Here is a 487,587-nt window from a genome sequence, read left to right on the forward strand (position 1 = left end):
CACTCATGTTTATAGGATCCCAGGCCATGACAAATCTGGGGACACTTTGCCTGCCTGATGAGTGTTCAACCAAACTCATAATCCACATTTCCTCTTTACGTCAGCTCCAAGAGGTTCCCAGGGCCGGTAGCTTCAGGCCCAAGTATATGTGGTGCCATCTATTATTGTAGCCACATGTGCATAATCCATGTTAGACTGTTTATTTGCCATCTTTTAGCTCACGTAGGATCACATTCTTTGGCCTTCCAAACCGTAGCACCTGTTCTCTGGAAAGTCTTTCTACCCTTTCAGTAGCGGTTAGTCCCTTTGCATCTGGCCAATGTTCTTCAGTTGACTCCTCTCCTTTATTGGTCAGAACTAGGGCGGTGTGTCATCATAGGGGAAGCCTCAACCCCTGGAAGCCTCTCATTCATCGAACTGGAATGAATGTGTTATCCATTCACTGTGCATTTTAAGCAACCATCCCTCAGATCCTCTGATGCTGGGCCACCTGATTGTAGTCTACGTACTGGCCAAATGCTGCATCCACTAGCAGGGGGGCCGGCTCAAGGACTCTTGTGGATTTAGAGGATTAAACAGGTATTGGGTGGTGTATCACTTGATTTCCATCCTAGCTGTCAACATCACAAAGGTCCTTAATGTGATCACGGACCATCAGAGTCAGAGTGTTCTCTCTTCTCTTGGCTATTTGCTATACTCAAGCTTTTATACTCCCTGTGCTGCAACTTGTGTTTAGCAGTTAAGACCTATTTTCTGCCGTGCCAATATCTTGGTACCCCGGTTCTTCTGAAGGGTACAGGAACCAAGAGAATGGAAAGGGGCGCCATATCTTTCACATGGTCAGTGGAACCTTTGTACATCCCCTCCCCTTCTTACTTTCCTTGATCGAGGTGCTGCAGATGATTTTCCATTCCATGGTCAGTGACCACCTAGTGCGAGAAGGGCATTGTATCAAGAGAGATGACACAGACAAAGGATATATATTTCCAAACAAAACTTTATTGATGATCAGGATGGTCTGTTGGTGTCAAAACCTATGCTTGTCTTCAGAACTACAACAAAATCTAGTGGGGAAATGTTCTCAACCAAATATAAGTGTTCAGGTTCAATATAGTTCCAAAGTGACTTTGTTTAAAAGAGGCTTGATCACATTCTAAAGTTACCTTCTGTATATTCACTGGTATCACATTTCACATCCAAAAGAAGGTCTTGGGTTTCCCTTCCCCAAGTTCAAATGTAACTAAGTTCATACAACACTGTGATCTTGGGACTCCCTTCCCCCGGATAAACACTCTCCAGTTCTTTGGTTCTCAGGGTTCCCTTCGGCAAGACGTATATTGAGCAGTTTAACTTGTTTGCTCTGTTCACAAGTTAGAAAAGAGTACACAATCCACTTGACTGCTCCTTTGGTTACCTTCACCAAGAACACACTCCTATTTTCTGCTGTTCCAATGTTTAGGGGTTTCTGATCTAGGCGCAGTTGTCAGACCAAGCAATCCACTGACTACAGCTCACGAAACCAGCAACCACACGCTTAGACTGTAATTTGACTCATGATATTGGTAACGTCAGTGTTTAGGAAACTTCCTGGTCTAGATAAAGTTATCAGACCAGAAGGTCCACACATCACAGGTTACGCAACCATATGTTTCCCCAAAAGCCATTGTTCAGTAATATTGAAGAAAACTCTTCAATGTCCTTATATGTCTTGCACATTATTCTTAAGGTGTTTTTCTGGCAGTGGGTTACTTGATACACTTGCTTCTCCCAGAATGTTCACATCGTCTTTAGCATTTCATAATCTGATCAAGTAACACCTTTCTTTTCATTCAATTCTTTATAATTGCAGCATTCATTGGGTTTCACTCAAACCACAACTTTCTTGTCGCCAAATATTCAATAAATGTAACGTTGTATTGTATTTGTCAGGTTAACACCTTTCATTTGATAAAACTGTCACTAAATATAGTTTTAAGCTGTGCCAACTTGAATAGCATCTTTCATTTAGTTCGTTATCCAATAAATGCAGTTTTAAATTGTGTAGCACCTTTAATTGAGCAGACCAGGATGCTAACAGTGGACCCGTCATTAACGGGTCTGTTTTTAGCATCCTCCCCATTCCCATTGAGCCATATGGGGGCTCAAATGGGAATGGGGACGTACCAGGTCCGGGTCCCGAAAATGGGAATTACCAGTCTGGTAAAAGTCGGAATGGCCCAGTAATTCCCTTTTTTCGGGACCCGAAACCTATGAGGCACAGTGTTTATATAAATAAGGTTCAAGGTTATATACACAATCACGATAATACACATTGTGCTCCGACAATTCTAAAATGATAAATATATACAGTTGTAGGTGCTACCATGATAACTCAGATTCCATTGAAATGCATGAACTGTACTCAGTTAAATAGCATACAAATCAACACAGCAATCCGATATCAACCATAGATTTAGGAGGAAGACAAGTTGGTTAGACAATTGGCAGAATACTGAGCCCTATCACTAGGCACAGTTCAGTATGGGGATCCCCCCACCTGGGCAACCTGTAAATGAAGATGCACTACAAGCCCAGTCCGTATATTGGGCCTCATTACAACTCTGGCGGTAGCCCTGCCATTAAAAATGGCACGACTGCTGCTGGAGTTGCATTTTTTCCAGCACCCGTGAATGGGCAAGAACCTTGTCATGCCGAGTTAGGCGGACCCGGTAATTGCCCATTTTCAGGTGCCGGAATCAAGGGCATCTCCATCCGCATTCAGCCCTATATGGCTGAATAGGGATGGGGACGTCGGCTGCACCGGCACATTCAGCGTTGTGCCGGTGCATCCGATGTGTTCTGCTCACGGGTGCCGTTACACCCGCCAGGAAAAACCTGAGGGGTGAAATGGTTCCCGCGAGCAGAGCCGGTAGTATGGCGGTCCAGGAAGTACGGTACCGGCATGCTTACCAGTACCGTACTTCCCAGACCGCCATGCTCGTAATGAGGGCCATTGTCTATTAGAGTCTTATCTTCTTCAATAGTTCTGCAACCCAAATGTACCTTGTGTTGTAGAGTTCTTCGTCGGGGAATCGACGGGCCCTTCTTGAGTGCACTCCCTTTCAAGCGGGAGCCACCGGTCGTCGAACTTCGAGATGACGAAAAGGTGAACATTGTCGTTGAGGCAGCAGCTTCGGTCCTTGCGGTGCTCATTGAAGATCGGTTGAAAACGTCCTGGAACAGGGGAAGCGTGCGGTGCACCTCGACAATGATGGTTCGTTGCTGCAAAGAATTAGTGAAGAACTTTGGCCAAGCAAGGGCGTTGAGTCGTCAGCGTCGGCGAACGGGAAGTGACCACGGCTGGCTTCAGTAGCTTCGTCAGCATCTCTGAGATCTTCGGGTGGCGGGAAATCCCACCGCCAGATTCTCCTCGGTCGTCGGCAGCCTTGACTTTCTCAGGCAGGACGAAAGCAGTCGACGATGATGAACAAGGGAGTCCTTGGATCAAAATATTCTTAGGCAACGGGAGCACTGCGGCTCCGGTCAGCGACAGTGGTCGGCGACGGTGGATGGCTGTCTGGTGCTTCTCATCGTTCGCCTCAGCGGTCTCCTTCACTGGTCCGCAGCCTTTCGTAGGTCTGTCTACCAGGTAGCTTTGGTAAAGATCAGCTGGTGCACGATGGTCCCTCGTAGCTCGAGAAGAGCTAAGGGGGTAAGGAGGTCCTCTCTTGGATCAGTTCTTGAAGGCACAGCAGCTTTCAGATTACATGAAGGTACCAGTGGTTTACCTTCTTCTTCTGGCTCGGCTTCGAGAAAAAGCTTCAAGAATCAACTTCAGCTTCTGAACGATTTCTAGCAGTGAGAGGTCCCCAGATATACTGTTGATCTCCCGTTCACTCTGCTGGGGCACACTCAGGTAACCAATCCTCTGAAGGGCATTCAGCAGTCATGCATCCAATCAGGCGCACGGTGCATTCAGGCCATTCTTCTCCATCCAGACACTCACAACACAGATTGTGGATTCGGACAAGCACTCTGCCATTCAGCACTACACACTGCATTCATACCAGTTTCGGGCAGGGCTGTCTCAGTCATTGTGTCAAACACCAGATACTAGACACCCATAACACAGAATGCGTATTCGTCACACACCTCATTCACCCAGATTCCACCCCACGGGCATACCCACAAGATCCAGTCATTGGGAAGGCTCCAGCCAGTCTGGCCTGGACTTCCCTACAAAACCATATATGGAACTTCCACCCAACAGCCAGTCATGGGGAAGGGACAGTGTCAGGGCTTCCCGGGATTTCAGGAAAAGTAAGGTAACGGGCGATAGAAAGCAAGAGGCCACAGGGGCCATCTTGTTTCCTATCAGGAATCCACTGATTCCAATGACAGGGCCTGTGCATCCCAAAACTGAGGATGCGCAGGGCACCTCTCAATTCAGCACGGAGCTGCCACCAGCCCATACCCTGCTCTGTGGGCAATACACAGGTGCCCAAAAACATACACTAGGAGTATAGGGTCATACTCCCACCCATGGGTGCCATAAGGGTATCCCAAGGGTCTGTTCACCAAACCAAATATGGGAAGAGCTGCAACGCCAGGAGTCCCACATGAACTCCTGCGCGGAAAACAAGACAGAACACAAGATAAAAGCAATAAAGGACAAGGATTCGGAGGCCCTGTCCCTCTGATGCATTTCCAGCATCACACATATACCAGCCTTTATACCTGGCTCCGCCTCTGCTCCCCGGCAGCGTCTGCTGCACACCTTGCCTCACAAGGGTTCTGAGTCCTGCACAGTCACCTCGGCAAGACTCTTGGGATCTCGGTCGGCGTCTCTGTATTTCGGCTTCTAAATTCTCAGCACAGCAACTTTCTCTGCTCCATCTGCAACTGCTTCTCACATGTACTTCTGATTTCCACCTTTTTATACTGTTCTCTACTATTAACAAACTGCAGGTGAAACGAGGTATGCTCAATTGCTTGACCCTGCGTAAGCCTATTAGTGTGACATGCCTCATATTTGCTACTACATGCCTCGAGACTACTCTTCTTCATCCCACTACAAGAGTGGTGTTTATAATGGAAACTCTGCACTACTCCTAGTTGTATCCTCTTCTTCCCAATACTTAAGGGAAAACTACATGGGAAGATGGGGTGAGATTGGCAATAGCCCATAAAGGATGAGGTAGGGGAGGGTAGGTCAATATCAGGAAAGGGGGGATAACATGTCTGGCCTTCAGGCACCCTCTCTCCAGTCCCCAAGGACCCTCCACTCAGATGATCCTCCCTTGCTTGTCGACCCCCAGGGTTGGGATCCAACCACGATGGCCCTTCCCTGGCCACCTAAACACAAGATCTCTGGGAAGTAGATGTGAGAGTAGCTTCAGGTTTGTCACATATCCTTCCCCAATCCGTGGTGGACCTAGGGGCTTCACAGGGGAATGTTGACTACCTTGTTCCCAACCTCTCCGATGTTCCTCTGAGAAGCAATATGGTTGGAGGTCCAAGAACCACTGCATAACTATAGGGTTGGATTATTTTCTCTGGCTAATCCAGACTAGTGGAGAATGATCTGCAACTAGCCTGAATTTTCATCCCAGTAAATAATATTTAAGACATACACGGAAGGCGGTAATCCAGGGTGCTATTAGCACCCTGGACCATGCCGGTAAATTACCGGCACCGCCTTGGCGGAAAGGGGATTTACCGCCCCATTCCAAGGTTGGAGGGGCGGTAAATCCCCCTTCCGCCATTGCCCTTCCCCATTCCCATTTCTGCCCCATAGGGCTCTATGGGAATGGGGAAGGCGCTAATTACGGCACCGCAATTTTGCGGTGCCGTAATTAGCTCCGAGGTCCCTTAGCGGGTTGGTACTTAACGCCTGCAAGAAGCAGGCGTTAATTCCTCCAACCCGCAAAGGGACCTCGTAGTACGGCGGTAAGGGTTAACGGTCACCGTTGCCATTAACGGTGACCGTTAACCCTTACCGCCGTCCGTGTAATGAGGCCCAGAGTCTTTTTTGTATAGCTAGAGCTTCTAATTTGATGACTAAATAATTCATCTCCCTGGGGAACAGTTTTCGACTAATATACAATATTGAATGTTGCAGTCCATGATCATCTTGAGATAAAACTGCACCCAATCCTGTCAGAGAGGTATCTGTTTGAAGAATGAATTTTTTAGAGAAGTCTGCTACTTTCAAGAGGGGACTTTGATATAAAACTTGTTTCCGACCATTAAAACAAAAGTCATCGTCTGCATCTCATTTAATCTTTGGAGGCTCTGCTTTTTTCAGTTTGTCAGTCAATTTTGCTGTTTTACTAGTGAGGATTTGGGTGAACCACCTAAAATAGCCTATTATTCCCAAAAAAGCTTTCAGATATTTCTTGGATTTTATATGGGAGTTTCAAGCACTCCTCAAACATGTTCCTGTTGGGGCTGGACACTACCATTAGCTACCAAGAACCCCAGGCACAGCTGATTGTGCTAGCTTACATTTCTTAGGGTTGGCTGTTAATCCAGCCTTTCTTAAGGCTCTCAGAACAGTGTACAGATGAAAGAGGTGGTCTTCCCATGTTCGGCTATGGATCACAATATCATCGATATATGCCCCACAGAAATCTGAATAAGGTTGCAAGAATGTATCCATCAACCTCTGAAATGTTGATGGGACACCAAGGAGACCAAATGGCAAGACCTTAAAATGAAACATAATAGGTCCAAATAGTAGAACCTGCCAATAATCCTAGTGAGATCTTAAGTTGATGAATAGACCACATTACCTAGTTTATCTATCAAATCATCAATGCGTGGAATTGTGTATGCATCAAAGGCAGAAATGGTATTTACTTTGCAAAAATCTATAAAGAGCCTCCAACTACCATCAGATGTTGTCACTAATACTTATGCGAGAGAGCAAGGGACTAGTCGAAGGTTTGATGATATTTGCCTCTTTAATAAAAAAACTCTTTATGCAATTCTGGTACTCTACAGGGCCTCAAACGTACCACCTTGCCTGCTTGAGTGCGAATGTGTCCTTTACCCTTCTCAGTTCCTCTCAGAACACATCAGGGAACTGATCTATTAAATCTGAAAGATCTTGTTTTTCATTATTTGTGAGGACAGCGGTAATTAGAAAATTGTTTTCTGTTTTACTAGGTACTAAGAAGGATAAAGAAGGATGATGCATCAAAGGCAGAAATGGTATTTACTTTCCAAAAATCTATAAAGAGCCTCCAACTACCATCAGATGTTGTCACAAATACTATGCGAGAGGACAAGGGACTAGTCGAAGGTTCGATGATATTTGCCTTCAACATCTGTTGTACCTCTTTAATAAAAATCTCTTTACGCAATTCTGGTACTCTACAGGGCCTCAAATGTACCACCTTGCCTGCTTGAGTGCGAATGTGTCATTTACCCTTCTCGGTTCCTCTCAGAACACATCAGGGAACTGATCTATTAAATCTGAAAGATCTTGTTTTTCATTATTTGTGAGGTCAGGGGGAATTGGAAAATTGTTTTCTGTTTCACTAGGTACTAAGAAGGATAATATAGTGGCATTAGACTCAGCAGGGTCCTCTTTCAATTCTTTCAAAGATTTATATGATAAACCTGTGTCTTCTGTCAATTATCTGGTTGTAAGACCTTATAATTACAAGGCCCCACCTGTACCACTAGCTCATAGGGTCCATGCCATTTAGAAACTTGTTTATTGTCAGATGTGGTAACAACACTAATACTTTCTGTCCAATGGAGAAGGACCATAATTAGACTTCCTGATTGTAAGAAGTCTTCTGTTGTTCTTGGGCTTTGAGCATATGGTATTGTACAAGTGATCAGACTGCTGCCATATGTTCTTTAAGCCTGGCTGCAGTTTGATAAATTTGTATAGATGCCTCATCTCTCTCTTACCATGTTTCCCTAAGCATATCCAATACATCTTGGGGGTCCATCCCATAAAGCAATTCAAAAGGGGAAAACCTGGTAGAAGCCTGAGGTGTTTTCCGAAATTGCGAATAATGGCCATGGAATCATCTGGTCCCAGTTTTTCTCATCCTGATCCAATAACTTTCACAATATGGTTTTAAGAGTTTTATTAAATCTTTCTACGAGACCATCCATGTCAGGATGATAGACGATGTTCATAGTGTGGTGATGTGTAATAACTCCTTAACCTACTCCATAAGTTTACTCATGAAACTAGAGCCCTTGTCTGTCAACATCTCTTTAGGAAAACCAACTCGAAAAAAAGGGGAGTAGATGTTTTAAAATGTGTTGGGTGGTGCTAGTTCTGAGGCACAAACTTCTGGATAACAAGTGGCATAGTCTATGATCACTAAAACCTACTAATTACCTAACTTTGAGGCTTCAAGGGGACCTATAATATCCATCACAATCCTTGAAAAGGGGCTCTCTATAATTGTTAATGTATTTAATGGGGCTGCTGGTGGTTAACGATTACCTGTTTTTTGGCAGATATCACAGCCTTGGAAAATGCTTTAAATATCTGCATGAATTCATGGGCAATACAATTTTGTAGTTATGCGTGCTTTAGTTTTTGCATGTCCTAGATATTTTCCTTTTAAGTGGCAATGGGCTATTCCAAGAACTACCTTTTTGTGACTCTTGGAAAAAAACAGCTGGGTTCTTACTATGCCATCTATGGTCACATCTCCCCTTTACAACAGACGTCTCAAAAAAAGGAAGGTCCACCTTTTCCTCTGCCTTCAGCTTCTGGTACTACCTGGAGAAAAGCTTTGGATAAAAAGGGTAATTCCTCTGAGCGAAGGTTAAGTCGGGAGGGGTATCAGGTTCTTCTTTCCGAATCTTTGAAGAAGAGGAAGTTCTAGGGGCTTCATCTGCATCTCCAAAATCTAGACAACCTCTCTCAGTCTCCCCTTTCACAATCTCTTCTTTTGGGAAGTGGTTCCTTTTCAAGTATCCCTTGAGCGATTTTGTCCCCTGATTGGATCTGAAAGATCTCCTTCCCATGCTTCTGCAATATCACCTTTATGTCTCCCTGAATTCTGGGCCATTTACCCCAGCAAGGTCATCTATTCAAAATTTCCAGACAAGTCCTGACTTGGGGGCCTACCGGATATAAGTCACAGGGGGTGGTATGAAGACTGAATCTGTAGGCGTCCTTTTTCTTTCCCCTGGAGGAATGGTCCCCTGTTTACTGCTGCAGATATGGAATCCGACAGAGCCTTTTGTGGCTAGTGTAGGATACGAAGCTCTGTCACTCAATTTCTCATATTTTAGGGTTCCCCAATCTGTGTCAGTTGAGCTGCATCCCACTCTGGACACCATCTGTGAGACAGGCATGGTATCAAGAGAGACGACACAGACAAAAAATATATATTTTAAACAAATGTTTATTAATGATCAGGATTGTCTGTCTGTGTCCAAACCTTTGCTTGCCTTCACAACTACAACAAAATCTAGTGGGGAAATGTTCTTAACCAAATATAAGTGTTCAAGTTCAATCGCGTTCCAAAGTGACTTTGTTTCAAAGAGGCTTCATCGCATTTTGAAGTTACCTTCTGTAGGTTCACTGGCATCACAGTTTGCATCCAAAAGAATGTCTTGGGTTTCCCTTCCCCAAGTTCAAATGTAACCAAGTTCATGCAACACTGTGTTCTTTTAAAAAAAATACTTTTACCATGTTATACAGAAGTTATTACAAACAACATTTTAACACATGAGAAGAAAAGAAGAGAAGGGAACAAACAATTGAAAAGTCAAAGGAGACGGCAATTAGAAATAAAACAAAGTCAAACAAGTATTCCGTCCTACTAGCAATGGGTAGCCAAAAGAAAAGTTACCCTTTTCCAGAAAATGGTTAAAAACACAAAAAATGGCTCATGGTTCCCCCCCATGAAAAGATCACAGAGTACCACTTCAGAAATTGACTGATCTACAACACCGGCTAACCTGGCCACTGCTTGGAGGGCTTTAGTCAACTCACACTGAAACATCAAGTGCTGAACAGTGTCCAAGCTTCGACTACCACATAACCTGCATAGCCTTTAAGGCCTACGGATATGATCCCAGCCCCCCGTTATCTCCAAGGTTTTAGCAAAGTTTGTTTTCAGCTTCAGATAGTCCCATTTCAGTCAATTGCCCACAAATTGTTTGATGTACTTCGGGGTGTTAGTCCTGGCCAAGATGTACTGAATGAACAGTCGGCTATTATGTTTTGGTAGCAGCTGTTCAACCTACAGTTCAAGAAGGTGTGCTTGAACCACCTTTTTCATGGCTGTTTTGAAACATGAATAGGACCAACAAATGGAAAAACCCGGGGCTACTGCCAGTCAACATTGTGATCTTGGGACTCCCTTCCCCAAGATAAACACTCTTCAGTTCTTTGGTTCTCAGGGTTCCCTTTCCCAAGAGTTATACTGAGCAGTTTACCTTGTTTCCTCATCACAAGTTTACAACAGGATACAAAGTCCACTTCACCCCTCCTTTGGTTAGCTTCACCAAGGGCACACACTTATTTGCTGCTGTTGCAATATTTAGTGATTTCTGATCTAGGCGCAGTTGTCAGACCACACAGTCCACCCACTACAGGTCACTCAACCAGCAAGCACATGCTTAGACTGTAATTTGAATCTTGATATTGGTAATGTCACATTTTCTTTCACACTTGAGCGGTGCCGCCTCCCAGAGTTCTAACTGTATGCAAATGCCCTTTGTGGGTATCGCACCAGGAAGTGGAGCTCAGAAAATATCCAGCCCAGCTGAAGCAACTTCCTCAAACTGACCGCTGACAGGAGACACATCCTGGACTCTGCGGCTCGTTCTCCCGTCGGCTCTTCATTTTGAGTTACGCCGTCGCTCCCCGCAAACCCGAGGACTTCAATGAAGGAGAGGCGCCCCGCTTTCCTGGTTGGAGAGCCGGCACTGGTGTTCTCTGGTCGAGGTGCGGCTTTAATAAACCAGGGCAGTCTTCGAAATCTCACAGATCAACGAGGGAAGATTTTGTGCAGGATGGCCCTTTGAAGCACAGACCAAAAGTAATAAAAGTACCGTGCAGAGTACCAGTCTGCACCAGAGGGAGAGGACGTGTTCTGCTGTGCTGCTGCTTTCTCTGCTTTTTCTACGTGTTCCTTTAAGGAAAACAACCTCCACTGGCTTTAAAAACACTTCTACAGCGCGGAGCGCGGGCGGAGTACCGTGCAGAGTACCAGTCTGCACCAGAGGGAGAGGACGTGTTCTGCTGTGCTGCTGCTTTCTCTGCTTTCTCTACGTGTTCCTTTAAGGAAAACAACCTCCACTGGCTTTAAAAACACTTCTACAGCGCGGAGCGCGCACAGAGTACCGTGCAGAGTACCAGTCTGCACCAGAGGGAGAGGACGTGTTCTGCTGTGCTGCTGCTTTCTCTGCTTTCTCTATGTGTTCCTTTAAGGAAAACAACCTGCACTGGCTTTAAAAACACTTCTACAGCACGGAGCGTGCGCGGAGTACCATGCAGAGTACCAGTCTGCACCAGAGGGAGAGGACGTGTTCTGCTGTGCTGCTGCTTTCTCTGCTTTCTCTACGTGTTCCTTTAAGGAAAACAACCTCCACTGGCTTTAAAAACACTTCTACAGCGCGGAGCGCGCGCGGAGTACCGTGCAGAGTACCAGTCTGCACCAGTCCGCGCCGGACGCGAGCCTCGCCACCGACACCGTGCCTGCCAGTGAGTCCTGCTACAGAGGTGAGAAAGACGACGACTTTTGCCGTCGGAAAACTATTCGAACTGTGATCTGTGTCCTGTGTACTGCGAGCAAATTTATACTCGATCTATAATTACCTCACCTCTGCCTTCCCACTTATCCACGAGCCCCGCTCTCTGTTCCCCCTCGGTTCACAGCGCGCGACTCACCTAAACATGGAGGACGACTCCGATTCGCGTATCCTCAGAAGTCATGTGAAAAAAAAACTCTTCGCTCACGCTGCAACCTCCCACTCTGGCAAATTCATTCTTTACGCCCAAAACAAGGATCGCGTCTGATCCCATTCTGGACTGCCAATCTCCCACTACATCGGGAGACCACCGCTTCCTTCCCGGACGAAAAGACAACACACCCTGCCTCTCGCCCATGGAGCGAATTCCGACTCCTCCGGAGATCGCGATGGAGCGTCATCCGCCTAATGCGCTCGACTCGGAGGTCGGGACACCCACAGCAATAGAGGTTCTCCCCGTCAACGCCTCCCGCCCCGTTACCGCTCCGGCGAGTGACCTAACCGTCGAGAGGATCGGAGGGCGGGGGCCAAGGCGGATGTCGACGACTTGATGCCCGCAGGGGAGCTGCATGGCCCACTCAGGGGTCACAGTGAAGAGACGACTCAACTTCAACCCGTTTCTTCCACCACACCCACTACACCCTCATTTCAAGGGAATCTAGAGGGCCAATCGGAAGCACATCCCGGTCTGGCGACCCAGATTTGCAACCCAATCCAGGAAAAGTGTCCCAAACAAGGCCCTGCCAAGGCACTTCAGCAAACCCCAAATGGAACTCCGCCGCCTCTTACTGTCCTGGCCTTGGTCCACAACTATCCGCAGGGAGGACTGTCAGAGGAACCCGATACAGCCCCACCTCCATTGCCACTCTCCGCTGTTTCCATCCCCACAGGCTTACTTGCCAACTCTAACCTGTGTCTGCCTGCAGAACCAGCGAACCAGTCTCTGGATCTGGTACAAGCAGAGTCCATGGGCTATGACTCAGACTCGGAATCCCACACCCACAGTGACATGTCTACATCTAACCCAGTCCAAGACAACGATGATCAGCTTAAGGCTGCACCTATTTTAATGTCCAAACCGAACTCGGTGATAAACAAGAAAAGACTGCAGTATTCTAAGAGAGGGAAGCCTAAACCTAAACTCCCTCTGTCCCAAGGATCCGGGGACAACTCTATTGTACAGAAAAGAAAGGCAGATCTGAAAACAAAAGAAACCAAATCAACCACAAGCTCGGGCCTCACTAGCGCCTCTCAAAAAACGTGGTACTGGGAAAAGGCTGCTACCTGTTCCGCTCCTCTCCAACGCTCTGTTGAATTTCTTTAAAACACAAGGAAAGCGCAAACTATCCAACGATTCTGAGTTGTCGGACGCAGAAATTCTTGAGGCACTGGAAGAGACTCCTCCAGCAGCCAAATGCAGAAAAACACAACTGACCAAATCCACAAACGTGCTGACCACAGAGCACTTGCCTTGTTCAGCCACAGAGGAACCGAGCTCAAAGACAGTGCCCTGCAATCATTCAGAAGCTACGGTCAAAACAGCTGACACGCCAGCACAACATCTGCAAGTAACACGCACAGACCCTGTGTCCACCGCCCAACTAGACCTCCCGACTACGGCTCCCACGGAACAATCCCTACTTAAAATGGGCAAGACAGACGCACTAGTCATCACAAGTCCAACCCAACACCCAGAAGCCCTAGGCCTGAAGCCAACAAACCCAGGGGTTTCTACAATAAGTAAAACAACTGAAACATCGCTAACAGAAGCACGAACGCACCAGCATGGAATGCTGGACATATTCGAACTACTTCAGCCCAAAGTATACCCTGTGCATAAAGGAATGAGCCCGCAACCCGGGTCCAAAGCTCACACATCGACACCCAACGCCCGCCCGCCCGCATCTTCCTATCCAACGGATCTTCTACCACAATCAGCATCAAGACGCGGCCCCTGGAACTCTCCGTCAAGGATTGCTAACTTACCAGAGGCAGCCGCTACTACGCCGGGACGGCGGCACTCAGTCTCGAGCACTTTACCAACAGGCAGCAGAGAACTCTCCCTAAAGAAGGGATGCACAACTGAATCTCAAAAATCTACACTAAAAGATTCGCCACATAATAAGAGAGACATGACCACGATAATGTCAGCCATAACAATTGCCATGGCGCCTTTCTGCAAACTCTACGAAGCCATAGGTGACGCTTCGAAAGACAACACTGCTACTCTGGCAATCATCCAATCTAAGCTGTCCTATCTGGAAGGCTTTATCACGGCCATTGACCTGAAATATGACATCTCAGAAAGGAAAAGAGACAGAATCGACCCCGACGCGGAACACAGACCGGCCATCCCAAGCTCAAAACTCGTGTTACCGAGGCCGCAAGAATCAAAATCAACTCAGACTCTTAGACCAAAAGAGAACGATGACATTGCTCCTATTTTTCTCAGCAAAAACAAACCGGCTCCAACTCCGAACAGAGCATCCACGAAGAACGATGCCATGACCACCAACAATGTGGGCCCATTGCATAACCAGGAGCTGGGGAAAAAAGCTCTTAAACTTGCGGAGAAGGAGCAAACAAACCCTCCAACGCGACACCTCCTCAACGCGAACTAGTCATCGCTCACAAGGAAAATTGCAACAACACACGATAACGCCGTCATAGAACCACTGCAAACGTCTGCCGCCGACGCGATAGACCTAACTCACTCACCCAAAACTGCCAGGGAATTCTCAGACTCCAGCCCTCTAAGCAACCTCTCGCAGCATCCTGATCCAGAGACCCACACGGCCTCCGGGCACTTGGAGGACAATCCTCAAAAGGAAGCAAGACGGCCCTCAACTCCCACGGAGAAGATAACAACCCATCTACCCTCAACAACCCCAAAAATGGACGGTCCTCCAAGCCAACAACCCAGGAAAGATGAAGCCCACCTCCTATCCATACAAACTCCTTCAGCGAATAAATGCTCCACAACCCCAATAACTGACTCTGCACAAGGAAACTCGCCGTCACACCATACGACACCACACAGGGCCACATGAAATACTAAAGCCTATGTCAAAAATATCAAAGCCACCCGAATATTCAAAATTGAACAGTCCTCAAACAGAGGTAAATACATGGTTCTCAATCGCAGAACAGTGCTACAGATCACAGCATCCACATCTGAGCTAAAGAACTTGAAACCGGACGATTTCACACTAATTGAGCCCTACCACAGAGACAACAAGGCGAAAGCATATCTCCACATCAAATCAGACGCAATCCAACAGCTAACCCGGAAAGTCGCATCTGAACTAAAAGCAGCCGGATTTCTTCTATCTGAGATTAAAAGCTCAGCTCCATCAGCTAAGAAAGGAATCCAGGAAGAGAACATAGTCAGCAAAAGCAAAGATAAGACAACCTCACCAGGTCACCACCACACTCGAAAAGCGGAGTTAAAAGCCCATTTCCGGGTGAGTCCAGACATGGAACCCGCCCGCCATGACGAAGACAGTAAGACATCCAGAAGAACTGACCCGATATCCTCCACGAGGAGACTAGGAGTGTCCGTCCGCCGAAATTACCCGACTGATGAGTCGGAGGGCTTTTCACCTCAAGACTCTCGACACAGAAGTAGGCACAGCCCGCCCCAACAGTCTTTCACGAGACACCACGACCCGCAAAGAAGCGAGAGGAAACGAGAGCATTCCCCGCAAAGAAGAAGACTCAACAGCTACAGAAATCGTAGGAAGCAATCACCATCTCTCAGAGTTCGGAAACATCGGCTCACTTAAACAAAGATTCGTCGGCAGGCGGCCCATGGAACTGGCTAAAAGGAGCGTTAACTGCCAATCGAAGCAGATAGCAACTACCCACCGGAGCCAGTTCACCTTCCCTAACAAAGACGCTGTCACTGGCCTCGTGGAACACCAGAGGCCATGCCCACTTAACCGACGCCAATAGTAAGGACCTGGGCCGCTTTGACATCCTTTGTCTCCAAGAGACATGGCTCCTAGAAAAACCATCCATGGGTGGATTCGAGATCGAGACTTCCCCGGCGGTCAGGGGCCTACTAGGCCGCACCTCAGCCGGCCTACTCATTGCTGTAAAAACAGGCCACAATCTAAAAATTGTCAAAACCATCGTGAGATCCTACGGGATTCTGGCATTACTCATTGAATGGACCCACTTCACGGACTCACCAAAGCAACGGTCAGTGGCCTCGCTGGCAATTGTCACAGTGTACTGGAACCCTCAAAGAACGTCGTCCATGGCCTTCTGTCAATCTATGGCTGAAACAATCGACAAAATCGTAATCGAGTGCAAAACCGTCCACCTCTTAATATGCGGTGACCTGAACGCCAATTGCCACCATCCAAAAGAAGCTCTGTTGCAATCGCCAACTACCGCGTCAACGGATTCAAGAGGACATGCCTGGATGACACTGATGTCGGCCAGGAACATACATAACCCAGCATGGATCAAAGACTGGCTCCCGCAAATCCCAACCTGGGAAAGAGGTTCTTCAAAGGTTACGTTGGACTACATCTTTATTTCTGAACCGATGTGCCCAGAGATCGAAAACTTCAAGGTTTCCAAAACGCTCCAGAGCGATCACAAAATGCTCAGCGTCATCTGGTCTTCTGTCTCTCCAGAACCCAGCAACTACAAATCGTCGGTAGAGGTAAACCCCCAACAAACTCGTCTACGCTTGACAGCGGCCAGTGTCAGAGCCATGACCAAGCAATACGCTACAACCTGGGCCGATCCAACAACGGCTGAGTCACTGTTGAGACCCAACTACATTCCGCTTCTGACCAACCACAAGTCCATCCAGAAAAAGAGAAACAAACCTCCCACCACTTTCAACCACACCTACGACAAACTCATAGCGGATAACAAAAAGGCTCTGAGGAAATTGAAACGCACTGCAAAAGCTGAAAATACCATATCGGCATGGGCACTTTGGGCAAAAGAAAACAAAACCTACAAAGCATGGATAAGATTGCGAAGGGCCACCATGTACCAAAACGACGCAGAAACCATGATGAGAACACTACCGTCAAAAAAATCTGCCGACTTCTGGGCCCTGATCAACACCGTGCAAGGCAACACCCGAGCAAACATGATCAACTCGGTTCCGGCAGCCTCCTGGGTACACTTCTTCACAAAGCTCTTCGCTACTCCTGCTTTGAACATGACCCAAGAGCCGGAATTCAACAGGACCCCCTGGGTTGATCTTTCCACAAAAGCTGACATCTACGAGGGGATTCAGAAGCTTAAATCATCCAGAGCTCTGGGACCTGACGGGCTCACGAACATTGACCTAAAAAAAAACATCAATGAGTGGACAGAGTTTATCAGTCTTCTGTTTACACACTGTAGAATCAGCAGAATGATACCACCGTCGTGGACAGAAGCCACCCTGATTCCGATCTTCAAAAAGGGAAGCAGAGAAGACCCGGCAAACTACAGGCCTATAGCCCTACTTGACATCACGGGCAAACTGTTTGCCACTCTTCTCCTCGACCACTTTCGTCGATGGGCCAAATCTGCCCCATGCGAAGATCAACTCCAGACGGGCTTTAAGAAGAACGGCGGGACAGCAGTCAACATCCTCATCCTCAGCATTCTAAAGGCTAAGATAAAGCAGGGCGCTCCAACTGTATATGCAGTTTTTATAGATCTGTCACAGGCCTTCGACAGAGTCGATAGAACGCGCCTATGGAAAAAGCTTCAAGGATGGAGCTGCCCAGACGAAATCCTCCAACCGATCATAGCTCTCCACTCGAAGGCATCCCTACGCGTCCGCTTGAACAACCTAGGCTCTCTCACCAAAGAAATTCCATCAGAAAGAGGAGTGAAACAAGGATGCCCGCTGGCGCCGGCCCTCTTTGTTGCTTTCCTGGGAGACTTCCAAAAATCTGAAATGACGGTCCGCAGCTTTCCTCCGAAGCTGGGTTACACCGTCCTGTCCCGTATTCTCTATGCGGACGACATGATCCTTCTAGACCAGACACAAATAGGCCTTCAACGCCAGCTAGATAACCTGGCAGAGTACATGGCTATCAACAACCTTACAATAAACAACAGTAAGACAAAAATCATGATACTGGCCAAGAAGCGTCAGCCGAAGAAATCAGCGCATTCATGGTCAGTGAACAATTGCAGCATTGAAGTCGTCCCACATTTCAAATACTTGGGAGTCTACATCGACGGGTCTCCAAAGGAGACAAAAATCCAACTGCATCTCTGGGAGAAAGTAAAAAACCTAACCTCGCAAATGAAGATGATTGACCGCAAATTCGGCAAATTCTCTTGGATGCCCGTCATCAATTTCTACAAAGGCAAAGTAGTCCCTGCACTACCTACGGCATGGACGCCACCATTAACATGCCTAGTTCAATATGGCCTAAACTGGAAGGCTACATCGGGAAGACAACTTTGGGTCTTCCGAACACCACCCCGATCGGAGCCATCAGAAGAGACCTGGGCCTACTCTCGCTGGGTGCAACGGTCAGCCTTGCCTCCATGGCTATCTTCAGAAAGACCCTTATTCAAGACGGTCTTCCAATCTTTAACATTATTAACAAAGAACTGGAATCAACTAAATGCTCGGAGATCAAGAAGTGGATTGCCTGCCAAGCAAACAATCTAGAACAAGTGGCATGTTCTACAGAGGACCTGAAAACCAACCCACAAAGAGTGTCTCAAAAATTGAAAAATCAAGATTGGATCACCACAGCCGACCAAACTAGAGCGATCAAACTATTAAAGCATCTGCCACCGTCATTCAACCGGCTCAACTGCCCACTGGCCTACTGTGTAAAATTTCCAAACAGAAATCTTCGAACATACTTCCTAAGAGCAAGGCTTAACTTGCTCCACACTAGAGAAATCATGGCGATAAGAAGCCTGGCCGCGACAACCACATGCAGATTATGTCAATCCGACGACGCAATCGAGACAATTCGCCATCTTCTGCTAAACTGCCACACTCTCAACGCAGAACGGGCAGCCTATTTGGAACCCTTATGGGTCAATTCAGTGTTGGTGGAGGAAGACACGTGGTGGTGCCGTCTCATCTCGGGTGAAAAAACACGCTGGGCCGTAGCGGCATGCAAACTACTAGAAGTTGCCTTCATAAAAATAAAGGCCATAGAATCTTCTCACTAGGCAGGCGAAAACACGGCCTCTCACTGAGACAGACAGCACCACCCCTGGTGTAGCAAGGTCTGGCCTTCGGACCCACTGTCACATTCAGTTCTTCTGGGCCTGACCAGTCCGGTCAACCCGTAAAGGACCCTAACTTCTTGCAACGGAATGTGCGAGCTGGCGCACTCATACGAAAGCAGCAGCACACGCGGCTAGCCCGGATTCTGATCATCCTTGTAAAAATCATTGTCTCTTATGATTATACACAAGTAAATTAAAAAAAAAAAAAAAAAATTGGTAATGTCAGCGTTTAGGAAACTTCCTGGTCTATGCACAGTTGTAAGACAACACGGTCCACCCGTCGCAGGTCACGCAACCATATATTTCTCCAAAAGCCGGTGTTCAGTGATATTCAAGAGAACTCTTCAATTTCCTCATATGTCTTGCACGATATTCCTAAGGTGTTTTTCTGGTAGTGGGTTACTTGATATACTTGATTGTCCCAGAAGTTTCATGCAGTCTTAAGCATTTCATAATCTGATCAAGTAACACCTTTCTTTTATTCAATTCTATATAATTGCAACCATTCACTTGTCTTCACTCAAACCACGACTTTCCTGTCGTCAAATATTCAATAAATGTAATGTTGCATTGTATTTGTTAGGATAACACCTTTCATTTGATTCAATTTTCAATAAATGTAGTTTTAAGCTTTGCCGACTTGAATAGCATTTTTCATTTCTTTTGTTGCTCATAAAATGCAGATTTAAATTGTGTTGCACCATTCATTTGGTTCAGTATTCAATAAGTGCAGTTTTTCAATTGTGCGTGTGTCAATTTGTATTTCTTCCATGGACCGTTACCATCTCCATGGTCCCTTGGAGGGCTCTGGTGTTCCGAGTGTCTCCTGGCACTTACCGGGCCTCTGCAGCTCCGTTCGGTGGCTTCTCCCTATGCAGGAAATCCAACTCGCCAGTTTGCCGGGTGCTCTAGTCCACATACGCCAGCCTTCGTGGTTGGCTCTTCCTCCACTCCCCGGCAGCATCCGCTGCACACCTTCCCTCACAAGGGTTCCCAATCCTGCACATTCACCTCAGCAATACTCTCGGGATCTCAGTCTGCATCTCAGCATTTCAGCTTCTCGCTTCTCAGCACAGCAACTTTCACTGCTCCTTCTGCAACTTGTTCTCACATGTGCTTCTGATTTCCACGTTTTATACTGTTCTCTACTATCAACAGGCTGCATTTGAAACGAGGTACTCATTTGCCTGACTCTGCATAAGCCTGTTAGTGTGACATGCCTGATCTTTACTACTACATGCCTCCAGACCACTCTTCTTCGTCCCAGTACCGGAGTGGTGTTTAGAAAGCGAACTCTGCACTACTCGTAGTTGTTTCTTCTTCTTCCCAGTACTTAATGGGAAATTACAGGGGATGATGGGTGAGATAGGTAATAGCCCATAAAGGCTGAGGGAGGTGAGAGTAGGTCAATATCAGGAAAAGCGGGATACCGTGTCTCGCCATCAGGTACCGTCTCTCTAATCCCCAAGGACCCTTCACTCAGGTGATCCTCCTCGCTTGTTCACCCCCTGGGTTGGAATCCAATGGCAATGGCCCTTCCATGGCCACCTGAACAGAAAATCCCTGGGGAGTATATACGAGAGTACCTTCAGGTTTCTCACACTAGTCATTCCCCTTTGGCCTTACACGAGTCGAATCACTCTTCTTAGTCGTCTATCGATAGCCTGCAAATGTATTCGTACTCTAGCCCCTTTTCACTTCATGCCCCTGATTCGACCAGATATGTCTCTTCTTTGCCTTCTCTCCTTTGTATGGGAGTTGAGAGGTTATGTTTATTGTGCTAAGGTCTCTAGAGCGAGTTAATAGATCAATAAGATTATTCGCTCTTTATGCCCATTCTAAACATTTTCATTCATATCAATCTTGACATCTTCTTAATAGGTTTTAGCTTGTCTCCTGTTGTCCTTTACAAATTCACTTCCTTAAGGACGTTTTCCACCTGGGTTTCGAAGTATTTTCCTTGAATTGATATTATGGCCCTGATTCATGGAAAAGTGTGCAGAAATCTGTGCGCTCTGCATATTCATGGAATAGTTACCGCAAAGTAGGTCTATCCGCAAGTCATGGCCAAAATCCCCCCGACAAGCCCCCACGCAAAGCCGAAACAGCCACATTCACCTACCTTTGCAGCCTATCCGGGCATGAACACATGGACTCTGTGAAAACTGCGTGGGGTCCGCCACAACCAAGCCAGCACCTCAGCAACACTGCACCAACCAGCACACCAAGAACATGCGTACCGTTTCATGTCATATTTCGGTCAAACTGCGTGCAATCCCTGTAAACTGTCCCTGGACCCCGCTATACAGCGTACACGCACCCCTACATCCGATTGGAATCCCATCTACATGCACGCACCCCTAAATTCGACATGCAAACTAAACCCCCTTGCTTCAAATTCTATGCGCAAGTGTCTGTACGCCAGCCTTCGGGTGGTGGAAAAATCGAGGGCTTTGCATGGGCATTTCGCAAGCGAGATGTTGCGCAGTCACATCCATGAATGCGCTTTGTCGTGTGCATTTGAGGGCGTGCTATTGACTGCCTTTGGCCCGTTGCTGGTAATGCTCACTTTTTCCCTTCTGCTTTGTCATTTTGCATGTTCCACCCCCTACTCCGGTCCCTGCGCAGGTCACACCCAAGTGTGAAAAAGTGCTGCGCAGCCGATTCCATGAATCCACAAACAGGGTTTTGCGCGCAGTTTGGTGCGCAAAGTCTCTATTTGCCGAGCAATATAGTCCATGAATCAGCCCCAAGTCATTCAGGTAACCCTAATTTAGCCTTTCTAAGGTTGAATATTTTGTAGGGTGTATCTTGCATAGCTCTGGCTTCTCTCTTATTCTGGAAAAACCTATTTTTCATCAGAGTCCTCTGTTTGAGCCTCTTGACCAAGATTTTGCAATTGGAAGCCATAACACATTCTCATATAAGTCGGGAGGTGGGGTAAGTCTTGGCTTCTCTTCTTAAATCCAATAGACCACACAATGGGTTACTTCCTAATACAGCTATGTCTTTCATTCTGTGAATGTGTCGTTTGTGGCTACTTGTCAGTGCTCAAATTGGGAATTGACAGTAGTAGCCCATCTTGCACAGGGGCTGCGCTCTGCAGCGCTCCAGATGTTTTGGACCATAACTCCCATGATCTCACCATCAAGGACCACATTGACACCCTCGCTCCGGCCCTGGCTGATTTTTGCTACCACTCCTTTGCCTCTGGATCCTTCCCCTCCCCTCTGAAGCACTCCTTTGTGCATCCTCTTCTCAAGAAACCCACAGCTGATCCTTCTTGTCCAGCTAACTATCGCCCAATTTCCATTACTCCCTTTCTTGGCAAACTCCTGCAAAAGTTGGCCATCTCTCAGCTTAACCTTCATTCCAATTCTGTTGGCTGTCTCCATGACCACCAGTCTGGCTTCAGAGCTGCTAGAAGCACGGAAACTGCTCTCCTAAACATCCGTGAAGATCTGCTCACCAACCTTGATTCTAACATTCCCTCTGTCCTCATCCTCCTCGATCTCTCTTCTGCCTTCGACACGGTCAACCATACCATCCTGCTCAACCGTCTCTGTGAAAACCTGGGTATCACTGACAGGCTCTGGCCTGGCTGACCTCTTTCCTCTCAGATCGACCCTCCCAGGTCCAACTTGGGTCCTTCCTTTCATCTATCTTCCTCTCTACCTGTGGTGTTCCCCAGGGGTCTAACCTCTCGCCCTGGCTTTTCAACCAATACCTGGCAACTCTCGCCCACTGCATTGCCATTTTCTGCTCAAATTTCCAGTGCTACGCTGACGACACTCAACTCATTTTCAGGCTGCCCTCTGCCACCTCCACTCCCTCTTTCATCTCTGATTGCCTAACTGCCATTCAAGATTGGTGTGCCGCCAATGATCTTTGACTGAATGCCATTAAATCAAAGAATAGGCGTCCCCGACCACATGAACCCAGGGGAGAGCCAAAATAATATGTACCAAGAGGGGAGAGGGGTTCACATGTATACAACCGGAGAACAAATCGCCGGGATAAACTGCAACAAGCACAGGAGTCAAGTCGGGGGATAGATCAGGTCAAGGAAAGTAGAATTTCATCAATCTTTAATAGACACATATTCAATTATATCATACATAGTGCTGAAATTACAATAAAAGCAGCATAAAAACATACCATCAATACTCCACATTTCCTATTAAAGTGCATATTAGCTTGATAGTATTCCTAACATATTGGAATAAATACACTGGGAAAATTATAATGGTAGTTAGAAATAACTAGAAAAAACAAAAAGAAAAAATTCAAAAAGAAAAAACCAAAAAGAAAAAGAAAAAACAGAAAAACAAGGGCACTCATCCAGGCATGACTGAACACTCAGTATCTCCTGCGAGGTAAAAAAAAAAAGGTGTCCCCTATTCAATCCAATAAATTGTTATGGAAAACAGACAAGTATAGTCACGTCGTAGCTTAATAGAACAGAAGCAATACTTGTCTCCAAAAGATTGATGAAATTCTACTTTCCTTGACCTGATCTATCCCCCGACTTGACTCCTGTGCTTGTTGCAGTTTATCCCGGCGATTTGTTCTCCGGTTGTATACATGTGAACCCCTCTCCCCTCTTGGTACATATTACTTTGACTGAATGCCAGCAAGACAGAGATCCTCCTCATCGGCACACCTTCACCATCCTTTCCCCTCACTCTCTGGCCGGCCTCCCTTGGCCCTCCTCCTACCCCCACCTGCGAGGCTAAGAACCTCGGGGTCCTCTTTGACTCCACCCTTTCCTTCTCCGCCCACATCTCTGAGGTCTCTAAAAAGTCAAATTTCAGACTTCACCTCCTCAGAGGTACTCTGCCTTTCCTCTCCTTCCCCCAGAAGCTCATGGTATCTCAAGCTCTGGTGCTCTCTAGCTTGGACTATTGTAACAGCCTCTTTCTAAATCTACCTGCCTCTACTCTCCGCCCTCTGCAACTAATCCAGAACAGGACTGCGAGACTTGTCCTTGGCCTCAAGCCCTGGGATCGTATCTCTCCAGCTCTGAAATCTCTTCACTGGCTCCCAGTGGATGCAAGGATTAAATTCAAAACCCTCTGCATTGTCCACAAGGCTTTCTGGGGCCTGGGTCCAAAATACCTTCAGCTATCCCTCCGCAAATACCTTCCCTCTCGAGCTCTTCGCTCCTCTACCTCCAACTCACTCAGGGTCAGTCGTTTTTCTAAGAAACGAGCTGGGGGTAGATCTCTGTCTTCGGCTGGGGCCTCCCTCTGGAACAGCCTCCCTGCCATTCTAAAACTTGAGGAGAACCATCTCCGGTTCCGGAAGCACCTCAAGACCTTCCTCTTTGCTTCTGCCTTTGCTCCCCCTCTCCCATGCTCATCTGTTCTCTCTTGGCACCGTGCACCTGGCCACCCTCTGTCTTTTGGGCCCAGGTACCTGCTCATCCTGTCACCCTCCCGCACTGCCTCCAGGCCACCTCTTGCACTGGGGTCTGTATCTGTACCCATACAGCCCCCCCCTTTTTCTTCCTGCACTTATCGGACCTACCTTGTCTGCTGCCTTAAACCTAGCACTTGCAAATTGCTGGCTGCATTACCACTGTTTGTTGCCTTTATTATTTATTTCTTGTTATTTATCTGTTTCTCCTCTGCTTCGCACTTTCCACCTCTCCCCCCTTCCATGCACTTTTCCCCTCCCCCTCTCCCATGCACTTGCGCTTTCTCAATGTCACTGGGCCTAGTAAGATCGCTGTTTTGTTCTCCCCTGTTCCCCTCCCTTGCCTTGTCGCGCTCTGAAACACTTGTGTACGAGCGCAATAGAAATAAAATATCAATCAAACCCCATTGACTATGGTGGTTATGGCAGATGGGAGTTGTAGTCCAAAACATTTTTTAAAGCTAAAGGTTGTAGACCCCTGGTCTTGAAAGTAATGAAAAGTTAATAACGAGTGCGGAGCGTACTGTTGACAGATGAGAGAAGGGTCTTGGAATCTGGACCCTCCCGGAAGGAGCTGGAGGTGGTCTCAAACTATTGATCAGGGTTGAGTATGCATCCTTCAATACGGTTGTTTAGCATTCTGGTGGGTGGTTATGTAGCTCTGCTTGAGTGTCAACTCATTCTATAAGTGTGGATCCTCTGCACTGATGTTTTTCCCACGTTCTTCTTCTCGGGCAACGTGCTTGCCTTGGAAGCAAGGGAAGCAAGACGATACAGAGAAACACAGGTTCGATCCCCGGTCCGCGCTTAGAAACCTCTGGGTATTAAGCGCGTTATAAATAACATAACATATCATATCATATCATATCCTTGATTCTCGGCTCTTCCAAAGTACTCGCTTTCCTGGATCTGCGGGTATGGGTTTGCTTGTAGTGGGGGCCAGTTTCTAGAGGTAGACAGGTCCTATTCCCAGTGACTCAAACTGTGGCTGCTCGTCCATAACCTCCCCACCACTCATTATGGAAGAGGGGCAAGAAGTGGAGGAGGCACACAGATCAGAAGAATTGGTGGACCCCAACAGGGAAGACCATTGGAGCATTCACAGCTGGGGGCCCAGGAAGCAGATCAGAGGCAGAGGCGTGAAGGTCGCCTCTCCCCACTTTATACTTCTTGGGTGCACTACCAGGATATGGGCTTCAGAACAAAGACACATGAGGAAAAGAAGATGTGTTGTTGTATGTCATGTTATGTTACAGTATGACATGTTATGCTACAGATATCTCACACCGCTGCCATGTGCACGAAAAGCATATCACATTGTATTTTCCACCTGCACAGCCTTAGTCTGAGTTGACGAGTTGGATTAAGCAATGACCACCCAAACTCGAGCTGGCCATGTGCTGTCTATGTATTAGGCGTACAAACAAGTGGATACAATGGATAAAATGGCACAAGACAGGTTAAAGCTGTGCTATGTCATGTTGTGTTATGCACAAATCTGCAACTTGTGAGGCCTCCTAGCTCTGAATAACCTTTTGGCAGTGCATTACTGGGGTTCCAGTAGAACATTGTGTGATGCAGGTTATAAGTCTTAAAGTCATTCTGGCACTTAGCTACTGCACAAGTGTGGCTGATATGCGTCTTTATTCGATCCCTGACGTGTCATCTCGCCTTTGTAGAGCTCCATGAGGAAGTTTTTCCTTCACACTGCATCCACAGTATTGTGATCGATTCACACATACTAATTTCACCAGCTCAGTGGCTTGGGTATCCGCACACTGACAATATATGCCCTATATACAGGGCTGGTCATTGGGCCCGCTCTCGCCGGATCCGAGATCCGGCACCAGATGTGTAGCCGGATCTCCGGATCCGGACAGATTCAGCCACCAGAAACCCCAAACCCATGCTCTGCGCTGGGTTACAAGGAAAAACTAATTTGAAAAAAAAAAACAAAAAGCAAAAGAAAACGCATGCGACGGCAGAGCGCTCATGGCGGCAATGTGCTGCTGAGCTGCTCTGCCCCCCTACAGGACTTTGATTCAGGTCATAGCTGCAGGACAAGCAAACTGTAACTTCCTCTGATGACCCCGTGCGAGGGGTCACCAGTGGAAGTTACAGTCCTCGGCCACTACCCGGTTATTTATTTATTTATGTAAGGTTTGTCGGATACTTGTATCCGACAAACCTTGCATAAATAAATAAATATACAGGTATCCACAAACATTGCATAAATAAATAAATAAATAGCCCTGTTAACATTGAAACAATTACACACCATGCAGCCACCCAACTGCTTTTAGAGGGGAGCAGCAGGAGCTGTGCGGATGCAGTTCAAGTAAAATAAAATGTTGCTTCTAGCGAACAGATATCACCTTGTTTGAATAGCACCCAATAGGGAGGTTTTTATTTATAAAATGGGATGCAAATTGTGTATTTTAAATAATATTTACTCAGCAACACTGGTCAAAACTATTATCCGCATAATGAAGTAACTCATCACCAGTGCCATGGAAGTGGTTTCAACTGGAATTGATATATATAAAGGAATTGTGCTGTTTTAAACTATTATTTTGGACAATTTCTTTGATCGGAGGTCAATTGCCAGCTCCGGCCCCATCCCTGCCACCTCGGGCACCGCCCCCCAAACTCCGCCCCCACCCGGACCTTGAGGGATCCCCCACCACATTTTTTTCCATTTCCTCCACTGCCTATATACAACCCTAAAGCAACATGCCACCCTGGATTGCGAGATGGGGTTTTCAGCTTCAAGACTAAACTTTACAATGATTCACAGGCCTGGGAGGGAGGACAAACCGGCAGATGTTCTATCTCAACATCCCAAAAAAATCTTCCTGTGTGGGAGCCTCAATTTTGACAACAGATACAAAAATGATATTGTGCGACAGTCAAAACCCATATGCCTAGGTATGGACATTATACAACATGAGTCGGAACAGGACCCAAAGCTGTCCATAGTCAGATAATGTCTGCAAAGGGGCAAACATACAAAACAAAGCAGCCCAGGAAGGTTTGAACAACACAGTGATAGTTCAAGTTGCCTCTTGATAACTCTCTGTACTCGAAAAACAACATCCTCTATAAAGGAACCAGAATTGTGATTCTTGCATATTTGCAGAAGCCAGTTATGTTATCTTGCATGTGCAAAACACCTCCTGACATAGTTAACGGTGTTGAAGTGCTTTGCCTGTCAGAGGCAAAGGAGGAGTGTGATAGAACATTCAGTTGTGATAGATAGTTGGGAGGAGATAAGATGCACAGGAAGGCATGAGAAGGAAAAGGTGGATGTGACGAATGAACTTCCGGGACATCAGTGGTCCTGGGATGAATATCGGTTTCTAAACCATCAGTCAGCCCGACACCTCTAGTACACCAGAAGAGATCCGAACATATTGGAAACACAAGTCAATTATAAACCTCCTTGTCCAATTTTGGTAACGTACATGGAACGGCAGGCTTATCTCCAAAAGGTTAGCTTTGCAACACAGCGAAAACACAATTATTACCCAATGATTAAAGGAACTGTCCAGTCAAGGTTGTATAAAAATATCTACTTTATTATTAATCGACAGACAGTTCTAGCACACTACAAAATACAACCCACCCTGTAAAGGAAAACACAGGACAGATAGTATCAAGAAGGAAAATGGATGCACTCTGGATACTGACAGGAGGGTAGTCGGTAAAGTAATCCATCACAATAGGTCAGGGATACTTGGTTTCAGCACAAAGGGAACAATGGGTTGTAAAATGTCACTAGGGGCCTTCAAAGAAAATACCAGGGGGACAGAACCACAATGCACCTTGACAGGAGACAGCTGTGGGTATCAGGCGGCAGTCAGTCGGCTAACGAGGCTGAATGGAGTGCTGCAGACTGGCCTACATGGCGGCTCAGGGTCAGGAATCGTCTCAGTACTTGTTGGTGAGTCTGAAGCACTGGTGCGACATCTCGATGGCATGAGTAACAGCAGCGTAACAACAGTCAGTGTTGCAGTCGGTTGCAGCTCGAGGGGCTCGAATGGCTCGAAAATGTACTTTAAGATGGACACTGGCTGATGCTTGTCGATGCACTCCTCCTAGCTTCTACACTGGGCTTGTGTCATCCTTCAAGGCGGACGGCCCAAAGTTGAGGAGAGTGTTGCAGGCAATGATCTTGCCCTTGATTTGGTTCAGAGACTCTCTGGCACTTCCCCCCTAGGAAGGTTGTTAGCAGAACCTAGGAGGGCATGCTGTGTGATGGCTGGGTATCGGTTCTGGAGCTGCTGGGGGGGGTCCTCTGGATTCACTATCTTCATCTGTTCCCTGGGAGATGTTTAGGGGAGGGATTTTGGTTCCCTTTTTGGAAGTCCTGCCCTTCCTTCAATGGCAGAAGCAGTAAGGCAGACTGCACCTTCAGCCAGGGTCCAATGTTGAGTTATTCTTGCTACTCATTGCAGTATTCAGATGATCTGCCCAATGGCCCACAGTGATTGGTTTAGCTTAAGTATACCATAATGAACCAGTCCTGGGTCCCCAGCTGTGCGCCTGAGGTCATAACCAGAGTGCTTTGCAACAGAAAAGGTGAATGGGTGAAAACATGTAATGCTAGGTCCCAGCCATCTTTCTGTCTGTTGTGAATCAAAGAGGCTCTCTGGTTAATTGAGCTCTCTGTGGTTCCTGATTAAAGCGGCAGGCCTCCCTTGAAGCTGCAGTGAGAACAGACTTTCTATCACCTGCAATCCAAATACTTGTACCTTCTGAATGGGGTCCCCCTGTTGGTGTTTCTTACTGTAAACACATAGGGCCTCATCACAAGTTGGGCGGTAATGCCGGCGGTATTACCGCCGGCGCTATTAGCCCTACTGCCAAACCCCCCGGTGCTATTAGTGCTGGATCACGGGTTTGGTGGAACGGTTAGTGCCCATTCCCCATTGGGCCCATTCGGGAAGTCCTCATTCCCCATTGGGCCCAATGGGGAAAATTTGTGCTATTACCTCTGGCGGATTTCCCGCCAGCGGTAATAGCGCTAAAAATCTGCAATTTTGCTGTGGATTTCCCCCCAGCTCATCCGGCGGATCCATGGAACCTTTGATAGTGAATTAGGCTACCCATGGTAGGAGGAAGGTTTTGCCTTCCCCCTTCTGAGATGCCTTGATGCACTCTTGGCTGCCATATTCCAACTAAATAGGACAGAGGGGTGGCGCCTGTAGGCTGTGTCCACTCAGAGTACACAGGTCTATGTGTATGTCATGCAGTGAGCATAGGAAAATGTGTGCGGATTAGCCCCACACATTTTACAGAGGTTGATCTTCCATCATTCAATTTCATTTAAAATGTCAAAAAAGCCAAGGTGAGTGCACACCCACTGTGCGGATGGTCAGATTCCTCACATGCCCCGCAGCCTCAACTTTTAACCAACACCCTACTGAGGGTCTGGTTCATCATCAAGGCCAAAGTACCGGCTGAGACCACCTCCATTTCCGTGCTGGGAGCCTGGCTTCTGTTGGATGTCCATATCTAATCCCTGTAGGGATATAGCCTAAGGCAAAAGCTTAGGCTTCTCCCTTTGCACAGCCATTAACCATGAAGAGGCTGGTGGTCTGTCTGGATCGTAAAGTGTGACCCAAAGATGTTGGGTTTCAGCTTCTTTATGGGCCACACAACCGTGTAAGCCTCTTTTTCAATGACAGCCCAGTTCCTTTTCCTTTTTGTCAATCGCCTGCTAATGTAGGTGTTAGGTAGCTCTACCCCTTGAGAGTGCAGCTGCGCTAACACTGCGCCAATTCCAAAACCACAGGCATCTGTCTGGATAATGAACTCCTGACCATAGTCAGGCACTTTCAGAACTGGGTCCGTGCACACCCATATTTTAAATCCTGAAAGGAGGTTTGACAGGCGTGGGGGGGTCGGAATGGGAGGGTCCAAGTTACCTTCTTTGGCATCTTCTTGGAAGTTACATAATTCAGGTAATGGTAATGGTCCCATACCCCTTGATGAACGACTGTTAGTACCCAGTGAGACCTACAAAGGCTCACACCTGAGTCTGTGTGGTGGGGATGTCCCAATCCTTCCCAGCTTGTAGCTTTGCTTCGCAAGGTTGTTTCTTACCTCCACCGACCAGGTAGTCTAGGTAAGTCACGGTACCCTGAGATATCTGGCACTTCATGGCCTTGATAGTCAGACCTGCATTCTGCAGCACCTGAAGCACTTGTTTCCGGTGGCATAAGTGATCCTCTCAGGTGTGACTGAACCCAGCAATGTCATCTAAATAGGCGACTCTTAAGTTTTCCAGACCAGACAAAACCTGGTTAACCATCCGGTGAAAAGCGGCATGGTCATTCTTCAATCACAAGGGCATCACAGTGAACTGATAATGTCCTTCTGGAGTTGAGAATGTTGACTTCTCTCTCACTCCATCTGTCAAGCTGACCTGTCAATAGACTGCCGTGAGGTCAAAGGTACTCATGTACTTTGCAGCGCCAAGCTTGTCAATGAGCTCATCTGCCCGAGGAAAGGGGTAAGCATCTGGCTTTGTGACAGGATTGAGCCCCCTGCAGTCCACACAAAAGAAAACTTCAGTCTTCCCACCACTGGTCTTTTTAGGGACCAGTACCACTGGACTAGCGCAGGAGTTGTGGGGTGGCTCTATCCCTCCTAGGGTCAACATCCTGGAAACATCCTCCTTGATGGTGTCCCTGACCTTATCGGACATCCAGTGAATCCTACTCTTCATCAGCTTCCTGTCTCCATGTGTCCACATCATGGGTGCACCAATCTGCGTGACCTGGAGTCAGTGAAAACAGAACAGTAAACTGTCCCAGTAACGGTGACAATCTGTCAGTTGCTGTTCTGACAGGTCTGTTGCAAGGTTGACACCTTCAACTGACCCATCTGTGGATTCAGTGTGCAGGAGGTCTTGGAGGGGATCGGTCTCTTCCTCAGTCTCTCCATCAGGCACTAATGCCATGACCAGGTTGTGGGATATTTTTTCCCATGCCAATGCACCCCTTTGCCAATAGGGGAAAGAAATTGCCGAAAATGGATGCGCTAACCCCTGTGCGTGCCAAATCTGCAAAACTGTGCATGGTTCATAAATCACAAAAAGGCTGCAACACCTTGCCACATACAGTCAAAGTTGATGTCAAAACAGAAATCTCTGCAGGAGAATGTCAGTGGGTGTTGTTACCTGTCACATGAAGCAAGGCCACAACAGTGGGATAAAATGCGAAAATGCCTTTAAAATACAGTTTTCCCAATCAATTATAACCTTCAAAGTGCTGTTTTGGCGCTCAATTCAGTCATTTTCCAAGTGAACCATTGAAATGAAAAATTTGCTGAAACCACTGATCATCCAGTGCAGTCAGAGAGAACCGGCCTCACTGACTGACAGCAGCTAAGAAATGTCTTTATGAAACACCAGTCCAGCAATAAATTGTTTTCAGTTACACAGGAAAAATGTGGATAAAAGTGGCAACAATCAGTCTCATTTTCAGCTGCACAGAGAAATTACAAACAAAAGGTTGGATACGTATCTCCAATTTGAAAAATAAATCCCAGCACTTTAGGGAAGAACTGGTTCTGCAGAGGAATACCTGATGTAAAGGACTCAGTTTAAATGTGCTTTTTCCCCTGCAGAAAGTGCAAAAAATCGCCTGTTTAAAAGTATGTTTTTTGTTGAAAGGCTTAATTCTTTAAATGTCAAAATCCCCTTACAACTGTGTTTACTTATATGTTTTAACTTAAAAAACCAAACCCAGTCAGGAGCTAATCAGCTAATCAACTATTTAATTCGGATCTGACAGCCCAGACTGGTAAAGATTCACACTTCAGCTTGACACTCAACTGCTACAGGAAGGCTTAAGTAATGCTAGAGGTTCTCGCATATTTAGAACAAAGACCTCATTAGCCATTCGTCTTTGGCTGAGCCAATCACAAAGGACAGGATGAGCATTGACCCCTTCTGGGGAGGGGCCGGAAACTTCCCTCGACACCCCACCCTGATCAAAGGGATTTGACAGCTGTTGCTTGTGAAAGGGAAGTCACAAAGAAAAAAAGAACTGCTCTGAACTTTTGGTGTTTAAATCCTTAATTGTGATTAAGTTTGAAATTCTTTAACTGTGCAACCTGAAGGAGTATAAATCTAAAAATGAGTAGATGTTAACCTAATTTTAGGCCAATGCTTTGAAGGCATTGATGAACCCTGTACCACCTAAGGAACCAAAGTTACAGGAAACCCCTAATTGTAGCAAAACTATAAATGCTGCAAGTCTCAGATTGTATATTCATGCTCCAGTGATAATCGCCCTGATATGTACTGAATTAGAATTTATTAGTCTAAACTATTATGTTTAAAATTGATAAAATTCCACAGAACCACAAAGACAGCTCTCACAGAGATGGGGATTGAATGTGAAAATAACCCATTAGATATGCAATGTATGGGTTTGATTTTATTAGGGGGACATAATTTTAGAAATGTACATTTGTGCAAAAGTTAAGTTTTGGTCAAAATCAATGTGGGAGTTAAGTTCATAAATCCCATCATAAAGATGACAGCTCTTTTCTGACTGCCAACCAGAACAAGGCAAGTGCCTTTGGCCACTCACAGCCGTGGGGGTGTGTTTTGAAATTCTGCCCACACCATAAACTTTGTGATATCACTTGGTAGGATAAATATAGGAACTTCACCACACATAGGGACGCACTGCTTCCTGAACAGATCCAGATTTCCACACAGCGCTTTGTTCCTGACTTCTTCATCCTATCCATAACTTTTCACTTTGCAGCTGATTCCAGACTTCTTTGCAGAATCCAGACCTTAGCATTTGCTGAACTCTTTTTAGCTAGACCCAAATGTAACCATTAAGAGAATTTAATTCTGATCCAGTCTGGCTTGCTACCATTAAGGCATGCCTGCTGAAATTTGCATCCTGCTAGTCTGCCATGTCCAGTGACCAGAAAGGCCAATTCATTCCAAAGCCAGTTGAGGTGGCGTCCAAATGACCAGAACCGCCGCTGACAATCCCTCCTGAAGTGCCCTGCTGCCGGTAGACTTGATCCAATCCAATGACCAGAACCCTGACGGTCCAATATTAATTACAAGGGACTGTAAGTATCAACAGGAATAACAGTGACCCATAGTATATTTTAATTGTCCTATCTGAATCTCAACCTATCCCCTCTTTAACTTCAGAACCCTAATATTATCAAACCCATTCTTGCGCTGATTTTTCTCTCATCTGTTTCATTAAACCATAACCCATTAGTGATTTGGATTAAATAAAGTAATTCCCATACGAACGGAAACTAGAGTATAATACGGAAGGAGTTACAATCTGCCGTGAGTAACTGATTCATGCGTGGCATTCTCTTTTTCATAGTCATTAATATAGTGTAATGAAACCAATCTGTCATTTTTAAAACTGAATTTCTGCTTTTCGCGCCTATTTTTCCAAAAACACCTCTTACTAAAACTTCTATAACTTCTTCAATTTTATAGATAGAAACCCAATTTCAACTCTCCCTGATACCCAAGACCGTTAGCTACATCCACAACTAATAACCGCATCACGGAACAGTGTATTTGACCCATTTCTATCCAAAATCGCATAGTGAAATTTTGCTGCGAATATACATTTTCAAAAGGTTGCACGTGTCCGTTTCCCATCCAAAGTGTTTCTTCCCTCCCATTCTGATCTAAAGTGTGCATTGTTGTTCATCTTGTAGCTCGTGTGTTTTAGGACCTGTTTTGTGTTGCTTTTATTAGAATTTCTATCAATTTAAGCATCTTTGCCCACTTTGCATTGTGTCACAAAGCCATTTTCACCTGTCATTTTAAAAGTGTAAATTTCGAAAAATGTTTTCTCTCTTGTTTGGGGAGGGAAGATTGCATTCAAACTCTAGACATTGTCTTTCATTCCTGAATACCTGCTGATTAGTGACATCTGTGTAGGATTGCTCATTTATACCTTAAGAACTTTGCAGGGGGAAATATTAACCTAAACGCTATCTGTTCACAAACCAAAACTGTTCTTTTTCCTGTGTTTTCTACTTTGCATTATTATAAGTGAATTCAATTGCTTTACTTATTTTTTAATTGTATTGTTACCGCTTGGTGATTGCTGCCCTATATATATATATTAAAATGTATGGGTGATTTGAATATTAAATACATAAATAAATGTTTACCTTTACAAACTAGCCTGATTCCTGGTCCAATGTGACCTGGGGGGTATTTTGAGACAGTGTGATATGAGTGGTATATCATTCAGAATATTGAACTTATAGACACAAAAAAATAAGTATTTCATTGCGCACTACATGCATTGGGGTTTTAGGGGTTCACATGAAAGACCCTGCACAACTGTTTAGGTCCTTTCACGTCAATGAGATAAGTTACCTCACTGACTTTAAGGCCCAGTCCACTTATCCTGAATGGCACTGGGTTTGACAGTCTCCATAATCCACACCCACTGGCCTGGAGAATAGATTGTCACTGTATCCTTCTGCTCATGCCAGTGCTTCATCAGCTCATGGCTGGCCTTTAGGTTTTGCGTTGACTGTTTCACGTACTTCGCCATTCTAGACCAAAGGCCAAGTACATGGTCCACCACATCTCGTGTAGGGGTTGAGGGGTTGCTTTCCCATCCCTCTTTCACTAGACTGAGGGGACCTCGTAGAGGGTGTCCAAATAGAAGCTCAAATGGTCTAAACCGTACTCCATTCTGTGGCACCTCCCAGTAGGCGAACAGAAGGCATGGCAGGACAATATCCCATTTTCTCCTCAGGTGCTCTTCCAGGCCACCTATCATGCCTTTGTTGAACTGCTCAACAAGCCCATTTGTTTTTGGATGGAAGGATGTAGAGAACCGGTAGGTGACTCCACACTCTTCCCACATAGCCTTCATATACGCTATATGAAGTTTGATCCCCGGTCAGAAACGACTTCCTTGGAGTTTCCAACATGGGAGGATATCCCAATCAGAGCCTTAACAACCACGGGGGCTTTGATGCTCCTCAGAGGGACAGCCTCAGGGTGCCTTGTGGCATGGTCTACCACCACCAAGATGTATCTGTTCCCTAAGCTGGTTTGAGGGTCCAAAGGACCCACAGGAGCCTATTCTCTTGAAAGGCTGCCCAACCATGGGTAGTAGAATTAAGGGGGCCTTTGTGGCACCACATGACTTGCCAGAAGCTTGATTAGGCATTCACAACCAGACAAATTACCAGCCACACCGGTCCATCCAACAAGCCCTCTGTAAGCACTCCAGGCCCTAAGGCTCTGCGAGTGGTCAATCTGGTAATCTCTTTGGCCTGCGATCGGGTAGCTGCTGCAACTATCTCAGGATCAGGAAGATCCTTACCCAACAGACATGGGACAGGGATGGAATCTTTCACCGCTACGGAGCGCTGGGTCATTTCACATTGCCAGCTGAACTCTACTAACGCCAAGGGGCACTTACCCTTTCCGTCAAACCTACTGATACTACAATCAGGCTCATCAATATACTGGCCTGGCTGTACCCACAGTAGGGTTACAGTAGTGATGCTAGCCGCTGGGTCTCGGACCGCAGGAGTTTTGTGTCCATTGATATACACAATGTTCTTAATAGAGTTCAGTATTATTGGGAACTGGGATCTCTTCTGGAGACCCGGTACCGGTCCCACTTAGTGTAAACAATCCCCATTCTGCCACTCCTTGGCCAAGTGGGAAGTCCTCCTCTAGGAGGCCCACACAAATAATGGCCTCTTACATGAGTCCAACATTCACTATGGCTTGCTTGGGTAAGCACTTGCAAGCAGGATGCCCTTTCCTATGGCCCAGTTCCTTACACACGAAACAACCTTTGGGTGGTGAGAACGCAGGTGTCCCAGAGTTAGGGGTGCCTGAGCTCTTCTTTTTAATGTGTACAGCTGAACTCAAGTTTTGGGATTTCCATTCATTTTTTTGGGGACCTGACTTTCAAGAAGATTGGGTCAGACCTTTGTCTTGTTTAATTTTTTGTCTGAAGGTTTCACTTCTTATTTGGATGTGCTCGCCTGAGCCTTTTTCTGGACTTGAGTAATCACAACCCTGTCTGCTGCCTTTGCAAGCTCGCTCGGGTCTGTGATAGTCTTGTCCACAAGAGGCTGCTGTAGGCCAACCTCACAATTCTTCAATACATGCTCACACAGAATCAAATTTTACAATCGTTTAAATGTGTCAACTTTGTTACCAACCACCCACCCGCTCAGATATTTCAACGACAAGTGTGTAAAAGCATCAAATGTCTGCCCACGTTTCTTTCCAAGCTTGCGGAAGCTCTAGAGATACTGTTCTGGGGTTTTACAGAACTTCCTGAGGAGAGCCACCTTCATGCTTTCATAAACAGGCCTTTCCTTAGGAGTTAACTGAAGAATTACATCAGTTCCTGGTGTCTGTAAGTGACTCATCAGTGCTGCACCCCACAGTACCTCCTCCACCTCCTGTAGCTGAAACGTCACTTCAAACCAGTCAAAAATATCCTTCCCCACTTCGTAGGCCTACCCTAAGTCTTTGGGGATGTGCCGTCAGGGCTTATCCCGGGCACTCTGGTTTGAGCCACTGCTGCTGCTTTCGCTAGATGTGGATCTGTTGGCCTCCTTCTTCTCTTCAAGCGCCATCTTGCGCAGCTTTATGGTGGCCCTGTCCTGCTGTATGATGACCTTGTCCCACTGTTTCTGTTCCTCTAGCGCTAGTCACCTCTCCTCCAGCAGGAACTTTTTATCTGCTACCTCATTAACATCCAGAGCAATAACTGAGCCACTTAGAGAATTTGCTGAGGCCTGGGAACTCTGGGATGCCGCACTAGCTCCTGACCTCACTGACACCCTAAAGTGTTGAGAAACTATGCTTGCCCCCCCGCGGGATGGTTGGCGAGAAACACAGCTCATGCTGTCTTCCTCGTCATCTTTCACTTCCTACTCCGGAAGGTCTTTTAGAGTCGGATACACAGGACCTAGCCTGTCCCCTGGGGTCTACTCCCCAGCTGCCTTAATTTCTACCCAAGCTTGGAGGCTGGTCAGCAAACAGATTGGAAACACAAGTCAATTATAAAGCTCCTTGTCCAATTTTGGTAATTTGACCGAAATGGCAGGCTTATCTCTGAAAGGTCATGGATCGTTGGTTAGTTGCAACACAGCAAAAATACAATTATTACCCAATGATAAAAGGGACTGTCGAGTCAACGTTGTACAAAAATATCTACTTTATTATTTTTCACAGACAATTCTAGCACACAACAACATACAACCCACCCTGTACAAGAATGCAGAGGACAGAGGGCCTCATTACGAGTTTGGCAGTAGCCATGGAGCTATTAGCTCCATGGCTGCCGCCAAACCAGGCTCCTTTACCGGGTTCCCTGAATGGGGAATTACCGGGACATTCCATGTTTGGAGGGCCCGGTAATTCCTCCCTCGGGGAACCCGAGCCCGCACTTTCCCCATTCTCATTTGAGCCCCCATAGGGCTCAATGGGAATGGGAGAGGGAGCTAACAAAGGGCCGATTATGACCGGCCCGTTATTAGCTCCCTGGTCCCCTCGTGGGACCCGGTAACAATGCCTGGTTTTGCCAGGCATCCTTACCGGGTCCCGCAAGGGGACCTCGTAATTGTGCGGAATGGTGTTAACGGGTCCGCATCCATTAGCGGAACCCGTTAACCCATTACGCACGGGCCCAGACAGTTTCAAGAAGGAAAAGGGATGCACTCAGGATACTGACAGCAGCGTAGTCGGTAATTAATCGCAATAGTTCAAGGATACTTTATTTCAGCACAAAGGAAGCAATGGGTCATACAATGTCACTGGGGGCCTTCGGAGAAGGACCAGGGAGACAGAACCACAACATATCTTGTGCTTGTAGATGTTCTTGGAGCTCGAAATTATCGAGGCGATTTAAGGTTGCTTTGTAGCTTATGCGTCAAGACAGGAGACAGCTGCTGGTATCAGGAGTGAGGCTGGTCAGATGACCGTAAGCTGGCCCACACTGCAGCTCAGGATCAGGAATCATTGTCTCAGTGCTGGTAGGAGGGTCTGAAGCACTGGTCGAGGTGTCTCGGACAGCATGAGCGACTGCGACGTAACAACAGTCAGCGGTGCAGTCGGTTGCAGCTCAAGGGGCTCGGCTGGCTTGTATATTTCCTTTAAGGTTGACGCTGGTTGATGCTTGTCCATGCACTCCTCCTAGATTCTTCAGTAGGTTTGTGTCATCCTTTAAGGTGGAAGGCCCAAAGCTGAGGAGAGAGATGCAGGCAACAGCGTTTTCCTTGGTTTGGTTCAGCGACTCTCTTGCACTTCGCACCTAGGAAGCTTGCTTGCAGAGCCTAGTAGGGCATGCTTTTTTCTGGCTGGGTACCGGTACTTGAGTGTGTGGAGGGTCCTCTGAGTTCTGTTTCTCCCTCTGGGGAGGTTTGGGGAAGGATTTTGCATTCCTGTATAGATATCCTGGCCTTCCTTCACTGGCGGAAGCTGTAAGACAGACTGTACCTTCATCCATGGTCCAATGCTGATTTCTTCTTGTTACTTCTTGCAAAGTCTTCAAATGATCTGCCCAAAAGAGGGGCTCTGTCCTCTTTTAAAGCCAAATGGGCCACAGTGATTGCTGTAGGCTAAGCCTACCTTAATGAACCAATCCTGGGTCCCCACCAACAATCTCTGTTATGCCTGAGGTCATAACCATAACGCTTTGCAACAGAAAAGGTAAAGGGGTGAAAACATGTAATACTAAGCCCCCCCATCTTCCTGACTGTTGTGGATCAAAGAGTCCCTCTGGTTAATTGTGATCTCTGTGGTTCCTGAGTAAAGCGGCAGGTCTCCCTTGAAGCTGCGGCGAGAACAGTCGCTCTGTCTCCTGCAATCCACATACTCATAACTTCTGAATGGGACCCCCCTGCATGAGTTACCTACTGCAAACACATAGGGCCTCATTACATGGTAGGAGGTAACCATGCCGCTGTTAGCGGCATGGCCACCCCCTTACCACATTCCGGGTCCGGGAAGGCGGTATGGGGACTTACCAGGTCATTCCGACCCTGGAGGACCCGGTAAGTCCCCATTCCAAATACCATTCCCCATTCCCATTTGAGCCCCCATAGGGCTCAGTGGGAATGGGGAAAGAGCTAATAACGGTACCGCAATTTGCGGTACCGTTATTAGCTCTGCAGTCCCTCAGCAGGTCCCGTCCTTAACACCTGGTCAGACCAGACGTTAAGGACGGGACCCGCTGAGGGACCTCGGAGTAGGACGCTAAGGGATTACCGGCACCGGTGATCTTACCGGTGCCGGTAATCCCTTAGCGCCTACCGTGTAATGAGGCCCATAGTCCCAGACATGACAGGTCTCTGCCCATGATACTGAGAGGTGGGAGCTGGCTCCAGGTTGACACAGTGCATAACAAAGGTTGATGGGGTTTTCCTGTCTTTTGCTTAGCCTATGCAGCCAGGTTCCATATGGGCCTGTTTGAACTATACTCTATTAATATGTTCATTATGTTAATTGCTGCCACCATCTGCAGTGCTTACACAAACGGACAGGGTGGATCCATGAAGCCTCTGATAGTGAATTAGGCTATCCATGGCAGTATGAGGTTTTGCCTTCCCCCTTCTGAGATGCCTTGCTATACTCTTGGCTGTCATATTCCAACAACATATGACAGGCGGGATGGAGCCTGTAGGCTGTTTCCACCCAGAGTACACAGGTCTATGTGTATTTTGTGCGGTGAGCATAGGAAAATGTGTGTGGATTAGCCCTACACATTTTCCAGAGGTTGATCTACCATCATTCAATGTAATTTAAAATTTCACAAAAGCCCAGGCGAGCGCACACCCACGTGCAGATGGCCGAATTCCTCACAGTGGAGGGTACCCCCACCGTGCGGATGGTCAAATCCTAACAGTAGAGAAGCTATGTGTACAACTGAACCAAATTTATCGTGGGACTCAACTGTATTCTATGGGGCACAACGCCAAGAAGTGAAATAGCTGGAGAGGAGGTATTCTCCGCACAAAAGGGAGGGGTGTCTGGAAATTACTTACTGCATGGTGAGCATGGGCGTGTTATTTCATTTTTTTATTTTATTGAGAATTTGTAAGGTGCTTTATACAACAGAATTGTGTTTCAAAGCGCCACAAGGCTGAATGGGAAGGGAACAGGGGAAATAATAACAGTGGCAAAAAACAAAAACAAAAAAACCCAACAGTAATATATACAGTTGTGGTCCTGCAAGGCCTTGTTGCATTCAGCCGTGCAAGTGCATTGAAGAGAAGTGCAGGGGAGGGGGATGGAAGGGCGATCAGAAAAGTGGACAAGTGCTGGAGGAGAGCCCAGGAGGGAAGTGGTAAGGGGAGCCAGGAGGAGAGCCTCAGGCTAAGTGCAAGTACAGGCAACTCTCAAGAGTTTTATGTGGAGCAACCAGGCAGGGGGCCACAGAGCAGTGCAGTGGGGGGAGGGGTGCCGGTATTGACTGGGAGGAGATGCCTGAGATCCTGTGAAGTTCATGAGGATCAAGCCACTGGTCACAGCGGCAGTGGGGAGATTAGCACGGAACGGAAAGGGGAAAGAGATAGCGAAGAGCAGAGTTTTGAGGAGGTTCCAGAATTTAGGGAGGTCCAGCTCAAATCTGAGAGGGACAGAGAGGCTGTCACAAAGAGAGGCACAGCCGAGGATAGAGACCTATCCCCCACTATCTGCTTGGGGAAGCATTTGACAGTGAGAGAGTTGGTATGAGAGGAGCGTAGGGCTCTAGCAGGGGTGTATTTAGGGAGGGACATTTGGAGATAGCATGGTCCCAGGCTCCAGAAGGCCTTGCGGATGATGCAGAGGGTCTTGAATTTGATCCTTGTAGCCACCAGGAGCCAGTGGGGAGATTTTAGGGCTGGAGAGAAAGGTTCCTGGGCTTGAGGCCAAGGATAACTTTTGCAGCACTATTCTGGATTAGCTGGAGGGGGCGAAGGGAGGAGAGAGGGAGATTGAGAAAGAGGCTGTTGTAGTAGTCCAGCCCGGAGGGGACCAGAGTTCTGGAGACAGTGAACTTCTGGGGGAAGGTGAGAAAAGGGAGAATTACTCTGATGAGGTGGAGCTGGAAGTGGGACTTTTTGATAAGGTCCATGATGTGAAGGGTGAAGGAGGGAGAGGAGTTGAATATGACTCCAGGGTTTTTGGCCTCACAGGATGGAGGGGATAGAGGGTCCAAGGAGGGTGGCCAGAGGGTAGGAGGAAAAGAGGGCCCAGGTGTCCCGATGAGGAGGATCTTACTCTTACTATCATTGAGACAGAGATCGTTTGCTGCTCACCATGCCTGAAAGGCGGACAGACAGTCAAGAATGAATGAGGAGGAAGAAGGGGAGGTAGAGGGAAGTTTAAAGGAAAGCTGTGTGTCAACTGCAAAACACTAGAAATTAGGCAAGAAGGAGGAGATCAGGTGACCAAGAGGAGCAAGATAGATATTGAAGAGCCAAGGTAATAGGCTAGAGCCTTGGGGTGCACCACAGGTAGAGAGGGTTTTGGTAGAGGAGAAAGGGCCCAATTGCAGCTGGGCCAGTAAGTGAGGAAAGAGGTCAGCCAGTCCAATACCCGGACAGTGATGCTGAGGGTGTCACATAGTCGTTTTATGAGGATGGAATGGTTGACCATGTCAAAGGCAGAGGAGAGATCGGGGAGAATGAGAACAGCAGGAGAGTTGGAGACGAGATTTGCAAGCATGGTTTCACAGGTGTTCAGGAGAGCAGTGTCTGTGCCTCTGGATGCCTGGAATCCATATTGATGGTCATGAAGGCAGCCAACAAGATCAGTATGTATGGTCAGTTGTGAGATTGCCAACTTTTCCAAGAGTTACCCAGAAGCCATGCCCAAGAAAACACAACTGACAAAGCCCTTACACTAACTTACCTAGGCCCCCAACGTTTGGGAGGGGTTATATGTCAGAAATCCAAATTTGCCAAGTTTGCAAAAGCTCCATGAAAAGCTAGTAGAAAACGCTTACATTTTTTGGTTTCCTCATTTATGTCATGGTTACCAAAACCCTAGGCTTGTGCACAAAGTACGTACGGACACAAAGCCTGTCCATGGCCAGACTTTCAGCCTTCTACAATGTCATGGTGAGGAGCAAAAGCAGGTAGAAAACCATGCCCAAGAAAATACAGTGTGTAAAGCCTCTATAATTTCTCCCCTAGGACTCGAATGGCCACGAACGGCGAGTTTGTGTATATGCGAAATCTGGAAAGAAATATGAGCACATTTAACTTTGGGTGGTATTTTGATCATGGCTTCCTTTGGATCAGAAGCCCTGTCGGGCGTCCTGGAGTCCTGCTAGGGCATTTTATGCAATATTTATATTGGTGTTTAAGGCAGGAATCGTCTTAAATTGATGGTGGACAGTAATGGGTTTATGGGAGGTTATTTACATAATCCAGCCTTTGACTGACTTTTTCACCATAGGCTTCAGTTACTGTGTCCTGTTAATATAAGGCGTCATGCCAATATGAAGTCAAAACAAGTGTGTATGGTCTGATTGACAGATTAGATTTCCAGGTCTGTCTTCTATTTTTTTTTTTGGAGTGTTTAGGGGATTGCTACCTGGTGTCTCATGGCGTCTTCAAAAGTGCTTGATAATTAAACAGTTAAAGCAAAACATTATAATGAAACCACAACATAATATAACATGACCTAACCAGCTAGTATCAAAGGAAACTGGCATCATATTCTGCACCCCCTCGCCCAAAAGGAGTCAATGGCCCTCATTCTGACTCAGGCGTTAAGGGGTTTACGGCGCCGTAAACGGCGCCGACCCTTAACGCCTGATTACAAGGTTCCCTTTGCGGGATGGCTTTTAACGGCTGCTTTTTTGCAGCCGTTAAAATCCATGCCGCAAAGGGACCTTGGTGATAATTACGGCACCGTAATTTACGGTGCCGTAATTATCGCCTTTCCCCATTCCCATTATGCCCTATGGGGCGAAAATGGGAATGGGGAAGGGTAAAATGGGAAATGGGGATTTACCGCCCGCTCACCTTGGAATGGGGCGGTAAATCCGCCAACCACCATGGCGTAAACATAGTTTACGCCATGGTGGTAAGGGTACGACCCAGGCGGTAACTTACCGCCTGGGTCGTAATGAGGGCCAATGAGTGCATACAGTAGCACTCTGGTAGATTCTAGTTAACATGCATTTAACTTTAGGAAAATAACACTTTAATGCCAGCAGAGCAAGGCATTACAGACATGTGTCTACAGCTTAAAACATGGCATGGCGTAGCATAACATAACACAGTGTAGCATGCCAAACCTATTAGAGTGATAGAGCTAGCTCATTAAACACACAGAGGTATTGTGTCTATAATTGAAAGCTACATCAAGTATGGTTTTTGAAAATGTATACACAGGCAGAAGGCACACTCCAGGCATGTACTATGCGTCAAATGATATCCCCTTACACAAACACAGAACCGTTATGCATGAGTCTACCTTCACAGTTGATGTAGGAGGTTGTTGCAATTGATTTCTTTGGACCAATAAATGGAGGATTGGACACCCTTGTTGTTTTAGACGAATACTCCAGGTATCCTGAAACCCATATAATTACATAAACTGCCGCCTTCAATGTCATTCCGACCCTTGACAAGATATGCATGGCTTATTGTGTGCTATGCACGGTCAAATCAGACAAGGGACCACCTTCTACTAGCAAAGATGCCTGAGCTTTCATGGAATGCTTCGGTTTTAAACATTGACTAATCGCTCCTCTGTGGCCTCAAGCTAATGGGATGGTAGAACGTGTTATGGCAAATTTAAAGAAAACATTTCATCAAACCAGTGGTGACCCTCTTGAACAGATGCTTTATCAGTAGCAAAGAGACCATCACAACACACCTCATTGGGCCACTGGGAAGTGAACTTTAGAAGTCATGTTTGGGAGAGCCATCACAACATGCTAATGCACTCCTCCTGCTCTGGTGACAAACGCCCCTAGGATCAGATGATGTGGAAATGGGATGCCACTGCCAGGCTACAAATGAAAACATACGCAGACAAATGAAAAAGGGCACACTAATTGTCTTTAAAAGTGGGAGATGTTGGTTTAGCAAGACAACCTCTCACAAACAAGGTGCAACTCCATTTCATCCTGATCCTTTTGTTGCCACCAGCAAAAGAGTCTCGTTAGTGACAGCTGCAAATGAAACAAGGACAATCATGTGAAGCTCCTCCCATTATTAGAAGAGCTTCTTCTTCTTCCTATTGTTGGGGTGGCTCCCAGAAACCAGGAGCCGGCGATTGCCATCTAAATAGAGGATGCTCGCCAAACTTCCCACAAATGCAGCTACAGACCAACCGTGACACCAAATATCCACTACCAGGAGACCCACACCCAAATACAGCCACTGCACCTCACACAATCCCCCTACACAACACCCCATTCAAATACTCCCTCGGTAAACCAACAATACCCAAATACTTCTCAGCCGCCCTAACTATAATCATCATTTTCTCAGTCCTGTGCTCCGTTTGAAAAGAACAATTAATAACCTCAATCATAAACAACAAAAACTTCTCCTTCATCAACACCAATAAGTCACCTACTGTCATGCCTGTGCCACTGACGAACACATTGGCAACCATAATGGACTATTTGGAACTCATTTATCTTCGTAATACTCTTTGAACAACCCCTATTCACACTTTGGTCCTTAATTTCCATTTGCACGACTTTGGTACTTTCTTATTTAATTCAGCTAACTACTTGTACCATAATGCACCTTTCCCATTCATCAGTATTGGAACCACAATCCCCAGAAGCCTGAGTGATCAGTGCTGCTTCCACCTTCTCAGGACCAGAGAGGGAGGAGGCAGATTGCCTTCAGGTGTGCTGCTCCAGGTGTTGCCAATTAGCCTCAGTACAGGGCAGGGCTGTATTTAAACAGCTGCCTGCAGGAGCTCAGTCTCTTGCATTAAGAGTTCTCCCAGCACCTTTTTGCCTTAAGCCACGATTTGTAGGCTGTTCCTGTTGCCGTATTTTCCTGCTTCTGATCCAGTGCCTCGTTGCCCTGCTTCTCTGAGCTCCCTGTGACCACAAATGTGATGGGTGGAAGGTTTTGAATGAATCTAAACCACTGGCAATTTCTCTGGGCAACCTTCCACACCACCGTTTTTTAGCCCGTCTGCGCCATTGCAAAAGGGGTCCAGCCATGTGCAAATCAGTCCGCTGCCGCCACCAATGGTAGCAGCCCAGCCCGAACTGCTAGGCCAGGTCCCCTCTGCACAGAAAACCAAGCAACCCCAGACATGTTTCGGCCTTGTTGGACCTCCTCAGTGAGGTGCAGCCTGGTTCCCTATGGCGCAGCGAGCAAGGGACCCACGTCTGGGTAAACCTTCTCTCACATGGAGAGACAAACTGTGACCACAAAAGTGATGGGTGGAAGGTTTCGAATGAATCTGAACCACTGGCCTAGAGACCCAAGCTACTCCTCACTGATGATGCCCAACAAGGCTGAAACATGTCTGGGGATGCTTGTGGTCTCGTGCAGAAGGGATGTGACCTACCAGTTCAGGCTGGACTGCCCCTTTTGGGGTAGGACCAAGCCTGATTTGCATATGGTTTTTCCCCTTCTGTAATGGCTTGGCAGGCTGAAAAACGATGGTCTGGAGGGTTGCCCAGAGCTTTGCCCGTGGTTATGATTAATTCAAAACCTTCCAGCCATCACCTTTCTGTTTTGCCAAAGTCACCCCGAGTGGGACGGGTAAGCCCAGACGTGGGTCCCGAGTCTGCCGGGCCTAGAGACCCAAGCTACTCCTCACTGATGACGCCCAACAAGGCTGAAACATGTCTGGGGATGCTTGTGGTCTCGTACAGAAGGAATGTGACCTAGCAGTTCGGGCTGGACTGCCCCTTTTGGGGTAGGACCAAACCTGATTTGCATATGGTTTTTCCCCTTCTGTAATGGCTTGGCAGGCTGAAAAACAATGGTCTGGAGGGTTGCCCAGAGCTTTGCCCGTGGTTATGATTCATTCAAAACCTTCCAGCCATCACCTTTCTGTTTTGCCAAAGTCATCCCGAGTGAGACGGGTATGCCCAGACGTGGGTCCCGAGTCTGCCGGGCCTAGAGACCCAAGCTACTCCTCACTGATGACGCCCGACAAGGCTGAAACATGTCTCGGGATGCTGGTGGTCTCGTGCAGAAGGGATGTGACCTAGCAGTTCGGGCTGGACTCCCCTTTTGGGGTAGGACCAAGCCTGATTTGCATATGGTTTTTCCCCTTCTGTAATGGCTTTGCAGGCTGAAAAACGATGGTCTGGAGGGTTGCCCAGAGCTTTGCCCGTGGTTATGATTAATTCAAAACCTTCCAGCCATCACCTTTCTGTTTTGCCAAAGTCACCCCGAGTGGGACGGGTATGCCCAGACGTAGGTCCCTAGTCTGCCGGGCCTAGAGACCCAAGCTACTCCTCACTGATGACGCCCAACAAGGCTGAAACATGTCTGGGGATGCTGGTGGTCTCGTGCAGAAGGGATGTGACCTAGCAGTTCGGGCTGGACTGCCCCTTTTGGGGTAGGACCAAGCCTGATTTGCATATGGTTTTTCCCCTTCTGTAATGGCTTGGCAGGATGAAAAACGATGGTCTGGAGGGTTGCCCAGAGCTTTGCCTGCGGTTATGATTAATTCAAAACCTTCCAGCCATCACCTTTCTGTTTTGCCAAAGTCACCCCGAGTGGGACGGGTATGTCCAGACGTGGGTCCCGAGTTTGCCGGGCCTAGAGACCCAAGTTACTCCTCACTGATGACGCCCAACAAGGCTGAAACATGTCTGTGAATGCTTGTGGTCTCGTGCAGAAGGGATGTTACCTAGCAGTTCGGGCGGGACTGCCCCTTTTGGGGTAGGACCAAGCCTGATTTGCATATGGATTTTCCCCTTCTGTAATGGCTTGGCAGGCTGAAAAACGATGGTCTGTAGGGTTGCCCAGAGCTTTGCCCGTGGCTATGATTAATTCAAAACCTTCCAGCCATCACCTTTCTGTTTTGCCTCTGAGCTCCCTGCCTTGCAGCCTGCTACACTCCGCTGCCTTCGGCCCTGCTCCTCTGGGCTCCCTGCCTTGCAGCCTGCTACACTCTGCTGCCTTCAGCCCTGCTCCTCTGGGCTCCCTGCCTTGCAGCCTGCTATACTCCGCTGCCTTCAGCCCTGCTCCTCTGGGCTCCCTGCCTTGCAGCCTGCTAACCTCTGCTGCCTTCAGCCCTAGTCCTCTGGGCTCCCTGCCTTGCAGCCTGCTACACTCTGCTGCCTTCAGCCCTAGTCCTCTGGGCTCCCTGCCTTGCAGCCTGCTACTCTCCGCTGCCTTCAGCCCTAGTCCTCTGGGCTCCCTGCCTCCCTGTCCGGCTCCTCTGGGCTCCCTGCCTTGCAGCCTGCTACACTCCGCTGCCTTCAGCCCTAGTCCTCTGGGCTTCCTGCCTCACTGCCCTATTCCTCTGGGCTCCCTGCCTCCCTGCCCTGCTCCTCTGGGCTCCCTGCCTTGTAGCCTGCTATACTCCTCTGCCTTCAGACCTAGTCCTCTGGGCTCCCTGCCTCGCTGCCCTGCTCCTCTGGGCTTGCTCCTTGCTGCCCTGTTCCTCTGGGTTCTCTGTCCTCAGCCTACTACAGCTCTCTGTCCTGCTCCTCTGGACTCCCTGCCTTGCAGCCTACTACAGTCCTCTGCAGTCCTCAACAGTTTGCCTGCACCATGTACCATCCGTTACTCCAGCCCTGCTTCCTTGTTTGCAGCCCCCCTGTTTTCCTGCCTACTGCTCCCTTACTCTCTTTCTTGTTTGCAACCCCCTGTTCTTGATCCCTGTCCTTCTCTCCCTTGAGTCTTCTTGTCCTCCCTTAGGTTTTCAATTTCAGTTATACTGTTTCTGTACAGACACCCACAGCTGTTGTTCCCAGCCATGAGCATACAGAGTGGGCTCCTGTAATAGCAATCTGTGCAGAAGGCTGTAGTTTCCAAAGGTCCGTGGAACACTCTTTCCCATTTCTGCATACACCCCAAGAGAAAATCCAGTTTGTTTGTACCTTTGTATTCTCTGCCCCTTTTTGTTCACAGCTATTCTTACCTATTCTTCTTTCTTGTTGAGCTTCCTGCTGTGTGTGCTTATCTGTCACCTTACATCAGCACAGCCACCCAAACCCTACCTGGGTGCCTGGTGCCACTCTTGACAGAGTGCCATCCTTGACACCCACCACTAGTGGCTGCACAACACCATCCACAGGAACAACCGAAGGGGGCAAGAGCCCATCCTCAGCTAGACAAACCTTCTCAACCCGATCCACACCAGCAGCTGGCAACCGCGCAACAGCCTCTGCATAAGACAAATTGTGAGACACTCTCTCGGACTGCACTTGAACCTCACGGACACAACCAGGACACCCCTTAAACATAACACAGTGATCCCCACCACAATTCCTACATACAGGTATTGTGTCACTTAAACACGCCATGACATCATGGCCACCTCCACACTTCACACAACACTTCTCCTCTCTACAGACACCGGCCACATGACCAAACCTCTGACACTGAAAACAATGCAAAGGAGGGGGCACATATTTTGCCACCTGGAACCTCTCATCTCCCAATCCACAAAAACCGGGGCACTTCCACAGACTGAAACTACACCAAGACAATAGTCGAAACCACTACCCAATCCCATTCCTAGGACCCAACCTACGCACCCCAACCACACCAACACCCTTAAGCTCAGACACCAAAAAACCCTAAATTGCTACTAGCCGGAACACCATAGACCACTCTGTTAGCACTAGCCACACAAACAGGCGGTACAGAATTTACCACTGGAATCCCCACCACCTTACGCAAATGCAACACAATCTCCTGCTGCTCAGAAGACACACAGCAAACCAAAAGCTTACCTCAACCCACCTTATGGATAGCCCGAGGCGAATGAGCCCACTCCTCCACTGAAATTGCAATCTCAATCGGGCACACCTGCTTGAAATCCCGACCCTCCACAGTACTGCCCACAAGGAACCACAAAAGGTCTCTCCTCCGAAGCACCAACCCCCTCATTCGGCACACAGGACCCAACGCCAAACACCACACCTACCACCCGCATCTCCCACCACCACAGAACAGAGAGTCTCTGCCTCCTCATGCTCCCACACAGAGAACCTCGAAGACACAGTGACACCATTGACAACCCCCATCCAATCCACAGGAGATCGGCTCCAAGACACATCCTGTGACTTACCCCTCTTCCTAGCAGGAACCGACTGCCACTCAGATCCAGAATCACTAGACCCGAGTCCTCCATCGACAAAAACGAGAACCCAACCTGACCTCCGCTGGCCCTTCAAATTCCACTCACAAGCCCCAACTGAAGCTGCCACTCGCCCAGTCAGACCCCTCCCCCCCCCAATTACCACTCACACACTTCAGTGCGTCGGGTGCAGCCACAACACAGACTCAGAGCCTAGAAGAGCTTAATGGTGAGGCCGAGTCTGTCTGAGTATCTGGATTCGCCAATGGCAACTCTGAAGTGAATAGATGTCAATAAAAGCATTGATGAATGAGGTTCCAGAACAATCGGCCGCCATAAGGAGAAAGCCCATTAGGCTAATTGAGGAAATGGGGTGAAGGACTGCTTACATTAAAATGGGGGCGTTGTCATTTCTGGTGGTTCACCTTCTTATATGAAGGAGAGATCCAACTTGAGTCAAAAATAAGGGAAGTGACGTTTGGGCCAAACATAAGGAAAGTGACGTTGGGAGAAGGGGAGGAGTTAGTAGTTGAGGGAGGGGTAGTTTGGTATTGGCGAAGTATAAAGAGGGAGTTAAAATACACAGCTCAGACAGTGTCTGTCATCTTTGCTTTGCTGTCTCACTGGCTGCATCCCCCCACCCGAGGATAGCACATTCTTGCTGGTTTCACCTTTATTCAGCCGGAGTCTGGTGAGATTAGTCTGCTTACCCCGGTGAACTTTTCTGCCCCAATGCTGCCCTGTAATGTGTGGCCTCTTTCTCTGCCCTTGCATATTTGTGGGCTTGGACGGCCTCGGTTTAGCCTATGTGCATCTTGTGGAGGTCCAGGCCTGGGGTCATGGTCTATGCTCTATGCCCATCAGTTGACTGTGTTGTCTCCTGCTGCAGACTTTCTGGGTTTTTTAGCTGATTTTCACACTCAAGTTTCTTGTCCACTCTTCAACATTGGTTTCCAGTGTTCTCTTTAAAAAAAAAATGAAATGTTTGTGTATCATGTGTGGTTATATACCTATTGCTATTGGTGTGTTTGTGATATGTGTGTCTTAAGCGTGTGTGTTATGTGTCTGTGTGTTATGTGTTTGTGTGTGTGGACGGAGCGTGTGTGTATGTTTCTGTTACTAGTGTTTAGTGATGATTGTGTTACTTGCGCTTAAAATCCTGATTCAAAGTCTCCACTTAACACACTAGGTACTAGTAGCTTCCATTGGTTATGTTATGCCAATGGCATGTATATACCTCCTTGCTGAGATTGGTATAGCCTTGTATCATTTTGTCAGCCAGGTAATGTCTCACTGTACTGCCTCGTGCTCCTGTGGCAGCGTGTCCAGACTCTTTTGACTGGGGTGGCCCAAGTGGGGCACTGACTTATACAGGGGTGGCATGAAGTACGAGCGCACCCACACATAATGATCATAGTCTAGCATAATGGGGTGGCACCTGGGGTTCCCAATCAGAAACTAAGGGCAGCACGTGCCACCCCAGGCCACTCCATGGATACACCATTGCCTTTGGGTCATAGAGTAGGTGCATGGTTGCCAGAGTGTTGGATGGAGTGGGTCCATGCTCAGATGGCATATTTATTTATCTAGACAGTTCTAAAGCACACCTCCACCAACAAGGGCATCATGGCGCTCCTGGTAAGAAAGGTCTGGGCGGAAAACCGGCCCGACAAAAGAAGAGAAAACTAGAAAAACCCTAAAAGAGGAAAGTCTTCAGTGCACAGCGGAACGTGAGATCGTCCTGCGTAGGACGCAGGGACAGGGGAAGAGATTCTGTAGCCCAGCTGCAGCCACCGAAAAGGAACACTCTCTGAATCTCGAGCAATAAACCCAAGGAACTTGGACCAAGAGCAGAGAGGCAAGCAAAGAGAATAGGAGGGAACGTAGGGCAGACATTTTCCCTGTAAAAACTCTGGGTCCAGGCCATAGAAGGCCCAGTGCACCAGACAGAGTGATTTAAAATCAATCCTCCTGACTACCGGCAGCCAGTGCAGAGAAGCCAAGATTGAGGAGGCAGAGGCCAGAAACAGGGCCCCCGTAGCCAAACGGGCGGCAGTGTTTTGCCAGATCTGAAGGCGACGGATTAGGTATAGAGGCTGGGCAAGATACAACGCATTGCAATAATCGAAGCTGCCTGCCACCAACGATGATATCACTACCAAGTGCAGGTGCAGAGGAAGGTAAGGAAGAACTTTCTGGAGTCCTTGAGCTTAAAATAGACAGACATGTCTGCTTCTGTATCGCCCTCCTGCTGTGGGCTTGTCATTCTCTCTTATTTTTCGGAAGCCACCACGCACCTCCATCTCCACTACAAAGATCTTATAATTCTGGAGGATTTTAATTTACACCCTAACAATCGGGTTCTCATGCGGGTCCACTAGTTTCTGCTCTCTCTGACCTTGGGCTTGTGCAACTGGTGGTGGGAAGGAGCCATGTCTTGGGCAATACTTCAGATGCAGTGTTCTCGGCTCTCGGCTTGGTGTCTCTTTGCTCTGCTTCTCCTCTGGTCTGGACGGTTCACATTTTGATTCCTTTCACTATTAATATTGCGCCACAGGTGTTGCAATTCCCCTGCTGTCGTCCTCCCTATCGCAGGTGGCAGGCCATTAGGATGTCAGAGGTGCTGGATAATATTACATCACTGTGCCCTTCCTCTCAGGCTACGGATTTTATGTCCGTTTCATCTGCCTTCATCTCTACTGCCGATCTTTTGGCCCCCTTGAAGCAATCTAAACCACGCAGATTCCCGTCAGAGCCGCGGTTTTCCACCGAACTGGCAGCTCTCCGCCTGCTTCGTAGGCAAGCAGAACGCAAGTGGCGGGTTCCTTAAAGCCTTTCTAGCCGCCTTGCGTTCTGTAAGGCTAAAGCATTTTTTCAGACTGCGGTTTTTGAGGCCAAACGTCTTTTCTTTTCTTCACAGGTGGTGGCGGCGGTGAACCAGCCCAGAGAGCTTTTCAGGCTGGTTCAGTCATTGTCTTCTTACACCGATGCGGTACCTTTGAGCCCAATCAGGTGTTGTGTAATTCTCTGGCAGAGTTTTTGTGGCTACAATTGCCACAATACGCTAGAAAACTGTCGACTCAGGGTCTCAGTCTCTTTCCACTGTAGACCCCGTTAGGCCTTTGCCTTTTCCTCACAGCTGGTCTTGTTTTCCAGTTTTTATCGAAGAGGACATCTTGAGAGCTATTTCTGCCCTCAAGTTGGCTTTTCCTGTTGACCCGATTCCACTCCCGGTCTTCAAGAAGATTATCCCACTGATTGCTCCTTGGGTGTCATCCGCTGTTAACTGCTCTTTCTCTAACAGCTGTATTCCTCTCCATCTTAAACACGCTATGGTGTTCCCACTTCAAAAAAATACCCTCATTGGATCCCGGTGTCCTGTCCAACTTCCGTCCTATTTCTCTTGTCCCTTTTTTCATGAAACTCTTTGAATCTCCTGTGATGCCTTTGTTCATTTTTAGAAGTCTCTTGGATCCGTTTAAATCTGGTTTTCATCCCAGGTGTAGGACACAGGCTGTGTTGGTGTCCGTCATGGACGACCTGTTCCGCATGGTGGATCAGGGTGGTGTGGGGTCGCTGATTCTGTTAGATCTATTGGCGGCCTTTGACACCATTAATCACGCTGTGCTGCTAGACAGGCTTGCCCTGGCGGGCATCTCCGGTCTCTGTGCTCGCCTGGTTTCAACTCTTTTCTTTCTCCTTTTTGTTCCACTTCTTCAGCTGTCTCATGTCGGGTCCAGCAGGAGTCTGCTCTTTCTCCTCTCCTTTTCAATATTTATATTAAGCCTTTGGTTCTTCATATTCACTCGTTTGGGTTCAGGTCTTATTCCTATGCAGTTAAAACCCAACTACTGAATCGCCTGGTCCTTCTTCAGCTGCACACATCTGCTTGGTGTCAGGCCTGTCTGAAGGCAGTTAATACCTGGATGAGCGACAATTGGCTCGTCATAAACGGTAACAAAACCGAGATCCTGGTTTTGGGTCTGGCCACCTCCTCGGTCCTCTGGACCACTAACTTTTGGCCTTCCTCATTGGATCTGCTGCCTAAGCCTGACCAGGTCGTTAAAAACCTGGGCATCAAATTATCACTGTATTACACCCTGGCCTTACAGGTTGCCTTAGTCGCCCAGCTACTTACTGTAATAACTCCCCCCCTAGGGGTAAAACCCATCCAGCCATTTGAAAGTCTGGTTTGTCTGAACCCATACCCCCAGGCACTGTCAAGCCTGATTCCTATAATGAGCCCTGCAGCCACCACTACAGGTTTACTCCACTCCAGCAAATACATCAACCAATACCTCAATGACCCTGCTCTGTGGTTGGAACACTTTGCCAGGAAACCTACCCCCAACCTTGATCCCTTTCTCTCAGAAACAAGAGATTAGGTACCAGATTCCGCCTTCGACACACCCGCAGCAACTCCACCAAGCAAACTCCCCACACATCACCTTGCTCAACCTCGCCCACCGCTACCTGCAAATCCACTACTACAGGGGATAATCCACCTCAGATCAAGGGCACTCTTATCAACGCTAGATCTATCTCAGCTCACGCACTAGACATTGTCGACCTCATCACCACCTCCGATCTTGACTTCATTGCTATATCCGAAACGTGGCTACACGCCGCATCTGGCCCTTCACCATCCTTACTGCCTGACTACGGCATCACGCGATGTGACCGTACCACTACCCAATCCAGAGGCGGTGGTGAGGCCTTCATCCATAAAAACTCCCTTGGCCTAAGAGTGGCTACGGATTCCAAACTTGAATCAGCTGAATCGTTATCAGTCAAACTATCACTAACCCCTAATCAAGCAGCCACCATTCACCTTATTTATAGGCCCCCAGGCCCGGCACCATCCTTTGTCGGTGAAATATCCACCCTCCTCCTCGACTAAACCAAAACTAATTCCCAAACTATCATACTAGGCGACCTTAATCTGGGTCTTGGTGACCTGAAAGATCCTGTTGCATTAGAATTGGAGAATGTTCTAACTGACCTAGGCTTTACCGTGTACATTCAAGAACCTACTCATAACAAAGGCAGGACCCTTGACTGGTTAGCCGGCGCTAACTGTAATATCAATGTCCTTGCCAATACCCCCTGTTTATGGTCTGACCATCATATCATTACTTTTAACATTGAAGCAACCCCGAGGGCTCCGACCCTGGTAGCCCCAGCCCTCCCTACCAGAAGAGAAAAGGACATAACGAAGGAGAAACTCCTCCCCCTGCTACTCCCATTGCTCAATGCTGGCACTGACACCTGTTCTGATCCTACCTCCTTAGCAGACACTTACAACCGTACTATGCTTACAGCTATAGATTTCATCGCACCCATCAAATTTAGGAAGTCTAAACCACGAGCACATCTCAACTCCTGGTTCATCCCACAGTTAAGAGTGCTCCGCAAAGCTAAACGTTCTGCTGAAAATCGCTGGAAAAGCCACCCCTCTGATGAGCATAAAGATGGCTTCTTCCTTGCTTCACTCACCTACAAAGATGCCATTATCACTGCAAAAAGAGAGTCCCTTAATAATCGTATCCTGCAAGCTGACTCGAACACAAAGGAACTCTTTAAGATCATAAAAGAGCTAGAGACTCCAGCTACCCCCCCTAACACCTGCACTAAAGACAGTAAATGGTGTGCCAACATTCAGGCAGCCTTATTGAATAAAATCTCCATGTTACAATCCAAAATTAAAGACCAGCAAGACAGTCTGAAACTCGACAACCGACCACCCTCCCCTGCAAGGGCCCCCCCTCTAGACTTGGCTAAAATTAAACCATTTGCCTTCTCACCACTCACTATCTCTGAGGTAGAAAACATCATCCTGAGAATCAAATCATCTAACTGCCAAGGTGACCCCTGCCCAGCTCCCATCATTAAGGATTCTGCACACGATCTAGCCCCATTCATCACAGCCTTCATCAACTCCTCCTTTAAATCAGGTATTGTCCCTGACAACCTCAAGGACGCCTGGGTGATCCCTTTGCTCAAAAAACCATCCTAAGACCCTAACATACCCACCAACTTCAGATCCATAACTACTGTCCCATTTCTGCTCAAGACCTTAGACCGCGCAGCATACCTTCAGATCTTAAATTACTTGGAAAATAACAATCTTCTAGGTCTACGACAATCTGGATTTCGTCCCAGATATGGGACCGAAACAGCTTTGATAGATTTAAAAACCCAAATCGAGGTACTGAAGGACAAGGGTAAATTAGCACTGCTACTTCTTTTCGACCTTTCTGCGGCATTCGATCTGATCAACCACCAGATCCTATGCAAGCACCTCCATTCTGCTGCCCACTTCTCCACCTTAGCCACGGCCTGGATCAAATCCTTTTTGATTAATAGATCCATGAGGGTCTTTGCTCCGTCCGCAGCCGCAGACCCATCTCCTATTCACTGTGGCGTTCATCAGGGATCCTGCGTGTCACCTTCACTCTATAACATTTTCACGAAACCACTCTTCGATGTGCTTGACTATCTGAGTGTCTCTTATACAAACTATGCAGACGACACCCATATACTCATTCCCATCACAGGTGACTATCTAGCTGACTCCAAGGCCCTTAACGACGTCTACCTGGATGGCCCAACACCAGCTATGCCTAAATGACGTCAAGACTGAGCTCCTCATCTTGGGCAAACGCCTTCCCAAACTAGAGTCTGCCTACAAGTCATTTGCCATTGACGGCAATACCATCCAAGTCTCGAAAGACACCAAAACTTTAGGCTTTTACCTTGATGCCACCTTATCCTTATCCTGACAAATAAATGCAGTCAGATCAGCATCTGCTTACAAATGTAAACTCATTGCAGCCTGCAGACAGTTTCTTACCACTCCTAATAGTGTCACACTATCCAGAACCCTCATTATGGCCAAAATTGACTATTGTAATGCCCTCTCCTTAGGAACCAGCCAAGAGAACCTGAATAAACTTCAAACAACCAAAAACAACGCTATTAGAGCCGCCCTTAACATCCCTCGACATCATCAAATCTCCGAATCCAGAACCAATTTAAAGTGGCTACCTGTCAAACAGAGAATCTCACTGAACACACTTGCCCTCACGCACAAATGCTTGGCGAATAAGGCCCCCCCTACCTCTGCAGTCGGCTGTCCCGCCACTCGACATCCCGACCTCTAAGAACCGCCCAGACCCACTGTCTATCGATCCCTAGGTTCAACCTCCAAAAAGCAGGGGGCATAAGCTTCGCTGTCTTAGCCTCCAAGTTATGGAATGCCCTCCCCGTTACAATCAGGTCTGAAGACTCATTCAACACTTTCAAATCCAAAACCAAATCTTGGCTCTTCAACCAGCACTAAGACACGTTCTGCACACTTGCCTTCCATACTCCGGCCCACTATATATATATATATAAAGACACTTGGTATGCCTCATGCTATACCCACATCCGCTTTGTAACGTATGTATATTGAATTGCCTGTTATCTTCTTTACTATTATGTATGTTTGTATATATGCTCTCTTTTGTATGTAACCTTTGCACAAATTGCGTAATCTTTTGTTTGCCTATTTGCTCTGTATGTAACCTTTGCACAAATTGCGTAATCTTTATGTTTGCCTATTTGCTCCGTATGTAACCTTTGCACAAATTGCGCCCTGATGCCTCCGGGCCCGATGGTGCGTGTTATAAATAAATAAACAAATAAATAAACAAACAAACATGCGCAGCGACAGCTGCCGATACACTAATATGGAGCAAACGGGCCTCCTTTTTGAGGTTGTGAGTAAAGGGGAGAATGGAACATGCAAATCTGTGATGGTGGACCAGCGCAACTCCACCCCCGGCTTGTCCATGCGTAAGATACGATAACCAGGCGGCAGCGCTTCCACCAGGCAGGGACAGTAGGACTCGTGCAGCCAGGTTTCAGTGATAAAAATTAAATCAGGCCTATTTTCCTAAAGTATTTCATAAAAAGCAAGGGTATGTGTCCTAAGAGACTGTACATTAAGTAGAAAACATTTTGCATGAGCAAGCAGACCTAGTGGAACCATGGCAGGGGTAGAACTTGACTGGATAGGCCAGCCCAAAGGCCACCTAGTAGTAGAGGGGGCCAGATGGACCAAAGCGTCCCGAGAAAAAAATGCATGATTCATCAAGGGTGTATCCACCCAGTTCCCGTCTGGAGCACGGATGGACGCATATGTGCCAGACTTTGGCTGGACTTTGGATTGACTTCGGCCAGAGGAGGCACTTCCGCTGCGCGGCCTGAGAGAGCCGTTTCTAAAAAGGCACATGAAAAATGCAGGAGCCAATCAGTTGATCAAGTGTGATGGCCAGCGAGGAAAGACTCGCAGTGCAATGCGTGCGGGAATGAAATGAAAGAAGCCCGCGAGGGCAGGCGGAATACAAAGCTATGCGGGATGGTCTGCTGTGTGCGCATGCATGGGCGGTGCGAGGCCACCTGCAGCCCGGGCAGTATGAAACTTGCCACCTGTTCAACATTTAAAACAGTCACCTCCATATACCTCTGCCAACGTCTCTATGGTCAGAAGCACTGCCACAAAAGACTTCTGAACCCATTGCTAAGCATACCGTGCACAGGACATTGCAAGAAATAAACATAGCTTCTATCAGCTCGTTTAATGTAGTGCTTCTTACATGATTCATGGCACAAGGGTTCAATTACACTATTACACAGAATGAAAACCCGATTAACATGTACACTTTGTTCGTCGGACAAACTGGTGACACTTGTAATGCCTACATCTACTACATTGAGGAGTGTTTTATTTTGAAATATTCATTCATTCGAATCAGGCTGTTTGTTATTCGCACCTTGAGTTGAAACACTTGTGTATAGGCGCGTTATAAATGCCATATCATATAATTCCGCAAAGTCCTTGGGGGAGATTAATGAGCGTTAAGCAGCTTTCTTTAACAACTGCACTACTAAAGGAGATGTTCTCCCAATTAGGGGGCATCCCCAGGTTAGCTGGCCTTTTATTGAGCTTACCGGGCTGATAGCGCTCACCCAAGGACACGGCGCTCTAGATGGCACGGTGGCGCTTTAATGATTTGACAGGTCCTGTGGCTAGAGTATGTTTGGTTTTAAATGATTTATTGTTGGTACTTTTCCCGCATTTAGGAATTGCGAGAGTAACATGGTGTTATTATGATTATTAACGTATATTGTTTCAAGTGTCTATTCATGATGTGTTGTTCATGTGCTCATTTATAATGTGTAATATTTAAACTTGAGTGGAATTATTGCGTTGCTAAATATTTTTGGAATTGTGAAAGGTTTTAATTGCAAATCATATCGGCTTTTTAGGCCCTTCCTAGGCTTGAGCGTGCTATCCCCAGCAGCAGGTGCCAAACACAGTATGCTATCTGTCCTGCAGGGGAACATGAGCTGTGTAAATGTCCATGACTAGTGACCACCCGTCTGTTTACACTGATGACTAGGAGGAACATACTGCAGAAAGTCTCGCCTGCTCGTTAATGAGGCTGGCCTTGGCTTTGCAGAGAAGGAGGGGGCGGTGATCACATGCAGGGAGGCCGCCCTACACCCTCAATGGACCAGCGATGGTGCCTTTTGAAACTCCAGGCCCATCAGGCCCGACCAATTTGATGGCAAGTCCACCCCTGCCGCCATTGGCGTATGGCAACTTGCATTGCTTAACACACACCCAGTGTGTAGCAGATGAAGGGGCCCGCAGCCATTGCAGCAGCAAATTAATTCTCACTGCAGGTGAGATATACACATGACGTCTGCATGCTGGGACATGTCAATTCTACTTAGCCATACTTTTTGCAGAAATAAAATGTACAGTGCATTTCAAAGGCAATTTTAAAGACTCACTGCTGCTCTCCTTCCGGGCCTGCGTTGTTAAATCTAGTTCCCGATATCACTGGATACCGTTCAAGATGGGGTGTAGAGGCTGTTGTCACCCCCTGTAGGGAGACATGGTATCTCCCAGTGTGTTTGTTTTGGTCACATGGTTTCCCATGTGACCAAGTTAATAAAGTTGGCTCTAGCCCAAGCTGTGACAAGTCAGCTCTGGGAGTCCCCTCCATGGTTCTGAGGCGCCCTGCCTCCTCAACTGCCCCCTTCTTCACTACACTGAGCCCTGGGGAGCCTCCAGCCACACCTGGAATCAGCTTCAGGTCCTCTTGAGTGCTAGTACGAACTTCGGACCTGCGCTGTGGTAACTTTCTTCATTCTACTCTGATACCACCCACAGCTGGCCGCTGGTCTCCCCCAGCCATCACTTTGAGTACTCACTCCTACGACTCTTTGGGCTCCTGCTGATCATCTCTCTGCATTGGTCGCCTCATTTTCCTGCCTCAAGCACCTGGACTCCTCCAACCTCTGTCTTGTGAACCTACACCCTCTAAATCTTCTGGCCCATTCCTGCTGTCTCTCACCATTGTCTTGCGTCCACCCTTGACGCCATCCTCAATTGGACTCACCAACTTGAATCCCCAGTACCTACTCTCCCTGACCCTGCGATCCGCCATATCTACCTTCCACCTCACCCTGTCCCCCCTCTCCCCTCCCTTCCCCCTCCTCCCCCTCTCCCTTCTACTCTCCTCGTTTCTCCTTATGCCTCGTCCCCTCCACTATCCTCTCCCCCACTGCCCCAGCCACCCTCCTTCCCCTTCTCACCGCCCTAACCTTCTTTACCCCCCCCACTTCCAACCATGCTGCCCTCATGAACGCTGCTCTCTGGAACGCTAGATCCATCTGTAACAAAACCTCTGCTACCCTTGATCTATTCTTTCGTCAACCTTCATTTCCTCTGCTTAACTGAAACCTGGATTCCCCCTCATAACACCTCTGTCCCCGCTTCCTTGACAACCTCTTCTTCTTCTTTCCTCCATACTCCCCGCCCCTCTGGACGTGGCGGAGGCGTTGGTCTCCTGTACCACCCTAAATACATCTCCTCCTCCTCCTCTCCATCTCTCCCCTCTTTCTCTTCCTTTGAATTCCTCTACAAATCCTTCTCTTCCCCCAACCCTATTTCCTTCCTGATCATCTATCGTCCTCCTGGTCCTCTCTCCTCCTTCTTTGTAGACCTGGATCACCTCGTCTCACTTATTTCTCCCTCCCCATCTCCTCTAACTGTACTTGGCGACTTTAACATCCATCTTCCTTCTCCCCCCATTCTTCTCCCCTACTCTCTATCCTTGATTCCTACCTCCTCTCCCCCCTTCCCTCATCCCCTACTCATTCCTCTGGTTCCACTCTTGACCTCATCTTCAATTCCTCCTACCCCTCCTCCCCTGTCTCTTCTCTTCCTGTCTATCTCTCTGACCATGCCTTACTCTCGTTCTCCCTCTCTCCTCTCTCCTCCTCCACTATTGCTAATCCCTCCCCCCAATCTTCTCAAGTCACGACCTGCGAGATTTCGACACTACCCTCTTCTCTGACACTTGCTCTTCCTCTCTTCCATCTCACCAAGACTTTGCACTATTCTCTCCCGATGATGCTCTCTCTGCCCTTTCATCTTCTATCTCCACTACCCTCGACCAACTCTATCCTCTTTCTCTCTTCCGCCCTACTCAGAAACCTCCTCAACCCTGGCTTACTTCCCATCTCCGCTCTATGCGGCGCCTTCTCAGACGATTAGAGAGACTATGGCTCAAAACTCCCTCGCTTTCCAATCAAACCTCTTACTTCTCTTACCACGCACTTTACAACTCTTGTCTTGCAACTGCCAAATCCTCCTACTACTCTAACCTTCTTCAAACTCAAGCCTCCCATCCTCGTTGGATTTTTCAAACTCTTTCCAGCCTTCTCTCTCCTCCCACTCTTGATCCCTCATCCAATTCCACACTTTCTCCCTCCGACTTTGCCAACTACTTTTCCTCCAAAATCATCACACTCAGGCAAAAAATTAACTCCCTCTCTGACTCCCTCTCTCCTCCTCCCCCTCTCCTCCCTCTTCTATCATGTCTGTCTTCTCATCTGTTCCCATTCTGATGTCTCCTCCCTTTTATCCAAAGCCCACCCCACATCCACCCCCTCTGACCCTCTCCCCTCTATTCTCATCCCTAAGATCTACCCTCTTTTTATCCCTTACCTTACCTCTTTCTTCAACTCTTGCCTCTCCTCATCTACCTTCCCTTCTGCTTTCAAACATGCAACGATTATTCCTATTCTCAAGAAACCCTCTGCTGATCCACTGCTTACTGCTAACTACAGACCTATTTCCCTTCTGCCTTTTCTTTCTAAACTCCTTGAATGCCTTGTCTACTCTCAACTCTCTTCCTTTGTTTCTTCTTCCTCCCTCCTTCCTCCTTTCCAATCTGGCTTCCGTCCTAAACATTCCACCGAAACTGCCCTCACCTCTATCCTCAACTCCCTCCTCTCCGCTCGTCATGCGAAGCAATCCTCTATCCTTATTCTCCTTGATCTCTCTGCTGCTTTTGACACTGTCGATCACCCACTTCTGCTCCACACTCTCTCCTCTTTCGGGTTTAAAGGCCCTGTCCTAAAATGGCTATCCTCTTACCTTTCCTCTCGTTCCTTTGCTGTCTCATGGGGAGGCCAGACCTCTCCTTCCTTCCCACTTAGTTACGGTGTTCCTCAATGCTCTGTACTTGGTCCTTTCCTCTTCTCTCTCTACACCTCCCTCATTGCCCCTTTTATCTCCTCCTTTAGCATCTCCCATCATTTCTATGCCGACGATACTCAACTTTTTCTCTCTTTCTCCTCCTTCACACCTGACCTCCACCTTAAACTCTCCTCTTGTCTCACAGCCATTAAGAACTGGATGTCCTCCCAGTTTCTCTCACTTAACACCAATAAAACCGAAGTCCTTTTCTTCCCCTCTAATACTCTTCCTCCTCCCTCTCCTCCCACTTTCCTCCTTCCAATCTCCCTATCTCCACTCATGCTCGCAACCTAGGTGTTCTCTTTGACTCCTCTCTCACCTTCTCGCAACACATTCCACTCACCTCCCGCTCCTGCAGATACCACCTCTACAATATTCGCAAAATCCGTCCCTCCCTCACATTCCATGCTACTAAACTCCTAATCTCCTCTCTCATCTTTTCCCGCCTCTTCTATTGCTCCTCTCTACTCTTCGGTCTTCCCTCATCTCAGCTTACCCCTCTCAAATCTATTTACCATTCTGCTATTCGTACCCTCTGTCTCCTTACCTCCCGTGACTCCATCTCCGCTTCGCTCTCTCACCTTGGCTGGCTACCTTTCCACCTACAACTTAAATTCCACTTTGTCTGCCTTGTTTTCAAAACCCTCCATGGTCTTGCACCTCCTTATATCTCCTCCTTTCTCTCCTTCTACTTCCCCTCACCCCCCTCGTTCTGTTGACCACTTCCTTCTCACTGTTCCCCCTTCCCCCTGTGCTTCCTCCCGGTTCCGCTCCTTCCAACTTCTTGCTCCTCTGCATTGGAGCTCTCTCCCCCTCTCAATCCGCTCTTCCACTTCCCTCACCTCATTTCGCACTTCCCTTAAATCCCTCCTCCTCCACTCCCCACCTTGATGCACCCCTTGCCCTCTTTACTCCCCCTCTGTTCTTTTTCCCCTCTTTTAATCCCTCTCTCCCTTCTACCTTTACTTTCTTCCTCCCCTCCTATTACATTTATTCAATCCTTCCCCTGCCCCTCCCCAACACTCCTGTTCCCACTCCACTCCCCCCCCTCTCAGTCAATTGCTCCTTGCACTGTTTTGCTGAATGATTCAAGTGTAATTTGCTCATGAAGTTATTGTTATTCCTCTGTATTTTGTTGTTCCAATGTACAGTGCCTTGGTGTAAAGCGCTCTATAAATCAATCAATCAATCAATCAATAAAAAGTACGAGCTGCTTCCGGCTTGTCAGTCAAGCCCAGATCCGACTCCGGTGTCGTTTCCTTGTGCAACACCGCGTGGAGGAGGCCCAGGGAGGGGGCCCTCCACGAGGTCCGCACGCCCGCTGGACAACGCCGGCCTCACTGCTGAATAGCCATGTGATCATGGCTGATTGGGGCAACCCCGGTCTGGGTGCCCCCAGTCACGTGTGTCACTCCGGTGATCCAGAGCGAGTGGGGTGATCCCCACTCCTTTGTCCGTGGCGTGATCGCCACACGAAGGGTCCGTGTCGGGTGCTCCCGACACCCTCAGGGGCTTGCCCGGTGATCCGAGGCAGGCCCCCAACAATGGCGACGAGGGCTGTAGCCCGCGGGTGCATGGCGGCGTTTGCCGCTGAAGGTGAGGAAGCGCTGGGGGTGGCCCAGGGCCCCGTGAGTATTAACCTGCGCCGCCTGGTGGTGCCCCCAGGGAGGAGGCCGTGTTGGAGGCGGGGAAGGCCACCCAGAGGAGAACTGAGGAAGGCTCCTGCAGCTGTGCAGGAGCCAGGAGGTGGTGTGAGGGGTACACGTGCACGCAACGCCCCGGCCGTGGCTCCTTATCATTGCGGGTGATCTTGCGGCCAGGTCGGTGTATGCCTGCCTACCCGCAGTGTGCGCCGCGGCATTCGCGGTGGCCGCCGCGCCGTATGCAGCTGGAGCGGCCGCGATGAGAGGAGGCGCGGCCGCAACACGCGGAGGCCCGCATTGTGGAAGAGGAGCTTGCTCGGAGGAGCAGGCAGTGGAGGTGAGGTGCAGACATGGGCCGCCAAACCGCCGAGGCGGCCCCAGCACGCCGCAGCACAGAAGTAGTGCAGAAATGTGAGGTGGGCCCATTTCCAATACAAAAGAAATATATATATATTTTGCTCCCTGAATTTAAAGAACAGAGCGGCAGAAGCGGCCTCGGCCGTGAAGAGATGGGGGCGGGACTGCAGTTTCTTTGCTGCAGGGTGCGGCGGCCCACACATAAGAACTGTTGTGGGGAAAAAAAACATGTTGGAAGGGATCAGAGGCCCTCGCGGTCCTGAGACGTGAAAAGGGGCGTGGCGTGGAGCAAGCCCCCAGACTGCAGCGGTGAGGAGGGGCCAACGTTGCAGCCCAGCCCTCAACATCACGGGCCGCCTGATGCCTGCAGAAAATAAAAGAATACAAACGCAACGCCGCGGAGGGAAGGCTGAGCCTTTCAAGGGGTCAGCGAGTTGATTAATGGAGTCCTGCGACAGCCCCGGAGAGGGGTTGGCAGCCCAAGACCACCGATGACAGTGACAAAAGGGACATGGAGGTTCTCATTGCCCAATGGGGGGGCATGCCCCATCAAGACATGGGCCTGTCACAGTGAAGAGCATGTGCATGCTCCATGGTGGAGTTAACCTGAATGAGGTGAGCAGCACTGGGGCTCCGGCCGGCCGTACTGGGCCCACTGTGTCAAATCAGGGAGGCCGTGCCCACCCCCAGGGCAATTAGACTAGTGCACGGAGAGATGGGGAGCAAGTATACTCAGGTCTTTCCCACAGCATCAAAAGAAAAGAGAAGGGGAGCCATAATAATTATGTCACATGGGGGAGGAGGCACTCTGTGCTTGAGGGGTGCCAGGACTATGACAACTCATCAGAGGTGGGCAGAGGATGTCCCAGCCTGCCAACTATTCTGCCCAAGAGGGGGGCAAGAGGGCTGCGTCCATCGCCCAGCAACTGGGTAGCGGCTCCCCACCGGAGTGCTTGTGCGTCCTCAATCAAAGACCAGCGAGCGGGGCCACATCGAGTGACTGCAGTGATAAGCGCGGACTCCGGCCGCTGTGTTGCCAGTGCCCCCAATACAGGTGCCCCCCCAGACTGTGGACTTGGCCGATGTGGCCCCTGGGCCTACCCAGGTGCGGCTTTGCCGGACTCTGTCTAAATGAACATTGGTGGGGAGACAAACTGGTTTCCTGTGACTCCCTGGGGTGCACCAGAGGAACACCGGAGACATCCCCATGAAGGCTGGGAGCCGGCAGACTCGGACTCTTGCTTAAAATGGCCCAGTCAGTGGACCATGTAAAGTAGTGAACGCCCGGATATCGGGAGTGGTTTATGCGGTGCCAGGGTCCCTCATTGGTGCCGGTCAGTGATATGAGACCCACTCACCAAGGTTTATAAAGGGTACATGTGTGTGGGAGTTATAGTTTGTAGAGTTAGTGTGTGAATCATGTCATGGTGTTCCATTTATTTTGTTGTTATGAAAAAGAAGGAGTGTTGCATGTCACCCCCTGTAGGGAGACATGGTATTTCTCAGTGTGTTTGTCTTGGTCACATGGTTTCCCAAGTGACCAAGTAAATAAAAAGTACGAGCTGCTTCCGGCTCGTCAGTCAAGCCCAGATCCGACTCCGGTGTCGTTCCTTTGTGTGGACCCGCTGGTGCAACACTGCGTGGCGGAGGCCCTTGGACGGGGCCCTCCACGAGTTCGGCGCCCCTGCTGGGCAACGCCGGCCTCACTGCTGAATAGCCATGTGATCATGGCTGATTGGGGCAACCCCGGTCTGGGTGCCCCCAGAGCTGGGCTGCTGTGTGCTGGGTGACCCCAGTCACGTGTGTCACTCCGGTGATCCAGAGCGAGTGGGGTGATCCCCACTCCTTTGTCCGTGGCGTGATCGCCACACGAAGGGTCCGTGTCGGGTTCTCCCGACACCCTCAGGGGCCTGTCCGGTGATCCGAGGCAGGCCCCCAACGGAGGCTACACTTTGGAAAATGTAATCCGAAATCTGATGCTCTATCCCAGCTTCCTCGCTGAACTCATATGGTGTGATCTTGGACACATGCTTCTAGTTACTTGTCTTTTCCGTTTTCATATAAGAGGGTCTGAAGGGGCAGTCTGGGAGGGGGAAGGGCAAGGGCAAACTTGTCGCCAAAAGCCCTAAACGTGACTCAAGCATGCAAACTTTGGAGCAGCTTTCAGTGGTCATTTAACCATAAATAAATTATCCGTGGATAGAACAATCAATGATAATGATGTGTTATTTATATAGTGCCTTAATCCAAAGCGCTTTACAGAGCACATATTTACATACAATATAACCCAACCGAAATTGGTACTCATTTATCGACCTCGGAAAGATGAAAGGCTGAGTTGGCCTTGCCGGATGCGAACCTGCGACATACAGATCACGCTCAGATCGCAGCAGCGAGCGCTTGCGGGGGCGCTTTTCTTGGAAATAACCAGGTGGCCGCATCCGCAGCGTTGGCTCGCGGGCGGGTGGCTGTCTTTCACTAATTTCCCCATAATGGACGAATGACTCAGAGTCTGCGCGTGAGCCCCAGTTTACTCGGTAACATGGCCGCCGCTGGGGTCAGTCACTGAAACTGACGCGCGTGCGGGAAGTGACCGAGATGTTGGGACGCGGAAGCAAATACCACAGCACACGCTGGGAGGATGCGGGGGAGTGGGGCGCTGTGGAAAAGATTAAATCATGGAGCAGTCCCAACCCCCCACCCCCCATTCCATCCGCCAGTAGGTATTTGCATTACCCCCGATTTATACTCGATACATTCCAAGTCAAATGTTCACATATGTTAAAAGGACACAAACAGGCGTGGAGCTGAAGAGGAATACACAACATGCAACATGTATGCACCTGCAGATCAGAAAAGTCTTTGGCAAAGAGGCATCTTAATTGCGCATAGCAGCAGCACCTGGATTAAGCGGGCTTCCCTGCAAACGCATTGTGTATACGGTTGTAATGCGCAAGGGGACGCTTTCGGTGTGAACATGTTATCACAGAGTAAAGCAATCGCCAATGGAAAGTTCATTTTACAAGAGCCCGTGCGCTTCCTCTGGGTTCCTTCCTTCTATGAAAAACACATATCGTTGCCACGGCTACTAATTACAAATGCAAACAATTCACATGTGTGCATGTTTATACCCATGAAGCACCCCTTGCCTATACAAAAGGAACGTCAGATTCTTTCTAACAGGAAGTGTCCGAGGATGATTAATGTGGTGTGGAAACCTGCCAGGAATAAACATGGCGCACGCCAGTGCCATCCGTCTTCAGCTATTCGCGGTATTTATTAAACACACTTTTGTGTACATTGGTTAGCAGGTGTTCACATGCTTTCAAAGTTGGTGGCTGTTCGAACTAAGGGAGTGCGTCTGACTTAAACACACAGCGGCATCGCAGCAGCATAAGCGGGTTGAAACACTCAAGTGCTCACTCACACACTCGCTCATAAACTCTGTCGTCGCTCACGCGCACACACTCACACATTCGCTCATTCACTCTCTGACCAACACACTCATTCATTCTCTCACTCCCGCAGGCGGTCACGCACTCGCTATGCTCTCGTCGAGGTAGTATGTAGTGCTAACTTTCTCCATGGAGTGGCTTCTGGGCACTAAGCAAGTGCAAGAAAGGAAATTCATCTTGCACTGTTTGAGTTCACTTTGCAAATAAGCGCTGGAAATGTCCGGTGGAATCACTATACGAAATTCTTAAATAAATACCTACATTAATCCTTGGGCACATGGGTAGTTATTTGATCTGTAGTGTAAATATAGCAACAACATGTGTGTGTAGATTAATACGGTGCTGATTGCCAGGTGTTGTGGCCTAAATAGATGACAGGACGCTGTAGGGTTTCTAACAGTCTTTATTGACTGACAAAAGGGAGAAAGGCTCTAACGTGGCTTGGTGGCGCTGGGCGCTTACTTACAGTTCATTGCGATCAAGTCCTGTGCTTTCCCAGTTGATTCACTGTGGAAAGGTTGTGCTCACCGGTGGCACGCTGTAAACGTCTAGGGCCCCCATGTAGCCTCCTGTGGCTGTGGTGTTACGCCCTAGAAGCTGTGGTGTGAGTCCTATGGCTCACTGCTTCTTCTCCTGTAATCAGGAGCAGCGCTCCTCTGTGACCGCTTCAGCTGGCCGAGCGCCAACTCTGAAGCGGGAACGTTTTCCCGCGGAGCGTGGGCTCGCGAGATCCCGTCTCGCGAGATCACGCTCCCGCGGTCATGTGATGTCCCCACACACCTCCTTTGCTGGGAAAAAGGATGGGTGGTCACTACATGATGAAGTCCGCATATTTCCTGGGTTTCCTTCTCTCTCTCTGGGGCCTGCCAGGATCGGGGTATGGAGCGGGATCGATGAAGTGTCTTTGGGAAGGTGCTGGTGATTCAGGTTCTCTTTGTCCAGCTCTTTGCTGTGATTCCCTGGGTGTTGTTGGGGGGATGGGGCTTGCGAAGTCATTGTGATGGTGCGGCTCTATGGTATCTCTACTAGGGAGGTGATGGTTCTCGTATGACTCTTGGCAGACTTGATCTTCTCCAGTGTCTCCTTGTGAGTGTACAGGGTGTTCTTTCCTGCGGTACATGGCTACCCTTTCTAGATTCCATCTCCTGCCATCGCTGGTGCAGATGTGGTTTGTCCCTCTCTCCATGACTTCTATGGGACTGCTGTATCTGGAACCAGTGGAGGTGTCCTTGTGGGGAAGTCATATCTTCACCAGATCCCCTTTGTTGACTTGTGTGTGTCGAGCGACTCGGCGCAAGTCCCCCTGTGCTTTCATTGCTTCTTTGTTGCGCTGCATGCGGCACGTTATGTCATCCATGTCAACGTCTTCGTCGGCCCTCACTTGCTGGAGCCATGGTGGTACCAGTGAGGATACTGCCCTTCTCCCCCTCAGCAGATGGAAAGGTGAAACACCTGTGACGGCGTTGGGGGTGAGACGGTGGGCCGCTACGGCTTCTTTGACTGTCTTGTATGGGTCTAGGCCCGAGGCGTGAGCCAGTTGTAGCGCCCCCTTGATGAAGCGGTTTGCCCGCTCGACTAGGCCATTTGCCTGTGGGTGGTATAGACTTGCTTTCCGCTGTTGGATGTTGTTGAGCTTGAGAAATTTTTCCATTTCTCTGGAGACTAGCTGGACTCCGTTGTCCGTGACGAGTTCTTCGGGCAGGCCCTCCCGCTGGAATATGGCGGTGAGTGTTTCAATGACTGTCCCTGTGGTGATGTCTGAGGTGAAGTCAGCTTCCACCCATTTGGAAAAATAGTCGACCATGACTATCCCGTACCTGTTCTCTGGGGGCATGTTGTCCAGCGGCCCTATGAAATCCAGACCCAGTTTTCGCCACACCCCTTTGGGGACTTCGGTGGGCAGCATGGGGGCTTGCTTCACGGCTAGGCGCTTGTCGCTGTTTGAGCATTCATGGCACCTATCGACCATCTGCCGTACGTCCTGGTCCATGCCTGGCCACCAGTATGCGTCGCGTATCCTTCGTCTGGTCATGTTGCACCCTAGATGGCCCGAGTGTGCTCTGCACAGTATGACTTTGCGGATTCCGCTGGGTGGGATGATTTGATCACCTCTGAGAATGAGACCGTTCATGGCGGTGATTTCCTCGTTCACCTTCCAGTAGGGACGAAGGCCTTCGGGGATCGCTCTTTCGTTGGGCCATCCATTTCGAACCCAGGTGCTTACGTGCCTTAGGGCGTAGTCCTGCTCGAACTCTTCCTGCCAGTGGCGCTCGCTCATTTCCATGTACTCGACGTTCCGATGGAAGCAACGACACATTCGTCTTCCAGGAATGTGGTGCCGGGGGGGCTTTGGTTCAGGAGCCTGGACATGCAGTCCGCTTGTGCGTTTTTCCAGCCCGCAATGTGTTGTATCTCATAGGTATACTCTTGGAGCTTTGCGGCGATCCTGGCCAGTCTAGGGGTGGCCGTCTTGGTGCCGCCCAGGCTCAACATGTGAATTAGGGGTTTGTGATCGGTGATCAACTTGAATCTTGTCCCCCATACGTATGATCTGAAATAGTCGATGGCCCAGGCGCATGCCAACATCTCTTTCTCTACCGTAGAGTAATTCTTCTCAAATGAGGATAATGCCTTGGATGCAAATGCCACAATGTTCTCAGTGTCGCCCTTCTTCTGGGTCAAGGTGGCCCCCAGGCCGTATGCGCTGGCGTCAGTGGTGATGCAGGTGTCCCATTCAGGGTTGTATGGTTTAAGACACGGCGCGTGTAGAATCCTTTTCTTGATTTCGCCGAAAGCCTCATCCTGTTCTGGGGCCCAAGAGTAAGCTGCCCCCTTCTTCAGGAGCTCCCTCATGGGAGACGTGGTCTCGGAGAACCTGGGGACGAATTTGGCATAGTACTCGGCTAGGCCCAAGAATGAGCGTAGTTCCTCTTTGGACATCGGCGCCGGTGCTTCTGTAATGGCCTCCATGAGGTTCTTCTTGGGGCTTACCCCATCACTCGAGATGCAGCACCCAAGATATTCTACCTTGTTCACCCTGAAGACACACTTTTTATGGCGTAGGTGAATGCCTTCCTCCTGAAGTCTGCTCAGGACTAACTGGAGTGCCTTGTCATGGGTCTCGTTGTCTTTGGCGTACACCAGGATGTCATCTTGGAAGAATGAGACATTGGAGAGTCCTTTAAGCAGGGAGTTCATCATCCTCTGGAATGCGGATGCTGCGGACGATAACCCGAGAGGCATGCGGGTGTATTGGAAGGTGCCAAAAGGAGTGATGAACGCCGTCAGGGGGCGGGAGGACTTGTGTAGAGGAATCTGGTGATAGGCATCACGCATGTCCAGCTTCGAGAAAATGGCCGCCTCCTTCATCATGAGGACAATCTCATTGAAGCTGGGGAGTGGGAAGCTATCCGTGATCACCTCTAAGTTCAGGTTTCTCAGATCGATGCAGATCCCGAGGTCGTTGCTGGACTTTTTCTTTACTAATACTACCGGACTCAGCCACTCTGAGGATTCCACGGTTTCAATGGTTCCTTCTTCGACCATCTTCCGCAGGTGGGCGTCCAAAGCTGGTCTTGCGGTGGCAGGTACTGCCCTTACTTTGTGCTTGACCGGGGTGGCGTTGGGTTTCAGCCGAATCTTGTGGACAAAGTTTTTCACTTTTCCCGGTTTCTCGGAAAACAGGTTTGGAAAGATCTCCTTGTAGTTTTGCGCTGCTCCTGATGAGATCATGAGCACCTGTTCCGGAGTGCTGGGATCTAGTTTCATGCTGAGTTTGTGTTGGTCATGCCCCCCCGGCACGGCTGGACCTTTGAGTGAAAAATACACTTTGGTGGTGGTAGACCTCCCTTTAAAATCGATCCGGGCTTTGATGTAGCCCAAAAGGTTGACCGTTGCCCCTCCAAACACGGTCGGTTTTTGCCTGGTTGATCTAATCTCCGCTTTTTCTTGTCCGATCATCTCCTTGTACGTGTTGGTGGGCAGAATGGTGAGGTCGGATCCCGAATCAGCCATGACGCGCGTTTCCATTCCGTCCACTTTAATGGTGCAGTGGGGCTTTTCCCTTCTGGCATGGGGGGCATTGACCATGACAACCATGGGTCTGTCCTGTAGTTCATCATCATCAGTTGAGGTGCAGTCACCATCAACACGGGAAACAGTTTTCTCCCGCCACATGCATGCCGGAGCCACGTGGCCAATGCGTCCGCACTTGGAGCACTCCTTATTCCTGGCGGGGCAGTCGCGGTCATTCGCCATGTGCTTGGAGCTGGCGCATCTGTAACATTTCGGTGCCTCCTTTTTCCTGGGACTTTTGTCTTTGGGGCCGTCGCGGAAATGCTTGTCTCTGCGACCTCTCTATTGTAGCGCCGCCATTTCGGACACGGGCAGGTGACTTCCCGCCTCCTTGCATCTGCTGGAGGTTTCTTCCTCCGCCCTGGCAATCTGGATGGCTTTATCGAGGGTGACCTCCTTTTCTTGGATGAGTTAGTCCTGTACTTTCCCAGAGTTGGTGTGGACAACGAGCATGTCGCAGATAACCTGTTCTGCATTTTCTCCAAAGGTGCAAAGAGAAGCGAGTTCCCTCATCCTGGTGATGTAGTCATCTACGGGTTCGCTCCCTTCCTGTTTGCGAGTGTAGAATCTCAGCCTGTGCAGTACAATGTTCTCCTTATTGGTGAATCTCTTCATGATGCAACGAGTCGCTTCTTTGTAAACATCGTCGTCTTCGACGCCATTGTCGTCCGCAGGTATTTCTTTAAGGCCGGCAAAGATGCGCTGACCTTTCACCCCTAACGCATTTAACAGCATCGCCCTCTTCCTGATGGGGGCATATCGCGTGCTGCCCACTGCTTCCAAGTAGGTGGAGAAAAGGGGTTCCCATTGCATTCAAGGAATTGCCGGTGTCCCTGGCAAGGGGAGAAACGCAGGGGGTGGTGTGGCGCCTTGCATGGTGGGTCCGTGGGACTTCTGGTATCCTCGTCGCCAGTTATGTTGTGGCCTAAATAGATGACAGGACGCTGTAGGGTTTCTAACAGTCTTTATTGACTGACAAAAGGGAGAAAGGCTCTAACGTGGCCTGGTGGCGCTGGGCGCTTACTTACAGTTCATTGCGATTAAGTCCTGTGCTTTCCCAGTTGATTCACTGTGGAAAGGTTGTGCTCACCGGTGGCACGCTGTAAACTTCTAGGGCCCCCATGTAGCCTCCTGTGGCTATGGTGTTACGCCCTAGAAGCTGTGGTGTGAGTCCTGTGGCTCACTGCTTCTTCTCCTGTAATCAGGAGCAGCGCTCCTCTGTGACCGCTTCAGCTGGCCGAGCGCCAACTCTGAAGCGGGAACTTTTTCCCGCGGAGCGTGGGCTCGTGAGATCACGCTCCCGCGATCATGTGATGTCCCCACACCAGGGCACTGCACTACTGAACAAAAGTGTAAAAATGACTCGTGTTAGGCCGAGCATCGCCAGGGGACTAATGCGCGATTGCATGCGATACTAGACCACATGGAGTGGGATGAAATAAAGTCATTATAATGTAGTATCTTCCAGGAAACGTTGGTGGTTTGGCATTTTTATTTTATTTTATTTGGAAGTTTTATAGAGTGCCAACTCGCTGGGATGCTGCATCGAATCGCAATCACGGATTACATATACATGCAATAGGAAGGAACGTGTGAGAGGTTGTGGTGAGATTGCAAGGCGTACATGTCCATGCATGAGTAGTGTCACAGTGGTAAGCATTGTTGAGTTCTACTGCACGGGCACCCTGCAGTGTGAATAGCGGTGCTCTGCCATTACTGGAGGCCATGGGCCTAGTCGCGCAGAGGCAATGGGACAAGTCACACTGGTGTAAGATACACTCCCGAACTGCCGGGTTTCCGGCTGCCCGGGTCCTTTTATTACACGTCACGTCCCGCCGTGCGCGGTGACATGACACGTACATAACATTCCTCTTTTTTGACCATATAACCAAACTTGTGCTCACTATCGACTAACTACATTATTTTCTATATTCATGTCCCAACAGATAACAAAAAGGTCCACATTAGCAAACATAGTCTCTCAGTTTACCCGGGGCCCGTGGGGCCACCCTCAAATCATACCCACTGTATCGCTGGCGAGGCAGGGGCTCTCTAGTCTCTTCTTCTTCACGCTCACTCGCCGGTCTAGGGGGTGTGTCCTCATCGTCTGACTGACCCACAAAGCCTTGGGCTCTCTCCTCTCCCATCTCATGATGTTTGCATGGGTTCGGTGGGGTGCCGTCGCTCCCCTCTCGTGGTTGATTCTGATCTTCTGTCCATAGATCCTTTGGGGCTCTCTTGAACCACAAAGCATTTCTCGTGATGGTCTCCTGTCCCCGGCTAGCTGTTACCATAGTTCTTTCTCTCCGGACAACTCCCGAAGGTGTAAGATCATCTCGGGTCGAGAGCTTTGACATTTTTTGGAATCCTCAGTATCAACACATTATCCTCCACCTTGTGACTTGATTCTTTTGCGTGTCAGTTTGTGCTCATATGTTCGTTGGCTGCCACTCGCTTAACATGAGTGTGTTCCGTGTCGAAATCCGTCACCACCTTGCTGTGGCACTGTGGTATTGAGGAGTTCAGTATTGTCCCGTACAACAGCTCTGCTGGAGGTACGTCCGTTGAGCTGTGTGGCGTCACCAAGTAGTTCCTCAGGAATTTATATAAGTCCACTCCCCAAGGGCTGTTCCGAGCTTTCGATATGCGTAATACCTTGTTTATTGTCCTCATAAACCGTTTCACGTCTCCATTAGCTTGTGGCCATCTAGGAGTGATGTGGTGATGGAAGATTTACAGGTCATCCATGTATTTGTTCAGTTCCTTTCCTTGGAAAGGCAGCCCGTTGTCGTTTTTGATGTACTTTGGTATGATATTATATGGCATTTGTAACGCTCCTATACACAAGTGTTTCAAGGCACGATGAGGCAAATAAGGGGGAACAGAGGGAGGACAGAGACAACGATTTTACTAGGCCAGGTGTCATTGAGATTGCGCAAGTGCAGGGGAGGGGGGAGAGGAAAGTGCCAGGGGAAAAGGGAGGGGGCAGTGCTGTACATGGGATCAAAACAATAACAAGAAGTGCAGCCAGCAGGTGGCAGGTGCAAGGTTAAGTGCAGACAGCAAGTGTCCAAAGGTGCAGGTAGGGGGACTGTAGGGTTACAGATACAGACCCAAGTGCAAGGGTTTCCCGGGAGGCAGTGCGAGTGTGCAACTGGGCGGGTTGGAGATGGAGGAGCGAAGAGCTTGAGTAGGAAGGTATTTACAAAGAGAGAGTTGGAGGTATTGAGGACCCAGGCTCCAGAATGCCTTGTGGGCAATGCAGAGGGTCTTGAACTTAATCCTTTCAGCCACTGGGATCCAGTGCAGAGATTTCAGTCCTGGAGAGATACAATCCTTGGGCTCGAGGCCAAGGACAAGTCTTGCAGTCCTGTTCTGGATGAGTTGCAGAGGGCAGAGAGTAAAAGCAGGCAGATTTAGAAAGAGGCTGTTGCAGTAGTCCAGCCTAGAGAGAACCAGAGCTCTAGAGACAGTGAGCTTCTGTGGGAAGGAGTGGAAAGTTCTGCGAGGAGGCGACAGATGTCAGAGGAGTGTTTGACAGCTGCGCAAGAGTTGAGAGTGGCAATATGGAGAAGATTGCCAACCTTGACAGACTTCCGGGGAGGGGTACAAATCGGAGGTATGCCTTGCAGAGGTATATAAGGAGCCCGAGGGGGGGCAGAAGAGGAAGGAGGAGAGGGCAGGGTAGCCAAGGAGGAGGCAGAGGGGGGCGGCAAGGAAGCCAAGAAGGGAGAGAAGGGACAGCAGGAGAAGAAAGTAAATTGATAAGGCGCAGAAAGCATCTATTAAAGAGGAGAAGGTTGGCCTGAGGGCTTTGGACCAAAACGGTGCAATTCAGGTAAACATTAATGATGAACTTAGAGGAGTGCAAGGGGGCCAGGAGGGCCTCCAACCGGGTGCCACCATAAATGGGAGAAGAAGAGAAAGGAGAGAGCACAGAGACCATATAAAGAGTCCATAGGTCTGGCGAGGGAACGACAAAGAGGATGTCGGTGAGGGTTTGTCTGGAGGAAGCACTGGTATAGGTGTCAGCGATAGGGAGGCTTGTGTTGGAGACCAGGATATCCTTTTTGAACTTCTTCCTACCAGACTTAGTGAGGAGAGCAGGATAGTCGATAGAGAAGCAGTTTGCAAAGATAGGAGAAACAGAGAGCACCATAGAGTAGGTGGGGGAAGAGGAGAGAGGAAGAAGAGTGGAGGGGAAAGGTGGGGGAAACACTAGGGGAGGACACAAGGAGGGTTGCAAGCAGACGAGACAGAAAGGAACAAGATAATAGTGGATGATTGTCTAAGTAGACAAGAACTCAGATGGAAGGGCAGAGAGAAAACAAGGTAGTCCTGTAAGCAAATCAGGCTACCAGGGCATCAGGAACACAGCATTCATCATTAAAAAGAAAACCTAGAGGAGGGTGGAGTACAGCAGAACACAGAACAATATACAAAAAAACCAAATCAGTCTACAAATGTAAACCTAGAAGAAGGAAGAATGCAGCAGAACACAAAGCAGTACAATGCAAAACAGGGCAGTCAGAGAGGAAGAGCAAAGGGGGCGCATGGGCACAGGAGGCTGGAGAAGGGGGTCATGAGGCACACGCGATAGCGATTTGGAGGGACCACGCAGCCATGGACGCGCGATGCGTGTGAACCACACACACACGCTGCAGCACGAGAATAAACTTTAACAGATGCACAACTTACTGTGCAATGGAGCACCTGTCCTCACCCCAGCACAGGAGAAGTTAAAGTAGGCATTGCCTGATGATGGTGGGGATGGCATGTGGGGACAGAGGGAGTAAACACATGTTGGTGCATGCTTACGTGCTGTCTGAGCCAGGGTTCGGGCCCTGGGTCCTGGTGGTCCGAACAGGTACAAACATGAATTGCCCTTTTCTTCATCTGTTTTCGCTTTGGACGCCCGTGCGAGAGACGCCCTTGATCTAAGAGTTAAGAGCAGAAAGGAAGAGGCAGGGCTAAGGAGTTGGGTGGTACTTAGGCCAGGTGACCTAGATCCACTTGCACCTGCTCCCCATCTGCAAAGGAAAAGAGGCTGGAGGGCTCCTTAAGTAGGGAAAAAGAGCGGCAACAAGGAAGGCACCAGTTGGGCGAGCTCAGGCCAGGTGACCTAGGTCCACTTGCACCTGCTCCTCATCTGCAAAGGAAAGGAGGCTGGAGGGCTCCTTCAGTAGGGAAAAATAGCAGCAACCAGGAAGGCGCCAGGTGGGCAGGGGTTAGGCCAGGTGAGGCTGGAGGGCTCCTTAAGTAGGGAAAAAGAGCGTCAAACAGGAAGGCACTGTGTGGGCGGGGCTTAGGCCAGGTGAGGCTGGAGGGCTCCTTAAGTAGAGAAAAAGAGCGGCAATCAGAAGGCACCAGGTGGGCGGGGCTTAGGCCAGGTGACCTAGGTCCACTTGCACCTGCTCCCTATCTGCAAAGGAAAAGAGGCTAAAGGGCTCCTTAAGTAGGGAAAACGAGTGGCAACCAGGAAGGCACCAGGTCGACAGGGAATAGGCCAGGTGAGGCTGAAGGGCTCCTTAAGTAGGAAAAAAGAGCAGCAACCAGGAAAGCACCAGGTGGGCGGGCTTAGGCCAGGTGAGGCTGCAGGGCTCCTTAAGTAGGGAAAAGAGCGGCAACCAGGAAGGCACCCGGTGGGCGGGGCTTAGGCCCGGTGACTTAGATCTACTTGCACCTGCTCCCCATCTGCAAAGGAAAAGAGGCTGGAGGGCTCCTTAAATAGGGAAAAAGAACGGCAACCAGAAAGGCACCTGGTGGGTGGGGCTTAGGCCAGGTGAGGCTGGAGGGCTCCTTAAGTAGGGAGAAGAGCGGCAACCAGGAAGGCACCCGGTGGCCGGGGCTTAGGCCAGGTGACCTAGATCTACTTGCACCTGCCCTCCATCTGCAAAGGAAAAGAGGCTAGAGGCCTCCTTAAGTAGGGAAAAAGAGCGGCAACCAGGAAGGTACCAGGTGGGTGTGGCTTAGGCCAGGTGACCAAGATCCACTTGCACCTGTTCCCCATCTACAAAGGAAAAGAGGCTGGAGGGCTCCTTAAGTAGGGAAAAAGAGCGGCAACCCGGAAGGCACTAAGTGGGCGGTGTTTAGGCCAGGTGAGGCTGGAGGGTCCTTAAGAAGGAAAAAGAGCAGCAACCAGGAAGGCACCAGGTGGGTGGGACTTAGGCCAGTTGACCTACATCCACTTGCAAATGCTCCCCATTTGCAAAGGAAAAGAGGCTGGAGGGCTCCTTAAGTAGGGAAAAAGAGCTGCAACCAGGAAGGCACCAGGAGGTTGGGGCTTTGGCCAGGTGAGGGCTCCTTAAGTAGGGAAAAAGAGCGGCAACCAGGAAGGCATCAGGTGGGCGGGGCTTAGGCCAGGTGAAGCTGGAGGGCTCCTTAAGTAGGGAAAAAGAGCGACAACCAGGAAGTGACTAGGTGGGCGGGGTCTGTAGGCCAGGAGACCTAGATCCACTTGCACCTGCTCCCCATCTGCCATGGTAGACCATGTGTGGTGAACATCTTTTCCAAGGGCTAGGATTACTGTCCCTGCTGCTGTTGACAATATTATTTCGACCTCAGGGTATCGTGCATTATCATCTTTGGCCACCAACAGGTAAGTTCCTTCCTGTACTGTGCAGAAGTCAATGCTGATAGCTTCCCACCGTGCTGTGCCTCTTTTCACAGACCATATTGGGTCCAGTCTCTGGGGTGCCCTGGTCACTTGGCATGGGTGTTAACACATCATGAGCAGAATCAATTATGTCAAATATAAGATATTTAAACCTATAGCTTCAGTCCCTACACTTAATTACACGCCCCTATGAAGAGAAACTCTCTGTACTTTAAGGTGCTTGTCCCTACTGTGGCGCTGGTGCAACACCTATCTAGGTGAGGGGACAGTAGAGAAAGCTCGCCTAACTGACTAGTAGCCTAACTCACTACTTTCCTAATTCTAAAAAATGCGCACTGTTGGGCAGTCAACAATCATATTTAATAGCGTTGTTGTCCCTCAGTGTGACTTATCCTAAAAGTTCATAGGCAGTCCACCATTCGGTGGTCCTGTTCCCACAAAATTTGTAAAAAATGTGAGTGTCCTATATACAAGCTCACTTTCAAATTTTCGGGAGACAAGTAGGTCAGATTAACACCCCGATCCAACCGATGTCGACCGGTTTCAGTGGGGAATCTGATTTGCCGCTTTCTTCAGGACTATAAATCGTGCCCGATGTGGACACTCAACTTTAACATAAAAAGACAGTCATATGTTTCAGCTATCTTCCAATTTCTTTGTCTGGCGCGGGCATCTTCCACATTGCTGGGACATCTCCTATAAGGGAAAATACACAAGTCAGGAACCTGGAGTGTCCATGACTACTGTTCCCTATGAATAAATGTCATCAATCTTTCTTACCGGAATACGTGGCCTTTGGAATTTAGGCGTGAATCTGGTCTCTTGTTGCGTGTTGGTAAGGATCTTGATTACCTATTGGTTGAATAACCAAAGATAAGTTTGTATCTAAATCCTAGCTCATTCTAACAATCTTAATGTAATAATATGGTTATGTAGGATATTGCCAGGACACTTACCCTACTTGTTCAGCTTCAGTTGTCTCAACGTGTGATGAAATTTAAGTATTCTTCTTGAATTGGCAGTCCTTCTTGCGCGGTCGCAGGGCTGTACCTGCAACAATGAGGTATTTTGAGTTGAAGTGTATTTGCCAGGTAACAGAGACTAAACGTTTTTTGCCTGGTGTTATGCCATTAGATAAGTTTGTTTTACAGTTTTTCTATTGATCATGGTCATTGGTCATTCCCATACTGCCCACTTCAAACTATAAATCAAGGCTGTGCATTTGATCAGTCCTTGCTGCTGTGTTGAGTTCACTCTTCCAGCTAGGGCACACAGGATATTGCCCCTCATATGTGCCTAACCTACTCTCAAGTTCTCGTATGGCTGCATAAGGAATTGCGATTCCCACATAACTGTTTTTGGACATCAGATGTTTGTGTCACTGCACGGGTGCCGTTTGTGAATGTATTAGCAACCCCATGCAATCTGCTTGGCAAAGTGTAAAATAGCCCAGTAGCAGAGGCTAAAAGATTTAGCCTGGTATTCTGTTATTAGATTACAGTTCTCAAATTTTTTCTGCAGTACATAATCATTAGTTATTCACAAGCTGCGCTCTTATTATTATGGATTGGAGCTATGCGACTGTTCATCACTCGCTGCTATGCAGGGTTCGCTCTCATAGTTATGGCAAGTGGGTTATTCCCCCTCGTGTATATCGCTGGCTCTTACTCCTAAATGTTTCTATGGCCGCATAAAGAATAGCGGTTGCTAAGGACATGTTTGTATCACTACGCGGGTTCTGCTCACGGATACCTACGCAATTCCGTAGTTTCTACATGTCACATTATAAGATAAAAAATTACGGAGTAAGGGTCTCAATTACTCAATTTACCTTCTATGTGGCTGGCGTCTCGATATAGCCGTCTCTTTTCTCATCCAGAGTTGTTTACGGCCACCATCTTGGGAGAATATTACTTTTATACCAGCCTATCGAGTCTTTATTCCTTTTTTAGTCTCCATGTTGTAACGGCTCATACTTCTATCAGTAATATGGTGCTGCATAATACACCTCGTATTTACAAACCGTTTTATTATTGTACCACAGTTCTTTTCTGGCAGTCCATTTATTACGAGAGTTCTATATTTTTCTCAATATTTTAGGAGTGAATTTCTTTTGCGAGCCTGTGCGGATAGTAGTCCTTTTTTACTGTTGATGCTAATACTTTATAGTTATCTCAGTAGTTTGGCGCTGCACATCATGCCACGTGTTTTCGATTGGCTTGATTTTAAAGGATAGTTCCGGGACTTTTTTTTTATTGTCCCTACGGTTCGGCCATGTGCTTTTAAGCATAAATCGGTAGATCGTAGAAAACTTTCCTATGGACCTTACCCGACTTTTCGTCCATTAACGCACTCGAAATCAGCCGCCATTTTCTGATAATCCTATCATTTCCCCCCATCGACCTGGCTCACCTGCTTTTGCGGCACTAAATCTAATCCCCCGCCCCTGAGCCTGACATCAGCAGACGCGTACCGCCCATTTCCCAATGCCAAAGCACGTTTCGTGTCAACAATCGCTGCGCCTCAGCTAATGAAGTGTCGCCATGGAAATGGCAGGACGCCTCTTTCCTCAATAAGTATAAACACACCGTTTCACAACACACAGCAGCAGATTTTCGATTCCATTACTCTCTCTGTGTTACTTTGAGTATTCTGTGACTCGTTTCTGTGCTCTGGTCAGCTACCTTCGCCGCTTCTAGGCCTTGTGAACACCTGTACCATCTCTGTAAATTATTTTACTTTCTTTACCACACAATGGCTACAATAATGCCGTATATGTACGAGCCCGAGTACACTGAGGAAGAACTACTGGAAAGGCAAGCACGCGAAAACGATGGGGATTCGGACGGCAGTTGGGAGGACCAGTCAACGGATGAAGAGCCTGGACTATGTCGCATGGACGGCGTCTCCACCTGGTGCACGTGCAATCGGTGCGAGCTAATGCCAACTGAGGAGGAGAATTGCTGCTGCCGTGAAAATTCGGGGTGCTTGGCCTACATTTCGGAAGGCGAGCCAAGTCCGCAATGCATCACCGAGCTGCCAGAGTTCAGGGAAGCCTGCCTCTCACGGACCGTGTTGAGGATGATGATGGTGCTTATGCACGAACTTTGCGGCACTGTTCGTCCGCGTAATCCGAGTAACGAGTAAGTATACTCTGGTTGTGATGTCAGTGATGCCACTACTATTTCATGGTCGTCTCCCACATATAAAATTACATCTACATATCTTTCGAATGCATGTAAATTGGTTCCATATTGTGCATTTTCTAGATAGAATTTTTTTCAAAGCAGAATGACATTTTTTACCTGAATCGACAGTGATAAGAAAGTTTTGTCATTTTAATACAGTTTGCATCTTTCATTTTCACAGGTGGTCCAGGCTGGTGGCCTATCGTTGCTTCACTTGGTGGCTTCACGGGAGGCTCGGACACCGCGTTCGGAGAGTAGTACCTGCCTGTGCGGTACTTGCCATTAGACAACATTTCCCCAGCGACAGTGGACAATACCGCGGATTTTCCCTGGATGTGCTGCAACCGGAACTTTACAATGTGTAATGTTTATTATTTATGTTCAATTGAAATTAAGATCTAAAATAAAACCCAACATATATTTTAACAATGGTTGTTTTGATTTTTTAAATGAATCTAGTGTGTCTCCATTGAATAGTCTTCCTGTGCCTTGTCTTGTCACACCACATGTCTCCGGCCAGCATCCTCCCTCACGCTGGCCGCCCACCTTCAATCCACATAACCGTTGAACCCATATGCAGCAGACATACATATGTTATTTTGCGGGTTGGCATCAAGCCTCCCGGCCTTGCCTCCTCCCCCAAAAATACTTACCACACCACTTTGTTCAAGCGTTGGCAATAAAAGGCCGTTGGATTTTATTGATACAAAACATGGTTATAGGTAAATAATCAATATGGTTGATCATAATAAATCATCCTTTTGGGCACCGGGTACAGAGATGACCCCCTCTGGCCCGTGCCACCTTGCCACCACAGGCCAGCCTGCTGCTGACTAACTGCCTAGGCATCCAGGGTCTCCAGGGTGAACTGCACCCATATATTCTCCTGGGAGGGTGAGGTATTTATAAACTCACCCCCCTGCCTTCCATGTACTAGATCCTGCAGCCTGCCTCTTACATGCAGTTAGATGGCCTCTCCTTGGTGAGGCCCTGCGGCAAACGAGTCTTGTCTGCACGACCACCGCCCCAATCCACCCCCCGCCCTATCAAAGGCAGTTCGCACCGGGGTACTTGTGCTGGCAAGTGGAGCTGTCAGGGAGCGATAAAGGCCAAGAGGTGCCAAAGACCATGTACACTTCAAAGTGGTCTATAGAGCATGGGTTGTTGTTCCCATGTCTACCTCCAGACCCCGTGTCTCCTGCCAAGCATCCCCCCTCACGCTGGACGCCCCCCTGCAATCCACATAAGTGTGTCTCCATTCACAAGTCTTCCTGTGTCTTGTCTGCACGACCACCGCCCCAATCCACCCCCCGCCCTATCAAAGGCAGTTCGCACCGGGGTACTTGTGCTGGCAAGTGGAGCTGTCAGGGAGCGATAAAGGCCAAGAGGTGCCAAAGACCATGTACACTTCAAAGTGGTCTATAGAGCATGGGTTGTTGTTCCCATGTCTACCTCCAGACCCCGTGTCTCCTGCCAAGCATCCCCCCTCACGCTGGACGCCCCCCTGCAAACCGCATAATGCCACGACATATACACGTCATTCACAAACACACCCCTGTTTCGAATTCTTTATAACCCACTTCATATTTCTAATGAGAACTTCTTTGCGCTTTGCTAGTCAACCCGTGAAGGTGCTGGTTATCTGCTCTTCGTCTCTGTGAACTTCCGTGACCACTTCGAGGAAACTCGTCAGTTTGCAACCTGTGAACTGCTCCCTGTTCTACGACAAGAAACTACTCTGATCCCTGCATCTAACTGTTTGTTCGTCAAGGTAAGGCCATGTACCATAATCATTTTGCGTCCAATTTCTTTTCATTCAAGACAGTACATGCAAGGAACTAGTCACATGTTCTGAGTTTAGTCAAATTATTTTTCTATTTTTTTAAAGTTATTCAAATACTTATCCGCATGTGAATAACGTGTATAGTTCCAAGAACCAAAACGAACCTTGCATTGAACCTTTTATGTGTCATTTAATTTTTTAACACATTGGTATTCATAGAGAATTGTTGATCTTTACTTTTCAGAACTTTCCACAATGCCTGCCTGTTCCATTGGCGGTTGCCCTTCGAAGACTCATAGTAAATCTGAAGGTACTATAATGCATGTTTTCCCTAAGACAATAGATCAGATAAGAGAATGGGTCCGATATTGCAGATATCCACCGTCTGAGCTTGAAAGTAGAGTCCTAGAAGTCTTTGCGGACAAGAGGGGTGATCGATACCGCATCTGCAGCAGGCACTTTACCTCTGACATGTACTCCACATCATTGCTAATAAAGAAGAACACACCGCGAGCGAAGCGAAAATTGCTCTCAACCGCTATTCCCACTCTATTCGTCCACATCCCTCCACTGGTGAGTCAAGTTTACGTATTTATCTCTCGGCCTTGCGGTAGTGTGTAGCATTAGCTAACAATAATTTCCCCATTTATGTATCCACTCAATATGAAGGCGGAAGATTCTCCATCCGTGTCGTTATTGCAGTCATCAGCCACTTCAAGCGCCTATCGGGTAATCTTACTTAGCTATTCTACCACTGACTTGTTTTAGGCATGTAAATCAATAGTTTTAATTTATCGTGTGATTATTTTACCTAATGGTACACCCTTGTACTCGTCCTCTAGTCTTTGTTTTCAGTTATAATTATTGTTATCCAAAATAATGCAAGTACTGTCTTTCAGGGAGATGCTGAGGAGTCCAACGCATTGACGACAACCGTTGATGTCACTCAGATGCTCAAGGTACGTTTCCGGACAGTTCCATCGATGGAGATCATCAGATCTTGCATTCTTGTAGCGTGATTGTTACACACAATGTTTCTTTCGTTTTTAGCCATTGATATGTCCTTCTGTCGTCGCCCTCCTATGTGTCTTCTTTTTTCAATATTGTGTTCATTACTAATGAAAGTCCTATGTTTCAGGGAGTCGATGGAGCATTAGTCCAAGAAGAAGGGGGAGCATGCAGTTACGGGTCGGCGCAACAGCTTGCAGAAGTGTGCACCGCAGTTACATCGTCCCTTGATGTTCTTATGCATTTCGAGGTATGGATACTGACAGTTCGATCAAGCGAAATCATATGACGTGATTACATCCGCTATACTTCCTTCTTTATTAACGCAAGTACTATGTTTCAGGGAGATGACGGAGCTTCTTCTACAAGAACATCACCCCTAGTAGTTGATGCAGATCTCTGGGTGGTGACACTTCCAACGATCGAGCAAATCGAATCATATTTAGATATCCATTATTTATTTTAGACAACTGATCATTTGTGCAGGTCTATTTAGATGAGCCGTTGACGCCTGCACAAAGTTTATGTTCTTTTTAACAAAATAGAAAACCATACTAATGCAATTACTGTGTTTCAGGGAGTTACTGAAGCATCATCTTCAATAATATCATCAATGGAAGTCTATGAGGAGCCCGAGGTATGGATCTTGACAGTTCCATCTAACTAGATCAACAATGCGTGAATAATTGTCGTTTGAATGTTCTACACAAAGCGTTCATTCGTGTTTTGCTATTGAGATGTACGTGGGTATTGGTCCCCAAGTACATTTTGTGTTTTCAATATTATTATACATACTAATGAAAGTTCTATGTTTCAGGGAGTCGATGGAGCGTCAGTGCGTGATGGATGTGCTTATCATGAAAATATAGTCGCTGCAGCGCAAGAGGAAGTGGAGACATGCACACACGAGTCGGAGCAACAGCGTCCCGATGTTGAAGTTCGAGGCAAGAAAGTTTCAAAGAAAAGAAAGCAAAAGAAGGTTAGTGTCCTGGTCACTATATTATGTTGTTTTTCACTGTTAATAGTTCAATACTGTAAGTTGTGTTTAAACTGAACATCCCTTTTCCAATCTGTCCTCTAGTTGCGAGTGGGTGTACGAACTAGATCTACACAGACAGTGAAGCGAACGAGAGATGTTGCTTGTCAAACCTTTTGGCAGGGACTTGAGACTGGAGATGCATCGTGCCAATGGGAAGAATATGAAGTGATTGACAACGGAGCTATACCACCACCAGCCATTGATAGTGAATGTCCTCCTGGTAGTTCGGATGCAGTCGGAGATCAATTCACAGAATCCACACCCGCAAAAACTAAGACCGCGAGAAAGTTGAAGAAATTGTTTTATTCACCCATCGCCGGAGAAGGAACAGATGTTGCAATGGAAGAGAATGAAGTGGACGACAATGAAACACCATTAATATCACTGAACATAGCGGAAGACGATATCAGAGATTCTACCTTTCATGTGAGTGACATGTCCTCAACGTTACAGGCCGAACCAGCTGGGATGCAGAGTGACAGTATAAGGAAAGAGGCCAAATTCATTGTATTCGATAGTTGTTTGATTGATATTATTATTCGGATGAAATGTGGGCATTCGGTTGGTGGGGAAGTATGTGGGGAGCCATTGATTAATGTGACTCGTGCAATTCGAGGCACTAACCTTAAAACGCATGCCACCTGTACAAAATATCATCCTTTCTCATGGTCTGCACAACCCATGCTGGGGCAACTGCCAGCAGGCAATCTACTTTGTGCAGCGGCTGCACTTTTTAGTGGTTCAAGTTTTAAAAAGTTAGAGTCTTTCTTTCAGTTTGTGGGAATCCATTTCATTGCGAAAACTCAGTTCTACAAATACCGAACCGATTATCTATTTTCAGCCATTAGCGAATCTTGGAGAATGGAAAAAATGTCTATTGATAGTACATTCGCGGGCAAACGGTTCAGGCTAGCCGGTGATGGACAGTGCGACAGCCCAGGATTATCAGCCAAGTACTGCACCTACCACTTTCAGGACATGGAAAGTACGAAAATTGTGAGTTCGGTGGTTGTGCAGGTGTCACAAAGTACATCCTCAGTGGCCATGGAGAAAGTTGGCTTTGTAGCATCATTGCAAGAACTACAATCGCGGGGAATGGTGATCGACCTGATAGCCACGGACAGACACGTTTCAATTGCCAAGACAATGAGGGAAGAGTACAAAAATATAAATCACCAATTTGACGTTTGGCATCTTGCAAAAACAATCAATAAACAAATGTCGCCTGCAGGTAAAAAAAAAGATATGCAAGGTATTTCACAGTGGTCCAAGTCAATCAGCAACCATCTTTGGTGGAGCTCAAAAACATGTGGAGGGTCGTTGGAAATTCTACTGGAAAAATGGCGGTCAGTAATGCTACACTGTAGCAACGTTCACCGCTGGACCACAAACCAACATTTCCACAATTGTGAACATGGCCATTTGTCCACAGAGGAGGCACGGAAGAAGAAGTGGTTGATTCCTTCATCACCCACTCACAAAGCCATTGAAAAGATTGTATTTGATAAAACTATAACAAGAGATTTGAGGGGACTCACGGAATTCTACCACACAGGAGATTTGGAGGTGTTCCACAATATGTGCCTAAAGTACAGGCCAAAACGATTGCATTTTGGCATGGAGGGCATGATAAATCGGACTCTTCTAGCGGTCTTGGCACATAACCATAATGTTGGTCGTCAACAAAGTAGGACGACCGGAACTTTAGGGACGCTTCGCTACAATAAGGCCTTCACTAAAAGAAGTAAACAATGGGTTATCAAACCAGTGTTTGAGGATATGCAATATGACTTTATTGAGAGACTTATTGTTGATGTCCTAGATAGGCACATACATGGAGTTGTGAACGAACCTGTGCAGGGGACAACTGCATTGCCACCCAACATTGCCTCTGTTCCATGTCCACCTAAAGAAGAGCTCATTGAGAAATACACATCACGGTTTAAATGATTGTAATTTGATGGTCTGTTCTCTCGAGTCTCCTCATGTCGCAGGCCCATTGAATATGTGTAGCTATGTATTGTGTAAATAAAAGTGATTGCTCTGTGAGTCCTGTGAGATGGCCTTACACTGAATGTAGCTAACTAGGAATGTGTGCTCGTTCAAAGTGAAGGTCAGCTGCTTTGATTTTTTGCTCGGGTGCCGGAATGGCCCACGACTCAGTATAAGGTTCTATTGTTATTTGACCTTGACAGGCCGGGACCATCCCGAAAGACTTCTTTTTGGGGATGTGGGGCAATAACGTAAGAAACGATAATGAATATAATTTCAGAAACGAAAGCCATTTAATGTTCGTTCATTAGACACAATGGAAAATGCAAATATAATGTAAGTAACTCTTTAGATGAGTTTATACCGCAATTTAATTACTATACAGTAGCTTTAAAGACGGGTTAAGTTGTAGAACCATCTCCTTTTACGGAAGCACCTCAAAACCTTCCTCTTTGCTTCTGCTTTCTCTCTCCCTCTCCCCTGCTACAACTGGTCCACTGTCTGCGACCTCGGTCCTGGGCCCTTCCACTCTCCACCTGCACTGCCTCCCTGTCAACCCCTGCACTGGGGGACTGTCTCAGTATCCTACAGCCCCCCCTTGACGTATAATACCCAGTTGCACTGTCCTAGCTATGAAATAATTTCCCGACCTAATATATAAAATGAATAATTTTATGAATAATTTTAATAAAGATCTGATGGTGAGACTAATTTCATTTTTTATGTTTTTAAAACAGGTACATCCTTCATTATTGTATGTGTCACGAGTACCAGACACCGGCGGATGGCTTTTACAACCACCAGTTGCTTCTCCGCGTGAACAACGTTACCACCCTGACCATTTTATGGGACGATCGCCAAGTACAAGTATGCCCTTACGCGGTACTAACGGCTAGATGCAACATACAGACCGTTGTGGTGCCCTAGTGCCTCGTTGTTGGAACAGCCATGCGATTATCAGTGCGACCGAAGAGCTTATTTTATCGTAAACCAACACCCTGTGTACTGCACACGAACATCGCTTGCCTCAAGACGAACTATTTTGGATCGAGAGCAAAGAAAAATGCAAATCGCAGAATATTCTCTAAAAATTTGATGTCAAATAAATGTACTTTGCCAAATGTACAATCTTGCCGTTTGCTTTTAAACCACAGTTTCATATTCCGAATTGTGGCGCTGTATTGTGAGATGATCTAAGACCCTGTGTACAGCAAAGGAACATCGCGTGCCTCAAAACGAACTTTTTGGAACGTGAGCAAATAAAAATGCAAATCGCTATATATTCTCTAAACATTTGATGTCAAATAAATGTACTTTACCAAATTTACAATCTTGCGGTTTGATTTAAAAGTACAGTTTCATATTCCGAATTGTGGCGCGCTGTGTTGTGAGCTAATCTGTGTTGGTTTCCGGGTTCTGTGTGGAGTCGCGTAGAAGACGCCTGGGCGCGTTTGCCTACGCAGCACAGTCACGTCACGGATAGAGGCGGGGAATATGAATGTTTTGATAAAGTCTGTTTCAGGGGCGGGGGATTAGATTTAGTGCTGCAAAAGCAGGTGAGCCAGGTCGATGGGGGGAAATGATAGGATTATCAGAAAATGGCGGCTGATTTCGAGTGCGTTAATGGACGAAAAGTCGGGTAAGGTCCATAGGAAAGTTTTCTACGATCTACCGATTTATGCTTAAAAACACATGGCCGAACCGTAGGGACAATAAAAAAAAAGTCCCGGAACTATCCTTTAATGCTGCCATTTATCTCTAGCAATCCTATTGCTGATACTTACTTAAATTTGTTGGATATACATGTCTTGTTATGCATGATTTATGATCACAACAAGCGACAAACGGGGCTCCCACTCATATTCAGTGGTCACTGCTTGCGCATTTATTTTGGATGTTGAATGTTGGGTGTCATTATTTACAGAACCGCTAAGGTTTGCCAACATATCCCTTCGTTCAGGCCAACCAAGTGGCTCTTGAGTCTGAATATCCACAATTGTTCACGTTTCAGCAACATTGCTCCCAGATTTCCACCTCTTTTGGGGTTTAATACCTTTTCCAGGTCGGTCCAACTCACATCATTCTCCGAGTGTTTCATTTGTAGGTAATGCTAAACTAGTGGAGCAGTGTTGCGCTTCATCCTGATATTTGATCTATGTTCACAAATCCGTACCTTTATTGGTCTTGTAGTCGTCCAGATTGAAGAGAATAAAATCACAACCAGAACCTACCGTAAACCTACGGAAGTGAACTCCACCCTACATGCACAGAGCTGCCACAGGAAAAGTGTTATACGCAACATCCCAAAAGGAGAATACATTCGAGCAAGAAGAAATTGCAATACAGATGAATCCTTCACAGAAGAATGCGATCTACTGGATCGTAGATTCAGATGTCGGGGTTACTCTCATCAAAACCTGGCAGATGCAAGAAAACAAGCCTGCCGACTAGAAAGATCAACGCTGCTCACACCCAAACCCAGAAGACAAGAAGATAACCCCGTGATTAGATTCATAACCAGATATAACAAAGACAGCTATGAACTCCAAAAAATCCTGACTAAGCATTGGGGACTACTCCGCATGGATGAACATATCAAGCCACAACTAGAAATACATCCAAGTATGTCATATAGCAGAGCACCCACTCTAAAGAACCTGCTGAGCCCCTCCTTCCTTTCAGACAAACATATCACAGCACAAGATTGGCTTAGTAAACTCAAACCAATTGGTTTTGCGAAATGCGGGACCTGCTCAATGTGCAAGTATGCAACTCAGACCAAATGTGCCAAATTTCCAGGCTGCCCAATGTTTAACATCACTGAGCACATTAACTGTAAAAGTAAATTTGTGATATATGCAATAATCTGTGTCTGCAATAAAATCTACATAGGCAGCACCATCCGAGAAACACGCTTCAGGATAAGAGAACACTTCAACAGCATATATTCACAAGATCCGAAACTACCATTGGCAAACCATTGGCAGAAGAACCACCAAATGGACAACAAAAGTGACATTAGGTTCATCGGACTTAAGACTGTCCGGCTGGGCCCCAGAGGAGGGGACAGAACTCTAAGACTGAGGCAAGAGGAAGCACGTCTGATTTGTCACTTCAGATGTGTTAAAAATGGCCTGAATAAGGAACATGACTTGAATGTTTTTCTATAACTTCCCACCTTGTTTCGTACCTCGCCCACACCAATCTCGGATTTTTTTTTGACACCATGGACTCTTATAGAGACAATGATTAATCAATCCCAGCAGGAGTATACCAATACAGGCTATAACCTCACATAGCCTTACCACCCTTGTTTCGCCCCCACACGATCCCTTGTCCACTGCTCCTTAGCTCATTCTTCCAATAGAGAAACCACCACCATTACATAATGAGCATTCAAACATTAGTAATCCAATTATCGATCCACGACGCATGCGCGACCACTACTCTTAACGCGCATGCGCTGGGATCATCCATGAGACACTACCTAATCGCACATGCGCGATCAATCACTATACGCGATCCAATGACAACGCGGATTGTCCTTAAATGGCGTCCCTGCGTGATAGGTCAGAGTAGCAGAATACCACCAAGGACGTCGGACAAAACACACAGGTGAGCCCCACCGCCCGCCCATATTGAGATCATGCAGCCGTATTCCTTAAGAACCGGCAGTTTTACAGCTGCGTAAATACGTTACCCATATGAACCCGGCAGAGAAATAAACACGAGGGCTGCAAAATGCCCGTGATGGGATTTCAATGCCGTGTATCATTAATTTACACTTTAACGGTTGGCAGTTTTACAGCTGCGTAAATACGTTACCCATATGAACCCGGCGGAGAAATAAACACGAGGGCTGTAAAATGCCCGTGATGGGATTTCAATGCCGTGTATCAATAAGTTACACTTTAACGGTTGGAAACACACAAGAACTCTTCAAGAAAAGTTCTTGATGTCTTTTCCACACCGCTAATGGGACTTGGCCCCAGCCAGCAACAACCACCCAGGGTACCCTATAGACATGCTACAATTACGCATGAACAAGCGAACAGGGCACTCTGAATCAGTGCCCAAATCAGCCCTGAATGAATTAATCCAACCAATCATTAGTCCAATTTCACATTTTTCCCCCCCCCCAGAGCCCAACAGGAGCCAGGACTGCCATAAGGACAGTCCGCATATACAGAACCCCACTGAGGGCACACAGCATTCGGTACATGGTAAGAGGCACTCCACCTCATCCTTATTACTAAATATCTCAACCCAACAGCCTGCTAACCTTTTCTCTCTTCTCTCTCCCTGCTTATCTTTCAACCCTGAAAACCAACACTTAATTTTGACACAACAATGTGGTTTGATGCTATGTACTTAACGTGTCACTAATATTTCACATCACTTGAACACCACAATGAATGTACTACTACTTGTCACCTAATTGTCACTAACCACATAACACTTGGCACTCTTGAACATTGCTCAGCCTTGAGAAAGACCCTATGGGTCGAAACACGTGTCGGCTGACCAAACTTGCATAACAAGTCTGTAACAAGTGTTATACAAAACACAAACTTTTCTTATGAATAAACCACACAAGGAAACACCAAATAAACAAATCTTTTTCATACTAACCGCAGTGTTGGAAACAATTATTTTGATAAACCAACCGAGATACCCGGGAGTAAAAAGACTTTTCTTCTAAACTACCAAACTGGGGCTTAGGCTAAACCCCAAAACCACTCCTGTGATCTCGCTAGAACTCATCATCGCAATATAAATGGAGCTCAGCACAGGCAGGTTCAAATCCTAGAGCCTCAAACCCACTCCAACTTTACACTAGTGAACCAGCCAATGCTCAAGCACCTGAAACTTTTTCAAAAAATCAAATAACAAACAACTAACAAAAGAAAACAAAGAAATGGCAGAATATATGATGTCAAGGAATGAGGACATCAAGGCACTCTTTGCCCCACGAGGATCAATGGACAATGCCTTTAAAGATAGCAATCTACAAGAAGATCTCAAACAAAAATTCATGAGGCTTGAGAAACTGTCAAAAAAAGAAATCAATAAATTCTGGGAAAAAACAACGATGCAGGAATATGCGGAACAGAGGAAAATACCGAGAGGTCTCAGGATTCTGATTTTTCCAGATTTTGACGACCCATTGGACTCAGATTTAGCAGACGAATGGGAACAGAACCTCATATTAGGATCAACAAGAATGATAGAACTATTAATAGAGCATGCAAAAAGAAAACATGATAGGGTTGTGATTCTACTTGAAGAACTAAAGAAAGAAATAGAAGACTACGATGCACCAAAAACAACCAAAGAGAAAAATTACAAGACTATGTACAGAATCCTAAAAATACACCAAGACGAAGTTAAAATGAGAAAACTCCACAAATTCTTCAGAGATGACAAAGACTACAGGGAAGACAGGGTCTTCACTTATCAACCTAAATACGACCAAAACCAACAACAACCGAAATCCAAGGGAAGTACCCCTAACAGTTCAGGGGCCAGCTCTGAAATAGACAGCGAACCGGATGAATCTCCAGACCAACCAGAAAGAGCAACAGACAAACCACCAGCTAAACGTAGTTTTTTAGATCAAATCAAACTACACAGGAAAGCGAGTCGTATGAAACCACAACCCAACAATATCAACAAAAAAAACGGTATCGTTCGCAAAACCACTGACAAATACAAAAACCCCACAAGAAGAAGCAGAGGAGGAGGAAGAGTCAGAAGACGCAAGACAGTTGGAAGAAGAAATGGAACAAAGACAGACAAGGTCTCAGTCACAGAAAACTGGGGGACAGAAACACAACAAAATCTAATTATGAATCTGTCACATAGAGAACTTACAAATCCTGAAATGAAAGTACTTAACAAAGGACTTTCCTTCTCACCATCGAGCAAAAACAACTTTGTGGATATTCAGATTGACTTATTCAAATTCACAAGACGCCTTAAACTTAAGAAATTCTTTGCCACAAAAACATTGGTCTACAAACCACCGGAAGCAACACCTAAACCGAGCACATTTACCATCAAAGATGTTGAAGACATTCACCTCCTGAGCACGCTTGCAGAAAACAATAAGAGCAAACAAGAATGTTTACAAGAATTGGGCATCCAGAATGTAGCAATGACAATTCCGGAACTAAAAACCAAATCAAAATTCACGCCACAACTCTTCGCGGAAAACTATATAGACACCTTTCAGCAAGCAGTAATTAATGACTTACACAGATTGGAAGACCAACAAGCCCATAAAGCAGAGACCAAGGGCAATCTATCTAATGAAGAACAGACTGTACTCAGGAAATTACGAGAAGAAACAAACATCGTAATCAAAGAAGCAGATAAAGGCGGAAATATAGTTTTAATGGATAAAGAGGATTACCTTAAAATGGCTCTCAACCACCTGGAAACACCAGGAAACTACGTCAAATTGGACAGTAATCCACAGGCAAAGATCCTTAAAGAACATCAGGAACTGCTAACCAATTACAAAAGAGCAGGACTCATAACAGATGAAGAATATAACTACCTGAAGACTGATCACCCAATTATGCCAACTATCTATTTTCTGCCAAAAGTACATAAAACCTTCGATACCATTCCAGAGGGCAGACCAATCATGAGTGGCATTGGAGGGATCACGGAAACACTGGCCAGATACATTAACAATGTTATACAACCACTGGTCAAAAAAATACCAAGCTATTTGAAGGATACAATGCACGCTTTGGAGATACTTGCCAATATCAATTGGGAACCACATTTTCTAATGGCCACTCTTGATGTCAAGGCCTTATACACATCAATTGACCATGAACTTGCCATAACTAGCATGGGATTCCTCCTAAAACATGAGTCAGCCTCACACCTAGATCAGGTGGAAATGACCAAAAGCTTCCTCAAATTCTCTCTCACAAACAATATATTCATCTTTAATGGCGAATACTTCAGACAAACCAAAGGGATCGCGATGGGAGCCAGCTATGCCCCAGCTCTAGCCAACTGCTTTATGCACTCTTTTGAAACCAAACATGCAATGAAAGAAGACAAGTACACTAAACTCATCGTCAATTGGGCAAGATTTATTGATGACATTATCCTAATATGGAAAGGAACCGAAGACGAGCTGGAAGAATACATGGAATACCTCAACATCAATGACTTTGGTATCGAGCTAACTAGCCACACCAGCAAGGTCCAAATCGATTTCCTGGATCTCACGATTAAGATTGAAGAGAATAAAATCACAACCAGAACCTACCGTAAACCTACGGAAGTGAACTCCACCCTACATGCACAGAGCTGCCACAGGAAAAGTGTTATACGCAACATCCCAAAAGGAGAATACATTCGAGCAAGAAGAAATTGCAATACAGATGAATCCTTCACAGAAGAATGCGATCTACTGGATCGTAGATTCAGATGTCGGGGTTACTCTCATCAAAACCTGGCAGATGCAAGAAAACAAGCCTGCCGACTAGAAAGATCAACGCTGCTCACACCCAAACCCAGAAGACAAGAAGATAACCCCGTGATTAGATTCATAACCAGATATAACAAAGACAGCTATGAACTCCAAAAAATCCTGACTAAGCATTGGGGACTACTCCGCATGGATGAACATATCAAGCCACAACTAGAAATACATCCAAGTATGTCATATAGCAGAGCACCCACTCTAAAGAACCTGCTGAGCCCCTCCTTCCTTTCAGACAAACATATCACAGCACAAGATTGGCTTAGTAAACTCAAACCAATTGGTTTTGCGAAATGCGGGACCTGCTCAATGTGCAAGTATGCAACTCAGACCAAATGTGCCAAATTTCCAGGCTGCCCAATGTTTAACATCACTGAGCACATTAACTGTAAAAGTAAATTTGTGATATATGCAATAATCTGTGTCTGCAATAAAATCTACATAGGCAGCACCATCCGAGAAACACGCTTCAGGATAAGAGAACACTTCAACAGCATATATTCACAAGATCCGAAACTACCATTGGCAAACCATTGGCAGAAGAACCACCAAATGGACAACAAAAGTGACATTAGGTTCATCGGACTTAAGACTGTCCGGCTGGGCCCCAGAGGAGGGAACAGAACTCTAAGACTGAGGCAAGAGGAAGCACGTCTGATTTGTCACTTCAGATGTGTTAAAAATGGCCTGAATAAGGAACATGACTGGAATGTTTTTCTATAACTTCCCACCTTGTTTCGTACCTCGCCCACACCAATCTCGGATTAACTTTATGACACCATGGACTCTTATAGAGACAATGAATTAATCAATCCCAGCAGGAGTATACCAATACAGGCTATAACCTCACATAGCCTTACCACCCTTGTTTCGCCCCCACACGATCCCTTGTCCACTGCTCCTTAGCTCATTCTTCCAATAGAGAAACCACCACCATTACATAATGAGCATTCAAACATTAGTAATCCAATTATCGATCCACGACGCATGCGCGACCACTACTCTTAACGCGCATGCGCTGGGATCATCCATGAGACACTACCTAATCGCACATGCGCGATCAATCACTATACGCGATCCAATGACAACGCGGATTGTCCTTAAATGGCGTCCCTGCGTGGTAGGTCAGAGTAGCAGAATACCACCAAGGACGTCGGACAAAACACACAGGTGAGCCCCACCGCCCGCCCATATTGAGATCATGCAGCCGTATTCCTTAAGAACCGGCAGTTTTACAGCTGCGTAAATACGTTACCCATATGAACCCGGCGGAGAAATAAACACGAGGGCTGCAAAATGCCCGTGATGGGATTTCAATGCCGTGTATCATTAATTTACACTTTAACGGTTGGCAGTTTTACAGCTGCGTAAATACGTTACCCATATGAACCCGGCGGAGAAATAAACACGAGGGCTGTAAAATGCCCGTGATGGGATTTCAATGCCGTGTATCAATAAGTTACACTTTAACGGTTGGAAACACACAAGAACTCTTCAAGAAAAGTTCTTGATGTCTTTTCCACACCGCTAATGGGACTTGGCCCCAGCCAGCAACAACCACCCAGGGTACCCTATAGACATGCTACAATTACGCATGAACAAGCGAACAGGGCACTCTGAATCAGTGCCCAAATCAGCCCTGAATGAATTAATCCAACCAATCATTAGTCCAATTTCACATTTTTTCCCCCCCCAGAGCCCAACAGGAGCCAGGACTGCCATAAGGACAGTCCGCATATACAGAACCCCACTGAGGGCACACAGCATTCGGTACATGGTAAGAGGCACTCCACCTCATCCTTATTACTAAATATCTCAACCCAACAGCCTGCTAACCTTTTCTCTCTTCTCTCTCCCTGCTTATCTTTCAACCCTGAAAACCAACACTTAATTTTGACACAACAATGTGGTTTGATGCTATGTACTTAACGTGTCACTAATATTTCACATCACTTGAACACCACAATGAATGTACTACTACTTGTCACCTAATTGTCACTAACCACATAACACTTGGCACTCTTGAACATTGCTCAGCCTTGAGAAAGACCCTATGGGTCGAAACACGTGTCGGCTGACCAAACTTGCATAACAAGTCTGTAACAAGTGTTATACAAAACACAAACTTTTCTTATGAATAAACCACACAAGGAAACACCAAATAAACAAATCTTTTTCATACTAACCGCAGTGTTGGAAACAATTATTTTGATGAACCAACCGAGATACCCGGGAGTAAAAAGACTTTTCTTCTAAACTACCAAACTGGGGCTTAGGCTAAACCCCAAAACCACTCCTGTGATCTCGCTAGAACTCATCATCGCAATATAAATGGAGCTCAGCACAGGCAGGTTCAAATCCTAGAGCCTCAAACCCACTCCATCCTTATATATATCTTGTTACAGGGGCATTTTACCAGGTAGACTACATTTGAGGTATTGCAATTGGTCAGCACCCTCTGTTTCCATGGTGTGTTCCACCCAATATCGATAGTTGTTGTGCGTTTCGTAAAGGGGCAAACTGAGCATGAACCACATGGTGAATGACCCATAGCTTTTGGCCAATTCCACAATGTTGGTTGGTTCTCAATCATCTCCTTTCTCTGTTTGTAAGTATGTACCAGACTGTCTTCTATGTTTCGTCTTCTCTTGATAGCGAACCTTGGGGTGTTCAAAGTATTTTCACCTACATTTAAGATGTGCCAGAGTCTTTTCAACTCCTTTTTAATGCGGTTCACTATGGGAGAGTGGCTAAAAACTGCAGTGATCTGATTATCATCTCGCTTCTTCTTGGGATGTTGTTACAGAGTCACTTCGCTTGGCCTTTTCTTTGCATGCCTTATGATTTTTTCCAGGTAACTACTTTCCCGCAGAATTCTCACTAATCTGTCTGCTTGTGTGTCATATTCGCTTCAGGTTGAGCAGTTACGCCAGAAATGGAGGAATTGCCCGAAGGGTAAGTTTTCTTTTAGAGATCGTTGGTGGAAGCTATTGTATTCCAGTAATGAGTTGCGGTCAGTCGTTTTATGATAGTCTGTTGTTTCTATTCTTCTGCCTTTCCTCAGTAGTTTCTTGGCATGGGTGACAGGAAGCAATGATGCTTTCTACTTTCTCGTCAATTTGGGGGAACTACACCCTGTGTCATGTTTTGGCCTTGGTTCTGACTATCCCCTGGTGACCATCGTGTGCCAACGTGATGATACGGTCCTGTAGGCTGGCAGGGATGAGAATGCGTTTGCCTCTTAGGATCAGTCCCTCGCTTGTTACTGATAGTTCTTGACACACTGAGAGTATTCATGTGAGGAAGTCCCTGGCTGCAACCGTCCGATTGTGGACGTTCCGGAGAAATGACTTCCACTCTCCTGCCAGTACTGCGTTCTTTACACTGTCACAGGAGGAGTCGTCTTCAGTAGCCTTTAGGATGTTGTCATTGCTGACAGCCTTGAGTTTCATCGTGCTGACAATTTGGCAGATGTGTTCCTCGGTCTCCCTTGACTCCTTTACCTCGCTTGGTGTTGCCGCTCTTGGGTGTCTGGACAGGAAGTCAGCTGGGTTCTCTGCCCTCGCTTGATACACCAATTCAAAGTCATATTGTTGGAGGTACAGCTGCCATTTTCTGATTCTGGCAGGTGGGTGTGGGGAAGACTCTGTGAATATAGGCAAAAGTGCCTTGTGATCAGTGTACGCCTTGAATTTTCGCCCATGTAGGTACAGCTGGAAATGTCTGCAACCCCGATGGTCTCCTTCTCGATTTGTGAGTATGGCTGTTCGGTCTGAGCTCGTGATGCATACGCGATTTACCTGATTTCTCCTGTGTGTGACTGCTGGACCAGGATGGCTCCCAGTCCAACAAGGCTGGCATCCATAAACAGTTCTGTTTGTAGCATGGCATCATGGTATGCCATGGTGGTATCCGCCGACAGAGAGGTCTTGATTTGTTCAAAGGCATCTTGACAGCAGGTGTTTCTAGTCCCACTTGGTGTTGGCCTTGGTCAGTCCCCTCAATGGTTTTTGAAATGTTGCAGATCCAGGATAAACCTGCTGCAGTATGTTGACATGCCTAGGAAGCTACGTACTTTCATCGGTGTGGTGGGAGGAGACACTCCTTTGATATCCGCCACCTTGAGAGGGTCAGCGGACACGCTATTGCTGTTGAACACGTATCCAAAAAAGTAATTTATTCCTTCAGGAATTCACACTTTTCGCTGTGGTAGGTAAGGCCAGCCATTTCCAATCTTTCAAGTACCATTTCTAGTCTGCGTAAATGTTCCCCTCTGTAGCTGGCGTGTACGAGAATGTCATTGCTGATGTTTAGTACTCCCGCGATCCATTGGATGACTTCTTGAATTGCTTGCTGGAATTCTTCCGCTGCAGAGAATATTCCGAAGCTCAATCTTTTGTACCATCTCAAACCTAGGTGTGTTGAAAACGTTGTGATAGATCTTGAATCGCGATGTAGCTTAAACTGTTGATATACTGCATTGAGATCCAGTTTTGAGAAGAACCCTGTGAGGTCTGTCACAATTTCGTCCAAAGTGGGGGTGATATGTCGGTCTCTTCCGATGGCCGCATTAGGGAGGCACATATCAATGCAGATTCACACTTTCCCGGGTTCTTTTGGCTTTGTGGTGACAACCATGGGGGCACCGATGGCGTTGGGCCTGATACTGGTTCTATGATCTCTGCCTTCTCCAGATGGTGTAGCTCCTTGGCAACTAGATTTCGCATATGGAATGGTGTCCTTCTGTGCCGCACTGCTCCGGGTTGCACTGTAGGGTCAATGTGTAACTTGATAAGTTTACCTTTCAGGCACCCTATGGCCTGTAGAAGCTTGGGATGTCTTTTGAATAAGTTTCTGATGTCTGTGGAGTCGGGGGCATCACAGATGAATTTGATTAGACCCAATTCTACTGCTGACTCCCAGCTGAGTAGGCACTCAATGCCTGCATTCACAACGTATACTGTAGACCTGATTACTTGGTCCCCTCTGCTCAGCATTGTTCGGAATCATCCCACAACAGGTAACAGTGTTTTTCCCCATATGCGAATAGCAAAGTGTCCGTGAGTTTGAGTTCTGGCTGCGGTTGCATCAGCTTAAATGTATCGAATGGCATCACATTTACAGAATCACCGGTATCGATCGTTATCACGGTTGCCTGACCTTCTATTTGTATTAAGCACTTTGGCTGGCTCCTCTTTTTCTTGGATGTATTGCTGCTGTGTTCTAAGGCCGAAACAAGGAGAATCTTGCCTTTTTTCTTTGCGTGTCCTGTCTCAACTGCCGCCGCTTCACCGCCGTGTTCATCCCCACATTCATCCATGGTGGAGTTGACTCCCGTCTCCACTAGCCATGTGTCTGTTTGTTTCTTCTTCTCGGGGTATGATTTTGGTGGTTGATGTTGGGCCGTTTGAGATTGAGCGTGTTGCGGTGGTCCGGACGACTGGCATCAACGTGCATAGTGATCGCTGCATTCGTATGCGCTGCACGTGGTGCCCTGGGGAGGGCAGTTTCTCTTTCCATGTTGCACACCTCTGCACCACCTACATTTGGTAGATCCGGGTATCCTTGGTTGCCAACGAGGGATGTTTTGTTGTTCATTGACCTTGTCTCTGGCTGCTGGGAAATTGGTAATCTGTGCTACTGTGGTTGGCGGGGCAAGTTGTAGCTTCTGCAGTGTGGTGCCCATCTGCCAGCCCTGGCGTGTGACAGTACCCTCTGGCATGCATATTCCAGTATCCTTGGTAGGGAAATCCCCTTCTCACTCAGTACTATTTGTCGCAGTTTTTCAGGGTTCATGCTGTATATGATTTGGCGCCTGATTTCCTTTTCTATCTCGTCGAACAACGCCAGCCACCTGAGCCTAGTCTGGTAGCCATCAAGGGTTTCTTCCTTTGTGTGGACCGTGGTGCAAAAGGTGAATGTTTAGTAGTCAGCATGTAGTTTTGGCATGAAATGCGCCATGAAAGCGTCTTTAGCAGACTGGTATGCATCTGCGCTATCCCTCACGGCCAGGGAGTTGAAAATGTGCATAACATCATCTCCGACACGCAGTAGTATATGAAACCTCATCTTCCTCGTTGTGGTTATGTCCTTATATTCCACTGTCATGTCAAATTTCTGTATCCAGATCATCCATCTTGGTCCCACTGATGAGGGGTCTGTGTAGGGATCAAACTGCCCCAGCGCTGCCATGACTACGTGGTGTTGGGGCAGGCGAGGTCAGTGACGGTGCTATCTTCGATGGGGTGCCTGATCTGGGTGTTGAGAAGCCTTTGGCCATGTTTCTTTTGTATTTCCCCTATGGTATGTGTCACTCAGTGCTAGATATGGCCACTCCCTCTCACCTAGTAGTTAGCTGTAGTAGTGCTGTGTGCCAGGGTGAGTTCCATTCCTGGATGGTGTGTTTCAGGGCTTAAAGCAGGTGTATGCACTTGTCTGCATATGATCTTAAATTAACAGAAACATCAGGGTGAGAGGTCACAGAGTTCCAACATTATAGCAAATATGACAGTCACTTCTTACTGCATCATTTTTCACAAAATGTATCTAATGACATCTGGATAAAGTTGGTGGGGATAGAGCACCCAGAGGTGTTTTAGAAAAAACAATACAAATAGGTATGATCCAGTAAGACAGGCTGGCTCCCAATGCAATAATGAGGCATTCAATGCGTCGTTGAGGGAACAATTGTTTATCTCAACGCAGCGTCTCTGGACACAAGCGTCTCTGGACACTTTCAAGGCGTGCGTGTCCACAGACGCTCGTGTCCAGAGACGCTGCACACCCTCACCTAGCCCAGACAAACTCATTAAGATACTGTCACGTTTGGACAATCTGGGGTAGGAACCACGATTTACAGTGGGTGTCTCCAGCATTCTGAAACTAGAAGACACATCTTACAATTTGAGGTAAACAATTGTTCCCTCAACGACGCATTGAATGCCTCAAAGATATCTATACTTACGATGGTTTTTCTCACTTACCCTTACACTGGATGAGTTTTTGATAGAGACCCCGGGATCATTCATTCCATCACATGTCCTGATGAAGGCCTGCCCAAAAAGCTGCACTACACAGCTCCTCGAGGCCGAAACACCATTGTGTCGATGATATCACCATTTGAACAGTGCACATCTAAAGCATTGTTAATGTGCTCTTCTGTATATATGTCCATTGATGTGGGTTTATGTTTATTCTTGTGACTGCACAATTGAAATGATCAACCAATAGTGGCAGTTATCTGTTGTTGTTATTGCATTGGGATCCAGCCTGTCTTACTGGATCATACCTATTTGTATTGTTTTTTTCTAAAACACCTCTGGGTGCTCTATCCCCACCAACTTTATCCAGATGTCATTAAATACATTTTGTGAAAAATGATGCAGTAAGAAGTGACTGTCATATTTGCTATAATGTTGGAACTCTGTGACCTCTCACCCTGAAGTTTCTGTTAATTTAAGTATACCCACCTGGGTTTTTCAGGGCTCTGCCAGGTGCCCTTATCTTCAATCTGCATATGATCTTGCCATATGAACGCTGCTCGATACAGCGTGTGTTCCAAAAATTTGCATATTTCTCTCACGCGGAGAGAAACTGTGCGTGCATGTGGCTTTCATCCCTCATTTGTCGCCAGTGTTGAGTTCTACTGCAGGGGCACCCTGCAGTGTGATTAATGGTGCTGGCCATCGCTGGAGGCCATGGGCCAAGTCGCTCAGTGATAATGAGGCATGTCCCACTGGTGTAAGATAAACTCCCGAACTGCCGGGTTTCCGGCTGGCCGGGTCCTTTTATTACACATCACGTCCAGCCATAGGCGGTGACATGACGCATACATAACAAGCATGTCACAACGATGGAGCCACAGCAAGGCTGTATACAGGTTTTTGGACACGATATACAACACAAAACAATACTGGCCAATTGTAGTCTCCCACTAGTCATCGATGAGTAAAGGGATCAATCAGGTAATGTAATAAAGGGACAGCGAGGCAAATTCAAGGTGACAGTGTCAAGTAAGAAATGGTCGGTGGAAAGTAAGTGTTAATGTGTGGGCAAAGTGGTAGGACGGAGAGGAAGTGTTCATGGGAGGCTAATGGGAGAGAAGGGATGAGTGTGGTAGGTCTGGCCAAATTCCCAGGAATGGGAGGCTAGGGGTGGCGCTCTTGGATGAGGTTGAGGAGAGCTTTAGTGGTTAGGCGCTTTGTTTACAGAGGAAGGGTCTAAGCTGTCTTTTCAATCTTCTACAGTTCCTTTCTGTTTCAAACTTTGGCGAGCTTGTTTCAGTGGTTGTCACCTAAGATTGTAAGCAATTGTGCTCCAGGTCTAGTTCTTTTGAAGCGAGCTATCGGGAAGTTGACATGAAGTCTCCATCTCAATAGTCTCTTTGAAATTTACTTTTTGATATAAGGGTTGAAAATGTCAGGGCTGGTCCCATCATGGATCCAGAATGTAAGACAGTGACTTGTGAGTTATTCGTGGCTTGACTGGCCACCATTTGAGAGGTTTCAGAACTGCGAGATGTGATCCCAGGGTTTGAGGGCATGGATAACTCCCGTAGCCTTATTTTGGATAAACTGGGATTGATGTAGTTTGCCTGTGTGGTGGCCTAGCTAAGGATGTCGCTGTAATCCAAACACAAAAGCACTGGGTTGGTATCTCCAGATGTGTGGCAATTTTCCTCAGTATATGGATTTGGCAATTAGACTTTTAAGAAAGACTAATCATTTGGGGTTAGAAGGAGAGGTTGCTGTCAAATGATCTACCTGTCCCAACAGAGGGGCCCATTTGAAGGGGAGCATATTGGGAATGGGGGTTCCAAGGCAGAGGTTTCTGTTTTTGTGCATGAAGCACAGATGTGTGTCTATCCTTGGGGCACCACATAAAGGACAGAGGAGATGAGAAATGTAAACTGCCCAATCTTTATTGATTAATAGTGATCCCTAATCTATCACCTATTTTGGGTATGCAGCCTTTATATCGAATGTCTTATAAAGAATTGAACATATCTCAAATATTTTTTACCGAAACTTTTTATAGAGAATGCATTTTGGGGGGGGGGGTAAAGGATTAAATATTTTGGGAAACGGTTGGGGCAGTTTTTAGGGGTTGGAAATGGGAGTGTGGGGGGACCGTAAAAAAAAGTGCATGCTCTATAAAGTTTTTTGTTGTAAAACATTCGATATATGTTCATTCTTTGTAAAATAGTTCAGTATAAAGACTTGTAACCATATTTTTCTGTTGGGGAAGATGGCACATTGCTGATTTCAGGATTATAGAAGGGCCTTGTGGACACGCACACAAACACACACACTGACACTTCACAATTGTTGCACACTCTACCTCTCATGCTAAATTCTCCTTGGGACTTCTATAGCTTTGAAGAGGATAAATCATTTGATTGCTGAGAAACATGGAACTACTGGGTTGTTTACTGTCAGACAAGGAAAGGATGCCTGCTCATTCTCACTGAGCCGGAAGCCTTCACACCATCTATGGATCTGCCAGAAGTATTTATTTTTTAACACCGAACTTTGCTGGGAAATATTACAACGGGAGAAGATTGGGCGCTGGCAATAGGAGCCAGCATTGGCTCTGCCAACATTTGTGGCTTTTGTGTAGATATCGGAAGCTATTTGCCAGGCATTATTGCAATGGTGCAAACTGGCCATTCACGGCAGAAGCTTTAAAATGGTGCAGTACCTGGGAATATGATACCAGTGCTTGGCAAATGCCTTTCAAATAACACCTATACACAAGTCAAAACTGTTCAGTGAAGGACAAGCATACTGCTTATAAATCAAGTCGCTTAGGGCAGTCTTGGTTAAGACATTGTTAAGCCATTTTTATTACACCAGCAGCACATTTACAGCACCAATTAAACCATTAGCGCTAATGAGACAGTTTTGAAAAAAAAAACCTGGCAGGCACTTTGAGCGCAAAGTCTGATTATAAGGCTTAATAAAGTTAGCTCAAAGAGATCCCAGGAGGGGATGTTTTGGAAGGGATGGGGATGGTAGTGGATGGGAATGGCCTTAGGGATTAGCATGGCCATGGGCAGTAAATGGGTGGGTAAATAATGAAACACCTACAAGCATTGTGTCCCTCCTCATAGGCCATTTCTCCTTGCTGTACTCCAATGCATTAGTTTTGGCTTACAGGTGGTGCTAAAGCATCAAGTTTTAGCCAAACCTAAAAAGTAGATATAGGCACTCAGGTTGACATTAGCCTGAAACAAACCTTGAAAAACGGTATGTTGCAGTGAGGTAGCCAATACTTGACGATTTATGCTATTTTACATTTTTCTTTTAGCTTGTTTGTCCCCCATATTCTATTGCTAATATTTGTTGTTGATGATCTGCAGTGTCACAAATGAGGCCATGAACAATGCACTGGGAGAAGTTAAGGTCTGTGTTGCTACAGTGGCACATTTTCTGTGTGCCATAACCTGATCAACCCATTAGGTTAAAGCTTCATGAAATGTGCATGTTTTATTTTAACATACAGTGCTCTTACTGCTTGATAAGTCTCCCCCCTGTGTAGCTGGTTAATTGTGTCGTGACGTGGCACATGACAGCAGAGATGTCCTCACAAATGGCATCATCACTTGTGGCACATGACTCGTAGTCAGATGCAGGGTGCATATTGTCAGCCCCTCCAAACAAGTTTACACTGAGAAAACAATTCTGCATTCTGATTTGTGCAGAGTTCAATGCTGCACTCCGTGCACTATACATACTGCGTGCTTGCACTCATCGTGGAACAAAGGCTGCTGGCCATGCTCGGTAGATATGACTGGTTGGTATCTCCTGTCTCTGGATTCGACATTGATGCTGATCCTCTCCCCTCTCTCTATCTTTTGTTGTTTCTCTCTCTAGTTTGCTGGCGTTGCATACTTGCTGGCAATGTACGGACATTCGTTGTTTCTTGAATCGTTATTTTATTTCTTTCCTTTGTCTTTCACATTCCCTTTCTGAAGGTACATTTTGTGTTGGTTATTTGGCTTTTTAGGTGTGTTCATTTATCCTGTAACTCTGGTTGAATACATTTATCTTGGTTGATCTATAGTGACTTCGTCTGTGCTCCGACTGCCCACTGAACGCTAGTTAGAATTAACCTGAGTTAGAAGACCACTTAGAACAACAGGGTAGTGTGATGAATCAGAGGTGATCATCCCAAAGGCTCTGGCCTGTGACCCTTCTCATGTGAGCAAGGAAAGGCAGACGCTTCCTGATCCTGATGCTGTGGGTGTTGTTCTGCTGGAGGATCATAAATCCTGGGTCACAGACCCCTCTCACATGGGCAGGAAACAACAGATACATCCTGACCCAGTCCCTGGGACCGATGATGTGGGGATGAATTACCTGGGGGAAGAATCCAACCCATGGAAGAGGGAGATTAAAAGCCTTAATATCCCAAAAATATTCAGAAATGACTACAGAGCAGAAATTCCAAAGAACCCTAAGATTTACAGTTTGAACTACAAGTCCCAGAAATCCCTATCTCCTGAGCAGAAGAAGAGGAAGGAGCCTGAGGGCGAGACATGGTATTCCCCCTTTCCCAAGTATACACCAACCTACTCTCCTTCGCCCTTAATAGGGTATTTCGAAGCTCACTCCATCTCCCCCATTTCCAGTAAATACTGAGACAAAGAAGAGGCTACCGAGAGCAATGAGGATTACCCATAGAAACAACATAGGAACACAAAGGGAGGCCTACAATGTAACACATTTGAACTGTCCCAGTAATAGAGTTAGGCTAGGGCAGGCACTTTACACTATCTGTGCACACCTGACTCCAATTGACTCACATCTGCATTATAAAAAGGGTAGTTCTGCCAGAAGCAGAGAGTGAGCTGGGGATGCTAACTGGAACAGAGGAGCCAAGGAGCAGGGAGCTACCGAAAAAGAGACTTGGTGGCCCCGGAGGAGAATGGCATGCCGAGACACTGGCCCGGTGTCTGTGCAGGGTTGCAGCGTGGTTAGGTAGCCATGTCTCCAGGGAGCCGGAGCGAGGCAGCCTGTAACCTGCTGGCGGTGTTCAAGGGATTTGATCTGATCTTGAAGGAACTGAGATTTTGCTGGGATAATTCCCTGTTTATAGGTAGCCAGTGCCTCTTTGGCACTTTGATGGGAGGGCATGTCTTTAAGTTTCAACCATATTTTTTCTTTCTTTCTGTAATTCCTTTTTAGTTCCTTTAAGGTGTCTGTGAACCAGAGGTTGATTTTATTATTTTTTTTCTTTTTTGCTTTCAAAGCTGTTCTTGCATCACTGCATTTCCTTAACATATATTAAGCTGGTAAAATTTGTCACAGTCGTTTACTAAGGACAGTGGCAGGAGTTCGGCAGCTATGTGCTAAATGTGATCCTGTTATAGCATTTAGTGCCTTCTTGCTGCGCAATAGGACAGAGTTAGATAGTGGGCCTGCCAAATCGAGCAGGATATAGAAAGCTACCATAAAATGGTCTGATCAGGTAACTGCTTTGTTGTCCCTATGGGAGATATTTAAGAGTTAGGGCAAGCATATGTTAGGACACAGATGAACTTTGGTTTTGGACTTATGGACATCAACGGCCCTTAGTAGCATCAGTTAAGGGAACAATCCCTTTAGACATTTAGGTATTACCCCAACCCCGGAACTTTATTAAATATAGGTTTTGAAACTGTTACTTTTGAGTCTGTGTCTCTCTTGATACCACGCCTATGTCACTTATTGTGTCAGTGGGGTGCACCTCAACGGAAACAAGTTGGGGACCCCACCAGAATGAGGAACAACCTCCCTTGAAATTTAGTTCCCTGACAAGTAGACTCAGAGAGGAAACAACTAACACCTTCCTCTCTACTAGTAGGTCAATTCCTTGTGAGAAAGAGAGGGATTGGCCCTGCAAACAGTCAAATGGTAGGATGGGGATCCATTTCCATCTTTTGGCCCCACAGGCTATCCCTCCCGTGAGGAAAATGGTGGAGGGAAGTATCTACTAGCTTTTCTGTCCTCAAGATTGTCTTCTACTGGGGAGAGATAATATGATAATCTCTTTGAATGTGCAAATAGATTTTCCTACCAATTTATGCATTTATGTAATACACTGCAGTGGGAGAAAATTAAAGATGCTACCCCTTCTCTCTTTTGGGAATGAATTGAAATGTATTTTACTCAAATTCTCTTATGCCCCCTTGAAGATCGGCAGGGGAGAGATAGTGGGTGATTTGATCTATGAGAGCATGTGGGAACCCCTAACCACGAAGACCATCAAAATCACAAAGACACTTGACCTCTCCCAGAGTGACCATCCTGACATATTCAGAGGCGAAGGTAGACAGTTATCTCACCCTAACAGGGATAGAGCATTGGAAACAACATTATTTTCCAACAAAAGGGGACCACCTGACTTCTTGCTAATTTCCTTAGAGGATCCAGATCCTTGTGCGAAAGAGTTAAGATTCCCTCCAGATTACTGCCCCGTTGAGATTAAAGAACAGCAATCATCATTTCGGCCATTAATTATTGATTATATAATACTAAGACACCTTTAGACCGACGGCACGAAGTAACTCTGGGCCTTCGGCAATATCACGAGTCCTTTCGCCATTCCTGCTGAGTAGCCTGAGAAGCTTCCCGTGGACAATGATGGAGTAAAACTTCGAAAAACTGTAGTGGGTCTGAAGGAACCTGCCTTCCAAGCATAACCCTTCTCATTCCCACGGGCAGCTAATCGGACGAAAACCCTTAAAAGTCTGGAAGAGGAAGGGGCAGTGATCCCAAAGCTCCAGAGAGGAAAATATGCGAACGGTGAGTGAAACAACAAACGCGCTACTTTGGCAAATGTCTTGTAGGCATTAGAGCAAGTAAGGGAAAGGTAACGGTGGGTGGCGGAGAAAAAATTAAAATAGTAAGAGGTAGAGAAGACTGTGTATATATAGGGGGTAATGACTCGAGCATAAGAGATAACCAGTGGATACAGGGAGGACATCCGAGAGAAAAACAAGGGATACCTGGGGGACACCCGAGAGGAAAAACAGGTGTAGCAGGGGGACACCTGAGATAAAAACGAAGAATTACCAGGGGGACACCTGAGATAAAAACGAAGGATTACTAGGGGGGCACCTGAGATAAAAACGTAAGGATTCGCCTTGTTCCTGCGCTTTAATACAGCAGTCAGAAGAAACGTGAACTCATAGCCCATATAATAAGGGACAATTAGACTACGTTGACGTTTAAAGATGCATCAAAGGAGTTTGTTTAAACTCCATGACGGGGTATTGATTAGAAGGCAGGTATATGTATGACCAGCTGACATCCGTCTAGTCTGTCAAGTGTCTGTCATTGTACGTCGAATGTAAAATAATTGTATTATTGATTGTGTGAAATGTAATTTGGCTTTACGCGATTCTGTATCTAAGAGGGAATCGCCAATGAATTGATAGTTTTTTGAGCAAATTGATATTATAACATTTTGGCGGGAAAAGATTGGATCGGAACGTGCGTATTTGGTGCTTGCTCAAACTATTGGAAGGATAAAATACTGTATAAACATTGTTGGTGACGAAATCAAGAATGGAGGAAGTTACTCCACTTGCACATTTGTGCAAGCAGCTACCCAAGCATGCACGAAAACCCAAGAAGTATAGCACAGAGTGGGTTAAGGGTACCGCCCACAAAATGTTCATGCCTTGGTCACAGAAAGGGTCCCTTTACACAGCATATGGCGACCTTCCTACACGCCACATATACAGGCAAGAAGCTATAGAAACGTCTTGCTGTTCTAGAATTTTGGAAGATGTTTGAAGAAACGAAGGTGGAAGAAACACTCACAGACTGGATACTAAATGCATGTACGGAGGGGGGTGAGACGCCTACCGCGCCACCAGCCCCACCTGAGCCAGTCATTGAAGGGAGCAAAACAGAGGGGCTTTACCCACTAAGAGAACTTAAGGCAGCCACGGGGTATAGCAACCCCGCATATGAGTCGCCTACGTACAGTAGTGACGATAATAAGGGAAAGGAACAGGAAAACAATATCGCCTCCGCGGTCCCAAGGGACAAAGAGAGATGCAAAGATGAAGGAAAAGATTGGGCACAGAGTTGTGCACCTCCAGATAAGGAGAAAGAGGGAAATGAACGTAAGGGAAATGAAGATAGAGTTGACGAGATAGCATTTGCGAAAGACGAATGGATGGGAGGTCAGATATTACTGAAGTTGGATGGAAAAGGAAGTGTTGATATGAGGCCATGGGAGAGGTCTGATGAGACGCAAAGGAGAGAGAGAGAGAAAGAGATGGAAGAAAGGGATGAAAGGACAAGAAAGAAAGATAGGCTAAGGCGAGAACAACTATATCGCGAAGAGCAAGAGAAACAGCTCGATCGCAGACAAGAGGTATTCTACGACCGCTACAGACAGACTAAGCAAAGGATGGAAGAAGAGCAAAGGGTACGTGAGAAGAGAGCGAAGAGACAAGAAGAGGAAGAAATTAGAATGGCAAAGGAACGTAGAAACGAAAGAATGAGGGAAGTAGACAAAGCTAGAGAAGAAGCGAGGAAGCGCAAGGAAATAGACGAGGATACCGAACAAAAGCGCAGACAGAGGGCATGGGATCTTGAATATCTGGAGCGGGGAGTTAAAAAACCCAATCCTGTTGTAGAATGGAAGACGTAGAAGAATTCTTTCCTGCGAGCGACTCGGTACAAGGTGTAAGTGGGCCAAATATTGGAGATGACTTTGACACCAGAAGCATCGGGGAAATGATTGATAAAATATACGATGAGATGAGGCTAGAACAGACATCCGATGGGGGGAGGTAAGATGAGCACTTGGAGAGCACTCAGCTATATGAGGATGTCACTCGAAGTAGTGGGAGCAGGGGACTGTCCCTAGACAGGCTGGACATTGGGCAGAACAAAGAAGATGCAAGGAGTTGTGTAAACTGGGAGTATTCAGAGTCTGACTCCGGTGGGGAAATGGAGGATATGGCACAAGAGGAAGGGAGACAGTGCGAAAAACGGTCCCCAGGGGACCGAGGGGCACGATGGTCAGACGCTAGCGGGTCCACAAGTAGGGCAATGAAGTCTGCCGCGCAGTCTGTCCGACATGAAGGAACACCCCGCGGTCAGTGGGGGGCGTCAGCACCTGCCTATGCAGATAGATTAAACGCATTACCAGGGAGACGGCAAGGTGGAGATGCCACCCCAATAGAGCAGAGAGCTATGGGGAAAGAAAAGGAAGACTGCGTATTCCAATTCCCGCTACTAGAAAAAGGGGGAGCAAGACCACAATATATTCCATGGCCACACATGGACTGAGAGAACTTAAAAAATAAGCTTCCAATGCTGACATCAGGAGCCAGGAAGTGGATACATGAATTAGAGAAAATGACGGGGGGTGTCACCCTAGCTATAGGGGACATTAAGGGTCTCCTAATTGCCATACTTGGTGAGAGAGCAGATGATGTATGGAAACGGGCAGGCTACCCCAGGGTAACCTTGACCAACACCTCCCATAACGGAGCACCATTCAATAATGTAGAGCGGCAGTATGGAAAGCGCTGCAAACGCTATATCCAGACACTTCCGATATGGGAGCTAAAATGACTCGGAAAATGAAAGAGTCAAAGGATCCATTGATTTATATCCAGAATTTCCAAGACGCGTGGGTGCTCGAAACGCATGAGTCTTGGACGAAATCTATCCCTGTATTCTACCACATATTATGCCAGAGGTTGCCTGAACCGGTGCAGAAGCAGCTCAGAAAATTGGTAGGAGTAGAAGCAAAACCATGGGCCGAAATACAGTTGACAATTGCACATTACTGTAGATTGCTGCAAGAAAAGGATCGAAAAAAGGAAGCAACCCGTAAGGGTGAGGTGGTGAAGCTGGTTCAAAAGAAACTCTCAAAGTATGCTCTCGAGGGAGCCATGCTGACAAGCCCAGCTGAACCACGCGCACAGCAGGTGACAAACCCAGCGCAGGATAACCAAGGTAGCGCAGGATTTTACCCGATGGGAAGGGGCTTTGGAGAAAGAGGATGGCAGAGTAATCAGGGAGGGTTTCGAAGTAACCAGGGAGGCTTTCAGTATAATCAAAGTGGCTTTCAGAACGTGCAGATGGGCAGTCCAGCTATGCCAGATGGACAGATAGCCCAACCACCGCCAGTGTGTTGGCTGTGTGGAATGACAGGACATGTGGTGCGCGTATGCAGAAGCGAAGGCATGTGGCAAAATAGCCAGGGGATGGGGGCAGGCATAGTGAATCAGCCTGCCGTCCCACAGCAGGGCAGAGCACAAAATTACACAGTGCAGCAGCAGGCGTCAGGCTTGCCACAAGGTGCACAGCAAGTGGTCAACCCCCGCACACGGGGAACGTACCGCATGGACAATCCCAGCCAGCACCACCGCAAATGTCACAGGGCACTAGCGCCGGAGGGGGAGTCAACCCTGGGGATGGGGGAAAATCAACAAGTATATAGTGGGCCGAACTTATATATGAAATAGGACAGCTCACAGGGGACTCTGATGTGTTCTATCCTATCAGTGACACCAGACCCTAATAGGGAACCTAGAGTGAATGTCATCATAGGGCGTAAAGAATATTCCTTCTTAGTAGACATGGGTGTGACGCGCTCGTGCATACGAGAAGGCAAGTTTTCCTTGTACGGCGAGGCCATAGATACTCAGAGTTTCATGGGAGCTCACAGTAGAGTTCCCTTTTACAGACGCACTCTCAGTCTCTGTGGGAGAGCGTGAAATGAATGTACCCCTATTATATTCACGTGAGACCCCAGTAAACATCCTGGGTCGGGATTTAATGACTAAGTTGAATATGACAATCTCGTTTACCGAGAATGGTATAGTATGCTCCACTCCAGGAATTCACTATTCGAACGTGTGCGAAATGATCAGAGCATACTCAGGACGCATAGCCATGAGAGCTATACCGTTAGAGCCAGAAGTCTTCGCATATGGCGTGCGGGTGCTCATGGCGGATTGCCAGGCCACGTAGATAGAACTATGAGGACACCTGATGAGTTTCTATTCAGACCCAGAATACCTATGCATGAAGAGGAGGGACAAGTATTTCCCTTAATGATACAATCTGCCGCAGATCGAGGGAAAGTGGTATTGGTCGAAGGATATGATGATGAAGGCAGACAATGGTGTGCGATTATCGCCATCGAAGAAGGGTATCGAGTGACTGACGTCACCAATGACGATCTGTTCGAAGAACACCCTGACCTGGAAGAGACGAGGGTGGAAGTAAGTCTCAAATTTTGGGTCAAAATTATCAAACGGGCGGTGCCTCAGAGAATGATGTTGGCGCTGATACGTCCAGGATACTTTGATGATGACATGGCCCAAGTGCCTGCCGCGGTATGGACTTCAGGGCCGTATGACGTAGGCCTCCTGAGGGGGGCAGGTGAAGTGAAAATTAAACTGAAACCAGGAGCAATTGTACCAAGAGCACGACAATATCCTATGTCCAGAGAGGCAGATGAAGGAATTGCGAAGACAATTTCCGCCATGATGGAGCAGGGAATTCTAGTGACGTCAGAATCACCTTGCAACACAGTGATTTACCCTGTCAAGAAATCAAAGGGAGGGTCTTGGCGTTTAATCCAAGATTTAAGAGCATTACACAATATAGTTGAAGCCGACTTCCCTCTAGTCCCTAATCCATCCACCATTCTATGCAACATACCTACTGAAGCGAAATATTTCATGGTGATTGACCTGAAAAATGCGTTTTTCTCAATCCCGTTGCACCGTGACTCTCAAGACCTGACGTCATTTACTTTCAGACAAATGCGCCTGAAAAGTACGAGGTTGCCGCAGGGGTACTGTGAGTCTCCATTCATGTTCAACAGAGTCCTGCAGATCGACCTAAGCAATATTGCAGTAGACAGTGTTGTTTTGTAGTATGTGGATGACATTCTGATCTGCAGCATCACTGAGGCACAATGCAGGTGTGACTCTGTCCAGCTACTGACAATCCTGGCTGAGAAAGTATACAAAGTTGATAAAGAAAAGTTACAATACTGTCAGCAAGAGGTGCTGTACATAGGCCAGCTAATCTCACACGAAGGGAAAAAGGTAACCCCAGAAAGGGCTGAAGCTATCATGAACATGGCTAGACCACTCAGGATAAAACAAATGCAAAGCTTCTTAGGCCTTTGCAACTATGTCAGAGCATGAGTCTTCGACTACAGCTCATATACCAAGCCCTTGCTTCAGGCCCTAAGGAAGGCCCAGACGACAAGGGAAAACATCGAATGGACTGAGGCAATGGAAAGGGGGTTTGCAGAAATTAAGGGGGCAATTTGTAAGGCCCCAGTTCTCGGGATTCCTAATTATGCAGAGGAATTTTACCTGTTCTCACACTCTGATGGCTATTTTATGACTGCAGTGCTCGCACAGCGAACCTCGCTGGGGTACAAGCCCCTAACATATTACAGCAGGAGTCAGGACCCGGTCATGAAGGGCCACTTCCCATGCAAACAAAATCTAGCTGCTGCAGCGTTCGCCATTGAAAAGGCGTCATCTATTGTGATGGGGTGCTCCATGACATTGTACGTCAAGGACTCATTATTCGCCATACTAGAGAAGCCAAAGGACACGCTGACATCACAGAGAGCCTCTGCCTATGAGGTGATTATCTCCAACCCATCGATCAAAATAGTTCGATGTAAAACTGTAAACCCTGCTACATTCATAGCTGAGCCAGTCACAGAAGGAGAACCTATACACGACTGTGCGAATTATGAAGAATTCTATGATGAAATCCCCAGGGTAAAGGAAAACACCCTGGCGGGTGGTGAAATCGTGTTCATTGACGGTTCATCATGAATCAACCAAGAAGACAAACAAAGGTACACGGGCGTGGCCTTAGTCAAACACCTGGCGAATGAGGAGTTTCAGGTACTCGTCAGTGCGCGAATACCGTCTCACTATTCAGCTCAAGCTGCAGAACTAGTGGCACTGATACTCACCATTGAGAATCATGCAGACCAGGAAGTAACGGTGTACAGTCACTCTGCCTATGTGAGCCCATAACCAGATAACCCTGGGCAGCACGGTACCCTATCAGACAGCCGTACCAGCCGCTGATACGAAACGAAGAGTACCTACAGACGGTCCATGAAGAATCCAAAGAGCCTTAATGGAAGGCCAGTGGAAATGACACAAGGGCCTGGACTCGTGAATGAACAAAAACGGCTATCGAAGACAAGCACGCCAGTGCGAGTAGCTATGAAAATAGATGTAATGGACACAGGGAAGAGACAATGTTAAAACGTAAGAAAACATTGCTACGAGACAAGTTGGAAGCAACCGACCAGTTAAACGTGTGTAAATAGGGTTGGAACGCAAGAGGCTAAAGAAAACGATACTGCTTGCAATGCTTAGTAGAAGATTAGAGCGGCAAGCGCCAACCATAGATCTACCTCAATAACGTACATTATGCAAGTGCGACTCCATTTTGTAAAACAGAAATATACCTAGGCTGCCAGAGACCTAACAGGCCAAGTTTCGTAACCCAGACAAAGGCAAGAGAAGGAGCGGAATCGAAACTCAACAAAGAGTGGCTCATGCCTAGGAAATCGAGGTCAACCAGAGAAAGGGAGGAGAGCGTCAGCTAACAAGACTCAAACTTCAGAGCATACCAGCCTGCCCCATGAAGGTCAAAATAAGGGGGCCCATGCAGGTGGCAAGGCTGAAACAGAATTAAATGCACTAAATGCTGGAAACTGAAGCAGATTCATGGTGAACTAACACGTGACCTGCCAGTGAAGAAGTACCACCGCCTGATGTCATCCAGGACCTGAGGATGCAATAACCTTCCCTGATAAGAGGCCTGATAAGTTACGAGGCCATACCCAGCCAACTAATTGACACATAGCCCTAAAATACTGATTGATGGAAGGGAGGCAGGGTGAAACTTGGGACACCAGGCACATGGTGTCCATTCTGCATGCCGCTCATTAAAATGGGGATTTATGTCTAGGGGTGTAACCTGCCCAATCACAATGGACCAAGTTATCTGGAGTCCTCTAGATAGTAGAACCAATAAGACGTCGTACTTGTAGTGACGTCAATCACGTGTGGTGTAGTGGGATGGGCGTAGACGCCCACCCGATAAGAGTTATCCAATCCGCATGCCCTATTATCATATACAGATATAGCACCTATACTTATGTTACCTTTCCTAATCAATTGTATTGCATGTCGAGTTTTTTAGAATTAGACGTCAGTGATGACGAGTTTTGCCTATAACTATTGCTGTTCAACTGAAGTTCGAGGAAGTCGGAGCAAGACAGGTGATCGGATTGCTGCTGATTTCCATTTATTTCTCTGTTTGATGTACTTGTCATTAAACTGACTTCCATTTGCCAACCTACTGAGTCCTCATTATTGAGTCGTGTTGGAGTAAGTGAATCCTGCACCCCCAGTCCTCACATGGTGCAGCTATCTTGTCTTACAAGTACTAGAGGGTGAGCACTGATCTATGCGCCCGTCAGTGAAACCACGCTCCTCTGTACAAGGCGAAGCCACCTGACATGGTGAACCAATGGCATGATTAACATGGGGGATTTCTATAGGTATTACCACCCAAGCCAAACTCACTACCGGCACCCGCGAATGGGCCATTACCGGCCCATTACGAGTTGAATGGGCCGATAATTGCCCATTCACGGGTGCCGGTGTGGGCGGGCTCCCGATCCCCATTCTGCCCCATAGGGTTGATAACGGTGCCGGTGCAATCACGTGTTCTGCTTGCGGATGCTGCTCTGTACGCCTGTGTCATGATGCCTACCTCCAAGGAGCCAGGTCCGACCCAGCAACCCCAGAGGCAAGCATCATTCCCCCCAGGGAAGTGCCAGCGGGCCCAAGCTGGGGCCCTTTGGACACAGTCCTGGCGCCTTAGGCGCCAGGCTCATGTTGCACCCCTGTCCTGGCGCCTTAGGCGCCAGGCTCATAAAGCTAGACAAGTGTTCAAGTGTTTTAATGTGCACTTACCTGATGCAGACCATGCTGCTACATCCAGGCCCTCTTGAGGCCTGAATGGAACTACTTTACCTGTGGAACTACTTTCCCCTGGGTGTGGTCGGGGAAGGATACATACCTGATCGGTGGAAGGATACATACCTGGAACTTCTTCCAAAGCTATTTAAACCATGCCCGATCAGCAATTCACGCTTCGCGTTGTTCTGCTCCTCGCAGCTGGACGCTCACCGTGTCAGCTCCTGCATCTGGACTTCAGCCACGCCTGTCAGCATCCTGGGTCACCTGCTAAGAGAGAATTGGAGAGAAAGAAGACCTTACTTGCTAAAGCTGCATCACGGAGACATCACACAGAAAATCCTGAAAGGGAAGACATCATTTTAAAAGCATTTCGCTTCGATCGCTGCAGCGCTGCATTTCACTCACCTTTCCTGGGCACCTCCATCTTCAGCAGCGATCATCCGGATCCGCAGCCACTTCCCAGAGCCTAGAGAGAAAAAGACAAGAACACAAGGTGAGAGAAGGAAGGGAATAGGAAAAGCTCAGTTTCCTTCTAAGACTTACCTGTTGGGTCATTCCCATTTCATTTCGGGTCCTGCCGCTTCCTGGCATTCCGGACCCCGGCCCCTATGTGGAAAAAAGACAAAGACATTGAATGAGCGAATGCAAAGACATTACCTGAACGCTCCTCCAGAATTTACCTGTCATTTACTGGAACTGCACGTTTCACTTCGAGTCGGCGCCATATCTCCGCCATTCCGAACCCCGGCCCCTAAGGGGAAAAAGACATAAGCGTTAGCGCTTGCTGCAATAAGACAATGAACATTATTATTAAGCTTGAACTTTCGAACTTACTACAGAACTCTTACAGCGCCTTACCTGAATAGTCAAGCTTATTTGAACTCCCATCAAACCTCAATCCAGTGAAGTAACTGGGTTTCAACGTGCCCCTGCATCAGAAGCAGGATGGAGAACTCATCCTTCCAGACCCTAAGGTGAGACTTCACGGGGAATCGAGGAAGGGTATCGTGGAGGGTTGGAAGGGAGTGGGAGGCTTGAGCATTATTCCGTCAGTAGGTAATACTCCCTTTTCACGCACAGGGGAATATTCCTGCGAGCCAGAGAGTCCATCTTCAGAGTCCTGCGCTTCACCATTGAAGAAGCATCAGCACTCGAAGCCAGGCCTGCGCCTCCGTGGGAATCAGGTGAGCGTGACAGACCGCGAAGCCTACCCACAATTTCCCACCCGGGCGCTATGGAGACTTCCGAGACAGATCAGCTGGCCCAGCTTTTGGGGGAATTACGGGCAGAAGTGCACTTAGCCCGCCAGGAGACTAATGCTCTCAAAAGAGAAATGATCCTATCCAAGGAAAGAACAGATGACCTGGCCAAAAGGTTATTGCAGACCCAGGCAGGGCACACTCCTTTACCTTATTCCGGAGGTACTGCCACATCAATGGGTTTGAATAACCCAGTACAAATCAATCTACCTGGATACATGCCTTTGGCCCCGCCTGAACGTTTTGCAGGGGATCCCAAGAAATATGCCGTCTTTATGAACCAATGTCGTTTACACTTTCTATGCAGACCCGGGGCCTTCCCTAACGACCAGACCAAGGTAGCCTTTATACAATCTTACCTCAGTGGCAGTGCTGCCGATTGGTCTATTCCATTGGTAAATCAGGATGATCCCATTCTCCAGAATTTTCAGGGTTTCCAGGCCAGCATGGAAAGATTGTTTGCTCGACACTCTCAAGGACAGGCCCTTGATAACGAACTGCTATCCTTACGACAAGGTAATCAGGATCTCCTGTCCTACGTTGCCACCTTTAATAGACTGGTTGTGGAAACTGGATGGCCAGAAAACAAAAGGATCACATTGTTTCATCGAGGCCTGCGCGGAGAGCTTAAGGATGTTCTAGCTCAGATAGTAGATCCACCCCAGGTCTGCGCAGACTACATAGACTTAGTGGTTCAACTTGATCACAGACTTCAAAATAGAAAAGCAGATCGGTTCAAATATGAAACCCGAGTACCGATCAAAACCCACGCTAACTCCAAGAGTACCGATGTATCCGAACCTATGCAAATCGGCGGTGGTAAAGGACCATTAACGCAGAAGGAACGAGAGAGAAGGCGGCAAATGCAACTTTGTCTGTATTGCGGGACTTCCGGTCACTTTCTTCGAAATTGTCCGGTTAAACCACCTAAGAAGGTGGTTGGAGCCACTGATAATGATTTTTTGACACCTGATTCGGGAAACGACCTAGCCCGACAAGCGTAGGGGTCCGCTTGCCGAGCTTGAAAACAAACTCTTTGACCTCGCATTTTGTCATGCCAATGGTGCTCGTGGACCCAAAACAGCCTCAGCTGTTGCATGCTATAAAAGCATACATCGACAGTGGAGCTATTGGAAATTACATAGACCGTGAATTGGCTTCCAGGATTAAGCTCCTTCTCCGCCCGAAAGTAACCCAAGATGTCATTACTACAGTAGATGGAACCGAAATAGCCTCAGGGCCTGTAACACATTCCACTGTTGAAATGACACTGGTGGGTCAGGATGGACATCGGGAAGCAATCATGTTTGATGTGATCAAGGCCCCAGAATTTCAAGTAATTCTTGGAATTCCTTGGTTAGAAACACATAATCCCAGAATTGACTGGCGAGCAAAGAAGATAAGTTTTCCTGATTGTGAACCAACTTGTTACCCAAGAAATCCAGTTATGGGTCTAGCCTCAGCAACTTCCACCCCTGTACAGCTACCGTCAGAATACCAGGAATTCCAAGACGTTTTTCAGAAAGAACAGGCTAACACGTTACCTCCCCATCGGTCTTATGATTGCCAAATCGATCTGGTACCCAATGCTCAACTACCTTGTAGTAGGATTTATGCTCTTACGGAACCTGAGAACCTACATTTGCGTCAGTATTTAGATCAGTACCTAGCCAATGGTTTTATTCGCCCGTCCAAGTCTCCTGTCTCCTCAGCTCTGTTCTTCGTGCCGAAAAAAGAGGGCGACCTTAGAACATGTATAAACTATCGCGCCCTAAATCAAATAACGATTAAGAATCGTTATCCTCTGCCCTTGATCCCTGAGCTTATCGACCAGGTGAAAGACGCTTGTGTGTATACCAAGTTAGATCTCCGAGGAGCTTATCACCTGGTGCGTATAAAAGAAGGCGACGAATGGAAGACTGCATTCCGCACCAAATTTGGGCTCTTCGAATATCAGGTGATGCCCTTCGGTTTGTGCAATGCACCTGCCGCCTTTCAGTACTTTATGAATGATGTTCTTCGGGAACTTATTGACGTCTGTGTCATTGTTTATATTGACGACATCCTGGTGTACTCTTCTTCAGAATCCGATCACAGAAAACATGTTAGGGCAGTTCTTGAGAAATTGCGCCAGCACAGACTATTTGCAAAGCTCGAAAAATGCATTTTTCATACCACAGAAGTGGAGTTTCTCGGATTCATCCTGACACCTCAAGGAGTCCGAATGGACTCGCGAAAGGTGGACGCCATCCTCAAATGGCCATCTCCTAGCTCGGTGAAGGGAGTTCAGAGCATGCTCGGCTTCGCCAATTTCTATCGAAGATTCATCCCGGAATTTTCCCGAACAGTCCAACCCATCACAGCTCTCCTAAAGAAAAACAAACGCTTTGAATGGACTCTTGAGGCTGAACAAGCCTTTCAGGACCTGAAAACCAAATTCACCTCTGCACCTATATTGAAGCACCCGCACCCAGATCTCCCTTACATTGTGGAAACCGACGCATCCAGTTCGGCCATGGGAGCTGTCCTGTCGCAAAGAGACCCAGAAACTAACCAACTACACCCTGTGGCCTTTTGGTCCAGGAAATGTTCTCCTCCTGAAATCAACTACGCAATTACCGACAAAGAGTTACTGGCTATTAAATCAGCTTTCAAGGCTTGGCGTCACTACCTTCTCGGGGCAAGACACACCATCACCGTAATTACGGACCACAGAAATTTACAGTATTTAAAGACGGCCAAAGCTCAATCTTCACGACAACTCCGATGGGCTCTATTCTTTGCGGAATTTGATTTTGTAATTACCTATCGCCCTGGCTGCAAGAATGGTAAAGCGGACGCCTTATCCCGGATTGGCATGGAAGAACCCAATTCGAGTTTAGAACCTGTGCCAATCATACCTGAACAAAGAATCTTAGGCCTAACTTCATTGCAAACTATTGAGGACATCCAAACACAAGTAAAACAACTTCTAGACTCTTCAGCCTTACTGGAATGGAGTCAAAAGGGTCCTCATTACACCGTTAAGGATGACTTACCCTACTTCCAGGAGCGGTTGTTTCTGCATAGTAAAGAATTGCAAGAACTTGTTATTGCCCATCATCATGAATCATTAATGGAAGGACACCCTGGTATCGCTAAAACGGAGGAAAAAATCAAACGCCACTTCTGGTGGCCTTCTTGGAGAAAAGACATAAAGTCTTTTGTATTGTCTTGCGGAATTTGCGCCCAAAACAAGGGTCAAAAGAAAAGGCCAGCCGGCCTACTTCAACCCTTGGATATTCCACCGGCACCATGGCACACCTTGTCAATGGACTTTATAACAGACCTGCCTCCTTGTGCTGGTTACAACACTATCCTTGTAATTGTGGATCTATTCTCCAAAATGGCCCACTTTATCCCTTTAAAAGGTTTGCCTTCAGCTTCCACCTTGGCCAAGGAATTTCTGGAGAATATAGTTCGCATACATGGTTTCCCTTCCATATTAGTCTCGGATCGTGGAAGTCAATTTATCTCCCATTTTTGGAAGAAGTGTTGCCAACTAGCACAAATAGATGTGCGGTTATCCACCAGCCACCACCCCCAGACCGACGGACAAACCGAGAGAACCAATCAGACTCTCGAGCAATATCTTCGGTGCATGTTACACCAATCCGAGTTAAATTGGAAAGACATCCTTTGGATCGCAGAATATGCATACAACAATTCAGTGCATTCTGGAACCGGACAAACTCCTTTTTATACTTTGTATGGTCACCATCCTCGGACCTCTGATCTAGATCCACCTCTGACCCTGGAAATGCCCGCATTAAATCATCTGCATTCCACAATAACCCAAGCCTTCAAAGAAGCTGCAACTCATCTACAGCAAGCCAAGAAAAAGTATAAAGAAAACGCTGATTTGCACCGAAGTAAAACTCCTCCTTACCAAGTAGGAGATCAGGTATGGCTAGCAACGAAACATTTACCCCTCAAGGGCCCGCGAACCTTCAATCCCAGATTCATAGGACCTTATCCCATCAAGGCTATAATCAATCCCGTGGCCTTTAAACTGGATTTACCGTCTAACATGCGTATTCATCCAGTTTTTCATGCATCACTTTTGAAGCCAGTACAACCAGGGACCCGACTGTCCAAGCCTCCAGACCCAGTTCAAATTGATGGGGAATTAGAATTCGAAGTTAAAGACATTTTAGACTCCAAGGTGTTAAAGTCCAAACTCTTCTATCTTGTTGACTGGAAGGGATATGGACCTCAGGAGAGATCGTGGGAGCCTAGTAACCATGTTCACGCACCTCGATTAATACAAAGGTTCCACCGGAGATTTCCGAACAAGCCAAAACCCCCGGAGGGAACAACCTTGAGAGGGGCTTTGAGGGGGGGTACGGTCATGATGCCTATCTCCAAGGAGCCAGGTCCGACCCAGCAACCCCAGAGGCAGGCATCATTCCCCCCAGGGAAGTGCCAGCGGGCCCAAGCTGGGGCCCTTTGGACACAGTCCTGGCGCCTTAGGCGCCAGGCTCATGTTGGACCCCTGTCCTGGCGCCTTAGGCGCCAGGCTCATAAAGCTAGACAAGTGTTCAAGTGTTTTAATGTGCACTTACCTGATGCAGACCATGCTGCTACATCCAGGCCCTCTTGAGGCCTGAATGGAATTACTTTACCTGTGGAACTACTTTCCCCTGGGTGTGGTCGGGGAAGGATACATACCTGATCAGTGGAAGGATACATACCTGGAACTTCTTCCAAAGCTATTTAAACCACGCCCGATCAGCAACTCACGCTTCGCGTTGTTCTGCTCCTCGCAGCTGGACGCTCACCGTGTCAGCTCCTGCATCTGGACTTCAGCCACGCCTGTCAGCATCCTGGGTCACCTGCTAAGAGAGAATTGGAGAGAAAGAAGACCTTACCTGCTAAAGCTGCATCACGGAGACATCACACCGACAATCCTGAAAGGGAAGACATCATTTTAAAAGCATTTCGCTTCGATCGCTGCAGCGCTGCATTTCACTCATCTTTCCTGGGCACCTCCATCTTCAGCAGCGATCATCCGGATCCGCAGCCACTTCCCAGAGCCTAGAGAGAAAAAGACAAGAACACAAGGTGAGAGAAGGAAGGGAATAGGAAAAGCTCAGTTTCCTTCTAAGACTTACCTGTTGGGTCATTCCCATTTCATTTCGGGTCCTGCCGCTTCCTGGCATTCCGGACCCCGGCCCCTATGGGGAAAAAAGACAAAGACATTGAATGAGCGAATGCAAAGACATTACCCGAACGCTCATCCAGAACTTACCTGTCATTTACTGGAACTGCACGTTTCACTTCAGGTCGGCGCCATAAAGACATAAGCGTTAGCGCTTGCTGCAATAAGACAATGAACATTATTATTAAGCTTGAACTTTCGAACTTACTACAGAACTCTTACAGCGCCTTACCTGAATAGTCAAGCTTATTTGAACTCCCATCAAACCTCAATCCATTGAAGTAACTGGGTTTCAATGCGCCCCTGCATCAGAAGCAGGATGGAGAACATCCTTCCAGACCCTAAAGTGAGACTTCACGGGGAATCGAGGAAGGGTATCGTGGAGGGTTGGAAGGGAGTGGGAGGCTTGAGCATTATTCCGTCAGTAGGTAATACTCCCTTTTCACGCACAGGGGAATATTCCTGCGAGCCAGAGAGTCCATCTTCAGAGTCCTGCGCTTCACCATTGAAGAAGCATCAGCACTCGAAGCCAGACCTGCGCCTCCGTGGGAATCAGGTGAGCGTGACACCTGGTCTGACCAGGCGTGCAGAGCGGCACCCGTGAGCAGAACTCGTAATGTGGTGGTACGGTAACAACGGTGCCAGTAGCACTACCGGCACCGTTGTCACTGTACCTCCACATTCCTAATGAGGCCCAGTATATTTTGCCCCATGGCTGAGTTCTCCGTTATTGCCAGGGGGAAGGGTTTGGATGGGCCTCAGATGCTATGCTAACTTGTGGTATCATTCATGCGAACACCCCCTGTCCTCTGGTTCACTAAATGGCCATCTCCTAGCTCGGTGAAGGGAGTTCAGAGCATGCTCGGCTTCGCCAATTTCTATCGAAGATTCATCCCGGAATTTTCCCGAACAGTCCAACCCATCACAGCTCTCCTAAAGAAAAACAAACGCTTTGAATGGACTCTTGAGGCCGAACAAGCCTTTCAGGACCTGAAAACCAAATTCACCTCTGCACCTATATCGATTGGCACAAAGCCACCTTTTCCCATCAAAACACTTGGAGGGCTGTGAGGTGACCCACGGAGACCAAGAGTTACACAGGAGGTGCACACCATGAAGAAGCCATCAGGAGCCGCCTTGAGGATGAGGGAGTAGGGCGTTCATTCCTTCATCCTCAAGCAAACAGCCCAGACCAAGACACAGTGTGGAGAGAGAAGAAGGACATGGATGGACTAAGGGAAGACAGGGGTGAAAGAGCACAGCACCGCCTAAGACACAGGGAGACAGGGTGGAAATACAGGACTGACGCAATGCCCACTATTAGAGAAAGGAGCAGGAGGGCGACCTTGGCAACAGATTGACAAGCATAACTTGAGGTATAAGTTACCTTCGTTGACCGTGGGTGCTGGGAAATGGATATATGAGGTATGACAATTACCGGCAGGCACAACATTAGCAGTGGGTGACATGAAAAGCTTACTTTCAGCCATTCTTTTAGAGGTTGTCGATGATGTATGGAAAAGGGCCAGCCACCCAGGAGTAACTGCACAGAATATGGTGCACGATGGATCATCGTTTAACAACAACTGCAGAGCGGCTTTGTGGCATTCTCTAAGGGTGCAGGCCCTAGACAGCTCAAACATTAGCGTGATTATGGCACGCAAAATGGGGGAAGACAATACCCCCTAAAATATATTCAGGCTATTCAAGAGAAATGGAGATTTGAGATGTGGGAACCGTGGGACAAAACAGTGGGGTTGTTATACCATATGTTCTGTCAACGGTTGCCCGAGCAGTTGCAAAAACAGCTCAAGAAATGTGTGGTAATGGAGGCTAAACTATGGTCCGATATTCAGCTCACTATAGTACATTATTGTAGGCTAATGCAAGAAAACTCGAGAAAGAAGCGCAAAGAAAAAAAGCAGGAGGAGGCGAAGTTAGTGTAGAAGAAACTGTCAAAGTATACAATGGACAGGGTGATGTTAACGAGCACGGAAGGACCAGGTACCCCACATGCGCAGTACAGACCACCACCTGTGGGGGGAGGTTTCAAGACATGGGCGACATGTACCACGGATCTGGGGGAAGAGGGGATCACCTCGGGAAGAGGGTATGGGTATCAGATGCATCAAGGCCGAGAGAGGTCCTTAGGGGGCTATCAGAGATCAATGGGAGGACCACCCCAGTGTTAGGTATGTGGACAGATGAGTCACATTTCACGAGTGTGTAGGAGTAGGTGAGGCATGCAACAGAATGGAGGAATGCAATACCAGCCCACACATCAGGGAGAACAGACAGATTATTATGCACAAGACCAAACACAGCAACAGGTGCAGACACCGGATGCAAACACACATGCACATCCACCCATGATGCAGACACCCCAGATGCAGGGGCCCACACAAGCATACTCACAGGCACAACCTATACCACAGATATATATTGAAGCACCCGCACCCAGATCTCCCTTACATTGTGGAAACCGACGCATCCAGTTCGGCCATGGGAGCTGTCCTGTCGCAAAGAGACCCAGAAACTAACCAACTACACCCTGTGGCCTTTTGGTCCAGGAAATTTTCTCCTCCTGAAATCAACTACGCAATTACCGACAAAGAGTTACTGGCTATTAAATCAGCTTTCAAGGCTTGGCGTCACTACCTTCTCGGGGCAAGACACACCATCACCGTAATTACGGACCACAGAAATTTACAGTATTTAAAGACGGCCAAAGCTCAATCTTCACGACAACTCCGATGGGCTCTATTCTTTGCGGAATTTGATTTTGTAATTACCTATCGCCCTGGCTGCAAGAATGGTAAAGCGGACGCCTTATCCCGGATTGGCATGGAAGAACCCAATTCGAGTTTAGAACCTGTGCCAATCATACCTGAACAAAGAATCTTAGGCCTAACTTCATTGCAAACTATTGAGGACATCCAAACACAAGTAAAACAACTTCTAGACTCTTCAGCCTTACTGGAATGGAGTCAAAAGGGTCCTCATTACACCGTTAAGGATGACTTACCCTACTTCCAGGAGCGGTTGTTTCTGCATAGTAAAGAATTGCAAGAACTTGTTATTGCCCATCATCATGAATCATTAATGGAAGGACACCCTGGTATCGCTAAAACGGAGGAAAAAATCAAACGCCACTTCTGGTGGCCTTCTTGGAGAAAAGACATAAAGTCTTTTGTATTGTCTTGCGGAATTTGCGCCCAAAACAAGGGTCAAAAGAAAAGGCCAGCCGGCCTACTTCAACCCTTGGATATTCCACCGGCACCATGGCACACCTTGTCAATGGACTTTATAACAGACCTGCCTCCTTGTGCTGGTTACAACACTATCCTTGTAATTGTGGATCTATTCTCCAAAATGGCCCACTTTATCCCTTTTAAAGGTTTGCCTTCAGCTTCCACCTTGGCCAAGGAATTTCTGGAGAATATAGTTCGCATACATGGTTTCCCTTCCATATTAGTCTCGGATCGTGGAAGTCAATTTATCTCCCATTTTTGGAAGAAGTGTTGCCAACTAGCACAAATAGATGTGCGGTTATCCACCAGCCACCACCCCCAGACCGACGGACAAACCGAGAGAACCAATCAGACTCTCGAGCAATATCTTCGGTGCATGTTACACCAATCCGAGTTAAATTGGAAAGACATCCTTTGGATCGCAGAATATGCATACAACAATTCAGTGCATTCTGGAACCGGACAAACTCCTTTTTATACTTTGTATGGTCACCATCCTCGGACCTCTGATCTAGATCCACCTCTGACCCTGGAAATGTCCGCAGTAAATCATCTGCATTCCACAATAACCCAAGCCTTCAAAGAAGCTGCAACTCATCTACAGCAAGCCAAGAAAAAGTATAAAGAAAACGCTGATTTGCACCGAAGTAAAACTCCTCCTTACCAAGTAGGAGATCAGGTATGGCTAGCAACGAAACATTTACCCCTCAAGGGCCCGCGAACCTTCAATCCCAGATTCATAGGACCTCATCCCATCAAGGCTATAATCAATCCCGTGGCCTTTAAACTGGATTTACCGTCTAACATGCGTATTCATCCAGTTTTTCATGCATCACTTTTGAAGCCAGTACAACCAGGGACCCGACTGTCCAAGCCTCCAGACCCAGTTCAAATTGATGGGGAATTAGAATTCGAAGTTAAAGACATTTTAGACTCCAAGGTGTTAAAGTCCAAACTCTTCTATCTTGTTGACTGGAAGGGATATGGACCTCAGGAGAGATCGTGGGAGCCTAGTAACCATGTTCACGCACCTCGATTAATACAAAGGTTCCACCGGAGATTTCCGAACAAGCCAAAACCCCCGGAGGGAACAACCTTGAGAGGGGCTTTGAGGGGGGGTACGGTCATGATGCCTATCTCCAAGGAGCCAGGTCCGACCCAGCAACCCCAGAGGCAGGCATCATTCCCCCCAGGGAAGTGCCAGCGGGCCCAAGCTGGGGCCCTTTGGACACAGTCCTGGCGCCTTAGGCGCCAGGCTCATGTTGGACCCCTGTCCTGGCGCCTTAGGCGCCAGGCTCATAAAGCTAGACAAGTGTTCAAGTGTTTTAATGTGCACTTACCTGATGCAGACCATGCTGCTACATCCAGGCCCTCTTGAGGCCTGAATGGAATTACTTTACCTGTGGAACTACTTTCCCCTGGGTGTGGTCGGGGAAGGATACATACCTGATCAGTGGAAGGATACATACCTGGAACTTCTTCCAAAGCTATTTAAACCACGCCCGATCAGCAACTCACGCTTCGCGTTGTTCTGCTCCTCGCAGCTGGACGCTCACCGTGTCAGCTCCTGCATCTGGACTTCAGCCATGCCTGTCAGCATCCTGGGTCACCTGCTAAGAGAGAATTGGAGAGAAAGAAGACCTTACCTGCTAAAGCTGCATCACGGAGTCATCACACCGACAATCCTGAAAGGGAAGACATCATTTTAAAAGCATTTCGCTTCGATCGCTGCAGCGCTGCATTTCACTCACCTTTCCTGGGCACCTCCATCTTCAGCAGCGATCATCCGGATCTGCAGCCACTTCCCAGAGCCTAGAGAGAAAAAGACAAGAACACAAGGTGAGAGAAGGAAGGGAATAGGAAAAGCTCAGTTTCCTTCTAAGACTTACCTGTTGGGTCATTCCCATTTCATTTCAGGTCCTGCCGCTTCCTGGCATTCCGGACCCCGGCCCCTATGGGGAAAAAAGACAAAGACATTGAATGAGCGAATGCAAAGACATTACCCGAACGCTCATCCAGAACTTACCTGTCATTTACTGGAACTGCACGTTTCACTTCAGGTCGGCGCCATAAAGACATAAGCGTTAGCGCTTGCTGCAATAAGACAATGAACATTATTATTAAGCTTGAACTTTCGAACTTACTACAGAACTCTTACAGCGCCTTACCTGAATAGTCAAGCTTATTTGAACTCCCATCAAACCTCAATCCATTGAAGTAACTGGGTTTCAACGCGCCCCTGCATCAGAAGCAGGATGGAGAACATCCTTCCAGACCCTAAAGTGAGACTTCACGGGGAATCGAGGAAGGGTATCGTGGAGGGTTGGAAGGGAGTGGGAGGCTTGAGCATTATTCCGTCAGTAGGTAATACTCCCTTTTCACGCACAGGGGAATATTCCTGCGAGCCAGAGAGTCCATCTTCAGAGTCCTGCGCTTCACCATTGAAGAAGCATCAGCACTCGAAGCCAGACCTGCGCCTCCGTGGGAATCAGGTGAGCGTGACACCTGGTCTGACCAGGCGTGCAGAGCGGCACCCGTGAGCAGAACTCGTAATGTGGTGGTACGGTAACAACGGTGCCAGTAGCACTACCGGCACCGTTGTCACTGTACCGCCACATTCCTAATGAGGCCCAGTATATTTTGCCCCATGGCTGAGTTCTCCGTTATTGCCAGGGGGAAGGGTTTGGATGGGCCTCAGATGCTCTGCTAACTTATGGTATCATTCATGCGAACACCCCCTGTCCTCTGGTTCACTATTACAAAGTGGTAAAAGAGGACGGTTGGCTATGTTCGATTGGCACAAAGCCAGCTTTTCCCATCAAAACACTTGGAGGGCTGTGAGGTGACCCACGGAGACCAAGAGTTACACAGGAGGTGCACACCATGAAGAAGCCATCAGGAGCCGCCTTGAGGATGAGGGAGTAGGGCGTTCATTCCTTCATCCTCAAGCAAACAGCCCAGACCAAGACACAGTGTGGAGAGAGAAGAAGGACATGGATGGACTAAGGGAAGACAGGGGTGAAAGAGCACAGCACCGCCTAAGACACAGGGAGACAGGGTGGAAATACAGGACTGACGCAATGCCCACTATTAGAGAAAGGAGCAGGAGGGCGACCTTGGCAACAGATTGACAAGCATAACTTGAGGTATAAGTTACCTTCGTTGACCGTGGGTGCTGGGAAATGGATATATGAGGTATGACAATTACCGGCAGGCACAACATTAGCAGTGGGTGACATGAAAAGCTTACTTTCAGCCATTCTTGGAGAGGTTGTCGATGATGTATGGAAAAGGGCCAGCCACCCAGGAGTAACTGCACAGAATATGGTGCACGATGGATCATCGTTTAACAACAACTGCAGAGCGGCTTTGTGGCATTCTCTAAGGGTGCAGGCCCTAGACAGCTCAAACATTAGCGTGATTATGGCACGCAAAATGGGGGAAGACAATACCCCCTAAAATATATTCAGGCTATTCAAGAGAAATGGAGATTTGAGATGTGGGAACCGTGGGACAAAACAGTGGGGTTGTTATACCATATGTTCTGTCAACGGTTGCCCGAGCAGTTGCAAAAACAGCTCAAGAAATGTGTGGTAATGGAGGCTAAACTATGGTCCGATATTCAGCTCACTATAGTACATTATTGTAGGCTAATGCAAGAAAACTCGAGAAAGAAGCGCAAAGAAAAAAAGCAGGAGGAGGCGAAGTTAGTGTAGAAGAAACTGTCAAAGTATACAATGGACAGGGTGATGTTAACGAGCACGGAAGGACCAGGTACCCCACATGCGCAGTACAGACCACCACCTGTGGGGGGAGGTTTCAAGACATGGGCGACATGTACCACGGATCTGGGGGAAGAGGGGATCACCTCGGGAAGAGGGTATGGGTATCAGATGCATCAAGGCCGAGAGAGGTCCTTAGGGGGCTATCAGAGATCAATGGGAGGACCACCCCAGTGTTAGGTATGTGGACAGATGAGTCACATTTCACGAGTGTGTAGGAGTAGGTGAGGCATGCAACAGAATGGAGGAATGCAATACCAGCCCACACATCAGGGAGAACAGACAGATTATTATGCACAAGACCAAACACAGCAACAGGTGCAGACACCGGATGCAAACACACATGCACATCCACCCATGATGCAGACACCCCAGATGCAGGGGCCCACACAAGCATACTCACAGGCACAACCTATACCACAGATATATATTGAAGCACCCGCACCCAGATCTCCCTTACATTGTGGAAACCGACGCATCCAGTTCGGCCATGGGAGCTGTCCTGTCGCAAAGAGACCCAGAAACTAACCAACTACACCCTGTGGCCTTTTGGTCCAGGAAATGTTCTCCTCCTGAAATCAACTACGCAATTACCGACAAAGAGTTACTGGCTATTAAATCAGCTTTCAAGGCTTGGCGTCACTACCTTCTCGGGGCAAGACACACCATCACCGTAATTACGGACCACAGAAATTTACAGTATTTAAAGACGGCCAAAGCTCAATCTTCACGACAACTCCGATGGGCTCTATTCTTTGCGGAATTTGATTTTGTAATTACCTATCGCCCTGTCTGCAAGAATGGTAAAGCGGACGCCTTATCCCGGATTGGCATGGAAGAACCCAATTCGAGTTTAGAACCTGTGCCAATCATACCTGAACAAAGAATCTTAGGCCTAACTTCATTGCAAACTATTGAGGACATCCAAACACAAGTAAAACAACTTCTAGACTCTTCAGCCTTACTGGAATGGAGTCAAAAGGGGCCTCATTACACCGTTAAGGATGACTTACCCTACTTCCAGGAGCGGTTGTTTCTGCATAGTAAAGAATTGCAAGAACTTGTTATTGCCCATCATCATGAATCATTAATGGAAGGACACCCTGGTATCGCTAAAACGGAGGAAAAAATCAAACGCCACTTCTGGTGGCCTTCTTGGAGAAAAGACATAAAGTCTTTTGTATTGTCTTGCGGAATTTGCGCCCAAAACAAGGGTCAAAAGAAAAGGCCAGCCGGCCTACTTCAACCCTTGGATATTCCACCGGCACCATGGCACACCTTGTCAATGGACTTTATAACAGACCTGCCTCCTTGTGCTGGTTACAACACTATCCTTGTAATTGTGGATCTATTCTCCAAAATGGCCCACTTTATCCCTTTAAAAGGTTTGCCTTCAGCTTCCACCTTGGCCAAGGAATTTCTGGAGAATATAGTTCGCATACATGGTTTCCCTTCCATATTAGTCTCGGATCGTGGAAGTCAATTTATCTCCCATTTTTGGAAGAAGTGTTGCCAACTAGCACAAATAGATGTGCGGTTATCCACCAGCCACCACCCCCAGACCGACGGACAAACCGAGAGAACCAATCAGACTCTCGAGCAATATCTTCGGTGCATGTTACACCAATCCGAGTTAAATTGGAAAGACATCCTTTGGATCGCAGAATATGCATACAACAATTCAGTGCATTCTGGAACCGGACAAACTCCTTTTTATACTTTGTATGGTCACCATCCTCGGACCTCTGATCTAGATCCACCTCTGACCCTGGAAATGCCCGCAGTAAATCATCTGCATTCCACAATAACCCAAGCCTTCAAAGAAGCTGCAACTCATCTACAGCAAGCCAAGAAAAAGTATAAAGAAAACGCTGATTTGCACCGAAGTAAAACTCCTCCTTACCAAGTAGGAGATCAGGTATGGCTAGCAACGAAACATTTACCCCTCAAGGGCCCGCGAACCTTCAATCCCAGATTCATAGGACCTTATCCCATCAAGGCTATAATCAATCCCGTGGCCTTTAAACTGGATTTACCGTCTAACATGCGTATTCATCCAGTTTTTCATGCATCACTTTTGAAGCCAGTACAACCAGGGACCCGATTGTCCAAGCCTCCAGACCCAGTTCAAATTGATGGGGAATTAGAATTCGAAGTTAAAGACATTTTAGACTCCAAGGTGTTAAAGTCCAAACTCTTCTATCTTGTTGACTGGAAGGGATATGGACCTCAGCAGAGATCGTGGGAGCCTAGTAACCATGTTCACGCACCTCGATTAATACAAAGGTTCCACCGGAGATTTCCGAACAAGCCAAAACCCCCGGAGGGAACAACCTTGAGAGGGGCTTTGAGGGGGGGTACGGTCATGATGCCTATCTCCAAGGAGCCAGGTCCGACCCAGCAACCCCAGAGGCAGGCATCATTCCCCCCAGGGAAGTGCCAGCGGGCCCAAGCTGGGGCCCTTTGGACACAGTCCTGGCGCCTTAGGCGCCAGGCTCATGTTGGACCCCTGTCCTGGCGCCTTAGGCGCCAGGCTCATAAAGCTAGACAAGTGTTCAAGTGTTTTAATGTGCACTTACCTGATGCAGACCATGCTGCTACATCCAGGCCCTCTTGAGGCCTGAATGGAATTACTTTACCTGTGGAACTACTTTCCCCTGGGTGTGGTCGGGGAAGGATACATACCTGATCAGTGGAAGGATACATACCTGGAACTTCTTCCAAAGCTATTTAAACCACGCCCGATCAGCAACTCACGCTTCGCGTTGTTCTGCTCCTCGCAGCTGGACGCTCACCGTGTCAGCTCCTGCATCTGGACTTCAGCCACGCCTGTCAGCATCCTGGGTCACCTGCTAAGAGAGAATTGGAGAGAAAGAAGACCTTACCTGCTAAAGCTGCATCACGGAGACATCACACCGACAATCCTGAAAGGGAAGACATCATTTTAAAAGCATTTCGCTTCGATCGCTGCAGCGCTGCATTTCACTCACCTTTCCTGGGCACCTCCATCTTCAGCAGCGATCATCCGGATCCGCAGCCACTTCCCAGAGCCTAGAGAGAAAAAGACAAGAACACAAGGTGAGAGAAGGAAGGGAATAGGAAAAGCTCAGTTTCCTTCTAAGACTTACCTGTTGGGTCATTCCCATTTCATTTCGGGTCCTGCCGCTTCCTGGCATTCCGGACCCCGGCCCCTATGGGGAAAAAAGACAAAGACATTGAATGAGCGAATGCAAAGACATTACCCGAACGCTCATCCAGAACTTACCTGTCATTTACTGGAACTGCACGTTTCACTTCAGGTCGGCGCCATAAAGACATAAGCGTTAGCGCTTGCTGCAATAAGACAATGAACATTATTATTAAGCTTGAACTTTCGAACTTACTACAGAACTCTTACAGCGCCTTACCTGAATAGTCAAGCTTATTTGAACTCCCATCAAACCTCAATCCATTGAAGTAACTGGGTTTCAACGCGCCCCTGCATCAGAAGCAGGATGGAGAACATCCTTCCAGACCCTAAAGTGAGACTTCACGGGGAATCGAGGAAGGGTATCGTGGAGGGTTGGAAGGGAGTGGGAGGCTTGAGCATTATTCCGTCAGTAGGTAATACTCCCTTTTCACGCACAGGGGAATATTCCTGCGAGCCAGAGAGTCCATCTTCAGAGTCCTGCGCTTCACCATTGAAGAAGCATCAGCACTCGAAGCCAGACCTGCGCCTCCGTGGGAATCAGGTGAGCGTGACACCTGGTCTGACCAGGCGTGCAGAGCGGCACCTGTGAGCAGAACTCGTAATGTGGTGGTACGGTAACAACGGTGCCAGTAGCACTACCGGCACCGTTGTCACTGTACCTCCACATTCCTAATGAGGCCCAGGATATTTTGCCCCATGGCTGAGTTCTCCGTTATTGCCAGGGGGAAGGGTTTGGATGGGCCTCAGATGCTCTGCTAACTTGTGGTATCATTCATGCGAACACCCCCTGTCCTCTGGTTCACTATTACAAAGTGGTAAAAGAGGACGGTTGGCTATGTTCGATTGGCACAAAGCCACCTTTTCCCATCGAAACATTTGGAGGGCTGTGAGGTGACCCACGGAGACCAAGAGTTACACAGGAGGTGCACACCATGAAGAAGCCATCAGGAGCCGCCTTGAGGATGAGGGAGTAGGGCGTTCATTCCTTCATCCTCAAGCAAACAGCCCAGACCAAGACACAGTGTGGAGAGAGAAGAAGGACATGGATGGACTAAGGGAAGACAGGGGTGAAAGAGCACAGCACCGCCTAAAACACAGGGAGACAGGGTGGAAATACAGGACTGACGCAATGCCCACTATTAGAGAAAGGAGCAGGAGGGCGACCTTGGCAACAGATTGACAAGCATAACTTGAGGTATAAGTTACCTTCGTTGACCGTGGGTGCTGGGAAATGGATATATGAGGTATGACAATTACCGGCAGGCACAACATTAGCAGTGGGTGACATGAAAAGCTTACTTTCAGCCATTCTTGGAGAGGTTGTCGATGATGTATGGAAAAGGGCCAGCCACCCAGGAGTAACTGCACAGAATATGGTGCACGATGGATCACCGTTTAACAACAACTGCAGAGCGGCTTTGTGGCATTCTCTAAGGGTGCAGGCCCTAGACAGCTCAGACATTAGCGTGATTATGGCACGCAAAATGGGGGAAGACAATTCCCCCTAAAATATATTCAGGCTATTCAAGAGAAATGGAGATTTGAGATGTGGGAACCGTGGGACAAAACAGTGGGGTTGTTATACCATATGTTCTGTCAACGGTTGCCCGAGCAGTTGCAAAAACAGCTCAAGAAATGTGTGGTAATGGAGGCTAAACTATGGTCCGATATTCAGCTCACTATAGTACATTATTGTAGGCCAATGCAAGAAAACTCGAGAAAGAAGCGCAAAGAAAAAAAGCAGGAGGAGGCGAAGTTAGTGTAGAAGAAACTGTCAAAGTATACAATGGACAGGGTGATGTTAACGAGCACGGAAGGACCAGGTAACCCACATGCGCAGTACAGACCACCACCTGTGGGGGGAGGTTTCATGACATGGGTGACATGTACCACGGATCTGGGGGAAGAGGGGATCACCTCGGGAAGAGGGTATGGGTATCAGATGCATCAAGGCCGAGAGAGGTCCTTAGGGGGCTATCAGAGATCAATGGGAGGACCACCCCAGTGTTAGGTATGTGGACAGATGAGTCACATTTCACGAGTGTGTAGGAGTAGGTGAGGCATGCAACAGAATGGAGGAATGCAATACCAGCCCACACATCAGGGAGAACAGACAGATTATTATGCACAAGACCAAACACAGCAACAGGTGCAGACACCGGATGCAAACACACATGCACATCCACCCATGATGCAGACACCCCAGATGCAGGGGCCCACACAAGCATACTCACAGGCACAACCTATACCACAGATGCAGAATAACATGCAGTCACTGTATGCAGCACAGCACCATGACAGAACACTGACACACGCAGACTCAATGGAAATACCTCCCATTCGGATGTTGGGAGAGGTGACTGTGGTGGGGGGCAACCCATTCACAGAGAACGGAATGTCATTGTAACCACAATGAGACAGCCCAAGATGGACCTGATGTGTTCCATCCTATCGATTACACCCAACCACGTATAGGGGTGACGATAGGTGACACGACTTTTTCCTTTTGTAACGCTCACCTGATTCCCGTAGAGGCGCCGGTCTTGACTGGGCGTATACCGTATCTTCAAAGGTGATGTGTAACACACGGCTGGCTCTTTGGGCTGGACCTCTGTGCACTGTATGTCTGACTCGAATGGTAAGATGTCTGCAGATAGAAAATATGGGATTAATGAACTGGGTTATTGAATGTCTCTCTCTTCTTCCCTTTCTCTTCTCCTGTAGAACCCCAAAGGTTAACGCTCTCACCTTAGGTAAGTGAACGCCGTGCTCTCCATCTGCCTCGGGGCAGGGTGCTGTAACCAGTTTCTTCACTGGATAAGGGGAGCAGGCCTCTTGACTTCAGAGGACTGCTGTCCGTCGTTTACTGCATGAACGGTAAGTTTCGAGTAATTCTAATGTCTTTAAAAGTCTTTAGTAATGATGTCTCTTGTTTTGCAGGGTTCCGGCGATGGCGGATGACGGGCTGAAGTGAGTTGAAGATGGAGCCCGTGTGATGAATAGAAGCGCCTGGAATCACGTAAGTAAGCGCTTGTTGCCTGCTTCACGATGCGCTCTGACTGTCTTTTATTTTTGCAGGTACAAGTTCGGAGCGGCTGCAGGGTGCCGGAATACCCACTGGGTTAGATGTGGAAAGGAGTTATGGCACGTGAGTATTAAAGTTCCCCAATGTCTTTAAACGCACCTTGTTTTGTCTTTCAGATGCGGGATGCAGCGCCGAAGGCCTCCGGAGCGTGCGAAGAGTTGGTAAGCTTTTGTCTTTCAGATGCCGGAATGCAGTGCGAAGACCTCCGGAGCGCACGAAGAGTAGGTAAGCCTTTGTCTTTCAGATGCCGGAATGCAGTGCGAAGACCTCCGGAGCGCACGAAGAGTAGGTAAGCCTTTGTCTTTCAGATGCCGGAATGCAGCGCGAGGCGTTGGTGACAGCCGATGGACCAGGTAAGTGAAGCGCTGTCACTGAAGACCGTAATGCTAACCTGTTCTTTCTTGTCTTTATAGGTGTTGCCGAAGACTGGATTCAGGATGGTAAGCCTTTTTCCTTAGGCCCAGGATCAGATGCAGAAGACACGATGAGCGTTCTGCTGCAGAGGATGCAGAATAACGCAAAGCAAGATTCATTCATCGGGTGTGGTTTAAATAGCCTCCTGTAGTGCTTAGGTGTCTCCTTCCACAGCCACGCCTAGGTAAGAAAAGAGTTCCTGCTTTCCAGAAGAGTTCCAGTGTTCTGAACCTAGGGAGTGGCTCCTTCCCCACCCAACAGGAAAAGTAGTTCCAAACAGAAGAGGATCAGAGGCTCAACTGGCAGGCAAGTAAGCAGCATGGTCTGCTGCAGGTAAGTCCACCCAAGCATTATGAGCCCGGCGCTTCCAGCGCTGGGACTGGGCATATTTATGAGCCTGGTGCCACTGGCGCCAGGACTGGGTCCAAAAGGTCCCAGTTGGGACTGGTTGGCACTCGGAACCTGGGTTATGGATCTGCTTCCAAGGGAGTTGGGAAAACCCTGACCTTTTGGAAGCATAGATCATGACAGTACCCCCCCTCAAGGCCCCTCCCAAACTGGGCTTCTCCGGGGGTTTTGGCTTGTCAGGAAATGTTCGGTGAAATCTTTTGATTAGGCGAGGAGCGTGGACATATTCAGCAGGTTCCCAGGATCTCTCTTGGGGGCCGTAGCCTTTCCAGTCAATTAGGTAAAATAGTTTAGATTTGGAGATCTTGGAGTCCAGAATGCTTTTGACTTCAAACTCGAGTTCTCCATCAACTAGGATGGGTTTTGGAGATTTAGTTAGTCAGGTTTGAGTTTGCACGGGTTTTAATAGAGAGACGTGGAAGACCGGATGTATCTTCATGTGCGGGGGCAAGTCCAACTTGACCGCTACTGGGTTTACTATGGTAGTGATGGAATAGGGACCAAGGTATCTTGGGTTGAATGTGCGTGGCCCTTTTAGAGGTAGATATTTGGTGGATAACCAGACTTGATCCCCTACTTGATATTGAGGGGCTTCCTTCCGATGTTGATCTGCTCCTTTCTTGTATTGTTCTTTAGCCCTTTGAAGGTGAGAAACAGCTTCCTTAAAGGCTTGGGTGATTGTAGAATGCAGGTAGTCTACTGCTGGTGTTTCAAGATCTTGGAGGGGATCCAACTCCGAGGTTCGAGGGTGACTGCCATATAAAAGAAAAAACGGGGTTTTCCCAGTTCCCGAATGGACAGAGTTACTGTAGGCATATTCGGCTATCCAAAGGATGTCTTTCCAAGTTTTTTCAGTTTGTTGCAGCGTAAATACTGTTCCAGAGTTTGATTGGTCCTCTCGGTTTGTCCGTCGGTCTGAGGGTGGTGACTGGTCGATAGTCTCACATCAATTTGAGCCGACCGACAGCAACTTCGCCAAAAATGAGAAATAAATTGACTACCTCGATCCGAAATTAGAACCGAAGGAAAACCGTGCAGTCGGACGATGTTTTCGAGAAATTCTCGGGCCAGAGTTGCTGCTGTTGGCAAGCCTTTGAGCGGAATGAAATGCGCCATCTTGGAGAATAAGTCCACGATTACTAGAATCGTATTGTATCCGGAGCATGGAGGTAGCTCGGTGATGAAGTCCATAGAAAGCGTATGCCAAGGGCGAGGTGGGATGTCAATAGGGCGTAAAAGGCCTGCTGGTCTTTCCTTTTGACTCTTGTTTTGGGCGCATACTCCACAGGACATTATAAAGTCTCTGATATCTTTTTTCCAAGACGGCCACCAGAAGTAGCGCTTGATCTTTTCTGAGGTCTTGGCCATACCGGGATGTCCTTCCATTAAAGAATCGTGATAACAAGAGATTACTTTTTTCTGTAAATCTGTGCTGGGCAGGTATAATCGTTCTTGGAAATACAATAAGTTGTCCTTTACTGCAAAGTCCTTTCCCTGCAGATGCCAATTCTGTATGTCTGCTGGAGTTACAAGTTGCCTGGCTTTATCCTTAACTTCCTCTATGGATTGTGTGGCGATTACACCCAGAATTCTTTGTTCGGGAATGATTGGTACAGGTTTAGGGTTGATCAAGTGTTCTTCCACTCCCATCCGAGAAAGGGCATCAGCTTTACCGTTTTTTGTACCAGGTCGATAGGTAATTATGAAGTCAAACTCGGCAAAGAATAATGCCCAACGGAGTTGTCTAGAGGATTGGGCTTTTGCGGTTTTCAAATATTGCAGGTTTCGGTGATCCGTAATCACAGTAACGGTGTGTCGGGCCCCCAGCAGATAATGCCGCCAAGCCTTAAAGGCAGACTTGATAGCCAGAAGTTCCTTGTCAGTAATGGTGTAATTGATTTCAGGAGGCGAGAATTTGCGGGACCAAAATGCCACGGGATGCAACTGATTGGTTACCGGGTCCTTTTGTGATAGAACTGCCCCCATGGCAAGGCTTGAAGCATCAGTTTCCACGATGTAGGGGAGTTCGGGGCGAGGGTGTTTTAAGATTGGTGCAGAGATGAATTTAGTCTTCAAATCCTGGAAAGCTTGTTCCGCCTCGGTAGACCATTCAAAACGTTTGTTTTTCTTTAACAAGGCAGTGATGGGCTGGACTATTCGAGAAAATTCGGGGATAAACCTGCGGTAAAAGTTAGCGAAGCCTAACATGCTTTGCACACCTTTTACGGAGGATGGTGATGGCCATTTCAGAACTGCATCGACCTTCTTTGAATCCATGCGCACTCCGCTAGGTGATAATATGAATCCCAAGAATTCAACTTCAGTCACATTGAAAACACATTTTTCCAACTTAGCGAAAAGCTTGTGTTGACGCAATCTTTCGAGGACCATTTTCACGTGTTTCCGATGTTCAGATTCCGATGAAGAATAAATGAGGATGTCGTCAATGTAAACAACAACACACACATCTATGAGCTCTCTGAGGACATCGTTCATAAAATATTGAAAGGCGGCCGGGGCATTGCAAAGTCCGAAGGGCATGACCTGATATTCAAATAGCCCATATTTGGTGCGGAAGGCCGTCTTCCATTCATCGCCCTCTTTTACTCGTACCAAGTGGTAGGCTCCTCTAAGATCCAGCTTTGTATATATGCATGCTTTTCTGACTTGGTCCAGGAGTTCAGGGATCAAAGGTAACGGATATCTATTCTTGACGGTGATCTGGTTCAGGGAGCGATAATCTATACAAGTTCTAAGGTCTCCTTCCTTTTTTGGAACGAAGAACAAAGCTGAAGAAGCAGGGGACTTGGAAGGACGAATAAACCCATTTGCCAGGTATTGATCCAGGTATTGTCAAAGGTGAAGGTTCTCAGGCTCGGTGAGGGCATAAATTCTACTACAAGGAGGAGTAGATCCAGGTATCAGGTCTATCTGGCAGTCATAAGACCTATGAGGAGGTAGAGAGTTAGCCTGATCCTTCCGGAAAACGTCTTGGTATTCTAGGTATTCGGGAGGTAACTGGGGAGTCTCTGAAGAAATTGCTGCCAGTGCAACACCAGGTGCAGGGTGACAAGTAGAGACACATTCTGGAAACTGGACCGTTCTTGCTCGCCAATCGATCAGAGGATTGTGTTTCTCTAACCAAGGTATTCCTAGAATAATCTGAAACTGAGGAGCCTTGATCACATCGAACACGATCTTCTCATGGTGTCCATCTTGACTTACTAGCGTCACTTCTTGAGTGGTATGCGTTACTGGTCCGGAGGCTATCTCCGTTCCATCCACCGTAGTAATGACGTCCTTTACAGCCTTGGGACAAAGACTTAGATTCATCCTCAAAACCATTTCATGATCCACATAATTGCCGATGGCACCGCTGTCGACGTAAGCTTCAATTGCATGTAATCGATCCGGATTATCAGGGCTAATGAGGACCATAGGTATCACGAAATGCGAGGTCACGGAACTGGTTTTCACGCTCGGCAAGAGGACCTCTATTCTTGTCGGGCGAGGTTGTTTCCCTGCTCAGAGTTTGTAACTTTGGTAACTGCAGCTCCTACTGCCTTCTTGGCAGGTTTCACCGGACAGTCTCGAAGAAAGTGCCCTGAGTTTCCGCAATAGAGGCATAATTGCAACTGTTTTCTCCTTTCCCGCTCCTTTTGTGTTAGAGGACCTTTCAGGCCCCCTATTTGCATGGGTTCCCCGGAGTCTACTCCTTTGGAAGGAGTCGGCGGTTTGGAAAATACTCGAGCATCAAACTTGGAACGATCGGCCTTCCTGTTCTGCAGTCTGTGATCTATTTGAACGACTAAGTCTATATAGTCCGAACAATCTTGTGGGGGATTCACTACTTGGGCTAACACATCTTTGAGCTCTCCACGTAGACCTCTATAAAACAGCGTAATCCTTTTGTCCTCAGGCCATTGAGTTTCCACTATCAGTCTGTTGAAAGACGCAATATAAGCCAAAAGGTCTTGATTACCTTGTCGCAACGAAAGAAGCTCATTGTCCAAGGCCTGCCCCTGTGAATGTCTTGCGAACAGTTTTTCCATACTGAGCTGAAAAGCTTGAAAATCATGGAGGACCGGATCATCTTGATTTACTAGAGGGATCGACCAGTCTGCCGCATTGCCACTAAGGTACGAAAGCTACTTTAGCTTGATCAGTTGGAAAGGCTGCTGGCCGGCATAAGAAATGCAACCGGCACTGATTGATAAATACTGCAAACCTCTTTGGGTCACCAGAAAATCGTTCGGGCGGAGCCAGAGGTACATTCCCAGGTAGGTTGATCTGCACTGGATTCATAGAGGATGTAGAAGGAAGATTTCCCCCAGATGCGGGTAACGGGGTCTGTCCGGCTTGTGACTGTAGCAATTGTCTAGCGAGATCATCTGTTCGCTCCTTGGAAATAATCAGTTCCCTTCTTAGAGCGTTCGTTTCCTGACGGGCTGCATGCACTTCTGCCCTTAGTTCCCCAAGTAACTGGGCTAGCTGGTCGGTATCCGAGGTTTCCATAGCGCCTGGACGGGAGTTTTGCGGTAGGCTTTGCGTTCTGTAACGCTCACCTGATTCCCGTAGAGGCGCCGGTCTTGACTGGGCGTATACCGTATCTTCAAAGGTGATGTGTAACACACGGCTGGCTCTTTGGGCTGGACCTCTGTGCACTGTATGTCTGACTCGAAGGGTAAGATGTCTGCAGATAGAAAATATGGGATTAATGAACTGGGTTATTGAATGTCTCTCTCTTCTTCCCTTTCTCTTCTCCTGTAGAACCCCAAAGGTTAACGCTCTCACCTTAGGTAAGTGAACGCCGTGCTCTCCATCTGCCTCGGGGCAGGGTGCTGTAACCAGTTTCTTCACTGGATAAGGGGACCAGGCCTCTTGACTTCAGAGGACTGCTGTCCGTCGTTTACTGTACGAACGGTAAGTTTCGAGTAATTCTAATGTCTTTAAAAGTCTTTAGTAATGATGTCTCTTGTTTTGCAGGGTTCCGGCGATGGCGGATGACGGGCTGAAGTGAGTTGAAGATGGAGCCCGTGTGATGAATAGAAGCGCCTGGAAGCACGTAAGTAAGCGCTTGTTGCCTGCTTCACGATGCGCTCTGACTGTCTTTTATTTTTGCAGGTACAAGTTCGGAGCGGCTGCAGGGTGCCGGAATACCCACTGGGTTAGATGTGGAAAGGAGTTATGGCATGTGAGTATTAAAGTTCCCCAATGTCTTTAAACGCACCTTGTTTTGTCTTTAAGATGCGGGATGCAGCGCCGAAGGCCTCCGGAGCGTGCGAAGAGTTGGTAAGCTTTTGTCTTTCAGATGCCGGAATGCAGTGCGAAGACCTCCGGAGCGCACGAAGAGTAGGTAAGCCTTTGTCTTTCAGATGCCGGAATGCAGTGCGAAGACCTCCGGAGCGCACAAAGAGTAGGTAAGCCTTTGTCTTTCAGATGCCGGAATGCAGCGCGAGGCGTTGGTGACAGCCGATGGACCAGGTAAGTGAAGCGCTGTCACTGAAGACCGTAATGCTAACCTGTTCTTTCTTGTCTTTATAGGTGTTGCTGAAGACTGGATTCAGGATGGTAAGCCTTTTTCCTTAGGCCCAGGATCAGATGCAGAAGACACGATGAGCGTTCTGCTGCAGAGGATGCAGAATAACGCAAAGCAAGATTCATCCATCGGGTGTGGTTTAAATATCCTCATGTAGTGCTTAGGTGTCTCCTTCCACAGCCACGCCTAGGTAAGAAAAGAGTTCCTGCTTTCCAGAAGAGTTCCAGTGTTCTGAACCTAGGGAGTGGCTCCTGCCCCACCGAACAGGAAAAGTAGTTCCAAACAGAGGCTCAACTGGCAGGCAAGTAAGCAGCATGGTCTGCTGCAGGTAAGTCCACCAAAGCATTATGAGCCCGGCGCTTCCAGCGCTGGGACTGGGCATATTTATGAGCCTGGTGCCACTGGCGCCAGGACTGGGTCCAAAAGGTCCCAGTTGGGACTGGTTGGCACTCGGAACCTGGGTTATGGATCTGCTTCCAAGGGAGTTGGGAAAACCCTGACTTTTTGGAAGCAAAGATCATGACACCTTTCTCGTAGACAAAGAGGCGACTAGGTCCTGTATCAGGGAGGGAAGTTATCCAATGTCAGGCAATGCCATCAATGCGGAGGCTTTTTTCTGGGGTGACAGATTTGGTTGTTTTCACAGATGATCTTACACTTTCTATATGGGACATGACTTAGATTTACCCTTATTGTATACTCGACAGACACTAGTGAACTTAATGCGAAGAGACATCATGAGCAAACATAACATGACCATTTCATTCCCAGACCAAGGCATAGTGTTTTCCACACCTGGGATTCAAATCCTGAGTGTAAGAGAGATTATTCAGGCCTATTGTGGGTGCACAGTGCAGAGGGGGGTACCAGCAGATGAGGAGCCATTCCAATATGGAGTGGAAGTAATAATAGTATGGCTCCTGGGGATTCAGGGAAAACGATGACGTCTTCCCAATGAGTACATATTCAGACTGGAACTACCATTAAATGAGCCAGAAGGTACGGAGCTCCTGCTAGAACTAGAGCCAGTAATAGTGGGAGAATACAGGATAACATTGCATGGGACAGATGATACTGAATGAGCATGGAAGACAGTAATTGCAGTGGGTGAAGGTTACAGGTTGACTACCGTGATCCATGAAAAAATATTGCAGGACAATCGTTTAATTCATGAAATGGTATTCGACATTAGCATCACAAATTGGGTGAAGATACACTACAGGGAAGTACCACAGAGAATGGTGATGATGCTGCAAGCGCTGCTGTTATTTCTCAAGGAAGACTTGGCCAAGGTCCACAGTGTCTTATGGACCACAGGTCCCTATGACGTAGGGCTCTCAAAGGGATAGGGGCAGTAAAGACAAAGCTCAAACCAGGAGCCATTAGAGCAAAGCAATATCCCCTGTCAGGGGAGGCAGATAAGGGCATCTACGAGACCATTGCGGCCCTAGTTAAACCAGGTATTCTTATACCATCAGAATCACAGCAGTGTACCCTGTGAAAAAGGCAACTGGAAGGTTGTGGTGTCTTATGCAGGATTTATGCCCTTTGAACCACATTGTCAAGGCAGAATTTCTTTTCGTTCCGAATCCAGTGACAATTTTGTGTAGCATCCCCACAGAGGCTACTCACTTCACGGTTATAGATTTGAAGAATGCCTTCTTCTCTAGACCGCAACACCCAGACTCACACGATTTGACTATATATAAATAAGAAGTGGAAACATATTCAGCTTCCACAGGGGTACTGCGAACACCCTTCCATATTCAACAGGGTCCTCCAAATGGACTTAGGCAATGTACAATTGCAGAGTGCTGTTATACAGTACGTAGATGACATTTTGATCTGCAGCAAAACAGAAATGCGGAAATGACTCAGTACTCATGCTGACTGTGCTTGCAGAAAAAGGGTACAAGGTAGACAAGGCAAAACTGCTGTACTGCCAGGAAGAAGTATTATACATTGCACAGTTGACATATGGGGAGGGGCGAAAAGTGACACCAGAAAGGGCAGTGGCAATTTGCAAGCCACCAAAACGCATGACAATAAGACAAATGCAGCAGTTCCTAGGTCTCTGCAACTATTGCAGAGCATGGGTGTTCAATTACAGCACATACACAAGGCCTTTGTTCAGCGCACTGAAAGAAGCACAGAGAGGGGATGGCACATTACAGTAGACAGAAGAAATGACCAGAGCATTTGAGGAACTGAAGACTGCAATATGCATAGCTCCAGTGTTAGGGATCTCAGACTATCAGGACACATTTTATTTTTTATCACACTCCAATGGAATAGTGATGACCGCAGTACTGACACAAAAAACAAGTATGGGTCACAACCCATTAGCTTACTAGAGCAGTAAACTAGACCAAGTGATGAGAGGACACTACTCTTGTGGGTAGGCACTGGCTGCTGCCACCTTTGCAGTGGAGGAATCAGCAAGTATTACCATGGGATGCAGCACCACTAATTTTGTGGAGTGTGCCCTCTTTGCAATACTAGAACGACCCAAAAGCACACTGATTACACAAAGGGCTTTGGGGTGAAGAGCAGATCCCAGACATGACCTGCACCCCTGCCCCTCATTTTGAGGTACCAGGAGAGTACCCACCAAGGTATGTGATGTATGAGGAACAAATGAACCAACAGAGAGCTGCACTGGGACTCTGCCCAGTGTACATCAGAAGATCCATACCTGTTGAAGCGTCCGTAACCAGACAACCCTGGGCAGCACGGTACCCTATCAGACAGCCGTACCAGCCGCTGATACGAAACGAAGAGTCCATGAAGAGACCCAAAGAGCCTTAATGGAAGGCCAGTGGAAATGACACAAGGGCCTGGACAGACTCGTGAATGAACAAAAACGGCTATCGAAGACAAGCACGCCAGTGCGAGTAGCTATGCAAATAGATGTAATGGACAAAGAGAAGAGACAATGTTAAAACGTAAGGAAACGTTGCTACGAGACAAGATGGAAGCAACCGACCAGTCAAACGTGTGTAAATAGACTTGAAACGCAAAAGGCTAAAGAAAACAATACTGCTTGCAATGCTTAGTAGAAGATTAGAGCGGCAAGTGCCAAACATAGATCTACCTCAATAAGGCACATTATGCAAGTGCGACTCCATTTTGTAAAGCAGAAATATACCCAGGCTGCCAGAGGCCTAACAGGCCAAGTTTCGTAACCCAGCCAGAGGCAAGAGAAGGAGCGGAATCGAAACTCAACAAAGAGCGGCTCATGCCTAGGAAATCGAGGTCAACCAGAGAAAGGGAGGAGAGCGTCAGCTAACGAGACTCAAACTTCAGAGCATACCAGCCTGCCTCCTTAAAGGTCAAGATAAGGGGGCCCATGCAGGTGGCGAGGCCGAAACAGAATTAAATACACTAAAAGATGGAAACTGAAGCAGATTCATGGTGAACTAGCACGTGACCAACCAGGCATGAAGAGTTACCACTGCCTGATGTCACCCAAAACACAAGGATGCCATAACATTTCCTGATAAGAGGCTACAGTTTCGAGGCCATGCCCAGCCAACTAATTGACACATAGCCGAAGATACTGATTGATGGAAGGGAGGCAGGGTGAAACTTGGGACACCAGGCACCTTAGTGTCCATCCTGCATGCTGCTAATTAAAAGTGGAGATTTATGTCTAGGGGTATAACCTGCCCAATCACAATGGACCAAGTTATCTAGGGTCCTATATATCGTAGAACCAATGAGACGTCATACTTGCAGTGACGTCTATCACGTGTGATGTAGAGGGAGAGGTGTAAAAGTCCACCCGATAAGAATTATCCAATCTGCATGCTCCATTATCATATACAGATATAGCACCTATACTTAAGTTACCTTTCCTAACCAATTATATTGCATGACGAGTTTTGTAGAATTAGACATCAATGATGACGAGATTGGTGCATACAAGTTACTGTTCACCTGAGGTTCGAGGAAGTCGGAGCGAGACAGGTGGTCACAACAATGCTGATTCCTAACTGCTTCCCTGTTTGATGTATTTGTCATTAAACTGACTTCCCTTTGCCAAACTACTGAGTCCTCATTATTGAGTCGTGTTGGAGTAAGTGAATCCTGCACCCCTATCCCTCACATGGTGCAGCTATCTTGTCTTACAAGTACTGGAGGGTGAGCACTGATCTATGGGCCCGTTGGTGGACATCTCGCCCTCCTGTACACTTGGTAGCGTGAGGATGGTTTCGGCCATCGATTATGGATTATTGATTAATATAGTTATAAGACACCTATAGACCGACGGCACAAAGTAACTCTAGGCCTTCGGCAATATCACGAGTCCTTTCGCCATTCCGGCTGAGTAGGCTAAGAAGCTTCCCGTGGACAATGATAGAGTAAGTCCATAAAAATCTGCAGTGGGTCTGAAGGAACCCGCCTTTCGAAGCATAACCCTTCTCATTCCCACGGGCAGCCAATCGGACGAAAAAACCACAAGAGGCTGAAGAGGAAGGGGCGGTGATTCCGAAGCTCCAGAGAGGAAAAGATGCGGTCGGTAAGTGAAACAATAAATTTGTTACTTTGGCAAATGTCTTGTCGGCATTAGAACAAGCAAGGGAAAGGTAATGGAGGGTGGCGGAGAAAAATAAAATAGTCAGAAGTAGAGAAGACTGTATATATATAGGGGGTTAATAACTTGAGTATAAAAGAGAAAAACGCAAGGGTTCCGGGAGGGCACCCGTGAGAATAACCTAAGGTTACCGGGGGGGCATCCGAGAGAAAAACGTAAGCATTCGCCTTGTTACTGCGCTTTAATACAGTGGTCAGAAGAAACGTGAACTCATAGCCCATTTAATAAGGGACAATTAGACTACGATGACGTTTAAAGACGCATTAAAGGAGTTCATTTAAACTCTATGAAGGGGTATTGATTAGAAGGCAGGTATGTGTATGACCAGCTGGTGTCCGTCTAGTCTGTCAAGTGTCTGTCCTATGTGTTCTGTTGTATGCGGAATGTAAGAGAACTGTATCGTTGATTGTGTGAGATGAAATTTGATTTTACGCGATTCTGTGAAGAAGAGGGAATCGCCAATGAATTGATGGTTTTGAGTTAATGGATAGTATACGTTTTGGCGGAAAAACTGGATTCGAGCTTGCGTATCTGGTGCTCGCTCATACTAGTAGAAGGATAACAAACTGTATAAATATTGTTGGTAATGGAATTAAAATGGAGGAGGTCACCCCACTTGCGCATCTATGCAAGCAACTACGTAAGCATGCACCTAAATTAAAAAAGTATAGGCCAGAGTGAGTTAAGGGTACTGCCCACAAGATGTTTATGCCTTGGCCACAGAATGGGTCCCTATCAAAAGCCGTCTTACAACACATGACGACTTATCTACATGCCACATATACAGGCAAGAAGCTAGAGAAACATCTTGCTGTTCTAGAGCTATGGAAGATGTTTGAGCAGGTGAAGGAGGAAGAGCCTCCTGCAGATTGGATATTAAACGTATGCACGGAGGGGAATGAGACGCCTACCGCGCCACCGGCCCAGCCTGAGCCAGCCATCGAGGGTAGCAAGACAGAGGGGCTCTACCCGGTAGAGCCCGTTAAGAGAACTAAAGGCAGCCACGGGGTATAGCAACCCCACATATGAGTCGCCTACGTGTAATAAAGACGACAATAAAGAAAAAGACCAGGAAATTAATCTTGCCTCCGCAGTCCTGAGGGACAAGGAGAGACGCAATGACGAAGGAAAGGAACGAAAGGGAAACGAAGGTAGAACTGAGGAGATAAAATTCGCAAAAGACGAATGGATGGCAGGGCAGATATTGCTAATACTAGATGGAAAAGGAAGTGATGATGAAAGGCAAAGAGAGAGGTCTGATGAGACGCCAAGGAGAGAGAGAGAAAAGGAAAAGGAATTAAGGGATGAAAGGACAAGAAGGAAAGATAGGCTAAAGCAAGAACAACTGTATCGCGAAGAGCAAGAACAACAGCTCGATCGCAGCAAAATGGCAACCTACGACCAGTAGAAACAAAATAAGCAAAGGTTGGAAGACGAGCAAAGCGTGCGAGAGAAGAGAATGAAGAGAAGAGAAGATGAGGAAGTTAGAAGGGCAAAGGAACATAGAAACGAAAGTATGAGTGAAGTAGACAAGGCTAGAGTAGAAGCGAGGTAGCGCAAAGAAATAGATGAGGAAGCAGAACGTAAGCGCAGACAGAGGACACGAGATCTTGAATATTTGGAGCGGGAAGTTTAAAAACCCAATCCTGTTGTAGAATGGGAAGATATAGAAGAATTCTTTCCTGCACATGACCAGGTACGAGTGGGACAAATATTGAGGATGACTTCGACACCAGAATCATCAGGGAAACGATTGATAAGATATACGATGAGATGGGGCTAGAACAGAGATCCCATGGGGAAGGGAAGACGAGCACCTGGAGAGCACTCAACTATATGACACAAAGGATGTCACCCGAAGTAGTGGGAACAGGGGACTGTCCCTAGACAGACTGGAGATTGGGCAGGACGAAGAAGATGCAAGGAGTTGTGTAAACTGGGAGTATTCAGAATCTGACTCCGGTGGGGAAACGGAGGATGAGGCACACGAGGAAGGGAGACGGTGCGAAAAACGGCTCCCAGGGGACCTAGGGGTACGATGGTCAGAAGCTAGCAAGTCCACAAGTAGGACACCGAAGTCTGCCGCACAGTCCGGCCGACATGAAGGAACACCCCACGGTCAGAGGGGGTGTCAGCACCTGCCTACGCAGATAGATTAAGGGCATTGCCAGGGAGACGGCAAGGCGGAAATGCCACCCCAGCGATAGACTGGAGAGCTATAGGGAATGAAAAGGAAGACTGCGTATTCCAATTCCCACTGCTAGAAAAAGGGGAGCAAGACCACAATATATTTCATGGCCACACATGGACCGAGAGAACCTAAAAAATAAGCTTCCAATGCTGACATCGGGAGCAGGAAGTGGATACATGAGTTAGAGAAAATGACGGGGGGTGTCACCTTAGTTATAGGGGACATTAAGGGCCTCCTAATTGCCATACTTGGTGAAAGAGCAGACGATGTATGGAAACGGGCATGCTACCCTAGGGTAACCCTAATTAACACCTCCCTTGATGGAGCGCCATTAAATAATTGTAGGGCAGCAGTGTGGAAAGCACTGCGAAAGCTATATCCAGACACTTCCGATATGGGAGCTATAATGACTCGAAAAATGAAAGAGTCAGAGGATCCGTTGATTTATATCCAGAATTTTCAAGACGAATGGGTGCTCGAAACGCATGAGTCTTGGACGAAATCTATCCCTGTATTCTGCCACATATTATGCCAAGGATTGCCCGCGCCAGTGCAAAAACAGCTCAAGAAATTGGTAGGAAGAGAAGCCAAACCATGAGCTGAAATACAGTTGACAATTGCACATTACTGTAGATTGTTGCAAGAAAAGAATCGGAAAAAGGAGGCAACTCGTAAGGGTGAGGAGGAGAAGCTGGTGAAAAACAAACTCTCAAAGTATGCTCTCGAGGGAGCCATGCTGACAAGCCCAGCTGAACCGCGCGCACAGCAAGTGACTAACCCATCGCTGAATAATCAGGGTAGCGCATGATTTTACCCGAGAAGAAGGGGTTTCGGAGGAAGAGGATGGCAGAGTAATCGGGGTGGGTTTCAAGGTAATCAATGTGGCTTTCAGAACGTACAGATGGGCAGTCCAGCTACGCTAGATGGACAAATGGCCCGACCACCGCCAGTGTGTTGGCTGTGTGGAATGACAGGACATGTGGCGCGCATGTGCGGAAGCCAAGGCATGTGGCTAAACGGCCAAGGAATGGGGGCAGGCATGGTGAATTAGCCAGCCATCCCGCAACAGGGCGGTGCACAAAATCACACAGTGCAGAAGCAGGCGCCAGGCTTGCAGCAGGGTGAGCAGCAAGCGGTTCAACCCCCGCACATGGAGAACGTACCGCAGGGACAATCCCAGCAGACAGCACCGCAAATGTCGCAGGGAACTAGCTCCAGAGGGGGAGGCAACCCTGGAAATGGGGGAAACCAGCAAGTATACAGCGGGCTGAACTTATATATGAAATAGGACAGCTCACGGGGGACTCTGATATGTTCTATCCTATCAGTGACACCAGACCCTAATAGGGAACCGAGGGTGAATGTCGTCATAGGGGGTAGAGAATATTCGTTCTTAGTTGACACGGGTGCGACACGCTCGTGTATACGAGAAGTCAGGTTTTACTTGTCCGGCGAGGCCATAGATACTCAGAGTTCCACGGGAGCTCACAGTAGAGTTCCCTTTACAGGCGCGCTCCCAGTCTCCGTGGAAGGGTGTAAAATGAATGTACCCTTATTATATTCACGTTAGACCCCAGTAAACATCCTGGGTCGGGACTTAATGACTGAATTGAATATGAGAATCTCGTTTACTGAGAATGGCAGAGTATGCTCCACTCCAGGAATGCATTATACAAACATGTGCGAAATGATCAGAGCATACTCCGGACGTATAGCCATGAGAGCTATACCCTTGGAGCCAGAAGTCTTCTCATATGGCGTGCGGGTGCTCATGGTGGGATAGCCAGGCCTCACAGATAGAACTATGAGGACACCTGATGAGTTTCTATTCAGACCCAGAATACCTATGCACGAAGAGGAGTGATAAGTATTTCCCTTAATGATACTATCTGCTGCAGTACGAGAGAAGGTGGTATTGGTCGAAGGATATGACGACGAAGGCACACAATGGTGTGCGATTATCTCCATTGAAGAAGGGTATCGAGTGACTGACGTCACTGATGACGATTTGCTCGAAGAACAGCCTGACCTAGAAGAGTCAAGGGTGGAAGTGAGTCTCATATTTTGGGTCAAAATGATCAAATGGGAGGTGCCACAGAGAATGATGCTGGCACTGATACGTCCAGAATAGATCGAAGATGACATGGCCCAAGTGCCTGTCACAGCATGCACTTCAGGGCCCTATGACATAGGCCTCCTGAAGGGGGCAGGTGAAGTGAAAATTAAACTGAAACCAGGAGCAATTTTACCAAGAGCACGACAATATACTATGTCCAGAGAGGCAGATGAAGGGATTGCGAAGACAATTTCCGCCATGATGGAGCAGGTCATCCTAGTGACGTCAGAATCACCTTGCAACACAGTGATTTACCCTGTCAAGAAATCAAAGGGAGAGTCTTGGCATTTAATCCAAGATTTAAGAGAGTTAAACAATATAGTTGAAGCTGAGTTCACTCTAGTCGCTAATCCATCCACAATTCTATGCAACATACCCAATGGGGCAAAATATTTCACGGTGATCGACTTGAAAAATGCATTTTTCTCAATCCCGTTGCACCGTGACTCACAAGACCTGACGTCATTTACGTTCAGGCAAATGCACCTGAAAAGCACTTGGTTACCACAGGGGTACTGTGAGTCTCCATCCATTTTCAACAGAGTCCTGCAGATGGACCTAAGCAATATTGCAGTAGACAGTGTTGTTTTGCAGTATGTGGATGACATTCTAGTCTGCAGCATCACTGAGGAACAATGCAGGCGCAACTCTGTCTAGCTATTGACTATCCTGGCTGAGAAAGGATATAAAGTTGACAAGGAAAAACTACAATACTGTCAGCGAGAGGTGCTGTACAAAGGACAGCTGATCTCACATGAAGGGAAAAAGGTAACCCCAGAAAGGGCTGAAGCTATCCTGAACACGGCTAAACCGCTCATGATAAAACAAATGCAAAGCTTCTTAGGCCTGTGCAATTATGTCAGAGCATGGGTCTTCGACTACAGCTCGTATACCAAGCCCTTGCTTCAGGCCCTAAAGAAGGCCCAGGCGACAAGGGAAAAAATCAAATGGACTGAAGCAATGGGAAAGGGGTTTGCAGAACTCAAGGGGCCGATTTGTAAGGCCCCAGTTCTCGGGATTCCTAATTATGCAGAGGAATTCTACCTGTTCTCATACACCGATGGTAATTTTATGACGGCAGTGCTTGCGCAGCGGACCTCACTGGGGTACAAGCCCCTAACATATTACAGCGGGAGTTTGGACCTGGTCATGAAGGGCCACTTACCATGCAAACAAAATCTAGCTGCTGCCGCATTCGCCATTGAAAAGGCATCATCCATTGTGATGGGGTGCTCCATGACATTGTACGTCGAGCACTCATTATTCGCAATATTAGAGAAGCCAAAGGGCACGCTGACATCTCAGAGAGCATCCGCATATGAAGTGATTATCTCTAACCCATCGATCAAAATAGCGCGATGTAAGACTGTGAACCCAGCTACGTTCATAGCTGAGCCGGTCACAGAGGGAGAACCCGTACATGACTGCGTGAATTATGAGGAATTCTATGATGAAATCCCCAGGGTAAAGGAAAATGCCCTGGCAGGTGGTGAGATCGTGTTTATTGACGGCTCATCAAGAATCGACCAAGAAGATGGACAAAGATACACAGGCATGGCCATGATAAAACATCTAGCGAATGGAGAGTTCCAGGTACTCGTCAGTGCACGAATACCATCTCACTATTCTGCGCAAGCTGCAGAACTATTGGCTCTGATACTCGCCATTGAGAATCATGCAGACCAGGAAGTAATGGTGTACAGTGACTCTGCCTATGTGACATCTACCGTGCATGCAGGCTTAGCATGCTGGAAAAGGAGGGGCTACCTCTGAGCGGACGCCACGCCAGTGCAACATGCAGCCTTATTGGACAGGCTGATTAAGGCAATACAGCTCCGAGTGGACATTGCGGTCGTGAAATGCGCCGCCCACACCAAAGGGATAGATTTCGTGTCACGTGGAAATCATGAAGCGGACACGGAAGCCAAGTGCATGGCATCCAAGAATGAAACAATCATGTACGTGGAGGTGGCACGTACCAATGAGCATATGATGGCAGCACAAGCCACACCCACACCCGAAGCCTATAGCAACATGGGGCAGACTCAGCTAATGGAGCTACAAGGGGAGGCACCTCAGGAGGAGAAGAATTTGTGGAAGCGTCTATGGTGTTCCTTAAACCCCTCTGACGGGTTGTGGAGGCAAGAAAGTACTGGTAAACCAGTAATGCCTGTTGCCCTACTGAAAATAGCATTGGAGCAATTACACTACCCTATACATATATCAAAAGAAAATCTTGCTGCAACGCTCACAGAAGACTGGTTTACACCGAATTTATCAGACTATGTTGCGTTCTTCATGGTGAACTGCATAATGTGCCAGCAATTCACTGCTGGGCACACACTAAAAGTAGTAAGAGGAGTTATCCTCCGGCCAAATGGGCCATTCCAGCACTTGCATATCGACTACGTCGACATGATTCAAGTGTGCAACTAGTACAGGTATTTAATTGTGGTGGTGTATCCATTGTCTAGATGGATAGAAGCAGGTCCCTGTGCTCACCCAGACTCTACCTGTTCTGCCAAATTTCTAGTGAGGGAAGTGTTCACAAGAGGGGGGGTGTGCGAGTGTAACGCTCACCTGATTCCTGCAGAGGCGCCGGTCTTGACTGGGTGAATGCCATATCTTCAAAGGTGATGTGTAACACACGGTTGGCTCTTTGGGCTGGACCTCTGTGCACTGTATGTCTGACTCGAAGAGTAAGATGTCTGCAGATAGAAAATATGGGATTAATGAACTGGGGTTATTGGGTGCCTCTCTCCTCTTCCCTTTCTCTTCTCCTGTAGAACCTCAAAGGTTAACACCCTCACCTTAGGTAAGTGAACGCCGAGCTCTCCATCTGCCTCGGGGCAGGGTGCCGTAACCAGTTTCTTCACTGGATAAGGGTGCAGGCCTCTTGACCTCAGAGGACTGCTGTCCGTCGTTAACTGCACGAACGGTAAGTTCTGGGCACTTCAAATGTCTTAAAAGTCTTTTGTAATGATATCTCTTGTTTTGCAGGGTTCCGGCGATGGCGGATGGCGGGCTGATGAGAGTTGAGGATCGAACCCGCGTGAGGAATAGAAGCGCCTGGAAACACGTAAGTAAGCGCTTGTAGCCTGCTTCACGATGCGCACTAACTGTCCCTTTTATCTTGCAGGTACAAGTTCGGAGCTTTAGAGAAGCTGAAGGGTGCTGGAATACCCACTGGATTCGGCGTGGGAAGGAGTAATGGCACGTGAGTAATAAAGTTGCCCAATGTCTTTAAACGCACCTTCTTTTGTCTTTCAGATGCGGGATGCAGCGCCGAAGGCCTCCGGAGCGTGCGAAGAGCTGGTAAGCTTTTGTCTTTCAGATGCCGGAATGCAGTGCGAAGACCTCCGGAGCATGCGAAGAGTAGGTAAGCCTTTGTCTTTCAGATGCCGGAATGCAGCGCGAGGCATTGGTGGCAGCCGATGGACCAGGTAAGAGATGCGCTGCCACTGAAGACCGTAGTGCTAACCTGTTCTTTCTTTGTCTTTACAGGTGCTGCTGAAGACTGGATTCCAGGATGGTAAGCCTTTGTTCCCTTAGGCCCAGGATCAGAAGCAGAAGACAAGATGAGCGTTCTGCTGCAGAGAATGCAGAATAACGCAAAGCAAGATTCATCCATCGGGTGTGGTTTAAATAGCCTCCTGTAGTGCTTAGGTGTCTCCTTCCAAAGCCACACCTAAGAAAAGAGTTCCTGCTTTCCAGAAGAGTTCCAGTGTTCTGAACCTAGGGAGTGGCTCCTGCCCCACCCAACAGGAAAAGTAGTCCCAAACAGAAGAGGATCAGGGGTTCAACTGGCAGGTAAGTAAGCAGCATGGTCTGCTGCAGGTAAGTCCACCCAAGCATTATGAGCCCGGCGCTTCCAGCGCTGGGACTGGGCATCTTTATGAGCCTGGTGCCACTGGCGCCAGGACAGGGTCCAAAAGGTCCCAATTGGGACTGGCTGGCACTCGGAACCGGGGTTATGGGTCTGCTTCCAAGGGAGTCGGGCAAGTCCTGATCTTTTGGAAGCAGAGATCATGACAGCACCCCCCCTCAAGGCCCCTCCCAAACCGGGCTTCTCCGGGGGTTTGGGCTTGTTAGGAAATGTTCGATGAAATCTTTTGATTAGACGAGGCGCGTGGACATATTCTGCAGGTTCCCAGGATCTTTCTTGGGGACCGTAGACTTTCCAGTCAATCAGGTAAAATAGTTTAGATTTGGAGATCTTGGAATCCAGGATGCTTTTGACTTCAAACTCGAGTTCTCCATCAACTAGAATAGGTTTTGGAGATGTAGTTAGTCGGGTTTGAGGTTGCACGGGTTTTAATAGAGAGACGTGGAAGACCGGATGTATCTTCATGTGAGGGGGCAAGTCCAACTTGACCGCTACTGGATTTACTATGGTAGTGATGGAATAGGGACCAAGGTATCTTGGGTTGAATGTGCGTGGTCCTTTTAGAGGTAGATATTTGGTGGATAACCAGACTTGATCTCCTACTTGATATTGGGGGGCTTCCTTCCGATGTTGGTCTGCTCCTTTCTTGTATTGTTCTTTAGCCCTTTGAAGGTGAGAAACGGCTTCCTTAAAGGCTTGGGTGATTGTAGAATGCAGGTGGTCTACTGCTGGTGTTCCAAGATCTTGGAGTGGATCCAACTCCGAGGTTCGAGGGTGACTACCGTATAAAAGAAAAAACGGGGTCTTCCCAGTTCCCGAGTGGACAGAGTTATTGTAGGCATATTCGGCTATCCAAAGGATATCTTTCCAAGTTTTTTCAGTTTGTTGTAGCATGCAGCGCAAATACTGTTCCAGAGTTTGATTGGTCCTCTCGGTTTGTCCGTCGGTTTGAGGGTGGTGGCTGGTCGAAAGTCTCACATCAATTTGAGCCGACCGACAGCAACTTCGCCAAAAATGAGAAATAAATTGACTACCTCGATCCGAAATTAGAACTAAAGGAAAACCGTGCAGTCAGACGATGTTTTCGAGAAATTCTCGGGCCAGAGTTGCTGCTGTTGGTAAGCCTTTGAGTGGAATGAAATGCGCCATCTTGGAGAATAGGTCCACGATTACTAGGATCGTATTGTATCCGGAGCATGGAGGTAGATCGGTGATGAAGTCCATAGAAAGCGTATGCCAAGGGCGAGGCGGGATGTCAATAGGGCGTAAGAGGCCGGCTGGTTTTTCCTTTTGACTCTTGTTTTGGGCGCATACTCCACAGGACATTATAAAGTCTCTGATATCTTTTTTCCAAGACGGCCACCAGAAGTAGCGCTTGATCTTTTCCGAGGTCTTGGTCATACCGGGATGTCCTTCCATTAAAGAATCGTGATAACAAGAGATTACCTTTTTCTGTAAATCTGTGCTGGGCAGGCATAACCGTTCTTGGAAATATAATAGGTTGTCCTTCACCGTAAAGTCCTTTCCCTGCAGATGCCAATTCTGTATGTCTGCTGGAGTTACCAGTAGCCTGGCTTTATCCTTAACTTCCTCTATGGATTGTGTGGCGATTACACCTAGAATTCTTTGTTCGGGAATGATAGGTACAGGTTTAGGATTGATCAAATGTTCTTCCACTCCCATCCGAGAAAGGGCATCAGCTTTACCGTTTTTTGTACCAGGTCGATAGGTAATTATGAAGTCAAACTCGGCAAAGAATAGTGCCCAATGGAGTTGCCTAGAGGATTGAGCTTTTGCGGTTTTCAAATATTGCAGGTTTCGGTGATCTGTAATCACAGTAACGGTGTGTCGGGCCCCCAGAAGATAATGCCGCCAAGCCTTAAAGGCGGACTTGATAGCTAGAAGTTCCTTATCTGTAATAGTGTAATTGATTTCAGGAGGCGAGAATTTGCGGGACCAAAATGCCACGGGATGCAACTGATTGGTTACTGGGTCCTTTTGTGATAGAACTGCCCCCATGGCAAGGCTCGAAGCATCAGTTTCAACGATGTAGGGGAGTTCTGGGCGAGGATGTTTTAAGATCGGTGCAGAGATAAATCTAGTCTTCAAATTCTGGAAAGCTTGTTCCGCCTCGGTAGACCATTCAAAACGTTTGTTTTTCTTTAACAAGGCGGTGATGGGCTGGACTATTCGAGAGAATTCGGGGATAAACCTGCGGTAAAAGTTAGCGAAGCCTAACATGCTTTGAACACCTTTTACGGAGGATGGCGATGGCCATTTGAGAATTGCATCGACCTTCTTTGAATCCATACGCACTCCGATAGGTGATAATATGAATCCAAAGAATTCAACTTCAGTCACGTTGAAAACACATTTTTCCAACTTAGCGAAAAGTTTGTGTTGACGCAATCTCTCGAGGACCATTTTCACGTGTTTCCGATGTTCAGTTTCCGATGAAGAATAAACGAGGATGTCGTCAATGTAAACAACAACACACACATCTATGAGCTCTCTGAGGACATCGTTCATAAAATATTGAAAGGCGGCCGGGGCATTGCAAAGTCCGAAGGGCATGACCTGATATTCAAATAGCCCATACTTGGTGCGGAAGGCCGTCTTCCATTCATCGCCCTCTTTTACTCGTACCAAGTGGTAGGCTCCTCTAAGATCCAGCTTTGTATATATGCATGCTTTTCTGACTTGGTCCAGGAGTTCAGGGATCAAAGGTAACGGATATCTATTCTTAACGGTGATCTGGTTCAGGGCGCGATAATCTATACAAGTTCTAAGGTCCCCTTCTTTTTTTGGAACGAAGAACAAAGCTGAGGAAGCAAGGGACTTGGAAGGACGAATAAACCCATTCGCTAGGTATTGATCCAGGTATTGTCGGAGGTGAAGATTCTCAGGCTCGGTGAGGGAATAAATTCTACTACAAGGAGGAGTAGATCCAGGTATCAGGTCTATCTGGCAATCATAAGACCTATGAGGAGGTAGAGAGTTAGCCTGATCCTTCCGGAAAACATCTTGGAATTCTAGGTATTCAGGAGGTAACTGAGGAGCCTCCGAGGAAATTGCTGCCAGTGCAACACCAGGTCGAGGGTGACAAGTAGAGACACATTCTGGAAACTGAACCGTTCTTGCTCGCCAATCGATCTGAGGATTGTGCTTCTCTAACCAAGGAATTCCTAGAATAATCTGGAACTAGGGGGCCTTGATCACATCGAACACGATCTTCTCATGGTGTCCATCTTGACTTACTAGCGTCACTTCTTGGTTGGTATGCGTTACTGGTCCGGAGGCTATCTCCGTACCATCCACCGTAGTAATGACGTCCTTTACAGCCTTTGGACAAAGAGTCAGATTCATCCTCAAAACCATTTCATGATCCACATAATTGCCGATGGCACCGCTGTCGACGTAAGCTTCAATCGCATGTAATCGATCCGGATGTTCAGGGCTAATGAGGACCATAGGTATCACGAAATGCGAGGTCACGAAACTGGTTTTAACGCTCGGCAAGAGGACCTCTATTCTTGTCGGGCAAGGTCGTTTCCCTGCTCAGAGTTTGTGACCCTGGTAACTGCAGCTCCTACTGCCTTCTTGGCTGGTTTCAACGGACAGTCTCGAAGAAAGTGCCCCGAGTTTCCGCAATAGAGGCATAATTGCATCTGTTTTCTCCTTTCCCGCTCCTTTTGTGTTAGTGGTCCTTTCAGGCCCCCTATTTGCATGGGTTCCCCGGAGTCTACTCCTTTGGTAGGAGTTGGTGGTTTGGAAAATACTCGAGCATCAAACTTGGAACGATCGGCCTTCCTGTTCTGCAGTCTGTGGTCAATTTGAACGACTAAGTCAATATAGTCCGAACAGTCTTGCGGGGGATTCACTACTTGGGCTAACACATCTTTGAGCTCTCCACGTAGACCTCTATGAAACAGCGTAATCCTTTTGTCCTCAGGCCATCGAGTTTCCACTATCAGTCTGTTGAAAGACGCAATATAAGCCAAAAGGTCTTGATTACCCTGTCGCAATGAAAGGAGCTCATTGTCCAAGGCCTGCCCCTGTGAATGTCTTGCAAACAGTTTTTCCATACTGAGCTGAAAAGCTTGAAAATCATGGAGAACCGGATCATCTTGATTAACTAGAGGGATCGACCAGTCTGCCGCATTGCCACTAAGGTACGAAAGCACGAAAGCTACCTTAGCTTGATCAGTTGGAAAGGCTGCTGGCCGGCATAAGAAGTGCAACCGGCACTGATTAATAAATACTGCAAACCTCTTTGGGTCACCAGAAAATCGTTCGGGCGGAGCCAGAGGTACATTCCCAGGTAGGTTGTTCTGCACTGGGTTCGTAGAGGATGTTGAAGGAAGATTTGCCCCAGATGCGGGTAACGGAGTTTGTCCGGCTTGTGACTGTAGCAATTGTCTAGCGAGATCGTCTGTTCGCTCCTTGGAAATAATCAGTTCCCTTCTTAGAGCATTCGTTTCCTGATGGGCTGCATGCACTTCTGCTCTTAGTTCCCCAAGTAACTGGGCTAGCTGGTCGGTATCCGAGGTTTCCATAGCGCCTGGGTGGGAGTTTTGCGATAGGCTTTGCGTTCTGTAACGCTCACCTGATTCCCGCAGAGGCGCCGGTCTTGACTGGGTGAATGCCGTATCTTCAAAGGTGATGTGTAACACACGGTTGGCTCTTTGGGCTGGACCTCTGTGCACTGTATGTCTGACTCGAAGAGTAAGATGTCTGCAGATAGAAAATATGGGATTAATGAACTGGGGTTATTGGGTGCCTCTCTCCTCTTCCCTTTCTCTTCTCCTGTAGAACCCCAAAGGTTAACACCCTCACCTTAGGTAAGTGAACGCCGAGCTCTCCATCTGCCTCGGGGCAGGGTGCCGTAACCAGATTCTTCACTGGATAAGGGTGCAGGCCTCTTGACCTCAGAGGACTGCTGTCCGTCGTTAACTGCACGAACGGTAAGTTCTGGGCACTTCAAATGTCTTAAAAGTCTTTTGTAATGATATCTCTTGTTTTGCAGGGTTCCGGCGATGGCGGATGGCGGGCTGATGAGAGTTGAGGATCGAACCCGTGTGAGGAATAGAAGCGCCTGGAAGCACGTAAGTAAGCGCTTGTAGCCTGCTTCACGATGCGCACTAACTGTCCCTTTTATCTTGCAGGTACAAGTTCGGAGCTTTAGAGAAGCTGAAGGGTGCTGGAATACCCACTGGATTCGGCGTGGGAAGGAGTAATGGCACGTGAGTAATAAAGTTGCCCAATGTCTTTAAACGCACCTTCTTTTGTCTTTCAGATGCGGGATGCAGCGCGAAGGCCTCCGGAGCGTGCGAAGAGCTGGTAAGCTTTTGTCTTTCAGATGCCGGAATGCAGAGCGAAGACCTCCGGAGCATGCGAAGAGTAGGTAAGCCTTTGTCTTTCAGATGCCGGAATGCAGCGCGAGGCGTTGGTGGCAGCCGATGGACCAGGTAAGAGATGCGCTGCCACTGAAGACCGTAGTGCTAACCTGTTCTTTCTTTGTCTTTACAGGTGCTGCTGAAGACTGGATTCCAGGATGGTAAGCCTTTGTTCCCTTAGGCCCAGGATCAGAAGCAGAAGACACGATGAGCGTTCTGCTGCAGAAAATGCAGAATAACGCAAAGCAAGATTCATCCATCGGGTGTGGTTTAAATAGCCTCCTGTAGTGCTTAGGTGTCTCCTTCCACAGCCACGCCTAAGAAAAGAGTTCCTGCTTTCCAGAAGAGTTCCAGTGTTCTGAACCTAGGGAGTGGCTCCTGCCCCACCCAACAGGAAAAGTAGTCCCAAACAGAAGAGGATCAGGGGTTCAACTGGCAGGTAAGTAAGCAGCATGGTCTGCTGCAGGTAAGTCCACCCAAGCATTATGAGCCCGGCGCTTCCAGCGCTGGGACTGGGCATCTTTATGAGCCTGGTGCCACTGGCGCCAGGACAGGGTCCAAAAGGTCCCAATTGGGACTGGCTGGCACTCGGAACCGGGGTTATGGGTCTGCTTCCAAGGGAGTCGGGCAAGTCCTGATCTTTTGGAAGCAGAGATCATGACAGCGAGGTAATGAGGTCAGACAATGGGGCTCATTTTGTTAATGCAGTTTTTGAGCAGATCAGCTTGTTGCTTGGTATAAAGCACAAGTTCTCGTCGGCGTATCATCCGGAGGGGAATGGCATATGTGAACGGCTCAACGGCTTGTTAAAGGAGAGGATAGCCAAGCTGAAACTCACATTAAAAAAGGGATGGCTGCACTGTCTACCAATGGCATTGTATGCACTTCGGAACCAACCAGGCTCCGACCATCATCTCACGCCGCATGAGATAGTCACAGGCAGAAGGATGAGGATCCCTCTTACCCCCCAAGATAGAGCTAGATGTGATGCCCAGCCAACAAGTAAGGTCTTGGGGACAGAGATGCAGGAGTACTTCAATTGTATGACATCCAGCATCTCTGTCATTTCAGGCCAGCTGCCGTGACAGCGAAAAGGGTGCAGCATAGTACAAAATACAACAGGAAATGCTGAAACAGACTCAGCGCAAGGTTTACGTTTGCCTCTCATCTTCCCTGGGGATGCTGTTCTCATAAGGAACTTTACAAGGAGGAAGTGGGATGAGCCACGATTCAACGGCCCTTTCATCGTAGAGGACTGTACTCCTTCAGCCGTCAAAGTCCAGGGCAGAAGGGCATGGCTCTTCCTCAATGACATTAAACCTTTTATAGGAGAAAGCCCTCCAGCTGCATCCAACCACAAAGAAGCCACAGACAACGGGGAAGAACCTCAGCATGTGCAGACAAGATCCATGGTGAGGAAGAAGGACGCATAAGCAGCAAAACAATGACAAAAGAACTCTGTTTCAATTTGTGACTTTTAAATAAGAACATTTCCCCAAACCAAAGAAAGGTGATAAGGAACAATAATACGGACACTCTGTGCACCACAGTTGCAGGATAAAGAAGAGAACTACTTACACAAAGCCACACCAACGCTGACAAAACGAACTTTTGAAATAACGTCATGCCCAAGTAGCATAAAGGATCACGACTCTGATAGACTGAAAAAAAAAGAAGAAAGACATTTCTTGAGAGCGTAACACAGTGTCCTGAAAGCAACCAGTGTCGAGACTTTGTTCACAGAACTTATGGTATCTCCCAGCAGAGACCTCAAGTGGGATATACTAACCTACTTCCAGCTGGTGGTAATATCATATCCGTCACTCATAGGGAGAGAAACCAGTGCCACGGACTCTATTCAAGATCCTGCGAACAAGAAAATAATCTGGCAACTACTGTCTATCATCGCGGAAGCCTTCGCCGAGCTGCCTGAGCACAGTGGAAAAGACACAAATGCTTCCACCACCAGCAGACATTGACAAGCTCACCTACACTTTGTTCTTTCAAATAATCGAGAAATGCCCAGGACTTGTCGGGAGAACAACTGACACACTGTCATGATGCCTACCCCCGGAGCACCAGGCCAGGCCCAGCACCCCCGGGAGCAGGCATCATGCCCCCGGGTAAAAGCCCAGCGGCCCCTTATAGGGGCTCTTTGGACTCTGTCCTGGCGCATTTGGCGCCAGGCTCATGTTGGACATCAGTCCTGGCACCATAGGCGCCAGGCTCATAAAGGAAGGTGTTTTGTGCACTTACCTGATGCAGACCATGCTGCAAGATTCAGGCCTCCCTGAGACTTGAAAGGGACTATTTTTTCATTGGGACTATTTTGCCACTCGGGCGTGGCCAGGGAAGGATACTTACCTGGAACTACTTTGGGGGCTATTTAAGCCACGCCCAGACAGTAGCTCACGCTTCGCATTGTTCTGCATCCAAGCAACTGAATGCTCACCGTGTCTGCTCCTGCATCTGGTCTCCAGCCACGCCCGCCTCGATCCTGGAAAACCTGTAAGGAAAGAAGAGAAGAGAAAGGTGAAAACCAAGAATTTCATCAAACTTCTTACCTGCATCCGGAACCTTCACGCCAGCGTTCCTGAGAAAAGACTTTCATTTAAAAGCACCGCGTTGCTCGCTGCAGTGCCGCGCTTCACTCACCTGTCCTCGGGAGTTCTTCTGGCTCCACCGCGACTGTCTGCACCGGTCGCCACATCTCTGCGCCTAGGGGAGAGAAGAAGAGACAAAAGGTGAGCAGAAGGAACATATGAGGAAAGCCTAATTTTCCGCCATAACACTTACCGGTCTTCTGTTGATGGATCATTCCTCATTTGGGGTTGGCGCCGCTTTGTTGGCAGGTACCGCACCCCGGCCCCTATGGGGAAAGGACAAAAGACATTACTGGAGGAATATAAAGACATTAAGAGGGATCACCTGAGTTTACCATCGGCAAGTCAATCCCTCAACGCATCGCCTTCATTCTGCACCTGAAATTAAGGACAGATCACAGGTTAGGCAGGCAACAGAAAAGGAGGCTCAACACTTGAACTTTTGTAATCTTCATACTTACGGCGTTCCGCTCGGAAAAGTCAAGTGGATTTTGCCAGCGCCATTCTGAAAACCAGTGAAGTAACTGGACAAACACGCGCCCCTGCACCAGAAGCAGGATGGAGAGTTCATCCTTTCAAACCATAAGGTGAGCTTCAACCGGGGATTTCGGAGGAAGTTTGAGAAGAACGAAGGGGGAAGGGGGGAGCAAGCACACTATTCTGCAGACTGTTAATCCCCTTTCTCATCTGCAGAAGGATATTCCTACGGGCCAGACAAGCAAGATTTGAGGGTCCTGTTCAGTCGGTGTCCCGAGTTCTGCGCATCACGCTCGAAGAGGCCACAGCAACCCAGACCAGACCAGCACCTCCGTGGGAGTCAGGTGAGCGTTACACACACACACATTCATCAGAGACCCAAGAAATCTAGCTCAGTTGAACCAGCTGTGGACTAAACTAAATCAGCTGGTGGTAGTCCATGCAACAGGAAGGTGCAGAGACTGTGCGAATCAAAAGAAAAGCTCATGACAAGGACCCGGCCAAAAAGGACACATGTCCCTATCCCCCGAAGACACCCGGCTGGTGCACAACGTCCTGCTTAGACCAGTCACAGACTATCCGGAAATGGTGGGGAGGCCTGCAGATGTTGACGTCATCACCTTCCTTAGAGATCCAGCCAACTCCCCACACATCGGTACACCCCTCCACGGCATAATGCTCCAGGTGGAGCTATCTAACTTCCAGCGAGAGTACCTTCAGAGGTTCCAGTGAGACTTTTTGCCATGGGACAGATCGTGGAGACAGAGAAACAGTGCTTTATCTTTTTGCCGTGGAACAAATCGAGGACAGAGACACAGTTCTTCAATTTTCCGCCACAAGACAGATTGAGGAGAGCAGAGACAAGAACTACACCATCCTATTTTTTCTTTTTTACTTTTTCCTCTATTTTTCCTTATTTTTATGTTTTATTTTTTCACGTTCACTTTCATTTATATTTTTATTTTTATTTTTACTACATTTTATTTTTGTGTGATTTGAAGCAGTTCCATCTTTTCATTCCTTCGCACTGAACAGGTTCCAGCATGTCCTCAGGACCAAGGCAAATTCGAGGAATGCACTGGGTCTTTACCTACAGTAAATATGCATTATGAATGTGGTGTACCAAAGTTGCTAGTCTAACCCTTTTCCATAGTCTAGCACAGGAACTCTACTACATACCCAGAGAATACCGACAGCACCCGCAAGAGGGGGGACACACGAAAAGCACTCGTCACTTTAGTAGCAATAAACTCATGAGCTACGGGATCAGAGCAAGAAGAGGAATAAATAACTATGGACTTGTTTGAAATGGGCAAACAGAACAGTAACTTGGTTTTACCACCGGCACAGGGGCGCCCCGCTTCCCTGGAAGGAAATGCTGCCAGATGTCCTACAAGTCTATTATGTGTATATGTGTAGTAATTATCATTGGGGGTCATTCCGAGGTTGGAGGTAAGGGATTACCGGCGCCTGTAAGGGCACCGATGGCGGTAATCCCTTACCTCCGTATTCCGAGTTCCCTTTGCGGGTCCCTCTTTACCTCCTGCTTTTAGCAGGAGTAAATTACGGGACCCGCAAAGTGACCTTGGAGTAAATTACGGCACCGTAATTTACGGTGCCGTAATTACCTCCTTCCCCATTCCCATTGAGCCCTATGGGGGCAGAAATGGGGATGGGGAAGGGCTATGGTGAATGGGGAATTACCGGTCCATCCAACCTTGGAATGGACCGGTAATTACTCCATTCACCATGCCGGTATTCCATGGAGTAAATAGCTCCATGGTTGCCAACCATGGAGCTATTTACTCCATGGTGTAGTCCTAACTCGGAATGAGGGCCATTGGGCCTCATTACACGGACGGCGGTAAGGGTTAACGGTCACCGTTAATGGCAACGGTGACCGTTAACCCTTACCGCCGTACTACGAGGTCCCATAGCGGGTTGGTGCTTTAACGCCTGCTTTTTGCAGGCGTTAAAAACCAACCTGCTAAGGGACCTCGGAGCTAATTACGGCACCGCAAAATTGCGGTGCCGTAATTAGCGCCTTCCCCATTCCCATAGAGCCCTATGGGGCAGAAATGGGAATGGGGAAGGGCAATGGCGGAAGGGGGATTTACCGTCCCACCGACCTTGGAATGGGGCGGTAAATCCCCTTACCGCCAAGGCGGTGCCGGTAATTTACCGGCATGGTCCAGGGTGCTAATAGCACCCTGGATCACCGCCTTCCGTGTAATGAGGCCCATTGTCTTTCTGTCGTTGACTATCAGAACTGCTTTCTTTATTGGTGCACGAAGTGTTCCAATCTCAGTGCACCCGCCAGATAATGAACGTGTGGGGCCTACGAAAGCACCCAGACCCTATATAGTCTTCCCAGTCCCAGGAAAACATGATGGTAAAGTTAACAAACTAAAATTAAACATTATTAGCAGTAATTCAGACACACTTGAGGTAACGAATGACGAGAAAAGCTGGAGACAGGGTCAGCACGGAATGAATGAAAACACAGCACTAACCACTGCACGCACCCACACACAGGATGCACACAGACAAGGGCAAGTGTCTATGGCTACGGGGCCTCCAACGAAGGCAGCAGAGAAGGGAAGACTGACTGCCGAACAATCAGTTCCAGAAAATTGTGGAAGCAACCAAGGAGAACCAAGTGAGAAACCAAAGAGAGAGGGCATAGCAAAATCCCTCAAAAGAACAGAAGTAGCCACAGAGGAACTCACAGAGAATACACAAATACTGATAGATTACTTGTTCCCATTCATAGTCAGAGCAAAGAAACTGCACGAGGAACTGAGAAATAGAACTACAGAGATTATAACAGTAAGCACGCCAGCTCAGACGCAAGGAACAAGCACCAGACCTACGACACGGCCACGCGTTGGGGAGTTGGTGAGCCAATGGCGGTTAGAGAACCACAATGGAAGATTACAAGAGGAAAGGAAAAGAAATGAAAAACCTTCTCCTACCACTGCGATACAGCCAAGGCAGCCCGCACCCTACCAAGACGCACAGAGTGGAAAAGCAGCACAGATACTTTTAAAGACATAGTAATAGCAAACTACAGAAGAACGCTGAGAATCAAGAGAAGCCCGCATGAAGATAAAAATGAGCTCAACGATTACCTGGACAGCACAGCCCACCTCGGAAACAACATATGGTACCAGCACTTGAAGGAAGTAGGACGAAGGCAGTCAGAAGGAGAATGCTTCGTCTGTGCACTCCTACCATATAGCATGCTAAAATCCAAGATCTTCCTGGCTGTAGAAATTGATGTACCCACAGCACACTGTATATCACATGTAGCAATGTGCAACACCAGAGGACAATTTATGGGAGGAGACACCTCGTTGATATGGGCCAACGAAAAGGATTACCCGGATGAAGATGGCTACGTCCAGGACATTAAAACAAGAAACAGGGCACACGCAAGGAATCACGTGTTAAGATACGAGAATCCTGGCGTCAAAAGATCAGGAAAACGTTAGTTAATAAACCCAATATTGAACGTTCAAGGAAAAACTAAAGAAGAGGCTCAAACCTGAAAGAACAGAGGCCAAATGCAGATTTGGGGAACAGTGGTCTCCCCAGATGGATGGGAAGAAGGAGTATGCCGAGTCTTTGGAGCCTGCCAAGAAGCAATAGAGAATTTGCAGAGGTTGTGCAAACCTCTATGGCCAAAACTGGTAAATCTGCTAACATGGGTCGAAGACAGAGGAGGACCCCTGCAGATAGTACCACTGGAAAGCCCAAAACTATGCTTCCGAAATAATGACACAAGGAAGATGGGAGAGAATGTAAACTACAGACAAATCTTTGAAGCCCCATGAATGACACAAGGAACGGTTATTATGGACCATTACTGGGAGTGTGGATCCAAGGCATACATAAGACTACCGAAAAACTGGGGAGGCATATGTACACTGGTGAACGTCCACGTTCCCGCACTAGTGATCCCTAAGAATGACCTGAAGTTGGACAGTTTCCCAAAAGCAGATGCTCATCTAAGGAGAAGGAGATCTGTGGAATTGGTATCCAGGATGAAGAGAGAAAATTACTTTTCTACCAAATCAGAAGAGGCATTCCAGGCAATCCCATACAAACACAGGCTGTTCAGACTCCCCTCAACAGTGTTCACCACGATGCTCTTGCCACACATCCAAATTGGAGTGAATGCTAAATGGTTGCAGATAACCAGATGGGAGTTATTGCAGACCATCAATACCACTATGAAATGATTTAATGCGATCATAGAAGAGCTGAGAGCAATCAGACTGATGACCCTCCAGAACAGATATGTGCTCGACATGATCACAGCAATGGATGGAGATGTTTGTGCAAATATCGGAGAATCATGTTGCACATTTGTACCATCGCGCGATGAAGAAAACGGAACCTTAACAGAGGCCATAAGTATGTTGACAAACTTGAAAAACCAGATGATCGATGAAAGTGATGAAGCAGACGATGACGGCTGGTTTGGGGACCTATTCTCGTGGGTCCCACAATGGATGGCAGATATATTCAAGTTTCTGGGAGTGCTATTAGCTATGGTACTGCTAGGATTCTGTGTTATCAAGATAATCATTGCACAGTGCCAGAAAACTGCGAAGAAAGCCATAGGGATGAAATTAATGGCTGATGACGAACAAGGGTGGAAGCCCAGAGACCTGACTGATGAAGAAATAAGAGACTTTGTGAAGGCCAGCAAATTTGCGCCAGAAGGAATAAAGTTCACATATCCTAAGAAACGAAGAAGGTATGAAGGAAAATGGATCTACTGCAGCCCAAATGGACAATGCCAGCTAATGACCTGGAACAAAGATGAGCATGTGAAAACAGCAAGGAGTTTGAAAGGGGTGATAAAAATATGGACCCCGAAGACTCACACATTCACACCATCATGTACAAACCCTGAAGACGATGAACATGACCCTGAAGAATTAAAGGAAATAAATGCAAAGGAGATCGCAAAAGTGGTCGATGAACTGACCAGAGGGGGGAGGGTAGAGGAGGTCCCAGACATGGCCTGCACCCCTACCCCTCATTTCGAGGTACCAGTAGAGTACTCACCAAGGTATGTGACGTATGAGGAGCAAATGAACCAACAAAGAGCTGCACTGGGACCCTGCCCAGTGTACATCAGAACATCCATACCTGTTGAAGCGCCCATAACCAGACAAGCCTTGGCAGCACGGTACCCTATCAGACAGCCGTACCAGCCGCTGATACGAAACGAAGAGTACCTACAGACGGTCCATGAAGAGACCCAAAGAGCCTTAATGGAAGGCCAGTGGAAATGACACAAGGGCCTGGACAGACTCGTGAATGAACAAAAACGGCTATCGAAGACAAGCACGCCATTGCGAGTAGCTATGAAAATAGATGTAATGGACACAGAGAAGAGACAATGTTAAAACGTAAGGAAACGTTGCTACGAGACAAGATGGAAGCAACCGATCAGTTAAATGTGTGTAAATAGGTTTGGAATGCAAGAGGTTAACGAAAACGATACTGCTTGCAATGCTTAGTAGAAGATTAGAGCGACAAGCGCCAACCATAGATCTACCTCAATAAGGCACATTATGCAAGTGCGACTCCATTTTGTAAAGGAGAAATATACCCAGGTTGCCAGAGGCCTAACAGGCCAAGTTTTGTTACCCAGCCAGAGGCAAGAGAAGGAGCGGAATCGAAACTCAACAAAGACCGGCTCATGCCTAGGAAATCGAGATCAACCAGAGAAAGGGAGAAGAGCGTCAGCTAACGAGACTCAAACTTCAGAGCATACCAGCCTGCCCCGTGAAGGTCAAGATAAGGGGGGGGCCATGCAGGTGGTGAGGCCGAAACAGAATTAAATACACTAAAAGCTGGAAACTGAAGCAGATTCATGGTGAACTAGCACGTGACCAGCCAGACGTGAAGAGTTACCACCGCCTGATGTCACCCAGAACCCGAGGATGCCATAACCTTTCCTGATAAGAGGCTACAGTTTCGAGGCCATACCCAGCCAACTAATTGACACATAGCCCAAGATACTGATTGATGGAAGGGAGGCAGGGTGAAATTTGGGACACCAGGCACCTCAGTGTCCATCCTGCATGCTGCTAATTAAAAGTAGAGATTTATGTCTAGGGGTGTAACCTGCCCAATCACAATGGACCAAGTTATCTAGGGTCCTATATATCGTATTACCAATGAGACGTCCTACTTGCAGTGAGGTCTATCACTGATAGATGTGTGATGTAGAGGGAGTGGTGTAGACGCCCACCCGATAAGAGTTATCCAATCCTCATGCTCCATTATTATATATAGATATAGCACCTATACTTAAGTTACCTTTCCTAACCAATTATATTGCATGACGAGTTTTGTAGAATTAGACATCAATGATGACGAGATTGGTGCATAAAAGTTACTGTTCACCTGAAGTTCGAGGAAGTCGGAGCGAGACAGGTGGTCACAACAATGCTGATTCCTAACTGCTTCCCTGTTTGTCATTAAACGGACTTCCCTTTGCCAAACTACTGAATCCTCATTATTGAGTCGTGTTGGAGTAAGTGAATCCTGCACCCCCATCCCTCACATGGTGCAGCTATCTTGTTTTACAAGTACTGGAGGGTGAGCACTGACCTATGAGCCCATTGGTGCACATCTCGCCCTCCTGTACAGGGGTATAAGGTGATACTATCAAATCCAGCCATAAAAGTAGTGAGATGCTGTTTTGTGATGCCAGCGACGCTCGTCGTCAAACCCATAGAAGGAGATTATGTACATGACTGTGCCACAAACATAGAAAGCTGTGATGACATCCCGAGAGTAAGAGATAACCCCCTTGAAGGGTAGAAGTACTTTACATTGACGTTTCATCGAAAATAGGTCAGACAACAGGAGAAAGACATACTGGGACGGCAGTAGTGAGGCTAAAAGAGGATGGGACAAGCAAGATAGTAGTAAGTGCACGCTTACCATCACATTTCTCAGCACAAGTTACAGAGCTAGTGGCTCTCATACTGGCATTGCAACAGCGTAAGAACGAGGAAGTGACAGTGTATTCAGATTCAGCCTACGTGACGTCTACAGTCCATTCTGGATTGTCACACTGGCTGAGGGGCTTCCAACGTGCTGACGGCTCGTTGGTACAGCACACACTCTTATTAGGTAGACTGATAGAGGCGCTGCGATTCCCAATAGGAATAGCAGTCGCGAAGTGCCAGGCCCACACAAAGGGGGAGGATCCCGTCTCCATGGGCAATGAGGCAGCAGATGTAGAAGCAAAGCAAGCGGCATAATTCAGGTAATCCTAGATATGTATACCCCATTATGTACGAACAATGGTACTAAAGGAAGGCTACAATGCATTACCAGTAATGCAAATAATGGAATTGCAAGGAAATGCACCAAGAGAGGTAAAAGAGTTATGGGTGAAATGGGAGTGTACTATATCACCTTGAGACACCCTAGGCGACAGGAACGCCCAGTTAAAGTAGTGATGCCATTATAATTGTTACGCACAGCACTGACACATCTACACCATCCTACCCATATGGGAAAGTATGTATCTGCTGCCTGCATTGAGGAAGATTGGTTTTGTCCCAAATGGATGGAACATGTGGCAGAATTTCTGACCATCTGCATTACCTGTAAAGGTTTTACCACAGGCCATAAATTGAAGGTAGTGAGACAAGCCATACCTCGCCCACTCGGCCTATTGCAACACCTTCATGTTGACTATGTTGACATGCTCCAAGTATGCCAGGGCTACCGTTACATGATAATGGTTGTGTGCCAGTTTTCTCGATGCATCGAAGACGGTCCCTGTTCCCATCCAGATGCCCTCAGATTGGCAGAATTCCTGATAAGAGAAATGTTCCCAAAATGGGGCATATTTGAGATCCTGATGTCTGACAACGGCACTGACTTTGCCAATGAGATGTTCCAACATGTAGCAATATTTTTAGGAATTCAACACAAATTCTCCTTTGCATACCACCCATAGGCGAATGAAGTATGCGAGCTGCTCAACGGGCAAATAAAATAACCCTAAATAAAAGTTAGCTTCACTGTTTGCCTGTAGCTTTATTCCCATTGCGCAATAAAGCAGGGTCCAGCCACCATTTAACCCCACACAAGGTGTTAACAGGGTGGCGCATGCAACTTCCCCTCCCCTGGCTCCTTCCACTAAGGCTTTCATAGATGCAGAAACAATGTCTAATGTACTCAGACAAAAAATGTATGATTACACTGCTGCCTTGATGGCTAGTGCCTCTTATTTCTCGGCAACTGCAGGCACGACGGGAGAGGAGGCCCAAAGAGAACAAAGAAGGCAACAATACAGAAATCAACAAAGGTTGGCTCAAGCCACCACAACTTTACCCAGCTGATACGTTGCTCTTACAGAACTTTACCTCTACCTGGTTTAAGCCCAGGTTCATGGGACCGCACTTAGTTGAAGAAGTGACTGCTTGGGCCTTCAAAATAAGAGGCATGAATGCTTGGAATTTCCTTGAGGACGTTAAGCCCTGTCGAGCGGCGGCCTCTCCTAGCAACGACAGTGAATGGGCCAACAGTCTCCAAGAAAAAGAGCAAAATGATTAGCAAAGAGTGTTACAGCCCAGCAGAGACCAACCAATGATTACTCGCTCCCGAGCGAGAGAGATAAGGAAAGGACTTCCTACACATCCACTGTGAGGATACATTGTTTGTTTATTATTATGTTGTCTTTACCTTGAAAGCATTCATCGTGAAAGTAGCGATTGTGATTTCTCTATTGTTGCATGCTTCCCCAAGACCCTCATCCCATGGGTGGTCGTGACCTTTCAAGGCCAATTCGTCCATTTTGTTAGAAGGCTCCAATGAATAAGGAGACCCCCTCACAGTTTATTCTTCTGTGTTTTCCTAAGCTATTTAGCCAAGACATACCCACGACTCCGCCAAGGAAGTCCCTCACCCATTGAGACACTATGTGACCCTAGAATATGCATTGTGTGGGAACAATTATTCTTAATCGCACTTGCACAATATTTCGACCCCAGGGGTTGAACTAATATGTATTAACGACATAATAACGCATTTCTAGTGCATTTCAGGTGGTTCAATATCATCTTTAAAAATACACAAGATTCCAAAGTGGTGTAAGTTATGGGTGCCATTATTAGAAGTGTACTGATAATAATGTGTGTTCTTTTCTCACTCTCCATCTTTGCCCTCATTTTTTGGCGAAAATTTTGCTGTAGAAAAACGAGCTGTGACCCCTCCTAACGTAACACCAATTCCGGCAGGTACTGCTCCCATGTCAGGTCACGCGATAAGCACTGCCAAGGTAGTAAAGAGAGGTAGGTGCAGTGCTGATATAGATATAGGAGGGGTTGATTCCTATCTAACTGATACTGCTTGAGTATCTAATAACATGTGGTACAGGCATATGATTAGAGTAGGTAAACAAACCACTGGAGAGAGCTGCTATGTCTGTTCTCTCATTCCCTATGCACCGAGTGCCTCCAGAACATTTGTGTCAACTGAAGTTCCACCAGCAAGAGCACAATGCCTTATGTACCTATCAATGTGCACCACCCGAGGAAGGTTCCAAGGGAAGACAGCAACCTTAAGATGGATGTCTAAGACAACTTTCCCCTTTGAAGATAGCTATATAAAAGCATTAGACATGATGGAGAGTTACTGCAAAAAAGACAATGCTATACAATACATAACTGAAGGCCCACAAAAAGGAGAGCTGAAAACAATAACATTAAAGGAATAACCCTGTCCTAAGAAAGGACCAGCCGATATAGAAGGAGAACCAGGATGCTCGGAAAGACCACAAATGCTTGTGTATGGCCAAGTATACACAGCTGACGGATGGAAAGACGGAGTGGTAGGGAGCAAAGCAAATACGCTCTTAACAGTTCCGGTTCATTTAGTACAGGAGGAGAATGACAAATGCCTAAAAGAATGGGTAGCAAGTGCAAAGCTACTAACCAGACCCTCCAGAAAATTGCGGCATGAAATGGAACATTTTAAGGCACAAAAACGTAAAAAATTGCGGCACACAACTGCGTTTCTTGCAGCATTTTTAACGTTGAAAAATATATCATTTAACATCTTTTTTAGCCTAAAACCAAGTAATTGCAAGGCTTTTGTAAGTGAGGAACAAAATGTTGTGTTCTGTCTGGCCATGCTCTGTAGGACAGCCAGGTCGAGTCACCACAGCCTAACATTTTGGATTGTGGTGGGGGAGGGGGGATATTGCCTGATCAGCTCCATGGAAATGGTGCTGCGCCACTACTTCCAGCAGACAAGTGGAAAGCAAATAAACAGATAGGCTTGAATTCAAAAGTGTAACCCTGGTTGAAGCCCATAGGTTTACTTTTCGCTTGTCCTATGACCCCAGGAGAGAAGGGGAACAACTCTACACTTCTCCATGAAGGAATCCATGAGGCCCAAGACACAGGGGCAATGCAGTGGCAGTAACTGCAAGCCCATAATACCTAGCCAAACAATGAACTCTCTTGGGTGGTCATCATTCCTTGGTTATGCCACCCACACATGGTGACTTAAAACACCCACAAACAGAAATGAAACATCACAACACTACCAGGGGTCAAGTCCTACAAATTAAAGTGGGGGGACTCATCAACAAATTCAATGGCATGTGATGTCATCAGAAACTAGCATATCAAGGTGAAATATGCATATATCATTAAATTGGCTTTGCATAACCACCAAAATTGCACAGGACGAATGGCATTTGCCTTTCATAAATTTAAACACCCAATTTTGTGCGTAATTGGTGTCATACAGCCCAGCCTTGATTGAAGGCTGGGCTGCATGATACAAACGCTCGTAGCTGTATTCGTTTCAAATTGCTATAAAGCAATTTGAAACGAATACAGCTACGAGCGTTTGTATCAATCAGCCCAGCCTTCAATCAAGGCTGGGCTGCATGATACCAATTGAAGACTCTCGTAGCTGTATTCATTTCAAATTGCTTTACAATAATTGTAAAGCAATTTGAAACGAATACAGCTACGAGCGTTTGTATCATGCAGCCCAGCCTTGAATCAAGGCTGGGCTGCATGATACCAATTGAAGACTCGTAGCTGTATTAATTTCAAATTGCTTTACAATAATTGTAAAGCAATTTGAAATTAATACAGCTACGAGTCTTCAATTGGTATCATGCAGCCCAGCCTTCAGGCCTTCAGGCTGGGCTGCATGACACCAATTGTAGACGAGCGTCAGAAAGCATTAAGTTTATGCTTTCTTTTCCGGCACTCGACAGGACTTTCATGTCGAGCGCCAGTAATGAAAAAAGTCCAGTGGCCTCTTTGGGTGCTCTGAGTTGGGGGCAGATGAGCGGACAGGCCAGTGCTTACCTGGCTACGCTTCACCAACTCTGTCAGCTCGGCAGGGCGGGCACTCAAAGAGCCTTGGAGGTTGCCGGGGTCACAGCCAAATGCTGTGGATCTCCCAGGCCTGCGTGACCCTCCCCCAATCCTGGGCCTGCAACGCAGAGCCGGAGATGTTAACCCTCAAGCTGCTGCAATCAGCAGTCAGCTGTGTTCGCTCTAAATCATTAAATGAGTGCGAAAAAAGACACACTAAGCTAACGTGTCTTTTTTGCGCTCATTTAATGATTTATAGTGGCAATTGCGGGAAATGGCAAATTCTGCCATTTTTTTTGCAAATCGCCATAAGGTGGATGGTTTGACTAACATGGGTAGAGAATGAGGCTGGGCCCATGCCCATAGTACCACTCAAAGGAGCAGCATTAGGTTTCCAGAACGACTGTGCAATAAAGGTCAGAGAGAACAAAGAATGCAAGCAGACAGTAAAAGCTCTGGGCATGATAGTTGGGACAGCAGTATTAATGATCATTATTGGGCTTGCGGATCCAAAGCATACGAGAAGCTGCCACCCAACTGGGGTGGGGCGTGCTCACTAGTACACACCAATATACCAGCATTGGTAGTGCCACATAAGGACATCAAAATAGATGAGTTTCCTAAAATGGGCCCCAACAGTAGGAAGAAGGGATTGGTAGAGCTCACTAGAGTAAAAAGAGGAAGCTATATATCAACAGCAATGGAAAACTCTCTAGACGAAATACCACCCAAGCGTTGATTGTTCAGCAGGACAGAAATGTTCTTTAGATACATTGTTCCTGCAGTAGAGACATACACAATTGCAAAATGGCTCCAGATCACGAGGTGGGAGCTGATGCAAAAAATAAACTCAACTGTCAATGGCTTCAATGCTATAAAAGAAGAGCTCCAAGCAGTAAGGTTAATGGCCCTCCAGAATAGATATGTTCTGGACCTCCTCACTGCCATGGAAGGAGGAGTATGCTCCAAGATCGGGTCTTCTTGCTGTGCACTAATTCCAGCAAATGACGAAAGCAATGCAACACTCACTGAAGCAGTTACCAGGTTATCGCAAATGCATGCCAAAATGGAAGCAGAAGCAAAAGATGCAGGCAAAGATGAAGGCTGGTTATCATACATCTTCTCATGGATACCAACATGGATGGCCAGTGGACTGAAGGTCTTACTGGCAGCATTAGTTCTAGTCTTGCTGACACTCTGCGTCATCAGAATATGCATCACACAATGAGGAAAATGACAGAAAAGACGGTGGGCATGAAAAAACGGATAGAAACAGCTTCCGAAGATGACAAGATAATAGCTCGAGATACCCTGAGAGCAAAAATAACAGGTTATTTATTCATACATTCAAAATGCGGCGTAATCCCAGGGGCATTAGGGTGCAACAAAAACACGTGCGGAACAGAACATTAAGGGCGGGACGAGTATATCTAGAGGGAAAGTATAGGTTCACCTAAATAGGTTTTCATGACTTTTCTGAGTGTCAGAGGTAAGGTGTTCCAAAACGAGGTTGTTTCAACTGGGAACAATCTACTGATGCCTCTTGATCGCGTTGATTTCGGGCCCTGAATTAGGCCTAGGGTAGAGCACTGGAGACTTCTAGTAGGTTGATACAGGGCTACCAAGGTTTTGTGATATTCTGGGAGAGTGCCATAAAGGCAGCAATGGACCAGTGTGCCAATTTTAAAAAGGGTACGTTCATGAACGGGCAACCAATGGAGTTCTCTCCTGTAATTAAAGATATGGAATCTTCTGGGGACGTTCTTGACAATATGAACAATGTCATTCTGAATAGTCTGACAAGCCTTGATATTTGTTTTGGATGCCACACATAGCAGGGCATTACAATGGTCCAATCTGGTCAAAAATGTAGCCCAGGCAATGGTCACGCAGTTATTTTCAGAGATGTAGGGTCTAATGTACCTAACTAGTCTTAAATGGTAGTTGCAAGTTTGGTTGAGGTATTTTACTTTGGCATCTGATTTGAGGCAATTTGGGCCCCTAAGGTTTTTACTTTCTTTTGGGTTTCAATTTTGATGTCTTGTATGTAGAAGTTGCTATATAATGGGCTGAGTTTGGCACAGGCCTGAGAGAAACCAAATATCAGGAGCTCCGTCTTGCTGCCATTCAGGCACAGCCAGTTTTCTGACATCCAGCCTTCAATGAGGCTGTAGATGTTGGACAAAGTGATAGAGTCCTGTGCATGGTCCCCACTGAGCTTGATGACCAGTTGGGTGTCATTGGTGTAATTTGTAAAAAAAATACACCCATGTCCTCCAAGAGTGTGCACAATTTAGAGGTTGAACAATAAGGGTGAGATGGAGGTGCCCTAAGGCACCCCATAATGAATTAACGCGGAGGGGGAGAAGGCTTGTCTCCATTGGATTTCTGACTCTCGGTTTCAGAGGAAGGACTGGACCCAGTCTGCCGCTTTTTTGGCGCATCGGCCTCGATCCTTCAGAAACAGTAGGAGGTGCTTGTAGTCTACAATGTCGAAAGTCGTGGACTGATCCAGTAGGATCAACATCCCGACTTTCCCCTTATCCATGATTTTTAGGAGATGGGATTGGAGGTCCACAAGAGCGGTTTCCGTACTAAAGGATGGGCGGAAGCCTGACTGTCAATCGTGGAGGATGCTATTCGATTCGATGAAGGCTTGCATCTGGGAAGTTGCAAACATGTCCAATATTTTAAGGAGAAATTGGCTGTTAGTGATTGGTCCCAGGCTTCTTAGGTTTTTTGGGATAAGGGTAACCGTAACTTTCTTAATTTCATTGGGGACTTGGCTGTCTCTAAAAGAGGCATTTAAAAATTGGGTAAGAAATGGGGCAAATATGTCTTTGTACTCCAGAATAAGTTTGGGGGCAATAGATCATAGTGACAATATGTTACGTGCATGGAGTATAATATTGTTAGCATGTCTTGAGATGAAATTTGCAAGAAAGTAAATTCAGGGTGCTTAGTTCTCCCATCCTTGGTATTTGTCAGTATCCTATGTGTGGTGGTATGACACTGGGCCGATGTTATTTTATTCCTTCCGCTGGTAATTTTGGCATCAAAAGCTGCTTGAGTCAGAGTACAATCTAGGTTGGTGGGTAGAAAAGGGGTCTGAGATACTTTAGGTTTTTCCAGGAGCCTCCGAAATTTCTTGTGGAGTTTGTGGACTGCTGGATTTGCGTGTTGAAGAAGGGTTTTTTTTGTATCTATGATTGAAAGTTTGTAGATTTTGTCAAGTTCTTTCCACGCTGTCCTTGTAGCATCTGAGGGATGTTTTACCCATTGTAATTCAAGTGCCTGTTTTTTTTTCTTCATCTCGCCTAGTTCGGTGGTAAACCAATTTTGGTGACCCGGGTTATCCCTAATTAATTTAGTTTTAATGGGTGCAGTACGGTCTAGCATCTCGGTAAAGGTGTAGGAGAAAGAGGACACCATGTTGTCCACTTGGTCGTGAGGGGTGACTTAGACATGATAGACTCCAGAAAAAGCCGTCACAGAGCACCTTTTTGAAATTCCGACCTCTAAGAGATTTCATTAGGTTTTTCTGCTTGGGTAAGGGATCTAGCGATTGAATAGTAAAATGAATGATGTAGTGATCTGAACATATACACAGAGTGGTCTGAATACTATTTCACTTAAGTTTCCTTGTCACAATCCAGTCTAATATATGATTTTTTGCCGTGGTTGGGCCCGTATCTATAAGTTCGTTCTCGATAGCTAGGAGGGCAGATTATAGTTCTATTGCTTCTTTATCAAGGTTATTTCCTCTTCATCGATTCAGGTCCGCTAAGAAAAGGGTGGCAGAATTCGGGCAGGTAAGTTTGCTTAACAGTTTAAGGATTTCCTCGTTAAACTCTGGCATTGGATTGGGTGGTCGGTAAATTAGCACAATATTAATACTGTTGTGACACGTCAGAGTCATTGTTATATATAGAATTTCACAGCCTGTACATGTGATTGAGGCTGGGAATAAACCTAGTTCCGATTTGGCAATGATAGCCACCCGCCTCTGTGGCCCTCAGTGCGGTTAGCACTGAAGAAGGAATAATCTGGTGGAGTGGCCAGGTTAATTGATGGGCCACTTGTATCTCAGATCCATGTTTCTGTTATACAAAGAATATCCAGGTTGCTACCCAGGATTAGGTCATGCAGCTCTTGGGCGTGTTTAATTAATGATTGTGTATTCAGCAACGCAACTTTTAAGTTGTTCTTCTTTTCCTGAGGTGGAGTTTTTTTTTAATCCCTAGCAAGGCTTTTGGTTCTAATAGGAGCAGGGCTCTCTTTTATCAAGGTGACAGAGATGGGGGTAGAGTGTGTTGCTGAGTGGACAGCTGGAATGGAGTCCTTAATACAAGGAATGGTAAATGAACTAGCCTCATCTGGTATCCCTGACTCAGTGTCAGAGACGCTTTGTGGCATATATGAGGGATTTATTACTGTACTTTGTTGGATTGCGGTTATTTGGATTATTTCTTCAGTTGGGAAGTTTGGAGGTGGTAGGGGAGGGGACGTTGAGAGACTATCGAGTTTGGTTTGTTTCAGTCTGTCTATGAGCACTAACCGGTTTACTTAACCAAAAAAGCACCTCAACCAATGGTTCTCCAGCCATCTTAAAACCCTTAGATTGGAAAAGAATAAACTGGAACAAGTCTGGAGACAATCTCCGACTGACCACAACAAACTATTGCTTAACAAAATAACGGCCAACTATAAAAAAGAAATCATAGCGGCCAAACAAGAATCCTATAACCAGAGAATCTCCCAATCCAACTCCAGCTCCAGAGAATTATTTACTATCCTGAAAGAATTGGAAACCCCGGTAACAATCCCAGATACTTGCGTTAAAAACAAACAATGGTGCACCAGTGTCCAAAATGCACTAAACAACAAAGTCACTGGCCTTCAAACAAAAATTAAAAATAAGAAAGACTCCCTCACCAATCTTACCAACCCCATCAACGCCCACTCGAGCCCTCCACCCTCACACCACACACCTAACACTGCTCGCTTCAGCTTTTCCAAAGTCTCTTCTCTCGAAGTAGAAAAAATAATTCTTGGCCTTAAACCCTCCAACTGCAAAGCTGACCTCTGCCCCTCACAAATCATTAAAGACGCGGCACGAGACCTCTCGCCATTCATCACCAGACTCATCAATGCCTCTTTTTCCTCAGGAACAGTCCCCAGTAACCTTAAAGAGTCCTGGGTCCTCCCTCTCCTCAAAAAACCCTCCCTTGACCCGTCCATCCCAACCAACTACAGACCGATTACCACCGTCCCATTCCTGCTCAAGATACTAGACAAGACAGCATACCAACAAATCCAAAAACAAACCACCTTCTAGGAATAAGACAATCCGGCTTCAGACCCCAACATGGAACTGAAACAGCCCTGATAGATCTGAAAGCCCAAATAGACGTCCTTAGAGATAACGGGAAAACTGCATTACTACTCCTGCTAGACCTCTCTGCGGCGTTTGACCTAGTTGACCATAAAATCCTATGTAATCATTTAGACTCAGCTGCCCACTTCTCACAAGAAGCCATCAGTTGGATTGAGTCATTGCTCAACAACAGATCCATGCGAGTCTTCTCCTCCTCTGCCGCCGCCGAACCCATCCCCATTACATGTGGAGTCCCACAGGGCTCGTGCGTCTCCCCCACTCTGTACAACGTGTTCACAAAGCCCCTGTTTGATGATCTAGATGGCCTGGGTATCACCTACACTAACTACGCCGATGATACACAAATCCTCATCCCGTTGACGGGAGATTACAACCAGGATTTGGCCTTGGTGAACAGGGTGTATCTCATCATCCAGGCATGGATGGCTTCGCACAGTCTATGCCTGAATGATGACAAAACTGAACTCATCATCCTTGGTTCCACGTCCAACCTAACCAAACTCGACCACAATTATGCCAACTTCATCATAGATGGGAACCTGATCAAGGTTTCGAAAGAAGAAAAAACCCTAGGAATATACCTTGACTCCTCCCTAACCTTCCACAAACAGGTTAGCTCGATGGCATCCTCTACGGCCTACACATGTAAGCTCATAAGAGCAGCCAAACCCTTCCTCTCCACCCACAGCTGCACTACACTAGCCAGAGCATTGGTATTATCCAAACTGGACTATTGTAACACCCTCTACATAGGAGCCACCAAGCAAATCACCAACAAAATTCAGACACTTCAAAACAACGCCCTTAGGGCAGCACTCAATATTCCCAGGAGGGAACACATTTCCAATATCAGGAAATCCCATAACTGGCTCAGCACAACAGACAAAATCTTGCTTAAAGTAGCATCGCTCACCCACAAATGCCTGAATAATGCTGCCCCACGCTATCTGGCAGACAGAATATGCAAACACACCCCCATCAGACCCACCAGAACCTCCAATGCTAATCTGCTCACCGTCCCCAGGTTTAAACGCACCAAAATGGGTGGCAAAGCTTCCAGGTGAAAGCACCTCAACACTGGAACTCCCTACCACCATCGCTCAGAACTCCCCAACCTTACTCACTTTTTAGACGCAACTACATCCATTGGTTAAAGAACACGAACCACTAACACCTCTAACACCACACGGCTGCTCTCCGCGTTGCATGCTTTAAGTGAATCTGTAAATTTGTAATACTAAACTTGTATATATTTGTAATTCTTTAAATACATTTACTGCATTCTCTCCTGCCAAACTGTACACATGTTCCTTCATCGTCACACTGTAATTATGTAATGTAAAGTACAATTATGTAATGTAAAGTATAAGCAACCTGTAACCAAGCTTTGAATCACCTTGCTGCTCATGCGCCCTCATACCCTCGGGTCTGGTACGCAATACAAATGAATAAACTAAATGAATAAACTAAACTTGCAGAGCGGCAACCAATAGTGGTTCTCTGACAGGGTAACCCATATTGCTGGAAAGTGTCTAGCTGAAGGGAGCAATACCAAAATTGCAGGAAGGCGATGATCACTCTGTACAGAGGGGGACTGAAGAGGGGGCTCCCTAGAATGGTCCTCATGTTCCCTATACATATGTCACGCAAAAGAATGAGAAACAACAGGTGCAACTCCCTGTTCGGCCAACCACCAGGCGCGTGAGTGCATCCCACATGTGGAAAAAGATATTCCCTCTGGGGATGCTTTTAACACCAAATACCCAAGCCAAAAGAGAATTGTGCCTAAGAAAATTGAAGAGAACAAACATGGCCAAAGCCAAGAGAGGGCAGTTAAGAATCACAGTGTTTGTAAAACATGTTGCACATAAACAACAAAGCAAATAAGAGGAACTGGCTTAAATCCACATTGCCAAAGACAAAGAATTGTAAGAGTGGAAGAGAAGCATTGTCAGCAGTTGGTTAATACGGAAGTGGGAAAACAAGAGTGGCAGGAGGGCTGCCCTTCTAACAGGAGGTAGTCAGAAGGAGTGGAGCATAACCTGTATTACATCGGGCAATCACAAGAGTGTAATAAACAGCACCAGGGTGTTTCTTGTTTTCCCAGAAGAAATACTTTAACTTGATGTTGTGAAGCAAGAGACATTGCTAACTTGTTGAAGAAGCTAACCTTTACCACATAAGTACTTGTAGTTAGTGGTGTATTCTGTCCTGGCAGGAGAGTACACCAACACAGAGAACTGTGTAGTAGTAGGCCTGGCAGGAGAGTGGACCTGGTGGAAGTCATTGAAGTACTGTGCTGTGTTTAAATGTTTTAAAGAAGTGATGAAACCAAAACGATGTGTTGGTGAACCCTAACAGAATCATCCTGACAAATATCACTGAAGCAAGTGTGGTGTGAACTGCTGCAGAATTATCCTGACAAAGACATTTTTGTTGATCCTAATGAACTATGGAAGTATTCTTGGTTTAGGAGAAGAAGTTGCCTTGAGCTCTTTTGTCACAAGTGAAAAGAGGAAAACCTTATTGAATACTTTTGAACTGTTGCTAGAATTCAAGTTAGAACAAATAGAACTGTATGGGAACTTTTGTTGTCAAGTGGAACCAAAAGAACTGTGTTCGAACTTGATTACAAGACAGGAGTTACTTATCCATTTGGAACTGTTGAACAGAATCCTGCTTGAATCTGGGGAAGGGGAATTCACCCAGATTAAAAAGGCGAGACAGTTATCAGATTGTGAATCTAACTGTTATGTTAGTTATATTTGATATTGAGGAAAAATACTGCCACCCGCGTTTCCAGCCTCTGTGCACTCGCAGCCTCGCGAGCGCAGGTAAGCACACTGCTCCTCGTCTCCTTGACATTTCCATGTTACCTTTTGGCCTTCTTACCGATATACTGTTACATTTTCAGATTCTCGTCTAATCGGATCGAGTCCCTAGACCGCCGATCCCTCGTGAACCGGACATTTTGTCCTTCTTCTTACTACTGGCTACCTCGATCCCTGTAGGTAACTTCAAATTCTCCTCTTCACATTGAATATTTATCTTTCTGTTAACCCACTATTCATTTTACCTGTTCATTTCCTTTTCCCACTATCTCTTTACCGCGTCCTGCATTCCAACACGTTCTGGTATGTGACCTATTATATTTTTTTATGATTTTATTTTTTATGATTATGTCTTGATTTTGTATTAATTGATTTATGCATGATGTGTTATGTGTTATATATTTCATTGTTTTCCCTTCTGCGAATTATGTGATTTTATCAACACTCCGTTTATTTATGTTACATTATGTAATACAGACTTGCCCTGATGAAGGAGCGTCTAGCTCCGAAATGCATTGGCACCATTAGTCGATTGTAACTGTGGGAGATGGTAGCCGCGTTCTAACTAAGACTAAATTAGTCATTACCTTTAAATCCTTTTGCTTTATAAACAAATGAGACCTTGATTCAGACTGGTGATTTATTCTACGTAAACAAAACATTTTTTTACAAAAGGAACCTTTAATACTGAAAACAGTACCATCCTTGTGAATTACACTGTCCTTTATTTGGGACAATATACGGAGAGCGGCTACGTGGTCAGGTTGGTTTACCTGGTCTATTTGGACTTTTTAGTTATATTTGATCTGCCATATATTACCTTATTGAGTTGCTGTATGTACAAGTGTGAGGACCAGAGACCATTTGTTAGAGTGTTTCCTTTAGTTTATTTTAGGCACACAAATCCTTGTCGAGGTTGAGATAAAGAGGCGTTCATCCAATGTTCAGAGTTAATAAAATTACATCTTTTGAAAATCTTCACAAAGTTGTCTGCCTCATATTTCTGACCCCTCACAGGGGCTCCCATTGGAGAAAAGTCACAAATTCCCTCGATTCATCACATACCCTTCCTCTTATCTTTGTGATTCCCCTTCTTGATTGATAGGAAAGCGGCTTGGGAAGTATACCATCCCATGTTCCTGGCCTTTTCGATGTTCCACTGAAAAGTAAAAGGGTTGTAAGTCCAAAAACCATCTCAACACTCTGGCATTCCATAAACTCATTCAGGTCAACAGAGAGTGATCAGTAACTAATCTAAACCTTTGGCCAGGCAGATAGTATCTTAAGTGTATAATAGCCCATTTTATCACCAAGGCTTCAAGTTCCACAGTAGCACAGGATTGTTCTCTAGAGAAAAGGTTTCGGCTTGTATACAACACTGGATGCTCAATTCTGTCATGTTCTTGTGGTACCCTGATCAATAATATTTGTTGTGTGGCATTGTTATGCAGGGTGAAGGCTTCGGGATAGTGACTGGCATAATCCATGATTACAAGAATGAATCGATTCCCTAGTTTAGAGGTCTCTAGAAGGCCCACTATATCCATGGCTATCCTTGAAAATGGGATTTCGATTATGGGTAATGGTTGTAAAGGGGCTGATGGTAAGGGAGTGGTTGACGTCTTCTGGCGCATCTCACAAGTTGATATAGAATTGTTGACATCAGCAAAGACCCCCAGACAATAGAATCTGGCTATTTTTTGGCTTTGTGCTTTTCCCACCCTTTGATTGGCTACAGCCAAGAGTGGACTGGCCTATAGGGAACTCTGGAGATTTCCCGGTAGGCCTCTGCACCCTGGCCGCTTTTGTGTGGTGTGTCCTACTTTATTTCCAAATGTTCTTATAGAAAAGGGTTGGTCTTGCTGAAAATGTGTTATAAGGGGCCACATTGAACATTATTTCAAAGGCCCATTTTGGTTCCATGTCCCCCCTGGCTGCGGTTAAATTGGAGTGTGCTAGTTCTAAGGCAATTTGTCTTTGACTTCGGGGGACAACCAGTTATGTTCTTTGTATTCCCTATGGGTTTACAGTTCCCCGGTAGAATAACCCTTTTTTTTAAATAATAAAAAGAAGGGGTTAGCCTGAATAACTTCCTTTGCGGTTGGTTGCCCTACTGAAAGCCTTTGAGAGCATGGGGATGTTCCTCTGAGCAACGGGTAAGTCAGGTAAGGGGGCAATTTCCTCTGGTTCTTCAGGTTGTTTATACAATATGGGGAAATCTGATTCTCTGAAACACTTGGAACCTCACTTTGGTTCTCTCTTTATTGCTATCTTTTGGAGTATTGGGAACAGTGCTTTCTCCAGAATCCCTTGGGTGACCTTTTTGCCTTCTTTTACAGTATATAGATTATGTAAAATAATTTTGATGTCCCTTTGGAAGTCAGGATCTGTGACTCCTGTCACAACATTCAAGTCATATCTCCATGATAGGCCGGACTTGGATGCAAATCTAAGATAGGTTCCTTGATGAGGAGGCAAGGTTAAACCACTGGGGATTAGGCATCTCTCACGCAGTGGTATTTCAATGTCCTCAGTAATCTGTAGGTTAAATCATATTGATTCAGTTGTGTTCACGGTGAGGGATTTGACCGTGGCACTTAATTTTGTGAATATGATGGGTCCCCAACTTTTATCAGCCGAAATACATCCCACTCTGACACCATACGTGGTGGATCAGAAGAAGGACACATACACTCTTAGGACATGTTCAAGGGTATTTATTAAAGAATAGGAATAAGGCCTATCTCTCCCTATTGCTATGGGGGTGTTCGCTACCTTCAACAACTAACTAAAATGATCGTCAGTCTTCAGTAAATGTCCAAAACAAACTATCCGCCGGCCAACACTAAGCTAACTGACCCTACCACTATATTAATAACCAAGGTCGGGAGAATGACTCCCTTCCCCTGAATTGTACTTCTTGTACCACTCTTTGGGCCTCATTACGAGTTTGGCAGTGTGGTAAAAGACAGTGGTAATTTACCACTAAATTACCACTGCATTACCACACTGCTGAACTACAGGTTTGGAGGTAAGGCAGAGGAAACACTTCCAGTAATTCCTGCGCCTCACTGCCCAGAAACAGCCAAATTGTTGGTATTACCACCAGTAGTATTACCGCAGGTGGTAATACTGCCAAAATCCCTTTTTTTGCCATTTTTTGTATGTGAGGACTTTCTTGGCTTTTGCTCTGTGCGTTGAGATAGGTTTGCGCCCTTTGTGTGTTTTACATTTGGCAGGCTTCAGCCCTGTAGTCTGCCCCTGGCTCCACTGTGTCTGGAATGACAGGAAATGAGTGAGGTTCACAAAACTCTCCTGTTTTTGTCTCTAGGAGTGCCTCAACGAAACCAGTCCTGATTGGCCAGCTGGATGTCCTAATGGACAGCGACCCTGCTGTGTGATTGACAACCTAGGCTGTGAATGAATGGGAAACTTGCTTAAAAGGTAAGGGTTTTGGGACTAGAGAGTTGACCACTGGAAGAAACATTTGAAGCAGAAATTGTGAAGAGAAGCCTGCTGCAACCTCCTGGACCTCGAAGTACCGGTGAAGCCCTGCTGCTGTGCTGACCTCCTTTTTCATATCGATAGAGAATCTCCGGACAGAATGACTTCTGCCCTTGGGTTAGTGAGACCAACTAACCTCGAGACGAACTCCACTTTGGCACAATCCCCGACTTGCTGTGCCTCTCCGTTGCCGCAGAAGCCCAATGCCATTTGATTGAGTTTCCATAACCGAGTGCAACAACTGTCACAGAATTAATCCAGCCAAAAGTACCATGAGCCTCCTAAGGACACTACAGAAGCAGGAAATCCAGATCCAGAGACCCCTCACCAGAGTCCAGGTCTGAGGGAGCAAGATAAGTCCAACCGGAGATATTTGATGTGCATCTGTGCTGTTTGCGAGGTGCTGAAACCGCAAAGTGCCGCTGAATTGAAGAGAGCCTGTAGCTGCCGAAGTCCTTCCCAAGTACTGCTGCAGGAGCCCTCCAGACGTCCTCCCTCTTGCCCCCACGACTGAGGCTCAGGAACCAGGGCCTCTTTGGCTGTAGCAAGACGACATCCAGCTGGATCACTTTTCTTCCAGCCAGAGGTACTTTTTTGGGTTTGGGGTGTTAGGCAAGAATTGATTTAGTAACCCTGTGGGAGACTACACAACACTTGTCCTCTTGGTATTAGCTAACCCTCCTTTTGGTATAGGCCTGTACTACACACGTCAGTAGTGTGACTGAGCAGCCAGGCTTATCTCAAGAAGGGTAAATGTGAGCTGTAGAGCTGTAGCAATGACATTCGCAAATACAAATAACCAAGTACCACTTACTCTCAAGGTTTTAGTTATAAATAGTTATTTATTTATTTAACATCAGTTTTTAAATAAGCATCCTTTAAAAAGGGCAATATATCTAACAATCAAATATACTTCAAAATATTTTTCCAGAATCAACACAAAGCTAGTAGATACTCTTTAGAGATGCGTTTTACACACTTCCTACACCCATAGGTGACTTCACTAACAAGGACAGTAATGGGATTTATATATCACTAGTACGCTTTGTGGATTCTGCAGTTGGTAGAAAGGAAAGGTTAATGAAAGGAAAAATGTTAACAGGTTTTCAGGGCATGTGAATATACTTAATCTTCCAATGAAGTCTAGACAAAACATTTCCCAGCAGTAATAGTTAAAAAACAAGTTATTACCTCTGAAGGACAGAAAATGTCACAGTCAAATGGACTAGAAGAGTCTGCAGGGAGCCTGGACAGCCAAAGTCAATTGGAGCACAGTCTATGGAGCTGAGGCACTTCTTAGATAACAAAGTCTTGCACAAAGTTAGAGAGGGGTTGAAGAAAAATGACTGTAGGATCACAAGCTGTTACACTTGGTGAAGGTAGACGTGAAAGCAACTCTAGCAAGTTAGCTACTAGCCACTGCAAGTCTCAACTGAGAAGAGCAAAGCAAAAGACACTGAGGTAAGTATCGCAAGTCTGAACAATACATCTGGTTAGAAGAAGAGTGGTCCAGCTGGTTTCTGTCTGGTTGCAGCAATGCAGATCCTGGGTTCCTGAGCTTCAGTCGTGGGGACAAGAGGGAGGACATCTGGAGAACTCCTCCGGCAGCAATTTGTAGGTTGGCGGCTCCCACGGCTCTTTTCAGATCAGCAGCAATTTGTGGTTTCAGCGCGCTGTAAGCAGCACCACCGCGGATCCTGGGTACCGGTTGGGCTACCTTCACTCCTTGATTTCTGCGCTCTGGTGAGGTGACTCAAGCTCTGGTCATCTTGCTTCTGGGGGGTCCTTAGGAGACTCATTGTACCACTCTTTGGACCTCATTACGAGTTTGGCGGTGTTGTAAAACAGTGGTAATTTACCACTGAATTACCACTGCATTACCACACTGCCGAACTATAGGTTTAGAGGTAAGGCAGAGGAAACACCTCCAGCAGAATGCTGCAGGTAATTCCTGCTCCTTCCTGCCCAAAAACAGCCAAATCGTTGGTATTACCACCAGTGGTATTACCTCAGGTGGTAATACTGCCAAATCCCTGTGGAGTTCCTTGGACTCCAATTAATAGGGACTAACACCACCTACCACCACTTGTAATCCAGTGGTAATACCGCCTGGAGCTTCTGGCCGGATTGCAGACGTTGCTCTCGACTATGGATTTCTCGACCCCTGGCAATCGGTTCCTGCAGCAGCAAAGAAGTAGAGCCAGTCGGGGAAGATGATGCAGTGGAGTTCGTCTCAGCGTTAGTTGGTCCCGTTAATCCAAGGGAAGAAGTCATCCCTTCCGGAGCTTCTCTTGTCGATCAGAAAAAGGAGTTTCAGCACAGCAGCAGGGCTTCACCTGGCAATTCAAAGGTCCAGGAGGATGCAGCAAGGTTTGTTCACGGTTTCTTCGTCGGGTGTCCTTCCCAGTGGTCGACTCTGCCTCTAGTCCCAAAACCCTTGCCTTTTAAGCAGGTTTCTCTCATTCATGCACAGCCTAGGCTGTCACTCAAACAGCAGTGTGGCTGTTCTAAAAGGACAGCCATCCAGCCAATCAGTATTGGGTGCATTCAGGCATTCCTAAAGACAAAGGACAGGGGAGTTTCGGGCACCTCCCTCTCTTCATGCCCTTCCAGACAGACTGGAGCCAGAGACAGGTTTCAGTACTGAGGCCCACCAAAGGCAAAATTAACAAAGGGCTAAAACCTGGCTTGGCACGCAGAGTAAAACCCAAGAAAGACCTCACAAACAGAAAATTGCGAAAAAAGAAAAAAGAAGACTGGCGCCATTTTGACTAAACGGTCACCCGTGGGTGCTATACTGCAGCTGAGGATTCAGCCTGCAGTAGTAAAGCACAATGGTAGGAACATTAAACCACTGCCACCAGTCATTTAAAGTAGTGAGGATAACATAAAAAATGTTACATGAGTAGGTAGGATAAGGGACTATGAAGTAACCCCCCAGCACTCCACATAAAATGGTGTGTGCTGGACCTATAAAGCGAAAAGGCAAGTAAAGTCAATTTCACTTTACTATTCTTGGGAACATTAGTTCACACAAGAAAAGCTATTTAAACCTTATGAGAAATCTACAGGATTGATCTGTGACACTGCACTAAAGGTCATGTGTGTCACCATACAAACCGGAGATGTCTAAGGAGTTTCTCAGACTCCACAAAAAAAGGAAACACATAATCCAAATCAGGTCAAAACACGTGAGAGAGTGAGAAACAGGGCTCAGTCAGTCCAGGGTTAAAAATAAAAAGTCCTAAAGTCTGACAAAAGAGCTGGGGCTCTCTAAAGTTGAAGGGAATTAGCACAGAAACGAGAATTCTCCATAACATGGGGTACTTACCTTCTTGCCTTAAGTTGTGCTTTCTCACCTCGGATTTACACTTGCTTAACTTTCTGAGATGATCTCAACTCCCCTTGCGCAGGTAAAACAGCTTGTGTCCCGTCAGTGATTCTCTTTGAACTATCTGACATTGTGAAAGACGTTTATTCAAGAAGAAGGAATTTGTATTAAGCAGATGCCCTAGAATGTGAGTGAATGCTATGGTAATCAATAACATTACAATAAATGACATTCATTCAGGCTTTTACATTAAGTTGACTGCAACATCGGTGGCTTAGATAAAATGGCTTATTATACTCTCACAGTTCAGGTAGAATGTTTTAACATGCTTTTTTAAATTCTAGTAACAGTAATGGTGTTTGCTAAATAAACTCCATTGCTCCACCACAAAGATGTCTGACTATACTCCACGGGTGATCTCTAATGAGGGTGAAACGCATAATGGTTTTCTGTACCCTTAAGAGCTGCTTGTCTTGGGTTGGCAAAGTCAAGTATAAAAGAGTTCTCCATTACATGACAATGATATTTTTCTGAAGAATAAAGCATATTTTTTTAACCAATATGAATATCCACAATTCATTGCTCAGTGGCTTTGACCGGGAGCTGAACTTCAAAGTATGGCTACTGTGTGTGTGGCATGTGTGCCTTAGTTAAAATCACCTACTCTATTCTCAATATCAGGTAGAAGTTGTTTTATGCTATTGAAAACCTACCACATAACATTGATGGTATTTGCTAAACATACTCAGATGCTCCAATCACAATTTCCTTAGACTATTCTGCAGTGATGGTCCCTAATGAGGGTGGAGCATGCAAGTGTGTCTCAGCGTCCTTAAGAGCTGCCTGTCTTGGGTTGATAAAGCTGTGTATATTGACATATTATATAAATTTAAGGCTCCATCAGTAAACTCCTTATATGAGTTAGTAGGAACCAACATTGCTTTCTCTGGTTTTCTAACTAAATTCTGCAATATCTGTGAAAAGATTCTCCGAACTATTGACTCTGATCTGGGGAAATTAATCACTATTCCGGTGAAAACTAAAAAGAAGCTGTTGGACTACGATTGGTCTCCTACTGTAGCAACCTTCCACTTGTATAAATCAATGAGTCACCTATCTCATGAACATAAGAAAGAGGTTCCCTCTCCAAGATTCTCACTTTGTTTCCGAATAGAACACATGGAGCCCTTTTGTTCAGATTACGTTGGAATATTCTTCCTACTCTTGATTTTATGTTGAGAAGAAATCAAATTAAGGAGGAGGAAAGCCTATGTAGATTGTGTCATCTAGTACCTGAAATGGGAAAACATCTCACCCTTCAATGTACTGAAATAAATGTCCTAAGAGATTCTTGTTTAGGTTTATTGAAAGAAACATACTCTGGCCAACCTACTGATTTTGGCAACGTTGTTTATGTGTAAAAAATACGTGAGAAGGATTGGCTCTCTCTGGATTTATTCAGAGTCTCCACTTAGATTACCCCAGATAATCTTGGGGAATCTCTTTGTTGTAACATGTTTCTATCTGAGAGTTTGTTCTTTTTCCTTTAACAGATGTATAAGTACTAAGGCTGTGAATCTGATGATACTATCCTAGGAATTTTATTTATTTTATGAGTGTTCTTCTTGATGCTTTTTGGTTTGTTTATTGCTTTACTTATTGTTAATTAATTTCGTTTATTTAAAGATTTTCTTTTACTGTAAAGATTTTGCAAAGGTTTAATGAAAAAGAATGCTTTTGAACTAACTTGCATAGATGAGTGACTCTGACCTAGAGGTGAACTTCAGGGATGTGGCTACTGGATGGTTCTGTGGCGTGTGTGGCTTTGCTGAAATGCCTTATCCTGCTCTCGTGTTTCAGGTAGAGGGTTCTGCATGCTTTTTTAAACCCAGCATCGCATTTATGGGGTTTGCTAAACATACCCCAGAGCACCAACCATAAGGATGTCAGACTACACCTCACTGGTGATCTTTAACAATGATGGAAGTGGATGTCTGCATTAAGAGCTGTCTCTCTCGGGCTGATTAAGCTATGTGTAAAGAAAGAGCAGCCCTTTAAGTCTAACTTGAAGGGAACTGACTTTAATACTTTATTTCAGCAGATCCATAACGGGTTTACAAGCAAAAATTAATTCAACAACAATACGGCATCAGAATCTCAAAGTGCATAATTCATTTACATTGATAAAACCAGTGGATGGGGAAGAATATTTAATAAGCTTGATAAAAGATGCCAATTCACAGACTGCCTAATACCTTGATTAAATGACAAATTGCTGGAATAAACAGCATGCTATTGAAGTCATTTGCATACCAACAATGCATCGCTCAGTGGCTCTGCATTGGCGGTGAACCTCAAAGGATGGCTAATGGGTGCTGCTGTGGTAGGTGTGGCTTAACAAAAATGACCAATTCAACTATATTAAAGGTAATCAAAGTTCCTGCAGTGCTAGAACAATTCTGAATTTTAAAACCTTTTAAGGAACATTTCTGAAATGTTACTTGACATTTAAAAACTACAAACTTGTCACATTTTTGGAATAGTAGTATTGGTATGAGGAGAAGGTTATTGCAAAGAGAGGAAGGATTACTCAATTTCCTGTCCATGGGCAATGGAAAAGGCGAATGAAGGAATAACAAGGATTTGCCTAATGAAGAGCAACAAAAAACTAAGTAACATGGATATCTTACTTATTTTTAAGTGATGTGGTTATTCCTTGAAATGGTATCAGAATGCACCGCCCAAAGCATTTACATCATTGAAAGAAATATAGATTTTTAAGTTTAAAAAAAAAAAAGCTAAACAATTAAAGTGACATTTGAAGCAGCTAATGTCATGACGCAACTGATGAATACATGGTGTATTTCCCTTAATCAAGACTTGGGTTATTAAAAGTCTAGACAATGTATTGCAAATTACAGAGGCAGTAAGCCAAGGTGGAAATCCTACTTGCTCACCACATCCAGAACCAAGGTTTGGATCCATGAGATTTTACCGAAAACATTTTCAGAGAATGATTTTTCCATGAAACAAAAAAATCGAAAAATCACCAATTTTTTTTCCTATGTTTATAACCCCACCCCAAACCTCTCCCCACCCGTATTAACCCCGTTCCCCACCCCAAATATCTTTTTTTTTTATTCAATGGTTTTTTTGATTTTTTTTGTTTCGTTAAAAAAATCATTCTCTATAATGTTTTCGTTAAGATCACTGGATACCGGTAATGGTATTGCCAATTGGCCTATCTTTGCCTTTCATATTGCCCATCTCTCTGACATTTGTTCCCACCATTTTGGCCCCAATTTATCGCTGACACATGAAAACACAGTCATAAAAGAAACTGTTTATCTTTTGAACAGTAGATGGCTAATTGTCTTTCAACGGGGGTCAAGGAAACTGCACCTGCGTGCAATTCCACTGGCCACAAAGGCACTGCGAAGGGGCTGAGTGTCTGGCTTAGACATCCTCTAGAGAACAGTTCAGTACAATGTCTCAGGGGCAACAGGCTCGCCTTGGGAACCAGGCTGTGTCATGCAACATGGGTCAGAATCCCAGTCTGTTGCTTAGAAGGAGGAGGAGTTTGGCATTGCACGTGATATCACCCATAAGCATGCATGGGTGTTCAGGCACCGGTCGTTAGCTGTAACAGCAGTGGGTTTAGGACAGTCTACCCATAATGGCTTGGAGACCAGGGTTCAAGCCTGGGGTAGGCCTCATCATCTGGGTGAGGACCTCGGTAAATGGGTGACTCCCCTAGCAACTGGGCACCAGGTTTCAAGCCATTCCTCCACATGTGTTTGTTCATTTACAGTGAACACTAAAACGCCTAGTGTGCAGTATTTTGTTGTTATGTAAACCCATTAGTGTAATGCCAGGGGGCGAGGGGGGCAAAGAAAAGGAATACAGTACATTCCCCAGTAGCTGCACCCTGAGACCATATCATGGAAGAGGGGTGCATGAGGTGGCAGCTGATGTTACACATGTTGATTACAGGCCCTTTGGTGGATCCCAAACTGGCCGGATCCGGGTGACACATCGCATCATCCGAGGACTGCAGTGCCGGATCCTCACCTCGTCAGGTAATGTTTGCATGGGTGGCGCGCGGGAGTGCTTTCCTTCTGGTGGAGGCTCAGGGTGGACCAACGGGCGAGGAGCAATGCGCGGGCCACGTAATGGGGGGTGGGTTGAGTTTGGTGAACGGAGTGTGTGCGGGGGTTGGGGGGAACCCACTGAGTGGAAGAGCAGACTGTGGAAAGTAAAGTTGGGATGGGGATGAAAAAGAAGCGGAGCGTACCATAACACACACTAACACAAACCAGTCTTAAATTATATTGGTTTACTTGGATAGATAGCCAGGGTGGCATGATGTCAGTTTTCAAATTGACTGCAAAATAAATAAATAAAAATATCACCTTAATGCAGCATACCCGGTTAATATTTATTTAAGAGGGTTTTATTTGGGTGACACCACGTGATTCAGCAGCAGGCTATACTTGAGTGGGTTTAGTGCCTTGTAAAATGTGTGTAGTTCTAGATACTAATTTCTAACAAGGGCATTTATTATAATGTGCACCTGCCCTTGCCCGCAGCCCAACAATGCCACTGTTAAGTGGCTTTTAGCTGGACAAGGATGCGGTTATCGTGAAGGAGCTGGGAGCTTCCTCCCCCAGGTCATTTATTATGCGCCTTTGTATAGTCAAATAGTGCAAGGGCAGGTCATTTCTAACGGGATCGGGGATTCGAACCTGTGTTACTCAGCGTGGTCATGCTTCCACAGAGCTATCCTCCCTTCACATCAATTGTGTGTCCTAAAAAGCTGCCATGCTTAAATGTCCATTCGCTAGGCGATGCACTGCAATAATTGGACTCAAACTAACCTTGCAAACAAGGAGGCTAGAAATCACCCACTTAAAATATGCAAGTCCACACCCTTGCAAGTGACAAAAGGCCCCAGAGCAGCAACCCAAATCCTGTATGACTAAACAACACACATGCACACTGACCCATCAGGCATGGCATGGTGCCTGGCAGGTGGCAGGATGAAAGAGCTGAGAACAGAACATGCCACAGCAGCCATTATACACCACTTCCAGTGGTCTCTGCATTGCCCTGGAACTAATATTTAATTTAGGTAGTCATGAGTATTTCTGGATCTGCGTGATTTTTCCGTCATGGAAAAGTTTGCATGGGAAAGGTTTGCACCACCAAAGGTTCGTACATTTCCCATGCGAACAACACTGCAAATCACTACATACCCACACCCACAACACACCCACGACCCCCCCCCTTAAGACACCCCCAACCCACACCCCCAACATAACCAAACCCTACTTACCTTTTCTTCACGCTGTGTCCCTGCAGTGGCAGTTCCTTTTCACTTCCGTGATCGGGAACCGGCGCTGCACTGTCCTCACTGTCCTCCGCAGCACCCGCAGTCTTTTTTTAAAAATGTTTACTTACCTAAAATGCATGTCACCAAAGGTTCGAACTTTTGGTGTTCGAACCTTTTGGTGGTATGCATTTATCAGACTTTTTGTATAGTCAGACCTTTTTTTTCGGTCCTTTCGTACAATACCATTTCCATTGTAAACAAAATGGTTATGGCTGTGAAGAGGTCTGTGTACTCTGATACACGGAGGCACTATCTCCAGATGTCAAATGAGGGCACACAACCCCTCAACAACCAGGCTGTGTGGTTGTTTGCTGCCCCAAGTTTATATAAGCATTGACCCCACAGTGTGTATGTATTTGTACTACTTTCCTTATCAACGGGTACAGAAAAGCAACAAAATAAAATTGATAAAAACAAAGCTCAATTCAGAAAGGCACTGGAGGAGGTGAGATTCAAACCCAGCTTCATGGCTGCTCCCTTTGGAGAGATGAACATACTAAACCCTTCTCAACCAAAGTTGCAACCTCAAACTTCCGGGCATGTCATTATACACCAGCATGCGCTCGGCTTTGCCAAAACCTTTTTTTTAATGGGCAACAAGGTATCCGTCCAACAGCAAACCGTGGAGAGAGTGGAGAAATGCCCTTAGTTTCTCGCCAGGTCTAGCGATGAACTTAAAAAATCAACTAGAGGTCACCGACCAAGACAAAGTGTCTGTTGTAGGGGTGAAGCGTGCATTGTGTGTCACCCTATATTTCAAATGTGGATGACGAGTACTAGGATAGATAGTCGTGTAGTAAAATAGGTCACAAAAACAGTTTGAATGCCCCACTGTTGGTATCCTCTGCAGACTATAGACATCAGCGAACATTGACGCAGATAGCAACCATGATACAGCACTCGTACTCCTTAACCACAGGGATGCAGATAGCAACCATGAATCAGCAATCATTCTACTTAACCACATTGACGCAGATAGCAACCATGATACAGCGCTCGTACTCCTTAACCACAGGGATGCAGATAGCAACCATGAATCAGCAATCATTCTACTTAACCACATTGACGCAGATAGCAACCATGATACAGCGCTCGTACTCCTTACCACAGGGATGGAGATAGCAACCATGAATCAGCAATCATTCTACTTAACCACATTGATGCAGAGGGCAACCATGATACAGCGCTCGTACTCCTTAACCACAGGGATTCAGATAGCAACCATGAATCAGTAATCATTCTACTTAACCACATTGATGCAGAGGGCAACCATGATACGGCACTCGTACTCCTTAACCACAGGGATGCAGATAGCAACCATGAATCAGCAATCATTCTACTTAACCACATTGATGCAGATGGCAACCATGATACGGCGCTCATACTCCTTAACCACATTGACGCCGATGGCTACCATGATACAGCGCTCATACTCCTTACCACAGGGATGCTGATAGCAACCATGAATCAGCAATCATTCTACTTAACCACATTGATGCAGAGGGCAACCATGATACGGTACTCGTACTCCTTAACCACAGGGATGCAGATAGCAACCATGAATCAGCAATCATTCTACTTAACCACATTGATGCAGAGGGCAACCATGATACGGCGCTCATACTCCTTAACCACATTGACGCCGATGGCTACCATGATACAGCGCTCATACTCCTTACCACAGGGATGCAGATAGCAACCATGAATCAGCAATCATTCTACTTAACCACATTGATGCAGAGGGCAACCATGATACAGCGCTCGTACTCCTTAACCACAGGGATGCAGATAGCAACCATGAATCAGCAATCATTCTACTTAACCACATTGATGCAGAGGGCAACCATGATACGGCGCTCATACTCCTTAACCACATTGACGCCGATGGCTACCATGATACAGCGCTCATGCTCCTTAACCACAGGGATGCAGATAGCAACCATGAATCAGCAATCATTCTACTTAACCACATTGATGCAGAAGGCAACCATGATATGGCGCTCATACTCCTTAACCACATTGATGCAGAGGGCAACCATGATACGGCGCTCATACTCCTTAACCACATTGACGCAGATGGCAACCATGATACAGCGCTCATACTCCTTAACCACAGGGATGCAGATAGCAACCATGAATCAGCAATCATTCTACTTAACCACATTGATGCAGAGGGCAACCATGATACGGCGCTCATACTCCTTAACCACATTGATGCAGAGGGCAACCATGATACGGCGCTCATACTCCTTAACCACATTGACGCAGATGGCAACCATGATACAGCGCTCATACTCCTTAACCACATTGATGCAGAGCGCAACCATGATACAGTGCTCATACACCTTATCATCAGTGCTGCCTAGGCCACAGCATTCTACCTAACTAACTGCGAGACTGGAGAAGAACTTCAGCCACAGGGCTAGTATTGATCCACTCCCCTCTCTTAAGCGTGAGCCAACTAATCAGAATTGGATCGACAGGTTCTTCCAGGAAAAGGCTTTCAGGCATGGATCCAGAGGAATAACACATCTCCCCTCTAGCGAGAAACATGTGCTACCCGGATGGAATCACAAAATGCTTGGATCATGTTTATTGATTGGCTAAAGGAATTTACATCTGCCTTGATGTTTCTGCAACAGAAGTTCTGTTGCTGGGTGATGCAACAAAGGACATGTTAACACTCTTTTGGCCTTGGTTATTGGGAACAGTTCCAACCCTTAGCGCAGAGGGTCAAGAAGCTGGAAATGATCCTCCAAAACAGACACAGTGTTTCAGGGAAACTGCGTGCGAGGGCCCGTGCTCTGAAAAGTCTGCCTACCCCTACAAAAAAAGACATCTCTGGGTAAAGCAGATCAGAGTCAAAGTCACGACCTAAGTAGATGTAGAGTAAGGGGTTACACGGAAACATGGAGACACCGTGTGGGGATTAACTTGGGATTTCTATAAGGTATAGATATACATGAAAAGCTCCACCAGCCTTCAGCCTTCACTCCGTCCACTTCTTCAACCGTCTGCATCCTCGCTCTCCTCAGCGAATCCACAGCACACGGGCTGCGAGATCGGGCAGGCAGGAATCACCCCCCAGCCCATATGACATGGCAAAACCAGTAGGTGCCATACTACACATCCCCTTCTCTTCACAAGTTTCTTCTTCCAAAGGAACATACTGAGTTCATCTTCCACACATATTCTTTTAGAGGTTTAGTTCTGTGGTAGAATCTCCCTGACCTTGACCAACAAGAAGTCCCAGCTGCATAGTCAGGTAAGGAAGATTCACTTCAACAGGACTCTAACATCCTCACCTTCCATTTTCTCAGCAAACTCCTTATCTCTCCCAAACTTGCCAGTAACATTCTCTCCCTCAGCAACATTCTCTTTCTCTCTTCTCTCCATCCCTCTCAACAGATATACTGTCTCCTATTATCCAATCTAACAGCATGTTTAAATACTTCTTTCACCACATTGGGCTTGGACCACTTACAACACCCATCTATGAGAGCAGGAGGTAATTTGATTCTCACCATATCTCATACAGTGGGAACAACGTTATCCCTCCTTGTCCCAGCACTTCATGTGCTTCTTTGTTTCTCCCCCTCACAGCGGCTTTGCCCATCCTGGCTGGTACAAGCTTTGTATTGGCTTTCCTGCCTCGCCTAATTTCAAATGGAGAAACTCTGGCTATACAATGAGGAGTAAATCTGTGAGCAACAATCACATCCCTCACCGCTTTTTCCCAGTCTCTGCCATTAGCCCAAGCACATCTGATGGCTTCCTTCAGCACCTTATTAAAACGTTCTACCACCCCATTGGTTTGGTGATGGTATATGGCTTCCTATGTATAATGGAGTTCCTCTGACAGTATTCCTCCATTTCCATTGATCTAAACTGTGACCCATTGTCAGCAACTATGATTCTGGGGTATCCTTCCCATTCACAAATTTCTTCCAGAAACTCAATAACAGTTTTTGTTGTTACATTAGGTTTAATCAAAACTTCATCCCACCTTGTAAGTCAATGACTCACGGGCAAATTACTCCCAGGCAAAAGGATTGTATTGCATTACTCCACACAGGGCCCAAAACACCCATTCCCAATTCATTGCATGGGTGTTCTGGAATATCAGTAATTACCATGGGATATCTAGAACTCACACACACATTGCAAAGGATACAATCTCTGACAGTCCTCTTGATTTGTAGACCACAGCCTGGCGACCAGTAGTCACTTCGTATCCTCTGCTTAGTTTTAACAATCCGTTGGTGACCTTCATGACCAAGACTTATGAGTCGTTCACAAACTTTGTATGACGGAATAATCTTGTCACTATGCATTATCATCCCTTCCTGGACACACAGGTTATATATCACATTCCAGAAAGGCAAAAGTCATAGTTCTTAAAAAAAACATTTCTGCTGCAAGGATTGTCCTCCAATTCTTGTTTAAGTTTACTTAAACTGGTATCCTGTTCCTATTCTTCCTATGGCACTGTCACTGAGGTTACTGCTAAGACTACTTCTTGATCTTTCTCCTCATTACTTAATTCCACCACAGTTGTCAACCTTGACAGTCTGCTGCAAACATTTTCACTCCAGGCAAATACTTTACTGTACAATTGTATTCTTGTAATTGAGATACCCACTCCTGATGCGAGCTGAAACTTAACTTTATCCAAACCCTTTCAGGTAATTATGTCCACCAGAGGCTTGTGATCAGTGCAGAACTCAAAATTCATGTCCCAGATAAAATTCCTAAATTTGTCCTCAACCCACTTGATTGCCAGTGCCTCTTTTTCAATGGTGGTTTAGGACTTCTCTGCCCCCTTCAGTAATCTGGAGGCAAAGATTATGAAAAATTACTTCCCACTTTCTTCCTGTGTTACCACAGCTCCTAGACCAACGTTGCTGGCATCTGTTGTTATAATCGTTTTCCTGTTACTCCCGAAGTTCTGTAGTGCAGGAGCTCTCGCCAGAGTCTATTAAATTAATTCAAATTCTTCTTTGCATGCTCTACTCCAAGTGAACGTACTCTTCCCTTTGGTCAGCTCTCACATGGACGCAGTGTGTTTCGCAATATCACAAATTAATTTAGAGTAGTACCCTACCATTCCTAGAAAGGTTCGAACGTCTTCACGAGATACAGGTCTTGGCATATTTTCAATGACTTCTGCAAGCTGTCTTTTGGGACGTATGCCCTCGTCTGAGATAACGTGTCCCAGATACTTGATTTCTTGTCTATCAATTTTGCATTTCTCCTGACTTAAGGTCATGCATGCAGTATGTAGTTTCTTGAAGACCCCATTAAATCTTTCGTTGAGGAGTTTGTGACTATCTGCATAAACTAGGATGTCATCTTGGAAGCATATGAGTCCTTCACCCCCATTGAATAGTTTGTGCATGACTTTTTGGAAGACTGAGGCAGCGGACCCAGGCCAAATGACATCCGTGTGTACTGAAACAGTCCTTCAGGTGTGATGAACGCTGTTACTGTTACACACTTAGAATCATCATGTAAACTCACCTGATGATCGGCAGATGCAATGTCCAAGGTAGAAATATTTCACAGGACCTATGGTTGATATAATCTCTTGAATGTTGGGCAGTGGGTGTCTCTCTGGAATTACACATGTATTGAGTTCTCTTGTGTCTACACAGATTCTGAGTTTTCCTGTCTTTTTTTCTCAAACAAACCAAAAGTGATACCCATTCCACTGCATCTATGCTCTCTATGATGCCTTGATTTTCTAGTTTCTTCAATTCTAGTTTGACCTCTTCCTACATTGACAAAGGAATAATATGCAGTTTCTGTGCAACCGGCGTGCAGTCGTCCTTCATTTTTATTTTGTGCTCAAATTTGCATAGACAGCCTATATCATCTCGAAATACTTCATTTATTACCTTCTTTTAACTGCTGTCATTTTCAGTGGTTAGTATTTTTTCTTACGCATTGGGATCTAGTTTCACCTGCAGCTTCCTTTGATGTGTCCAGTTCAGGAAAGGGGGTCTTGCCCTTCTTTGTCACGTAGACCTTTCCCTTGGCCTTCCTGTCTTTGAACTTTAGAGTGGACCAAAACCACCCATTTAACTCCATTTTCTCACCTCCATATGCTCTGGGATTAATTTCAATCTCATAAGAAAATTCCCATCCCAGCGTTTTCCATTTGCTATGGGGCAATAGCTTATATTTGGAACGTGAATCAATCATCATGGACACTAATGTGCCATCACCACAACTGGGGCTTTTGGGCTATCCATTTCTTCTTCATCTTCATCCACCACCATTGATATGCATTCTTCGCCCTCTTCCTCACTGTGGTCACTACGGATCCAATTGGTGGACGGCTTATTGGTCCTACAGCATCCTGAGAGATAATCCTTGCATTTGCATATCCGGCAGATGATTTTCAAAGCTAGGCATTCTGGGTTGTCTGCCCAATGTTTTGTGCTATCGCACCTGAAACATCTCCTCAGACTGCTCCTCCTTGGGCTGCTTGTGCTCCTTGTGTGAAAAGACATCCTGCCTCTCCTGTCATCCCTCCATGTGGGTTTCTGTGTCTTCTCTACTGTCCTTCTTTTTAAATATGTATTGTCATTGACAGTCGATATGGTGTCATTTACTTTGGGTAAGGTTATCGGTTGTGGTATGAGTTCTGTCTTTAGGTTTGTGTCCTTCATTCTTTCTTCTAAGACTTTGGCCCTCATTACGACCCTGGCGGAGATCGTGGTGCAATATGCACCATGGAGCACGGCGGAAAGCTGCCAATACCGCCATGGGGGTTGGCGGATTTACCGCCCCATTCCGACCTTGGCGGGGCGGTAAATCCCCAATCCCCATTTTACCCTTCCCCATTCCCATTTTTGCCCCATAGGGTATAATGGGAGTGGGGAAGGCGTTAATTACGCCACCGTAAAATACGGTGGCGTAATTAACAACAAGGTCCCGTAGCGCCATGGATTTCTCCGCCCGGAAAAACCAGGCGGAAAACGGCTCCATGGCGCTACGGGAACTCGTAGTAGGGCGGAAGGGTCCGCCGCGAATACCGCTGGCGTAAACCCACTCCGCCAGGGTCGTAATGAGGCCCTTTGACTCATTTCTCTGTGTGCTCCACTTCCTTGGCTAGTTTCAGAACAGTATCTAAAGGGGGTCACCTTCTGACCATAATTTTTCTCCGATTTTCGCACTGTTGCATTCTAGCATAGATTGATCCCTTGGGCATTCATCAAATTGGTTGTTGAAATTGCATGTTCTAGCTTGTTTCCTCAGGCTCGTGATGTACTTCTCAATGCTTTCGCCTTCTTCTTGCACCCTTTTTCCAAACGTATAGCATTCCAGTATTGTACTCAACTTCGTTTCGTAGTGTTTGCTAATCTTTTTGACAGCCCTTTCATATTCATTGAGATCTTCAGCTTCATTTCCTGGAAGATCCGGTAAATCTTCAAACTTCTCCTGTCCAGCAGGCCCCAGGCAATGTAATAGGAGGGATTTTCTCCTCTCAGTACTATAGTTGGTTCCACAAATCACGCTGGCATAGTGCTCAAAAGACTTTATCCATCTCTTGCATGGTATTGCAGGTTCTCCTATTTCTGGTAGAAAGAAAGCTGGTGGGGGAACGCTGCTGAATGCCATTGGTGTGGTGGATGGTATTGTGGAAGGTTGAGAGGTGAATTGGAGCGGTTGTGTAGTAATCATGGTCTGACTTATACTTGCTCAAAAGGGGACTGGTTGTCTCAAAATGTCCAGAAATGCAGTCTAAGATGTGTTTGTATAGTGAAAAGCACGTGGTATTGAGCCAACACCTGAGGAGGATACACTAATGGAGTTAAGGTAGTTTCCTTTACAGTATTGGAGGGTGTGGCTCTGTACACTGTGTAATACAGTTAGAAACATTGAGCTTCCTTCTTTGTTTTGGAGGGACGGTGGAAAAAATGCTATGAATGCTTGCCCAAGGGATCCGGGCTTACCGTCACTAACTTGTCGACGCATCAGTGTTTTTGGTGAGTCTGCACGGGGCAGCTTCGGGGCTCAGGGGAATCTGCCCATCCTTGTCGCCATTGTAGAGAAAGGGGTTATAATGAAACACAGAGACACCATGTGGGGATTAACTCGGGATAGATATATATGAAAAGCCCCACCAGCGTTTGCCCTTAACTCCGTCCTCTTCTACAAACATCCGCATCCTCGTTCTCCTCAGCGATTCCCCAGCACACGCGCCGTGAGATCGGGCAGCTGGGAATCATCTTCCGCAGATGACGTGGGCAAAACCATCAGGTGCCATACTGCAGAGGATACTGGAATACAATCTATGCAGGGCTCCCTATAACACTCACTAACTTGCTACCAAGAGGATAACGCCAGGAGGGTTGTTTGCACCAAAATGTCAAGAAGCAACACCAGTGGAAGCCTCCTAATAACACTGTTGACTACAAGTGGAGTGTATTACTACAAAATATTGAATCCCATTACTGCGAGGTACACAACCTTGCATACAAAACAGCGATTTCCCCTCACAAAATAGATGGGGAGTTGGGTAGGAGTATTAAATAAAGTGGGGAGATGTAGGGGAGCTGCAGAGGTCTCTCCCACATTAAAAATACTGAAAATGTGTTGTTTTACATGCAAGGTTTTCGACCTCACAGTAATAAATGCAGCAATTTAATATAGATCCCAAGTGAAGTACAGGATAGAATTCTCTGCACCATTCAGAAGTCTTTCTGGGAAAGAGTCTAGGACACATGCAGAAATATTTCCACCTCTCTGTCAATGCACACACTCTGTGAACCTTGTATTCTGTTACACCTTGTCACTGTACCCATCAAAGATCAAGCAGTTGATAAACAGGACAGTTTCAAGGGGCCTTAATCCACTATGTATAGATGGTTTCTACCAATCTGGCTATAGTAAAGGCCCAATCTGCACCTTAGGTATGGTAGAAAAGATGGACACACATTTCGCCTGCCATTCTTTAAGAAAGGGAATTTGCCAAATGGCTTTTTTTGAAGATGCCCGTGTGATATAAATTGGACAGGATACAGGAGTGACATTAGTTTGACCAGAAGCCGGAGTGTTATTGATGTGACAGGGATTGCTGAGTCCTGTGGACTTCCGCTACTTGATCCTATGAGAAATGATGATATCGGGGATACACTGCCTCGGCAGCACTGGATGGAGTTTGTTAGGCTGATACACAGGGAGTGGATTGATGATGGGCCTGGCATGCTGGATACATTTACCACCTGCACTCTGTTGTGTGTAATAGGGCCTGGATCACTGCTACAGAGCAAGCTAGCAAGGGGCTTAGCCACCAGAAAGCTTTACTGATCAAAGGCTTGTCTGAAAGAGCAAGGTACAGTGCATGTTTGTTTGTTTGAAATTCTTCTAATGATTGAACCAGATTATTCTGGATCTGTGCGTCTTGAATCCTCAGTGTCTTCAGATTTTGGGTAATAAAGAAAATCAGCACCCCTATGTTTGCAGTGAGGAATTTCCATCTGGCATCTATTTAATAATACAATGATGCAGGTAATCCCATCTATGAAGGGATAATCTCATGATCAGATTCACCTTTGATAAGCTCTGTGCCGAAAAGCATAGTGTGTACTTGTGCCTTGCTGCATCAATAGCCTGATCCCCTGTGCCTGCTCTACACATAGTGTAGAGCAGGTTCAAAGGTCACAGAATGCCCACTCGACAGCCGCAGTGACAGCTGCCTCTGGAGCCCGTATCACAGACCCTTGGGAGCTTGCAAAGGGGGCCAAATGGTTTGTGGCTACTCCCATCCAGAAAAGGGCAGTGGCCGCTGCATAGAAACCAGATGACAAAGGGGTTGAAAAAAGTAAATCCAAGGAGGGAAAGGACAAAGGTTTGCACCATTCTGCTTAGAGAGGGGCAAAAAAACAGAGGGGAAATTCCAGTCACCTGCATCGTCTGCTCGGTCAGGAAGGAGAACTGAGGCCACCCTTCACACTGGGGCACCCACATTCACAGCCCCCAAGTGCTGCCTTACTCTGGGAGAGCAGAGACATAGGAAGGGAGATCCAACCTGCAAGGGTAGACCCAAGCCAGCAGTAGCTAGTGCCACACCCGTGAAGACCTGCTCTCTAACCTTGATTCTAATCTCCCATCTGTCCTCAACTTATTCGATCTCTCTTCTGCCTTTGACATGGTCAATCATGCCATCCTGCTCAATCGTCTCTGTGATAACATGGGTATCACCGATCAGGCCCTGACCTGGCTGACCTTGTTCCTTTCTTATTGATCCTCCCAGGTCTAACTTGGGTCCTTCCTTTTCTCTATCTCTCTACTTGTGGTGTTCCCCAGGGGTCTAACCTCTCTCCCTGACTTTTCAACCAATATCTGGCACCTCTCGCCCACCACATTGCCGCTCTCTGATCCAACTTTCAGTGCTATGTGGATGACACTAAGCTCATTTTCAGGCTCCCCTCTGCCATCTCTTCTCCTTCTCTCATCTCTTACTGTCTGTCCGCCATCCAGGAGTGGTGTGCTGCCAATGATCTCTGTCTTAATGCCAGTAGGACAGAGATTCTCCTCATTGGCACACCTGCTCCCTCCTTTCCTGTCACTCTCTGGCCGGCCTGCCTTGGCCCTCTTCCTGCCCCCACCTGTGAGGTTAAGAACCTCAGGGTCATCTTAGACTCCACACTCTCCTTTTCTCCTCAAATCTCTGACGTCTCTAAGAAATAAAACTACCAACTGCACCTCCTAAGAGGTATTCTTCCTTTCCTCCCCTTCCCCAAGAAGCTCACAGTCTCTAGAGCTCTGGTTCTCTCTAGGCTGAACTACTGCAACAGCCTCTTTTTAAATCTGCCTGCTTCGACTCTCCAATATCTGCAACTCATCCGGAACAGGACTGCGAGACTTGTCCTTGGCCTCAAGCCCAGGGATCGTATCTCTCTAGCACTGAAATCTCTGCATTGGCTCCCAGTGGCTGCAAGGATTAAGTTCAAGACCCTCTGCATTGTCCAGAAGGCCTTCTCGGGCCTGGGGCCTCAATACCTCCAACTCTCTCTTCGTAAATACCTTTCTACTCGAGCTCTTCGCTTCTCCACCTCCAACTCCCTCAGAGTCAGTCGCTTCTCCAAGCAACATGTTGGTGGTAGATCTCTTTCTTCGGTTGGGGCCTCCCTCTGGAACAGCCTCCCCGCCTCTCTGAAACTTGAGGAGAACCATCTCCGGTTCACGAAGCACCTCAAGACCTTCCTCTTTTCTTCTGCCTTCTCTCTTCCTTTCCCTTGCTGATTTCCTGTCTGATACTGCACTAGTCACCTGGCTACCCTCTGATTTCGGGCCCAGGTCCCTGCCCACCCAGTTGCACACCTGCACTGCCTCCTGGCAACCCTTGCACTTGGGTTTGTATCTGTAACCCTACAGTCCCCCTACCTGCACTTTTGGAAACCTGCTGTCTGCACTTACCCTTGCACCTGCCACCTGCTGGCCGCACTTCTTGTTATTGTTTTGATCCCATGTACAGCCCTGCCTCCTCCCCTTTCCCCTGGCACTTTTCCCCTCACCCCTCCCCTGCATTTGCACGATCTCAATGTCACTTGGCCTAGTAAGATCAGTGTCTCTGTCCTCCCTCTGTTCCCCCAGCCTTGCCTCATCACGCATTGGAACACTTGTGTATAGGTGCATTACTAATGCCGTATCATTTCATATCATATCACACTCATAGAGGAGGAGGAAGAAGAGTGTGTGAATGTGGGCATTGTAGATGGTGAATTCCCACTTGGCCAGGGGCTGCTTGAATGCACCCTTGTATCACTAAGCGGGAAAGGTCCTCTGTCTCCCAAGAGACCCCGGTTCCTGCTAATACAAAGATCTTCTTGGTTCTCATATTCATAAATGGGAACAGAGCCACAGCACTTAGTGATACTGCTGTGTGTATCACCATTGTCTGGTGACGGTGGGTGTGCAATGACTAGATCAACCCCGGATCTCCCAAGCTAATTAGGGGATTATATGGTTTCACCCAATGCCCACTGCCTATCGTAGAGTTCAGTTGGAGGGTAGAAACCTCACAGCTCTTTGTCGCTGTAAAAGATGCCATTCCTGTACACTGTTTGTTAGGGTATGATAAACCTGAAGCCAGAATCATTGCCGCAATCACACGATCTAGGGCTAAGGAAGCAGCTTGGGAAGCAGCCCTCGTGGTCATGGGTCCAGGGGCTCTTGCGACTGATGTTGGTGACAGACAGGTTCTGCTGGTACTACCCAGTCAAGATCCCGAAGTCCACAGAGACACCTGCTCCTGCCGAGAGGGTCTAGTGGCCAGTGAGGAGCCTGCTGTAGAAGCATCAGACTCAGTGACCTCTGGGTTGCCTACTGGTGTAGAACCAGCACCTGCTGTGGAGGACAACATAGTTTCAACCCTCAAGGGCCTCCCTGAGAGAAGTGACTTGTCCTTAGCTGGGGGCCCGACTCAGGCTGATTTTTGTCAGGCACATCGCGGCTGTCCGACTTTGGCATATCTGGGTGAGCAGGCAGAGAATCAGGCGCAGGGGGAAGCCCCAGGGATGTTCAGGGTGTACTGGGAGAATAGTTTCCTGCACAGTGAGCCCTAGAACTCTGAAGTAGGGGCCAGCCAGTACTTGATGGTCCCTCTGTACTACGGAGAGTTCCTTTTGGACTTGGCACATGACATTCCGTTGGCAGGTCATCTAGGAATCACAAAGACAACTGACAGACTGTCTGCCCAATTCTACTGGCCCCAGATGGTGTCAAAGATCAAGGAATTTGTCTGGTGCTGCCACACCACATCTGGCAATGCTGGTGGAGCCACTAAGGCCCCCATAATTCCACTGCTCGTGGATGGGGGGCCTTTTGAAAGGATAGGTATGGACATTGTGGATCCTTTGTATCCCCAAACCTCCTCTGTAAACCGGTACATTTTGGCCAAGGTGGATCACACCACCCGGTACGATGAGGCTGTAACTCCGGGCAGCATAAAAGCCCCTGTGGTGGCAAAGGCCCTCAATGGCATAGTCTCTCATGCAGGGTTCCCTAAGGAAGTAATTTCTGACAAAGGATCCAACTTGATATAGGCGTATATGAAGGCCAATTATGGGATGATTGTGGAGTAACCTATAAATTCTCCACAGTCTTTCACCCTGAGACCACAAGGCTTTGAGTGGTTCACCAAGACCTTTAAAGCCATGATAGGTGGCTTGGAAACGCCCCTAAGGAGAAAGTCCTAGAAAGTCCCTAACTTGACTCTAGGCGGTAGAGAAGTCCCAATCCAAATGACATTATAGGTCTCACAGGTTATTAACGCCCTTTTATTAAGGGGTATGGGACCCTCACACTCTCCCTAAACAATTTGACATCAATGACGATGCTGCAAAAAGATCACATAGAACCTTTCCTGCCAGTGATCCTTCCAAAGCTTTAAGGGTGACATGTGCCAGGCCCCAGATCTAAAGATCCTGGATTTTGGGCAAAAGTTTATCATACAGAAAGACACTTGTGAATTTTGCAATGGTGCAGTGCTAGCTTAACTGAACTCTGAAGGGGTAGAACAACCTTGTGCGTACCTGAGTAGGCGCGTGACTAAGCGAGAGCGCAACTGGGCCACCATTGAGAAGGAGGCATTTGTGGTAGTTTGGGTGATACTCAAGCAGAAGCCCTACATTTGTGGGTCTCACTTTACTGTCCAAAGAAACCACAGACCTCTTAGGTGGCTTATAGCCATCTAGGGAGAGAATCCCAAGTGACTGCCTTGGGCCATAAGCCTACAGGGATTGGACAGGGACATCCAACACAAACCTGGGTCGCAGCACTCCTATGCAGATGGCCTCGGTTTGTACTTTTTGCAGGTGGAAGAGCCAGACCCTTAAAAGGGTGACTCTCAACCTTTTTTGCTGAGGGTTGGGTGTGTGTGTGAGGAATGGCCTTCTTGAAATGTTGCATGGGCCGGGATTTTTTTTAATTCAATAATGAAATGATGCAGGTAATTCCCTCTCTGAAAGGATAATCTGGTGATCAGATTCCCCTTTTATAAACTCTGTGCCAAAAAGCATACTGTGTACTTGTGCCCTGCTGCATCAATAGCCTGATCTGCAGCGTCTGCTCTACCCATGGCGTAGAGCAGGTTCAAAGGTCACAAGATTCCCCCTTGACAGCTGCAGCACCAGTCAAGTCTCTGCAGTGCAGGGACGGCATTTAAGATATGCCCCCTACACCAAAACTACGATGATCATAGGTAACTCATGGTGGCAGGGTAAGTTCTAAAATAAAGCTGCGCCTGAGTTTAGGCATGGTGCATGGCACTACTTATGATCATGGCCACCACATCCCAGTTGATATTGCACATGTGTCACCTCCTCTGAGTCAACTCTGCTGTTAATGGTGATGTGTATTCTGGTCAGCCAGGTGGAGACTGCCAAATGATAGGACAGGAGCCTGGAGGAACGGGCCTCTTCTTTGATCTCTTCTTGAGGGCAGGTAACAGCCTCTGCCAGAACGGGACGCCAGAGGGTCGAGAGCCTTGTAGAACCCTGTGCCATGTGTCCACAGCTGGAGCTGTGGGACACAGAAGACTCCTGGACGTCACAGACCTTAGCAGCTGGTTTCGGAAGAGATGAGCGCTGCTCGCCGGAGCTCCGGATTAGTGAAGGGGGAACGAGAGAAAGCCATTGTAGAAACCAGAGGCACCCGGGGGAGCGGTCGCGGACCGGTGAGTGACAGAGAGGGAACACTCATGTCGGGGTACTCTAGGGGCTAGATTTGGTCAGAGCAAGATGCCGCTCGAATGAAAACTTGTAATGAATGGGTCTGGAGACCAACTAGAAGCATATTGAATACCGAACAAGCTGCAAAGTACTTTATGAGTTATTTAAAACCGAACTAAGAAAAAGATATGCAAAGTATATGCAAAATACCACACAAGTGAAAATAAAGTGAGCTGCCTTTATGAATACAATGAAAAGAAAGTAATAACCATTGATGGACAATGTGAAAGTATGAGCCAAGTGAAAGCCAGTAATGAGAGCTTGTGAAACAAGTGAAACGCAAATGATAAGCTCTACTGGATAGTGTGAGAGCAAGGTGGTGACAAGGAATAAACACCACAAAGTGAACTGTGTGCCTAACCACAACACACAGTGATTAAAGAAAAAAGCAAGCTATGTGCATTGTTCAAAAGCCTGAAAGGTTACAAAGTGAATTTGGAACCATTATTGAAAGCTGAGAAGGTTGAATTTACTGTGAATTTCAAGCTAGAGGAGCTGCCTTCTTGGGGAAGGAATCCCCAAGACTCTGTGAACCGTGTTGAACTTGGGGAGGGGAACCTCATGGTATTTATGTGGAGCTGTGTTGAACTTGGGGAAGGGGAATCTGAAAGAAGCTCGGAACTTTACTCTGGACACTGTTTCTTCGGTTGCTGACATCCCTACACATTGTATACCTTTAGTTGTGAGGGCAAGTATAGGTTTGGGGCACAGACTGACTTTGGAGTTGAACTTAATGACCCAGACTATCCTTAGTTTCCTTAGGTAGGGAACTCTCACCTTAGCATAGGGCAAGTTAGTCCTTATTCCATCCTGACATACACAAATAAAGCATTGTATTTTAGAAAAGTGAATCTGTTATCTGTGTCTTACTTTATGATGCCTTCACATATCCCACCCCTATGTAGGTCTCTCAGCCGCAGGATCCCTTCTGATTCCCATTCAGCAAATCTCCTACCTCCCATACCTGGAAAAAACTCTGCGTTGTGTAAAACCGGAGAGAGAGGCCTGACCCTGATTTAAACCCAAGCTGGGAGCACGCTCTATCCCAGTGGCACAGAGGGGAGCAAGTGGTTTCCAGGAGCCCTGCTGGGAGTTTCTTATCCTTTTGGGAAGGAATGGGAGGTGAGCTGGGGGGGGGGAGAACCCATTTTGTTCCAAAGCCTTCCTTTTCGGTAGCCTTTCCTCCGAAGCTTAGTCTAGCATCGGGCGATGTGTGACGCCCGAAAGTAGCGCCGGGTGGATGGGAGTCCAATTCCTCCCAGGCCCTTACAATGGAGAAGAAGCTTTCGGGGAATCCTGGGAGGTCGAAACCCAAATAAAGCACCCTACTACTTTCTGCAGTTTTAGGAAGTCTTGCTCTGGGATGATGATCAGCAAGGCCTGAAAGATGTAGAGGCGCCTCGGCTTTAAGGTCATCTTAACCGCACTGATTCGGCCTAGCCATGAGATTTCCTGCATCTCCCAACTTTGTAGCATGTCCTTGGCCTCTTTCCATAAGGCAGGGATATTGGCTCGCAGGATGGAGGTGTATGTATTCGTAATACGGACCCCTAGGTATGTGAGCTCTCGGTCTGCCCATCTCAAAGGGAAAGCTGTTCTCACAGTATGGAGAACATCAGGGAGCTCAGTTATCGTCAATCCTATGGAGTTCTCATGATTGACGTGGAAGCCTGATATCAAGGCAAATTGTTCCAGTAGGTCTATAAGCACTGGTAGGAAAAATAGTGGCTCCTGAAGGAAGCAGATAATATTGTCGGCATATAATGCCACTTTATGTGTAATCCCCCCATATGATAACCCTGCAATGTGGGGGTGCGAGCGTATCCTCTGTGCTAGAGCCTCCATTGCTAATGCAAATACTAAGGGGGAAGGGGGAAGGGGACAACCTTGTCTATTGCTGCAAGGCCCCAAGGGGGAGGCGTGAGTATCTACGTTTATTAACTTTGATTCTAGTTGACGGAATTTGGAAGTTCGCCATGATCAGCCCAATGAAAGCAGGGCCAAATCCATAGGCAGCCAGAAGAGCTGCTAAGTAATCCAAGACATGCTGTCAGAGGCCCGGTGTGTGTCCAGAGAAAGGAGCAACAGTCCACTCGGGATTCAGGGGGCCAGAGCAACCAGATCCAGAACCTGTCAGATGTTATCTTGGGATCCCCTGTTTTTAATAAAGCCGGTTTGATCATTATTCATGATACTTGGTAGGTCCTCTCCCAGTCTGGCTGCTAAGATTTTACTGTACTGTTGGCGTTAATGTTTTAGAAGGCTATGGAAAGGTATGAAGTACATTCCTCAGGATTTCCCCCCGGTCTTAGGATTTGGATAGTTTCTGATTCAGCCATGAAGTCAGATACCTTCCCTGCTTCTAGTAGGGAGTAAACATCTTGGTGAGATGCGGGACCAGGATGTCAGCAAACGTTTTATAAAATGTATTTGTGAAACCATCTGGGCCAGGAGTTTTGCCTTCCGGGAGAGACCGAATTGCCTGGGCTAGGTCCTGTAACCACCTCCAGGGGCTCGCTCATCTCTTCTGAGATTTGGGGCAGATGTGACTGGTCATTACATTCTTGAATGGTGGTTTGGTTCTCTTGGTGTGGGGTCGATACTCTCCGGAAAAGATCCTCCATAATCTGCAGCTTCCCTGCCTCTGTGATCTCTCGTTTCCCACCCTCGTCTCTCAGGGCCTCAATGTAGTTGCAGATAGCTACCTTCTTCAACTTAGCCGCTAGTGGTTTGTTGGCTTTGTTACCTTAGGAATAGAAATATTGTTTTGTTTACAGTATTGATTGGGCCGCCTTCCCTGTCAGTAGAGCCTGTTTAGCCATCTGGAGGTCTCAGAGGGTGCGTCGGTTGTCTTTCTCACTATGTTCCTTCTGCCTTTTCCAGACCACCTCCTCCAACCTGGCCTGGTGAAGCTTTTGAGACCTGCCCCAGGCTACCCCTTGTTCAATAATACCTTCTCAAATTACTGCTTTCCCTGCATCCCACACTGTCTGAAACTGAAGCACCCCGTGTCATTAACTCGGAAGTAGTTTGTGATGACTTCTGATAAATGAGATTTTAAAACCACATCCGTTAACATGGCGTCATTAAGCCTCCAAGGGGGCATAGGAGGTTGGGCGGCCAGGGGCACTCTAGCGTAGGTTTAAGCAGGGGGGCATGATCTGAAACGGCCCTCGGTTGAATGGTCACCTCCCGCACTGCTGGGATGAGGTTATTGGAGACAAGAAACATATCCAGCCTAGAGAATCCTTTATGAACTGCGGAAAAGATGGTGTAATCTTGTTCCCATGGGTGAAAGAACCTCCATGCCTCTGCTAACGAATGCTCCCTGTTGTCATGGTGATATAATTCTGCTTATCATTGCAGGTAGGGGCTAGTGATTCATCCACAGTTGGGTCAATGACACAATTAAAGTCCCCGCCCCCAGGATGATTTCCTCCTCTGCAGATTCAGCTAATAATTCTGAAAAGTTTGCAATGAACGCCTCCTGTTTTTCATTAGGGCCATAAATTGTGGAAAGCGTGATCTTGCGTTTAGCCATGCGGTTTATGAACACCAAGTATCTCCCTTCTTCATCCCGCATCACCTTCAGTACCCTCAAAGGCAAGCCCTTACAGACCATAATGGCGACACCCTGTTTTTTGAAGCCACTGGTGGCAAGATACGCCCTGGGATATTTACAGAGGCGTGCTTCATCCACCTCCAGCAGATGGGTCTCTTGTAAAAAGACTAAGGCTGCTTCCAGAATGGACAATCCATGCAGCAGAGCTTTGCATTTTACTGGCGAGATAAGACCCTGTACATTCAGGGTCAGGCAAGGAAGGTCAGGGCATGCCAGCATATATCCCTTCAGGCCAAAACATTCTAAGGCAGGCCACTGTGAAAGCCATGGGACCTGCATCTAGAATATCTCTCTTGGTCTTGGTAGTCATGCGTACTCGTGTGATGAGGAAAATACCAACAAAAAAAACACAAAGCAAATAGCATAATAAAAAATCATCATATGCAATTCAACAGACATATGTATGATATGATATGATATTTTATTTGTATCGCGCTCGTACACAAGTGTTTCAGAGCGCGACTAGGCAAGGGAGGGGAACAAGGGAGAACAAAGCACAACATAAAAACGATCTTACTAGGCCCAGTGACATTGAGAACGCGCAAGTGCATGGGAAAGGGAAAAGGGAAAAAGTGCATGGTCGGGGGAGAGTGGAAAGTGCAGAAGCCGAGGAGTGCAGATAAATAAAATAAATAGAAAATTGAGGCAAACTATGGTAGTGCAGCCAGCAAGTGGCAAGTGCTATGTTTAAGGCGGCAGACTGGGTAAGTCTGAATAAGTGCAGAAAAAGAAGAAAAATGGGGGGGCTGTATGGGTACAGATACAGTCCCCAGTGCAAGGGGTGGCCAGGAGGCAGTGCAGGAAGGTGGCAGGGTGAGCGGGTACCTGGGCCCAGAGGACAGAGGGTGGCCAGGTGCACAGTGCCAAGAGAGCAGATCAGCAGGGGAGAAGGGGTGCGAAGGCAGTAGCAAAGAGGAAGGTTTTGAGGTGCTCACGGAACCGGAGATGGTTCTCCTCAAGTTTTAGAGTGGCATGGAGGCTGTTCCAGAGGGAGGCCCCAGCCGAAGATAGAGATCTACCCCCAGCTTGTTTCTTTGAAAAACGACTGACCCTGAGGGAGTTAGAGGTAGAGGAGCGAAGAGCTCGAGAGGGGAAGTATTTGCGGAGGGATAGCTGAAGGTATTTTGGACCCAGGCCCCAGAAAGCCTTGTGGACAATGCAGAGGGTTTTGAATTTAATCCTTGCATCCACTGGGAGCCAATGCAGAGATTTCAAAGCTGGGGAGATATGATCCCAGAGCTTGAGGCCAAGGACACGTCTCACAGTCCTGTTCTGGATAAGTTGTAGAGGGCTGAGAGTAGAGGCAGGTAGATTTAGAAAGAGGCTGTTACAATAGTCCTAGCTAGAGAGAATCAGAGCTTGGGATACCATGAGCTTCTGGGGGAAGGAGAGGAAAAGCAGAATACCTCTGAGGAGGTGCAGTCGGACGTTTGTGTAAGGAATGATGTACGGGCGCACTTCCTTCGCATCACCCCATCTCCAATTCTTCTCTTCCTTCCCCCTTATCACATCCTGACCAATTTAATATCACACCCCTGTGAAAAGTAAGAGCCTAGAAAGTTAACATCAACTGGGAACAAGTGAAGATAACTGTGGATTAGAATCCATTGCAATGGCCGCTAGTAGGCTGTGTCTATCGGCCGAAGTGTTACCAGAAAGCCCAGCCTATTCTTCTAGGGCGTTTTCATTGAGTTTTGCCTCCTCCTGGGCCGGATTTGTCTCGAGCTCTGGGACCTTCAAGCGTCACCACTCCGATCCCATCCGTTGGAAGCCCCAGTGGTATTTTATGTTGCGGGATTGAAGCCAGGCTGTGACAACATGCAGCTTCCTGTGATATGCAAGTGTCTGAGGTGCGAGGTCTTGGTATATAGATAATTTCATCCCATGAAACTCTATGGGTTCCTTCTTCCTCACTGCCAGCATAATTCTTTATTTTAATTGGAAGTAGTGTTTTCTTGAGAGCACATCACGTAGCAGGTTGTGGCATTGCTCGGCCGAGGAGTATAGCCAATGCATTCTGTCCAATTCCAATTTTGCGCCATCTGAGGGGTCTAACAAAGAACGAAATAGGTCCTGACATACTCTGCTAGCTCCTGGTCTTGTACCGGCCGGGGGATTCCACATATACAAATGTTGTTTCTTCTCGATCTGTTTTCCAGATCCTCTTCTTCGGCCCATATCATCTCCAGCTGCTCCTCGATTCCCACTACCCTGTTTGTAAGCTCAGCCTGGTTGTGTGCCAGCTCACATACAGTATTTTCCATGTAGCTTATTCAGGACTCTAACCCCAGCAAGTGTGAATTCATGCCCGCAAAAGACTTGAACAGAGTCTCTTTCATGGATTTTATCTCCACTGCAAGGTCCTGTTTCAGAGTAGAGAGCATGTCCAGTAGGTCTTGCTTTGTAATTGCGGGATCTAGGTGGACCGCCATGGGCGGTGGTGAATGGACCTCTGCTCCAATTTCCTGGGCATGTCTATCCTTGTCCTGCATGCCCAGCAGGGATTGAATATCCACCGATTTGGGTTTTGCCCCAGGTTTGGGCATTGCAGTTTGGTCAGATGATCTCTCAAGCATATGCTGGCCGACCAGGTCATTTAAGACTGCCAATTCACCAATTAGTGGACTCAGCCTGTGTGCTTGTGCTCTCGTGGGGCTAGGCGCACCATTTCCCTCAAGGTGCAGATGTGCTGAGTCCATATACCTAATATATTCACAGGCCCCGGCTAGTGGATACAAAAAGGGTTCAGTTGCTCATTTGCTCTTGCCGGGTCTGGCCTGTGTATATTAAAGTGGGACCAGTAGGAGTTGAGGTTTGGAGCTGTCTCTAAGGACCCTAGTCTCTGTGTTAGGCTATATATGCCTCTCTGCCTGCAACCTGGGGAAAGCTCTGGGTGTTCACTGCCCTCTGTTGTGATAATAAGGGGCCTTCCCTACGTCTAATGAGTACCGACTTGCTGGTCCTATGGATCCTCTGGTGGGTCTGCGCATCGCGGCTCACTCCGCCGAATACATTAAGAGATCTTCTCCGGTCATCGCTACAGGCACTCCAGCCAGAGGGAACAGCGTGCTTACCTTGGCAGGGCACCCCACACCTCCCTCTGACCCACTTCAGCCAGTATGTGCAGCCGGGTTGCAGATTGGTGCACTCCTTCTTGCCGGTTCCTGGCATCCCGGTGCTGTGGCAATCAGGCCCTTTGCTTTGACCTCACCTCTCTCTAGCCTGTGTCCCAGCGGGCTCCAAGCCGCAGCTTTTATCCACGGTCCATTTGGATGAAGAACACTGCCCGCAGGGTGCCAGAGAGCTCTCGGCCCCCCAGGGTCAACTGCCGACCTTCCATCAGTCCCGTGCCACTAATTCTCTACCTGACTGTCGGGTTCAGATCGGGTCGCGGCGAGTGCCACCATCTTCTGCAGTCCCTAGATCGGCCTCACTGGGTCTCGTCTCTGGAAAGTAGGTTTCGATTTATTCAAGCCTCATCTATATATCACCACAGCCTTGGGTTGCTGTAGAAAGCGTAGGTGAGGTTTACATTGATAATATATGCCACATTAGGAGATATATGGTGCTGAGCGACAAAGCCTACAGCAGGCACATCTACATTGGGTGCTGCCAGGCCACGCCTCGGAATTCCCCATGTGAGACCAAGGGTGGTCTCTCAATATGTCGTTACAGCGATGGAGTGTTCTTTCAGGAGTAGAATACTGGCGTAAATGGGATTATTCCAAATAATAATGTGAGATGTTGCTACCATAGATATATAGAGATTAAACTGCATTTTGTAGCATCCTTATCTGTGGAGTTATTCACTGGTCGGGTCAGAAGTGAACATGACTACTCCATCGACATTCATAGTTAGTCTGATCTTACTTTCACTTTTAATACATGGTCTGTGTTCCAAAGCCGTTTTGTGTCACCTTTCTTCATCAAACACCATAAACGTTTTTGAGAATTTTCAGATACTCGTACCAAAAGAATTTGTTACCAACTCAGAAAGCTCCAAGGAGTACAGAACTCTGCATCTACCCTGCTCCTTGCCCTCGGCCCCAGAGAGAACATCACCCCCACCCTCAGTGTCCTCCACTGGCTCCTGGTCGGACGACGGGCGCTTTCAAAGCCATGTGCATCACTCACCATGCCCTGCACAAGTCAGGTCCAGAATGACTTCAACAGAAATTCACCTGCTACCAACTCAACAGAAACCTGTGTTCAGGCACTGCACTCCTCCTTGTGATCCCCACCTTCAAATAGACTGGAATAGGAGGATCTGCCTTCTCCGTCCACGCCCCCACTATCCGGAATTCAATGCTGCTTAACATCCGACACATAAAGGACCACTTGTCCTTCTGGGGGGCCATCAAGACATGGCTATTCCCCCTACCACTGTGAATAACCGTGGCCTGTTGATCTAGTCACACACTTCAGATAGCCCAGGGCAAGAAAGAACCTCCACGTAATCACCGAACGACGGTAAGTATAATCTAATAATCTCCAGCAGAACACAGGAGGGAGTCCATGCCACAACTACAAAACCAGAGCACACAGGCACGTATCACACTTCATGCTTATGGAAGATAGCCAAAGGCTAGGCCATACACCCGCACACATCGGCAACCATACACCACGCCCAACGACATATCGCACAACACCTCTGGCATTACAATGCAGCTATTCCCCACAACATAAATGGGCTTTAGGTGGACACAGAACGAGTCTACTACTCTTGCACACTCTTTTGTGAACTTCAAAGCACCCATCCACTTGCCAGCATGATATGGGTAGCTAATAGGGACCTGGCCACCACTACCCAGATTTGTTTTGACTAAAAGGTACACACTCATTCTAAACTCCTCTGATCTATTTTCCCAAACCTTGGACTACGGTCCCGTGAGGACGTTCACCTAAAGCGCTTTGAGGCCATATCAATGGGATAAAGGCACTACAAAAATGACAAATTACATGACTTTACATCAATATACCAAGAATGCCCAGTGGCATGACCTATGGTCATGCCTATCTAGCATTGATTGGCATGTGTATAGTGCCCTCGGCAGTGGACATTGCAGCAGTGTCTGCTGGGCATAGCCAGTGGGGGCACCGAGGTCAAATAGTGCTGGGGCATGGCATTTTGCCGTGCCCTGGGTGCTGTGGAAACCTGAACTCTGCCCTATAGGCCACTGGGAATGGCTTGTGGAGACAGCAGCTCTGCAGTAATGGATAACCTGCACTCCAGACAGGAAGTACACTTTTTTGAAATGGTAATAACTTTGGTCCCTATTTGACAATACTTTCCACACAAAAATATACATCCAGCCCTAATGTTTTTAGAAAACATTTGTGATGTTTTGTCTAGTGGCCAAGGTTGTAGAGAGCTATCATGGGAGATGGTCTGGGAGCTCTGAAAAAAACTGTATTTTGTGTTTGTTTTTTGGAAGCACATTGTACCCCTTCCCCATGTCCTGACTTGATCTTGCCTAGGGTTGGGGTGTCCTAGAGAGCTGCAATCTGCTGTTTTTCAACACATTTTCAGCGCATAGTCCGCAGGACAATAGCGGGTCTCACTGGAGGGCCATACAAAATAGCATGGCTGCCATTCAACTCGGCCATCTCGTTCCCCTTTACTAAACTGTGCAGACCTGAGGACCAATCACCAGCTCTCAAAATGGCCGCCAGGCTCTGCATTTAAGCACAGTAGCCAATATGTGATATTTCTAACATGATTTGATCCACTTTTTAGTGATTTTTTTTTAAAAGCTGGAGTTGCTTTTACTAAACATGAAAAAGCACGTTTACAGGCCCACGTGGTAGCTTCCCTTGACAGTTTGGTGCAAAGCTGTCCCGCGGTTTTTCTGTAGGTGAGGAAAAGTTTTCTCTACGAGTAATTGCATGGCAAATGCAAGTTTTGAGACCAACCTCGCCATCCCCATTTCGTCGCTTGGAACTGCACGAAAATGTTCCAATAAATTTAGTTGGATGTTTATTTCATTGTGATGATTTTGTGCAGATTGATAAATGGCGCTAAAGTTATAAGCAACAGAAAAGGTGTTTTTCCTCTGGGGAATCCAACTCAATCATAACCCCAGATTCCCTATTGCTATGGATATGTTATGTATTTATTTATTTAATAAACAGGGAGGAACAGTGCTCTTTTGATCACTAAAGAACGTAAAATGGGGTGAGTTCGAGTGACACTGTGACCAGTTTGTGGAGGGGAGCAAATGGGAGCGTCACTGGGAGACAAAACATGGTTGAAACTTCAAAGATTAAGGACAGCCAACATTGAACATGTTTAGGTGCAGTAGAGCCAGCTTAATAGGGGGGCGAGCCAGGCGACCGCCCAGGGCACCATGCCCCCCAGGGCGCCATCTGCCCCCGCCACGGCAGCTCGGGGGAGCCTTTTAAGGCTCCCCCGAGCTGGCGTAGTGGGAGAAGGCGCGGCAGGCAGGCTTTTGCTATTAAATGCACCCACGGTGGTGGGCGCATTTCATAACAATAGGGTGCTGTTGTCAGCACCCTATTGTTATTAAATGCACCCCTCCGCCGCGAGCGCTTTTGATGACAAAAGGGCGCCATTAGCCCCCCTCCCCCGCGCCAGCTCGGGGGAGTCTTTCAAGGGCTACCCCGAGCTGGCTTAGTGGCAGAAGGTGTGGAAGGCACCCCATTGTTATTAAATGCGCCTGCAGCGGTGGAGCGCATATTATAACAATAGGGTACCGATGCACCCTGCTCATATCATTACCTCCTCGCCCAAGGGAGGAGGATGAAAAAAAAGAATGAATGGCACATCCTGGCCCTGCCCCACCCCACCCCCTGTTGACCATGGGCATGATGGGGACACGGAGGGAGGGTGCCAATTCGCCCAGGCCACTGCTGCCCCTAAGGCCGTCCCTGAGGTGCAGACAGGCAGCACGGGCAGCTGTGCTTGGGATGTGACCATGATGGATGAAGTGCGCGAGTTGAGGCAGAGAAAGTGATGGACAGAGGCAGGGTAGAGGTGAGAGAAAAATGTTAGGTAGCAGGCATATGAGAGTTAGGTTAAGAGGGTAACTCAAAGGCGAGGAGGTAGACTTTTAGTTTGGCTTAGAACAATTCTATGTGGACTGTTTCTCTGATGTCCGGGGAAGAGAATTCCATCAAGTGAAGCAAGAAGAGAGACAGAGCGAAAGTGAGAGTAAGCACAGGGAGGGTGAGGTGCCACAAGGGTAGTCGGGAGTCAGAGAGGAGATTAGGAGAAGACTTTTAGAGTTGGATAGAGGAGGATAAATACAGTGGTGCCTTACCATGTATAGATTTGTGAACTAGGAGAAGACTTTTAAATCTGGCCCTGTTTTAGGGAAAACAGGAGCGGTTAAGAGATGCTTGGTGGTGTTGAAAGGAAGGAGGTGCCCGTTTTTCCTAATATTCCGGAGGTTGAGGCGAGCTGCTATTTCGGTTTTGGAGATGAAAGTAGAGAAGGTGTGGGAAGGGCCATAGATGACGCTGAGGTTTCTAGCTGAAGAAGAGTAAGGCGGTGCCGCGTGGGAAGTTGATAGGCAGGGGAAGAGATGAGAGAGAGTATTTGGAAGGGAAGAAGAGCACCTCTGTTTTGGTAGAGTATAAGATCAGAGAGTGCAAAGCCATCCACTATTTAATGGCAGAGAGACAGTTCGACATTTTTATAGTGAGTTAAGAGGACAGTTCAGGAAAAGAGAAGAGGATTTGGGTGTTGTCCGCAAAGAGTGGGTACAAGAACTCAAAGGCTGAAATGAGTGCCCTAAGAGCAGAGGTGTAGAGTGTAAAGAGGAGAGGGCCTAAGACAGAGCCTTGTGGAACCCCAACAGTTAGAAGAGTGAGTTGAGAGGTGTTGTTGATCCAGGAGACAGAGAATTGACAAGGCGGTTCTACGTGCATAGATCTCATTTTAAAGGTCTCAAGAGAAAAAGACCGATTTACAATGCCTGATTTTCTTTTGATCATAAAAACAGCATTTTCAAAATATTTTCCTCTTGATACCTTTAAAATGTTCTTTTCTTTTCTTTTACTATTCGGGGGGTTTTACCCTCTGTGCCCCCATTGTTCTTCTCCACCCTCCCCCATCCCCCCATCCCCATTTGCTGAGGAGCAAAAGGGTCTGATGGGGCACAAGAGGGGTTAGCCTTCATGAGTAGAGATAGGTCTTCTCCAGTATTAGTGTGACTACAGTGGGAGATAGAGACAGAGGAGGATGGTAGAGTAGGCAGAGTGCAGAATTCCCTATTCATTCTTTCAAGAGAGGACTTTAGAGTTTTCAGGGCGGAGAGATAGAATTGCACGTCCTCATGCGAGTGGGGTCGCCTCCATTTGCCCAGCAGCAGACACATGTCTGTGCGGAGTGAGTGCATGAGTGGGGTGACCCATGGGTGAGGATGTTGAGACTTAGAGGTGAAAGTTGGCAGTGGGAAGTGAGAGGAGAATTGGTGATATAGTAGGTATTGAAAGCTGGAGAAGTCCATGTTAGTGGGAGAGGTATCAGGTGTGAAGGAGGAGAGTGAGAGCTGTAGGCCATGGCAGATGGTTTAAATGTCCTTTTAGCAATAGTTGAAACAATTGGTGAGGAGAGGTCAAAGGGCGGAAAGGAGATGGTGGTGAAAACAATGTAGTGATCAGATATGGATGGTGTAACAGTAGTATTAGTGGCTGAGAGAGAGGTGGCGGTGACTAAGAGACCCAAAGAGTCACAGGGGGTGTGTGTAGGTGGCTTCTGGATAGCATGGAGAGGTGGCCACTAAGAAAAGACCGAAGTTCAGTTTTCTGAGAAGTGGTTGGAGAGGGAAGATTAAAGTCACCTAAGAGAATGAGGTGGTGTTTAGTGGAAAGAGAATCAAGGAGTTGCCCGAGTCATCAAAGGACCATCAGGGGGGGATAGATGGAGATGATGTGAACCAAGAGACACAGAGCAATAATAGAGATGATGAATTCAAAAGAGGTAGGAGAGGACGTGGCTTTGAAGATTTGTGAGGCGTTGAGGCTGGAAGAGATATCTCCATCTCTGCCAGTCAGAGAAGGAGAGTGAATGAAGGATAGTTTGGAGTTGTGTGGGACCACCACAGTGTCAGGTGGAGAAATCCAGATTTCAGCAGCGATAGCAAGGAGGACTAGGGGAGGAGAGCTAGCATGAACGTAGTCAGTGATAAAGGATGTTTTGTTGCATACTGACTGAGCATTCCAGCATGCAATGATCATTTGATGTGGTAAGGACAAGTAGAGAAGTTCAGTCTCAGAGGAAGAGAGGCAAGGTGGAAAGGTGTTAGGGGAGGCATGTTAGCTCACCGCCTCTATTTGTTGGAAGTAGGTGTAAGACAGATGGAGTAGGGGGAGTTTCGAGATGTGGGTTTTATAATAGGGATAGGAATGGACGAAGTTGTAGCATGATTGGAGAAAGCGTTAGCAGAGGTGAGTTGGAGTAGCAGGAGTGAATGCATTATAGGTGTGTACCGGAGTGTGTAGAGACAGCAGAGTAATTAGCAAGCTAGAGGTACTCACAGTTGCAGAAGGTAGGAAGGCAAAAGCAAAGGCTCATAGGCGAAGAGGCAAAGGGGCTGGTTAATGGCTGGTCTTCACCCTTCCCTGTACCTCCCATAACTGGGACGCCCCTAGGGAGTTCAGAAGTGCCGACACACACTCTCATCATCTGATCGCCTAGTCCATCAGCGGTTAGCATCTCAGATTTTGGCCCTGGTGTTGCTGGGATGAGGCGATTACTTAATGATTTGTGTTCCCAAAGGAGTCCGCTGGAGAGTTTGCCAATCCAAGATGGCCACTAGAAGTGATGTCACTTATCCAAGATGGCCACAGGAAGTGATATCATCAATCCAAGATGCCGCAGGAAGTGATGTTAGAGACAGAAAGTGAAGCCACAATCCAGAAGTGCTGACACATGCTCTCGTCACCTGATCGCCTAGTCCATTGGTGTATCAACGTATTAATATCACGTTAGGTTACTCACTTGCAGGGCATTCTCCTGAATAAGGGATGGCAACCATTGTGAAGCCTAGGTATGTTTCACCTGTGATGAAAAAGATAAATAACAGGTAATCTGTGGATGTCAGTGCAATATTGACATTTATATAATCCCCTTTGTTTAATCATCATCCAACCTTCACATGAAATGTAAACGAGCACAGAGTGATGAACAATGGGCTTGCCATTTTACATTGTGATCTGCGCAGTACAGTTATAAAACCTTCACTAGTGCAGCAGAAAATGATTTCAAAGTCTGCAGTTTCAAAACAAATCAATGACTTTAGTTAGACCTCGGCCACGGAATAACGGAAACGATGTACACTCTGTTTGCTTTTTACTACAGGCTAACAGATAGGAGTCCACAGTATTCAATTTACTAGAAATACTTTTTTACTAAATGGATCATTTTAATGTCTTGTATTCATTCTGCTTGCTCCTTTTCGTTCCTCCGGTGGACAGACGTCTGGGCATGTCTGGCGATGGCAGTACGCCCCTCCACGGCGTAGCCTAGGCGCTTTGAAACTGCCATGATGGCGAATTGGCAGCACAGTATAACAACCTGTTAACATAAGAGTACCTGTCCTATTAAACCAAAGCAAACATAGATGATAAAAGTCACTCTAAACTTGCCTTCGGGTTGGGTGCTCTATAAACATTTCCAAATAAATAAATAAATAAATACACTTCTTGTGAAGCTCACTCCAATGTTGCAATTTTCTGCATGTGCATATTATTTCTAGGATGTTATTGTTGCACACTTCATGGAATAAGGGATTTCATCAAACTGGCAGCTTAGATGTGTAGATATAATATATAAACTACCTAACAGGTGTGCTAATATTCCATAATATCATCTCACTGGCCTCATCTTAGTGACAAACAACTCTGCCTGCAGCCTAGTGGCTTATTATTGTGCCACCACAACCTTCCACTAACATTTTAGGTCCATAGGTCGCAGTCACTCATCATCTCTCCCTCTGTGCTCCCCTCGACAACTCTCCCTGGGCCTGATTTACACACATGGTTTAACAACATGGGAAAGTCCCATTTAAAGCATATTTGTCAATCAGGGTCTCTGTGTCCCCGCAAAAAAAAGATGTTGAGACAAAAGCAGTGAAGGGAGGCACAAAAAGGATTTACTCTGTGAATGAAACCATGTTCCAGGCAGTTCATCATGGTACTGTCGCAAGTGGAGCCGCATAGAAGTCCAAAGGTTTGGACACGTGCCCCTTAAAATTCAGGAGGAAAGTGGCTCCCCCTTTTTTTATAGTAGTGTACGAAAGCGTGATTGGGCTGCATGAGGGCGCGTGGGTACCATGAACAGGAAATATAGTGACCATCTAATAGTAATGAGAACCTTGAATGCCAACATGGCACTAAAGTCAGATGTGTACCCTAAATCCCTGTCGTAGGTCTCAGCGGGCGCACAAGCCCTGTCTCGTTTCAAATTGCTTTGTAGCATGTCTTCTTTTTTTATACACACGTAAAGCAGACGGGAGATTGCCATGCTAGCCAGACACAAAGTGCAGAGAATCACACAAGATCAGAAATCTGACATGTTCACAGAGTGAACAGGGTGCATTTTGCAATTCTCCAAAGGAACACTGACACACCTGCAGCTTTGGAAAGTAAAGGAGGGTTGGGGAGAGATGCTAACTTCCACGCGCTTTTGTCAATGGGCTTCACGACTAATTGCTTTCAAGATAAGTCAGCGAATTGCATTGCGGCCTGTTGCGCGCTGTTTGCTGTTGCTTTCTGATTTCAGTGGGGCGAGGAACAAAGGACATCCCTGTGCTTTGACAACCTTGTTGTATCTCCATTGTGTGCAGAGGGAGCAGGGTGCACACCTGTTATTGTGTTCTGATCTGGCTGCTGGCTGGTGCCTGGTCCAGGATGGGCGGGAGAATGTCAAACGGGGCAGTTAGCCTAAAGCCCCCACCTCTGTCTAGTCTGATTTCAGAAAGCCAAACTCTGTGGCATGCTAACCTTGCAATGCCTCTTGGCGCTCAGCCTTTTGAGTTCCCATGGAAGACGGCCGCGCCTGGGTTTTGCAAGACATGTCCTGATTCGGTGACAATGTCACCACAGTTACCAATGCATGGATTTATTGAACAGTTCGATGAGGCCAGGGCTTGTACCAAATCCACAAAGGTGCGCCAAATATCGACCACAGCTGGTTCACTTCAGTGGAATGAGCGTGCGTTAACCTTTAATGGGTTATTCACAAACCCACCTGCCCTATAACGGTGTGACTCGGTGCTCTGTGAGTGCATTCGGAGTCAGGCGTGTCCGGAAAAATGAAGCACACGTTTGAATTGAAAGACGTGCCAAAGAAAACTCTTTAATCCAGCAAACCCAAAAGCAGCCTGGAGACAAAAGAGAGCCGGGAGTGTGCCTCTACGGTGCAAGAAAAATAAAAATAAAACAGCAAGCCTCCTTTTTTAAAAAGCCTTCTACTAAAGTGTACACTTGAAAAATCTAAAGGCAACATGCCCCGTTAACGCTTAAATGCCACCTTGCAGTGGATGAAAACAAGAAGAAGCTATTATACACGGATATACCCTGCTGTCGCCCACCCCTGTCTTAAGAACGAATATGCCATTACTTCGGTAGAGTCCGCCTTAAACATCCCATGTGGGAGTTGAGGGGGTGCGAGCGGGCAGGTGTGTATTTTCATGCATGCTGGGAGATGTACGTTTGCCCAGAGCAAAGTTCCTAACAAGTCCTTTATTTTGCAGGACCCCCTCCCCTCCCCACTCATGCGGGATGACATGAAGTACGAGTGCAAACACGTCCGAATAGCATTAATGCGCTATTTGTCTCCACTGCCCGTATCCACTTCAATTACTAACATTAGTGTCTCACGTTCCTGTGTTTAAACTTTAATGATCATAATTTAGGATAATGGTGTTGGCACCGGGGCTGTCCAATCAGATTCCCGGGGCAGCACGTGCCACCCCAGGCCACCCCCTGGACAGGCCACTGCTCCTATCTCTTGCCAGTTTCCTGTTAGGATTTTCCCATTATGCTCATGAGTTCGCACAATCCCACTAGCAGATTACCAAATCTTACTAGCGTGTCCTCAACACGGTGGGAGTTCTGCAATGCTGCCAGTGGGGGTCAGACCCCTCTTTTTTTTAAAGGGAAAGGGGGCACTCCTCTTTGGCCCATGTCTGAATTCCCTGTGCAGAACTGCCCACCCCACCCCCCTCCGCAAGCCTTGTTAGCCAGTACACTTTAATGGGATCTCTCATACATAGCTCAACCTTTGGCTTTCCAGATGTGCGGACTACAGCTCCCATCAGCCCTGACCAGAAGAGTCAACGTTGGGGATCATGGGAGACGTAGTCCAAAACAAATTGCGAGCCGCATGTTGCAGACCCATGGAGCCTTAAAGTGCCCCGCTGTTGGGATGTCCCATGTTGGAAAGTATGTCATACTTCTGGGTTTCAAAAAGTAATGAGTCCAGCACCGCCTGCTCAATGGGAAGCCTGAAATGCATCTGTATAGCGCCCCCTGTGATCATGATGATTAGGAAGGACAGACTGTGACGCCACGGGCGCTGAAAGGATTGCCTACAGCGCCAAGTGTGCTATCTAAGTTAGAAAGTAATAGTGCCACGTACTCATTAATGAGACGCTAGAATTTTTTTTAAAAAAGTGCACAGCGCCACGGAATGTATATAGCGCCACGTGCGTAGAAAAGAAATGTGTATAGCCAGGTGTAACATGTGAAGAAAGGCTTTTGTATAATGGAATGCAATGTGGTGTTAGGCGATAGAAAGAATTGTATATAGCACCACGTCCCTGCTATAGTCCATTTCTAGGCGCTATTCTTCGCAAGTTCGCTTTTTCATAGAACATTTCCCTACTCATTTAATCGGATACGAGTGCCCGGAAGGGACCCTGTACTGCACCAGGCGCTATAGGTATAATAGTAACAATATGTTCTATTATGCATTTAGGAGTTTTCTTCTGTACATGCGAAAGAAGAGTATTAGATTTTTGCAAACATGTTTCCCGTCAGCAAAGAGCACTGGGTCGGGTCCTCGCTGAAAACAGATAATGGTAAAATAACCGCTTTGGGAGGTAATAATTGTCCTTTTTTTCGGCGCTGTATATGGGGGCGTTTACTGGGGCGTAGCGCCCGCCAATAGAACATTAACCATGACATTGAGAATGGGGGTGGGAGGTATCCACGCCCTCGTGTTCCGAGAGCAAAGGGGTGTAATACAGGCTGTATTATACGGCCTTGAATTATATCCCCCGGCCACTTGAAACGGCCGTGTTTCAAACGTGTTCTCCTCCTTCTTGCAAACACGCCCGGCTCTGCGCCTTCAGAGCCCCTGCGCGGGGGCTGCCCTTTCTAAAGGAGGAGGAGGAGGAGGATTCGGAAGTAGGGGGCGCAGGCAGCGCTGGTGGGGGCGCCCTCCCGCTGCAGTGCTCTGCTGTCAGAGCGCCGGCTGCGCGGCACTTCCTGGAGGCGGCCGGTGGGTGGGGAGGGGGCGGGGAATGACTGTATGTTAATTGCATAAGCAGAGGAGGAGGAAAAAAAGTCAATAATTTCGCGGGAAAGAAAAAAAGTGAAAAAAAGAAGATGGCGACCCGCATAAATCCGCCGTATCTGCAGTCCTAAGTGCCGCTTCCTCCGGAAAGGCAGAGAGCGAGAGAGAGAGAGCCGAGTACCACAGGGGAGCTAGGTAAGGGGGGCTGGAGAGGTGCTGTAGATACGAACTTTCTGGGGGTGGGGGCAGGGGAGCCACACGTCCTTACTCTCTGCAGACCGGCTTCTGTGGTTTGGGGATATTGCTCGTAAAAAACGTATTCGGATTATCATACTTTTTTGGAGGGGGGTGGGCATATTAGTTGGCCCTGTTTTTTCGTGCTGGATTTTCATGGATGGGGGCGTGAGGGGCGATGTGGGAGGAAGGGCTGTAACTTTTTGCACAGTTCGAAGTCGGAGGTTTGGGAAAGAGGGTTAGCAGTTCCCAGTGACCACCTCTGCCAGGGTTTGACAACTTCAGAAGCAGCAAGTTTTTGTTATTCCGCTTTCCTGCAACTCGAGCTGGGACCACATCCAACAGGCTGAGCCGCTCCAAGCCGTTTCCCCTCTTATTTTTTGGAAGGTTTGCCAATCTTTCAGAATAAGTCGCATTCCGCTGTTTTAAACTTGCCGCTCTTTCGCCTCTGCAATGCTCGGTGGGGATTTGCTTTGGGAACTGCACATCGCATGCATGCATGCATGCATGCATGCATGTGTGTGTGTGTATATACATATATCATGCAGAAAAGTCTAAGTGACTTTTATTGTATTCGTGTTCACTGCATGCGAACATGGTTAACGCCTTTATTGGGGGGGGGGGGAGGGTGCTGCTGATGCACTGTAGCAATAGTCCAACCTGGAGATTGTTTGAGGGGGCACCCAGAAAAGATGTGTTTCGGGTTTCAGTGAGCAATAACCATCCTTTTGGTGCGGTCGCATTAAGTGGTCCATACGAGGGATGAATGAATGAATGGATGGATTTTCAAACGACTGAATTGCGTCGATTTGTCTGTGGGTGGGGGGGGGGATCCATGAAAACATCTTTGCAGCCAGTTGATGCCTCAATTGCAGTTGCTTTATGGGGTGCCGATAAGGCAGCGGCGATGACATGTGGGCGTGGGGGGGATGGGGAGGTGGCTTGGATGCATTTTCTGTGGGGAAAGGCTGCTGTGTGGGGTAAAAGGTCGCGCATTTCTTTCTGGGTTCATCAGAGCGGTTATGTTGGAACTACTGGCTGGGAGCTGAGTTCATACGTAGGGCTGCTGCACAGCGAGAGGTTTATTTGAAGATGTCAATGGTTTTGAGGGGTGGTGGCCCAGCTATGCATGCCACCCTGCCCCGTGCCACTCGGGAGATGGCCATCCAGATCTGTTTTTTGTTGTTGTTGCAGACTGCAAAAGAAAAAAAAACGAAAAGTCCCAGAATGCAACGTAAAGTCTAACTGGATGGTGATCTCCCGAGTGGGATGGTGGCAAGTTGGCACAAGTCTCACTCAGTGGCTGGGAGTCTCACTCACGGGAGCACCGTCTCCCTCGTAAATAGTCCCACTCTGAGAAAGTACACAGGACAGGTACACAGCGGGCGAAGGCACCTTTCCCATCAAAAAACATGACGTCTTTCTCTTAACCCTGTGGAGGGGTGGTACTCGGGAAGAAAGGATTTTTGGGGTATGTGGGTGGAGGGGGCAGAATGGGCTCATGCTATGTTTTATGTGGACGTCAGTTGTGAGATAGTTTACTGTCTTTGTGTGTGAGTGTGTGGTTGATCAGGAGTGTCTGGCTGATCAGGGGCAGTGGTCTTTTGGGGGTGGGCGTCTGCATGGTATTAGTGCACCCCTGCAGGTGTTCAGTCTAGGGAATTAAACAGGTGCTGGCCTATATGAAATAGGGGAAAGCGTGTTTTAGGGGTGATTGGTTTACTTGTGCCACCCTGGAGGGATTGCAGAACTTAACGCGCCTTTTCATTTGTGTTGTGGGCAGTGCAATTCTCCCCTGTTTATAGGGGATAGGCACACGTGTACTCCACAGTCTGCTGTGCACTGCACTCTCCGCGGTTACACAAATGGCAGTGGTGCTTTCGTGTTGCTTTGAACCAGCCAATCCCTCGCTCACTGGGCCCCAGGCTGAGTGTTTGTACTTTTTGGGCAGTTGGATTTTTTAAATGTGCGTGTTTGGATGGCTTGACCTGTTGATACCTAACGGATCTGGGCTGTGGGAGGAGGGAGCAGGACTGCCAGGCTGGGAGGGCTGCCAGGGGCGAGGTCCCCCCGCCCCACCCCTTCAGTCTGCCTGTGCCAGGCGGGTCCAGGCGCTACCCGCGGTTTGTGCCCGTTTGTGAAGGTCCGGTGAGGATGGGGAGACAGCGGCGCAGGGTGACTCGTGTGAGAGCAGCAGTTGGGCAACCACAGAGGGGTAGCAGTGACGTCTGGCTCCCGACACGAGTGCCAGTAGGGGCGGGGATTGGGGGCGCGGCAGCCGCTGTCACGCTTCGCGGGACTGTGCAGTGAGAGGGTCGGCAGAGGCGGGCGTGCAGAGGAGACAGGCCTCCTAGATCGCACGTGGGCTGGCGTGTGGGGGGCGGGGATCTGTGGTCCAACGTGCTCGTTTATTAGGACTGTTTCCGTGCAGCAGTGATTTCCAGGCGCGTGCCCAGTGACCTCTCTGTCGTGATATGTTACAGGGTTTCTGCCATGATCAGTACTTCTTGGCGCTTTGGGACTTTGCCACCGCCTGCCAAATGACCTCTGTGCAATGACGTGCGGCTGGGTCTTAGCAAGCCACCCTCTGCCCTCTTAGCGCTTTGGAACTTTTCAAGCGCGTGCCCGAATGACCTCTGCAATGTCGTGTAGTGGGACTTATACTAGCGAACGTCTGCCGTTATCTCGACCTCTAGGCGCTTTAGAACCGTTCCACTGCGTGCCCCCATGGCCTGTGCAATGCCGTGCAGTGGGACTTATACTAGTTAGCGTCTGCCGTTATCTGGACCTCTTGGCGCTTTGGAACTTTTCCAGCGCGTGCCCCAATGGCCTCTGCAATTTCATTACTTCTTGGCGCTTTGGAACTTGCAAGAAGAAAGGGTGGGGTTGTGGGCGGGTTCGTGGGAGGGTAGCGAAGGTTGATCGTGGGATGTGCGAGGCAGGCCGGTCTCCCCTGTGAGCAGCTGGGCGTGTGGTGTGCGGGTTTGGTGTGCGGTGGAGTTTTACGCTGGATGCCGGCGTTCCACAGCCGTGGAGTCAGAGAGAGCAGGTCGAAGTGCCAGAAGTCGGCGGGGCAGGGTGTTAGGATATGTAATTGGGGAGTGTGCGTCAGATGGAGTACTACGTAATACGGTTCTCGGATGACACCCGGGCCACCCAACTCCAGCCCTGGGTTTTGCTTTTGTTGTACTTTTGTGTGGGTGTTGGTTGCCGTACAAGGTATAGCTACATTCGAGTCTTTGCCTACAGTTGTACACAGAGCCCCATATCATATTTTGAGATGCATTTTCGGTCCTACTTTCAATGTTGGGAGTTAAATACATTTTCAGGGATTACAAAAGTAACGCTCATTGTCATTTTGGCTTTTTTTTTAAGACAGATCAAAAATATGTCTTTATATTCAAAGCATATATACTTTGGGTGTTCCGCGCGTAACGTGTGCCCAATGATGACCATACAAGTAGTTTTTTCTTTTCGAGCCGGCTGGCCCCCTTCAGGTCAGAGCCCCCTAAGGCTGCCAACAGCACATCACTGCTCTCTTGCACTTTCCCAGCTTATTCCCACTAACCCACCCCCCCTCCTCCCCTTTTTCAGAGCCGCCACAGCGCCAGGGGACCACTTCGGTGGTGATAGTGCGCGGTACAAATGTCCTTTAACATTAACATAGCACAGCTGTGTGTGACCTGCACAGCCCAGTTCTCCAGTCTGAACACATCCACGCAGCAGTGCAGGCGCCTGCCAGGGGCCGAGCCCTGCTTATCATTTATGCCACAATGCGTGATTTATTTTGCTGGGTGCATACGCCTTAACAAAAATTGCCTTATTTTTAGAGAGTGAAACAGGCCGGTCTGCTGCCGTCCTCGCAAGGCATGGCACTGGTTGCGACTGGCTGAACCTTACTAAGAAGGAACCGTGCAGCATGTATAACGTGCCACAATGACCATGTGAGTGTCCTCTTGGCGCTTACAAGGGCTCCAGGGGATGGGGGCAGAGGTTCATGGGAGAGGCCCTGCGGAAGGGGTGGGTCTTGCGCCCAGGTTGCCACTTGCCAGCTATGCTTTGTTGAATGAATGCGCGCCTGTAGAGCGCACTGGGCGCTCTAGTTTCATGCCCGCTGACTGCTGCCTCGGCGGGCGTAAAGATGGCCTGTGCAGGGCGGTGTGCTCATAAACGCGGTGAAAGGAGGGAGGGGGCGAGGTTGGCTCGGAAATGCTGCAATCCGAAGACACCGCATTGGGTGGCGGGTATGGGTCCTTGGCTCAGGTGGTCAGGCCTTGAGCCCGTTCACGCGATGTAGGTGCCAGCGGAAGATCAGCGGCTTGGGTGGCAGCCAGGAATTAGCAGGGGTTCTGTAAAAAAAGAAAAGCCTCCGATGGTGCAGGAATAAAGCAGCGAGTCTCGGGTGGGCATGGCTAACTTCAGAGTGAATATGATATGAAACCCCAGGTGATTCCAGCATCCATCGGCCTCTGGTGTGTGCCACCTCTTGACACGTGCGTGCGCGTGTATGTGCTCCTTGACACATCCACCACCTCTAAATCATGCTCCAGTGGCCTCCTGTGTGTATTTGCACGGACTTACTAAGAGTCTGGGCTTTCCCTAGCTTGGTGTGTCAACGCACGTGTGTGCATGTTTATGCTTCTTCTAGCCTTGGCCTAATGTTCTTGCATGCGTCCATCAACCTTCAAAGTACTGTTCCAGTGGCCACCTGCGTGTACTTGCATTGACTGCCTACAGGGTGTGGACCTCCACCAGGTGGGGGTGGGGGTGTCTGTGGCTGTGCGGTCGCATGCAGAGCTGTAGGTGGCTGGCTGGAGGTTTTGAAGTCATTCATAAACACTGGCATTGCTCGGGGCAACCCTCCAGAGCATCGCTCTACGCCTGGCATGCCATTACAGAAGGGGAAGGCCAAATGCAATTCCGACCTGGTCCCACCACAAAAAGAGCAGTCCAACCCAAACTGCTTGGTTAGATCCTTTCTGCACGAGACCCCAAATAACACCAGACATGTTTCTGCCTCATTGTTCTTCGTCATTAAGGTGTAGCTTGGGTCTATAGTAGGGCGGGCTGATATATCGAGTTTTGGAGTTATATCGATAAAGGATGAGACAATATCGTTAACATCGAGATATATACATATATATATACTCATTATTACATATACTAAAAATTTGTATATACATTTTGATATTTACACAACTGTGTGTATTCTTAAACAGGAAGCAGAACCCTGTATTTGCACTGTATTTTGATCAATGTCTTATAAATAAAGGTGTTTGTGACATCTCACATGTAGTTGGCGGCTTACAACTGAGAATTTAACCCACATAAACAATATTGAGTATATAGCGTCATTCAGCCCAAAAATATTGCGTTATGTCTTTGGTCCATATCACACAGCCATAGTTGTTGGGCACGGCCACTGCCCCTAGTCTGAGCCTTCCCTAGTGTCTGGTGTGTATCTCCACTCGCCTTGTGTGGTGTGAATCCACTAAACGCGCGCGGGTGTGTGTGTCTGATGTACATCCACTGGTCATCTATTGTGGGCCTTTCCATTGGACATGCATTAGTGTAACCACTGGCCTTCTCTCGGCATGCACTGGCCTCCTGATTTTCTTTTTACCAACCTTCTCTGCGTACCACTGCTGCCTACCGGCTTTGTGTGTTTGTGTCTCCACTTGCTTCATGCTAGTGCCCCATGCGGACACCTGTGTGTGCCAGCACTGGCTGTCTTGTCTGTGTAGCTGGTGTCAGGTGAGTGCACTCGCTGAGACATGTGAGTGCTCCCTCTCTGTGTGCCTCATTTAGCTTAATTTGCCCATGCCCCCCTTTGTGCCTTGTGCACAGTGCCACTGACCTGCCATTGTCATTACCCTTGTGGCTTTCACAGGGTCTTCATTACTACATATGTGTACCTCAGCCTGCATCCTGTGGGCACCTTTCCACTGGCCTCATGTGTGGTGTTTCACTGACCTCATAAGTGGGCCTCCTGTCTTGCACTGGTCCCATGTGTGCCCTGATGCCCACCACCCCAGTCCTTCCACCTGCCGATTCCCTCCACTGGTCTCCCCTTTATGCCTTGTCCCTACTAGCTTTCTCTAGTCTGGATCCCACTCCCGTCCTCCTGTGCCTTCCTCCGCTGGACCCCCTGTTCCCCCATTCTATGTGCCTCCAGCAGTGACCCTTTGCCTCAGCCGACCTTACACTACAGAGAGGCCATTGCTACTTCAACACCTCCTAACACACCAAAAAAAATGTCATGTTACACATAGCTGCTGAGTTTCCTAGTTCCATGCGGAATCTTTGAGCCAGTACTGCGTTTGTTTTTCGCACTGCATGCTGGGACTTGTAGGCCTACCCGTGCAATGGGGAAAACGAAACCACAGGTTCCAGCACGCAATTGGAAGCAATAAGCAGGACTGGCACGCATGGAACTGGGACACTTTGCAGGAAGGGTTACACTGGTGTCACCCGAAACTAAAAGCACATTTGGTCTTTGTTTTCCATCATCACTTTATATGAGAAAAGTGGCAATGGGTGCAGCGTGCCCACCAGAGTGCCCTTAAATACACTGGAGAAAATGAGTGACCATTCCTCCCCTATATCTTCCAACAATTCAGTGATTGGCCCCAAAAAAGCCCTGATGTCGCCTGTACCCGCCCCGCCCCCAACCTGTTTAATAACCTGGTTAAAACGTTGTGACTACCGAAGGTTACAGAAATGCTGAGATGTAGGGTAATCTTCATTACTCCTAGTCATGCTCTTCTTCGTCCTAATGATGGCATGTCTAGTAGAATCAAGACCTTGGGCCTCATTACAACTATGCCGGTCCGGAACCAAGCTTACTGGCACTGTTGTCCTCTCCTGGTGTTACCGGGAAGTTAGGCACCTGTAAACCATCACGAGTCCGGCAGCAACCCGCCGGTAGCACAGGCAGGGTTACCGCCGGACTCGTAATGAGGCCTCTTGTCTTAAAACAAGCAGGTGCAATATATTTGCTTGGGTATTCTGGAGGGCTTCATTTTACCCCTGAATCTTCTCCAGATAACATTACCCTAGAAAACGAGGGCTCCACCCCATCCCTGTGTGTTCCAATTGTAATTGTAATTGGTTATTTATAACACGGCTAATACTCAGAGGTTTCTAAGTGCGGACCCGGGGATCGAACCTGTGTTTGTTTCGCCGCTAGCGTGTTGCCCCCGAGCTATCCTCCCGAAACAAATCACACGTGTGCTGCTATGCGCCGAGTAGTCCTCCGTTCTAATCACAAATTCCTCTCCTGGCCACATAGTGCAATCCCGGCCATATCAACGTATTCCCCCCTTTTTAGGATTAATATCGTCACGGCAAAGAAAATGTATTTAACACTCGCTTTCTAATCCTGGCTCCTCCACTTAAAGTAATGGTGTGATCTTGGGCCCGCAACCTCTTCTTTGTTGAACTAATTTCCGTAATGTGTAAAAACCAGAAGCAGTTAAAAACAGGCTTCCACTCGGTGTGAGCGTGGTCTAGTATGCCGTTCGGGTCGGGTATTAAGTGGGCAAGGGCCCCCTTTATTCGTGTCGCCAAGGACACAGCCCAGGGATGAGGTGCAGTGCGCGAGGATGACTCACCCCTCCCGAATCCTCCTGTTTTTGTGGGAGAGCCAAAAGCTCAGGCTAGAATTGAATCAAAGGGCCGTTGGCAATGAGACCGCTCTTTCTGTATTGGGCACCGCAGGGCCTGCCCAAAACGTGGCTTAATTGCAGCGGAATACACTCTTTTTGTTTCGCGGTTACTGGCGGGGGTCCATTCCGGTTTCTGAGGCTAATTGCAGATAAATGAAAGTGATTTGTGGGGGCAATGGGGCATGGCATGGGACATTTTGAACATCAGCCCCCTGCATAGTGCTTTTCTTGTATCATCGCACCCCCCCTTTATCTCCCACATAGTGCTCTGAAACTGTCATAAAATTTGGCTAGTTATAAAAGTCATACAATCTGGCTAGTGCACAATACATAAAATAATAAATGTAAAAAAGTGCTCTGAAACTGAAGAGCGCACATTCTGCCAATGTCGGCGATGACGGGAGCGGACTAGGCAGCCATTGCCACTGCACTGCCACCACCTCGAACAAAACGAGGTCTGCACGCAGATTCCTCAGGGGCACGGACGGAGGGACTGGCTTCTCTCCAGAACCGACACCGCCTTTCACCTTGTTCAGGGGTATGACCTTGCCGGCTATTGATTGATCGCGGGCCTAACTTCCGGAAGCAATGCACGGCTTTACAAGCTGCAGGGCGACATTTTTGTTTTCCAAGATGACACATCTGCTCTTAAAAACAGCAACACATCTGAACAGTTTGTGAAAGGCCGCGCATGTGCATGATAATGACGTCACCTCTTCTTGCCTACTGGGCCGAGCGCTTGTTCCTGGGCCTTGCAAGCCTTCTTTGCATTTTATAAATGAATAATTTCAAATGTCTTCCTGCTTTGCACACACGCTGCTGTTTCGTCTCCGAAGTGAAAGGCACTTACCACAAATGCCTCTTGTCTAAATGTTCAGGTACGCGTCTTTGTTCAGACTGACCCATATTTGTTTTGGGCTTCCGCCATGACACCCTGACTCCATCGAGGTGGCTGTGACCTATCGAGTGTTGCGGAAAAGCACGTCGTTTCCCCAGAGTTCACTCGTTTGAAATGTACAGTTGGGAAACACGGAAACGTTCGCAGCTGCCACGTGTCACCAGAGCACGCGTCATACAGTCTTTTATTTTGTTGAGCCACCAGGCAGGCATGGACTGGGAACCAAAAGAGGCCCTGGAAATAATGTTCCAAGTGATCCCATTTTACACATTTTCATCAAGTCCAACCCTTTGCCTATGGGAACATTTGGAAAAACCACACAAAAGAGGCCTAGGGTGCAGCGGCCTGCTGGTAAATCTCCAGAGTTCCCTATAGGCCAGTCCATCCCTGGCCAGGGTGCAGAGGCCTACCAGGAAATCTCCAGAGTTCCCTATAGGCCAGTCCACCCCTGGCCAGGGTGCAGAGGCCTACCAGGAAATCTCCAGAGTTCCCTATAGGCCAGTCCACCCCTGTCACCAGCTCTTTTCAGACTGAGACTTTTGTTTCTCCCCCATCCTAATTTGGAATATGGATAGGCCAGTCCACCCCTGGCCAGGGTGCAGAGGCCTACCAGGAAATCTCCAGAGTTCCCTAGAAGGCAGTCCACCACCAGCCAGGGTGTGGAAGCCTACTGGGAAATCTCCGGAGTGCCCTATAGGCCAGTCCATCCCTGGCCAGGGTGCAGAGGCCTACCAGGAAATCTCCAGAGTTCCCTATAGGCCAGTCCACCCCTGGCCAGGGTGCAGAGGCCTACCAGGAAATCTCCAGAATTCCCCATAGGCCAGTCCACCCCTGTCACCAGCTCTTTGCAGACTGAGGGCCTCATTACACGGTAGGCGGTAAACCATGGCGCTATTAGCGCCATGGTTCATGCCGGTCAAATACCGGCACCGCCTTGGTGGAAAGGGGAATTACCACCCTATTCCAAGGTTGGCAGGTGGTAATTCCCCCTTCCACCATTGCCCTTCCCCATTCCCATTTTTACCCCATAGGGCTCTATGGGAATGGGGAAGGCGCTAATTACGGTACCGTAATTAGCTCCACTGGTCCCTTTACGGGTTGGTTTTTAACACCTGCAAAAAGCAGGCGTTAAATTCCCCAACCCGCAAAGGGACCTCATAGTAAGGCGATAAGGATTTACCGATACCGGTAACGGTAAACCCTTACCGCCTACTGTGTAATGAGGCCCTGAGACTTTTGTTTCTCCCCCATCCTCATTTGGAATATGGTCCTACACGTCGCAGCGTGCACTGTGTTGGCGGCTGAAGATCCCTTATTGGACGAAGGACGTCTTGTGACCTGGGGATAGATCGTAATTCCTTTTGAAAACTCGTGCCCATTGATCTCTGTGCCTCTGATTGGACGGTGATTGTGAGGAGGAGATGTAGCCATGTGTTGACGTTTTTTGACTTTGAGATTTAAGCCCATCCAATCGACGCATTGAGCCTCATTGTAGATTAAATGGAAAATTAATGCACGGGACCACCAACATTAGCACTAATGTGCTGTGATGACCCCCTAGCATGCAATTTGATGTCCACGAGGTGGAGGGGACATGGATAGAACAAGAGCGAGGTGACCTCGCCTGCAGATGGCGCTTTGCAGGCAGCGTTTAGTAACTGATTCGTATTGAACCCACCTGGTTTTGAGCAGGTGCAGAACCAAAGAGGGTTCCATAGGAATCCATTTGTTTTATGCCTGCGTGAAAATCTCATACAGTTGTAAAGTGAAGCGCACAGACAAGATGGAGGAGGAATTCACAGCAGGGTCTTGTATCCCTGCTCCATGTGCCTCTGTCACATTGTCACTGCTCTACAATGGGGCGGAGCGTTAAATTGAGGCGAGAGAGCAATGTGCCTCGCTTTCATGCCTCCATTTAACGCACCAAGCCATTTAAAATGAGTGATTCTTCGCAAATCACTTTATTTAAGTGTCTGTGAAATTGCAAATGTGTAATGTAAAAAAGGTAGAGTGTGCCATCCTTTACTGTCCCACTTGTAATTCTCCCCATCACACGATAGTTCCTGAAATCCTCTTTCAGTAAAACCCCAAACACACACCTGACTGATGCATACACAGCACTTCAAGTTTGAGACGGCCCTGTTACTATGCCAGTGACACTCATCTCTACCTAAAGGTCAAGTCCACCAATCAACTAAAACTGAACATCTCACTCAATCAAATATCAGTGTGGAACACCCACTCGAAAATGAACAGAATTTATCCTCCTTTAGAACTCAACCAAGCACGCTCAATTGGCAGAGGGAAATTAAATATAATGGGCCTCATTCTAAGTTTGCCGGTCTGGGAACTACAGTACCGGTAAGCTTGCCGGTACTGTAGTTCCCGGACCGGTAAACTACGAGTTGTGCTCGCAGGTGCCTTTCTGCCCGCCTGGTTGGACTGGGCGGTCAGAAAGGCACCTGCGAGCACAGCATGTTGGATGCACCGGCACCGTTATAAACGGTTCTGGTGCATCTGACCTCCCCATTCCCATTCAGCCCTATCCTGCCGATTTTACCGGTAAGGGTACCGCAAAACTTGTACTGAGGCCCAATGGCTTCCCCCCTCAGCTCACATCCAGTGTTAAACCTCTCTGCTTCATCGCGCTGGGTGGTCCAACTCCAGGCCTTGTGAGCCGGATCCATTGCAGGTTTTCAGGACACCCCTCTTTAATATTCATGAGATAAATTTGCATGCAATGATTCTGAATGTTTGCAAATGTGTTCTCATGAATATTAATGAGGGATATACTGAAAACTTGTCAGAATTCTAGCCCTCGAGGCCCAGAGTTGGATAACCCTGCGGTCGGGGTCCTGCAGCAATCTTTCCTTCAAATATCCACATTGTACAGAAAACTCATGCAGCCTGGTACTAGCTCTCTTCCATTCCGAAAATTAAAACCTTAATCCCTGCCACAGACTTCAGAATGATTGTCTATTCCCAGGTGATTTCCCACTTGGACGGAATGGTCTGCCTGGTCCTACTAAATGCCCCATGCTCATCAGAGGACTATAGAAATGCGACCACACCCCCTCAACCCTGTGTGGGGCTTCACTGGTCACCCCTACAAGGCTGCATCACCTTCAAATGTCCTGCATCACAGCCAAGGCAATAACAAAGTAAGGTTCAAAGATGAAGGAACCAGAAGACCACCCTTCTGTGCACAAAGACTCGTACCCGTGCACGTGAGATTAGCATAATCTCTCTAGGACTGACCCTGTGCTAGCACCCACTCTTCTTGCACACAACCCCTCTGTCTGTATTCTTCCTCTTTTATGTGCTCTAATCCCAGCTTCACCACTTAAATAAATTGTGTTTTCCTAGCAAATCATTAGTCTAGGGAGGATAGCTCAGGGGCACGCCTTGGAAGCAAGACGGCACAAAGCAACACAGGTTTGATCCCCGGGTCCGCGCTTAGAAACCTCTGGGCATTAACTGCGTTATAAATAACCAATCACATCATTATATCATAACAAATCAGTCTGTCTCTCAGCACCTGTCAGAAGATATTGCTGATTAAAAAGGACTGATAATGATATTTGCCATTATATAATTTTCAGGACATGTTGCAGTGCATGTTCACATCAATGATGCCAAAGTTAAATTAACATATTTCTCTTATGACATTTGTCATAAGTTTTGTTTCAGTATTTACACAGTGATGGTGTTATCAGTCACATCACAGCAAAAGTTGCATCAATATTGTACACATCCCTGGTCTTCGGCAGCAACAACCAGCTGGTGCCAGCACGGTTTCTGTGCATGTTCGCATACTGGACGATGTCTGGGAGGTTACTGAGGAAGGAGGCACCACAATTGTGGTCCAATTGGACTTTTTCGTGGCCTTTGACACTGTTCAGCATTGACTTCTTTTGGACCGGTTGTTCCACCTGGGCTTTCCGGCACAGTGCTGGATTGGCTCAACTCCTATTTGACGGGTCGGGTCCAGGCTGTTGCCATGGGCCGCATAAATCCTGTAAAGCGCCTTTATGACATGTGGTGCCCCCTTAAAGCGCGACTCTGCCCCCACTATTGTGTAATGATTGTGCGTCACCCCTAGCTCACTTGGTTCAGTCCTACAGGTTCTGATATGCGGATGACACACAGGCTGTCCATTTAGACAGCAGTGGTAATGGCTTGAAGTGTAAAACCTGCATTGTAGCTATAGACCGATGGACATGTCTATCCCACTTAATGATCAGAAAACATTAGAAGGCATTGAATGGTGAAATACCAAAATCACCAAAAAAGGCCTCGGCACGGGGGGTGGGGGGGGGGCCCATGGCAGTTACAACCTTTTGGCAAACGGCCCTATTGAGCTATGGTCAGAAAAGTGTTGGATCCCTTGTATGGAAGCTTGTCCAAGATCAGTCCTGCTTTGCAAGCCAACATCCGGTTGTGCAGTCCTTAAGTCTGGAAGCACTGATTCTGGAGCAGGTGTGTGTGTGTGTGTGTGTGACACTACCTTTGCGGTGCAGTTATGCTATATTACATTATTAGTTGTTTTGTATGCTAATCTATGCCATGTTTTTGCTATATGGCTGTGCTATGCAACAGGTATCAGAATAATTAGGTAAAGTCCCAGGTTTTTTTGTTAACAGGGGAGCAATTCTCAAATGGGACAATATCCTGAAAAGAATGTGGTGCAAAAGCACTGAGAATTGATTACCCCTCACTACTGGAGAACTAGGAGTAGCAGAGATTGCATTTTTTTGTCACACAGATTTTAACCTATACATGACATTTTACAGAGTTTCTTTATGTAGCCACAAATGATTCCACATAGCAGAAAGAAGCATATGCAACATAGATAGCAAACAAGGTATAATTTTAATAATATAAATGTTTAAAAAGAGGAACCAATTCATACATCAATACATCAGAACATCTAAGTGATACACAAAATATAAATATAAAAAACAAAACAAAGAAAGGGAAAGTAATACAATAAACACTACGTTCACACGAGAGATTTGATAAAACGACTATATTTAGACGTTTTTGGAGAAGTTAAGTGTCGACATGTTTCGGCCAGAGAGCGAATTGGACATTTTCTCAAGTATCCATTCGAAGATGAATATTACGGCCATCTTCAAGACAACAAATTTCTTCATAGAAAATCTTGTGTGTGATGTAGATGGAACGCCATAGATCTAAAAAGATGTATGAACAATTAGTTAGCTTAAAAAAAGTCTAAACAGCATGTTTTCTATATACTACCTTCTATTGGTATATTCTAAGGTGCATTGCATTATGGAAATAGCCATTTGTTGTGATAGACTGTGTACATATAGAACAAAATAGTATTCAGGTATTCATTGACACCAACAATCTGTGAAAAGTAACATTATGTGACAAACAATCTTACTTGTTTTCTCTAGAAAAAGTGAGAAAGAGTTGGCGGATAACTCATTCGTCTCAGGGATAATTTTCTTACGGACAATTACAGGCTGCCGAAGTAGATCGCAGATTCTGTGGCAAGGGTCACCTTGTCCTATACATTAATTATGAAAAAGATGTATATATTTAGTTCAAACTAGTGGGCAATGGCTAACACTGGTTATTATATATTTGTGCCATAGAATTAATCCTAAGGCAAAACAAATGTTGTGCAAAATTGCAACTAATCTCTGTTCTACAGACATATGGAATACGACTGTTATTCCTAATTGAGTACTTCTTGGATGTTCCGTTATATAGAGAGGTAATAAAGGACCTTTTAAATCCAAAATGCGTGCGGATTTTCAATATCACAAAAAAACGAAAACAAGGCAACTTTGCCTTATTATAACTGGTGCTTCTCACTTGGCCCCTAAAGAGGGCTGCAAGTTCCCAGAATATTTATGACCAATGTTCTAATAAAATCAAAGCATCAATTAAATCCGTGCAGTTTTGGCCAGGAATGTTTTATTCACATTCCTGTTTTTGTAATAAGATTTATTCTTAATGTGATCTGTTGGGCGATCATATTTTGCCATCAATATACATTTAGCCAATGCATTTCGGTGAGAACCTTCATCAGGGCTGTATATAGGCTCTTGATTAAATCATCAAGCTGACCATAGTAATACATTTGTCAATACAAGTACGTTAAATGGTTTATATACAATACATAAACAAATTCACACATACCATTTTGTTTGTCCCACGAGTATTCAATTGGTAGGCCAGAAAAAATGAATGAAAAACAGAAATTGCCATTTAGTATCAGCATTACAAACTCTATGTACACAGTTAAAAGACAGAAAAGTGTCCTACCTGATCGCTTTCAATGCGCTATCTCTGTCAAATATAATAAGCCGATAGGCTTTTATTTTTCAACGCTCACGGCTACAGCCACTTGTGTTGGAGATGCGTGGCGAAACGCATATGTCAATCGTGTCTCTGTGAAAGAAACAGGCTATTAGACAGCCGTTCTAACATGTCTTTTGCGATTGTATAGGTCAAAGCGGCGAATGTTCTCCAACGTTTACCTTCAGTTCCTGCGCTGTTCTGCCTTCTGCAGAGAGACATGCTCGCGCATGCCTCTTAGTTCTATTTAAACTTTGCCTTGGAGATGGTGGCGCGGTGCCGTGGTCCAACAGGAATTCCGGGGCACGTACGCCTAGCGCCCCACCCCCGGGTGTTTACCCTCGGGCGGGGATGTCTCCATGACAACTCCTGAAACGCTATGTGTAGCCAAGCTGTCAGCGCCATTCTCGTGTGATTAACATTAGTTTCGGTCTGTTACTGTGAATGCGAGTCCATTGTAGCGTGATTGTAGGGATCTGTAAAATGAGTGTTATAAGTGTTGTATTATTTGTGCTGTTCTAAATTTCTCATTATTGCGGATGCAAGGTATACCTACCTCTTTGGCGTCTACTAGCAAATGCATACTGGTTATGTACAAAGCTAACTATCATGAGCTTACTATGTGTTGTATTTATGTTCTTGATTTACGGGTTTCAAATGATAGGTCTTGATTCAACAGGCACAAGTGTAAATATAAAAATAGAAAATGTAGCGTTTACAATAAAAAGTCACGTAAGATTTTTCGTCTAAAAAGATAAGCAGAAAACCTTCACCCAAACAATGTTTTAGACAATCTAGCACATGGTGTTAGTTAAATTAGAAGTGTCAACTTACGTCCGTCTCATCTGCCAATGTCTGGACTCCAGACCAGGTTGTCCATTATGGCGGCCTCCGTGGGTGTTCAATTTCTTGTAAGGCTGATACTAAATGGCAATTTCTGTTTTTCATACATTTTTTCTGGCGTACCAATTGAATACTCGTGGGACAAACAAAATGGTATGTGTGAATTTGTTTATGTATTTTATATAAACCATTTAACGTACTTGTATTGACAAATGTATTACTATGCTCAGCTTGATGATTTAATCAAGAGCCTATATACAGCCCTGATGAAGGTTCTCACCGAAATGCATTGGCTAAATGTATATTGATGGTAAAATATGATAGCCCAACAGATCACATTAAGAATAAATCTTATTACCAAAAACAGGAATGTGAATAAAACATTCCTGGCCAAAACTGCACGGATTTAACTGATGCTTTGATTTTATTAGAACATTGGACATAAATATTCTGGGAACTTGCAGCCCTCTCTAGGGGCCAACTGAGAAGCGCCAGTTATAATAAGGCAAAATTGCCTTGTTTTCGTTTTTTTGTGGTTTATCGAGGTCCTTGTGCTATAGGACCAGTTTAAACTGGCAGCTCCAGGTTAAAATTATTGAAAACTAACTGAGAGATTTACACATTGAATAGAAGTGAGTAAACATTGTGGTGCCCACCACTCCAGTATTTTTTCTGATTTTCAATATCACAACAGAATTCACAACGGAACCCGTTTAAATCAGACCTTCAAAGTAAGAGATGTAGGTACATACAAGTGGGTATTGTATTTCCCACGTTCGAACATACAGGCAACCACACATGCGAAAAACGTACTTTTAGACACATCTTCTGGTCGTTTACAAATAAACAATTGTCATCTGCTCCGGTTTGTGAATATGTCCCACCATCAAAATATAATTAGAGACCGTAAAAGGAGTGCCATCAGTCAGGTAAATATAGGGACTGTCATATAAGCAGAAAAACAAAGGAGACTCAATCACTCTCAAGGAATCTGAGATAAAGTAATATCCTTATATAGTGAGACAACTCATTGCGACAAAACTTAAAAAGTACCTTATCAAGTTCTTAATGGAGGGAAAACTGGTTCGCGTTAGAGAGCCCAGGCGGGAGTGTAACGCCTCGCTTCAGCTTCGTCACGTCACGGTAGTAAAAGTGACTGACAGAATTGTGTGTGACGAATCCCAGCTACAAGTCTGAGACGTGCTGTTTTTCAGGCCAACAAATGAGTGCCACAGATGAAGGTTCCTAACGAAACCGGCGATACAAAAAGGAGGAGTCTTTTTTAATGATAAAAATGCAAAAAATGCAAGTACATACCACCATAGCAACAGAAGCGAAAGCCGCTGGTAAAAAAAATCTGGACACTAGTGTGTCTGGTAAGTCATTGTTACATTCATACGTTACGGAGTCGGAACCAATGCTACCGACTTAAACTAGGCGCAATGCATGAAAAGAAACTAAGCATCGCATTGCAAGCCAGCATGTGTATTTTTGAAGAACTTACTTTTTCAAAAGAACCGCATAGTTTCCAGTTCTCTGCAGATGATGACTAATCTCCAGCTAGGTTGAGGGCAGGGCTATTTAAGCATCACGACGCAAGGCGGAGGACGAACGCAGTGTATGGTCAAGGATGCGTGACCCGATCCATGTGCTGCCTGATGTTTATCAAAACAAGGTGGAGAGCGAGCTCTTAAAGGTATATACTCTCCCTCTTGAAAAGAGAGAAAGAAAGCAGTTGATGAGGAATTTATGTGGGATAAAGCTGCTTACCTTTAATGTATTAGAATGAACCGCAAGGAAAACCTCAAAGAGTTTAGGTTTATACACATAAGGTCTCTAATAATTGGATGTATGGAAAAAGGATCATTAGTGATTTTACACTATGATTGCAGCAGTCTAACAAGAGGAAGGGAGATATGGATACATTCCTTCATTGCTAATCGGACGACATGCCAGAAGGGGTGGTTACTGAGGTTGAAAAACCAAAGCAGAGTAGAAAATCACATAGCCTGGGTCTACCAAAAGGAGGGCTTAGCAAAAGCAAAGCACATACTCCAAAATGAAACAACTTACTTTAGCACAACAGGCTGTTCCATTCAACTGATGAGTTCAAACCTTGATTCCCCCTGTTAAGATTATAAATCCATCTTTGTTCAGCTCGGCTCAATGACAGGTCTCTATTTCCACCTCTCGGTGAGGGAAAGATTTTTTGAATTACAAACCACTGTATATCAGTATAGTTATGTTTTGCTGCTATATAATGGGCAACACGTGGTTTTTTGTCAGTTTTATTTTTAAGACAGGACCTGTGTTCGCATATTCTTTGTCTTATGGTTCTACTGGGTTTTCCTATATATAACAGATTGCAAGGTAATTTTATGCAATAAATCATCCAATCTGAGGCACAGTTAGAGAAAAAGCAAAGATTCCATATCATATCATTTAACTGAAGTGTTTTGCAATTGTTAGTCAGAGAGCAGACTGAGCATTGGCCACATTTATAGTGGCCAATCGCAGGGGGTAAATTCCAGAGAGTTGTTTGAGTAGAAGGGATTCGTTCTTTCGGGTACGTATGCACCAAAATATCCCAGACATTCTTTTGACGTTTGAACACAAATCTGGGTTGTGCAGGACAAAAGTCTTCAGTGGATAAAATGTGCCTTCTCAAATAAAATCACTAAGATCGGAGCAGTTTCTTCTTGCTCTGAGAAATTGCCCCACCGGTAGATTTTCTCGTAGACTTAACAGATGAAAACTGTTAAATCCGAGTAACGTGTTTTTATCAGTAGCTTTACGGAACAGATTTGTTTGCAAAAAGCCTGTATTGGTTTTATAGATTGACAGGTCAAGAAAGGGAATGGTTTTGATGTCATAAATCATGGTGAATGTAATGTATTGATTATGATTGTTAAGCCACTCTAGGAAGGAGTGGAGAAGGATAGAGTTGCCTTTCCAAATTAGGAAAACATCATCTATATAGCGAAACCATTTAGTGATGTTATTTTTAAATGGATTTTCAGGATGATAAATGGAAGTAGATTTGAAGTTATCCATAAAAAGGTTTGCTAGATTGGGGGAAAAGATTGCCCCCATGCTTGTTCTGTGTATTTGTTTGTAAAATGTACCATCATAGAGAAAGATATTTTCGGTAAGGGCTAACCTAATACATTCCATGATGAAGGAAGTTGGGACCTTACTGAGGGAATCAGTACGTTTATTCAAGTACGTCCCCATGATAGTAAGACATTCCTCCTGAGGGATGCTAGTATAGAGAGAATTGACATCTAAGGTCTGATGGATCTAGCTGGATGGAATCGAGAAGGTTGATCATGCTAGTGGTATCCTTAACAAAGGAATGCATAGATCTCACAAAAGGTCTAATGAACCAGTCAGCATAGATAGCCAATGGCTTGAGAATCGAATTGATAACTGAGATGATAGGTCTAACTGGTGGAATAAGAGAGTTTTTGTGAACCTTGGGAAGAAGATAAAACGCCAGAATTGTAGAAGAAGATTTGATCAAGAAATGATGTTAATCCTGGTCGATCCACTCCTGCCGGAGTGAATGTTCCATCAGACATTTGATTTCATCTCGTAGATGTTCAGAGGGGTCTCTGTTCAATTTGCGGTAAAACAAAGGATTGTCTAACTGGGATGATGCTTCTGTTTTGTAGAGAGCAGTATCCCAGAGGAAAATGCCTCCGCCTTTATCGGCTGGTTTAGTGAGGAAGGCGGAATTGTTTTGTAATGAAGTAAGAGCAGTTCTTTCTGCCCTAGTAATATTGTCTTTGTGATGATTTTTGTCCCTGAGTAAATTCTTTGTTTCCTCCAAGATATTATTCTCGAATGCTAAAATAGCTGGACTTACCATTGAGTTCAATGGAGTAAAATTTAAGGGTGGTTTAAGCCCGTAAACTGGGTTCTTTAGTGGAGCAATGGCCATCTTTAAAGAAATATTTAAGAAAGATAAGTCAAAAACATTTTTGTAGTTCGACCTGGGTGTCAAAATCTCTAGCTTTGGTAGTTGGAACAAAGCTAAGTCAGTTTTTCAGAACTTGAATTTCAGGGTCAGTAAGAAGGTGAGTGGACAAATTGAAGATGGGAATCACCAGTTTTGAGGCGGGCCCCTCCAATTGCGGTCTGCATTCGGGGAGGCCCTTGTTGCCAGTGGCGTGTTTTCTTGCCCCATCCCCGAAAAAACTGGGGTTGGTTGTTGATATTCATACTGTTGGAAGAGCTTGCATTGTCAGAGTCGCTGCTAGTCGTGGTATTGGAGGTGTTAGAAAAACTTACATATTTGTTTCTCTGACGGCCGGTGTTTCTATTTCTGTTCTGAGACAGTTTATTTTGGTCATCATTAAAGGATTTCAGTAGGTAAGGATAGGTGATAGTTTGCTTATAGTTCTCTGTGTCTTTTTTAAATTTCCAATTTTTTTTGTCTAAGGTGAATTTTTTAAACTTTTGTATTTCTTCTTCTATCTTTGTAAGTTTATCTTTGATGCCCTTAATTAAATTGTCACCTTTCATTTTATTTTCTAAAGCCTCGATTTCTAGTTTTTGTTTAGTTGCTTCTTCCATCGAAGTGTCGATGATCCGGATAAGATAGTCTCTTCAGCATTTGTTCCCTACAGCACGGTTGTGCAGTCCTTAAGTCTTGAAGTATTGATTCTGGAGCAGGTGTGTGTGTGTGTGTGTGTGACACTACCTTTGCGGTGCAGTTATGCTATATTACATTATTATTTGTTTTGTATGCTAATCTATGCCATGTTTTTGCTAAATGGCTGTGCTATGCAACCCAATGATATCTTTGCTATGTATTGAAGGCACACCCCTGTATGCTCACACCAGAAAAAACACAACCCGCTAGGGAAAAAGGCCCAAGCCACCGCTTGCAAGGAGTTTTTATTCATATACAGAAAAAGTGCATCAGCAAATATCTCTGCTGCCGCCGAACGTTCTGGCAAATTGGGGATGTGCAGCAAGCTAAAAGGATGCCTGGTATCATCAATGTCATCATTACATACAGTCAAATCCAGCAAGGCTGGTTGGGGTGACCCTATACATGGGCGGCCCACTGCATAGGGGATACTAGACCATTGGACCCAGCCTTCTTGTCCATCTCTGTCCACGTGGGTGCTGCTGGGCTTGCCATCCGCGATAAAACAGGGCCTAAGAAGCAATTACTTATTTCGAAAACAATGCTACTCTATTGCTGCAATGGTGCACCATTCAGGCTGAGAGATGGGCCCAGGGAGAGAAACCTTGGAAAAACATTCATATATAGGTGTAAAATCTTTTTGCAAACTTTTCTGCAGATTTGTCAAATGGCACCACATTTATAAGCCTTTAAAATATTTTGGAACCCCCCCTCTAATTTTGGTTCCCCTTGGCAGAACACCACCTCACTTTGTTCGCGAACATTACAGGACTTCCCCCAACATCTGGACTGTTCGCAGATGTCAGAATTGAAAAAACACCTGTTTTTTGGGCGTTTTAAGGCCATATCACATCCCATCCTCATCAGCCCTCACCTCCCAGAGATTGTTTCATTAGTTTGACAAGTGCAATGTTATGTTTTTTAATATGTTTTCACAGCAGTGTTTGCGGACAACCTCGACTGTCCGCAAATCCAACATGGCAGGCGTTTTTCCAAAAATCTGACACACCTCACACTTTTCACCATCCAATCAGTGGACGCGTCTGATGTCTGCGGACATCAAACTGCCCTCTGGACCAATCGGAGGCCTGTCCACAGAGCAAACAAGGAAGTGAGTCCGCGACCGAACCCAGATATCACTAATTAATTTTACCTACTTTTTTGCCGTTTTAAAAATAACTACTAGATGGAATTACACCAAATTCACAAAAGGCTCCTGCCAGGGGTCGCGAAGTTAACGTGGCTTTAGTTGAATTTCAGGGGTTTTGTTGTGTTAAGTTCTCTCCTTAACGTCCCTTCAACTAAAGTTCTTTACTTGAATTTCAAGGGTTTTGTTATTCCATAGATTTTCAGAACGCTTTTAGACCAATAGCGGTATACAGTTCTTTTGCGGAAGGATTTTTCATCGCAGGACTTTTCATCGTGGTTTTTTTATCGAAAAAGAAATCATTGTTTTTGGGTGGGGGGGTTAAAAATTAAATAAATATTTGTGGATGAAAGGGAATAATTTTTAAAAAAAGGCGGGTTTGGGGGGGTAACCCCCCCATCAAAAAACCAAAAAAACCCCATTTTTTTTCGATAAAAAAACGGCGATGAAAAGTCCCGCGACGAAAAATCCTGCGGCTAAATAACATAGAACCCCAATAGCATAGTATCCCCCTGTCCCCCTTAACTGGCAGACTACAAATAACAGAATGCAATTCAGCAAAAGGCAAAAAAGGGTCTCTGAGTGCAATACTTTACCAATATATTGTGGTTCAGAAATAATAATCTGCAATATTTACATACTTACTTCTGAAAGCATCGCTGCAACGGTAATGCGTGGCACCGTGTATGGCTTCCTGTGCACTAGTGATGGCTTTCTAAGGTGTGGGTAGCTCCATATTGGATTGTTTAACTGTGTATGAGGCCATTCAGTGCATTAGCATGCATTATGGTGCCACCACACATTAATATCTGATTTCATGACACAGTGTTTTGCAATCAAACGTAATAAACTATATCCAATAGTACATATGTGCTCTTTGCCATTAGAAAGAATTCAAAATGTACTATGATCAGTGTTAAATAATGTACACACCTATGGGACATGAATTCATGGCATGCCATCTTATCTTTTGTCCTGATGTTTAAGGTGCAACCTGGGAGTTCACCACAGCTGTTAAAATGTGCCTCTGGCTACCTACAATGGCAGGCCTAAACTGCCGGTTGTAGACCCAGTGGAATGATAATATTTACACTGGTGCTAGCACTGGCACAAAGAAACTTGCATGAGTGTTAGAGCTGACACAATAACACATTCCAGTGCAAACATTGGCAGAAATGATGTCATTGCAGCTGGCTAAGACCTGCCATGTTTAGTCACTGTGCTTGGGTTGCAATTAGCAGTGCAGGTGTAATAGCCCAGTTTGTTTTGTTTTAGCACTGGCGCAACACTGGAATTGTGCTGATCCTGACATTACATCAGTGCGAAAGCCAGCCATGTTCCGAGGATTCACTTGCACTTACAGGAGCACAAGTCTTGGCACTGGTTCAGCACTAAACCCAGTGGGTGGGCCATTGCCCCAGTGATATGACAAGTAACATATGTGTTCCATGAAGAAGTTTGCAGAGGGAAGTGCTATCATGGGCCCCGCCCAGACCTTTCTGCTTTCAGACTGTCTGGGATGGGTAGGGCCAGACAGATCAGCCCACCTCACCTACCATCAAAACCCATAACCACCAATGCCTATGGGGCCAAGTCTTTACTGCTGTGTTCACCACTGGGTGCAGCCACGGTTCCTATTGAGCCCCTAGACCACCATGGTGATATGATAGGTTATTTATAACGCACTTAATACCCAGAGGTTTCTAAGCGCGGACCCGGGGATCGAACCTGTGTTGCTCTGTGTCATCTTGCTTCCAAGGCGAGCCGTTGCCGCTGAGCTATCCTCCCGAGACATCAGAACATTGGGCAACCTTCTATCTGGCAGCAGAAACACAAGGTAAAACCTGACTTGAGGCCTCTCTGTCTACACCCCAAGACTATGGAACCTCCTCCCCGTCAGCATCAGACTCGCCCCACGCTCCTACAATTCAGAAAAGAGCTCAAGACACACCTCGTCAAGGAATCTCTCCTCCTCGACACCTGGGCCATCATATTACACCTCGCACCACCTCGCTCGTTAGATGCTGCCTGCCCCTCTCCTCCCCGCCACCCGGTACAGCTGCACTCCTCCTCTGTGCCCCTCTGTATTCTACCCCCTGCTGTATATCTGCCCTCTTGTTACCTCTGAAAAGTACTCTCTCATGCATCTGTTCTGTTGTATACCTCTGTGAAGCGCTCCGTTGCTTCTGGAAGCTATATCCACGCTTAATAAATACGATAATAATAATAATATGGGTAAGGCTTGCCAATAAGGTGTTAATCAAACATAATGAAAAACAGACACTATCTGAGCCCAAATGGGAAATGAAAATGATGTGGCAATTGTGGGTATGATATAAAACTTTCCAGAACTGAAGCATACTGCTGTGCCAGGCGATGCGTGAGATGGAGTGAGGGGTTTACCCCTCTGAATGGCCTATTTTTACATAGTGAAAATACATGATCCTGAGCTTTGGAAATTCATAGAAATCTCAGATAGTGAAGATAAAGCTCGCTGATTTATGTGAAGTGTGACCTGTGATATGACACCATCTTACACGACCTGTGTGTCAAAGAAATTTGGAAGATGGTTATGTCGTGCAATTAAAGAAAAAAGAAACAATAGTTGCAGTTGAAAAATGTTCTGGTAGCCAGACAGAAGATCTAAACCAATATTGCTCCTGATGAAGGCTGAACAACTGCAGAACAAACACAGATCCCGGGTGTAGAAATTAGAGTGTAATGTAGTATGGTGAGAACAGACAGATATTTCCATTGCAGCTCTTTGATCTTTAGGTGTTTGGTGTGACGGGTCTAATGTATTGTCCCTGATCCTTATTAACAGAGTAGGACATATTGGGTGAGGGTGAGGTTTTCCTGTTCAATGTCTGATGCATGAGATTTTTATATGTGATAGATTCATATTCTTGATATTATACATTTTCTGTTTTTTAGTAAAGGGTTCAGTGGTAGTTCAATGGTAGATTTGTATGCATTTCTTCTGTTGATTTTGATTTGATTATATTTTCCGGAATCAGGAGTATTTGTATTTGTATTTATTTTTATTTATATAGCGCCTTACCCCATATCCGCTTTACAGTTTAACAACAAGAATACACAAAACATAGAACAGTAGAAGCAAACAATATACATGAATTAGACCAAAAAACAGTATGTAGAACAATTTGCATGTGAGAAGGAGGAGAAGGGGAGGGGGATGGGGAAGGAAGGGTGAGGGAGAGAGATTAGGGAGTAAATTACATAGTAGGAAGAGAGATCATAGGGTGGAAGGGGGGAAGTGGACAGAGCTGAGATGGGGGAGAAAGAAAGAAAGAAAGAAAGAAAGAAAGAAAGAAAGAAAGAAAGAAAGAAAGAAAGAAAGAAAGAAAGAAAGAAAGAAAGAAAGAAAGAAAGAAAGAAAGAAAGAAAGAAAGAAAGGTGTCAGGGGGGAATGAAGAAGGAGTGATTTCAAGGAGGAACGGAATGAAGAATAGGTGGGGATGGAGCAGATGGAAAGAGGCAGGGAGTTCCAGTGTAAAGGGGCAAGGAGCTGAAAGGAGTGGAAAGGGGGAGGGAGAACAGAAAGTAAGAAGAGATCAGCGGAGCGAAGGGAGTGAGAGGGAGTGTGGAATGAGAGGAGATAGGAGAGATATGGAGGGGCAAGGTCATGGAGAGATTTAAAGACAAGACAAAGGAAGTGAAATTTAAGTTGGGAGTGGAAAGGAAGCCAGCCTAGGTTGGAAAGTGAGTAAGAGATGGAGTCAAGGGGAGAGAGAAGGCAAAGGGTGCGGATGGCAGAATGGTAGATGGATTGAGGGGGGCAAGGTGGGAGGCAGGGAGACCAAGGAAGAGAGAAGAACAATAGAAGAGGCAAGAGAAGATGAGGGAGGAGATTAAAAGTTTGGTAGCATGAAAGGTGAGAGAGGAACAGACTTTACGGATGTTAAAGAAGTGGTAGCGACATGCACGAGAAGTAAGGGATATATGATGGGAAAAAGAGAGGGAAGGATCGAGGTAAATGCCTACGTTGCGAGCATGGGTGGAAATCAGAAAGTTAGAAGGGGGAAAATGAATGGAAGGAGGGGTGGTGGGGGGAAGTGTGTTAGAAGGAAATAATAGTACTTCAGTTTTATCAGTGTTAAGAGAAAGATAGTGAGATGACATCCAGTTTTTAATGGTGGTAAAACAGGAAGAGAGCTTTAGATGTAGATCAGGGGTAAAGGAAGAGAAGGAGAGATATAGATGGGTGTCATCAGCGTAGAAACGGTGAGAGATCCCGAAGGAAGAGATGATAGTGGAAAGGAGTGAAGTGTAAAGAGAGAATAGGAAGGGACCCAGGACAGAGCCTTGGGGAACACCAAGGTCCAAAGGGAAGGTAGGGGAGGATCGACCACCCCAAGAGACAGCAAAGGAACGTGTGGAGAGGTAAGAGGAGAGCCAGTTAATGACAGAACCTTTGAAGCCAAAGGAGGAAAGAGTATTGATAAGTAAAGGGTGATCGACAGTATCGAAGGCAGCAGAGAGGTCAAGGAGAATGAGAATTGAGGATTGCTTAGAGTAGCGAGCGCTGAGGAGGGAGTTAAGGACATAGGGGAGAGCGGTCTCAGTGGAGTGTTTAGGACAGAAGCCAGATTGAGAAGGGGGAAGGAGAGAGAGGTTAGTGACAAAGGTCGAGAGCTGAGAGTAGGCTAAGCGTTCAAGTATTTTAGAGAGGAAAGGTAGAAGTGAGATTGGACGAAAGTTGGAAGCAAGAAGGGGATTAGCAGAAGGTAATCATGTAGGAGTATAAAGGAGTATTGTAAGAGGATTCAATTCAACACTACAGCTAAGTCAATGCCTAGTCTGGGATACTGAATGGAAACCCTTATTAATATATCTTTATGTCCAGTTCATGCGTTCTGGATGACTACCCCTATATAACACCCCTCTCTTGGAATCCTCCTGACCCCACTGAGCCAAGAAGTAGTTCTGTTTTGCATGTTTAAAGGTTTATTTGATAATTTAAACAATATATATATATATCACACTTTATAATAATTTAATAATTGAATATCACACTTAATCTGAGCAGTAATCAATAATGGATAGTCTGGCACTAGCACACTTGTAAATAGGAACAGAAGAATAAGGTGGTAGAGAATATTATATATAAGTTCAGATGGATGTAATGTTGAATGAAAAATGCAATACAGAAAATACTCAATATGATTTCAACAAAACAATGTAATCACTTTTCTCTGGCAATCCCCTCCCCCCTTTATGCAATGCAAGGAAATGGAAGGAAAGCACACAGTTCTCAGAAATGCAATCAAATGTAATTCAGTTCACCCCAGCAAGCTTAGACTACAGAAGTTGGAAACACAGGCCCAAAATGCTTTTATATGTGCTGGCAATGAAGTGAAAAATATGCTAAAATGCTTTTAATTCCCTCTAGGAGGTTCAGGGTGAGTGGTATCAAGTTAATATTAGTCCAGGCTCACTTTAGCAAGGATCTAGGAGTAGCTAGCAGGTTAAACGAATTTTTGGCAACTGAAAGCAAGAAAACTGCTGTTTTCACACGGTGAGAAATGTGCAAATCGCGGTAAATTCGCGAGTGTGTTTTTCGCGATTGCGGCAAAATAGGGGCTAGGAATGCGGTTCTAGGTTCGTATGAAAGCCACGATTCCCAGCTTTCAGGGGAAAGTTACTGCAAGTCTCTAGGACAAACGGTCACGGAGATATGAGCGATTAAATAAAGGTCGTTTTTCAGATTTGAAATTTTAAAGTTTAAAAAGACAAGTGACAGCTAGCAACTAGAAAATGACAGGTGACAGTTAGGAGGCAGTTCTACTTAGATTAAAATAGCTTGAATTATATTATTTTAACTAAGAGATGGGTTCTGCACAGTCTTGCTAGGTACTCACGCTATATTCTTGAATTAGATGGGCCTCGCCACGAATCTGGTCAGGTTTTAGACTGGACTCTGGTCTGGTCTCTGCACTTCACAGTGATCTGGGTCAGCTCTCTCTGGTTCTGCTAACAGTGGTCTGGTCTGGGTCTGCTCTCTCTCTGGATTCTGGAGATTGATGGATTTAAAGTCTGGATCTTTCTGCACAGCTTTCTCTAGAGATTGATGGAGGTAAAGTATGGATTTTCCGGCAGAGCGTCCCGCAGCAGATGGAAATGAATGTCCCTGTCTGTCTGCTTTTATCTGTTTTTAAAATGGGTGTGTGTGCAGCATCACTAGACCCTACCCCTCTCCACTTGCCATTGGCCCAATTCTCCCCTCTCCCATGATTGGGGAAGGAACTTTGAGTCAGAGTGATGCTGTAGGTTTTATGGGTCAGAGGATCCTCCCCTGTCAAATTGCACACAATCTATATTTGATAAAAAAAAACATATTTGCACAGGTACACATTCGTTTAAAATTACACGCACCCATCACATATCACAGGAGGTATACCCTGTCCAAATCTGCTCTTCCTGGGGGCTTGCATTCAGAAATGGCAACATTTGCACTTTTTAACTGATTTTGCAATTTCGGACATTAACCCAAATTTACACACATGTGCGCAAGGAGTATGGACATTAGTTGATGAAGTGTCAGATTTTTCACATGCACACATTTTGAGTAATATCCTCTTTTCCGCTAAAACCCCCCTGAACATACCACCGGGTCCTAACACATCTTAAAATGTGGGCAGAAAAATCACAAGAATTATGGTATCATTTAAATAATTTTCACAAGTCCGCTCTATGAATGATCCATCTTTTTCTAAAACCAAATTCTGGCTATAGGGGTGTGTCTTTTCAGGTCACATGGTACAGAAACCAGTCTTTCCAGTTTCTGCCAAGCTCAGAGACCCTGCCCCTCCCAGCTTCTGCCAAGAGGAAGCTGTTTTACGACATCTGCAATAAACCATCTGCCTGGGTGAAGGGGGTTCCATTGTTCAGAGCTCCTGTATTCTGTGGGGGCTCCCCTTAATTCAATTATCAGAGAGATGGCATATCCTTAGTGTGGCCAGCAGGAAACAGCCAGGCCTGGGAAGTTACTTGTGAATCAAGTTTCTCTCCTGATGGGGGTAGTTGCCAGGCAAAATTGGAATCTCTTTAAGCCAGTTTTTAGCCACATGTCATTTCTGTTCCCCAGTTTTCTGCATTCAAATAACTAACCATTTTTTACATATGCAGCTAGAATGCTGATTCTAAGTTTAAAACTATGGCATTTAAACAATTGCAGCCTATGTGACACTCAAAAGTAGGTCACTCATTTATTTTAAACATTTAGATTTTTAGTGTCTTTCAGTCCAAATTTACTTAAACTGCTGAAATCCACAGCTCAGCCAGTCTTGTGATGAACATTGTTTTAGGCTCATCCTCTTTCCAGATTTTGTATGCCCACAAGACTTTATTCTGCCAGATGTCCGCTGGCGTTCAGTGAGATTTTTGGATGTGTTGCAAATAGGCATTTTGAGCTGGCATTCAGAGAAACAAAAGGTGATTTTAAAGTGTGGTTTTTCCTTTGGCACACATTTCACTCATGGCACCCCGGCCCATCCTGCTTGCATTGGTGGGTGGCAAGTTAGGCAACCATTTTAGTGTGCACAACTGCGCGGTTTTCATAGAGTCTGGCGCACACGTGGGCTTTTTCGGCCATCTTGGATTTCCTAAGCCCACAGCACCAAATGTTGTAGCATAATAGTCCAAACGTGGGTCAGGACCCCCACCAAATCCCCCCACGTGACTGCCCTTTGAATTTGAGTCGATGGGGAGTCGGGTGCACAAGGGTTTTGACCCACGCACTGGTCTGTCCGCATAATCTTCTTCCAATTCTGCAAATGGCACAGTTCAGCATCTTTTCCTCCATCCGGTCGGATCGATCGGTTCTCCTCGCCGGTCCTGATGGGAATATTGGGCGGTACCCTGGGCCCCCTTGCGTCATCCTCCCAGTCTCCGGATCATCCTCCTTGGCCGGTCTCCAGGTTTTCTTTCTCCTAGGACGACAAAGGAAGAGCGGCAATACCTATTCATAGACATTTTTCCACCACTGTTGAGATAGTGGGGCAGCATATGCATTTCATCATGACGAAACATTACATTCTTATTTTGAAAAAAAACAGTATAACTAAGAGACAGTTTCATGCAAATCACAATATTTTAGAGAGTAGATGTGGTATGTTTTATGGTTGGAACTGAATTAGTCTGAGACAGTACCCGCTAGGATTCCAGAGGATTCCTCCAGTTGTTGCAGAGTGTGCCTGGGATGGCAACATTTCAACTGGTTTATGTGGACCCACTTGTCTTCCCCCGCTGCCAAAGGACCTTTGGGGATGTGGATTTTGTAGGCCACAGGGGAGATCTTGTCGATGATCTCAAAGGGTCCCTTCCATGTAGGCAAGAATTTCCGCTGTTTTGCCTGGTTTCTTTGGAAGTTGTATAGATAGACCCGGTCCCCCACATGATATTCCTTCCTGGAAGTCTTCAGGTCATAGTGGGTCTTCATGCTATCAGCCGATCTTTCTAGATTCCGCTGAGCATAAGCAAAAGCATGTTGGAGGTGTTTCCTTAAATTCTCCACATACTCATGAGTAGTGGAGGCATTTATCAGTGTCTGCTCTTGGGTCCTATAGAGCAAATGCTGCGGAAGCACCATCTTGCGCCCAGTCATCAACACAAATGGTGACATTTTGGTTGCAGATGAAGGGGTAGATCTGATGGCCATTAGGACCAGAGGTAATCGGATATCCCAACTTGGCCCAGAATCTGTCACAAACTTCTTTAATATGCTCACAATTGTCCGGTTGTAGCGTTCCACTGCTCCAGAAGAAGCTGGCCTGTAAGCAATATGCAACTTCCTGTTGACCCCCAGTATCTCCCACATCTTTGTCATTACTTCACTGGTGAAGTGGCTACTCCTGTCTGACTCAATCCTTTGAGGTAGACCGAAACGGGAAAAGATGTGGTTAATCATCAAGGCAGCTGCGGTTTCTGCCTTGCAATTTGGGGCTGGGAGACATTCCACCCACTTGGTAAACAAGCATGTCACAGTCAACATGTACTTATTCCCCCTAGCTGAGCGAATCACGGGGCCTACAAAGTCGATTTGTAATTCTGACCATGGCAGTGTCATCCCCCTCTTTTGGGGAGGCGCACGGTGCGTGAGGGATGATGGCTGAAATTGTGCACACACAAGACACCCCTTCAAGTATTGGTTAAGGTCCTGCCCCATGTGTGGCCAGTATGCAACCTCTCTTAAGATTTCCAATGTTGTGTGAAACCCCCTATGACCGGCGGTGGCCGCATCATGGGCGTGACTTAACATCAGGCTTCGGAATGAGGTAGGAACCACCCACTGATCGTGGCCAGCTTTGGATTTCCTTACCAACAAACCGTCTTGGATCCGGAACATTTTTGGACATTTCATCAACACTCTAAGGTCCTCTTTCCCGTTGTAATCGGTATCCGTCAGGGGCAAGTTCTCAGGGTCCTCAATGTGTTGGTAAAACTTACCAATAATTGGATCCCCCTTCTGAGCTGTAATCAAATCAGCATCAGGGGTCTCCTTGCTCCATTGTGCAATTGAAAGGTCATTGTGAGCATTTGTCTGGGACCTAGTGATAGCAGTGACCTGGATTTCCCCCAACAGGGACTCAATCTCAATTAGATCCCCTTGGATGGCCCCGGTTTTGGCCAGCTGATCAGCTAAGTCATTTCCAGTTTTGTCTGGTCCCTCTACTTTGGGATGACCCTTGATCTTTTTCCAATAGATGGTCATCTCGTTCGAGGTGACCAGATCATCAATGTTTTGGATCAACTTCCCATGTTTCAAGGGTTTGTTGTTAGCACATAACATGCCTCTGGTTTTCCAATTAACCAGGTGCTCTACGAACCCGTTCCGTACATAATCCGAATCTGTGATTATGACCAGTTCGTGGAGTTGATGCTGGACAGCAGTGAGGATGGCCTGATGCACAGCCATCAATTCTGCCACCTGACTACTTCAGGGACCAATTTTGTATCCAGCGGAGGGTTCTGGGGACTCATTCACCCATGCATTCCCTACGCCGGCCACCAGTTCTTTCTCCCCGTCGTTGTCAACATGGTAAGAGCATCCATCCACATAGACAGTGGGCATTCCCTCACACTTTTCCTCTTCAAAGACTTTGTGTGGGGAATTAAGGTATGCCTCCATGTTGTCCTTGATTTTTACACTTTCGTCCTCGAGACAGTTTTCTCTGGCACAATCATGCAAGTCAGCCAGACCTTGCGCGAGGGGACTCTTCTTGTTTTGGCCATATCTGACCTCCACAGGAAAGCCTTGCATTGACAGAATCCAGGAAGTAATTCGGGAATTACTCACATTTCCGGCCCGGATTCTGTCACTTTGGAGATATTGCAGAGGCTGGTGTGGAGTCTCCACTATGATGTGTTCTCCATGGATAAACGGGCGGTAATTCTTCAATGCCCACACCGTCGCCAGGAGTGCCTTCTCACAATCGTTGAATTTTTCCTCCACAGAGGATAAAGTTTTGCTCGCATAGGAGATTACTTTATTGACCTTGTCATGCTTTTGGTATAATACTGCCGTCAAGCACGTATTAGAGAACCCCGTCTCCAGGAAGAACTCCTTGTTTCTGACAGGGTAAGCTAGGCAAGGCGCTTGTGAGAGGCTTCTCTTGAGTTGTTTTACCGCCTCGTCTTGTTCTGGACCCCATTCCCACTTGACACCCCCTTCAGGAGATGAATCAGGGGTCTGGTGATCTCTGCGTAGCCCTCAATGAACTTTCTGCTGTAATTAGTCAGTCCAAGGAGGCTCCTTAGTTCCCGCAGAGTTGTGGGGTCTTTCAGTTTCTGAAGTGCTTCCACTTTCTTTTCCTGGGGACAGAGACCCTGAGGAGTAATCTCATGCCCCAAGAAATTAACACGGGTTCTACACCACTGTGCTTTCTGAAAGGAAAGTTTTGCTCCGGCGGCCATCAACTGGGTCAGAACATAACGAATCTCCGCTATGTGTTCCTCCATAGATGAACTTTTGATGAGGACATCATCTACATAAGCCAGGTTACCCCTCGCACCCAGGTCGGGCATGGCCTTATGTAGGAAAATGTTGAACTCATTACCGAAGTTAAGGTATCCGAAGGGAGTCCGGGTCCATGTATACTGCTGGCCCCCAAAGGTAAAAGCCAGCTTGTATTGGTCCCCCCTACTGACAGGTACGGTCCAGTATCCATTGGTCAGGTCTATTGCAGTGAATACCTGTGACCCCCTGGATCTGGGCCAGCCCTTGGTCAATGTAGGGCAGAGGCCATCGGGAAGTATGGACCCGTTTGTTGAGCTCCCTAAGGTCAGCGCAGAGTCTCCACTGGCCGTTTGGCTTCAATATTCCCAGCACCGGATTATTGAAGGTGCTGTGGACTGGACGGATTATTCCCCGGGACTCAAGGTTCTTAATTATTTCAGTAAGGGACTCCATGGATGCGAGGGGCAAACGATATTGCTTCACAAACACTGGAGTCATGCCAGGGTCCGTGGGGATTGTTGTTGTGTGGATGTCGGTGCGACCACAGTCATATGAGTCTACCGCAAAGAGATCTTGGAAATCCAAGAAAACTTGTTTCAACTTTTGCTTCTGTTCCAGAGTCACACAGGTGTCAGCTAGGTTGACTCTCTCTTCCACCATCTGCCTGAAGCCTGGAAAGACTTCTGGTTTGGCTATTTCAGCGGCCTCCTCCAGCTGGGTAGAGAAGTCCCTGGTCAGAGTGCTAATTTGGACTGGAGGCTTCAGGTGGGAAAGGCAGCCCTCATGGACCTGGAAAATCACCTCATCCCTCCTGAAGTCACAAGTCACATCTTCCATACCATAAGGGCAAGAAGTGTACACCAGGAAGTTCCCCCCATGGCGGGTAAAAATCCTGTCTGGTGTGGTATTGTCATCACCGTCACTGTCAAAGCAGTCCTTGGGGATTGGCCCTAACAGTTCATTACCTAAATCTATGGAAAAATGTCGGTCATCAACCGCCATTCCAATAATGGTGCCTGCGGCTAGAGTAATACTCTTTAAGTCGCTGTTATCCACCTCTATTGGAATGGTGTCATGTTCTATGTTGACTAATGGAGTTGGGTTTACCCCTAACCCTTGCAGTTGGAGAGAAGCATTTAGATGTATGTAAGCATCAGGGTTTTTCAAATGTTGTCCTCTTAACTTTCACTTCCAGGGAGAATTGTCGGGTCCTTTCTGGGATGGTGACTTCCTCTTTGATCTGAATTTCAACTGGATAAGGTAGCAATTGAGCTGACCTAAATGCTTTTTCTGGATCATCAAAGCCCATGGGATTATCCGCTAACCGGGACCAAGCTTTGAAGTTTATTAGGTCCAAACTAATGGCAAAGCGATTGAGAATGTCACTGCCTAAGTAAAAAGCGGCAGTGACGTCTTGCACGACCCAACAATTGTGGACTATGCTCTTGTTGCCAATGGAGATTTTGAGCATACACCTGCTTGGCAGGAGATGTTTGGAATTAGGCGCTTCCAGGTCCATTTCCCATTTGTCTATCAGTTTGAAGGTGGGAATGGCTGGATCTTTTGGGAGTTGGCGGAACATGGCTTCGCTGATGAAGCTCTTACCGTTGTTCACACACACTCGAGCGAGAACAGAGTCCTTCCCATCATTTAACTGGACAGGGATGAACAACTGCTCTCCAATTTGCTGAATATCAGCCAGGCTCTGAGCTGATTTCACATCTTTCTGGACTATAGGAGTGGGAGTTTCTGATTGTGGATTAGTATAGAATCTCAGATTGTTTCCTTCCAGCGTGGAGTACCACTTTAGACTGGAAGGAAGGTTGATTTTCAGAAATAGAGGGGACCCTCCATCACCAGTCTGTTGTCCTACTGCTATTACTGTCACGTCTGGAATTTGGCTATTCTGGAAGTGAAATTCTACTTGGTCAGATTTTTGTTCAACCATGTGGCAGGTGCCATTTAAACTAACATGGTTGACACTCTGTTTTAATTTTATTGGTCGGCTAGTCTGGGTCCAGAGGACCTTGTTTACTCAATCTGTTAGGGGTGACAACCTTCTCAGGAGGTCATTCCCCAGTAAACAAGGGGTGCCCTCTGGAGTCACTACTATGACCGGGTGTTTCACCTTGTGTCGCCCAATCTTAATGTCCAAATTTGCCATCCCCTCGACGGGAATTTCCTTCCCGTCAAAGTTCTGGAGTTGTCCAGGAAGTGAGGTGAGAGGAATTTTGGCATTCAGTTCATCAAAGGCCCTTCTGGACAGAAGGGTAGCTTGAGATCCAGTGTCCACCAGTGCCAAAATTGTACCCTGCCCCTGTACTTGTACCGGGGCATAGTATCTTCCCTCCTTCTCCTCAAGGGGGCACAGATAATGCACATTTTTGGACAACTGGTGGGCTAACTTTCTGGTTTTGGACATCGCTAGCGAAGAGATTTGAGCAGAATTCTGTGGAGAGCCTTGGGAATCTGAAAGAAAAAATTGGCAACTGGAGATCAGAGCCATTTTGGGTTCCCCTGGCTCCGGTTCTGGGCCGCCCCCCCCTTTTTGGAGGCAGTCACCAGGATGGGTTTGAACCAGGGGATTTTCTTGCTGTTGGTTCTGGGATGAGATGGTGGGCGGCGGTAGCTCAGTCTCCACATCTCCCCAGTCTGGATTTGCATCCCTAGGGACCCATTTTTCTTTGGGAGGAGTTCCCCCCTCTCTGAAGGAGAAGATCCTTTTCCCAGGATCCTCTGAGGATCCCTCTCCCTCAAATTGGAAGATCTGTACCTCCTCCTCAAACTGAGTCTGTTTGGGTCTTTTGTTTCTCCTGCCCCCCTCTGCTCCTTAGGAGGCAGACTTTCGGGGGCAAGAGATTTTGTTTCCGGTTCCTGGGTTTCCAGGGGCTGTTTACAAGTGAGGAAGGAAGCTTCCTCCAAGGCTTTACACCCCCCTTCCCTTTGTGCCTCCTCCCTGGGAACCAGTGAGTTATCGGGGTGCTGCCCCCGTCATTGTTCTGGAGCACCAGGTCCAGAGTTGGGTGCGTTCTGCGCCGGCATGCCGATCTGAGGGTTTTGCTGAGCCCTCAGTATGTGACCCAGATCCCGCGCCATGTTTTGAACCTGGCGCTCTAACTGGGAAACCCGCTCAGGCTGATACGGGGCCCTGTTTTCTCCCCTGGGCTGATCCCGGGAAGGGTAGCTATCCCTTCTTTGGTAGTACCCCTGGTTGGGAAGATTTGGATACCCCTCCACCCTTGGCCTCCCCTCTCCCGGATTAGGTTGTCTGGGCTCAGGGAATTGGGGAAAGAAGGATGGATGATTTTGGGGTTGGAAATTGGGTGGATACCTGGGGAAAAAGTTCTGCCCAGGATTTGGAGAATTTCTGCCCTCCTGTGGGAAGTTGGGAGGGAAGTTCCCTGGGTTAGGTGCTTGGCTGGATCCCCCCCCTTGGGCTGGAGGAGTCCACACATAACCCAGGATGGGTCTGTTTCCCTTGTAACGGGGGCTTACATAATCGGGAGAGCGAGGGACCCCATTTGTGGGGCTGCCTCCCTGGCTCCCTGTCTGTGACTGGCCCAAGGACCTTCTGGGCCTAGCATTATTAGGTGCAGGTAGGTTTTTAGGCCCCCCCATCTCCAAATCCAAAACGGGGGTGACCTTTACCTCTGCCACCTTGGCAGCAGCAGGGGTGCTGTTGGTTTTGGGATTTTTCTGGGTATTGCTTTTATTTTCTATGGGCTTCTGCATCTCATAGATCCGGGTCGCCTGTTCAATGACCCAGTCTAAAGATCTTTTCTTGTGAAAATCCCTCACGAGCTGGGTCATTATGTATTTGGGCAAGGCATGGAAAAACGTATTAATAAATTCTCTGCTGTCGGTGCGCACCCTTCTTGTGGTCTGTGCAAAAGCACGCTTTAACTCTTGCACGAACTCTTGTGGGGCCTGATCCTCCCCACATTGTAAATTGTAGGCTGCCTTGCGAGCCTCTTGGGGATTTTTGTGAACAGAAAAATGTTTTAATATGGCCGCCCTATAGGTGGACCACCTGGAATGATTTTGGTCCTCCAGCCCTGCAAAGAAACTGGAGTACTCTGGGGAGAATGTCCACTTTACATATTGGATACAGCTTTGGCTGTCCTTCAAATGAAAAGTCTCCATCATTTGCTCATAGAGCTCCAAGTGTTCCCAAACAGAGTACTTGGCGTTCTTGTGATAAGGCGTGATGACACTCCTTATTGCCTTTATTTGCTTCAATGGGTCCTTAAGCAAGGCCCTTTTTGCCTTATTGGCCTTTTTGGTTCGGGTAACCCTGGTCCATTCATCTTCTGACTCAGAGGCACTGCTCCCAGAGGTTCCCGTCTGTTCTTCCAGGTTTTCCCGGATTCTGCGAGCCTGGGAATGGCTGGCAGAATGTGGGGACCTGGTCTCCTGTGTCCTGTACCGCTCAGAGGAGTCTTCAGATCCCTCCTTGCTGCCAGGATTTGATGGGTACCCCCCCCCCCACTGACCTAACTGGGCAGAGGTTTCAGGATGCCCTTAATGGGCCTACTCACCTGGGGTTCCCCATCAAATTGCACTGTGCTTGGGTGCCCATACCCGGATGCCCGCCCATCCATTCCTGGGAGGTACTGGCCTATGAGCCCCATGCTTCTGGCTGGATAGTAATCTGCCATCCCTGTGGCCCTGTGCTCATGTGCGCCAGGGGACATGGGGGTGGCAGAGTCCAGGGACTGAGAGAAATAAAGGCCTCTGGTACTAGGGCTCCTGGGGTTATGCTCAGGAGTTTCTCTTTCCCAGCGAACCTCATCTCTATCCGCCCCTGCTCCCTGTTGCAATGCAAGAGCCTGTGCCTTCAGTTCCTCAGTTAAGGCCTTACTAGACTCTATCAGTCTCCCTTGCATCGCTACCTGTTGTTGGAGCCTATCATTGTGCTGGCAGAGAGCCTCATTCTCTCTCTGCGTTTCCTGATTGGTCCTGGAGCACTGGGCCAGTCTTTGCTGCAGGAGGGTTACCTCCTGAGCTGTGTCCCTATTGGCCTGCTCCTTTCTTGCCAGAGCATCCTCCACCTTCCTGGTGTGCTCTAACAAGTTATGGTGTTCTTTTTGGAGGTCACCCAGTCCCTGGAGGGCCAGGTGATTTTCTTCCATTTTCCTTTTTAAGTGGCAGACTTCCTGGCCTAAGGTATCCCTTTCCTGACTAAGAGCCTGCATCTGTGCTGCCAGGTCGTCCCTTTGCCTTTGGAAGGCACCAGCTTTCTGGCGCTCCTGGTCAAATTCTGCCTGAGTATCCAGGTCTTTCAAAATCAGTTTATTGCTCTCTGCCTTCTCCCTATCTAGGTGGCTTTGCAGGGTGACTACCTGCTCAGCACATGCCCTATTGAAGTCTAACTGTTGCTCCAGCTTTTTCTGGCTCTGCAGTAGGGAGTCCAAACCTTCTTGGTACTCCTTCTGCAAGGCCAGAAATCTGGTATCCTGGTCAGCCTTTTCCTGTTGCAGGATGTCCATGTCCCTCTTTATTTTAATGATGTGCTGTCTACTCTCATTTTCTGACTCCTGGCTCCCCTGCAGCCTCTGCTCAGAAGAGACCAGGTCAGATTGGACCTTCTCTAACGCCATTTGTCGCTTATTCGCCAGATCTTGGCTTTCAGTACATTTATCCTGCATGTCTCCCATATATAGGTACAGGTATGCCGCTATCCTAACCATCTTGTCTTGTTCATCCTTAGCTTTAGGAGCCATGTATAGTTCACTCAGGGCCACATGTAAGGGACCCTGATCTCTCCAGATATCTGACCCTGTTTCCGTGACCTGTTGCGTGATGGCCTGTAACCAGACCATGCGGTCCTGGTGAGTCCACTCACCTCTCACAAATAACTTATGTAAGAAGTGCTCTCTGGCTATTTTCATATCTACCAAGGTCGTCATTCTAGAGATTGGTCTCTGTCCTGACTTACAGAAATTAGTATTTTATTTTTGCAAAACAGACCTTTTTCTTAGAGCGTTCCTTTGAGGAGTGCTTTACAGCGTAACACATCGTGGTGATCCGACCGGATATGTGTATCTGGTCAGCTGGCATGCTGTATTAATCTGCACAAGTGATAGATCTAACCCAAACATCCCGGACGAGCCCCCAATTTGTAAGAGGATTCAATTCAACACTACAGCTAAGTCAATGCCTAGTCTGGGATACTGAATGGAAACCCTTATTAATATATCTTTATGTCCAGTTCATGCGTTCTGGATGACTACCCCTATATAACACCCCTCTCTTGGAATCCTCCTGACCCCACTGAGCCAAGAAGTAGTTCTGTTTTGCACGTTTAAAGGTTTATTTGATAATTTAAACAATATATATATATATCACGCTTTATAATAATTTAATAATTGAATATCACACTTAATCTGAGCAGTAATCAATAATGGATAGTCTGGCACTAGCACACTTGTAAATAGGAACAGAAGAATAAGGTGGTAGAGAATACTATATATAAGTTCAGATGGATGTAATGTTGAATGAAAAATGCAATACAGAAAATACTCTATGATTTCAACAAAACAATGTAATCACTTTTCTCTGGCAATCCCCTCCCCCCTTTATGCAATGCAAGGAAATGGAAGGAAAGCACACAGTTCTCAGAAATGCAATCAAATGTAATTCAGTTCACCCCAGCAAGCTTAGACTACAGAAGTTGGAAACACAGGCCCAAAATGCTTTTATATGTGCTGGCAATGAAGTGAAAAATATGCTAAAATGCTTTTAATTCCCTCTAGGAGGTTCAGGGTGCGTGGTATCAAGTTAATATTAGTCCAGGCTAACTTTAGCAAGGATCTAGGAGTAGCTAGCAGGTTAAACGAATTTTTGGCAACTGAAAGCAAGAAAACTGCTGTTTTCACACGTTGAGAAATTTGCAAATCGCGGTAAATTCGCGAGTGCGTTTGTCGCGATTGCGGCAAAGCTATAGGGGCTAGGAATGCGGTTCTAGGTTCGTAGAAAAGCCACGATTCCCAGCTTTCAGAGGAAAGTTACTGCAGGACAAACGGTCACGGAGATATGAGCGATTAAATAAAGGTCGTTTTTCAGATTTGAAATTTTAAAGTTCAAAAAGACAAGTGACAGCTAGCAACTAGAAAATGACAGGTGACAGTTAGGAGGCAGTTCTACTTGGATTAAAATAGCTTGAATTATATTATTTTAACTAAGAGATGGGTTCTGCACAGTCTTGCTAGGTACTCACGCTATATTCTTGAATTAGATGGGCCTCGCCACGAATCTGGTCAGGTTTTAGACTGGACTCTGGTCTGGTCTCTGCACTTCACAGTGATCTGGGTCAGCTCTCTCTGGTTCTGCTAACAGTGGTCTGGGTCTGCTCTCTCTCTGGATTCTGGAGATTGATGGATTTAAAGTCTGGATCTTTCTGCACAGCTTTCTCTAGAGATTGATGGAGGTAAAGTATGGATTTTCCGGCAGAGCGTCCCGCAGCAGATGGAAATGAATGTCCCTATCTGTCCTGTCTGTCTGCTTTTATCTGTTTTTAAAATGGGTGTGCGTGCAGCATCACTAGACCCTACCCCTCTCCACTTGCCATTGGCCCAATTCTCCCCTCTCCCATGATTGGGGAAGGAACTGTGAGTCAGAGTGATGCTGTAGGTTTTATGGGTCAGAGGATCCTCCCCTGTCAAATTGCACACAATCTATATTTGATAAAAAAAAACATATTTGCACAGGTACACATTTGTTTAAAATTACACGCACCCATCACATATCACAGGAGGTATACCCTGTCCAAATCTGCTCTTCCTGGGGGCTTGCATTCAGAAATGGCAACATTTGCACTTTTTAACTGATTTTGCAATTTCGGACATTAACCCAAATTTACACACATGTGCGCAAGGAGTATGGACATTAGTTGATGAAGTGTCAGATTTTTCACATGCACACATTTTGAGTAATATCCTCTTTTCCGCTAAAACCCCCCTGAACATACCACCGGGTCCTAACACGTCTTAAAATGTGGGCAGAAAAATCACAAGAATTATGGTATCATTTAAATAATTTTCACAAGTCCGCTCTATGAATGATCCATCTTTTTCTAAAACCATATTCTGGCTATAGGGGTGTGTCTTTTCAGGTCACATGGTACAGAAACCAGTCTTTCCAGTTTCTGCCAAGCTCAGAGACCCTGCCCCTCCCAGCTTCTGCCAAGAGGAAGCTGTTTTACGACATCTGCAATAAACCATCTGCCTGGGTGAAGGGGGTTGCATTGTTCAGAGCTCCTGTATTCTGTGGGGGCTCCCCTTAATTCAATTATCAGAGAGATGGCATATCCTTAGTGTGGCCAGCAGGAAACAGCCAGGCCTGGGAAGTTACTTGTGAATCAAGTTTCACTCCTGATGGGGGTAGTTGCCAGGCAAAATTGGAATCTCTTTAAGCCAGTTTTTAGCCACATGTCATTTCTGTTCCCCAGTTTTCTGCATTCAAATAACTAACAATTTTTTACATATGCAGCTAGAATGCTGATTCTAAGTTTAAAACTATGACATTTAAACAATTACAGCCTATGTGACACTCAAAAGTAGGTCACTCATTTCTTTTAAACATTTAGATTTTTAGTGTCTTTCAGTCCAAATTTACTTAAACTGCTGAAATCCGCAGCTCAGCCAGTCTTGTGATGAACATTGTTTTAGGCTCATCCTCTTTCCAGATTTTGTATGCCCACAAGACTTTATTCTGCCAGATGTCCGCTGGCGTTCAGTGAGATTTTTGGATGTGTTGCAAATAGGCATTTTGAGCTGGCATTCAGAGAAACAAAAGGTGATTTTAAAGTGTGGTTTTTCCTTTGGCACACATTTCACTCATGGCACCCCGGCCCATCCTGCTTGCATTGGTGGGTGGCAAGTTAGGCAACCATTTTAGTGTGCACAACTGCGTGGTTTTCATAGATTCTGGCACACAAGTGGGCTTTTTCGGCCATCTTGGATTTCCTAAGCCCACAGCACCAAATGTTGTAGCATAATAGTCCAAACGTGGGTCAGGACCCCCAACAGTATACAGGTAGACCCAAAACAGAATACTTTCTACATGGCATACACTAACAGTGATCTCCTAAAGGGGTACACAGGAAATCTACCATTATGTGCTGACTGGCATAATCTAATCTGCTAAAACATGCGCTAAGTGTGTCCAGTGAAAACCCGAAATGACACGCCATAATGATGTGCACTGGTAATGCTGTGCTAGATTGCTTAAAATATGCATATTTAAAAACATTGTGAGAACAATATTTATTCATCAAAATCTTTGCCACCTTATGGTAATCTATATATATATATATATATATATATATATATATATATATATATATATATTAAATCTGTTAGTTTGTTTGTCCCTCATACAATTCCACACCATTCCACCAATCTGTACCAAATTTAGCATTTACCTGTTCAGACCCTCTGGACGTTCCGAGCTACATGAAATTTGGACATCCCATCCCTTTCCCCGGATTTCAGCCCCTGCACACATGAGATGGTTGCCTGAAAGCGGCAAAACAGAAAGGTGGTCATAGAAGGACCGGACAAAACTAATTTCAAGCATCTCAAAGCGAGGAACAAAGCTCAAGGTCACCACGTTCCAAGGCCCTAGGATGCATAATTTGCGAGATATTTGCACTGCAACGTTTTGTTCCTTATACAATTCCACACTGTTCCACCAATCTGCACCACGTTTTGCACAGTTACCTGTTAGGACCCTCTGGACATCACTGGCTACATGACCTTTGGACATCCTACCCCTTTTGGACACCCCAACTCTCTCACCAGATTCCAGCCCAGGCAGTGCTCATTTTAAGCCACTCAACGCAAGGAACAAAACTCAAAGGTCCCTATGAGACCTTAGAAACCATGTTTCAAGGTCCTAGGATGCAACGTTTCCGAGATATTTGCACCACAACGCACCACTCTCACTCAGTAAGCCATGCTTCTAGGCCCTAAGACTCACAATTTTCGAGATATTTGCACTGAAATGCACCGCAACTCACAGCACCGCGCTAGGGTGAGGCAGTGTCTCGACCTGAAAAACAAAACTGAAAATCTGTGAAAGTCAGTTTAAAAGTGAACATGCATTTTCAAAGAGATTCCCAACTACCATGTTTTTTACAAAGCACGCCCTTATGTAGATTGTGTTCATGTTGCATTTGAAGTTTTAATATTGTATCTTTCTACGTGCGTGAAGATCTAATATGTATACATTCTAAAAAACTGCAACACTAAAGAAACATATCCCATCCATTATTAACTGCACTCGATACATATGGATTTGCAACACTGCACCCAGTTTGCTGCCAGCCCCCTTCATCAATACAGTGCGCGCAACATGAATCCCTCGTAATGACGGGAGCCCTTCCTGACCACCCAAACAGTTGGGCAGTAATTCTGCCAAACTACTGCCAGACTTGGAATAATGGCCCGTGTTTTTATGTGACTATGATGTTAACAGTCGTGTCTAGGGACACCGGCTGTGATTTCCGATCTAAGGACATTGTGGAATAAATGTCATCATAAATGTTTTTATGGTAAGGATTCAATTTTGTAACGATTAAGGACATGGTGGTGTCCACCTAATGTTTAGGTATCAAATGACTTGACCTGGATACCGTGTTTGTGAATAAAAATGGAATGTTATGCCTAGAGTTGTCTCTGAATATGTTCAGTGTTGTAGTGACAAGTGACATTATAGTGTGATTTAAATGTGAAAGTGTCTAACAGTGCTATGGTGTTGATTGAATAATCGGCATATCATGGTGTGTATAAACACTATTAAACCTGTGTATTATACACTATTAAGACTAGGGGCATCATGCTGTGGAATAAATGATGTAATAACTAGGGGCATTAAACTGGATTCATAAATTACAACTAGGGGCATTATGCTGTGTATTAGATACTATTAAGCATAGGGGCCTTATGCTGTTTATTAAGTGATGTAATGACTGGGGGTATTACATAATGGATTAACACTATTAAGACTAGGGGAATTATGCTGTGGAATAAATGATGTAATAACTAGGGGCATTATGGTCTGGATTCAATGCCATTATGACTAGGGGCATTGCATTGTGTATTGAATGTTATTATGACTAGGGGCATTGCATTGTGTATTGAATGTTATTATGACTAGGGCATTGCATTGTGTATTGAATGCCATTATGACTAGGGGCATTGCATTGTGTATTGAATGTTATTATGACTAGGGCATTGCATTGTGTATTGAATGCCATTATGACTAGGGGCATTGCATTGTGTATTGAATGTTATTATGAGTAGGGGCATTGCATGTGTATTGAATGTTATTATGACTAGGGGCATTGCATTGTGTATTGAATGCTATTATGACTAGGGGCATTGCATTGTGTATTGAATGTTATTATGACTAGGGGCATTGCATTGTGTATTGAATGTTATTATGAGTAGGGGCATTGCATTGTGTATTGAATGTTATTATGAGTAGGGGCATTGCATTGTGTATTGAATGTTATTATGACTAGGGGCATTGCATTGTGTATTGAATGCTATTATGACTAGGGGCATTATGCTTTAACTCGACTAATGATCCCTGAAGACCAAGTTAAAGGCCCAAGCGCTGTGAGGGAGATTTGTTTAACGAGGTCCTGAGGGCCTATAACTCCCTGTACAGCCCAAGGGCCTGGTCTATAAAGCTATTATGTCCCTAAAACGAATTTTAAAAAATACATTTAAAGAAAATGGTGTTCTGCCTGGAGAGGTTGCTTGAAACTGGCTTGTTCCCCGCAGCCACGTACAAACGTGATGAGCAGGGAGGGGCAAGGCTTAGAAAATGCCTGCTGCATTTGCCAGGTGTGGCCTGGAAAAGACTGAAAGCAGCAGGAAGTGGGGAGGAGCAGATAGCCGCCCTCTATACTAAAAATGTAAGGAGTGTGACTGGTTATTTTTGTTGCCCAGGCCGTGCCTGTCAGGTGCAGTCCAGGGCGAGGAGGAGAGCAGCACTGGCAGGTGGGTAACCGAGCCCCCACCCTAAGAAGGTAAGGAGTGGAGGAAGCGGATTGGGTTATTTTCTTTGCCCAGGCCGTATCTGTCTTTGCGCCCGGGCGAGGAAGAGAGCTACTCTGACAGCATGACTGACAGCCAGTGCTCCCGTGTAGAGAGTGAGCGCCTTGCTGAGAGCCATGGCTGCCAGCGTGGAGCACCCGTGATGAGAGGGAGCTCTGCTCTGGGAGCCAGGCGGCCAGTGCAACGACCCGGGAGAATGTTTACCTCATTGGCCAGTTTCCGGGCTATAATGATTTTCCAAGACATACCTGCTCTTATAGCCTGGAAATTGGCCAATGGGGGAGCGCCACTTACCTGCCCTGGGACATAATTGTCATCATGACTGTGAGCATCACCCTCTCAATTACACATTTTATTACAAGGGGCATTGTGCTATGGATTAAATATCATAATGTCTAGTGGTGTTTTATTGCACATATTTACTGGGCATTATTGTATCGCACTATTTAATCGATTACACATTGTACTAGGGGCGTTACAGATTTGATGTAATGTTGCTTTTGTGACATTCGACATAATCATATGGATTAAATGTAGTGATTGTGGACAGAATAATATAGAGTATCCGTTGTTAAAACCATGGCCCTTCAAGAAATGATTAAATATTGTCGCTCATGACATTGTGAAGAGATACAATGGTGTGATTTCTGTGCGTTAATATTTTTATGCACTAAACGCTGACATTATGAATTTGAAGAATATAACAAGGCCTTGAAAATTCTTTAAAATCCCACTAGACCCGCAGGGCGAGTTCTTTAATGTACATGCTCGACCTAAGAGCAATTCACTTGCCCCATGCTAACAGGTGACACAATATTTACCTATGGTGTCTATAAAACATTGCTTGTCACCAAATGCACACTTCATATTCAGTGCAGTGCTTCCACTGAAAGGCTAGACATATACAGTGAAATTTTTATTTGGCATTTACTGCAAACAACGTTTGTTTTTAGTAAATGGAGAAAAAAAAGGTTCAAACATCCCCATACTCGCCAGCAAGGTCGAGTACCCTGCGCATGGTACTTGCCCTTCAAAAAATCTCCTCACCAATGCAAGTGGGCTAGTAGAGCTTGCGTGCCCTGACAATGATTACACTCTAATCTGTGTAGTTGGATTCTGGAATGCAATACATTGTTTGTGCCCATGAAGATCACGGTGCAGATTGTGTTGTCATATGGGAATATATGGTGTGAATTACGTACATCATTTACGAACATTACAATAAAAATTTGTTGTGCAAAGAACAGTGGAAAATGTAGTACATGTTTGTTGATAGAGCCATATGGTATACATTCAATTATACTATAAGGGCCATTATGGAATGTTTTAAGCGTGTTACGCAGCTATTTCTCATGAGTACTGAACTTTGTCGCCCATCCGGGGTCTCCTGTGCACGTCATCAAACATGTACTCATTATATGGAAGGAAGAAGTGTGCGTGTAGTGGAGCTATGATACCAATTTTATTTTGTTCTGATTATGGGCAATATGGCTTGGATGAAATGGTCTGGCTAGAGTCATCAAACTGAGAATGCATGCATGCATTATTAGACACATGAAATAGGTTGCATGTTGGCAACGTGGATATTATGGAATGGATGAACTATTGATGGAACAGGGAACATTGTGTCCAGGGAACATTAAGGGGACAGGCCAGTTGTTTTGATTTTCAGCATCATCAAATTAATGAAATGCTGATTTCATTAAGGGAATGTACGCACGCCTTGGAGATCAACTCTGTGAACAATATTCACCAACTAAGATACTTCCGGCCCCTCACCCTGTCTTTGAGACCTGTTGATTAGTTGCAACAGTGTCGAACTAAGACAGAATTCCGCCTCCTCAGAAACCCATCCAGAGCAGCCAAAATCCAGCAATTTCTGACTGGCATGAACCTTGAATCCTCCATGCCGCAGGCTACTAGTCGAGACATATCCCTTGGCTCAACCATTTTAAATGAGGACTAATATTGCAGCTTATGCCTGACTCCTCCTGCTTCTAAGCGCCTGACCGGGGATCTAACTCATGTTACAGGCATCTTGTCATACCCAGGGCAAACGTGTTGCCCCTGAACTATCCCTCTGCCCCATTAACTGCCAGCTCTCCTTCAGGGTCCACACCAATAGGAAAACCAGATAGCCAGCTTCCAGCCAAGGGCCCCTCTGCAAAATCAAGCCTTTCATCCCTGCCCCAGACGTCACCAATGCCGTCCAAGTTCCGGTACTCGCCCAGCTTGGGTGGCAATGCCTCGCTTGCTGGCATCTACCCAAACTGCTTAGAAGGCAGTCTGTCATGCCGTCTAAAAGAGCGTGCATCGCCTAGAAAGCTATCAAGACCCAAGCGCCTTGTCCTTTAGTGGAGAATGAAAGCTCTCTGGAGGTCAACACTGCATCGGAAGCCTGCACACTGCCAAGATGGCATTACAGAAATAAAAGAAAACACAGAGCATGCTTTCTCCTTTATGCCCATGGCTCTAGGCAGCCCACCAGCTGGCATCAGCCTGGTCCCAACTTACAGGGAGTTCAGGATGGAGCAGTAGGCATTGCTATGTAAAAGACATGGCATCAATTGCTGAATTCCCCTCTACTCCCCCTCCAGCCCCCCTGTTAAATCTTCTACACCTGCACCCTTCCCCCAACCCCCGGCATGAATGCGTCTTGCCCCGTTCTCCTGTCCAGCACCCCATTAATAGCTAGCTAGGCTCGCGCTCGCCGAATCGCCATGAATGCATACACCCGTGCATGCATGCCAAGCATTGTGAGTGGGCACCTGACTGTGAGGGCACAATGCAGCAACTAGAAATACTATGGGTTCGAAGAAATGCTGGCATGCCACGGACATAATGTTCTGACCTCAGACACAATGTAATAGATCACATGTTTTGACTCAAACCATTGTGACACTTGTGAGCTGTTGTTCAGATCAAGGAGTTCTTTCAATGTTGTCACGAGGACATGGATTGCACCTAAACACTATAGAATGGATTCCAAGTGTTGACTTGGGACTGACTGTACATGGGGTGTGGCAAAGGGGCAGCATTTTATGGATACAATGTTTTGGAAACTTCAGGCATGGTGGAAAGGGTTGTTAAAGGTAGGGATGAGGTAGTGCGTTGCAAAGATTGGTTGTTTTTCCAAGGGCCATTATGGAGAAATTATTGTGCTTAGGGGCATAGTGGTTAAGGGGTATGCACAGTTTCCTGCTCCATATGGTAAGGATTAACATGGATACGTTTAGGAGACTGAGGACACTGTCGTGTAGATAGCATGCAGCCAGTTGTGACCTTATGGTGTGGGTTCAATGTTGTGACCAGGGGTAATATGGTATGGTTACATCTTATCTTGACTCTGGTCATAAGGGCATTGGTTAAATGTGATTATTATGAGTACTGTGATCTATAAAGATATTATCTACTGAGTGAGGAACTTCTTGAGTGGGGATCTCATAAGGTGTACTCTCGCGACCCGTATGTTAGTGCTATTAAAGTCAATAAGGCCCGGATTTGAAAAAGGCGCCAATGGAACGCCGAAACACGTGTCATCCATATGGGCAGAACATATATCAAATAAATTAAGAAAATATACTTGAAGAAACTTGACTACGTACTTTTATTCATTTACATCAGAAATTTGGCGCAAAGAGGTGTAGGCACAAACAAACTACTGCTTACTCTAAAGATATTACATTGTGGAATTAAGATTGACTATATGTTATACATAGTTATCTAACGATGTCTGTGGATTGGCTGCCAACCTCCCCTTCTAAAATCTTGCGTCCTTCCAGTGACCAATGTCCCGGCTATTGCATCTTACATCCAAATCTTGAAGCTGTCCAAATAAGTATTAATGGTGACAAACACTTTCATTTTTGGCTGAGTGTTGTGCAAAACTAAATGAGCACCAAGCCCAGCCTGCGTTACACTCGGTGATTGCGCTCTGCGGCCTACGGGCGTGTGGCACTTTCTAAAAATAAATAAATAAATGTAAGCATGCCACACTTTTAACGTGGACACATTGGGCAAATATGAAGAGCTGTAGTTTTTCTCTTGTTCCCAAAATGCTGGTTGATTTTATGCAGATGAGCTAGGAACCCTCTTGCTATTTGTCTCCTTCCCCTTTCCCAATGTGATCATCCTATTGTACCAGACTGTCCATCTTGGAATGATCCCCTTCTGTTAGAAAATCATTCGTATGGTTATTCTAGGTTTTGGCAACATGCTTTGCTCAGTGAGGCACGTTTACCGTTCTTATTATGACCACACTATATACTGGATGTGATCATAAGAGACATTATTAGAACATTACACAATTTGAAAAAGACAGTTTGCAATGTTAGTGCAATTAAACAATGCACTTTTTTAATAGCTTCCTTTGCTGAAAACATATACCATTTTGGCACCCAACATGTCCTTAATCCTTGGAAAGGATTGCACTCAGGTTAACATCAGATATCGTGTTCTTCTGTGAGCACCAAGGTAATGTTTAATTTTCCATGCTGGTCACTCGGTGGTTGATAGGGCTGCAGCCGGGGTAGTGCACATCGTTCTATAGTCGCTGTACCTAATAATACTTTTTAATTAGTCATTAGACCCGCACATTTGATACAGTGTGCACAATCATTGATAATTATTAAAGAAAAAGAAAACCACATACCCAGTTGTACACTTTGTGGCCTAGTCCTCCTACATGGTATGTCAGAACCACAATCCCCACCCGAAGAGCCTATCTGTGTCCCCCTCACTTCAGTTCCTGCAGGGAATGAGTCCTCGTTGTGATGGTGACTTCCTGCAGGACACACACAATTACAATGTATGTCTCCAAAAACCGGGCTGGTCCACACCTCGGGGGATGCTTCTGCCCCTGCAGCTCTCCTTCTACTCTTAACCCATAAAAGAACAGAGCACTCCCTATCCCCGTCAAGAGAGCTTGTGTTTTAGCTCTGGCCATGCTGCTTTCTGCAGCGACTGGGGTGGCTCTAGCAACCGTGCACCTGGCAACGCGACTAGCTCGTATAGAGCCCGTGCACCTGGCAACGCGACTAGCTCGTATAGAGACAGAGAGATAGAGACTGACAACTGGGGTGGCTCTAGCAACCGTGCACCTGGCAACGCGACTAGCTCGTATAGCGACAGAGAGATAGAGACTGACGACTGGGGTGGCTCTAGCAACCGTGCACCTGGCAACGCGACTAGCTCGTATAGAGACAGAGAGATAGAGAGTGACGACTGGGGTGGCTCTAGCAACTGTGCACCTGGCAACGCGACTAGCTCGTATATAGACAGAGAGATAGAGACTGACGTAGAGTGAGACAGAGAGAAAAAAGAGAGAGCGTGCATGTGACACGCCTGGGATCAGCAAGTATGATGAGTATAACATTGTAGATGGGGACATTTTTGCATGATGAAATGCAAGGCAAAGACACTGTGGAATTGGTTAGATGTGTTGTGCTTGATTATATTATAGTATCCATGAATTGTTAGTGCGGTCCGGCCATTATGGTATGGATACATATTGTTCCATATTGTTCTGCTGAAGTACATTATAGTATTGGATAGATTATGATTCTAAGACCTTATTAAACCAGACCCTGAATGAAAGACACATTGCCTTTATTTACACTGCCAGTGTGGTTCATCCTTCCTACCGCCCATTCTTCATAATGTGTGTCTTGTGTGGTTGCTCTCGTTCCTTTAAGTAATCCCTTGAACTGTAAAGGGGAAGAAGGTTTAAAGTCCACTCTTTATTTGAACGCCAAATAAAAGATTCCTTTTATTATCAATTTATTCGCCATTTATGAAATGTAACCAGGGTCCTATATTCTAATCCTTACATTATGTATGCTTCGAAATATAGTGTATTTTATGAAACATTCTAATGTAACCCATGCCCACATTACCAATCTGCGGCCACCAGCAGCAAGCAGTGCATAACAAGCACCCAGATACATACATGACTCATGGATGGCCATATATTTTGCAAGACAAGCTATAGTAGTGTTCCTTTGTATGTTCTGTGATGGTATTTCTAGCGTGCACTTAAACGTCTCCTCTAGGCACAGAGACAATGCACTGATAGATGGGCCAGAAAGCTTCATAAGGAAGTGTGTATCATCAGCCTAATTAGAGAAGTGCATGTCAGTTTCATTAGTGGGGGGGTGTACTCAATGGCCCAATGTCCCAGGCTTTGCAAAAACATGGCATGATCCATTGTGTCAAACACCACCAATAAACCCAGGAGGACCAATGCAATACTGTATCCCAGCGTCTACATGGATTCGGCGGTCTTCCAAGGCTGAAAGCACAACAGAGTCTCTCCCTCTAGCAGGCAGACAGCCTCAAAGGCATTGGAAAGATAGGGGTATCTACAAAAGCTTGCAGCAGCAAAGTCGAAGGGCATCTCAATAATTAGAAAAGTCCCCAGTGTTAGCGTTGGCTTTTGTTAGTAAGGGCGATCTTTAGGCATGGTGGAACTGATGCCTGAGAAGGGGGGCAGGCTGTTAGCCAGAATAGTGGGTCAGTCACCGGTTTACACGAGGCTAATCCCTTAAAGCGTTTTCTGAGAATCCAATGCTGAGCTTGAACATTTGCTGTTTTTAATCAGTGTCATACATTGCTTGGTGTCCCCATGTAGGCTGTAAAATTTGCATTCGCCACTAGCCATCTGCTAGTGATATTTGACTCTAGATGCGTAAGAAATTGTGTGTAGCACTGAGGTGGCAAGTGACTTTTTTAAGGCTGCCTAGTAGCATGCCACTTGCATTTTTACCCCCTGCCCAGTATCAAATGTAAGTTTAGAAGCGTTAGAACTGGGAAAATGTGCGCAAAAGGGAGGCTCAGAGCAAAGAGGTCCTTATTGAAGTACTGGATTAAATTCTTTCATGAATTAAGTGAATTGTTGTTCACATAGTTCCATGGCGGGTTGGCTAGTTTGTTAAGGATTCTAATGGGGCGACACACACCAGACCAGGACTCTTGATACTGGCCTAGACTGCAGCGCACAGTTAAAACACTTTTATCTTTAATCACTAAGAATTCAGTTTGAGATGGCACTCAACCCGTCTCACACCCCCTTTTACAAATACCCCAGGCCACAATGGACCATGAACCAGGCCAGTGGGTGGTAATACCATATTTATTTATTTTAAAATTCAAAGGATATCACACAAATTTAATATTGGGCAGCAATCACTATTGGGGTGATAATTACAAGGTAAATGGATGAAATGAACTTAGTTAGACCTTTTCATGTTAGATAAACACTACACACTTGAAAGAAAGCAAATGTAACTTTTGAGTGGATTTTAAATTGTATCACAGTTCATGATTTCCCCTACACCACTCCCTCAAACCCCTATTAATCAAACTTTGCATGGATGGGGAGGTGTAGCAAGGAGTCAGGTACCCTATGCAGCAATCGGAATCAAATTCCCCCACTGAATTGGAGGCAAAAACCCAGATTTAGCACCTCCGAAAACTGAGCAAAACGGCACGCGAAATTATGAAATGTTTATTTTACAGGTGCGGTTGAATGCAAAGAGCATGAATTGGGTATAACAATATCAGGACACTAGCACACTATCAATCAATGTCCTAACAACAGGCATACAGTTCAGAAATCGACTTGGAAATGAAAAACACTGTGCAGCCAAATCACACGTTGCAAAATTGCATTTTCTTATTTTTACAGGTTTAATTGTCAAAACGGTTTGAAAAACGGGTTGAATAGGCAGAATAGGAATGCAGTTTTTATGCTAAAGGATAGATACACATCACAGGAATGATATGAAAGTGAAAAGATAACTCTACGTGAATGACTGGATGAGATTGTTAATAGGAAAGGAAATTTGGTTTTAAAATTGAAAACAGTGGACAAGGAAAATCGGTTTGAAAAGGAAAGGACAAGTTTCACTTAAACTAGATTTTAGTGGCTAGAAAAGAGAAACACCACCCGTGAATAGAAAGGTTAAGCTGCAGTTGTAACCCCTTCACGCAGTGTGCCTCTTTTAGGGAGAATTATTGTATTTAATTCAAATAGTACTAATGACTTACACAAGGACAGAAATGAGTTCAAGAATGACGCTAACCCTTGGAGATCAAGCACAGGATGCACAGAGGATTCTGACAATTTTCCGGATTTCTGCTAAGGCAGTTATGGGATTTCTATGGGATTGGACCTCATACAAGGTAACAGAGCAAAGGATAACGTTTGTGATTGTTGGAGAAGGGAAATACTCACAACAAGCACTTGAATGAGGTATTCTGGACAGCAGACCGAGTTTCTGGACAGCGAGGCAATATATGGTCACAGCTGCGTACTCTCTTAACAGAAAACAGCTGGGAAAAGGTCTGGTCACGGCACAGCGGCACCTCAGCTGGATAGAGCGGGTAGCAGGGCCGGCAGGTAGCACTGGATAATCCCAATGAGGATTCAGCCACCTTTACCCTTTGTCCCTGAGTTATTGGGATTTTTAGTGTTTTTTTTCTGGATCAATGGTCCTGTCTGGATAGGGTCAGCTATGCTCTGGCCTGGCAGTGGAATCTGGAATCTTGCAGGATGAATATGGAATGTCTGGATACGCAGGAGCTGGAAAATTCAGACAAGAATGTCCTTTGTCTCTCTTAGTCTCCCCCTTTTATAAGGAGGGTGACATCACAGGATTTACTGTGGGGGCAGAGCTTTGGCTTGACATGCCTCTAACAACTTCATTGGTCAGGGGTTCCTGTCACCGCCTTTCTGTCAGCCGGTTGGACTTTCAGGGACATTACATCAGTTTTATGGCATGTGCTTGTAAAGCCCATGCCCTCCCACAGTAATTTTTGCCAAAATCAGTTATGACATAAATTGCACATTTTTACAGTTGTGGCACTTTTGAAAATCACATAGGCAACTGACATATTTTATACAGAGCTTGGCATTCCAGCTCTCAAGTTTGTATGGTGTCATTTAGCCCTTCTAATAAACGTTCACAATTTTCAGTGGGAAATATTTCAACTAAAATTCTTCAATTTTATACATGTGTACCTATTATCACAGAGCATGTTTGCATTAGATTCCAAAGTTGCACCATGTATACTTTTCTCATGATTTACAATTTCCTGCCGTTTGCGTCCCCTATGTACTAGGGAAAGCTACCTTGTGTTGTTTTAACGACCCAAAAATTACATTTAAACTGTTAAACTTTTGCATTGCTACGTTGTCCGGTTGCAGAAATAAAAGTCTTAACGTTTATTAAATAAGAACAGTCTTTTGCCCAAGATGGGCCGGCTTCTGTCTTCCAAATAAGGGCATTCTTCCCAACCCAGAGCCAACTGTCAGCTCTAGTCCTGTGTTGCCATGGAGTTGCCTTTGAAGCTCCTCAGTTTGAGTGGAGGGGAGGTGCTGCTAAAAAGTCACACCTATGTGTCCCAGAAATCCATTGTACCAGCTGGAGCACTGCCGCATTGTCTGATGAGGGTGCAAGGTCCTTCACGCTTGCCTATTCATATGCCCCGGGGGGCTGGTCCACTTGAAGGGAGGGAAATCCTGTTCCCAGGAAGCCATGTCCTTTGAAGCCAGGGCTTGAAAAAAACCTGTCCTGCTGTTTTCACAGTAGATTTATTTATTTATTTTTCCTGAACCAGAAGAAAGTCTGTTGGAATTAAAGATCCTATATATGTTTTAAAACAAACCCCCCTCACATTTCTATGCAAGGACAGGGCCTTAATTCAACATTTCACTTTTAAACAGATATTTTTCTTGTTTATAAAAACACCATTGTACACATGGCTAATTTTCCTTGGCTGTCACTTTACAATGTGGCCTTCTTCACATTCATTTTCTGAACCTTTCCAAAGCCCCAGTCATATTTCTAATGCACAGGCATCTGTACAAATAAAGGTCCTTTGGAACTGACCTGAGCTGGGAGAGAGAGAGGGCTTTTGGTGAAGAGTTTTGCTGTGACATTTTGTTGCAAAGTAAAGTGTTTTTTTGCATACGGCTTGGAGTGAAGTTCTTTGTTATTTCACAGATCTTGCCTGACACAGCCTGTCATTCAATGAGAAATGCCTCCTTTTTGCTGTAGCACAACTTGAATATGGATGGACATAGCTGGGTCTTACTGGAACCAAGATGTGTACAGTTGAAAGGATGGAAAGAGCATTAGGGCGCAGTCATTTTAAAAGGCAGAATATTTTCTTTTTCACTGAAAATCTTTGGGCTGGCAGCCTAGCAGCACTGCCTTTGAATTATTTTCTTTTCGGTGCAATTGAAGAAACTACTGGCAGCAACTCTTGGGGTATTTTGTGCTTCATCTTGCCCCATGTGTGATTGGTAAGACAGCGCAGCCATTATTTTGGTGACTGCAAAAAGCAGTTTTAAGGCAAGGCGATAGTGCTCAACAGCGCTAGCGCAGCCATTCTGCTGGTGACTGCTGAGATGTGGTTTGATGATGTACGGGAGTTCTGCTGGCGGTAGATGTATCCCACAAGTTGTAATAATGGCATGAGGTGTACTGAGTTCACTCACTATTTATAAATTGCCCTTTTCTCCAATTACAGGCAATTGTAACACCAATATAAGCGGATTGTGTGATTATTAAGCAATCAATGGTATCCTGTGCTGATAATAAGTGGACACAGAGATGTGAATGGGGAAAATTGGTTGGACACATGTCGTCTGAGGAGCCATATACTTCAAGTAAATATGACCCATCTCAAAAAGAGGAAAATATACACAAAATATGGCACGATTATAAAGTAACTGAAAAATTTGTAGTCGCACACTTGAAATGAGAGTTATCAAATTAAAGTTAGATATTTTTGTATACTTTCAATTGGAATCATGAAAATGTTGTTCTGAAGTAGGCTTTATTTCTAAACAATTAAAGCTGAAACATGTCAGCATCACTGGATGCCTGCAGTTTGCTCACACCTGATGTTCTGTACACGTTCATTTTTTAAAAATGCCAAATGACTCCATATTTGAATAGTCGGGATTGTCACTTTTGAAGCACCTGTTTGTTTGTACATCAAACTGTCCCAGATAAGGGTTTATGTTCTGCCATAGATATAAAGTTACATTTGACTTTTGTGTTTGACCCTGGTTATAAGTTTTCAAATTTAGCAAGGCTCTGTTAAAGTGCTCTTCTATTGGCCGAATGGAACATTTAGATAGTAATCGGTTGGCTGCAGAACTGTTCATGATTTACTTTTAGCACTCCCATTTGGTGTTATTTTTCACTGCATGTCAGCCCCATACACATTTGTGATGTCATCTTTGAAGTCATGGGTGTTAGTCTAAGCAGTGCACAGTGGTGGCGCGAGTTATGGTTGCTTAGCTTACCGTAGCTGTCGAATTTCAGAGTTTTTTCGGTTTTACCTGTAACCATAACGTCCCTGTAACAACGTTTTTCCATAGAATTTCATAGATTTTTCCTAGTTCAATTTAACCATAACGTCCCTTTAACAATGTTTTTGTTAGTGAATTTCATAGGTTTTTAGTAGGGCACTGTAATCAGAATGTTGCTTTAGCATAGTGTTTTCTGTAAAGAGGATACATATTTGGTACGGCCACATAACAATAACGTCTCATTAACAACGGTTTGTTACTGAGTCCTGGCCTGCCCTCATGATAAACATGTGGAAAGGGCAAATTGTCGGTTATATATATCCATTTCCGCTACCCCTTACTTTTCCAAATAGTGTTGCTGTATCGTACCAATTACAGATGTACATAGTAAATGTTGTTTAGTGTGTCAGTAGGCTCTCTTTTTGTGTGAACAGTGCATGCTAAATCTGTGCCACACACTAGTGGCTGAGATGACTACAGATGAGCAATATGGACGTTTCCTGGGCCCACTGCACCTGCTTGGCGTAAGTGCAATAACACTGCAAGTATCAGTATGACTCCATTAGTGGGTGCATGGCCGCATCTTAGAATTTACTTTTAAGTAGTTGTGTAAGCGCACGTGTTTCTGTTCCACACCTAGACACATGCATGCTGGTAACACCGCCCCTGTCGCCATCCCTACAGATTCATGCAGTAGGCTACCGCATTTAAAGTACTGCTGCCGACTTAGTGGATGGCTGTGCAAACCTACCCATGTTTGGCGAACATAATCCTAACTATAACGTCCACTAGAAACAATGAACAGCAACCTGCAGTGTCACATGGGTGTGTTAAATGTCGCATTACTTTGATTTATGTGCTGCTAACCTTTCATGTGAAACAGAAACATTGTGTTTGCACTCAGCAGTGCGCCAGAAAATATCAAGAGGTCGCCTGCCGGTAGTACAGTTGAAGAAAACATATAACTGCAGGTGGGACAGTTTGTACTAAGTCTGCAAAATGGCAAAGCTGGTGCACTTCCTCACGCACATACTAGTGCATGTGAAGGCAAATATGTAAGCAGCAGAGTATGCAGAGCGCAAACAACCTTAGTGGTGGTTAGAAAAGTGCTGTGGGTGCATGAGTCGTACACATAAATGGCTTCCTGCGACACGTATGAGTCTGTGTTTTGCGTTAGTGTAGAAAAGCTTTTATTGCACAATGTATGTAAATAACCAATAATCGTTAATACCTTGGGGCAGCATCATTCATAAATGCGGTGCTTAGAGTTCGGTGTTGTGGGTTTTGTCAGTAGCAGCACCCCAGGACTTTACCCTCACCTCCCGACTCCCTCCCCCACCCTGTAGTGTCTCTGAAGAGCTTGGTCTTTACAGATTTGATGAACCTAGGGGCATGATTTCAAGGCTTACACTGCAATTATTAACACTGGGTTCTGAGGTTGCCTGCCAATTTCTTGGAAAGGCTACCCAAACCCCTCTGTTAGGTCCTCTCAAGTTTGCGTGCCACTATGAACATAGAACTTCCCGCCCTCCCCTCGTTTTCCCAAGTTGGAACAGAAATTTGAATTGACCGTGACATCAGGAAGAGATGGCCTCCTGCATAAAACCTCTGGTGAGGTCACTGAGGGTCTTCCCTCAAGAAGATTTACTCATCAAGATGTGATAGAGGAACAGCATAACTTGCTGCATACCCCCTGACCTTTCCTCTAATTATTTTAGGCTACAAAATGGTAGTTGAAGGGTGTGCAGGGAAGTTGCGTCCCTCTGCATGATGACCATTGCTTGAGACTAATCATAAAGGTTTCTTAAGGTAAGTTTACCTTCTGCTCCTGAAGGGCTCATTTCGAACCACATGACATAACCCCCCAAAAGAGCCTGCCCAATGCCACATCTGATTGGTTGGATTATTCTGACAGTCAACACATGCAGCCCATTGGATAGTCTCCACCCGCCCACGACAAAAAGGGGCACAGTCTGCAGGAATCAACTGTTGCCACAGGGATTAGAATCTTCGTGCCTCTTTGCATGGAGCGCCACACAGCACATGTTAAGGGTGTGCACATGCGCGTGATGGCATTTGGTAAGCACAGAAGAATTTCAGGACAGCCATTTTGTCTGGAAATGTCCATGCACTGCAAAGCTCAGGATGAGCCTGTTCATTGGTAGATTTAATGGAAAAGTCTAGAACGTTTGGCTCTTTAGTGGGGCATTCATTTGCTCCCAGGTCTTGCCACGGGTCAGTGGGGAGGGGTCTATGTTAGCCTGAAGTGTCTGAACCAGGCTCCTCTCTTTCTGGCACATGAAAGGGTCATGCTGCCTTTGAACCTTTTCACAGACTCCTTTACTGTTCCATACGTACTCCTGAAAATGGCTTCAGCAACTGAATGTGATTTGAATGAACATAGGCTCGTTCTGACAAGCACTTGCATTTGGTAGACTATCAGTTTTACAAGGATTTAGTTAATTTGTTGTTGTTGTTTTTTTTAAGTCTCTGTTTTGTAACTTTTGAGAATCCATTTGTGATTATATTTCTGTATGATGTATAAGGATCTTTCGATTTGCCTAAACATAATTCTCTGCTATGGCTGCAAGCACTTGGTATGGCACTTGGAATGGCAGCTTTATGCCAATGGTAGCGCAGTAAATAGCGTATTCATTATCCAATGCAATGGTACTTAATGTATCGATCTCAAAAAGATGAAAGGCTAAGGTGGCTCCAAACAGAACTTGAACCTGTCATCTCCAGGTTAACGACAGGTCATGGCAGCAAGCGCTGTACTCACTGAGCTATGCTTCAGGACCTTCAGAGGAGATACTCAAGGCATGAGCAGGCTAGATAAAAGTGAAGGGATGGCCGTGTCAGGGATATTGAATGATATCCTACAATATGAAACTGAATCATGAATCATGTGTGAGCAATCAGATGCGGGTGGACAGCATTCCTGTCTGTTGGGTGGTTACGGGAAGTGAACATGCTTTCTGGCCTTGCAAAAAAGCATTGTGTTTAGGAGAAAGATACACACCTAAGATATCCTGAAGGACAGGTGTTTTTGCCCTTTTCCGGCTAAGAGGGTTAAGGGAAGAATTTTCAAGGGGAATTTGGTGAAAGAAAAAGAGGTAAAGACAGTACAGGACGTACGCATTTTAGAGCAAAAGAGACATGATTCAAAGAGTGGTTTTGATGTGACAAAAAGATGGAAAAAGGGTTCCCTGGAATATTATAAGCCACTGTTTAGTCCCTGAAAAGTCAGTGATTTCAGAGGACTGACTTCCAGGCCTGACAGTGGAGGAAACATAAATTACTGGGTTAAGATAAAACATGGTACAGACAAATAGTGCCCAAAGGGACGGGTGAGCATAGGAAAAGCTGGTGTCCACATGCATATGCCAGTTATAAAGCGTGGCGCATATGAGCTCATCATGATGAGTTGGGTTACTCTAGCAGTTTGTGTTTAGAGCTGAAGTAACACGTTGTACTACTTTTAAATGTTTACAATTGACCATGGTCTGTTAATGTGGGGCACAGTCTGTAATCCCTGCAGATTCTATATTCAGCCTTTGTTTTTGTAACAAACACATCGGTGTGTGCCATGACCAACCCAAGCAAATATGGGTTGTCTTTCTGTGTGCTGTGGCGGTTTGGAACAAGTTATGGGTGCAATGTATTAAGTGGTGCACTTGAGTAATTACAGAGTTATCTACCAGGGTGCATAATTTGGTGCTCAGTGGCAAAACATATAAAACTGTAACCTAATATGTGTTAAATTCAGAGCAGTAGTGTCAGTCTTAAAGGTACAAATTAACTATGTGCTGTTATACCATAAGGGAAGGGCCTTATCTGGGCACTGTGGTTCTGTTTCCCATAAAAGGATTTGCTTGACACTTGTCCATTTTGCCACCAGGGTTGCAGGGAAGCTGATGGACAACGATGACTCACAGCCATCTCCCCTGGATGTCTACGGCACCACCTGCCACCTGCAAAAATCACCCGGGGACTCCTCAATACGAAACCGGAAAGGGTGGAAAGAGCAGATGAGCACCTTGACCGAAGGGCAGTACGTCTTGTGCCGGTGGACAGATGGGTTATATTACCTCGGCAAGATTAAGAGGGTGAGCTGCTCTTAAATAACCTTTTCTCCTTATGCTGCAATTTCCATTGATAAGAGTGTTTATGTTTTTGGGTTAAGAATCAGTTAAGAAGTGGGGCGATTCTTGCTTGAAAGCGCAATGCCTTGAGGATGGCTGTGCCTGAAACGCGTGTCCGTGTTGCATGAATTGTAATTGCGGATGCATTTACATGGAACACATGTTGCTTACCCATCACCAGCGCAGCGACTATATTTGGTGTACGGTTCCTTATTGGTAGAAAGGTGTCAAAACCCTACACTGACATAGCCAACCAGCCCACACAATGCCCACACCACACACATGTGTCCAAACAAATCTATCGGCATTGCTATCTTCCTTCAAACCCCTGGATGTGATTAGGGTGGTACACCTGTGGTGGGCGAGCTGCGGCGCACCAGATGTGTCATCTAACAACTCATGATCCCCCACCATTGACTGTTCTGGAAGGGCTAATGGGAGTTGTATGCCAAAACATATGAAGGGTTGTAGGTTGCCCAAAACAGATGTACTCAATAGGAACAACCCCAATCAGCATCTTCCATGAAAAGGTTATTTGCATTCCTGTCTCCCGGCAACGCAAAGCCCTTGTAGGCATCCCTTCTCTAGGGCATAGTCATGTGTTGGATGCAAAAGAAATAAGCGTCTAACGTCTATAAAAACTAATGCAAAATCCTAAAGAATTAGATTGCTCCCAGATCCCACCCAAGCACAGTCCTAGAAAGGGAGGCGACCAGATAACTCCATAAACATCATAATGGCCTCCGCAGCTGCCAATCAGGAGCCAGGCCAGCGAGAAGGACAGAAAATGCATTGGCATACTTCTGGAATGATTAGTTTAGATGAGACCCACTATGAAGCATGGCGCAACCCTTGTATGGCTTCGGGGACATAGACCATACCATATTGCTCAAAGAACGGCAAGAGTAAATAGGACCCTGAGGCCCCCTACGTGGGATGGAAGCAGTCATTGCCACATGCACATTGTCAACAGATCAGAATTGGGAAACACATGTCTTCAAAAAAACAAAGGGATTCTCAGTCCTACCCGTCAAATATATAGGTGGCCCCTGTCATAGTTATTTGAGGAGCCCAACCCTGCAATTCCAGAATCATGCGCTTGACAACTGCCCGATGTCTACCTAGAGTCGGGATAGGTTCGCCGCATGTTTGCACGACACAAAAGTCGCTATGGCTTAATATGATCTGATGAAGATACTGACATAGCCCCGTGGTGCCCACAGCTGTTGTGTTGCCAGCACATTTTGCAAAACTCTTCCGGAGACGGGATGAGGGGTGCCTCTCATGAGGATGCATTCGTTTTACTTTTAACCATAAATAGCACCTTCTTGCCCCATCTCCTTCAATACATCTGTGTATTTTACTCCGGTCACTCTGTTGTCAGCAGTGGATGGGGTGGAACCAGCAAACGTGACAGCGTGACAGCGTGACAGAGAGAGAGGGAGAGAGTCCATACCCCTCTCCCTGCTTCTTTCCAGGTCCAGGGTTGCATTCAATTAAAGCTTCTCTTTTATGACACATAGAGCACGGGCAGAATGACTTGACATGTAATCCTGGTAGACCCACAAGCACACACCAATGATGTGTATTTCCAGCCTTTAGCCTACAATACCATGATCTGCCGGGAGGGCTCCTCTTTCAAACACGCCCTTCCTGTCCATTAAAGGCGGTGTGCAGTTTAGGAGCAACCTACACTACATTTTGTGTGTTGTTGTCTTTAATTTTCAACCCCTTCATTGAGATTACAAAATGTTACGGGGCTCGTTAGAGAAGGACTCAACCTTAAGACTTGAAGAAATACATCTAAGTCTGCAGAGATAGTCGCAACAGTAGGGTTCCATTGAACCTCCGAGGGTCGCTATTTTTTGGGCTGAGTGAAGAAAAAGGAGGCGGGAGATAGAGCAGGGTTGGTTCGGGGGCAGGCCCGGCCTTAGTGGGGGGCGAGCCGGGCGACCGCCCAGGGCACTGCACCTCCCAGGGCGCCATTAGCGCCCGCCACGCCAGCTCGGGGGAGTCTTTGAAGGGCTCTCCCGAACTGGCGTAGCGGGAGAAGGATCAGGAGACAGGCACATTCAATGTCAATCGGGTGCTGAGCACCCGATTGTCACCAAATGCGCCCCACCGCCGTGGGCGCCTTCACCAACAAAAGGCACCTTAGCCCCCCAGCACGCCAGCTCTGGGGAGTCTTTCAAGGGCTCCCCCAAGCTGGCGTAGTGGCAGCAGGCACCCCATTGTTAGGCAATGCGCCCGCGGCAGCAGAGCGCATTGAGGAACAATAGGGTGCTAATGCACCCTATTCCTAGAATTGCGTTTAAAAAAAAAAAAAGTGTCACTCCGTGGCCACGCCCCCTGTTGACCAGGGGCGTGCGGGGAAGGGGGTGGGAGGGTTCCAATCCGCCCAGGGCGCTGCTGCCCCTAAGGCCGGCCCTGTTCGGGGGAAGAGACCCACATCGATGAATAGACGATGTACAAACACAACAGAGACGAGAAGACGTATGGTTATATCAATTTCAAAATGGAGGGCTATAACAACATGGCGGGACCATCCTGTCGTATGTCTCCAGGAAACAGTCTCACCATTCCCTAAGTGACTCTTTCCAGAGACGCATGGTCTGGGAGGCCTGTTAGCTATATATCAGTGTTGAGTTTCTAGTTATATTTCCAGTTTGGCGGATACTTTCTTTAGCATCCTTTGGTGTGCTTTCTAGTGTCTCCACTTCCGGCCACAGTAAATGCTCCTGTGTCTTCTGGATGCCGGGAGGCTTCACAGCAATGAGAGACACTGAATGTAACACTCCAGTCCTAGCGCACCGTAAGTCAAGTTGGCATATGACATGCTCATGATGCGCCACTAGACTATCAGCGCATGGGGGCATAGGTGTCAAGTTCAATCAACAGGATAATGTAGCGGCACTTTTCAAGTGCTGGTCTCCTGTCCCCATTAGAGGCAGATAACAAGCCCTAGTTTGGTGGGTTTGATCATTTGGGAAAGTAGCATAGTGGTATATTGTGTGCTGGCTGAAGTTCTGGGGTCGTCACATACCTAAACATGACACTAGGTTTTCCATCAGACTAAGTGCTTGCAATTTCCTGACCTTCTCTGGCATTTCTAACATCTTGCAAGGCTTATGAAGATTTACCAAGGGTTACCTTTTTTGCTGCATGCACAAAAGTCAGTGCACGGTGGAGGATCTGCTCAAAACCTCCTACGGATGCATTTTTACTACATAGGTTCCTGACGCATCCATGGCGGTTATTTAGGTATTTCCTTAGGTGTTTTATGTAGCACTCCTTGCTGCAATGCTCCGGCTTCGAAGAACAGTTTGCTCTGTGAATGGCGGCCTGGTGGAAATCTCTCCTTGTGTTGATTGTCTGCCAAGATTGCCTGGTCAGCCAATGATAAATTATATTCTAGGTTTGAAGGAGAGTGGCTTCCAATGCGTTCTCCGATTGGTGGGACCTGGTACTTTAGCCGAGAGTGGTGTGGGGTGATCTTGGTCTGCTCAGCTATAATTTAAAAACTGTGCTCCTATCATCATGATTGTAAAGTCTTGGGGTACATTGAAGTGCAGTAGGATCGTTGCCAGTGCAAGAAGAAAAACTCAACTAGCCTAACCAGGTGCTACACTAAGACTCATGGCATCCCAAGTGTGAGAAAAGGGACTGCCCTACGGCGTGGCAATGCCCAATATATACCCTCCAACTCAATTACTAGCCCTGTATGAGCAAGAGCTGTCCATTTTATATGAGCTGGGGAGGTTGGCGGCATTAGAGGCACTCTTAAATGAGGGTAGACTTTGATATGTGGCTACTCTGGAAGCAATGTCCTGCACCAGCATAGCTGACCACCTTTATTTTGTTAGCGAGTTGCCTTCCTTGAACACCCACATTTCTTCTCGGTGGGGCATGTGGTCTCCTGCATAAGATGGCGATATTGGAGCAAGAGAGAACTGGGCAATAATACCAGTTTAAAAAAATTCAAAAACGATCATTCATTCCACGTAAATCATTTTCCCTACCACAAATTAAAAAAACGTGTCTTAAATTATAAAAATGTATATATTGTGGGGTGATTATGCAAAGACCAACTGCACAGCGTATCACCTGAATTACACGTAGCGCTCCCCGTCAGGTCCTGGTTTCTATAATCCGCTATGGAGTATACCCCGTACTCTGCACGGTTTTCTGAGCAGCAAGGCGTGCTTGAGATTTTCTCATAGACCACTCTTCTAACAATATCTAAAGAAATGTATGAATCTAGAAAGCAAACATCACTGAATGTGACAATGTCCATTTGTTCCCCTTCATTGGTTTTTCTCCTCCCCACGTGCACGTGTTTGGTGAGCCCAACCAAGAAACAATTAACATTCTTTTTGTTACCTCAAAACATCAGAGGTGTCCTTATAAATAATCAATGGATAACGGGGTCTTTAAAAAATGGGGCACATCCTACTCTTTTGAAGGCGTCCAAAAGCCAACACCCCTAGCGCGTGATCTACGAGTAATGACGATATCAAAGGGTTGCGCATAGAAGGGAATTAAGGAACCAATTCACGTTTCAGATTATTCTCATTCCTGAAATTGGCAATTTTTATTATGCAGATTTTGTGATGTTTGTGTGGATTTCCTCTCTTTGAGTTCTGAATTAAGGGCCTGATTCATTCAATATTTGCCTGGTTCAAAGTGAATTTCCACTGCTGAAAAGTGACTTTGCGCTGCCGACACAAACCCTGATTCATGGAACCGTGCAAAGTGTATTTTTGCAGTGCAAAATCCAGGCAAAGTCAACGGATAGGCATTTTTGCAGTTCAAAATGACTTTGCCCGGCAATAATACACTTTGCACAGTTTCATGAATCAGGGTTTGTGTCTGCAGTGCAAGGTCACTTCTGTTCCCAGCGCTTCCGCTCCCGATGGCCTCCATGGAAAGGGAAAACGGACAACGTTTTCCCTTTCCATGGCGGCAGCCATTTTCTTTGCCTTTTTTTTCTGTTCCAAGACGTGTTTCGGAAAAGAAAAAAAAGCAATTAGTACCCCAGTCTAACGGGCCGGGGTACTAATGGCAATAAGCCAATCGGTGGCGGGCCAATACCGCCCCAAGGTAATGCCCCCGGGGCACCATTAAGGCCCTCGCTTCGCTCGGGCCTATAACCGCACACCGGGGCATTACCTGGGGCGGGTTTTGGCCCGCCACCTTGTGACTTATTGCCACAGTGATCAATATGACACGTGTCAGGTGTGGACAGCGCAACGAGTCTAGATTTTCTTTGATTGGGAATGCAACACGATAAGTGACAGAATTTGAAGATGAGACCAAGACCAGAAGACCTACTTGCACCACACATGGAACAATTTTGCATTTCTGAATTTCCTGTGTATTTATTCAAATTAGAATTAACAGCCAGGGGTCTGTTAAATTTACAATTTAGAATTAAAAAAAAAAAATTGCCTTCCGTAATTTGTATTTCACATCTGGGATTTCTGAGTCAGAACAGGACCAATTGAGTTAACGTTTGAGAGCGATGGGCCTGGCTTTCACCAGTCTTCAATCTTTGATTCCTAATGTGCCCACGCCTGGCAGCGCCCCTGATATTCATGAGAATCGTGCTGATCTTTCACCAGACTCCATCGATGGTTGTGGAAAGTTTTGTCTGGACAACCTGGAAGCAGTGCCATACTCTATGTTTCTTTGTTTTATTTATTTATTTCATTTGTAACAGGCACATACAAACGGGAGGCATTGTAATGTTTCAGCATCCAAATCCATAAACCATAAATAGTCTAAAGGTCATTGTGGTTAAAGACTCTTTCTGAAGCCGGAAGTAGATTTCCAACAGAGTTCTAAAAGGACCTTGTGAAAGCCTCATGCAGGATCGTGGTTGCCACAATGTCCGGGAGCGGAGATGTCACATGTGATGTAGCCATGAAGCAGAAGAACCAAGTGAACATGTCATTTGGGTATAGCCTGAAAATGTCGAATCTATTTTCCCGAATGTACCATTACTGCGAATATGGTGGTAACAAAAACATCGAATGACATTTTTACAGTCAATACGCTTGGTGGGTTTGGGGGGTGTCCCCTGCTTCCATTTCGCAGTAAAGACGCAGTGAGAGGGTTCAGGGATTACGGGGGTGTCCCCAGCTGCCTGTGCACGGGTGCAAACAAGTCGCAAGATGACGCTGACAAAGTTAGCACCAAAAAATACCTCTATCAAGAGGGACTACCCATATTTGGGAGAAGGAATGCGCGTCATAAATAGAACATTCGAGGTGATGAAAAAAAGGTAATAACGCAACCAAAAAGGAATTAGCATGTACAATTTAGTTTGTTTAAACGTATTCCTTAATAAGCCGTAATTTTTGTTTTTGGCATAGTGCATTGTATGATTTTTGCGTTTGGTATTTTAGTAGAGGCAGTAATCACGTAGATCCGTGATTTGAGATCCATTTTGGACTAAGGATTTGGTCAATATTGTCGTCTGGAGGGTTGTGGAGGCTTGATCACTTCCAGTGCTACGTCTGGGGTGGGATACACTGGCTTACATGGCGGTGGCAATGAAGGTCCAGTGGAGCTTACTTTGCAGGAACTATTTAGTGATTCGCTTCTTTGAAGCCTAATCGTATCTTTTTGTTTTCTTGATGTGTTACAGGTTAGCTGTTCCAAAGAGAGTTGCCTTGTAACCTTCGAAGATAATTCTAAGTACTGGGTGCTGTGGAAGGACATCCAACATGGTGAGTGATGAGGCCCGCGCTTGCGATGCCTGCTGCCACACAAGTCCTTACCCGCCTAGTGGAGGGGAAAGGGGTCTGCCTGTGGGAGGACATCCTGCATGGCGAGTGATGAGGCCCACGCTTGCGATGCCTGCTGCCACACAAGTCCTTACCCGCCTAGTGGAGGGGAAAGGGGCCTGTGGGAGGACATCCTGCATGGCGAGTGATGAGGCCCGCGCTTGCGATGCCTGCTGCCACACAAGTCCTTACCCGCCTAGTGGAGGGGAAAGGGGTCTGCCTGTGGGAGGACATCCTGCATGGCGAGTGATGAGGCCCACGCTTGCGATGCCTGCTGCTACACAAGTCCTTACCCGCCTAGTGGAGGGGAAAGGGGCCTGTGGGAGGACATCCTGCATGGCGAGTGATGAGGCCCGCGCTTGCGATGCCTGCTGCCACACAAGTCCTTACCCGCCTAGTGGAGGGGAAAGGGGTCTGCCTGTGGGAGGACATCCTGCATGGCGAGTGATGAGGCCCGCGCTTGCGATGCCTGCTGCCACACAAGTCCTTACCCGCCTAGTGGAGGGGAAAGGGGTCTGCCTGTGGGAAGACATCCTGCATGGCGAGTGATGAGGCCCGCGCTTGCGATGCCTGCTACCACACAAGTCCTTACCCGCCTAGTGGAGGGGAAAGGGGTCTGCCTGTGGGAGGACATCCTGCATGGCGAGTGATGAGGCCCACGCTTGCGATGCCTGCTACCACACAAGTCCTTACCCGCCTAGTGGAGGGGAAAGGGGTCTGCCTGTGGGAGGACATCCTGCATGGCGAGTGATGAGGCCCACGCTTGCGATGCCTGCTGCCACACAAGTCCTTACCCGCCTAGTGGAGGGGAAAGGGGTCTGTGGGAGGACATCCTGCATGGCGAGTGATGAGGCCCGCGCTTGCGATGCCTGCTACCACACAAGTCCTTACCCGCCTAGTGGAGGGGAAAGGGGCCTGCCTGTGGGAGGACATCCTGTATGGTGAGTGATGAGGCCCGCGCTTGTGATGCCTGCTGCCACACAAGTCCTTACCCGTCTAGTGGAGTGGAAAGGGGCCTGCCTGTGGGAGGACATCCAGCATGGTGAGTGATGAGGCCCACGCTTGTGATGCCTGCTGCCACACAAGTCCTTACCTGCCTAGTGGAGGGGAAAGGGGCCAATAACCCAGCAGAATATCCTTATTCAGAAGGAAGTGCCATAACACAGGATAGGTTTTCCTGTGTTATGTTAATAGGCGTTTATATAGCACCATAGTAGTGTAAGGGGACCTAGGCTTGTCCCTGGAGGGTTGTGCTGTTCCCCCACCAGGGGTATGCAGACCTTTGCCTGCTGGTGGAAAGAAAATGAGTGAGGGGAGGTTGGGAAAGCAGAAATAGGTGCTACAAACACAGGGAGGGAAGTAGGGAGGCAGCTGGGAAGAGGGTTTTGTGACATCATGGGAACACGTCAGTTCTGTTGGGTGGACCAACGTTCTGCAAAATGGAGGAGGATGCATACTCCTGTGTGTCCCTCAAGACCTACCCTTTTGTCAACGACCCTAGTTAAGGGTCCAATAAATAAATAATAACGTTGAGATTTGATTTGTTATACTTCAAGGCATGTATCAAGCAGTCTGTGGGCCTCATTACGAGGTGGGCGGTAAGGGTTAACAGCGCCGGTAAGGTGCCGGAGCCGTTAACCCCTTACCGCCCTATTACGAGGTCCGCTCACGAGACCCACTCTGGACGCTTGGTTTTACCAGACGTCCTTAGCGGGTCCCGTGAGCAGCCCAACATGCTAACAACGGGCCCGTCATTAACGGGCCCGTTGTTAGCATGCTCCCCATTCCCATTGAGCCCTATGGGGGCTCAAGTGGGAATGGGGATGGTCCGGGTCTGGGTTCCCTGAATGGGGAAATACCGGGCCCTCCAAGGTCGGAATGGCCCAGTATTTCCCCATTCAGGGAACCCGGACTCGAGTTTGGAGGCAGCCATGCCCTTACTAAGGGCATGGCTGCCTCCAAACTCGTAATGAGGCCCTGTGTTACGATATGTACTTAGTAATGTAGGCCAGACCATTTTTACATGTTCATATTTATGCCATGCCCATCATTTCGTAGGCCACGGCCATCATGCAAACCACGCCCCCAAATGAGGGCCCCCCAATTAATAACCCCAATTAAAGCACTGATGCAATCTGTCATATAGCCAGTAGATTCTTTCCACAAGTTTTCTACTTTTTGTGTAGCATACTGAAGAGACCCTTAATTATATATGCATATTTTTGTAACTCTTTCTTAGATTTGTCTTTTTTTACAAATCATACAATTTTGGTTCACTGCAGATACATCTAGCGCCCAAATTCTTCATTTAGAATATTATTGATCACACTTTTGTAATGGACACTTGCAGTGCTTTGTATTACACTGACCACTGTTTGTTCTGTGGTGAATTTTATTGTGCAACAATGATTTTTGACATTAAATTCCGAAACCCGAAAAATTATCTGGAGTGAATCATAAGTCATTGTTAATTTGATTATTCAATTAATGTTTGTCCAGTCTTTATACGTATTGATGTTGGGTGCTGTGCCATCCCTTAGTATGAGTTCCATCTATAAAATAGGGCAATACTATAATAGAGAAAGCAAGATCGAGTGAACAACGCTAATACGTTACACCAGGCATTGGAGCCAAATATACTTTTGCATACGGGACTCTAAGAAGAGGCATCCTTTGAGGTTAATGCGACTGACAAGCAATATTGGGCGGATAAGCACCCGTAAGATGATTGAAGTCAAAGAGTAGCACAGTAAATCGCGACGAACAGACGTATACATTATTTTTCACACGCCGCATGGAAGCATTGCTATTTACAAAGTCTTGCTGAAAGGTTGAGATGCCAGAATCGTATTAAGAAACAAATATTACTAAGCACAACATTCTGACGAGGATTTTCTTTGCAGCAGTAGAACCAGGCCCCGCCTTGAGAAAGACCAAAGTTGGTTGAAACACGTATTGGCACATAATGGGCCTATGACTGTGAACCAATAAACAGTTCCCAGATTACCTAGAAATGTGATATAGTCTCATGTGATGTCTGATGTATAACATTGCAAGGAATCATTTCTATTGATATTTTAAGGACAGCGCATTTCCTCAGATCAATAATTTGTTGTGTTCATTTGTCATTGATAGGTCAGGGGAGACCTATGATCTGAGTGGATTGCAGCAGTCCTTGCTCAATAGTCTTGACCAGTGGCACTAATTTTTACCTTGTTTGAGCGCTCTTATACCTGGTTACCCAAACACAGTAGTTACTCAATATTATAATATGTCAATCAGTTTGTCTGGCATTTGTTCCCAAGTATCTTGCAGCTCGCTGTGTCCCAGGAAAGAGATTGATAATACAACAGAGGTGGTACCAGGAGAACGAGAGGAAAATGAAGAAGGATGGCAGAAGGATGTAAAGATCAAATCATTATTTTCTTTTTATTTAGATATGTATATAAATATATAGAACCTTTTAATCAATTCTTAAAAAACATTTTGCTAATCATGCATTCATACATTCACTCACTAATTGAATATCTAAAAAATGTATAAATGTGCTAAGATATTGCAAAAGATACCATTCATTTCATTAATACATTTCTTTTCCATTGTATTATTAATGGTTCCAAACAACCTATCATTATTGATAACAGTTAATTCCAGACAAAATATCGACTATTGGTGCCTTAAAATATCGATCTTCTTTATGAAAAAGGCTTCCCCGTTGGTAAATAGTTTCGACTTGACAGCTTATGTGTGTCTTCATCAGGATTGGATGAACATTAACAATATTCTAAAAACAAACAAACATATAATTAAAACATTGTTAAAAATACATACCACTGTCAACCTTCTGTCAATATTCCTCTCTAACAATAAGGACCAGACATTTAGAGAACAAAAATTATCTCTACATCCGCGTGGACATCTCTTGAACCATTGTCTTATCACCATCATTGAATGTTTGAAACTCAGCCTAATACAGCCCATTTAGAAGAAAAAACACACTACCGACTAGATCAGTCTGGTTTCATATACCCAACAACAACCCTAATTTCATTGGGGCTCCAGGGTTCAGGAAAAATTAAGTTACTTCCATAATCCTGATCGTCAGCACTTTCCCTTTGTGCGGTAGCAGCCCATTCTGATCACACCCCCAGCCCCCACTACGACAAGCTTCAGAAAACAATTTCAATTTAAAATGGAGTCATACCTGCAAACTCCATTTGGTTTGCCTAGTGGCTTATGTTCCAGTAGCCTCTGGTTAAAGTCTAAAAAACTAGACCTCCCGAACGGGAAACAATATCTAAGACAAGACCAGAACAACAAATATAGGAAGCACATCAGAGTCTTCAATATCAGTTTTAGTAAACATGGGCTAACCATGTTAATCTCTCTAAACGGGACAAAAGCATATACCAATATATACCTTTGTTCCGTAAATTTCTCGCCCAGACTGACCCCTTCCTAATTAGGGTCAGAGGGAATGTTTTCAATTTTGTAGTCCTCTCTCTACCGCATCATTTCCCTTTTGTTCACACTGAGGAATATGACACTGTCAGTGCCGCTGCGGTGAAAACGAAGGAAACGTCACTCTTCTCTAACACAGCACTGCGTGTGCGGCAAAGGTAAAGTGGAAAAAAGGAGGAGTGGCTCTTCGCAAAGCAACCCCGGCACTCGCTCATGTAGCTATCTAAAAGTAAACAAGTCGGATAGTCTCATTTGTTAATTAGTTCAACTAGCATATGCCTGCTACTTAGATGGACCCACCATAGCCTAACACTAATCCGCTTACCTTAAACGCAGCCGCCCTGTCTAAAGCGAATAACACTCGGCGCTGCCTGTGCAGCGGCGGTGAAACAGAAGATGACTCTTCAAGACTAAACGCGTACCTTCGCTAATGTAGAGATCTGAAAATAAACAAACTGAATCAGCTATAGCTACTACTAGGTGAGCAGACCATCATCTAGAGTCGACCCGCTTACCTTACTCGTAGCGTCTCAAGCCAATAGTGCACACCGTAAGCATCTGGGGGATGAGGACCAGACGACATACGTTGCGGTCCTTCTTTTATTTCAAAAAACGTGCCACGAACACAAAGGACGGACCAATGTGGAAATCCACCCGGAGCGGCAAATCTGCAAGTGATTACAAGAGTCCTAAGAAAGAAAAAGGATTCCAAACACATCTCAAAGAATGTGCCCGTCAGTTTCATTAACAAGCTGCGAATGCATACGACATTCAAAACCATCAGCAAGGGCGATGAGGGGGGGGGAGAGGGAGAGAGAGAGAGGAGGGAGATAACAATGCAGAATTTCAACCTTCTGCATGGAGAAGGGGATCAATTCCATTCCTCCTGCTGGTTGAGGCCCCTATCTAGGCTGTTGGTGTGGTATATCCACCATTGTTCCTTCTGCGCTAGGCGTGCAGCGGTATTAGCCACATCTGTGCCCAACACTCAACTGCCCACCATTTCAAATATTCTGGCTTATGATTCATTTCCAAAAAATGCATCGTTAACGGAGCATTCCGCTGGCCCGTCCTAATCTTCGATTTATGCTCGCTTATGCGTAATTTTACTGCTCTAGATGTCTTCCCAATGTAAGCTTTCTTACAAGGGCATATAATGGCATATATTACATTCGCACTAAGGCAGGTGGTATGATGCCTCAGTTCCCAAACCCTTTCGTGAATATTAATAGTAACAGTAGCAGAAGTACTGGGGCAATTAGAACAGTTACCACACGGGTAATGTCCCTTAACAGATGGCATACCCCACGATGCGGGTTGGTCGGTTGACTATCTTGTACAAGATTTCTGTCAGCCTTAGAAACCCAGTTATTAATTTTTTTACCTCTTTTGAAAGCATAAATGGGTTTGTTCAATTTCAGCATATTAAGCTGAAGTAAGTGCCAGTGTTTCGATATTATCTTCTCGATTTTGATATGTTGAGTATTAAACGTAAGGGCACAAACTAGTTGATCCTCCCCCAGCTTTCTTTCTTTGATGTCCTTTCTCAGAAGAACATCTCTGTGCTGATATCTTGCACGTTTTTCAGACTGTTTAAGCAATCTCTTAGGATAGCCTCTTTCTATCAGCCTTTCCTCAATCACCAAAGCTTGCTTGGTAAAATCTCCTACTTTAGTACAATTTCTCCTGGCCCTCAAAAACTGGCCATAAGGGATATTGGATTTCAGGGACTGACCATGAAAGCTCTTATGGTGCAATATAGTGTTCCTGTCAGACTCCTTTCTGTAAAGATCCACTGCCAATACATTTATGTCCACCTTAATCAGGAGGTCTAAAAATGCGATCTCCTTATTACTAGTTTGAATAGTAAACTTCAAATTGGGATTTAGATTATTGATCCAAAGAAAAAAAAAAGCATTGTAATCCCCTTTGGAACTGTCCCAGATGATAGGTATGTCGTCAATATACCTCTTATATAATTTAAGAGCTGGTCTGAATGGGTTCGACTCTGTCATGATGTTGGATTCCTCGAAATCCCACATATATAGGGTGGCATAGTTGGGTGCAAAAGATGCCCCCATTGCCGTCCCCTTAATCTGTATGTAATACATATTCTTAAATCTAAAGAAGTTTTTAGTGAGTGCAATTTCCAATAATTCTACCAAGAATTCGCTCGGGACTGAAATAATATCAGCCCTAGTTTGTAGAAACCTATACATAATCCCCAGTGAATCCTCCTGGGGAATATTCGAATATAGCGACTCTACGTCTAAGGTTATAAGCATGTCATGGTCGCTGTTAAAAGGAAATGCCTCCACAATTCTAATGACATCGGTTGAGTCAGACAGGTAGGTAGGAGTATTTTTAGCCAGTGGTTTCAAAAAGTAATCTAAATATTGCCCCACTGGTTCCAAAATGGAACCACTAAGAGAAACAATGGGTCTACCAGGGGGTGAAACCATGCTCTTGTGAATTTTAGGCAGCATATAGATAAGGGGAGTCCTAGTGTTCTTAGGAACAGGGAAATTAATTTCTTTTTGGGTAATGATTTGCCTTTCTAAGGCATCCATCCCCAAGCTTTCTATTTCTCTCATGATACTCTGCGAGGATCTCCCTGCAGCTTAACATGTACCTCCTGGTTGTTCAGTTGTCTCATAACCTCAAGGTCATATTTGGTGGCATCCCACACTACAACTCCTCCTCCCTTATCTGCCTTTTTAATCAACACCGATCTGTCCAATTGTAAATTCTTCAATCCTGCCCAATCGTCTTTGGAAAAGTTAAAGCATTTGGTATCCCATCTCTTTTTCTCTTTGTTATCATAGATAGCATTGAAATCTCGAAGCACTGCCTTTTCAAAGGTAGCCGTCTCTTTAGATATCATGTTAAGAGGGGGGTAAATCTAGAAGGCGGTTTTAATGGAGTGTTAGCCGTGCTCTCTGCCACATCTTTTGAGGAATCGCCGAAAAAGTCTTTAAGTCTAATGTTCCGGAAGAAGCCTCTCAATTCTGTTTCAACATCCATTTTACTGGGGTCCTTCTGGGAATAAAGGAAAATCCCTTTTCTAATATGGATATTTCTTTAGTTGTCAGAGTCTTATCGGACAGATGGTACACAGCAGAAGGGGGCTTATCTTCTGTACGCTCGCCTTCTTGTTTCAAACATGTTTCCTAATGGAGTGGGCCTGTCTGAGGTGGAGGAAAAGGGAGTTCTTGAGGTGGATACGGTTGCATAGGCCCAGGAGGGGCAAACCCTTGTGCATAAAAATAGGGGGATATTGAAAAAACATATTTTGTCTCCCTCTTCTACCTCCTCTTTGCGACCCTCTATTCCTTTGCCTTTGTTGATTGCCTCTCCTCCCTCTCTGGTACCCATCCCCTTCTTCTGAAGAAGTGTCCGAGAATGTGACCTTTTTGCGAATAGGTGCCCCTGAAGTGTTATCTGGATCTCTACAGTTGGCTGGGCCCTGATAATCTGCATGTAAATAAGGATATGCCGTCTCCTTAGAGACGTTTTTTACATCCTTAATGAGTTTCTCCATTTTATTGGCAGTGGTGATCTTAATAAAATCTATCACTTGATTTTCAATAGTTTCTAGCTTCTCTTTGATGTTGACAATCGTGGAATCAGCCTTAAAGGCTAATTCTGCTTTCTGAATCTCTTCTCCAACCGCCATGCTTTTTTCCAGCGCTGTGTTTATGGTAAGAAGCATCCAGTCCCTACTGCACTTCGTTCCTATCCCAGAGAATGCGTTTTTATATTCCACATCGTCCACAAAGTATCTTGCAGCTCGCTGTGTCCCAGGAAAGAGATTGACCTACTCAAGGGGCCTCATTAGGACCCTGACATCCCCGGAATGAACGGTGCCAGTAAGGGACTGGCACCGTTCATTCCGGGCCTCCCTATTACGAGGTCTGCAGCGGGACCTGCTAAGGAACGCCTGGTCAGATCAGGCGTCCTTAGCGGGAACCGCTAGCAGACCAGGATGCTAACAACGGGCCCGTCATTAACGGGCCCGTTGTTAGCATCCTTCACATTCCCATTGAGCCCCATGGGGCTCAAATGGGAATGGGGATTCATTTTTACCGGCGCCCAGAAAATGGCAATTCCCGGGTCCGCCCAGTCGGCATGACCCAGTTATTGCCCTTTTCTGAGCTCCGGTAAAAATTAATTACCGCCAGGGTCGTAATGAGGCCCAATGTGTATTGCAGACCCATAAGAGCTGCATTCTCTGCAAATGCACCTTTAAAAGATAAGGCATTGTTTTGAATTGTGAGATACATAATTTCTAGTATCACTTGGTTTTCAAGAGAACAGATTGCTAATTTAGATTTAAACATGATTCTATTGATGCCTTTCCAAGACTGTGTTTCCTGGCAGTATAAAGTGTCATTACATGAAAAGTAACCATTACATAGTTTTCCTGCCATTTGATTTGGCTAATCACATTAAGATTAGCCATATTGTGCCTGGTCTACATTTATTGTAATCTAAAGTGCGGATACATAAGTAGGAGTGGTTCTGTAGGTGTCGCTGTTAATGCTTACCATTAGCCATGGCTTTTGCTGTTGATATTGTTGGTGAATTGATAGAGAGATATGGGTTTTCCTCAAAGGATTATAATCCCCCGGAATGCCATATACCTCCTTTTCCTTTAAGTTTCCATTGAACATGTGGAGTTCCGCGCTGAACACATATGGATGTTGGGTACCAAAGAGAAACACATTCTGTGCAATAAAAGAAGACATCCTTCCACCAAAATCTATTTTGATTGGTATCATTTTCACCATAATAGTGATTGGTATCGTTTTCACCATAATAGTTTCCCAATATGGGGGCCTTTAGAATATGTAGCACTACAAAGGCGGTGCTACCTCAATAGTAAGGTTGAGTCCCAATGGTGGGGGAGTCTTCTCCGTGATGCTTTAAAAGATTTTTTTTTTTTAAATCAGCACTTTGTGGGGTTTTGATTAAATTCAACCAATTACAGATATCCTTACTGGAGATTACGAGTCTGACAAGGAATCCATTTATTTACGCCACGATCCAAACCTGGATGGCTGAGAATTGGTTGTGCCTAAACAGTGAAAAAACAGAACTTCTACTCATTGGCTCAACAGAAACACTCAAGCAAGTGGATGCAAAATATAGCTCCTTCTTGATCGACAGTAACCCCATCCCTGTATCTAGTTTACCTAGACTATAACCTTGATTATTGACTTGATTATTGCAACACACTCTGGTAGGCACCTCTGCAAAAAACATTAGGAAACTTCAGACGGTACAAAACAATGCCCTCAGAGCAGCCACTGGCATTTCAAGTAGGGACCACATCTCGGCACTAGGAAATCTGTTCATTGGCTCTCCATCAAGGAAAGTATAATTTTCAAGACTCTTGGACTCACCCACAAATGTCTCCATAACTCAGCACCTTGTTACTTCTCTCAAAGATTCACCTTACCGCACACTGACAGACCCACAAGAACAGCCTACATTAACCATGTAGTCATCTCTAAAAGTGTCAGGGCACGAGCAGGGGGATTGCGTTTCCAAGTCATCTCGGCTACCAACTGGAACTTGCTACCCCCCTGACTGAGAGGCATTGAGTCACACACAGCATTCAGGAAAACAATTAAAATGCTGTTGTATGTGTAGAACCATGCCACCACACTCTATCCTTACCACATTTACTTAATGGATATTTGGATACACGTAAGACTAGCTCTAATTTAGCTATTCTAAACACCCATGTATCATGTATGTATGACTATGAGTTTCCCCAAATCACCCTTGTATCATGTATGTATTACTGTATTCCTTAAGGCACATGCTCCCTGTAACCTATGCAATGCCTCTTGTTCACGCAACTAAGCCATCTTCTTGAAACAGCGCCTCGATGCCTCCGGGCTGTGGTGCTTTACGAATACAAAAATAAGAATGGGGTGGGTAGGGGGCTGGGAAATGTATGCCCACCCCACCCACCCCCATTTATAAAGCAAAACAAAAACTGATCACATTCATTTCGACCAAAACTACACAAACAAAGTGCAGACTTTAAAAAAGAAGGCTATGAAAACACATAGCACCCAATTAGTATCCCTCTGGTGACAAGAATTCTCAGTTTAAACTTGGGGAATGACATACAAAAGACAGCTAAAACTGCAACAAAAGTGGAGGTTTTTTAAATAAATTATACATTTCACATTAGTGTGCTTTGTCAAAACAAGAAATACAGTTTAAATGATACCGGAAATACCAAGAAACGTCACATGAACTGTGGAATCGTGTCTCATTAGATGAAACACAGAGTGGACTTGTTTGGCTTTCCTTAATTGGTAACAGGCCCACTTCACTGCTGCAGACTATTATCAAATGCCATCAAAATAGTGCTTCAGCGCCTCCAACTAACTTTCCTGCTGGATTTCATCTGGTGACCAGTAATGGCAAAATGTGAAATTTTAATTTTAAAAGTCAGCTTTCAATGATTTGGATGAAAAATGTAGGATGAACGATTGGCATTCTGATCAAAAATCCACTGCCTTTGACTCTGATGGAAGAAGAAAATATGTACTTGCACATTGTGCTGAGAAATCACTCTATGCATGTCACAGGTCACCAGTGATGATTGTCCCATTGACTGGGGAATCTCCCAGAGGCTTCCACAACAGTCCATCCCCTTGTTTGACCTAAAATAGATCTCGGGTCATCTTCGATTCCTCTCTCTCTTTCATCCCTCGCATCATTGCCCTTACTTAGCAGTCTCACTTGCTGCTCCACCTCCTCAGAGGCATTCTTCCTTTCCTCACCTTCCCCCAGAAGCTCAATTTCTCCAGAACTCTGGTCCTCTCCAGGCTGGATTCTCCCCCTTTCCTCCCTACGGCCCCTCCAGCTAATCCAGAATGGGGCAGCAAAAATGTATCCTTGGCCTCAAGCCCAGGGATCGTATCTCTCCAGCCCTAAAATCTCTCCACTGCTTCCCAGTGGCTGCAAGGATCAAATTCAAGACCCTCTGCATCATCCACAAGGCCTTATGGCGGCTGGGACTACGCTATCTCCAACATTCCTTCCCTAAATACTCCCCTACTAGACCCCCCGCTCCTCTAACTCCAACTCTTTGACTGTCAAAAGCTTCTCTAAGCAGAGAGTGGGGGGAGGGCTCTCCTCGGCTAGCGCCTCCCTCTGGGACAGCCTGCCTGCTCCTCTCAGACTTTAGCCGGACCCACCTCTTTCCCTCTTTTCCTTCCCTGCTAATCACCCCACTGCCGCTGTGACTGGTGGCCCGAACCTCATGAATCTCACATGATTTCAGGGCCTTCTGCCCAGTCGATACCAGCACTACCCCACTGAACTGCCCTGCGGGCCCTACTTGACGGCTCTGCATCCCAACCGTGGGAGCCGACTGCACTTGCACTTAGCCTGAGGTTCTCCTCCCTGGCTCCCCTTAGCACTTCCTTCCTGGGCTCTCTACCAGCCCACTCCTCTGGTCCCCCCTCCCTCCCTATCTCCAGCACTTCTCTTCACTGCACTTGCACGGCCGAATGCCACAAGGCCTAGTAGGACCACGACTGTATTCTACTGCTTTGCCGTTGTTATTTTTCCCGTCCCTTCCCATTTAGCCTTGTGGTGCTTTGAAACACTACTCAGTTGTATAAAGCGCTTAACAAACGCTCAATAAATAAATAAAATAATGAAAGGAATACCTGGCAAACGGAAGAAGGGAGACTGCCACATTGCACACAATTGATCTTTTGTGAATGACATCATAGTACAATGATTACACAAATATTGTGGGTCATAAAACATTTAATTAAAAAAATAAGGGATATCAGGTTCAAGGGAGGAGGGAGTAACCCTGATACAAATTGTTTGACAATATAGAAAACAGACTCCCGTCTGGTTAGGTTGGGAAAAGGGGGTTCACTAGACTGTGGGGTATGTATATCACATATAGTTATATCAACATAGTGGGACTACTATGAGAGTGCATGGAAAATTCAACCAAAATGCACTTGAATCTTAACAGAATCTAACATCTTTAATATACAATTATAAAAGACAATGTAATAAAATATCATAAAAACACATTTTAAAACCCAAAGTGACAAGAGCCAATAATTCTGTGCAAAAAATGCAAAAATCGGAAATACACACCTAAAGATGGTGTCAATACAAAATATATACAGTACTCTTTACTGAAAGAGTAGGATTTCAGTTAATCAATTAGAAAACCACACAAAATATAGGAGAGGAAAAAGCAAGGAAAGCAGGAATATAATACAGGGTACCGCAATTCAAAAAAGTAACACTGTAGTTTGTGCATTAGTATTCTAATGCTTCGTTAACAGCAGGTGTTGTTTTAAATCCCACTCATAACACTTTGTTTTAGTGTAGAAAACAACCCTACATGTTTCGTTCCTACACAAATTAACATGATTACAGGAACTTCTTCAGGGGTATAACATTTCCAAAGCATACATTGACATTCGGTGGTTGCAAGGGTACCCAAGACTGGGTTCAAATGATTCCCGTAGGTCTGATGGTATGTGACAACACTGGTATGTGTCCTGCGTGGATACATTTCAATGAAACAAATTCGACTTGCTAATCTCTGGTTAGTAGAGAAGTAAGCGTCTAGGCCAACCGTATCTTAGTCACGCTAAAGCGTCCTCAGTGGCTGCGATTAGTCACTATGTTAAAGTCACCACTACTCCTGGTAGTTCAATGTGATTTAAACTCCAACAGAAGATGAAAGATGTGGAGAATGGGATGAAGTATGGCTCGCCGTGATTCTACAGTCGTGTGGAGGACGGGCCGCCGACCCTGCTTTGCTAATGTGCAACCACAAAGGTCTTAAAACATGCTTGTTTAATTTTGTGTCATGAACCACAAATGCATAACCACCATTTCAGATACTGTTAGAATTTGAAAGCAGTTAAGAACTGACGCCCCCACCTAACCGTTCTATTTATTGGCACGCTCTTCACATGGCAGGCCTTGCCGACTGCTCTACTAGAATGATAGAACTATCATGGGTACCAGCTTGCTCCTTGTGGGCCACCATATTCGAGTCAGGCTTTGTATTCAAAATTATTTTTAATGCTGTCACTTTTTTCTTCGCTATTTACAACAGTATCACTATTTACAACACTGGTATATGCCTACAAGCAGCAGAATGGAAAATGCTGTTGGGTACAAAGTCTGGACTGGATGAAGGTGACTCTGACTGCAGATGGACAGATCTAGACACATGTTTTTACACATTTCTTAAGTCTTTGCTTAAATTAAATTGTGATATGCTACCCCGGCAAGCTTTTTCTTCTATAACAGTGGCGGCTCTGCAGGGAGTGGATGCAGAGAAAAGAAATGGAAAACTGCTTTCTGGGGGTCGTCATCTGTGAATTCTCTGGGGTGCAAGGCTCTGTATGCCAAGTTCCCATAGCAAGGAATGACACATTTGGTGACACGTGTACATTTTTCAGTGATTGGAATTGATGGGTATATTGAGTGCCAGTTCTATGTCATTCCTTCACCAGGTTTTTTTTCCGAAGAGATTTTTGCTGCCAATTTTTTGCCAAAAAAACGAATCAAATTTCTTTGTTTTTTTTATTTGGGGGATTCACTTCCAAGCCCCTTCCCAGTTATTTACTACCTATTCCCCACACCCCTTACCGCTTATATCCCTAAACCCACCCTTCTATATTCTTCTATGAGTTTTTTCAGCGAAAAAACAGTGGAAAAAAACTACACGAAAAAAAACCCGGCGATGAATAAACGTTGTACCTGTGTGTCACCACACATCTGGTGCAGTCCACTTGATATGATCGTTTATTTATATAGTGCCTATACACAATGTGTTTCAAAGCGCTTCAAGGCAAGGAAGGGAACAAGGGAAAATACAACAACATTCTTACAGGCCATGAACAGTAAGGATGTGAAATTAACTATCATACTCGGCCTCACGACATTTCAGATAGTGCAAGAACTAAGACATAGATAAGGAAGGGAGGAAGAGAGTGGGGAGGAAATGGGAACAGGCAGGCGACTACTGTACTAGGCCTGACGACATTTCTGGTAGAGCCGGAGACAAACAAAAGGTGAGGGAGGGGGGGGGTGCAGAAAGGGAAGGGATGAACAAAACAAGCGACTATCATTGTAGGCCTGATGACATTTCAGATAGTGCTGGAGGGGTGGTGGGGAGGAAAAAAACAGTAATGGGAGGGTGGAGGACACTTGAGTGTCCATCTCTGAGGCCATGATGAGTCTCATAAATGGTCATTACATCGGACAAGGGTGTGGCAAGGCTGCATGTTGATGATGTGGGTTTACCAGTAAAGCTGATGGTACCAGATTCAGGGCTCAAAATGTATACTCACTACAAGCCATTTGCTGGTGATATGTTACTCTTGGCCAGTAAGAAATGGTGTTCTGTGTTTATATGTAGAATTGAGGTGGCGGGCGACTTTTTATGGCTCACTAGTAGCTTGCAAATTGAAATTTTGACACATGCCAGATTTGTATCACTCTGCTTTGCCCATGCTCCAGCATTGTGCACTGTGTGTGGAATGTGGCGGTTCAATGTATGCATGCTGGGACCGCCAGGAAATGGCACTTTGCAGGGCTTATTCCCAAGGGTTTGGCAAAAGGGTAACATATTTTCGTTCACTGCTGTACCAGAGATAATTTTAATATTAATGTACATATCAGTCTGGTTCCGCCAAAAAGTACAGTCCACCACCAAAATGGCAGGCAATTCAACTCTGAGCAACAATGCCAACCACAACTTCGAGACGTGTTTCAGCCTTACTGGTCATGGTCAGTGAAGTGGGGCTGAGGTGTGGTGGCCCTGTAGGCACATGGGACAGGGGGTGCCTATCTGGATTATGCTTAGCAACTAGTGGGGAAAGCACAAGTGTTCCAAAATGTACTAAAACTGTGAGATCCCCTCTACTGAGAGGCCACAAGGACCAACGAGAGGTACTACAAGCACGTTTAAGCTCTATCTGCCATGCCGGATAAGAGATACCCTTTTGCATGCCCGTCTGGTCCCGCCCACCAGGACTGTTCAACATATAAATGCAATGCAGTTTTCCTCTGATCAAGCATAACAGGAGCCTAACGCAGCCGGTAAGATAGCTCAGCAGGTTGAGCACTCGCTGCTGCGATCTGAGCATGGTATGTAGGTCGTAGGGTCGAATCCCGGCAAGGCCAACTCAGCCTTTCATCCTTCTGAGGTCGAAAAATGAGTACCAATTTCGGTTGGGTGATATTGTATGTAAATATGTGCTCTGTAAAGTGCTTTGGAATAAGGCGCTATATAAATAACACATCATTATCATCAACACAGGCGTTTCTGTCTCGCTGGGCGGCATACTCAGTGAGGGGATGGGGTGTAACATCTTTACAGGTATAGGGGGCAAGGGGGCCGTGTCTGGGTTCTGCTATGTAACTTGGGGTGAAACCCAAGTGTTCCAACATTTGCTTAAACTGTGAGAACCCCTCTTCTGAGTAGCCACTAGAGCCAACAAGAAGGACTAGGTTTAAGTCTCTCTGCCATGCCACATGAAACATGCCTTTTTGCATAACACTTAGGTCCCACCCACCAGGGTTGTTCAACACCTAAATATTGAGGCAATATGATCGGAGGCAGCAGGCCTTTCGGTAATGACCCCCTGTCTAAGTTAAGGGCCTGAGCGAAAGTGAGGGTCCCTTAACGTGACGTATGTGCCATTACTGGAAGTGTCGGCTGAACGCAGAGGGTCATATCGTCACTTAGACTTGTGGAGTTTATATGCGGGTGCGAAAGGTGTTTAACTTAATAAAAAAAGAAAACTTACCTTGCGGTGTGGTGCCTCATGGTACTTCTGAAGTCCGTTTTCTATGTTGATAACTGCAACGTCATCACATCATATGAACTACACAGGTGCTAAGAGGTCAGTGAGGAGTAGGGAAGGGAAGGAGGCGCTGCCCAGCTGCACTCCGGCTGCTCTGAACGTCGGCTTATACCAGAGAATTCAGCCTACGTTCCAAGCTTTCTGATATGTCAGCACCCCCTTCCAGGGTGCAAATAGCTGTTCTCTTTCGATCGAGAGTAACAACAGCAGCCTAACACAGGTGTCTCTGCCTTACTGGACATAATCCGTGAGGCATAGGGTTGTAACATCTTCATAGTTACAGAGAGCAAGGGGCCCATATGGATTACCCGTACTCGTTAAGGAGCAACTGCCAAGTGTTTCAACATTTGCCAAACGTTAGAGAACAATGCCAATAGGCTGTTCTGTCGGATGGTGCCCACTTACGGCAGTCTACAGCTACCTTTTAGCTCTGTGCAATGCCAGATGGGATTTGCATACCAGCCTGGTCCCACCCACAAGGACCATTCGGCACCTAAGTGCTGTGGAGTTCTCTTCTGATCAAGTGGACCCACAGCAACTGCACACCGCCGCGTATGCCTCGATGGGTGCGATCCGTGCAGCACTGACCTTTTGTAAAATGTTCTAGGCACAGAGAGCAAGGGGCCCATGGCAGCATTACCTTTACTCATTTAGGTTGAGATGTCAAGTTTTTCAACATTTGCCAAATGTTTGAGAGCTCTTTACTGAGGCGGAACACTGCCAATAACCCGTCCTGTAGGCTGGCGCCCACTCAGGTGGAGGTCTACAACCACGCATCGTCGCTCTATGCCATACCAGAGGAGAGATATTAATATGCATATCAATGTGGTCTCGCCCACATAGGCAGCCCAGCGCGACCAGGCAATTGTCCTGTGGTCAAGAGTACCCAAAGCTTCCCCAGAGAGGCGTTTCCCAAGCATCCCCAGAGAGGCGTTTCCCAAGCATCCCCAGAGAGGCGATACCCAAGCATCCCCAGAGAGGTGTTCCAGAGAGGCGTTTCCCAAGCATCCCCAGAGAGGTGTTTCCCAAGCATCCCCAGAGAGGCGTTTCCCAAGCATCCCCAGAGAGGCGTTTCCCAAGCATCCCCAGAGAGGCGTTTCCCAAGCTTCCCCAGAGAGGCGTTTCCCAAGCATCCCCAGAGAGGCGTTTCCCAAGCATCCCCAGAGAGGCGTTTCCCAAGCATCCCCAGAGAGGTGTTTCCCAAGCTTCCCCAGAGAGGCGTTTCCCAAGCATCCCCAGAGAGGCGTTTCCCAAGCATCCCCAGAGAGGCGTTTCCCAAGCATCCCCAGAGAGGCGTTTCCCAAGCATCCCCAGAGAGGCGTTTCCCAAGCTTCCCCAGAGAGGCGTTTCCCAAGCATCCCCAGAGAGGTGTTTCCGCCTTTTTGGTCAACATTAGGATCACTGCACATGATCCGCATCCATGGGGTGCAGATGCCAGCGAGAATGTCCTAGGAAGTCCAACAGCTGGATGCTGTATTGCTTTCCTGTGGTTGGCCAGTTTTGAGGGAATTTCCTTAGTTTGAGAAAGTAAGGGTCCTTGCAGAAGAAATGTTCTTTTTCATGTTCACTTTCTCTTTTCCCCAGCTATGGAATTGCTTAATCCCTGCAGCTGTGTATAAGATTACTCATTTTTAAAGTATCTTTTCCTCCCGTTCCTCTGAGGTATTGGTTCTCATATGTTCATTTGCATTCTTTCATCTCCTTCACTTTCCCCAAAATGTTTAGTTTGGGCTATTCGGTGGTACATAAGTGCCACCTGTAAAATGAAAATATTGCCTTAAATTAGAGCTAAGAGGGAGATGACATGTTAAGAGGGACACTCAGTGTCTGGGTGCTGCTTGGTTATTCACCCACCCATTGCCTGCCAATGGCCATGCAAAATCCCTTTTTGCCATTCCCATTCTTCCCTCCCCCTGCCTGCCCAACGCACATCCTCCAGGGACCTCTTTGAGCGATCTCTAAAAAACAGTAACATTAGGCTTGCCGGTGTTATTTCTAATCAATCTGCTAAAAAGTCGATGTATGTCTTAATTGCAGTTTTAAACGTGCTACTGCTATAATACAAATGTCTTCACCAAGTGTGCCTTCACCAACTGTATTTATATCTGTCTGTTACATTGAAGTCCTGTTAAAGCAAGCATTGACAAAGACAGAGGTGTTGGCTTGTGTATAGGTATAAGGCACCTGCCAGTCACTGCTATCATATCCCAGATAACCACATCATGTTCAGTCTTATGGCCAGATAGTACCATCATGGCAGTGCGTGGCAAATGCCTGTCGCAAGCCTGCAAAGAAAGCCCATGCTCTTGGCTTTGCCAATGCTTGTTCGCTCTGCTGCTAACATCGAGTTATCATCTTGCACCCTGTCAGAGTGGTGTCGCTTTCGGTTCTATGTGAGCGCTGGAGATCTTGCAAAAGGCAGCATTGTGGTTGGCTTCAAAGGCCTCCATAAAGTGCTCCAAACGTGGGATTGTGCTGGAATGCGCTGCTTGCTTGCAGGTTTTACGGGTGCCTTTAAAGCGCAGCTAGGGGACCTTATAAAGTGATTTATCGGCAGCGACATTTAATAGCAGGACGCCCTTTGTGGCCTTTGCTCGACTTGTGGAATTTCTTTCAAATGTTATTCCGCGACACCCTGCCGTTTTCATGGTGTGGGCACAACACTCAGGTTTCATGATCCCATTTGCCCTCAATTGTGAAGTGATCAAGAGTCTAAAAATGGCACAAACATTACCACCCAGATGCTGGGGTTCTAACATACTCAGTGGTAAGATTACCTCCCAGATGCTGGGGTTCTAACATACTCTGCACCGTGGGAACGTTACCACCCAGATGCGGAGGTTCTAACATACTCTGCACAGTGGAAACATTACCACCCAGATGCTGGGGTTCTAACATACTCTGCACAGTGGAAACATTACCACCCAGATGCGAAGGTTCTAACATACTCTGCACATGGAAACATTACCACACGTTGGGGTTCTAACTTACTCTGCACATGGAAACATTACCACACAGATGCTATTCCCCAAGGATTGTGCATAACCCATCAATGTCATTGGCAACAAAATATTGGCAAGGGACAGAGTAGGGGCCTCTTTGACTCTCCCCCAAGTTTACAAGTAAAGTGTGAAGTCACTTAGTTATATTACAAATGCAGACAGAAGGCCCCGGCCAGGCACACTAGCTGCCACTTTACCATATCCGTGCTGCATAAATTAACTTTTTGGCACCGTTTTCAAAGCTCACTGCTCATCGAAAGTGCAGAGCTCAAGTTTCCCATTGCCATGCAGGAGAAGGATGGCCAGTCCAGTTTTTCCTTTAAATTCTGGGTCTCGTACGTTTTTCCATTAGAAATTAAGGAAAACTACAAGTCCCAGAATGCAAAGTTAATAAACAGGACTGCATAGCCTTCTCACGCACGGCCAGGAGATTCTTGGGATCTCATAGCGGTTTGTGTATTTTTGATGCTGTTTCTTTTGCACTCCTGTGGATGATCTGTGAACTGAAGTGGCTTTGAGGACTGGACCTGCGATTTTATCAGGAACATGAAAAAAGAAACTGTTTAACAAGAACTTGCAAAGTCTGAAGACTCCTGTCTAGAGAGTTAATGGGGCAGAGATCATCAGCTGCTGATTGGCGCTAAGGTGAACCTATGACACCCTTTTGTTGCTGCAAGCATTAGCGCTTTAGCCGCACATAGCGTGCTTGCTTTCTTTTTCAATACATTAGCACTCTGCACACCCACCCTGTCCACTCATCCAGGCATCAGTGATTCCAACTAAACATTTCAGTGGCATGCTGCTCCTCTTTCATAGCTACTGGACATCAAAGGTGCATGCACTTTTGGGGCGCGTTTCCACGCTGTCTTTATAGGACACATTCACACCTGCCTTTGTTGTGCCTCTGGGCAGCCGCCCCTAGAAACGGGGCTGCTTGCTGCGTCTGAAGAGTCAGACTTCACCTACCAGTTAAGGTCACCAAGGCTGATTTATGCCTCCTGTTGTCTCTCGCTGAGGGCCATTATCAGTTTGCTCCACTAGGGGCATTGTTGCATTGATTTGATTAAGGTCTTCCTCTTGGTGTCCAGCACAAAATTCAGTGTATTTTTTTTTTTTAACTGCACATTTTTTACAAAATGTTTCCTCCAAAATCATGTTTCGGTGAGGCGGTATGGGTTGGGGAGAGCGTGTGGGGGTGGGTGGAGGAGTAGCAGGAGTACGGGGAATTTCCCCCGCATTTTGTTGAAAAAATAATTTGCAGGAAATAAATCTGTGGTGAAAGATTTCATGGTAAAAACACATGAAACCCTCCTCTTAATGCACATAAACACTGAAAAATAATACAAAAAAAGCTTTTCTGTGGAATTCCCATTGATGTATATAAAATATATATTTTTATTTATTTTACTGATATCAGTTATCTCCGGTCACTCAGTACATCATTTTTTGTGCATCATTGTTATTACTAGATATCGTCATTTTAGTAGTTTATTTTCTTTCCATGAAGTTGTTTCGAAATAAAAAACAAGTTGAAATTAAAAAAAATACTTTCATGCCCAGAATTATTAAAACGTGTGAGCAGGTCTATTTTAAAATCTGCCAGTGATTTCTACAGGAGCCTAATTTCATTGACACCACCCTGCGGGTGTTCTGCTTCCAAGGAAACCCCAGGGTTTTGCTTCATCTCCGTGCTGGCCGGGGGCATTGGAAAGCCAGCCCCTGTATACGTATTTTGCCTTTGTGCGCATTGGCCCCAAGACATGACGTGCTATTTTTAGAAGCACCTTAGTGGATAGGCGCCAGTCGTTGACTGGACATATGTATTTTCGAAAGTCTGGCACCGGTGCCAAGAGTTTACTGGTTAGGATGCCGTTGGCTAGTTAGTCTTGGCAGGCTCCACCGACGGCTGGGCCAAGCCGCAGATGTTGGATCCCAAGACGCAAGAACTTGCCCAGCACTCGAGCCAAGAAGGGGATGAAAAAGGAATTGTTATTTATGGCAGACTGGGTTTGCCTCCCATTGGCTGTACATGTTCATGAGGGTGCCGACGTGACAGGCAGGTGTGCTTTCTCTCTAGGGTATCAGGCACCCCTCTGTGGGATGTTGCATTCCTTGATCTTGTTGGCAGTCTATGCACGTCTTTTCGAAGAAGATCCATGCCCTTTCTCCAAGAGCTCTACAGGCAGCGTTGTTCTCGGCACCAATTTCATACATTGTCCACAGCATACTGATCCAAGTTTGGTGGGATCTAGACCACACGCTAACAGTTCTTTAATTTTCACATTTATATACAGACAAAATAGGAGTGGGGCCAACACACACCCTTGTTGAACCCTTATCTCTACCGGGAATGTATGGGGCTGGTATGTTGCGCATTTCAACAGGTTCCCTCTCTGAGTTTATTGTGCAACTTTCTATGTGTAACAGGGACCACTGTACCGTATCTCCGTGCAATGCCGGTACAAGGTGCAGATACTGTTGTTGTATCGGGTACCACCCAAAGGGGGGTGGATGTAGATCACCTTGAATGGAAAATGAGGTCTTTTGGAAAATTTCAAATGTTTGGCCAGTTTGTGACAGAATCAGTGGAGAACAGGGTCGATCTGGGGAATAAAATCTGCACACGCAGCAATACAATTCATTACTATCCAGAACAGAGTGTTCGAGTACTGGCCAATGGGGTGTTTTTGGTAAAATATGTAGCAAATAATGCATTTGAAAACATATATGCTGAATAGCATTGGCTAACAGTGGTGTATTAACTTATGAAACAGTCCCTTTCTGACCCAAACAAGTGATTAAATCTGTATTTTAAAAAACGGGCTCATCGTAGAATCATGGCTGACACTTTGGGCATTGCCCTATCGGTCAGTCCGAGCCTGGTGGAGATCGCAATTCAACTTTTTAAGTCTGATTGTCCACCACTGATAGCTTTAAAATAGAACCTCATATGTGTTCTGGTCATGGTCGTTGTCCACTGGACCCACCGGGTTAACCAACCCCAGAAGGACTGGTGAATACTGTGGCACCTGGGAGACAGACACTGGCAGAACTACCAGCTGTAGCATCCCAGAGGTTGAACGTCATCAAGTCGGACACGCCCGCCACCAATGGTGTGGCACATTGCTATTGCGTCGCAGCAGAAGGATAAGTGCCTTCCGGATATGCATGGCGCCGCTCATCGAAAGGTGTTTTGTCGACACGGGCCCAACTGTCAGTGGTTTCTTTGCCTTGATTCCTCCGGTTTCCGAAACATGCAGTTTTCTAGACATCTCCTCGTCTGCCCCTTGAATTTTTCAGTTATTGGGATATTCTGGACTTGGACTTGCTTGGTTGCTGTTCTGGACTTCCTTTGGTCTATGAACTGCTTTTGGTTGCTTTGTAGATTTCACAATTGGAACTTTGCTTGCCTGGTTACTGGAGTCTCTCCGATCACAAATTGGATTTGGTTCACTACACCTTCCCTGGGAGTGGATCGCTTGGTTTTTTCCTGGATTGTTAGATTATCACTTGGACATCGGGACTTCTCTGGGAAGCAGTTTGTCCTGCGCGCTGGAAAGTACTCCGTCCTCTGTTCCCTGAACGTACCCTTTGCTTTGCTTCCCTGGCTCTCTGAGAAGGGACATCTGCTCCCCACAGTCATCATCATTGAACCAGGCATCTACCAGTCTTTACAAGTAAGGAGGGAAGGGGAAGCAGCTCTGCTCGTTATAACCTGATCCCTGTCGTTTTTTGTTTCTTTTCCTGCAGCAGGGAGTGAGTCTGGTGACTGACTCCCGCCTTCTCACCTAACCATTTTGGGTAGAGGTGCATTTTGAATCCTACACTGAAAGACTGGGAGGAATGTCTTACCCTCTTGAAGGTTCATCAGGGACTCGCTTTGCAGGGGTCATGCTTGAGGCTGTCCCAAAAAATGAGGGTGATCATGTGACTTCCATTTTATGTAAAGCGAGCACCTGCTGTTTCTTTCATGAGACAGTTCACACAAAAAGTTGGGCAAAACACAACTGTGTAGAAGCTACTAGCAGCTATCTAAAAACCCAAGACTAGGTCCAGTTCGTAAAACCAACCCCGAAAAAGGTTTTTTACTGTGGGCTGGACTCAATTCTATTCATAAAGAGAAGGAATAGAACAAGCTTGTGGCTGAGGACAGAAGGATAGAGAGTAATAGGAGTGCTTTCCCTGCCTAAAGTGCACTGTTAGCTAGTTTGCGGTGTTACAACGCCTGTCTAATAGTGATAGAATAAGAATAAAATTACCACTTCTATGATATGTAATACGTTCAACCTTGCGAGTCCCAACCCACTCTCTTCCAGATTACTTTGATCGGGAGAGACTACCAGTAAAAACAAGGGAAAGGAAAAGAGGGTAAACCCAGGAAAGCGAAGAGAATCAATTTATCTCTTCAAAACCAACCATGTGTCATCTAATGGGGTAAACAGTTTTTAATAGCCCATTGATTGTCCCACTGCCCCTGGGGTACTCAATTTTAAAATTGACACAACTTAGGGAAATGGGATAAATTCCCATTCCCAAAAACACAAACAAAGACAATACAATCCCCACTTCCCACGTGGAATCAACTATTTACTCATGGAAAGCAGGACAATGTAAAAAGGTTTGCTCAAACTAAAATGGGGGCAGATTGGAGCCCTTTCAGATGTAACAAACACCGTCGACCGGTTTCAGTGGCCTGAATTTAGTAACGCCACATTCATCAGGACAGTCTAAGCTCCTCAACAGCTGGTGTATTTCATTGTTCAACAACCAGTTTTATGAGGAAAAGGTTAAACACGGTAGATGGCATAGTACATTACCACCCTGCCGTAGGTGTCATTGATCTGGAACAGTCTGGGAAGGAACATGTGGGATCAAAAAAAAGATGAACCACAGTTACTAGGTAGCTGCTAAATTCCACATATTGTATTTAGGATGGCGCAACAATAGTGTGCCATCCAAAACAATCACAGCCCATGGCTATCTCAAGACACCACCTCATGTCCCAATCTCAATATCAGAATCTCATCTCCTTAGTGTCAAAAAATGCCACCTGTATTAGTTAACCACAATGTTATCCAAAAATTCAACACAGCATATGTGGTAATTTTAACATTGGTATGGGGTGCTCTTACAATGCTCTTAAAATTGTGTTGGAAAATGGAGAGATCACAACTCACCCTTGATGTCCACTCAAGAATGGTGTGCCACAAATTAGAGCACAACTGTGCTGTCCAGTTCACATGTAATGCATCTGTAAATAATTACAGGTTTATAATAATGTTCAAAATGCTGTTTTTTTTGCAAGATGTCAGTTTCAAACAACCCCAGTCTAGATCATGTGGCCAGTTATTTGGGTGCAGGGATGTTTTATGGGACAGAGAATCTCAAGGTCCCAAACAGAACATTGCACACATCCTTTGTTTTGAACAAATCTGCAGCCAAAGGGAGAAGGTAGATAGAACAACTAAGATATCCCAAAATCAAGTAAAGCATTCGGACATCCCTTCAATAAAAAGTCTTCACATGTACTCACTTCAAATGTGCATTACATTCAAACGTGCTTCTTGATCAAGGCAAGGCGCTCAGCGTAAGCGCGTCTATCCCCTTTAGATGTAATCTCCGTATATTAAGTACGGGAAAGGAGGGCGGCATAATTTCCTAAGCGTGTCACGTGACGTGCGTTCGCGCGTCACGTGCACATTTGCCTGCCTCCGTATTGGCCAGCTCATGTGCAATGGTGTGACACGTGACGTACGCGCGTCACGTGCACAACGCCTGCCTCCGTATCTGCCGACTTATTTTCATTGACGTCAGCACATCACGTGTTCATTGGTCGGCCTCCGCATTGGACCAACTTAAGGTCATGGACTTCCCCTGTGATGCGCGTGCATCTTGACACTCGCCAAAGTCAGGCGGAAGTGTTCGGGCCCAGCCAGGCACCTCACACGGGGCTGGGAACTCCCCCTCTGATGTGCGTACCTACTCCACTTGAATTATAAACACAAAGAGGGGTGCGCTCCAACAATATCTGGCACCACATATTGGACCCCAGTCCTGAGCAGCAATGCCCACAGCCCACCCGGGGGGGACCCCATCTTTTGGAGAAGAAGGGGGTAGTTCTGAAGTACATTAGGGCTCACTGGACTAAATGTACACTGGCAGGGGACACATCATCTAGATTCCTGTGAGTGTTAACATGTATCCAGAACACCTTCAGGATAACTTTTGTCTAAGTCATTACTCACAGGTATTTCCACAAATGGCTCAAGACATCATGGCCAAAGAACGCCAAGGTATATTTTCTTTCATGAGACTACCTTCCCATTGAACTGGGAGCCTTTGCTCTCGTGGGGCAGCTGAATAGACGCGCCCTGCACATCAGTGCAACAGTGACACTGTAATCTGCACCAAGCTTGATCATGCAGACAACCTCTACTCTGACCCCAGAAAACAAGCTAGTCCACCTCTAGAAAGTGAAACTCTTGGACTAACAAATCAGTGGCCCAGTAGTCAAAGCGGCAACAAAGAAGAGTGAATAACACTAAGTAACCTCTGTCCCATGCTGTAAAATCTGAGAAACCACCACGTTCATATTCAAATACGACACTTCTTTGCCTAAGACCCCGAGTTCTGAAACAAACAACCTTCACACATTATGTAGGGAGAAGCCAGGCTCTATGTGCAGTCAGGAAAATCCTAACAAAAGGGTCCCATTGGCCTGACTCAATGGTTAGTCAAAATAGGATTACTGTCTGGTAACGCCTGCGTTCTGATCCTCCCCATTGGCTGGGAGGCCGCCAACCCCTGCCCTCGCCGGATACTAATATCTCATAAGGTGCCCTGCACCGGTGTGTCTGGACTCCAGCTGCGGCTGTGTCCAGCGCCCCCAAGAACCCCGCTAGATAGTAACCAAAATATGTTCACGCGTGTGTGCATGCATTGCGGTGTGCGCACAGGAATGTGCGGCAGACAGTTGCAGTTTTGTGGGCAATTATTAGCCTTCTGACTTTCTTTACATGTCCACAAAGACTTGTGCCGAGCGGGTGGCGGGTGGCGACTACTTTCAATGTTTGAAGGTGCTGGGTGCATCAGCACAAATACTGTTTCGACGTGGGCACCTTCTGGCCTTCCTTTGGCACTTAGGTGGTTGCTTACGTCGGCGGGGTCTGTCACACCGTACATTTATTTATCTGATATATTACATTTATGTAGCGCCCAAACCCAGAGGTATCACGGCACTTGAACACAGCTGCTGGAAAAGATAATGTCAGAGGAGATCGTGGATCTCAAGAAGATTATGGGAAGTTAACAGGGGTGTTGCTAGGTCTGGAAAAGATCTGGGGCTAAGCTAATACCGGGAATGTCGGGACTCTGGCTAGCTAGCCTCTTGGCTGTAGTCCCTGAGCTTCTATCCGGGGCTACAATAAAAAGACCCTGGGCTATAGCCCCTGAAGCCCCCACCCCTAGCAGTGCCTCTCGGGGTTAATCATATTTGTAGAAGAGCCACGTTTTCAAGCTTTTTCTGAAGGCAGTGTGAGAGGGTTCGTTCTTGATGTGGTTATTTTGATGATCTTGAGTCCGGTTTGGCCGCACTCACTTTGTAGGCCGGTGTGTGAGTGCACGGTGCGTTTTATGCCGCTCTCTGTACACACAATTGCTGATAATCTAAGCACGAGGACATTCGCTTTGAATATCCTGCGCTCAATAGAAAGTGCTGCCATCCAGGTTGCCATGCCACTGAAAATAGGAATGTCCCATGCTGGGTTCTGTAAAGCAAATTATTACTGGTTTGCAGATCAGCAGAACAGACACTAAGAGAGCTATGATGTCGATATTGATATTTTATTTCTATCGCGCTTGTACACAAGTGTTTCAGAGCGCGACAAGGCAAGGGAGGGGAACAGGGGAGAACAAAACAACGATCTTACTAGGCCCAGCGACATTGAGAACGCGCAAGTGCATGGGCGAGGGGGAGGGGAAACGTGCATGGAAGGGGGAGAAGTGGAAAGTGCGGAGCAGAGGAGAAACAGATCAATACTGATAAATAAATAAATAATATGTAATGATTTTCTGGAAAAGATGAAATGTGGGCATTGCTGATGAAGTAAAAACGTGCCACCATATAGACCAAATCTCCAAGGACTGCCTGTTATTCGAATCATGAAGCGGGAGTGCCCCCGGCAGCAGGCGGTTCCATTGTCATCCTTCAGGTCACAGGTGCAAATCCCACTGGGGTTGACTCATTTATTTGCCCTGTCAAGATAGATGAACTGAGGCCCACGCCGTGGGTTCTACTCCTGCCGAGGTCGAAAAGTTACATTCATTTAAATTGAGTAATACTAAAACCTGTTCTTTGCAATGCCGAGAAATTACAAAAATGGAGTGAGCAATCGCTGTGTATAAAACTACTATTTTTAGCATGTGAACCCATGCCAGGGTGGTTTAAATTTTAAAGCCAAACCATGCGCGTTTGCCACTAATATTAGCAGAGTTGTTGAGCAAAACAGAAAGCGTGTCTTCTGCAGATAGGTTTGAAATTAGAACAAAGGAATTTGTGTTTTTTTAGGTTAAATCACGGTGTGAAGTTGCTGAAAATAAGCTTTTTCGCATGGTCTGACCGTCCTATTGCAACCCCGCGCGATGCTGTGGGAGCGGGCGGGCGGGCCTTGGAACACTGATGTCCTCTGTCCCACTTGGCAGTGCACGTCACCACATGTGAACACAGGCGAAGGGTCACTTCCGACACGCAGCAGCGCTATGAATAAAGCGATTTCCTGCTAGGACGCCTCCCGAGTCGTGCATTCTGTCACAGCTGTTTCTTGATGCCTTTCTCTTGCAGCTGGAGTTCCAGGGGAGGAGCCAGCGTGCAACATCTGCCTGGAGAAGACGCCAGGGCCGTCCAATGACATTCTCATCTGTGGGAAATGCGGCTTAGGTAAGGACTGCGCAAGCACCTCACCCAATAGCCTGAACACTTATACGTGTATAGCTACTACTTACATTCCCAAATATGTTCTGTCTTGATGTTTTGTGCTTGCAGCCCACATACACGCCTCCTCTGTTGCAGTGCTCAGGGCCGGCCTTAGCAGTGAAACAAACATTTTGTGCCCCCCCTGTGCGCCCCTGGTCAATGCTGGCAGGGGCCACATATTTTTAACTCCCCACTCCCTACTGTTAATAAATGCGTCCCGCTCCCGTGCTGGAAAGCCCAGCGCCCGCACAATAGCGGGGCACATTTAATTTCAATAGGGTGCCTACTGCACCTTCTCCCAGCACACCTGCTCGGGGGAGCCCTTGAAAGACTCCCCTGAGCTGGACGTGGTGGGGGCCAATGACGCCCGGCCCTAAGGCCGGCCCTGCCAGTTGTAATAAGCGTACTTAGAACTCAATCCTATCCTGGCAACTAAAACTCTACAGGAGCGCATGGGTTTAATCCCTTGATCCAAGATAATAATGATTCATACCAAGGGAAGCTCGGACAAAGCATGGCCACATTTCTTTACTCAGTTTAATTCAAAATTATTTTTTTTTGACTGGGATCATTTCATGGTATCAATGTACATTCTTCATAGCTTGGTACCTTTTTCGTACCTGGTAATCGGGCTATCCAACCCAACAACTTGCGTTATGATCGTGGTTTCTCCATAATCAGCCGTGGTTGACCGAGGCCCATCCAGGATTTATAGCATGGTTCTCCTACGCATATGTCAGTGGTTGTCTGGTTTCGATCAGAATTCCAGCAAAGTATTCTACATTTAAGGGCAGTCCTGGACACACCTTCCTCCCGCCAGAGTGAGTCGGTCCGGGGTATGCAGCCAATGTTCTTACCAGTTGGCCTTGTGGTTAGAAGAGCAATTGGCCGGTTACCCTTTAATGACCTAGTGATAAATCCGATGACCGTTGGCTCAATAAACCTCAGCAATTTGATGGGTTTATTTAATTAGACCTATAAAGGGCTTTCCCCAAAGCAATTGAATAAAATGAAAATAAATAAAATGTTAAACTGGGGCCAATCAACATGAAGCTGAATATTAATATTGAGAAGAAGATAGAAGATGTGATTCCAAAGAGCAGTGAAAAGAAGCCAGAGTGGATGCCGACCGTGCTGGCAAGGGCCACAATTCCACAATTTAGGAGCAAGAAGACAACACGAACAGAAACGGGAATGAGCGCAGGGAGGATGAGCAACGACTGAAAGAGAAATGGATGAGAAAAGAAACATGTGACGGACAATGGATAGATATAAGGCTAGAGAGATAAGGAGGAGCAGCGGCGTTGCTAGAGGGCTTGGGGGTTGAGGGGGTTATAGCCCTGAGTCTTTTGGTTGTAGCCCCAGATAGAAGCTCAGGGGCTACAACCAAAAGGCTGGCTAGCCCCGAGTCATGACAGTCCCGACATTAGCCTAGCCCCGTATCTTTTCCAGACCTAGGAACACGCCCGAGGAGGAGCAAGTCCATTGAGGCACAAATGCAGCACATACAAAGTGAAACTGGAGGCGGCTAGGAAAGAAAAGCCAATGAAGCCACAAGAGAAGGAGAGATGTGTGAAAGAGGAGACAGAACACAGCGGAGTTACACATAGACTCAAGAGGGGATAAAGCTTACACGCAAAGAACCCAAGAGGAGGGAAGAGCAACAGTCTCATTGAGAGAAAGCTAGGGAAAGTTTACAGATTTTAGTAGTAGAAAAGGTCAGATTTTAGAAATCCTATAGAACTGGTGGCAACAGGACTGGGCCAGAGAAAGTAAATGGCGGGTTGACGGAGACACATAGATTCCAAGTGCATGAGGAAAGAGGAAGAAAGATGGAGGAGGGATCGAAACAGTCACGGGGGCAAGAGGTAACAAAGAAAATAATCTACATTTTCATAGAATTGATAAGGAAAAAATGAGAAGAAATCCACGGCTTAGCAGCAGAAAGGCAATATGAGAGACTCGCTAAGTTAGTCAGAGAGAGAAGAGAACGATAACAGTTCAAGACCTTTTCTTGAGGTTATTCTTTGATGACGGTGACTTTATGCCCAATAACTATACATTTGTATGCAAATGCTGGTCGCCCATACCTAAGAATCCAATTGCCTGATTGAAATGGTCTCCTCACACTTAGACCTCAAAAACATAAACACCAAAAGAGGGGCAGGTTTTTCATGCAAAGCCAACAAGCATGGATGCAGTATTTGCAGCTGGGAGGACCGCTGCCAATGTCTTAGAGGGCATGGGGGTGAAGTTATGAATTTATCAAGCCGAGAGCACGGGTAGAGGGTGAGGTCAAGGAGGAGGGTGGCACAGAAGTCCAGGTTGCTGAGTTTCAAGGCCAGAATGAGTGTTTTGATTGCGATGCGGGGAGGGGGCAGACTTTCCTGATATCAAGCAGATTAATCCTGGCCACAGTCGAGGAAGATGTAATAAAGTGGTGACGGTTACGAGGGATAGGGAGATTTCATCGCAGGAGATTTGGTCGAATCCAAATCTATTGATTTTTTTTTTTCAGCTGAATGTTGCCGCAATATCTGTGGGCTGGGGGAGTATGATTGGGGGGGGGGGTGGCTAAGGGTTATAATGAAGGTGTGGGGATGCAACGTGGATCTTCCCCTACATATATTTGCGGCCAAACGGCTTAAAGGGAAAAAGAAATTAAATGGATTTGGATTTGACCAAATCTCCTCGATGAAATCACTTAGAGCTGGTTGCTATGAAAAGTGAACCCAAAGGTTGCATGACTTATGGGAGGGAGATAGCAAGTCAGGTGGAAATTAGGCAGGTGAAGAAATAAGAAAGGGCACATTGGAGGCAGGAAAGTTGATTACTTTGGTCTTTGGGGAGTTTATCATCAGACGACAAAGTATCACCCAGTGACGGATCACAAAGAGACAAGGAAATATGTGAGCAGAGAGGCGAGGAGTAAAGGTAGGCAGGTAGAATTACATGTGCATGTTGCCTCAAGTAACCCAAAAGAGAAGATTGGTTTACAGAGAGAGGTGGCAAGGGGTCAAGGATGTCGTTTTGGGGACTCCAACGGGGAGGGTGGTTGGCACTGATGTGTGCTTGTTCCATGAAGTGGAGAAGAATCAAAGAAAAAGGCAGGAGGCAAGCCACTTGAGAGTGGAATCTTGGGTTCCACAAGACGCAGTCCATATTATCAGAGGCGGCCAAGTGATCAGGAGAGGGGACAGCTTGCAGTGGCGAGCAGAGGTCAGAAAATGAAAGATATGGGTGAGGCCCAATTCTGTATAATGAATGCTGCAAAATCCAGACTGCAGAGTATCCTGGAAGTCATCAGCTTGCAGCTGGGAGCAGATCCTATTAAAGACGAGTCACTGGAGGATTTCAGAATAGTTAGGGGGGAGAGCTAAAGGCGGAACGTTGCCAGGGATATTGGGGACAGCCAAGGACTTCTTTAGGGAAGGTATCCTAGTTGCTATCCTGAAGCAGGATGGGAAACTTCCAAGGGAAAGAGCAAGTTGATAAGGGAGGAGAGGTAGGTTAGAGGAGAAACTCCTCATCTGTCTATGGTACAAATGCGTCACAGCGGTGCAGGAGTAGTCCTAAGGATGGGTGCCAATTCACAGGGAGTAGTTGTGGGGTAGGAACATAAAAGGGAGGTGGTAGAGATAGGTGATGGTGTGGAGCAAGAAGCAGAGAGACGGGTGTATTGGAGGGTGGTGAGAGCATCTTGGAGTTCATCAGTTTTAGATGAGAAGTAGCGGGCAAAGTGTGTTCTATTTTATAGCAATACATACATACATACATACCTCACAAGTCAATAGGGCACATGTGCAGAATCATTATTACTGGTATTACAAACATGTATTTGTACAGCACAAGACAGGTCAACCTGTTGCCAATTCGGAACTTGGTAAACATAGATACATAAGCCGGCTTTGGATGTTTCCAAGGGCAGAAAAGGCCAAACAAATTGCAGAAGCCAAAAACGTCAACGATTGCACACTGCTTCAAATATCTCTTGAAGTTGAGAAGCCACAAAAGCATTTTTAAAGTGGCTCAAAGCCAGGTTTCAGTCGCTCCCTCCGCTCCCTGAGTACCAGATTGGATTCTAAGAAATCTTGAATAGAGGTTTCAGCCTTAACAGCTTATGGCGCTTCTCCTTTGGTTACACAGTTGGATTTGAATACTGTGCTTTGCTGCGAAGTAGATGGTTCTTAACCTGAGACTGTACAGGAATCTGAAAATGTGACAATTTGAAAAACAACCAATTGTACTCGCGCTCACACTCATTGTCTGTTTAGTAAAAGACGACAATTTGAGACTGAAGTATACTTCAGGGAGTACCGCTCAACACTCACGTATCCAACAACAATAGATTGGACAACTAGAGGTTCGACAATGGCATCTAGCTGTGAATAGCATTAATAACCTGTTCAAGGACAGCACACAGCATACTCAACATTCAGCACCAGATTTAGTGTAACACAACATAGTTACACTCTAGCATCCAAGCAATATCCCCCGAGGAACCGCCAAAAGGGAGACGGGGAAACACGTGTCGGGATAAAAGGCAACAACAGGGAATCAAGCCAGCACCAGGCACAGAAATCATCAGTCACCATACGACATAGTGAGTTGAATGAAGACTAATTCAACAAGACGGATTCAAGGTATCAAACGAATCAAGGGACAAGAGTCAATTAAAGGGTAATAAGTCAGCATCAGGCACAGTAATTACCAGTCAGTTCAAGACACAGAGAGTTGAATGAAGATTCATTCAACAAGCCATATTCAATGAATACATTGAATCAATAAGTTGTATTGAATGAATACAAATAATCCAACTGCACAAGCACAAAACCCAGCAAACATCACCAATAAAAACTTGCTGAGAAACTGAAAAGAAAGTCTCAAATTGTCGTCTTTTACTAGACAGACAATGAGCGTGAGCGCGAGTACAATTGGTTCTATTTCAAATTGTCACATTCTAAGAAATCTGATAGACTAGTCGACAATACACTTTTTTTTACTTGATGTTATGTTACAGGTCCCAAGTTAAAGATCAAATTCGTAGGTTTTCAGATTGTATGAAAAATACAATGATTCTGCACCTTGGCAGTACAATCGGGAACGGGTACCATAACAATGTCACCTGAACCCCAAAGCAGCAATCAGTAATTCTGCCGCCACAACTGCAAGAGGAGAAGTGCCGGTACGAGGAAGTGGCTCTCATTTTGTTGAAGTCATATAGATTTTCCAGGTGTGCATTTCTGGATTCTGTGCATCAGGAAGAGAGGACCACTACCATAAAAGAGAGAGAGAGAGAGAGGGAGAGAGAGAGAGAGAGAGAGAGAGAGAGAGAGAGAGAGAGAGAGAGAGAGGGGAGGAGAGAGAGTGTGTGTGTGTGTGTGTGCGTGCGTGCGTGCGTGTGTGCGTGCGTGTGTGCGTGTCACATTTAAGGATCTACACTTCACACTTTTGGTGAATGGTAGCTAGTACCTTTGTTCTTAACCAATGTCATTTATCATTTCAATGGGTTCCCTTACCTCGTTTGGCCCTTTCTCTGGAAAAGAAACACATTGAATCCTTGGGATTATTGCATTATTTATTTATTTTTTATTTTATTTATTTATTGCATATATTATACACCCAAACCCATGGGTATCACAGCGTAGTTTTACAAGTATACTTCTTCTTTAATCTTAGTTGTTGTGTATTTTTATTTATTGCATTTATTATACGTCCAAACCCATGGGATTCTTCAGATTTATTAGCTCTTCCAGAGAGTTACCAGAGGAAAGAAAACCTGTGGTGGAAAACTAGGTGCCCGACTTTTGCAGCGTATGAAGCTGAAACTGTCTCCCAATATTACCGGGTTCATTTAGCCCTTAACAAGCCTGCCAAGTTCTTCTCCATTGTCAAGACACTTATCAAGCTCTCTTCTTTCCTTCTAAAATTGGAACCCTCAATTCTTTAGCTAATGAATTTAATGCATTCTGCGTTGATAAGATTCCTCCATGTGCATAAATCTAAAATCTGCCAAATCTGTGCATTCCTCTTTAGTAGTGTGGCCCTCACGTTCACTTGTATGTTCTTTCACATTTAAAGTTGTCTCAGAGAAACACGTCTTTTTCTCTACTGAGCAATCGTAAACCTACTTGCTCCTGCGTAGGCGTGTTACCGGCCTTTGTTCCACAAGCTCATACCGCGGTTCTGACCAGTCATAATATGCATTTTTTCAATCTATCCTTACCCAGGGGATTTCCCATCACAGCTTGGAAAATACTACTATCATTTCCCGGATGAAGAAACCTTTTCTTGATCCAACTGAAGTGGGAAATTATCGAACCATAGCCGGACTTCATTGGATTTCCAAGATCTTTGAAAAAGTGGTGCGACAACAACTAATGGATTCTGTAGAGAGCAACAAAACAAAAGAGGTGATGGCTGGAAGGTTTAAAAATAATCTTAACCCCTGGCATTGTTCCGGGCAACGCTCCAGACCAATGTTCTTCGTCTGCCAAGCCATTACAAAAGGGGGAAGACTCAGGCTTGATCCCACCCAAAAAAGGGGCACTCTAGCCCAAACTGCTTGGTCACATCCCTTCTGCACAAGACCACAAGCATCTCCAAACATGTTTCGCCCTTGTCATGCCCCATCAGTGAGGACTAGATTAGGTCTCTAGGGCCAGCAGGCAGGGGACCCACGTCTGGGCAGAGGTTAAGATTATTTGTAAACCTTCCAGCCATCACCTCATTAGTTTTTATGTAGAGAACAACCAGTTCTTGGATCAGTTTCAGTTGGGCTTTCGACCCAGACATGACACTGCTCTGGCCTCAGTCTGGGATGACCTTGTGCACTACTCCAACCATAGTCATGTTTCCCTGTTCATGTTATGTTATGTTAAAGGATATTTATACCGCACAGTCTCACAACCGTAGTGGTCCCCTGTCGTTCTGGAGGATCTGAAAAAGAAAGAGGGTGGGATGGGTAGTGAGGTTGAGTGGGAGAAAGAGCAAGAGAGGTGTGATGTGCTGTTGGCTACCTCAGTTCGGTTAACACCGTTTGCTGAGCGTAGGTGTGCTTTTCGTTCACTAGCTGTCATTGTTGGATCTGTCTGCCGCATTTAACCATGTGGACCACTCTATTCCTCTTTTTCAGCTCTCAGAAATCGCCAGAGTATCCAGCCCTACTCTGGAATGATACCAGAGCTTCCTTTCCGGTTGAACACGTACTATGAACATTGGTCCCTTTATTTCAACCTCCTCTCCCGTCACCTGTGGAGGGCCACTGGGATCCTCCTTATCATCTCTTCTTTTTAAAATGTACCTTATGCCTCAGATGTCAATTATCCAGAGATTTAACACCCGATACCACTAATACGCCCTTGATACCTAAATGTTTCTTAAGATATCCAACCCCCAGGAGACATTTGACCAACTTCAGCTTTGTCTTGGGGAGGTTTTAATGATGATTGACTAATAACAACCTTCAACTAAGCCCCACAAATAAAAGAGATTATGCTTTTGGGTCCTAAACATTTGTTAAACGATCCCACACGCCACCATTCTTCCCCACCATTGTTTGGTCTTCCAACAAACTTCTCAAAAAAGGTAACAACCTTGGTACCATCTGGGATCCAGAACTTAGGTTGATTCAAAATAATTACTGAGGTTGTAAAATCGTTTTTCTTTTGGCTCTGGTTGTTGGGTCTCAGTCTCCCATTTCTTCCTTGTTCTGACCACGCTGCACTGGTGGGTGCGCTGGTAAATTCTTGCTTGGACTATGCCAATGCGCTATATGCAGGCTAGCTTAATTATCTCCCACGTCAACCCCAAATTACTCAAAATGCAACTATGCTTCATCATCATTTCACCAAAATGCCAGGGGCAGCGGAAGTGATATCATATGACCCTTGACCTCTGATGACATCACAGGAAGTGATGTAATTTGACCCCACTCCGAAGTGACATCACAGTAAGCGATGGAACCCGACCATTTACCCCTTGACAAAACAGGAAGTGGCATCACATAGCATTGTTTCAAAGTACACTATGAAAAATGTGGTTACAATATCACTGTAACGTGATATAAATTGTATACAAGAATGGATCATCAAATGTATCAGCAGAAAAAATATATGCTATAACTGCAACTTGCGAAAAGCAAAATACATAGTTCCGAAATGGATGCTTATTCTACTCTAAATGCTTTTTGGAGGATTGTGTCTGCATTGTGAATTTGAGGTGTTTAAGAACAGACTAAATCAGTGACTCACCCCCTGAAGTGTGCCTGAAATAAACCTTTAATGAGTCTTGCAGTTATTTTATGGAATTCCAGAAATACAAATAGTTCAAAAAGCCACATGGCATTGGCCACAGCCCAGGAGCTTCAATTTGGAAAAAAAAGATTTTTTTTAAATTAAGGGTAGCAATGGAGACCACAGTGGTAGCAAGGGAGACCTCAGGGGCCACAAGTGCGACCCCTGGTGACCCCTAAATGACATCCCTGACTGTCCCTAGAGCCATGGTAAATGGCAGGGTATCTGGGTACCTAGAAGGCCTGAAAAAGGGCATCAAATCCACAAGATCACCACCTTAGCCGCTGTTAAGGAGATCCGACAGAATCAAACCAGTCATCTGTGTGCTTCTGTGGGTCCAAGCTCTGGTTTCTGGGCGGGGAGCTGGCTTGACAAGATTCCAGCACTGTGGCAAACGAGGACGGCGCAATGGCATTCAGGTACTGCAACTTCAGTTCGGGCTGGCAAGGCTCAGCAGTGTTGATGGGCACCACAATCGAGCATAAATAGAAGGGTTGGCCCTGGCATCTCGATGTGTTGAGCAGCTCACAATGGCTCACAGTCTTCTTGCTGAAATGCAGAGCAATTGCAGTGGCCGGGGTCATGCCCCCAAACCTAAGAGGTCGATAAAGAGAACTTCATAGCGCTGGAGCTCCCATCTGCACTTGCCATGCAGACGGACATATGTTTGGGACCCTCCAAACAGACTGTCTCCAATCTGGGGGCCTAAGTGTCCTTGCAGAGGGGTCTTCATTCGAATCACGCTCAAATGCTCTTCTAGGAGTGCCCCTCTGTTCCTCATGAGTGTTAAGGGGATGGGCTCACACTCTCCTCTGATCAGATATCCTCACCCTTATGGAAGGGGACTCAACAATCCACAACTCAAAAAGTAATCAATAAAGTGCGGGCTTTCTACTGCATTGAAATGTGAATCCCAGCAGGGTATTGGTGGGCTCCATTCTGCTAGAATCCAATGGGGATAGAGAAATAACCACTCCCTCTTTCAGCAATTCCCAGAACCCTCCACTCCCAGAGGAGTCCTTGCCAGGCGTAGCAAGGTATACACGGAAGTTATAATAGTGGAAATGGTCTTGGCCAAGTTACAGCTTTTAATGTTGCCTTAGATTTGCCAATGTACTGGACACTGGAACAATGGGCGCATGCCTGCAATTACCCTCCTTTCCCTAATCACGCCCTTCCTGGTGGGCTGCAGGGTGATGTTATCGGTGGAGCCCAACCTTTTGACACGTTTGGAAACTTAAAAACCTGTCAAATCTGAATTGGCCATAACTCTCTTTCGCTTCACACTGCTTAATTTTCGGTTGACAGAATATTGATGTATTTTTAGTTTTACACAGCGTCCAGGGTGTAGGGCGCTAGGACCCGAGACCACGCATGAGAAAGCTCTGGAAATGCTAATGAGTTTTAACATGGGGCTTGATGAATTGAAATAAACCCCATTGCTGCTGAGCCCAGTAAGGCCTTGGCAGGCTTTCTGGATTAATGACATGCTTTTGCCAACGCTATCTTTTAGTAGTGATGGGTCAGAGATGCCAGTGGCCCATATTATGATATGTCTGTCTTCCTAGTGCCCTTCAAGGGAGGTTACACGAGGAGCCGATTAGCATTGTCTTTAAGGGCACATTTGAAGCAACATGTAACTTTTATTTCTGAAATGTGGCCAAGTCACCTTTCAGCTGTCGGGGCATCTTTGGGCTGTGCACATCAGAAGCATGCACACGTATCTATGATATGTGCTCATGTTATGTACACACTGAGCATGAAGTCAGCTCAGGTGTAACGGCTGCCACCACTTGTTAGCCATCGAGGAGATGGTGAAAGAGTGTCTGTTCACCAAAGCACACCTGTATGCATAGAAAACACCTTTACTTTGTGTTTCAGAAACAAAAGTCTGTATCTACACTTGTCTCCCTGTATCTACACCATTCCCCTGTACCATCACCACCTGCATATTCACTACTCTCCTTATACCATCTCCAACTGTATCTACACTACTCTCCCTGTACCATCACCATCTGTATCTACACTACTCTCCTTGTACTATCTCCACCTGCATCTACACTACTCTCTGTGTACCATCTCCACCTGCATCTACACTACTCTCCATGTACCATCACCACCTGTATCTACACTACTCTTCATGTAACATCACCACCTGTATCTACACTACTCTTCATGTAACATCACCACCTGTATCTACACTTGTCTCCCTGTACCATCACCACCTGTATCTACACTACTCTCCCTGCACCATCACCACCTGTATCTACACTTGTCTCCCTATACCATCACCACCTGTATCTACACTACTCTCCCTGTACCATCACTACCTGTATCTACACTACTTTCTCTGTACCATCCTCACCTGTATCTACACTATTCTCCCTGTACCATCATCACCTGCATCTACACTACTCCCCCTGCACCATCACCACGTGTATCTACACTTGTCTCCATGTACCATCACCACCTGTATCTACACTACTCTCCCTGTACCATCACTACCTGTATCTACACTACTCTCCCTGTACCATCACTACCTGTATCTACACTACTTTCCCTGTACCATCATCACCTGTATCTACACTATTCTCCCTGTACCATCACCACCTGTATCTACACTACTTTATCTGTACCATCATCACCTGTATCTACACTATTCTCCCTGCACCGTCACCACGTGTATCTACACTTGTCTCAATGTACCATCACCACCTGTATCTCCACTTGTCTCCCTGTACCATCATTACCTGTATCTACACTACTCTCCCTGCACCGTCACCACCTGTATCTCCACTTGTCTCCATGTACCATCACCACCTGTATCTACACTACTCTCCCTGTACCATCACTACCTGTATCTACACTACTTTCCCTGTACCATCCTCACCTGTATCTACACTATTCTCCCTGTACCATCACCACCTGTATCTACACTACTTTATCTGTACCATCATCACCTGTATCTACACTATTCTCCCTGCACCTTCACCACGTGTATCTACACTTGTCTCAATGTACCATCACCACCTGTATCTCCACTTGTCTCCCTGTACCATCATTACCTGTATCTACACTACTCTCCCTGCACCGTCACCACCTGTATCTCCACTTGTCTCCATGTGCTATCATCACCTATATCTACACTATTTTCCCTGCACCGTCACCACCTGTATCTCCACTTGTCTCCCTGTACCATCATTACCTGTCCTCCCGACTCTTGCATGTGGCACACGCACTCCTCCTTTTTCCATCGCAGCATACATCCTCGCTGCACGTGGCTTTTCGTGGTGAGTATTTCGTCTTTTCTCCTTCAGCCCTTGCCTGTGTCACTACCAGATGCACCCGCTCCGCCTCCTTTCCCTTGCCTCCCCTTCTCTGTTCCCTTCACCATTCTCTCCATTGCAGAAGGGAAACACAATGTCCAGTGGTAAAAATCCACTTGACCTGAGTTACCAACAGAAGTAAAATTACTACTGGAGGTAATTATAATATCGCTCGAAATCCCCATGATCAAAGAAAATACCACATAGCAATGATTGAAATCAGTGCCCAAAGTAAGATTCGCTCTGAGCTGGCCTTCTAAAAAACAAAAACCCTGAGCGCCTGCTGCAGTGACTAAAGGTTCAGACATGGACCGGTATTGGTGAAGGATGGCGTGCCGGCGCCGCAGGGGATCCAGGGCTGACCCTGAAATTCAAAATGTCTTTTTACGGATGGTGGTCAATTTCTACATTCAATGTTCGTTGCATAATTTCTGCAGAATTGGGGAAATGTTTCTTGTAATGCCTGCAATGTTATTGCCGTGCCCAGCGGTATTTGCTTACAGATGGTGTTTGCCCAGCAGTAATTCCATGCCACTGGCAATGTTGCATACGTGCAATGCTGCCGGCTACAGTGCCCTGCCGACAGGTGAACTAGGTGGAGTGCTAATTTTCCATCAGCAGTATTTTTTTATTGACTAAGCAGCCCATTCAAGGAATTACTTCTGTGGTAAATAGGAACTTTGCGCGCCAAACTGTGTGCAAAACCCTGTTTGTCAATTCATGGAATCGACTGCGCAGCACTTTTTCGGGGATTTTGCACAGGTTCAGAACGCCTCTGCGAGTGACCGAGTGCCTTGCACGAGACACCCCGCAGAGCGTGAGTGTGACTTGCACAGGGGGCAGAACTCGGAAAATGGGGAAGAACAAGGGAAAATGTGGCAGTTACGAGGGGCGGCCCGCAGGCCGTCCATCACACGGCCACTATTGCGCAAAACGATACTTATTCATGGATCTGACCACGCAACCTCTCGGTAGGGAAATGGCTAGCAAAGCCCACATTCGATCCGCCACCTGAAGGCAGGCAGTACAGACACTTGCACATAGGATTCACCGCGCAGAGGTAAGATGGGTTGGTGGATTTAGGGGCGCGTGTGGCGATCTAATTTAGGGGTGCACATATGCAGTGTAGTGGGATGCAGGAACAGTTTACAGGGTTTCGCACACAGATTTACCGAGTTTTAACCGAGTTTCTATAAATGGTACGCATGTTGTTGGGGTTCCGGTAACAGTTGCAGGGCACCCTGTGCAGGCTCTCTGCGATGCAGGCCTGCTTGCGGGGGACCCAGCTCCCTGTTTTAAGGGTGCATCTATTCGTACCTTGGGAGAAGGCCAAGGTAGCTGCTTCTGGCTGTTTTTGCTTTGCGTGGGGGCTTGTTGGGGGCGTTCCGGCTGAGACTTGCGTATAAGGTTACTTTGCGCAAACAATTCCGTGAATACGCGGAGCGCGCAGAAAAACCTCTGTGCAGAGGCTTGCGCAGAGTGATTCTCGGCGCGCTGTCTTTACGGCACAGTATTCCACGAATTGGGCCCTAATGGTTCCAAAGACAAAAAAAGTAAAAGAATGCAGCAAAAAAGAAAACGTTGACAAAGTTTCAGTTGAAGAAAACCAACAGAAGGCTGGTGAAGAAGGGACGCGCATTATTGCGTGACATCGGTTGCGTGACACTGCTGTGCCAAAGAACCGCATTTTTGTTCATTCAAAGACAGAGCCAGGGACGGCACACAACAGACCTGTGGGGGTACTGCTGGCCAGTTGCGCCCCACGCCTGCGAGGAAATGAAGCGGGGCCTTTATTAAAATCTCTGAGAATCGTCTCTGGAGAGGGAGAACGCGGAATAGCCAGCCCGGAAACGCAGGTGCTCAACAGCAGCAGACGCAGTGAAAGCCAGGGTTCTTTTTAATGAAAAGTAAGCATTGTCAAGTCAACTGCAGCCTTTGGTTTACAGTGTGCATTTACGGGGTCTCCAAGGATCCAGCCTCCCCTGTCCTCGAGGGGCCCACAGAAAACGTTGTACTTTAGTGGCCGCGCTTGTGGATTAAGGGCAAGTACTGAATTCTGATAGGATGGGAACGGCGGTGGCGGGAACTGCCCTCTGACAGCGAAAAGGAAATGAAAACGAATGTCTGTTTATTTCTAAAACTGTCTACTTACAAGTAATTAAATTTTTGGAGAGAATAACTCATTTGGCAGGTAACAAATGACCTTCTGTTGGGTCTAGCTGTGCGCACACACAGTTGGCAGAAATATATTTGGTAAGTTTTCCAAGTGCCTGATGCATTGAATTTTTAGCGTGGTGCAAAGTGACTTTGCATTGCATCAAACACCCTGGTTCGCAGAGCGACGCAAAGTGTACTTTTGCAGTGCAAAGTCAAGTACTCTTTGCACCATGCTAAATGGGCCTATTTCACGGTGCAACTAGTACTTTTGGAGTGCAAAGTCACTTTGCACTGCATAAATACACTTTGCACTACTCTGTGAATCAGGGTGTTTGTTGGCAGTGCAAAGTCACTTTGCACTGTGCTAAAAATTCCATGAATCAGGGCCTGAGTGTTTACAGACCACTGCCGATTTTTACGTTTTTCAGTGCGTGTTGTAGTTTTGTCTGACTGTATAGCAGTAAGGGGTGTTGCTAGCTCTGGAAAAGATCCGGGGCTACGCTAATTTTGGGACTGTCATAACTGCTGAACCCATATGCATGCATTAGTATTGGCCGAACCCCAAAACCTCACCCATAATGATAGGCTCACAACTTGTATCAAGTGTTGGCAATAAAAGGCCATAGGATTTTATTGTACAGATATGGGTTATGGCAATAACAATATCACATATCATGATGATATCATACTTTTGGGCACCGGGTCCTGAGGTTACCCCCTCTGACCCGTGCCGCCTTCTTGTGTCCCACAACTTATTGTGGGCACCGTACAGTGCCTTGTACTTCTTTTTGTTCTTCTCCCCTTTTTGTAGGGTGGGCGGGTTCTGTGGTAAAGAAGCAAGAAGATTTGGAAGACACTGAGTAAACAGTGAACCTCCTGTTTGCTTGGGTCCCCGTTCAGGGTCCACAAACAGATTGGCCCTCATTACGACCCTTGCGGAAATCGACTGACCGGAGCGCCACAGCGTAAATAGCGTTTCCGCCATTGCACGAAGGAGCAAAGTGCGGCCCATTCCGACCCATCGGGCACGAGCACCACGCCACGGCGGAAGTGCAAAGTCCGCGATGGCGGAAATGACCCCAAAACGGCCCACACCGCCGCCGTACGGCGCCCTAGGTGCAATACCGCCACCCCTCTTAGCGGTCACCGCAGTGTGCGCCTACCGGAAAGTACGGTGACCGGAAATATACGGAAACGGAAGATAAAACATGGGCCCGGAACGGGAAACATCCCGGCGTACACCTATAAAAACACTAAAACCACACAACCACTAAAATCACTACCCTGAAACACACCCCAACCCGTCAACCACCCTAGCGAAACCAAGAAAAATGGGAAAAGTAGCGAAGAAAGCGTGCGACCGCAAGCGGCAGGTCCACTTCTCCCGTGAGGAACTCACCGTGCTAACAGAGACCCTCCAGGAGAATGCTGCCGTCGTCTTCTCCACGCAAATGACCAGGACGGCACTTGCAAACAAGAAGGCCATATGGGCTCTGGTGGCACAGCGGGTAAGTGCGGTGGGGACCGCACCCCGCACCCCACAGCAATGCCGCAAGCGATGGGACGACCTGCGGATACGCGTCCGCAGCATACTCTCAGCCAACCACAACATTGCCACAGCCACCGGGGAAGGTCCTGAATCACCCATCAAGTTGACCCCCTGGGAAGAAATCTGTGCCTCCACCATCGGAATGGAGAGCATAGAGGGAGTCGGAGGGATGGAGAAAGGAGTGCAGACATCCGAAGATACAGGTAGGTGGGCCAGATAAAACAATGCCAAATCCACACAGTCCATCCATGTGAAGTACCATGCGTCCACATAGTGCAACAGAAACACATGTCCAGGAGAACGTCCACACACATCGGCCTGATAGCGCACGTTAAAACCCACAATAAATACATAAATAATTAAAAACCCCTAATACACGCACTACACGTGCAGCAGGCACACCCTAACTGCAGGCTGCCAAACAACTGCACCCTCACTCCACACACAAATCAAAGCACCTCCAAGGCCCCGACCCAAATCACCCTCAGGTACCACCCCAAAGCATGTGATACAATGCCATTCCAATTCCCACAGACCCATCAATAACCCTCGCCCTCCTTTACTCCACCACAGGGTCCGATCCAAACGACGAGCTACAGGACACCCCTACCAGCACACCTGCAAAGAGGGCCAAGACCAACGGCCAGAGACCCTCCACCTCAGCTGCACGCATCAAGACACGGCAGCAGCACAAATCAGGTGGCAGCACAGAGGAGGGAACATCAACAGGCACCCCAGCAGCCAGCATGCCCACAACACCACCACCACAGGTCCCCCCAATGGATGCCACAGAAGGCACTGCCTCTGGTGGCAGCAGCACCATAGGTGACACCCCATTGATGGCAGCATGCTCCGACACAGAAAACGGGGATGCCGAAGTCAGATCCATCCATGACCTGTCCCAATCCCCCTGTCTGTCCCATCCCGTACAACATGAGGATACCACGCAGGGGCACCCACAAGACGACGACTGGCCATCCCCCACAAGCCCTGTGGCAAGGCAACATGAGGACAACAGCCCCTCTGTGACACCCCCGCAAATGGCCATGGCCCAGCAGAGGCAACAGTCCCTCGACCAGTTGATCGAACAACAGCAGCAACTGGCCACACTCCTCAAGGACCATGACGATGAATGTGGGGGCACTAAGGCAGACATAGAAACATCAACTGAGACACTTAGGGCAGAAATGGAGAGAGGTACAGAGACGCTAAGGGCACAAATGGAGAGAAGCACCGAGAGCCTGAGGGGGGAACTGCATGCGACGTCCAAAGACGTATGTGCCGAACTTGCCGCAGTGCGCCGTGTGCTCACTGAGCTCACGCAAACCCTTAGGGACATGCATGGACGTGAGCAGGCAGACACATCATCCGTTGCAAGTTCCGTCCAGGGCAGCCCCCAACGTAGATCTGGAAGGAACCTGCGCTCCACAGGCAGGGGTGCCCCTGATACCCGCAGAGGGGGCATGCAATAGCGACAGCCCACTGACAATGAGCATCTTTGGACACTGGTGTTCGGGGGGGAGGTAAAAGGGTGGAGGGGGTGTGTTGGGCTCACTTGGGTGGCGGGTCGATAGGGTGTTCAACATGACATCACATATGCCATTAAAAGTGCACGATAAACCAATGAGATGTGTGGACATTGATCTTTGTGTACTAGGCCATCATAGGCGTACAGTCCATATTGTGCATGTCCCAGACACACGCAGTGCCACGAGTCCCGTGTCCATGTATCAGCCACCAGGCGTGAGTGCTAGAAGCATACATCAATGAGATGCTGACGAATGTCACGGGCCTCCGGTGCCTCGCAGACTCCATGAGGTGCTGCCACAGCCCCACCCTCATCATGACCAACATCAGGTGCTTGCAGTTCTGCGTCAGGGGGCATGGGTACATTTCTACGTACGCACATGTTGTGGAGCATGACACATGCCATGACCATCTTTGCAACCTTCTCATGGCGGTACAGGAGTGCCCCGCCAGACCTGCTGAGGCAGCGGAAACGGCCCTTCAGTAGGCCGAATGCCTGTTCTATGACTACACGGGTACGTGAGTGGGCATGGTTGTAGTCCTCCTCATGCTGGTCCCGTGGGTTCCGGACTGTTGTGAGGAGCCATCTCTTCAGTGGATATCCAGCATCACCTGTATGTGGACGAGAAACGTATGATGTGGAATGCCATTGATACGTACGCACACCCCCCCCCCTTCCTGCCAGGTCATTGCGAATTCACATACCCCACATCATCATGCATGTAATGAGACTCACCGAGTAGCCAGGATCTGTTCCCTGCGTGTCGCTCCATGTAGCGTGGTATTGTAGAGTTCCTCAAGACCATAGAATCATGGGTTGATCCAGGGAATCGGGCACAACAATGTGTAATGATCCTGTTGGAGTCACACACCATTTGTACATTCAGGGAATGAAAATGTTTTCGGTTGCGGTACTGGGCCTCCATGGCATGTGGGACGACCAATTCAACATGGGTGCAGTCGATGGCACCAATGCAACCCGGTATGCATGGAATCGCACTTTTGTGTTGGTAATTTCCTGCTCCGAGCGTGGTAGAGAGATGTAGTCGTCTGCGTGCTGCAGGAGGGCATCGAGCACTTGCAATAGTGTCCGTGAGAACAGTGGCTGAGAAATGCCATGCAACTGCCCGACTGTGTGCTGGTAGGTGCCTGTGGCCAGGAAGTGTAGTACAGACACCACCTTCAGTAGGGGTGGGATGGCGGTTGGGCTATCTATCATGCTGACAAGGTCAGCCTGTGTCATGTCCACAATGGCGGCTATGGTGTCCCGGTCCAGACGGTAGAGGGTGTGGATCTGCTCATCAGTGAGGTTGAACGGATGTGCTCGGAGGCGTGGGATTGCGGGCTGCCTGCGTGGTGGTAGTGGCTGTGCTGGCGGCCCTTGCTGGCCCTGCCTTGCCCTCCTCCTCCTCCTGCGTCTCCTCCGTGCGGCTGGTTGTAGTTGGTGTTCGTCTTCCTCTTGGAGTCGGAGCACTTGCAGTGCTATCAGGTCCCCCAGGGCCAACATCGCGAGTCCTGCCGGTAGCATTTCGGTGTGGTTGTGGGAGGAGACTGGCTGTGCAATTTATGTGTTTCCAGGCTGTATGGCCTCCACCTGTGGTGATTAATTCCACCTGTGCAAACTGCTCTCCCCTTTGGCCGAGCACGTCCCGCGCACAACGCTGCAATTCGGGGAATGGTATCTTGCTATTGCAATCATGTATTTGTACCCGATGGGCGTGTAAGATTGGTTGATATGTTCATTCTGCTGTGGTCCCAGTGTTTCCCATACTATCTGTGCAGTCGCGAACGGACTTGTGAAGGGTCAGTGGAACGTAGTACTCGAGTAACGGTGGGCCCTCATGCATCACTGTACCGAGTTGCAACGACGGGCGGGGCGTCCCATTTGTGGGGGAAGGCAGTTGCCATTTTCACACACAGCCGCACTCGATGGAATAATTAGTGATTTCAAACGGCCACAGATGCCTTTTCGACGTGATGTTGCAAATGAGGAATTCGAAGGGCGGCGCTTTCGGTTTCCAGCTAGCGGCGAGGAGATGCCCACAGGTCTGACTGCAAATGTAACGTTCTATTGTTCAATGTCCTTGAGACAGGGCCCATGGCGAGGGAGCAATGATTGATATGAATAGTTTGGGATGCGCAATAGCTACGTGGGCGATGAGGCCGACCGTTCCCAAATACATGTTACTTCACAACACTGGAATTACGGGCTGGGGCACTGTGGATTTAGCAGGCTGCATAACGCACAGACTCAATGGATGTTTCTAATGTTATGTGAGTAATTATTCAGGCGTTTTGATCCCGGGATGAGGGAATGATGAATGGATGCATGGGCAGGTGATTTGATACAGAGTTTGCCATGTACAGGGCTTCTTGGGATCTATCCGCCTCCCCTACGCTATGTGATGCAGGGCTGCCATAGTGGGACCATCGTCTATCTGGCCTTGTTGAGCCCTCCCTGTCTCGAGGCGCCCTCAGACACTTTTGTCCATGCACGTTAACATTCCCATCTGATGGATTCTGTTTTGACAGACGCATGCACAGGTACACTCGTTTGTGATGGTGTGTTTGCACCTCGATATAGATGGTTATGAGTCGCAAGTGGTTTTGGGGTGGTGATGATGCTTTTGAGTGGGCTAGCATGCATATGGCTGTGGATTTCGTGTGATCATTGAAGTGAGTTGTTCGAATGTAGTTCTGATGGCCATTCTGTTCTTGTTCTTTTCTTTTGGTTGACAGGTATCTCCTCCCCTTTTGCCACTGCCATCTGTATGCCACTCCTGCAGATGGATTTTACTCCCGACACCTGCTGCTTCGTGTTAATCAGTGGAGCAGCATTACGATCTTATGGGACGATCGCCAATGGCCCACATGCCCTTACGCAGTACTGGTGGCTCGGAGCAACATTTCGGCCTTTCAGCTGGACTAGTGCCTCCCCATTGGGACCGCCCTGCGGTTCTGTGCGCTTCCATGTTGCCTTTTCGTACGTGAATGTGGCTCTGTGTACCATGGGGGAACAGGGCGACACACAGGTAGTGGCTGGTCATTTCTTGCGGATGCAGCCCACAATGGTGATTAGTGTTTTGGAGTTCATGGCCTGATGGCTGTATGGGCTTGGTGACTTTGATGTGCATAAAATTTCTTTTCTGATTTGGCCCGTGTAGCGTTTTTCTTTGCAAGTGATGTGGCATATGCCTATTTGGGGGGCGATGTTTTGTGAGGAGATCTGCATTGGGTTCCAGCTTCGGGGTTTAGTTGCGTGGTACTGTGCTGGGCGCGTTTGCCTACGAAGCCCAGTGAGGTCAGGGATGGGGGCTGCCAATATGACTGTTTGAATGTTGTCATGCTCAGGGGCGGGGGATTGGGTTTTGTGTAACAGATGCCGGTCAGCCAGGTGGACTGGTGGAATGATGTGATTTTCGGAATGTTGCTGGTCACAGGTGCCTGTGTTTGCGTGCGTTTCTTGGGGGGGGACTGTGGTCATGTCCATTGGGATGGCTTCTGTATTCGTGCCATCTGTGCCCTGCAGCTCCCATTGGCCCCTCTTGTGTTTCTTTTGTTCGTTGCCATGCATGGGTGACTTGTACATTTCTATGGTTGCATTGTGACTTCATTGCACCTACGGGGAGTTGTACTTTGTGGGCAGGGAGCGGTGTACAGGCACTCAGTGGGGCCGTTTACGGTTGATTCGCGATGCCGTACTTCTCACCATGGCGGTATGGTGCTTTCCGCCGTGCTTGATGGCGTTAGGTACATGTCCGCTAGGGTCGGAATTCGCGTACCCTTGCGCCATGGTGGTATTTACGGTTTGGCATGGCGCGCGCGCGCGTGCTTGGTGCAGTTAGCGTTGGCGTTCACTACGGTGTCGCTAATGGCTTCGTACTTTGCGGTGACGGGTCATAGTCGCACCGAGCGCTATTCGATGGCGGTATTGCATTTCCGCCATCGTTTTTCGATTTCCGCCAGGGTCGTAATGAGGCCCATTGTGTTTTCTCTGAGCATGCTGCTCTCATTTATAGGACCCAGGGAGGCCCTGGGTCTTTGTTTTGTATGTGGTAGGGGCTGCTGTTTTCGCAGCCCCCCGGCCGGATAGCCGACTGTCTGACCCCCTGGTGGGAGCAGATCTTTTGAACCTGGGCCCTGCCTGACGGTTGTTTTCCTTATGGCGCTTAGCACCTTGCTGTTTGGAGGAAGGGTGAGATGATTTTTCGCACCTTACCATTCCGTGGTTTTATGCTGCCGAGACTGCGTGTCTCCGTAGCTGGGGGGGAGGAGAGGAGCAGGCACAGGGAGGTTGGGGCTGCCCCTCTCCCAGCTGCCGATGGTAACAGCAGTTACCCTGCCTCGCTTGTGGGATGCCCATGCAGCATTGCCCAGGACTGGGGGCTAGCTAGCATTTTTGGTTGTAACCTCTGAGCTTCTATCCGGGCCTAGAACCAAAAGACCGGGGGCTATAGCCCCCTCGGCCCCCCCTTAGCAACGACAGTGCTGCTACATCCATCCCACCCCTGTTTCCAACTTATGGTAATGCAATGCAGTGTGAAGTGGTCTTGTACAGTATAGCGCACTCCTGCCATATTGGCAGCCTCTTGCTGCAAGGTTCCCTAATAGGGCGGTGAGGGGAGGGTTAGTGGGATTAGGGCATTGGTCTTCAGACTGTGTGGCTGATCTGCCCAGTGGGACCTGAAAGATGTCTGGGGTGGATGCAGGGGCGCAAGGCTCTTTAAAAAGGGATTACGGCGACCGCTTTTAATGGAAAATATAAACTAGTATAGCCTGAAGCAATATTTTTAATCAAGGGGGTTTCAGTATAAAAAAGTTTGAATACCACAGGATTAGAGGAAGAGGCTGGTGTGAACCATGAAATCTTCATGAGTTCAAGCCAGAAGTATCAGAGTAGTAGGTGATGGTATGATTCTAGGTGACTTGTGCAGGTGACACTTGGGTGTATGTTTTTGAAGGGGGGACAGTCCAAGATTGGTTAGGTGCCAGTGGTGGCCTACTGGGAGAGCCATTGCTTTGTATTTGTATTTACTTTATTTATAGAGCACACCAGGCCCGAGGGCATCCAGGCGCGTGTTTTAGTTACAACATGATAAGAAAAACATGGCAATAAAATTTTAGAATGTATGTTACAAAATGGAAATTACGAAAGACATTATGGTCGGGAGACCGAAAGGACATAACCTATGTACCATGAGTGAGGATAGGTGGTAAGCGCATGGGAGGTGATTGGTAGATGGGTGATGGGTCTTGGGCGAATAGCCAGGCTTTAGCCATATTTTTGAAACTGTGGAAGGACGGTTCAGATCTTATCAAGTTGGGAAGCGAGTTCCACAGTTTCGCCGCCATAACTGGAAAGCTGGCTCTGCCAGATCTTTGCAGGTTAAAGCGTGGTATAGCGAGGCAGTTAGCCTGAGCAGTTCTGTGACGTCTGTTAGTGTTGTGTAGAGTGAATCTATTGGCCAAGTAAAGTGGTGTTTTGTTAGAAAGGCATTTGTGGGTGAGGGCGAGTTTTCAGTATAATTCGTTGAGAGACAGAGAGCCAGGTAAGTTGCGTCTGGTGTCAGATGTGTTGGTTCCTAGGGATGTTGAGGGCAGCTCTAATAGAGTTATGTTGGATGATTTGTAACTTGTTTAAATTACATTTGTTAGTGCCCAGATAGAGGGCTTTACAGTAGTCAATTTTTGACAGCACGAGAGTCCTGGCAAGTGTGACACAATTGGCTGGTGATAGGAAAGGGCGGCTGGCTGTAATAAGCTTACAGGTGTATGCCGCTGCAGAGGAAACTGCATTTGTTTGTCTGGCCAAGGGTAAAGTAGAGTCAAGATAGATCCCTAGCTTTTTGGTGTCCTTGGAGGCTTTGATAGTGTTACCATCGATCATGAAGGAGTTGAACTCAGGGGCCAGTTTGGATAATTTTTGAGGGGAGCCGAGAATGAGGAGCTCTGTCTTCTCGTTATTCAGACAGAGTCCGTGTTGTGCCATCCAGGCTTGGTTGACTAGGTAGATGGCATTCACAGAGAGAGAGTCGGCGACGTAGTCACCAGAGATGGGGATTAGTATCTGGGTGTCGTCAACATAATTAGTATATGAGACACCCAGATAGTACAAAATATCGAATAGAGGTTTTGTGAACATGTACAACGTGGGAGAGACTCAAGAACCTTGTGGTACCCCGCAGGTGACGGGTGACGGCGATGCTGCTGCTAGTGGAGAGAAGACAAGAATCGCTCTGTTGTCCAGGAATGAGGCAATCCAGTCTGTGGCTTTATCAGAAAAATGAGCGGCTAGTTTAAGATGCCGACACAGAATTTGATGATTGACGAGATCAAAGGCCGCAGAGAGATCTAGAAGAAGTAGTAGAGCAAGTTTGCCTTTATCTCTTAGATCTTCAATTTGTGTTTTGAAGTCGATAAGGGCAGTTTCAGTTCCATGGCGGGGTTGAAATCCAGATTGCCTTAGACCCAAGAGTTTATTAGATTCAAGATAGTCTTGAATCTGTAAGTATGCTGCTCGGTCAAGGATTTTGAGTAGGAACAGCACCGTGATAATGGGCCTGTAGTTTGTGGGTATATTGGCATCCAGGGTTGGTTTTTTCAGGAGCGGGATAACCCAGGCATCCTTCAAATTGTCCGGTACAGTCCCTGTGCTGAATGAGGAATTGGTGAGAGTTGTGATGAAGGGAGCTAGCTCGTGGGCCGCTTCCTTGATGATGGGCGCTGGACAGAGGGCCCCTTGACAGGTAGAAGGTTTGAGGCTCTTGATAATATTTTCTACTTCAGTGATAGTTAAGGGTGAGAAACTGAACGGAGTCAATGAATCTGGTATAGAGTTGTCTATAGTGGGGAGAGAGTTAGGTTGCAAGTTGGATGTATTCTAGTCTGTTTATTATTGATTTTGTCTTGAAGAGTGGCTATCTTAGCAAGGAGAGCGTTTTGGATATTCGAGCACCAGGTGCTGTCTTTGATGGAGGTGTCAGGTGCAGTGACAGGGGTTTCCAATTCTTTCAAGATTCTGAAGAGTTCTTTGGTATTGGATTTGGCTTGCTCAATGCGTTTATTATAAGTGACATTTTTGCCTGGAGTATAGCTTCCTTATACTTTAAAGTAGCTAGAGTGGTACTAGATTTATTGTCTTCTGTAGGATTACTCCTCCAATGGGATTCAGCGATTTGTTTTTCTTTACGAAGAGTTCTTAATTGGAGTGTAAACCAGGAGTTGAGGTGAGCTCGTGGTTTAGGTTTTCTCAGTTTGGAGGGGGCAATGAGGTCAAGGGCTTTGAGCATGGTGTGGTTGAAGCTGTCAACCAGGACAGTAGGGTCTGTGCCTAGTAGTGCATGTTCATTCAGGACTGGGAGGATGAGTGGGAGGAGTTTGTCGCAAGTTATATTGCACTTATTACGTGTGGGGATAGCAGGTGCCACGTCAGGAGAGGGGCTGGTGGTTTTGGCGGGGATGTTAAAGGTGATTAAATGGTGGTCTGTCCAGACACAATGTTGGTTAGCTACGATATTGAGTCCGCAGTTAAGGTCACTTTGGTAGGTCGTTTTGGTAGAAGGAGGAGAGTGGTGCGGGCTGTACGCAAGGCACAAGTTGAGAATACATGCAGGTGGATGAACTGCCCCCACTTTTTTTAGAAGGGGGACTCAGTACCCCTTAGGCTATGTTAGATTTCATGCTCACCCATGGTCGTTATGGGAACGCTGAAAGTGTTATTCTCGGAACGTGCCAAAAAGGATACAAGCTCTACCAATGGCTCTTCTCTGCCATCCACAACATGGACGCTGCGTTTCACGTAGCACGTCAGTTCTGTCCAGGAGGGGCCTAGTTTCAACCATTACAAAAGACCTCTGAAGCGGCTAAGACTTGCATTGCAACTTTCTAGTTGCCCCAACGCTGTTTCTTCTTCCTGTTTCGAGTACTTTTTCTCTCTGCTTCTGTATTCCCTTGTTCTTTATTTCTACTGGGTCCTGCCTTCCTGTTTATCCTTGGATTTGTGTGTTTGTCTGCCCGTAGCTGCTCCACGTTATACCATTTATGTACTACTATCAATGCCTCTGACCATCAGAAGGTTTTTTCCCTCTGTGCAAGGTCTTTCTTGGGTTTGGCCTTTCTGGGAGCCTGGGCGCTCTGTTCCAATCTGGGCTGCACTGGCTTTCAGAGCGGATCAACCTTACCGCTTCCATCAAGCCCCAGGTAAGGCAAGTCGCTAAAAGGCTAGCTGATGGGGGGAGTGGATGGTGTCCCATTCAGGTGTAGGCCCATGTATCAGACCACAGCAACAGACTCTCATGCTGGTCTGCAATTATTTATTATTCAGTCTCTGTCTTTTTTGAGTCGTGTTCCAAACCCCACACGGCCCACAATTAGCTGCTCACTGTTTATCTGCTTTATAGAAACTGAAAGTCATATAACACTAGTACGATGTTCAAAGCTGTCTATTCTATTTCCATGCTACTTATGTGTGGCACGTGAAAAACGTGTTCTGTTGAACTGCAGATTTAATTCATAACAGCAACTTGCATGTCTCCTGGGGCTCTTCTCTGTGGGCAGTCTCATCTTCACTTTTCTTTGGAACACTAACTCTGAGGGCCATCTTCCCGTTGTTCCATGTGGTGAGTTTCAGTAACCACGGTGCATGCTGCACACTGCTTGGTGTTGTGACATCGCAGTACTTTCCTCAAACTTCCCATACATTTCTCGATCATTCCGTTAGCATGCGGCCACAGCGGCATGATTTTCCGGTGGTGTATGCCCACGTGTCTCATAAAACGAGCGAACTCTAGGCTGCTAAGTGTCTGAATTCAGCATGTTGAGAATGCCTCACGTGGAGAATATAATGTCTCATTCCGGGATGACGGTGCTGGCTGATGTAGACGAGATCATTTGTAGAAGGGGGAACCAGGAGAATTTGTCCATTAGCACCATACAGTACTTCCCCGCCAAACGGTCCAAAAAATTCAACCGCCACATGGGTCCATGGAGCTTCTGGCAGCTCTGACATTCTGAGCGATTCCAGATTGCTGGGCTTCGATGTGCACTAACACAGGTGACATTTCTTTACAGTGTTTTCTACCATTGAGTTGATCCCTGGGGAATCACGTGGTGTCTCTTATCTGCCGTTAAGTGGCTACCATTCCTCGATGCCCCTAGTGTGCTAGGTCCACTACTTGCTGTGGTAGGTCCATAGGTATGATGATCCGACTCCTGTGCATCACAAGGCCTTTGGCTGTGACTGACAACTCCTCTTTCACCTGTCTGAAGGCTTGCCTTTCTTGCTTCCAGGTCTCTTGGCTTCCTTGTCTGTGTCCTAGTTCACTGTCTCTCCATCTTCGCAACGTGATCACCTCCTTCACCTTCTGCAGTATTTTGTCTCTCATAGTGTGGTCTCTCACCATGTACATCATAAGCAGCTTTGGGGTTCCTTGCTGAGTGAGGAGGTTGATGTATTCCTCCGTCATGGATGGGTCACGGTCTTGCTTCACAAGCGTGTGCCGGGAAATTAAATCGGACGGATTGTTCTCCTTTACCAGCTTATGGATGATGGTGAAATTAAAGTCCTGCAATCTTAACCCCCATCTTTCAATCCTAGGTTTGCATCTTACACTGAGGGCTTCCATAAATCTTGAATACTGCCTGGTGATCAGTCACTACTGTAAATGGGTTTCCCAGTAGGAACATCTGAAAATTCTTGCATACCCAAATGACAGCCAATCCCTCTTTTTCCAGCTGTGAGTACTGTCTTTCAACTTCTGTCAGATGTTTGGAGGCATAGGCAACAATGGCTCTGGGACTGCCCCTGTCGGGTGTGTGCTCTGCAAGTATGGCTCCCAGACCTACCAGGCTTGCATCATCTGTCAATTTATTACAATTAGCCGGGTTGAAAAAGGCAATGCACTCAGCAGAAGCAATGTATCTCTTGATCTGCGCGAACAGCTTTTTGCATGCTTGTTCCCAATGAAACTCGCTCCCTTGCTTGGTGAGTTCTCTCAACGGTGCATTAATGGTACCAAAGACCTTCAGGTATCTGCTGAAATAGCTAGCCATCCCCAGAAATGACCATACATCACTCACATCTTGCGGAGGCGAGAAGTTTTCAATTGCAGTTCATTTCCCTGGATCAGGACTCCTCTCCATTGTGAAAACACATGTTGAAGAATTTGAGATTTTTTTAATGAAATGCGCACTTGTCAGCATTTAACTTCAGCTCCGCTCGAGAGAGAGCTGTGCACACCTGATGTACAGCCCAATCATGTTATTCAAGATCGACTCCAAAGACCAAAATATTGTCGCTGTAGTAAAACAATTCTTTATATGCCAAATTACCTTCCTAATGCTCTCCTGGAAAATATCAGCAGCCGACGATATCCCAAAGCTTAGCCGCATATACTGAAACAACCCTGCGTGAGTTGCAAAAGTGGTTATGTAGCGTCATTGTTAATTTAGCTGTATCTGGTGGTGTACTTTATATAGATCAAGTTTTGTGAATACCTTAGCTCCATTGAGCATGCTAATCATGTCCTACACATGCATGCCAGGATATCTTTCTTGGCATGGTGCATGGCCACGCACAGGCACATATTTCGTCGAAGGACCCTTGCTTGGGTACTGCTACTACATGCGAGGCCCACGGGGGAGGACCACATGCCGGTTCTATAATGTCCTCCTTTAACAGACACTTGATCTCTTTCTCTACTTGCGGTTGCAGGTGGATGGGTATCCGACGGAGATGTTGCACCACCGTCGATGTGAAGGGTGACTGGTTCTACTTTCAGGCACCCGATTCCTTTGAAGAGTTCTGTGAATCGTCGCATCACTGGGATTTTGTGCTGCATTATGTACATGTCGATGACAAACTTGGCAGGGTGTTGACCCAGTTTAATGTCGATATCTCCTTCTGGGGCAGTCACCACGCCGGTCATCCGATATGGATACTGATGGTGACTTATCTCTTGTTCTGGCAGAGGCAAGGGTGACCATCCGGTGATCTGCCGAACGTGGCAGACCAAGTCTCTTCTCGCATAAGTATCTCTCCTGGGTCCATGGGTGCAAGGGTTGTATTCTGGTCGAGTCCCGCTAGGACCGCCTCCTTGTTTCCTGTTCGGATGCACATTGCACACTCTTGCCATGTGATTTTCCCGCCCCCAGTTGGTGCACTCCTGTCCAAAAGCAGGGCACCGGGTTCCTTCCTCATGAGGAAAAGGCAAGCCACACCTGTAACACTTTCTGGCAGCACCATACCTTCTTGATGGGGCGTTACCACTGTTGTTGTTTCTTTCACTTTAACTGATGTGGTACACTTGCTCTTTCACTAGTCCCTTGTTGGTTTCCATCTGCGTGGCTTGTGAGTCTGCTCTCGCGTCAGTCACCGCCATTTGTAGAATGGTAGTGAGGGGAAACGATTCCCAGAATAATGTCTTCCAGAAGGTGGACGACAAATACCCACCGATAATCCTTAACCTTATGGCTTCATCATTTGAGGATTTATGAAAGTACAATGAGCCACCAGCTTACACAATCGAGTCGCAAATGCGTCCATGGACTCACCAGACATTTGATAGACTGTGTTGAAGCTGAATGGTCAAAATATGTACATAGTGCCTCCTTGAGCCCCTCATACTTTTTGACTTCATCAGGCGGGAATGAGGTCTTCAACGTCGTCACCAACCAGGAGCCTTTTTATCATAGGCGTCCATGTAATTCTCAAATCTTCGTAGCCATTTCTCCCATCTCTGTCCCAGGGCTTGTTGATCACCCATGTCAAAAGGGCCTGGAAGACGAAATGCAGCTGCACTGGACCCTTCGTCATCAGATGCATCACTTGCTCGCCTCTGACCATCTCTCTCCTCATTCGCCAACATCTTGCTGCAATCAAGCATCCTCAGTAGTGCACGTTATTGAAAGACTTACTTATTTTTTCTTAAGTGAGGAGGAGGTGTTGAAATCCCATACTCCTCGCCAGTTTTCCTGTCCCTGTGTATGAGAATGTGTGTGTGTCCCATCCGAGGCCTCCAACGCGCTGCAGCGCCAAAATGAGGGACACAGAGCCGGGGAAATGCACTGTTGAACCCTTATTTTACTTTCTCTTTCTGCCTAACACGGTAGACTTCCTTTGCTCATGCGCAAGCATGCACAAGCCTTATTGGCTGTATCCTGCGTGACTAGATAGTCTTGTCACACCGGGTAAACTGTGTCCACGCCGGATACGACAACAGTGACCACTTTTTCCGAACTGAAGCTAACAGCACATCAAAGCTCTATAGCGTTTTCCCTCTCTATCCCACTAACTAATGCCCTCCCACCCCTCCTTCCTTTTTAGATCCGCCAGAGCGCCGGGAGACCATGAAAATGGCAGCAGTGCATGGTATAAATCACAATAAAATAACATAACTTTAAAGTAGCAGGAGAGATTTCAGAGCTCTCAGCACATGTCAGGTGCACGTTGTTCAGCTAGTCCTAGTAGCGATAAACCTCACATCACTTTGGATTTTGGTACTCGCCGGCCTTCATTTATAAAGGGAAAATGACACTGCATGCACATTGCAGGAACTCCAAATGAAACAAGTTAAAAGCCATCACTTTCAGAACATTGCTTTCAGGTGAAACATATTTTTTTTTAATAAGTGTGAAGGCTCAAGGAGTGGTACAAGGGGAGGAAAGCAGGCACTAGTTTACCAACAATATAGGTCTATTGGAATGCAGCATTTCCTCCTCAGCGGTTACTTCCAATGCAGATTACTACTGTGTGGCAGGAGAGTAAACACGTTCTACTGCCAATCACGTCAGTGTAACCCAAGGGGCCAGGTACCAGCCCCTTATTTGATTAAAAAAAAAAAAAAGATCTGGCATTACCTTGCTGTTAACTCATGTCCCCTTGCATCACTTCCTCTGGCTTTGCGCATCTCTTATGCTAATTAGCCACACACCCTTATTGCCACCAGGTACTGGCAGGCATAAGGCGACACTGTGTAGGGAGGCTTGTGAATATAAGTGTAAGGCAGTAACAGATTGAAGGGTTTGTGGGTTAGATATGGGGGTAGGAGAGGTAGTTAGGACAGAGGGCCTCATTAGGACCCTGGCGGAGAGGGTGTTACGCCAGCGTAGTGCATGGCGTACCTCTCCGCCATACTACGAGTTCCCGTAGCGCCATGGAGGTTTTCTCCGCCTGGTTTTACCAGCCGGAGAAAACCATGGCGCTACGGGACCTCGTTGTTAATTACGCCACCGTATTTTACGGTGGCGTAATTAACTCCTTCCCCACTCCCATTATACCCTATGGGGCGAAAATGGGAATGGGGAAGGGCAGAATGGGGATTGGGGATTTACCGCTCCGCCGAGGTCGGAATGGGGCGGTAAATCCGCCAACCCCCATGGCGCTATCGGCGGCTTTCCGCCATGCTTCGCGGTGCATTTAGCACCGCGAAGTCCGCCTGGGTCGTAATGAGGCCCAGAGTGTCCAATTCTCTGAGGTGTACTTTCTACACTGACCCGGTAACTGGACCGGAGCTGGCTGAAGGGCAGTGCTTCTGTAGCTGTTAAAATCTAATGCAATGTACAATTGGCAGTGTAAAAATGCAGATCTATCTGCACGCGGCTAGCAAGCGCAAACTGAACACCAATTCCAGTTCTCTTAAATATTCCTGGTGATGTCGGCTATGAACTGTATGGGATTTTCCCCTTTTCTTTAATGGGCTTGTGGCGTGGCTGCTGGGTTCATCTTTTTCTTCATTATTGCTATCTGTCTTTCTTTACGTTAAGAGGACTTTTCACCCCTGCATTCTAAGTTCAGGGAACGCGTATTGTTCTGCAGCTAATTCACTGTGAAAGCCTTTATGTAAAGGTCCCGTACCCTAAGACTTATTCTGCTCTCTGTTAAGGGCTACTTTGTAAGTATTTCTGTTCAGAATTACACCCTGCTCTTCGATAAATGCAATAAGTTCTTGCAAGGCTTGTGTCACCGGTTTTGGGGCCCCCCTGTCCAGTAAACTCCTCCTTCTTGGTGTTGAGCGTGCACTGTGGCCCTTGATAGGTTGATTGGAGCAGAGGTGGTACAATGGATCAGGTTAGTACGGATCTGTGACATTTCCCCCGTGTAACATTTCTCCAAATTTACTCGGGATCTACATGATCACTGCCCGCCCCGTTATTTCGAATACCAAAATGCTGAATCTGAAAACGGAGCCACGCAGTGATCACAACAATCACATCGATCACACAGTACCGAATCCCCCAACCCTCAACCCGTTGCACCATACTTACTTTTTCTTCTGCATACCTACCTTCTCCCCGGAGCCTCGCTTCGCCCGTCTCCCAGCAACGTTCGTTTCCTATCACTAAAGTGGGTAAGAACCTCTGTTGCAGGGTCCTTGGCTTGATTGTGGAAGAGGAGGAGACTGATTAGATGTGCATGGCAAGAGCCCTCAAGTCCCCAAGGTACCTCTCTGACAAGCTCAGCATCTCCAGAGGCCTGCAGTCATCCCGAAGTAAAGACGTGTGCAGACTTGAACACCGCCGGTGCAAGAAGGAAAGAACCAGAAGAAAGGCCTTCTCTGTCTACGCCCTTCCTACTCTGGAACCTACTCCCTGTCAACACAATACTCACCCCTTTGGTTCTACATTTCAGGAAGGAACTCAAGGTCCTCCTCTACAATTAATGGTTCCTCGCTAATAGCTAGGTCCACACACACTCCCCACCTGACCTGATACTTGGCGATCTGAACCCCCACTGCTTCCTCCCCTAGTTGCTTGTAGATTCCTTGCTGCCAATTCGCCTGCCCTAAGCCCCTTACCCTTTGTTAGCACCCTCTACCTCCCTTGAAAAGCAGAAAATTAGACAAAAAGAGGATACGGGGAACAGGCCTGCAGGTGGGATAAAGCAAAATAGCATGCATTTATCGAAAAGAGCAATTGCTGAGGTGAAGCCATTGAGTGTCTGGGGCAAGTGGGGTGTGCTAGGAAAGGGGTTATTCCAGGCAGAATCCCACAGATAGGCATATGTAGACCTGAGGCACATAGGACCAACTTCACTGGTGCATTACAGTTGTTTTTCCCAGGTGTTTATTGACCCCTGCGTTGAGGACCACTCAAAGTCTGGTCTATCGCCACCTCACTTGCCCTAAACTTCAGAATTTCCCCAGACATCTTAGAAGCATTGCAACCTCGGTCTTTACCGATGTTACCTGTATTTGGCCTTATTTGCTGTCAACAGGGATTTCGTTTCTGTCATGGTTTCAGAGTTTTCTTGCCACCATCTTTAGTGCATAAGTGGGTAAGCACTTTAACAATGCTTTTTTTTTAAATAAGCGAAACACTTCTAAAACCATATATAACAAAGAAAGCAGACAAAAATGTATGAGTGAATAGAATGCATAGCAGAATTTGTACAGAAAGTATACTGCAGTCAACCGTTTCTATATCCCTTAAAAGGGCAACCTTTTTACCCGCGGAAGCACAGAAGTGAGATTCCTCTAGCAAAATGACTGTTAGCTGCACTCTTTCCATAGATGATCTGTTCTGATCTTCTTGGGATCTCCCCCTTGTGATCCTATATACCCTCCTCATCCAGTGGAGGATGCCAGCTCCCACAGTTATCCAAGGGCTGCTATTGTCTTCTCTGCCCTCTCTTTGAAAGTGAGTATATGAGTGCAATAATTGATCAAGGAGGCGGTGGCAGAGTAAGTTATGTAGAGCTGTCAAATGCTGGAGGTTTCCTGTCCCAGTGTCGCTGGCAGAGAACACCGGCTTTAAAAAAGAGTGACTTCTTCGCTGTTTAGGAGTCCATCCAGAATTTAATTAAGATCCTATTCCACATTGCAACTTCTTAATTCCAAGTTTCTTATTCATCTACCGCGCAACTCTAGCACCCAGAAGGCACTTGTGGCTTTTGAGTGCTCTACAAATAGTATTGCCGTAACACAACATTCTTAACTTTTGACGGTGTTAATCTTGGGATGATGATAACATCCACCAGGCGGTACTGGACATTCCACAAACATGACACTAATGTCAAATATTGTGAAAGTAGATGTCCACCATTTTACTTGCCTTCTCAAGAAGCACACAAGGTTTCCTTTCATCACATGAAAAACAATATCTACATGTGGCAAATATGTTGGATTTATGCCATCGCTCAGGCTGCGCTTTGATGTAACATCTATATAGAACACAGAGTGTTCCAAATTTGAGTAAGAGATGTGCTAAGGTTACATAAAATAAAAGGTGGGGACAGCCAGCCGTGTACATGCCAACTGCCCTGGTGGAAATAGGTGACCACTCGCCAGAACTCAGTTGTAGGAGTACCATTCTCATCATTAGTTGAGTTCTGGGAGTAAAGGCTGCTGCTGTACCATCATGTGCAGCTTCTTTAAAGTCGTACAGATCAGTCATCCACTAGTTTATGTATACACTCAAAAATCCGTCCAACCGAATCCAAGCAACTGGAAGTGGCATGGGATCGACCTTGCAATGGTTCAAAGAATTCCTGTTTTGAATTGTTCTCATTGTAAAGCGTTGAGGTGCGTCACGGGCAGCCCTTGTGGTCCACAAATTCTGTAGTATTCGGGGGACCCTGCTTGACCCGATGCTTTCTAGATGAGGGACATTTCACAGGCGGTCAACATTTTGTAGCAAATATGTCTTGGTATTGGCACAATGTGGTTTGCTACTTCCACGGCTTCCGTGCCGTCGTTTTAATCAATGCAAAAATAAGGATGTCACCTTGAACTGTTTAAAATGACTGATCTGTTTTTGCACAAGTGTCCATTCATATGAATCACTTATTTACAATCAGAATTGTCAAAACATGGCCAACACATGTTTCACACATTCCTGGCGCTTTCTCAAGGCAATGGGGGTCATTACGACCCAGGCAGTAAGTACGCCAAATTTACCACCATGGTGTAAACTGCGTTTGCACCATGGTGGATGGCGGATTTACCGCCCCATTCCAAGGTGAGTGGGGCGGTAAATCCCCATTTCCCATTTTACCCTTCCCCATTCCCATTTTTGCCCCATAGGGCATAATGGGAGTGGGGAAGGTGCTAATTACGCCACCGTAGATTACGGTGGCGTAATTAGCACCAAGGCGGTTTAGCGCCATGGATTTTAACGGCTGCTAAATGCAGCCGTTAAAATCGGAATCAGGCGTTAAGGGTTAACGACGGCGTTAACCCTTAACGCCTGAGTTGTAATGATATCTTATTCACCTTATGTTCTACTGTCTTGAATCTGACTATGAATTCAGCTTCTTGTACCTTATGTGCAAACCGAAATTCAAAGAAATGGCCTGGCAGATACAGATACTTATTTATTTATTTGTTTGCTTTTTTTTATTTATATTGCGCCGTAACCCACAGGCATGAGGGTGCTTACATTTAGACCAAGACAGACGTATTGTGAATGAGACAACTGGGTGCTATTTATTTGTCCGGAGTATCCATTAAATTATTTAAAGATAGCCATCTTCAGTGCTTTCCTGAAAGCTAAGTAGTTGCTCTCTTGCCACCAATTTAATAATTAATGAACATTTATATTTGTATTTCTTATTGCTTATTGTTCCTTTTGTGCTGTGCGGGTCATTAGGGAGTAAGGATGACATGAGGTGTTAAGAGCTACCCAGACGACCTTTTAATCCTTTCATCTATTTTCCATTGGCAATAGTTCCCTTTCCCACCACTATTTTCAGTGAGATGCTTCTCTTTTTGCAGGATACCACCAGCAGTGTCACATCCCGACGGTGGGCAACCGCAACAAATCTGCGTCCACACCGTGGTTCTGTCGAAGATGTATATTTGCGCTGGCGGTGAGGGTGAGTGATCCTTCTTCCCAGAACACACAAGGTTGAATGTGGACATTCATGAAATGCCAGGGACAGCAATAAGTCACCCTAGGAGTGTTCTCATTTTACTACAGTTGACTATTTTAAATCAGTGAAAATGTCTTGATTTGGCCAGGATAAACCAACATATCAGGCTGCATAAATAGGGAGCTTGGCATCCCAATACATACTCTCAAACACTGTTACCTAGGGCCAATGAGTCCACCACCATGCCCAATGTATTGAGTAACTAACAGGTGTCATAAGCAGATAAAGGCCTGGGTATGGCTGGTTTTCCGTTGGAGCTTTGCCATGGTGGGGCTTGGTGCAAAGAGTTATAACCAAAAGCAAAGCAAAGAAGAAGGCACATGAGCTCACCTCCCGGATCCCCCTTAAAATGGATGCCGGGCGGTGGGGGGGATTGTGGGGATAAAACACATGCCAGTGTGAGGAGGGTTCTGGTCGAATTGATTAAGTTGACACCAAAATTACTACAATTTAATACTATTTCTTATTTCGATTAACCATTTGTAACAGAAATCCTATACATAGATTCCATAAAGGAGGGATGGCTGAGGATGTGATAACCTGATTGGGAAGCGACCAGCAAGGCTTTGTGCTATAGTGTAATATAAGCGGTTTGGGTCTATATGACCTAAAACATTTGACCTAATAACAGTTGATCTAATTTATTTGACCTTTTTTGGTCTATAACGCAGAGGAGACTCCCCGCAACCCTGCCTTCACTTCCCCTCAACCTAATCTATACCCTTACCCACCCCCATATATATATTAAATTAAATTTGACCGAAAGAAAGGTCAGAATAATTTGCTCAAATATTTTAGATCAAATGTTTTTAGATATATTATGCTAATACCATAGAAGCATCAGTAACCACAGTGCGGGTGGTTGTAGGGCTGGACTTCTCCTGATAAAAGAGCCAATGCTTTAGAATAAACCGCCACATAAGTTTCAAACAACAGATTGGATTCTCCATTTTAAATACCATCGAAATCTTGTAGTCAGACAGCTGGTCTGTTGATTATGTCTTTCTGGTTCCAAAAAAACCTAAAAGCTGCAGCCGACCTTATCTTCAGCCAGAAAAGTGTCCATCCCATCCCCGCTCACGTGAGAAGTGTCCCTGGGTTTCCCTTGTGTTTGAGAGTCACTTTCGGGGATCTCTTCCTTGTAAACCAACGCCTGGATTACACAGCGCCCACATATTTGCAAGACCAGATCTACCGCTACTGCCCTAACCTTTCTCTATGCCCAGTTGACGCCCACCTGCTGGCAGTACTTCATTTAAGCCCTTTAAATTGAGAAAAAAAACAAAAAACTTCCAAACATAGGAGCTAGGAAGTTAATGACTTTCATGGATTGCATGGTGCTTAAAATATGACTCCCAGTTGTGAAGCCTCAGAAGCTGGGGTGGACCGGCCTACAGGGAACTCTGGAGATTTCCTGTTGGGCCTCTCCACCGTGGACCTCTTTTGTGTTGTTACTCTGGCATTCCGCTTCTGTTAGCCCCTCTCCTATGTACACCACCCACTTTCTTCCATCTCTCCTCATCTGCCAAATCCCTTTGAAGTCAAGAATTTGCATAAAACTTCCAGTATGCTATTACTCAATCTTAACACATACTACATTTCAACGTCTTATGCTTAACTACTTTCTAATCCATATTTTGGGGCAAATGTGCTTTAAAATTCATTCAGTGTACAAAGAGGATTCCTGACATGATGCAGCATTGGAAACAGGAACCCGGGGTCGCTTGGATCCAGTGCCTAGCACTGCATCATGTAGTGAATTTGTGTAATCCCTCGGAAAGAGCCTGCACTGTGGAAGCGGTAGTAGTCCGCCGTGCAGTTAGCTCTTTCTGGAAGATAACACATGCCTATACAAAATTAGGATAAAAAATTAATACAGATTTTCAACACATTCGTTATAGAAGGTCATGATTCTATGTCAAGACTCGGAGGCGAAGGATTATGCTCAGTTCTACTCTTTACTTCTCGAGCAGCCAGCAACAAAATAAATTGAACAACAAACTGACAATTAACTACCCATGAGAACATGAGTGAAATTGTAGTTTGTGCTTCATAGGTTTATTCTTCCACGTGATCCGCTTAGTCCAGTCCCGTTTCTACAGTCCACAATAAACACTGTCGACTTCCTTAATTCCTCCTCTTTCTGAAGCTGGTTGACAACTGAAACTTGCGCCCCAACCGATACGCATCTGCTTTCTTTCCAACAACCTTGATCACTCCTCATGAAGCCGCTTGTTTAACCTCTGCACCTATCAAAACACATATAACATCAATGAAACGACTGTTCCCGGACGGGTGGGCAATCCCATATCATAATACGTGACATGCTCAATTTTCATCAACAATGCATAGATAAACATCATGTCATCATTCCTGCCACTCTCTAGTGATAGAATGGATGGAATAATCCTTCACCTCCGAGTCCTTAATAGAATCATGACTTTCTATAACAAATGTGTTGAAAATCTGTATTCTATGTCAAGACTCGGTGGCTCAACGAAGCCACCTGATATACTGTTCCAAAATAAACATTCTTAAAAGTCGTTTCTTTTGACCAGTCAACCGCCTTCAAATTGTCCTTCAGGCGTGCTCCTAGCTTGAAGGCCATAGATGCCATGGCCCCTCTAGTCGAGTGAGCACCAAACTAACCTAATCAATGGCCGCTTGGCCCATGCACCATTTCACCCATCTTGCTAACATGGCCGACTCCACTGCCTTAAAAGGCTTCTTCACCGCTATCAACAGTTGAGATTCCCCTATGGGCATGACTTGTTCTGCCATGACCTCGTAAGCCTAAAGGCACCTAACAAGGCACACCCTGGGTCTTTATGGAAAAGCCACATATTCTACAGTCCTAATACCCATCTTCTTCCTCTTCTCTATTGAGAGTATATACCCCTGTGGGTGAAAAGGACTTTCTGTCCACCTCCAAAGCCCTGACCTCTGACACCCTCTTACGGGAAATTAAACACAATTGTGTAGTCAGTTTTGGCCAGAGCTCTTTCCAAGATAATTGTTCGTTGTCTGGCCATGACTCGAACATTGTCAATACCAAGCTCACATCTCAGAGGCGGGAATATTTCGGAGTCAGAGGTCTCATACATCTAACTCCCTTCAGTAATCTGCAAATCAAGGGGTTTTCGCCGATGGGGTTCCCCTCTACATAATCATGACCGGCCGATATCGCCTATCTGTAAGTATTAATTGTTCTATATGCCTTGGCTTCGCCGCTTGACCTGCCAAAGAATTCACCACGTGAATCGCATCTGTTCATATGGGATGCACTTCCCTCTCCATGCATCAATTACTCAATTTAAGCCATGCCACTCTGTAAGCCTTCCCAGGCCCCGGGGCCCAGGATTCTCTGATGAATTCCTGAGCTGTTCCCAAAAGACCTGACTTGGCCCAGGATCTACTGAAATCGCCCGGCCTATCAGATTCAGATTCCCTGATTGAAACAGTGGGTGATGCTCTCCTGTCGGGCCCAGCACAATGTCTTGTCTGTGTGGCAGTAGAATTGGAATGTGGTAAGCCATGTGCAGCAGGTCTGGAAACCAAATTTGACCCCTCCAATCGGGTATCACTAGAATCACTGTTGCTCCCTGTCTCCTGACCTGTGCCACAGTTTGTGCTATCATGACAAACGGCGGGAATGCGTATTCTGACGCTGGTCCCCAGACCTGGAGAAAGGCATCCGTCGATACCGCTTCTGAGTCTGGTATACAGCAGAAATACCTGGAGAGCTTCTTGTTCAACTTTGAAGTGAACAGGTCTGTTTGACACTTACCTCCCTAACCTCTCCTGGAAAATAGATTCCTCCAGCTGCCAATCGCTGGAGACCCACAAGTGTCTTGCGTTCCAGTCCGCAATCTGGTTCTGATCATCCGACAGTTGCTCCACCATTATGCTGACTCCTCTCTGGAGACATAAATGCCAAAGTTCCTTGGCTATCTCCGCTAGCAATCTGAATCTCGTCCCTCCCAGTCGGTTTATGTACCTGACTGCTGAGACGTTGTCCATCTTGAGCAGGATGGCTCATCTTGCGTACAGCAGCAGATTGCAAAGGATCCTGCTAACAGTTCGAGACAGTTGATATGGAGGTCTAGTTCCTCGTTCGATCATCTCCCCCCGGTCGACTGATCGCCGCACCTGGCTCTCCAGCCTCAAGGGCTGACGTCCGACTCTATTATAAGGTCCGGGGAGAAGCCAGATATCGCCCTGCCATTCCAAGCCTCCATGTGGTGATACCACTACTCTAGTTCTGTCTTCGCTTCCTGAGAAATGGGCACACTCTGTTTGTAGAATACTCCCTTCCTGATATGTTCCATCTTCAAGCACTCCAACACCCTGTAATGCAGAGGGCCTGGACAAATGGCTTGAATCGAGGATGACAGTTGGCCTACCAGTCTGGCTATCCCACTCGGGGAAATCATTTCCCTTGTCATCATGTTCTTTATCTCTCTCTTGAGAGAGTTCACTTTCTCTAGGGGCGGACTGAGGGTGCCCTGCACTGTTTCCAGAATGAACCCCAAGAATTCCATTGACTGGGCAAGGGCTAATTCCGATTTCTCTCAGTTGATCAGAAAACCTGTCGCTATCTTGACCTGTTCCACCATCATTTCCCTGTCCTGGCACATAATGTATATATCGTCCAGGTATATAATTAATCTGATTCCTTATTCCCTGAGGTGCCCCACCACCGGCTTCATCAGCTTAGTTAAGCACCAAGGGGCTGAGGCTAGTCTGAAAGGTAAGCTTGTAAATTCCCATTTCTGTCCCTTCCAGAGAAACTGTAAGAGCCTCCTCTGACTCTGATGAATAGATATTATCAGGTAAGCCTCCCTGAGGTCTATCCTCGCTAGCCAGTCCCCTTTCTGTAGAATGTCCCTCAATAGGTGAATTCCTTCCATCTTGAAGTGTCTGTACACCAAGAATGAATTCAGTGCTCTGAGGGTGATAACTGGCCTGACCTTGTGTTTACCCTTCATTAGGAACAAGTTGCTTACAAATCCCGTTTGGTTTCCGCTGGCCGGGCTGATGGCCTTTTTTATTTTCAGCTTTTCTACCTCTCTGTCTAGTAGTACTTCGTCTTCTCTGTTGATCCTTATCTGGTTGCGCAGGAATTCCTGTATTGGTTCTCAGGATTCCCAGACAAAACCCTGAACAGTCTGCAGAACCCATGGGTCTGAGGATATTTCCAACGATCTTTGTGTGTGCAGTGCTACTCTCCCTCCCACCGGAGGTATCCCAGCTTTTAATGTCTCTGCCAGCGCTCCCTTTTTTTCTCACCTGCACCGTTTTGCTGCTGCTGTCTGCCACTGCCTCTCCAGCCACTGTCTCTGCCTCTTCCCCTGGAAGGAAAGAAGGGGTTGGCCCGTCGGTCTTCCTGCTCTCTCCAGTGTGTTCTATGACCTAAGGACCTGTAACATGGGTACCGGCTGGCTGAGCGGCCCTTGCCTCTGCCAGCCTTATCAAAAAACCTACGCCCAAAAATCTTCGTGATGGAGGCCTGTGACTTGTCCATTGAGGCATAAGTGCTGGTAAACTTCCCATGTCTTTGATGAATGTGTGACCAAATAGTTTTCCCTTGGCCACTGCCGCCGTTTCTGGTGGCGCCAGTTCCAACAACTTTGAATCTATTTTCAACAAAATAGATCTTCTTCTCTCAGTGGCTATGGGGCTATTCGTGTTTCCCAGAAGACATATTGACCTCTGAGCCCAGCCGGAAAGTATCTCTGGGTCGTTTTTTCTTTTGCTTAGCCTCTTCTGCCATCTGCCAAATTCTCATGATCGGGCTGACCGCGTCCAGTAATTTGTCCTGGCAAGACCTCCATGAACGATCTATGCACTTCTTGATGTCCTTGCCATACCTTCCCATGAAGGTCAGCATCCGATCATCAATTCCTGGTGTCTCTGCTACACCGTCTGGGACTCTGGGTCTGGGGCATTCTGCCCCCATCTTGCTCCTGGCCTTTTTACTCTGTGGGGCTCTGAGCCGTTTTTTTAAGTAGGCCGTAATGTTTTCTGGGGGGTCCCATTCCGATGACCTTGGGTGTACCAAGGCATCTGGGACGAACTTGTCGCCCTGAGGCTCTTCATTCGCAGGTTTGCCTCTCTTGCCCCTGGGCTCTCACCCATCACTCGAGGAATATGTTTGTGATCATAGCGAGCTCTGCACGTCCGACTGTTCGCTGCTCATGCAGTTGTCTTCATAGGTGTCCTCTGAGTTGTCCTGGTCATAACTGGCTCGTGACCTTACCATTCTTTTGTCTCCTTTGTTCTTCCGTGGTGAACCCGGTGGGGGCTGGGCGCTACGAACCCTATGGGTTTTCTTTTTTCTTTCCCCTTTCCCCCTGCGCGCTTTCCTCAGTTCCGCCATGCCATGAAAGAATGCCACCAGATCTTCCATAATGCCCCTCTCTTCTCTCATGGGGCCCCCGCCGGCACTCAGGCCTTCTGAGTCTTCATCTGAGTATCTGCTCATGTTAAAGCCTGTGCCGTGTGCAGTGACCTTATGCCGTTTACCTAGGTTGCCCCCTTCAATTACTGCTTTACTTTGTAGCTAAGCAGGTCTAATTTCAGCTTGATAGTATTGCTTGGGACTGTGTCTGTCAGTATACAGAGCCTCACCTCCTCTTTGGGGTAATTACTTGTTCCCAGGAAGTTTCAATGCCCGTTTTTCAATATTTCCTCGGACTGTGCCTGTCTGTCTTCCCCTGCACCTTGTTTAAGCTGATCCTGCGGTGTGCTTTTGCAGCCACTAAGCGGCGTGCTGTCATTTTGTTCCCCTGTATCCGGAAGCGTGCATAAGCGTAACACGACCACTCTGCGCGATTATATAATTGTAAATGTTTTAAACTGCATTATATATAGAATGCTGCACCTCTCTCAATCCTGAACTGTGCCCACAGAAGTTTTGCAATGGTGCCGCAACCTCTGAGGTTCCGTCGCACCCAGTGCGAACTTTCATCCGCCACTGCCTCCTACTGAGGCTCAGAACGCTGGATCATTTGCCCTGTCGCGTTCTACAATGCGGATAAGCTCTGCCAAAAAGTATCCGCTCTGCGCGGCCGACGTCGCGCTGCGCTTCCCACTAACTTTCAGTCACTAATATACAACAGTCACAATCACTCGTTTATAAAGAATTTGTCAATTTCACTTAGGTCAGCTGCTCGAGCAGCAAAGAAAGAGGGAATGAGGAAGTCAACAGTGTTTAATGTGGACTGTAGTAATGTGATTGTACTTAGGGGATCACGTGGAGGAATAAACCTATGAAGCACAAACTACAAATTCAATCATTTTCTCATGGTTAATGTAGTTCATTGTCAGTTTGTAATGAGTTTTATTGTTGGCTGCTCCAGAAGTAAAGAGTAGAACCATAGCTCTCAACCTTTTTTTACACCAAGGTGGGTGAAAACTCCTTTTGGGGGTGTGGAGGGTTTGGGGGGGGCGGGGCGGCGGGGTGGGGCTCTGCTCCCAGGCACAATCCTCATTGGAGGAGAGCGCCAGGGAGGGGAAGGGGGAGGAAATGGGGGCGTGAAAAGCATGTCACTTGCTTTTCACACCCCGATTCGCACTGGAATAGTCGCGCCGGGACCCGATTTCGGAATCGGGTCCCGGCAATAAATATGAACTGTAGCTCCCACCCTTGCAAAGGCGGGTGAAACAGATGAGCTGGCGGGTGGGCGGGTGTCTGGATGCTTTTGGCGGGTGACACCCGCCAAAAGCGGGTGAGTTGAGAGCTATGGTAGAACTGAGCATAATCCTTCGCCTCCGAGTCTTCTTGACATAGGATCGGCAGTGCTATGAAGCAAGTACAGGATACCGTGCAGCATTGTACCATTGGTGAGGTTGATAAGGATATGTCAACCGAGCACTTAGAAAGGATTATGTTACAGTGTATGCTATATCAACACATATGATGCTTCTATTCATTCCCATAGTTATTTTGATGTGTTATTCAATGTTCCTCTTTTCATGGCTTCATGGCTTCAAGTGTTCATTTGTTTTCTTTTATTTGGCGTGTGGTTGCTGTGTAAAATAAAAGGATAAAAAGCATGAGGACACGTTTTTAGGCTGTTTTAGGATGGAGCTCATTTGTTCTAATTTGAGTTTTCATAACTCCCTGCCTAGTGCTCTTACTTCAGTCCTCTTTCTGTGGTAATCATCCGTCAGCCAACAACATGCGAGCGCGAGCACTAGGTCCCTCATTTGCAAACCAGCCAATCACCTCCAGAACACGCTGAGCGTCTCTGCAGGAAGCGCCATCTAGCAGCAGGCGAGGCTGATGTTGGCGTCCCGGCTTTACAGCCCGGGGAGCTGCGTCAGCTCGTTGTTTTTGCATTCCTGTGAAGCAACGGAAAGGGGGCCAATAGTTCACGTTCTGTGATAACTGCCTGTAACTGCGGCAGATGAATCAGACCCTGGCTTTGTTTCACCAGAAATTAGCTGGGGGAAGTAAACCTGTCTTGAATTCCAAGGAAAGGGAAAGTTCACTGCTGTGAATAAGCAGGGAGCTAATGCTATTACGCACGCTTAAAAAAACACACGTTTGTTTTACCCAGAGGAAAACCGACTCCGCCTTGCAGACATGTGACATTTACCAACCGCAGAAAGCCAATATTTCTGCCTGCCTTTATATATTATTTCCGATTTATATATCCCTTTAAACTAAAGCGCTGAACAGCAATTTACAAGTGCTTTGTCCAGCATTGCAATTTATTTTTGACCCAAAAAAAGAGTCGATCACCAGAAACGATTTTGATTCTGGTGCAAATTCCAATGGACGAATTTTCAAATAAATGTTTTCTTGTGCACTCATTTGTGCTTGATCCTGCATTTAGTCTCTTTTCTTCCAGACTTCTGGAATGGTGTGGACCAGCATCTTATAAAAAGGTTCCAAAAGGCCGAACTGAAGCTGCCAACAGCACACCACTTCTCTCACTTTCCTACTCCCTCTTCACCCGACTAACCCGCCCCCCTACGCCTCCTCTCATTTTTAGATCCGCCAGAGCGGCCCGGGGAGCAATTCCATTGGTCACGGTGCGCGGTACAACATTAACGTTTTGGATATTGGGCGCAGATACAGTGCCCGCAGAAACAGCGCCCGGCTCCTTCCCCTGCTTGTGCAGTCTTTGCCGTTATTTCCCCTTCCCTTATCACCAAATGGGGAGATCAAATGTTTTTCTGTTCAACTCTCCATGCACGTCCCATTTTTTTCTTTCAACTTTTAACACACCTATAAGCCGAAATTATAAGACAAAACTATAGCATAGGAGTACAGGTAGGAGGGAGGTGACGTGAGCAGGGATTTAAGTGCTCTGGGTCTCTAGCTGGTGCAGAGCCCCGGCAGTCTCTGAAAAATGTCCCAGAGACAGGGCGCTACTGGGGCTTGCTAAAGTCCCTGATGCTCCCAGCCAATAAATTCAGCCCAAGCCTTTTTTTCTAAGGTCCGAAGCTCTCACTCGTACGTGAATACGTGAGAGCGTCAGGCTTTTTTTTTTTCTTTTCAAGTCAAGCTTTATCTGATCAGTTTCTTTGTTCCTGATGGACAGAGTGTTTTTTTTTGTGGAGAGTGGCTCTCGGCAGGGTGATCTCTCATTTAAGGAAATTGTGGGCTTGTTCTAATGAATTACATACACTTTCCATTTGATCTGCCACCACACAGAATACTCCTCCGTAACCTCAGTCGGCATGTCCTACTTGGTTTTCTCTGCATTGCCCAGTCCCACCCACGCCGTCAGTGTTTGGCTGAATCTTGTGCATCGCTCTGCATGCCATTCCTCCCGTGGTCGGTGTACTTTTGACTTACATGAAGGCACTTGTGAGGGTTGCAATGTCAGCTATTCAAAATGGCCCCGAAAGATATCCTGCATTTGGTCCTATACTGACAGAAACGCTTATTACCCAGCAGGGCCTTCAAGATGGTGGTGAAGGGTGGCTTGGGGAGTTTAATCGCCTACTCAAGTCCCAGTTGTGCCACCAGTTTAGGAAAGGCCTCCCACGCATGTGCCTCCATTCATGCCATCCTCTCCGCCCATTTATTCTGCCAAATCTATGCTTCATGCTGTGACCACGTGGACTAGCCTAGGAATCCTGCACAGCTGCAGAGATGTACGCCAAAGATGAGATGGAGGCCGGAAATCAACCCTACAAAAAAACACAACAATGTTCATGAATGTGCAAAGTTTACCATAAGCTGTAATAAGAATGTTTTGTCAAAATGACTTATACATTGCAATACATTATTAAGTATTCTTTTTCCTGAATTGTCGTTTTCGGATTTTGTACCTTTTTTTGTGTTCTTTCAGAAAGGAGGTGCTTTACGGAAAGGGGCAATCGCCAAAACACTGCAAGCTGTCAAAATGGTGCTCCCATACCGCCCGCAGGAACTAGAATGGGATTCACCGCATCGGACCAATCACCAGCAGTGTTACTGCTACTGCGGCGGACCTGGAGAGTAAGGCACTTGCTCTGTGTGTGACCTTTGCTGTGTTGGGGCAGAGTAAGAAAGATACACGCACAGTGCTTGAGAGGTTCTTTTGTGTGGCAGAGTTAGAACTCTATGTGTGCCCTTCTATAAATTTTGAAGAGAAAATGTTGGCCGTGTACACTACACAGTGTGTGTGGGTGTGTGTAACAACTTTGTGGCGTGTGTGCATCTTTCTTCAGTGCACCTCAATAAGGGCCTAATTTAGGTGGTCATTACAAGTTTGACAGGAGCAACAAAACATGAAGTAGTTACAAACAAGGCCTCATTACGAGTTGGGTTGTATGCTGGTGGAAACGGCATACCGCCCAACGGAATTACTGTTAGTCCGGCGGAATTACTGCCGGATTACAACTGGTGGTGGCGGAGTTAATCCCCATTTTTGGAGAGTCCATTGGACTCAATGGGGCATTTCTAGTGGAATTACTGCCGGCAGAATTGCCGCTGTGGAATTTCCCACCAGTTTTGCCCATTTTTGGCAGAAAGTGGGAGATTTACCTCCAGTATGATGCTGAAGATAAATCCCCCACTCAAGGATCATACTCGTAGTATGACGGTGCGGAAAAAGTGGCGCTAATTCTGTTACCGCTAATTCTTTGCCACGCCACCATGCTTGTAAGCCCCACATGTTTAACCGCTCTGCCAAATTCCAAGTTTCATACCTAGGCTCTCCTTTTCTGACTGCTTTTTTGTTGAAGAAAACTCCTCAGCACAAAACAGTGACCACATGCGCTATTAACACATCTGTTAAGACCACATGTGGTAATAGCTCATTCCCCCTATGAAGACCGTTGCACTCCAGAATGGGAAATGGCCGAAAGAGCCCACTTGACTTCCAATCATGCTTACCCTTCCTGTGAACGCATGCCTATGGCTTGCGGTGGCAGCATTTCCGTTTTGAGGTATTAATACCACCAAACTGATAATGACCTCCTTAGTGCTTGGTGGCAAAAGCAGAACATGCAGTCTGTTTGTATACTAATATCTACAAAAAGAAGTTTAAGGTTATTTCTTAAAAAAGGGAAGAAAGTGCCACCACTTACATGGGTATCCTGTCTCACAGATAAATTTTTAGGCAAAAATAGATATAAATTTTATTAATCGTACAAAATTCATTTTAAAAATAGAAAATTCATCATAAAAAATGATCATATCACATGGAACAAACAATTCTAAAACCACACAAATAATTCAGCTTCAATCGGTTCTAGTCTCAAATTTGATCTTTTGGTCAACTAAGAACTGAATTAGCCAAAAGTTGGTTTCGAGGCGAGGGGACTCAGTGTGATTGGGTCATACGGGTTGACCAAAAGATCAAATTTGAGACTAGAACCGATTGAAGCTGAATTATTTGTGTGGTTTTAGAATTGTTTGTTCCATGTGATATGATCATTTTTTATGATGAATTTTCTATTTTTAAAATGAATTTTGTACGATTAATAAAATTTATATCTATTTTTGCCTAAAAATTTATCTGTGAGACAGGATACCCATGTAAGTGGTGGCACTTTCTTCCCTTTTTTAAGAAATAACCTTAAACTTCTTTTTGTAGATATTAGACTTCACTCCACGGAGTAAGAGGTTTACCAATCCCCAACTGTGGTTTTCCACTGTCTTGAGAATAGAGTCTGTTTGTATACTGCATGTTTTTCTGCTCTGACAAGTTCAGTTTCAAAATTGAAACTCACCAGAACCGTTTGGTTTTGTGTGGAGGAAATTTCCCGAGAAAATACCGCCAAATTCCAAACGAGGCCCATCAAATTTCACGTCTTTTTTGCCCTTAAGATTGTGATTGAAAGAGAGCTTTGTGGTTTCTTTATTATGTTTCCAAAACGTGTAAAATACGATTAAGAAATGTTTTTCTTTGCAGAGAAATATCCTCAGAATAACTGACAAATGTAATTTTTTTTACATTTAGGCCTTCTGAGCTTCGTAATAATCTTAACACAGGGTTAGTTGAATAATGTTTTCTATTGCTTGTGTGTGACTTTGGTGACAGGTGCCTACTCACTTATTTGAGAAAGGAGGCATGCCAGCACTTAGTGTAAAAGGACCCTATGTACTTCTTGAAAGCCACACTGATCTGAAACTGGGCAGCATTCTGAAAGGTCGACACAGCTGGCATGCCCTCCACGTGTACTGCCTTGCCAGGCCGTTCATGGGATCATTCTGTCCTATGAAGGACTGCATTGAAATAACCTTCTCAGATGGGGACGACTGGGCTATCGGGTACCCTAGGTAATTGTATATTATTACCTCCAATCCTAGAATATTTGGGGAAAGTGTTTGATGGTGTGGAGGGTCCATTTTTAGAGAAATGTCGCCACCTGGCAGCCATTTTCACTACGACTTTATATGCATCTTTTGTAGAAGACCAACGTTCACACCCGTTCACAATAATAAAAGAGTGATAACCTTAAACAGGAAAAACCAGCAAGTAGGGGATAATGAAATGGAAATAGCGGAGACAGAAAAATAGCAAATAGAAAACATTTTAGAAGTGACTGGATACAAGTAAAAGGAACTTCATTATTTAGGAACGGAAGAGGAAGGTGATCACCCAAACATTAACAGTTTAGGTTTAAGCACCTTTAAATCGTCCAACCTTCGCCACCAAAGATAAGCGAGATCATTTGGAGGGGTAAGCGCTCCTCCTAGACGTGTTTGTTCAGCCGGCCGGGCACAGGTTCGAATTCCAGCAGGGCCAACTCAGCCCTTCACTCTTCCAAGCATGATAAATTGAGTACCATTAAATTGGAAAATACCGACACTAGCCGTTATAGCATTTAGAAGCAGAGGGAATCTGACACTAAGCACTACATTAGGAAAGACATGTGATTTATGTTGTCTGAATTGTGTATTTGTGGAATGCTTACACCATCCGTTGGACCACTTCCAAGGGCTGTGAGTGTCCAAGGGGAGAGGATTGTCATTGGGTGAAGGCATAGGTGAAATGATAGTTTAGCAAGTGTATTGCGAGAGGAAAATGTGAGTGTTGAACGCTCTCCCAAACTTTATGCGGTCGGATGTGAGTTGCAAATGCAAGACTTGCAGCCTTCAGGCCTGATTTATGGAATTCGTAGCGCAGTGCAAAGTCACTTTGCACTGATGCAAGGTGACTTTGCAGTGCCAACAAACACCCGGATTTACAGAACAGTGCAACGTGTATTTTTGCTGAAAAAGTACTGTTTGCACTGCGCTAAATGGTCCTAATTCACAGTACGTTTTCAGTGCAAAGCGACTTTGCACTGTTCTGTAAATCAGGGTGTTTGTTGGGAGTGCAAAGTCACTTTGCAGTGTGCTAAAAAGTCCATAAATCAAGCCCCCATGGTGGAGGGATGTGCACCCACAACAAAGCAAGCATATTTTGGCTGCAGTCATGCTAGTAAATATTGGCAAAGAGGCCTTATGAGTCTGGACAGCTGGGGGAGAGGTCGAAATATGGTGAGGTAAAGGGGTACCATTTCATGATTAACTTTCTAGTAAAATGCACCCCAGATAATTTCCTTTGAATTATGAACAACTCAGGTGTGCTGCAGACATGCAGCATAATCTTGGCAACAGTGTGCAGCATGCTTCTACCCTGGCTGCATACATCGGCTATGTGAGGCCTGTGGCCATAGGGCACCCCTGGATTGAGGCATAACTCTAAGTAAGGGTTCATCAGAGCAGTGCTGCAAGTGATAGGAAACATCAATGGGGTGGCGGCCCTGACCTGAGAGAAGTAAGACACTAAGGGCCCGATTCATGGAATTTTTGCACGTTTCAAAGTGACTTTGCACTGCTGAAAAGTGACTTTGCACTGATGACACACACCCTGATTCACGGAACTGTGCAAACTTTATTTTTGCAGTGCAAAGTCACGGATAAGAGCCTAGAATCATAACCCACGACTATACACTCAAACCGAGAAGATGGAGTATTGGGGCTTAAGCCCCGGTATCCAATAATCACAGCTGATAGATAAAATCTATCAGCAAGAAGACGAGCACGAGCCTGTCATCACTGCAGGGCACTCCTTCTGTTTCTTTGCAGAAGGGAATTATCCCCTTGTGAGTCATTTATAAACTTTGTGGTTGTGCAGAACACCCTTCTAGAAGCTACAGGTTGAGGCCCAGGCCACAGTGTTTAGATTTGCTATGAGTCAGACCAGTGCAAAGCTGTTGCCCAATGTCTCGGCTGCCTCAGCTGCTTCCGTTTCCCGCTCGCTGGAAACGTCACTATGAAGGAGTAGAGAGGACGTGACACTGAGGCACTGGTGGTCAGGTGCATGGCACGTACACTAGGCAGGCTCGTCACACTGCCATTCCATAGCATGCAATTGTGGGGAAAAACATGGGATTAAACTACAAAATTCATTGATTCTTAAGATGAAATCTGCCTTGAAAAATGTCAGAACGCGGCAGCAAAAAAACATACTAGTAGTGGCTCAGCTGACAAAGTATAACATGAGGAGCACGGATGGGGTGAAAAAAACCAAGAAGAAATAAAACCAGAAAAAACTGAAGAAACTAAATGCACATAAAGTTAAATTGTGAGAATCCTGTGGGAAGTGTGGGATAGATTCTGGAGAAAAATATTGAGAATTCCGGCATCAGTACTGATGAATATCATAAGACAGGAACTTGAATTGCATTCTATGCAAGTCCAAGTTGTATGGAAGGCTCTAGCCACTTTTTGAAAGATAGCCTCATCAAAGTATCCTCCTCAATACACAATTTTGAAAAAGGAGAATGAAAGAATACCATTCTGGCCATTAACTGAGTAGAAAATAAAATGTAACGATATCTTGCAAAACCTGAACGTATCAGTGGAAGCCTTACGTAATCACCCAAAGAGGACCAACATTTTGCTGTTGTCAATTGACTGGTTGCAAACAGAAAGTGCACGAGCAGCATCTAAATTTCGCACTTTGTCAACAATGATCACCAGATTTCCAAAAAGCCTGCCATGATACCTAAAAAAGAGTGCAAATCAAAATCGCAGAGATCATTTTTTTTGTTTTAGACTCAATATTTTGAGGACAAAAACAAATCTGCAGAAATATGGTCTAGAAAAAAAATGCGAATGTCGGCAAGCAGGACGAAGATTCCACACGGCATCTAGTATTGTTTTGCCCTAATTTCTAAATTGAAAGGAGAAAAATACTACAGCCGATGCTAATGCCAACCTGTGATTCAGATCCTGACCAATGGTGGACAACTATGTATGACGAGCCAAACCAAAGAACAGCAAGAGGGCTGGGAGTATTCTTAGAAACCATGTTAAAGACACTGGTATAGATCATGAAACAGAGAACTGTGATCGCGGAACGATTTAGATCTAGAAATCGCGTGAAAGAGGCAAAAAAACAATGCCAAACCAGGAAACGATGGACAAAAACGACAAAATGCTCATAAGGACCAAACTAGGAAAAGGACAAAACTAGGATGGCTGTGGCTTTGTAGGGAGTGTGTGAATTTTCTTTTAAAAGCAAAAGTTTGTATTAATTTACGCTGAAAGCTTTAATAAAATTAAGATTATGTATGAATCCAGACTGTCAGTGAAACCAAAAGCCCCTATCATGCAGCTGTGATACACTGCTGCACCCGCAGTGATAATCTGTTGCATGGGCAACAAATGCAGTATGTTCTTTCCAAAAGCGTCCTGTGCATGGGGGGCTGGAATGCAACGGGCAAGCCGAGGAGCACGGGTAGTGAGTGGAGGGTCATGAGTGGAAGAGGGAGAAGCGTGGCATGGCGGGGGCTGTGGACGTGTCCGCAGTCGTCAAAGTGTATGAAAAGAAGTAGTGGAACTATGTTCTTCGTTGGTGTGTCCCGCTCCTCACAAACCCTGTCGCCACATTCCCTCCGAAGCACAATAGGAACCCCCAAAAACATGCACCTGCTGTATAAGGGAAAAGTGCAGTGCACTGAAAGCTAAAGTTTCCTACACTCTTAATTTAAAATGAGAACATTCCAGAACGGTTCTTTTTAAAATAAAAGTATAGGAACAGTAAATCGTAATAAAAAAAGGAAAGATTCAACTTCTTCCTACACTCTTATTTTAAAACGAAAACATTCCGGAACGGTTTCTTTTTAAAATAAAAGTATAGGAACAGTAAAACGTAATAAAAAAAAGTAGATGAGCACTGCTCGCTACCGCTCCCGCCCACTTCGACCACTGCGCGTCGCCCGTTAAAGCAAGCAGAGAATCGGTGGAGAGGCGGGACCAGCGAGGACAAATGGGCCGGATTAAGCAGATTCACCCTCGGGTGTCCAAATAAACACAGTGCCAGTAGATGGCGCCCAAGGGCTAATCCCGCATCTCTTGTGCTTTGCTTACATCCTGCATGTTTTCATACAGCACATCATCCTAGCTTCCTCCCACTTTTAAGCACTGTAATAATGGATGTTATTTTTACCCAATTTAATGGTACTCAATGTTTCGCCCTTGAGAGAAAGCCCTGCCAGCATTCAAACCTGCAAAGGGCAGGATAGCGCTATGTCAGTGGTGAGCAGGCCCGGCTGAAGAAGTTCGGGGGCCCTTTTCCACGTGATGGTTGAGGGCCCCCCCCACGTTAGAGCGGAAAACAGTCTGGGGCACCACGCACATGGAATTGATACATTTTAATGGAGACACATACAAGTGGGGGTTAATATCACCCAACTATCACGAAACGGCCAACCAGCAGGGAGCTGAAACACTAAACTCCCACTGATTATCACCTTGTCTTTTATAACTGGTTCCTCCACATTAGCCCATTGCTGACAAAGAAGAATTTATAGCGTTTCAGTGGGCATTTATTGTTTCAGTTCCCTTCTAGCTGACTGTCACCTCATAATCGGCGTCTATTAACGCCCGGGTCTATTTTTCTGCTTTGAATGAGCGCTTTTCAGCGCTTGCGTTACGAACTTCATTTGCTGGAGCCTTCAGGTCGTCACTTCCAAGGAAATAACTCATTCATTCATTACGAATTCGACGGTGCAATGAATTAGTGCCTGTAATTCCATTACAGTCGCCTTTATGGCGGTAACAGAATTACTGGCGGTTTTATCTCACTGCCGAATTCCAATCTTACCTCCAGAAAGTTGCTGGAGGTAAATATCACGAAAAATGGGGATTAACTCTGCCCTGCTCCTACGCCTAATACAGAGGTAAATCAAGTGGGCCAGGTGGCAGCAATGTTAACCGAGTTTGGCGGAAAACCTGGGAATACCACCACTCTTGTAATGGAGCCCAAAGTCTTTACTAGGGGTTAGTACATGAACCAATGAAATGCTCTTGCTCAATACAACACATTACCTGAGCATTCTAGTGCACCATTGCAGCGATTTGGACCTACCACAACTGACTAACATGCATCAAACTGTTCTGAAAGATACCATGTTCAGATTTTGACTTCTGCAGAAACGCTCCAGCCCAACTGCGCCTAATGTGGTGCTCATGCAGACACCTTAAACCTGTGCTCCATTAAGGACCTTACTGTACAATACAAAATGTAAATTGAGAACAACAGTTTGATGCATGCAAATCAGTTGTGGCAGATCCAAACCAGTGCAATGGTTCACTAGAATGGCAGGTAATGAGTTGTGTTGAACGAGAGTATTCAATTGACTCACACACTAACCCCTACACGATTGTAAGTCTTTGCATGATTTTCTATGAGATATTCTAAGATGAAAATGTTTTTCTATTGTAAAACAAATAAAACAGTGCATTTTTTAACATGATGCATATTTGATGTAGGCGAGTATGCATAGTCACCAATAAGAAAGCTAGGGTAGGAGCCCACTTGTGCTTTCAGTACTTCCGGTTAGGTGCTGCGTTTTTTGATTGCTTCTGTTTCTGCCACTGCAGGGCAGGCAGTGGCAGGAAAAATCCCCACTCTGACTTCTGCTTTCTCAAGATCCTGACTTGCTCCCTTCAGATCAGCATCAGGTGCAAAAAGAAGCCATTGACAGTGAGGCACGTTTCTAACCACATCCTCTCGGGAGGATAGCTCGGGGGCAAAGTGTTCGCTTTGGAAGCAAAAAGATACGGAGTGACACAGGTTCGGTCCCCGGGTCCGCGCTTAGAAATCTCTGGGTATTAAGCACGTTATAAATAACCTGTCATATCATATCCCTCTATGAAACTGGGATGTGCTGAGTAATCTGGTTTGCAAACCCACTGTCATGCCGCTAAATGCAAAGGGTCAGATTCTCAAAAAGTAACACAAATAAAAAATGTGTCGAAGATGTCCTTTTTGTCATTTGCATTACTCTGAGAAATGTCTTTTTCTAGGGGGGTGGGTGGCAACGCAAGTGATGCACTGAGCAGCCCCCTTGCATACATGAGTGAGGCTACCGACACGTACGTGTGTGGTGCGAGTGCATTTCACAGTGACGGGCCCTTAAAGGGCCCATCCTTGTGCAATGATAAAGAAAAATGAAGTATTTATATCCCTTTCTGAGGGATAGAAATTCAAGTGGGACAGCAGCATTTCCTACCAATGCATGACAGGGTCAGACAGGGCCATGTCATGCATTTCTCACCCACATGCACCAGTTGCATTAGGTGGGAGTCATTAGCATCCTCTTCATTTGCACGAGGAAAACTTGCACTTTGTTTCAAACCGGCACTGGGGAATGTGTTTGATTTCAACGTACTTCGGTTTCGGAATTTGGGATGTGCTTTCAAATGCACAAAAAGCCATCTTCCACCCTCTGATTTGCACAGTTGTGCCCATGTGGGGGGTGGGTGGGACTAGAATGTGCACATTTTTGATGCACACATTCAGGTGAACAGAGAACATGCTTTTCTGGTGCAAATGAAGAGGATTTACTATCCCATCCCAGAATCTTTTGACAATTGGCTCAAAGTGTGTGTCTAAAGGGCAGAACATGCCCCGTGAAATGTGAGCATCCTGGGAGGCCCCCCGTGAGTCACCGCAGGTGGGTGTATGTTTCAAATGCACATGAGCACTTGAACACATGAGCACATGAGCACTTGAACACATGAACACATGAGCACATGAACATTTGGAAAAGTCTTTGTGACCCAATATGTTCATTATTAGTTCCTATGCACCAAGGTGTAAATGAGATGCTTATGTGGCCAACTCATGCTTTTGTTTACTTTACTGATGCATGCCCACACATGGGGCAATTATCAGCAGGCAAACTAGAGGTGGGTTTATGAAGACAAAATGCAGTGCTTTTGTTATTGGTGTTATGTGCAGTGCTTCCTCCCTTGCTGGTTGTCATTGGTGTGCAGTGCTTCCTCCCTTGCTGGTTGTCATTGGTGTGCAGTGCTTCCTCCCTTGCTGGTTGTCATTGGTGTGCAGTGCTTCTTCACTTGATTGTTGTCACTGGTGTGCAGTGCTTCTTCCCTTGCAGGTTGTCATGGGTATGCACTGCTTCTTCCCTTGTTGGTTGTCATTGGTGTGCAGTGCTTTTTCCCTTGGTGGTTGTCATTGGTGTGCAGTGCTTCTTCCCTTGCTGGCTGTCATTGGTATGCACTGCTCTTCCCTTGCTGGTTGTCATTGGTATGTAGTGCGTCTTCCCTTGCTGGTTGTCACTGGTGTGCAGTGCTTCTTCCCTTGCTGGTTGTCATGGGTGTGCAGTGCTTCTTCCCCTGCTGGGTGTCATTTGTGTGCAGTGCTTCTTCCCTTGCTGGATGTCATGGGTGTGCAGTGCTTCTTCCCTTGCTGGGTCTCACTGGTATATAGTGCTTCTTCCCTTGCTGGTTGTCACTGGTGTGCAGTGCTTCTTCCCTTGCTGGTTGTCATTGGTGTGCAGTGCTTCTTCCCTTGCTGGTTGTCAATGGTGTGCAGTGCTTCTTCCCTTGCTGGTTGTCATTCTTTTTTAAAAATTGTTTTTATTTATTTAGTTGCAGCGCAACTTTTCAAATATTTAATACAAACATACATCAAATCAAACTTCCATATATTACATAAGAAATAATACATAACAAAATAGACACTCTTGTTAGGATACAGAAACGTCGAAACATAAAATCACATAACACCATAAAAACATAACGACCACGAGACATGCAGAACATAGACTCTATAGCAATTAGACTTATGCATAAATACAGTCACCACTATTCTCTACCATGGTCCCTGCACTTAATGCCTTTTACATATCCTTCGCTCGTGGTAATATCATTTGTAAAAATTGGACTAGCTCTATCTGTACCCTTGCCCGTGTGTTTGAAAACAACATTTGCCATATTTGATCGCTCTCCCTCACGGTATGAATTCAAAATACATTATCGAAGCATCTTGCTCGTACTCCATCTAAAGCACTACATTCCACCAACAGATGTTGTTATGTTTCACTTTGTTGCAGTGATAGGCAATATCTACAATAATTTCGATCAATTGGCAACAGTTTCCTTTTACAAAGAGCATTGCAAATGCTCCATAGGTTGAGTCTGAACCTTAAGTAGTCGGAACGAACCTTAGGCGATGGACATTTCACTAAATAAGACGCCATCATTCCATAACGCTTCATTCCAAAATTCCAGATGTTAAAATCTTTATATTGGATGCACCTTGTTATATTCCTGGCCCAATCTGCTTGGAAGATTTTAACTTTAGCTCGAGCAGGATTCGATAACAACACTTCTAAGGACACATCTGCTTCGACCAAGTTATCCATCACATAATTCCGCCATGTCCTAGGGAATACATTTCCAGATTTAAGAAGGTTATAACCTATTACCTCTAGGATGCTTCCACTCTTTAGTCCCAACAAACATTTGCGGAAAAATACGCACTGTCTCCACAGTGCCTGGGAGTAGAGGGATAAAAATCCAAATTCATAGCGTATGATCGCTATCGGGACAATATTTGGGAGGGCTAGAATATGCTTCCAATATGTTGATTCTAGTGCATCCCAAATCTGTTGCTTCTCTGGCAGCCTTCCTTCCACACCATATAGTGTAATTGGCAACACCTTCATTTTGTAAAATAGCACAATATGCTTCAAAGAGAATTTCCCACATTTTTTAATTAAGATTCGAGACTGGGAGATTAAATGTTGAAGTTTGTTCCGGGCAGTTGCCTCATCATCTCTCCTAGTCTGTCTATTCTTAATAGCCACCCAAGATATTTATATAGGGTAACGTTTACTAATTTGGTGTCCATGAGAATAAAGGAAGATGTCCCACAGCCCCCGAACTGACGGTACAGCTTATTATTTGGGATTTCATTATATTAATCTCCAAGTTATTTGCCTGCACATAGTCTCCCAACCGTGACAACATACGTTGAAGACCTTGCAGCGTTTGTAATAAAAGAACAAGGTCATCCGCATATAACAAATATGGGATTTTCTGAGCTCCTATCCTAGGGGCATCACCATTACAATTCATAAATTCAGGACCCAGATCTATAATAAAGAAGTTAAATAGAAACACTGCCAGTGCACATCCCTGTTTTAAACCTTGTTGAGTCCGAATTTCAGGACATAGTTTACCATCTAAGGTGATACGCACTCTCATTGATGTTTGTGAGTGAAACAGAATTATTAGTGACGTGAAAGAATGGGGACACTCATACGATTTTATTTTGTCATTGGTGTGCAGTGCTTGTTCCCTTGCTGGTTGTCATTGGTGTGCAGTGCTTCTTCCCTTGCTGGTTGTCATTGGTGTGCAGTGCTTCCTCCCTTGCTGGTTGTCATTGGTGTGCAGTGCTTCTTCCCTTGCTGGTTGTCATGGGTATGCACTGCTTCTTCCCTTGCTGGTTGTCATTGGTGTGCAGTGCTCCTTCCCTTGCTGGTTGTCATTGCTGTGCAGTGCTTCTTCCCTTGCTGGTTGTCATTGGTGTGCAGTGCTTCTTCCCTTGCTGGTTGTCATTGGTGTGCAGTGCTTCTTCCCTTGCTGGTTGTCACTGGTGTGCAGTGCTTCTTCCCTTGCTGGTTGTCATGGGTGTGCAGTGCTTCTTCCCTTGCTGGATGTCATGGGTGTGCAGTGATTCTTCCCCTGCTGGTTGTCATTGGTGTGCAGTGCTTCTTCCCTTGCTGGTTGTCATTGGTGTGCAGTGGTTCTTCCCTTGCTGGTTGTCATTGGTGTGCAGTGCTTCTTCCCCTGCTGGTTGTCACTGGTGTGCAGTGTTTCTTCCCCTGCTGGTTGTCACTGGTGTGCAGTGCTTCTTCCCTTGCTGGTTGTCATTGGTGTGCAGTGCTTCTTCCCTTGCTGGTTGTCACTGGTGTGCAGTGCTTCTTCCCCTGCTGGTTGTCATTGGTGTGCAGTGCTTCTTCCCCTGCTGGTTGTCACTGGTGTGCAGTGTTTCTTCCCCTGCTGGTTGTCATTGGTGTGCAGTGCTTCTTCCCTTGCTGGATATCATTGGTATGCAGTGCTTCTTCCCTTGCCGGTTGTCATTGGTGTGCAGTGCTTCATCCCTTGCCGGTTGTCATTGGTGTGCAGTGCTTCTTCCCTTGCTGGTTGTCATTGGTAGGCAGTGCTTCTTCCCTTGCTGGTTGTCACTGGTGTGCAGTGTGTCTTCCCCTGCTGGTTGTCATTGGTGTGCAGTGCTTCTTCCCCTGCTGGTTTTCATTGATGTGCAGTGCTTCTTCCCTTGCTGGTTGCCATTGGTATGCAGTGCTTCTTCCCTTGCTGGTTGTCATTGGTGTGCTTGTTTTTCTACTTTTGTGCAGGTGGTACCTGAAGATGCTGCAGTGCTACAGGTGCCGGCAGTGGTTCCACGAAGCTTGCACCCAGTGCCTCAACGAGCCCATGATGTTCGGAGACAGGTAGGCCCTAAAGCTGTTTAGATTCTGGGTTAATAACTTGTGATGAAAGGCTGTAGATAGAGTGGGGCGGTATGCTTTGGTGTAAAGTGCTATATAAATTAAAAAAATACAAATTAACACTAATCCAGTTTTTAGTAAAGTGCTTAATAGCCATGTTGAACCTTTGTGTGAGTACTTCCAAGTTTGGCAACAGAAGCTCAGGGAAATTAAGTGATTCGTCTAAAATGACACAGCCTGGCCAATTGGAGAAACTAGGGGTTATAATCGGATTTTGTACTTACACCATCGATGATTTAACAATGTTTTCCTCCTCTCTGTTACTGGTAGAGGGAAATGTGTTCTACAATGCACAGTGGAAGGCGTTTCCCCACCCATTACGCTTGTGGTGGTAATGGTACTTTTAAATATCATCAGCATCCGGGGCGGAGAGCGCAGCCAATCAGGTAACACGGATCACAGGCTGAAACCTGTAATCTCAGCCTGTGTTCCACAGAACCCGCAGACTACCTCCCCCGCTGCGGCCACCATCTTCCCCCGCCTTCCCTTATCTTTTTTTGTTGTAAATAAATCCCAACCCCCCTTCCCATCACCACTCATCTGATTGTGGCGGTGGTGCCGCCCGCCGCCACACAAGCTTCCATTTTTCGGCTGCCCTGGTCATAGCGTACAGAGCCCCGCCTTCTATAACCATGGCAGCCATTTTGGTTTGGTATTTTCATTCATTCAACGGACACTTGCTGTGTCCCGCACCCCGGGTTACCGCTTTGGTAACCCGGGGTGCTAATAGCATTAACCACCATCATTGCAATAGCTGTAATGGGGGACTAACAGGCCGGTGCCCTCGTTATAGGCCCTGGCTTCGCTAGGTCATATACCTTGGGCTGCAGAGCCGTTACCCGCCTTTCCAGTCCTTGGAACAAGGGTTTAAAGTTACACTGTGTTTAAAAATACCACCTAATTATTCATTGGGATTACATGGGATACTTACCACACAAACGCACAGAAAGTACTGCATGGGGCTTTAAACTATGATTCCAACCTAGTTAAGTGGGCCATCAACCTAGTTACGTTTGCTACTGCACGCTACGTGTGGCTTGCCTTCATGGTTAGGCTATAACGAGCTTGCTCTCTTGTTTGCGCTCTTACTTGCTCTCTTGATTACGCTCTTGTTTTGTTATTACGAGACCTTTCTTAGGAATGCATAGTTTAAAAAAGATTTTTGTGGATTAACTTGATGACGTAGCTTATTTATTTCCTTTTGGAATATTTTATCAATTGATATTTAATTGTACTGTATATTTATGTACTGTAAAGGCTATCTTGGTGATACAATTAAATGACGTGGATGAACCCCATGCATTAATTTGTTTGTACCCCATTCGCATGTCCCTTGCAATCCCAATTCATAATTAGGCAGAATTTTTAAAGTTGGCCGTAGCATATTGTTACTATTACCAACATACTCATAATTCAACCCTTTATTTAGTACCCACAGCCATAATGATGTCAAGTAACTAATGAAACTGCTACCAATTCCAACTTTGGAGAGGCTACATTTTCAGACCCTCAACACTGCAATAAACTTCCTATTAAGCTCATACATAGAGGGATGTTGAGTGCCAGTTGAGCTTTTTAGCAGGAGGAAGCGGTTATGAGGATGCATTATTTTCTGCACCATCGAAGCCCTTGAAGTCCATGTTTGAGATCATGCCTCGGTTCAGGCTGAAGGTGACTGCATGCACTCTTACACTGCTTGTATAGCAGTCAGCAGCATGCCTCTGGCCTCAAGAGGATAGTCGCTGAGGTTGGTACTGCTGTGTGGCAGCACTGAAGCTGCAAGCTTGTCTTCCTGACAGCAGCCTGCTGTTGAGTGCTGACTTGGAGCTGCAAGCCTCTCTTCCTGAAAGCGACCTGCAGCTAAGTGCGACCTTGCAGTCTGACAGCACGGGAGCTGCAAGCATGTCTTCCTGACAGAGGCCTGCTGCTGAGTGCTGACTTGCAGTCTGACAGCACTGGAGCTGCAAACCTGTCTTCCTGACAGAGGCCTGCTTATGAGTGCTGACTTGCTGTCTGGCAACACCGGAGCTGCAAGCCTTTCTTCCTGGCAGCAGCCTGCTGCTAGGTGCTACCTTGCAGTCTGACAGCACTGGAGCTGCACGCCTGTCTTACGGGCAGCAGCCTGCTGCTAAGTGCTGACTTGCTGTCTGGCAGCACTGCAGCTGCCAGCCTGTCTGCCTGACATCGGCCTGCTGTTGAATGCTGACTTGCAGTCTGACAGCACTGGAGCTGCAAGCCTGTCTTCCTGGCAGCAGCCTGCTTCTGAGTGCTAACTTTTCTGACAGCACTGGAGCTGCAGGCCTGTATTCCTGGCAGTGGCCTGCTTCTGAGTACTTTTGTGCATTCTGACAGTGCTGGAGCCTCTTTCTTAGCAAACAGGTCCATCCTGTAGGGGACTTGGGACAACAAGTTAAAAGTTATGGACAGGGATATGGGCACTGCACATATCCACAGCCTTCTGTGTGTAACTTAACCTTTAAGTCGCAGCTAAAATCCAATACAGGTAGCTCAGTCGGTTGAATGCTTCTGCTTCTGGGTACTTTTTTTTATACAATTTAAATGGTTTGGTGCGTCTTAATTAGATCAGTTAATAAGCTCATGTTTGTATAAATATGTCAACCACAGATGGTGGGGCAGACTCAGCATTTCACCTTCAGAGGACCAGGAATGGAGTGATTTTGCATTGAATAGAAGTAACACATCTCTATTACTGCACTATGAAAGCCTAACACTTTCAGCAGGTGACTGATAAAAACAAGTTCCTATAGTTATTCAACTGCGGGTGGGATTTGCCAATAACCTGTAGGTCACAGATGCAAACCAAAGTAAACATTATTCAGTGACATTACACTCCTTATATTTAAGTTCATCTATCTTAAATCATGAGAAATCATAACTAGCCCCTGCCCTATAGAGCCATATATAGTTGCACGTAAGTCCATGATGTCTCCTCACCTTCCACTTACTCCATGTTTTCCTCACGCGTATGTCTATACATGTCCAACTCTTGGCGCCGACACATCTGCCGGCTGGCTCTGCAAACCCAGTGTGCTTCCCTTGTACAGGGATTGTTTATTGCAAACTAGCCTAGGGGAAGGCCTGCACACAACTACGGCTGCTTGAGCATCTCTCAAGTACATCATTCGAAGACCCACCAGCTAGATCTAGTACCGTGCTTCGTCGGGTCTAGCTTGCCATCACAGTACGTTCTGCTCTGCATTGAGCTGGCCATTCCTTTCAGCTTCTCTCTCACACACAGACAGCTAATCACAGTTACAAACACGCATCTCGACTATTACAACCATATCGCATCCCTGTCTTCCCAAATGCTTTTTACCCTCTGAATCGCTTTGTTCTTCTGCTTAAACACTCTTTCCTATTAACCCTGTCTGAATCCCTAGTCTTTCCTTTCTAAAGACTAAAGTCTGGCGACAACCTGGCAGGGTCACAATATGCCAATTTTTCTTAGAAGGCCAGGTGCAGTAAGGTCATTACGGTGATGGGTGCATTATAAATATGGATTAAGATAACGTGCTGCTCATTCCCCCTCTCCACCTGTAGCCTGCTATTAATATGCCCTTTTACCTTCTCCAAATGTAATTTTAAGCGCTTTTCATTTTCGACTTCCCTCGCTATTAAAGGGGGAATTGCATGCATCGACTAAAAAAATGTCAGATTTTCATTTCTGAAAAGTTTTTCAGCCTCTGTGCTTCAAAGCTACAGTACTCTAATATTGTAGCGTACTGCACCATGGGAGATATATAAAAAAAAAACTTGCAGGGTTGCAGTCTGTGGCAGTCGACTTTCCTTACCAGACCTTCCTACCAGAGTCTCTCTACACTTGTTGCTGTTTTTGTGGGTGGACCCATAAAACCTCTTCCTAGCCGCGGGGCGGCCGCGGAGTTGGCTGCAGAGTTGCAGTCTGTGGCAGTCGACTTTCCTTACCAGACCTTCCTACCAGAGTCTCTCTACACTTGTTGCTGTTTTTGTGGGTGGACCCATAAAACCTCTTCCTAGCCGCGGAGCGGCTGCGGAGTTGGCTGCAGAGTTGCAGTCTGTGGCAGTCGACTTTCCTTACCAGACCTTCTTACCAGAGTATCTCTACACTTGTTGCTGTTTTTGTGGGTGGACCCATAAAACCTCTTCCTAGCCGCGGACTTGGCTGCAAAGTTGCAGTCTGTGGCAGTCCGTGAGCAGGATTGATCGGCAGACTCCTGTCTGCCTGCATGGAGGCCACAAGGGGTGAAACGCCCCCGTCATCACCTCTGGGAGGTGAAGAAGAGGACATGCGATGGCTGAGGAGCTCAAACCAAAGACCGTCTACTAGACCTGACCTCCCTCGCCCACTCTCAAGAAAAAGACATCCTACCAACTTGGGGCCCCAAACCGCTAGCTCCCTAGTACACTTTCAACACGAGTCCGCTTTGGAAAAAACCAATCAGGACCAAAGCGAAGCCCCACCGACAGCCCCAAGCAAGGATGCTGCCAGAGTGGAAACACTTCAAACCAGACTCATTGCGGCAATCGAGTCCTGCGAGGTCCAAGAGCGGGCGCCTGAGCTGGTGAAGCCCCATGCGGTCAGGTTCCCAGTGCAGCCGACTGAAGGGTGGGCGGCGAGGGAACCGCATGCGGCTTCGCCACTCGTTGCGCTCGTTGCAGCCCAGGAGGGCTTTCAAAAACCTCTTACCGGAGTTCGGGCCTCGGAGGTTCTTCGGTCGCCTGGAGCCCTAGGTTCGACCGGCGTAGTGTGTGACGGCTCGGAGGGCAGTGGCAGGGGTGGCCTCTGCCGAGGAGGTGGGGAGCCGCAGGGGCTCGCTCTCCCACCTGCCGCCCCGCCAGCACTCGTCCTGGAAGCTACGGAGGTCCCGACAGCGTCATCGGAGAAGAAGGTGGGGCGTGCTAATATTCATGCACCCGAAAAGGAGGGTCCACCTCCTCAAGGGGGTGGAGCCAAAGACCAACAAACTGAAGAAGACACGCCTACTGTAGAGCTTCAACCTGCAAAGCCTCCAAATACGCTGAATTTAGAGGGTGAATCCCCTTCCATTGACTCATTGCTTCCACGCACTTACCCAAACAAAAGTTTGAAAAATAAAGAGTTCCCAAGGTAAAAAAGAAACCAAAGCAAACAAAGAAAGAAGAAGGGTATGGCCGGTTGAGCACCACAGTATAAAAAAACCCTTGGACGAGCTTGTAACGAACGCAGCGATCTGCAGATCTTTAAAAGCATACTTCGTCAGCCAAGGGAAACGAAAATATGATGTCCTCCTTGAACTGACGGATGCTGAAATATTGGACGCAACAGACAACCTCGCTGGGGGCCCTAAAGCATGCAAGTTTCCTTATGCACCGAAAGATCCTTTACCGCTTTCTGTTGAAAATGACAACACCCGTGAAGTTTTTCCTCTCCTGGAAAGCCCAAGAGCCGATTTGCTTGCAACATCGGGAGTCCAAAATCTGCTCCGTTCAACCGTCCTCCAACAAGCCTACCCGCCTCGCTTGCTGAATTTCCCCAGAGGAATAGCCCAAAGGGTCCTCTAAGCTCTCAACCTGCCCCTCAAAGTAGTGAGACCCGGGAATTCGATTCTCCAGCCAAAAATCAACACCAACAGGAACCAACCTCAGCAGTCCCGGACCCAGCACTCCACTCTCCTAAGGCTAAATCACAGCCTCTTTCTTCACCCCGCTGCCATAATATTTCACCTCGAAGGAAAAGTGCTGGTGGGACCTAATTGGAGGGAGCCCTCAATGAAACACCACCGAAAAAACGAGACCTGACCACATTGATGTCAGCTTTGACGATCGCACTCGCTCCTTTTGGTAAATTATATGAAGCCATAAACGATACGTTAAAGGACCAAACTACCCTGATTGCAATGACTCACACGAAAATGACATACCTTGAAGGGTATATAACCGCAAAGGAAAAGGTTGACAGTGTTATATATGACAAAATCATTGGTGTCCCTTTGCAAAAAAAAACTGAAAAGTCGATTCAATCAGTCCACTCAATCTTAATTAAAGATACAACAGATTCTGCATCACAGACCGACCCAATGGCAGAAAAAGGAAGAGAATCGGGGTTGAAGACCCAACAAACTGGAAAACAGGTTCCAAGCAAAATCTGCTTTGACTTTGGGAAAGAGTTCAGAAAAAACCAAAAAGGAAAAGAAAACATCGAACCTCTCAGAAAATTTCTATTTGAAGGAGTCAAAAAGGGCCCGGCTAAACCTTGCGTAAAAGAGCCAACTGTAGCTCCCAAACAATCACGTCAGCAACCTGGAGTGAGTCCAGTTGAAGTGCAAACAACAGACAAACTACCTCAGCTTACTAATTCGAATGGAAATAAAAAAAAAAAAAAACATCCCACAAGAAGTGGTGACAGCTCCTGTTCTGGATCCCTCAGCTGGCAAACCATTGGAAAAAGGTTTGACCCCCCGACAGAAAACCAACGACCTGCCAGTGAATGAAATAAAGCTCTGTGCCACTCCTCAGTCCCCGATACAGGTCTGCCATTACGTTAGAAGTCCCTCTCAGTCTCCGCTGTCACATTCGCCAATTACTGTTGAAGACTTCCTGAGAGATGAATCTCTAATGAACATCACTCTCCACTCGTCCCCAGAGAGCGGCTGTCAAAACCACATTGAAAACCATCATCATGAAAGATCGCAACCGATCAATGACTGTACAAAAAATTCACCACCAAAAAAACATAAGCCCGACAGTGACAACAAAAGGGTCCGGCTAGACGTTGATGAAAGACATCCTCGTGGCCCGTATTCCTTAAGGGAGAAACCAGCGTCGCACAAAAGAAACCATGTTGAACCGGAATCCTATACTGATACTATCAAAACCCAGAGAGTCGAACCAAATTTGCACAAAGGATTTAATGACCGTACTGAACTGACGGAAAAAAAGAAACATTCTTGGGACAGAAGCTCGAATCAAAAAATACCCTTAAACTTAAGGCTTGCAGCTGCGACAATTTTAAAGCTGGAACAGATTCTGGCAAATTTTGAGAAGAAAACTCTAAACAGGGGAACAGTACTGAAAATCCTAAAACACACAAGAGACTTAAAAGATCTGACAACAGAGGACCTGGTACTTGTTGAACCAGACCACAAGGACCAAAAAGCAAAGGGTCAACCAAGAGGTCTTGAGCTGCACCAAGCAACCCAGATTGAGTCACGGGGAAAACAATGGCAATCGCTCATGGATTCTAGAAACGTCTTTAACATCGCCCACTCTCTCCCCCAGGCTGTTCCCATCCCAACTTGGGAAAGAGGTTCGCAAGAAAGAACGATTGATTACATATTTGTATCCGAGGAGATGTTAAATCGAATTACATCATTTGAGGTTGTAAGGACGGAAGCAAGTGATCATAACATTCTGAAAATCTCTTGGCCGACAACAATTAGAAAAAGAACCCAAATGATGGAGAAAACTGAATCCACCAACAAAGGAAACCGTCTCAGGCTTACATCAGAGAGAATCAAGGAACTGTCCAAGAACTACTCGACGCATTGCTCTCGGGGAAACAGGGAGAAATTAAACCCCACTGACTACCAGCCTCTTTTGGTTCCGTACCTGATACCAAGGAAATTTAATCATAAAGCAACTCAAAAACCTTTACACATCTACGACACTGAGTTGGTCCTGAAACGGATAACCTTGAAAAAGCTGAAAAAGCAGGCGGCTATTTCTGAGTTAGCGGGTCCAAGAGACCTCTACCTAAAGGAACACAAGTCATATAAATTCTGGCTCAGACAACAAAGAATCCTCTTGTACCAGCGTGATTCTGAAGAAATGCTCCGAAAGTTGGATTCTAAGAACTCTGGTGCTTTCTGGCAACTAATAAAGAACACAGAAGAGGGAGTAAGTGAAAAAGGATCAAACAATGTCTCAGAAGAAGCATGGAAATCACACTTCTCCACGATTTTCCAACCCCCAAGGAATCAAGCACCGGCTGCAGTGCAGGATTCAATATTTTCCATCTGGGAAGACTTATCAAATGAGGAACACATAGTTTTGGCCATTAAGCGCCTTAAATCTTCTAGGGCACCGGGCCCCGACGGAATCACAAACATAGATTTAAAGAACCACCCGGTGGAGTGGGCTAACTTCATCGGGCAAGTATTCAAGAATTGCAGTATCACAAGATCTATTCCGTATTCATGGCGCACAGCAGTGATTGCACCTATCTATAAAAAAGGAGACAAAACCGAGCCTGGTAATTATCGTCCCATTGCTCTTTTGGACACCATTGGAAAAATCTACTGGTCATTTCTCCTAAAATGTTTCCAATCCTGGGCCAAATCAGCTCCGTGCCGAGACCCTTTTCAAACAGGGTTCATGAAAAACTCAGGGACTACCGCCAACATTATGCTGCTAAGTGTCATAAAGGCTGTATTTTCATCTAAGCCCGGGAAAGTACATCTGGCATTTATCGATCTGAGTCAAGCTTTTGACCAAATAGACAGATCTTTGTTGTGGTCCAAGTTAGAAAAATGGAACTGTCCAAACAAAATCCTTGATCCAATTAAGGCTTTCCATGACAAGACTTCAATCAGGATCAAATTGGACCAAGCGGGAAACTTGTCTGAAGAAATCCAGACGCTTAGAGGGGTTAAGCAGGGCTGCCCATTGGCACCGGCCCTGTTCATCTCCTTCCTTGGAGACCTAAAAGACAATTCCAGCGAGTTAAGATCATTTCCTCCGAAAGTCGGTAAGACTCCTGTAACTAGGTTGTTATACGCTGATGACATCATCCTCGTCGACCAGACCCCAATTGGTCTTCAGAGGCAGCTTGACAACCTAGCAAAATACATCTCAAGTAACAACCTCGAGATAAACAAAGAGAAAACCAAAATCCTGACCCTCGGAAATCTGCAGGAAAAGAACTCAAAAAACTTCAGATTGCGAATCGAAGACTCAACAATAGAAGTGGTGAAGTCCTTCAAATATCTGGGGACGATGATGGACAATTCAAAATCGAAAACCGCGATGCAAAACTATCTATGGGACAAAATCCACAAATTGACCACTCAGGCTAAAATAATTGACCGAAAATACGGACGATTTTCGCTCCTACCAGCCATTAAATTTTACAAGAGCAAAGTAGTCCCGAGTTTGACATACGGTTGTGAGGCAATAACTGCGATCCCCTCTGCTATCTGGCCAAAATTGTAAGCCTACTTCTGGCGGAAAGTTCTTCTGCTCCCAAATTCGACTCCAATCTTGATTATCAGAAGAGAATTGGGATCTCTTTCCTTGAAAGCGGTCATCGAGGCAGGCGAAATTGCCCTTTTCAGGAAAATAATAATGCAAGACTCTCCACCTGTTTACAAGATAATCAATGAAGAAATGAGGGAAGGTAAGAGCAAACTTCTTTCCTCTTGGGCGAACAAACAGCGCACTCCACTGGTCATCAGCGGATGTTCTGTAGACGACTTGCTGCAAAATCCCATGAAAGTTAAACGGAAAATGGCGCTCCTGGATTGGATAGAGACTCTCACAGTGGCAGGCAACAACAAACTTCTCACCCATTTGAATTTTCACCCCAAAAAACTACACTCTACCTCGGAAGTCCTGAAAAGATTCCCGGACAAGGGTTTAAGATCTATCTTCCTGAGAAGTCGCCTGAATTTGCTTCCAACAAACGAAATCAGGGCCATTAGAGGGCAATCACAAACCAACTTTTGCCGCCTCTGTGAAACCGACTCAGAGCCGGAATCGATAAAACATCTTTTGATGCATTGCCCCAAAACTGAAAAATGGAGAAGAGCATACTTGAGTCCTCTGATAAGCTCAAACCTCTTGAATGAAGAAGACGTCTGGTGGAATCGACTTTTGAGCGGTTCAAGAACGACATAGTCTATTTCAACTGCAAAAATCTTAAAAGCAGCTTTAGAGGCATGTTCCCTTAGATCTAAAGAATCCGATCAACTAGGTTCTTGATAAACAAGGTTTGAACCTGACCTGAATGTCAACACCGAACTGTAAAAGGGAACTTTCTATAAACTTTTAATTTTTTTCTTCCTCCAACTTTTTCTTTTTCTTTCTTTTTTCTTTTTGCAAAATCATTGATTTGATAAAAGCAAAATAATAAAAAAAATTTTTAAAAAAATTGTTCCAGAATAAGGGGCATGCCTTCCCTGTTGAATACTTTAAAAACTACTTGAAGAATATACCCCAAACCAGCAAAAAATCCTTCAGCGGCAAGTTTGCGCCCGACCTGTTTCTTATTTGTTGCAAACCTATCCAATAGTTTTTGTACTACAGGTGTTCAGATAAAGAACTTTTTATTTTTTGGGAACATGAATGGGACGAGGATGAAAAGATTTTTTTTTTTTGTTTTGTTAATAATCTCTCCACCTTTTAACATTTTCCCCAGAATTTCTGGTTTCGAGGTGCCTGTGACAAACATTTGTTTCTGTAAAGGGCATTCAAATCCATCCACCGAGTCAAAAGTTATTAGCAATATATGTTTGGGAAAAGTCTATGTAAACAGGTTCCACCTTATGGATATGGTAGCAACTCAGATTCAACCATCATTGACAGACAGACCTGGCCCCACTTTATTGCGATCACTGCACTGTATCTTCTGCAACAGTCCTTGGGCGCAAACTTCCACCTTGGCACCGTGTGTCTGACACGCACATGCTTTGGAGGGGCTGCAAGGTGACATGCGGCGCTCTACAGGACACCTGACTAAATATTGCTGTGCGTGCCAGCGCTCTGCGTGCCTGACGCCTCCCGACGTCCAGTTAAACGCCGATCATTCTTTCCCAAGCGTTCTTGAGGCCGTGCCGATGGGTTCTCGGTTTTATAAGCGTGACGCCGGCATTCCGCAGCCTCAACCCCCCTGGTGACAAAGCGAGAGGCCCTGTAGTGGGACCCCTCAGAAGTCACCCATGCCGGTGGGCGACCGAGCCGGCACGTAGGCCCGCACACGCCTTTGGCTGCAACTGCTTTCAAAGGAGGACCCCGAGCGATAAAACCGGCCCTGTTCTGTTCCTCATTATCTTTTAATGGGACCCAAACCCCCTCTAAAATAAAAAGCCCACATCTGGCTCATGGCCCAGTATGTCCATTCTTGTTTTCTTTAAACTGTCTGTTTTTATTTATTTATTTCCACGTTCTGCGGGCCACATGTCGCAGACTGCAGGATCTATTAGATCCAAACAGCCTCCCCCCCCTTCCCCGATCCCTCGCCCAGCTCTTGCGGTCTTGGTACAGCTAGCACACACCCCGCTTTTACCCCACACAAGTGTTTCCCCCTCAGACTCTGACATGTATTAGTATTATTTTCAGCGATCATAATAAATTATCATTAAATGCAATTGATCCGTTGCATAGCACTTTGTTTGTGGCACGTGGTCACTTTCTTCGCACCGTCCATTTTGTAAAATCAGACATTGGGAGGTAGTGATCTGGCCAGGATCACACATGTTGGTCAATTGGGGAAGCTGTGATTAGAACTCAGGTCACCGAGATTCATATTTATTTTCTATTTTATTTTGTTATTGGTAATTTGCAATGTGCCTTCCGTGGGAAAAGTGCTTCAAGGCAGCTAATCTGCATTGGTGTGGTGAAAAGGGCACACATAGACCCGAGCTCGGCACCTCAGGGGCAGGGAAGTTTATTGCCCTTACATGCCTGGTAGATGTTCAGCTCAAATGCAATATTAGGCCTTTCTAAAAGTCCAAGTTTTGAGATGGACTGGGCCCCATGGCTTCTGCCTTATCTCTTGACCTAAGACCAGTCATATGGTTAAGCTGTGCCAGCCTGTGCTTCACACTCAGCCCCTTAGCCCCGCCCCCTAGGTCTCCCTCGGGGCTTGTTTGGCCATGTCACATGACGGTTGTAGAGTTGTGTGATCCTAGACCTAATGGTTGTAAAGCTCTGTAGTTCTAGATGAATGATGTGCAATTTGATACAATTGCAACCATCCCTATACATGGTTGTCTCATGACAAAAAACAAGAACTATTACAATTTGGAAGTCGAGAAAGGCTCAAACTATTCTTAAAACCCTTTTACACCACACTTGTAATGGAGTTTTCTTTATCACAGAAGAAGAAAGAAAGTAGTGGCATTTTCAATTTCAAAGGAAACCACCACCCAAACAAAAGCAGCCCATCAAAGCTATGCTACGTAGATTACATATAGAAACCTTTAGGGGGGCCCACACAAGTGCAGACTGAAGTTAAGATGACCTTGCCAACGGCTTACTTGGCTGCACACCTGACAACAACGAGGACAGGGCGAGCAACACACAATAGGGACTGGGAGGGAGGACACACCAGAACCACCACAACACCAGGAGACGGCCAGGTAGGCGGGAGCAGAGCCTTACATATAACAGAGCGTGTCACCAACACACCTGTTTGAACACTACCTTCATCAGTTTATTGGCAATAAGCTTCCCTTTCACACAGTACTGCCTTTAAACACACAATACAAGAACAGCAGCAGCAACGGAGCCCCTGCTGTTCTTGTATTGTGTGTTTAATGGCCGTGCCAGGCCCAGGTGATTCTTCATTGGGCGCTGGCACCGCACCAATTGAACCAATAGCAAACAAGGGGCACTTTGCCGTCAGCTCACTGCCATGCAAACTTAAGCATCGGTCTGATACGTAAGTTTGCATGACAGTTAGCTGGAGGCAAAGTGCCCTTTATTTGCGGCCGCTCTCTCGGGGCACCCTTGTGCGGCGGCACTTTTGGGGCACACCTTGAGCCGGCGCTGCTTTCATTGAACTGGAGAACTCGTTTATATTTTCTATTTTTCCTCCCCTTAGCTATTTAGCGCCTTGCCGCCATTTGCTTCACATCACTGCCATTGTTTTTAGTCCGGTGCGGCCATTTCCTGATATATACCAGGCTTATAGTGTCCCCTGACGGGTTTAGACCTGTACAGGATTGTGCATGTGAAGTCTGGTTTATTTTATAGTAGAGGAGCAGCAGTCAGTGGAGTAACTTTGCTGAAAATGTGGGGGGGACAGGGGTGGGGTGGAGGGAGGGCGGGTGGTGGCTCTTAGGGATCGTTTTGGCCAAATTGTTCGATAAAATTTGGTTGAATGGTAGATTTGACTGAATTCAGTCACCACCATTAGTTCTAAGCTGTAGATACCTAACATAAAGAGCTGGGGTTGCGGGGGTGTCCCCCGCTTCCCATGTTTGATATTTTTGACTTCGGCATTTGCGGGGCTGTCCACCGCTTTCTCAGCATTGGTGGCAGGGGACCCAAAAAAAAAGAAAAAGGGACCCTCCAGCGTCAGATCCGACCCGCGTTAGATGGATGAATCTGACGCTGCAGGGTACAGGAGAGGCGGTGGATGGAGAAAAGGTAAGTAGGGGGGTTTGTGGGTGTACTGGCAGTTTGGGGGGACATGGGTTTGGTTTTTTGTACCGAGGTAAAAACGTATTCGAAGTAAAAACGACTACGAACAATCTCGCAGTGACTTTGTACCTCGGTCAAACAATCTAAATCCCTGAGGGATAACACTAGACTACTACACCACAAGAGTCCATTGCTGACGCTCTGTTATAACTTTCATAAGACTGGTGGCCTATCTTTAAAATTCAATTGGGCCCCCACACATCTCCAGCCGGCCTGCCATGCACCCAGTAACACAACATAACATTCACAAACTTAATTCCAATAGAACATACAAACATGCATTATTTATCATTCATTCAGACACAAAAGTCAACACACATATGCTTGCATACACTCTCACTCACACACACCGAGCACCTCCATTGACATACACTGTCTGCACACAACATTGACATGTACATATACAATAACACATGGCTACAGTGGTGCAACGCCCATTGAGCAGACCAGACTGATCCCTGAAATGTTGGGCTAAGTTGACTTGACCTAGCGAACTAAAAAGCCACAGATTCACTGGAATGTCAGCAATTCCCTTGATTTTTTCTTCCATTTAAAGGCAGAATCCATCGTTAATGCAGTGCAGTGGGTGACCATGTATACTTGGTATCAATTTTTAAATGCCATATAGTTCCGAAATTGGGTTCTGCACAGCACCTTATATTTGTACGTGCTAATAGATTTTTTCTACAAGTTTCTGACTGATTAAAATTAAGGTATGTTTTCCTGTATTCAAATGGCTCCAAGCAGTGGAGTACCAAGCGGGAGAGGCAGGGGGGCAAGCTGTCCCTGTGACTCTTTTAAGAGCCAGACCAGGACATTTGTCATTGGGACACCTCTCCCATTCGGCACATCAAAGAGGACGCCCAATGGCAAAGGTGTTCCGCTGGCAGGACAATGTGTGCTGAGCAACTCCTGCTCAGCACGCTCATTGTCCTAGCAGCAGGACACCTTACACGTTCCGATTGGTAGAGGTGTCCCGCTGCCAGGACAATGTCCCAAGGAGCTACGGGCAGCAGAGGGTGCTCACGTTGCTTTGTATCTCCAGAGTATTACAGTGTGAACCATTAGGCACTGACGGGAGGGAGAGGGGGTACTATTAGCAGGGACTTTTGTCCCTTTAGAAATGTGAATGGGAGGGAGTGATCAGAAGTGAGAAGGGTGCATAATGTTGCATGCTTTATGAAATGATGACTATGGCTTTAAAACCCAAGGGGGGTTGTTAGGCCCACATTAATCTACATGATGCTATTGTGACTTTGCATGCAGAATGGGGAGAATAAAACTAAAGCCATGCTCCCATTGCTCAAAATATTTCTATGACAATGAATATTGTGTATGGTTAGGTTACTATGAAAGGCTAGTTTATCATGTAATGTGGTTTGCTTCCAAGGCTTTGCTATAAATAACCATTTAAGCACATGAAATGTAAAGCAAATCCTTAATAAATATCTATATCAACTAAACCTGGAAAGATGTGCGAGGTCGCTTAAATTGTCCACATCCCAGTTTCACCATTTAACCAAGTGTGTGATCCTGAGCAAATCATTGTGCCTTATCTGCAGCTCTGCAAGTGACTCTGATTTACTTCAAAGCTTATGTTAATGCATCATGGTATTATAATCGAAAAGCCTAATGACTATAAAGTTGCTCCACATATAACAAAAGTGCAATTTAGGTTTTTTGCACCACAAAGTTATTTGTCACTTGGCTTATTGATGGCAACTTATTCTAAAGTCACTTCCATGGTGCCTCCAAGTATCAAGGACTGATGAGGCGCCTTGCAATGTCCTTTTCTGTGAAGTCACTTCTGTTGGTACAAGTCCATATAATTATTAGGAAGTTTGCATGTATTTTACCCCACAGAGCCTTGACAGAGCTCTAATAGATGAGTTTCCTGCATCTGGAATGATCCTGCAGTTTTATTTTTGTTTTTGTGTGTTAAAATGCCATCTTCCACTAATGTTACCAAAAAAGTAGATTGGGCCAGGGGTGGGCGGTTTGGGGGTGCCAGTGAGACCATGTGGAATACCACACACTGCATTTCGTTGCTTAACCCCCTCACCCCTTCCCCCCACTCTTACAATGCTGGATACTCCCCTGCTGAGTTTGGTAAGTGAAGCAGTTTTTGGTGGCCTGTAACCTGAACCATGACACCCATTTACTAATTTGCACCAAACCATCCTGAAAAAGTGCCTGCAAAACTCGAAATACTTTTTGCCAGTTTGGTGAAGATTATTTTTGGTGGCAGGGGGAAAAGTTATACAGGGCTCCTAAAAGTGTGCTTTTAACACAAAATCCCATACAGTTCCTTCTGCGCACCTAGAGCAAAAGCTGTTTAACAAAAGTTCACCATGTTTGGAAGGCGTATAGCACTCACATGTATTTCACAGAATTTGCAGAGTACAAGAGTTTTGGGTCACAGGTTTTCTCAGCTTGACTCTTTCCACTCTACCTGGGGAGTGTGCACCTTCTGCCAACTTCATTTTGAAATTAGGATGGTGGTGCTTTAGTAGCATCTGAAAAGTGGCAAGACTAATTTTAGAGGTGTTGCAGAGCTGTGGCTTGCCACAGGAATGCATCATTTGTTATTGTCAGTCTGTCTTCATACCTGCATCCTTAATGTGTACTGTGAGCTCTGCTCACATTGTCCAAATGAGACACGCACCCTCACTAGGGTCAGCCCGTAGCCCAGCCCCCCAACAAACATACAAAAAACAATCACAAATTATATATATAAAAACAAAAGTACCTCTGCTTTGCTTTCAAATGCCGCCAGGGCCACGTCTCAGGTTACACCGACCTAACCTCTTCGCACTCACGCACCTCCAGACACAAACCAGAAAGCTGAATGAGCTTCCTCGTTCCCGTCTGTGTGTCGCACGAACACAAAGCCGGAAAGCGATTCACTGTGCCGCGGCCCCTGGAAGTGCTGCTGCTTGCGTGGCAGCGCAGGCGCCAGGCCCTGCAATACCCAGTTTAGCAACCAGCTGCTGACTTTGAGTCAGGCCAGCCAGGGTGAGGGACTGAGCCATACAGGGCATCCTGGCCCTGAATGTGTTGCAGCGCGGCTGCCAGGCATCTCAGCATTATGTAATGAAACAGCGCAACCCTTGCTGGGCACCCCAGCCGAGCTTGCGCTGTCCAATTACATAATTGATGATTGCAGCCCCCCTGCCCTCCCTCCAAAAGTTGGGGGGGACAAAAAGGCATACCACAGAAGTTGGGGGGGACAAAACCCCCTGTCCCCCCTATAATTACGCCCATGGCAGCAGTTGGGGTGAACGAAAAGGATTACTGGCCGGATATTTGCACCTAGCAATGGTCCCAGTATCTGGGGCCATCCAGTGAAGTTGTCAAACCGGTGCTCACCGGAGGCTTCTGAGCCGGTAGGGGCCTCTGGGAGAGGTAGAGCGGGATCAGGAGGGAGACAGTGCAGGCCAAAGGGTGTCTGGCCTCCTGGGATCACTCCCTAGGGGCGTGATAGGAGGAGGGGGCCCCACCTTCCTGCCACCCTTAAAGTATATGAACGTGATGTCCGATGGCAAACTGGCACAATGTGATTGTGTTTGTTGCTTGTCTTCTGTTGCATTTGATTTGATAAACGTGGGCAGACCTATTGTGTCATGTGACTTCTTGGCCGCCCCGGGCACCTGCGCTACCCATTACCACCCAGCAATCTTCTTCACTTTCCTACCCTTGATTAGTGGCAGAGTCAGACACTTCCATGATCCTAGGGGGTCATTTGACCTGTAAGAGTAAATTGCATTTACACTTACATGCAAAAGGTCTCCTGTGTGCATTAGAATCATTTCTAACTCGGGCAGAAGTCAAGGGAAAGCGCGGGTGAACGGCATCCTGCCACTTTTTTCAGAGGGCAGACACTGTCCCCCCCTTTGTATTGAAGAAAGTGTTCCCCTCCATTGCTACATCTGGGATTTAAACCCAGGCCAGACACTTAGCCACAAGACCACACAGTTCCCTTATCATGCGGTTGTAAAATGTTTCATATTGACATTCTGCTGCACAGGACAATTTTACTTTGGGCTATTGTTAGGGAGTGATTATGACACCTATAAACTGAAACTATTTCATTGGAGTACAGATAGGGAGGAAGGACAAATGAGGAGGGAACATAGTCTGTAGGTGTTGTTTGGTTATGTGCCCACCCATTGCCCTGCTAATCCCTATGGCCATTGCCAGCCATTTCTGCTTCTGCCCGCCCAAAACACCTCCTCATGGGAACTCTTTGAGCTCGCTTTAATCAAGCCTTATTATCAGGTCTTGCATTGAAAGTGCCTACCACTGTTTGTTCAAAGCAGTCTTCTGAGAGTTAATGACTTAATTAGAGTTGTAAACACGCTACTGGTGTAATAAAAATGTCTTACTAGGCCTGCCTTCAGCCACTCAATTTATAAGCACTCTGCTTATCCTTGACTGACACCCTGTTAAATAAAAAACATTGGCAAAGCCACTGAAGTCCTGTTAAAACGAGCATTGGCAAAGCCACATTTTTGACTTGTACATACGTTTTAAGCTTTTGCCAGGCACTGCTGTTAGATGCTTAGGTAATCGCACCATTTTGCACCTGCTACCAACAATGGGTAGTTAATACCACTACAGCTGTGCCTGGCAAATGCCTTTCGCGTGCCTATACAAAAGCCCAAACTGTTGGCATACTCACTAGTTCTGGTTGAATCACTAGTAGATTTACTGCTACTGATACTGCCATGAATTGTAGAACCTGCTTTAGAAATAGTAGTACTACTGTTGATACTCCTACCAGCAGTACTCCTACCACGAGTGCTACAATCTTGACTTATATTACATTAGTATTAGTAGCTGTATCATCGCCAGTAATACTACCAGCTTTATTACTATCAATATTAGTAATATGATTACTGATTTTACTACCATACCATTCTTAATACCTCTCTTACCTCTATTTACATTATTGCTTCTATTATTGCCATTGTTACTACCGCCATTAGTGGGGCATGATAACTAGATTTGTAAACTTGTTGGTGAAAAGGAAAAGAAATACTTTACAAAACCTGTCTGATAAAGATGGGGTTGCTTACAACCCTGCTTACTGCACTGTCCTCTGATGTCAGGAACGGTTTATAGTGACATTTTTTCGAATGTCACATTTTCGAATGCCATTTTTTGGAATGAAAAATGGCGGGGAAAAAAATGTCGAATGTTTTTATTTTTTATTTTCTTTTTTTAATGGGGGTTTCCCCCCAACCTCCTGTTTTTTTACTGACACTTTTTTAAATAACTAAACAAAAAAAAAACATATACAATAACAAAATATATATTCAGAATGTCTTTTTCCCATTTGTTTTTCCGACAAAATGGCATTCGAAAAAGTGCATTCGAAAATGTAAGTGGATACCGTCAGGAACTTAACAAAAACCTAAGTTAGGAAGATGCTAACCAATATATTGCAAATGAGATGGTTCTCTGTCATTTCAACAAAGTCAATCACTTCGTGGTAATTTACTTTGTCGTAACTACGAAATGTTACTTCGATTTCTTTTGGGGGGTTCCTCCCTCTTCCCCTTTACACTTCCACCTCTCCCTCAAACTCCTTCACCACCCCCCCTTTTACTCCTTAATCCATAAATGCATATACAAATTCGAAGTAAAAGGCATGAAGTAAATTACTGCATAGTGATTTACTTCGTTAAAACAACAAGTGACCAAAGACATAGATCGAGCAAGTATTTGGGTGAGCGAACTAAGTAGCATAAAAAGTGAACAGGGCCTTTTCTGGGGTGGTGGAAGCAAGCCCCTACCCATGGCACATGTGGTTTTCTGGCACTGGGTCAGCTATTCCCACCCTTACCAATGGTCAAGAATGACGGCTGAGCCCTGATATAGGAGCACTGCGCCTGTTTTTCGTTTTTGCTGTGTGTTTTTTAAAAAACATTGAGAAAAATGGCGGCACACGGCCCCTCTGTCAAGTCTGAAACATCTTTTAAATAGATCTCTTTGCTCTTAGCTGCTTATTTTAAAATGAAGGTGGTTAGTGCTAGAATGCTACAGAGTGGATGATGGCTGCAGGCCACTCAGTGAGTGGGCTAATGGGAGTGCCTATTGCCTGCGTGCCTAACGAGCAGCATGTTGAGGGACGCAATGACTACACGCATGTGATCTTTATCAAGTATTTGTAACAACGAGCGTTGAGAAGAAATGTGGTCGATTGCAAGAATTGCGGAATGGGTTTAAATCCTGGCTTCACCACTTAACCAATGCGTGGGAACCTTTTAATCTAAATGTGCCCGAGCTGCCAACATTGGGAGTCCTTGAAAGTGATTCAATGTGCACTATTAAAATAAAAGCTTCACTTATGGTGTACTAGACTAAACCGTAACATTGACAAAGGCAACAATGATGGCTTGTGAATAGTGACGTTTTCGTTGTTGCAGTGTATTTACCACACAAAGGGAAATGTAGTGTTCGCAAATTTGTTCCACACCCTTAGAATCTTGGCTGCATTTCCAATTGTTTTTACTGACTTTTGAGAGGCTTTTCAGTGAATACGTATTGATGACGACATAGCTATGCTCCTTTGTACCTTACGAGTTTTAAATTGAGAGCTAAATTATCAAGAACATAAGATTGTACAGGAGCAGTGAATTCTTTTCAGGCAAACTAATCTAGGAGGTCTTACAATGCTTACACAATGACTATAAATCTACATTCAGTAATGAAAAGTAATTATTATTTGGCAATATTGTCTGCTGCGTCTTCTTAATACTGCTGTGTCTTTGCAGAGGAGAGAGATCTACCCCCACCCCCCACTCTATGTTTGGAAAAGTGTCTGATCTGCAGAGAGTTAGAGCTAGATGACCGAAGTGCTCCAGCAGGGAGGTATTTCGGGGGAGAGAGAGTGGACGTAGAGGGGTCAAAGGCCCCAGAAAAACTTGTGGATGATGCAGAGGGTCTTGAACTTAATCCTCGCAGCCACTGGGAGCCAGTGCAGAGAATTTAGGACTGGACAGATGCGGTCCCTGGGCTTGAGGCCAAGGATAGCTCTTGCAGCCCAGAAACGTGCAAAATGATTGTGTATAAAATCCCAAATGGGATATTTGTCAACAGTTCGGCTGTTTGAAAATTCTGAACTGTCGAACAGTTTGACTAAATCCCCCTTTTGGTTGCAAGGGCTGCAGGGACTGTGGGGGTGTCCCCAGCACCCTTGTTCACTATACTGTGAGTAGGGGTTGGGGGGGTGTCTCCCGCAGCCGGACCCATAAAAAGTTAAATAAATGTTTGCCAAAAAAAGGAAAGGACCCTCATGGAAGTGAAAGGGAACAGTTGTCTCAGGGGCACAGCGAGTCGGCGCACATAGCGAAATGTGTCCTGCCGCAAGGTAAGTAGGATGTCGGGGTGAGGGTAGAGGCAAGGGCAAAGGCTGACATTTTCAGTTGAGAGAAGATCGAAAGTTATTTTCTGAAAAATAATTTTCCGTCTTTTTTCCCTCAAAAATTTCATCCAGACGCTTCCAACACAATTCCTTGCAGCGCTATTTTGGATTATTTAAAGGGGGCGAAGGGAGGAGTTAGGCAGATTAAAGAAGAGGCTGTTGCATAGTCCAGCATGGAGAAGACCAGAGCTCTGGAGACATTGAGTTTCTGGGGGAAGGTGAGGAAAGGGAGAATGCCTCTGAGGAGGTGCAGCTGAAAATGGACCTTCTTGGCTAGGTCCGTGATGTGAGCAGAGAAGGAGAGAGAGGAGTCGAAGATGGCACCAATGTTTTTTGCCTTACCGGAGTGTGAGAGGAGTGGGCCCATGGAGGTCGGCCAGAGAGAGGGAGGGAAAGAGGGAGCAGGGGTCCCAATGAGAATGGTCTCTGTCTTACTGGCATTGAGGCAGAGATCATTAGCAGAGCACCATGCCTGAATAGTAGACAGGCAGTCAGGAATGAGAGAGGAAGAGGAGGGGGTGGAGGGAAGAGCTGCGTGTCATCCGCATAACACTGGAAGTTAGACGAGACGGTGGAGATCAAGTGGACTAGAGGAGCCAGGTAGATATTGAACAGCCAAGGCTAGAGGATAGAGCCCTGAGGGACGCCGCAGTTGGAGGAGAGTGTGACGGAGGAGAGAAAAGGGCCCAGTTGAATCTGGGAAGGTCGGTCCGAGAGGAAGGCAGTCAACCAGTCGAGACCCAGGTCTGTGATGCCAAGGATATTATGTAGTCGATTTATCACGGTGGCATGATTGACCGTATCAAAAGCAGAGAAAAGGTCAAGAAGGATGAGAACGGAAGGAGAGCCGGAATGAAGATTAGAGATCAGGTCTTCACAGGTGTTTAGGAGAGCAGTGTAAGTGCCTCTGGCAGCTCTGAAGCTAAAATGGTGGTCGTGGAGACAACCAACAGATTCAGTGTGGTAGATAAGCTGGGAGATGGCCAGCTTCTCCAAGAGTTTTCCCAGGAAGAGGGTAATGGAGATAAGGCGGTGGAATGCCAGGCAGGAGGGGTCGGCAGAAGGTTTATTTAGGAGAGGGTGCACAAGGGAGTGCTTGAGGAGTGCAGGGAAGGATTCGGTGGCAAAGGAGTGATTGCCCAAATCGTCCAAGGCTGGAGCAAGGGAGACAATGTTGTCCTTGATAGTTCTGGAGGAGCAGGGTAGCACCTGCTTGGATAATACCTTCATAGAGCAGACTTCTCTAGAAACCTCAACAGGTGTTATGGGAGAAAAAGAGGAGAGTAGGAGGAGAGGGGAGTGGAGGGCAAAGGTAGGCCCGACAGCGTGTGAGGGAGAAGGGTGAGGAGTAGAGGAGAGCGAGGACAAGATGTCCTGAGTTTTTTAAATTAAGTGAGAGGCCAGAGAAGTGCATAGTGCCAGGGAAGGCAGAGGAGAAGTGGAGACTGCAGTATTGGCGAGTTCCCATATAAAAACCCACCTCTGTAAAGAGCGACAGAGAAATGTAGAATGTAATAGTTGCAAGCACTCTGGATATTGAACAGGAGGGGAAAGGGAATAAAGTACCTCCAATGTTCAAAAAGGATATGCTTTTTGGTTAAATCAAAGTGAAATCGAAGTATTGTCACTCGCAGGGAAGAGCCCAAGGACTGAAGAGGGCAGCGTGTGCTTAGGGCGCCGTTGCCTGCTAAATAGGGTGGCGTCGCCTGCTAAATAGGGGGAGAATGCACCAAGTCATCCATGCACATATGCTCCATCAACTAATTAGTATTGGCACCAGGGGTGGGGGAGCCAGCCAATTGGGTTGCTCGGAACACATGCTGAACCTTGCTGTATAAGCCTGCGTTCCAAGCAAACTGAAGGCGGCTCACGTCCGGCGTCTTCCACCAAACCCCCTTCCCTCGGTCCCTGCTCCCATCCCTTCCCTGCCCATCCCATACCCTACTTACCCTCTTCCTTTGGAAGCCGCGTCACTGCTGCCACCACTCCACGTCATGGGCGCCATTTAAATGTCTTGATTCATTTATGGCGTGCCCACAGCCCATGAGCATAGGGGCGCACATATACACAAAACATACTCCAATAATAACAGGACAAACATGCAACCAGAATCTATTCATTAGAGTTTATGCAAACAAACCAATGGAGGAGGGGCTCCGCATGGGAGACCCACCTTCCATTTTCATGGCGGCCATTTTAGGCAAGTATTTCAGTGAATGAATGGGACGCCGCAGAGCGTGTCCCGTGCCTTCAAACAAATCTATTGCTATCAGCACCCACTATTAAAAAGCTGGAGTGCTAATAGCAATAACCCCCTTGTCGGCAGGCGGGATCGGGTGGTAATGACGTTGTGGCCCATCGTTAAGGCCCTCACAGCGATCCGGCCCGTCGGCTCTGGTGTTATAGCTTAAATGTGGAGATTACACACTCATCCAGACCCTACCTCTCTTACACATATGGTCACTCACTCATTTAAGCCCCAAATCAAACAACTGAGCCAGGCCTTTACTCACTTATGCGCAACGCCACTCATACACAGGTACTCTCTAAGCCGGGCACAAATGCATACCCAGAAACCCAGGCCATCTCTGTTCCTGCAAGTTGCTTTAATGAATAAAGTAAACCAACTGAACATATAAAGATTGTCCTTCTTTTGTTTTTCAGGTTTTATGTTTTTTTCTGTTCGGTGTGTAACCAGGGACCCGAATACATCAAACACCTCCCTCTGCGATGGTAAGAGCTGCTGACTTATATTTTACAACATTACAATTTCATTTTATTGAGACCGTCTTCTTTTTCATGGGTGAGCGGTGCCCACAGGCTCCCGACTGAGCCTCAGCAACATCGTCCACCTATTAGGAAAACATTATTACTTCGTTTCTGTAAATTCCTGCTCTGCTGTGTTATTGATTGTTCCCTTTTCAACAGTAGAGCATTATCGGAAAAGAGGTCGGCGGTGGTCTCTCCTAAGAGGGAAGAGGTGCACGTCACTAACATTACAGTCATTGTTGGGTCTCAGTCTCAGGCAAAGAGTTCATGGGCAAGGACTCCAGGCCGGCCCTCACTCTCACATTCAGGCTTTAGGTCAGTGTGTGGTCAGCATTGCTAGTTTTGCAGTGCCCACAGGGTGTGCTGAAATTGGGCCAGTTTGCCCTGGCTTTTGGATCTGGCAAATATAAAACCAGGCACATTTTTTACACTGAGTTTCTTTGCAACTACAATGTTTTTCATCCCACATTGCCGTGCACCCTAGTAGATGTAGCCTTCCATTCATGATGGGGAAATTATACCTCAGTCCTACAATTTTTGCTCAAATATATTGTCAGGTTGGTTTATTATGTAATTTGTGTATGTTTCACGAGAACTCTCTGAAACGAAGTGTTATTTTAGGCCTGTGTTTTTATACACTATTTAAAGGTTTGGCACTTGCATGCCATGACTCCACCCTTAGCCCTGCCTCCATTGCTGCCCCCACCCTCAATCAGGTGGAATCTGGAAACACGTTTTCCCTTTACAGCACTGCTCACAAGTAAATAAGTGGAGTATTTCCGTTAATGCATCATACAGAAATATTAACATTGAACCTTAGCAGTGGCATTTTGTATAAGAATAAGAGTTTTTGGAGTGTTGCATTTTATTTTTTATTGGTAGTCAGGTTTTTGAAACAACGCAATACTTTTTTAGTAATAATAATAACATTAATAATAATAACAATCGTTGCTACTATAAAGTACTTGATGCAGGATTCCTGCAGCTGCTAAGAGCTGTGATAACATGTGTCATTATTATCCCATTTTAATGGTACTTGATTTATCAACTTCGCAAGGATGAAAGGTTAAGGCAGTCCTGCTGTGGGGGTGACCTCGGAGGCTCAGGCAACCCTCATGTCAGAGGACGACACTTTACTCACGAGCTATCCACCCAATTGTACATGACATAAAATAGGAGATTATTAAATGTATGTAACCTCATATAATGCAAGTATCAAATTAACAAATTCCACTAGAAAATCAACATCGGCCTTGATTTATCAATCAATTTGGCTCCAAACAGTTCTTTAGTTTCTTGTTTATATTTATCTCTTTGATCCCACCTTTGAGTCAATCTTTCGATCTTTGAGATATTTCTTTCTGGCATTTCTGTGTGTTCTTCTTGCTCCCAGCCCAAGAGCCAAACACCAATTCTCATCAGCATCGAGCGACAATTCCCTAAATCTGTGAAATGTATGTTTGTGCAGTCAACCTGGTGCTTCCTGGGGTATTCACTACTCATGCATTCTCCTTCAAAGTTATCTTTGAAATGTCACTGTAGTGACCTCACGCTTTGATTTCACTTTGTAAAGATGTGGGTTCGAAGGTACAGAGGACACAGGCCCCGAACCTCGGTGTAAGGTTGGCGTCAGTGTCCACCGATCCTAACAAGACACATGGGGTAGGTACAAAAGGTAAAGGACATCACAGATCAGACGCTGGCAATCCACACCCTGCCAGTCCAGCCCTTTCTCCTAGCTGCCACTCCTGGAATGGTCACTCTACACTCCCCCAAAGGTCCATGCTGGCATCACAGGGCACAGGCATCACAGACACTGGGTGCTAGGGCTGCAGTAAAGCGCCCAGCAACATCAAGTTATAACACACTTCTCCTCTGTGCTTTCAATTCCTCTCAGTCTCCCTTTTCACTCCAATCCGTGGGGCAGTAAAACAGTTTTCCCCAATATTTCACCCCATTCATTTCTTTCATAAATGGGGCATTTTGCTTTTCCCTGCCTGAATCTCTTCAAGATTAAACATTTTAATGTATCTCTTTTTAACTGCATTTCTTTAATTTATTAATGATGACTTTACACCAGTTATAAAATTCAACAACAGGATTTCAATTTCCAAACAATTTCCAGCCCATCTGACCTTCTATCCCCAGGTCTAATTTCAAATTCCTCCTCACGATTCATATTAATTTGACCTCTCCTTTTCCAGAAAATATACCAATGTTGTCCAGGAATTTAATGGCCTAATAAATGCTAACCAGGAACAGGAGCCAAAGGAGTTATTCAATAACACCAGAGTCTGAGCCACTGTCACACTCTTTTTCCTAAATAGTTAGTTTGTGTGACATTCAATTCATTTTTTAATCAAAATACATTCCCAGGAATTTGCCAAGAATATTATAAGTCTAGGTTTATTGTAGTTTGTTACTTAATTATGGTTTCCCATATCCTCACGTAAGCCTGTTGGCCCATCTTTGCAACCAAATTGGAGTTTGATGGATGCTAACCATATAATAGGCAGAGTTAAATATGTGTATTTGTTATTTCAAAAATAGATTTCAATGCTGATTCCTGCAAAGAGATCACCCTATTGTTTTAAAGGGTATTTGTAGCCTTTCCTTTTGCAGGATGCTCTCATGCAAAGATCGCGGGACATTTTCCCTCTTAAGGATTTGGCTCAGCGTTGGGATTCAAATCTCATCCCATGGATCCATCTCCTCTTTCGGAATATCCACTTGGACCTCATCAGGTCCTGCCACTCCAAATTCCTTGGCATGGAGGCTTACCCTTTTGTGTCACATTTCAAGAAAATGTGGTTGGGCCAATTGCCTTTACTCGTTCTCTAATCTTTCCAATCCTCTGCTCAGTTGGATCTCCTTGTGCTACAAACCTCTCTTTGATATCCCTGCCTTCTTTTTGTTAAGTAAGGCTTATTCCTTCTTCCACAATTGTTCCAATATTTGGGGTGTGTGACGTATCTGTGGATGTCGACCCTTCTCCCCTATGGGGAGACTTTTCTCATGGGGCCATGGCAGTGCATTCACAGTACAATATTGCCCCCGGGGGTGGTGCACCAGGGGAGAATCACGTGGGAGAGTAGGCCCCTTACGGGTGTAGGGACGACCATCACCTGAGAACGTGTGATACCTCTGCTGTTACACCCTCCCTCGTTCCCCAAACCAAACTCTCCTTCCCTCGTTCTAACAATTGCCAATATCTGTTACTGCAAGGTTAACCAACCTAGTGTGTTAAACCTGACTAGAGGTCTTGAAAATACAGATTGCTTTCGATATTGCTCCAATACAAGCACTGTGAAGAAGATGACCAGGAGCATGAAGATCACACCAGCGAACCAGAGTGAACGGTCTAGTCTCACACGGCATTTGATTGGTCAAAGGAAATGCAAAATAGCAGAGGGAAGCCAAAGTGGAGAGAGCTATCCTACGACGAGGAATCCTGTGAAATGCCGACCCGGCGAACAGGCGACTGCAGCAGGCGACACAGTGCACAGAGCTGAACGGGAGCACAAAGGTAGTCCTGGCAGAAGGAGCTATTTTGTTCGCTGCCCGAATAAGCCTCCGGGTGTCCCAAAGCCCGGCAAGCTGCTGGAAATTAAGAGCACTGCTCGAGAAGGGAGCAGTGACTGGCAGAGCAGCCGCAGACGAGAATGAATACACTAATGTGGCTGGAGATAAAAAGGTTCAGCCCGAGGAAGAACAATTGACCCGCGAGGCGTCAACGATGCGAGAGAACTCCCGAACGCTGCCAAAACCTCACAGCAGAGCACCACTGCTCAGAAGACGCGGACCACACAAACAGGTATGCGGGCAGACCAAGAGGTGCTAGAGGGCTGGGAGGAGCTGGGGAAGAGCTGCAGAGCCCAAGGTAAGAGGGTTTGGGACCTGAGGAACCAGAGAGAAAGGAAGAAACACTTGTTTGCTTGGTAGGAGAGTAAACTAAGCAGGCAAGATACATTATTGCGAGTCTGGGACCTGTACCCATATTAGAGCAAGCGAATCAGAGGGTCAGGGACACTGAGAGAAACAGAGACAGTGCAAAAGGAAACATATGCTTGGCACGAGAGTAAACCAAGCTACTGCAACCACGCATTACGGGTCTGGGGCCGCACTCCGCGTGAGAACCAGAAATAAGAGGGCCTGGGACTCTAAAAGCAAATCAGACACATCAGAAGAAAATATATGCTTGGCAGCAGAATATACCAAGCCGGTTTAATACAAAGGAGAGCACATAAGGAGGAGATAAGCTCCTAAAGTACAACCAGAAGGAATCCCGTGGAAGGGAGCCTACCCCCTGAGCATTGGAATTATACATTGTGAAAAAGGAACATTTCCTTTATTGTTTGTGAACCCCTGAGACATTGGGAACTTTTCAGTTGACAGGAACTGTAATTACCGCTTTACATTTTGGAAAGCAATGTCCTTGCACATTAGATTTAATTTACTAGCTTTAGGGTCAGTAGTAGGGTTTTTGGGCACAAACAGTGACTGGCCACTTGTTTGATATCCTGACGTTTTTCATAGATTTCTTTGAGGCAGGGAAACTCCTCTTAGGTTTAAGGACAGAGGGGCATTTCCCCCAACCCTTTTAATGCTTAATAAAACTTTATAACCAAAGCTATTCCACCTGTGTGTCCGAGCCTTTCTTCTGCACCGTTACAGGTGTCATAATTTTGAATGTGTTCGCCAATCTGCTTTTTATATGCTGCCTGAAATTCTTTTAATTTCCGTTTGTTATATTACGTTATGCAAATATTTTTCTCAATCCACTTTTTATTTTAATTGTATTTAGTTTGTGTGTTGTTTCTACAGTCTTTTAAAATCTTGTGCAAAATTCACAATATTTACTAAGTGAAGATGCCGTGTACTTTTGTTCTGCACCTTTCGTTGTTCTGTTACCAGTCCCTTGTATTACTCAAAAGGTTTTCAAATGGCCTTACTTTGCCGATCCTCTTTCCAAAATATTCAGAGTCTCCTCTTCCCACTCCCACGAGGCAATATTTGTTTGATTAGGGAATTGGTGCATCCTTTGAATTGATGCATTCATTTTCATGTCAGATTTCTTTCCCAATTCGTTTTTTTAACATTATTTTTCAATATCACCATGCTATGGTCACTCTCATTTGTTAAGGTGATCTCCGGAGACTTGTATAATGTGATGTCCAGTGTCAGTAATCACGTATATCTCAATACTGAGCTACTCTTATCTCTGTGGAAAGTCTGTTTCAAGTGGACCCCCGCATCATAAGTTATTTTCTTAATTTTGAGCTATGTTACAAAGGGCATGCGTTCCAAAAGCGATTTTAATGGCAAAATCCCCTTGAAAAACGCGTTGCAAATAATGACCAAAATGGTAATGTGTACTATGCCATCTTCCATGATGGTATGATGGCTACTTGTATTTTTGTGCTGCGTATAATTGATAGCTTTGTTATGCAGGTGCCAGCCTTACTTGCCCATTGCTGTCATTTCCCCAAGTCCTAAAGGTTGAACCCCAGGGAATCGAGATGGAGTGTAGTGACACATGTGCAATCCCTGATGACTCCTAAATTACACCCACCAATTAGCTAATGTGTATGGAGTACCTGCCCATCCGTTTGCTGCACCTTCCTGTGTGGGGGGGGGGCAGTGGCTTGCAAGGTGCCCTTTCTCCACTTTCATGGGACTGCACAGTCAGAAGATGCTTCTTTTGAAGTGGAGAGCCCTAGGGGTCGCACTGGAAAGTGTCAGGGTCACTGTGGCAAGTGCCTGAGTCACTGTGGAACCCTGCACTTCTATTACTGCACTTGCATGATCCAAATGTCACAAGGCCTAGTAGGTCTGTTTCTGTTTTGTCATCCTTCTCCCCCCACCCCCCAACCTCCCCTTGTCTTTGTGAGCCTTGATACACTTTGTGTATAGGTCCATTATAGAAACCCAATAAATAAATAGATAAATACAAATAGGGGTCCATAATTGGAAGCCCCGGTGACTGCTTACACACGGCCCTTGGTTGTGTGCTCTTCTTCCAAGGTATTCAAATAAAGTCGTGTGTACTAGTGAAACGAGGCCGACCCGAGTAACCTGTAAACATGTGCAAGCTCAGAGGACATGGACAATGACCGGGGAATGGCACATACATCATTTCGCCTGTGATAAAGATAAAGAGACACTGTTTGCTGGAGAGGCCGAGGGATGATTGTAGATATGCTTCTGATGTGGTGGCATAAAAATACCCAGGCCTCAGGACGGGGTGACCCATCTAGATATTGGAAGACCACACACATAAAGGGAACTTAAAAATAAGGGGTATTCGGGAGTCACAGGTGGAGAGCAAGGTGAGGAAGTGTGTGCCGAGGGCCATGGCTGCGTGGCAAGCACGAGCGAGCAGAGTGCAGCTGGTAACCCCAGGATATGAGGCCAGTGCAAACCCCCATTTTTATTCCCCTTGTTTTCTCGCGTCTTCCTGTAATTTCGGATGACATTCGAACAGTATTTAGCCGTGTTTGCTTTCTTTCTGAATATGTATGATAACTGCATGTTTGCATGCATGCGTGATGCTGCAGTTGAACATATGTTGTGTGTCATCGGTTTAAATGGGCTGGCGATGAGGATAACAGTATCAGCGACAGTGACTTGACGACTGAGAAAGGCCTGTTGCTCCATTTCAGGATGTGTACATTTGTTTCCAGCTTCCTATGTTTGCATCGTGAAGTTGGCATGAATATGTGTGCAGCCAAGTGGCTGAAAGGTTCACTTAGGACAGTGCTGAGTGGAGATTTGCACTGCTGCTGAGAACACAGTCCCCACCACCCCCGCCCACGCACACCTTCAGCTGTTTACACAGTCCATCAAGAGGCATTTCTCAGTATAGTGCCTACAGATTCCTGGCTCCTCATAAAAAGCACTGTTTAGATGCAAACACCATATACTATAAAGGAAGTCTCCTATAGGATGGAAGTATATGAGCGGACCAGATTTTGGTTCATGTACAATGTTTCTTACGATGACCATATGGATGATCACCATATGGCACTCGATGGCGAATAAGAGTTCTGGTGTGTGCGCAGAGCCCCGCCTCTACAACACTCAGTATGAAAAAGAAAGTTACCCTCAGAACCTCTACCGGAGACCAATGCAGACTCGACTTCTTTAGTTTGAGGGTTAGGAAGAGCGGAAATCTGTGTGGTGGGGCTCAGATGCTGATAACTTCCGGGGTGGACCGACATTGTGTTGGACTGGACTTCGGCATTGTGTTTCCATGCCACCTTTCTGCACACATCTCCCAGTTGAGAGTAACTGCAATGATCTTTTTTTATTGAAGTTCTTCAAATTCCATTAAATAAAATTGTTTCATTTTGGTCAACACGTTTTTCCAGCTTCTGTTTCAAGCTATTATCAGGACACTAAGGGAAGAAAAGCATAATAAATACTAAATGTCCAGCTCATTGTTGTTGCCATGCACCCACTAGTGTGTATTTTTATGTTTAGCTACAATTATATAGCTAGTATCTAAACATTATCTTGGATTGTACTACTTTTCGGGTAATGAAACACACTGTTCACACTGTACGAGCGCCAGAACACTTTCCAAGTGTCGTCAAAGAAAAGTCAATGGGCCTCATTCCAAGTTGGCCGGTACATGGTACCGGCACTTTTACCGGACCGGCCAACTACAACTTTGCTGGTACGGGTGAAGGATTTACCTCCAACTAAGTGCTGGAGGTAAATCCGACCCCCACCGGGAAAAAAACTGCCTGTATTATCAGCATGGCCGGTAATAGAGGCAACCACCCCCCCACGCAGTCCTATGGGACTCCATGTAATGGGAATTTACCGCCCTTACCGGCACTTGTAATATGCTGGTAATTTCCGCAGAACAAATGCTGATAGCAGCAATTCCTTTACCTGGTATTCTGGCAGATTTATCTTTAGAGTCACATGTGTGCATATACGTATGTATGCATGCATGCACATAGAATAATATTGGAATCCTACTTGAAAGGTCTGCATACATGGCTCTTGGTGGATCCTGCTGGTCGCTGGTATTCAGCTCCATTTGGCAAATGTCTTGTGCCTCGATTAAGGTTTCTTCATTGTTAGTCTGTCTTCTATGTCTATGTGCTACACATTAGGTCACTACGAAAGTCGCTATATTATTGAGTTTATTGATTACTAGACCTTTGAGTTGAACCAGTTTGTGTTTTGTATTAAACTGTGACATTCATACAATCATACAATGTTATGAAAACCAAATGAAGCCTCACCTGTGCATTAAAGACCGATTTTTATTTTTAATGTAGTATAAAGAAAACGGTCTGTATATAGAGTGTCCATGCCTTATTGCACAACTTGAATGAATTCACTTTTATATACTGTGATTAGACATCGTGCGCGTATGATCCAATGGTCATCTTGTATTGGCCATGGGTATGAATGTTGATTAATCTGTCAGTATGCTGTTGATAATATAGATGTAACTTCTAATTGAAACCCCAAGGCCGGGGGTATTTAAACCCTGTTTTTGTGCATTGCAAAAATCAAATCACAAAATATTAAACAACCGCGTACCTTATGCCAATTTGGTTCTGCAGGCGGTGAATGAAATAATTAGTAGCTCCCACATAGCGGCAGTTCCAGTTATCAAACTTTGCTCCGTTATGGCCCATGTTAGAGTGCCGCACGTGAACTCTGAGAGAACTGGCAAAGCTGCCTAAGGATCATAAGATGATAAAGAGTTGTGCTAATCAGACTTCTGTCACCTGGAGCTGTGGACAGGGCCGAATCAAGAATGATCCCAAGAGATCTGGCTTTCCCTACGGCCTGAATTTGACCGCTTTTGGGCACCAGCTCTACAGAATCCTGGACCTGTTTCCCAATCATGTGAAAATGGAAGCAGAACTAGCTCTATTTTTGCTTGATTGAGCCCTCACCAATTTGACGCCATCCAAAGCGAGATTTGTTTGAAAGACGGACTGAATAAAGTCTGCATTCTCGTTCAATTTCCCCTTCAATTGGAAAATAATCTAGGTGTGAATTCTTTCCATTGTGGAGGGACATTTTGAGAGACACAAATGTGTGTATTAGCAGTAAAAGAAGCAACTATTAAAAATTAAATCGTTTTTAATTGAACAAACATTGTAAACTGGCTTAAGAACAAGCCTGCTCTGGACCAATCCGCTCCAGCATTTGTGTATATAAGAGGGTGGAGGGAGACCCCCGCCGTAGTGGATTCACCGTTAGATCACTTTTGAAGATGGATTTACTGGAAGCAGGTAGGGAGAACAGTCTACTCCAAAACCCTCTGCCAGAGAGGGAAAGGCAGGAGCTCCATCTAAGCGGCAAGATCTTCTCCCTCAACATCCCAATGGATTTTCAGGATGACCAGCTGGCTGGACAAGGCCTAGTGCAACTGAGATACTGGTACTCGGATCCCTGTTCAAAGGAGGTGACGGAACCCCGCAAGGGTTCTCTACAAACCCTCATGTTTGGGAAGGGCAGAGGAGGCAGAGGAAAGGACTGACTTTTCCCATCAGACTCTGGACTGCTGATGATGTGCTGAGCTAATTGAGCCTGCTCCAATGCAAGTCTCTGCTTCTACGCTCCCGGACCTTCCAGCGCCATCGACCGGCACCGCCTGCCATTCGTCACGTCTTCGAACCGCAAGCCATTGTTGCTGCTGAACAAAACGGCATCATTGGAACCTGTACCAAAATTGCCCAGACTCCAAGTTTGACGCTGAAAAGCCTAGGGTATTTAAAAACGGGCTCTACCCCTGGTCCGCAATCCATGACCCTAGTGACTTTTAAGCCTTCCTGATCTACCTTTTAAGAGACATATTGAAAGAAAATTATTTTTCTGCTGCAATATTTGCAAACAATGCCTCCTTTATTCTAAAGTCTGCTTTCTCTGTGTATCCCATACAGGGGTGGGCAAGTAGTTTTTGTATTAGTTGTGTGCATTTTCATTAGTTTAATTAATGATCCTTTTCATGGAACCTTAGTTGGACATAGCTTATTTTGGTACCACCATACTGTGGATGTTTGGCTGCTTCTGTACTGGGTCACACCCCTCTGGAAGAGTATAGCCTGCCCAAGGTCCACATTACCAAAAGAGGCAAAGACCTCTCAAGCTGTGCCTGTTTCACCTTTATGATTGGGATCACTGCTGGTTTGGTAGTAGTGCTCGGCTTAGTAGGTACTTCACCCACTACTCAACCCTGTATCCCTCAGAGCAATAGCAATTTCATCATGCACGCTTTCAGGTGTGGTAGGGAGTTCCATGTGAATTTTGAGAGTATCACACATCTTCTGTGGCTTGACGGTGTGCCTCTGAAAACATCTTCCTTCTGCCAATGCATCCTTGATGCACCACAAACATTCTTCCGTTTTTTATGCCTCTGTAATTTCTTCTAGAGCTAGGGCTTTCAAAAGGGCACCATAAAAGAAACACTTTCTATTATTTGTGATGTCCATCCTTAAGAACAGGAAATCAGTAGGGTTGTCCGAGCCGGCCCCTGTACTCTTGCTATGAAACTACACGTTTTTGATGCGCAGCTGCGCGACACAGTGAGTAGCCATGGAAGATGGATATGACTAGCTTGTGCTCGATTGCTATCTGGCAGTATCCAGCATATAGGTGCAGTTTTGTGACGCAACACTTGCAAGTCGACAGTGGTGTCATCAGTGGTGTTGTTGTTAATGTCAAGGGTGGTCCCAGTCTGGTTTAGTTCTTCAGGTCTTTGTATAATGATGTACCTTTCTGCACCTAGAGCACTCCACCTCTTTTGCCAGGCGCTGATCCCAGTGTGGAGTGCTCTCGCCGTCTCGATGACCCCTTCTCATGCTGATCCAATTTGTTGTGTGCTGACATGCCTTGGTATGATTACACACTGCTTTCACTTCAGTCACTTCAAGTTTGTTAGGCAAGGCTGCCATTATTTTAGCAAAAGAACTTGCTAGTTCATGCAAGCAGCCAGGCTCCAGTATTCTTGGAAGGAAAAACCTGGTTACGAAAGGATTTTTCTGCGCAATCTCTCTGAATAAGAGCCTTCGATAAACTGGGCTTTCACCTCATCTTTTTCACCAACTGCTTAATACCACTGATAAATCTCTCGGCTTTACCATTGATTGTGACATCTCCTTCAAAGCACACATCACCAAGAAAACCCAAGAAGTCACAATATCAGTTTGTGCTCCTCAACAAAGTCAAGTCTTTCTTCATTGTCTAAGTTTCAGAACAAATTGGCAGCCTTGGTCCTCTCCCACCTGGACTGTTGTAATGCCTTACTTGCGGGCTTCTGAACTGCCACCTTTAACCCTCTGAAAGCTGCCAATCACACTGCAGTACTATTCATCACAAGATTAAAAACATGTGACCAAGTCCAACAGCTGCACTGGCTGCCACTTTTCCAAACAGCTTGCATCACCTACAAAGCAGTCACAACCAAAGCACCACTCTACCTGGCGACGAAACTCAACATCTTTGTAGATCAGTGCACCACCAAAAACGATGACATTTCCATGCTGGAAACCAGGAACTGCTAGAAGATAAACAAAGAGAAAAGAGGCCTTTTCTTGTTACACATCATGTCTCTGGAACAAGTTACCAATGCAGATAAGACTGGTCCCATCCATCTTACAGTTCAAAGAGAACCTGAAGACCCTAATCTTCAAAGAACACCTTGCCAAACACTGAACGCTCCACTCAACACTACTCCTGCCCTTCCAGAACGACTCCTTTGATGTTCCTGAACCCTACCTGTAACCCCCGGGGTGCGATCGCAATGTACAGAGCTCCCAGGGCTGGCCCTAGGAATTGCCACTGTTAATATTGCATACGTCGCAACATCAGGCGTGAGGCAGACAGTGTGCACTGAGTCTCTTTTTTGGCAGGTAATGTAAAATGATTTGCCCTGGGAAACACACATTGGTTAACTGACAATGCAAGGATTTGCGTGTATTCTGCATTTCAAGCAATTAACCACATCGTTTCCCAGCTGTAGTATGTAGAAATACTGTTTATTAAAGGTATTTTGGCAACTTTGGTTGGATACCCCATGTGACTGGAATGTTTTGCAAAAACAGGTGATTTTGTTTTGCTTGCTGTGTTTTTGCAGTAGTTTCACAAATATTCTTAATTTTTATTGCATATATATTGTGTTATGTATTGTCCAAACTATCAATATGCTTTTATTTCAGAAGCTACAGATGAGGATTATTTTGACTATGAAAATAAATGACCCCCCCAAGCAATGTTTATATCTATTTTATAACATATGGCGTGCTACATAGTTAAAGAAGGATGTCATTATACATGTTGTGTTATGTTATTGGGCATTTGTATAGTGCCTTTTACCATTAGTATGATTCCAAAGCGCTGTCGGTTGAACGTCCCCAGGGACCGTAGTCTATGTCAGTGGAGAGACTAGTGTAGTAGTAGTGCTTGGGTGCATTCAGTATGAGTGCAGTCACGGCGGATTAAGTGGTGTATAGCTGCATTCTAGTGCTAGGCGTGGTGCGGTGGCTGTGTGAGATCAGTAGAATGTGTGCAGCAAGGCCAATTGGACTTGGGTAGCTACATTCTGGCGGTGATGCAGTTCGTGAATGGGATAATGTGTTTAGCTAGGCTGTTTTACGCGGAGCATAGCTGCGTTCTAAAGACTATTGAGTTGATCATGGAGGTACATAAGTATGTGTGCAGCTAGGCCGAATTAATCGAGGTGTATAGCTGCATTCTATTGTTTGGCGGTGCAGAGGAGAGAGTTAGCATATTGGTGTGTTTGAGTGTCTGTGTGGATTGGAGGGAGACCCTGTTCCTGATGGCCTACCAGTACCTGTGAAGGGGACAGTATCTCCCTTTGGGGTTCAGCTATTAGGCTAAGCTCATCCCCGTGTCTTCTTGGGTCTGCAATTGGTTATTGGAGTACCGCTGCATCTAGTTCAGTTTTATCGGTCCTAACACTACATCCTAGAAACTATTGGTGGCGATTGTGAATCCGGTCCAGCATCAGCGTCTATGGTCATCCCTATGTCTTGCAGTATCTGCAATTGCTTGTTGGTGGCACCTTTTCAGTGTGCGGTTGCATCAAGTTTTGTATGAACACACGTACGAGTTCATCCTAGATATGGTGGCTGGTACTCAGTGTACCTGAAGTTCCAGCATCTAGCCAGGCCTTGTTGTTTGTGCTGTGACTGACTAACACAGTTACGTACAACACATTGAGATGTCCCTTGCAGGTACTTGCCTCACCAGTTTCATTGCCTGATTTCTAGAGAGCATTCCCTTGAGGGTGGACCTAAAGTTAGAGAATAAGTGCTATTGCATCCACATTTTTCGGGTCCCGGGTAATTGTTTACAGTGGGTGGACAGGTATTCTCATCCTACTTCATGGTTTCGAATATGAGAAATTACACCACATCAAAGTCCCTTGCGAGAACTGGGTGTGCTAGAACACTCAAGCGCTTATCTGATAGGAGAGTGTGGTGAATGACAGCAAGAGACAAAGAGCAAGCCCAATAAAGCATGAAAATACAAGAGTTACTGCGCCCCACGTGATAGGAGTTCCAGGATCAATTCCCAGATGGATCAGATTAAGCCTCAGATGATCCCAGAACAATCATGTCTCTTGGACGAGGACAACCAGATCTGGCCCACATCATATTGTTTCAATATAGGTGCGAGAAGGCCCTCGGTATGTAGCTCTGCTCAATACAATTCCCAGATAAGTAGCATTAGAAAAGATATAAGTGCTAGTAGGCCCTCGATATGTAGCTCTGCTCAATACAATTCCCAGATAAGTAGTATTAGAAAAGATATACGTGCTAGTAGGCCCTCGGTTTGTAGTTCTGCACAAAAGATTGCCAGATAAGTAAGATTAGCAAGGAATAGGCATCTCCTGGACTGATAACGTAGTGCATATCTGGAGGAGGCAATGATCATCCTCAGTCTCGGCATTGGTACATAAGTGCTATTAGTGCTTGGGTTACAGGTCTAGCATAATCAATACAGATAATTGGAGATGGATATCTCTTGGCCTCAGAGCATAGTGTATTCCTGGTGGAGGAAGGCAATGATCCAACTGAATCATGGCGTTGGTGCATAAGTGCTTCTAGGATTCAAGTTTAAAGTCTAGGGTAATGGTTCCAGATAGATGGAGGTAGGTGTCTCCTGGCCTGAAAGCGTAGGACAGTGTACACACAGCAGGCCTAGTCATAGCGTAGGACGTTTTCTTCTAGAATGTATAATTGTATTTTATTCATCATTTACACAGTGCCCCCATTTTTATGGCCCCAATGCACCCTGTGGCAGGAAGTCCCCCAGTGACCGCAGTCCATGTGTGGGAGATTCCAAGAATTAATTTATAAGATGCGTGTGTACATTTGGCCGGTTAGGACTCAGCTAGGCTGGCTAATCTCCAGCAAGCCGCCTGGAGGCCAGGCACGTGGGCAAGTGCTGTTGGTGGTAGGGCAGAGTGCCAGTGCCAGAGACTCTACTTGTGCCCATCTAGACCAAAACTTTGCAGGTTGTTTCTCACACCAGTGGTGGAGGTGTGGAGGCACATCAGGGGCCCCAGTGCAGATGGCCATGCGAGCCACCAGACTATAACTGCACTACCACATCTGCACTTCAAAGCACAAGCATGGGTGGCCGAGCTCACGGCCTGTGTCCACAGACGTGGTGCAAGGCATACATACCCTAAACTCGGAAGGAGTTCATCTTCAATGTCGTTTTTCTAGGACCAACGCGATTGAATGGTCTCGCCAGTTGTGGTCTACCTAGATTGGGAGCTTGAGCAGTGTGAGAGGGGCCCAGAGGGATGGGGGAGTGATCTACGATCATCTGTGGGTTAGAGGGCGAGGCACATTTATCACCTAGATTTTGGTTACTTGAATAGAGGGAGAAACACCCAATAGGGAGCGACGGCTAAAATGGGGGCTCAACAGTAAATGCAGAAACACCTAGATTTGAGATAGCTAGGTAGAAGGAGAAAGGTCTGAAATGGGGACACAACAGCAAATGCAGTAACACCTAGATTTGAGGTACTTCGGTAGGTAGAGGGAGAAACATCTAAAATGGGGGCACAATTGTAAATACATTAGCACCTAGATTTGGGGTACCTCAGTAGAGGGAGAAACATCTAAAAGGTGGTCACAACAATAAATACATAACATCTAGATTTGGGATACTAGATAGAGGAAGAAACGCCTAAAATGGGGGCACAACAGTAAATGCAGAAACACCTAGATTTGCAAAGAGCGCCTAAAATGGGAGCCCAAGAGTTAATGAAATGGTACTTAACGGTTGGAGTGCAGCGGTGATAGGACTATGAATTACTATCTAGCAGATCTTGGTAGGCTATGTTAAGAAGCTGAGAGGGGCAGTACGGCTTTCCGGAATACAGTGATTGCTGCATTCCTCACCCAGACCACTCTTACTTTATCAGTCACTGCTGGTTGAAGGCTGCAGGCTTCACAGGTGAACACTGGCAAACACGGACTGGAGCTGCTTCTTTGGGAGCTGCCCTTTGCCTCTGGGCCCTTAGTAGAAAGGGCTGCCCGGGCAGAAGGCTGTCATGGGTGGCTGTACTAATAAGGATCTAGGCTGCCAATTGGGCCAGGAAGCAGGGTAGAAGACAGGGAAATAGAATGAGAGAGACAGAGAGAAAAGGGGGGCAAAGGTCGAAATGGATGGGGGAGTACTCACCTGAGGCAGGCCGAGGGACGTAGCAGCAGGGCCCGCTTTCACGGTTGGGCATGGGAAACTTTAGCTTGCATATGATGACTACACCAGGCATGTGAAGATATGACGGGTATAAAATGACAGTACCTATCCTGTACTGGGATGTAAAAGAAGTGCACCTAACTTTTTTGGGTCTGCTGAGTATGCCTCGGGCGTATCGGGTCTGCACTTTTGGTATATCAAGGCAGTGCCATTGTAAGGTTGGGAATTAAAGGAGCTATTGTCTGCTTTAGTAACTATTTCTTGTTTTATTAATTTATCCTTACTGTGGGTGTTTGTATATATCTGTGATGCAAATTCCTGTGATGTTATTGACAAAGGTCACATGACATGACATGACCTCCTGTGATTTCATTGAGATCAAAGAGAAAGTGATGTACTCTCCCGTAAGGTCATCAGGTAGGTGAAGTCACTAAGGCTACACCTGGCATTTTGGTTAATTGACGTCCCAGGAAGTTGATGAGAAAGGATGGACAGAGGTTTGTCTACATTTAGCAGTTCATCCCATGGGGCGTGGTTCAGGTCTATGGAGCTCTCCGGAGATCTGTGTGGAGCCTGGATGCACATGTTTGACTTCTCAAAGGGTCACTTCTACCTCCCTTCTTTCCACCGTCGATAACATGGGTAACATTTAGTTGGGTAGTTTTGGCAATTTATATTCATTGTGTAATAGAGTTAGCATGTTGTGAGATCCTCTCTATACCCTTGTGGGTGCAAGTCCAAATGAGAGCTCATCAAGACGATTCAGGTACGTGTGGTTTTATTGTCTCCCGGTTTGGCCTATTAGATGTGTCTGGTTTATGTGGTCTCAGTATCGTCAGTGCAATGTGATGCAATGTGGCAGGAGGTGATGCCATGCAGAGTGGCTTGTTGCGTGGGGGGGGTGGAGGGGTTGAAGTGATGTTCCTAAATGCAATCAAGAAAAATGGGTTACAGGCCCAGCAGAGTTACCCGTTCAAAGTCCGAAACTAAAGTGGCTTCACGAAACAATTAACGAGGTGGAAGAGAGTCTTGTTGGATGTGCAGGGGGCTGCAAGACCAGTCACAGACTCGGAGGGAGGAGGGGACATGGCCAGATAGGAAAGCACGTGCAGGGAAATACCAGAAAGGCAAAAGGCTTGCCAAAATGAAGTTAAATGCACTACAAAATAAACACAGTCATGGGAAAACATAGGTTGCCGGTCCCAGCAGACTTACCTGTTGAAGGCCCGAGCCAAAGTCGGGTACTGCAGTCAATGATCAGTGGTGTGGTCCAAATCCTATTCCTACCCTCTGGAAACCTCAATAATAATAGTAAATAAAAAAAGGAATAAAGAGTCTTTGACATCATATTCCACAATAATGCAAAGTAGCACGGTGGAAAAGAGTGTCCGTTTCAAGGGGGATGATTACTGCTGTTACTTTTCAATGTATGGGAGGATTCTGTGAATTACAGCTGATTGGAAATGCATATCACATCATAATCACCAATTGGAAGTTTTCCTGGCATAAACTTCAGGACTTGTTACACAATCAGGACCCCCTTACAGGATTTACAACAGGAATACCCATGAACATATGAGTTCTTCTGTATAAATCACAGAATATCACAACATGGAGTAACCTTTGATTTTACCAGGATTGACATGCAGTAACACTGGAGTGAACAGGTCGAATGCGTGGCTGTGTTTGGTGCGCATACCCCGGAGAACATCACATTATAATCTACTAGCCAATTACTTTTAGGAACACGTTTATTGACTGTGTTTGTTTTTACACCTGAAGAATGTCCAGCAATAGAGCAATAGAGGACAGAAACATGTGTATGTTTTGTTATATCAACACAGTAATTGTATAAGATATACTTTGTGTCAAGGCTGCAGAAGAATTCAGCAGTTTATTTGATTGTGTTACCCAGCTGATTCTAGAGGGTTATTTTGATACAGCATTTGTGTAAGATATACTTTGTGACAAACTAAGCAGACCATTTGATTGTTTTGCACAGCCGTTTTTCATAAAGTATTAAAACATTTCTTGTTCTACTGTATACATTACTATATTACTGTAGCATTAATCTTTGACCTTTCTATTGTAAATAACTTGGTTGTTGTATGAACATTGGAATGAAAGTTGAGATGTGTGAGCTGGCGTGCATTCACTTACAAACCTATTTTAATGGACTTATCATTGTGGATAATTGATTTCAAAGAACCATTTTAAGACTTTTGTTAATAAAATTGATTTGTACAGTATTTGGATAATGGGGAGATGCATTATTGTGGAGTATGATGTCAAAGACCCTTCATTCCTTTCCTTTCTACTGTTATTCCACGGATGTGAGGGCATGGATTGGGCCTTATAGTGCGATTGAATCAATGCAGAGAGTAGACAATTTCACAAGTCTTCCAACGTTAACACAATCCACAAGGCTCAAGTCCCAAACAAAAGTGGGGGCCCAATGAAATACCACAGTAAGTGAACTTATCTTAAAGTGAAATGTGAAAATGTAAGACACTGGCAGCCTTATTATCTGGAATGCACTACTTTGATATCACATGCGTCATTGTGTCTTACATGTAACTTATGCTGTTACAAGATAAGTTACACTACATGTAACTTATCTTGTAACAGTGCCTTGATGCCCCCGGGCTTAGTGCGCTTTATACATGTAAAAAATAAATTAATATTCAGTTGACCTTTTGCTTTAGAAGTAAGTGTACAAGAAAAATGAGCATTGGACTTTCACTTTCAAAAAGTAAATCAACGCCCGAAAAATACCCCTAAACAGAACATTTAGCACTAACTACTCTAGAAAAGTATAACATGTGTTCATCTTCTAAACCCAACAATCTGTAGTGAGGAACATGAATACCTAGGGCAGTGCTCAAAATGGGCACTCTCCACCAGCCACTGGCTAGTGGGCAAATACTTGAGCAAACAAACTTTTAAAACGTTTTTTGTTAATGCTGACCTCAAAAATGCCCAAGGGGGATGGCGCCCGCCGTCTGAAACACGTGAACAGACGCTGTCCACTCACATATATCCTAAGCTTGTGCCTTGAAAATGAGCACCGGACCAGGGCAAGTAACTTCCCCGGTATCCAGGACTGCAACCTCTCTTCCGACATCCCGGGCAAATCTTCACGAGTCACGTACCCTCTTATCATTTCCCCTCTTGGCTTTCAGCAATACTCATTTCTGAAACAATGGCTTGAAAAGCACACACATCCTAATTAAAAGTACTTGCACAAATATATAAATCTTTCTAGAAATAATTTATACTAAAACATTTACAAATGAAGCATTATTTTCCCTTAGCATGAATGGAAGACTACAAATACCAGAATGCAATTTAGCAGGTTAAAAAAATGGCTTACCGTTTTGCAAATGTACTCTGAAGACTAGCTAATCATAACCAAGGTTAATGCGTGAAAAGGTTACCTGGTTTTTATTCATGATGTGAGGAACATGTGACGTTCTACAAAACAAATTTAAAAAATGTTGGTGTGTTAAGTCTGAACACATTAAAATAAGGGTAATTTTTTAAAACGTTTGTGTGTGATGTATGTAAATTGAAAGAAGGCATAGATTGAGTCACATCATTTGTAGTGTGCTTTGTTTTCTTAGAACACAATATTACAATTTCTCTCAAGAAATGTGCCTTTCCTAGTGTGGTTCCTGCTTGAATTTGCTGATTTCCTGAAACATTTCATTTCTGGGTATTGGGTGGGGATTATTGCCATGACCCCTATGTGAAGCCTGTTTGTTTAAGGTTGGCATGGAAACATGCAGGACACATTCGGTGTAGCACACAGCATCTAGAGCATTCCCAGGACTGCAATTGATCATACATTAAAATTAAACTTATATTTACAAGCCACACATAGGTGGCAGAGGAAACTCTTTGCCCTGTTCTCATGTTTTATGGATTTAGGGGCCCTTGTTCGAAAAACAGGTTTATGGTGAAATGAAAACAGTGTCAATTATTTGTTCTGCCGCTCAGTTATGTGCAGAGCACCATTGTATGCAATTCCAACTTCTCTAAACAAACAGACCGTGTTACAAACAACACCCCGTTTCTAGAGCTGAGACCATCATGTAATAACTGAGACTGGAAAGATGTATGAAGCAGAGACAGCTTGCAGAGGTAGGCAATTTTATTTTCAGACTAGGTATACATGTTTAGGATTGAGTGGAGGGAAGAGAGGCAGACATTTGAAGAGCCAGAAGACGGCATCAGTACCCATTTATTTATTTATTTGTTTGGTTGGTTGGTTGGTTGGTTGGTTGGTTGGTTGGTCATTGGTAGAGCGCACCAAACCATGTCGGTCAGATCTAACTGCTGCCACGGACACACACAGAATGTTAGGACGGGACACTCGCATGAACACTCACAGCAACACTCTTTCAGTCTCACACCCAACATTCTATCCTCAACACGAGAGACCATATATAACACACCAGTTGATGTAACTTACTGTATGATTTCGCATTTTTGTGGGGATGCAACTTGTATTCACATCTTCTATGTCAATCAGACACATTGGGCTTCATTATAAGTGTACCGTTGTTTCCAGACTGGCACACTATGGTTTGCCTTCCCAGAGCCATGTGCCCGACGGGGCTGACCCTGCTGGGCACAGCAGGGTCACTGCAGCAGGTGCATTAACCAAACGAAGTACCTTACACATTAGATTCAAATGATCTATCCTGTGGGTTTACCTTCTTGAGGATTGGTAGAAAAAGGGTTGATTATTAAGAAATGTAATTCTGTAGGGGAAAGCAGAATAAACTCAAAAAGTAACACAATGTAATATCACTTTTTTATAGTACACCTGCTTTCATTTTGGGGGCCTTTAGGATGCAAGGCTTTGAATTAATCCTGGCCGCTACCATTTTCTGCGCAGCTTGCCTCACCGTCGGTTTTTCACCACTGTCTGCACCATTACAGAAGTGGACCAGCCAGTACAAACCAGTCTTGGTCTTGTCACTAATATGTGGTATATAAGGTTGCCCAAAGCCAGGCACGCAATGCCATTGAGCTAATCGCTCTTCAGCCCTCCCCACCCCCCACCCCTCCGCTCCCCTCCGAAGCCCGTTTAGCTCAATGGTGTTGCGTGAAATAGTTTTGTGTTAGTCAGAGATGGGAAAGAAGCCTTTTCTGAAACCAGCGACTTTAAAGTGTTACTGCGTTCGCGCAGATAAATAAATGACTTTGCACAAAACCAGCAAAACTTTAAAGCTGCTAGTTTCAAGAAAGGCTTCCTTCACCGCTCTGCCTAACAAAAATCAAATGCACACATCAGCCCCCTCCCTGCGGATGCGAGCAAACATATAACGGGGTTATATGTTCTTTCACATCCGAGGGGAGGGGGCGGGTGCGTGCACTTGCTTTTTGTTAGGCAGAGACGTGAGGGAAGCCTTTTCTGAAAGTAGCAGTGTTAAAGTGTGTTGTGTTTTAACTCATAATGTATGCATGTTGGCAAGGAGTGTGTATGTAATGTAGGTCTGAATGATCGAGCTGGGCCCCACCTGTCCAAAGCAGGGGCCAGTCACAAGCCCCACCGGGAGCTCGCCCACACCTATTTAAAACAAAAAAAAGACAAGAAAACATGCTCGCGCCTCCCTTTCTTTCAGCCGCCTGAACCAAACTTACCCTGCCCGGCAGGGCACGTCCTTCACCACTCTCCTGGCTTCCTGCATCCAACAGCTGTTAACCTCTCTCAGCGCAGTCTTTTTACCATGGCTGCACTGTGCTGCTGTGATGCCGCGGACCAGTCTGTCCTTTTCTCTTATGTTATTCATGTTAAAAACCTTTAATTAGTGACTTGAAACAACTTCATTGGTTTGCATATCAAGAGAGTAGAGACATCTTGGATATAAACACATTTTCAAAAGGGTGCTTTGTATCGCTCACTTTAACTAGCACAGATTTGCAAGGTAGCTGGTGCTTTGCGAGCTCGGAGTTGGAAATGTTCCATCATGCATATGAAAGGCTCTGACTGCCACTGATGAAAGAAATGTGTTTGCAACCTCAGCACCTTAACGACCAGCAGAGCCTAGCTGAGTTCTGGGAAACTGGCAGTGCTTGAATGTCCGGCCTGAGCCGATTCGATATAAGATACATCACTCAGGACGCATTACTTGAGCCTTTGAACTAAAGGTACCCTCTGTAAAAATTAAAAGAACTAGTGGTATAGCACCAATGGTTTATACTACACTTCCATCTCTGAATGTCTGTGAATTGCTGCCCCATCCCACATTGTGCAGGTACTACGGATTCATTAACATTGTCCATGAAAATGCAGTGGAGGGCACAAAACACATGTCTTGCAAACGAATTTAGTAACAGTTAAGGTCACCATCAGTTTATTAATGAACTAAAGAATAACAGGGAGTGTCCTAATTCAATACCATAACGGGTAAGATAGCTCAGCGTGTTGAGCGCTCGCTGGTGCGATCTGTGTGTGATATACAGGTTGCAGGTTCTCATCCCGGCAAGACTAACTCAGCCTTTCACCATTCCGAGGTAGATACATGGGTACCAACGTCAGTACACATTTATAGAAATGCAAATCTGCTGTATGTACATCACTATGCAGATACAGTTTTGTGCAGCCATTTCCCGAGCTTGGCCGATGGTGGACTCCTACAGCCAGGCCTAACCCCCAGGCGTGAGCCTGGCTTGGCCCTACCCATGAAATCTCTGGCTCCTTCACCTCTAATGAATGAGTGAGTGTGTGTGTGAATGAGTGTATGATGTATGGGGGCTGGGTGCGCACGTAAATGAGTGAGTATATGGTGAATGAGATGTTTACGTGAATGAATGTGTAATTGCGTGTGCGGCTATGTGCAATGCTGGGCTGTTACCATTTGATACTTGGGCCCGATGTCAGACAACCCTTGGGGTTGAACAGAGGAGGCGGAGCTTCCAAGTTTGCCACACCTTGTTTAGGAAGTGGTCCCTCCCATCACTAGTTAGCCCCCCAAAATGTAGGTTTCGTTGTGCCCCTGCCCAAAGCAATGCTAGTGATTATGATTAGTGTAAAATCTTTTATCCATTTTTTTTAGTTTTGATGCAATGCAGACTGTCGCTAAAACGTAAGGTCTGGCCACTGCGTCAACCACAGGCATGGGCTTGGGATGTAACTTCCTCTGATGTCACTTCCCTTGACATTAGCCGGGTCAAAGGTTGTGTCAAAAGGTTCATCCATGCCCCTCCTCCCCCTTTTAATTTGGGCTGTTAGCTAAAACTACTGCATTAGAGTACAGATCGGGAGAAATGGCATATGAGAAGGGACACAAAGTCTGCAGGTGTTGTTTCGTTATTTTCCCACCCATTGACATGCTAATCCCTGTGGCCATTCTCACCCAGTTCCTGCCCTCCCAACCCCGTTCAAAACACGTCTTCATGGGAACTCTTTGAAATTGCTTTAATCAAGCCTTAGCATCAAACTTTGCACTTCAAGTGCCTGCCAGTGCTTTTTCAAAGTAGTCATATGATATGATAGTTTATTTATATAGCGCCCATATACAATGTGTTTCAAAGCGCTTCAAGGCAAGTGAGGGAACAAGGGAAATTACGACATTCTTACAGGCCATTAACAGTAAGGATGTGAAATTAACTATCGTACTCGGCTTGACAACATTTCAGATAGTGCAAGAGCTAAGACATAGATAAGGAAGAGAGGGGGAGAGTGGGAAGGAAATGGAAACAGACAGGCGACTACCGTACTATACCTGACGACATTTCTGGTAGAGCTGGAGAAAAACAAAAGGTGAGGGAGAGGGGTGCAGAAAGATAGGGGATGAACAAAACAAGTGGCTATCTTACTAGGCCTGACGACATTTCAGATAGTGCTGGAGAGGAGAGGGGGGGAACAAAAACGAGTAAGGGGAGGGGGGAGGAGACAGACGAGGTTGCTATCACACTAGGTCCAGTGACAATTCTGATAGAGTAAGTGCACAGAAGAAAGTAAGGGGAGGAGATAGGAAAAGGGAGAAAGGGAGAGGAGGAGAGAACAGAGAGTAAGCAGTCAAAAAGAGTGGAGAAGCAAGAGGGGAGAGTGAATACAATTGCAGAAGTCAGTAGTAACACATAATGTTGCAAGCCAGGATACAAGATGAAGATGGGAACAGCATGATTCGGGGCCACCATGAGTACAAGATGCAAAGGAAGTCCAGCATGAGAGTTGAGAAAGGGTGACGCACCGTGAATCAGTGAAGTCCATAAAAGTCAAATCCAGCATTGGCCACAAGACGGTGATGGTGAAATCAGAATGTATCAGGACAGACTCCTGCAGCAGTAGGCTGGAGGAGGGGAGCAGGGTAGAAGAGTCAAGCAAAACAAGCAACACCTGTGTGCGAGAAGGATGGGGGGCACAAGGGAACATCATGGGGGCCCAGACGAGGTGGGGATGGCCTGTGGGGACAAAGGGGGTAAACACATGTCTTCTCAGAGTTAATGTCTGAAAGGCCTAGACACCCAACATGCTGCACAATTTCAGGCGTGCCGGACAAAAAGAACCTTGAGGGAGCAGCCCTTAGTTTAAGGGGGGGTTGTTACAGGGTTTGTTTCTGTTACTTGAGATTCGGGTCTAAGCAGGACAGGGGTGGGGAGTATGTGTGGGCCGCAAAATCAAGCAGCGGATTCCAGCACCTTCCGCGCCCCCTCTACCTCTGCCTCTACCTCTGCCTCTACCGGAACATTAGTGTGACAACACGAACAGAATACCAAGAATTATGCCTAACCTCTACTGCATTTAACTGCATGAAGTTTGTACCTAAATTTGTTAAATGCCAATAAAGATATTGTTAAAAAAAAAACTACTGATGTAATAAAAATGTCTTAACCAGATCTGCCTGCAGCCACTCGATTTACAAGCACCATGCGTGTCCTTTACTGAAGTCCCATTAAAAAAAACAAGCATTGGCAAGGCAACAGTTTGTGTGGTGTATATTATTCGACAAGTGCCTTTCCCATGCCTACTCAAAAGCCCAAAATGTTGGCCTTGCCAATGCTTGTTTTATAAGTTGTCTCCTCTCCACACACCATATGCAGTCCTTTCATCATGACCCAAGAGCCCGTTCTGGGGGCTTTCAACTGATGCACAGCAACTCTGAAACGGGCGAGTGCCAAATTCCACCCTGGGCTTTGCAGAAACTCATCTGCCAGACACCGTCATTTGTTTCCCGGGCCCTTGCAGACACACATCTGCCAGACACCGTCATTTGTTCCCGGGCCCTTGTAGACACACATCTGCCAGACACCGTCATTTGTTTCTCTAGTACTTGTGGTCCAGTGAGAGTAATTGTTCTGTGAAGAGAAAAGGCAAGAGATTAGCTCCCGCCTAACTCCCAAGATCAACCGCTCATAAATAGCTCATAAATCACATTAGCTGTCTTCTGATAAGCGGCGGCCCGCAAGGATGTGGAACACAGAAATGAAGTAATCTGCCTTCCAAGGACTGTAAGGCCATCTATCACTAGTAAGCACTGCGCGCGCTCCCATGGCTCCAGGATGCATAGGGCAGCTGTGTACTTGAATTGTGTACTTTTCAAGCCATCTTTTATAAACATAGAAATTAGCATGGAGTCCCCAGGTTTGTCGAGGGTCAAAGACGTCTCAGTGACCTGGGTAGGGGAGGGGAAACGAAAGGACAGTAGCTTCCTCTTGTGACCCCTCGTGTGAGGGGTCACAAGAGGAAGTTACAGTGACTGACAGAAGTGCCATCCAGCCACAGCTGTGGCTGGCTGGCACTCATGTCAGTTTGCCTGACTCAAAAATGGCGGGCGCATCTCCTGTAGTGGTTGCGGCCGAGGCAGGATAATGTGTCTTGCCAATGTTGTTGTGGGACCGGGGGGCCCGCTAGGGCCCCGGCTCAGCCCCACTTTTGGGAGACTGCCGGGGTCTGTCCCCGGCTGCCCCCAGCCCGCTTAAAGCACTGAGTATACCTGCCTTATATTCTCTCCCCGACAGGATGGGACAGTGGCGGAACGCCCTTCAGTGAAGTCCGGAGATTTCCCTGGACAATAAAAAGATTATTTTTGTTTATACTGTAAAATATGGGGCTTTGAAAAACAAGCATTGGCAATGCCATCATTTTGGGCATTTGTGTAGGCATGGGAAAGGCACTTGCCAGGCACTGCTGTAGTGGTATTAAGTGGTCATTGATGGTAGCAGCTGCAACATAGTAGCAGTGCATGTGCATTTAATAGCAGTGCCTGGCAAATACCCATTTTTATACCCAAGCCAAAACGGTTGTTTTTAACAGGACTTCAGTGAAGGACATGCATGGTGCTTATAAATGGAGTGGCTGAAGGCAGACCTGGTTGAGACATTTTTATTACACCCGTCGCATTTTTACATCTCCAATTAAGTCCTTAACTCTCAGAGATTGCTTTGCATAAAACACTGGCAGGCACTTCAAGTGCAAAGTTAGATGGTATGGCTTGATTAAAGCGAGCTCAAAGAGTTCCCATGAGGAGGCAGGGGTTAGGGGTGGGAAGGAACTGGGTGGGAATGACCATAGGGATTTGGATGACCATAGACAGTCAGTGGGTGGACAAATAACCAAACAACACCTGTGGCCCTCGTATGATATTTCTCCCTAGCTGTGCTCTAGTGCAATAGTTCTGGCTTGCAATTAGGTGCAAGGGCGACCTGATAGCCCCAATTGAAAATCCAGGGCCTCTTTTGGTTCCTAGTCCACTCGTGGATGTAGAGCTACATTTGCTGCTTTTGTTCCTAGAGGGGTATCTCTATGATAGCACAGTGGGTTGAGCACCAAGGTCAGAATGAACATATGATTGAATATAACTCTGCCTCAATCATCTGATTCACCAGTAGGCCCTCTCTGGGTAGAAGTCGTAAGTGCATGTAGTGCTGATAAAAATCTGAGTTTGGGGTTCTGAAGGTGAGGTGACTGGCTTCGGTGCTTTTGATCCAGCCATAGGAGTCCGATCAGTAGTTGGATCCTTGGACCATGTAGCGCCTGCGCTCCTTGAAGCAGCAGCCGGTTCCGCGGATCTGGAGGGGGTTTTCATCGCATGAGTATAATAAGCGTCTAGAGGTGTGGTGCTTTGAGGCAGATGGAGTCCAAGGTGAGTGTGGGGGCAGGCTGGGGAGGTAGGCCATTCAAGAAACCCTAGTGGGTAGGGGTACGAATAACAAGATGAGGTGGCGAGGTGGGTGTTCCGCGCCTCCTGCACTGCTTAATGTTAAGTGCACTGTTGGTTTTCTCCCTAGCTCAGACCCCTACCTACCCCATTAGGCGCTAGAGGGGTGGAGAGATGCATAGTTGCCAACATGACCCATTCCAATCTGTAGGAGCTAATCCAGTCCAGGTTTTTGTTGGAATTCTGGGACTTGTAGTGTGAGTTATACAATGGCAAAAGTGAACCACATGTCCTAGAATGAAGAAGAAAAAACCTGTCCTGGATAAGCACCTACAGATCCTAATGGATCATGTTGCCAGCTATGGAGATACCATGTGAAGGTAGCTAGAACTGGATCCACTCAAAGTAATGTATGAAAGAATTCATTGCCATCTGTTATCACAGGTACTTACTGATGTGCTAGATGTCGAAAAGAAGCTCATTTTGAGAGTGCTTATGAGTTATTAAGCCTCGGAGGGTAGCACCGGGGCAACGCGCTGGTCTTGGAAGCAAGACCGTGCAGATTGAAACCGAACTCAGGTATGGTATCAGGCGCGTTATAAGAAAACAATTAATCATCCACTTTGTTGTGATGTGAAGGTTTGGTATCCTAGGGCTTCTGAAAACGAGAGGTTTTAAGTAGTCTCTTCAGCGTATGATTAAGATTCCTTCGATTTGGGTTCTGTGAGTTTGTATCTGGGCTCTCTGAGTGGAGCACTGGTAGTATGTTTAGTCTCAGTGAGTACGTATGTCAACACTGTGATTATGTATATCAGCTCTGTGAGTATGTATCCCTGTACTCAGAGAGCCTATCAATGCTCTGTGTATTTATCTGGGGACTCTGAGTATGTAGGAGTAAACACCTGAACACTACGTCTGGGCATTGCGATTATGTATATGGGCCAAGTGGCTCTGCTTGTTTGCTCTGTGAGTATGTACCTGGGCACTGTGATTATCATCTGGGCACTGTAAGCAGCTGTCTGGGCACAGTGAGCATGCCATGGGTGGGAGGATCTATCTGCGAAAGCTTATTATCTATCTGGGTTCTCAAAGCATGTGCCCGGGAGCTGTCAGTAAGTGTCTGGACCCTCTGAGAATGTTTGGGGAGCTTTGATTAGGTTTCTGAGTCTTGTGAGCATCTTTCAGTCTCTGTGCGTGTGGATCTGGGCCCTGAGAGTATTTATCTGGGCACTGGTTATGTACACGTTCATTGTGAGTATATACTCTTCGAAGCACGTTGTATATTAAGAATGAAGCTGCAGAGCAGGGAGGTTACTTCATATGTAGTTTATTTGTCATCAGGTTACATCAGGTTTCATCAGTATCCAGGATCAAGGAGCTATGGTGATCATGGGGGAGCCTACTGGCTCCCACCCACCACCCAGGCTACATCTATATCAACTGCCTGGGTCAGAACTCCAACCAACACAACATTCTTCTCAGTCACACAGGGTTCCACGCTGACATCATCACTCACCTTGAGCATGCATACCGGGGCCAGAGCCCGTCATAGCACGTTGCTGTCCAATGGATCCCTGAGAACGTGATAGGCTGGACCTATTTTATACGTTTCTTTCTCCTCCTTCAAACTGTTTATTTAATGATCTGCATGCCCTGTATTTAAGCAAATTGTGCCGGCGTTGGATCAGTGGGTGGAGTACTGTTCGAACAAAGCAACTGCTCTTGATACAAGCATAGAAGAGTCAGTATTAACTCCGGGGAAAGTAGAATGGAAGTGATGTACACAGGACTGGATTAACAATGGGGAACATCGTATAAAATGCCATCTGTTTTATCGCTCGTGGATGGAAGTTAAACCTCTTCATGAAATGTCCTTGTTTTTATTAAGCTGTAGAAAGGATGTTATTCATTTAAAGCTGAACCTATTGCCTACAAATGAATAATTGGTGCTAGGAAAAATATCCCTAGAGAAGAGAGACTGCGTCGATTTTGTCAAAGTGATATTGATACTCTGAACCGGAACGAGTAGTTATAAAAGTTTTCCTATAATGAGGAGCGTCTGCACACAGAAGATTTGTGGGGAAGAATTCTTGGAGCTCGGCAGATTTCATTATGTTTAGCAGTTTTAGCTTTTGTTAAATCAATTTTATATCATTCATTGTAGAATTCCTTATTGTAGTGCACCGTGTCGTGAATTAGGATCCAACTGGTAAGTGGTTATTAATTGTATGTAAAATTAGTATTGTGATCATTTATATTTTATGGATTGTTGTGGCTTGAGTAATTGCGACAGGTTTCTATTATAAACCAAAGAACGATACAAATAAATAAATAAAAAACAATGGACCCCATAGGGATCCCTGGCATTTGCACTGGCATGAACATCCACGAGGGTGCAAATGCAGGAGCATTTGTATGGCGGAGAGGAAGGGAGGTGGCGGAAACGTACGTTGCATTCCAGCCCTCCTCTCCACCATATAAATGGATAAAAATCGTGTGTCACGTTAATGGAAGGTAAAAAATGGCTTTTACGCCTTTCATTAACGTTATGCCCCTTATGTTGGCATAATTTCCGGATGCTTTGAGTATGTACCTGGGCACGGTCAGTAAATATCTGTGTTCAGTTTTAAGGATCTGTGCACTGCGGGTATGTACGTGGGCACTGACGGCATCTATTAGACACTGTGAGTCTGTATCTGGCACTGTGAGTATGAACCTGGGCACTGTGAACAAGTATCCATGCTCCATGATTACGGATCTGTGCACTGCGGGTATGTACGTGGGCACTGACGGGATGTAACTAGTCACTGTGAGTCTGTATATGGCACTGTGAGTATGAACCTGGGCACTCTGAAACAAATATCCATGCTGCATGATTATCGATCAGTGCACTGCGGGTATGTATGTGGGCATTCACGTTGTGTATCTAGTTTGTTTGTGGCACATTGATTTTGTATATTGGCAATGTCAGTATGTACCTGGGCACTGCTGGTATGTGTCTGGTCACCACCAGTATGTACATGGGTACCACAAGCATGTGCAGGGGCTGTATCTAGGGCTGTGAGTATGAACTTGAGAACTGTTGATAAATAGAGTGTTCCATGATTATGGTTTTGGGTACAGTGGTTATGTATTTGGGTACTACCGGTATGTATCTGGGCACTGTGAGAATGAATGTGGATCTGTGATGATGTATCTGGTTTGACAAATCCACTTCCGGGGTACCAGTGGTCCAGGGATGAATATCGGTTTCTAAACCATCAATCAGCCCCACCCCTCTAGTCCACCAGAAGGGATCCGAACAGATTGGAAACACAAGCATATTATAAACCTCCTTGTACAATTTTGGTAACATGGACAGAACGCCAGGCCTATATCCGCAAGGTCGTGGATCGTTGGTTAGTTGCAAGACACAGCGAAAATACAATTATTACCCAATGATAAAAGGGACTGTCCAGTCAGGGTTGCATAAAAATATCTACTTAAGTATTATCACAACAGACAGTTCTAGTACACTACAAAATACAACTCACTCTGTAAAGGAATGCAGAGGACCGACAGTTTCAAAGAAGGAAAAGGGATGCACTCTGGATACTGACAGGAGGGTAGTCGGTAAAGTAATTAATCGCAATAGTTCAAGGATACTTGTTTTAACACAAAGGGAGCAGTGGGTCATAAAATGTCACTAGGGGCCTTCGGAGAAGGACCAGGGGGACAGAACCACAATGTACCTTGTGTTTGTAGAGGTTTTTGTTGGTCGACAGAGTTGAGTCGGTTTAAGGGCGCTTTGCAGCTTCTACAACAGTGTTCAAGATGGGAGACAGCTCTGGGTATCATGCAGCAGGCAGTTCGGCAAGCGAGGCTGGACGGACAGCCTCCGGCTGGCCTTCATGGTGGCTTGGGATCAGAAATCATTGTCTCAGTGCTGGTCGGTGGGACTGAAGCACTGGTCGAGGAGTCTCGGATGGCTTGAGCGACTATGGCGTAACAACAGTCAGCTGTGCAGTCAGTTGCAGCTCGAGGGGCTCGAAAATGTCCTTTAAGGATGCTGGTTGATGCTTGTCGATGCACTCCTCCTAGCTTCTTAACGGGGCTTGTGTCCTTTTTACGACGGGCAGCTCAAAGCTGAGGAGATTGTTGCAGGCAACAACCTTGTCCTTGGTTTGGTTCAGAGACTCTCTGGCACCTCCCACCTGAGAAGTTTGCTTGCAGAGCCTAGCAGGACACGCTGTGTGTTTGCTGGGTACCAGTCTGGAGCTGCTGGAGGGTCCTATGGATTCAGTATCTCCCTGTGCTCCCTGGGAGGTGTTTAGGGGAGGAATATTGCTTCCCTCTTTGGAAATCATGGCCTTCATTCACTGGCGGGAACTCTAAGGCAGACTGTACCTTCAGCCAGGGTCCAAAATAGTTATTTTTGTTACTCCTTGTGAGGTCTTCAGATGATCTGCCAAAAGAGGGGCTCAACCAAATGGGCCCCAGTGATTGGTGTAGGCTACGCCTACCTTTATGAACAAATCCTGGGTCCCCACCAACAATCTCCTGTATGCATGAGGTCATAACCAGAGTGCTTTGCAACAGAAAAGGTAAAGGGGTGAAAACATGTAATGCTAAATCCCACCCATCTTCCTGTCTGTTGTGGATCAAAGGGTCTTTTTAGTTAATTGTACTGTCTGTGGTTGCTGATTAAAGCCGCATGTCTCCCTTGAAGATGTGGCAAGAACGCTGCAAAACCCCATACTCGTACCTTCTGAATGGGGTCCCCTTGCAGGGGTAACTACTGTAAATACATAGTCCCAGACATGACACGTCACTGACCTTGATACTTAGAGGTGGGAGCTGGCCTCCAGTTGACATAGAGCATTTCAAAGGTTGTTGGGGTTTCCTGTCTCCTTTGTTCACCTCTGCAGCTAGGCCCCATGTGGGCCTGTTTGAAGTATACGCTATTAGTATGCTAATTATGTTAATTGCTGCCACCATTCTGCAGTGCTCACACAAAAGGAAAGGGTGGATCCATCAAGCCTTTGATAGTTAATTAGGCTGGCCCTGGCAGGATAAAGGTTTTGTCTTCCCCCTTCTGAGATGCCTTGATGTACTCTTGGCTGTCATATTCCAACTACATATGACAGGGGATACAGCCCCTGTTGGCTGTGTCCACCCAGAGTACACAGGTCTATGTCTATGTCGTGCGGTGAGCATAGGAAATGTGTGCAGATTAGCCCCACACATTTTCCTGAGGTTGATCTGCCATCTTTCAATTTTATTTAAAATTTCAAAAAAGCCCAGGCGAGCGCACACCCACCCTGCGGATGGTCGAATTCCTCACATCTGGGCACCATCAATATGCACCTGAATATTGTGATTTTGTATTGTGGTACTGTGAGCATTGATCTGGGCTTGTGAGTACTGCAAGTAAATATCTGGGTTCTGTGATTATGTATCTAGGCACTGTGTGTATGTATGTGGGCAGCACCAGTATGTACCTGGGTACTGTGAGTATTTATCAGGGCAATGTGAGCATCTATCTGGACACTGTATGTGCCTGAGTGCTGTCTGTAAATATGTGGCATCCATTTTATGGGTATTAGCACTGCGGATATGTATGATGGCACTGCTAATATATACCTGGATTCTGTTTTTATGTATCCGGGCACTGTTAGTATGAATCTGGCACTGTGATTATGTATCTGGGCACAATCGAAATGTATATATGCTCTGTTATTATTATGTATATGGGAATCGCCGGTGTGTACATGGGCACTGTGTGTATCGGGGCACTGTGAGCATGTATCTAGGCATTGTCAGTATGGACCTGGATGATTTCAGTAAATATATGTGTTCCATGCTCATATATCTGTGGTTAGGTGTGTGGGCAATGCCATTGTGTATATGGGCTCTTTTATTATGTATCTGGACACAGTAACTATGCTTCTGGGCACTGTGAGAATGCACCTGGGCACTGTGAGAATGCACCTGGTCGCTGACAGTACTTATATGGGTTCCATCACTATGTATTTGGGCACTGTGGGTATGCACCCGAGACTGTGAGTATGTACCTGGTTGCTGGCAGTACATATGTGTGTTCTGTCATTATCTATCTGGGTGTTGTCACTATGTACCTGGGCACTGTGAGTGTGCACCTGGTCGCAGGTAGTACATATCTGTGCTTTTGGTTATGTATCTCAGCATGTTCATTATGGACCTGGGCACTATGAGTATGCGTCTGGGCACTGTGAGTATGCACCTGGGCACTGTGAGAATGCCCCTGGTCGCTGACAGTACTTATATGGGTTCCATCACTATGTATTTGGGCACTGTGGGTATGCACCTGGGACTGTGAGTGTGCACATGGTTGCTGGTAGTACATGTGTGCTTTTGATTACGTAGCTGGGCATGGCCATTATGTATGTGGGCACTGTGAGTATGTACCTGGGCACTGTGAGAATTAACCTGGGCACTGTGAGTACGAACCTGGTCTCTGTTAGTCTGTGACATGGGGCCAGCTGGCAGATGAATTGGGATGAGTGACCCATGCCAGAAGAGGACATTAAGTAATTCATTACACCGAAAACCTAGACTAGATATATGGAACAGTGACCCGGATGTGAAAGGCTTTCCTAACCCATAACTAAATGACCAGGCGCCCTCCATCTCCCTCCAGAGGTACAGGGGATTCTGCTGTTCCCAAGAAACTTTACAAAAACTGTTAGTCTGGGATTTTCTAAATCAACAGATTAATCACACATGTAAAGAATGTTTCACACCCTCGTCGCCTTTAAATTCAAATCATGTTCGATCGTGAGAAAAAAGCCTCTGTTGGTTTTGCCCCTTAATTTGATACAAGCTCAGAACAGGCATGGGCAGATCCTTCACTGTTTGTGCGGCGCAACAGTGGAACAAACTACCATCTAAATTACGGTTAGAAAAGAACTATCAAACATTTAGGACGAGCTCGAAGACTTGCCTCTTCAAGTAAACTTTAATGCTTAGCAAAATAAGAACCCGATGAGACAGACGATAATTCCACATGTGACCATTACATGTTGTTTGTTATCTGCGCCCTGATGCCCGCGGGCTGCAAGTGCATTATAAGCATCCATAACACAATAAAATTCAGTAGAACCCGCATATGCCGCGCCAAAAGGCATGAGGTTGCCTTTGAATTTTGTCACATGCAACATTTTTGCTGGTGCACTTAAACATGTCAAGTCTCTGTTAACAGGTGTGAGTGTCAATCCACCTACTGCCACCGGACCAGTCACAGTTCCACTGGACCAGTCACAGTACCAGTAGGCCAGTCAAAATACTACTGACCAGTCACAATACTATGAGGCCAGGCACAGTACCAGTACCACTGGACCAGTCACAATATCACTGGGCCAGTCGCAGTACCATCAGGCTAGTCAAAATACTGCTGAGCCATTCACAATATTACCAGGCCAGCCACAGTTTCAGTGGACTAGTCACAGTACAATCAGGCCAGTCAAAATACTTTTTGAGCCAGTCACAATATTACCATGCCAGCCACAGTTCCAATGGCCTAGTCACGTTACGATCAGGCCAGTCAAAATACTGTGGAGCCAGTCACAATATTACCAGGCCAGCCACTGTTCCACTGTACTAGTCACAGTATGACCAGTCCGGTCAAAATACTACTTAGCCAGTCACAAAATTATTAGGCCACCCACAGTACCACTGGGCCAGTCACAATATCACTGGACCAGTCGCAGTACCAATTGGCAAATGGCAGTATCACTCGGCCAGTCACAGCACCACTGGACCCTTGTCACAATACCAATTGGTCATTCCCTATGTCAACAGAGTAGTCACAGTACCAATGAGAGACTTACTGTATTGCCAAATCAGTCACAATTCCACTGGGCCAGTCACATTACCACAGACCAATCGCAGTCGCACTGGACCCGTCCCAGTAAAATTGAGTCAGCAACAGTACCACTAGGCCAGTCACAATACCACTGCGACAGTCACAGTACCATTAGACCAGTAACAATACCACTGGGCCAGTAATAATACCACTGGGCCAGTCACAATACACCGGGCCAGTCGCAGTGCCATGGCACCAGTCACAATACCACTGGGAGAGACACATTACCATTGCCAACCTCATTCTCTCTGGGACAGTCACACTGGATCACTCTCAGTGCCACTGGGCCAGACACAGTACAAATGGGGCAGTCACAATACCACTGGACCAGTCACAGTGCCACTGGGCCAGCCCCAGTATCTGGGACAGTCACGCTGGATCAGTCTCAGTACCACTGGACCAGTCACAGTACTACTGAGCCAGTCGCAGTACCACTGACCCAGGCGGAGACCCATGGTGCCAGGCGCAGGATGACTGGCCCATTCAGGGCCAGGAGGATAGCTTAGGGTCAATGCGTTTTTCTTATAAGCAAGACAACGCTGAGCAACACAGGTGCAAAGCCCTGTCACATGCTTTATAAAAAATGAATTAATTCACAGTACCACTGGCCCAGTCACAACACCATTGGAAGGGCACAATTCCACTAGGCCAGTCGCTGTCCCACTGAACCATTTACAATTCCACTGGACCAGTCGAAATACAACTGGACTAGTTACAGCACCACTGAGCTATTCGCAAAGCCAATGAGACAGCACAATACCTGTGGGCCAGTCACAGTGCCATTGGGTCAGCCACAATACCACTAGGCCAGTCTCAGATACAATAAGACTCAACGCCTGAAGAGAGTGAGTTGTTGGCTTTCATATTGCGCTCTAGCAAAGCCATATGTCTCCAGGAGCTGGAGAAATAATGTTCACTCGATGGTTGGGATTGAGGTGCTCTTAAATAGCTGTGGCGCGACAAGTAATACCAAGCAAGTAGACAGCTATTGAGATGCATCCAGTGGATCTTAAGACTATGTAGCTGGAGCTGGTGCATTATGCCAAGTTATGGTGCATTGGCTGACTTGCCTGTGCTTGGGTCTCTATCATGGTTATCAGGGGTGCAGACGAAGCTCAAACATGTGTTTCAATTTGAAAGCTGGTTGAGCTAAATTCCATGCACGCCTTCTCTCCCTACGGTACAAATTCCAAAATTGGATAACTCATTTAAACTGATAGAGCTCTAATTAACATAACATGGATAAACAAAGTAGGTGATTCTCCACTGATCGAGAATTTACTGCTAGTTTAACACACAAAGTCGACACTTGTTTCAACCTCCACGAGATCTTCATCAGGTCTTAATACATAGGCAAGGAATGTCAATCCATCAGAAAAATGATCAACCGAGCTTACGCTCATGGCTCAATTATCCTCATATGCTCTGCAGTTCCCAATCTAACACCTCTTAGTGTGGGCTGGGTTTCTAAGTCAGACTGGTAAAGTGGATCCGTTTATATTGGTCGGATCTCTAACTTGTAACTTGCATCACTTTCCAAAAATAAATGCTGCGAATCCCGCTCGAAAAGAAATGCTCGCGGATTGCTTCTATGTAAAGCAGTGTAGTTGTTGGGCAACCGTGGTCTGGCGGTGTGTTCCCACAATGTTTCCAAGGACTGGAGTTGATATCATAGGGAGATAAGGAGCTGATAGAATTTAGCTCAACCAGCTTTTTCTTTGTCATGTATGGCCTTGGGCTAGGCCACTTGCTTTAATCCATGCCAGCACCCACCAACCAAATTAATGTTTGAATCCTATATGAGTGGTTTGCATAGAGAAAGGCTGCGGGGGGGGGGGGTAACTCAGCTCGATAGCAGCCCACTTTCTTTAAGTTTCAATTTGGCCTTTACCTGTATCTCGCATAACCGGCAGATCCCTTGTTAAAGCGCAGAAACCGTGATGGCAACGAGAGAATGAGGTGTCCCAACCCACACTGAGGCAAAAGGTGGTGCAGTGGGCTTATGGGACGGGTAACACATTGTGGCAGGAAATATGCCATAGGTAAGTGTGGATGCCAGTCAGGCACAGAGGGCTTCTACCAGCTGGGCACGGAGAATGATGCGTGCGGATCCCACGGTCTACAGAAATCGATAGCACACACTTTTCTTGGAAGGCCCAGCATCCTCCTGTTGTCTTTCTCCCAACACTTTTATGGATCCTGATCATCTCCCACCATACCCCACCCCTGCCCTCAGAATAGCGCAAAATGTACTTGTGTGGGAATTGCAAAAGTAACCTGTTATAACCTGATGCCTGTGGGTTTCGATGCCTTATTAATCCAAATCATACAAATCAACCTCAAAATGCATTCCATAGCCCGAGGAGACTGTTCCCCCCTACCCCCCGGCAGTCGGGTTATGCTGCTTGCTTCACCACAGCTCAATTAGCACGTACCTGATGCTGCAGGTTCTCCACAGCACTCCTCTGTTGCATTCCTTGGTCACCTATGATATGATTGTGTATTTATAACGCGCTTAATAACCAGAGGTTTCTAAGCGCGGACCCGGAGATCGAACCTGTTGCTCTGTGTTGTCTTTCTTCCAAGGCGAGCACATTGCCCCTGAGCTATCATCCCGAGACAACCCCATGCACCTTGATTGTAGTGTGTTTCACAGGTTGCATTCCTTGATGTCTTATGGCCCCGTGCCCCTTCACTTGATTGTGATTTACAGCTTGCGTTCCGCGGTCACCTGTACAGGGGGCACCCTGACCGGATCTGGGTTGTTTGACCGTGGCAGAATTATTTGCAGCGGAATTGACCAAAGTAAAAAAAAAAAATCAACAGATTTTGCCCCAAATAAATGTGAACGGTGGGTTTATGGTGAGAACTAATGTGGAGGGTTATGGAGATGCCGGAGGGAGTCTTTCCCCTCCCCCCCACATATATTTGTGGCAAAACCTACCCCTCAAAAAAATCAATGGATTCTTTTCGAGCAAATCACATAGAAGGGTTTGGCAACATGGCAGCACAGAATTACATGTACAGTTCTGAGAACCAGGCTGCTGGATCTAAATGAATCTTTAGCAGCACTGGGCTGGCACTTTCAAAAGCGCTCTAGTGCATTTAATCACCAAAAGGTTTAAACCTGATTTAGGGTTACCAAACCTGCTGAGAAAGAGGCAGCCATTTGCAAATTGGAGAGAACGCGTGTAGCTACTTCAGGAAGGTGCCATAATGAGGATTCATCACCTGCAGACATAACCCCAAACCTGTCCCTAAATTAACATTGACCCTTTTATGTGGAAACAATTGGGAATCCCTTTCAAAGTAAACAAGCAGTTTCGAATATTTTATAACTATATCCCACAAAGCCTGGTGGCAGTTTGATTAATAAGTAAAGCCATATCGAGGGTGACATGGTAGCCTGTGGGACTGTCAAGGGTTTTTGTGTACCACTGTCTGGGACTGGGTTTTGACCAAAACAAACCATTTGTGTTCAATAGATGCCTCTTTGTTCTCTCTGGGAGGGCTTCCCACCTTCCCAGGAGGACAGGATGTTCTCCCATGAGGTCAGCTGGGAACCACCAGTTCATCAAAGGTAGCACCTATCATGCCAGGGTGGTAATTACCAGAGACTGTTTGATGCAAGGGGAAGAATTGGTGTATCCCAGGAGAGGAGTAGCAGCTAAGAGAGTGGTTTTGACAGAGCTGGAATTTATTGCGCTGCTCACACTTCCTGTCGCTGCAGACAAAGTACAATGTAACTGGCATTCACAGGCAATGACGTTTGTCACAGCAGCTGGGAGTGGAACCTTACAGAAAGGTTGAAATGGACGAATCCACTGAGACCAATTGACTATAAGGGGGTAAACTCCTCACTCCCTTCAGTTAAATCATCATTGGACAACATAAGAAGGTTCATATAGCACTGTTGTGGTACAGCCTGCACACAGAGGTGATGATGAAGGCTCCAAGTAGGGAACATACCCTTTCCGTAACCTCACCCATCCTAGGGGGCAATTTGGGGAGACCCGCTGCAGGAGCAAGGCCTACCTATCGGCTCAGGCACTGGTACCAAGGCTCTGCGTACTGGAAACAACAGTCTGCGAGTGCTCTATGGCAACCGGCCTGGCTGGGAAAGGCAGAAGGATTCACCTTATCCTTTGAGACACTCGACCACAGAATGTTTCTGGTTCTCGCATCAAACTGATTGTGATCTATGTCGACCGGGGCATCGCTTGCCCGTTCTTCTTCCCAAGTGCTGTTGCCACCTGTTGAACGACACCGCGTGTTGGACTCAGTCGGCCGTTCACTTAACTCGATGCCGGGTCTCCGCCTAAGAAAGGTCCCAGACTCTTGGATTGATGCTGTTGAGCCCAAAGATCAAGACTGAAAGGTATCTCTAGTGCAGGGCTGTCCAACTCCGGGCCTCGAGGACCAGATCCCTGCTGGGTCTTTAGGATAACCCTCATTAATATTCATGAGATACATTTGCATACAATGATTCTAAATATGCAAATTGTTTCGCACGACTATAAATGAGGGTTCTCCTGAAAACCTGTCAGGATTCCGGCCCTCGAGGGCCGGAGTTGGACAACCCTGCGGTCTAGTGGCTCTGTTCCCTGGCCTGGTTTAAGGTCCTAGTTAAAGTTAAGACCTTTCTAGAAGATGGATACTTTGAACTTCAATGTTACTGCAGAGGCTTATGCCTGTCTACCCCTGCCTTCACCCTCAGACTTCCCTTGTATCCAAAGGTCTACATGATCCGTGTCTTCCTTTACAGGGCTGACTTATTGGTGTTTTTAGTAGCTTGTTTGTATTTTTAGTTCCATTTCCTATATTTTGTGTGGAATCTTGATTGGGCATTCTTTTATTTTGGTGCCACAATACTATTGTTATTTGGCTGCTTCTGTTGCCAGCTCACACCCCTTCCGAAAAGCATAGCCTGCCCTGGGCCCACAGTACCATTAGAGGCGAAAAGAGTTAAACCTCCAATTTCACTTTTATTACTGAGGTCATTGCTGGTTATGTTGTAGTGTGGGTCTACCTAGGAGTTTTATCCGCTACTTATCCCTGTACTCATGCGGAGCAGTAGACATTTTGTCACACAGAGACAGAGTGAAACGGGGAGCAGGAGAGAACACCGAGAGAATGAAAAAAAAAAACAGGGCGAGAGAGGGATGTAATAAAAAATCAGAGGAAGGCCATTTCCAGCCACAGTCCTCTTCCGCCACCTTCTGTACGATGCAGGTAGTGCACTCTCAGAATGTCTGCATTTTCCTGTCACCTTTTTGCAGCTGGCCTGATGCGATAACGGTGGGGGAGCAGGGATGCAATTCCTGTCTCGTGCTGCATTTAGCAGGAGATGGCCAGGACGTTCGTGCTCTGCCATGACTAATGCAACATGCATTCTCAGCATTCTACCCTGTAGTACTTAGCTATGCCATTCGCCTCTGCCCTCTATGTACATGACAAAAGGAGACACATTGGTGGCCACCAGTCATCCAAATGTTGAAAGGGCCCCCTGTAGTGCGGCCTCAATTCAGGCATTCAGGCGCCAGAAGTGTCATTTAAGTGGTAAACACTGTGCCTGCTACCATCATATTGGCGTCCTGGTGCAGAGGCTTAACCGGGGAGCAGATTGGGCCCACGCCTGCGACCACCAGAGCTGGGCATGTGCAGGTGAAAGGAATGGATGCAGAGGGTGGGGAAGAGGGTGAGGGTACCGCAGTGTGGCTACATAGTAAAGCATGGAAGCAGTTGTAGTGCTTATTTTTGCTTGGGTGAGGGCAGAGATCTATAACCTGGGGTTCTGCAGATATTTTGGATGATGGCTCCCAGGGTTCCTCAGAATTGTCTATGCAGTCTAGGCCTGATGGGAATTGTAGTCCAAACGATCTAGAGAGCAACAGGCTACAGAGGCCTGATGTCGGGGGTCTCAACGCCATATTAACGAGTCAGAAGTGTTTAGGAAATAGTGAACTAATGGTTAACAAGTGAGTTTTTGGACAGGTCTTTGCACTGTTTATGTGTGTTTGGTTGCCTGACGGGCTCAGGATGTGCCCAAGCAGTCTCGTGAGTTGTAATAGATTATGTAGTATAGGGTCCACGTGCCGCAGTTCACACCTCAAGCTGATTGACAGCTGGGACTGCCTTGGCCTGTGCTGCCGAGAGCTGCCTGCGTGAGAAGGTGAATGACAGGGGACAGAGGTGGGAAAGCGAGTCGGGAACTAGAGTGCCAAGCCTATTTAGCAGCGTCCAGAAATGACATGAGGGGTCAAAGGGCAATGAGAAAAGAGGGGCATTTTAGGCTATTTCTTTTTTTATTTTTTGTATTTTTCTGTTTTTGTGTTTTCTATGCAGGCAGTGGAAACTGCTTCAGAGCGCTGGTGGTCTGGGGAGGAGGCTTAAGGGGGGTTCAAGTGGGGGGTTAAGGGTGGGGCAGTGAGCAATACAGCCCTTGTGTTATCCACAAGGATATGATGTCTTGCATATATGCGTAAGGTGAAATGAGGAACCCCAACTACACGTGATATTAAGAAAGGAAGTCAGGGGTGGGGGTGGTTTTATATGAAAAGAAGAGAACGCCATGGGCATCGTTCTGTGTTGGGCGGCCTTTCAAAGGTAAATTTGCCAAAAAAACTACCAAAATCGGTTACCGTTACCACCACTTGGTTCCGCGGGTTTACTAGGGGATTACAAGTGGTGTTACTCCCACTTTATAGTCCATAGAACTCCCTTGTTTTTTTTTGGCAGAACTACCACTCGCAGAATGACTACGTGGCAATTCCGCTGATTTCTAGAGGAAAAGTGGAGGATTCACCTCCAACATCATGCTGGAGAGAAATCCTCCATAAATCGATCGAGTTACCACACAGTAATTCCACCGGTGGTAATTCCACCAAAATTGGTAATTTGGTGGTGCAGGAAAAGTGGTGGTAACGGAATTACTGACACTTTCCTCCAACACCGCCAAATTGGGAGTGAGGACCTATAGGCTGATATAGAAGAAAAGCTACAGAGGAATGCTGTGTGTGTGTGTGTGTGTCTACAGAGATCAAGCATGTGAACGCCATGTTCAGAGCATGTTTTTGTGATAGTTCTGGTTCAATGACACTGTACCCTCCCTCCCTCTTGCATGTTTCCCTTCATCCCTGAGTAGCATAAGTTATATATTTATTTCTTCACAGGGTAGATGTTGTCCACCTCGCCCTTTACAACCTGGGGGTCCAGAGTAAAAAGAAGTACTTCGACTTTGAAGAGATCTTGACCTTTGTGAACCAGCACTGGGAGAACATGGAACTTGGAAAGGTACGTGAAGGGGGGAGGGGGAGAAAGTTGCGCCTGCCTGGCGGAAGAAGGTGCTAAGCAGGGCGGCATCCCAAGGTGCTACCCAAGAGATGGTAGCTCCTGCAAAGCTGAGCATCTGAAACCATTCCTGGGGCAGAGACTGGGCCCAAATTGGCCTCTGTGGTCTGTGGTTGGCTGGAAGAAGACTGAACTCAAAGATCACAGCGATGTAGTTGCTCTGCTACTTACAAAACCCAGAACCAGAATAAGGTCGTAAGATCTGCAGCCAAAGCCATTTATTGGTTTGTACGAAAGCCCACCCACAAATGGCAACCTGGGAGGTCGCTGCCTGACTCCACCCACCAAATGCTTGTTCTATCGAAACATATTTTCAGAGGTCACAGCTTCAGCTGTCACAGTCCCATGCGCTGGAATGACCTCCCAACCCCTATCTCATCGAGCACCAGGCTCGGTTCAAAAATGCATCTCTTCTGAGCTTTGGTGGTCCAGCTTCATGGGCCTGGATCACTCCTACTCTGCTGTATTTAACGCCACAGGTGCCCGGAAACAGGTTTGCTCTTCTGGTTAAGTTCCTATTCTGGAGGCAGTGGTAACTCTTGGGTAAGGTCTCAGTGTGGAGGAGCATCCAGGAGCCATATTACAGAAGCTTCACACCGACACAAGTTCAGCTTTGCATGGTATCAGCAATAGGACAGAAACTGCTGCGGGGCAATGTGTGCCCTAGTGCTGATACAGAACAGTATTATCACCAGGGGAAACAATTGCACTAATGTGAAGCAGATCGTCTTCCAATTCATGTTTGCTCCGGGGCAATGTGTGCTCTAGTGCTGATACAGAACAGTATTATCACCAGGGGAAACAATTGCACTAATGTGAAGCAGATCGTCTTCCAATGCATGTTTGCTCCAGGGCAATGTGTGCTCTAGTGCTGATACAGAACAGTATTATCACCAGAGCAACAATTGCACTAATGTGAAGCAGATCGTCTTCCAATGCATGTTTGCTCCAGGGCAATGTGTGCTCTAGTGCTGATACAGAACAGTATTATCACCAGAGCAACAATTGCACTAATGTGAAGCAGATCGTCTTCCAATGCATGTTTGCTCCGGGGCAATGTGTGCTCTAGTGCTGATACAGAACAGTATTATCACCAGGGGAAACAATTGCACTAATGTGAAGCAGATCGTCTTCCAATTCATGTTTGCTCCGGGGCAATGTGTGCTCTAGTGCTGATACAGAACAGTATTATCACCAGGGGAAACAATTGCACTAATGTGAAGCAGATCGTCTTCCAATTCATGTTTGCTCCGGGGCAATGTGTGCTCTAGTCCTGATACAGAACAGTATTATCACCAGGGGAAACAATTGCACTAATGTGAAGTAGATCGTCTTCCAATGCATGTTTGCTCCAGGGCAATGTGTGCTCTAGTGCTGATACAGAACAGTATTATCACCAGAGCAACAATTGCACTAATGTGAAGCAGATCGTCTTCCAATGCATGTTTGCTCCAAGGCAATGTGTGCTCTAGTGCTGATACAGAACAGTATTATCACCAGGGGAAACAATTGCACTAATGTGAAGCAGATCGTCTTCCAATGCATGTTTGCTCCAGGGCAATGTGTGCTCTAGTGCTGATACAGAACAGTATTATCACCAGGGGAAACAATTGCACTAATGTGAAGCAGATCGTCTTCCAATGCATGTTTGCTCCAGGGCAATGTGTGCTCTAGTGCTGATACAGAACAGTATTATCACCAGAGCAACAATTGCACTAATGTGTCCCCTAGTGCTGATACCTAACAGACGTTGCCCTGGTGTCAAAATTAATTTGTTTGCACTAGGGCAGACATAACCTCTTGCAGTCAATGCGGGAGGTCAATGGGAGGTGTATGAGTGGAACAGTGCCTTGGTTTTGATACTGTAAACCTCCTCTCGGCAAGATATTTTGGACTATGGCTCCCATGATCCCTCTGAATTGACTCTGCTGACTAGGGCTGGTGGGAGTTGTAGTCCAAAGCATCTCAGAGTGCCAGATTTTTGCAGACCCCTGAGGAACTGTATCAGAATTCAGCCTAGTTCAAGAGAAATCAACTCCATTTTGGGCCTTCTGATTGCCTGAACAGCGAAACGTAAGCAAGACAAGGTTGCAATCTGTCTTTGTCCCCTCCTGAGACTTATATCCGGACCATATTCTAAAGCTGGTCGATATAATCCCCAGGGATTCCGTGAGGCCGGGCTGGGCAATGTCTGATGACCACCTGCCACAATGTCAGTAAGCCAAATGTCATGTCTTTGAACTTTTTTCAGAAATCACACACTAACCTCTTCCCTTTCCTCCTGAATGGCTGCTTAGCTATGTAGCACCCCAATAGCGGAAAGAAGCCAGCACCTCCTGGAAGCACTAAACAGCTATAAGAGCAGGTAAGCTGATCCAGGCCTCCTGCCTGACATAATTGTAAAGTTTGGTATGAGTCCTCCCAGGAATACAGGGCGGGCTGATGGGGTGAATGAGAAGTGTAATGCGATGTGTTATATTAGCCAAGAAGCTAAGTCTTGTGCACCTGTTAATGTAAATATTGCTCTGTGACGTGTAAAGGTGAACAATGTCCAGTTGGAACAAAGGAAGGCAGGAAGTGAACTCACCGGGGCGGATTTAAAAAAGAGCACTTCGAAGTGAAGAACACTCCTGTATTTGGAAAGTGCGCAGATTCACAAAATTGAATCTGCCGGATGAAATTGCTTCTGCAATTGCCGGATTCATGTTTGAGAATCAGGCGAGCACAGAATGAGCGCACACAGATGAAAGTGCATAACAGTTCACAGCGAGATGCACTTTCATCTACAGTCTATTCTCCCTGCAATGGCCCTGGTGCAGCATTGATCTGATGATAATAGAAACCCTCATGCTTTACACAAGCATTTCTATTCTATTCTTTACATCTTTGACCATCGAACCGAGCTGTAGTGAAAATGTAAAAATTGCATTTGCAAAGAGCCTCGTAAGGCAAGATTGTTTGTAGTAACCCTGTGGTAGACTACACCAGCCTTGTCCTCTTGGCAATAGTTAACCCAGCCTTTGGTGAAGGCCTCCACTACACAAGTTGGTTGAGTGAGCAGTCAGGCTTATCTCAAGAGGGGTCAATGTGGGCTGTAGGGTTGTAACATAGAGTTTCACAGTGACATGTATTCAAATAACACTTATATTCAAGGTTTCTTGATTAAATAATTATTTATTAATGTAACAGTCAGTTAAATACGCCTTCTTTAGAAGGAAGCAAATATGTAACACTTAAATATACTTCAAAAATACACACTCTCAGTTTCAATAAATCAGTAGATACCCTTTTGGGATGGCACACAGCTACTTCCTACACCCTTAAGTGACTTCAATAGCTAGGATACTCTGGACATTGATATATCACTGGTACATTTAGAGCAATACGTAGTTGGGTGTCAAAAAGCAAACTATTAGGGAAGGAAACAATGGTAAACAAGTTTCTCGAAGAGAGAAGCACTGGTTCCAGCTGACGTCTGGTCCTGTTGTAGTATGGCAGATCCTGTTGTTCCTGGGCCTCAGTCATGGGGACAAGAGGGAGGACGTCTGGAGGACTCCTGCACTACGTTTCGAAGGTTGATGGCAGCGATGGACACAGTTCAGGTCAGCAGCACTTCACAGTGTCAGCTTCTCACGAATAGCACCACTGCGGGTCTTGGACACTGTTTGGACTTTCCTTACTTCTGGGGTCCAGCACTCTGTTGAGGTGGCTCAGGCTTGTTTAGCCCTGCTTCTAGGGAGTCCGGAGGATCTTCCTGGAGCTCGGGTCTGGCTTACAAAACGATGCACTCAAATATGGTGTTCTTCTCCCTGGCAATCGGTTCCTGCAGCAGCAATGGAAGTACAGACAGCTCTGAGAGGATTTCCAGATGAGTTCATCTTGGGATTGTTAGCCAGCATTACTCTTATAGTGGCAACGGCTAGCTTTTTGAGGGCCACTTGCAAGACAAAGACTTGCAGTCCCCTTAAAGAGTGTCATTTATTTGTCAAGTCGACCATCCAGTGTTTTTTCAGTACAATGTCCTTTCATTGACACTCGTTTTTACGATGGGTGTTTTCACAAAGAGTTTTTGCTGGAAAAACCTTTTTAAATGTTTTGGGTGGTTGGAAAGGGCATACAAACGGTTCGAGGGGTCGGGAATAACATAAAATAGGTAGAAGATGCCGGGTCTTGTGGAGGGAACCTCCCCAAAAATAATTTTAAAAATTCAATTAGTTTTTTCAGTAAAAACTCTACGTCAAAACACCCATTGTAAAAACGGATGTCGATGAAATGATAGAACCATTTTTTCACGCCTTTTCTTCCTTGTTTTTTTTCTTGATACATTCTGTATTATTTTTGCTCATTATAAATGCATTTTTGTTAAGGGTTTACCGAACTTCGACTTTGAGCAAGTATTTGGCCAAATTCCAGCTGAAAAAACGCTATTTGGATTGAGCCAATCGCTGTTCGGATCTTGCTATTTGGCTCGAGCCGAATAGTTTTCTCTTCCTATTTTAAGGCAGTTTAATAAGTCAGAGGATTAACTATGGAGTGCAGATTGCCATAAGGAATGCAAATAAGCAACGTCTGAAAGTGTTCCTGATGAAATATTAGACCAAGGTGCATATGTTTGTTTATCGGAGAGGGGGGGTGGTGTGGATGAGTGAGAGGGGAGCATGGTGTGTTCCCATCAGAAAAGCCAGGAGGACTGGGCTAGTCAGTGTTATGTCAGGCAGAGTGACATGCCCTGCCCAAGAGGCATCTGAGGAACTTCATGTTTGGAAATCTCTCCAGATCCCCTGTAGGTCAATCTTCCGGATGAAGTATGGCGTGGGAGGTGTGAGCGCTCTGTATGAAACTAATTCTAAGACCTATGCTCTGCTGGTGAATTGTTAGAGGGGGGGGTTCTTTAGATATCCGAAGACTTGATAGACAGGAGTGCATCTGCTGGTGTTGTGGGCTAGTTGGTTTGAAGAGTGAGAGACACAGAAAAAGGCATAGAGCCTTGCATTATGTGGTGTGGTGGGACGGAGTTAGGGTAAGGTAACATGAACTGATATTTGCTAGGAATGAGGGACTGCCTAACAGTCAAGTGCTTTCTTAGAGCGTGTAGGGTTTGGGCAGATTCAGTCGTGGGTCAGAATTTCTTGCACGTGATTACCTCTGGTTCCCTGGGAGGGTCCTTTTCCATGCTCAGTGCATGCAGGAAGGAGTAGGGACTTGGAGTCAACTTATCTCACATGCACCCTTGGCTTGTGTCCTGCATGAGTGAAAAGAAACCTTTTATTCATTTCTGTGTGAACTGGTAAGAAGGTGTGAAATTCTCTTTCCGCGTAAGCTACCTTGCAACTCACAAGAGATTGCAATGTGTGTGATCCCCGATGGCATATGTAAATTACTGTATGCATTTTGTTCATTGCACTTTGCATTTGTGAAACCTGCCACTTTGGGCAGTGCTGGTTTTGCATATGCCACACCCTTCCACACATGTGGTCCCTGCTTGTTTGTCAATCTGTTCTTATATCGGATTGTGTGCATTCTATGAAGATGAGATGTTTATTAAAATAAAGACAAATAAATAAAACCTGGGAGCACATATTCAAAATAGTGCTTTAACTTTTTTAAAGTGTATTTTTCATGTTTGGAACATGATTTATTACATCAAACAACTTTTTCGGCTTCATATTCGACTTCGGCCGAATACTTGACAAACTATTCGGTATTCGGCCGAATGCTAAAAATGCTGTTTGGTGCACCCCTAGTTTTTATTATGCTATATGCGCTCACGCCAAAGGCTTGAAAAGGTGAAAGTGTTAATAAATCACTTTAAGATTTCGCCCATGTCGGGTGTAATGAAGACCTGTGAGCACCCTCCAGGGAGCGCCCACTCCTCGGAGAGTGAAGGAGGTTGCGGCTTCCACTGAGCGAGTGATGAAGACTCTCTTGAGCAGGCGTGCTTTCCATGCTTTACTGAAGACTGGCAGACTAGGGAGGAGGGCACTAAGGCGTGGGCTACACCTGGCATTCCAGGCTTCATGCTTAAATGTAAACGTAACCTCTTTTCAAAATGATGTTTCTAAGATGTGTATCAGGGAATCTGCAAACTAGTGTTTGAATATGTTTTTTCATAAGGGTCTTAGAGAGGATAGGGCACAGCATAGTTTTGTTTTGGGTTGTGCATCTCGTTTAACTTCTCTGTTAACCCAAGGCATTGTACTGCTTGTTCATATAGTCATTTAACGACTGCTACGTCACAGGTCTTTTTGTGAGGCAGGGTAGAGAGCAGACACAGAGAAACAAGGGTTTTGAATGTACAGTGCCCAGCCTTCTTTCGTGCTGTGGGTTATGTGCGCATGGCATGCTGGCATTTCATAATCTTGGAATTTTGGGTTACTTCCCCTCTCTGGCTAGCAGTCCCAGTGATGGAAAGCTAACTGGCCTTACAGAAGCGAGGGATACCAGATCGGACAAGGTTAACCACATCGTCACCTTACACACCTTCTAGTAGTCCAAATACCAGGATGTGTTGCTGCTAACCAGATTCCTACTCTTTCCGGCCATGCCACCAATAATGTGTTTGCCAAGTGCAGCACTCTATTCTTTCCCCTTCAATCGGAACACAATTACAAAAAGTCAAGTCTCGGGAGGATAGCTCAGGGGCAACGTGCTCGCCTTGGAAGCAAAGCAACACAGGTTCGATCCCCGGGTCTGCGCTTAGAAACCTCTGCGTATTAAGCGAGTTATAGATAAACAATTACGCTGGTCCTTCCTGGATCCTCATTTAACATTTTTATTTCTCCAGGTAGTAGATGCTGTCCTCGTTGGTCTTCAGCTGGCTCTGCTTGTCAGATTTACCACCCCCTCCTGTGGGATCCTCAAGGGGACCCCCCACAAAGCACTGCTCAGCTGACCTGCCTCTTGCACAGTAAGCATTAAGAAGGGAACATTGAAGAGCATCAGTGGGGCATCACCTATCAGTGGCACAATTCTGCCCCTTGGGTGGTGGCACACCTGAATAGAGATGCAAGGTGGAGCCCGCAGGAGGAGCGGTCCAAAGGAGGATGCCCAAAATCTTTAAGGGTGAGGCGGGTGTATTTGTAAGAAGTACATCTGAGCTGGCATAGATGCTATGAAAGACTGTTCATCAATACCCCAGGCCTTACAGATGCCTTTCTGCAGTACAGGTTATATTCAGCACCACAATGCCTCTGGGCTGTCTGTGTGCTCTATAACGGCAAATAAATAAATATTGTTAGGTTGTGTTGCTGTTTGAAACATTTTGAGGCAACTAACAATTCATGGATTTGGCATCAAAGCCTCAGAACCACACAGACAAACCAACCCTAACAAAGCTCCAGAGGGTAGCACCCAGCAGTGAGAAGGCACTGCTTCCTTTGCTTGATTTGTATAAGCGGGAGATCAAGAAAGGAAAGGTAGGATGGGACTGAGCAGATGGACAGGGGAACATTTCAGCTTTATTTAAACAAAGGGCTCGATCTGACTTCTGGGCATGGCCGGAAAGAGCAGCGAGCGAAACCCCATTTTCTGGTCAGGATTTATCCAATTAGGCGCAGAAAATTACTTAAAATTGATACACAAGTTCAAGATCTTCTAACTGAGAACATTTCGAAGCTATGTCTTTACATCAAAGAGCATTTTGTTCTTGTCCCAAGTGTAAATGTATTGCTTTTTTATTATCTTAATTGCTGTAGCGCTTGAATGGATAGCATTACATTTTTAGGCGCCTAGAGGAAAGCTGTTATCACCTTATGTGGTCATGGGTTTTCTGCTGAGTGATGGAAAGCCATAACGATGGGCTCTACGCTTCATACCACTATAATTGGTTATTTATAACGCGCTTAATACCCAGAGGTTTCAAAGCGCGGACCCGGGGATCGAACTTGTGTTGCTCCGTGTCGTCTTGCTTCCAAGATGAGTGCGTTGCCCCTGAGCACTGGGGTATGTGTTGTGTCTTTTGAGCTGCACGAATAGGGTTTTGCAAGTGGCTGCTTGCACTCCATGTTATCTGGGGGCTGATTGGGATTTTTGCATGTGCTATGCTGGGGTTGCCAAGCTGGGAATATACTGGGACTGTACAGACGGGGCAGTATACTGGCAGTGCCAAACTGGCAATGAACTGGTCTTGCCAATCTAAAAGTGTCCTGGAATGGTGGGAAGTGGGAATGCAGCCAGCTTGTCAAACCGTAAGCCTACTAAGTTATTGAACCTGGGATTGTTAATATAAACTGGCTGTATAGCGGGTTTGTCAAATAGGGACTACACTGGGAGTTTACTGGTGTCAAACTGGGAGATTACCAGGTATGTCAAACCGAGAATCTACTGGGATGTTAATGTGGGAATATACCAGTAGTATACAAACTGGGGGTATACTAGCAGTGGCAATTTGGGAGTATATCGGCAGTATATCGAGTATATGGGGGACTGGGTGGATGCAGAAGCCGGCACATACAACCAAATTGGGCAACAGGGGAATATACAGGCTGGATAGATTTGGGAGTTGACTTGGATTGTCAAATTGTCACCATTCTGGTGGTATTGTGCAAGATGAAAATATACTGGGATTAGACACACTTGGAATATATTGGGATGGTCAAACGAGGAGTGAAATGAGGATTTTACCTACATTTACAAAAGAGGAGTGTGCCTGTATTTTACTGTGCAGAGTGGGTGTGTGCATGTATTTTACTATACAGAGTGGGAGTGTGCATGCATTTTACTGTGCAGAGTGGGAGTGTGCATGTGTAGCCACAATGTGTGTGTTGGTAACTGATTTGCCTACTTGGATTGTAAAGATGGGAATACAATGGAATTTTGCAAACTGGCAACATACTGGGGCTCTTTCACCGGAAATATACTGGGCTTGTCAAACTGGAAGTATACTACGTTTGTCAAACTGGAAGTATACTTGGCTTGTGGGTTTGTCAAACTGGAAGTATATTGGACTTGTGAAACTGGAAGTATGCTAGGTTTGTGAAACTGGGAATACACTTGGCTGAGAAAACTAAGAATACTGGGAGTGTGAAAACGGGGAATATCAAACTAAGCGCTAATTAATTTGTTGGTATGATACTTTAGTGAATCTGTGCAAGATAGGCCTGTATTGCAATTGTATAAACTGGAAATATATTGGTATTGTCTTAAAGTAAACTTTGGTTTCCTAGAATTAAGTATACTGTGTTGTCAAACTGGAAGCTCAATGAGATTGTTAAACCACACCACAATATGTTATGTTGTCATGTCATGATTTCGTATAAGATATAATGTCCCGAAGTATCATGTAAAGATACTTGTGTCAGATCATGATATGTCATGGCAGGACGGGTCATGCCATGATATTTTATATCATAAGATCATTTTTCATGCCATGGCATATCCTGACAACATGTCATATCATAAAATGACATATCAAAATGATAGGTCTTCCCCTACTATGTTATATCAATCATAAGGAGACCTATCATGCCATGGCATATCCTGACAATATGACATATCACAATGATAGGTCTCCTGATAATGTTATATCATGAGGACACCTATCGTGCCATGGCACATCCTGACTACGCCATAGGGAGAAAATACTGGTGGCACGCTGGATTACAAAAATATATTATTAAATCTTTAAAAAAAAAGGCTAGCCTTTCAGGAGGAGAAGTGGGTGTAGGTCAGACCTGATGTGTTTCGCCCATCCTAGCGTTATGAAGTGATGCTATGTCATGATAGCCTTGTCATGTTAGATCTTGTCATAATGTGATATGTTATGTAATGGCAAGACTGGGAGTTTACCTGGACTGTGCAAACTGACAGTGCAGTGGGGTGGTTAGAAGTTTGCATCTGGCGCTACCTTCGTGGGATGGATGCATTTCTGCATCACGGGTACAATTGGGTACAATGGGCCTCATTACGAGTCAGGTGTTAAGGGTTTTACGGCGCCGCAAACGGCGTCGACCCTTAACGCCTGATTACAAGGTCCCTTTGCGGGATGGTGATTTTAACGCCTGCTTTTTGCAGGCGTTAAAAACCATGCCGCAAAGGGACCTTGGTGCTAAGTACGATGCCGCAATTTGCAGCACCGTACTTAGCTCCTTCCCCATTCCCATTATGCCCTATGGGGCAAAGATGGGAATGGGGAAGGGCCATGGCGGAAGGGGGAATTACCACTCCGCCACCCTCGGAATGGGGTGGTAATTCCCCATTCCGCCATGGCTGAGTCGGAAGGTTACCGGCATGGACCATGGTGCTCCATCCTCCAGGGTCGTAATGAGGCCCAATGAAAGGATTTTCATGAGCACCAGGGCTGATGCATTGGCCGCATTTGTGTTATATGGTAATTGTTCTCATAAATATTAAGTATAATTATAATCGTTTTTTTTATAATGCACTTAATACCAAAGAGGTTTCTAAGTGCAGACCAGGGATTCGAACCTGTGTTGCTCTGCATCGTCTTGCTTCCGTTGCCACTAAGCTGTACTACCCGTGCCATGCATATCCCAAATACTGCACTAGCTAGACTTGTTGATTTGATAAATGGCAGAAATTGCATGTCTAATAAAAAGTGTTCATCCATAAAAGAGTTCCATTTCAAGATTGCTTTTCTCTTTGGGGATCTGTTATCTTTAGATTTCTTTGTGGAAAGGAAATCAAGAAGAAGAAATGCATCTTCCGCCTTAGAATCCGGGTGCCGCCGAACCCCCCGAGCAAGCTCCTCCCGGACAAAATGGTTGGCCCCATGGAGAGTGGCTCCACCGAGCTCAAGAAGAAAGGGGGAAACAGGTGCTCTCATAAAAACAGGTAAAGCAGTGCAAGAGGAAGACATGATTGATGCCAGATCCCTATTGGTGGAGTAGAGCGGGTGTTGGGTATTAGCTTAATTGACCTAAAAACATTTGATTGAATTTTTTTGACCTTTTGTCCAGTCAAATTTAATTAAATATATATGGGGGTGGGTTAAGGTATAGATTAGGTTAAGGGGAAGTGGGTGTGGTTGCGGGGGGTCTCCCTCCGCATTTTTGACGGGATGAAAGGTCAAATAAATTCGATTAAATGTGAAAATGTGATTAGATCAAATGTTTTAGGTCAATTAGATCCAAAACTGAGTCTTGCAGGTGTGTTCCGTCAAATTCTCACAGTTCAAGACTGATGGCATCTAGGGTTGAATTTGTAAGTCTTTCAAATATCCTATAGAGAAATATGTTTTTGCTTTCGCCCATTCACTGATGTATTTGTTTATGTAAAGTATTTGTAGGGTTTACGGGCATATGTTTGGGGGACTGGGTGGATGCCAAAGACGATCACCATCCACCCGACTGGAACAGAGTCGCCCATCGGGATAAACATGTGGGCATGGACACTGATCCACTCCAAAGCCCCCTGGGGAACATTCAAGGCTTGCAGCTGGGAGAGGCTTGTAGATAAGAGGGTCCAGCAACAGCTTCCGGTTGGGATGACTTCAGCTGGCTTTTAGGGCGTTTTAGGCACTTTGCTCACCGATGATGTGCCAGGGTGGCGAGATTGTCACCAGATTAGAAGCGCTTTTGATTAAAGCGCTAGATAAAATCAATAATACAAATACAAATACAAATTAGGGGGTGTCTGGCTATGTTAGCAGACATGGAGAGGAGACTGTTTAGGTGTGCATTAGGGGTAGGCATCCCATGTCAGAAAGGGCGGGCTCTGGGTGATGTGGCAATCATGTGGAACCAGCATTTAAAGGTTCTACCAGGATACTTTTCAGTCGCTCACTGCTATTGTGTGCACCTGCACTCATTATTGCCCATCTTTAAGCAGTGGCCATCTTAGTTCTAGACAGATGATGATGTAGTCCTGATCCAAAGAGAAAGAAAAACGCAGTAATTTGCCGCGTCCTTCCGTAATAGAAATCAAGGCATGTGAAGCTTGAATGAGAGGGGATGTATATCGTTTAGATCTCAGTCCCTCGTGCTGAACCGGCGCAAGACGTACACAGCCGTACGCCATATCCAGAAAACCCATTACGGACATGTTTCATACTCATCAGCACTTTATCAAGGCTTGAAGGGCTGGTGACCAGAAAAGGTTCAAATACAACTAGGCCGGGAAATCCCAGTGCCGTGATGCATTTCATAACCGCAGACAGATGGCCTCATTTAGTGTTTGGCAATGCGTTAAAAAAGTATCCATTACAGGAGTACTGCCCCTTTTACCACACTGGCAAAGTTAGAGATTCAAAGTGACACTGAAAAATTCCACCTGGTTTTGTGCGAAGGATTACAGCATACAGTAAATACTGATCCACACGTAGTCCAAAATGGGGAATAACGGAAGGATCTGCATGACTTAGAATAATGGTAATCAAGTTTCATTGCATTTTGAAAGTAAATATCACCCAACTCTGAATGAGGCGCATAGTCGAGACACCAATGTGATCAAACCATGTATACATCCGCGTAAAGAAAAACTGGACAAGGAAAAAAGACTCCAGCGAAGGAATTGAATCTTAATAGAGTTAACAATAGGAAATTGCTGTCCACGTGCACACATTTGTTTTTTTCCAGCATTATTGATCAAGTAACTTCCAAATTGTGGGCATAGGATTCTAGAGGTGGTTTAGCATTTGAAAGAAGAGGCATGAATACTTTATTCTGGATGATCAATTACTTCTTTGGATCACAATAACATCTAAAAGGGTTAGTTTAGGGTCTCACTACACTGAACATCAACAAACCCTTCCCTTTTTACCATCGGTGGGGAGGTGTTCCGTCAGCCCCCCTAGGGACGGTGAGAACAGAGAGCCGTATCTGAACACTGCCCCTTATTAGCAGTCGTGCGTCTGCTTCTCGCTGGGTGTTCTGTGCAGCAAGGGCGTGGCCACGCAGTTTGGATGGACTAGTGCTCTTGGGCTAAGGTCGGACAGATTAGGATATGGTTCCTCGTGTCTCACAAGTGGGAAGCAATAGTGATGGATCGGTCTCAGGGTATGCACCCATTACCGCATAATGCACAATTGCAAACATGATCCTCATTACGAGTTTGGTGGTAATACAACGGTAAATCTGCCGATTTACTGCCAAACATGATTACCGTAACCACCACTTGGCAAGGTCAGATTACCACAGGATTACAAGTGGCAGCAATTCCCCATTTTAGGGGCCTGTAGGACTCCATGGGGATTTTTGCCGGATTTACTGCCGCTGGAATTAACGCACAGTAAAACTGACGATGTTTCCTCCAAAAATCAGCAGATTCACTTTTTTCCTGCACCACCAAACTTGGAATGAGTCCATTGTCATCCCCAATTTTTGGATTTCAATATATCTGTCCCACTGGCACCCGTGCAGTCACTTTGGTGCTTTTTTGAGCTCCTGTTCATCTCACAACCCTCTATTGTCATCAGTAGCACATTCTGTGGGCTTTCATTGGTAGATATGATGTCATCAGTAGCACATTCTGTGGGCTTTCATTGGTAGATATGAGCCACTTCCGGGGGAAGCCACTTCCTTCCGGTAGAGAGAGTCAAAATCTGCAGCACGGCTTTTAATGCGCCAAAGGTAGATTCGTAATTACTTTAGAAATCACCCTGGGATTTGGAATATTCTGGACATTTTGCACAGATTTGCCTTGCAGCGCCTTTCTATATCAATTCCCGTTCCAGGCGCTTGCTTGCAGGCAGAGAGAAATCCTGCGTAATCATCCAAGAAGCTGGCATGACTGGAGCCAGGGAGGCTGGGCAGTGGTGGCAGACCTAGCCCTAGCTACCAACACAGCATTCACTGATTTCTGAGCACTTAGGAATGATGAAAATAAATAAAATGTGTGCAGTTTGACGTAGCTTCTTTCGTTTCTTTTAGCAATACATTGATACAAAATACTGTGCATTCTTACTGAAATGTCCGCACATTTTCAGGATTCCCCTGCAAAGTGTACATTCCCCTGCGCCCAAGCAATGTAAACATATTTCTGCAGAGATTGTGGAATTTATCCAGAAAAATAATATTGCCTCTATCGATTGGTTTCCCTAACATTGCCAGTGATCACATGTTTGTATCCTAGAGTGTGTTTTGACAGCCTTAATCACTCCGATTACTGTGTTTGTTTGTCGTGCATAGCTGCAAACCGGCCCCTTGTCATGGGTATAGCGCTCAAGTTTCGCCCTGCCATGCGCAAGAAGGCCCAGAGTCCTGTATTTTTCTGGGAATTCTGGGACGTGTAGTTTTGCTAAATTTAAAATGTGAAAGAAAAAACTACAAGTCCCAGAATTCAAAGGGGGGAGGGTCTGGAGAACATGGCTATGCCTGTATGCCGTCCTCAGCCAGTCCCGTCGTTTTGCTAAGAGCACTTTGCATTTTGGGACTTGTAGTTTTCTATTACATCTAATCCTTTTATTTTTGTTCACAGTTTACTGCCTCACGAATTCCAGCAGCAGAAACGACGAGCAGTTCGCAGGAAAAAATCTAAATTTTTACTGGAGGACGCCATTCCAAGTGTAAGTAACTCATTCTTACCTCTTCCTTTGGAGTGGGAAAATAAATGGTGGTGGGGCAATATATAAACGTATGGGCACTGTTTAAATTAAGAACTGGCTGAAGATACAGGCCTGCAGGCCCCCGAGTGATGATTCTATTCTCCAACTCAAGTTTAATAAGGGCTCGAGGTCGGCGATAACCTGCTGGTGCTACCGGCAGGTTGCTGCTGACCTCGTAACACCGTTTCTGCCGTCTGATATCCTTGTGCCACTGGGACATTACAAATCCAGCGGCCCGAGATGTCAAGAGGCGGTAACTGCAAGTCCCCATTCCCATGTGTCCCCATAATTCCCATTGGGAATGGGGACACAGAATCATGGGCACCGTTGTTAACCGTGCCGGTGCTTCCGTGAAAACCGTCCCTGCAAGGACCGGTGCTCCTGGCAGGCCAGTCTTTCTCGTAGTCTGGTGGTTCGCAAAGGGTGTCGGTACGTTGCTACTGGCACTGTTATTTCCAGTGGGCCTAATCCCTACTATGGCGGTAACTGTAAGGAAATAGTGATAACGGATTTGCCATCAATTTTATCACACCACCATATTCTGAGTTTGAAGCTAAATTGGAGGAAATGCTTCTGCCACTTGGCTGGGTGTATTTAATCTGGCAAACTAGAGGAATTATCTCTGGGTGAATTGCCACGTGCAGTATTTCCTCCCAAGCCCTCCATGATGAAGGAGAACAAAAGCTCACAGCATGATGCAGGGTATCAGGTGAACATTTCTGATATATTTTACCGAAATAAAGAGCAGTCTTTGTAAATCGATCTGTCCGGCTACTGCTGCAGATGAGTGCACACAGGGGCTGACAGGCATGGCCAGTCCAGAAGACACGGCCAAATTGAGTACATGCATTTGTTTGTTTGCGTGTCTGTGTGTATGTTGAGGGAGAATGTTTTTAGCATGGTGGGGTGAGGGGATAAGTTATATGTAAGGGGGTTTTAGTGGGGATTTAGGAGGAGTGTTTGTGTCATGGAAGGGAGAGGGTGGGTGTGTGAGTACATGTGTGTGTGTTAGTGCGTGTGCGTATTTGTGTGTGTGTTTTTGTGTCTGTGATGGGAGGGGGCTTTAGAGTTATTTATTAGATGGAGTATGGGCAGGGGAGCAAAGGGGTTTCGGGGGAAACCCCCAGTTATAAATCGAGGGAGCAGGGGATTGGGTGAAGAGAGAGTTTTGGGGAAGTGAAACCCCCCAGCGGAAATAGTTATGTATTTGTTATATTGAGGGCCGCACCAAATTGGCTGGAAAAAGACTGTTTTTTTTTGTGAGCGACACTTAATATTCAGCAATATCACATAGAACCGTGATGCAGCCATCTTCTACAGGACAGCGAGTGTCCCAGCTGCAGAGTGACGCTGTGCCTGCTGTGAGAGAAACGATCAGAGAAATCTTGCACACCCTCCCCTGTGTCTGCATTTCCCGCTTATCTGATGCGGGACTGAACACAAACTGCAACACTCCCGCAGGCCGCCATTATTGATGTGAAAAAGCTGGTGTTTCTCCCACAACATACCAATGCTGTCCGCCCCCAAAAACACCTCTCGGCGTGACCAAACAAAAACAAAGCCAGCACGTAATGAACGTGATGCAGAAGTTCTGAATATGGCGAACATTACTCTTAACCTCTTTGGGGAAACCATCCTGGATGGCTGGATTAACTTTAATGAAGAAAGTGTACCAAACATTTAAACAGTAGCACCCTTGACTGCAATCCTCACCGACGCACTACTGAATTTGAAGCTGATCTTAACAATTGAATAATTAAGAAATACCTCCACACAAACAGCAACTAAATGGGCTACAGACATTTTTAGGAATTGAGGCATACTTACAAATTCAAGGCTGGACTATTGCAATGCCCTTCTTATGGGCATCCCAAGATTCCAGCTATAGAGATTGCAGGTCGCTCAGAACTCTGCGCTGAAGCTGATCTTTGCGCTGCCCAGGAAATCAGCCCATGCGCAGTGTTGAAAAAGCATTCACTGGCTTCCTGTGCAGCAGAGGATTCTTTTTAAAATCTTATGTCTTGTTTTTAAATGTATTCATGGCCTGGCACAGGCTTATCTGGCATCAAAGATCGTAATTTACTGCCCCAATCGATGCCTTTGATCCATGGGACAAGGCCTTTTGATGGTCCCCTTCTCTAGGACCACAACCTGGGGAGACAGATGCTTTTCTTTCTTGGGCCCTTGGTCTTGGAATTCCCTTCCACTGGATCTACGGTAAATTGAATCTTTGTCTATTTTTAGATAAAAACATATCTTTTCCTGTGATTCCCGTCCTTCTAAGGTATTTATGATATGATAAGTTATTTATAATGGGCCGGTACACAAGTGTTTCTAGGCGCGACAAGACAAGGAGGGGGAAACAGAAGGGGGATAAATAATGATCTTACTAGGCCTTGTGTCATTCAGATGTCGCAAGTGTAGAGCATTTAATTTATTTCAACGTGGCCTATGATTTGTGTTGACTTTTCACCTGCGCCCAGATGCACATTTGGCCAGGATCCCTATGGGATATGCGTGTTATAAGTTTCAAAATCATCAACTCATAAATGAGTTCAAGAGCGAGTATTGCCAGAGGGAAAGTTGTAATGTAGCTGCGAAAACACAGTCCACCTGGCGAATGTGGATGAATGTGAGAATCCAGTAGCCATCTAACCTAAGGTCCAATAAAACAGGATTACAATCAGCAGTAAACCAGGGCACTATTAGTTATATTATCAGTCATGGAAGGTCTGTTTTTTTATTGCAGTACATCAGATTTGCAAAACAAAATGAAAATGTGGTCACTCGCCATGTAACTGACACATGGCACAGATACATTGATATAATGGCAGGATCTTATTCTGGCAGGGAGATAACACATTAGGGGTATCGGATAAGTAGCCAACCTGCAGTATTCTAGCTGCATAGAGCCAAATGCACCACAAAGTGAGACAATGAATTTACCCAACCTGAGGTGCAAAGTTTGGGGGCTCACAGAGGATCTAATCGACCCTCCCCAGTCCACATGAGGTGGCTGCAGTTAGGTGATAATAACCACTGGCGGCTTCCAATGCAAGACCGGGAATACTCTTCCATCTGGTCTTTGCGAGGGACATGAGGATGTGTACAGTCAAGGCCTGTGTACACCTACTTTGGGACAGCCAATCCTTCCCTAGAGGATTGGGGGGCACACAGGTAAACCTTGATAGAAATGCGGCAGCAGTGGATGTGCCCGTGCAGTGCACAACATAATTGCATTGAATGAAGGTCAAACACGGGAAAAGTGCAGATGCACCCCACACTGGATGCAGCTTCTGTGGTTGTGTGCACCAGAGCTGTGTGCCTCAGATGCAGGGGGGGCAAATTATGTGATATGGCCAATGAACGTCATTTTGGAGCCGCCAGGGGGTGTAACTGCGATTCCCTGAGGTCTCCCTTGCTACCCCTGTGGTCTCCCTTGCTACACCTAAAAAAACTGTTGTAAAAAAAAAATAAGGCAAGCTCCTGGGCTGTGGCCTGCGCCATGTGGCTCTTTTCTTCAGGAATGGCTGGCTTTCTTGTTCAGGCCTTTAAAAAAAAAAGAACAGGGGTTCCACAAGTCTAACACTTTCAGCAGTGACCCTAAATAAGAAAGAATAGGGATACCAAAGAATTTGCCTTTCTGGAATTCTATACAATAATTGCTAGACTCATTTCAGGCACACTTCAGGGGGTGAGTCACTGATTTAGTCTGTTCTTAACCCTCTAAGCTCAGCCTTTCATCCTTCTGAGGTCGATATGTGGGTACCAACACAAGTTGGGTGATATTGCATGTATATTTGTTCTATATAGAAGGCGCTTAAGCGTAAGTGAGTGCTATGTAATGACTCATCATTATCATTTGGCCTTGGACGTCTGCTTGCTTTCACAGTAATTTGGTAATATGGGCCTATAGACACTGATCTTAACAATACTTATGGAGATCCATTCTTGTATGAAATGTATATCACCTTATAGTGATATCGTAACCATATTTTTCTTAGTGGATTTAGGAACAATGCTATGTAATGCCACTTCCTGTTTTGTCAAGCAGTGAAAGGCCATGTTCCATCGCTTCCCGTGATATCACTTTGGGGTGGGGTCAAATTACATCACTTCCTGTGATGTCATCAGAGGTCAAGTGTCGTGTGCTGTCACTTCCACTAGCCCTGGCATTTTGGTGAAATGACGTCCTTGGATATGGCATAACATGAGTTTTTTTACAAGATCCACGCAAACCTACGGTTTGTTTGCGTACCCTCTAATCAAACAGCACTGCAATTCAGTGCACCTACATCCTGGGGCAAATGTCACCTTGCAACAAATGCACAATGATAGGTATTCTTAACCTAACATGACCCGCCATTAATCAAGTTGTGGTGTCCTCTACATGTGGTCGAATATGTGCTCAAGCCAAGTGAATATGAGTCGATGAAAACCCTTCGGACATTATCAAAAGAGACCTTAGTCTTTTTAAAAGAAGACACATAAAAGAGTGTACCTTTGACCACAAATAACCCTAATTCATTAAGGCTGGAATGTACAACTGAAAAGATAGTGGGAGAAAACCAAATAGTAAAAGGTTGTTTTGGGTAGAATAGCTGGCATATAACCTTTACCCTGATTCCTCTCATTGGATGACAGATGACCCCAATTTAACCCAACATCACAAAATAATCCATGCATTGTTTTTTTATGTTTTAAAACAGTCAAAACCTCTAGCAATTAGAACATAGAACATAAAATAAGAATTAATCATAAAAAGTCTCCTCAATAGTTATCAATTAATAAGAAAGGCAGAGTCAATATCGCACTCTGGCTAGTAAAAGAAATTATAAAACAAAAATTAAATCAATTTACGAATGGGAGCAAAAAAGGAGATAAGGGAGAAACGAATAACAAAAAAGGGAACCACAATTTACAAGTTACAAGATACAAAAACATGAGCATACAAGAAGTCAATCTCTAAATGCTACGTATCTAAATTAAACTCTTCTCCAAACATTCTGTAGAGAGGGTGGTTAGTAATTGTATTCACTCAAGATAAATCATCCAGTCCCTCTAGCTTCAAGAACTCTTCTTTCAGAAATGCTGAGGGCAAGTGTTAGTGAAGTACTGTTTCCTGACAATAACCATGCATTGTTCAGGTGTTCCCAAAGAATACATTCCATGTATACAAAGATCAGATCATAATGATTTATATGACAGAAATTTGCCCATTAGAACCATTCTCCCGCCCTTGTCCCTTCCACATTCTTTTGAGATGATATGATATGGCATTTATAACGCGCCTGTACACAAGTGTTTCAAGGGGCGAGCATGGTGGTTATACATGAAACTCACCATACAGCAAGAGCTATACCTGCAAACAGTTACATGTGATTTTAACGAAGAAATAAAGAAAGAATTTTGTACCGAATCCAAAACAACGAAAAAAGGACTGAATGTTCTTTGGAGGATGCAATGGGGGGGAGGGGGTCAACCCCAAACCCTACGTTTCCCCATGTTTAAAAACCCCACCAGATTGAACCCCTTACCCCACCACCAATGGGTATGCTTTCGTTTTTTATTTATATAATCACTGGATACTGCTGCAAACTACAAAATACATCTATTCCAACCATAATCCCATTCCTCCACAATTATCTTGCTCGCTGCATTATCCTTAACCTCTTTTTTTAATATTGTTTCCTTTAATACTGTTTATAATCATGGAAAATTCATTCTTAACATGAACTATGAAGGCTGTAATTTTAATAACTTCACAAATGCTGGCAATTCACAATATGGCAAGTTATTCGTGCAGACCTCAGTTTCACTCGTGCTGTCACTGTTGATTTTTGGGCAGCATTCTTAATGGTTTCATGCTGTCGCCACAGGAAGACCAACACCTTCGGGCCAGACAGGCCAGGATGCTCATTTTACTGCACTGTCTCTCATGCTTGAAGCAGCACCTTACCCGTCTGTATGCTTTTAGATCATGGCCGAAAAAAGGAATTTGGGGGAATGTTGGAAAGGACTGCTTTAATCTCAGTTCCCCATTAAATGAAGGCCAGCAGATCCGCCATGCCTAGCCCCAGTAAAGGATGGTGTAGATGTGATGTTGTTCAGTCAATTCAAGACTTATTTTACTGATGAGCGCATGCATTGATTTATAGGCAGAAACCCGCAGACCTGCTTTATAGATTTAAATATTTATTTATTACATTTGTTACACGCCCAAACCCGGAGGTATCACGGCGTAGATGAGTGTCAGTTATGTATTTAGACATCACCTGGAATCAGTATTTTAAGTAGATTCTTTTACATCTTCATACAACCTCAACCTAAAATATTCATAGCATGGCAAGCTTTCCATTGTTTCAAATACAGATGTGCACCTCATAGAGACTGTTTTAGCTGCAATATTGACTTAGTGAGAACCCTATTATTTGAAAACATGAAAGGGACTCTCTTTAGGACATAACATGTGTTGACCCTTTCTGAGGTCCTTTACCCCTACTTTTAGACAAATACAACACCAGCGCAAACAAGTGTACGAGATACTGATAGCACAAGGGTTAGAATAGTTCTTCTGCGAGCCTCATTATAAGTGTGCTGGTCCAGTAACAACGGTGCCAGTAAGCCTACCAGCACCGGTGTTACCGGAACGGCACACAACAAGTCATGCGGACGGGTGCCGTCCCGCCCACCAGGGTCAGACCTGGCGGGGCCGGAACAGCACCTGCCCGTATAGTTTCAGAGAAGCACCAGCAGCATTATTAACGGTGCTGGTGCTTCCGTAGTCCCCATTCCCATTGAGTCCTGTTGGTTGCCTTTATTATTTATTTATTTGTTATTATTTATCTGTTTCTCCTTTGCTTTGCACTTTCAACTTCTCCCCCTTCCATGCACTTTTCCCCTCCCCCTCTCCCATGCACTTGCGCGTTCTCAATTTCACTGGGCCTAGTAAGATCGTTGTTTTGTTCTCCCCTGTTCCCCTCCCTTGCCTGGTCGCGCTCTGAAACACTTGTGTAGGAGCGCGATAAAAATAAAATATCAATCAAAAATTTACAATTACCGGTGCCTGACTTCCCGGAACGCCAGGGTTGTATTCCCCGGTGTTTCCGGCAAGCCAGGTGCCGGTAAATATTGCAAGTCCGGCGGCAACCTTCCGGTTTTACCAGCACAGTTACCGACGGACTTGTAATGAGACCCTATGAGTTAAACAATATATATGCCTCTCTATTTAAGACCTTCATTAAAACCAGATTCTATCAGATTTAATTCCTCGTGAACAAAACTCGCAAATCTGCCCTTTATTTAGAGTGGAAGAAACGCTCCTGAGGCTCCTTCATTTGGCTAAAGTTTGGCAGAACATTGGACCTTGTAATCTAACTATCAATCTTTGAGGTCAGATGGATAGAGAGATTGCAGATAGTTAGACCTTCACCCATGTGGGAGCCTGGAGAATGTAGTTGATTAATATTAAATTAGAGAGGTAATTACACTCTGCAGTCTTTTGAAGGTATAAAGGGGTGTACATGTTAACTACACTGGGAGGATATCCGTTTACTTACTTTAAAAGGCTGTACTTGAGAAGAGGACTGCAGAGCTCAGTTTAGGCTGGTGACTTTGTGGGAATTATTCTGGGCAGGCCTGCTTCCCTCTATCCTGGTCTCCTACTGTGCTCCTAGCCCCCCGACCAGGACTCTGTAGGGCTTTGAAATCATCTCCATGTCTGCTTCTAAGCACTGGCGTTCTCTTTGTTCTGTTCCAATCTGGCTTATGGATATTCATTAAATGCTTCTTCTCCCCAAGTCCTGATGTTTCTCCTGTTCTTTGTATTCTGCTCCTCTTCCCCTGGGGTTTGGTCTGGACAATTCCTTCCAACTCTGGGGTTCTCTGACTTGGAATGATTCCATTGGTCCCAACAGGTTTAAATCTAAGTTCCTGTTTAAATAAACTGCAAATGGTTACTGCACTCTGTGGAGTATCCTCACAATCCACGAGTCCCCATTGTGCATGTGTGTGGGTAACCACACAATAGACATGTCTGGACTCCAGGTTCGAACCTCCTTGCTTCCTGGAGGACTTGCCACAGTTTATTGTTCTCCTCTTGAAAACATCTATGACTTTAGAGATTTATAAACGAACTAGAATCTTTGAATTCATTAATCAAGGTTTCTTACACATTTTCCACATTTTTCCAAATAACATCAAAGCTCTTTACTCCGCCCTCCTTAAATGGCAGCAATTCAGACATGACTGAGATTCTTAGAATTAAAGTTCAAATCCTGATGTGTCAGTAGAAATAAAATACAATTTATATAAAAGTTGGATGTTCTTTTTGTTCTTAATAAATATTTAAGAACTGTATTATTTGTATGTCTCTGTCATCCAATATTAAGCATTCAAAGATGGGTGTGTGTGGGTGTGTGTGTGTGTGTGTTTGTGTCTGTATGTTGGTGACGGGGGTCCACCATAAATTACCACTACAGAGTCTTCTGGTCACATTTCAAAGGTGTTTATATTGACAATCTAAAAGGTTTGTCTGAGGGATTCTCGGGTAGGCTTTAGGGCCAAGTGGATTCTTGGGGAATTTGGCTCTAGGGCCACCCCTCTCTAACTCGACACCCCCAGACTGTCCTCCTGCCCAGCCCAGGCATCTGCAACAGGTTCTAGGTCGACTGCGAGGTAACCCCTATTATCTGTTCTTCCTACGGCTAAATGCGTTCTCCCTGAGATGACAGCTGTCTTCCTCTCCACCGGCCTTCCAACTCAAGATGGTCTCCTCCCATCACGCTGCTACCGTTACACTCCCCCTTCCTACTCCACCCTTTGATGTTGCTTCTCTTCTTACTGCTTATCTCACGACTGCTACTACCTCCAACTACCCCTTTCACCACTACTCAGATGTTATCTTCCCCTCGCTCCTTCCTACTACTCTGTCTCCTTCATACTACTACCTTTCTGCTATTGCTACCTCTCGACTCTTCCCTCTACTCCTACTATACTACCACCCCTCCGTACTGCCACTTCAACTACCTCTCTGCTGCTACCTCTGCTTCTCTACTGCTTTTCCTTTCACTCTCTTTACTGTCACACTGTTACAGTTACCACTACTTCTTACTACTATGACTACCTCTCCCTCCCACTACGACACCACTGTTCCCACTACAACTTCACTACCCCCACTTCTACCACTCCTTCCTCCAGTATCAACTACTACCTACTCCTACTCTACTCCTACGACACTCACTCCTTACTCCCACACACAAACACTCCACAGGCCCCTCTCTCCAGTAACCTCCACACTCCTTCCACACTCTCCTCCTCTGGTCTCTCGGACATCCTCGTCCACATCCTGTCCTCACCCAACTAAACCCCACAGCTCCCAAACTTACCTTCAAATAGCCCACCCCCTCCCTGTATTTCTCAGCTGTCCCTGCCAATCACTTGACTTGTTTAGAGGGGTGTGCGTTAGGGGAGGGAGATAGGGAGGGGATCATAAGGGCTTGTAAGCTTCACCCCCTTGTCCACTCTCTGTGGCTGCGTCCCTAGAATTACTGAAATGGAGGCCAATGGAAAACTGCTGTTCCCTGCCTTGAAGGCCTTTCACTGGTAAACACTGGTGGGTCATTGGGGGTTTCTTTCATATGGCCTTCCTGTAGGCATTTGCTTGATAATGAGTATCCCAGGTGGATTAGCAGTGGTTCTTCCATAGGTAGGGGGCTCCAGTAGACGCTGTCCACTGCAGCCGCGCTACGCTTTACATTGCGGCTTTGTTTGCCACTCCGAGGCAGTGTTTCGGGTGCCAGCTCCTCCTCCTCCCCCTATGCACAATGGGAAGCTGGTGTTTCTGCTGGCGTTGCGGCACCTGTCATTATTATTATTATTATTATTATACATTTCTTGTCACGCGCAACACGCCCGTAGGCTTCATTGCGCACATATAACAACAGACACTACGAACGAAGAGTAAAGAAAACCTATTAGAAGTCAGGAAACATAAACCAACCATAACTAATTACCTAATCCTTGGAATTAAAGAGATATGCCTTAATGGCCTTATAAAAGTTGGAAAGAAATAGAATATTTCTTAAGTCAGGCGGGATAGAATTCCAAAGGCCGGGTGCGCAAGTATCGAAACTGGTGCCACCAAAGTTTTTCAACTTAGATCTAGGTAGAAGTAATTTATAAGGTCCGTTAGAACGGAGAAGACGTGTAGTCGGAGCTTTGTGCAGTCGGTGCGTCAGATAGACAGGCGCTTTCCCTGTAAGGCGGTGGTTGTGTGTGATGGAGAGGATGGAGAGGATTTTATGTGAAATGCAGTGGTGGGCAGGCACCCAGTGCATCGAGCTCCTAGCCTGGGTAATACGCTGTGTTCTGGCCAGTCCAGACACAGCCCTCACAGCTCCCTTTTGAGCTACCTGTAAGTTTTTAAAGTTACCTTTAGAGGTGCCCACGAGAAGACTATTACAATAGTCAATTCTGGTGTTTATTAATGCAGCAGCCAACGCTGATACATTAGGAGCTGACAATTTAGGTTTAATTTGCCTGATCAATTTGGTTGCATTGGCCCATGATGCTTTAGCTTGCGTGACATGCTTTTTCATGTTAAGACCCAAATCAAGATAGATTCCAAGGGTTTTCACCCAGGGGCTAACTTGAATGATTCAATCTGTAATTTTAAATGGATTGTAGTTGGCTTCTAACTTTTTTATTAATTGGTTTGAACCTACCAGCATCAGTTCCGGTTTATTGTTGTTAAGAGATAACGAAATGGTGGCCAGCCAATCCTGGATCAGGTAATATATCTGTTTGATTTTGGCTAATTCCCTTTCGTAATCACCCATCAGCTCAAAGACCACCTGAGTGTCGTCGGCATAATTGGTATATTTAATACCAGCGTCATCTAGGAAGTCAAAGAGCGGACAAGTGTATATATTAAACAAAATGGAGGAGAGGCAGGCACCTTGAGGAACTCGACACGGCAAAAACTCTGGGGGTGCCTGGAAGCCATCAATGGCCACTCTGGCATCCCACTGCCGTGCCGGTCTCGCCCTCGCTCGGGGTCCCAAGAGAAAGTAATTGCTGCGGCTGCCCCGGTGCTTCCAGTTCCACTGGGTGGGGTGTACCGCTATGGCTCCTGTGCCGCTGCTCATTGCTGCACAGCGACTCGCTGCAGCGCCGTCACCGCCACCATCAAAACTGGTAAGGACGGACTGGGAGGGGGTCCTGGAAACAGGCTGTTTAAAGACTTTCATTTCTCTCTTTCTGCCCATGAAAAAGGCTTTTCCTTAATTGTATCCTTAGCATCTCGTTCTGTGGCCAGAGACTCGTGTTTTCCTTTATTTTTTAGATCACTGGTCTGTCTACCTCTAAAGCACAGTGTTGATGAACCTGTTTAATGGCGACGTGGGGGAAAGCCTGATAGCGTAGATATCATCTTCACACAAATTTCTACTTATAACGAGTCTATCAAGCCAGGCATCTGTAATTCACTTTATAGATACCAATAAAAAGATTCAGTTGCCAGACTGAGCATCTTTGATTCTGATAACAGAAAACACTTAATAAGAAACGTAATGGTTATTATACCGTAGTTCCATGTGATAATAGCCCTGCAGAAATTTCACCATGCAAGAATGGAACAGTCTTTTTGCAGCAATATTACCATATGGAACCTGCGGTGGACAACCCCGCAACCCCCATTTTCTTTTTTAAAGCGAGAGGGGTCGCCTATGCCGTTTGCTGGCGACTATATATATGGCGACATTATATATGGGGACAATATTACCTGATACCGTATACCATTACAGAGACTGCTGGGTCTTTCCTTTTCAATGTATTTACAGAAACCCTTGCCTAAATGTATGGGGTCATTTGTTTCTCCTACATACATATTGCCCCCATGTTCTGCTGTCGATTAAAGAATGTTTTGTGAAGGAGCCATTTATGGTGCTTTTGCAGGCAGAGCAGTCACATTTGCTGGTTGAACTTGAACCCTAAGGGAAATATAGAAACCTCTCCTTGATTCTCTTTCGGTCATGTTAACCCACAACTGTGTCATTTCCAGTCCTTTATAAAGTACTGATCCTGGAATTCTCAGCCATTTTATACAACATGCCTGCAAGACAGAATCGTGGTTACTAAGGTGGCCAAATGTGTTTTCAGTTTCATAAAATGTATAGTTCCATTGGATCGATTTAGCCTAATGTGTGCATGCAAACCATATAAGTTGCATTATTTCATGACACATGTATCTCTAGCTTTATTCCTCTTTACATTTTCCATATTGTATAATATGTTTCCTTTAGCAAAACATCTGTAACATGCTCCTTTTAATGACAAAATGTAATGTTAAACACCATTCGGCTTTTGCTAGAAAGCTACTGGCATTTTTAACTTTCCATGCCCCACTTAGCATAGACACACCGGCATGTATACGCCGAAGCAACCATACATGGGTGTATATAGAATGGTTACTATTTAGCCAGGGGACCACTCCGATGGTGACAGGCTATATATTACATGTAAAAGTGCTTTTCCATCTAAACCGGTCCATCAAAAATATAAATGGACTGGTTTCAATGGAAATGCACTTTTACATGTAAAAGATAGCATTTCAATGCAATTTTGTGTAATGTTAAAATGTCACATGGAGCTGTCCAGTGCTGGATTTTCGGCACTGGCCAGCTCCTGGTAATGTTTTTATGGGTTTTTTGTAAATTGGGGGGTTTCCCCCTTATCCCCCCAATCCCCCACGCCCACCCCCCAACCCTAAGCCTAATGTAACCCTTAATCTAACCCTAGCCCCAACCCTAACCCTAATGTAACCCTTGATCTAACCCTAGCCCCAAACCTTACCCTAGCCCCAACCGTAACCCTAATGTAACCCTTGATCTAACCCTAGCCCCAAACCTTACCCTAGCCCCAACCGTAACCCTAATGTAACCCTTAATCTAACCCTAACCCCAGTTTCGATTATACCATAGAATTATAGTCAATTGAAAGGCATTTCGATGGAAATGCTTTTCGATGCTTATAATTCGATGGTATAGCATTCGATGGAATGGGTTTAGATGAATTGACTAGATACCTTGCATGAGGATGACAATGACCATTGTTTGTGAGAAGTGAGATGTTGATGAATTCTGCTAACATGGCCCATTGTTTTAATTTCCAGCCAAGTTCTGCATATCTTGCTGACAGCAATCATAAAGCTATCTATTTGAGGGAGAATTGACCACCAAAAAATACCAGTCTTTGCAATCCGTAGGCTCTCCAAAATACTGTTGCATAATCCATGGAAACATGTTGCTCTGCAATGGTCAGGTGGTACAATTTACATAAATGCAGGAGAATTCTGGCCCGTTTTGAATAGCGGCAAAATAATAGACTGTTTATGTAGAAGGGAAAAAGTTGAAATTTGGCATCTGTGAAAAGATAAGATCTCCCGTGGCTACAATTTATAAAATTGCTGACTTTCTGAGAAGCCATAAATAGGCCCATGTGTTATTGCAGGTCCGCTATAATAAGTGAAAACAAGTGAAAAGACTTTACTGGCTGCAGGCTTCAGTAAAAATATTGGGCCTCATTACAAATTTGTTGGTATCTTGGTGGTAAATCTGCCGAGATACCACCGAACAGAGTTACCGTTACCGCCAGTTGGCCTGGCTGTATTACTGCGGGATTACAAGAGGTGGTGGTGGTGGTGTTAGTCCCCATTTAATTGGAGTCCATAGCCGACATTTGTCGGGAAAGGTGACGGCTGTAGCTCAAGCTCATAGTGGATCTTCCAACTTTCTGCAAAACTCATAGTTGGGCGGTGCAGTAATGCGGTAATAATGAGGCCCATTGTGCTCTTTTCAAAGTTGAATGGTGCATTCATGGTATAAAAGCTGCACATATTTTATAAAGTTGAATTTAACTAAGCAAAGTGTGTGCCTGCCTCGCTCCTGCTAACTATGTGCTTGTTTCACTAATGTACAGAGTGACTTCACGTCTGCCTGGAGCACAAACCACCACTTGGCGAGCATCTTTGACTTCACACTGGACGAAATCCAGAGCCTCAAAAGGTAACGCAGTCACCCAATGACAGATGAGCGTTTCATGCATCTTCTAAGAAAGGGCATAGCGGGATTCTTTAGGGAGATATCTTGCGATCTGTGGCATCACTGTAGCTAGAGCGGCCCCCTTGGTTGCTTGGTCGGCATTGCTGTATCCACGAGCAACAGAAAAGGTAAAGGCCCTCGTAGAATTTTGAGGGCATTCCTTTTACGTCTGTGGGGGCAATAGTTTATAAGATCTTTTTTTTATATCATTTGCATTATTGTTAGTATGTTAAAAACATAGCAAAGCCTCATCAATAGCCGCTATAGCCTATTATTGCATATACGTTAGGTGAAATTGATCAATTTGGTATGTGCCAATAAATGTAATTGGGTATTGGCTCATACCCTTGTAACCCTCTCATAACTGAAAGTAAGAATGAGGAAGGTAAAATAGGAGATTATAAGTGAATCAGTAAAATGCAAAGAGAAAATTAATCGAATAATGTATAGGTGCAGGTAGCTTTATGAAATCCTGTAGAGGGACTGAGCTAAGCCAAGATAATTTCAGGGATGCACGTACTCATTTCTAGCTACACCAAACTTTCATCAAATTAAGGAGGTCCTGTACAATTAAAACACAAATTGCACTGTGGGGACCACTTCCGTTTTTCACTTATGTGCAAAAAGTCCCCTCTGTGCAATGTTTAACTTTTCCACCGCTAGTGGAAAGGTTGAGGGTGAAACAGGCAGCATTACCTTTACTCTTCACCTTTCCACTGCTTCAGTGGAAAAGTGTAAATGCCTTTTGCAACTAACACTTGCGGGAGGCATTTATAATGGCTTCCTAGATTATCTGCTTGCTTTTAGAAGGTATTCATTTCAGGTGGACTCCATAGGAATCCCTTGTGTGACCCTTTTTTCCGGCAGAGTTGGAAATGGTGGTGGACATGGTATGTCTGGCCCACTCCCAGACTCTGCCTGACAAATGCAGGAACGTGACATAAACAGTGTTTCTGCCACCTTTTTACAAACTGCTTTCCCTGGGAAATGTCACCCCAAGACTCTGTCAGGGCCCTCAGTAAACAGGTTGTCTATTGGACGATCTAGAGTGGGTTTCTAGATAGAGCTCTGGGGGCTTTTACTCTTTAATGATAATCTATAATAAAGTTACAATATATCTTTGCTCGGTGACTCACTGAATAGCACCATTTGGATTTTCAAGATATTAACAAGGGACACGTTTGAGAAAACAAATCTACACGTAATCAATGTTGAAGGACATCATTTTCATGCTTTTTGGATAAGACAAGCCTCATTCCAAGTTGGGCAGTACTTCGGCAGTAAATACACAGAATTGCCACGAAAATCGGTTAATGTAACTGCCACTCGGTACCGATGACTTACTGCGCGATTCCGTGTAGTGCTAGAGCGGTCTTAGTTCGCAGGGCTCAACATGAATCACGGACCGCCAGTTCCCCGTCGCTGCGTGCGGTTACGCTGGAGAGCCTGCAGGTCTCCAGCTTTACCGCTTCCCAATCTTCAGCTGTGACCCAGATTTAAGCCAGATTGCTCCCGATCTCCGAGACACAACTTTGCTATTCCACTCCTGGGCTTCGATGTAACAAAGAAATGCATTCTGGGTGTCAGAGTCACATTTACATTCCATTGAGCGCATTGGGCTGACATTAGGGTCCTGTAAAAGAAAATCACAAGACTGGAACACTGGCGTTCCAGTGACATGGAGCCACCTGATCACCCTAAAATTAATGCAAGAGTGAAGAGTGATGGCTGGACTTTTGGGGTAGGAACAAGCCTGGTGTGCATGTGCTCTTCCCCCTTCTGCAATGGCGAGACAGGTTGCCCAGACATTTGCCATTGTTTTTTGTTTCATTCTAAGTCTGCCAATCGTCACTTTTTTGTGTGTACCCTAAAATTAAGTCCATTGTGCTGTTTGTTGCAGTGGATTGTGGCCCCCTTATATATGGTTACCCTCATATTATTTCTGCGTTAGAAAATCTGTGCCCAAATTAATCCAGGTAAAGGGGACGTAGGCAGACAAGACGTCTTGTTGTTATGTCAGAAATGTCTGAACAATCGTGTGTTGCTTTTTTTGTGCCAATTTAGTGCAAGTTCTGGACAGACTTTTCCATCAGATCTGGACTCCACGGACGCTGCTAGTACCTCGGGCTCGGCCTCCACGAGCCTCTCCTATGAATCCAGGTAACAGCCATTTGTAAAACAGCTTTACCCTCTGGTGCAGGTCGAGGTCGACTCACAATACTCCCCAGGAATTCCAACCCAGAAAGCCAGGTGCGATCACTTCTGCTTAAACAAGTTGGCTGTGGTTTAGTCCATTTATCTGGACCATTTGTGACTTTCTGCTGAAACCTCGCACCTACCCACTCGGGTGCCATCCCGATAAAAGTGGCCCCAAAACTGATTATCCACACGAGGGAAGAGAAAATCAAAATGAAAAAAATGATCACAAGGACTCAGAGATTGAAGTACGCCAGGGCTGGGCGCAGTACCGGCAGTTTCTGAAAGGTGTTCCCGAGTTGGGACTCTGCCAGGCTCACCCAACTATCCCTAAAGGTGCCAGTCCCCTCAGGCAGCCCTTTTACTCTACAGAACTGGCCAGTGAAAGGGCTGGCTGCGGGTGCCATAATTCTGACTTTAAAAAAAAGGAGAGGCGGGTGCACGAAATGGTAAGATAGCAATGCACCTGCCTCTCTTTTTGTTTCTTAATCCGAGGTGCTGGCCCACGCAGGCATCCCTTTCAACACGCTGCTCTGTTTGGTGAAATCGCTGCATGAGGGGGTTGGCGCATCATATTAAGAAACAAAAGGAGATGCGTGCAAAACTGCTATCATATCGTTTGGTGCACATGCCTCCCCAATCTCCTTTTCCATTCTACTCACTGTTTGCCTTCCTTATGCTTTGTATATATTCTTCACCGTTGCTTGTCCTTCTGTACCCCCACTGCTTCCCCATCTTCAATTCATCTCACCCCTGGTGCCCCTTCCTTACACACTGTCCATCCTTAATTCCATTATTTCCTCTGTGACCCTTACTCTCACTCTTCCAATCATATAATGTCTCTGCCTCCCCTTGTTCCTCCATCTTTACTTCCATTCCGGCCCCGATGCTTCTGCCCTAATCATTAATTCCATTATTTCCTGTGTACATCTTACTCCCACTCTTCCAATCATATCATTCATCCACCTCCTCTTGCACCCCATCTTCACTTCCATCTGACCACAGTGCCCCTACAGTCTGCCCATCCTTAATTCCATTATTTCCTGTGTACATCTTACTCCCACTCTTCCAATCATATCATTCATCCACCTCCTCTTGCACCCCATCTTCACTTCCATCTGACCACAGTGCCCCCTACAGTCTGCCCATCCTTAATTCCATTATTTCCTGTGTACATCTTACTCCCACTCTTCCAATCATATCATTCATCCACCTCCTCTTGCTCCCCATCTTCACTTCCATCTGACCACAGTGCCCCTTACAGTCTGCCCATCCATAATTTCATTATTTCCTCTGTGACCCTTACTCTCACTCTTCCAATCATATAATGTCTCTGCCTCCCCTTGTTCCTCCATCTTTACTTCCATTCCGGCCCCGATGCTTCTGCCCTAATCATTAATTCCATTATTTCCTGTGTACATCTTACTCCCACTCTTCCAATCATATCATTCCTCCACCTCCTCTTACTCCCATCTTCACTCCCATCTCACCCCAGTACTCCCTACATTCCACCAATCCTTACTTCCATGATTTCCTCTGTACATCTTGATTTCACTATTCCAATCCTATCATTCCTCCACCTCCCATTGCTCCCCATCTTCACTTCCATCTCACCCCTGGCGCCCCTTCCTTACACTCTGCCCATCCATAATTCCATTATTTCCTCTGTGAGCCTTACTCTCACTCTTCCAATCATGTCATTGCTCCACCTCTCCTCTCATCCCCATCATGACCTGAATCCTCCGCTCCCTGTGCTTCCCTGGTTCTAACCGCACTTTGAATGGGTGAAAGGTGCCATGCTGGCACCATTGAGAAGACAAAAAATAAATAAATGAAAAGTGGCATGTGGTGGATGTACTGAATATGTACAAACATTGTGTACTCTGTCGTCTCATGCAGAACTAACGTAGGAAGCCGGAAGAGGAAACTGACAGCTACAATGTATTCTTCAGCCGGCGCGAAGAGACGAGCAGTGGACCAAGAAGGGAGGCAGGCCGACTGCCTCTCAGCGTGTGTGGAGGTGGCGCAGCCAGCGGACCACCAAGACAACGGCATAGACAGCCATACCTTTGAGAGTATCAGCGAGGACGACTCGTCCCTCTCCCACCTCAAGTCCTCCATCAAGAGTTACTTTGGTGCTGCAGGGAGGCTTGCCTGCGGGGAAAAGTACCAGGTACTGGCCCGCAGAGTCATCCCAGAAGGAAAGGTCCAGTATCTGGTGGAATGGGAAGGCACAACCCCATACTGACAATTTCACACAACGGACAGACACAACATCTTAGTTAAAGAAAAACAAATGATACTTAACCAAAGGAAGACTAAGGGTTTGGGCTCCAGAACTTTCCATACAATGTTGTCATTTCGGCAAGAGTTCTCTTCGTTCCAGGTCCAGTGTAGGTTTAGAAGATGCCGGCACTGTAGGAGCGTCTCCAACAGGGTATCCAAGAAGGCGAAGGTCTCTTAAATGGTTTCAAATTCAAGCATTGAAGTCAAATTGGGCTTTAATGGTGAACTGTATATTAATAGGGACACCAGATGGGTCACCCCTCTTGCTGATCCTTTCCAGCGGGGTACAATTTGCTTTGAAGATTTGTCATAGGTCGTCACAACTGCCTACTACCGAATGCTCTGCCAATGCCACAGTAATTGGGGACGACGTGGCTCAGTATTCCTTTAACGCGCCCTACGTTGGACCAATCTTCTTTTTCAAAGGGAATTACCAATTGCAGGACCCATTCCCCCTGACACTGGGATTCGCAGAGACATCTTCTCAGAATTGGATTTTCAAAGCTTCACCATCGGATCCTCCCGGGTTTGCCGCTAAATTCATGTCTTTAACTCCGCCTGGACCGGTGATACGGTGGTTTTAAATGCCCCATTTAATGTCAGCTCGTATTAGAGGTCACCTTCTTTGAGGAGGCCTTCATGATTAGGGCACTCACCTTTATTTCAGAGTTTGAAAAATGATGGGCAGCTGCCATGGCTTCAGCACTTACCTGTCCAGAGAAGCCAAGAACTCCCACCTAACTTCTGCAGAGAAGCGTCCTCTACTGCTGCACACCAACATGGCCTCTATGGGCCATACTGTGTAATGTAATGTCATTTGCATAGCGCCTTTTCCCATTGGTATGGTCTCAAAGCGCTGTAGGTGAACGCCCTTGTGGGGCCGAAGTCCAAGGTGTGGGAAAATAGGAGTTTAGAATGCGTGTGTGCATATGTCATTAACATATGTTTGTACGAGATGAATGCAAGGCATGCCAATGTTGCCACAGTAGTGTGTGGCACCTCAAGTTATTGATGGCAACTTGGGTTTCCTGGTTAGAACCAGAATTCTTACTCCATCTGCAAGCATTGTCAAGAGAGCTACCCGTGTTCTGTTGGCAGATGAACTGTGAAGTTGGCGAGGTGGCTTGAGAAACAGAACGGGTGGTCGCGGACAGTGGTCGAGATTCATTGGCGATGACCAGATGTTTCTTGCTCTGTTGCCTTAGATGGAAGGGATCCCACAACACCGAAATGACATGGTCTTGTCTTCTCCTAATTTGCATGAAAATCCCCTCTTACGGCAATATTTATTTCAGCTTTTAGATTTTTCCAGCCAATGTTCTCAGAGCGACATCACTTCAAAATCCCAAATTAAGCGTTGTGCCAGAGCAGGTAATGAAGCTGAACGCGAAAGACTATCTTACAGAATCGCTTATGAAATTTGAAGCATCTGCCGGGGGTGGGCACTCTTGTATGCACACACATTTGGCCGTGAACCCCAATGCCTCATGAGGCGAAAACAAAGTATGAACGCTTGAGTTTGTGTGTTCCCTTTGAAAATAAGGATGGATTGGCTCTGACCACCCCTGTTGCACAAAACTAGGAATGCCGTCGCACAGTGATGACATCACAGCTTAAACCAACAAATGTCGCCCTCTGTGGGAGAAGGTATGATCCGATTGGTGGGCTCAAGATTCCATATAGAATCCTGTATATAGAATCCTGTTTGCTTCAAGATGAAAACGTATTTCCTGAATGTGTGGCACTATTGAGCCGAGATAGCCTAAGGCCTGTTTCACAGAAGCATTTTATAATGGTGCAATCCCATTGGAAAACACTCTGTGAATCAGGCCCTAAGAGTCATATTATCAATACAGCAAGCATGAGCTCTATGTAGCAAAGGATTCCCAGGACCATCTCTCTTACAGCCTCAGCACTGATGTTCCTCTCTTGCAATGGGGCTGGATGCCGGCCAAGTTGCTCCACATGATAGCACTTATGAAACAATAGCTCTTAAGTATTCAATGGAATGCCTCTGATATTTCTTTTGATGTGAGAAAACGACCCAATGGTCTAGTATATAGACTAATACCGTGATTGTCGGCTCACCTGCCAGGTTTTCAGCTCCTTGGCAGGGGGCAATATTTCTCTGTCCCCTTACCTGTACTAAGGTGGCCTTTGCCTTACCGCCCCTCCCCCCTGAGCCAGTAATGAGTTCCTACTAAAACAGTGGTCCCGATAAAGTGCCTTAGAAAACGCAAACATTGCACAAGAACACCTACAAAGTTCTGGTCTATGTGCCCCACAATGGTGCTGCATTATTTTCCATTGTCTTGTGCCGGTGAAAAGTAGGACTCTTCCCTGCGCCCTGTACACATAACTGGGTTTATCTGCATTTCAATGCATGCACCCTCATGAAAGGTGCCACTTTTATTTTCCATTGATTGAAATGGACATACAAACTTTATCCACTCTTCATGAGCATAAACATTTAAATACCATTTAAATCCTTTGTATTGCCAATACAAGATCACCTAGTCTCAAGAGGAAGTGGGATAGCCTTCACAAAAGCACATTTGCAAAACAACTCTTCAGTCTACCACCAATCATGGGTGTTACCTAGCTCTACTGGTTCATAGTGCATTTCTTTACCATTGCTTTCCGTACTTCTTTCATTAATGATCCATAAACAGTTAACTTGAACAGCACTGCTCTTTATCAGTGTTGGTCAACCTGGCAGCCATCTTGGAACTGTAATACGTCAAGCACTCTTTAAACATAGCTACGAAAGTATATTTTCCATCGCGTCAGTAAGTAAATCTGAACATTTTCAATCAATGAAATAGTGAACATATAAGTAATTGCAACCAAAGGTTTAGCATGTCAACTTTTTTTTACTAGTCAGACTAACTCAACAAAGGATAAATGTTATGTTCTTGTTGATTCAATGGAATCAAAATGCGAATTGCCTTGGATTCCTTTGGATCACCTTAGCACTGAATTGGATAATCCAATTCCAAGATGGCTGCCATCAAAAATACTTCCTGTCTTCCTGTGGCCTTACACTTTCTATTTGGACATATATTTCCTATCAAACATTTCATAGCCACATGTTTATTTTCCATATCTACATTGGTCAATTGCAATTTAAGTATTTGATGTTCACAATTTGCCATCATAAATTAGTCTTATGGAAGAAAAAAAGCATTGTCACACAGAATCTGAGGTTTTCTGGCGTCTGAAAGAAAAGTGAATTTGATTTTACAGTTCGAAATGTGATGGTTATTCACTGCCGGTGACGTCTTCTTTTCAAAGGGAAATCAGGACGTTATGATGCAGTTGTACTTTTTTGTTAAATATGAGTTCACTGAACAGCATGACACCAGAAACTCAGTAGTCCCCGACTCATGTTTTTAATCCAGCAAACCATCGTTGTCAATTGTAAGGGTTAGTAAATAGAATTTCTAGAGGAAATACCACAAAACATGTGATGAGGTCCCAAGTTCCCTCCCACAGTACCCAAAAAGGGAATAAAAATAACTGTCAGGGAACATTCAGGATTCCCCTGCTGTGATATCACAGCAGTTGATGATGACTTTCATAATCCGCTGCTATTACTTCAGAGCAGGAAGGACACAACATTTTGAAATGTAAATAGTTGCTAATGGGTTCCTATGGAAGCTGAGCACAACCTACTGATCCTCCTCTGTTGATCATCCAATACCCTACTCTGTCCAAACCTGCCAATCAATGACTGCTCCAGGATCATGGCCATGGCATCTCCATGTGCCCCATACTAAGCACCTCTGGGCCTCTTGGTAACAGCTCTTCCTACTGTGTGTTATCAGAGTCTTTGGAGGCTCCACCCATTTTCCATTGCAAATCTTTCCCTTTATTTGTTAGTAAAACAAGTGCCTGTTCTGTCTGAGGTCTGACTTTCCATTGAGGATATGATGGGAGGGCTGTCCGCTGCAGCATTCTGCAAGACATCAACATTCTCAGCTTTACTTTTTTGTCTGTTGTGGGGGATAGAGCTTTTCTTGGATGAAAACACGTAATATGCAACTTTGCCTAAGCCCACAGATATCCACATACGTGTCTAGTGCAGGAAGCAAACCCTCAAAGCATGCAGGGCAAGTGGAGAGATTACACGCTGGGGGGCATGCCTTCTGTCCAGTTCTGGATTTGAATCTTGGCGGTACAGCTCAGAGGACACATTTCCAGCTCTGGGCCCAACACCCTGGCATGCTAGCCTCTCTGGATTTAAGTCCACGAACAATGAGAAGTTGGCTTGTTGATGTTCTGTGTCTAGGTGGAGTTCAACATTCAATTCCCTAAATAACAGGGATTTCTACTGTAATGGGCAGCTCAGTTTGCCAAGTAAGCATGGACACTTTAGGAGAGATCTCTGTGCCTTCATGGGGCGGCAACGCCGTACTTTGATCACCACAGTTAGTAATATGTTTTAATTGATTATCTTAGCAGAACAGTCAGGCTTATAATAAGGCAAACCCTTTCAAATGATGTTTTGTTCTTTTACGCAAGTGCAGTTTGTTAAATGTTGCTTGCATTATACATGTCTTTAAAAATGTATATAATATGTTTGCTGGAGCTGCCTATGCTCCACAACCAGAATTATTTTAAAATAGATTATATTTTCACTCTTGACAACCCCTGTTGCCCATGGAAACTGTGGATTTAGCAACCAGCGTTGCCTATGGCAACTGTGGATTGCACATATGGTATGTTAAAGGGTTTATTAAAAGCTTGGTCGCCCCCACTGCAGCTTCATGGCACTTCAGAGCAATGTGAAAGTTACATGGAACTGTCGTTAGGAGCGCTGTCCATAGGACTATCCAGGATTTTGGTTAGTTTCGTAATCCTGGGTGGCTTAAATTTTTTTGGATGCAGTTAGACATTGATCCGGAGATTGGATGCTTCTATCGAAAAGGCCCTTCCACTTGCTCATATTCTTTAGAAACCTTGTCTTACCATGGCTACATTGGCTCGGGATCCCAAGTTCTTACATGGGGTTAGTGTGAACATTACAAGGTCAAGACAGATGGACCTACTGTTTTCTCGGCACTGTAAAATGTAGCTTTTCCAAAGTAAGGGTCAAGTAGACATTAGTGTGATAGTGTGCACTATCCTCTCTGCATTCCTTCCCATGCTACCAAACCCTGTTAACATTTAATCTACACTCACCCACGAAGGACCTGTACCTGCCACAAGAGCAGCCAATCAAATTGGTTTTTATAGGTGTTCAGCACGGAATCAACCAATCAGATTGGTTGGTTCATAAACATAGAAAATGCCAATACAATTGGGTGGTTACTAGAAATGTAAACAGCCGATCAAATTGGCAATCACTGGCAGGCAGTATTCTAGCTTGCTAAAGTGAGCACTGGAATGGTGCTTTTGCCAGATTGGCGTAGACCTTCAACATTTGAACCTGTACGCAGTGCTTCTTTGGGTCAGAAGTGGCTAGTTGTATCGCAAGTCCTTCAGATGATTTGGAATTTTTATATGCACTGTTGGTTTTTCAATAAGGTCTTTGAAGCAACACAAATCATTGCACTTAATGACGTTGATAATGATGCTGCTGCCCAACCATAGATACCCCTTCCCAGAAACAGAATAAATATATCTAAAAAAAGTATATTCGAAATGAATAGAACTACATGTCTGGAGAGAAGTTATCCTGCCTGAGAAAGATGAAGTTTCTATTTTTGTATTGCTGCTTTTTTGGAAACGTGAAAGAAAAATATACGTTACTCTCTGTATAAATTGACTTGTAACAGCTGAACCAAATCCTTTGAATTATCTTGACTGACATCTCTTGATGTTCCTGTGCACTCTGTGAAGGCCACGCCTGGAAAAGGCAGACGGAGCAACATGACTTTGCCACCATGCGCAGAAAAGGAAAGAAAAACAAATAAATTATTGGAAGTCTGGCTGTGTGTTATTTCATGTATCAATGACTGGGCTGCTGGGAACAGGAAGCTTGTACTTTTATGAACAAAATGCGTGACAAATACCATTGCAATATCCTAGGAGTTCCTGGTGTGAAGGTGTGCTTGTGCAGAAAAATCCTGTTTGCTTTGACTGACAGTAGTATTAAGTGGTCTTCTGCTTGACTTTTTCTTTGTGATCCTGCACCAAGAATAGGCCTGGTACTGCCCCGTAGGTCAAGTGATGTTTGGACGCGATGGGATTGACCGGCATCATTCAGATGGCGAGTCGGAAATAACTGTGAACCATGTTGAAGAAGTATTTATTTAAGAACATGGTGTCAAATCTAAAAGAAAGGACTTACAAAGTGAGCAGTAACGGAGAGCAAAGGCAGTCCGAGGGTGAAAGGCCTTTACGTAAGTGCTATGTTGGATTGAATGGATCTACGTGATCCGACCGCAGCTGATTTTCCCACGGCCGAAAAGTTTGCATGTGAAATGTACGAACCACAAAAGGCTCATACATTTCCCATGCGA

General features: G+C 46.1%; 1 protein-coding gene and 1 long non-coding RNA gene across 3 annotated transcripts; one reads left to right on the top strand and one right to left on the bottom strand.

Annotated features, from left to right (window-relative positions):
• Window positions 1-229,011: 229,011 nt before the first annotated feature.
• On the top strand, window positions 229,012-487,053 carry PHF19 (PHD finger protein 19). Of its 2 annotated transcripts, none has more exons than XM_069609530.1 (15): window positions 229,012-229,182; window positions 289,037-289,244; window positions 295,930-296,011; window positions 324,262-324,357; window positions 358,955-359,055; window positions 369,423-369,571; window positions 382,228-382,323; window positions 405,875-405,943; window positions 447,862-447,982; window positions 450,337-450,404; window positions 458,660-458,830; window positions 462,413-462,500; window positions 476,517-476,602; window positions 478,703-478,798; window positions 480,734-487,053. In XM_069609530.1, exons 2-15 carry the CDS (start codon window positions 289,053-289,055, stop codon window positions 481,080-481,082), a joined length of 1,764 nt encoding a protein of 587 aa, XP_069465631.1. In that variant the 5' UTR covers window positions 229,012-229,182; window positions 289,037-289,052; the 3' UTR covers window positions 481,083-487,053. The 2 variants fall into 2 exon arrangements, with proteins under 2 accessions (XP_069465631.1, XP_069465632.1); XM_069609531.1 differs by lacking the exon at window positions 229,012-229,182 and adding an exon at window positions 229,451-229,608.
• On the bottom strand, window positions 242,600-244,255 carry LOC138473551 (uncharacterized). The gene is made up of 3 exons (XR_011268777.1): window positions 244,087-244,255; window positions 243,197-243,883; window positions 242,600-242,981 (listed from the first exon to the last, which is right to left on the bottom strand). It is a non-coding gene; the product is annotated as an uncharacterized lncRNA (long non-coding RNA).
• Window positions 487,054-487,587: the final 534 nt, after the last annotated feature.

This window comes from Ambystoma mexicanum, chromosome 8, assembly GCF_040938575.1.
Source record: "Ambystoma mexicanum isolate Mex_15411 chromosome 8, UKY_AmexF1_1, whole genome shotgun sequence".
NCBI classification, from domain to species: domain Eukaryota; kingdom Metazoa; phylum Chordata; class Amphibia; order Caudata; family Ambystomatidae; genus Ambystoma; species Ambystoma mexicanum.

What these genes read in the sequence shown, in the direction of transcription:
- PHF19 (XM_069609530.1), top strand. Translation starts at nt 289,053, where the DNA reads ATGGACAACGATGACTCACAGCCATCTCCCCTGGATGTCTACGGCACC. An exon ending in TATTTGCGCTGGCGGTGAGG is followed by an intron (nt 359,056 to 369,422) that starts GTGAGTGATCCT and finishes GTGTTCTTTCAG; the next exon opens with AAAGGAGGTGCTTTACGGAA. An exon ending in AGGTGCTCTCATAAAAACAG is followed by an intron (nt 458,831 to 462,412) that starts GTAAAGCAGTGC and finishes TTTTGTTCACAG; the next exon opens with TTTACTGCCTCACGAATTCC.